This window comes from Typopeltis vanoorti, chromosome 5 (genome assembly GCF_054136105.1).
Source record: "Typopeltis vanoorti isolate ZY-2024b chromosome 5, IOZ_Tvanoo_1.0, whole genome shotgun sequence".
NCBI lineage: Eukaryota > Metazoa > Arthropoda > Arachnida > Uropygi > Thelyphonidae > Typopeltis > Typopeltis vanoorti.
Genome location: NC_143553.1, coordinates 44,463,613 through 44,947,455, shown reverse-complemented (window position 1 = coordinate 44,947,455; position 483,843 = coordinate 44,463,613). Strand labels below are relative to the sequence as shown.

The 483,843-nt window shown below is 36.2% G+C and overlaps 1 protein-coding gene across 1 annotated transcript; it reads right to left on the bottom strand.

The window, feature by feature from the left end:
- Positions 1 to 32,375: 32,375 nt before the first annotated feature.
- Positions 32,376 to 460,151, bottom strand: LOC150106349 (protein slit-like). The gene is made up of 35 exons (XM_090392392.1): positions 459,896 to 460,151; positions 389,142 to 389,213; positions 362,059 to 362,130; positions 322,074 to 322,145; positions 219,311 to 219,382; positions 215,171 to 215,242; positions 214,948 to 215,019; positions 208,847 to 209,010; positions 198,267 to 198,275; positions 194,141 to 194,282; positions 168,528 to 168,599; positions 166,618 to 166,689; positions 164,737 to 164,808; positions 148,087 to 148,158; positions 146,404 to 146,475; positions 108,826 to 108,989; positions 106,488 to 106,638; positions 103,996 to 104,070; positions 102,479 to 102,550; positions 97,417 to 97,488; positions 91,566 to 91,637; positions 85,497 to 85,568; positions 78,237 to 78,400; positions 76,310 to 76,445; positions 72,052 to 72,120; positions 71,731 to 71,802; positions 70,174 to 70,245; positions 68,576 to 68,647; positions 65,352 to 65,515; positions 59,337 to 59,553; positions 54,080 to 54,219; positions 53,196 to 53,289; positions 51,255 to 51,994; positions 44,683 to 44,892; positions 32,376 to 35,814 (listed from the first exon to the last, which is right to left on the bottom strand). The coding sequence occupies exons 1-35, from the start codon at positions 460,093 to 460,095 to the stop codon at positions 35,591 to 35,593; spliced, it is 4,359 nt and encodes a 1,452-aa protein (XP_090248518.1). The 5' UTR covers positions 460,096 to 460,151; the 3' UTR covers positions 32,376 to 35,590.
- Between the last annotated feature and the right edge of the window lie 23,692 nt (positions 460,152 to 483,843).

Below are 483,843 nucleotides of genomic sequence, written 5' to 3'. Positions count from 1 at the left end.
TGTTGTTTCCAAACCATAGAGGAGATTCAGGAAAGTGCAATAAGAGAACTGCACGCCATCATAGAAAGTGCATTCCAGGAAGAAGCATTTCAACAATGGAAGAAACATTGGAAACGGAGTATCGCCAGTAGAGGGGACTACTTTGAAGGGGGCAGTGCTTAAAATGTTGTAAAATGAGCAATAAAGTCTTTATAACCAAGGTTCAGTCTTTTTTTTTTGACCATGCCTTGTATGTTTAGAAGGTTGATTCAGTTCTTTTTTAAAAACAGTATTTTGTAAATAAAAGTGCTCTGAAGACTTGCTATAGACGAACTCTGGAAACTAGCGATTCATTTAGAACTAGTGATTTGTGGATGGTAATATACAAACTTCAAGCTCAGTAAGTAGGTTTCTATAAGATTCACTGTGATTCTAGGGTGGGATGAAACTTTTCAGTAACTATCAGGGCCTTTTCTGAATTCCCTTTCTCATAACCATTCTTTTAATGCCAATGTGTTAAGTGAGATATGCCTTACACTTTTGACAAGCAGTTAGAGGAGTGCAAACCATACTTTGCCTTTAAAGTTTACTATAAACTTTACTATAAACAGATTTCAGAAATTTCTTAGATTCAGATTACTCATATTTTTCTTCTTCCATCCTGTCTCATAAAAAGCAAGCAAGTTTAATTAGATTTTCTATACTTAAGTATAAAGAGCTAATAAGCTTCATTTCGGCAATGAAAACATTACTTAAATTAAGGGGATATTAAATCCCACATAGTTTTAAAACCGAATAAGAAACTCAAAGATTGGAATCAGAGAGTTTCTTGCCGAATATAGTAAACTATAAAGTATCGGCGACACTAGCGTTAGCCAATGCAAGTGATCCTAGTACGTAGTACAATACCGGACGACTCGTTGCAAAGGTGGGGGAAGTTCAGATCACTATTCTTAGGTATTTTCCATAATGTAAAAACACATTTCCTAGGAAATGTATTCTGTTATTACATTATGGAGGGAGGTCACTACCCAGACCGGTTTCAGCCTTTTTTTGAGGCTTCATCAGTGAGTAGCTAGACCTAATACTGAAGTGTATAGCGAAAAGAACTTATATACCCTGCGAACGAGTTTTCCAAACAGGTGCAACCATTAAGTTACTTAAGTATAAAGAGCTCTTTATACTTAAGTAACTTAAGTTATACTTAACTTTATACTTAAATTACTTAAGTATAAAGAGCTCTTTATACTTAAGTAACTTAATGGTTGCACCTGTTTGGAAAACTTGTTCGCAGGGTATATAAGTTCTTTTCGCTATACACTTCGGTATTAGGTCTAGCTACTCACTGATGAAGCCTCAAAAAAGGCTGAAACCGGTCTGGGTAGTGACCTCCCTCCATAATGTAATAACAGCATACATTTCCTAGGAAATGTGTTTTTACATTATGGAAAATACCTAAGAATAGCGATCTGAACTTCCCCCACCTTTGCAACGAGTCGTCCGGTATTGTACTATGTACTAGGATCACTTGCATTGGCTAACGCTAGTGTCGCCGATACTTTATACTTTACTATATTCGGCAAGAAACTCTCTGATTCCAATCTTTGAGTTGCTTATTCGGTTTTAAAACTATGTGGGATTTAATATCCCCTTAATTTAAGTAATGTTTTCATTGCCGAAATGAAGCTTATTAGCTCTTTATACTAAAGTAACTTAATGGTTGCACCTGTTTGGAAAACTCGTCCGCAGGGTATATAAGTTCTTTTCGCTATACACTTCGGTATTAGGTCTAGCTACTCACTGATGAAGCCTCAAAAAAGGCTGAAACCGGTCTGGGTAGTGACCTCCCCCCATAATGTAATAACAGCATACATTTCCTAGGAAATGTGTTTTTACATTATGGAAAATACCTAAGAATAGCGATCTGAACTTCCCCCACCTTTGCAACGAATCGTCCGGTATTGTACTACGTACTAGGATCACTTGCATTGGCTAACGCTAGTGTCGCCGATACTTTATTGTTTACTATATTCGGCAAGAAACTCTCTGATTCCAATCTTTGAGTTTCTTATTCGGTTTTAAAACTTAGTGGGATTTAATATCCCCTTAATTTAAGTAATAATTTAAGTAGATTTTCTATGATTACATGTAGACAGGGTCAAAGAAGTTTTGCCAAGGATCCTTTGCATCTTAGTCCGATACCATAATCAACTTATGTGGCAGGACTTTGCATGGCTTTCAAAAATTCCATTGTTATTTTCCAGTTGTTCAACTAAAATAGGCCTAAATGACAGTTTTTTTATTAACTTCACTTCTGAATTCTGCCTTTCACAAGCTTTTGTCTGCATTCGTGTATGTGTGTGTACACTGCTTGTAAAGAAGTCAACAGACACCATAGTGTGAAGAACAAACAGCCATGACACACCCCTTAATAAGATGTAGAACCTCCTTTTGTGGCAATGACTGCAACAATCCTATGGTTATTTTATGGAAATTAGTTATGAAATAACTAATTCCCATTGATAGCAACCAATGGGAATTTTGAACCATTCTTCCTGAACCTCATCACATGAGGTCCAGGACTGTTGTGGGGCAGTGCTCTAGGTTATCCCACAGATGTTCAATAGGATTGAATAGGGCTCTCTGGAGGCCAGTCAAATATGGTGATGTTCACGTCCGCAAACCACGCAGTTACAGCAGCAGCCTTATATGCTATATCATAAGGCTGTGTGTGTCTTGCTGAAAGAGACAATGGCCACTTCTGTATTGAAACACCACAAAGTAGGAAGCATTGCATTGTCCAGCATGTTCAGATACCTCTCACAGTTCAATGTCTGAGGCCAAACCAGGAAAAATAGGACCATACCATCACACCACCACCTCCAAATTTCATAGTTGAGGTTATGCACTCTGGTAAGAGACCTTCATCAGAAATCCGCCACACCCCACTCATCCATCTACTTGGTAGAGAGTGTAGTGCATGATTCGCTGTTCCATAGCACAGCTTTCCAAGTATCCATGGCCCACTGCACATGCTCTTTGCACCACTGAAGATGACATAGCATGTTGGTTCAGGTAATATGGGGCTTGCATATCGCACTCTTACTATCGAAACCCATGTTGCAAACCTTAGTTCTGAATGTTTTCTTGTGCAGATTAGTTTTCCACTTTGATATCCAGACTGCACATTCAATGTGTCGGCCAACAAATGGTGGTTTTTACACATTATCCTTCGTAGTACCCTATGGTCATGTTCAGTGAGTGTAGTGGATCATCCACTATGGGTAGCACTTGAAATACTCCCTGCACTTCTATCTCAGTAGTGTATCACTGATTGTCAACCTGGGATGGCCCAACTAGTCAACAATTTGCTGAACAGAGAGGTCTACAACATGACATCCTATCACAATGGCTCTTTCAAACTCTGTTAGTTCCCTTTTTTGCAGCCGTTTCACCCGGACACAGTTGCACTGACTTTGGAGCATCATATTCCTCCAATTTATACTAAACTATAAACACATGACTTATTACATGACACAGTGCATCTTGCCCATTGGAGCTTCTTGGACTTCTTTCCAATCAGTGTACTTAGATCACTAGTTTGTGTTTATAATGTAGAGAAGAACAGTGTCATTATTATCATCATCACTGAAAGAAATAAAAAGACTGCTAAGAGTTACAGTAGTTAGTTGTCATGTGGCAACTTTAAATTCACTCTCCATTTTCCCATGCCTAACAAGTGCACTAACTTACCTGTCTCTGTCACTCATATTTTGTTGCTTATTTATTCATTTAGTTGTTGAAAATCAGAAAGATACATTATTATCATATTGCTGATGTGTATATGATATTACTATTATTATTGCATGGGCTCCTCCATGGAATCCTAAGGCTCGTTGTGGGAGACTGTTATCTCAATATCTGTTGTACCTCTCATTGAAACCATTAACAGACAAAGTGCTCACAACTGACTCAGGCAAACTCAGCCAAACTGTTATCTCAATATCTGTTGTACCTCTCATTGAAACCATTAACAGACAAAGTGCTCACAACTGACTCAGGCAACCCATTCCATTCGTTCATCACTCTCCTAGTGAAAAATTTAGTTCTCACACCCTTTCTAACCACACTCTTAACAACCTTCCAGGGATAACTGCTTGTGCTGAAACATTTCCCCCACATCAGTCTTGTAAAATCCTTTAAGTAACTTAAATGTCTATCATATTCCCCACCCACATCATCCCCCCCCCTTTTTTTTTTTCACCTATCAATGAACTTTTGCAATCCACAAATCCTCAATTTATCTTCAGAGGGAGCATTCCACAGACTACTCACCATCTTGGTCACTTGTCTCTGGACCATCTACACCATTCCCTCATCCCCAAGAAACTCAGGTGACTAGACCTGAGCACAGTAATCCAGATGTGGTCTTTATAAAGAGGAATGATAACTCCCTTATCTCTGCTTGTTGGTGTGTTTTTCAGTAACCAAGTAATCCTGTGAGCCGCCCTAGCTACTTTAGCAATATGTCCTCTAAACTTCAACTGTCTCCATCTATTTACTACTACTACCACCCCCAAATCCCTGACTTCGTCATTTTCCAGGAATACAGTTCCCTTAATGTGCTACACAGTTTGTAATCTTTGTATCCCAAAATGTATAATTTTACACTTTTCCACATTAAATTGACAATTATGTTTTGCCCATACTCTCAGCCTATTGAAATCATCCTGCAAACTCTATATCACCTTGATTGACTTACCCCAACTTTGCATCATCAGCAAACAACCGATTATCCCCCTTCTAATTAATTTCTATGTCATTTATGTACAAATTCAACAGCAGTGAATCAAGCACAGAGCCTTGCAGCACACTACTAGTTATCTGCCTTCTATTGGATTCTGCTCCTTCATATACTACTGTTTTTGTTATCTGTCCATCAACCACCCTTCTATCCGTATTACTAGTTTCATATCCATCCCCATTATTACAGTTTGTGTAACATGCAGTATTCTGTCAAATGCCTTTGCAAAATCCAGCAGTATCATCTTACAGCCATTCCCTTTATCGACCTGTTATAAAAAGTTAGTAGATTACTAAGGCATGACAGATCCTTCACAAAACCATGCTGCCCTTCTCATAGAGTGTCATATTCTTATCCACCCATTCCTGAATCTTCTCCTTTTGATTAACTTTTGCTGTACTTTAACTACCACTCCTGAGACACTAACTGGTGTATAATTTGCTACTACAGACATGCAAAGGAATTTATTTTATCCTCTTTCCACTCTCTTGGGACTGACCTGGTTGGCCGAGTGGTCATCGTATCCACTCTCCAGCTAAGAGGCTGTTAGTTTGGATCCCACCAAGGGCATGGATGTTTGTGATTGTCCTACTAACCAACACATATCCGCAAGGAGATGTGTTTTGCATTATAGGAGATACTGAGACAGGAGTGTTGGTAGCTTGCTCCACCTTTGCAACGAGTTGCCCTGGTGTTGTACCACCTTACCCCAGTCCTGAAGATACTTTCAGGCGCAATCTTTGTTTGCTCACACTTGGATAAAGGATTAAACTAAATTTATTATAACCAATTACCATATGTACTGCTGTGACCTGTGTCCTGGCAGTATGACCCTTGATGTCTTTGCACCACCATAAAAATCAAATTAAAAAATCAGTCTAATCTATTTGGACTTTTCAGACCTGAGACTTAAATTAAAAAGCCCAATCAAGAGCATCTTCAATTCCCCTGTGCATTCTCTTAAAATGCAAGCCAATATCCCATTGAATCTCACTGCTATATTTTCATTCAGATTCTGTGATATCTTAAGTATCTCCAATTCATCCTCTAACTTCTACCTGATTTATGCTCCTGACCTTGCATATATAGTGTAATATTGCTTTCTCCAGATACTCCTTGACTATTCCCCATGCACTGTGAACATCCTTCCCTTGCAGATCTTTATGCCTTTGTGCTGCTTCAAGCTACCTAAGTATATCATAATCACCTGCCTTTTAGTTGCACATATACATCTTCTTAACTGGAATTTCCACATGTTTTGTTATTACCTCTCAAGTCGAGACTGTATGATCATTTTCCCCAAACGGAAGTAATATAGCTGCCTTAGTTATGGACAGGTCTTCTGATCCTATAATCAGATCCAACACTCTCACCCAAGCCCCCCTCTGTCATATTCTGCTTCAAGTAATTATTTATGCAGTAAGGGTATAAATTTGTTGAAAATTTTTTCCTTTGGTTCTATACTATAAATTAAAGATACCAAGAAATTATATACTTGGTTTAATCCTTTATCCAAGTTGTAAGCAAACAAAGTTTGCGCCTGAAGTATCTTCAGAACTGGGGCAACTCGTGGTAAAGGTGGTATGGCTTCACATCACTTGCTTTAGTATCCCATAATGCAAAGCAATATATATCTCCTTGCAGACATGTATATTGCTATGCATTATGGGAAGGGTCACTACCCAGACTAGTTTCGACCTTTATTGAAGTCTCATCAGTGGGAGCCAGACCCAGAGGTGATGCCAAGGTTGAAATAATGCAGAAGTCATATTTTCATATACAAATTCCCAAAGGGTGTCACACCTTATTATTATAATACTCTGGATTAGAGATCATTAGTTGTTGAAAGTTTTTTCACTTGGTTATACTCTAAATTAAAGATACCAAGAAATTATATACTTGGTTTAATCCTTTATCCAAGCATAAGCAAACAAAGTTTGCACCTGAAGTATCTTCAGGTGCAAATGCATAGCATTATACATGTCTGCAAGGAGGTGTGCTTTGCATTATGGGATACTAAGGCAAGTGATGTGAAGTCATACCACCTTTACCACGAGTTACCCCAGTCCTGAAGATACTTCAGGCACAAACTTTGTTTGCTTATACTTGGATAAAGGATTAAACCAAGTATATAATTTCTTGATATCTTTAATTTAAGGGTATAAATTTCATTTCCACAGAAACAGGAATTTCTGATATAATGTCCAGTCCTCATCCTCTTGTGGTGCATCCCCTTAGTTGGTATCCATCTGGGTGCAGGATGAATAAGGATAGGCTGGCAATTTGGGATTTAGCTGACACCAAATTGTATTCTGTATTGGCATCAACAACTAAAAGAAGATGTTGGTATAACATGATGAAATGTCATATTGACTAGAACTTTGCCCAGTTATACCAGGCCTCCCTTTGTTTTCATTAGGGAATGAGGTTGAAATATAAGATGTATCAATAGAAAAGAAGTGAACCTAGCAGAAGAATTGAAAGTACGAGATGAACATAATTAATGTTACTGAAAAAGTCAAAAACAGGTGAGATTCATCTAAATAACTACAAGATATTATATTCAGGCAATAGTTAATCAGGGAAAGGAAGAAATAGCTATATTTCAACACTAAAGATGAAGATAAACTTCTTGAATGACATGCAGTTTCAGCAGCATGATATGAGTAAATATCAAAATGGGAATTTGGACAATGTGACGTGTGCCCACGGTCCCACAGAAGGTTGTACTAAGGAAAAAGTGAAGGAATTTTTTGACTTATTAGATTTATTTAGTGTATGATTAGACAATGGCTGTGAGTTCCCTTTTTATGAGGATGTACGGCATCCATCTCAACCCTTCATTTTATCTGGGCTCAAGACCGGCATATAGCTGACGAATCAGGAAGGCAGCTGTTGAAAAGAAAAAGTTGATCCTTGTTGAAAATATAAACAGCAAACTAGGAAATGAATACCAGGCATATAGATATGTGTTGGGAAAATTTACAGAGAACAATCTGTAGAATTTAGGACATGGACTAGTTATCACTAACACCATGTTTCAACTTAAAGGTGTGAACAAATTAACATGGAGAGAAAACACAAGAAATAGGAAGTCTCATTGGCTTTGCCATTTTTGATATCTTCATTTTGGGTGAGGACAGGTATACAGGATATTGAAATACCCTGTATACTCATAATCACCATTTAGTTTTGAGAAGGATAAAATTGAATTTCATATTGAAAAGAGAAATATTTAAGTTTTAAAAGAGTCAAAGTGGAGCAGCTTTCAAAGATGAGCTATAGACTCAAATATTATTCAAGAAAAATGGAGTTTGAAGACAACCAAACCTTGGGGATTCAGTGGCATACTTCAAATAGAAACATTGATTGATTCAGCCAGAGCAATATATGATGAAGTTGTCTACAGGAACAGAAAAATCAAAACTGCATGGTAGACTCAGGGAATTAAAGAGAGAACCATGGAAAAGAAGAAAGTGTGTCAATAGTTCTTAGCAAATAGCATGTGTTTGGCAAGAATGCAGAGAAAAATGTAAGAAAGCAAAGCAGGATGTAAAAGTAGCTACAAAGCCTAATGGAAGACTTCAGTAATAATGTAGAAGATAAAAATCAGAAAACTAGCAGAATGTTCTGGAGCTACTTAAAAAACCTTAGAAATGGAGGAATGAGCAAAGAATTGGTAATGATAAAAAATGACTTGACAAATTAAGATATCCTAGATGTTTGGAGCAAGTACTTTAAAAGAATGTTAAACGAAACAAGCTGTGACTGAGTGGAAGTAGTAAATCTTCGAGAGGAATGCAATCAGGAATACCCATTGTTACTTGAGGCAGAAAACTGTCACAAACCTGAAAATGTGGAAAGATAACTGGAGTAGATGATATTTGACCAGAAACACTCAAATATGGAGGTATAAAAGTTTCACAGTGACTGCACTGCATAATTCAGAAGGCATAGTTAGAATGTTGAATTCTGGATGATTGGAGCAGAGCTTTCCCTCTGAATATAAAAATTATGAAGGAATTTCCTTACTGAGTGTTCCAGGTAAGTTTATGCAAACATACTTAAGAGGCTGAAAAAATTGTGGAACACAAACTCAGAAAAGAACAAGCAAATAAGAGCTTTCAAGTTCAGTTGGTATCAACAATGCTCTTCATTTGGAAAGACCTGGATTTGCATCCTGTCTAGGATGCAAAGAACACTTTCATCAGGGCTTTAGTCATTCTCATATGATGATAGAAGGATTTTCCTCCTAGAAAATTTAATTTTTTTTTTCATCCTATAAAGCAGGTAAACTGCCCAAAAGAACACACAATTTATAGACACGGTAGACAGTATGGGTAGGATTAACTGCCCCATCTTAAGCAGTAAGACAGTTTTTTAAGACTTTTACAAATGACTTGGCCATGACAGGAACAGATTATCACTTTAAGACAAGTAGTAGAAAAATCACAGGAATAAAACTGATCTGTATTTAACTTTTTGTAGATCTGAAAAAGACATAACATAAGGTACCAAGAGAAATATTCAAAGCCTACACTTATATAGTATAAACAGAATATATTGAATGATATTCATATATATATTTAAGTTGTTAGTTCAGCAGTTATAATTGAAGTACAGGAGAATGTGATGTACAGTCAGGTGTGAGACGAGGTTGCACATTATCTTCACTATTATTCATAATCTATATGGTTTGCATAATAAATGGAAGTGGCATTAGGTCTAATATCAACTTGGAGATGTTAATCTCAGTCTTTACTTTATGCAGATGATGTTATACTTACAAATCAATCTGTTACAAGACTGCAGGATTCCTTAACTAAATTGAATATCTGCTGTTGCTGTAACAAATCTGGTATGGAAATAAGCATTAAAAATACACACTATGAAAATAGGAATGAACTGAACTGCATCCTGAATTCGAAACCTATAAGGCAAGTGAAACATTCAATCTATTTAGGCATGATTTTTAGTGAAGATGGCAAATTAAATTTAAAAATCAATAAATAATTAACAAATCTGATATGGTAAGTAATCAGCTGAATAAAGAGAGAAACAGTTTGATATTTGCAAAAGCACTCAACTAGCTGTATGAGTGTGGTCTGAAAAGTTCTCGTCCTTGACCATAGATGGCAACACTATTGGCAAGATTTTTTTTCATTTGATACATCTGTCATAAGCATCCATCATGTGAAATTGCAAGTCATTCTATCAAGTAGTTTGTTTTATACAGTTGTCTGAAGCAAAAGTGTTGTCTATATCCCTTGAAATGGGTAAAATGGAATGTCGTGCGGTTATAAAATTCTTTGTAAAAGAAGGTTTAACTCCAAAAGAAATTCATTTGAAGTTCATAAAAGTTTATGGGCACTCTTCTTCGTTTTCGACAATTAAGAAATGGGCTGCCAAGTTTAGACGTGGCGGTACCAGCCTTGAAGATGATCCACGTGAAGGCCGTCCAACAAGCGTAACAACAGAAGAAATCATTGATCTAGTGCACGATATGAGACTATAGGCCAGCCTAGTTGGCCGAGTGGTTAACGTATCTGCTCTCCAGCCAAAAGGCTGCGGGTTCAAATCCTGCCATGGGCATGGATATTTGTGATTGTGAAAATACTAGTGGTTGTGGTGATCAGTAGATGGTGAGGTACGCTGTACTTGATGGATTGAGTGGTGTAGAGCTGTGGAATGGGTGCCATCCCTCGGTGAGTCTTTGGACTCAATGGAGGTGTCATGTAATAATAAATAATATTTTGCATGAAGAATTGCAAATTTAAAAGCTTTGCACAAGATGGGTCACTTTTGCTCACAACAGATCAAAAATGCACTCGCACAAAAATCTCTGAACAGTGCTTAGAGCGTTTTAACAAGAATAAAACTGATTTTGTGTGTAGATTTATTACTATGGATGAGACTTGGATTCGCCGTTACACACCAGAATCCAAACAGCAGTCAAAATAGTGGACAGAAGCCAGTTGTTCAGCGCCAGAGAAGACAAAGTCGGTTCCATCAGCAGGAAAGGTCATGGCATCGGTGTTTTGGGATGCTAAAGGCATTTTGTTTATTAATTATCTTAAAAAGGGTAAAACAATAGCTGGGGAATATTATTCCGATCTTTTAACCAGACTAGATGAAAAAATTTGTGAGAAAAGACCCGGTTTGAAGAAGAAAGAAATCATCTTTCATCAGGATAATGCACCTGCCCACAAAGGTGTTTTAGCAATGGGAAAATAAAGGATCTGCACTATGAATTGTTGGAACATCCACTCTATTCCCCAGATTTGGCTCTCTCTGACTTTTATCTCTTCCCAAAACTAAAACTCTTCCTCACTGGTCAGCGTTTTTCTTCGAATCGAGATGTGATTGCAGCTTTAGAGGAGTATTTCGTAGATCTTACTGAGAACCAGTACAGGGATGGGATAATGGTGCTGGAGCATTCCTGGAATAAATGTATTAGTCTTAAGGGAGATTATGTTGAAAAATAAAAATAATTTTGAAATTATAAATTTGTTTTTTCATTATTAGGCCGAGAACTTTTCAGACCACCCTCGTATATAAGACATGTTGAAAACAGTTTTAACTTGATAGTATTGAGAGCTGGTTAGAAATAAAACAGTTGATCAAAGACTACAGGCATGAGAGTTCTGAGAAAAATTAGGAGAGTAAACAGATCACACACTGAATGCTGAATCATATTAGAAGTGAAGATATTAGGAATGAACTTGACATTACTAGCATTAAAGAATGTGAGAGCAGAGCTAATCTGAGGTGGTATGGTCACTTAAACAGAATAGGAGAGGAAAGGTTATCAAAACAGGTGTTTGATGCCAAGATAGCAGAAAAAGACTCAGTAAGACCAAGATGTAGGTGGATGGATGCAGTCAGACGTGCTCTAGAACAGTGTTTGTCAACCTTTTGACTATTACAGACCAGTTAAATTTCAGATAATTTTTCAGGCCCTGGCAATATAAAAAGTACAAAAACATATTGTAAGAACAAAATTGCACTTTATTTGAATATAATACATTCATCATGTCATACATTGTAACTTATAAAGTAGGTATATAATTATGAGGAAATAAACATACTAAATTTAATGGCTTCTTTGTTCTTGCTCCCTTTCAACAAGTACGTCAGTGTTTGGTTGCAAATTTGTTAACCCTAGGTGAACCTACGGTTAAACGATTTCCTAACTTTGTTTTCAAGTTGATATTGCTGAGAATCCTGATTAGCACAAATAAGTTGTTACAAATGGTAACACCTTCTTTGCTTCCTTATGAAGTTCTGAATATTCGTTCCTAATTTTGGTCCAAAAGTGATTTAAATTCATGGTTCCAAAATTTGCTCTTAATAACAAATCTGCACTTAAATCCAAAAGACTTGTTCTTTGTTATATTATTTTTATTGTGCTCTATGAAAAAATTGGTAATCCACAAATTTATTTCTCGTATATCTGTGTCTTTTGGGAAATATTTCTGGAATGCATTGTACAGTGGAACCTCGATTGTCGAACGACTCTCATCTCAAACAAATTGGTTCCCCGAACATATTTTCCGAACAGGCAAACCAGCACCCACGTGTTCTGGCTGGCCCTCCGCTCAATGCAGACACCTGCTGGAATTTCTGGAGAATTAATTAATTTAAGACATCTGTTGTATATTATTATTATAAGATGCCTCCATGGAGTCAAAAGACTCATCACTGGAGACCCAACATTGCATACTAACCATTATTCATACAATACCTGTCATACTCCCCACCTTAAACTCATTCACATTCTTGAATTTGCAGTGCCTTTTCTTGATTTTTTTTGTATTTTGTGTTTTTTTTATATAAATTATTATTAAATAAGCTGCCGTGGGGCCGAAGAAGGATAGTGATAGCAGCAAAGTGAAAAGTTGCTAGAACCATGATAGAAGTGAAAAAAGAAATCATATTCAAATATGAAAATGGCGTTCATGTCTTGGATCTTGCTATGCAGTTCGGTGTGGCAAATTCAACGATCTATACAATACTCAAAAATAAAGAGGCGATCAATTTACATCTATATTTTAGCTATTTATTGTATTTATTCTTTTTGTGTAAGATTCTATGTATTTTCATTGTTTTTGTATACAATTTTATACATGAAGTAAAAAAGTTATGAAGGTTTAAATAAGCAATCATCTGGGATTCGGGAACAGATTACTCCATTTTACATTAATTCTTATGGGAAAATGGTTTCAGTTTTCAAACAAATCGGTTTCCGAACAGCCTTTAGGAACGAATTATGTTCGACAACCGAGGTTCCACTGTATAATGATTTAAATGATTGCAGATAATCTGATCCAATTTATTCATATCTAAATATTGTGTGTTTGTAAAATCAAAATAAGACACAAAAATGTAATTTTTTTTCTTCAACTTTTGTTTGCCAAAATCTCAGTTTCTTTCTGAATCCATCAATTTTGTTATATAAATGAAATATATTTGTCATACTTCCCTGCAAATTTAAATCATGGACATATGAAAATATATCACTTAAATAAGCTAATTTTGCAATCCACATTGTCTGAAAAATATGCTGAGAGTGGAGACTTTCAATCAAGAATATTTCTACTTCTGCCCTGAATTCAAACAACCTGGTTAGTATTTTGCCGCAGGATAATCCCCCCCCTCCCCCGTTACTTCTGCATGAAGTAATAAGTGCTCATGTTCTGGCACCCACTTCTTGGCAAAGTATTGAAGAGTCATGAATTAAGATCACTGTTCTTAATGAAATTAACCGTTTTTATGGATTGTGAAAGAATGTTATTTAAATTAGGTGGCAAATTTTTAGCTAGATGCTCATGATGTATAATGTATAATGCATAGATAAAATATCTAATGAGGCTATTTCTTGAATTTGTTTAGTAAGTCCTGAATGTTTGTCATTAGCTGCTTCATCAGTAGATATTCCAATGCAGTTTTTCCAATCCAAGTTATAGTTACAAATGTATGCATTCAACACATTAAAAATTTCTGAAATTGTTGCATGTGAAGCTAATTCTAAACAACATAAAAACTTTTTATGTCCTCAGCAATATAATCTATGTATCTAGCTTAACATAGAAAATGGCTTTTTTTTTTAAATGTTTCCTGATTCATCAATTTGTATTGCATGCATCGATTATTTTTTCAATTAATCGATATTCAATATTCTCTGATAATGTTACAATTTGGCATCCCATTGTGTGTCATTGGGAAGGGGAATTTATTTGAGTTTGTCAGCAGCTGTTGATCCGAACATTTCAAAACACACATCTATTAAAAGAGGTTTTATCAAATCTTCTCTGGTGGTAAAACGTTCCTTTGTTGAGCGATGCAGAGTGCTACTAGATATGAAGATTTTAATAAGGATTTATTTTGTATAAAATTTTGTTTAAATGATTTCTTCTGTAATTGAAACTTTTGTTTCTTATGTTAAAAATATTCCAGAGGTTTTTCTTCTAATTTAGGATGTTTTATCTAAAAATGCTGCAAAAGCTTTGATGGTTTCATAGCATGATTAGATTTACCTTCACGACAAATTACACACGTTGGACGCAGATCTTTTTCAGTAGATTCAGGCGAAAGAATAAAACCACATTTAAGATAATCATCATTATAATGTCTTATAAAGCTAGATTTTTTCTTTTTCTCTGGTGGAGATTCAGGAATAATTTTGCTTTCGTGGTCAATGCTTGCTTCTTCCTGACTCGAATAGCTTGGATTCTTCACATTTAAAAAAATTTAATAAAGTTCCTTGATTCTTTTTACTCATTTTATAATATGGTCTAAAAAAAGTATAAATTTTATTTGGATATTTTCTATAAATGTACGTTCTTTGTCAAATTTTCCAAGCTGCTGTTATTAAGATGCCTAACTAAAGAATCACATGAATTATTAAATCGATGATATGTGGGTTTACAAAAATAATGCAGCAAAACAGCAATCTTTTAAGATCTAAAAGCATACTGACTAACTATATATAGATGCTCATATGTATATATGGATATATATGAGCATCTAGTCCCTGCACTTTTGCTTCTATTTGGCACATGCAAGTCGCTAGAGATTACCATGATTCCCTGACAAGTAGGAAAGGCAAATCAGTGAGCACAGGGGGCTGCTGCAGTCTATTTTTTTACAGACCAGTCAAATTTCTTTATGGACTGGTGCCGGTCTGTGGTTTGGCAATTAAGAAACACTGCTCTAGAACAGAGGTCGGCAATACAGTGCCTGTGGGTGCCATGGCGCCCGCAGTGAATTTTTAGTGTGCCCTCAGAGAAATTATTGTAAACTGCTTTGGAGCTCGCAGCAGTAATTTTGCAGCGTAGATCGCAGTATATCTGAGAGATACATTCATTACTAGTATGTGCTAAAATGCAAGAAAGTATTAAAAAAAAAAAAACACTGCAAATATAATACATGATGGTACAAATTAAGTGAATATTGAATCCAACATTATTTCATAGCCGAATATAGAAACTACAAGAGTTTCGTGCTGAATATATAGAAACTAAAAGTTTTGGCGGATGCAAGCATAAATAGTGCCTTATGGGCAACTCATAGTAAAGGTGGAGCAAGCTCCAGATCTCTTTCCTTAGTATTTTCCATAAATGTAAAGCACATCTTGCAGAGGTGCTTTACATTCATCTTTTTAGATGTGTTTTACATGTTCGGGCATACAAATCCCCCCCCCCCCCAACCTTCCCATCTGCAACCTTTTTAATATGAAGAGTGCAATATAAAATTTGAAAATTACAGAGGGCTCATGACAGGCATTTTTTCTCTCATTTCAGACTTAGAAATTCTATGATTAGTTTTTTTAAGAAAAAAGAGATTTCAAATTTTAACATTATTTTATTTACCTTGTTTTTACAACATATTTTTGTCACATATACATGAATATAAAATACCATAAAAAATAAAAATAAAAAATGAATACAAAAATAATATTCATGTTAACAATTAACATGTATCTGTGAGATCAGATGCGAGCGCCTTGCTTTATCAATCATAATGGCAAATGTATTTGTTTATTATGCAATAATAGTGTGGCTATTTCTAAAAAAATGTAATATAGAAAGACATTTCAAAACCATTCATGCCAATTGTAATTTTAAGTTTAATTATTTAAATCAGGAGGAGTCAGCAACACAGTGCTTGCGAGCTTCATGGCACCCACAGTATTGTGCCCTTCATATTAAAAAGGTTGTCGACCACCGCTCTAGAATATAGAAATATAAGATCTGATATTAGTCCTGACAAATAACAGACTAATTTGGAGGAAAATTCTTAATATGAATTAGTAGTAATGTAAACTTTTCATGTAATACTATCATAGTACACCCCTTGAGGGTACATATTAGGAATTTGATGATGATAAATGAATTCCTTCATAGTTAATGCTTTCACGGCTCGACATTTTCCCTTAAGGATCCCTTTCCTGATCAGCCATTTCCAAGGAAAAATATTACTTTTGCAAAATGTAACGTATAAAATTTCAAAACAAATCTTTCAAACCAAATTGAAATACTCTTTTGTAGCAAGTTTTAGGATTTAGAACACATTTTTAGACAAATAATGAGTTTAATAAAATAAACAAATACAAGTTTCATACATCATCAGACTTAAAAAGTTATTCACAAAAACAACAACAACAACAAAAAAAAAAAGACCACAAACAATTAATCACATATATTAGATATTATCAGAACTTCAAATTTGGTACATACAAGCAAGTAACTAGATTAAAAAACGTTTAATTACTGTATATATATGTTGGAACAATGCTAGTTGTTGCTGTCACGTTCTGTAGTAGTGTGCGTTGTATCCTAGGTCCACGGCAGTTAGATTTTTAATGAAAGCAGACCAAACTTAGTGTAGGATTAGGCCTTGATTTTTGTTACATTGTGTGGTGATCCATAGCATTTCAGAGGCTTCCTTGAACTTTCCTGTAAAACAATTATGATCAATATATGGCATTTTTGTTTCTTTCCAAACTATTTAGTGGCCTGTGTTAGTTGTACTGGATGCCAAACCTGATTTATGCTGTCATCTTTTTAGATGTCTTTTACGTGTTCGGGCATGCACAGCAAATGCCACATGAACAATGAATCTTATAAATGCATAGTTTTTTTCATGAGATGATATGAAGGTTTTGGTAGATGTAAGAACCTGGTAATTTTATACAATGGTTAGAAAGCCACTTTAATGTTATAATCATGGAACAATGTTGCTCTGTAACATTCTTGATGTAAGGCAGCATGATTACATTCTTAAAATCTTGTTTAAATAGGGGAGCTTTTAAAGGTGTATTAAGAATTTTGTGGATCATCTTGAGCTCCTAATCATTGAGGGAAAGAGTGTGCCTCAGGTAGTGCAAGTCTTCATTCTTGTTAATTGATGTATGTACTGGAAATATTGTATGCTCTATCTCGTAATATTTTAATCAATCCTATCTTTTGTAATCGATGATGGTGTGAAGCAGAATGCCAAAATCTTCCAGTTGTGATAGGTTTTCTGTGTATATTGAAAAGGTCAATCTTTTCTTCTTTGTTTACTTCAACAAAGATGATATCAAGGGATGGTAATTTTTTTTTTGTGATCTTCCAGTTCAGGAGTGGATTTTATGTTGGAATATATAATAAGATAATCTTTAAATTGAATTAAGTCATTTGTTGTTCCTGACCAAACAACAAAAATATCATCAATGTAACATAACCAAGTTTTTGGTTTCTCGTGATATGATATTTTTTGATAGCATTCATTTCAAAATTTTCCATAAAGAGGTTGACCAGAGATTGGGGGACCCATGGTAAGTCCCCCATCTTTTTTTTTGTTCCCAATATTTGTAATGAAATATGAAGAAAGTATATTTCATACAGTGTTTGAATAGTCTGACTCTGTCTGGTGGGAAAAGGTTTTGAAACAGATCCGTGTCATCCCTAAGTACATTGCTGAAAAGACTAACTATATTTAAACTTGCTAGAATGGCTGATGGAGCTGTATATTTAAATCTTTTACTTTTTCAATAAAATGTAAGCTATTCTTCACATCTGATCCTGGCTTTCCTATGTGTGAAGCTACCACATGAAATGTGTTTCACAGATACCTGCCAAGTTTTGAGGTCAGGGAATTTCTTCCATCTACAATTGGACATAATGGAATATCTTTTTTGTGGATATTTGGTGCTCTGTGAATTCTTGAGAGTAATGGATGCTTTGATGTTAGATTTTCTAAAATTCTTCTGGCCAATTAAGTAACTTTTTTGATTAATTCATTAGTTTTATTATATATTAGTCCCAAGTAATTAGCCAACAATAGAATATACAGGTATTCCTTGCTTAACGTGGTGAAATTAATTGTGGCAATCCCATGATATACGCAGCAAGAGTTTTGATTAACGCGCCTTTAACCCTACACCGACCAACAAGAAAGAGTTTTAGTTTTGGGAAGAGATAGAAGTCAGAGGGAGCCAAATCTGGGGAATAGGGTGGATGTTCCAACAATTCATAGCACATATCCCTTAATTTTTCCATTGCCAAAACACCTTTGTGGGCAGGTGCATTGTCCTGATGAAAGATGATTTTTTCTTCTGCAAACCGGATCTTTTTTCATCTAGTCTGGTTAACAGATCGGAATAATATTCCTTGGTTACTGTTTTACCCTTTTCAAGATAATTAATAAACAAAATGCCTTTTGCATCCCAAAACCCCGATGCCATGACCTTTCCTGCTTTGTCTTCTTTGGCGCTGAACAACCGGCTTCTGTCCACTGTTTGGATTCTGGTGTGTACTGGTGAATCCAAGTGTCATCCATAGTAATAAACCAATGCACAAAATCAGTTTTATTCTTGTTAAAATGTTCCAAGCACTGTTCGGAGATTTTCATGCGAGTGCGTTTTTGATCACTGCAGCACCCGTCTTGCGCAAAGCTTTTTCATTTGCAATTCTTCATGCAAAATATATCCTACATGTTCTTTTGAAATGCCTATAGTCTCAGCAATTTCATGCACTTGGATTTGCCGGTCATCCAATACCATATTGTGCACTGATCAATGATTTCTAGTGTTGTTATACTTTTTGGACGTCCTTCATGTGGATCATCTTCAAGGCTGGTACGGCCATGTTTAAACCCAGCAGCCCATTTCTTAATTGTCGAAAACGAAGGAGAAGAGTGCCCATAAACTTTGAATGAATTTCTTTTGGCATTAAACCTTCTTTTACAAAGAATTTTATAACTGCACAATACTCAATTTTATCCATTTCAAGGGATAACACTTTGGCTTCCGACAGCTGTATAAAAACAACTACTTGATAGAATGACTTGCAATTTCACATGGATGCTTATGACAGATGTACCAACTTAGAAAAAAAAAATCTTGTCAATAGTGTTGCCATTTATGGTTGAGGCCGAGAACTTTTCAGACCACCCACATATCAATCGAATTTGAGTATAGAAAAAACATGACGCATTAATCGAGGGATTGCTGTGTGTGTGTGTGTATATATATATATATATTCATCTCTGTTGGGTTATAAGTAATACAAGAAAATTCTATCAAAGAATATTGCCAATAATATATACAAAGTAACCAATGAGAATGTCAGCCAGCAGGGTATGGATGTTGTGAGTGGGAGATGAATTCCATTATTATTGTACATGCATTTTCGTGGAGTACGAAGACTCATCATGGGAGACTCAAATTATCTATGCAATCTATCATACCTCTCCTTGAACTCATTAACAGACAAAGCACTCACAACTGACTCTGACAACCCATTCCACTCATTCAGAACTCTTCTAGCATAAAATCTAGTCCTCACACTTCTATTAATCACACCTTTATTCAACTTCCCCTCTAGCCAGGTGCTGAAATGTTTCTATCATATCCCATCTTTTTCTCCTATTAACCAACTTCTACAATCCACATACCTTATCTATCTTCATAAGGAACATTCCACAGACCAATCACCATCTTGGTCATGCACATCTGAATCTTCCCCACTGCTTCCTCATTCCCAAGAGACCAGACCTGAGCACAGAAATCCAGATGTGGATGTATCAAGGCCTTATAAAGAGGAATAACAACTTTCTTATCTCTACTTGTGTGTTTTTCAATAGCCAAGTAATCTTATGGGCTACCTTAACATGTCCTCTAAACTTTAACTTTTTGTCTACCACCACCACTAAATCTCTAGCTTCATCTGTTTCATGGGTTACAGTTCCATCAATGCGGTACACAGCTTGTAACTGATTTATCCCAAAATGCATAACTTTACATTTCTCTACATTAAATTGACATAATTATCTTTTGCCTATACTGACAGTCTATTTAAATCATTCTTCAAGCTCTCCACATTGCCTTAATTAACTATTACTCAACCTAATTTCACATCATCAGCACTAAGTCTTTAGCTTCATCTATTTCCTGGAGTACAGTTCCATCAATGTGGTACAGCTTGTAATTGACTTATCCCAAAATGTATAACTTTGATGTCAATTTAATGTGGAGAAATGTAATTATCTTTTTCCCATACTGACAGTCTATTTAAATTGTCCTTCGAACTCATGATCCTCATTGCCTTGATTAACTACTGCTCTACCTAATTTTGCATCATCAGCAGACAACTGAATATTGCCTATATCATTTGTGTGCAAATTAAACAGTAATGGTCCCTAAACTGAACCTTGCAGCACACCACTAGTCACCTGTTTTTTTGCTATGATTCCAACCCTCCATATACCACTTTTTGATATCTGTCTAGCAGCCACCCTCTTATTCACTTAACCAGTGTCATATCCATCCCCATTTGTTCTAATTTGTGTAACAGTGTTCCGTGTGGTATTCTATCAAATGCCTTTGCAAAATCCAGCAGAATCATCGTGTAGCCATTTCCTTTATCCAACTCATTACTTTATTATAAAAAAGTTAGTAAATTACTAAGCCATGACCTACCTTTCACAAAGACATGTTGCCTCTCATATAGTGCCATATTTTTATTCACCATTTCTTGAATTTCTTTTTTTGACCAATTTTTCCATTTACCACCATGCCTGAGATATTGATTGGGCTATAATTTGCTACTGCAGTCTTAGAACCTCCTGTATGCAACAGAATTATTTTGCCCTCTTTCCACTCCCTTGGAACTCTACTAGAGCTGAGACTTAAATTGAAGAACCTAATCAGCGGCATTGTACATTCTCTCAAAACAACCGAGCTGATATTCTATCTAATCCTGCAACTGCATTTACATTGAGGTTCTGCAATATCTTATGAAACTGCAATTCATCCACCTCTGTTTCCACATCAGTGACTGTTACATATGTTACAGCAGCAGCCTCACTTAGGATGATATACCCTAGCAAAGTGGTCACTGAGTAACTCAACTGTTTCATCTGCTTCTATCACCACATGACCATCATCAGTCATGAAAGAGGAAGGTGACTTTGATGGTCACCTTCCTCTTTATATATCCTTCACAGCATTTTCTTCTTTTGCAGCTCATGCTGAATGATATTATTCATTTAACTCCTACCTGATTATCATGCCTTACCTTAGATATACAATTTAATATTGCTTCCTCCTAAGCTTGTCATAATCACCTGCCCTTGTAGTTACACATATACTCTTTCTTGACAGAATATTTCTCGTGTTTTACGATCTCCCAAGTCAAGACCACATGGTCACTTCACCAATCGGAGGCAATGTGGCCACCTTGATTATGGATAGCTCTTCTGATCCTTTGACTTGGTCCAATACTCTCACTCCTGTGGTCCCCTCCATCACATGCTGCCTCAAGTAATTATCTCTGAGTAGGTGTATAAAATCCATTTCCTTCCTGCCAGTATATATCTTTATAGTTGAAGTCCAACATAACACTCAACCTGTATCACTCAACCACAAATCTGAGACCCTCAGCTGGCAACTTGCCAAGAAGAGTCGATTCATATTGAAGGGAGAAAGGAATAAGGCTCTATATGAATTTGTTACCAACACGCAAAATCACATGCATAAACGTAAAATTTTCCAACAGTTATACAAGCAAAATAGTTACCACTTTAAAAACTTCAATGTTCATAAAATAAAAGTTAATTTTCGGACATGTAATAATAAATAACTCATCCCACAAGATGGATTGATTACCCTATTATCGAAATGGATTCTCCTTCTTCTGACATGCGCAGAAGTGTCTAAGGGTCTCGCACCTGTTGGCATACAGTACTTATTGTACTAATTTGCTGATGCATGTCTTCTGTGAACCCCCAAGCCTATAGCAACTGTATATTTGTGTTACTGACCTGGATCTCACACCAGACTGCTTCAAATTTCAAATGAACAGCCACCCTCCCACCTATCTCCTATTCTTTTTGGCTGCAATTCATTCACTATCATCAGCAGTAGCCCTTCCTGCATTCTCTCTTCTCTATCTTCCCTGAAAATACTACATTCTATCCCTGTAACTACATCATATGCTGTTAGCCAAGTCTTACTAGTGCCTATAACTTTTGGCAAGGTTGCATTAAACCCAGTATTTCTTAACCAGGGGTGCGAGCTGGAAAATATTCCAGCATATATTGACTAATTATTTAAATTACATTTGCTTTTTCCACGAGAGGAAAAAATTTATGCAAACTAAATTATATTTCTTCTTCGTCTATGATCTGTTATGCTTTTAAGCATCGAGATTTTGCCAAAGAAATTTCCATGCCGTCCTGTCCAAGGTTTGTTGTTTTGCTTCTTTCCGGTTAATTCCCTTCTTTTCCAATTTTTCTTTAATTTCCTTTTGCCAACCTTTCCTAGGTCTGCCTATGTTTCTTTTTCCTATTTTCTGCCTTTCGTATACATACAGTTTTTGCTATTCTTCTTCCATTCGATTAAGATGTCCAAACCATCTCATTTGGACTTGTGTTATGAATTGATTCAGAGGTGCAACTTGAAGGCTGTCTCTTATGGTTTGATTTCTTATTCGGTCTAGTCTTGTTTTTTGTGCCACTTTCCTGAGATATTTCATTTCCATTGTTTGTAGTTTATTTGTGTTTCCTGTTGTTAAACACCAAGACTCACAACTGTATGTTAATGTTGGTAGAAACACTGAATGGTACACTGACATTTTAGTATTCTGGGTGACTTCTTTCTTATCTAGGAGTGGGCCTTTCATTGCATAGAATAGCTTTGTTTCCCCTCTTATCCTGTTGTTAATGTCTAGTCTACCATCTTCTTGTATATATGATCCCAAGTATTTAAAGGAGTGGACTTGTTCCAGTTGATGATTCTCTATTTTTATTATGTGTTTTTGTTGGTTTCTAGATATGGTCATATTCCTTTTCTTTGTTTCTTCATACCAAATGTTGATATTGTACTGCAGATCTTCAGCTGTATTTGCTAGAATCACTACATCATCTGCAAAAGCCATGTGTGAAATCCTGGTTTCTTTCACTTTCCTGTATCCTAGGTGGAACTTTTTTGTTTTTGTTTGGCATGCCTTTAAAATTTCATCCATTATTATGATGAAAAGAAGAGGGCTGCGGATACAGCCTTGCCTCACTCCTACATTTGTTTCAAATTCTTTTGATCTATTATTACAGGTTCTTACATAATTTGTTACTTTGTAGAGGCTTTATATGGCTGCTATTAAGTTATCTTGTATCTTGTTTTTCTTTAATGTTTGCCATATTAAGTGTCTGGGAACTCGGTCAAAGGCCTTTTCAAAATCTATAAAACACGAATGTAGTTCTTTTCCATATTCCAATGTTTTCTCTGATATTTGTCTAAGACTGAAGATAAGATCCTGCATGCTTCTATTTTTTCGAAAGCCATATTGCAATTCATCCAGTGTATTCTCTATTTGATTCCTAAGCCTCACTTCTAAAATACGGGCATATAATTTTCCTGGAACGCTTAAAAGCGAAATTCCTCTGTGGTTTTCACATTTGCGGTTGTCTCCTTTCTTAAATATAGGGATTATTATAGCTACTTCCCAGTCTTTGGGAATAATTTTCTTTTTCCATACAACATTGAATAGGTGTAAAAGAAATTTTATTGCTTTTGTTCCTAAATTCTTTACCATTTCTGGTGTTATTTGGTCATGGCCTGCTGATTTGCCCAGTTTTATTTTATTTATTGCTGCTAACAGTTCATTTACATGAATTTCTTCACTCTGATCTTCTATTTTGCTTGTGTGTCTTGCTCTTAGGGTTCTATTTTTTCCATGTCCTGCATCTTCCAATAATTCTTGAAAGTATTGTTTCCATCTTTCCATGATGTCTTTGGAATTTGTAAGTAACTTTCCATCTTTATTTTTCATAAACTTCATGCGGCATTTTTTCTCTGACCTCATTCTTCTTAAAACATTATAGAAGAATTTTTGGTTTCCTTTAAAATTTTGTTCTAAAGTATGTCTGAAGTCTTCCCAGCATTTTCTTTTCTCTTCTTTCACTAAGGTTTTAGCTTTATTTCTTTGGTTGTTTTATAGTTCTCTATCAACCTGCAGCTTTGATGTTATATATCTCTTCCAGAATTGCTTTTTCTTTTTAATTTCTTCTTTTAGTTCTTCAGTCCACCAGGGTGTTTTATGTTTCTTCTGTTTATTATTTAATGATACACCACAAATTTCTTTGCTTGTTTCTAGAAGAAGTGTTTTGAACCTGTACCATAGGTTTTCTACATCTTGGTCTTCATATGTCTCTTTTTCTACTTCTTTCATCTTCTCTTCTATTTTACTTTTATACTCAATGGCTGTTTCTTCTTTCTTTAGTTTGTAGTTCTTTATCTTAACATTTATTTCCTTGCTGCTACTTCTACATTTTTCAACTTTTATTTTATGGATTGTTTCCAATACTAATAAGTAGTGGTCACTGCCTATTTCAGGACCTGTATAGACTCTTGCATTTTTTGTATACTTCCAGTACAATATGCTTATGATGGCGTAGTCGATTATAGATTTTTCGTTTCTACTGGGCTCTTCCCTGGTAAACTTATGGATTTCTTTATGCTTGAACATAGTATTCACTGTTACTAAATTATTTGTAAGGCAAAGATTTATTATTCTTTCTCCATTATTATTCTGGGTTATTTCTCCTTGTGATCTTTAATTTCTTTATTAGCATTATCGTTTGGGCCATATGCAACAATTACAGTGAATACTTGGTTGTCTGATTTAAAATCTGTAGTGATTGTCAACAACCTTTCGTTTATTAGCAGGGGATTAGCCTTTAGCACTCAAGTCTGGTGGTGGGGCTGCCACCTTCGAGGCCCCCAGACCGGCCTATGAGGGAAGTGCTATCCCGTTGGTCTGCAGGAGGTATTTTATTTCCCTTCTACCCTTCATAGTAAACTGTGACGAGCATTCCCCGATCTGCCACCCAGGGACGTGCCAGATGGGGGTTACAGGTGTCCCCACACAGACTAAATTATATTTAAGATATATAATCTTTCAACCCATACAGAATTATTCTGTTTCACCAAGAACCATTAAATATAAGTTATACATATTTTTTATTTGTTACATTTTAAGAAATTAAAAACCACTATATTCAAAAAATATCCCCAAATGTACTGCCGCTCACTCATGCTCTCAAGTCGAACACACGGATACTTGCTGTGCATACACTCGCCATTGTCGTGAGAAACATTGTTTTGTTGTGTACAAACGTCAACAAGTGGATCAAGTGACAAACGAATGCTATTTTTTGGTTTTACCAGCAGTAATGTAAGTAAAGAACAATTGATTAAATTTTTTCTCTCAAATTTTGAAAAGTTTAGTAAGAACTAAAATTAATTTTGTTTACACGTTATGTTTCTTAAGGAACCATGGCCAAATGTGTAGTAAATATGTGTAAATATTAATTTATTATTTGTAGTAATCCTTGCCATGTCAAAAAGACAACAATTATGTTGCTTACGGATTTACTTGTGCAACAGAGAAAGACGGTACTCAAAGACCACAAACCATTTTATGTTGCAAAATATTTTCAAACTCCAATCTTAAACCATCAAAGCTGTTAGAACATTTTAACAATCAGCATGGTGGTAAAGCTGCAGGACAGTGTATAGCGTGGAGATGATGAGTAGTTGTGCATTCATATGTTACGAGTCATATTCCGCACTGTTTTTGCTGTCAGTTTGGTTTAACAACATGTTATGGAAAGTTTTGTGATATTTGACAGTAAATTGTATCTGAGAGATACCACGACCTCTGATATCACTATAGTACGGTTTATTTTATTTTTCTGTTTATTTGTTCAATAATTTCTAGATTGTAACTGAAAATAAATAAACCATCATGTATTACTGAAATAGAGAGCCAAAGGCTTATTTATCATACATGTCCTCTAAGAGATGTGCTTTACATTATGGAAAATACTAAGGAAAGTGATCTGGAGCTTACTCCACCTTTACTACGAGTTGCCCATAAGGTTGCTTATGCTTGCATCTGCCGAAACTTTTAGTTTCTATATATTCGGCACGAAACTCTTGAAGTTTCTATATTCTGCTATGAAATAATGTTGGATTCAATATTAACTTAATTTGTACCACCATGTATTATATTTGCAGTGTTTTTTCTTTATGTTTCATTGCTTGTTTGCCGAGGTGTGGAGAGTCATACTGCTCGTTATCGTAGAATTTATGCTGATAAGAAAAAAACAAACTGTTCAAACTACTCTTGATAACTTCCTTTGATAAAAAAAATTGCAGTAAATAATGTAGGTACAAGTATTTATTAAACATTTACTTTGCATTCAATTTTTATCTTTCCTAAAAGAGTACCGTATAAAACGAATTATTAATACAGTAATCGATCATGGACAAATTGTAATTTTTACCATTGTTTATTAGATTTGATTAACGCGATTTTGATATACGCGGTAATATTGAGGGATTAATTAACCGCCTTAATCGAGGGATACCTGTATTCACGTAAACAAAAAAATATGATTTATTTTAATAAAACAAAATTTCGTATAAGGTCCTTTTCATTTCCTGTCCATGAAAATCCACATTTCAGGTAATTCATATCACACTTATGAAAATTTTTCATCTGCTTCCTAGTTGGTTCTGTAGAGATGTCAGACGACACACACTTATCAATTTCATTTGATCCAGATACAATATCAACATTTTCTTGTTGCTTACAGCTACTTGTATTTGCTATATTGCTCTCTTTTGTGCATTTTATAAATCCACTCTTTAACTAATGATCCATACTTAAGAATTTGAAAGCTAAAATAATTTGAAAATCATATTGCACTTCTTCATAGAGCACCTATGAAGAAGTGCATATGATTGGTGTGATATTAACAAATGATCGCATGAACCAAAGACAAAGGCAAGCTAACAATTGAGTTGAAATGCTAATTCTATTCAACCGAATTCCATAATATCTGAAACACATTCACTATATATTTCTTAGTTTTAACACATTCACCATGGGGGTGGTGTCAAGCAAAACCATATGTTGCCGGTGCAACATATGGTTTTGCAAAAGTCTATATAGCAGTTTCTGTTGGAGGGGAGATGTAATTCATTAGATAGTGCCATTTATATACCAGTTGTCTATAATTGCACTATTTGTCGAGAAATATATTACACAGACTGCAAATGTCTCTGTACCTTATTCAGTGATACAATAAAACTACTTGTTTTTCATGCATCTTCAGTATAGTGATGCTGTTGGGGAGGGAGTTACTATCTCCACGACGTTCACGTCCTGGCGATAGAACTCGCAAGTTGAGTAGAAAAATTCATACATATAATTTATTGAGAAATATATACATTTAAAATAATTCCTTTTTTCTTAATAATGATTCCATGCATTAATGATGCATAGCCAAAAATTCCCAAGTACCCCCTGAAGACCTTTCGCGTACCCCTGGGGGTATGCATACTACACTTTGAGAAACACTGTTCTAAAGGAATAGATACAGTGGGAAAATTTATTCTAGTTTGCTAAAGGAAACCGTCCTTTAACAAAGTCCCAAAAGAAGCAATTCATTGCTTCTGCAGGACTTTGGCCAGCAATAGATTGTTACAGTAAATTCATAATAAACAGTGCTAAAAATTTCAAGAGTTGACTGTAACAATTCCCAGATTTGAGGCAGTTTGGAAACTACTTGTAGAATCAAATTATATAATGGATATAATATAAGCATTCACTTCTATCTCATGTTAAAAAGTGCATTGCAACAATGGCAAATAAGAAAATTCTGTTTCCTGTCAAATATTTTACAGTTTTCGATATCTAAGTTGAGTTACTGTAATGCAAGACTTCCAGCTATGGTTTCTGCCCTTTTTCTGTTTGTTAAATTTGAAAAAAAAAAAAACACTTTCCCGAAGTTTCTGCATGAAAATAACGAATCCATCCCTTTGAGAAGTGTTCCTTTGCTATGTATTACTTACAGCATGGTAAATGAAAGCATTTAGCAGTAAAGGCTCTCTTCAAAGCATGTATTAATATCCTCTTCCTTTTGGGCTGATGTATAATAATGTTTCTTCTTTGCTATCAGGGCAGGCTTAGCTACACATGTGATGATGAGTACGAAAAAGTTCCATATATATATATATCTATTTTTTTTTTTTTCTCCTCCAATGGTGCTAATGTACTATAGTTGTACAACCCTTCATAGGTAGGAGTTGTTGCATACAAAAAAAAAACAGTTTTGTTTTCTATTGTGGTTACAATTTCCTTACTAGAACATACCAACTTATATACATGAAATCAGTTTATTTTATTATTAATCACATAAGAAGTGTTCATGAATTTCAAACATGAGAATTATATTATTAGCAAAAACTGAAATAGAGGATTTAAGGAGAAAAAATGTAGTGCTTCTAAAGATTTGTTTGCACACACACGTGCCTTCTACATCATCACATACACTGCCTGTCTTATGAAAGGAGATTAAAAAAAATTGTTTCTTGAAATTTAAGTCAAACATGAACAAGCAGTGATAGTTTCTGTATATTTGCAAGATGGGCTTGAAGTTCCTGTACAGAAAAATTATTTGTTGATATTTCATGATTCTTTGTAATGGTTATGAAAGTTATTGTGTGACACCTCTTGACAGCCCCCCCCCTCCTTTTTTTTAAAGGCAGTGTTGTAAAACATTTCCAAAAGTTGTCAGTTAATTGGGAAAGAGGATGAGATCAATGCCTCAGTAGGATTTGAACTCCCCAACCTGTTATCTAAATGAATGCTTTGCCCACAACGACTAATATTGCATGTTAGAGATGCTAATTTTTATTTTCCCAAGAATGGAGAGAAAATTGTCATTGCAAATAGGTAATCCTCTTCCTTTGTTAATGCTGAACACAGTTTTAAATTGCAATGCACAAAATTCCCTTGCAAATTGAACTTTCAACTATCCATAAGCAATATTTTGCAAACTGTTATGTACATATGTGGACATAAGCAACTCCAATGAGTTTGCATTAATGATAAAAAATGATTTTTTACATAATGAGACTTGGCTAACAGCAGGTGATGGGTTTAGTATTTTCAGGAAAGATGCTGCTTTCCTGAAAAGATGGGGGAGTACTGCTTATGATAGATGAATTGCAGCCGAAAGGAATAAGAGACAGTAGGGAGGGTCCTGTTCATTTGAAACAATCTAATGTGAGATTAAGGCCAGTAAGACAAAATATACAGTTGGTTGTTGCTATATGCCAGGGAGTTCCACAGATGATCTCCAAACATGCATCACCAAATTAGCACAGGTCAACTGATTATTATGAGGGACTTAAACTATGGAGATATAGACTGGAAGGAAGAAAGATCACATGGCAGGAAGGAAATAGAATTTATACACCTGCTAAGAGATAATTACTAAGGGTGGGAGAGTATTGGACCTGATCACAGGATCAGAAGAGCTATCCATAACCAAGGTGACCAACATTGACCTTAATTGGAGAAGGTGACTATGCAGTCTTGACTTTGGAGATTGTAAAACATGATGATTTTATCAATATGTGGAATTACAAGTGATTATGACAAGCTTAGGAAGAAGCTTAAATCTGTGCCATGGCATAAAATGCTGCAGGGTAAGGATGTTAGTAGTGCATGGAATATAGTTTAGGATCATTTAGAGGAAACAGTATTAAGTTGTATGCCTAGGGCAAGGAAGGTTAATCAGGTAGGAGTTAGATGAATGAGTAATGTCATTAAGCATGAGCTGCAGAAGAAGAAAATGCTGTGGAGGGTATATAAAGAGAAAGATGACCAGCATGATAAGGAAGGTAAAATCAGATTATGAGAAGAATCTAGCCAAGCAAGCCAAAAGAAATCCCAAAGAGTTATTTTGTTATGTGGCAAGTAAGAGTGACTGTGAAAGATTAACCTTAATGAGTAATGATGGTCATGAGGAGACAGAAGCAGATAAAATAGTTGAGTTAATGAGTGACCACTTTGCAAGGGTATACCATCCTAGTGAGGTTACTGATTTAACCTATGTGGGAACAGAGATGGATGAATTTGAGGTTCTTAGGATATTGCAGAATCTCAATATAAATACAGCTAAGGTTTTGCAAGAATGTGCAAGGGAACTTGCAGTGCTTTTGACTAGGCTCTTTAAGTCTTAGCTCTGGTATATAGTTTCAAAGGGAGTGGAAAAAGTGCAAAATAATTCCCTTTCATGGGGAAGGTTCTAAGACTGCAGTAACAAATCATAGACCAATCAGTATCTGAGGTGTGGTGGTTAAAGTACTATAAAAGGTAAAAATGATAATTCAAGACTGGGTAGATAAAAATATGATACTGCATGAGGGTCAACATAACTTTTTATATAATAGAGTACCATTTGGATAAAGGAAATGACTACATGATGATTTTGCAAATGCATTTAACAGAATACCACATGGAACTCTGTTATGCAAATTAGAACAAATGGGGATGGATATGATACTGTTTAAGTGGATAAGAGGGTGGCTGCTGGACAGATCTCAAAAAGTGGTGTAAGGAGAGGGGCAGAGTCGAGGTGAAAACAGCTGACTAGTGGTGTGATGCAAGGTTCAGTGCTGGGACCATTGCTGATGATGAGAAATTAGGTAGAGTAATAGTTAATTAAGGATGATTTAAATAGGCTGTCAGTATGGGCAAAAGATAATAGGTATCAGTTTAATGTGGAGAAATGTAAAGTTATACATTTGGGGATAAATAGATGACGCTAGAGATTTAGGGTGGTGGTAGACAAAGAGTTAAAGTTTAGAGGACATGTTGTTAAGGTAGTCCATAAGATTTAACTATTGAAGAACACATTAACAAGTAGAGATAAGGAAGTTATTCCTCTTTATAAAGCCTTAATACGTCTACATCTATGCTTAAGTCTTTTTCTCTGTGAATGTATGAAGTTGGTTTATAGGAGAAAAAGAGACTTGTGAATGAGTGGAATGGGTTACCAGAGTCAGTTGTGAGGGATACAACTGACTTTGTCTGTTAACAGGTTCAAGGAGAGGTATGATGGAATGGTTCTCCTTTGATGAGCTTTTGGACTCCATGGAGGTGCCTGTATAATAATAATACATATGACCAGGGGTCAACAAATTATGCAAGAACCATACTCACCCAAGATCACCCAGTATTTTAATGACATGTCCAAGTAAATCAATGGGTGTTCTACAAAGTAATTAATGGTGCAGTACTATGTTTGAGAAGTTATTTTGTTCATTCTCTGGCTACTTGCCATGCATATTTGTGGACCCTAGCACATGACATACACAAACCCCAATTTTTCCTATGCTACTGCTAGGACTATCAGAATTGTACAATGTATTTAAGTTCTTTTCTTTACAGCATTAGGGTAAACTTCTTGCAAGTAAAGGAACACAGTTGATGAATTTCAATAGTAAAGGACAGGTACCACTTTTCGTTAAAAAATTTATTTTTGAAAACAATAATGTACATCATACACTTACAAGAAAGAATTTGATATAATTAATTTTTTGTATGTCCACAGATTTAAAAGCAAGTATGTACAAGTTAACAACTCTTGTTAAAGGGTAGAATTAATTTTTTCCCCCTCAAAATTAGAATAGTAAAAATTTGATGCACAGCAAATTTGCATTGAAAAGTAATTTGCATCACCATCCCAGTTTGGTTGTATATCCCTGGGAAAGATGTACAGCCTTAACTAGATTTTCAAATCCAGTGCAATTTTCCATATGATTTTAAAGAAAGTCACAGTATACTTCCACAGTGTACATCAACACTTCATTGCTATAACATATAACTTCCTCAGAATGGGATGTATGATAGTTTCCTTTGAATTAACTACTATTTGTCTGATAGAATAACAAACAGTACTTAAATAAGATTTTGTCCATATGTGCAAATCAGCAGGCTTTTCAATGTTGTATTTATGTGTTTACAAGATTTAATGCACATGCAGAACCACGCATAGTTGAGAGAAATGAAGTTAAAAAAAACCACTTATGCAAGCATGTTGTTACTGCTGCAAAAGAAAAAGCATTAATACACAAATTAGTTTTCCCATACTATTCATTCTTCTTATAACATTTTAAGTTATTGCATGAGCACTTTTGCTTCTTGGATGGTAAATTCATCTTTGCAGTTTTCAAGAAAGTTGACAATGTCTAGTATATATTATCAAAAATCAATTCCAAGTGTTTTAATTAAAAAAAAAAAAAATCCATAATTTAAATTTTCAATATTTTAAAAGAGCAGTTGTATTTCATTGGAGATAACTTTCCTGATAAATTTAAATGCTAATGCCAAGAAATGCACTTGACAATGACATCAACAAAAGCCTATAGGTAGTGCTAACATATCTAATGATGTCTCACACCAAAAACACCATCCTTTACATTGTAAATGGGCAGTGAACATGTTAAGGAGACTGCCAAAATCTTTAGAAACTTTCTTATTGTAAATATAAAAGAATATGGTGTTATCTCTCTTTTGACTTTATTCGAAACATATTTAGGTTACAAAATCTCTGATTGCACAAACCTCATTCCACCACATCCAACCAAGCTACATAGTGAACTAATTTTATCCAGAATTTGTAGTACTGCTGTGTTTAGTTTAACCATTTTGCTATAATTTATCTTTTATTGTTTTCTCTGATAAAGATATTAAATTGTGTTCATGATATATTGTAGAAGTATACTGTAATTTCTATAAATAATGCTAAGAGTCACCAATGTTTAAGTATATATATTTTAATCTAATAACAATTCTGTAACTAGCTTGTGAAGCAAGAATTCACTAATTAAGAAAGAGAAAAAAAAATCAGACATTTATTATCACCAGTTTCTGCTGATTATACATACAACATAATCAAAAACCTCATATACTATACAAAAAAAAATTCTGTGACTTATTGTAATTCTGGAAGTCAACAAAATATTGGCTGCCAAGTGCAGTAACAGCAGCAGGGTACAAAGTAGGAAAAGTCACTGTAACAGGAAAAAAAAATAGCAGTAAGCATGCCACTGTGACCAGATGGTGGATAAGTCACTAAATATAAGAAATTAATAATATACTACATCTACATTTACATCAGCTGTATGTTAAATATTTGTTATGTATCCCAATATTTTCAACAGGCAGTAGTGCCCTGTCATGTAAGAAACTTTTTTATGTCGATGGAAAACAGGATGAGCAAGAGAAATGAAATAAATGCAGCAATCAAATGTACAAAGAAAGTTTATTCACATAAATATATGCGACTATGATGAATAATGGACACATATCAAAAGATTCACATAAGTGGATTTAAGAAAATGGGTGGGTGTGAATTGTATTCTCTTAGGAATTTGCGAAAATTGCTTCTTTTATTTTACATGGACTTCTCATGACAGTTCCTCATCTAAACTGATTATCATATTTGCAGCTAAATATTGGATTGTTATTATTCATTATGATAGTGCATGGAACTACACAACTTCTCTGTCAAAGCTCATTAAAAGCAGATCATAAGTCTGAAAAATCATTTTACAATAAATTAAAGTGCACTTGACCAAATATTCATCAGTTAAAAGTGAGTGTATAATTTTTAGTCTACTTTTTCGTTATCTGTGCGTTATGATTTTATATAGCAGAAGTTACTTTCCTCTTTGTACCTGTTTAAATAAACTTACAATAAACAGAGTTGTGGTACTAATACCTGACAGCACACTAATAATTAAGCCATTGTCCTAAGATTTGTAAACGTAACTGCAAATTGTATAGCATATGTGTATATGTAAATAGATCATGTTGATATAGAAAACACAAGCTGTACAAATGCTATTACTTAGCAAAAATCTTTGATCACACAATATTACTGAAGAAATCTACTCTTTCACTCTATTGCTTTCCTTTGATCATTGTCCTTCAGCATCAGTACATTCATAACAGTCTAATACAAAGTATCCTTTTTAACAAGTCTGCCGACTGGTTCCAAGAATATGATACACCGCATTTGTTTCAGCCAGCTCTTTCAACAAGTCTGAAAAACGTTTTTCAAATCCTATTTTGGAATACTTTTGGTGGTCTACAGAATGTAATATTTTACATAAAACATAATTTATGATACAAACTCAATTCCTTCGCAAAATTTATGACTAACTGCCCAGAATATATTGCGTTTTCAATAGAAAAATGGAAGCTTCGTAATGCATGTACAAAAATATACCATCATAGTAATTCTTTTGTCTTGAATTAAAATGAATCAAACTTTACTCTTTGCTGAAAATTTTTTAAACCACATGCATGAAATTATTTTAAAAAAGACTACAAATGGTAGCAAAGGTTAGGTTCACAAATGTTTGAACAATTCTTATTAACAGCATATTCAGTAATGCTGTAGAAAAATATTCAATCATTGGATAAATAACAAATTATAGCTTTCGTTATATATAAGATAATTAGAAAGATGAAAATGTGTGAGAAATATTCATCAAAATAAGAACAGTGACAGTAGTTTTGCTGTCTTGCTTTAGATTGAAATAGCTTTAATATGATATGACTGGAGTGGGTCTTGCCATTTAAAAGATAATTCTCACTCTGAAACATGCTTGTAATAACCACGTGTTTGTAAATCCTTCATGACCTTTCTTTGGTTTAATGTTGTGTATCCAGAAAAATTGACTGTATAAATGCATGGGTAATAATATAAAAGCACATAGTGCTAAAATATAGCATGTTGGTATTTGATGAACTGAAAAATTCATCTTACTGGCCATATATGCTTTTAAATACACTTTTAGTAGAAATATTTTTAATGCTGAATATTAAATCCCTTGAAGAAGAACAGTCATATTACACATCACTTTTACTAAACGATATAGGTCACTAGAACAATTTCCAAGTATGTATTGTGGTTATCCCTTTATTGTGTATCCCCTTTTACATCTTTTATCAGTAGCTTAAAATTAAGAAGCACATAACACAAAAATTAATAAATTAATGTTTTGGATTATATATGGATAGTTGATGTTAAACAATATCAAATATATATTAAGAGTAGTCATTATAGTTTGTAGTGCTTGCCCAAACTATAGTTTTGTGATATTTAAGAATAGAATCTGGATTAAGTAATCCAGCAACATCAGTAAAAAAACTGCTCTGTAGTTTAAAGTACTAATACTGTATCGACATTAGAATTCCATAAAAAATTGTTTTTTTTTTGTTTTTTTTTCCACCTTATATATGAAGTCGTGTTCTTTCAGCTCTGGGAACAGATGTCTTCAGAATGATGAAGCTGGACGCAACAAGATTAGGAGAGGCCCTAGTACAACAGTGGGAGAGGAATATTGTACAAAAAAAATACATCACAAATTTCCAGAAATATCTGGCAAGGAGTTCAGCATTTTTGTAAACATTTACATTTCCTTATCACCTCTACTTGTGTTGTGTACTTGGTACCATTTGAACACACCATCCGCACACTCCGTTTCTTTGTTCTAAGTGGACGACAACACTGGTCACCACATGATCCTATACACTGGGCTATCTTGAGTTTTTTAGTGGAGCGACATCCATTTTCTTCTAAAAATTCTCGATACTGTTCTTTTTGACATGTAGGAGCTATAGAAATTAAACATTTTTTTATGATTTATCAGTAATGAAATTCAAATATGTATTTTAAATGTTTGTTGTAGACAACAGAATTAAAATGACCAAATATTATAAGGAAGTGTATTTCATCAACTTCTTTAAATGAGTTTGGTTAGCTGTCATACAGTAGGGTGGGGAGGATGTGCTAATTCTATATCAGTAATCCTTAAAAGACTGGGTTCTGTAAAATCCTTGTTCTAGTTCCTCAACCACACTAATTGTTTCCTACACAAGGTCACGCCTCTCCCCTCCTCTTTTTTCCCCTTCTGAAGTTTCATACTAGCATACCTCAGGTGTGAAAATCACTACCACTTTTCCATGGAACCAGCTAACTTAACCTTCTCTCAAAAAGTCTCGCCTATGCATTTACTAAAATAAAGAGCCCAAAAGGCTTCATTTCAACAATGCAAAACTATATAAATCAAATGGATATTAAATCCAGCATTATTTCAAAGCCAAATGGAGAAACTATGAAAGTTTCGTACGAAATTTGACCAGAGAGCTTATGGGAATACACTCGCCAGCATTTACGAGTTGCCCTAGTGTCCATATATTCGCCTTCTATTTGGGCCATTTTGATAAGATTTCACTGGAATAGAAGATGGATGCTTGAGCAAGCAATCATGTTTTCTATAAGGTCCACGCTAGGGCAACTCATAAATGCCGGCGAGTGTATTCCCGTAAGTTCTCTGGTCAAATTTCGTATGAAACTTTCATAGTTTCTGCATTTGGCTTTGAAATAATACTGGATTTAATATCCACTTGATTTATATAGTTTCCTATACATATTTTTCATGTCACTGATGAATTATAAACCCAGGTCTTTTTCAACAAAAGGATGCACATCACATGGTTCTACCATTTACACTATTGAAAGTGCATTTAAGTGAGTGATAAATAATTTTTTGGCTTCAATAATAACTAACCAAAATGCTATCTTGTTCTTTTAAAATTTGCAAGAATTTTGGCATTTGTTTTGTTATATATATGGATAATCATCAAACTAAAGTCTATAAATCACACAAAAAAGCTGGCAACCCTTATTCCCCCACACACACCCCCTCTCCCAAAGACCAGCTACAACCTTTATGGACAAACAGGTAGGATATCAGAGCACCAGGATTATATTCTATTCCACCACTATGGCCTCTCAGGATTAGCAGACCATAACCCTGGATACCTGGCACAGGATCCAGTGGGGGAAAAGCCACCTTACTCCACCAAAGTAGATTTAAGTTTTTCTGCTGCAGCTCTTACCAAATATGGCTATATCGGACTACCCCTCATAAGGAAAAACCCTCATCTGCAGACAATCAGCCCAACAGCCAACCAAAGCTGATAAGTGGCATAATTGTAGGACTTGAGGTCTTGGATTTCTCCTGTTTTCCTTTTTTACTGAAATGTGTTTAATATCAGTGTATTAATCCCTGAAAATGCCGATTTAACTTCAGCAAAATATAGGAAGTATTAACTAAATATTTTTAGTTATTATGAAGTCTACATTGTTAATTTCCTTAAACAGCATATGATGCTGGAGAAGCAACATATAAGCATAAACATCAAGAAGTCTATGTAACACTGTATATCAAATTGTATAAGTTAATGGTATATTATTATTATCTATGTAAAACTTGATCATGTACTACTACTAACTCATTTTGCTGTTAATGCTTTAAAGTCTGGCTGATGAGATGTTAATTTTCTTATAGTTTGTTAAGTCATTTTAAATGAACTAGGAGTTGTGTAAATTATGTTGTGTCAGTGTCTTGGGGGGGGGTCCAGGAGGCACTTTTGCAGTTAATTCTAAAATAGTCTCAAGAACTCAGTTCCAAATAAATATTGTAATACTACTGCTAATTTTCCTCACAATTGCTGTAAGAGGAGTTTTTCTAAATAAAATTGATTAAGAATTATCTACATTACTATGAAATAGCAAAATTGTCGATGACATTGGTGAAGTCTAACAGAAAAGCAAGAAAAATAACATTTTAGAATGTTGAAATTAAAGTTTTACTTGTGAAAATTATTTGGTCCTTTTCATTAAAATTGAAACATACCATTGATTTAATAAACATTTATACAAATCGTCTACTAGTTTCGCCAAGACGAGAAAGGTTATGCTAGTATTATATGCAAAAAAAAAAAAGAATGAAGTAACGGTTTAAAAACAATTAGACAAATTGGAGAGCATGCGTGACATCACACACATAAGGCGCGTTTTATAACTTCTCACGTAATTTAGTACCTTTAAACTTAATGAATTTAACAGATTTTTCCACATGTCTTTTAATATTATTTGCTGTTTGTAGGACTACTGCAGCTTCTTTAAAGGTTCTACATCTAAAATCTTCGATATATGGCATGGAACTATTATCCCAATCTATTGAATGGTTTGAAGTTGAGAAATGATGTGCTAACCCAGAGGTGTCTGTTCTATTATGATTGACATCTCTGACATGTTCCTTCTTTCAAATTTCTAAGCTTCTTGAAGTTTGGCCTATGTAGGTAAGTCCACACATACATGGTATGCTATAAACACCTGCGTATTTGTAGAAAGCGACGCTATCCTTAGTGGATCTTAATAACTGTCTTGTAGTTGTGATAGGTTTAAAAACAACTCACTAAATTACGCGACTTAATAACAATAACTAAGTCTTCGTGCTCTCCAATTTGTCTAACTGTTTTTAAACTGTTACTTCATTCTTTTGTTGTTTGCATTTAATACTAGCATAACCTGTCTCGTCTTGACAAAGCTAGACAGTTACAGCTAGCAAAACTAGTAGACGATTTGTATAAATTTTTATTAAATCCATGGTCTTAAAAATCAAATAGTATGTTTCAAAGTTTTACATCATATTATAAACAGTGTTTTAATTTTGTAGTATTTTTGGTGTGTATTGAGGGGGGCAGCAAAAGCTCTAGCTATGCCACTGTGTTAGGGTCTTTGTTAAAAATACATGCATTTATCATGAACTTTTGCCTTTTATGATAAACACAATAAAAACAAACTGCCTCAAGAGCTGCAGCAAACACCATGAGCCAGGCTTTGGTCACCCATGCCATATAATTTCAGTCTTTTAATGCACAGCTAACTGCATCAATCTAGACTGATATAGTTAGAAAGCTAAATATTAAATATTACATAGTAGTCTTCCTACCAATCAAGCATATTTTACTAATCTTTTGTTTCCAATTCTATTTAAGTAACCTTACAACTTTAGATTAGCTCTACTCCATTCATGCAAAATTTACATCTTCATTTTTAATAGGACGGTACCACTGACGCCGTCTTTTCTCATTTTTCTCAAACCCTCCTCTGTAGTCTAATCTTTAGTTAACTATTTCTATTAATACTGCTGGTTTAGTGTTTTGACTAGTTTCTATCTTATTCTATTCTATATATATTTCACTGGCTCTTTGCTATATTAGCTTTGCTGAAAATTATGCCTAAATAAATGTTTTCCATCTGACTATTTTCGTAGTTTAAACTGTGCAATTTTACATTCTCTGTCTTACATTATATCATCTTCTTTTACATCCAGAGTCCTGATAATCACTTAATCACTCATTTTTCTGCATCTTCTCCAATGCATCCATAGTAGTCCATGTATGGTTTGACCAATACTTTATACAGCGGTACAACTACCTCCTTATTGTTACTTTTTTCACAGCAGCAATGTGATGAGTAGTCTTTGCACTACAGTACCATACACATGCTTATATCTGTACAAGGTGTTGCACTCCAAAGTGCAACTTATGCAGCAAGAGACTCAAGAACAAATCTTGAAACATTCATCATTCTTGTAGATAAGCTTATATGTTGGTTACACAAAGCTTTTAATTTTTCAGGAAATGAAAACATATACTAGAATATTAATTATAAAAAAAAAAACAAATTAATACTGTCCTATATTTCAGGGATCAAAAAAAAAAAAAAAACAATATGTGCACGCAGGCACTAACACAGAGCGAATGAGACTGAAGAAAGGCAACAGAAGTTGGACCTAGAGTTCTAAATGGTGTCACCTAGCAGACTAAATTGGGTTGATGATCTTAAAATGTATGCTTCCCAAATTTGTTGAGGTTTGGAAGGTTTTTCAGAGCTGAGGCTGACTCGAGAGTCTTTCATACCTGTATTTGCTTCAGTGTAATAGTGACCATCTTCCATTGTGTCCTGAGTGGCTGTATTGGTGGAACCAGATCCTTGTGTTCAAATATCCTGATGTTAGCTCTCCTGCCTGTTTAGCCATAGTGGGACAGTTTGCAACTGCAAGGGACCAGGTATACTCCTGGTAGGTCTCTAAGGGATGTGGCTGGTCCTTGGTGGAGCAGATAAGAGATGCCAATGTCTTGTGTGATCTGTAACTGTTTGTAAGGTCATATTTCCTTAGGATTTTTGGATGTGTCTCAGATATATAGAATGGTGATAGATTTTGAGTAATGTTTACTTTGAAGGGGGGGGGTTGCAGTTACATGGTTCTAATTTTTTTGAGGGCTGTAGCCATTGGTCAAGAAAGTGTTAGGGCAGGCACTGTTATCCAAACTGATTCATTTTGCCTTGTTATATAGGGTTTTAATAATCCCATATTGTTGGGAGGTGAGGAAGAATGTATGTATAGATTTTCTGTAAATGGAGAATGCCAGGGATCCATCAGAATGGCATGTAATCAGAGTAAGAATGAGCAATAGTTGTTGTTTTCCTATTCCAAGGTAAAATGGATCCTGGGGTGTTGATTGTTTAGGTGTGTTAAGAAATTGTGGAGTGTATCCAGGCCAAATGGAGAACACATTATCCACATAGTGGGTTTTTGTGGGGCAGAGTTTAAGGCTTTTTCATCAATGGTGTTCTATAAAGAAGTTGGTCAGGGATGGAAAGAGTGAAGAACCCATTGCAGTCCCCTCTATCCGTTTGTAGAATTTTAATTTTCCTTGTTAAACAAAATAGCCTGAGTTCATGGTGAACTGAAATAGGACATATATATCAGGAGGAAATATGGCTTGGATGAGGTCTAAGTTGCTTTAAGTGGGACATTACTGAATAAAGAGGAGATGTCAGTGTATTGAAGTGAGGTTTTCTATACTGGATTTAAAGTATGCTGAGTTTTTTTTATGTGTGAAGGTGTGTTCCCACTATAGTCTGTAACTTCCACAGGCCAAGCAGTAACCTTTTTAAGGAGCCTATGGAGTGTTCTGATTTGTGTGATCATAGTCTATAGGGAGGTGGGTAGAACGATCCAGAAGTAAAGAGGCAAACTTATCTGAGTTGTTTAAAATCACAGTGGCATTTCCCTTATCCTCTGGTATTTATTATTCTGTTGCTTTTACAAGGTTCGTCTGAAAAGTTCTCGGGTTTAACCATAGATGGCAACACTATCGGCACAATTTTTTTTTTCTAAGTTGGTACATCTGTCATAAGCATCCATATGAAATTGCAAGTCATTCTATCAAGCAGTTTGTTTTATACAGCTGTCTGAAGCAAAAGTGTTGTCTGTATTTCTTGAAATAGATAAAATTGAGTATCGTGCGGTTATGAAATTCATTCGAAGTTTATGGGCACTCTTGTCCTTTGTTTTCGCCAATTAAGAAATGGGCTGCCAAGTTTAAATGTGGCCGCACCAGCCTTGAAGGCGATCCACATGAAGGACGTCCGTAAAGTGTAACAACAACAGAAATCATTGATCAAGTGCATGACGTGTAGGATGTAGGATATATTTTGCATGAAGAATTGCAAATGAAAAAGCATTGCATAAGATGGGTGCCGCACTTACAGCTGATCAAAAACACGCATGAAAATTCACCAGCAGTCCCCTCTGCCGAACACTGTGGGATTTTGAAAACCCTATATAACAGGGAAAAATTAATCAGTTCAGATAACAGTGCCCAAACTAATGAAATTGACCATATCCTTAACACTTTCAAAAAATATTAAACCATATAACCGCAACTCCCCTCACCCTTCAAAGCAGAGATTACTCAAGATTTGTCACCATTGCGTATATCCTGAGCCCATCCCAAAAAATTAACAAAAGTCCTAAGGAAATATGACCTTACAATCAGTTGCAGACCAAATAAGAAATTGGCATCTCTTATCCACTCCACCAAAGATCTACCAGAAGTATATGAGGTCCCTTGCAGTTGCAAACTGTTGTACTATGGCCAAACAGGCAGGACAGCCAATATCAGGATATCTGAACACAAGGACTACATCCAGTTCCACCAATACAACCACTCAAAACTTGCTGACCGTGCTTTGGACACAGGATACGCTGAAACAAATATAGGTACGAAAGACTATTTCTCAAGTCAGCCTCAGCTCTGAAAAACTTTCAAACCTCAACAAATTTGGGAAGCATACATTTTAAGATCATCAACCCAATTTAGTCTGCTAGGGCAGTGCTTCCCAAACTTCTGGAGGTCAGGGCCCCCTTTGCAAAAATTAAAATATTTCACGGCCCCATCGAAAAAAAATCGTAATAGAGACATATATTATTATAATATTTATTGTATTTATATTCAATACAAAACACAGCGAATATTGCAAAAATCAAATGCATATATTACATGTTTTTGTTCTGAAGACGATGCAGGCTGTTCTGGTAAAATATGAAATACTATTCCTTTTTTTTAAGTCTGTTTCTGCTTCTGATTGTTCGCGGGATTTTTTTTTTTTTTTTATCAGCCACTTATCCATCTCAGGTTCAAATTTTTTAACGTAGAATAGATCAAATAACATCACCATTTACCGATACTGGCAACATGAAATTAGTGAATATTACCTGAATAAGGGAATTCCCGGATCAGGAACATTTTTCTCTTTTGTGACTTTTCTCCATTTACATTAAGCCTAACGCGAAACAGACAGCAAAGGCAGGTTATTAAAACGTGGATATCATTGGTGCGGTATTAACAAAAGATCGCGCAACCGAAAGATAAAAGCATGGCTGACAACTGAGTTGAAATGCTAACTCTCTTCAACCGAATTCCATAAATGAAACTGCCATAACATTCATTTATGTCGTATTCATATTCAGTAATATATAATATATTACTTAGTTTTAACACGTTCGGTTGAATTTTATTGCTGCCTTGGGAAATCGAACTCACACACATCTAATTAACAACAATAGTTTTTAGTTAGATACTGTGTTTGCCCATGCAACATATGGTTTTGTTTCAGTCAATACAGCATAGTTTCTGTATGAGAGGTCATGTGATTCATTAGTGTGTTTTTATCCCAGTTGTCTCTAATTGCACTATTTGTTGAGAAATATATTACACAGTCTCCTCATACCTTATTCACTGGCATAATAAAAGTACTTGTTTTTATTGCCTCTGCAAATAAAAGGGAGGACGTGTTGTTTACCACTGCAAGCGAGTTACTATCTCCCCACATGAACTTGTTTAAACCTTTTTTTTTTTCATGTGTGAAGTATATGCGAAACTTTTATTGGTAACAGAAAACTAGCTTGGATGACAGTGATAATATAAAACGAGTTTTGATATGTATATAAAGTCAGTATCAACAGTCCCTGATTACGAGCGCGTGATGAAAGGGACAGGAAGATTTGGAACTTCCCTGGAGAGCATCCGAAGTAAATACAATTAACCACTGCTCTGAAATGAAACATATGAATAAGCAATATTTATTAATATTCATTAAGCGCCGAAATACACAGGAAGCAAAGTTTGTGAACCAACACCAATGTGTGAATTTTTCCATTAAAATATAAAAAATAAAAAAGAAATAAAAGTTAAATACGTTTCTTTTAAGATAAAAAAAAATCTACTTAGTCTTAAAATATTTTAAATTTGTTTTCATTATTTCACGGCCCCTCAACGGGAGCCGCGGCCCACAGTTTGGGAAGCGCTGTGCTAGGGGACACCGTTTAGAACTCTAGGTCCAACTTCTGTTGCCTTTCTTCAGCCTAATTTGCTCAGTGTTAGTGGTTGCATGCACATATTGTATTTTGTGATCCTGCTGATGGCAGTGTGACATTTTCGAAATATACGACTGTAGTAATTACATTTTTTGTATATAATTAATACTGTATTCTAGTATACGTTTTCATTATCTGAAAATTTAAAATTTGAGTCATTCATCCATTGTACACTTGTTAGTATCATTCAGAGCCAATCTCCAACCGTCTACGCAATCTATTATCCATTCTCATCTTCTGTAGCAATTATCAAATATCTTTGCAAAGTCCTAGTATACTGAATTTTCCCTTATCCACCACCTTATCATGAAATGCAAGTATATCGCTGAAACAAGACCCACCTTTTACAAACTTGTACTGAACATAATAAAGAATCCCATGTCCAACCTTATCTATAATCAATCCTTCCATTATCTTGACTACAACTGAAGATATATAGACTTGCATATAATTGGTAACTTTTGTCTAAGTAACCATCTGTGCTGTAGCTATGATGTTGAGATCCTTTCTACAACAGTCTACTCATTTGATAATAAACTAGATGGATCCTAAAAGAGCTTTCGTACGCAAGTCTTCTAAATCCTACTTATAAACTCTTTCAAAAAGTATTTGCTTGATACAGAGGGGGGGGGGTAGGTTTTTGTTGTTACATACATGCAATAATAAATCTGAAGGAGTACTTTTATATTTTGCATTATCTTTGATATATTTTCTTACCATTCATACATAAAAAGAAATGTGCAGATTTGTAAAAAGTGAAACATTATGAAAAAAAGTAAACTGCATAAAGGAAACCATTTTGCTGTCTGGTTACAGAATTTACCCAATATTAAGAATTCAACTGACAGCAGACTATTCTTGCACATTTCCTTTTACCTCCTAATTGTAATGCTAGTTATACCTTGATCACAGAAAGGTCCACTCCATCCTTTGTGACAACGGCATTCATAACTGTAGCGATTTACTGGAACACACTGTCCTTTTTGACAGAGATCATTCTTGCAAGGCTTAGGGTCGTCGTAATCTGAACATCCTGGAGATACTCGTTGCTGCTTTCTTGCGACCATGATGTCTAAAGGTTTGCCATTCACATACATCTCCTTCATGCAACCTACAGCAGAGATATTTAACGTACAAATGTTACCGACAATTTATTAATGACAGAAAAAGATTATCACTGTAGAAAGAAGATATTCATACACAGCACGAATATTTATTAGAGCAATATACAGGAACAATCCTGTATATTGCTCTAATATACAGTGCCAAAGATTGACTAACTCAGGAAATGGCTGAAACATTTCTCTATTCCATTAGTTCCCAAAGTGGGCGGTCCCCCCCTGGGGGCGTTGGACAATCCAGGGGGAGCGGTGAATCGATGCCTGTTTGAATCGATTTTATAAACTCTGGCTCAGTGCTACAGTTTTTAGAAAACAAAAGATAATTCTATATGAGCCAACTTGATTAATTTCGAAAGTGACGATCTTATTTGACCGACTTGTTTAACAAATTTAATTAAACAAATTACAGCTCCAGGGATTCAAATATCTCTACCAGATGCATAATAAAACGCGAATTTGTTTTTGTATCTATCTGCTTGTTCGCTTAAAACTCGAGAACTGCTGATTGATCCGATTTTCTTTTATATGTATCAGAGAAAGATCTTTCTTTTGCTGATTCGTTACCATTATAAATTATTGGGTTCGTGGCTATCTGGTGAAAAGACATGCTGTTAGGAAGCTCCTGAAAGATCGGTGATTTTTGCCGATTTATTGAGTGTCTTCTTAGATATATTGGTATATTTTAGTTTTTAGCGTACTACAGCATTTAATAACATACTTGTAGAAATATTAGTTTTTACTACTCTTAAGAATGGCGCCGAAAATTTGTCACAACATGGCAAAGTTCAAGTTGCTACTACTGAGGAGGGCCTTTGTCCCGATAAGTAGAAGCGTTGCTGCAGTGATGATGATAATTTATCGGAGGATAATCTGCCAATGGAAATATCTCTATTAAAGAAAATCGACCAGAGAATTAGAAAAAGTGGAAAAACGTTTAACGAAACTTGGTAAATCAATTAAAATTAAGAAAAAATAGATGATATGGTATGGTAATTCATTCTTAAAATTTGCACCTACTGAGAGAATCTTTAGTTTCTAGGGGGAAAAAATTAGAGATATGACAAACGCAATTAGAAAAGAAAAATAAAAGAAATGGTAGTTCTAGCAAAAACTAATAATTTAAGTAGCGACAAATATAGTTTGAGAGAAAGAAATGTGGGAGATTAAAAATTATAGGATTGCTACCTAGATATGACAGTATCGAGTAAAGGAGGGCGAAGATAGTCTATGCATGGAATCATTTGCTATGTAGAAGAAATGGATGCGAGTTTTTAGGTGTGTGTTTGATGGCAGAAAAGACGTATCAGAGATTGACCAGGATGTTTAATATGTCTCAGAACAGGGAAGATTCCACAGGAATGGAAGGAATGTATGGTAATTCCATTGTACAAGGGTGGTGCAAAGACCGATGTATCCAACTATCGACCAATTAGTATCTCAGGAGTGGTGGTGAAGATTTTGGCAAAATTGGTTAGGGCCAGCATTCAGAAATGGGTTGACAGTGAATATCCACTTTGCAATGAATAACATGGGTTTACTAGCAACTTGCTCACATTCTATAACACAATGTTACCATTGAACTAGACAAGGGGAATGGATACACCATGATACTTTTGGATTTTGCTAAGGCTTTTGACAGAATACAGTATGGCAGACTGCTGCATAAATTGGAGAAAATGGGTTTGGGTTATACAATACTAGCATGGATAAGAGGATAGCTGACTGACAGACATCAAAAAGTGGTATACGTGTGGGTCTGCAAGGTTTAAGGTAACAAGTGGTGTACCACAAGGATCTGCTTGGTCCACTGTTATTCAATCTGTACATTAATGATATTGGGAAGGATTTGACAAGTGACATATAGTCATTTGCTGATTATGCAAAGATAGGTAGGATAATCAGGAATGCTGCTCATATACAGTCTGCAGAATGATTTAAATAGACTGGAATTGTGGGCATGGGAAAATGGGTGTCAGTTCAATGTCAGTAAATGTAAAGTCATTCACTTTGGCGTAATTAGATGTCCAATATCGTATTATATTGGTGGGATTATGCTAGAAGAAACTGATAAGGCTAGGGATCTTGGAGTATTAGTAGATAGGAAGTTTAAGTTCAGGAACCAAGAGGAAAGGATTGCAAATACAACTCAAAAGATAATTGCAATACTGAAACAAATGTTACATGTAAAGATAAAGATGTTATTTTGCTTCTTTACAAGGCCTTGATAAGACCTCGCTTGGACTATTGTGCGCAGGTCTGGTTTCCGTTGTGATTCTGATATATTGGAGAGAGTACAAAGGAGAGTGTTAAAAATGATATCAGGATTGTGGAATACTGATTATGCTAGAAGAAATTCGCGTTTTGAGATTGAGGATTTGTAGACTGCAGACACTAGCAACCAGGAGAAAGAGGGGTGATTTGAGACAAACTTCTGAAAGAGTCATACAAGATTTCAATTTATGGAGGGTGGAGAAAGGATGAGAGGACGGCCAAGAAGGGTGTGCAGGTTAGATTTTTCTCTCTGAGGGTGGTGCATGATCACAACATTGCATGTTGTCAGGGCCGATCCGAGAGTATCTGATGCCCCTAGGCAAAGAAAATATAGGTGCCCCTATACATTGTCTCTCTCTATATATATTTTGTCATACTCACACCACACACGTGGATATTTATAAAAAGAATGTAGAATCATCAGCGAGCACCAGGACGGCTTGACTTATTTCAGTTTTTTTATTAATAATCAAGGCTTTTACTAATTTTTTTCGAAGGTTGTAATTTTTCCCCTATGTGTAGCAAAAATTGGCGCCACGAAGTATTACCGCCCCTAGGTTCTCCTAATGATAAAACCGGTCCTGGATGTTGCGAGTGCGAGCAGTGTGAATGAATTCAAGAATAAGTATGATAGTTGGTGTGTGTGTGTGTGTGTGTGTGTGTGTGTGTGTGTGTGTGTGTGTGTGTGTGTGTGTGTGTGTAGTATGTGGCCTCCCTGGAGGTCTCTCTTAATAATAATAATGTCTGGGAAGGGAAAAGAGAAAGTTCTACAACAACACCAATTAGATTGCATATTTAATTATAAGAATAGGTTAGGTGGTAATTTTTTATGTCTATTACACAAATGTCAGGAACATCATAAACAAAGGGACTGAGTTCGTTGCTTTATTGAATACGATGCCCAGGATTGTTCGCATTAGTAAAAACTGGCTATCAGAATCAGATATGGTAACTGGGATAGAGTGTAATGGGTATACTATTTTTAGGAATGACAGAAGAGAAGAGGAGTACTAGTAATGTTAGACGACTTAAGTTCAGTTAGGGTAGAAACAAGAAAACAATGATGGTAACAATCCCATGTAGCGGTGAGTTTGAGGCCATCTGTTGTGAAATGGAGGCCAACAGAATGAAATATACGGTGGGATGCTGCTACAAACCTGGATAGGGACAACTGGCGGTTCAGTTGCAGGGGGCGAAAAAATGCATCGACATTTTGATCTTATGACTAAATGAGTGATCATTAGGGATGACTAAGTCCAAATGAGTAGAGGAGAAATCTCACGAAAAGAGAATGAAGAGGAATGCATCTCAAGCAGCATGTGAAAGGAACTCGGGGTCAAAAGGTAGATTTGTTCATAGCGTTAGAAGGAAAGGAGGGGGGGGGACTTCTGTTAAGAATATGACTATTTTATCACCGGTTGCTTTTTGGAAAGTATCTAATTACATTGATGTTCCCATTAAAACAGGTTACATGCCGAACTACAAAGCTGGAAATTATGATCTACTGAAAAGATTATTATCTTTGGTCCCATGATATCAGTTACTGAATGGGAAAAATGTCAGCAATGCATAGAATCTTTGAAAGAGTGCTTAAAAGGTGGCATGTGAATGTATCCGTAGTGTTCGAAGAATAAGTAAGTTGGTAGTGAAATGGATGTACAACCTTATTAAGCAAGAGATCCACAACAACAAGAAGATGATGTGGAAAGAATATCGTGAGAATGAGAGGAGTTATGAAATATATAAAGCAGAGCCAGAATATAACGAGTATTGTGCGGAAAGCTAAATCGGAGTATGAAAAGAAATTGGCCATGCAAGCTAAAGGCAATCCAAAAGAATTTTATCGTTATGCTGCAAGGCAAAAGAAAAAGAATAACTTTATTGAATGCAGATGGTCTCGAGTGTCAGAAGCTAATGAGATTGTTCAGTTAATGAGTGCTCATTTTGCTATGATATATCAACCAGGTGTATTTGGTTGATATATCATTTTGCTATGGATATTTGTAATGATTTGATTGGCCAGTATGAGACCATTATTCTGCTTACTGGAGGCATTGTAAAGTAGTTTGAAAAGAGTTTCCAGGTGACCTGAAACTTAGCCTACCCAAGTACTAATAATAATGAACTACAGGATAACTGCCTTTTATGAGTAGTGCAATTCACATAAAAAATAATGTAATCAAAAATTTCATTTAAGAAGCATTTATATATATATAAAGAATGCTTTTATTTCAACTGAATCCGAACTCATACGGTGGTAGCATGGTTTCCCCTTTCTCATACAGGAAAATCGGCCTGAGAATACATCACAATTAAGAGACAAAAAAAACTTGTTAGTGGGTTGTGTGGTATAGAATACCCTCCAGCGATGAGCTTTGGCTCCTTAGAGAGGTATCATGGAAAAATAATAAAATATTACTAGTGTCGCATTTTATGCAAATATCTCTTAGTTTGAATATAATACTCGAGCTACTATTTTTAATGGAAACATACAATAGTTTGTAAATGATCCGATTGACTCATAAGTATTATATAATGTCATGAATAAATGCATTTTATCATTACCTCAAATACATAACTAAAAGTAGTCTAGTCACACGAAGGGACGCTTTCAACTTGTTTGTTCGTTCCATACTTCTAATTAATTTAAGAATTTTCTGTTCTTGCAACCGAGTTGATCGGATTCTTTGCGCAACAGTTAGGTTGTTTTGATTACGACTGAAGCAACTAAGAGACGAGTGTATAATGTTCTGTTAATTGCACGTGTAAAGCCTTTTGGCGGATTTACTTATTTTGCAGAAGGATTGAGTGAGATTGAATTTTAAGCTTGAGTCGAGTTTTGGGAGTTGTAATGTTCATTAATAGATGGCAGCACAAGTCTTCTACTGAAACGATAAAAAAAAAAGATTTTGTTTTCTGTTATTGCTTTGGGTCATATAATCGTTTGTCTAATTATCTTTGACGAGTTAAAATACTTAAGAATTACTTGTTTTTCTCATACATTCAAAAGTAACTATTTTACAATAAAAATTTTATTTTGTACATTCAAAAATAACTATTTTAAAATAATAAAATTCGACTACAATATATAAATTTGATCAGTGTTTCTTGGGGATTCAGTGGCAGAGTGCCACTGAATCCCCACTGAGAGAGAAAAAATCCATTAGCGAGCGACAAAGATTGGGACTTATCTGTAGCACGAATTCTCTAGACTGAAGGTTTGGTTACAAATTTTAACAACAGGCAGGAAAGAGAAGGATACGATGGAAACATTCAAGTTACTAAATGGGTTTTATGGGACTGATCCAGAAGTTTTAAAATTTATGGTAAGTGATAAATGTGACTGAGTCATAATGTCTGCATTCTGTACTTAAACCGGCCACTGTGGATGAAAACATGAACGACCTCAAGCTTCGCTTCCATGTTTGGCAAGAGGGAAAATGTTGGTCATGACTAGTAGGGTGATTAAATAATAATAATAAAAGGTTTCAATCTTTGGAACATATCATTCATGCAAGTCATCAGATGTCTGTTGGCCTAATCATGGCTTGATCGTCCTCGTAATGAATCCCTGACAAACAGTAATCAGCAAATGAAATGACTTCGCCTTTCATCATTCACCAGATACGATGGTCTTTTATAGAAAAAACAGTGCAACACAATTCCTAGATTGTGAAGAATAGTTCAGTGAATATTTTATGAATTTGACGGTTTCTATGCTCAGTCACGGTAGTTAATCCTACTGAGTATCCGTCCTTTCGTCTTGAGGGGGGGTGGGGACTATTATAAAGAACAAGCAGTGAGATCACACTTAAACTACAGTGCTGGATAAATGACTACACGTCACCACAAATGCCTTCCCTCACGCTTAAGAGCACCATCAAGGTGTTGCGCAGAAGTACTTCTAACACTGCTTTAATTTCTTTTTAAAGATGTGTTGATGTCACATTCGTTTCAATTTCGTATTGCTATTCGAAATTGAGTCTATAGAAAAATGAAAGGCTAATTTTACAAGATATTTGACATGTTATAGATTTCTTTAGCACAGTTTTATATCATTATTAGAATGATTCACACTCACCTTCAAAACTGGACGTGTTCCACAGATGCCACTGTCTGAGAGCGCTGGTTGCCATATCATCTGTTACACCTCCAATGTACAATGGAGTGACGACTTCCATGTACTCTTGGCTACCTTCATTGATAATGGTACGAGAGGTTCCTCTGTCCACCCTCATGGTGAAGTTCTTTTGTATCACTAAAAGTTCGACCGTATGGTATTCTCCGTCAGCAACCATCTCATAACTGAACATGGTGGAAACCGGATAATTCCCTGCATCGTAACTGACCCGAATCCTTCCTCTGAATAACTCGACGGCGAGATGTTGAGACTGGCCGTTGTATACCATAACTCCGTGTTCTTGTCTCGTAGCGAAAGTAATGGTTATGTTAGCATCTGGACGGGTTTGAAGTGGGTCAAATTCCAAATACGATCCATCTCTAAAGCTGACGCTTGACAACGATTCACAGCGCTTCCCCGTGAAACCTGGAGAGCACTTGCACTCGTAATCGGATGCCCCACTAGGCTGGAAGCAGACACCATGCTTGCAATCATGCTGCTGGCATGGACTCGTCTGAGGATACAGCATTGCCACCATGGGTGCCAAATCACAGAACGTACCAGCGAAACCGTCGGGACATTGACATTGGTAACTGTTAACGCCATCTATACAGGTGGCGCCATTCTGACAAAGATGTTCAAGGCAGTCATCAACGTTTTCAGAGCAATTCTCGCCAGAGAAACCTACAGGACAGGCACAACTACAAAAGAAAAAGAAACAGATAATACAGAATTAAGCACCGAAGAATGATAAATGGGCAATAAACTTCACTTCTTTTGTTTGGGAGGATCAAATGCATAATGAAAATATGATTTTCGATTCATTTAAATGAATTATTTAAAAATATTGTTAAATAAATACGCTTTAATAATTGTGTTGATTTTGTACAGCGAACAAAAAAATCATGATATAATTTCTTTGTTTCCAAGTGAAGTAAATTCTTCGAAAGTATCATCTACCAAAAGTTTGACAATATAAAAAGCACTTCAAATTATTAACATGGACAACTTCGGTAAATGCATATTTTTTAAGTCACACGATCTCGCGGTAATATATTTTTGTTTTTCATAGTTCCTACATGCTTAAATCTAAACACAGAGATTTAATAGCCCTTAAATTGGCGTTGATTTTTTATAAATTTTTGCTCAATAATCATATCCGTGCAATGCTTTTGAAAATCATGGAAGAAGCAGCAATAGTAATCCTTCCAAACATAAGTATTAGTGGAGAAAGAAGCCAGATGGGTTTTTGTATCGAGTTGGTTTCCATTGAGAAAGGGGCATACAAGTCGCGCTTTAATTCCTATGATTGAATAGGGGGAAAATATCCCTCCTCCCTTTTTTTAACCAAGATCTAAGACGGTGATAGTCAACGAAGTTCGCTTTTCTTACCAAAGAAAATTATGTATTGCGTATTTTTTAAAATTCTTATACCATTAACTGCAACCACTTTTAATTTAAAGAATGGCAATGATAATTACTTTTCTTATGTTATTTATGAAATGAGTTGTCTTTCCGCGGACCAGGTCCTGTCCATTAGTCTCGGCTTCGCCATAGTTCATCTTAAGTATATTGGGCATAAGCAATTGTACAATCATTAGATCTGGGAGGATTGCTGGGTTCACTTTGTTGAACCCCACCCGCTCTACTTACGCGATATCAGGAATAACTATTAGCTAAGTACAGAATATTTATTGTTTTATATGTTTCATATATATTTTACATTTTTTAAAACTCGAATTAAGTTATAGCGTTAACAAAATACTATTTAAAGCAGGAATATATGAATAAGATAAGCAACTGAATTTTCGCATTCATCTGCATTATCTCCCCATTTTCTGTTGAGTCAAATAAAGCTTTTCTAGGAATGACTATAAAAGAAATGAAGCGCGATTAGTTTACCTGTAATGAGTGAAGTAGTCAATGCACGAAGCTCCGTTTTTGCATGGATTGAATTCCTTTGAACAGAAGTTGATTTTCTTTTCACAGTAGTTACCTATTTAAGAGAAATATCCTCTAATCATACAAGAGTTACGATTTTTTTTTAATTTTTTTTTTTTTTGAACAAGAAAAATTCATGTTAAAGGGATACAGATGAATTGTAGGATTAATTACATGCTATATATAAATAAATGGGAAATAACTAAACTTAGCCATTCAGTGTATAGATTTGTTGGAATAGTTTTATTCGTGTTATCTATCTCAGTATGCAAAATTGTTCCACACAGTTTGGAAGTAATTTTAGAAGAATACTCTTACAAATATTCTTAACTAGTTGGAAACTTCATTTAGCTTGTAGGCTGCTCTTGCAGAGCTAAATGCATTTGAAATTTACCCATCTTTAACAGCCAAGTGAAGCTGATTTAAAAACAGAAAGGTTGTTTAATTCTTACTAAAACACCTCAGGGAAAATTTAGTTATTTGTTGCAATACTTAAGAATAATACAACGTGCGAGGCAATAGCGTACACTTTCGGCGCTATATGGAATTAATAATCAAGCAAACCAATAAACTATTAAATTAGTAGATGAAGGGATTTCAGACCGTAAGTTCCTGGGCTGTCGAGAAATACGACTTGGAATATAGCTCACATTAGCAAATAAATTGAAAGAAAATCAGAATCACTAAATCTAAATGGTCTGTAATGTGTCATCTATTAGGTGAATTATGCATATCGTATGCTATTAAATTTTTACCGATAATAAATTTTAGTTTATTTAAAAAAGAATAGCACATTAATCATTTGCGAATGAGAAATTGTTTCAAAACACTTAACCACTGCTTACCTGTGAAGCCTGGGTTGCATTTGCACTCATATCCTTCAATGAGATCCACACACGTGGCATTGTTCTCGCATTTGTTCACAATACAATCGTCCCTGTTCGTTTCGCACCTGTCTCCTTCGAATCCGATTGGGCAGTGACAGCTGAAAATAAGTTATTATTCCTCAATTAACAGAAAGTATCAAACTCTCATTACAATCAATTATTAATTATCCATAGCTTAGCCGAACTGTTCAACTAAACTTCAATTGAAAGTTTGTTTTACCGAAACCGTAATGCGTATGTGCGCGCACGACCGGTAACAGATGGTTAGGCTTGCCAATTATGCAATGGCTGCGGAACGGGAGGAGAATCGGAAGACTTTTCGGCTTTTGTACAAAAGCCTCAAGCTGAGTGAACATACGAAACTGATTGCGCATTGTAATATTAGCGATCGAGCGCCATTAAAGTAAAAGACCGAAATACTTAATTATTGAAGGATTAAATTAAGGCCATTCTTAACACTTTTCATAAAAGGCATTGGATGCACTGTCAACGGTTTTATTTGTGAGTTAGCACATAATTGTCCTGCATTTATTAATGCAGTATGATCTATACAAAGATCCTTTTATTAATCATGTTTATAATTAAAATTAATGAGATTCGCATTTCTCTTTTCATTGATCGCAAACCGGATTGAGAATCACACCCCAATTTCTTGTAATATAACGAATATATAAATCAATCACGCACAGCCAACAATGTTTGAATAAGAAAAACAGAAAGTATTCAAGTTGAAACCCTCCCCTATTTTTTTTTTTATTATTTTCTTGAATGAATCGAACGATATTGAAGAACAGATTCTGTCAGGCCGGTCTCACACGAGGGTTTGGGGATGGAACATATTTCCTTCCACAAAACAAGCCTGAAGAACATACACAATTGACAGACATAATACCTAATGGCTTTATTCGCTTCAGCCATTATTCTAATTCCAAATGAGGGGCTAGATTCAGTCAGTAGCCACCATTTGATCATCGCCACATTACAGAAGCGAGGGGGAACTTGTCTGGAGTATCCCATGGGTGTGTGTGTGTGGGGGGGGGAATTCCAAAGTTTAATAATATTTTAGTTTTTGTAACTAAAGTGAGGTTTCCAAGATCTATTTTAAAAAAGAAAAAAAATGTCATCGTAATATTGTTGTGGCAATGTGCAGTTATTCATTTGAAAACTGTTGAAATCATCAGAAGATAAAGTTTGCAGTCCCCCCCCCTCCCCATCATCCTCCAAATGCGTCCTTTGAACTTATAGCGAGAATGAAACTCAGTTAATGAATAAACTATAAAAATTAATAATATGCAAACATTATTTTTCTGGTTTTTAGCAGATTTTTTTCCCTCCCGGAAATTCTATTTTTTCATCCCGCATACAGGCAAACTGACCGTGAGAACACACGCAATTTATAGACAAAAATACGATTGTGGTAGTGTATTGCTGGAGGATTAAGTAGGTTGGACGGTGAGTTGTGTAGTGTGCCTTCCCACGATGAGTCCTTGGATTTATCACGTAATAATGGTAATAAACATTTTATAAAAGGAATATTAGTGAGTAAAACAGCTAAATTAATTTGTTAAAATAATTTTAATTATCAAAAGAAGAGTTAAGAGGCTTTATCAATAATATTTTTTCAATCTTTTATAATTTTTAATAATTATTTTATTAAGTACTGGAGATGGTGAATTGTGCAGTAGACTGAAGTGCCCCCCCCCCCCCTATGTAACAGTATTTTTTAACTGGTTTTCACTAGAGCTTTAATGAAAGACAATAATACCCCCCCATCATCTCTGTTTTAGTTCCACTCAAAAAAAAAAAAAAAAAAAAAAAAAAAAACGAATGGCACGTCGTAATGTGCAGTAACTTATGCTTTAGATGACACGCTAACAAGCTTTTTAATTATTATTATTAAAACCTCCAAGGAGTCAACAGACTCATCGTGGGAGGTCCCACTCTTACACACACAGTTTCTGCGCTCACCACATTCTCGGGCAATGCATTCTAATCACTCACCACTCTCCATGCAAAAAACATGCTCCTCTTCCCCATTGCCCACACTCCTTATATAGCTTCCAGGGATGACCTCTTGTTCTCTCCCTATCTTCATCCATTCTATGCCAAAACTCTTAACAGCTTATATGTCTCGATCATATCCACTAATTTTTGAAAATTGCATTTTTTTTCAATCTGTCTTCATACTCAGCATTCAACCTTATTCAATCGTCTCTGGACCTTTCCAATACATCCTTTTGAAACCAGGTGACGAAATTTGTGCACAGTAATCCATGGGTGTGGCCTGATCAAAGCCTTATTCAAGGGAACCATAACATCTTTACTCCTACAAGTCAGTGCCCTCCGCATCATTCTCATTATCCGCTGTGCTGTCCTCACAATTTTAGCAACATGTCCCCGAAAGTTGAGGTCACTGTCCACAATCAATCCCAGATCTCTCATCTCCTTTATCTCTTCCAAGATATGTCCACCGATTGTGTACTCTACATCCCATCTCTGCTTCCCAAATTTCAAAATCTTACACTTCGCAACGTCGAATTGACATCCCCACTCATTTACCAATGCGGCTAGTGTATTCGAACCCTCTTGCAAAGCCACAGCATCCGCCCTACTGATAGCTCTTCCCAACATTGCATTCATCTGCATATCACAATTCAGACCTCTCCCAATATCATGTACACACAAATTAAACAGCAATAGACCCAAAACAGACCCTTGGGGTACACCACTAGTAACTTTCCTCTCTTGTGATATAGCTCCTCCATAGACAACTCGCTGATACCTATCAGACAGTCAATCCCAATTCAGGGAACTAATCTACTATTCAGCCCATCCGTTCCAATTTAATTACCGGCTTGTCATGTAGCAATTTATCAAAGGCCTTTGCAAAATCTAAATATATCACTGTGTGTACAACATCCTTATCCAATGCATTTGTCACTTTATTATAATAAGTATGCAGATTGCTACAACACAATCTTCCTTTAACAAACCCATGCTGGCCACCAAAAAGTATTTTTCTGTTGTCAACAGGGGCGGCTAGTGCACAGGCACTGCGGAACTGCAGCATCCCCAATTTTCTCGATATATAAATATATTTATTAATGTATTTATATTTGCTTGTAATATTTAATTTTATCATCAACAATCCTATACAATTCTCTTATTTTGTATGAAAAATAATAAAAATCCATCTTGTAGCACTTAGGAGGGGGAAGGACACTAGCAGCACTGTGCTCACCACAGTATCATATTGCTACGCGCGCAATCATATGCACGTCATAGTGAGATGCGAGCTATTAGCGTAATGCGACACTGTCCGTGGCGCAGTTCCACTGTTGTTTATATGCAGTTTGTGCCAGTAGTAGGGTGTTCGTAATGCTTACCGTGTTTTTCCCGTCTCTTTAAATATTTGGACATTACAATTAAAGACAACATTTGTTATAGTCATTTTTAAGTAATTTTGAATTAAACTAAACTGTATAATTTTATCGATAATAAACAATATTTTTTCATGTTTAATTTTTTTTTTAATTTTTACCATAATTTTGATATTTTATCCAAACACGTAACTGTACTTACAGTGTGTGTATATTTCGAAAGTTGCAGCACCCCTCACGATTTCAAGCCACGAGCCGCCGCTGGTTGTCAACCTAATTCTCAATCTTCAAATCTCAGATTGTTAATTCTCATCCCATGCGCTGATATTGCTTTTGCATCTTCCTTCATTTTATCCATTGCTCTTTCTAAATGTGCGATGAAAATGCTTGGTGATATTGAGTCCCCCCCCCTGTCTAGTACCTCTGCTTGTTTTAAGCCATTTCTCCAAATCATTACCTATTCTAACTGCTGCAACTGCATTCTTATAAAACATCTTTTAATATAGTTATCAGTTTTCTGCCAATTCCATAGGACTCTAGCACTGCTAATGTCACTTTCTGGTCGATACCGTCAAATGCCTTCTGAAAATCAACAAAGCAAACATTTGGAAGATTTGACACCCACTTTATAATATCATCATCTGATGAGATGATAAAATCTAATACCCTTGATCCTCGTTTACCCTCTGTTACGTACTGTCTAAGGCAGTGGTTCTTACCCGGTGTTCCGCGGAAGGTGAATACGTGTTCCGCGAGAAGTTCTGGAATTTGTCATTTTTAAATTAATTTGTCAGCACAAATTAATTCAATGATGGTTTAATTGATGTTTAATTAATTATTCATTAATAATCAATTATTGATTAATAAAAAATCGGCTAAATTACCAATTAATTATTAATTTATGAATTACAAAACAACCAAGGTGTTCCGTGAAAATTTCAGGATTTGTAAAGTGTTCCGTCGTCGAAAAAAGTTTGAGAAACACTGGTCTAAGGTAATTGTCTCTCCAATACTCCTGAAATTCATTTTATTCGTCCTTAGATGCAGTCTATATTACCCTAATTAAAGTCACCCATAATAATCACTCATTTCTTGCTAGCCAGGTTAACTTACATATACATTTCCTTCCCATTACCCTCCATATTACCAGGCCTATAGCAACAGCCAACTAAATATTTCATTCTGCTGACCTCCACCTCATACTATACTGCATCAAAACTGCGGTCACTATTTGAACCTTGCAAATCTATCATAGATGGGTGCAACTCATCTGCTACCCTTAACAGTACTCCTCCTCCCTTTTTCCTGTCTGTCTTCACGAAAAATACTATAGCCGTTCATCTCTATTCCTGTCAGGATGTCATCGTCATCTAACCATGTCTCGCTTATATATACACAATTTTGGGACTAATAAATTCAATCAATGCAACAATTTCGTTCCCCTTATTTCGAATACTTCTAGTATTAGTAAAGCGTAAGAAATCATTTTTGGTTCTACAATTGTTTAGTATTAAAAGAGAATCACCCCTTAAATACTATGCATAGCTTGTTCAAAAAAAAAAAAATTCTACACTATATTTTATTTATTGTAACTTTTTAAGCCTCTCTTAACATGATGACAATTGTTCAGAGAGGGGAGGGGAAATGAATTAACTATTTTCACTCGCGATAGCACTTTTTTGCTATCAAAGCACAACCATGTTAAGCCTAGTTGGAATATTTTGCAGCGTATTGATTCTGATACAGTTCTACTTTAGTACCAAACAGAATAAATCTTTTGCTTTTTCGCAATACATTGGAAATTGTTTATCGCAACTCTAAGGCTGTTTCCTTACCTGAACCTTCCAGCTTCGAGCACTTTGCATGTACCTCCGTTTTCACAAGGGTTGCCATAGCAAGCGTCGATAATGTACTCGCAGTTACGACCGTGATAGCGTGGTTCGCAGATACAGTGGTAATCTCTTAGGGGTTTGGGGACGCACGTGGCTCCATTCTGGCAGGGAAAGGTGTAACATGCATCGCATTTTGCCAACACGTAAGGCTCGTGTTTACCTGAAGTAAATAAATATGCATATTTAAATCAGAAACTTGAACAGAAGTCAGGTATTTGTAATCTATCAATACACACACAAAGGGAAAGAAAAAAGGGGGAGGGGAATGAAATTTAGCCTGATGAACACTGTAGAATTTTTATTTCAATATTATTCTGCTATAAAATAATGAAAATCAAACACCTTCTCTCGATTCTTTCTCTTTCCTTGATCCGTAATTTATTTGCCCTTTTTCAAAATAAAACACTGATGGGAATTTGAGTAAATGAGTTATGGAATAGGCAATTAAATATTTCATTAGATAGAAAAGGAAGAATTTTAATTAATGATTATTTGCAATAAGAACGATTAAAGAAATCTTATAACGCATACCGATCAGTTGCTTTTAGCTAGAGAAAATAATTTAGCAATTATTTGTCAACAACGCGGCAATATATTACAGCTTCAGAACTGGTAATTAAACATCAAGTGAAAAAATAAACATTAATCTTCATTTAGATTCATTTTGTTAAATCTTTACTGAGCTAAAAGCATTCGAACCTTAGTAAATACATCAAATAAATTTGAGCTATATAAAAATTCAGTCGATAATTAAAAAAAAAATAATAAGTTTTCATTGAAAATTTAAATATATTTACGTTTATTGATCCAAAATATATCTTACCTTCTGGTTGTCATATGCTCTCTAAATGCGAAGTTAAAAACCTGTCAGTCATTGTACAGTACCTCTTGATGTATTGCTGCGCACAAGATGTTTGTAATCTTTCTTTCACAGGAAATAGTGCAACTATTTTGATTACCGAAACTAACATTAATAAGTCTATTTTGTCCTTTGGTATCGCATTTTTGTAAAGTTTTGTAAAGAATATTATCATATACATTTCCGTGTAAAAAAATCGCAATTAATTTATCTGATGGTTCAAAAAGCAGAAGACAATAACAGGGGATAGTTCAGTATTCTGCCGAGATAAAAACCATTCAATGTTATTTTTAAGAGGAGACAATAATTTCAATACTTAATATTTGAAAGTTTTTTAATAATTAATTGCAAATTAGTTTGAAATTACATGCTTTTAATTTATACGTAAATTCTGCTATATTATTAAATATGCATTTGAATCATTATTGAATTTTACTAATGATTTATTATTACTAGCACATAGCGCCCTCTTCGGTTCATGTAAGTATGCCGTGAAATCAATTTCATTTCTTAATTTTATGAAATGAAATTAATTTAGAGAAAATGTACAATTAAGAATTTGAATAATATTACATATTTGTCACAAATTCACAGAGAACACTGCAAATATCTCTTAACAAAAAGGTATATTAATATATAGCATACTATTATTGTCAGGAATAATAATAATAATAATAATTATACAGTAATAAATAATTGTTAGGATTAAAAATAATGTGGTAGTATAACCTCACTGAATTCGAATCTATAGTCAACTCTTTGCGAAGATAGTGGCATTAACTTATCGTATTTATGTTGTTGGGCTTTTTAGTGACAGAATATTGGAATTGCCGTTTTTCTAATCTTTGTGTGGTCTGGATTGTGCCATGCTGGTTTTGTGACTTGTTCCTATTTTAACGATCGGTAGCTGTTTATGTTTTGTGGCAAACATGGTTATGAGAGAATATACACCACCATACTGTACAGTACAAGGTAATAACGGAATACATTTTAAAACATAAGAAACAGGTAGAGAAAGGCATAACAGTTGCACTTTTCATCCATGTATGATTAGATGGACGATAGCTTCTGTAGAGATAAAAGTCCTTAGAGAACGCCACGAGTTGTAAGTCTTGTAAAAGCCTTCCAAACAAAAAGAATAACAAAAAGGAAAAACTACAGATGGAAATTGACTGCAGGAGAGAAAAAAAAAGAAGCATTAAATTTCTTGGAGAAGTTATTTTCTTAAAGAGTATACACAGCTCAGGTGTTCCAGTCCACCACTTCATTAACTTTTTTTCTCCCGTTCTCTGTGGCGAACGATGATCGGGTGCATCACTGTCTGCGAGGCGGTGCGCTAATTAGGTGGTGGTGGAGAAATTTGTAACTGGCACGAGCTAGTTATGATACATATCAGAGGCACGAAAGAAGTCAATATTCTAATTTGGTTCGAATTCCAGAGGAAATGAAATTACGCCAGCTAAATGGAAGGGCTTAAAAGATAAAGGTGGAATCTATCACTGAATGCCTTTTTACATTCTTTTGCTTGCAGAAACAAAGGATTTTCCAGAAGTGGTCTTTATCTCTTTTTTTTTTTTTAAACATCAAAGAGAGCAACTAGCGACACCAAATATTTTGCGTGCCACTGGAAAACACCCAAGCAAATGTTAGAATATTCAAAAATTGAAAAGGTAATTTGCAAGATTTAACATTTCCCAAACTGATTTTCGTGTTTGAATCGAAAGCCATCCATCAAGCCAATGTCTGGCAAATTTTCTGCATTAATAGTTTGCAGTTATTTTTAGAAACAACATCATGCTGTACCGTTTCTCTTTTAAAATAATGGGGCCACCATTACTTGTATAATGTACTTGATTGGTGCTGTAATGTGATAATTATTTAAACTTGAATTCCTTTACCGGAAGTTCCTTTGAATCTATGTTATTTACAGAAAATAACGTAGGATTTCGTGGTGTGAGGCATGAATGTTGAAGTAACAGGTCAGAAATTTTCTTTAGGAAAGTGCTAAACAGAAAATTTTGAAATACTGGTATTCTATTTTGTGAATTTTCTCTTTCTGTTAGAAAATAACCTTATTTTTAGTTGTTAAAAAGTGTCGTAACACATCTCTCCAGTAAGCTTTTAATCTTTTTTTTTTTAACATAGGCTAGTCACAATATTATTATTCTTAGTTCGATAACAAGTAACAGTGAGCTGTTTAATCTATGTAACACACTGATTCACTCACAGCAAACCATATTATGTGAATGTTCAAAACTGATTTTGCACAATAAAAATTAGTTTTCTTTAAGAGATACTTGTGCCATGAGATGTTTCTTTTAATTAACACAAACAGAAACGCAAGGAATAAGCAAAATATTTATTTAAAGCCATATATTTCTGTCTGAATATTACAGGCCATCATCAGTTGCGACGATTGTTAATTCCAAGGTAGAATGCGGGCAACGGATGGATTTGAAAAAGCAAGAGCAGCATGATGTTATCATAAAACAGCGCAATGGTATAACCGAGGGAATATGAAAGGATGAAGTTGTAAGCCTCGATGGAGACATCACAGAAAAACTTATTTTGCTAAACCTAGATTCTATGGTTTACATATGGTAGACAATTCCTCTTCCTCAAACTGTCGACTGCACAGATTCACCTACCTACCGAGTAGCCAAATTTTTAGCACACCTATTGAGAGCTCAAGTTAGAGTTGTCCTGCTCATTTATATAAAAAAAATTCTTCAGATTTTCTAGATAAAGTAAAAAATGTTTCCCTACAGCCCACTAATATAATGGTTAGGCTTTGTTTTACAATCTCTCTTCACAAATGTTCCTCTTGAGGATACATTACATCTACTTTCAAAAGTACAGTATATAGTGAAATTGTTCGACTTTATGCACTCCGGATATTTTATTTGTTAAAATAAGTTTTAAAGTCAAGTTGAAGGAACCATAGTGAAGTCCACTCTCCCCCGCAATCGCTAACTTTTATTTAGAACATTTAAGAGACATCCTTTATTCGCCCATATACCCTCAACCTTCATTTTGGGTTCGTTATATAGACTACGTTTTTGCTATCTGGCCCATCATGAAGAAAAATTGCCTACTTTTTTTAATCTAATATAAACGGTCTACATCGATGAATTAGATTATGGAAATAGAAAAGACAGCAAATTATCCTTTTTAGATATTCTACTCCTCCGATCGCCATCAAGTGAATTAATTACTTTCATTGGACGCCACAGCAATCCACTCACCATCCATCGCAGAAGACTTGAATTATTAAAACTTTATTGCGACTTGCTCATACTATTTGTTCGACACCACAACTATTACAGCAGAAACTCTTAAACATTAAACGACATGCGAAATTCAATGGCTTCTCAGAAAGGACCACACAACAGCTTTTTAATTCCTATAAGCCTTGCTCAAATCACAAGGAAACAGTACGTCGTGTTACAATCCCTTACATTTCAGAATTCTTAAGAAATACTATACTGTCTTCCTGTCAACAAATTATCATCATTTTCATCTTCCGAAGTTCTCCTCTGGCTCTCCCTGGTGTCTACCAAGTTCCTTTTGATTGTCATCTTTAGACAAACTGGACACTCTGTAGAAAAGAGATTACAAGAACATCAATCTTACATTAAATTTACAACAGTAAATCTGAGAAATCTGGCCTGGCACAACACGGAATAGATACAAATCACAACATCTTATGGTCTGAAACATGTTCACTTCACTGATGTTGGTATAAATTTGAACGTTTGTTTAAAGAAAGCGCTGAATCCCTACTACACCGTCCGAACTTGAATCGGAACGACTAACTCTCTCTTTCTAATCACACATCTCTCTCTGATGTGTGATTAGAAAGTCTTATTCTAATCACACATCACTTAAGTATTTTTTAAATAGCTAATGAATAATTAATATTCCCTCAGTTATATCATTGCGTTGTTTTATGTATAACACCACGCTTTTCTTACTTTTTCAAATCAATCGGTTGTTCGACTTTGTAATTAATTATCGCCGCCACTGATGATGGCATGTAATATCCAGACTGAAATATATGACTTTAAATAAATAGTATTACTCATTCCTTATGCTTTTAATTAGTTTTTAGTTCCAAAAGTGGGAACCGTAAACAGAATTCATCGAACAAATGAAATAAGTTACTGGAAAAGATTTCACAGAACCTCAAATTAATAAAGTAAATTATGATCATCCAGCCTCGGTACAGAGAAAGAGATGCAAATAAAATCAACGAGTGTTCCATATTATAGATGAATGCTCATTCTCGTGTATCAAAAATTACCATTATCTCCCTCTATCTCTTTGGAGTTCACATTATCCTCTAACTGGTGTGTTCCAAGACCACTTTTCTTGTTTTCTGAGACAAAAATCTTCTCATGGAGGCAACTAGACTATGATTCAATGTCTCATCATCATCAAGATTATCCTAGCATTCTGAATCAATTACCTAAATCCCAGGTATCGAAATATTTATTTTCTTTTTTCAGAATTGAAACTTCTGTTTTCGGCTTTATTCTCTGAAGGGTTCAGTTCGATTTCAAGCAAATGAATTATTCAGGTCAAAACGATCCAGAATTCCTTACAATAAAATAATGCATTTCACAATTCATATGTCAACATTTCTAAACCATCAGTTAGAATGATAAGCACTGGTTAATCTCTAACTTAAAATTTTTCCTTACCATATTTGATTTTTAAAGAAATACAGTATTCTTTTTGATGCATCTGGTCTATTCAATATGCCATCCAAACGTGATTGGGCTATAACTTATCTCGAAAATAAACTGGATTTCAAAACATAATATTGTCCGGATATAACAGTTCTAACAAACACCTGGAGGTATCAATGGAAATGCGTGACCCAATCATCTTCACAACTATTGCTTCGTTTTTGAATTATACCTGTTGTCTGTTTCGTGCATTCTCAATGGAATCGACAAATCCAGCACACGACGTCTCAATTCTTGAATATGTTTGGAAAGATAAATTGTTCTTAAAATGCAAGTCTATATGTTGTGGGAAGATAAGAAATTAAGAGTTTGAATCTTATGATTTAAAAAAAAAAATTTAAATATTACCTGTGCAGACGAAGTTGCTGGAAGGAGCTGTTAATACTAATTTATCTTTCAGTGTACGAGGTTCTGCGCATCGAGCAATTCCAGGTTCGATGTAGTCTTGTTTGATCCAGTCAGACAACCACCTTAACGAACAGTCACAATACAGTGGATTCGCTCCCAGAGCTCTAAAAAAAAAATGACGTAAGAAAGAACGAAGCAAATATATTACTAAGGTTCAGGATGATTACCGGATACCATGAAAATAATTTATAATAATTTAATTGTTAAATTATTGGGAATTTATCATTTTAAGTTAATAATTACCAACAAAAATGATCAAGGAACAGAGGATAAATATCTTAATTGATTTGTAAAAATAAGTCTGCCTCCATCACTACATTCCAGGCTGTCTCCATTTCGCTTTTTCTTTTCTGGACATCATCTGTCTCCTGTTAAGACCAATTTTGTTTGGAAAGAAACAGAAGCAAGAGAAGAACGATATATATATATATATTTCGTTACTGTAAACTTAATGAACATGGCCATATTTTTTTCGAACTGCAGTACGAAATTGTTGGCAGCTTTTGGCATGTTCAAGTTTCTCAACACAAGAGTTACATCATCTCCACTATGCTATCTTCAAATAAGCAAAGATGAAAAAAAAATGCCATCGACCCACTCAAACTGTCAACCTATTGAATGTATGGAATTGCATATTATAATATTCTTTTTTCTTTTTTTTTTCGATGTAAAATAATTATAAAATCTATACAGGTGTTCCCTAAATGTCATGTTAATATTTATTTACTAAAAGCAAACAGAAATTCTAACAAAAATATCCAGATTTACTAGCTATCTGACGAGATGAGCTACTGCACACCCAAGGCTAAGTATATTTATCATTGTGATTTGTATATCATTGCAAAGTATCAAGATACTTCTCTCTCTCTCTCTCACACACAAACAATAACAGTCTATCAATATATTAGTAATATCGTCTGTAGGAAGGTTCAGTACTAGACAATTGGAGAAGCCTGCTCCATAGACCAAATGCTCTACCTTATTTGAAATCATTTCAGGCTTCCAATAAAGAAGGGTGATAATCACGCACTGGATATTATCTCTCACCTAAACACATTCATGAACATTGATGTCCAGCATGTTAGTTAGGGAGCAGATGTGCTATCCACTCAACTCAATATTACTAAATATTATGTTTAGTTATGCTAAATGATATTCCCAATAGAAACTGCTCCTTTGGTCCGTAGAAATTCACATTAGAGTTCCCTGTGACTGCCTTGATATGAAGATCTCCTCACTGAAATTAATAAAACAATTTACGTTTTTAAATATAAATAATATCTTTAAGTTGCTGGAGAGAGGCTCTCTTGGCAGCGAGGTACGCCTATAAATTAAAAGACTGTCTTTTACAATGGAATTACGATTATGTATTCACCCTTCGCCTAAATAACGAAAACATTCAGCTGACGTTCAACTTCTGCACTATCCCGAAACCATTTGGTTAACAGATTTTGTCAATCAACTATCTTTGGAAAGATGCATTGGTTGGAGTAAAGTGAGTGTCTGAGCTTATTACTTTTAAGACAGAGTTGGTATGTACTCACTCATTTTAAGAAAGCTCCCTCTTTGTATACGACACTCCGATATTGCGGTTAATCTTTTTCAGTAGAATTGTTAGTTGTTTTTTTTCCCTGACTTTTTATCTCGCTTGCACACTACACGTGCTAGTGCCCTGGAGATACCTTAATGCTGAAGCTTCCCAGCTAATCCCAGGAAGCATTCCATCATATTATTCATTCTATACACCATCGACTTAAAATTCAACAGCGCTGCGTAGAGTACACTTCTCTTTGCTATTTAAATAAGTATTGCAATTCCCTTCCTAATAAAAAAAAATAAAATTTTCATTTTCTCCATAGGGTATTTCTTTGTAAGTCCCAAAACAAAGTTTTCATCCTTGCATAAGTTTGGAAAGTTCTGGATTCTGGGAAAAAGAATGGAAATATGTTCGTTAACGACCTTCTTCCTGTTAACATACAGTGTCATTAACTTCCCTATCAAAAATTGTTCGATTTCTATTGCAAGCTTTTTTTTCGCATATTGGAATCATTATTTCACAACACAACGAATATATATACTGTATATATATATATATATAATGATAAGCCTTTTTATGTCACGTTTTTTGAAACTCAGAAGCTACCCTGAGTGTCGAGTCTTCAAAATTTGAGTCATCAGAATTCAAAGAGAACCGGCCTACCAGTCCGGAACACGGGGGATTGGGTGCCGTTGTCGCCAGGGAGGGGGCGGAGCCCCCTACTATTATATAATATTATATTCTGGAAGCATCTGTTAACTGAGCATGTTTTATAGGAGACTTTCCCACACTATTGCATGAAATTAGCTTACTGGTCTTAGATTGTCAGTTATCTCCAAAAGTATTTCCATGACTATTCATCAACAGAATTGCATCTATACAGTGGTATCACAATTGTCAACGAATCTCAAAAGCCAAATAGACTCGACCTAAGATTCAGGGGATGGAATGAAAGATTGTTAAGAGCGGGATGAGATCTAAAAATTATCATCTGTATCAATGCCCAACGTTTCTTATTTTGTTTGGTGTTTTATTTTTTTTCTTTTCACAAAAATTGTCCGACTGAAACAGAAATTTATAATTTAAATCCGTCTGATAAGGTCGGAGAAATAGCATACGTACTGGCAGTTTACATATTTTTCGCAACACATCGAAATATTTTTTTTTCTCGTGTAAATTTTGTATCGCTGTGTGCTCCTTTGTATTAAGATGTATTATAATGATGTCTTATTATGACAAATGTTCCCTTAGTTTGGGAATAGCTGAAGAATGTAGACAATGCACAAAAGCAGTAATAAATCTCATCAAGGCTTTCAACTAATCTTGTTTGCCCGCATACCTGCAAGTAAAAGCACGGCCTAGGTTTCTAAGAAAAACCAAGAGCTACTAAATTGAAATATATTAGACAACTCTTGTATTCATGTCGGTTTAATTATTTAATTATAATGGATAACCGAAACGAAAACTCTCACAGCCCATCGAAGTCATTTGAAACACATTCTGGCGCAGCCAGGCAGCTAAGACAACAAGCAGATATCAGCAAACAACACATACCAAGTCATATCTAAACTAGCTAGGGCCATTAACCCTCGGTCTCTAAAGCTAGGCATGCTGTAAAGATACTTACATGTGTGTGATGGAGACCAGGTCCCGGAAGGCTCCCTCAGGAATCATCGAGATGTCGTTGCCATGGAGAGATCTGGATGTTGGAAGAGAACAAGCAAACGGTGATTAACATCGACAAATGGATGCTGTCTAATGTCAAGAACGAACGCAACCGATCTGCATGGTTTGGTTGCGTTCATAATTGTAGTACGGCAGCAAAATTCTTCCGATTTAATGATAACTATCTTCGTCTGACGAAATCAAAATACAACACTACCCCTTCCCCTCATCCTCTCACACATGGGTGATGACTTAGAAAAAATTAAGACGTTCTAATTTACGTAACAAATTTCTCTGTACACTAATGAATTACTTGCCTAATGAGATCATATCCTCACGAAAAGCTAATGACGCCAAATACACGTCATTTATTTCAGAATTAATAAAATTTGCGTTGCGTACAGGATTAGGAGTGGGAGTAAAAAATAGGCGGCTCTTATGAAAGTTCATCCACTTTCTTGTTTTGTAGCAGTTAGACTTTTGCTTCCTCGACTGAATACTTGCCAATGGCTCACTTTATTAATTACTAATAAAAGCAACAGGAAAAATATTGCACCCATACAAAGCGTCATTTAAACATTAAGAAGCACTTTCGCAAGTGATCTGACTGCAACAGATGAAACAAGTCTTATTGAGACTGAAGTCATTTATGAAAATGATTTCTGCGTAATTTTCTCCATAAATTTAAACGAATAACTGTTAAAAACGAATATTTTATGAATCCTCAAAGCTGTAGCTATTTAATAAAAAAAAACTTATGGCTTTGAAACAGACCAACCTAAGTTACATTAATATGAAATTTAGTCCACTGACTATAGCCATTTCAAGTTGACTTACTCCTAATAGAGTGACTACTTATCTTTTATCTTCTTTATTTTAGACGATACCAAATAAATTTTAAATAGTTAAAATTCGAGATAGCAGAGCCTTAAGACTTATTGAGAATGATAAGTCCATTAAACAAATGCTTCTGTTAAAGATTATGAATCGGAAACGAATAATATACCTTTCTGACATAAGACTTTTATGGTATTCTAACAGATGTTTTTGTCTCTCAGATTTCTGCCTGGTCTGATGAGAATCAATAGTTTCGAAAAACTTCAAGGCCAGTGAAACATAATCAGTGCACAAATAAAAGGCGAATGTAAAAGTAAATTTTAAAAAATTACAAAAAAAAATAATAATAAAACTGATAAAAATGAGGGAAAAAATCCTTATCCCACCCACGGTACAAAAATGTACTATAGGTTTACTAATAACCTTTCTTGGGTGGGAACCAATAAAAAAATATATATATATATGGGCTAGTGCAAGCCAAGGCAACTTATACAGAAGGATAAACAAGATATTTGTCAGAGCTGAAAGAAATTGTTCAACATACCGCGTGCTTCCATGTTTTTTTTTTTTTTTATCAAGTTTATTCACATTATGTTATGAGCCTACTGCTGAGAATGAAGAGAGGGCCTTGTTAGTCGTACTTACAGATTTTTTTTTAAATTAAACTGATTGGCCTCTAAATTATTTGATAAAAAATGCATATATAATAGTAGTGATACTTACAGGATCCTCAATGACTTTAATCCCCGAAAACTGTCCACTTGTAGGCACTGGAGTTTGTTGTAGCTCAAAATCCTAAGAGAAAAAAAGAAGCAACAAAAATAACGTCAGCAATTAAGAGAAGAAAAAAAGTATGATTTAAAAGTTTTAAAATGTCAAGACGGGATCACTGAACAGTAATTTATTTGTAGAAGGGCAGAGAAGAGAAGAGAGGTTATTCATAACGATTAACTGCAATGGACTCTTCCATTCATTTCAATTTTCCTTGCGAAATAATTAACAAATGATGTGCTGCCACGAGGTTACTCGCGGCACGCTTTATTTTGCTGTCAACGGTTGAAACGTAGCAAGCATTTCCGCATCCCAACTCGGTTTTCTCGCTGGCTTCAACGAGTTCAAGTCTGTAAATTCGTTATAAGCCTTGGCATGTAACCAAAGCAATTTTAAAACCCCCCGGAGTGGTTATTTATGAAGAGTTTCCATGCCATTGGTTTGGTACCACAATCTACACTACATGATAAAATTATTGCCATATTTTATTAAATATCATTTTCTGTGACGCACTGAAGAGTGAAGTTATAGAGGAGATAAGAACAGCGCTGTATCTCCTCTTTAATGCGTTCGCTTGAGCAAAGATCAAGAGTGCTGAAATCATCCTTTTCCTACCTCCCCCTCATCTACAGCGAAAACGGGGAGGTTCCCCAAGTGTCATAATGTCATCATTATAGATGTAAAAATATCATAAAGAACCCTTGGGACGACATTACGTAACGCAGATGATTTTTTATTGCTTACATTTAAATCAGCACGTGTTACTAATGGCAACATAGCGTTATTGAATGACTCGTCATATTCCGGAAAGACGTTCATTGGTTGTGCGTGGAACAGGCTTAATGCTAGTATCACTGAACACAACTTGGGCTGCCACTTTCTCCCACGGTGATTGCTTGCAGTAAAAGCGTAATAATTCTCAGAAAGAGTAACATATTTCTATGATTATTTGCAAGTTTTAATTTCAAACAAAGTCAATTTATGATAAATAAATAGCTGATTCGTTTTTTCCGTTGTTATTTTGGACTTTAATTTTTTTTTTCTAAAGTTTGGAGGTGCTTTTAAAAATAATTGTGTTAACTTATTTTTGACAATGAAACATACACTGAATAAAGCCAAACTTATTGTTGTCATGGAAACAATGCGTCATATCCGTTTCACTGAAACCAAGGAAATACTTATTGCTGGTAAAAGACCTGCCATTAGCCATAAAAACTGCTTGTTGAAATCTAGTGAAGATCACAACTGATAGATTGTTTCTTATCTAGAATGCCTAACAATCCTTGCCTATTCAACAGAGGCGGTCGTTAGAATAATTCAAAAAAGCTGTAGCTTTCTGATTATTTATCTCGTAGACAAAACTATTTTCGTAATTACGATACAACGAATAGAAATTTGAATAGCAAATAACGTTGATAGCGGCACTGTTATTTTCATATTATCCTAAACATTCAGTCCGTTATGGGAAATATTTTTAGGTATTTATCAACTTAATAAAAATATACTTACAGAGTGGATAGCTTGGTTAAATTAGAAAAGATATTGTTGGAAAGAATTGTAATCTGGTTGTTGCTAAGATCCCTATAAATAAAATTAAACAAAATACATGGTTTTAAAAATAAAGTAGCATAGAATGAAGAATTAATGTACTAATTAAACAAATACTTTCTTCAATATACTGCGGCATTCATAAATCTAAAAAAAAAATTCACATGAACTCTGTTACTAAGCATAAAAAAATAAGTCTGCGATGCAAACAAAAAAATAATGTGCTTAACGCTCTAGTGAATTAATAGGCAATAAAAGAATACTATTTTAGGTTATACTTACAGCCTCTGGAGTTCATGTAACGCATTAATTTCTTCAGGAATAGTGGAGATCTCATTAACGTCAAGATACCTATAGGCGTTGAAATCAATTATATATTATCTTGCAGTTATGCACTCATCTTAAATATCATTTCATTAAACAATTCTTAAGACAGCAGCGCGTTAATCGAAATATTTCCCCTCATTAAAATGCTAATCACGTCATCAATAAGCAGTGTGGAATATTGAGTTTGCCCATATTCCAAAATCATAATAGCGTGCTCCTCTCTCTGGAAAAGGATGTGCTGGATCACCACTGGTGAACGAATAACATAAGCACACAGAAAAAGATTTTCACGTTGTTGTGACCTACAGAAAGATTTGTTTAGCGTTTAATTCTACTTGATTTATTATTAGAAACTTGGGACCTCCTTTGAAACGACTCGAATTTCAAAGATAATGCTTGAAATATGTTCGTACAAGTGATTGAGGTACAAAAGAGAAATTGAATTTTTCCCCACGTCTTTTTTTTTTTTTCGTTGAAAGGAAAAAAAATAGTGCTTTAATGAGTACCAAAGCTGATTAAACAGTGTTATATACAAGACCGTTTGAAGTTCTTCAGAGATGAATTTCCCATCGTCGATATGATTATTGTTTTCGTGAGAAGCCATAAACTGACAGATTAGCGAATGTTTTGACTGTATATGTTATTTTTCTTTCTCAGTTTTCATGTATTCGTATTTTTTTATACTCAGTTTGCGACTGAGTGAAGTTCGTAATTTACTTATTCTGTCACAGTATTAAATATTTCAATGTTTCTGGCTTGCATCGCAACAGGCAACCGTTCATCTGAAATTATTTTGCATTCCGCGTCCCATGTAACGAATTTTTGGATCTCTTGGGTCAGAAATATTCTGAGCACATCGGCCTAATAACACAATTGGGTGTATGTTTGTGAAGAAAGTTAAATATTATTACTTCAATATACCAGAGAAGTACAGGGGACTAAGGTAGACGAGAAAAATACGCAATTCTTCATGGATTAACGTATGTTAGAATGGGAAGTACTGTCTTTATTCTTATAAGAGAACTGTCAAATCACAAAACTGGAAACAAAACAAATTTCTTCTCCCCAAGAAAGTGCATAAAGTTTCATGTTTCGTCTCCAGAAGTTTCCAAAGTATCTAAACTCATCCATCTATGATTCCAATGTGCTATTGGTTATTTGTGGACAAAAATAATATTAAAGCACACAAAATCGGAGATTGTACTTTTTTTTTTTTTTGTACTAAAAGTAATAAAGTAGGCACTGGACTCTATGCCTGCGCGTTATTTCAAGCAGGACCACCACTACTTCTCCGTGGGATTAACTGCTATGATAGCAAACAAGCCTTGTAAGCATTTCGTTTTAATAATTATTAGATATTTTTATTCATTTTTTTATCTGGTCCGGACATCATGCTCTAGAGTCCATACATGGAACTCTTTCAAGCCACTTCAGATCTCTATTAAGCGAGGCGGTGGTCTCACACCGGGCGATGAAAATAATCTCCAACCGGTCTATAGAAATATCAAAAAAAAAATCCAGGATAGTAATATCAACATCTCTGTCATGTCTACCATAATACAATAAACAAGCAAGACTCGGTCTAGACGAAGTTATGAATATGATTATGCCAACCCTATTTATTTATATATAAAGCAAATTTAATTAATCTTAATATTAACATAATTATGGGATGACAACCTTTCCACAAAAACAGTAGTCAATGGCGATACTGTCACCCTTATTACTGTAACAAGTCTTAGCAGTCTACTGCGTTCACAACCTACGGAAACGCTTCAAGTCATGTCACTCTGATTCCTGGAACTGACTACAAATGATTAATGAAGTGCATTCACCCAGTAATGTACCACATTCGACAACAGCGCACACAACTAATATAACGTGCGCCGTGGGTGGGCTACTATTCACTCTGATGTATATTATGAATATTTCGTTGGGTATCGAATTCCTTTGATGCTCGTTTAAAATTTTTTGTTGATGAAGGTGGCTAATTGGCCACATCGAAAATGTTAAATTAATCCATATTAAGCTAGCCTATTAAATATAAGCGCTTAAATAGATGAGAATAATTCATTCAGCTGTCAATACTTGGGAAATGGGCAAAACGGATCACACAAAATATAATTTCAAGTCTCTTTCTTTGGGAATTCTGTTTTTTTTCCCGTTTTTAAATTGAAGTGGGCAACTATTTAAATTTAAAATCTCGCTCTTTCTCAAATTTAAACAGAATGTGAGGTTCTAAATTTTGGAAAAATGCAAAACAAGTTTTTTTTTTTGCCCCTTTCTTCTCCACTTGTTTGAACCAGACAGAACCGAAAGAAGGCGGTTTGCAGTTACGCATTCTACAATAAAATACACCTTTCTTCTGTTTAACTAGATTAAGTGTGATTTACAGTTTTCCTAAGTGTCGCTTAACAGAAAAACATTGAGTTCAAGAACATCATGTTAAAACAAATAATATTGATTTTATGTGTCAATAAACTTAAACAAATTTCAGCATAGGAGATGTTTTTAAGACTCGCTGTAATTTTTCGATGCGGTGGAAATAACAGATATCTTTAAAAACAAGCTCTTGTAAAGAAAAGCAAACCACAACGTTGGAATTCAAAAATCAGGTTATAGTTGTTGTTTTTTCCCCCAGTGTTTACTTGATTCTTAAAATTGACCATATTTTTATCTTTCGTGTCATTTTTAGAATGATTTTTTTTCTTTAAGAGCAAACACATAAAACTACTCTTTAATTAAGTTCATAATATATATTGCAGTGCTTCAACTTTTTTTTCACGTCATACTAAACATAGAGGAGATAAAATTTGTGAGACACTGGGAGGTAAAACTGTAGGGGGATTTGAAAGCGTGGTGAAAAAATCCATTACATTTTTATAGTATATAATTATAATATCAATAAAATGTATTAGGAAGATATTAATTATTGAATGTTTTAATTACGTAATTAAATGTATTGAATAACAATTTGAAGATGATTTTACATAATTGAATTTAAATACAGAATTTCTATACGGAAGAATGGTGGAACTACCATTCTTCCGTATAGAAATATCAATGGTACTCGAAAACAACTGGACCAGTGAGATGGACAAATCGATGCAGTTTCCTGTAAGGCAACTTATCGGAGCGGTAAAAATGAAACAACAATCAAAATATGTCGAACGTGAAAAAAAATCCGAAATAAAGTAATGTGAAAACAATAATTATCATTATCAAAAGAAGCCATATACCTCGTGTTCAGATATTTTCGACTATTGTCAAATTTTTAACGGTTGTCAAGTAGATGGTTTAAATTTTTTTTATCACTATAAAACATTTACAATCATCACCTTTAAACCCAATCGCTGCACACCAGTCAGGAAGCTTTGATTTGTTATACAGTATAGTATCGTTATTTTCAACTGATCTTTTTCTTCTTCCTACGGGCATGCATCGTGTATCCTTGGGACCAATATTGCAGGCGCCTGTACTATTGTTCTATTATAGCTGCACTGCTGTTCAAGTCCCATTTAAAATTATAAGGGCTAAAACATCTCTTGCTAATGGGAGAGCTAATTAAATCAGTAGATCTTATCATTTATAAGTAAATATAATAATAATCGACCCAAGGTGATTCAGAGAAATTCTGGGGGTGGTCATAGGATATAAATGGACATTTACTTCTTTCGGGAATTGTCAAATAGGCTTACGAAAATACTCGTCACTTATTCCATCATATAGTTGTTTTTCTATTGAAGCTATTTTTCTTCTATGATGTTTGCTATTACGAGTTCTTTTTAGACGGCTTTACTAAATGGATACAGTTCGGGTATTTTATTAGAATTTTTTTCAGAGATTCAGGAGATACAAGCAAAGTCAAATAAAGTTCAGTCGTTCTGGTAAAAGTTTCATAACGAGGAAAGAAAAAAAAAACCCATTAATGACAGTTTCATGAAATGAGCCTTAAGAGCCACTGATGGATCATCACTCATTGCGGCTCTTTTAAATGGTCAGTTAAGGCCAATCGCTGTGCAGTTGAAATAATAAACTGAAAACATTGCAGCCATCATTAAGCGTCATAAATCATGAATGAAACGTGCAGAAGCGATCGTCTTTATATAGATAATATGCCGCAAGTTTGTTCTATGAACTAGGAATTTTTTCCCGCATTACGATCATTATATAATAGGGGGGGGGAAAGAAACGAAACCACTTATGTACTTACAGTTCCGTTGTAGTAGGTGGAATGACCTTTGGTGCCGCTTTTAACTTTTGGCGTCCGCAGTGTACAATTGTACCGGCACAGCTGCACCTGGAAGGGCACAACGAGTCCGGTCCACAACTGTCGAACAGCTCCAGCTCTAAAAAGAAACAAATACAAAGGGATTTTATATTCTATCTGAAGAATAATTCATTCAACGATGAATATCAACAATGCTACCCCCAATACCTTGTATTTTTTCCCCTTCTTATAAAATTGAAGTCATCTTAAAATTAGAAATAGATCAAACTGTCATATTCATTGTTTATTACAAATTGCTAATAGTAGCTTCGAAACCTCATTCGAAACAAACTGCTCATGTATTCAACTCCAAAATTCGAAGCTTTTTTTAAATAAAAAGTATCATTTTTGTCAGTGTCTGGATTTCGTTGAACATATGCATGTTCCTTCAATTTCGGACATGGAGGATCATGCCATCCTAGACTCTTCACCACTGCAATCTTCGGAGTGCTCCACACATTGCTTTCCAATTTTTAGTTCATCACATTGTGTTGTAAATGTTGTCGTAAGAATGTCTCTGTTAGGCCTATACGTGTTTTTTTTTTTTTCTTTTGTGAGTGCCCCTTTTCATCCTCTGTCGAAGTGGTGTGTGTGGGGGGGGGGGGAACTCGTACTGTATTCCTGCGAATGCGCAAAATGGCATTCAACACGTGTAACGCAGTCAATCTGATTTTTCTCGACCTTAGTGCTAGTACTGGTGACGACTCATCCATTGTCTGCTGACTTCTAGTCGAATATCGGTCGCTGTTTTCTAATGGCGGAGAGAACGAGACGGTGCGCGCGCAAACACACACAGACATGATCCCCTCCAAAAGGCTTTCATCCAGAAACTGACAACGTTTCGAATCTACATTCACGAGCATTCTCATTTTTGTGAATATGCCTACTAATCGTAGAATACCACTCTTCACTTCACTGCGAAACAGGTGCAAATCACAATGCTGGTGCTGCCATCTGCATGCTCTCCGATTGTTGCCAATAATGATTAATAATACAGTGGTGTCGTGCCTATTTCTGAAAATACAATTCGATCATCTTATGGCAATAAAATATACAACTTTCTTATACATACATACAACAAAAGACGTTTATAGGTAGCTTATCAAACAACAAGAGTTGTTTTTATAACAATAATATGAAACAACGAAAATTAAAATAATAATAATATGAAAATATCCATGCTGTTTCATTAATTTTTTAAAGAATAAAACAGAGTGCATAAATAAAAGAATTAAAACTATTAAAAATTAGAGCTAATTGGAAAAACATTTGCAGTTTTCCAAATTTATTTATTCATTCTGAACGATTTTTTTTTCTTCTTTCTCTCGCTTTAGGATGTTTGTAAACATAAACATGTTTGTTTGAAGTATTCACTTCTCACATCTACCAGCACAATTCTGAAAGATGGGTCCAACAATTTGTTCCTTCCTTGAAAAGCAGGTCGTGGTGAGGATTGCAGAAACAAATTATTTGCCTTATTGCAGGATCCAGAAAGATTAAGAGACTCAATAAAAAAAAAAAAATCCAATACACTGTTTTAAGAGAGAAATGCATCAGAGTTGCTAATCCTGACTCTATTCCCCCCCCCCCGAGAATTTTAAAAGAACTGCAGCTTTGTTGGATATCTTCCCATTACAAATATCCCTGACAAATGCAGTCGCTCAGGTTTCAAACCGGCGCATCTTTATACTCATGATTTTGTTCTGCTCGAAGAAAAAGCTACTTCATCAAACGTAAGCACACTTCAACCACAGAACTTCTGCTTATTAAGTTCTCCATAGGGAGAATCCACATAAGTTCTTGTTGCTACGATAAACTATATATTAAAAATTGAGTATTGTTAAGGATAACGGTCTCTAAAATATCTTACCGTCACATTGGAAATCCTTCTGTTCCACATCTTGGATCGGGATATCCCTGAGCGTGTTCGGAGTCTGACAACGAGGGTTTCCGGTTACAATATTATGTTTTCTAAGCCAATCAGACAGCCACCGAAGATGACAGTTGCAATTGAGAGGATTTGCAAGTAAGTTCCTAATTAAAAATACAACAAAGATAAACTTAGTGTGTGTAACAGTTAAGTGCACTTAATTAAAATATTGTTCCGTTATTTTGCTAATAACAAGAACTTTATCGATATTCGTCTCCTATACGATTCGCGTTTTGGAACCATTCAGTTAGAAATATTGGGAACTATGCATAGAAGACCTCTTATGCTAAATCACTGCATAATAGGGGCGTGAAGTAGTACAAAAAATCATGCTTTATCTTCAGAACAGTTCGTAGCTTATCTTCACCCCCCTCCCCCCTCCACGATTCTAATGTATTAGAATGTTCCGTACTTTAATGGGTAAAGACTGTCATAAAATCCGTATAAAAGACGGAGTGGAAACTATAAAAATGCTAAAACTGCGAACAGTAATATACTGTATCTGTTTCGCGATACTATATCAGAACGTTCATGTTGTTCAAATATACTAGGAGCATTTAAAAGTCAATAGTTCGGTGTAATCAAAGCTGCTGTGTGCTAATTTAAATATACTTATTTTTAAATGTTATTTCTACATGTAAAATATACAATCAATAACGGATGTTTTTAATTTCTTGGTTATAAAATGAAATTTGGTTAATACACCAAAGATATTCTGCAATAACGAAAGATTAAATTGATTTTTACAAGTCACCATGCTGTAGCCGGAGAAAAATGGCGGCCGGTGTGTTAGTGTTTTGTGTAGTGTATTATTGATGATGAAATTAAAGAGTCAGCTGAGTCATTGTGTTGTTAATTAGTGGCGATAGTTTTGAATGATAAATGATATATACAGAGGTAAGTGTTCTTCATTTTCTGAGGTTTTTTAAGGTGAAATATTTGCTACCGTTGCTGGTAGATCGATTTGATCTACGGGATATATATAATAGAGTAACATTTTATTGCTGGTAGACATCTAAGAGTGTCTACGGGATCTGCTAGTGGACCCTCAAAAGTCCACAGGATTGTCTTTGCCTGCTCGGGGCACCTGAGGGACCTCTACTCTTTCTCCATCTGTGTCTCAACACATTTTATTTCTTGAAATGACAAAACTTCTAAATGAGACCCAATTCGAAGAAGTCTACAGGGAATTCCTCAGACTGGGAAAGCTACTGAGTGATAATTGGCCGGGAAAGGTTAAACTGTATGACACGTTTCCCCCCGAATGTGTCTCAGACGCTGTCGCTGAAAATCATTTAGAGTCGATGCCTTCTACTCCTTCAGACTTTGCAGAAGTGCGTGCTCACAAAGTCGTCGCTGAAGATCATTTAGAGTCGATGCCTTCTACACCTTCAGACTTTGTAGAAGTGCGTGCTCGCAAAAAGCGAAGAACAACAGAAGAACCGCACAATGACAATACTGTAATGGAACAGGATTCTCAGGGTTCGGACGCCGCTACTTCTCCCAAAGAAAAGGTGCCTCCGGTCATCCTTAGAGAAAAACAAAAGTGGGCAGCTTTACGATCCACAATGTCCAATCTGCATATTGGCTTCATTAAGGCCGAAAACATGGATGAAGGCATAAAGATTCAGCCAGCAACAGTGACAGACTACAGAAGGTTGACCAAGGAACTGGACAACAGAGGCATCCAGTATCATACCTTTGCGCTCAGTTCAGAAAAAAATTTAAAAGTAGTCCTTCGTGGTGTCTGTGAAGACATTGACACAGCAGAAATCGCTGCTGACCTAAATTCTCAGGATCTGCCACCAGTCAAAGTGAGCAGAATGTACAAAGCAGACAAAAACTCCCATGCCATTAGTCCTTGTTGAGATTCACAAAATATATAAGGATATCTACAACTTAAAAACAGTCTGTGGTCTCATCGTCACACCGGACCCACTCCGTAAAAGATCATCTTCTGGGCAGTGCCACAGGTGCCAAAAGTTTGGCCATGCCCAGAATCTATGCCGAGCAGAATATAGATGTTTAAAATGTGGAGACAGCCACCCAACCAATACCTGCACCAAGCCAAGGACCACCTCTGCCAAATGTGCCAACTGCAGTGGCCCTCATCCGGCGAACTACAAAGGATGTACTCAACACCCAAAGAACAGACGGATGGAGGCAATCAATCAGCCCTCCTCCTACAGTACAAGAACACCAGCGGCCCAGACATCAAAACCGGAGACTCAGCGACCACAGTCGGAGACCTCCAACCAAAAGCAAACAAGAAGTTATGCCGATGTGACCCGTACAGCTAGGCCAATTCCAGAACAAAATCAACCAAGAGCACCTAAAAACCTAACAGCTATTATCACGGCCTCACTAGCAAACATGCTACAAAATTTTAGCCTATCAAACCCTACTGAAACCTCTACTAAAAGATTTCTTCGTGAAACACAGGTCATCCTCACAGCTCTCATAAATGAATAGTAACAAACTCATTCCAGCATCTCTTCAAATAGTTGCTTGGAACGCAAATGGCCTCCTCAAAAACAAAATCCTGGAACTCCGTGCCTTCACATCTAGGTATCAGCCAGATGTTATTCTAATCAGCGAAACTCATCTAAGACCCTCAAGACAACCCCTACAATAAGGGGCTATCACCTATACAGAAATGACAGACTACTCTACAGAGGTGGTGGCACTGCCATCTTCATTAAAAACTACATTAAGCACCACTCTGTGAGCATTCCTTCAACCACTAACCTTGAGATCACAGGAGTGGAAGTAGTCACCAGCTCCACTGGCAAACTGAAAATCTACTCAGCTTACAACCCTCCCCAAAAATCTCTACTTCACTCTGATCTAAATGCCATCTTAGGCATCAGAGGGCCCACCATTATTGCCGGGGATCTGAATTCCAAGCACCCTGCCTGGAATTGTTCAACCACAAACAAGAATGGTTGCATCCTTTTCAATTACTTAGGATCAAGCAACGCTGTTGTGGCAGGCCCCACCGAACCAACTCATCTCAGTACGTTCGGCACTGCTGATATCCTGGATATAGCTATCCTGCAGGATATTAAACTTCGATACAGTATCATATCTATGGATGAACTATCATCCGATCACAATCCAATACTGCTGCAGCTGGGAAATCAGGAATTCCTGTGTCCTCCTTCTCACTCCTACATTGTATGGGAAAGACTGTCAGCAGCACTCAAGGATTATATTGGACCTGTTCCTCACATACGCACAAAAGAAGTAGAAACTGCAGTTACAAATCTCACACAACAAATTAATTCTGCTATAAAGGTAGCTTCCTCCTACAAATCTGCCCGCAAGTCAGATCGTTTGCCTGAAGACATCATGAACTTAATCAGAGATAAAAACAGAGCTCGAAAGAGATTCCGTAACACGTGTGCACCACAAGACAAAACAAATCTAAACAGACCTAAATGGGGCAGTAAGAGATGCACTGAAAGCTCACAGAGACTATATATGGGATGAAAAGTTATCCTCCATTTCACCTAGTGATCACTCCATCTGGGGACTACTGAAAAATACCAAAAACAAAGGCAGATCCCTTCCCCCAATATTAACTGATCAGGGCCTTGCTCACACAGATGTGGACAAAGCAGAGGTTATAGCGCACAGCTTGGAAGAGCAATGCAGGCCTCCGTATGGAAACCTTGACTTTGACCACATACATAAGATTCACAGCAAAGTCAGACACTCACTCAAACTTCCTATCACCAGCACTGACCATATTGCATCAACATCACCTGCTGAGATATATGACATTATTAAAAATTTAAAGAACAAAAAAGCTCCTGGACCAGACGGCATTACTAATCTTGTGATTAAACTTCTGCCCCGGAGGGCAGTAGTGTACCTGACCAGTATAATAAATGCAATTTTAAGATTTCACTATTTTCCTTCCACCTGGAAACTGGCTGACGTAATTCCCATACATAAGCCAGGCAAAGACTCACACCTACCCCAAAATTATCGTCCAATCAGTCTCATCTCAAATCTGGGTAAGGTTGCAGAGAAGGTCATCCTCTCACGACTTCAAACCTCAATAAATGACCTAAACATCCTTCCAAAAGAACAGTTTGGTTTTAGGCAACACCATAGTACTACCCAGCAAATCCACAGAATTGTTGAATACATCACAACCAGCTACAACTGGCGCCAGTGCACAGGCGCTGTTTTCCTAGACTTATCCAAAGCATTTGACAAAATCTGGCATTTTGGACTCCTGCACAAGCTTATCTCAGCCGGCATCTCACCTAAAATGGTTCATTTAATCCACTCATATCTTCAAAATAGATCAATGCAAGTAAAAATCAACGGTTCTACATCCTCCCAGCGCCACATCTTTGCTGGAGTGCCGCAGGGATCTCTACTGGCTCCATTGCTGTTCTCTGTATACATGTCAGACATCCCACACAATCCGATGACTTCCATTTTGGCCCTATATGCAGACGATACGGCAATACTAACCAGATCTCTCAGACCCCTTTTCATTACCAGAAAGCTTCAAGAAAACATTCTAAAGCTGGAGGGTTGGTTCTCTAAATGGAGATTGGAAGTCAACCCCCAGAAAAGCTCAGCCGTTCTTTTCTCAAAAAGGCCAATGTCTCCTGTAGGAGATTTGTTACTATTCAATATTAAAATTCCCTGGCAGTCAGAAACAAATTACCTGGGTGTAATTCTCGACAAAAAGCTATCTTTCAATCAACACATCAAGTCTGCATGCACAAAGGCATCTAAAGCCATAGCAATGATCTATCCGCTAATTAATAGAAATAGCAAGCTCAGCAACAGAATCAAATTGCAGCTATACCAGTTGACGATTCGTCCTATAATCACCTATGCCTCTCCGGCCTGGAGCCACACCTCTAATGCTAACATCATCAAAATACAGCGAGTGCAGAACAAGTGCCTGAGAATGATTTTGAATGCCCCGTGGTATGTTAGAAACACTCAACTCCACAGAGACACAAATATTCCCTATATCTTCTCTTTTCTACGATCCTTAGCCACCAAGTTTTTCCTAAAGACGTCCACACATCCCAACGATTTGGTTCAACAAGCTACAGCATACGATCCAACGGACATATTCAAATACAGAAGACTAAAAGCTATATTGGCCTCCTTTAGTGATGCATAATCTCCATGCCCAATCAGGGCGAGCATTCTGCTCATAAATTTTACCTTCACTGCAACCACAACAGATAGCGGGGAATATGAAAAGCATCTTGCTTCACCCCTAAAGACATAAATGTCAATTGTCAAGTCCATGCTGTAGCCAATGAAGTTCTAACTGAGGCTTGGCTATTGCTGTTACCCTCTTGCCATGATCAGAGCCTTAATAGCTCAATAACACCTTATCCCTACACTGTCCTCTACAGATAACGGGGAATATGAAAAGCATTCTTGCTTCGCCCCTTTAAGCCAGTCCTTATAAGGACTATAAGGACTAGATGAGAATAATACCATACTCTTGGAGGGTAATGGATGACAATGCTGTAGCCAATGAAGTTCTAACTGAGGCTCGGCTATTGCTGTTACCCTCCTGCCATGACCAGAGCTTTAATAGCTCAATAACACCTTATCCCTACACTGTCCTCTACAGATAACGGGGAATATGAAAAGCATTCTTGCTTCGCCCCTTTAAGCCAGTCCTTTTAAGGACGCTGTGATGTCATCTGTCGTCACTCCTGTAGTAACTATAGAGGAATTAAAATGATAGAAAGGGTGCCGGCAGAGTAACATGGAACTTTTTCTAGTCTTCAATTGATTAGGAAAAAACTTTTGATAGAATCTCAAGAAAAGAGATACGGAATAGCATGAAGAAGAAAATGATCCAAGTGAAGTATGTACAAGACATGTATGATGGTAGTAAAACAAGGGTGACATGTGGAGTAGGGACCATTGAGGCATTCCCAGTAAAAGTCGGGGTTCATCAAGGGTCAGCTTTGAGTCCCTTCTTATTAGTTATGCTCTTCGATGTGTGGACAGATAATAAGAACTGAATCACCCTGGATGATGATGTGGCAATTTGCACAAAGTCTGAGAAAGAAGCAGAAGAAAGACTTGAACAATGGAGGAAAGCTTTGGAAAGAGTGGTTTGAGATCAGTAGAATTAAAACAGAGCACGTGTTGTAGTGAAGCAGCAGGAAGTAAAACATTGCAGGGCACAAATATGACGCTAGTGTCTAGGTTCACGTAACTAGGATCACGTGTCCAAAGCGATGGGTACGTGGACTCAGAACTCAACAGGAGGTTCCAGTCAAATGGATAAACTGGGAAAAGGTTTCAGGCATCTTGTGTAATATAAAAGTGCCTAGCAAGTTAAAAGGAAATATCTACAAAATGGTAGTAAGATCTTCACTGATGTGTAGCAGTGAGACCTGGCAGATGACCAAGAGATGGGAGAAGAGAATGGACGTAGCTGAAATGAGAATGCTGAGACTTTCAAGTAGTGTAACAAGATTGGACAAGATCACAAACTCACTGATCAGGGGAACAATGAAGGTAATCCAAGTATCTGAGAAGATTAAGATAATCAAGGCTAAAGTGGTTTGGTCATGTTATGCGGCAAGACAAAAGCTGTGTGGAGAGAAAAGTGCTGAAGAAGAAGTCACTAGGCAAAAGAAGTAAGAGGCGACCTAAATAACGATGAATGGACACCTTGAGAGGACCTCCAAGACCTCGGACTAGAGGAGAAAATGGCCTTGGACAGAACTGAGTGGAGGAAGTTGATCCGCTGCAGCGACCCTACTTGAGGGAAATTAAGCTGAAGAAAAAGAAGCTATGATGTCATCTGAATCGACATGGCACATGGGGCTATCAGCATTATTCTAAAGCTATTTCTAGATACTTTTAATTTTTAAAGAAAGTTTAAACCAATTATACTGAATTAATTTTAATAAAATTACATATAATTTTATTAAAATTAATGATGCTTTAATTAAACATCTATATACGGTAGACAGAACGTTTCACCATCATAAATGTATTTATTCTTGTAAAAAAAAGTTAGGAGGCATAAGTCCTTGAGTAAAATTTAAGAATATTACTTTAAAAAAACAGTTTTTTTTATAGTTGAGTGCATATTTTGTTGTTAATTTACTTTCCATGTTTAAATAAATCAGTCAATTTTCAGAAATATTTTTGTCTTTCAATATTTCATAGAAAAATACTTACAGTGTAGACAAGGCTCTCATCCTTTCAAATGATCCAGGCATGATACATCGGATTTTGTTATCATAAAGTGAACTGTAAAAAATGTAATATTTATTAACATTTATCTTGCGTTCGTAAAAATATAAATTGTAAATTTTCTATTAGCCAATTTCTTTTAAAATTTCTAGAGAATATTCTCTAAATCTTTATACACCAATACATTTATGTAATAAAATAAATCCTTATATTTATTTTCTTTCTCATTTATGTAAGTTGATGAGACTGAGTGGAAAAATGGCGGCTCGCGTGTTAGTGTTTTGTGTCGTGTGTTATTGATGGTGAATTGTGTATTTGACTGATAAGTTTTCAGAGATTTATGCTTATATTCATTAGTAATATCAGTTATTTGCTTGCCGCAATAAACAGGCATTTTACATTTTATTTCCCATACAAGGTAAGTCAACTGACTTCGCAAAGGCGATACGCTAGGCCTACTGCCATTAGTGTCGTTGTTGTATTTTAACATCTTGTTGCTAGTTGACGCGCCTATGCTTGATATTGCTGGTAGTCCTTTGCGGCTGCGGGATATTTTACAAAAACTTCTGCTGGCAGGTCTTTAGACCTGCGGGATATTTTATTAACGCACATACGCAACTAAATCGATATGAGCGTGCCTGACCTGGACGTATTTGCTGATCTGCTCGAAAGAGAGCCAGCTCTTGAACTCATTGATAAACTACAAAAGAAGTTCAAGTTGACATGGCCTACTAGCATGATTGACCCCGACACTATTATTGAGTCACTCGATAAAAAGCTAGCACTCAGTTTTATTAAAAAGCTCCTCAAAAAGTTTGAACGGGATTGGCCCGGCTACTTAAATTTGTATTCCTCACCTGAAGTTGAGGAAAATGAAGACTCCCCACAAGTGGAGGAAAAACTCAATCTAGTTGTCTCTACCTCTAATCCTTCTGATCAAGAAGAAACTCACGCACGTAAGAAGAGAAAAATTCTTGCTGCTGAATCAACAAATGTTGTTGGTATGGAAGAGGATGTTCCCATTTCAGATCCCTCTGTTTCCCACAATGAAAAGGTGCCACCGATTATCCTAAGGGAAAAGCAGAGATGGACAACACTCAGAACCATCATGGCAAATTCACAAATTCATTACACGTCTGCTAAAAATGCAGACGAGGGAATACGAATTCAGCCCACCACGGTGGCTGACTATAGAAACCTTACAAAGGAACTGGATACTAGAGGAACCCAATATCACACATTTTCACTTGCCTCTGAAAAAAATCTGAAAGTAGTCTTACGAGGAGTCTCTGAGGATATTGACACAGATGAAATAGTTACTGACCTTAACCTACAGGAACTACCCCCCATAAAGGTCACTAGAATGTTTAGATCAAATAAGACACCTATGCCTTTAGTCTTAGTAGAAATTCATAACATCTACAAAGACATTTATAATTTAAAATCAATCTGTGGACTCAAAATCACCACAGAACCATTGAGAAAGAAATCATCTTCTGGGCAGTGCCACCGGTGCCAAAAATTTGGCCATGCCCAGAAGCTATGCAAAGCTCAGTTCAGATGCGTAAAATGTGGCGAGAATCACCCCACAAACACCTGCGCCAAGCCAAAAACCACCCCGGCTAAGTGCGCTAATTGTGGGGGTCCCCACCCTGCTAATTATAGAGGGTGTATGCATCATCCCAAAAACAGATGGAATGATCCCAGTCATCAATCTACCTCGTCATCTAATGCGAGAGTTCCTGAAGCTCAGGCTACTCAGTTCTCCAAGAGTGAGAACATGACAACTGGTGCTCGCCCATCATTAACTGAGCCCCTTAAGAAAACGAATCTTCAACATCAAGTAAGAACATATGCTGATGTGGCCCGCTCCAAACAGATAGTACAAACCCAGAACCGGAATACTCCACACTCAAATCTATCAGCTGTTATCACCTCTTCTCTTGCAAACATGCTCCAGGATTTCAGCAACTCAAATCCATCCTTAAGTGTCACAAAAAGATTCCTACAGCAAACCCAATCCATATTATCTGCACTCTCTGATGCATAGGAAAAAAATCGTCCCAAACTCTCTTAGGATTATCGGTTGGAATGCCAACGGTATAAAAAACAAACTATTAGAAATCCAGGAATTTAATAATAGATACAACCCAGATATACTGCTAATTAATGAAACTCACCTGAGGCCTGCTGACACCCTGAAAATCAGAGGGTATCAGATTTACAGAAACGACAGGCTTGGGTATAGAGGTGGAGGTACAGCCACTCTTATCAAAAGCTATATCAATCATCACTCAATAACCAACCCTACTACCACCAACCTCGAAATCACAGGAATCAATGTTCTCACAAACTCAATTGGGAACCTCAAAATTTTTTCTGCTTACAACCCTCCATTAAAGACATTATTGACCTCAGATCTGGATGCCATCCTTGGAGTAAAAGGACCGATCATCATCGCTGGAGACCTCAATGCAAAGCATCCTGCTTGGAACAGTAAATCCACTAACAAAAATGGTCGTATCCTTTCTAGCTACACAGGATTAAACCATGCTGTTGTGGCTGGACCTACCGAACCAACTCATCTCAGTACATCTGGCACTGCTGACATCTTGGATATAGCCATCCTGCAAGACATTAAACTACAGTACAGCCTTACATCACTAAACGAGCTGTCGTCGGATCACAACCCAATTCTACTGCAATTGGGAGAACAAGAATGCCTGTCTCCTCCTCATTCAGGCATATCGTGGGAGAGATTGTCTAAAGCACTTCGGGATCAAATAGGACCCGTCCCACACATATGCACACCAGAAGATGTGGATTCTGCAGTGACTAGCCTCACCCAACAGATTAAGTCCGCTATAATGGTTGCAACCTTCCAGAAACCTGTTCCCAAGCCTGATCGTTTGCCTGAGGACATTATGGACCTGATCAGAGAGAAGAACAGAGCTAGGAAGAGATTTCGTAACACTCGCGCTCCTCAGGATAAGACAGTGCTTAATAGATTGAATGGAGCAGTAAGAGATGCACTTAAAACGCATAGAAACGAAGTTTGGGATAAAAAGTTAGCCTCTATCTCACCTATTGATCACTCTATCTGGGGCCTACTGAGAAACATCAAAAACAAAAACAGATCCCTCCCCCCTATAATCTCAAACCAGGGCCTAATCCACACAGATGCAGATAAGGCAGAAGCCATACTTAAAAATCTTGAGGATCAGTGCAAACCATCTTATAACAACATTGATTTCAATCATCTGTATAAAATCCACAGACAGGTTAGACATGCACTAAACCTCCCGGATACCAGTGCTGATCATATTGCACCCGCATCACCTGTTGAATTATATGATATTATTAAAAAACTTAAGAACAATAAAGCTCCTGGACCAGACAGCATCTCAAACAGGGTGATCAAGCTGCTGCCTCGAAAAGCTATAGTGCATCTGACCAGTATAATAAATGCAATCTTAAGACTTCACTATTTTCCTTCCACCTGGAAACTGGCTGATGTGATTCCTATACATAAGCCAGGCAAAGACCCACACTTACCGCAGAATTATCGTCCAATCAGTCTCATCTCCAACCTGGGTAAGATTGCAGAGAAGGTCATCCTCTCACGACTCCAAACCTCAATAAATGACCTAAACATCCTCCCTAAAGAACAGTTTGGTTTTCGGCAACACCATAGTACTACCCAGCAAATCCATAGAATTGTGGAATATATCATCACCAGCTACAACTGGCGCCAGTACACAGGAGCTGTTTTCCTAGACCTATCTAAAGCATTTGATAAAATCTGGCATTTTGGACTCCTGCACAAACTTATCTCAGCCGGCATCTCACTAAAAATGGTTCATCTAATCCGTTCATATCTTCAGAATAGAACAATGCAAGTTAAAATTAACGGTTCTATATCGTCCCAGCGCCATATCTTTGCTGGAGTGCCACAGGGATCTCTACTGGCTCCATTGCTGTTTTCTGTATACATGTCAGACATCCCTCACAATCCGATGACTTCCATTTTAGCGCTGTATGCGGACGATACGGCAATACTAACCAGATCCCTCAGACCCCACTTCGTTACTAGAAAGCTTCAAGAAAACATTCTAAAGCTGGAGGGTTGGTTCTCTAGGTGGAGATTGGAAGTCAACCCCCTGAAAAGCTCAGCGGTTCTTTTCTCAAAAAGGCCAATGTCTCCTGCAGGAGATGTGTTACTATTCAATACTAAAATTCCCTGGCAGACAGAAACAAATTACCTGGGTGTAATTCTCGACAAAAAGCTATCTTTCAACCAACATATCAAGTCTGCATGTGCAAAAGCATCTAAAGCCATAGCTCAGATTTACCCGCTAATTAATAGAAATAGCAAGCTCAGCAACAGAATCAAATTGCAACTTTACCAGATGACGATTCGTCCCATAATCACCTATGCCTCTCCAGCCTGGAGCCACACCTCTAACGCTAACATTATCAAGATTCAGCGTGTGCAGAACAAGTGCTTGAGAATGATTCTGAACGCCCCGTGGTATGTTAGAAACAGCCAGCTCCATAGAGACACAAATATTCCATATATTCTCTCTTATCTACAATCCTTAGCTTCCAAGTTTTTTCTAAAGACGTCCACACACCCCAATGATTTGATTCAACAAGCTGCAGCATATGAGCCAACGGACATATTCAAATATAGAAGACCAAAAACTATATTAGCCTCCTATAACGATGCATAATCTCCATGCCCATTCAGGGCGAGCAAACTGCTCGTAAATTTTACCCTCACTGTAACCACGACAGATAGCGGGGAATATGAAAAGCATCTTGCTTCACCCTTAAAGACATAAATGTCAATTGTCAATTGTCAATTTATGTAAGTTAGCAACTTTATTAAATCAACTACAGTAGCATTTTTCAAATTCCAAATACTTTCTTGGAAAAGGGATGTTTCGTGAGAAATTGATTAGCTTAGTACTGATACGTGGAATTACAGATTAAACTGACTGTGTTTAACAAGCATTTGTAAAACTTGAGCATTTCATAAATAATGAAGTGACATGTATACCTACAATTTAATATTGAGGCGGAATTTGATTTGCAATGAATACTACTAGGAAAAAAAAAACACATCCTGGAAAACAAAAATTAAACAAGGATTAATCTCGAAAATATATCTGAGTTGGCTGAAGGAAGGAAAGATATTATTGTAATTTAATATGGATTTAAATGAAGGCCTGGAATTTTGTTTTTGCCATTCGACTTTTTTTTTTATAAATGTTCTTGCGTCCTAGAACTGGATTCGACCTCCTTTCTTTTTATTCAAAAGGCAGTGACATCCACTACTTACTTAAATGTTAAGCAAGAAATTTGCGATCATTTAACTGAGGAACAAACATATAATGCAGTCAAGCCTACCAAGATTCCCAATATCTATTGTAAAAAAGTAGATCCTGTGAAAATGTTCAAGATACTGAAAATATAGGTTGTTGTGGGATAAGTGCCAACCCTCGTTAAACTAATAAAGCCCCTTTTTTAAGAATGTTTGGAAGGTCAAAAGGGGAGGAGCCGTTAATATGATGTTCTAGGTTCATTGCTCGTCAATAAAATTACCAAAATTATATTTAATAAGAAGAACAAGCAATGAACAGAAAGATTCAGCAAGAGTTAAAGAGAATAACAGGCGATATCCATTAAGTTAGATGTTTCTGAGCCAAGAACCTATATAATGGAATGAACTATTAATATATTAACTCATAGCAAAATCAAGAGAGGCAGGAGAATGTTGATTTTTGGGAACAGTTCACAATTCAGCGTTAAGCAGTTGAATTACAACTTATTTTCTAAACAACACTTTCTTTTAGTATTTCCATGCTATTACAAAGCAACCAACTATTTTCTTCATAAGTGAATTACAATCCAACTAATCAGCGCTATATTTTACTTCCTTTAACGCTTTAAATATATAGTAACAATTTATATTTTCAAATATAAGTAGTCTTTGTAAAAAATAAAAGACATGACTATTGTATAAGTGAGTAGAGAAGAGATTCAACTCACAGGAGACGGACCGAATCCAGGTCAGCAAAGGTGTCATTAGTAATGCACGTTAGTTGATTAGTTCGTAACATCCTGAAATAATAAGAAACCATTGATTAGTGAAGAAAGTGAGCCCTGTTAAAAAATCATCTGACTTGAATCGCATGCAGGATTTAATTTTAAAAAATTAGAGATTATTAGTAGAATTCTAAATACATCAGATTAGAATAAAGATAAGAAAAAAACATTCAGTTAGCAAATTTTGAAGTAGGTGAAATCTAAACTATATTTCATGATGTTATAAATTCTAAATGGATAACTTACAACCTAATAACTTTATTTATGTAATATATATAGATGTGTCATCCTATTTTCTATAGTTAATATACGTTTAATATCCTTACATTTTTCAGGTAGCATTAGGTAGGATCTCAAGAAGAAATAAATAAATAAATACATGCAGATAAGCATTTCTCAAGTATGCTTGGTATGTATGACGTAGTCGTATCTATCCTGGGAACTAACTTACCTATCATACGTGGCACTGGCATGCTGAGTTGGTAATTATCTGCACAAGATTATTTATTGCTTTTTAAATCAATTTTAAAATTAGTTTATGCAATCCACACCTGCTTCTATTTGAGAAACTTCACAAGTGGAAGTTAAGTAATTAATCAATCCACACATTAAAAAGTGAAAGCATTCAACAGGGGCTAAAAACTGTTGCTTTAGCCTAATTAATAACAGATATTATCGCATATCGGGGCGTTCTTCTCTGGGCATGCGTCAATTTGAGTTACTTGTGACAGAAACCGTCAATGACTGTGGTATTCAATCAGTGTCTAGTATCAGAACGGTTACATATTTATTTATTATGCTTGTGGTGTTTCTCAACTAATGTTCATTAGAGTGGTGTGATCACTGGTTAATCTGAGTACATTACCGGTAACTATAGAAAATACTAGGATGACACATCTATATACATTACATAAATAAAATATAAAATGATGAATTAAATAATCAATTAACATAAATCTATTACCAAATGGATGCATAGTCGCTTTCGAAAATAACTTTACTGCTAGAGAGCGAAACAATGAGGAGATATATGGGATATTTGTGTCCCAGTGAATCTGGTCATTTCTAACGAATCATGGACATTTAGTATCATACGCAAGCATTTGTTTTGCACTCGTTGCAATTTAAGTATGTTGACATTGGAAGTATGGCTCCAAGCTGGAGAGGCATAGGTAATTATAGGACGAATCACCATCTGATAGAGTAGTAGTTTGTTCCTTGTGTTTAATTTGCTGTGTCTATTAATCAAGAGGTGGAGTTGAGCGATAGTTTTGAGATACTTTTGCACAGATGTTCCTAATATGGTTGTTGAAGCACAATCTTTTGTCTAATAATATCCCGAGGTATTTGGCTTCTATCTGCCATGGACTTTTGGTATCAAATAGAACGATGTCCCCTTTGGGAGATGCTAATCTTCTAGTGAAGAGTGGCTGTACTTTTCTGAGGGTTTACTTGTTGCTTTCAGTCCGAAAACCATTTCTCTAGCTTTAAAATGCTATTTTGGCTTTTTGGTTATAAGGTTAGGATGAAGTGATCTAGCTGATACTGCCGTGTCATCTGCATAAAGGGCCATGATGGGCGATATGGGGTTCTGTGGGATATCTGCCATGTAGATTGGAAACAATTGGAGCCAGTAAGGATCCTTGTAGAACCCCCACCCAAACTTCTACGTTGGGATGAGATAGTGTCGCTTATTTCGACCTGCATATTGCTGTTCATGAGATATGATTTAATTAAGTGTGTCATCTTCAGAGATATGTTAGAAATGATAAATGTATAGAGCAAACCATAGTGCCAAATGTAAAAATCTTTTGCGATGTCAAGGAATGCGGCACTGTGTGTTGTTTCCAATTGTATCCCATAGTAATATATTCTACTAAACGATGAATTTGTTAGATGGTACTATGGTTTCGACAAAAGCCAAATTGTTCATACTGTATGACATTTAATTTATTAACTGATCCTTCAAGTCTGGAGAGGATCATTTTTTCGGCAATTTTTCCTAGATTTGATAGTACGCTGATGGAGCAATAATTATGAGGTAAATGTGGATCTTTGCCTGGCTTGTGAATTGGAACAATGTCAGCAATTTTCCAAGAGGGAGGGAAATATTACATTCTGAGGATTGCATTTATAATGTTGACTAGATGCACTATAGCTTTGCGCGGTAATAATTTTATTATTCTTGAGATACTTGATGATGTTAATTATTTCTGCTGGTGAAGTAGGAGTAATCAGGTTTGAATTCTTGTCAGGTTGTTTTAGTGTGCGTCTAACAAACCGATAAACTTTATATATATATACACACACACTAGGGGGATCCGCCCCCCCTGTCGCCTACGGGTCCCCCCCGAGTTCCAGACTGGTAGGCCGGTTCTCCTTGAATTCTGATGACTCGAATTTTGAAGACTCGACACTCGGGGTAGCCCTGAGTTTCAAAACATTTCAAATAACTTGACAAAAAACGTGACACAAAAACGTTACAAAAAAAGCCTTATCATTTTATATTATACAGTATATATATGACTAATGTTTAAATTTTCATATACACGACTACACTGTTTTTCCAAATTAATTGCTATGGCTTCTGTTTTTTCAGCATCCGTGTATACTAGACCGTGATCTGATTGGATAGGTGGGGAAGATTTACGTTTGTTTCTGAGATTTTTAAAAAAATTTCCACATGGAATGATCTGTAGAGTTTATAGGTGATAACTCATTTTCCCACTGTTCGTTTTTGTGATTTTTGAGAGCTTCTCTGACTGAACTGTTTAGTTTGTTGGGGAGGTTTTTGTCTTGAGGAGCACGTGTGTTATGTTATCTTTTCCTTGCTTTATTTGTCTCTCTAATTTTATTCATGATATTTTGTGTAAGACGGTTGGACTTCTTGGAGATAGTTGTAGTTTTGGTGACTGCTGTATTGCTTTATTGATTTGGTTGGTGAGATTTTCTATTGTTTTGTTGATTTCTACCTTTGATTTTATGCTGTGTACAGGGCCAATGTATTCAGGGAGTACTTTTGATAATTTTTCCCAGGCTATGAGAGTGAGATAGTTGTTCTTGATTGCCTGATTTAAGTAAAATAGGCTCGTGGTCTGAGGATAACTCATTAAGTGATTGAATGTTGTGCTGGTATTTAACATTCTGTAGAATTGCAATATCTAGGACAACAGAACTGCCAATAGGACTGTGATGAGTTGGCTCAGCCACTACAGCAAACTTTGACCCTGTGTAATTGAAGAGAATGCTACCCTCTTTGTTGGTACTTTTGTTGCTATTCCAAGTCGTATGTTTTGAGTTCAGATCCCCAATATGATGGACTAGAATGACATCTAAATCAGTCTACAGCAAAGTTCTTGTTAGTTAGTTGTAGGCAGCATAAATTTTGAGTTTACCAGCAGAGTTGGTGTATACTTAAGTGCCTGTAATCTCTAAATTTGTAGTTAATGGGTACTGAATTGTGCTTAATGTAGTTTTTGATAAAAAATGGCAGTGCCATCGCCTCTGTAATCCAGTCTGTCATTTCTGTAGAGCAGGTATCCTCTTAATTTTGGCTTGTCTGCAGGTCTTAGGTGGGTTTATCAGTTTATTATATTTATCAGTATGATATCTGGATTATATCTGTGAGAGAATTTTTGAGTTCCATAGTCTTGTTGGTTAAACCGTTGCCATTCCAAGCGACAATTTGAAGTGAATTAGGAAGAAAATTATTTCTGATCATAAGTGATTGCTGTAAGGATAGAGTGGTTTCTTGAAGGAATCTTTCTGTATAGGTTAGTGATGGGTTAGATTCACTGAAATCCTGCAGCATGGTAGCGAGAGAAGCTGTAATGATCGCAGTCAGATGAGGATGCGTTTGATCTTGGCGCGTTGTTTTCTTAGGGCAAGCCACTTCGGCGTAAGTTTTGCCCTTGTGATGAATATCTGCTTGAGAATGCGGAAATTCTGCCTCTTTGCTGTGTACGGTGAGATTGAGGAAACTCTGGTTCCTTTAAGCTGTGTGCGAGGTTGGGGGGTTGACTGATTATTATTATTTTTTTTTTGTTATATCCTATTCTTTGGATAGTAGCTACATCCTTTATTATTGTCCGAGTGAGCGCCACTGCAGCTGGCACACTTGGCCGGAGTGGTTTTAGGCTTACAGGTGTTAGTGGAATGGTTTTCAGCACATTTCAAGGACCTATAATCAGCTCTGCATAGTTTTTGAGCATGACCATATTTTTGGCATCTATGGCACTGACCTGATGAAGCTCTCTTTCTCAAAGGTTCTGGTGTTATCTTGAGTCCACAGATCGATGTTAGATCGCATATGTTCTTAAATGAATTTTATATCTCCACCAATCTTTTGAGTAGATCAGTTGCTATCTCCTCCGTAGTGATGTCTTCTATCACTCCCCTCAGCACCACCTTTAGATTTCTCTCTGAGCCGAGGGAGAAGGTATGGTACTGCATATCCAAGTCATCCATTAATTTAGTTAGTCTGCGAAAATCATCCACTGTGGCGGGATGAATCTTAATTCCCTCATCGGTGGTTTTCGCCCATGAGTAACAAATCTGTTTACCCATGAGCGAGATCAGTGTCGCCCATTTAGGAGAGCTAGAAGATTCATTATTAAGGGCATCATCCTCCATTCTGTCATCTGGTATCTTCTGTTCTGTGCTTCTTGCGCGCAAGAACCATTTTGAATTCTGTGGGTGGGGAAACCACAAGTCAATTTTTCCTCCTCGGGTGGTCTTATGTCCTTCCCTACCTGTCGTTACTTGTCATGGAATACAGGTTCATAAACCCTGTCCATTCATCCTCAAATTTTTAGGTTTTTTTGAGTAGCTCAAACGCTAACTTTTTATCCAGATTTTGGATTAAATTATCTGTATCAAGATTATTCATATTTTATTTTATATTTTACTTACCTATGTACCAGCTATTATTTTTTCAGACAATAATAAAATCAACAACTCTAAAACATAAGTTTGTAAAAGCTAAATATACGGTATCAAATATTCTAATGATCTTATCACTCAGATAGATTACCTCACAGACTAGCTTAAAGGGGCGAAGCAAGAATGCTTTTCATCTTCCCCGTTATCTGTAGAGGACAGTGTAAGGATAAGGTGTTATTGAGCTATTAAAGCTCTGATCATGGCAGTAGGGTAACAGCAATAACTGAGCCTCAGTTAGAACTTCACTGGCTACAGCATTATCATCAATTACCCTCCCAGGATGGGCCGACCGCATCCCCTGTCCGGTCGATTATTGAGCAATTAAAGCTCTGATCATGTCATGGCAGGAGGGTAACAGCAATAGTTGAGCCTCAGTACCGTGAGATGCGGTGATTGAATGAATCAATCACCGCATCTCACGGTCGATTGATCCTTCCTCTCCCTCGGTCGATTATTACATCTCATACCTTTTATTTATAATTATTTAATATTAAATTATTAAAAGGTGTCCTAAATCTTTAGGAAGAAATTTAAAAAAGTTTAAATTTGCAATTTTTTTCTAGATAATTTCATAGTAATTTATAAGTTACGATTCTTTTTTATAAACTGTTTTAAAAAATTCGGGGCAGAAATGGTAAACCATTTAATAATATATATTTGAGTCATCGCATTACCTAAAATCTATTATTATAACGCCATTAATTAATATCAACCAATTAGAAGCTAATTTGGTTTGTTATAATAAACAACATTGATTACGTACACACGGATTCAGAAATTTCAATGTCCATACTACAGTTCAACAATGGTGTGAATACATGTTCACCGATATTAAGCCAGCAGCCATACTTACAGGGTTTTCACGTTGGCCAAGCCAGCAAACATCTTTGGTCGTATCTGCTTTAGCTTGTTTTCCGTCAGCAGCCTACAGGAGAAAAGAAAAACAGACGGTACAGAATGATTAATGGTAAAAAGAATGCAATCGTACATCAGAAGGGTTTTTCCAGAAAATTAAGCACGCTACCAGCCAACGTCATTACGGTCCACCAAACATCACTTGTGTAAAGTATTGCCTGCAACGGGTTTAGCGTTTCCCAAAGGTCTCCCTCAAACGACCGAACATGTCGGTGTGCCAACGCTCTTAAAATTCTGTACCTAAATTTTCCTATTACCCAAAGAATGCAAATCGCTTTAACTATGCAAGAGAATTGCACTAAAAGTTTGGAGAATGTAATAGTACTTGGGACATTATGCGACTCTGGATGGAGGGAACTGCAGTTTTAGCACTCATCAACAAAAATGCAAGCAGCTTTTTGAACTTTGAACTGCACATTCCACTAAAAAAAAAAAATTTAAAAAAATAAAAAAAAGAGTCAAATATATCCTCTAAGTAGTAATTTTTGCTGTAGTAGTCCTTTATGCGTAATAAGTCACTTTGAAACCGAAAAAAAATTATTATTATTATTATTTTAATTTTGGGCTCTCAACTGAAGTAACTCGTAAATTACTGGACGAAAACGAATCTTTATGAGCCAAACGTTTCACCAAATGCCTAGGCTATGGATTCACAGTTGCTGTTTTAAAACAGTTCTGTCACGTTGTCTGTGGCGACTCTAATCCCTTAGCAACAGCGATATCCTTTCTTACTCATCTAGATATCTTTCAGGCGGAGTAAATGTAAAAGCCAAGATAACGTTCCAACAATTGAACGTACTACTGAAACCATGGCAACGACATATGTAGTAACGAACATTGCATGGAATCCAGTAGAATACAATTTAGAAACGTGCGAACGCAAATCGTGGAGCTCATATTAAAATTGTGTAGCTTCTAAATAAAAGATATTTTTTTATCTTTCAGCCTGTGCTTCGTTTTAAGTGCAACATGCAAAGTATTCATGCACTAACCATTCAAAATGGGTACAAATTAAATAGAGCAACAAAAAAGTGCTGATTTGCTGCTTGCAAGCAATATAAACAACCAAACAGATATTCGTCAATTTCGCACCATTCCATGCTAAATCTCCCCTAATGGCTATTTCATTAGGAGAGATTCATGTTGCTACTCGATTTCTCTTTTAACTTTAAATACGGTGTGAAATCCCCACTAAGTACTCAACGCTAGATCTTCTTAAAGAGTAATGAATAATTAATTTGCTTGGTTGATCACTTTTTGATTACCAAAACATTAAAATGATGATAATTATCATCCCATTAGCAGTACTTAAAGCGGTACGATAATACTCATTTAACTACAGAAAGGGGAAGTTCGGCATTTCGATGAAGGTATCATCAGGGGAACCTGATACACCATCTTTAAAAAAATGGTGGCTTTCAGACTGTATCTTGGATACTTGTTTATTTATTTACTATTAAGTGTTATACTCAATTTACTTATAAGAAATGCAATAATTTCACTTCTGAAGTTATTTTTTTCAGTTATTTCTATTTTCCTTTGGATTGTCTGTACCAAAGACACATATTTAATTCTTTATTCATTCTTTTCCAACCTTCCATTGCACGTCAATACTTTATTTCAGTAACTTGGTTTTTTTTTTTTTTTTTTTTTTTTTTGCGGTGAATGCGTCACTGTTGAGCAATGTTGGTACTTACAAGGTAGTTATAAGTGATGTTTCTAATGAAAAGTCATAGTTTTGCTTTTTGATATTTTAAAAATTATATTCTATTCCTTGCAGATTTCTTACAGTACAAACGGATTTTTGAACTATGGTTTCCTTTTCTTATATTATTCTATCATCATCTGCAAATAATACCTTGCGTTTAAAAGCTTTTGAGATCTCTCTCTCTCTCTGTATATGTGTGTGTGTGTGTGTGTGTGTGTGTGTGTGTGTGTGTGTGTGTATATATATATATATATATATATATATATTTCATTGCCTCAACTTCAGCTATATAAATATTAAAAGAAAGGCTACAGACTTCCCAGAGTCGCTGATTTATGGTTGATTCCCCATTTCCTACATCGATAAATATGATGGTTCCTTCACATAAACTACAAACTGCACAGTCATATGGCGGGAAAGATGACCTTCATCTCGAGATATTCTACGATTTGTTGCTATTTATTTTTTTAAACGTCTTCGAATTTTTGTGAATGAAAAAGAGGGGTATTCCTTATTTTGTCCGCCCTAGAAGGTTTTCTTCAAGAAGGTCATATGAAAAAAAAAAAAAAGCGAAAGAAATGGTAGCGTAGTATTTTATGCAATATTACTACACATCGTGAGGCCATGCATTCGAACCTCGCTAACATACAAATGTTTATAAAATATTTTCTAGATTAAAAAAAAATAGTATTTAAAAGTTGTATACTTTTAAAAAAAGCTGTTCTATTAGAAAAATTAAAATAAAAAACTAAAATTGAATAATATTCTAACACCTTTTTTATTATATGATATCATCCTTTATTAAATGCTTCAAAAGATTATTTCAGAATGTAATCGATGGGATTATACCTTCATTTCCCTTTACGTGTCTTACAAGCATTAATTAATGTCTAATGATTTTATTATTGGAAAATCAAAATCTAGGAAATAATAAATCCGATTTCATCCATTTTAAATAATCCACGACTCGTATAAAGTTACACGCTCGCTTTGTAAATCATTTTGATTTAAGTTGTGCTGGTTGCCATTTATTGCTACAGTTCCATAAGAAGATATTCTAGCTGTCACTTGAAAGATCAAACTGCGAATCTTACTTAAGATTTTAAGTAAGATAATTTTTCACCAAAGAAATCAAATGAGGCATAGAATATAACGGGTTTATAGGAGATTTATCTGCATCAGAAATTTTATATCAGGCAAGTCTCTATTGAGATACCGAAAATATTAAGGGTATGATCAAAAACATCCAAAACCCAAATATTTGTGGAAAAACTGCTAATAGTATCGGAAGTGCGTTTGTTGCTCATGTTTAACGTCTTAGATGGTTAACGATAATGAAAATATTTATAAGGATCAAACGTGGAAATTTTATATTTGCTAATATGAGAGCACTGTTACTTCAGCAAAAGAGAAAGCTAGAAATATATGGGCAAGTCAATTGTCATATGCTTGAATTTTATCTTTGAGTTGGCATATTTGTCGCAACATCAAAGCTAATATAATGAACGTAAATTTAATGTGAAATATGGGAATAAATTTTTCGCATACGAATTGTAACAATGTAAATAATTCGATGATAATATCAAAAAATAAAAAAATCATGAAATAAAAATCACAAAGATCAACCCATTTACATTATATTATTATGCCATAAAACATTACTATTACTATTATCACTTGAATGAGCTAGAAGCTTTCATTTAGAGAGCTTTCTTATAACAATCTTAGTAGCAAGTATATAATAAATCATCTGATCTTCGAAATGAATGTCGACATGCTCTGTGATTCTCTCCATAATGCTGAAAAATATCACTCACATTGCATCAAAGAAGAAATAGGCAGAAAAGAGAGTATGGGATTTAGTTTGGAGTCAAAACACTAGAGACACTCAATCTGCCAGTAAGGATCATTGTCAGAAGAGGAAGAAAGTTTGTCTACTGATATCGTACCTCATATCATTTATCATCAAATTATTTTACTGCTCTCGCTTAGATCCTTTAATGGTTTTTTTTATAAAAATAACGAACAAATCAAATCGATTCCAGTTCTAAATTGCACAAAAATCTCGTATAAGGAACATTTAAACCATAAACATAATAAATGGTACAACAGTTGGAAAAAAAGCATGTTATTAACAATAAATAAAATCACGAAAACTGATGCAAAGAATGTCACACACATTTACGATAAAAATAGATCAATACAAGTAAAGATAAAATTACAAAATTTTGGAGATGAAGTCAAAGCATAAAATATTCCAGGCTATTTCCCCGTTTTTTTTTTTTTTTTTTTTATTTAAATAAATCTGCTATGAAGTACAAGAATTATTTAAGACCCTTAACAACGGAGTGAATTGAATATTCTGTATACCGACAGAAACACTCTTTTCGCTGTCGCAATATTTATTTCAGTAAGGTTGCAGATTGATCCTTGCTTGTGTCTTAAGTTATATCAAGACAAAAAAAAATGCAAGCGAGAGAGGACATCGTAAGTATGAACTTAGTTTTGTGATCAGCTTCCATCCAATCTGATTTGCTTCCTTTATTCTGTATTTCCATTTATTGTGAATACGAAGACTACAAAATGCTGGATTACTTCATTTATGATTCATGTTTATTTCCCGGAATATCATCTCAGCTAACTGCGGTAGCGGCTATCTTCTTAACGACTCGACTTCACGTGATTTCTTCGTTCTGCATAAGGCAGATAACATATTCGTAACTGAACAAGACGAGACTTCTTTTTTCAGATTCAACTCGAGAAGAATGTAAAACGGTATCTCATGTGTCATACTTGTTTACGCTATTCCCTTTCTGGCTATTTCGTAATGTCATAAAGCAATTTCCATGGAAACAACGTCATTACGTATAACTGGGAATCGAAGTCTGTATTTTTATCACCTTTTGAAGATGATATTTTGCTCCCAAAGCTCAGTGGATGATTCGTATCGAAAATAATATATTCTGGTTGCTACTTATTAAAAATGAGATAGAAAGACAAGACAATTTTTTTCTAATGCAGGGTCAACAAAAATGGACGTAGGTAAAATAATAATAATTAAATAAAATAAAAAACCTCAGATACGATTGTTTAAAAGAACCATTGAGATCTTTTACACATAGAAACTGAAAAATTAATTACTTATGCATCATTTTAAAGACTTTTTTTTTTCAGTTTTTGCATAATCTATAATAATGCGAATTATGTTCTCATTTTCTCTTAATAAAAGTTTAATTTTAATTATTCTAATTGTTTAGACATTAATCGAATAATATATAAGAAACTAACTTACAAGTCGTTGAGGGCGCTGGCTCCCTGGAAAGCGCCATCTTCAATATCTGTAATATCATTGTGACGCAAGTCCCTTAAAATAAATAAATAAATTGATTTTTAGGCCTAAGGTGCATTTAATGTATATTTTGAGTCACTGAACAAAATATCATTATTTTCTCTGAAGAACACAAAACAAGGAATGTTTAGAAAGAGACAGATATTTCTTTATATTACAATGTACAGCGCTTCATGACAGAAAAGAAAAGGAAATTAAATAATTTTATAATTTATGAATAGCTCATATAAGTACTCTTAATAATACAATATCAAGTTTGCAATTTGAGTTATTTAACTAATAATGGTTATACTTAACGTTATGATAATGTATAGTAAAATACATACGATAATACCATAAGCGCAAGTACTTTTTTTTCTCAATATAAAACAATCTATTGGATAGCATCAAGCAATCTGTTGTTTTTCCAAAGTGGGTTGTGAATTTGCGATTTTTACACTGTTAAATTCCTTGATGATCTCCACAGTGCTGTGGCACGATCATTACTAACACAACGCGTTGAATTTGCCAAATGAGGAAAATGGAGCCTTCGATTTTTAGTTATTTATTATGGTCTATCACTTTTGCTAACAAGATTTAAGCTCCCGAATGAGGTTTTACGAAATTTGTAAAATAAATGCTTTTTTTTTTTTTTTTTAAGGAGATGCACAAACTGCAAGATAGATTTCGCTTAATTTTTTAGTTTCGCTAATGCTTCAACAAAAGATTGTCTAAATCATTTACGAAGTCGATCCAGTTTCCGAATTTTTTTTCACTGTTTTATTTACTTGTATATTTAATGAGCACTAGCACGCTTCTAACATAATGCGATTAATTTTAGATTTACAAATCTCTCTCTTCATCTGTACATTCCTTAGGCCTTGCAAATGTATATCAAATTATGACACTTGAAATTTGTGGAGAATCTTTCAAGGATCGTATTTCAAGTTGCTATCTCTTATTAAGTGGCACTTCAAATCAATTAGTTCTTGTTTTTTTTCTGCCCAACTTACTGAAGGAGGGCGGTGATGAATAATATTTGTTTCTTTAATGAAAAAAAAATCTAATTTACAATTACTAGCTAAAATGAGTTATGAGAAATAAAAGCATTCCAAGTCTGTCGAATACACACTAGCAGTAAAAACATGCATGTGATTAACTGTCATGCAATGATAATATATATAGATTATGCAGTGAAATTATGTGTGTTAACGTTCTACAACGTCGTGTTATTAATTAACGTAACTTTCATCTCCGACAGATCTTCAAACCTGTTGAAATGGCGCAATTAAAATTCAAAACTGCAAAATAATTCCCCAACCATCCTTAGCTGACTGATGAGCGAAGATGTTAACAGCAACTTGAAGTCATATTTAGTATAAACATAATAAACTACCTTTGAGACTTAATAATATTTGTACATCGCACATTATTTACTTTCTACATATTTTAATAGCAAAAATACCACAAAAGATACTTACAATTTATTTAAGTTGGGTAGCTTCTTAAACAGTCCGTCATTCTTCACTTTGAAGATGATGTTGTCGTTGAGACGCCTGGAAAAGCCAACAACACCCATCCTATAATTTAGCAGGGTAGTAAATTATCGGGCAATTATTCACACGTGAAATAATGACAGAACCGCCCTGGCGGTGGTGATGCGAGAGAGAATGTTACATGACTAACTACCTGGCTCGGCCACGACACACGTGATTTACACACACCACTATTATTTAATTTACATGCCAATATTAGGAGGTCCGTAATTAAAAGATGTAATCAAGTCTTGGGCCATTACACTGGTGGTAGTCTCAGATGGAGCGAACATAGGGTTCTCTTTACTTAATTATCTGAAGGGTTGTGACAGGAATCGTAAGGGACCTTAGAGATTCCCATATCAGTCTTTCTCGCTGTCGCTTTCTCCGGAATCTCCGAGATGCTACAAGGTGACATTTCTGTCATTTGATACCCTTCACGTGAGAAATTACCACCAGCTGCTTTCTACATTACTTCAGGAAATGTCACCGTAAAGTGAAGTTTATGGACGAAATATTTGTTTTCATAACTAAAATTGTGGTTAAAAGACAGTTCCAAATGTATCTTTACAACTAGAATGTTTCGTAGCTCCATATTAAAGATGATAAAGGATTACAATCTGTTTAAATGTAGTTTTTCCATTTCTTCAAATCTCCCGTTCGTATATGATCCTAACGCACACTGGTATATGAATGTACACATTCAAGTATATGATTATCCATAAAATCTCCTTAATAAATACGAGCACATAAGCATTCTTCTTACAGTGAACAAAAGGTTCTTTCTTCTCTCCCATGTTCCATACATTATCACTTCCCTGTGTAATTGTATAAATTCTAAATCTACTCCATCATAGATTATTAAAATTGAAGAAAAATCCGCGGATGTTCTTTTGAACAGCAATCAATGCATCTTTTATTCTCTTAGGATGAATTAAGAACCCTTGTTTTGACAATAGGATAACTCATTTTACTTCCCGGGCCAAAAGAATTAAACCATGATGTAAATGTTAAAGTCTTCATTAAGGTTATTTGTGTTTCAGACGGGATTCGAATCCAGGACTTTCCAACCAAACGACATCGTTATAATTAAATGAACTATTACACGCATTCATAAAGCAAAGCTTCACAGTTCTTCAACAGAGATCTGAGTTAAGTGAAAATGGCAGTAAGGGTAATGATGTTCAACTTTGTGCTTGTCGCTTCTCTTTTGGATTGAATAGTGTAGCGAATTCAGAATTCATCCCTACTGTCATCACTCAGTGCTACGTTCTTTACTTTTGGCACTGCCAAAAAAAAGTAAAGAATGTAGCATGTTTATACAAACCGGTCGAAGCATCTAAGGCTATGAGGACAGCAAAAACTGAAGACATAGAAGAGGGAACTCTTCGAATCCACCTAACTCTCGGCCTTAAACCAACGCATGAATGACTGCTCAGATTACCTCACATTGACTCCTTTTTTACATCTTGATGTCAGGTGATGGCGATGTAGCAATATTAACAAGATATTTTTATTGTGAAAGACTCATGAACTTATGAATGTTGTAATTCAGGTGGGTTAATTTAGCTAAACATACTTTGGCCAACGTAATGGACCCATTAGACAGATTACAGGAGTAATTAGTAAAAAATAACTGCTTAAATTTCAGAATATACTTCAAAATATATATTCAATTTATTATTTTTTCACACCCACGTATTTAATTAACTTTATGGACTGTATATCCTAATTCATAACACACAGTCCAAGCGGGTCAAGTTTCCATGGTTTATCCACAGCATTACATCCGCAGTTGGTCAACCTTTCGTCGACATTAAATAACTAATAATAAAAACATTTAAACATTTCCCATCTAAAACTCTAATAAAATTTCTTCTAGTAATAAATATTCATCTACTGTTCTATAAGAATGTTATCGTCATTTTATGTCAACTAAATATTTGCAGATGATTTCTGAAATATATATTTTTTTAGTTAAATAAATGCATCTCAGTTAACTTAAGAGGCTGGTTAGTTCAATATTTTAATAGATAATTAACAGAATCTCGTATGCACAATTAAAAAGAAATCACTTTCAATGAAGAAAATCCAGATTTTTTTTTCTTTTTTTTAGACAGGTTAAAAACAACGAATTTCATAAAAAAAAAAAAACGAAGCATTTTTAATGAAAGGTTGTTACGAGTAATTTTTTTTTCCATGCCAAAATTATTTGATGGCTCTTAAAAAGCGTTGACTTTTTAAGAGCCATCAGATAATTTTGGCATGGAAAAAATATTACTCGTAACAACCTTTCATAAAAATGCTTCGAAGATTTTATATAGCCATTTAGAAATGAAATATCAACCTTTTATGAAGCCATTTTTTTTTATTAACAACTTTCAAAAAAAACGTGTAATGGAAAAAATGCTCATAACGAACTTTTTTGATACACTTACAGTTCCGTGGTGAACATGGGGATATCGTTTGGAATCTCACGCAACCTCTTCCTGGAGCAGTCCACGATTGTTCCATCGCAAACGCAGTTCTCCGGGCAGTCCTTATCAATGATGCACTCGCCTGCTCTTTGAGTTCGAAACTGTTCCGAGCCTATTTGGAAACAAAAGAAAACTTGTTATCGCCATGTCGATAAGGGAGGGGGGAGAGTTAAAGTTTGTTAACAATTTAAGATGAACTCTTTTTTGGAAAAGAGCTAACAAAAATGTATGTTTATTTACGATAAAATCAAAAACGACTGAACTGAAAATGGAATTTTGGTGAGTACTTGAAACAATGTGAACCAGTCTACATTGCCTCAATTATCCTTTTAAAATTTAGCCAAAATGCGATATGTTTCAAAACAGATATATACACACAGACAACCACATTTGTCACACATCTCTCTCTCACTCGTTTTTTTTTCTCTGCAAGCAAGGAACACACATGGCAATACCAGTGAGATGGGTTTTTTTAGTGTAGGTAGAACCAGAGAGGGAAGTGTCTTTCGATTAACCTGAAAAGTTGGTCAGCATGTGAGGGATGCCCCATTTTAGTGGCTGCTCTTAGCATATGAAAGCATAGAAAATTTCTCTTATGAGATGAGATTCAATTTCGAACACATTCAACAGAAATCATCATATTTGACCTATTAAATATGATAATTGATATTCTTACCGTATTCTATGATGTTATCCGTAAGTTTTTCCTCTACCTATTCATTTTCTAATTTCTCTGTGAGTCATGGTAACGCCTTTCAGTTTTTCCGAACTGTTCTACATGTATTGGTGTTTTTGTACAACCAATCAGAATGGAAAAGGCTCGTCATCAGTGTTTGGATTACTGCTTCAAAGTCACTTTATAGAACTATACTGCATCTGTGTATACAATGAAGTCTATCCTGAAATCTATCCTGTTTCGCAATCACATATATACAAAAGCTTTTATACCAAATCTATGTTTTCTGAAGGGATGAACTGAATGAAGGAGAATAATCCTTGAATAATACTAAACTCTCATCTAAGAAAATGGTTTTTCAAATTTAAAAAACATTTCGCTGGGGTGAGTTTAAGTTTCAGTTTGTTCATCTTGCCAATTTTCATTGTCACCGAAATGTAATAAATGCAAAAGCAACAAATATCTGTCTCGAGACTTATATTCGAGATTTTTTTTTTGGGGGGGGGGGGGCTGCTATAATAATAATAGTTGTAATTTCATAATAGATAATGTCTGAAATTAAAAACTGCTGCGGAGGAGATTTTTTTTTTAATGTAAAAGCTTTATAGCATTTTTATCCCTGGTGTAAATCTTGAGAAATGTTAGACTTGTCATTTGCATAAACCATCCTATTTTAACCAGGGAGTGTGCGTAGAAGACGAGGTGGTGGTGGGGGGGTCTGAAAAATTCTGATAAACAACTAGAACAAAAATAACATTAAAGCAATTGATATAACCACAAGAAAGAACATACTAGTAGCAGAGTTATGAGGTAACGTATGTTCTTATATTCTCGTATGTTCTATCTTGTGGTATATCAGTTGCTTTAATATCATTTTTGTTCTAGGTGTTTATCAGAACTTTTCAGACTTCCCCCCTTGTGCCCACTGGGGATGGATTTTTTATTTCTTCTTTTGTCGATTTTTTTTTTCGATCGATGAACGATAATAAGCCGAAGAAAATGCAGACGAAATGCTTATCGTGTATTTATTTTAGTATTTTTTTTTATTTTCAGAATCTAATTCTAAAAATAAACTCACTTAATATTTTATTACAGCAACATATAGTATTTTAGGAATTTTTAAAAATTCATATTGAATATAAATCGCTTTTTTATACAATTTGTATCTAAGAAAATGTTTGATTTTGTCAGAGAATAAAAAAGAAATCTTAAACAGATTGAAAACTTTTTTTGTTTTCTTCTTTTTTTTTGTTAACAAAAAACATTAACTGTAATTATTCGAAGTTCGTCTAATGTTATATACACACACACTGTATACGGTAACATTGGTGTATGTATGTATTGTAAGCAATTTCTGGCAGAATATAGATGATCAATATAAGCTTCGTGGTTAGCATGTTAAATGTGTACTATAGCAGAGCACTCTTGTGTCTGGAATACAAATTGAAAAAAATAAGTTCAAATAGCTTTTAGTGTTAAAAATTACGTATATTTCATTATTACAACAGGATAAATTTTCGATGTAACGTAACTTATTTAATGCTTTATGGACAGAAAATATTTTAGCAGTAAAGCAGCTGTCTGTTACCTAAATACTTCCTGATTTATTAAACAATATTTTACCTTTGCACTTGAATTTGTTTTCCTTCATTTGACCTATCCGTCGACGGTGCATCCTACGCGGACCTTCGCATCTTGCTCCACTTGTCTCGATCGGATTGGAGTGGAGATATTCTGCTAACCACCTGAGATTACAGTCACATATGAAAGGATTTCTTGCAAGATGTCTGTTAATAAAAAAAAAAAAGATAACAGAGAAGATAAGTGGAGTCCCATTACTTTAAGATATTCTTAAACATATCAGGGTCGTAGTCGAGAAAACTTCTGAAATGGTACTTCAAAAGAGAAGTTTTATATCATCATAAAAAGAACGTGCACACAATGCCAAATCAAAATGATTTTGCGTTGATCGGGGGCGTGTAATTGCATGTAATCAGTCATAAATCAGAATTGGCAAAAGGAACCACGTTTGTACAGTAGCTGCATTGATTATGTGACATTTATACAAATAACTACTAGTGTAATAAAATTAGTAACAGCAAATAACAAAACAATCATCTGTTACAGTTGATTCTTCAATAATTCACAATTATTCTAAAGTAGACATCGACCTTTTCCTCTCTCTGATGGGAAATAAAATGTTCATTCTAAAGTTATGTCCGGAAAACCTCCTTAGACAGGATTTTTCGGAATGCATCCTGGTTAGAAAGAAGATATCCTACTTGCTAACAAGCCAGAAACTAGTATACAGTTTTATGGTTCCCCATTCTACTATTTCTTTCAGAAGTGCATTACAGGAAGTGAAGAGATAAACTCCAAGGAGGTTCCGTCCACCCTCATTTTGACACACAAGAAGCGACTTTCTCTCGCTGAAAATGATGAAAGATTTGCTATCAGTGGCCACACGGGCTACGAGAGAATAAAAATGGGACTCATCAAATAACTCCTCCGGTCTTTTTTGGAGTCCGGTTTGCAATTTTTCCTCGTCTTTTTATTCTTTCATTTTTTCTTTTTTTTAACATAATTTACAATATGATAGGACCGTACTTACAACTGTTAGAGGTAGAATTAAGTATGCTTACCCACGAACAGGTTTCGCCATCGACCCGACTTTGATTTATAGAAAAGAAATAATGCAGTCATTTTTATGCATCGTCTCTTTGCGAGATTGCGTTTTAGGATTTTTCAGACGTTCAGATTTATTAAAATAAAATAAATAAATATATACAAACAGTTATTTATTCATAAATCTCTATCTCTCTGTATTCCCATTCCCTTATTATATCATTGCTCAATAAACAGTTGAGATTCGCAAATTAATAACAATTATTGATTTCGTGTAATGATTAGCTGTGCTTGAAGGATTACCTCCATTACAATAACGGAGGTGTTTTATCCTTTCTCTAGTACTTTATTGGCAAAATTCTGTTCTGTTCTCTTTCCTTTGTGCGCCTGGTACTTCCCTACCCTGCTCCTTCCTGGATATTAAGGCATTCCAGTTCAAGGGGATCAGCTATATAATTATTTGACTACATTTCTTTATTTCATGGATAATTCTTGGAATTTTATCCCGTTAATTCGACATTAATCACAACACGAAGTCGCAAAACATGTCAAAGTATGGCAGTATTTAAGAACATGCAAAGGAATGCCATTCTCCTTTCATCTCGCTCTTCTTTTAGCTTTTATCTGCCGAGAAATGTGTGATGCTAACGTTAAGTCTACACACGTAAGAACTTCTAACCCATTCAGAATCCTACACGTTAAACCATTTTCCTCCTTCATGAGTTAAATCGTGATGCTGCAAGTGACCTTAATTGGAGCAGGCCTGACACACACATAGAGAACTACGCCATTAGGTGAGCCTGCTGAGAACTGCTGCTCGTTAACCCTTTATCACCATCTTCCACTGCCGACACAGCTGGATTGTAATCCTCTATCAATTAGCACACGCCCTGCTCCCTGCGCGCTTAAGGATTAAAGAGGACGCTGATTCCATAAACAATGATGGCAGAGGTGAACCACCCATCGCTTTGCAACTCGGTATCGAGACAGAAGACTTATTTGCTGTCACGACCATGAACTTTATCCCTCTCTCCATTTGTCTATCTGTTCGTACTCCATCTTTCTCTCTCCGTCTGAACATTTCTTGTCCCCTCGTCCAGCAATCAGAATGCCAAGCAAACTTCCCCTCCAGATCGCGAAAGTCCGGAGAAAGGGTCTGCAGGGGGTGAGATTTATAACTGCTTTACAGTCCGCTCAGTGTTTAGGTGCATGAGACAGTTTGGTGTCATGTGGTTCACAAACAGCGGGGTCGAAATGTGATACAATGGCTTCGTTTGTTGTTCAATTCGCGGACTGTACGAAGGGTTAATCGAAGTGTTGTTCTTTGGGCAATTACCGAAGACTGATGACTTCGACACGAATGCCCTCTGCCCAGTAAGACTGTGTTCTTTTCTACTACCGTGACCAGCACTAGCTTTTACTTTCTACCACCTGAGTCGTAAAGAGATTTTTTCCTTCTTTTCTCCGGTTAGGGTGAACTTGGAAAAGTGACTCGGAATCGTAAATAGTTGGAGAAACATGATCTACTTTTTTCCCAGTTTTTCAAAAGAAAATAAACGACTTTATCTAAACTAAATAGTAGTCTAATAACTAAGCTAATCTAAAAAGGCAATTAACTAACTCCAAAAATCAATACTGAGAGAAGGAAGTATTGATTTTATGTCACAGAAGTTATAAGGTTCAATACAGCTTTTTCAAAAGCGACTTTAATGCAATTTTATTGTTTGAAGATTCACTGATCCGGCTACTATTTCTGAAATATGCAGTTATTAAGAAACAATATTAAAAGGACTCAAGTTTCTGTAAACATTCTGAATATTTTTTTCTGTCCTTCTTTCTAGTAAGAAACGTACTTATTCTTGCAATAAAGCTGTCATTACATGACTTTCTCATCTGATCGAACTGCTCCTGAACAACACGATCTGCTGTTAACATTCGGAAAACTGTTTTTTTTTTTTTTTTGGTTGAACTTTAGGCAACTATCAGATGTATTTTTCATCTCTTTGTATGTTCTAACACATACTGAGACGCATCACGAGCCTGTCTGTCTACTCTAACCACAACTCAGAACAGAAATCTGGGAGGCTTGTCTCAACATGGTCTCCCTGCATTAAATACGTGGCTCAGATCTCTGGTGTCAAGTTTCATCTGTAATTTCAGCTCCCTGCTAGGAGGGAGAGTAAAAAAAAAATTCTAGATATCTTAGCTGTCTGCAGACTCCCTGATAATGATCTATAGTGCCTTATATGACAAATAACAATCAAGGACATGCGTTTATCATTTCTAAAGTCACTCTAAGGGAGTCAAATTATATAGCCTGCAATGTTGGAAAGAAATTACAAATGATTCTCACAAAATTACGTCATTACTTCTAAAAACCTCTTACTTTAATTTTCTAATAATATTGTAAGTATACCTTCATTCCTAATTCAATGACTTCAAATTAGAACGTGTAGTTTGCATTACTACTTGTTTGAGGGAAGAGAAAAAATGATGGGCCACTCATTGTCCAATAAAGCTCATTTGAATCCTGAAAACAATAATAAATGGCGATTATAAAGACAAAATGTCTTAAATAGTGTACTAAGGCAACCCATTGTGGAAGTTTACTCGAGTTTCATGTACTAACAATTTGTTTTCCAAACTTATTTCAAAGTTTTACTCATTGGAGTATAATCTACTAATATTTGTACAATTCCTTAATGTCTATTCGCTGTCCATGAAGCTGATAAAGAAAAAAAAGTCGAGTTCTATAAGAAAAGTAACACTCCTCGCCCCACATCTTCCCCACGATATTTTTCCCGTGTCCTCCCTTCTCCGTCCTCTTGTCACTCAAATTACACTTTGTGACCGCACCCAAGTGTCAGAGGCGGGATCAATAAAATATGTCTCTAGTGACTGACCCGTAAATTATGTGGTTGATGGTGTTAGTTCATCCCCTTATCTGTTACTTTATGGAACGGTAAGGGTGGGCGCAATAACACTAGGGATGGAGACGTTGAAATATAAGTGAGGAGGGTCTTGTCCAAACGTGGGTGCTAAAATATGCATCAGACTAACTCGACTGTGCTTTCACTCTCTTTTGCTAACAATGTAATCAGAGGATGAAATCCAGTTCTTGGGCGAATGGACAGTTTTGACAAGTCTAGGAAAATGATAAAAGTCACAGATCAAAAAAGAACAGCGTCACGCCTCTTATTAACTTTCAAACGAGGAGTGGTCAGAATTCGTTACAATGACAGAGCCTTGATTTGCAGTTCATTTTGAAAAAGGAACACTGGACTACACAGTGATTGGAGTAATCAAATCGAAGTAACTTAATTTTAAATGTATATTATTCGATCTCTAAACGCAAACACAACGCCCATGAATTTTATGAACAACCCTAATTGGCATTTTCAAAATCAGTAGGCAGGGATTGAAGGCACTTCCTCTAAGTATCATTAAATCGCAATTATCATAAGAAAAGCACAATGGACACTGACTTAAACTAAAAAAAAAATTGTGTAAGTTCCGTAGTTAAGACTAAACTTAACTACGGAACTGATTTTTTTTCCCCATTCCTGGCTTTCGTTTCACAACTATGTGCACTCAACAGGACATCACACTTCCGGGATTATTTATTATCAAGGTTACTGATTGTTTATTGTGAGTAACCCGACATGTTTCGGTCACAATTACAAAAGAAACTGTCTGTGAGTAATTTACGTAGCTAAGTATTTCTAATGACAGGGGTGGGTAGGCCATACGATGTTAATGTGATGGTCAAATATTGAATTGTTCTCAGCCCATCATATAATTAAAAAACTGCACTTAAGCAGCTCGTTTTGTTGTGGCAATGGACATTAAATTGGTAATTGCAAATGAGTTTTTTTTTAGCAATCAATTGATAGCTTACGGTAGATTTTTATAAATCAGTCACCATTTTGGCTGTTTTGAGGTCATTTTGCATGAGAGGTGGTGCATAATTAACAAAGATTCAGCTCAGTTGATGCGAATGAGCTCACAGGTACTCGCAGTATTAATAGAATGGACTTCTCCGATGAGGCCAGTATGGTACTTGCTAATTCTTTATACATATAATTAAAACCGCACTTAAGCAGCTAGTTTTGTTGTGGCAGTGGACATTAAATTGGTAATTACAAATGAGTTTTTTTTTAGCAAGTCAGATGTCACTTTTTGCGCTAAAAATTAGGCACACTAAAAAAAATAATAATAATAAAACAGAGCAAACAGGAACAATACCAGTGCATCACTGAACGTGTTGCTGAGGTATCTACCGTCGAACAGAGTTTCATTCTAAAAAAAAAAAAAAGGAGAGAGAAACGTCGGCGAGCGAGCAAACGCAGCAATTTGATCCACGTCACGTCTTGACATATAAAGTACTTCCTGGATTACGACCGTCCGCGCTGATTACAGCTGTATTTTCATATCACCATCCTCTCTCTCATGCCATGCCCGGAAAGCAATGTAACGTTCAGCTTTTGTCACTTTCTTTCTGAGAAACTCGAAGTGAAAGTGTAGTTTTTAATATATATGCACTCGAGAACAACGGATTCTTGTTGTTCTTTTTGACGGAGATCTTGTTTGTTTGTTCTTAAGTTTCAATCAATTTCATTCTTTTTAAAGATCTTATTAAGACTACTATATGTGCTGAGATCTTTCAAAATAAACTCCAAAAAATCAGTTAAATTTAAGAGACCGATATTTTAATTTTGACTATTTGTCGTAGAGGGCGCTGTTGATGTGTCGATTATATATTAACAGTTATTACGTCGACACATCAATAGCGCCCTCTACAACAAATAGTTAACTTTTGTAAATATAAAATCTAATTCCACATATCTTAGTTTACGCAGTAGTAATCAATTAAGGTCACGTGATATTTTCAACTAACAGCTGATATGAAATCATTTGTCCGATACTTGTCCACTTAATACAAAAAACAAATATCATAAGGCAATCTTGGTTAAGTATTTGTTCAAGTAACATTTCTTTAATTAAAAAATAATTAAATACTTGCGATCACCAAACAAGATTATTTTTGAAGTGCCTGCCTGTATACACTTAAATTACTACTCCGTCTATTACTAGAACTGAAAAACCTAAAATTATATATCTGCCCATCTATTTCGCTGCTCCCCGAGGGCAAATAAATCCCTGATTGCAACGTCCATTTTAGCTGTGTATTAAAACCCATAATGTCCATTTTACTGGCTACTTTATGAGCCGCTATTTGTCTAGGAAGTATTTCAGAGATGTCAGGAAAGCAACGGGATGAATCATAGTTTTTTTTGTTTCGGCCAAAATACATCTAGATAAAGTACATCCCAGCAGAACAACGATACTAAATCATCCTGATATTACGGTCTTTTTCCAGTGATGCCTTGCTTGCATGATCCTGTAAGTAAACTCCCAGAGCGGCAAACGTAAAAAGGGTAGTTCGGATATGATCACGTGATGCAACTTCGAGAAGAAAAGTCTAAATTTTTCCAACCGTTCCATAATAAAAACAGCAAACTTAATCCCTTTGTTGGTAGTATTACTATTTCTTGAAGATGGTATGAATCTCTTCCTTCTAGGGATTTCCTACGTTTGTTTGAGGACTTGAGGGAAATAAACTATGAAATCAAAGAAAGACATAACTCCATCTTTACGACAACAGATCGATCAAGTCCCATCGATTGAAAATTACATTATTTCTAAGAGAAATTACCAACGAAAATCTTTCTTTGTAGGCAGTATTCAGAGACTTGGTGTTGACTGTACTCTGTTGGCTCCGCTAGAATAATTCGATGACTTTTGCAAATTTTTATGTTTTGCTATTTTAATCATGGTTGCGTAGTTCTCTCTCTAGGGCTGTGTTAGTAAACTATTCACACATGACACTCGAGTACGCATGCTCACATAGCTGGAGTTCAGTATTAAAAATGCGCTGCATTGGACCCAATGCAGCCCTTGTTTTAGCGTTGTAATGAAAATATACTCCACTGCTTCATGGAAAGTGGTTTTAATATTATTTTTTAAAATAATATTTTATTTTCTATTTTAATAATATTTTTCAACAATGTAGTCAATACAAAGTATTTTTTAATAGCTAAACAGCAAAAAAGATTGCCTCTTGGATCAACTAAGGCCATTAGAGTGTGCCGTCTTTTCTATTGCATACATTCACTGGCAGTCTGTACAGCAGGAAGGGGATGAATCCAGCGCCCTCTATGGGAGGTTCAATCGAAAAGTATGAACTAACCAGGATGAAACTGATATTTACCGAGTTCTGCTAACCCATATGAGGTGTGGCTATTAAATAACGAGACTGGTTGCAAAAGTGTGGTTTATTATTACAATTGTATAACTTAATTGTTATCCCCTTCAACATACTCCACCCCTCCTCGATCTATACATCGTGGCATACGAATTTTCCATTGTTGGAAGCAGTGCTGCAAGTCATCACGTGTTATCTGCTTCAGTAGCGCTGCCGTTTCCTTCTTTGCCTCATCCACTGGCTGAAAATGGGTGCCCTTCAATGCGGATTTCAACTTTGGAAAAAAAAAGGTAAAAGTCGCAGGGAGCTAAGTCCGGCGAGTAAGGTGGATGATCCATCCCTGGGATCTTCTTATCAGGCAGATACTGCTTTACAGACAGTGCACTGTGGGTTGGAGCATTGTCCTGATGGAGAATCCAAGCGTTTTCTTCCACAGATTGGGTTTCTTCTTCCTCACTCGTTTTCTCAGCTTGGCCAGAACCTCAAGGTAATAATGTTGGTTAACTGTCTGACCCTCTGGTACCCATTTCACCATTACCATACCGTTGTTATCAGTCAGTAGATGAGGTAAAGGAGAAAACGGCAGCGCTACTGAAGCAGATAACACCTGATGACTTGCAGCACTGCTTCCAACAATGGAAAATTCATATGCAACGGTGTATAGATAGAGGAGGGGAATATGCTGAAGGGAATAACAATCAAGTTATACAATTGTAATAATAAACCACACTTTTGCAACCAGTCTCGTTATTAAATAGCCACACCTCGTATGATTTTATCCAACAAAAAAAAATAAATATTTTATTTTAAAAATAGAACTTAGGGATGAGTAGCAAAATATCACTTATTTTGTAATATCAATTATTTCGTGTTGACCATGGAAACAACTCCACATGTGCCTCAGACTTGAATCAAATAAAAATATCTTATTATAAAGAGAGAAAAAAAACTTTTTTAAGCAATTTTCTATAATTTAAATTTTTTCCTGTTAATAAATGCCGATATTCTAAATGATTAAACTATTTATATTTCCATTAACAAAATTCATAGTGGCGAGATAATTAGAGCTTATGAAAATAATAAAACATAAATTTTAATACACGTGAAATAAATAATTCATAAAGGCCAAAATAGCTTGAGCAGACTTGGGAGATGCCTGGTCTACAAGCTATGTCCAAGACCACTGGTTTACTTAGCATGATCGATCATTTACTTTGACTGATTACACACCTAATTGCCCTCAAGTAAGACTGCCATGTTGTCAAGTGCCACTTAATAAAAAGTTAATAATTAAATGAATAATAAAGAAATACTTTATTCAGAGTTCTGATTGATTTCTGCTAAAAGCGATTACAGCAACCAAACGAAACAAAATCATAATGCCATATTTTAAAATTCAATCATCACTGCATTTTCTGACGTACCCATGACTATGTTTCTTGATCAACTATGATTTGGGGAAGGGGGAGTAAAGACAATGATGTAAGAAACTTTGTTTTGATGGCGACTATTTAATTTTTTTAAATAAGGCCAAAGTGAATGATACTGATTGCCATTTAGATAAATTTCATAGCAAACCAAAATTAAGAAATGATAATGAAACTACTTAAAGATACTTCAAATATTTATCATATATAGATATAAAAGAATATTCTCGTTTTATACGAATAGAACGAAGAAAGAAGCCTCCGAGAAAAAAAAGTTATATTAGAAGGTCAAGTTTTTCTTGTACTTGCTCGACAAACTGATCACATATACGATTCATCGCCAGCAAGCTATGGAATAGAAACCATAATGTGGTGGCAAGGATGTTTGTGAATGTCTTTAGGTGGCAGATGATTTCCATCGCTCTGTGTGATACTACCATCCTGGTATTGGAGGCCTATGCTTGAAAGAAAAGCAAGGATGACTGTCGTTTTCATCTTTAACCTACCAGTACTCATTGTGCTACAGGTTTCTAAATTCTTATGGGTGTGAATAAAAATAAATGGATAGTAAAACAGAAAAATCTGTTAAACAAACAATGACATGAATCATCAGCTATAGTAATCGCGCTGAAAATGGTTTGTTGCCCATTTAAGATCCATGGAATCACTTATTAAGTAGCTCGAAATGGAACCCCCCCCCCCTCCATTCAGCGCATCGAAATAAATTGAAGTGGTTGAAATCATTGAAATAATAGCTTCGTTGAGAACGAACGAGTCGGAAGTATCATTAAATAGGAAGAAACAAACTATGCTTCAACTTCTGTTGCGTTCGTTGCGTGTCAGGTTCACATGCATGACCAACACAAATGTCAAATCTGTTCCCATTTGACAATGATGTACTGCATGCTTTGAAAGCGTGTCGTGATTGCGATACTGTACACTTTTCGTTTCATGAAAACTTTTATTTGAATGAACGGCATGCTTTTATCAGGGTGTCACAAGATAATACTCGTAAAGAGCAAAGAATGGTGACGTCACTAATATCATATTCTAGGAAACACCATCTGTATCAATACCTGCGTGTACCTTTAAAGAAAACCCTATTCACTTCTGGACGGCTAAGCAAGAGTAATTGTGCGTCGCTCTACTAACCGAAAATGAAGCATGAAATAAGGGAGTCACTCATTGACATGAGCCCATGGCACGTGATTTATCACATGTCTGTTGTTCGTTTTTTTTATCAGAAGAGTTTACTTTCTTGTGGCATTTTCCACTTCTTTGTTACTGCCGTTTGGCTTCGGTTCAACTAAATAAACTCAATAACTCTACGGCACCTAGTTGTCGAACAAGGTGCCGTAGAGTTATTACACACGCAGCCATACTTTACATCATATGGATGATGTCACAAATGTTTTAGCGGTTCATTTGGAACTTTTCGCGTATCCTGTTTTCCTAGAAGACTTCAAATATGAACTACGCTTCCAAAACTGAATTCGGCATACTTATGTACAAGCAGGTTCTAAAACTTGTAAAAATATTAATTACATCTACGTCCAAGTAGAAGCTTTCGTTGACTAACCAGACAGCACAACATCTGGATTCAACTCTAATTCACTGAATGCCTAGTTGAGTGAATTTATGAGATTGAATAGAGATAAGGTTCTGGTAACGAAAGCCCGTGTTAATTCTCATAGTATCTACCCTGTAAATATCGCACAAAAAAACTGACAATATACACGATAAAGGTCGTAGTAGAGGGTTCCGCTATTGCTCCCTGATGGCCCCGAGAATCTCCCCTGCTCCCGATTCGGTCTTTAACTAGCTATCTGGAGAACATCAAATGAAGGGAACGCCTGCGCCTAGGTTAAGTGGAGTCATTCGTAGTCATGTCGATGAATATGTCAGCCTTTCTTCTCGTGTGGTGGGCAAATAAGCATGCAGGGGAAAGGAAAAGAAGAGAGGAAAAAAAATGTTTTTTCCCCCGCTGTTGTAACCCAACTACCGACCACAGCCTACCCTCAGCAAATGGCTGAACAACACCTACGTTGATTTTCGCTATCTCTATCGACAGACCAGCACTTTTAAAATGGTGTGCACTTGAGTTATCCTAAACGACCAGTTAAGAAGCTCCAACAAAATGGATGACCTGAGTGCACCGGAATTACTGAGACGTGCACCCCCAAACCCGTCGGCTAGACGTCATTTATTATAGCCTTGTTAACAGGGTGAGCATGTTACTTCCACTTGTGGACCATTTCCATCTTTCTTTTTTTCTTGCTGATGCTTCAACTAATGATAATGAGGACAGTGTTTCTTCCTAAACTTTTTCCCCCTCTGAAGTGTCTGAAAATTTCAACTACAAAATTATTTAAAATGAGAAAAATAAGATAGATGCAAGTTGTTGAATAGAAAGGTAATTTCAGTGATTGTTATTAATAGAGATAACACTGCCATCATTTGATAGTCAAGACTAGTTCGCATTTTTCTCTTTTTTGCTGCTGCTATACTCCTGTACAAAGTTCTTGTTGGCCAACACGCAGATGTGACATCTACAATGATTAGGACATGCTGAATCAATGTAAATTGAAATCATATAATGACCCTTGTATACTCTTTATATTTACATATTTCAATAATCATTTGATGTGTAATCAGTGGCATGTTCTACGTATCGTCTCAGCTAAATGTCCACCAATCTCAACAATCTTCTGCTTATATGTTAAAAAAAATGGATAAGAATCGTAATTGCACAATTAAAACATCAAATTTCAGTAATTCAATTCAAGTGGATTCAAACAGAATTTACGATTATGCATAGTCTTACTAAATGAAATTGGTTTAATAATCATAAATAACATGCAATATTGAAATAACATATACGATAGCCGCTCTAGAATACTATTACAGTATATTACAACGATGAATGATAAATGACAACAAAGGTTGGAAGTTCAAACAAAGGTGCTATTAAAAGATGGCCAAAATGGAAAGATTTTTAGCAATGAAATAGCATCCATCTCTTCTTACAAAATATGAAACTCCGATGGTCAGTTGTTTCACAGTCATTCTTAAGCCTCTCTTTTGATGTATTTTTTAACAATTTCAGTATATCATAAAGAAACGGAAGTGGATATAGGAAAAAAGCAACACTGTGATATCATTGTAAAGAAACAATTTGCAGTCGTAATCACAAACTCGGGAGAACTTTCACTTCCTGTTTCTTTGCTAGATTAGATGTCTTTAATCCCTACGGAAGGAGGGAAAGAGATTTCTTGTGTGTCTTCCTTAAGATTCTTTCTTTTTCCGTCTTCTTTCTAGAAGAGCTTAAAAAAGTGCAGGATGCTAAGGCGTTGATCATTCCGGTCTAGGAGAACACAAGAAAAACAACTTCTCTAAAGTGTCCGACGTTTGTGTGTTCAGCAGACAGTAAGGAACTTTTCTGTCTCTGAATAATACCGTTTTGAATCTCGGGGATGAGTACAAAATTAAATTCGCGTACTGTTCCCGTACAATCATAGTATGGTAGGGTTTTTTTTAACCTAAAACGAGACAAAAAATAATGCAATCTAAATTATTCTAGCTGAAGTCTATGGTACAAACGAACAGGGTGTGGAGAGAAAAAAAAAGCTCAAAAAAAGTTTCATGGGTAGAACAAACATAGCTTCTTTTCATGAGACAAAATCGACAGATAAGTTTTGAGGAAGAACTTTATTCTGACACTTATGATCAAGTTGCCAGTGGTCCTGTTGTCTAATGATGAGGCAGTACAATGCCTATGCGATGCCATCTGGTGAAAGTTCGAACAAACATACGATGCCAACGTTCACACCTACTCCACACCTCTGCAAACTATTCACGCAATGTGCTGCTACTTTTTTGAAATCTCTCGCATTTTGTCGTTCTTGTATTGTCTCGAAAATAATACAAAAACGACAGGACACAGATCGGTAGAAAAATTATTCATGAACTACGTAAGAAATCGATAACCCCCACCTCCCTTCAGGTCAGTGAATCACATTTCAAACTCATCATGAAATTATCTTAATTTTAAAATAAATATATAAAGTAAATATGAAACATTTTATTTAACAATACAACTATTTGTTACATATTTAAAGGAGCATTATGATTTTTTTAAGACTCAATCATCTACCGTACCCTTCAGGTATGATCCTGTTAATAATATTAATCTGCATTAAAAGATTTTAAATCTAACGTAAGCGTCTGTAGAAACGAGGAAGGTTCGCTGAATGTTTGTTTTCAGTAAACTTAAAGAACCTACACATCCAGTACCCAATGCTCCCAGTAGATGGCGGGTTTATCATGGTGTGAAATAAAAGATGTTAGGTGAGATATACACCAAGGAGACTTCGCTCATCATCGATTGGTTTGTAACCTACCTGTTGTTATTTCCCGAGACGAACGGGATTGCAGGAGGGAGTTTGCAGTCTCAACTTAGATTTGCAATTGATTTCCTCCGAAGAACTTTAGGAGGAAAAGAAAAAAAAAAAAAAAAAAGAGAAGTGAGACAAGAAAGCGCAATAGATAGGAGTGATAGCTTCTCGGGGTACTTAGAGTGATGGCGTGTTGCCTGGATACCCTTTCTAAATTAAATCCTGATTATCGGGAAATTTTTTTTTATTCGTTTAGCGAAGAAAGTGGGTCAGTCTGAGACATTTATACGTGCTATCATTCGCCTCTGCTCTCTTAAAGCACGTATGACTTAACACAAAGGGGAGAAAAAAGGCAACAAAACAGTTCACCTTTAGTGACTGAGAGCCACATAAATGGGGGAAAGAACTCCCAACCATCACCTGGAAAAGATCACAGCTCTCTATTTGTGATTAGAAACATCGAACCTAAATGCTATAGTGCCATGATGGGTGGGAATGCATCACCAAAATTAATCATCTTCATGCATTTTCACAGCTAAAAATGTCCACAGATTTGTTGGTTGCCTCAAGTTCTATGAGCTGATTTGGAACGTGTCAATAAACAGGAAGTGAATCCCCTTATTTCATAATTATACACAAATAAACATTACCTACATCTTAAAAACAATGTTCTACTCCTAACAACAAAAAGATACATATGTATAAATATGCGCCGTCATCTCTGCCACCTGGTTTACGCAATCAGAACTATGAAGACATAAGTAGATGCACACTACGAAATGAATTTTCTTAGTAAACTGAAGTTAGTAATATTTTTAGTTTAATCCTTTATTCAAGTGTAAGCAAACAAAGTTTACGGCTGAAGTATCTTCAGGACTGAGGCAACTCGTGGAAAAGGTGGGCTAAGCTCTCATCAATTGTCTTAGTATCTCCTATAATGCAAAGCACATCTCCTTGCGGACATGTATAATGCTATGCATTAAGGGAAGAGCGACCACCCAGACGGGTTTCGACCTTTATTGAGGTCTCTTAGCTTAGTCTACCTTTATCACGGGTTGCCTCAGTTCTGAAGATACTTGCGCAAACTTTGTTTGCTTACACTTGGATAAAGGATTGAACTAAATTTATTATAGTGTAACCAGGTGGGAAAAAAAACTTCCAAAAACTGAAGTTAGGTTAAACATCAGCTATAAAAATCTCGTGGTTTTAAAAATAAATATACTAATTATATAAATATAATAAAATTAAAAATAAATTTAAACTAAAGAAATAAATGTTAATTTTCCAATTGTTAGATCAATAAATACGAACTGTGGGGATAAAGTGATTCACAGCGGATGTAAGATCAAAGTAACTTCCTTCAGATCAGAAAAAGAATAGCTGCTTTAGTTTGTTCTTGTACCCTGCATGCACAAAGAAACACATAGAAGAAAGATCTTATTTTTGTGCAGAGAAAGAGTGCGAAGAAAGTTTTGTGCAGGAAGTAACCTCCTTGAACCGAGATAATCTATCACTTTATCAGAAATGTCAGTAGAGGCAAGTGCCAGTGGCTTTAATGTCATACTGTATTCCAGGAAACATCTGGGGTTTGTAGTGACATATGTGACAAAAGGCAGATACCTGTAGACTAGGGGGTAGGATGAAGGGCTGTAAGAAAAGGTTCGAGGAAGCATCCTAAAAACATCTGGCGAGCGGTGGCCACGATAGTTAAGCGAAACTTCTCCAGTGGAAGCGGACAACCTTACTGTCTTCATCCCTAAACTACTCCGGTAGAAAAGTGCTTCGTCTTGTTACAAGTGATCGATTTGGGTAGCACACAAAAAACACTATAGAAAATTAATATAGTGTTGGTCTGAGAATCCTAAATAATTCTTATTGCAGCCAGTCTCACTAGCGCAAAAACATAGCAAAGGCCTTGTTGACTTTGCTATAAAAAACCTCAGTTTTTTTTTTTTTTTTTTGACTTTTCATGTGAAACGGCTAGATAGAAGTATCTTATTTATGGCAGCCGTCATCTTCAGAGGTTTTCTGTGTTCTTTTTTTTAGGGATCCTATAGAAGATGTTCATTATTTATTCTGAACAACAAAGTCGTGTTAGAAAAGAGACGGTTCTTGCTCATTACGTATTCTATCATGTTATGCGACAAAACTGAGCACGTAGTTACAAGAAACACTACAACACAAACAGTAATATAAACAACAAGTATGGAAATTCGATCCAAAACAGTCGTTAAAAGTCATGAAAAACAGCATATAAGTTCTCATTTATTATTACATCTACTGAAGATAGAAACGTTTTGGACTCATTCCAAATGAGTAACACGCATTTGGTTCGTTTTGTACTTCAGTCATACAAGTAACACACTCTGGTTGAACGGTGGTCTAAAGAGATTCTGAAATTACGATGTCCGTTCAGTTAAGCCAATTCTGACTTCAATCGAAATCAGAAATGATTTAACTTTTTATTAGCAAAGAAATTCGTAATAATGGTAATAATAATACAATGGGTTTTATTATTATGGATTCTTGATGGATTTTGTTCAAATTTGGTATTTAGAATCTCTTTCAAAAGTTGTGGAGTCCTTTCATATTTTGGTTTCAATCGCACTCTTTCAAAATTAGGCAAAACGAAATTTACTGTACCATAGATTACTGCAGCCAGATTTATTTTAAAGGGACTCTGGATTCACCTGTCATAATAATAGTGTCATTATACTAGAATGCTAATGCATTTTTGTAATGATTGTCTCCGATGATTTCGTTTAAGTCCTGTAGACACAAGTACCATGACTTTGGCGTGGCTCGAATCCCAGCTTAAGTGCGGATGCTTGTGAATGTCATTAGCTAGTGGATGATTTACATTGTCTAGTGCAGGGATTCCCAACCTTTTTTGTTTCCTAGAGCACATTCTAAAATACAGGTAGGGCGACGGGCACCATCTATTTTTTCAAGTAAATTTTTTTAATTTATTTGTTAAAATACATACAAAGTTTACATTATAATCAAATGTTTTATTACTTAAAAGTTTACATTATATAAAAATTTAAATATATATATGTAGGTTAGTGTGATCTTTGGCATTGCATTTCATTGGCCAGTGCTTCATAATTAGGAGAATATAATGATATTTCAGTTCTTAAACTGGAATGAACAACTTCGAATGCGCGTCTACTTTACATTGTATGCGTTTAATACTCGTCATGTGTCATTAACGCATGCGTCATATAGCATGCCATGAATTGTTGCGTGATTATTTCAAACTATACGGCACACGGTTGAACAGCGGCGGGCGCACACAAATTGGGCAATGGGCGCCATGGTGCCCGCGGGCATAGGGTTGGGAAACTCTGGTCTACTGTAAGACAAATCTGCTTATTGGAGACTAAAACTGTATTGTTTGACCTCAATAGAGAAGAGTTTTCATACTGACTAACCCACTACCTCAGATACTAATGTTCGTTTAGGTCAACATTTGCGGGGGGGGGGGGGGATGCTTATAAATAAATGAAGTTTTTGTACTGTCATTTGTAGTATATAATTTTAATAACTTTCTCTCACTAAAATGAGCTAAAAATCTATCCAGCCAGAGCAGGTATTATAAGCAAACGGACAAAAACGAATCGGGGCGGTGCTTATGTAGCTGGAAGAAAGCGCAGCTAACAATCAGCAGTAAAGATTACGGTATACAAGAAGAGAAGATAGGAACGTATGTCTCCTTTTTTTATAGACAGTACTGGCCACGTTTCACTTAACTCACGTAAATCTCCGACGTCCAGTTAACAGATCGAAAGCTACCGACCAATTACGTTCAAACGACAAATAAACACCTCCGTAAATGATCTTCGAAACGGGTGACATTTATGACGATGTCTAACGCCGGCACTCCTTCAACAAGTTCTGCTATCTCGGCGGAACAGTCGTAACCTCCAGTAACCTTGCGGTGGAGGCGCCATCACGTACTTACGACGAACGAAGACGTGATTTCTTTTAAGAGGCCATCGTTGTCCTCAATTCTTTTGATGCGGACTGTCGTAGTAAATTTCTGTAGAGCCTTGTCGCCTGTGGCAGGACATGAGGGTTGGGTTAAAGTTCCCCTCACCAATCGCTTGACAAAAGGAATGCTGGAAAAGTGTACGAACTGTCGCCTGGAATCAGGAGTGCGAGTTTGACGCTCTAAGAAATGTCAGCTTGTGAAGTCAGAATCGCTACATAATGCGGGAGCTGATTTTCTTCAGGAATCTGTGGTATGTTTGGTATTGTTGGAGATGGGGGGAGGGATGTTACTTGGACGAATGCGAAAAGTCCCGAAAAAAACTCGGTACTGTATCGCATTCCAAACTGAGACACGATAATGATCATTTTTAGTTGTCTTTCTCTGCTTTTGTTCGTTGGCAAATTGACTTCAGACTTCAAATGAATCTGTGAAACCATTGTTTACTATATTAATAAATATTTCTGATCTCGCAGATGGCAGCACCTGTTACAATGTCTAAATGACTCAGAAACTTTTCATAATTATTATTAAATCTCTTAAATCATTTGACATAGTTGTAGGTGCTGCCACTTTCTGTAACTGAGCGCCAATAGGAATATATGATCAGCCGTGATTAAATGCAATTTCATCTTTTTTTACTTTTGTACTTTAGTATGGACGAACAAACACAGAAGAAGATAATATTCGCTGGACAGCCTGTTGTTCTCACTATAGCATAGAAATCTTGCATTTTTGGGTCCTTGGAGTGAGTATCGAACATTACCGATCATTTTCAATGAATAAGTTTCCAGTGTTATAATAAGCGAATGCATGTCACCTGCTTTTTTTTTCTTTCGAGCAATCGTGATTAATGTAGCTAAGAATTATGCGCATAAATTATATATTCAGTAAATCGGCTGTATACAGTACATTATTTATATTACGCTACATTTTATGGGAAAAACTCGCAATAAAACAGTACGGTTCACAACTTCTGTAGAAAAATGAATGGCTGTTTATTGACTTCATGGTATTATTCCACATTTATTCGTTCCATACGTGGACATTTTACACTTATTAATATACGTATCCACTTATACATGGGAAGGGAGGAGAGGAAAGATCACGCAGTAGAAACAACATAATGCAGCTATTACAATAAATACTAGGCAAGAAACTGTCCAACCACAACTCGGACTGCTTTAACAGAGAAGACTTAACTGTTTCGATGACAAAACGCTGACATAAACTTGTGCCGTTTGTTTGCATCTATTAATTAATGTAAGGATCTCTAATACATGCAATCTATGGTCCTGAATGTAAATAACTTGAATTAGAAAAGCGACCGTCAAGAATCCTTGTTACTTTTAAATTCCTGACATGAGTTTGTAGATGCTTGGAAGCCGACAGAATGGCTTTAATCGATATATTAGCAGTTTGACAGGATTTTTTCTTTCTTTCTTTTTAGACATCAACCAATATATATATATATATATATATATATATATACAGGGTGTTCGGGATAAATTTGACAGTTTCGTAAGGAAAAAGAAAATCTTCTTTGTATCTATTAAATTTAATGAATTGACAAAACAACATTACAGGCAGAGTTAATTACAATACTATCAACAAGATTTACTCAAAATAACCACCATTAGCATCGATCACAGCTTCAATTCTGCTTCGGAACCTCGAACAAGCTGATGCTACAGTCTCCCTGGGAAGGGCTGCAAAAACTGTTTTAATTTTATCCATTAACTGGGCTTTTGTATTACTGGAAGTGCGATTGGTGTCTTTTTCAACTGCGCCCCATACAAAATAATCCATGGGGTTAAGGTCTGGGGAGTTTGGAGGCCAAACATTTGGACTGGTGAAGTCGTAGAAATTTTCAGACAACCATTTTTGACTTTTCCCAGAGGTGTGGCAAGGGGCCGAATCCTGCTGCCATACATACGGCCTACCATTGGCTACCCTTGTTATCCAGGGCTTGACTACAGTTAGCAACTCCACGAACAAAGCCCGAATTCCAATGCCAGGGTTCTTCAACACCTGTTCCTGCAGATTTGCGAGGAATTCTGCTGTACGAACGCAATCAGATCGTCTGCTAGGGATCTTTCTTCTTGCTACATCCTCGTAGTCACCATTGCAAGTCTCTAGTTCATGCCTGATTGTTTTTACTGTATTCAGGGAGCATTGGGCAGCAGTCGTAATATCCTTATTTTGATGGCGGGCACGAATCATCATGATACAAGTTATTCTCTTCCATGATTCAGCTGGGTTCCAGCTATCCATCCTTTCTGACATCTTGTATATGAATGAAGAAGGGTCCAAACTTTTAAATGAAGAGAAGTGTGTGTTAATACATGTAACTTACGGAAAAATATAATTAATTATAAATATGTCAAATTTATCCTGAACACCCTGTATATATTTTTTTTTTTTTTTTTTTTTTTTTTTGAGAATTTCATCTCAAATGAGACCAATTGCTGATCTCCAAAAACGCATCAGATCTTATGGACACTTTTCTTTTGCTAATCCGGAAGTAGGTCATCTAGTAGCTAATATCTTTCAGATAACATTCGACAGGCAGATAAGCAGAATTCTAAAAGTGAGCACAGCATTGCATCGCCATGCGCGGAGATGTTGCCAAAATTTTCGAACATTATGCAGAATTTCTTTCTTTTTTTTTTTTTTTTTAAAAAAAAAGTTCCTTTGTCGTTTAATTTGCACTCTCACCTATCCTGTTGATTTCTGAGATACCTTGATCTTAACCAAATATGAGATCGACTCTGGCCTTCAAGGACTCCGTCCTTCAGTGAACTCCATGAAAGATGTCCTCAGAACAGCCTTCATAAGGCCGCCTTTCTGAAACCTAAACTCGGTGCATTGAGCGGTGAATCTTGAGCCACCTTTTGGAGTCGATTTTGTTTTTCTATTTTGAATTTTTCATATTCTTTGGAAGAAGTGCATGAGATTAGGTATTTCTATCGTTATATGGATATTACTGAGTTCCAAAACGCGTCGGAAAGCAATGGAATTAGCACAAGTTGGTGCTAATAATTTGAGTACGAGTTCCGTGTTAGCCACAACTAAAAATTATTCCCTGACAATTTCGTTCCGTTTTGTGATTTTTAAGAGGGATGTGCTTTTTCTCATCGCAGGTAGTTCTTGCACCTAAACGAGCTTGGAGTGATTAATTATTAGCATTTGTGAATATGAACTGATTTTTTCCTTACTTAGTGTACGAGTTTCTGTTAACAGTTCGTATTAGGAACCCCAATAGGTCGTAAACATCCTGAAATCTGTACCTTGCTGGTGTGCGAAGCCAACAAAAAACCATAATGCCTGCGCTGCTGTTTCCCACATGACTAAATACGATCGCATTCTTTTAATACATCGACCGCTTCCTTGTATCCAAGCCAAGACGGGGAAAAAAAAAAAAAAAAAAAAAGCTATTTTCGTAACAATCCTAGACTAACGCTCCGTCGTGCTTACTAATCCGCGAAACAAGCTCACCGTGAAGTTCTTCTTCACTCCCCCCCTTCACGATAACAACCCTCCCCGTTCTTCTTTCCCCCCATCGGCTTTCAATCGCAAAGGACGTTTCCAGTTTCAACAATGATGGACCAGACGTCAAGCACTCGCGCAACGAAAGAGAAGGCGAAATGAGAACGAATTGACATTCTGAAAATGGCCGTCACTTGTTTCAGCGAACAAAATTGTTGCGTCCTGACAGCGTGTCAATCATCCGGCATTGCACGTGGCAAAGCAGAGCATAACGTGCAACCCCCGTCGCTGGCGATGCCAAAACGACAACCGCAATATTCTTGCGTTGCTTGTCTCGAGGTTAACAATTAATTGGCGGTGGGTCGAAGAGAGTTTCTAGTCACCCTGAGTGTCGGGGCGGGGTCTGAGAAAAATGAAGCGTGCTGCCTTCAAGTTTCTGACTGCGAGGGCACTTGTAAGGAGCTCCGTAAAATTTTAATGGCCCGTAATTTTTGGAAGCAACATTTAACGAGGGTTCGAGTGCCATCTGCTGAGCGAAATCTGCACCTACTGCGAACGTGTGTCCCATTTATTATGCGGCGATGGCAGTGACCCGCAGCATTCTCCTGACCCATCGGATCCCTTACGGCAGACGTGATTAATTAACTGGCCAAAATGCAAACCAGTTCACGGCGGTTTAATGCTATCCGGCTGTTCTTCAGCACACATCCAGGGATGCAAAAGAACATCTCGAAACTAGATTTGAAAAAAAAAAAAAAAAAAAGCTTTATAATATTCTGCAAAACGCTTAAGGCAAGGTGGATATACAGAATTTGTTAAGGGATATTAAATGGTCTTCATTCTAGTTTTAATCATGTTAATTATTGGCCATCCCCACATTATATTGGTGATGCCTCACCTTACCATTAAAACCGGGGTTTGGATCATAGCGCAACCAGATTGATAATAATGCTGCTACTGCTTCAAGGATTGGAAATAATGTGGTCAGCATACAAAATACAATTGCATTCTCGCAAAGTGACAGCATTCGTAGTCATAGCAATTAAACTCTGTGCGTCTAATACAGCGTGCAAGTAAAATTTAAATCATCTGAGTTAAATCAAAAATAGTTAAGCAATACAGCTATTAAATATTCGTAAATATTATAATTTATCAAATTCTCTGAGGAATTATATGTATGTAGGCGAATCGAATAGACACCTATGAAACTAATTACTTGCGTCTACTTGTAAATTAAAGATTATTTTAGTTTATATTCTTTACTGACTAATTTATCGCTGTGAAAGAAACAGGCAATAAATACCTGAAACATCACCAAATCTCATTCTATTTTAGGGAAGAATTGAAAAATAAAATTTCTATGGAATCTTTGATAGTTTGTGGTATTCTTTGGACAGTTTGGTTTTTAACTAAAGAGTTCTGTGTGTGTGCTCGAACTCCGCCCATATCGTAAACTCTCATCCTTTCACCTCATTTCCTGCCAAAACCAAACCATAAGTGAGTAAAATTCGATTCAGTATTCAACCAAAGGTCAAAGGGTGAGATGCAATATCCACTCATAAAATTGCCTATTATCATAAGAATCTTTTCTATATTCAACTTATCGCCAATAAAACAGAATTTCTGCCGAAATGGAGAAGCGACCCCACGGTCTCAACTATGCAGTCATCCTTGGTTATAAATATTGATGGGGAATTGGAAACTGTGTCCTCTTCCCAACCTTCTGCAGCGGAATGTAACTTAAAACTAGATGAAAGGCGCGCCATGATAAAGAAGAACCCAATAAATATGGATTTCTTCCGATGCTCTGAGCAACCCGAGTAATCGGATGTAGTCTGAGAGAAATATTCTGAGACGGCACTACCGCGCCATTGCACAACACACGTATAGTGCATTTTATAACCCTTAGTGTCCGCTTTCAGTGAATGACAGCATGACGAGCGCCATCTCGTGACCAGTATGAATCCTTTACCAATATGCAGGTTTTCAGTTTATACAGAAATAGTTCAGTAGGAGGATGAATATCACTTGCTAGTCAATAACACGATTCCTGTGGTGGTTAATAGTAGCAGGAAAGTCGGACAGAATAAAAACATTTACTTGGGATGTCTGCATTGGTATGAATTTATTTTCAACATTACAATAAAATTACTATCAGTCAGCAATTCCCGAACTTTTATACTTTGTACTCCTCCTTAAAATAGTTCATAAACTTTTTATATTTTATAAATGACACCCCCCCCCCCCCGCTCTTGCACACACTTTTCCTGTCTTACAGTCATCGTTTCAGCCTTGAACTCTATGCATAAATGAAAGGGGGGAAAAGAAACGAAATCCATCGTTTCATCTTTCTTCTCGTGAGCTCGAGCCACCACTAACGGAATCGCATCCAAATCTCGGCTCGTATAGAGGGTGTGGGTAAAGCGACACCACACGAAAAGCAGTGGGGCCCTAGCGTTGGGGATACGAAATTTGTTAGCGCTGATCACGTGGAGCAATAATAACGAGGTCTGGCAGGTGTGTCGGGTCAATACGAACTCCGGTCACCAGCTCCTGTAATTAGGGTAGCACCACACACCCACTCCCTCTGTCTCTTTGATTTTAAGTGTGTGGGAATGAGATTTTTTTTTTTAAACCCTTCTCGTCACGCACTTCAAGAGAAAGAAAGAAGATATCAAGATCCGACGTTGTACTCCCATTGCAGCATTTACTTATAATCGTCATTTAAGCTAACGAATGTAAATAAGAGACAAAACAAAGTTCCATGAAAATTCATCTTAAGGCAATTCACCGAACTACAATTTAAAAAAAAAAAAAAAAAAAAAAATTGTATTTTAGAATTGATTTTTCGGTGAATTTTCTGTACACCGTCCAATTAAAGACTCAAGTATCCAATTGAGTGACTGATGCTGCACCCTTCTCTCTCTATCTCTCTCTCTCTGAAACACACTGGTATTAATGTGTATAGATGTACTTCATAAAATAAATTCAACATTTTCAACGAAAACTGTGAATAGAAAATTTAATACAAGACAAATGATACAGCAAATGATCGCATTGCACAAAGAGAAATGAAAAGTGAAAGAAAATGATGGTATGGGGGGGGAGGATTATTAAATCATTAGAGAAAAGCTGTATACGTGATGATGCAGCCAAACAGAAAGGAAGGAACTCAGTTGAATATGAAAATGCAGAAGGCTGCGGGATTAAGAACCAATGAGCCCGTAAGCGCATGTTTATATGCGCCGACAAGGATACCAATAAAAGAGAGTCTGCGACAGGTGTTTCCAAGCGAACGTGTGTTAGACCGTGAAATTATTGTCTAAGACGGAATTACGGGCCTAGCAACAACTGTGGAGTAACAATATTTAAGATGGATAAAAGTTTGTTTCTATTCTTACGTACTGAGGTCTCTATCATAACCGGAACGCGAAAACTAAGGGAAATAAATGCGAATAGATAAAAAAGGCGAAAATGGAAGAATGACCTTTGATTGGAAAGATCTGGGATCAAATTCCGTTTCGGACATCGAATATTATGGTATTTTCAAATGAAAACGAGTCACCGGCCTTTGAAAAAAATTCGTAGTCTTATTTGTTTCGATGTGGCCCTAAACAATCTCCATCTACTCAATAATAGTTACCGGTGCTTTAAGAAGTGAAATCTTGATTATCACGAAAGTCTATGTACCGTTTAAAGCAAGATGGTGTCGCCACCTTGTAAGTGTGGAGAGAATTATGACATATAATCTCTTAGCGGAAAAAGATCGCAACCGCTATTTAGCGAGGGAGCCTTATCATAGCATTCAGAGTCATTACAACTGTCAGCTCTTGTCGTATGAAAAGATGGTCGTCTTTAATCTCTTCCCACCTGTGTTCAGATAGCGGAAACTGGTTCCATCCATAGTGGAGTATTCTTTGTCGAGTGATGAACAGCAGTGTCTGTAATGACCTATATCTTCATACTTCTAGTCATCGGTTCATCTAACGGTCACATCGGTTGGGGGCGGTAGGACAACATGCTCCAAAGACCACCACCGGTGACGGATGTCAATGTCGTGCATGACCTTGTCGGGAATGCGTGCCGATACCCTGATTGGTGGTTCATCATTGGGGCCACCCGCAAGCCAGAACGGCAGGTGTGGAGGGGAATGATGAAAAAATCAATCTGAGAAGATAACTGAACACTTCGATGTTGAACTAACGTCGGAATGTTTGTTACGCTAACACTGGGAACGCTGGTTAAAAAAAAAAAATGGGGGAAAAAAAATCGTTTCTCCGAAGACGTGAGACAGACTGAAACTGCCATTCATCTTGTATATATGAGATTACTTAAAAAAAAAAAAAAAAAAAAAAAAAAAAAGGTAATCTTGGTTGAATATTTTTTTTTTTTTTGTACATCAGCTCGGAAAGTATTTCTTTAATATGGTGTAGCTACTGGTGCATTCAGTTTGCAATGTCCGAGACTATTTTTGGCGTATGTCGCATACTTTTTTTTTTTTTTAAGTGTGTGACTCACGCCTAAACGCTTCAGCTGAAAAGCGAAGGTTCCTCCACACCTTGAACTTTAAGAGTTTGTCCTTCGGTAATAGACTGGACCAACTCACGTAGGAATGAAATCCTGAGTGTATTAAAAAAGTTCTTCTTTGAACAGAATTCATTCAAATCAGAGATATTGGAAGATTAAACTGCACCTAAAATAGTCAGTTTAATGTAGAAAACACTGCATTATATAATTTAGTAGATAAAAACGTAGCAATAAAAACAGAATAAAAGGGTGCGGGGAAAACTGTCAAAAAAGACTTCAGTATTCGCTGAAGTACATCATTTTCTTCCTTCAGATACTTCAGCATCATTAAAGTACTGAGTATAAAGTTACAAACTCAGAAAAATCCATTTTTCAAAATGCCATTCGAACTTCAACGTTTCACTAGCAATGTAAATAACAGAGGGGATCCAATACAGAATAAGAAATGCATTGTCAGTTCCCACCCACGCCTACACCGATTCTTATCTTCAAAACACAATTCGGTCTCCTCGTTTCTCATCTTCGTTAAAACACCCACGAGTGTCCGTAATCCTGAGTTAAGAGTGCAAGGTCAAAAGAGGTGACAACCCTCATTTGGCTGAGAGCTATTAAGCGGTATCCAATAAAATATTGGAGGGCATCTAATTATCGTGTCCGCCATGTCGTGTTGGCGTGTAAGTGGGTTAAGTTGGGGTTTTCTAAGAAGCTTTACAAGTTGTAATTACTTTAATTTCTTAGTCGACAACATAATCTTCTAGACAGGAATAAGAGGTTGGATGACCAGAAGCTGGCAGCGAGTGATGTTGCAATTGCTAATCATTAATCTGCTCGGAATGAAACCGGAGGATGAAAGGGCATTTAAGTCATTATAAAGCTCTTAAGTAGGGTTAATATCAACCATCAACTAACTTATTAATACTGTGGGGAAAAAAGCGTTGCTTCCAAATATAGCGTGTACTTCAGTAGGGGGGTGGAAATTCCGTATTTGTAAAATGAACATCACCACTAAACAGTTTGTTGTTTGCATCGATGCAAACTACAAAAAGTTAAAAGGAATTTAAGAGCGCTTGCAGTTTTAAGTAAGTTTCCCATGTCCATAATCCCAACAATATTAATTCACTACTCTGTCTACACAGGTTTTGATAAAATATGGATTTTTTTTTCTTTAGTAAATTTTGCTTAGAGATTTCACTTTTGGTTTAAATCGGACCGTTTTTGGCCCGATTTAAAATAAGATAAACGGTATTAACATATACAAAAATGTATATTCAATACAAGTTCAAAAAACAGTTCTAAGTTCCGTTGCTGTGATAATAATTTAATAACTAACAAGAATGCTATTGAGAAAACGAAGCTTTTTGAGTCCTCTCCCCCTCAACAGTTATTTCTAAGTCTAATACTGCAGCCAATCAGTGGAGTCCAAATTTGACCGACTACAGCTGCAGTTATAACTTGAATATTATTGACTGCTATTAGAGAGAATATTCCCCAGAAAACGCCTCGTTATTTGAAGTGTTAAATCGAATTGATTACAAAACTAGAGTACTGAAAATAAAAACCTCCTAAAATCATAGTTTGAGTTCGTTCTCCTTATAAATCACAATGTTTAAGGAATTTTGACCAAATTTGGAATATAGTTGTTTGATTTTTCTGGGTTCAAATCCTGTAACAAGCGAAAAACCTTTATCGGATTTTTTTTTTTTTTTTTTCAACTGAGTTAACCAGTCTCTTACTGGGTTGGAAGGACTTTCCGAACGAAAACTCAGATTTTTCATACCGCAAAACAAGCAAACCGGTCAGAAGAACACATACAATTAATAGATATAATACATTGGCCTCATAGCCTGAGTCGCTTGTTTAGTAAATCCAAAACAACAACAAAAATCTGACCTTCTGAATGCACTGTGTAAATTTAGCCTAATCCAACTGAAAATTTCTCTAACAAACAAGCTATTGAATAGTAAGCACAATAAAGAAGCAAAAATACACTGACCTCATAGACTTGGTTACGGTGGCGTGATTACAACTATTCAATCAATTTATTAAAAAATATTGTTAATATAGTAACCACTTCTGAACTACAGCTCATTCCCCCAATTTCTCGATACTTGTTTTTACAAATGATGCTTTTTTGGGGGGAAGATAGAGACATTTCCATGACAGTTGTATTCGTTAGCCTAACATAATTATAAATTGTTAAGCGGTTTCGTGCTCCCTCCTTAAGATGACAGCTGATTATTAAATTAACCTTTAACGGAACAGTAAACATTGCGTTTGAAATGAAAATTTAATCCGGTGTAAAAGGTCATCTGTATTAACATCTACCTTCGCAACCGAGGCTACTGTTCGAAAATAATTTATCTTAAAGGTATTCACAACAATTCAATTTTATCAACAGTTGTTAACATGCATGGATTATTTCGGAAGGGCTGCTGCCATTTCATAACACAACAGAATTAACCAAAGAGACTCAAGAGTATTTGCTCGCTTCGAGAGGGCTGCAACTTTAGTTAGGGAATAATTAACCATGTGAAAACTAAGAAAATATTCGATAATCTGCTTATGCACTGGCTTCTGTTAACTTACGATTATATCAGAAATAGGATCAAACTAAGGTCAGAAGCAAGAATTATGAAATCTTAAGTCATTTTCTTAGCCAAAACGAAAATTCTTCTCTCTCTCTCTCCCCCTTTGTAAGGACAAAATTTTGGAATGGGCTGGGTGCCTCACAGTTCCGGCATTGAAGTTAGGACTGCTTAGACTGTAGACCACAAGGGCGACTTGGAAGCGTTTCCAGGGAGGGGAGAATTATTACGTCAAGCACTTCGGAGGTCAGCCATCATCGGTAGAAAGGGCAATCTTAATAACGTTGACTTTTGGGGCCACGGCTCTTTCTCTCCCTACCTGAGAGTAGCTTAATAACGGTGGGATATCTCCGGAATAAGCCAAATTTATGGGATCGCATAGAGTTTTGCGTTGGTGTCCCGCAAAGCGTTGGCAGCAGCTAAGCCTGAATATTACGAAACTCACGAGCACTTACATTGATATGATGAGGCACTCGACAGGCAGACAAGTGTTCAGGGCACAGTCATTTTTAATGTGTCACGCTGTCTGCTAAATTTCATTAATTTATGGTCTTTTCAGGGGTGTAGAGAGGCAATACAAATAACTTGTGTTCCCTTAACATACACCCACTAGGCTTAAAACCATTAATTACACCAAGAAGCAGGCAGGGATGTATATCGCTATAGAGACGGGGCTCTAGTTGGAGCCTGCCACAAAAGTCCTTTTTTCATGAGGAGTATAACGAAGTGCGAACCAAATCTCAAAGTTAATTACACGAATCAATAATGACCGGGGTGAAGCGCCACCTAACGGGTTTACAGAACAGGAAAGCAGTGAAACGAGATAAATGTGCGGATAAATAAGAGAGATGACGGTTGAAAATTTCTCATATTTCATGGTCTAAAATTCATTAGATAAACCTCTTTATTATCTCGTGAACAATAAATTACTCCCTGCAGAGGATAGGATAAACTGTTAACCAGGAACACCACAAATCGAATCCTGTCTGACGTATTTACAGAGATAGAGAGATGTCATCGCAATAAATTATTTCGGAGCATTTAAAAGGTGTGTCTCACAAGACATTTGTGTAAAAAAATGCAAACCAATTCTCTCTCTGAGAATAGACGCGACTGGAGGTTATTAAACCCAACACGAGCTCTTTCGGTAAGATGGACAAGCCATGACTCACCTCTCATGAAATTTTGTTTATTACTTTTTTTTTCCCAATTCTCGATCGGACCACTTCGAAAGGACTTACCCTTCTTAATTGTATAGAGCTCTATATATATAGAGAGAGAATAACTTTGATATCCCTTTTAGTTCTCTATATCTTGTGACCGACGAAACAATGAGAGAAACAGCAGGAGGTTAACAGGTTGGGAGGAACAGCTTTGTTCTTTTTAAAATGGGACTCAGCTGGATACTTCTTCCCACTGACTATTGCACAGTCAAGAACACATGCTGGATTCACTTTCTTCTAAGGGTTATTTCACTTCGCTTGCTTGTAATGAGCTGTCACTGTAAAGTTCCGAACAGGAGTATAGATTACATTGAATGGCTTCAATCAACTGTGTCAAGTGCAGCGTGGAAACATTTGTAATACAAACAGGGAATGTAGTTCGAATAAAAGCAAAAAGATGCTCGTGATAATTGGAAAACGTAATTCTTAAAGTTAGAACGAAACCTCTCTAACAAGGAATTAATTATTGTTATGATTTTCTGGTTTCCTTTTGGTTGGGCGTCGTGATAACAACAAACGTGTTGGTGTATAATACAACTTCTAATCCAAGATTTTACTAGATTAAAAGCACAGTTTCCTCACTCATTCCTTTTTTGAAATGTAAGCCTAAAATAGATTCAAGTAAGTTGACGAAGCATCCCTTTAGTACTTCAAAGAAATCCCAACCAACCAACTCATTTCAATGGCTGCCATCTTATTTCTAGATCTCAGATTCTCCACAGTTGCAGTTAGTCGAATGGCCAAAAGAATTCCACTCAATGTTATTCATTCCTCCTCTTCCTACAACCCCCTTTCGTTGATATTAATAACAAGCCACAGGAGGGAAATCCTAAAACATATGTCTTTTGTCACAGCAGAAACACAAGTATAATTTAGTTATTTAAATTACAGAAATGTAACTCTCTAGCATCCTCTCCTGCTAAATCGGTCTACTGTGAAAAACCTTACGGAATGCTGCCTATTTTAAAATGAGTCATTGAAGTCGTGTGTGTGAAACATCTGCGTCCGCATTCTTTGCAAAACCGTCCCTTCCTCTTCCCATTTATCCATAGGGAGCTGTTTACAATCTTATCAAATTCCATTGGGATATGTGTGTGTGTATATATGTATTTAAAATCTTTTATGAACATAGCATTCCGTTTCAGGTTTAGGCTTGGTGATTATTAACTTCATTCGTTTTAGGTTAATATGTTTATATATATATATATATAATTTAACATCTACTTTTGGTAATGATTACAATTTTAATCAACTTTACTATATTTTTCATCAATTCTCCTGTTCCTAACATTCAAGTTTTAATATTTTATTTTTTCACAATAGATTTTTCAGCGCCCTCTATACACTAATAACACTAAAATGTGAATTTCGACGCGTCTCACTTCTTTCATATTTTTCTTTGCTATAATATTACTTCACTTAAAAAAAAAAAAAAAAACGATTTTTTTTCCCCACAATATCTTTCGAGCTACCGAAATGTACTGTTACTGAACGAATGGCCTCCGTAGCGCAATTGGAAGAACGACGGTACATTGCGCCCTTCGATTGGAATAGGCCTAAGTTCGATTCTCGTCGCGACGGGAGGAATCTTTATCTGGTCGATTTCAATCGATGGTGAGTTAGCCGATCTCATACGGAGGTAGCAGGGTTTTTTCTCCCGGAAACTCGGGTTTTTCATCCCGCATACATACAAATCGGCCCTTCAGAACACACGCAATTTACAGACAAAAATTACTAGTTGTGGTGGTGTTGGAGGTGGGCGGTAGATGGCGTTGATTCGTAGTAGAGGTAAGGTGTAGGGACAGTTGAAGATGTCCTCCCGCGATGAGTCTTCGGACTCCTTGGAGGTATCAGGAATAATAATTAATAATAATAATGTAAAATCTGTAATGTCATAGTAATATGAAGCATGACGTCATACGTATTTAATTACGTAGGAAGAAAGATCAAATAGTATGCTCTAAACTGGTGACTCGTTCGAGTAACCATGGTAACTTGAAATGAGCAGAAAGCATTATTCACCAACACTAAATGGATGAAGCATATCTACTACTGCTCTTGAAATAAATACGTAATTGACATTCACAGATCCTCATTCCTTAATTTATGTACTCGTAGATCTTCCATTATAAAACACATTACAGCTGGAATGGCTGTTTATTTCAAGACTTTAATCAACTACACACACATATAGATTCCTAACTATAATGAACGTGAAAATAAAACTAATTTATGTTTAACCATATTTCTTATTAGGAATTGGAAGAAATCCTCTAACATGGAGAAAATCTCCTATCTGCATGTATTTCCTTGAGATTTCTGTATTTTCATTCAAATTATACAATTGATTTTTTTTTTTTTTTAATTTAGTCAAGTTTTAATCATACAAGTTTCCGGTGATATATATTTCTAATTCATCTTACTTTTTAGTGTAATATAATTCGTGTTTAAATATCAACACATAGTTCAGTTTCCTTTATAATATAATAATGCAAATACTATAAAAATTATACTAACATTAAAAAAAATATACATTTTTAATAATAATTTTAATATAATTTAGTTAATTTTAATCCAGTATAATTATTTAATAATAATTTAATATTATATAGTATTTTTAAAATGCATACCGTAAGTTTTCCCTGTGTGGTTTCTGGGATAAGAATAGCACCAAACCAATGTAGCTATTCTGTGTATGTATAATGTATAATGCAGCGACTAAATGGACGCTGAGATTCGAGAGTTTGAGTTCGCTCTCTTAAGGTTTTTGCCTTAAGGGAGCAATTTGAGCTCCGGGAAAGGTGTTTTCCGGTGAGGGGCTTTGTCGGTGAATGCTTTTCTTCGGAATTTGAGCGGTAGAACGCTCGGTGGTAGTGGTGGTGGGTGGAAGGCCAACGCTGAGATGGACGGTCTTTCGCCCACTCTAGGGATCGTCTTAATTTTTAGAGATTGGCTTTACTTACGTATCACCAATGTAGCTTATGCATGTCGTACGAGGAGACTAAAATGAGTAACCATGGAGGGTAATGGATGGCAATGCTGTAGCCAATGAAGTTCTCACTGAGACTCGGCTATTGCTGTTACCCTCTTGCCATGATCAGAGCTTTATAGCTCAATAACACCTTATCCTTACACTGTCCTATTCAGACAACGTGGAATATGAAACGCATTCTTGCTTCGCACCTTTAAGCCAGTCCTTATAAGGATACCGTAAGTTTACATTATAATTTATATTATAAATATAAAAATTCCCTAAGATTCTTCAAACGTGTTTGTTACGTAGGTATATTTCAAACAAGAATAGCAGATGTCATGAACTGAATTTAATAACAACGATTAATGTCGATGGAGTAGAGCAATAGTTCTTGAACATCAAAGTTGAAGAACCTGTGGAGTAGAGTATCCTTTATAATTTGGTGTTTATTGAGAGAGATTGCGTTATTTATTTTTATTTGATAATACATATCACAGCATGCAAATCTCTAGAATACGACCATGTATGTTTAAAATACCTTCTCTCATAAGTGTTGTTATAGCCAGCATTTTTTTGCATTGCCAACGGGGGATTCAAACTAAAGAAAAGAAGCGCGCGCGCGCACACAAAGTAATAATAAAGTAGGTGAATCCTATCACTGGACAGCACTTCATCGTCGTAACCTACTTTTGTTTCGTCTTGAGTCAATTGAGAATTGATTAGTTGGTTTAGACTTGAGTCCCTCAAGTATTTTACTATGCATGCGATAGAAATTAGACTACCGGATTGCGCAAAATGTCATCAAGTGCTCATACGAAATTTATAGCTTTCAATGGAATTCCTATGGAACCAATCTAAACAGTTAGTTACTGGAAATAACTACTTTGCTGTGACACAAGATCGGTCTGTTGCATTATTGTTACATAAAAGATCTCTTGCTACTAAAGAAAACCAACGCGTTCAAAGCAGAGAAATCTCGTAGTCGGACGAGATAAAAAATATGCAAGAATAAAAAGGAGAGATCGCGTCTTTCAAGTAATACGATATTGAGACTACCGACGTTCATAAACAATTAGTTGTCAAGTCGTAGACTAGCATTATACTTTTAATTTGATCTCGTGTTTAAAATAAAAAGTTATATATTTTTCGCAAATCTTAAGATTGAAAGGTATGTTTATTTATTTCTGCGTGCAATTTTTTCATCGTTCGGTATGTCTTATCACTAACAGTTCACGTTATCTTATTGCTCAACTCTCGCGTATACTTCAGAAGTACAAGGAATGATTTAAAAGATAAAACCCCCCTCAATAAAATTCACCAAAGTTTCGGGGCGATTTCTTATCAATATCTCCAATACAGACTTCTAATTAGCCATATATGATACCTGAGTAGATCGTGCATCTCTTCAGTCTCTGAGGGGAAGTCATTAGTAGACTTTCTTTCTCTTATTCCCTACAGAAACTCAGGGACTTTCATTTCAATCTTCTGGTAACAGTTTTTGCGTAGATAACTGCGAACATTTACCCTTTCCTTCGACGAACGTTTAGAATTTTTTTCTATTTCTCCAGTAGCAGTTAGAAAGAAAATGTCTTTAGAATAGTGTTTTGCAGATAATGCACACGCCGTTTCTTAAGTGTATTCGTCCCCCAAGGTGTGTACACATACGATGCACGGCAAATTGAAGAGATCAAAATCAGGAGCCTCTTGTGCATGACGATGTCATCCCTGGGGCGTCCTGATACGACACACCGTTATGGGAACCGATGAAATTTTCATTAATCTCTGAGGCGTAGACGGTATCTCTCTAGGAAAGAGCAAAATTCGCCGTTTGCTAGATGGGATATATCTTATGGGGAAAGAAATGTCCAAAGGTTATTGGGGGGAGAAAAGAAACAGACAACCCACATCATGTCTGACCTACATAAATCTCAAATGATATTAAAATGCTGAAAACCTTGAACATGTGTGTGTGTCGATTTTAGCTATACAACTTCGTTCAACTATAAGTGTAAAGCTAGCAGCACTTTGTGAAGGTAATTTTGTTGGGAATTGTCGCGACAGTGGAGCGAACAAAAACTTGCTGATGGAATTTGTATTGATCTTGTGTGTCAGTGAAATTTTTCTGATGCCAAAGAATGTTTATTATTTCTCTTCATCTTCAATGTGGTTTGCATTTTAAGTGGCTTTTTCTTCTTGGTCTTTGCATCAATTTAGAACTTAAGCATCACAGATGAAATCTGCTTCCAGCTTGTCGCTTTGTTAAAAATACTCGAGCCCCCCCAAAAAGTTCATTTATTCACCTGCTTTAAGTCATGGAGCAGGTGAATAAATGTGAGGTATTTGTAATGTGAGAAGGAACAACAGAGAAGGTGAATTACAATTCAAAAAAGGAAAAAGAAAAGAAAGAAAAAAAATTACATGCGAAAGTCTGTGAATGCTGTCTTGTAGGAGTGGAATGCATCCTCACCTCAGTAATTTAAAATTCCAAGCGATTTGCATTCTAAATGTCATTGCTATATTTACATAGTCTGATCGCTTACAGTTGAAAAAAAATATTCTCACTGCTATATGAGATGATTTCTAAAAGGTCAACAAGATACGTCGTGCTTTTAGTATCAATATGTCACGTGAAATTCAATAAACATAAAAAGCAAGATTCTTCAAGTTATGTTACCTTAAAATGATTCCTATCAAGAAGCTTCGAAGACTTGTTAATTACTCTTCAATTACGTTCAGGATCGAATTTAAGGTTACTGCAGCCTCCGAGTTCCCTCTACTGGATACATTTTGTAGCTTTTCGTGTGTTCCCAGTAATAATGCGAGGTCCTAAGGTGTAGTTTGTCTAATTTACGGCATCCGGACTGACATAAGCAACAAATTGTAGCTGCCAAAACACAAGATTCAACATCATGACCCTTAGCACTTATCGATTCAGCTGTTTTCACAGTAAACAACTGAAAAAGGTGACTTACAACCAAACCATAAAAATGATCGAGTAGTTATTCTAAACCTCGTTCATTATGTGCCGCTTCATCAATTTTCTTGTGGTATATTTCTAACGGTACTGAAGATGTAATTATTTCTTACAAAATAAAATATTTCTTACACGAAAATTATAATTAAGAATGACTGATCTAAATACATAAGAGGATTAATCTCGCTCTCTTCTGTCGAGAATAAAGCAAGTATTTGCAGCTTACGATAGATTTTGTATCGTTAATTTCGGATGTAGAAGCAGCGAAGCATGTTGTAGTTAACAAGAACAGCAATTGTACCTTCATGCAATTAGGGTCCTTATTCATTATCCTAATTTACTGTTGTGCAATTTCTTTTTTCGCGTATTTTGCTGTTTCTTGAGACAGTAGTAGTAGTTTTACCAGTACTTTTAAAGCCAGACAACAGTAAGATTTAAAGACTTCCATGTTGCCATTATTAAAGAATCTCTCCCCTCCCCGCTCCCTTAACTACAGCAAGCCCATCTCGGCATGATTTCATTGGAGGGAGGATTTAAAAGTCTCAGCAGAAATCAAAAATATCTCATTTAGGGTTATTATTACTAATGATTCCCCTACCTGGATTTTTAATATTCTATCTTTGTCTTCAAGGGGTAGAATTTCTTCTCGAGTGTTAGTTGTAGTGGCGCACCCAGAGGAGAGGCAAGGGCTCTGCCCCCCCCCCCCCCCCAAAGGAAAAGGAAAATAAAAACACTAGAAAATTTTTCAAAAATCTTTTCTTAATTTTTTTTTTTTTAATGTTGTGTCGTGTCTTCTATTTCTATACTACTAATGAATTAGCGATCATTGCAGACGCTCAGTCATAAATCGTATGCGATGCGTAGTGTGTACTCTCAAATCGTCTACTCAACTCGCCTCCCCCCCCCCCCCACTCTCCCAAGATTAATTCCTGAGTGCGCCACTGGTTAGTTGTCACAGCTTTCAATAAATATATAATCATTCCTCCGGCCATATTTTGTGCTTACATCCAAAGAGTTAGCAATTTAATTTCGTTTAGTGATTTGAAAGCTTTTAATGAATGATTTAAGCTCTTCTCCATTCGATGAACACGTGACAACACTGTCCATAACATGTTTGATTTCAACCGTGCAAAAATTCAGTTAAAATTGTCAGTTTAAAAAAATAAATGTTCGGCTGACAAAAACGAATTTTAAGGATAGAGTGAAGTTCTGCGATGAGTCGTAGGATCCCTGCTGTAGTGCCATCAACAAAAAATAATGATTTCCAAGAAACAGAAAAACACCTGTTTTATTATTCAGCGAATCGCTCTCAGCAAAGATTTCTGGGAGTCTTGTCAGAACTGCATTCACAAAACAAAACTAACTTCCGATAGCGATGCTTTTTCTCCGAGGTATTAACTACCGTATTTATCCACGCACGGTAAAGCCGCTATCGCTAAGGGAGGGGAGAAACACGTTAACTCGGCAGCTATTTAAACAAACAGATGCAGTTGCAACTCAAACTCCCCTCTCGTATCCGAGCAGGCTTTGACATGCCCGTTGGCCAACTGCAGTGATTAGACAGGCCACTAGACGGACGGCATTCGGCATGAAGATTAGCAGCCGACAAGGTTATGTGAACTTGGGTGTTACGGTCGTGAATCGGTCAAAGGTGACATTTATGAAGAGAGAGCATCTTGCTCCGCCCAGTAGTAGACCGATTGAAGCGACAGAAATGACATCTGTCCTAATTTTGTCGCACGGCTTCTTTCGAAACGCCGCTCTACTTCACGAGGTCCAATATTCGTGGCTAGTACAGCGAGGGGCCGTCGACAGACGATGACCGTAACTCTTGGCACGGTCGGTAACGAGAGTCCTTAACCGTCAGCAAATGCAACACACGAGAAAGCACGCCGTTGCGCGACGGCGACTTAACCCTCCTGGGAAACTAAACTATTCACTCGTAACTACTCCGGTGGCGGTCCGAATACCTACATGTGGGCGGACAACGGCCGTGAAAACGTACGACTCGTCGTTGGTGGGGTTAGACATGTTGACGAGACTCGGAGTTATAAATCTTATCAGCCCCCCCCCCCCCGCCCCTCCGACGCAGGAACAGTTTAAGTGTAGCGATATCTCTCCTACCTTCGCTGACAATTTAAGTAGCTAGCGGAGTGACAACAGGAGTTTGTTTGGATTTGAATTCTATAGGGGGTATCGTAACCCAGGCGAAGTTTGTTTTGGATATTACGTGTGGCAAATTTCGAAGGAGAAAAATAATAATGGTCGATAATAAATTTCGAAGTGTGGTAAGTGGTCGAAATCTACGGCTAAACAATCAATACTACAAGGAGAACTTCGGAGTGGAAGTGTGAGGACGACCTGAAGTCACGCAACACTAAAACGATATTTTCCCCCTCAAGAATTAACAATTCTTGGGGGGGGGGGGGAATTGAATAATTCGAGTTATTTTGGCAAAACTGGATCTTCATTATTAATAGTAATTTTTACTTCATTCGTTGGGATTAAAGTCATTCCAAAAGGAGTGAGTTTCATCGTAACGAACCTTTTAAAAGTAGAACCTTCTACCGGCTCTTCTAAAATATAAAACGACTGATATTAGCGATGGTTGTAAGTCAGGTAAAACAATTAATTTGATTTAATACCAGCAGTCGTTCGCATTTCTTACAATAACATTTTCATTATAATACCGCGCATTTTATTCAAAACTTACATTTCCATACTTACAGTGTCTGGATGTTGTGGAGGGAGGAGAAGGTACCGTTGGCCAGAGATTGGATGTTGTTGTCGTAGAGAGACCTGCAAGTGAAACAAACATCATCAACACACTATCTGGCAATTAAAAATATCTCTGAATCAGTGACCGATAGTTTTGCATATTTTTAAAGATGCCATTTTGTTAACTTACGAGTACACGGCTGGCATATGGATAGAAGAATATGGAATTTATTAAGAACTCTAACTTATTTCATCCAATGTGACAAGGACATCATCAGGAAGAAAAGAGAAGGTTAGTTAACTAGAAATATGAATCTCAAGATATGAGTCAGGCAGCAGGTGCTTACTATTTAGGTCACAGATGAATTGACAGGAATCCATAGTTAGAGTTCAAAGGATAACTATCCAACTTGTCCTTTGAATTCACCCTAAATAGTTATAGCGGTTTAAAATAGTGAAAATAACTTATTCATTCCTATATTAATAATAGTTAAAGCACTCTTGAATCTTATAAAAGATATAAATATAATGGGAGCAATTATTCTTGTGACTTAATTCCCCCCCCCCCCCCGATTATATGCGTGTGTAGAAGACAGACATTGTGTGTGTATATATACACTGTGTGTGTGTGTGTATTCATCATGGGAAAGGTGGTTTCGGAGCAGATTCTATGAAATGTAATATGATATCTAATACGGAATAACATCAGAGTAAATTTGCGCAGGGTTCAGAGTTAATAAAGGTTTTGTATATCAAAATAAAATTTGAACAGCAATGACAAAGAAGGTAGCCAATGTGTATGAACTGCTCATGCGTAAAGATATTTCGCTACGAAGTAATCCCCTTTTCATTCCCCATACAAACGAGCACCCAACCATCTTCAGAAGATCTAACCAGCACCAACTAATCATTTCATTCGGCAATTCTGAGCAAAACTACCAGAGCACAGCGGATAAATGACATCACAGCGATGATCTAGTGGGGCTACCATAGCAACCAGAAACATTAAGTCATTGTGGTTCTCTAGAAGGTAGGGCATTTACGAAAGAGAGAAGAGGAAAAAAAAAAAGAGTGGTCGGTGTGGAAAGTGGGTTTCGGATTTCTTCTTGCTAAAGTAAAGATCAAAGAAAATGGATACCAAGAAAAAAAACGTTTACTAGTGCTTCTAACGATCTGCGCATGTGCAGAAGATGGAGAGGGAAAGACATGGGGGGTTAGAAGCAGACGATCGGGTAGCGAAATTTTCGCAAACCAGCCTCGACAGGATACTTGAGCTTGATAAATAAACTATCAACAACGGAAGAAGAAGGAAAAAAAAGACTCGCTCAATTACTGACGTTGGTGGAGCCACCGCAAAGCAGCGGACTGTCACCATGGCAATCCCATTGTCATCGGTTGACAGAGAACCTCTTGTGAGGTGCAGCGCTCCTCCAGAAAAGATTGTTGTCTCTTCAGAACGTGTCATTGGAAGCCCCTCCATTTCTACTACAATCAGAAGCGTATAGGCGGCTGACACAGGAGTTCGGCGTTGGCACAAAACGTCTTACAACCCTCACTTAAGATACACCACTTTCTCCTTCCTGTGAACGACCCTTTCGTCTTCTTATCAATATATGAAAAACTTCAGACGTGCATGTTTATTTACGAAAATATTAAAAAAAAAAAAAAAAAAAGGATAATCGGAATACTTACAGCAAATTTAGATTGGGAAGATCCGTAAAGGTGTCTTTCCGTACACAGACGATCTTGTTGGCATTCAGTAACCTGCGAATAAATAACGGTTATATACTTTATGTATTGTTTATTGTATTCAAGCATATAAAATAAGTAATACAAGGGATAAAACCATTCTAAATACTCAAAATGCTAATGATGAAATATAAAGACATCCGCAAAAATACTGCTTGAGGGCAGAACATAAAAATTACTAAATATTGTTACCAATTAATTAGGAAAAATTTATCTTGAGATAAATATTTATATAATTTCTGCACGAGCCATGAAAAAAAAGAAAATAAAAGTACTTTTCGTAGTTTCCAACAACGTCTTAAATCAACGAATCTCGAAGGAATCCTTTAGTTAAAAAAACAACTCAATTCAGGTTCAATGAGTCTATGCACTTAAGAATAGAAATAAAGAAGAGCAGAGATTAAAGCCGACTTGAAGAAAGATTAAAGTAGAATTCTTGGTTTTAGTTTTAATTAGTGCAAGTTTAAACTGTTGCACCCCCCCATCCCCGAGTTTTATGCACAACAGCAGCAGTGATTTATAGAAAGATGGTTTTTATAAATCCTCCCCATAATCAGCATGAAAGAGGCCGAAATAAATGTCAAAAATTTAAGCTGCAACAGTAAATCAAGAAAGCGTTCTAGACTGTTCTCATTAAGGTCTGAAAATCTGCCTTTTCACGACTGTCAGGACTTTTTTCTATTTTTATCACAAATTACTCCGACCAAGAATTCATTTAATAAGAACATTACTTTGGAATAGAGAAGTGGATGTTCTTGATGATGCAAGGCAGACGTGATATCTAAGTCCTGGTTCACAGGAAATGACACCAATGCTTAGGTCATTATACTATCTGGATTGTAAACACGATTCAGATGTTAGTCACATAAGTATGCACGTTAATATGAAGTTACGTATTTTGCCTGCTAACATGTTTATTATTTTAGGAAACACAGTTCACACTGGAAACAGACGAATGAACAGAAAGAGACTCTGACTTGTACTTGTTTTAAATAGGTTAACATACGAGATGGTTCGCACATGTTGATTCCAACTTTTATACATAGTCTGGCAGTTCTTATTCATAATAATATATGCAAACAGTATCTGGGGATTTATTTCTGATTTTTTTCCCCATTTCTTTTTGGTTTTTATGAAGTTACAAATTTTTCTTTTGTGCAACTGACTTCTGGTAACGCAACCCATGCACAGTTTAACCCGAGAAGTTAATTTCAGAGCATGAAATAAATAGATAAAAATAAAAACTTGAACAGTCAATCGAAAAGCTCTAAGTCTATAAACACCGCCAATATGGGATCTACTGCAAAACCGAAATGAAAATATTTACTTACATTTGAAGAAACCGTCTTCTTTCTCATCCGATCCACGTCTCTTGAGTCGCCATCGCATCAAAAAGGGGAGCGAAAAACTTGCCTGTTCCCTGTTATCACGCACCATTGGCTACCTGCTCAAGCATAGCGTCGAGTGCCTGTATCGCAGAGGACTCCGAGATGGCACTGTTCTCTGTTGAGGCTCGTGACCACGATGGGTTGGGGGAAGGAAGCTTTCCGGCAATCACAAAAGATAATAGAGAAGTATCGTCGTCTGGAGAATGGGTACCATTTAATGTTTAAAGAGTAATAGAGGGATTGAGGAAGTAGTACGCAATGAAGAATGTTTGGGTCGACTGTTCGCAGAGGATCAAAGAATTTATGATCGATAGGACACTTAAAGTAACAACACATCCGGTGGAAAAGTCAAGACAAATTTCGAACAATAAAAGTTAATGGAGAAGATCTCTCTCTGACACTCGGATTTTTCTGATATCATCATTTGTTGCTCTGCAGTCTTTCCTTCTATCTATCTGTATATCTATCTAGAGAAATAAATTATTGGAGAGCTTATGTGCCATGCAATTGAATCTATATCGAGTCTCTCCTCCTCTTTTTCTCGGAGTGTTTGCTATTTATAACAAAGTTCATTGGCTTTATTGATGTTCCCGCGTGTGTGTCACAAGCTCACTTTAGTGTTTCAATAATCGTCACATGACCTAAGTACCGATGACGTCACGGACACAAATTCTCCACTTTTGTTTATTGAGAGGGGGTGGGGGGTGAGGAGGTTCCATTCAATCCGGAAATGACAATTATTTAGTAGCCAGTCGCGAGAGGTTTCAAGAGGGGACGGAGATCCGAGGATGAGGTGAGGGAGGGAGAAAATCGATAAAGGGGAGCAGTGAGAACCGAGATGTCGATATAACCACGAATAAGCAAAATATAAAAAGGATGGACGAAAAGGAACGGATGAGAGCATTCGTAGAGCTATAGATCCTCCTGACACAAATTAGAAAAAAAATTCCCACACACGAAAGATCGTAAAAACCTGTAAACCATTTTATTGTTGGTTAGCAGGAAATGGAGCCTTCGTATCTCAGTCCATTATGACGATGCCCTTTGACTAGAACGGCCTGGGTTCGAATCCCAAAGGCAAGGAACCTTTATTATGGCTTTTCACAACTGAAGGTGCGTTAGCAGGATTTTTTCCTCCCGGAAATTCTGATTTTTCATCCCTCAAAAACAGGCAAACCGCCCAGGAGAATATGAATGCATATAACAGAAGTGATTTTTGTATATCCTTATGCAGAACGAAATGTCATCTAAAGTTATTCCCAAAATCTATTATTGTAATTATAATTGTACAAAATGCTTTCCTAAAATTTCTTGGTAAGTCATCCATTATAGATTTTTTTTTTAATTTTTGTTACACTCCAAGTACTCTGCCGCGATTTCTTATAAAACATGTAATGAAACAGAGGGCGCTGTCATCGCCTGTTTAGTAACTTGTGTCGCTTAGTTATCGCCTCATTATAGTCTACTTCATTATTCATCCTGTCCGAGAAAATCCGATTCTAATACCGTTTTAATAAACTTTAAAATCGGCGAACCACACCTTGTTACCGACGTGTTGGTATAAGGGGGGGGGGAGAAGATGCCGTGAACGAGAAGGGGAGGGGCTATCGCTGCAAGAAATATTGGCTGATGTTGGCGGGTAATATTAGAGGTGCGAGGAACTGTCAAGCCAGGGACAGAGATCTCAGAAGTCCATAAATCACCATCTCTCTATGAGCAGTGAAGATAGCGTGGCCAGCAATGAGAAATGGTGGAGCAGACACACGACGGAATGTCCTAAGTGAGGCAGAGTTCATCCCTCACGACCAGCAGTGACTGGCCAAAACTTTTCTTATATAGTGCCACTGTGAAATGAAACATATTTTCGCCTACCACAAATACATTTATAGCGGCGAGTTGCCACTAAACAATATTGTTGGGTGATATATAGAAAAATATTATACTTGATATCGAAAGCTAGTTATCCGAATGTATATTCAATAACAACCCTGGAATGGAAAAGGTAAAACGAAAATAGAAACGACAAAATGTAATAGATACAGAAAACTGGAACGTAAGAGGAATAGCATATAAAGAAATAAAATTAGACCAAATATTAAATGAAAGAAATTTTAAAATAGCAGTAATCACTGAAACAAAAAAGAAATTAAAAGGAACCATGAGAACTGAAAATTTTAATGTAATATATAGTGGAATTGACAGGGACCAAAGAGAACAAGCAGGTGTTATGATTTGGATTCATAATTCCTTTTCAAAACAGTTAAAATATTATAAATTATGGAATGAACGAATAATAGAAGCTAGAACAAAAATAGATAGACGTTATTTAGCAATAATTGGTTTATATGCCCCAGAAGAAGGAAGAGAACAGGATAATATTGATTTTTATAATCAGCTACAAAACATATATAATAAAATAAATAAAAATGATTATGTAATTTTAGCAGGAGATTTAAATGCAAGAATTGGAAACACGAAAATTAATAATAATATAGGAATACATGGAGAACATACTCTAAACAGGAATGGAAAAAAAATTATCAACTTTGTAGTTTATAATAACCTTAAAATAGTGAATTTTTTCTATAAACAAAGATTAAATATACTTGGGAAGCAAGAGGATGGAAATCAATATTAGATTACTTTATCTTAAATGAAAAGACATCAACGTTCTCTTAGATGCTAGAGTTCACAGAGGATATGAAATAAGTAGTGACCACTTCCTCGTTAAAATAAAATTATCACCTAAATGGCTACAAATAACAAGAACAGAAAGAAAAATTAAAACATGTGTTTATAAAACTAGATTATTAAATGACACAAATATACAATGGCTATATGAACAAAGAATTAACCAATATTTAGGTAAAATAAAACAAAATGAAGAAATAGAAATAGAAAATATAAAAATGAAAAACGATACTAAATACAGCAGCAAATGAAAGCTTAGAAAATACCAAAAAATTCAATAAAAAGAAAAAAAACTGAAGATATGGGACGACAATCAAAGAAATAATCAAAATTAAAAAAGAAACATATCGTAAATGGTTAAGCAGCAAAAGATTAGAAGATGAAATAGAATATAAAAGATTAAGAGCCATAGCTGAAAGGGAATTCAGAAAAAAACACAGAGAATCATGGAACAAATTTGTTTCCAATTTAGAACATAATTTATATAAAATAAGGCCCAATGTATATAAGATTTTGAAACATTGAAGTATGGATACTAAAGAAAACGTAAAATTAAACACCGAATTGAAATTAGAAGAATTTCTGAATTTCGATACAGAATTGTGGACAGATAAATATTTAAAAAAGATAACTGGCAAACATTTAATGAAAATGAAAAGGAAATAACTAAAGAAGAATTAGAAATTAGCCTGAAAGAAATGGAAAATCACCTGGAGAAGATAAGTTAGGTTCAGAATTATATAAATATGCAAGAATAAGGTTCAAAGAAAGACTCCTGTTATTTTTTTCAAATAAATCTATTCAACAAGTAACCGGCCAATAGAATGAAAAAAAGCAGTTGTGATCCCTGTCTTTAAAGAAGGTAGTAGAGATGACCCTAAAATTATAGAAGTATAATTTTAGAATAGAGGTATAATTATAGAGGTAAAATTATAGAAGCATTCTAAATTCCTGTTACAAAATATACAGCAGAATTTTAAATAACCAACTAGTAAAAGATTCTGAAAACTTTATTTTAGAAGTACAGAATGGATTTTGAAAAGGACGAGCATGTATAGACTGCATTTATTGACTTTGAAAAAGCATTTGACAAAGTTAAAAGAAGCAATTTATTTAACATATTAAAAGAAAGACAAATACCAAATAGTATCCTAAAAGCTATCATAAGTATATATGAAAATAATCAAATACAAATAACATTAAATCATGAGCTATCATTTACTAGAGAGATAAACCAAGGGGTCCGACAGGGATATCCCTCTTAGCAACTCTTCTTAATATTTAACTAAATGACATAATAATAAAATGGAATAAAAATTTCCATCAAGGTATTAAACTCTCTCCTACTGTGAACTTTAAACATACTCCTTTTTGTTAACAGATGAATTCATTTAACATTCTAGGATGCATGATTACATATGAAAACAAAAAAAGATATAAACCTAAAAATTGCGAAATATTTAAAAATAACAGGAATAACAATAAATAACAAGTGCAATTAACTATATTTAAACCTAACCTAGTTCAAGAAACGTATTTCATTTTTATTATTTATTTTTTGTTATTTTTTATATTTTAATAGAAAAAAATTACACATTGGTGTGCGGGTTCACAAATTTTGCTTCCTGCTTATTTCGGCGCTTAATGAATATTAGTAAATATATGGTTATTCATACAAGTTTCATTTCATAGCAGAAATCTGAGAATTGCATTTTCAAATATTTCACCTGATACTGACTTTTTGTGTAGCAATATTGAAACACATCCATCGCATTAAATTGTTATTAAACTTCTTTTATGTTTTTAATTCTTTCTTTATTATTAATCGTTTAACGTTTCATGTGCTTGTACTGCAAATATACAATAACAATATATCTATCTGTATAAAAATATGAGATAATGTGGCATGTCAAATGTGCATGTAAGATGCTAAAAATGTAACATTTGCATTTAAATTTTTCAATATTCGCTGTGTATGTTTTGTATTGAATATAAATACAATAAATATTATAATAATATATGTCTATATTACGATTTTTTTCGAGGGGGTGGGGGCCGTGAAATATTTTAATTTTTCTAAAGAGGGCCCTGACATCCAGAAGTTTGGGAAGCACTGCTCTATTCGATCACAAAAGAAATGAAGAAATTATGAAAGAATTAAACCAGGAATCATTAATAGAAAAATTAAAAAATATAAACATAAACGGATGGAACACGTTGAAAGGGTGAAAACAAAGATTACCAAAATAACGCTTAAATTACAAACCATTAGGACAAAGAAAACCAGGGCGTCCTCTTAAACAGATGGTTCAACGATGGACTTCTAAGGCAGGAACAGGCCACTCTAAGCCTAAATCTTTGACAAGCATGATAATGATATTCAATAACAGTCGATAACATATACAGAAACAAATATAGAAACAAACATTATACTTGATATCGAAATCTAAATATTTAATTTTAATATAGGAAAATAAATTACTGTGAAAAGTAGATATATGAATACTTAATAAAAGAAATCAGAGAACAAAATAAATAAATAAATAAAATAAAATAAAATAATTCGCACTAATTTTTTATATTTTTATAAAAAATTATAATTTTCAACTTGTGAATATTGAAGTGCATATAATAAAGCTATACCGAATAAAAATAATTTTAAATGTACATATGGATTAAAACTTTAGTTTTCGTCCTTCCCCCGTCACTCTTGTAATCCTCATATGTAACTTCGCAATAATTATGTAAAAAAAAAAAAATCATAACCGAGATAAAATCTTCGGACATGAATATTTAGTCTAACAGCCGTAAGAATTGTAACAAAAGGTAGTAATGCGCATGCGCTATACTTTTTCGAAACGAATACATTTCACTGGGTATTGTGTAAGTGTAGTTGATTTGATTCTATTTTCGAGGTTTTGTGTAGCATTTTTAATTTTACTTTTATTTACTGTTTAGGATGTTTAAATAGTGAAACACGTAACATTCGTAAAAAAAAACGAAGGAAGATTACCTTTATTTATGTAATCTATTCAATAGATGACAGTAAACATTTTACTATTTTGAACGCAATTGAACTCATGAAACCAGAATTATGTTTTAATGTATTTAAATACTATTAAGCAGAAACTAACATTATAGATAATTAAGTGTCAATACCGTTATGCAACCTAGATTTTCAATATGTGGACAATTTCATTAACATCAGTAAACGTTAATCGAGAATGCATTCTTTTTAAATAATAAAAATTTTCAAGATAAACTGCACATAGCATTAATTATATATTTTATATTTTTTAAAAATATAGCGTTGTAATTTGTGAACAAGATATATTTTATATATATTTTTATATATTATAGATAATTACAATACTTTTTTTTTTTTTAATGACCAATGAAAAGCGCATTTCATTAGTCGAAGGTAGTGATTTTAAGATGGAGAATCGACTTGTCAGTTTTGGAATTGTGGTGCGTTTATTACACTATGTGTCTTGAAGATCATGCAATTTTTGAATCAGTTCAGAGTCCTGCAGCAGTGCCGGTAAGATTACAACTGCACGGTAAGCGTTTTTTTTTTTTTTTTTTTTTAATATCAACTTTAGATACTTCACATTGATAGTCATGGAAAAACAGCTAAATGAAACAATATTTGAGGAGGTATATAGAGAATTTATAGACTAGGTGAACTACTTAACAACAATTGGCAGGGAAAAGTGCAACTTGACGACACGTTTCCCCGGAAAGTATCACTGACGTTGTCGCAGAAGATCAGTCAGAATCGGTGCCTTATACTCCTTCAGACTTTGTAGACGTGCGTGCACGCAAAAAGCGAAGAACAACAGAAGAACCGTACAATGACAACGAAATGGAACAGGATTCTCAGAGTTCGGACGCCGCTATTTCTCCCAAACAAAAGGTGCCTCCGATCATCCTTAGAGAAAAGCTGAAATGGGCAGCTTTAAGATCCACAATGTCCAATCTGCACATTGGCTTCATTAAGGCTAAAAACATGGATGAAGGCATAAAGATACAGCCAGCAACAGTGACAGACTATAGAAGGTTGACCAAAGAACTGGACGATAGAGGCATCCAGTATCATACCTTTGCGCTCAGCTCGGAAAAAAACTTAAAAGTGGTCCTTCGCGGAATCTGTGAAGACATTGACACAGTAGAAATAGCTGCTGACCCTAATTCTCAGGACCTGCCTCCAGTCGAGGTCAGAAAAATTTACAAAGCAGACAAGACTCTTATGCCATTAGTCCTGGTAGAGATTCATAAAATTTACAAGAATATCTATAGCCTAAAAACAGTCTGTGGACTCATCGTCACACTAGAACCACTCCGGAAAAGATCATCTTCTGGGCAGTGCCGCAGGTGGCAGAAGTTTGGCCATGCCCAAAATCTATGTAGAGCAGAATATAGATGTTTGAAATGTGGGGACAGCCACCCAACCAATACCTGCACACAGCCGAGGACCACCTCGGCCAAATGTGCCAACTGCGGTGGCCCTCATCCTGCGAACTAAAAAGGATGTACTCAGCAACCAAAGAACAGAGGGATGGAGGCGGTCAATCAACCCTCCCCCTACAGTATAAGAACTCCAGAAGCTCAGGCATCAAAACCGGAGACTCAGCGGCCACAGTCGGAAATCTCCAAAAATAGAGACACCCAAAAGCAAACAAGAAGTTATGCCGATGTGACCCGTACAAATAGACCAATACCAGAACAAAATCAACCAACAGCACCTAAAAACCTAACAGCTGTTATTACGGCCTCACTAGCAAACATGCTACAAGATTTCAGCCTGTCAAACCTACTGCAACCTCCACTAAAAGATTTCTTCGTGAAACTCAGGTCATCCTCACAGCGCTCATAAATGAATAGTAACAAACTCATTCCAGCATCACTTCAGATAGTTGCTTGGAACGCAAATGGTCATAAAAACAAAATTCTGGAACTCCGAATCACATAGGTATCAACCAGAAGTTATATTAATCAGTGAAACAAATTTAAGACCCTCAGACAGTCCTACAATAAGGGGCTATCACCTATACAGAAATGACAGACTACTCTACAGAGGCGGTGGGACTGCCATATTCATTAAAAACTATATTAAGCACCACTCTGTGAGCAATCCTTCAACCACTAACCTTGAAATCATATGCGTAGAAGTAGTCGCCAGCTCCACTGGAAAACTGAAAATCTACTCAGCTTACAACGCTCCCCAAAAATCTCTACTTCACTCTGACCTAAATGCCATCATATGCATCAGAGAGCCCACCATTATTACCGGGGATCTGAATTCCAAGAACCCTGCGTGGAAATGCACAACCACAAACAAGAATGGTTGCATCCTTTCCAATTACTTAGGATCAAGCAACGCTGTTGTGGCGGGGCCCCACCGAACCAACTCATCTCAGTACGTTTGGCACTGCTGATATCCTGGATATAGCTATCCTGCAGGATATAAAACTTCGATACAGTATCATATCTATGGATGAACTATCATCCGATCACAATCCAATTCTACTACAGCTGGAAAATCAAGAATACCTGTGTCCTCCTTCTCACTCCTACATAGCATGGGAAAGACTGTTAACAGCACTCAAGGATTATATTGGACCTATTCCTCACATACGCACAAAAGAAGAAGTAGAAACTGCAGTTACAAATCTCACACAACAAATTAATTCTGCAATAACGGTAGCTACCTCCTACAAATCTGCCCGCAAGCCAGATTGTTTGCCTGAAAAGATCATGAACTTGATCAGAGACAAAAACAGAGCTAGGAAAAGATTCCGTAACACGCGTGCACCACAAGATAAAACAGCTCTAAACAGGATAAATGGGGCAGTAAGAGATGCACTTAAAACTCATAGAAACCAAGTTTGGGATAAAACGTTATCCTCTATCTCACCTATTGATCACTCTATCTGGGGGTTACTGAGAAACATCAGAAATAAAAACAGTTCCCTCCCCCATAATCTCAAACCAGGGCTTAGTTCACACAGATGTAGATAAGGCAGAAGCTACACAAAAGAATCTAGAGGAGCAGTGCAAACCCTCTTATAACAACTTAGATTTCAATCACTTGTACAAAATCCACAGACAGGTCAGACACGCTTTAAATCTCCCAGATACCAGCGCTGACCATATTGCACCCACATCACCTGTTGAATTATATGATATTATTAAAAAACTTAAGAACAATAAAGCTCCTGGACCAGACGGTATCTCAAACAGGGTGATCAAGCTGCTGCCTCGGAAAGCTGTAGTGCACCTGACCAGTATAATAAATGCAATCTTAATATTTCACTATTTTCCTTCCACCTGGAAACTGGCTGATGTAATTCCTATACATAAGTCAGGCAAAGACCCACACCTACCGCAAAATTATCGTCCAATCAGTCTTATCTCTAATCTGGGTAAGGATGCAGAGAAGGTCATCCTCTCACGACTCCAAACCTCAGTAAATGACCTAAACATCCTCCCTAAAGAACAGTTTGGTTTTCGGCAACACCATAGTACTACCCAGCAAATCCACAGAATTGTGGAATACATTACCATCAGCTATAACTGGCGCCAGTACACAGGAGCTGTTTTCCTAGACCTATCCAAAGCATTTGACAAAATCTGGCATTTTGGACTCCTACACAAACTTATCTCAGCCGGTACCTCACTAAAAATGGTTCATCTAATCCATTCATATCTTCAGAATAGATCAATGCAAGTAAACATCAACGGTTCTACATCGTTCCCAGCGCCATATCTTTGCTGGAATGCCGCAGGGATCCCTACTGGCTCCATTGCTGTTTTCTGTATACATGTCGGACATCCCGCACAATCCGATGTTTTCCTTTTTGGCCTTGTATGCGGACAATACAGCAATACTAACCAGATCTCTCAAAACTCATTTCGTTACCAGAAAGCTTCAAGTAAACCTTCAAAGCTGGAGGGTTGGTTCTCCAAATGGAGATTGGAAGTCAACCCCCAGAAAAGCTCAGCCGTTCTTTTCTCAAAAAGGCCAATGTCTCCTGCAGGAAATGTGTTACTATTCAATACTAAAATTCCCTGGCAGACAGAAACAAATTACCTGGGTGTAATTCTCGACAAAAAGCTATCTTTCAACCAACACATCAAGTCTACGTGCACAAAGGCATCTAAAGCCATAGCTCAGATCTATCCGCTAATTAATAGAAATAGCAAGCTCAGCAACAGAATCAAATTGTAGCTATACCAGATGATGATTCGTCCTATAATCACCTATGCCTCTCCAGCCTGGAGCCACACCTCTAATACTAGCATTATCAAGATACAACGAGTGCAGAACAAGTGCTTGAGAATGATTCTGAACGCCCCGTGGTATGTTAGAAACAATCAACTTCATAGAGATACAAATATTCCTTATATTTTCTCTTTTCTACAATCCTTAGCATCCAAGTTTTTCCTAAAGACGTCCACATCCGCCAACGATTTGGTTCAGCAAGCTGCAGCATACGAGGCAACGGACATATTCAAATATAGAAGACCAAAAGCTATATTAGCCTCCTATAGCGATGCATAATCTCCATGTCCATTCAGGGCGAGCAAACTGCTCATAAATTTTACCCTCACTGTAACCACAACAGATAGCGGGGAATATGAAAAGCATCTTGCTTCACTCCTAAAGACATAAATGTCAATTGTCATTTTTTTTTAAATCATAGATCGTTTATGCCATTAAGTGATCATCCCAAAACGAGAATATTTTCAAATATTTTCACACTCGTGTTTCTCGTAATACATACACTGGTTCTAAATCAGTGCTTGTGAATACAAGTATTTAATGTAGATAAATGTAAATACATTACATGATATAATTTGGCGGCACTCACTTGTGCTCTAGATTCAATTACAAATCCAAGACCGTCGTTAATTGGGTAAAGGAGGGTGGCTGTAAATGCTCGCGATTACTTCTTTCCACAGGTGTCCAACGAAAATTTGCGTTCTCTCAGAAGAGACTTCATCCTCGTGTGAATGTTGCACGCTTTTGTTATAAAACATAGCATCCCCACCATTTCATCCTTAGTGAAACGAAACGCTTCATTGGATATTAAAAAAAAAAAAAGTCAGCATTGCTTGGTTATCCATTGATTAATCGCCCTGTGACACGTGCATAACAAGATGCGGAGGAGGCGGTGAAAGAGAAATAGAAATAGCAGAAGAAGAAAGCAATAAGCCATGAATCAAGTTGAATGACAGGAGAAGATCTGATTTAGACACCAGATGCCACTAGCAGGGGCATCCAACACGTAGGTGCCAAATCTGGCCCCAGATTATGGCATTCTTTTCTAGTTTCTCTTCGCTTAACAAAAGCTCGTCTCTCTATCTCTCGGGTTTCAGGTAGTTTCAATAGCTCCAGGAGCTCGGGCTGATTAGACAGTAATGAGGCAGCGTTCTTCACGACTGCGAATAGCTCGGCGTCACCTTCCACTAACGCACTCATTTGTCATGTTTGGCAAGCCACACAGTCCTTCGTCTCGCAGTAACATACAGGATTTCCGCCCCCCCCCCCCTCATCACCCCGTCTAGATTGGCGATCGTGTGGTGTGGACTCTCTCTTTCGAAACCATAGCAACATACGTAACTTTCTTATGATTGATTTCTAAGGTACATTCTCCGGAGGAACAAGTCAGCAGAATTTGTGCAGGGGGGGGGGAGAAAGAGATTGGTTTGAAATGATCCAGAAGACTCTTATACGAAACAGTCTCTGGCTAGGAAGGAGGAGCAAAACGAGGATAAGAGAGATAGCGCTTTTCTTTTTTCAACTTAAGATTTCGACGTGAATGAAGGGGGTCACCTGAATAGTTTCAAGTAAACCTATATGATGAAACTGTGAGATGTCAACTCCCATCAGAGCAACACTTTTACTTATCTTTCATCTTGTACGCTAACTGCTGTTTCGTTATTTGGAACTGAGATTGTGCAGTTGTTAAAACACATTGATGGTTCCAAAAGATATCCAAGATATTTAAAATGGATATCAAACTGGGATAATTAAAGACTACATACAGAAATGTCATATTTTGAAAGATTAAAGTGTACACTTCCTGTTGATCAACGCATGTTCCAGTTCTTTAACAAGCCACAGACTGGTATTCGATTTTCTACCTTCGGCCATAAAAATTTGCAGTTTATCGAGAAAGGTGTGCGGCGATTCCTTCCAAGTAAGCAGACGTAACAGCGAACACAACTAAATGGAGCAGACAACTTCCACTCAAGATCTCTTCCGAGGTGGAACATTCATTTCCCACAAATGGCCCCATTTCGCAACCCTCGCGCTCGGCAGCCACACCCATGGCATACGTCAAAAAAAAAAAAAAAAAAACCTCCCTCCCTCCTCTCTCTCCATTCTCATTACTGCCTCTGAGCAGGGGTATGATTTGTGCTCGTGCCATTTGCTTGCCGACCAAAAACTCCTACTTAGCCCGCTTGCATGTGGAAATGTAATAATGTCATAATGGGATTCTCGACTGACTTGTTCCTTTTTGTCGTGGGCTCTGATTATCGAAATAAGCACCTGCCCTTGTACTTAGAGGGGTTTAAGGCCCCGTTGTCATTACGAGAAGCTGACATGTGCCATAACCCCTCCTTAATCACTCTCGCCACTGAAGGAATGAGAAGCTTTTTCCAGAGCTTCCTTCAACTTGCCATCCCGCAGCTATTTTTGTCTCGCTCCAATTACGGGGTTGGGGAAAAAAATATGGGGGGGAAAGAAAGGCAAACGGCAAATGTTCGGAAACATGGTATCTTCCTCAGTATAGCTGTCAAAACACCCAACTGGTAGCACGTTATCAAGGGGGAACATGGCGTAAATTTGGCCTTGCGTTGTTTGTGAAGATGTCATTACTACGTCACTTCCTTGTCGGTTAACTTATTGGATCTCCTCCCTCCCCCCAAAGCGGGAGTTGACTGAATGGGGGGGATTTGCTACTTTATCACACGCAATTTATCCGCGTGACTCTTAATAGTTTCCAGATTTTGAGATAGACAGGGTTATAATGTTGCACGCAATTATTAACAGCAACACTTAGCGTCCCTGGAGACGCTGACCGACCGATAATGAACACATGGCTGGAAATGACATTCTTGTTTCACGCTTCGCTTACTAAACTGAGTGTTTTCCATGGGCGAAATCGAGGGCTCGCAGAGGCCTGTTTCCCGAACTCTCATGCGACACATCACGTTTTTTTTTCCCTCCTCGCGAAGACTAGCGTGCCCACGAAATGTTGAACATAATGACTATAAATAGCATATTTTTCAAGAGGTAGCACGCCATTTTTCAGAAATTTCTACTAGGTGTCATTATAAGTGTGCACCTACAACACACTTTTAACCTCCCTCCATACAGGCGAATACGCATCTCTCACCTGTATGTGTTATTAGACTTAATTAAGCTGTCAGGTTCAACACAGAAAATTGTTGTAAGCATAACATGAACTCAGGACACAGAAAGAGTGAATATTTAATTTGTGACAAACTGCTTCTAGTTGAGACATTATAATTTTCTTCCGCTTGTCTCATTTCCAATGTTTATAAGCTCATGTGAATGGAAATGCAAATTCTTTCGATGACCTAAAGTTATGTTCCGCCTTGTAACTAGATGTCTTCTTGAAGTATTTTCTTCTTCTTCAACTTTATTAAGAAAAGGAAAAAATAAAAGGATTTGTTAGACTTTTCCTCTCCTAAAATTGTTTTTATATGTATATCTGGTCTGTGAGTAAATGATTGAGTTTTCCAATCTTCTTTCTCCTCCTCTTCAATCACCAGATAAGTTTCTTCAAACCAATCTCTTCACTCCATGGGTGTTTTACATCTTTAGTTACGCCAGTCTTGTATACTGAATAAATCGTGTGGTTTTCATATTTTTAAAATAAAAAGTACTCCGGAATGATCTCATCACAATATCTTAAATTTAGGAAAAGAATAAGTAAAGTTTGAAATGATCTGAGACAATCATTTCAAATGATTCATTTGAATTTCATATAATTCATTCATATGATTCATCCTTATAGTCCTTATAAGGACTGGCTTAAAGGGGCGAAGCAAGAATGCTTTTCATCTTCCCCGTTATCTGTAGAGGACAGTGTAGGGATAAGGTGTTATTAAGCTATTAAAGCTGTGATCATGGCAGGAGGGTAACAGCAATAGCCGAGCCTCAGTTAGAACTTCATTGGCTACAGCATTGACATCCGTTACCCTCCAAGAGTATGATGTCCATCCCATGATTCATTTCATATAATTCAATTCAAAATGGTCTCTTATTTAAGCTCAAAATTGTTTGAACTCCACAAATCTCAAATACAAATTTCTCAGTTGAATTTGCACTAGGTATGATGGTAATGGACAAAAAAAAAAAGAGCAATCTAATAGGTGCTTAAGCATTCTGGCAACAAACTGAATAAACATAAATAAACAACTAAAGATACAATTCTTTACGGATTAAAATTTAATAGTAATTTTTTTAAGGTTAATGTGAAACGAACAATACAGACTTTAATTGCGCACAAGGGAAAAAAAATCCATTCTTGCGCATGACGCGGTTGCGCCAAAAGAACGTATTTGCAGTTCAAATGGCGCTACCACTATTCGAATCATTTCTGTTAATAGCAGTTTTGTTTTGTTTTTAGAAAAGTTTACATTATTCAAACACATCCTTGGCATTTTATATATATAAAAAAGAAGCAGATTAAATATTAACTAAGCTTTAATGTGGCAGAATACAAACTTTTGCTCGATTTAGCTGATAATGCAAGAATCGACTAAAAATTTAGTAAGAGTGTGTGTGTGTGTGCGTGCGTGCGTGCGTGTGTGTGTAAGCTAATATTCCATTTACTCATTTTCTTCCTCCGGATAAGGATGCACCCACACAAACTGAGGCGTCCGAGTGATTATATTCTCATGTAACCAATCTCAAAAATGCGCTTCTGTTTCAAATTACACCATCTAAGCAGAAATTGGTTTCAGGATAATTATCAGAGAAATCTCCAGTCGACAGTCATTTAAAATGAGCAATTTTGTCTTGTGGGACTTTAAACAGTATACGAGAATTCTTTCGTCCGTAAAATAATTTCGGATACAATTACATGCTAAAACAGTGACACGAATTTGAATTTTGAACAAGAAAATTGTACTTTTAAAAGTTGGCAAGCGAATTTTCAGTTCTGTACATCCTTGCGTAGTCAGTGACGCAACAAGACATTTTTCCCTTCTCTTTGCGTGTGAGGGAGATTTTTCTGCGTGAAGAAGTCGTTAAACTACTCCTCCTAACTGAAATTAAAATCAATAAGCAAATAGCTAAGTAAACGGTGCCCAAATACGTGTGCAAAACTCCTTCAAGAAAATCATCATTTGGCGTTCAACAAACTCCGCGTCCGTCCAATTTGGTGCACGAGATTTCCCTTCCAATGCCAAAACCGTCTATCTGTAACTTGAGCAAACAAGTAATTACGGTGAAAGGTAGAAATATACTCACAGCAGTTGTAATGACGTGAGGCCTTTGAAGATCCCCTCAGGCAGATCGGTAATCTGGTTCCCGTACAAAACCCTGAAACAAAGATAAACTGCCTATAAGCAAGAGTCCAGCCATATTAACCGCTCTGAACTTAATTCGTGACTCGAAGCAACCCCAAGGCAGCAATCTAAGCTCTGGAAACAGCAGCGCTTAAAAGGAAGTGGAGGCCTCGTTCGGTTGGAAATACCTTTAATGGTATGTAGTGGGTAGAACAAACACAGCTACAGAATGACAGCTAATGAACCAGAAACACCAATAATCTCTCCGATAACTACCTTAAGTTGGATGTAAACAAGCAATTAGACTTGTGTCTGCTACGGCTGCTGTTTCTAGACGCTGCAATCAGCTACCTTGAAAAGGGTTTCCGAAGTCACGCGCCACTAAATTAATACAAAAGTTAAGGACACGCTAGCTTTAACTAATTTAGCACTTCTAAACATGCTCTGGCATTTCTCTAACATTCAAAGGGTTTGAATAAAAATTACAAATATTTTCATTCCTGCTTATTTAATAAGGTGAAACATTTTTGCAACATCTACCTGGAGCACAGCGGCTAGAAGATCTCTCTCTCTCCGAACTAGATAATACTTATATAAAAAAATATAATAAAAGAGAAGGAAAACAAATTTCCTCACATCACAAAACTTACAAGCCTGCTTTTAGAAACAATGGCATAGCTTTCTCTTCGTAATTTGAATACTGGGTCGTTCTGAAAAGATCCCATGTTCATCATTTATTGCAGCTGAAATTCTTTGTGGCCGTTTTACCATTCTGCTTGGTTCGAAGAAAGGTAAAAATGATTCTCTACATAGAAGCAGAGAATCATTTCCAAACAGGGAATGATTCTCCAGTCATCCAAGCATATAAATCAACTCCTAATACGTCTTCATATCTAAATGCAACAGTTCTCACGTTTAATGTGAGATGGCCTTTAGGGCTGACACGAGAAAGCTCTCAGAGACCTAAACAATATTGTCTTTTCCTTCATAAATTCCATGTCAAGATTTAGCTGAAATTTTTGGGACTCATCTTTGCGCTTCATCTGTTTCAAAAAGGCGAATCCAACAATATGAATATAAACAAAATCTGAGCTATTCTAGATAATATTATTATTCATTTTATTATATTCTATTAAGTTTTACTTATATATATAAGTATTATCTAGTTCGGTTTAGTTTAATAAGTATGAAAAATCTGGAGGAAGGAGGAAAAAAATAGGAATGATTTAATATATTACGACTATAATGTAAATTACAAGCTTGAAATAATGGTTATCAAGTAAATTATATTACTACAATATCTGTATTAATAAATTATATTATGCACTAGTAAGTTATATTAGCACACAAACATGTTAAAATATAGAAACTATTTTTTGCAGTCTTTTTTTAAATGCACAGGTTCCCCCCCCCTCAATCCAAGTATGCTATTTTCTCTGCTGTCATAAAACCGTCTGAATACGACTCAGATTTAATTGAATTTGTAAATGCGAAAAGTGTGCAAATTTATATGCATTATAACATATTAAATGCATTTAATTTTATTAAATGTGAATGTAGACACGACGCTATGTTATTTAAAAAAAAACTAAATAAAAACCCTTTGATATCTAATCTCTAACATGAATGGCTTACTGTTCATCAAGAAAAAAACAAACAAACCCATATTTCAATTATGTTTTCTTAACAGTAGAGTGTTTTTAATTATATATAATAGTACTTATATATTACTTTATAATTAGTATATAATAATATAGTATATATATTATGATACTTACATGCTATATTATAAAATTATACACGGCTAAATATAAACAACAAGAGAATTAACTCATTTACTTACAAAGAAGTGAGAGTCTTCAATCCATTGAATGCATCTCCAGCTATCCTTGTTATCTGGTTGTTGCTCAGATCACTATTCAAAACGTAAAGTTTGTTATTAATTCTAATTAAATTGGAATTTTTATATAATAGAAGAAAGAAAATATTTAAAAAATATTTAAATTTGTTTTTGGTTTAAAATTTTGAACTATTTAACTAGATAAATAAATAAACAATCTACACCAAATAAAGTTGCATATAATTTAATTATAAATGAATCTTGTTTAAATTCATTAGTTCCATCATGTGTAGAACTAATGTATAGAACTACTAGTCAACTCCATTTATTTATTGTGTAATAGTAAACTACAATGGGTGAAATTAATATTAATAAATATATGAAAATCACTCCCCATGAAGAATTAAATATTACCGAGTACTATCAATAATTGTTCAAGTACTACTATTATTACTTACTAATTTTACTGTTATATAGGAATCATGGACCGGTGAAAACTTTTTTTCGATTACTTTAAATGTTCCTAGTTGTTCGAAGAACAACAAAACTAGGGAAAGAGAAATTCAACCGTAGCACTCTTTAATTTTAACTACAGATCTTGTGAAGCGTGACGTGACATTCCAGGAAAACGAGGAAAGCCTCCTGACAAATAATGCTTTGACAAATCGCTGCTAGATAACATCCTCGCTACTCGCACCATGCATGTGTTGCCAAGGTGATTAATTATGAAATATCACTACGAGTCACTGCGTTCATTCACTAGTGTAATGGTTGACGCATTATCAGTGCCGGAGAGTGGCACAAGAAATCTATCAAGCTTTCCCTTGTTACCAACTGCAAGTCATATTGCTCAACTGTTTATTGAGTGTTTCACTCCACGAGACGAATACTATCACTGCGCGCTTGTTTTGAGTAATAAAAACGGAACGTTGAAGTGTTTAGATTGGTTAGGGGAGGTATACGGGGGTTATTACATTCTGCAATGCTTCGTGTGATCAACATCAAACATCTACTGCTTCAAGGGACCACGGCAATTGCATCACGCATTCAATGCCGTTTCAATACTTGAATTAATCGACGTCTGTTGTCAATGGGATAGTCAAGAGCAACCGGAAATGGAGTTCCATTATGTGAAAGAAGGTTGTTATTACAGTTCCAGATTTCTAACCCTCCAAATACTTACTCATACAGTCATTTGAAAGGGAGGTCACGAAGTTATTTGTTACGAGTCGTTTGCTAAAAGGCTGTTAGATATATGGACATGAACTGTTATCAAAGAATTACGGACAATTGTCATCAAACACCGTTTAGGGATGTTCTGAATCGCCATAAGGTTAAACTTACGCTGACAAAACTCTTTCACGATTTCCTTTCTGTTTGACGGGAAGGTAAAAAGCACAAAAAATTACTTCTTTGAAATTTGTACGTATAAAATGAGCTAAATCCACGCTGCATGCTCTAGATTTTGTGTTCCGTCATTCAGCGCCATCGGTATTCATCGAATGCAGCTGTTTTGCAGCAAATCCGAATACAGAGGAAGGCAAGTGCACAACACGTGATTGATTGGTAATTTATCTGCTGGGAAACGACCAGCCCTTTGCTATTTGCACGACCGAATAGTTTATGCTGTCCAAATATTTGCGATTTCGAAATTAAGCCTTCTCACCAGTGACAAGTCCAATGCACGTGCCATTCAAATCCACGCCACCTGTCATGAGACGAATTAAATCGACAGATCTATTTTCCTAGTCCGCGGGAAATGCCAATTCAACATCTATTTGGCGTCTGCGTGTGACACCAACTTTCCTCCTAACTCTCTCTCAGTATTTACCTACTTATCTCTGTATCAGGATTAACGGGCGCGATCACTTTCGTGTTAGCTAAGAGAAAAAGTAAGATTTTTGTCGACTTACATCCTCCGTAGCCGCCGATACGGTACGAACGCTTTGGGAGGTACTTCAGCGATCTGGTTTTGCTCCAGTCTCCTGCAAACAAAGAAAGAGAGCAAAGTTAATGATGAGCAAACCGACCTCGGACAGCTTAATTCCAGAGAGATCATCGTTCTCTGCTACTCCCTGCACTGCTGCTACAACGATGATCAAGCTGTTCTTAAGCTTAGCAACTTACCTGAAGAAGCAGAGGGTATGATAAAAATACAAGTGATTTAGGTCGAGTTGTTAATTAAAGTGTCCAAAGAGAACTAAAAACGTTTTGAAGTTAAAACTATTTTAGGTTTAATTATTTTTATAAAAAATATTGTATTTTAAAAAATGTTGAAGGCTGTTTTAAAATTTTTTGGAAAGACATTGAATTAATTCTATAAAGAGTTTTTTATAAAGACACCAAAATAGAAATAATATCACTCTATTATATATTTTTGTACCTTTGCAGTTAACATTATTATTATTAAATTGAAAAGTAGCGTTACATCATTATTTCATGAAATTGGACACTAACAACTCAATATGCTTGTGTATCTGAGTAAACTACACATTTCATATAAATGTGTAGTCCTGAAACCACATAATCACCATACTATACTTTATTTAGACGTAAATTTGTTTAAGAACATATTTTTAGCATTAGTAAAAAATCAGAAAAATATGATTTAATCCTAAAATTGAGATTCTATAAAAATGAATTTATTTCGATACATGTATAAATTAAAAATAGGCATACAATTATTATACTCAGAGTCGCGGGGAGGAAACACTGAAAAAATGACAAATTCAAGTTTTTTTTTCATTCCATAAACTAAAATATTGACCGAAAGTAAAAGAATCTCATGTAGTTGTAGGAAGCTAAAATATTGACCAAAACCGAAAGTAAAAGAATCTCATGTAGTTGTAGGAAGATCTAACACAAGGCGAACAGTGCAAAGGAAAAGGAACATAAACAACCCTCAATATTTTTGCGTATGACATCGGCAGTCGCGGAACAGGTAATAACGGAGCACCAGACAACAAGATGACATTCTTCCTGCTCACTAGACGCTTTTATAATCTGTATTAGTGCTTCATATTCTATCATAAAAAAGCCGGCAGATCTTTGTAAGGTCCCATTAGCCGAAAATGACCATCCATAGAGAATGCAGACATGCACAAGAATCTTACTGATATATGTGCTTGGGGAGGAGAGTAGCGGTCAACTCGTGGAATCCTTTACCAATCCAAGAGTTCTGGATAATGGGGATAAACATCTGTCCATAACTGCCGCTTTCTGTTTTAGATTTTTTGCACACAATTTCATCATTAAAGTTAAAGCAAACTATCAGAACCCCTTTTAGCTCTGGTAGAACGGATTTTGATGATATTTGAGATAACAGAGATGTTATATTATGCAAACAGAAGGATAAATAGTCGCTCCAACTCTGCATTTGTAACGACTTCAACTCTCAGTATTCCATCTCCGGATTTCTGCCAAATGGCTATTGAGTTGTTACAGCGCACTTGTATTTCATCTTCCAGATAGTTCTTTCTTTTCTCTATCTATCTATCCATCACACTAGCAGGATACTGACAGATATATCTGTCACTTGTAAGGCAGTGATCAATTTTTCTCTATTCCGTTAAGTTTTTGTATGGTTCGTTTTTTCAGATTTTTGCTCCAAAATAGAATAGTATTTTCTTGTAATCTGCGATAGCGTCTTCCGTTAACTTTACTTCACAATAAAATAATTAACTTAGGAAACTCTTATGAAACACGAACATAATATTTTTACTTATATGCTGCGCACTTTTTTTTATTAACCCATTTCGATCTAATATGAACTGCAAGATACTTCGAGAAATTTATAGTATTTATATTGGCTTGTCGAAAACGTTTTTTTTTCTCTCCTTACAACACAGTTAAGAACAAATCAAAATCGATGTTAGAGAAGTCTCACAAGAAAACTCGACATGCGGGTTCATCTGAAAGGCTGTCAGAGGCACTTCCAAAATCGATGTTTGAATAAATAGATCACCCACTGGTACCTTTAAAAGAGATTTTTTTTTTTTTTTTACTTCAAAGAGGTTGTCACCACCATATTAACTGTTTCGCTCGCAACTTCAATGAACAGCTCAGATCAGGAATTCAAGAGAAATATTTTGTGAAAAAGAATTTAAGATGCGGTTATCTTAGATCCTTTTCTGAAGATCTAAAGCTAACTTTTCAATCATTCAGAAGGGCGTTCAACTAGCAAACGCAACACATTTTTGGTAGACTGAATGAACAGCAGTTTTTTTTTTGGCTCGTTTTCCAGAGAGACTCTGTTCGGGTGCACAACTCAAAACAGAAGTTTTTAGTTGTTGCGTGTGTTTTATTTGTTCATCATGTTCGTGTTATTTTCCCTAAAATAGTGTAAATCAGATTTTTTGGGAATAAGTGAACATTACGGATTACAGTGCTTCAACTCAGCAGCCTTCCATATAAAAAAAAAAAAAAAAAAAAACGTAGTTAGTGAAGGAAGTGAGCTCACGCTTGCCAACTTCACAGTAGAATAAACTGCAGTTGAACATGCAATATGTTTCGCAGTAGGAAAGACCAAGGACGGTAAAACTAGAAGAAATTTAATCTTAAGAATTTTTAACAGTGGAAAACAAGTTTTCGTTCCATTTATTTTATTTTTTCCTTCAGTGAATCTGCACTTTACTTTTGTAGTTGTGTGAAACAAAGAACGAAAGGAAAAATAACTGCCTTGATTTCACGAAAAGTTTTTATTAAACTGTATTCTTTTAATTGTTTATGAAGCCTTTTAAATAAATAAAGTTATTATACTTTCTTGGCTCTGTATATGCAGAGCCAAGGAAGTAACTTAAATTTTCCACCGTCTTCCTTCAGAAAGAACACTGGCATTTATCCATTAATCTGTTTGTCCATTAAGTCTTCAATGAAGATTGACATCAAACATATTTTTACAGATAAATTATCATGAATCGATCAGCTAATTATAGGGATAGAGAGGTAACTGTACGCACAAAAAAGTACAATAGGAAAGGCTGAAGTACTTGAAACATTATAATAGTATTGGACTCTTTGAATACGAAACTAACTCTGCGACTGCTTCCGGAAGAGGCAAGCTTAAAGAACTGAGTTTTTCACACAAGGATACGCTTAATTAGTCTAATTAATTAAGTGCTAAGACATCGAGATGAGACAAAGCCAGCAAGTTAATTTATTTATTCAACTCACTTCATTTGTTTCTATCCTATTATTCACGTATCAAGTTTGGACGTGTAAAGTGCAAATGGTCGGTGATGGGCGATTTCGGTTCCATTTAATTACGTCAGATAGTGCTGATTACTGCTCGTGCAGTTACTGGCTGCCTTTGTAGAGGAGATAATTAACACGGAACAGAAAAATAAGACGAAAAGGTAGGGCACTAACACTACTAAATACGAACAATGGCGGACAGATGGCGTGATAAACAAGGGTGTTTGTGTAATGATTTCATGAGAAGAAACGAATAAGAAAGGCAGTATAAGGACAATGGGGTGCTCTAAGAGGCTGGCCTGCTGTGATTTGTCACGGTTCCATCCGCTTCGTGGGTGCGGAGTGAACTGGCATCTAAATAACTAAGAGACTCAAAGCCAAACATTGGAAGACAATATTAGAATAGATAAGAATGCTGCCAAAATTAGGATAGAAGAGGGCAGGACCTCTTAAACAGAATCTAAAGAAACTTATCCCTATTAAAGAAAAGCTTTAATGAAAAGATTTTACTCTTGGTGGGCTGGTTAAGATACACCTTAACACTGGGTGTAAATGAATGATGGGAAGAAAACACCTATTGATTGAAACCGAAACATAAATGTTCTAGGTTTATTATTAACAAATGTCCGAAGCTAATTATTTATAATTTCTTATAAGGAATTGAAGTATTTCAAAATAATTTTGGTGTTACTTGCTATTTTACATTATATGAACAATACCACGAAAATTTACATAATTCTTTTAATTTTATGTAAGCTAAATTAAGATAAAAGGTTTTTATATAGCTTACAAATTTCTTTTAGTTATTTATGTTTTAATAAATTTACAAGGAATTATCGAATCGTTCTTAGACATGATAAAATAGCAAACACGATAGCTTAACCAAAGTAGCTCTTTTCTAGCAAACTACGAATTGATATCTATTTAAACATTATACATTAATGTTTAAATAGATATCAATTCGTAATAAATTTATATTACGAATTATTTATTTATTTATATAATAAATAAATAAATAAATTTAAAATAAATTTAAAATAATTTTAAATTTAAAATTTAAATTTAAAATTAAATTATATATTAAATAATTAGTAAACAATTTAAACATTAAAAATAAAAATGTTTTTACTTTAATTTTAAATATTTTATGGGTCACACCGCTTCATCGCGATTTATTTGACAATTAAGAAACTGATTATAACCTAAGAAGTGCGAGCCTAATGGAAACAAAATCAACTTTTTATCTTGCCTCTTGCCCTTCTAACATATGACGTCATAAGCCCTCCGACCATTTGCTGACAATTCCATAGGTATTGCAACACTTTCCAAATAGACCTTATTAACTCCATTGAGAGAAGAGCGGCTATTGTCAAAAGGACTGGATAATGTAGGGATGCATGACCTTCAGGAAATTGCCTCTGCGATTGCGCAGTACATTGAGATGACGCCAATGTTTCTTTCTTTTTCACCACTTTTACTTAATTCGTTTGTCTATTATTAGATGGAAGATCCTTCCACGTTGTGTGGAGGGATTTTCAGTGTAAATCACTATGATAAGTCCACACACTTTAGCAAATTAGCGTACCATAATAAACAATTGATCTTTCTTTCTCTCCTTTTGATTCATGATTTAGAGCTATCGTCTGTCTTACAGAGACACAGGACAAGGTAAAAATAACACGTGGGAAATGTAAAGCACACATAACGCTTTTATTAATATCACAGACGGTTCGAAAGTGAAGCGTTGCCTCTTCCCGCGCGGATAGATTAAAGGTCGCAGGTGCACGTGCTTAATGATGCTAATAAAGAAGAGAGGAAGTGGGAGGAAGTGAATGAAAAGAAACGCTTAATTAAGGGGAAAGGGTTGAGAGGGAAAGAATCTCTTTAATTGGTTAAATAACCTAAAAACTGCCCTCTGTTCGTCCTTCGGTTGAAGCAAAAGGTTTTAATGAACAATTACTGGCCCCTCTAAACACTCCGTCCCCGACATTAATATGGTGATAAATAATGAAGTGTCACCACGAGACTGTTTGCTTCGCAATGAAGTTCGGGAAAGAGTTAAATGGCGATTTTGTTTTACTCATAACTACGTAGACAGCAAGGTATACTAACTTGGAGAAGAGATGGTTAAGTAAATGTGTTACACCTCCTCTAAGGTTCAAAAATATATTCACTAAACAAAAATGTTGCTCGTGAAGAATTAGGCGACACTCATACAGCCTAATTTTTTGAAAATAAGTGTAGAAGAGCAGGTTTTTGCTTTTCTACAGTGTAGTAATGACCAAAGCCTATGCGATTAATCATAACTAGTAATCGACTTCTTTGTGTGTGCAGATTCCAAATTCAGTTTTCGGGTTTATTTAAGGAGCTAAAAATCCTACATATTTGGGCGCTGAGGAGAAACTAATTCTCCAAATACTTTTGGCTGACTAGAATCAAATCTACGAGTGCTTCTTATTATGGAAATGACCACAACGCTACTTAGATATCTCAAAAGGAAGGAACTGAGAAGGAACTTGTGGACATGTTTTGATTCATTGCATATTGGTTGGAGAACCTACCGCCGTAACTTTACATATAAATCGAACCAAAATCCGCATAAATATGGATTTCAGTTCCAGTTTTGAATTACGGCCGATATGATGTCTGTTTTGCAGGATGAAAAATATTCGATTGTCCAGTAAGAAACATCCTGGCCATCTGCGTATGAGATGGACTAACTTACCTTCTATGAAAAATTCTTCTGAAGATTCTATTAAACGGATCCATTTAGTATTTTAAAAATAGCTGCGATCTTTTAAATATTCTGATTTCTATCTCGGATCTAAAGAAATACATCTACCGCTGGGATTAGCCAGATGTCACGTCCTTTGCATCAGATTGGGGTGCATATACGCATGCATTAATTGTCGTTTTAACTTGCCATCCAATTAAATCCGATAAACAGCCATTGGCTCGAGCGAAAGGGTGAAATGATCACGCAGTCAACGCGAAAAGCCAGATGTCATACAATTATCAAGCGTGATCTGGAAAATACGTAGGATTTTTCTCCGAGTTCTTTTATCATTAAACAAACCTCGGCAGCCTAAAGATCTTATCTTCGTACTGTGCAAAGAACACACTCTTTCTTTCTCTCTCTCTCAGTAAAAAAATAAATGGCTCTCTCGCACGGGCAATCTCTCCTCCACGCCCGAAGGTAGTCACGAATGAACAGGAGATGCAGGATAAGACATGATGCATTCTAGTTAAGGACAGTCGATCAGTCACGCAGAGTTTCAACCGGCTGTTTGCGAGCAAAGACATGTCAGTGAACAAACCAAGCCATTATTGGATGAGAAATGCGAAGTTAACTAATACTCATCTTTTAATACTCATCCAAACTGCGTGTGAATTGAAGTCATTCGCAAAATGAGGAATATTTCTTTTAAACAGGTGTGTTGTTTAGCTTGCATAAGCGACTTAAACGGATCGTTTAGGCCAGACAGCTTCAAAATTAATACCAAAGCGAGTTCATAAAGGCCATCAGAGATCGCATTATTTTTGGTGTGTTCATCGGAGGTTTGTGTTTATCAGAGGAGAGATTATCGCCTCTATCTGATACTGTTCAATTCAACTGAAAGTTTAAAGACTTATAAGATGCTTGAACCCTTTTAGTATAAAAGGACGAAAAAAAAAACCGAAATATTACTTATTAAAATAGTGGTCACAGCGTCCCCTGAAATGTTTACAGAGTAAGGAATGGTACAACTTAGGTGGCAACAAAGTTTGTGTGTTAAAAATCTACAACTCCGATTCTGGCAGTGAAGGGCGATTTATTATTATTATTTGTTTTTTCGCTATTGTTAATTACTTAAGTTGCTTTTGTAATCCTATCAATGAAAGGTGTATGAACAATTGATGAAGAATGCTCTACGCAGAAAAGCTCCTAACACAACACAAAATCTTCTTCTTCTTCTACGCGTTATTCCCGCTTCCTATGCAGGGTCCGCGTGTTACTTAGATGCGACTTCTTGTTAGTACTACTCCCAACCGACCCGTCGCCTGGTCTGCCGCTGGGGGGGGGGGGGGGGGATATATTTTTGACTGTAGAGGCGTATGTTCACGGGGCCGGTTTGCGGGATGAAAAACGCCAGATAAACTGGCGGAAAAAACCCTACTGACGGCGCCCAAGACCAGCTAACTTGGCTATGCCTGAGGAAGATCCTCAAATTCCTCACATCTACAACGGGAATCGAACCTGGGACACTCCTTCCCCAGGCATATGGTAACACAACACAAAATACATCTCACTATTTTAGTAATTACATTGATAGGATTATAAAAGCAATCCTATCAATGTAATTACTAAAATAAAGATAAAGAGACAAAAGGCTTCATTTCGGCTTTGCAAAATTATATAAATGAAGTGTATATTAAATCTAGCATTATTTCAAAGCCGAATGCAAAAACTCTTAAAGTTTCATACGAAATTAGACCAGAGAGCTTACGGGAGTGCACTCGCCCGCATTTACGAGTTGCCCTAGCGCGGGCTTTATAGGAGACATGATCGCTTGCCCAGCCGTCCGTTACTTTACATATAAATCGAACCAAAATCCGCATAAATATGGATTTCAGTTCCAGTTGAATTACGGCCGATATGATGTCTTTTTTGCTGGATGAAAAATATTCGATTGTCCAGTAAGAAACATCCTGGCCATTTGCGTATGAGATGGGCTAATTTACCTTCTATGAAAAATTCTTCTGAAGATTCTATTAACGGATCCATTTAGTATTTTAAAAATAGCTGCGATCTTTTAAATATTCTGATTTCTATCTGGAATCTAAAGAAATATATCTACCGCTGGGATTAGCCAGATGTCACGTCCTCTGCATCAGCTTTCGTAAGCGAACTCTCATTTGCTTACGAAAAATACACCTCTCCGACACTTGGAGTTCCTTAGTACTGAACGAGTTTTTGCTCTCTTAAGTTTTCTGCCTGGTCTCTGAGGAGAACCAACCAATTCGAAACCAGCTGCCAGGACCAGTGAAACCTTATCAAACTTGACCAATAGAAGGCGAATATATGGCCGCTTGGGCAAACGCTCATGTCTCCTATAAGGTCCACGCTAGGGCAACTCGTAAATGTCGACGAGTGTATTCCCGTAAGCTCTCTGGTCAAATTTCGTACGAAACTTTCATAGTTTTAGCATTCCGCTTTGAAATAATGCTATCAGTGTAAGTTTGCCAACATCGTAAATGTTTGAACAATTGATAAAGAACACAAAAAAGCTTCTAATACAACACAAAATACATCTCAGTACTGCAGTGTGCATACGCAACAGATCACAATAATGAATTTTCTTCGTTACCATTCTTTTCGTCTATCAAAAGCTTGACGAAAAGAATGGTAAGGAAGAAAATTTATTATTCTCAATCATTTCTTAATCTTTCCTTCCTCACACGTGCTTGTTTAGCACATCTACTGACAAAGGGTTTATATGCTATAATTTTGATAATCTTTATAATAAAGTTATAAAGATCGCATTATAAACATTCAACTCCTTTGCAGTTACAAGTCATTTCGTTCTTTTTTCCAATTTTAGCAATTTTCCCATATTCTTTCAATAAGATTTCTTTCTTTCTTCTTGTCTACGTGATTTATTTGAAGCCCGATATTATCTATCCCATATTTATTCTAACTTGGATTAGTGACTTCGTGGTTTATTTTCCAAAATGATAAAAGTTACGTGACTATTTCTTTAGAATAATAAATAGGACAGTAAACAGCATTTGCACTCTTCATTTCTTTCTTGTTTAAGAGAAAAACTGAAATATCTTATTTTATTTCCCACCATCCTACGAACATTACCTTCTTAGGCTCGCATGTGCATTCCTTAAACACTAAACAAACAAGAATTTGATCTGCTTCCTTCCCACATGTTTGTAGCCCTTGAAATGAGCTCCAATGACCAAGAATACAACGCAGCAAATTATTACACATGTAGGTACTCCACTTTTTCGGGGCACGCATAAACCATTCCTTCCTTGGACAGCATTCTTTAAGGCAACAGTGAAACGCACGTGCTTCTGCGCTATCTGTCAGTCCGCTTTCTGTAACAATGACAGGAGGCGGAACCCAAGTCGCTGTCTGGAATGAATGTGACTCTTAAATGCATCGTTATGGTGGAATAAATTCGATTAAGTTATGTTGGCTTTCTTTCTCCGTGGCAGAATTTTTTTTTCCACTAAGGCCATGTTTCCCCCCCCCCATTTTCTCTTTCTTCCGTTCTGCTGACTTTTCTCTATTTATTGAATCTCTCTTCTATAAACTGAGCAAAGTTGGCTGAAAAGGACGGAGTTTTGATGCTTTAGATACATCTTCTTATATCTCCAAAACTACATCGCTACTCCTAATAATAGCGCATGTAAACGGGAAGCAAACCAATGCTTATCTAAGGGGCAAAAGGCAGGTAAAAAAACTCCTGCTATGGATTTTATATAACAAAAACTGGAACAATTTAATGCATGTATTATTAAACAGCAAAAAATTAAAGAAGAATCACAAAATTCACGCCTTCTGGTTCTAATTAATAATCGTATTATTCTCATTTTTAAACAATGAATGTTGCTATAGAAACGAACGTTTTTATGACTGGTTAGTCAGCATATTTTTATTTGTTAGTTAGACCAAAAAGGGCGTTACCTGAATTAATTTAAGGACCATTGTTGAAGTCAAATCACGCTAGCACGTGATTCTTAATTAGTGAGAAAGGTTAAGACTAGTGATTGGGCTAATATTTTGTCATCTGGAAGAGGAAGGGATTAGCATCATTTGATATCATAGCAAAAATATTGCGAGCAGAATATAATGTGGAGAAAACGCGGATGCATTGTAGGTGACGCCGAGAAGTAAGCACCCATTACTTTAGAAATCGTCCGCCTACCAAAATAGATATAACAATTTCAGGCCTGCTTACATGCGCACACGAACTTGTCACCTCTTTAAAAATATACCATAGGTTCAGTGTTCGCACCTAATGTACGATATTACTAGCAACGTGTAGCAGTCGGCTTTAATCAATCAGAACGTTTGGTCTCCACTGTCAACATCTAGAGATACCAACACCGTGACATCATGTAAGACAACCCTTCTTGTTGCTATCTCTTAAGTCCCAATAATTATTCTTCGCCTCCACTCACGGACAAAATAAATAAAAAAGTTTTTCGGAAAAGAAAAAAAAAACTGTTCGAAAAAGCGGATGTTTCATCAGTCATTTTTAATAACCGTGTCAGGTTCTTCCTACGTGAGGGGATTTCTACGCCTCGACAGTGGCGGAATGAATTTGGAAAGCATGCGATATTTTTGAACACAGGTTCGCCACCCTTTCCCTCCCTCTCCCTTATCTTCTTTTGGTGACAGCTGTCACTGACAGGTTGCTGGGGTGCGGAGGATGGGGGCCAGTAACGAAATAACGGACGTGCGTTCCTTAGTGGGTGCATTATTTCCACTCTGAAGCAGCGGAAATGTAGAAATATGCGATTAAGAGGGGTTGAATATAGAATGACCGAAAGATCGTATTTCAAGAGGGGGAGGACATTCTCGGGAAGAATCATCATATTTGTCATCTTTTTGGTGACTTCATAAAGTGGCAGCTACGAATTCTCTTCTTTGTAAAAAAATATTTTCCTCCGACCCTTAATGAAAAATATTTATGGCCATCATTAAGTCGCTAGGAAGGAGAAGCGTGCCAGAAGTACAGTAAGATAATATCAATGGTTAATTTCCAGTGTTTATATTATATAGCATCTACATTTGCATGGTTTCAGTCCTAATTCATAGCTAAGAACTTTCAGTAATGCATCAAATTTTTCGTTTTCATCCAGTTATTCCTATGACAAATATTTATGTTTTAAATGTCGCTCTGATGGCAATGATGAACACTTAAAAATTGTCAATTAAAAATTTTTAATTGGAACTAATAAGAATACCATACTCGAAATTTTTACTGCAATATCTCCCATTCTTTTTTACTTAATATAATTTCTTTATTGAACTAACAACTACGTTAAAATGCGACTGTCACACTGATTGACTACTAGTCACGTCACTAATAACTCGAAATATGTAAACATCCAGTAGCAAAATAAGAGATCGTCTACTCACAATATTTTTTTTATTACTGCTAACGTATCTACTGGATTAAAATAATGTAATTAATCATCTGAATTATTTCCTATTTGTTCAGAAACTTGGAACTTCTTTGGGAGACGGACCGAGTCCTTGACTCTTCATCTGATTGTAGCTTGTGCATGAGGGGATTATTGTTAATTTACCAGCTCATTGTGAGCATTGTAAGCTGTATTAGCTTTCTCTTGCGACGGCGGATTTCAGTTTTTTATATTTGAAACGATCTCAAGGTTTGTAAGTCCGCTGCCTGTGTTGATTGTGAAGAATTTTTCTGCACTACTAATTTGTTCAGAAAGTCCTTATAAGGACTGGCTTAACGTGGCGAAGCAAGAATGCTTTTCATCTTCCCCGTTATCTGTAGAGGGCAGTGTAGGGATAAGGTGTTATTGAGCTATTAATGCTCTGATCATGGCAAGAGTGTAACAGCAATAGTCGAGCCTCAGTTAGAACTTCATTGGCTACAGCACTGCCATCCATTACCCTCCAAGGGTATTAATTACCGCATCGCACGGTCGATTCAAATCTAGAATCTTGTTTTTTCGTTCAGAAAGATACTTCAAGTTGTATAGTATGTCAATACTATATAAAAAGGCAAAAAGTATATTTTTAAACTACTAAAGTATATAGCCGAAAAGCTTCAGTTTGGTATACATTAGCTGTTATCATAGAAGATATTATAGATACATCGATATTTTATAGATAAATATACAAAATCTTAAAAGTTTCGAAATATAGCTCTAGAGAACTTATGAGACTATAACATTCGATCCTATGACGATGGTAATATTCTCACAAGCTCTCTGGTAAATTTTCGAAAGTTTTAAGATTCATTCTATATTTGGCTATAAAATATCGATGGATGTACTTTAAAGCATTTAAAAGTTTACGGAGTACGATATGCTATGCCTGAAGTTTATGAAATGCTTTAAAAATAAGTTCATTTTAATACCAAGATTGTAATGACTTCCACTCCCCCCCCTAGACTCTTCATAAGTTCTATTTAGCATCTGAAAAGGGGATCTCCTTAGATCCCAATAGTTTGTCTTCCCCTTTCGGCAATTCTTTTTTAAGAGTTCATTAAAACATATTCAGTGGTCGCCTCTTTATCTTCTCCAAATGTGGTGGCAAGAGGCAGGATCCCTTTCTAAGTTTTCCCGGCATCTCAACAATCTATGAAAAGCCCCTCAAACAACTGCAGCTAAGTCTCTTTTGTAAGGTTCGTGTCATTGATACGGCTTCCGTCGCAACCCTTTCACACCGGACTGAATGCTCGTTGGGTGGAGAGAACGCCACTCTTTTAATACAAACCGCGAGGAGTTCACGGTCTAGAAACTAAATAAAAAGCCAAACCCCCGTATAATCGTTCTTAGGGACTGCTGAGGAGAATGAGGAAGAAAAGAAGCTTTGAATGGTCATGCAAATCTTTTCTTTACCAGATTATCGTCACTCGGTAAGGCACACATACTTAATACATCTCGGGTGGGACTTCAGCACTCACCTCGAAATAGTTGGAGCCAAACTTCGATCTTATTAATTACATATTCGAATATCTTAATAAGGCATGTTTCCACCCACACACGCTGAGAGATCACGTCATCATACAGTTTATCATGTGAGTCTAAATAACTGCATCATGAGGAATGCGAATCCCGAGATACCCGAGTGTTTCTAAATTTGTTGCGTCAGAAAGAAAATCTCTACATAGGAGTGCTGTTTTTTTTTTTTTTTCGTTTTCCTCTTCCTCTACTGGTGATCCAAGGAATGTAATGAGATGGTGCTTTAACATCTGGTCCAAAAAACGTCCTCCTGTATACGAAGACCTAAGTGGGATTAAGTAATAAAGTTTAAGATAGCAGGAGAGAATGACTATCTTAGTGATTGAGTGAGTGAGAGCTCTTTCGGCACAGCTTTGAATTCTTCTGAATTAAAGTTTGATGAATGCAGTATTTCATGGTTGGTGTTCCTTTTTAGTTCACACTCATTAACAAATTTAAAAATTATGGCCAACACAATTTTTAATGAAAATCAATGATAGTTCCTAATTTTATCCTCAAGTGACGTTAAAAATGAAACTGTCGCTTATTTTGGAGTGGAATGAGTTTGAATTTTAATGGAATTGGGCTTAAAGATCAAAGCAAATATTAAGGTGACTTGAGACGCACGTGTCCATCTGGACTTGTAGGCCTAAAAAGAGGCCACTTCTATCCAAAGTAATCAAATCCTCTAGAGCAGTGCTTCCCAAACTTCTGGATGTCAGGGCCCCCTTTGCAAAAATTAAAATATTTCACCGCTCCCCTCGAAAAAAAATCGTAATAGAGAGTATATTATTATTATATTTATTGTATTTATATTCAATAGAAAACATACACAGCGAATATTGCAAAAATCAAATGCATATATTACATTTTTTGCCTCTTACCGTTTGGTTCTGAAGACGATGCGGTCTGTTCTGGTAAAATATGAAAATACTGTCCTTTTTTTTTTGAGCTTGTTTCTGCTTCTTCTGATTGTTCGCGGGATTCTTTTAAATTTTTTATCAGCCACTTATCCATCTCAGAGTTACATTTTTTAACGTAAAATAGATCAAATAATATCACCACTTACCGATACTGGCACACCACAGACCGATAACATGAAATTAATGAATATTACCTGAATAAGGGAATCCCCGGACCAGGAACATTCTCTTTTGTGACTTTTCTCCCTTTACAGTAATTAAGTCTAACGCGAAACAGACAGCAAAGGCAGGTTATTAAAACGTGCATATGACTGGTGTGGTAATAACAAAAGATCGCGCGACCGAAAGATAAAAGCATAGCTGACAATTGAGTTGAAATGCTAACTCTCTTCAACCGAATTGCATATGTGAAACTGCCATAACATTCACTATATATATATTTCTTAGTTTTAACACGTTTACAAATTTTAACACGTTCGGTTGAATTTTATTGCTGCCTTGGGAAATCGAACTCACACACACACATCTAATTAATAACAATAGTTTTTAGTTAGATACTGTGTTTGCCCACGCAACATATGGTTTTGTTTCAGTCTGTACAGCATAGTTTCTGTATGAGGGGACATGTGATTCATTAATTAGTGTGTTTTTATACCAGTTGTCTCTAATTGCACTATTTGTTGAGAAATATATTACACAGACTCCTCATACCTTATTCACTGGCATAATAAAAGTACTTGTTTTTATGCCTCTGCACTATAGTGGCGGTTAGGGAGGGCGTGTTGTTTACCACTGCAAGCGAGTTACTATCTCCCCACATGAACTTGTTTAAGCTTTTTTTCATGTGTGAAGTATATGCGAAACTTTTATTGGTAACAGAAAACTAGCTCGGATGACAGTTATAATATAAAACGAGTTTTGATATGTATATAAAGTCAATATCAACAGTCCCTTGATTACGAACGCGGAACGCGTGATGAAAGGGACAGGAAGATTTGGAACTTCCCTGGAGAGCATCCGAAGTAAATACAATTAACCACTGCTTTGAAATGAAACATATGAATAAGCAATATTTACTAATATTCATTAAGCGCCGAAATACGCAGGAAGCAAAGTTTGTGAACCAACACCAATGTGTGAATTTTTCCATTAAAATATAAAAAACAACAAAAAAATAATAATAATAAAAGTTAAATACGTTTCTTTTAAGATAAGAAAAATCTACTTAGTCTTAAAACATTTTAAATTTGTTTTCATTATTTCACGGTCCCTCTCAGCAAAACCTACAGCCCCCCAAGGGGGGCCGCAGCCCACAGTTTGGGAAGCGCTGCTCTAGAGTACGCGTACCACTGGTTTCCAACCAGTGGTACGCGTACCCCCGGAGGTACGTGCTGGGCCGTTCAGGGGGTACACGAAAAATAATAAGTAATGGCGAAAAAACATGTAAAGTAAAGTAAACAAAATGCAAAACGTTAATTATGGAATAATAAATATTAAGTTTGAATCACCGCTATTTTAAAAACAAGGGGGACAATTTATAGAAATGGGTTTAAAAGGGGTACGCAAGTGGAAAAAGGTTGGGAACTACTGCTCTAGAGCAGAGCTTCTTAAACTGTGGGTCACGACCTCAAATGGGGTCGCGAAAACCTTTTTGCAACAGAAAAAGGTTTCTGAACGCGCAACGACCAAAAATTAATTCAGATTCGAGTCTATTGTTTGTAATTCTTTATATAAATGGTAAAATTATATGTATACCAAAGAACTGTTTTAAAATTTATTATGATTTCTTTATGATTTATTATCAGTATATGTTTGATTTGTATACCTATTTTATATACGTATATACCCGGGGTCGCGTAAAAATTTCTCGGGTGAAAAGGGAGTCGCGAATGGAAAAAGTTTAAGAAGCGCTATTCTAGAGGATACCAAATTATTATTAAAATTCCATTAAAATTTCAAACTCATTCCACTCCAAGATAGCGACAGTTTCATTTTTACGTCACTTGAGGATAAAATTAGGAACTATCATTGATTAGTACACCAACATAAAAAAGGAGTTTTGATACATTCAGTCTCTCTCTCTCTCTGTCACCAGCATGGAGTCACATGTCGAAACTGTACCCAGAAAACAATGCCATACAAACAATAACAGGACATTGAATCCTATAGGATTCAATGTCCTGTTATTGTAAACAGAACAGAACAGTAACAGTGCAGAACAGTAACAGAAAGAGGAGTGTAAACACTCCTCTTTCTGTTACTGTTCTGCACTTCGCCGTGTTAGAAGATCGTTTCTTGCAACGGTGGCCGTATTAAAAATGTTGGTGGCCGTATTAAAAAAGTTTTTTAAATTTCATAATTAAAATATTAATTTAAAAAAATTGATTTGCGATGGGCATACATCCTAATAAAAACTGAACTTATAACTGTCAAGCCATTTATAATAGCGGAGTGATTTGCTCTTTTAAATGTCCTTTAAGTATTTTAACTTGCCAGGAGGGAGTGGAAGCTCGCACGAATCAAATATTTGTTTAGACTGTTTTCGCCTCTTTCTTTTCTTTAGTAGAGTCGGCTAAAGAAAACAAATCCTAAGGGCGTTAGTGGGGACAGAAACAATCACTGCCAAGCGCTGTTGTTAGGAAACAATTAAGCAAGAACACAAATAATCTACAAAACAAAAAACACTCCTCTTTCTGTTACTGTTCTGCACTTCGCCGCGTTAGAAGATCGTTTCTTGCAATCAGAAGACTCAAATTCAGAAGATGCAGCGTGGAAGATTTAAAGAATGTGAAATAATTGGAGTCAAAGAACGCGTCATGCAGATAAAACAATTGCGAAGAAAGAAATACAGTGGAAGGGGAAGGGAGGAAAAAAAAAGTACTTTTTAACCTAACGTTTGAGGATAGACAAGGTATGCAAGCACCTTTCTTGACTGCCTGATTTAATTGGAAATTCCATGCATGTAAATGTAATCCTCAGACAGAATAAACAACTAGATACACTCTAGAACCAGACTAATGACTTCAAGGCAGTATTAAATTCACAGCCATTAAAATCTCTCTCTCTCCGTTGCACATATGAAAATATGTGCTTTGATTTGGTAACGAAAGAGGGATGTTATATATATACAGTACTTGTCGCTAGGATTCAGGAAAGCAATGAACCTTTATGTTAGAAGCTTCCAGTAGAAAGCATGTATGAATTCAACTGTAATAAATTAGACGTTGGTATGGCATCTAAAGACAACAAAATTTTACGGGTTCCTCAATTAATATTAGATATGATATATTAGAAAGAATGAGCAGTGCATTATTTAAATGCAATCTACCAAATTATTGAAATATAGAGATGAGAAATCTTAATAGCAGTAGAGGCAACTAGCACAGACTATGCTAAAATTGCTATTTCTAAGCAATGTCATTATATCGTAGAGTGATATGCACGATTCTTTTCCTTACAGTAAGACAATATAATTCTGACACTCCAAGCATGCCGGCTCACCTCCTTGTGAAGTTTATGAGTCAACACCTTAACGCATGCTGTGACACTCTAGGGAGTGAGGCAGAATTCTTAAAGAATCATTCATATTAAAACGTGTTCTGAAACACTTGACGTATACTATGCTCTACAGGAGGTCAACGTTCAAGCGCAAATATCATTAAAGAACGTATTTTGAGTGTTGAAAGCATGCCACCATTATCTCAAGCTGTCATAAATTAGGAAATGTTAATGGCCAGCATTGATCGCCATGTCCTCGACCATCTCGCTTGTTTCTTACTGGAGAAGCCAAAAAAGGCTTAACAACATAGTTAAAGAAGCCACTTCTACACTTAGTGAGTGCTATCAGAACTGGCCATCTACTCGTGACATTAGTCGGGAGCACGTGTATGCCGGAGGTTCGTAAGAGGGGTGGGGGTAAAAAAAAAGTGACCCAACGCTGTTCTTCGAGCTACAGCTGCTCGTCTCAGGTGTGCGCCAAAACATTCTCTTTCTTACGCCTCGGAGCTCTAAGATGGGCTGCGAGAAGTCCTTGAGACATCGCGAGGCTGTTTCTGTTGCTGCTGCGCTCATATTTCAGCCTGACAGTCAACCTTGACGTGCGGCGTTCAGGTACACACGTAGGCTTACGAGTTACGACGTGCAGGATTTTCTGAGGGACTGGATGATTGAAGAGGAGGAGACGTTAAGCCTACACACGTGGGGAAGATGGAGAACCCGTAATTAATTGCAGGATGTACAGATCGTGTAGCGCGGGAAACTGGATTAAGGAAGCTAAGGATTATCTGAGAAATTTAGATGTAAGCCCAAGAGGGATTTTGCTCTTGTAAGTGCAGTGAAGGACAAATTTATATTTCATTTATTATTTCAGCAGCCATAAAAACAAGTTGCCAGGCAGGAGATGCGAATTACTGAAGAAACTTGCTGCTTGAAGATACGATGCACGACTGTATTAATATGCCATTATTCCAATCGAATTTGCATCAATTAAATATTCAACTAGACATCAGCAAAAGTGTTTACAATAAGGCTTTTCTTACTGATTCATATTTGTAATTTTATTACTTTATTTTTTTGGGGGGGGGATGGACCGAGTCCTTGACTCGTTATGCCTTCATCTGATTGAAGAAAATGTGTGGATTGGGTGTTATTGAGCTAAAAGCTCCAATCATGGCTGAGTAACGCCAATAGCCGAGCCTCATCATTGGCTACAGCATTGCCATCCGTTACCCTGGATCTCTTGTCTCACCTCTTTTTATCTATCTCATATCTGTATCAAGTCCTTATAAGGATAAGGACTGGATTAAAGGGGCGAAGCAAGAATACTTTTCATCTTCCCCGTTATCTGTAGAGGACAGTGTAGGGATAAGGCGTTATTGAGCTATTAAAGCTCTGATCATGGCGCAATAGCTGAGCCTTAGTTAGAACTTCATTGGCTACAGCATTACCATCCATTACCCTCCAAGGGTATTAATATTAATCACCGCATCTCACAGTCGATTCTGACTTCCATTCCTCCCCCACTCATATATCTGTATCTTTTATAGTGCTCACTTTTATATTCTTATTATCATCATCTTTGACTGGTGTCAGATTCTTTTATACTTTCTTTTAATTCCTCAGGATATAATGACGACTATATCATCCTTTTTGGAAAATGTTTAAAAATTCAACATAAAATTATAAATTATCAGAAGAAAATATCCTTTTATGACAAGTTTAAAGCTTACTTGTAATCTTTACATGCAAACCAGGCATTTTTGCATTGATCAGGATGAATAATTTTTCCCCAGTGATTAAAAGTAATATGTCCATTATTAACCTTCCACGATTAAAAAAAAAATGAAGCCACTGTTCCTCTCCATTCAGTTCTTTACTGATCACGTAAATCATCTACACATCAAGTACAAAAGTGACATAGTGATGTTCCTCTCCAGTCAGTGCTTTACTGATCACGTAAATAATCTACACATCAGGTACAAAAGTGACATAATGATAGCGTTATTAATCATACGCACATTGAAAACTTAATAACAGAATTTTCAGGTAGGAAATGAATTTCAATTTAAGGTGTGGGAACATCGCTTCAGTTATTAGAGTTCTTGAGTAGCTTTCAAACGTGATTTCTTGGTTTTCAGATCAAAATTTCTGGATAAGTTAATAAATATAAAAAATAATAAAATCTATCAGCCAGACACTATACTGATGTAAATTGTTTTATTGCTTTCGTGGATGTAAATAAAAAATTCATTGTGCTTAATATATTTCTTCCCCCCTTTTTTTCTTTTATAGTTTCTCTTAATCCGGCACCATCTTATATTATCTTCTATTTCGTGTTAAAAATATATAATAGATTGAAACCCTTTTGTATTAATTTACAGCCTGTAATTTTTACAATACGTTTTCCAATACAGATTTCGCTGTTAAACTGTTTATTTGCCTTTTGCGAATTCGAGTTGATAAATGTGATGTCATCAATGACGTAGGCTGAATCTGTTTTTTAAAAATACACATTTTTGCTAAAAAAGAAAAAAAATTAAACTCTTAACACTTTGCGATTCACTTATCATATTCAGAACAACATTAACAGATCATTTCTTGTTATATTATTTTGAACAGCATATTAACAATTGCGGGACAACACATTATAGCTTATTGTTCGTGTTTAAGAATAAAATGGATTTCATATTTGCGATAACAATTTTTTAAATGCTATCACAAAAGGTTGCAATTAATCATGTTCTCGATGCAAATGATATTAAATATCCAGAATATAATTCATATGATTATCAGAATTATGACATTAAATGCCGAATTCGGTCGTTTATTTATTTTAAATCGAGAATAGTCTTGCGTAACCACCAGTCCCAGTCCACCGGTTTATAGTTAATTCAACCAGATTAATGAATCTCTTGTCACTCTTATAAGAGCGACGGAATGAAAACGCATTTTCTTGGTTTCATCGTAAGTGACGGCAAGATTTTTCTAGTAACAGAAAATAATGTATTTTAATAATATATTGTAATAATCATCTCCCAAACGACAATCAGAACAGCATAGGTCGACTGCATTTTCCTGGACACCCTGTGCCATTGAACGAATCTGAGCTCTCCATTCTTTCTGTCAATATCCCCCTAAGGCCTCGATGGTGGCGCAAGCTCTTATAACACTCAAGAGAATGCGTCTATTGTCTTTCGTTGTTACCTCTGTATTCCCTACGGGCAGGGATGCCGACAGCTGCTCCTTCGTCCTCTTCAGTAAGTGCTGCTGTTCGTAGAAGCCCCACTATGGTTCTTATTTTCAAGGGATAGCCACAATGCGTCGATTATTTGGAAGTAGAGGGTTCTTACGAACTTGATGTAACTCTTTTCCAGCGTTGAAAATTCATATTATGCATCAAAAGGATGTTTCATTCATACAGAAGTTAGGTTTTTGTAATCAAACACTGCAGGTAGTGCCCTATTAAGTCGGAAGAATAATACCATTGTAATCCTGCCTAGACGCAGCACTTGATATATTCATTGTATCCAAAATCTCTTTAAATATTTAAAATTCTTTCCAATTGAAGAGGAAGAACGCTTGCTTTAATGGATAGCAGAAGAGGTGTTTATTTAATTCATTTCCCTTGACAAAGTAACGCAATGAAAAATAACTTCTCTGTAATGGGACCCACACTCATAATGTTAATAGCAGCATTAAAAGCAGAAAAAAAACTCTTTGTAATAAATGGGCACGATGGAATTGGGTTTTTTCCTTCATCTCCGCCAATAATGCCTCTTCCACCTTCTACACGCAGAAAGAAAATTACTTCACTCAAGATACATAAATATAGCTTCCATTTTTTTATGAATTAAAAACACTCCCCTTCCGTACGACTTCGTTCCAAGCATTCTTAACCATACCTACTGGTCTTAAAGGGGAACCGACAGGGGAGAAGGGGAAATGATAAATAGGGTTGTTAACTGCTGTCTGAGAAAACAGTTTCTTCTTCACACCCACAGCACGAAACCCGATCCCTCGGTTAACACAGCCTCAATCCAGTAAATGAAGATTCCTTTTCCCCTTCTTCCTCCCCCATCTGACTTAAGAGGAGGTCCATATCGATGTAGCCAATGACATCCTCCAACCGTTCTGGGAGCCTATTTAACGGCCTGTTTATTTTGGAGCATCCCATCTGGTTTCCCTGGAGACTGTCATGTGCCACTCGCGTTCTTTTATACCGTGATTTCCGTTCTGGTGGTATGTGCTACTGGCGACTTCTCTCTCTCTTTTTTTTTTTTTTTTCTGTTCCCCATAGACGCCACAACGCACAAACCGCAAAAGAAAATGCTCTACTAGAAGAAAACTTTTTCGATCAATCATTGGTTGTTGATTAATGACGAGGTTATATATATTTTCTTCCCCTGATCCCGTAAAGCATGATCTTCCGACACTAATTGGACCAATTTCCTGAAGACGTTGGATGGTCATGGAACCTTTTATTATTTTTTTTTTTCCGGCGAAAGAACAGCTTACTTAAAATGGTTGTCCAAATATTGGTTGCCACCTACTAACTTGATCGGTGTGTGTAGCACTTTTGCGTTGCCACCGTAGACGAATGCTGCCAAAAATGTGTTCTAATCTTTGTTTGCCTATTGAACTGTAATTCATTTGAAACTTCAGATACAACGAAAATAAGTTCGAGGAAGTTGTTCATAATCATGTCTCCAATTGAAGTATTATGCGAGAGTAAAAAGAAATGCAACTATGTTGCAACACTGGAAGCTCAACAGTAGAATGTATGCAATGTTAGCATCCTAGATACTTCCCTTCCTCGTCATATTTTATTTTGGATAATTATTCAAATTCTGGATGTGCTGTGGTTAGATTCTTTTTAGGCATTTTATACCGTATGGGGGCTACACAGGAAAACTAAGTGATCACTATATGCTAAATTATACTTGAATGCTGACTTCATTATGATGTCATTTTTATATGCATAATGTTCTAATTTAATAGCTACTCTGGATCATACCATTAAGAGAGTTTTAATGGACGCGGTTATTTATCCTTCATCGAATCCTAATTCAGAAACAATTTTTTTCATGTAATTTCTTGTATAATATAATATATATTTTAATTTACTGAAAATCTTTAAATAACTAAAATAAACTCAGTTATTAAAAATAAAGCAATACACTTTTTTTTACTTGTATATGAAAAATGCATGAATTATGTATTAAGCTATCATATAGGTATCTCAGCAAGGTTGTAGAATCGACCGTGAGATGCGGTGATTAATACCCTTGGAGGGTAATGGATGGCAATACTGTAGCCAATGAAGTTCTAACTGAGGCTCGGCTATTACTGTTACCCTCCTGCCATGATCAGAGCTTTAATAGCTCAATAACACCTTATCCCTACACTGTCCTCTACAGATAACGGGGGAGATGAAAAGCATCCTTGCTTCGCCCCTTTAAGCCAGTCCTTATAAGGATAAGGCTATCATATGTTGTCATCAGACAATACCGATGTTAGTTTGGAACATGGGCATCTGATTTTTATTTCATAAAAATCAGGTAGTTCTCCGCGAAGCTGTCGAAATGTGCGATGGGATGAACAGTATGCTACAAAAAAACCTTTATTTAAAGTTACAATTTCTTTCTAAAATTATCATCATTAAAGACAAATACTATCTTCGTCTGAATTTTTCAAAGAGATTAAATATGTCATTTGTTTGCCACCCTATCCTTTTGCAACAACCACTAAGAGAATCCGCTGCTAGTTAAGTTTATTCTGTCTATTCAAACGTGAGTCGACGAACAAGTGGCAGTCGGAGAGAAAGTATAACCTCAAACTTTCTGTTGGTGTCGTTGCTTACTTAGGGGATCAATGCAGGGGAGAAGAGGGATAGGGAAGTAGGATATACGAATGGTATTACTTAGTCGAAGTTGCGGACATTACAGAATGTCCGGAAAAGACGCAGTGGAAGTATAAGAAAGCGTAAAGCAGACTTTGTCCTGACAGAAGACAAAGTACAGGAAAGAACATGGCTTGTCCATTTCCCGCACCCTCCGGCCATTCGTCAGAGCCGGACGTGTGTGCGCTGAACTGCTAATGGATGCTGGTAAAAACCCTTTCGCTAAAAGGTCATTGAGAGATGAAGGTTTATCCTGTCACCATGGTTGCAACTTTCAAATGTCATTTAGTAGGAGAATGCACCGAATGGAACGAACGAGCCTTACTTAGGGGTGGAAGAGGGAATAACATCAGGCCGTGTGTGTGTGTGAGGACTCAGTTGCTTTAATAAGATTTCAACAGCGGAGAGTTATAATTCAGTATGCGAACACGTGATATGTCTAACTTGATTAGATCAGCTTTGGAAAGTAGTCTCAAAGCAAAATAAAAAGAAGCCTTCTACAAATAAAGTTCAGCATCACAAGTTATATCTTTTGATACTACACAGTGTTAGAAAATCACTGGACGTTGAATTCCCCTAATTTCAGGAAGACCTACTGTAAAGACAACAACAATTCCTTCGAAATTACAATTTTGTACCAAACGATAGATTATAATGAAAGAATTTTTGACTCCGTTTAATCAAAATACTTCACAGAGCATGAAATATATGACAGACGAAGCCATTCTGAGAAAATACGAATAAAATTTATTTTAAGAATAATATACTTTATAATAAAAGAAACATCTTCTTACTACTTTCTTTAATCCAGAGTATTTTAATAATCTATTCATACAAAGAAAATATATGAACTATGCCACATTTGGTGTTTAGCAATCTGGTCTTTGGGTTATCGACCTTGAGATACGGTGATTAATTAAGGGTTTGTTTTCCATACCCTTGGAGGGTAATGGATGGCAATGCTGTACCAATGAAGTTCAACTGAGGCTCGGCTGTTGCTGTTACCCCCTGGGGCTCAGAGATTCAAGAGATTGACTCGCTCTCTTAAGGTTTTTGCCTTAAGGGAGCAATTTGAGTCTCCGGGGAAAGTGTTCTCCGGCACGGCCCGCTGAGCGGCTTTGTCAGTGAATGCTTTTCTTCGGAATATGAGCGGTTCTGCTCGGTGGTGGCGTGTGGGTGGAAGGCCATCACTGAGTGGAGCCAACGCTGAGATGGACGGTCTTTCGCCACGATTGAGTGGCATAAGGATCGTCCGAATTTTTAGAGACGGCTTTACCTTTAAATATGGTGATTAATACCCTTGGAGGGTAATGGATGGCAATGCTGTAGCCAATGAGGCTCGGCTATTGCTGTTACCCTCCTGCCATGATCAGAGCTTTATCAGCTCAATAACACCTTATCCCTACAGATAACGGGGAAGATGAAAAGCATTCTTGCTTCGCCCCTTTAAGCCAATCCTTATGAGGACTATACTATAAGTGTTTAACAATCAGATAAATTGTGTGTTAAAACAACATCCAGTAGAATGACAATAGAAAAAGAAACACCCCAAAATTATTAGTATTAAAATAAAACAAAGATTCTGTTGAAATGAAGTACACATTTCTGAATAATGAAGGTAACCCTTGCTAGTAATTAGTAACAGTTCACTGCATGACAGCGCTTGCTTATCTGTTCTTCTGTCTCAAAACGTGATCTGGTTTTATCATATACAGAGATATCGATGCTAAGTGTTGATCCCTGTGACTCTACTCTTGCTGTGTGACTGCCGGTAGACGGTCTCTCCCACTCTCATACACAATGGCCGTCAAGATAAAATTGCCATCATGTAATTACATTGTCGAGTGCGTGACCTTTAAATACGCTTCTTATGTTGCAATTAAGTTTATTTGCAGGGTGGTCTCCAGGCAACAGACTCATAGCAACAGTGATCTTGTCGATAGTTTGGAGCAAAGGGATCTGATTTTTTATGAACACCAAGAAGTTTTCCTGACCTTAAATGATATTCGTTGTACCAAAAAGGTCGGTCACAATGGGAAATATTTCAGACGTACGGATCAGAAAGTCTTAATACAGGTTATGCCCGTTTCATTGATTATTATCTTACCTATTAAGAACATTAGATATTTTTAATTTTAATTATTGAGACATTAAATCGTGTAATAAATTTGTTAAATTTTTTCCATTTTATAATCATACAAGGAAAACATCAGCAATTGTAGTGTGCTATTTATAAATTACATGAAAATAAACTATACGCCAGAGTACGGTACCTTTGAGTATTACATGTAGAATTTGAACTTCAACTTACAGTTCTGTGGTTGTGTCCGGTATGTGATCAGGGATACGAGTAAGACCTTTATCTCGGCAATCAACAACTCCATCGTAACAGGAACACGGATAAGGGCACATTGGTTCTCTTGTACATCCAGTAGAGGAAGGTTCTTCAACACCTACAAATGACAAAAAAAAAAAAAAAAAAGTAAATTAATTTTTATTTATTCACATTTATGCAATAATAGTTACTCCCTAATGAACTGTACTAACTTTTTTTGTAATTTTGTTATGTAAATTTCCAATACAGGGCTTCAAACAGTTAACTCTAAGTTACTGAGGATCTTAAAGAGATGTTCTGCGACCACATTGTTCTATTGATGTAGTGCTAAGAAGATAATATAATCTACTTTTCCTGGTAAAGACTGCCTCGCTAATTCCGGTATATCACACAACTATTATATAATGTTTAAACAACCGAAGTCTTTGACCAAAAGGAATTAGCTAGTCAGTGACTGCCTTTATCAAATGACTCTCTTCATAGTCTGAATTACAGTCGACTGGTTACTCTAACCAGCCTACTCGTTGGAATCAAACTGAGATCAGTTTGATGTCACTTAGTTGTTTCGATAAGGTCTTGAGATCCTGCTGCAAAATAACAAATGCTAGAGGTATAGGGGTCACACTCCATTGACCTCGAAGTGGCCCCAGGATTCTGTCCCGATAATGTGCAAAACTTCAGGATCTCTGTTATTTAATATGTAGATATCTCAGCAAGTCCAATCTAATACGTTTGTGGGAAATCTGGGATGATATTTGTAGCAAAAATATAGGTCCAAACCATCTCATTCAGAACTTCACAAACAGCATTTGTATATGATACGAAGTACCATACAGTGGATCAAAATATAAAGTATTAACATAATGTTTAGAAGAGGACACTGTCAATCATTTCCGATGATTAGTAAGATTAGATTCAGATAACGATGGACAATGCTAAATGGATACAATACTTTGTTAAGTATCACTATTATAAACAAGATAGCAGCGCAGTTTGCTTAGGTGAATATCGTTATCTACAATACGACCTCTGTTCTTGATCTGGTAACAAAGACTGATTTCAGTTCAGGTATATATTTATGTACCGAAAATACCAAATTGAAATCCGATATCGTCCACTAAACATTCATTTATTTTAATTGCGTTTCTCAATGTAATGAGTTTCAACGGGAAAAATATCGCCTTCTTCAATGACAGGAAATAAGCAAAGGGTAAGATTGAAATAATGAACATTTGTTTTGCCAACTGCGTTCAGGAGAAATATTACAAATAACCTCTGGTGAGGGGAGAGAAAAGAAGGTAGTTGGTGCGTGTCAGCCACTTATTATTCCAGGGAACATGAATTACGAGCAGGGGGTCTGTAAATTGTGAGCAAACGTCGGCCTTCTTAATGATCTCCAGTAATGAGAATCTAAAAATAGTTTTGTATCGTCGTCTGGTCTTTATCCGTTATCTTCGATAGGACACCTCGTGATTGGATGCACTGCATCTGAGAATAAATCGGATGTTGCGTGATCTTTAAAGTTCATCCTTGGTGGGAGGGTTGGAGAATTTCTTTAGAATGATTTACGGTGATTTGCACCTGCGGCTGATTAATAAAGCATGGAAATGCTATGCTCATTCTCCGGAAGCACAAGAAAAGGGGTCTGTAACAACATTTAGTAATGATTTAGCACCGTTAATATTGTTACTTTTAACCCGACAAGTAACACAATATTTGTAACATTCATCACTAGAAGCAAGGTGACAAGAGATTATAGTTAGATTTTCACGTGTGTGTGTGTGTGTGAAACTTTTAGCAGTGTAATATTACTTTTTTTTTGCAAAAATTTGGCCATAACATTCTGAAATATCCATGAAAATAACAGATTCTAGCATGTAATATATACTGCATCTTTATATGACTAAAAATAAATCAAAGAACTTTCTGCATATATCAGAAGGATTATACTTTCCAATTCCAACAATTTTATGAGCTATTTACTCAGTCTATTGCTTGAAGAATAAAATGAAGATGGCAGTTTCATAAAAACTGTTGATAAAGTATAAGTCATGCATATGTTTCGAGATATGCAAGAATTCATAATATATGAAGAATGTGGAAAATTTCATGTACCATAAAAATAAGATACATTTTAATAACAAAATACATAAATAAAAAAATAACAAAATTAGTAATAAATTTTCATTAAATACTAATTTTGATTTACTTTAGAAAGGACACCTTACTGCAAAATGCATCCCTTCAAATTATCAATGTCGGATTTAAATTCGCAAATAATAATTAGGCTAGAAATCGACTGCCAAGAGCTTTTGCATTTAATTTTAAAACATTGAAAGATATCTTGTAATCTTTCTGACACTAGCAAGTGTCTTTCAAGTATCCTTTAATTTAAAACCCTTTTGAAATTTGCAACGCCACTTGCCTAAATTTAATATCCATAAAACATCTAATTTCAGCAGAGTTCAATAAGCACTCTCTTATAATTAAAATCGTTAATCAGTCAACAAAATGCGAAAAAGAACATCGTCTGTCATAGCCTAAGCTTTCTCTATGCAGCATCACGTGACTTTCAGCTGGCAGCAATGATGCCACTCTTTTGTTGTTGCCAAACTCCACCGAGCATGTCGCAAAAGGCATTATGACACCATAATGGATTGCGCCAACCAAACAAAACTGTGTGCTATGTCGCCAAGGGTTACTCCGAACATCATCGTTCTTTTGTTTCTGTTAGGTTTTGTGCGGCAAGCTGTCGCTAGTCGCGAAGGACAATATTAATTATTCAGGTAATTCGGTGTAGACCCAAGTGGAAACGTAGTTGGCTCCATGTGTCTGCCGGAATAGATTTCTTTTTCTGTTACGTTTGTTTTTCTTGGGAAAAATTACTCCGTAACGACCAAGACAGTAGAAAGAGGGTTAGGAAACTGGTAAATCTGCTAGTAATAGACGCTGTTAGCACAAACTGTGAGAGAGCTCGGCAAGAAATCATTACACTGTCTTGTTGGCGTTTCTTTTCTGAGTTATCAGGCACTTTATTTAGGGGGGGGGGATCAATAAGGATTGAGGGAAGTATATCGTGAAATAATACTGTCGAAATGAACTTGTTCGTTTTTATGTCTCGCCTATTTCGTTCATGACGATGTATCAACGAAAAGACTTAAGAACACCTACTGTTGAAATGAATTTTTTTTTTTTTTTTTTTAATTTTTGTCTATTTTTTATTTTTTTTTAATTTTTTTGTGAGCGCGCGCTCACAAAAAAAAAAAAAAAAATGTGAGGGGCATTCCAACGTTTGGCGAATTTAGGATTTGTATTAAGATTGAAAGTTCAAAGGTAGTATCTTGAGCAGAAATTCTTTCTTGCAAGAAATAAGACAGAATATTGTGTATAACAACAGTAAAGCTCACCGATTGTTCTCGTTCCACTGTAAAATACAAAGAAATCAATGTTTAGAACAATGGTTGGTGAAAATCATGAATTCTTACTCGTTTGAGAACTGCAAAGTATATCTAATGATAAAGATGAATAAGAGAAGGTCATTTATGATATGAGTGGGTGATGCTTGTTCACATGAATGGTAAGAAAATCTGAGTGGGGTTTGTTAAAAACAACAGAGTATAAATCAAGTGCATCAAATACCCGGATTGCTCGCATCTGTAAAGAGATTCTGGAACCCTTTGGGGGACACTTCATAAAAGGTACTGAATATACGAACCAACAAAGAAAGATACGTAGAATGAAACACGTTATCCTAAGTGGTTTCAGCATATACTGTATGTATTAAAGGGGAACCTACGCTCTTCTTCCTAAACATTAATGACCTTCTCTCCCTGACATCCAATCCTATTCATAGCTTTGTCTGATGACAGTACTCTTCACTTCCGTTTTTAATTTTCAAAACCTTTAGTGCTCAAGTAACTTACGCTTCAAGATCTTTTACCAATGCCTTAAACACTGATCTCCTTACCATTCTCAAGTGGGATGAGGATAACCTGGTGAATTTTAATACCATCAAAACTCAATCCTCTCATTTCTAGAAAGAAAGATTATTCACCTCACTCCCTAATCTTTTACAATATTCCTCTTGCCAACCAGAACGAACCAGTTCCATCTACTTGGGTTAACTCTCACATCTAATCTGCACTGTGGCATAAACACTTGGGATCCATAAGTTCTTCAACTTCTAAAAACTTGGTATTCTTTGTTGTTCTAAACATCATTTCTGTTCTCCGCAACTCCCTACAATTTATAAATCCTAAATCCGGCCAACCTTAGAATACCGTTCTCACATTTGGTGTGGTGCACCTAAAACGTCCCTCAGAATGCTTGATTATATACAGAAGCGAACAATTCGCTTAAGTGATGATTTTTCCTTCACTAGCTCCATCCATTAGCGTTCCCATAGATGCTCGGTTGCTGCATTATGTGTTTTCTACAGGTATTTCCAAGGACATTACTCCTGTGAACAGTATTCATATACGAATACGAGCAGCTGCCAGTCAACACCCATATGCAGTTCAACTCCAACTCATCGAACCAACCTGTCATCCTCTGCCTTCATTTTCCACTCTTCTGCTCTTTGGAACAGTCTTCTCCAATGACTCAGCATTCAGGTTTCAAAAAAATACAAACAAATTCCTCTCTTCTGTCTAACCACCTACCTACACACGACACCTGTCGTGTCATAAGTCTGGGACTTCTTGTGTGTGGAGTTGAGTAAAATAAAAATAAAAATAAAATAAAGGTAATAAAAACCAGGAACTCTAGACTGGACTGGTTATTTAGATTAAAAGTAGAGACAATAAAACCACATCTATCTCTTCCATAACTCTTTATTAAGTAGATGAAGCGCTCAGCACTTAACGAGGCATCAAAATGCTTCAACATTAATTAAGGTAACAGGATTTTTCTGATCAGTTAAACTGCTATAGTAAAACCACTAATAAAAATCATTCCATCATTTGAATGGGTGTTTGCAGAGGTATCTACATTCAACTCTAAATGTAGTAAAACTTATTTATTGCATCTACAGCTCATTCACAGTTGCGTCACCAGTCAAACCGATTTTTTTTTATTCTATTTATCTTCTCTAAAGGCAAATCCATTAAAACTACTTCCCATACCATCATGATTTTTCTAGGTTTATAAATGACAGAAATGCAGTTGCGAGTGACGAAAGAGGCGAACAATGAAGTGAGCAACGGTACAAACAAGCCATTCAAAAATCGTGTAGGCACGTACAACACTTGGGAAGAGGACGTGTCTGTCGAGTGTGTGTTCAGCAAATTCGCCTTCTATCCATATGTCTAATGACATTTATTTGGTAGCGTGTGGACAACCTCTAGTAGGTTCAAAGAGGTCTAGATGAAGTGAACGATGGGCCACGATGTAGCAAAAGGAGAGATGAAGTCTCAAAGGGAATCTAAGAGGGAAGGGAAAGAGGGAGGGAGGGACACCTAGAGTTTTTCGCGAACACCCGCGAATGATAAGAATAAAGAAATTTGTTAGCTCTGCCTAGAGTTCATTGTGCGTTCTGCACGAGAGCTTGAACTTCCCCATCAGGATCCATTCAGTTCGTCGGACGACACACAGGGGAGTATTGTGCTGATGAATGGAGCGTCTCTTAGAACGCCACGGAGGCCCGAGAGCCGGGGACAAGGGCTGCATCGATTCAAGCTGTTGCCAAGGCGCACTGTAGAAATGATAAGGAAATGCTGCCTCGGCTCCATAATTGATTATGGAGCCAACAAGATTGATTCAATTAGTACAAAGTTCGAACATGGCATCGCTGGGAAGAAAAGCCAACTGCGGAGAGAGGGGGGGGGAGTAGCGAAGGAGGGATAAAGGAGAGATGGGGGAAGGAAGTTTCCTTCAACAGCGCGTCCTTTCCAAGGTTTGAACGACAGACGATCCACAGAATGTCCAATCCAGATAATCAGTTTACTTGAAACTCAATTTCCTGATAAGCGAAATTCACACTTAATAATTTAGACTCGTTCAATGGAATGGGGAATGTGAATGAGGACGTGACAAGGAGGTGTTCCCGTCTCGCACTACACTACACGCGTTGTCATGCAAATTCGAGGTTTTAGAGAACGACAATCGTCTCTAACGAAGTAGTTGTGTGTGTATACAAGGGGAGAGAGACGCTCCTGTCAATAAACGAAAACAGAGTGTTTTAGGGATAGCGGAGCATATTACGTGATACGGCGAGCGGACGCTGAAGAGCCTAATTAAAACACGATTAATGTTTCAAGACGACCGTTCGCCGTACATGTGTAAGTCAGTCGGGCGGGAAGACAGTCCATCAGATGCTCCTACGATGGGTGGTTCTTTGCGCTTTACACATCGAGGAAGACGAAAGCTGAATCGTATTCAAATGACCCAAGCGGGCCTCGTTCACCACACTTGGTACATTGTTCACATGTAAACGGGCTGCTAAACCGAAGAGACTGTCTCAATGCTTCTCAAACTGAGTCCCATTTAATTACCGTCTCCACTGAACGCAGACACAATTCAGGTCAATCAGGTCAACAAGCGGAATACGTGCGGGTCCTTCATGGAAATAACAGTTCAGATATGCCTTTCAGTCGCTTACATTCGGAATCGCCAAATGGGTTTATTAAGGGCCCGATCACCGACAATGACGCTTTTCAATGGGTTACGAAGCTGCATTTTGGTACAAGACCGGAAAGATAATTCCAGTAAAGATAATTAATTGAAATTACAAACAAGAGGGAATCAAAGCTATGAGATGAATGTATTCTGTCTGTTAATTGCATATATTTTTGGACAGGTTTGTAAGCAACGATGAAAAGCCGGAGTTTCTGAGAGGGAGGTAAATTCCTCCTCCGCATGAGCCCAATTAATTCGCTTCACTTTCAGTCGAAAAGCTCTTGGAAAGATTCCTTTGCTTCCTATAAGTATTCAACGAATCCAATAGAAGGGCAAACATCATCATGGAAGTGTCAGGAATAAGCAAGGAGCAGCAAGTATCTGCCCTGAACTCTTTTGAATTATTTTTTAATTTTATTTCTATACCTTCAATAACGAGACTTAAGTTCTATATAAGGCGACAAATAGCACGAATGATCACCCAAATTCCTGCTTTATAGCTAACTTCCACTGAATGTCACACAACTACCACAAATAAGTATTTGAGATTAAATTTATGTCCGAGTGATGATATTCCGTAGAAAGGACATAGAGGAAAATCAACCCTAGGCCGACATCGTAAGCTCAGGTTTATTTCTTTTTGCATATATTATTACATGAGGAGAATCCTGACCTCTGTTGGTAATATCTTTGCAAAAGGTTAAGGGTCTGATTTCTTGTCTTGGATGCAAAAAATCTTTATATTAGCTTTTTCATCTAAAGATGGGTTAGCCAGTCTCAGCTGGAGGTGGGATGGCTTTTGCCTACAAATTTTGCAAGCTGGTTGCTTGCAAAATTTCCATTTTGCAAGCAACCAGCTAGAACACATGCAATTCGCAGACATTCACAAGGCTTTGAAGACAGGAATACCTTAGTATTAGATTTTTACTGAGATATCACTTGATTGTGGCAAGCTACTGGGTAAGATGGTGAAGAAAGATGAGATATTTATAAAAATAAAATTAAAAAAAAGATGTTAATTAAAAAGAATTTTTAATTAACATCTAGTAACAACTGACTTTTTTGTTAAAGTTACATACATATATTCAGTTTCTATAACCAGTTTTTGAAGATAATTAGAGATATGTTCTAATCTGACATAAAAATGAACGTTTTACATTTGTTTTGACTCTCTCCTTTGCTGTCGTTTTTATTATGTCCTCGAGTACAGCTTGATCCAACCAAGCACAAGTTCTCATCTATTTTGAACTAACAAACTTCGACTGCTCCTCTCCCGTTAAAATTTTAAAGAAATAACATTTCGCCTTAAGAAAGTAAAAGACATTTGGGATATGGAATTAACCATTTTTTTCTATTTAATTTCTAGGCCTACATTTCCGTAAAATAACTTCACAGGTTTTGAGAAAGTCTCAGTAGTATAAAAAAAATATGAATCAATTATCTGAATGCGTTTTGTATTTGAAAGAGGAAAAATAAGATACAGATAGAGTGGATCGATTTATAGTATTCAATGGATGATTTTATTCCTAACATAGCTTTAGTTTTTCCAGATAAAATGATGACCGCGTCACATCTGAAGATAAAACAAAATGTATCATATTATGATCATCTCGGAGAAGGTCGGCTTAAATACACAGGAGCTCAGCCTGTAATAATTCTGAGTCACACTGTTTTCACACAACTGATGGCTTCCCCAGTAGAGTATGCATTACTAGTGCAATACCGTCTATCTGGAGAACGTACTCAAAGCCACAATCTCCTCCACTATTTCGATAGTATAAGCAGAGTTGGTTGCCATGGACCGAGCAGACTTTCGAAGACCTTCACGCAATTCTAGGAGACTGGCGTGACCTGAATATCACTTTCACATGGAAGTGCCTCGTAGAGTTTTACGTTTCTGGTACCCAAGACTTCTTTTTAGGACTAAATTCCGAGTCACTTAAGCTATTGCTTTTCAATGTTGTTTTAACGAATCTTCCCTTGTTCAGTTATCTACTGCGCATGATCCATACCACCCTCTGATTAGCACAATTCCAACAAACTTTCCTAACTGTGAATCACACACTACAACCTCGATCGTCTCGGATTTATATAACACCTCGGGTGCTGGCGGCTACGAATCTTATTCTACTGCTGTGTTAGTCGTGTGGATTAGCGTTGTTATCTCTATCCACGAACAAGGCGATTAACTGTTCTGTGACTAGTAAAGAGAAGCTCAATTTTAATACGCGAGAACGGACCGAACGTATGCAAATAATTGAAATAACGAAGCCGCTAAAACGCCATCTGAACAAACAAATCAAGCACGCACACACACTTTTGTACACTTCACAAATCCCCCACTAGCAGAGAAAACAACTCTCGTGTTGTTTCTACCCTCAAACTTTGTACCGTTTTGAAAGAGCGATTCTTTGGGTGGCAGCGATTGTTTTGTCAGCTGCTACGAATACGGAAGTGAGTGTTTTTCCGCTAGCAAAGAGACGTGAATTGATCAACACACACAATTAATTCTGAAGTATAAAAACTATCTCTTACAGCAGCGTTTTATCGACATTAAATCAGAAAATTAGAGACAATTCTATCATTTTTGTACATACAGTAGGGCAGTATAAAACTCAGCATGTCGATTCAATATTGTCATCTGAATATAGTCTTTCACTGTTACCTCTGAAATCATGTAATACCTTCTTAGTCATATTTGAATTAGCAAATCTCTCATATCAGTGATATCATTAAATATATTTTCTTCTATAAAATAATAGTGATACTTATATTTTACTTAAATTCTGATGTTTAGAATTTTATATTTTTAATTTATTTTCTAATAATTCAAAAATATTATATACCCCCTTTAAATATTTAGTATCATATAACTAAATTTACAAATAGCGAGGTGAAACATACGTGACGAGTAGGATAATAAAAACGGATGGCAATGCTGTAGCCAATGAAGTTTTAACTGAGGCTCGGCTATTGCCCGTTACCCAGCCATGACTTGAGCTTTTAGCTCAATAACACTCCATCCACACAGATTTTCTTCATTCAGATGACGGATAAAGAGTCAAGGCCTCAGTCCATCTCCCAGTTCTTTTAACAACTTTAAGAAACATACGTGACTTGAAAACGTCTTTTTAGGACTTCCAGGGTAACAAATGGCAATGCTGTAGCCAATGAAGTTTTAACTGAGGCTCGGCTATTGCCCGTTACCCAGCCATGACTTGAGCTTTTAGCTCAATAACACTCCATCCACACAGATATTCTTCATTCAGATGACGGGATAAAGAGCCCATCGTCCAGTTCTTTTAAGAACTTTAAGAAACATACGTATGAGTTTCCAGCTTCTTTCACCATTCAAAAATGATTATTTCGATAGATTAAATATTAAATAATTAAATCCACAGTTTTCAGAAATCAAAGTTCTTTGATATCGCAATACATAGCTCTTTCAGTTCCAGCAATTAAATGCAAAGTTACTTTATTATCTCATTGGATAAATTACTTGGAATATGTGTGAAATACGAGTATGTAACCCTAAGTGAAGTATATAAGCCTCCTTTTATTTCATTTCTCTTCTCACATAAGAGAAAATTTCACTCATTAATTCATTTCGTTGAATTGATTATGTTAGCACAACGTTTTTAAACTTGGAAATGTTTTCTACCGCAAATAAATCGAATTAATTCCTTTGTGTTTTCTCAAACAATTCCAATTAAAAATTAATCAATTTTTGTTTTAAAAAGTTCGTAGCCGCTAATTTAAAACTGTCTTTCTCTTTTTTTTTTCTTTCTTTCTTCCTTGCGTTAGCCATCGCTTCATGAAACAGCACCAGCGAGTTTGTCTGAATAGAAAACGCTTCTAGATAACCGAAGGGAAAGAAGAAAGGGGATGTTGAATATGTAGCTATTAAATCAAACGCTCTTTGACGGAAGCTGAAGTGAGTGTCGCTTTTAGTAAAAAGGGCAATACTCGTCATCGTCATTAACGGGTATTAAGTGTCTTTAAATAGCTCGCGAAATGCGGTCTAATCCGTTGAAGACATCTGAGTAAGTAAAGCTTCTAAACGTGAGCTAACGACAGAGCTGACAGCGCCTCGAGGTGCAGGATGGCAGCAACGTGATGGTACAGAACGAGAGGGGCTCTCTGGCCTGCTTTGATTGGCTGCATGTTCTCGAAATTGTAAATGTTTAATAAGTCTCTCTTCCCTTGGATATTTTGATGGCTGGCAATCACGCACTTCTAGGTAAACAGTGACTCATTCATAGGCACAGTCCCACGTAAAGGATTATACATGCGGCATGATTGTGCAGTTCACTTGTGATCTCCTAAGGCGTTTACCATTGTCGCAGGCAAAACAGAACTTTCTGGCAGAGTCAAATGAAACGAGGCGGATCTGCTGTGCAATTAACTCGCCCGTCATCTCGTTTGTACACAACTCCAAAAACATAACCAAACTGACCTTCTATAGCGACACCTAACGTCAGCTCATTTATCTACAACCAGATTTTTCTTTGCAATTTGTTTCCATTTTAATGGTTATCAAAGCTAAACGATTCATATTCAGGTTGAATTTTTCATCGTCTTAAAATATTGGGAACTTTCTTTCTTTCAAAGAGAGAAACTTCGCAGATTCAGGAAGTAAAGGATTCGTTATCCTTAAAATTCCTCCTCTCCTATCAATGTTCTTAACATTCTGTAAGTTACACAACCAGGACTGATGAGTTGTTTTTATTACTAACAGAGTCCGTAACAAATTTCTCGTAATGTTGGACTTCTAGTGGGTGTGCATCTATTAGAGTGTATCCAATTGTTGCATGCTGTCAGATAACGGTAAGGAATAGGCCTGCAACAAAATCCATCACTCAGTTTTGTATTATGCTGAGAATAAAGTTGATTTTTACTTTCTTGCGAACGAATACTTTCTACCTTAAATATACGTTTCCTACATAGACTGGACTATAGATAAATAAGGAAGGAAAGACGTGTACATGCCTGCATCAAGATGACAAGCAGAGGAAAGAGAGAAAAAAAAACGCTCTCATTACCCATGCAACCTTGGAGAGAATAGAAAGATTTCGACTAAGCCTCCAATTCGAGAAGCTTAGTTGTGTTGAACTTCAGTTTTTCAACCTTTTCTATACCTCGCTTCAAAACGGCGACCTGCCAAGCAGCACGGACCTACAGTTCCTCCCCTCTTTCCCCCCTGCCTACAAGATCCTCCAGATCAGCAAAGTTCACTCGGTGGTTGTCGACATAAGAAAGAGTGGGATTTCACCAAAGCTCCCCCAAAGCAAGAACAGCTGCCGCGTGGTGTCTTTCGTTTTCCCAGCTACACTCGGGGTAATACGGAGGGTGTGGGGAGGAAAGACACAAGATAAATGGCATCCGATTGAAGGATTAAGGCGCTACACAAACATTTCGAATCCGTGCGACAGGCAACGTTTTCCCCCCGGTTCCTATAAAGCTCCGGTCCTCGAAACCGAGGCGGAGGCAGCTGTTGACGCACTTCACGAGCTGCGTATGGCTCTCCACGGCGCACGTGAAAATGGTACGAGTGTGTCATTTCCGTGTTCATCCTTTCCCAGTTGGTCGAAGGTAGGACGAGAGCGGTGGTAGACGATCCCCTTGTGATATTTAGTGATGTTTATCTTGAGATTTTGCTGCAAAACCTTCGCTACAAACTTTCACGACGGGTTTAGGGTTGCCTCGCTCCAGTGGTATAACTGAACTACGAACGAACCAGCGGGCGAGGTCGTCCTGGGTGACATTACTGATGTTCTGTTGACACGGGAACCACGTATATGCTCTCAGTCGCCCAGAGATATAATAAACTGGGATAGAGGGTCTGCTGTTAAGTCCGACTTAAAATGAGATAGGAGTAATAAAACTCCCATGTAAAGGTACGATCCAATACATTGCGTCCTAGCAATTTCTTTTACGAAGTTTGGCTTTTGATTAATAAAGATTCCACAATCGTACCGCAGAAAATATTAGACTTATTGGAGAGTGGAACAGCAAGTCAAAAGAGAAATTTGGAAAACTCTTTTGCTTTATAAGTTGATATATAAATATATACATGCAAAGTGAATCGGGAATCTAGCATTATTCAGGAATTGATCTTCTCAGGTTTTAAACAAATTGTATAGACAGGTATCCGATAATTCCGGATAGATAGGAAGATGGGGGTCATTCACAATTCAGCGCTGGTAATTGCAGCAATGACTAACTATGAATGCATTGGTCCTGTTTACGTAGTCTAATTCTTAAAAACGTTCTCAGAGCCTTACATAATAGTATTCATTCGTGTTTATTTGTTTGCTTTTTAATTAAAAAAAAAATCCAGCTAAGCTTTCAAACGTGGTGTACGCTAACATCAGTTTCATTTACGGTTTTTGTAACTATAACGCAAAGCTGTTATTGGAGTAAACAGACAGTTTTCCAGCCGTATCAACAAATTTTGATTTGTATACGTCAAAGTGAGAAAAACTTCATCCGTTTTCATCGTATCTGAAAGTGATTTTAACCACCAAGTTCAATCTAACATGCTTCGAACAGCACAATCAGTCGAAAGTGAAATCTTGTTGTATTAAAGTGCATCTGATGTATACAGATGCGCTTTTTTTCGAGATACAATTTAAATTTTTACTAATATTTATATTTTAACAAACAAAGATTTTAATACAAAAATAATCCAGTAAATTAATGTTGCGAATCAATAAATATTTACGATTTGTTTCGTTGTTTACATCAATTCCCCCTCCGTCTTACCGCTATGTTTACCACTCTTCGTTTTTGTAACGGCCGTAACAAAATTTAAACTTCCTAAAGCAACCCCAACTCTTCATCCCTTAATAAAAGTGTATTCGTATTCTTGAAGGGCATCAATTCACGGTGACAAGGCGATGAAATGATGAGTCCAGTGAATACGGAGCTATAAAACTTTCTCACAAAGGATGCAGATAAACTTATATTAATCGAGGCATAAATCATCGGATGACGGGATCGGCGCTATTTACCATACTGCTAGCGTTCGAGTAAACTGGTAAGTGTATTTGCATAGACAAATTTTTTTTTTCAAAATGCTTCCTGGTTTTTTCATAGACTTTCCGATAAACTAGCATCTGTAGAAATAACTGAAGGGAAAAACAAATAGATAATAAGTTAAAGTTTCTTATTAAGATGTGTGGAACGCTGTAGAGAAAGATTGCTACTGAGCTCTGAGCTAAGCGAGGCGAGTTGAGCCTCACAAACTAACAGTTGAAGAAAACGGTATCAGATTCATTTTATATAAATAAATCGAATTAGGAGCTACATTAATCTACTAAAACTTTTATAAGTACATAGAAAAAAAAATTCATTTTTTTTATTTGACATCATTAAGTTTTCCTTGTGCGCTTTCTGTGTATTGTTCATGACTACTGCATATTTTGTAATACATCACATTTAGTTTTTCAACAAAGAATTTAAGAATAGCACTTGGAGAGGGGCGGTGAACTGAGATTAATTTATAATTCGACCGTTTCTCTAATATATAAATGTAAATAATAGATTTCCACCGTTTATTTTCGCTTTACTTCGAACCAATTAAGTTACTCAAATGTATTTTCAGAAGAAGAATTTCGTTGATGAGGTTAAAATAGTTTTTTGAAAACTTTCATCCATTGAACGTTAGAATTCCTCTCCTCATGACATTCCTATTCGATGGAGAAGCATATTCGACAGGGGCATAACTAACTACAATCAACAAGTTAAATTTCCTTTAAACAAAATAACAAAATCAGAGTTACAGTAATCTGAGCCTTGTGACCTGCTGTATGCGTTAACAGGGTTTCTAAGGCTATATTTGAGATGTGATGATACAACAGGAGAGCAGTAGTGAGTATTCTTTGTCCTTTTATCTTTTTTTGCGGGAAGAAAAATCAGAGTATAAAACAAGGAAAAACACTCTACATCCGTCTGAGACTGGGGTAATCACCTTCAAGTTGAAAAGGGACCAAGCTAGGGAAAAAGAAGGAAGTTAAGTATTATATTGCATCGAAACTAACTTTTCATGAAATACATTACACTTACCGTTACATCTGAAGTCGGACTCGTAAAGTTCGGCAATAGCTTTATTCTTAAGATAAAACGGAAGAGTGCACTTGGAAAACAGTCCTAGGCGAGGATTTCTTCGAAGCCATCCTGCAAGCCATGACAAGTGACAGTCACAAGTAAACGGATTGTCTGATATCCGTCTGGAAAATAATTAGCACCACTTTGAGGAAACTCATTCGAAATAATTAATGTCACATAATTAACCAACTTTCTACAAGAATAAACTATTATTCAAGCAGCTTCTACTTATAAAAATTTTCTCACACAATAAACTACTTTCAAACAGATGTAGATTTCATTTACTTTTATTAAAATCAAGTGAAACTGAGGACTGCAGAGAAGATATTTTTCAAATCAAGAAACCTTCAAGAGTGAGAGAATTTTAATTACAACTGAGCAACAAAATATTGTCAGTGATAGTACGAAGTGGACAATATTTCTGTACACTATGCAGGCGCCAAAGAAATGGGTAGCTAAGTATACTTAGAAAGGAATGGAGTAATAGCTTCATTAATGGATATAAACTTGTTCAAAAAAAATAAATAAAAAATAAGCTAACGCCTTTTTATTCCCGTATGCAGGAGTAGGCGAGGCCATTTAGCCCTATCTAACTTTCGGAGACTGAGTGGGCAGTTCAATCTCCACTGCTACCCAATCAGAGATAGATGGCCCAAGGCTATCACTAATTAAGCGGTACGCAGTGAAGAGAGACGGCTCAAATGTGCCGCCATCTCGTGGTCCCTAACACAATATATTTAATGTCTGAAATAATGTGGGTTCTACGGTCGATTTTCTTGAGTTTACAGGACGAAAAACCCGAGTTTCCGGGAGTAAAAACCCGCTTGCCTGTGCCAGAGATCGACTAACTCGGGAACCGGTCGAAAAAAGGCTTAGAAAAATTTCTTCTAGTCGCTGACTAGACTCGAAACCAAGTCTTCCTTCATGCGGCCAAGTGCCGTGGTATGCAAACGCCACATCCACTGAGCTACACAGGCTCTCATGGTATTTGAAATTAAATATCAGCAGAATCACAGAGGTTGAACTGTCCCCTGATTATATAAAATAGACTACATCCCTCTCTTGTTCTTATTGTTTTGAGATAATATTTTTTTAAATCTGATTCTATGGCTAGTGCTCAGGGCATGAGTCTACGAAGCATGTCCATCATTAGTGATAGTCTGGGACAGGGCTGTCCAAAACACTTCCCGCGGGACGATTTTGTGCGGTCCGCCAGTGGATTTTGATTTTCACGAGGGAAAAAATAAAAGAACAATTTCAATCGAATGCATATTAGATATTGTAATTCTATCACTAATCGATAATCTCAATGTTGATAATTTTATTTGGTGTTTTTACATCACTATATACCCACGTGTTTTTTCAAATATTAGATGTGTCAAAAAAAGTGTTCTTATATTGTTTTGTTCCAATTCACATGCTCCGAGAGCTCATGTTCCTCGTGAGCACACGATTAACGTTGTCGTTTGTTCAGCTATCGAGGTTGTGTCGCTGCTGCTCACCAAATTACTAGATACGCATTGTGATATGGTCCTCGGATAAATCGTTTTTTTTTTTTTTTAATGCTGCCCTCGGATTACCTAAGGACTGTCCAAGTCCTGGTCTAGGATATACATTTTATGTTCCTCAAAGTATACGGTGGCTTTTCTTCCAGTTTGTTCATAGCAAGAACAGGTTATCTTTCAGGAGCGAAAGACACTATGCAGAGTCTTTAGCTTTTGCAATAGCCAGTTCCTGAGCACTACCCAGAGAATCAGGAGTACTGACAGTTTGGTATCAGATTTTAAAACTGTGTAGAAGTCGATTTTCTTTAGATTTCTGACTATTTTTTCCCGAAGTTCCCTGATATAAGCAATATAATAATTTTGTTCGTGTGTGTGTGATCGGCTAAGAAGATATCCAAGAGCTCTTTAGTGTCATTCATTATTATCTGGAGAGAAATCGCGGAAAAAATCAATTCTGATTACGAAACTTGTTAGAATCTTACTTATGGAGATGTGTCAGCTTATTTATCAAGATATGCCACGTGCATGTCTCTGTGTAGCGCTCTTGCAATTGAGAGAAGAAATTTGCGGATCGATTCACGCTTTAGTTTCGACACGAATCCTTCTGGGTTTTCTATTCAAATACTCGGCTAATCGACGCAAGATATTAATAATAACAGAAGTAGTAAAGGCTTTCCTTAGGGATTCTCATTTCTTCTTCACAACATGCTCAGAACACACGTGCACTAAGAATATAAACAGAAATAGCTTGGAAGACGGTATTCTAGTTTATCTGACAATTGCACGAATTTATTTTTCACGGACATATTCTTTGAACTGCGGCTGCTTCCATTTGGATGAACGCAGATTAGATGATTGCAATTCACAGATGCATTTATGAAATGCATTCTCAACTCAATGCAATTCCAAGCAAGATGTATCGCCCAACTATTAACTGTAAGGATAGTGAACGCAGTTATTCAGAAAAAAAATCATTTTTAAAACAGTTCACTATACGTCGATTAGCTTGTCTTCGTTTTAACCCAATCTACCAGTTGCTAGGAGAAAGTAATCTCAACGACACTTGTGTTCCCATCATCTGCCTTCCCTCCCTGCTTGTCGCTATCGATCACCTCGACCTGGTCATCAGACAAGAGTCATCTTGCCAGTAAGAAGTGCGGAGAGAGGTAAATAGAATGTATCGTGGCCGCATATTGACCTACGAGAACAGTACTGTGCCTGGATGACAAACTACACGAGGTTTAAGGGTGGGAAAAGAAGGAAAGGGGGTTGGAAATGTTTCTTGAGATACTCAACGAGGTCAACTGCCCCTATGGGTCGCAGTTTCTAAGATTACATCCAATTCCTAGAGGAGAAGACTAATGTTGTTTGTCCGCTTTCATCACAGCTGGCAAGATGGGTTGTAAGTGTACCTGGCGTCGAGAAGCGCCGACGCTACTTATCCGTAGTGACGGTCGGCGCTTTGGGAAGAAATCAAAAGATCGATAAGCAGCAAAGAAAAACAAATATTAAGTAAATGTGTTCGTGTGTTTGTTTCTTTTTATAAGTATCGGTCGCGGAGCATTACGAGAACATACGTGCTTGGTGACAGAGGCTGATCTTACTCCTTTGAGACACCGACTCGAACGGATCTTATGTTTCAAGAGTTTGAACAAAAATCTATCGCGTGGTAGGTGGTTTGTATTGACAAACAAGTTATTTCAGTGCGTTCGATTTTTTTTTTTTTTTTTGAAAAATCTGATGTCCTCTAATCGATGTGTTTGGTCAGACTGGTTTCCCCCAAAAGACAACATATTTTGATTCCGGCTTCTAAAACATTTTCCTGTATTTGGAACAACGATTAACTTGCCGAGCTGATTTGAATCTTGGACTTTCTATTTACTGGGCACAAACTTGTTTCAAAAAAGAATACGGATCCTACCATATTTCCTGAACACTAATCACACTATAAGTATGCAGGCAGTTTGTTGGAATAACAATTTTGTATGATTGCTGAGGCAGTTAAGGTTATATATGATTAGTGTATTACATACGCTTGCCAATTGTGCACGTTCTGTAGCCAGTTGCTTATTTTGCAGGATGACAAATCCTTCGAACTCTGATTGAGACTGGCTAACTCACTGCTTTGTGTTCTAGGGAAGTGGAACAGCAAACTGCATGACTGTGGACAGTTCACATACTAGACATAGGACCTGGTAGCTCCGAGTTAACAGACACTGCCAGCGAAGTCTCAGTTTACGGGATTCATGAGATTGAAATGTGATGGTGTAAAGGGTCCACGAACCTTTTAAGCAGACAACACAAACTAACGGAAAGAGATGATCCGTGCTGATAAATGATTCTATGTCCTTCCTTTTATGCATTTAGAGGATTTCGTAAATGATTTCAATAAGTTTACAGAGAGAGCTGTAAACTTTGAACATTACTTTTACTGACAGTAGTCCCTTTTCCATGGAAACCAAGGCGAAAGTAAAAACTAGACTTAACTCAAACTATGCTTGGATTATGTCTGAGTGAAGCACCTGATGCTATTACTAGGAAAGCGGTGATTATTAAGTAAAGAATAACGATATATACCCCTCAAATTAAATTATTATTAAGAGAGACCTCACCTCCAGGGCAGGGAGTCAGGAACTCATCAAGGACTACATACTACATGCACAGCAGCTATAATACTTGGTGAACGGGTTTCGGTATTAGGAAAACATTATCTACCAGAACGCTTCATCAAATTATTTGTTAAGTGTGGTGGAGAAGAGTAGAATAGAGTACAGCAATGTGCGATGGTTTTGGGATGATTTTCTTGGTTTGAAATGCACCCAATTATCGTAGTATAAAAATCAACACGATGTTATAGAGACATCTTGGACTATTCCATGTTGCCTAAGCGGTGCAGGTCTAGGGAAACAGCCTATTAGAGTATCAATATTTAAAAAAAACACCAAGTCTTATGAGTGGCAATGATGATGCCGTTTGATAAAATGAAAATGCAACCGTTAGACTGCCAGCACGAAGACCCCGTCTTAATCTTACAGTGCACTTTTAAGAAGAATTAGAAAACTGGATTCACATATCAACAAGAGGAAACTCTGTTCTGGAAAATGGCAGATATAATCTCTGCCAAGCGGTATGCTGAGGATGGTTCACTAAATGAAGGCAAAACACCACCTAGTGTGTGTGTGTGTAACATTAAACATTTCTAAAGGATTTTCGTTCAGTGCTTGAAGAGTGAGAATTATTCTTGACTGTTAGTCGATCATACGCAAACTAAATAACTTGAATACGACCAAAAAAAAAAAAGATAAACAACCATTCTGGCAAACACGGAAGAATTGTACATCGAAGAAATTCAGGCAGTTTCAAGAATAGCCAACTTACATTAGGAGTGTTTCCTAACATTGATTTCGCGAACAGATTCTGATTAAAAGAAAACTAAATGAAATATAAACGTCCTTACACAATGGGTAAGAAATTAATTCTCTATTCGTGAGTGAACTTGGAAATCCTTTCGTTGACGAACTCTAGAAAAGGAGGATAAAGTCTGTTAACAACAGCAGGCTATCAAATATTTCCCTCGATGCCCCGCAAGTCAATGGAAACAAATTACTCCAAGGCGAGCGCATGAGAGAGAGAGAGATGCAATTCCATCGGACGTCTGCATAGAAAACAATGCATTGGTTTGAAAAGGATAATGAGTGTAGTGTAAAACTACTACTCAAATATCTTAACTGCAATAGCAGAGACCAGATTAATGTTTCTCAGAAGTAATTATTTTGAGGAGATAAAAAAAGGTAAGAAATTCAGCATCTGACGAAAACTACACACGTGATTAGATAGAAACATACATAAGCTGAATTCATTCAGTTGTTGAAATAAAATATTGTATCATAAAATTAACGTTAACTTTATCGTGCGCTACTGTTTTGCAGCTATGCCTAATGGCAATCAAAACTACTTTTGTACAAGTCACGTTTTCCTAACAGTGCTGTTTACTTTGACAAGAAAAACACATTACGACAGAAAGATAATACTGACGAGAAGCAATACTTGCTTGCGATAACAATCGAGTTCATCTTATTTCTATCACACAGAAAAATATTTATTGCAAAAAAAATCAACATGTGGAAGGATCCGATTATGAATATCAAAACGATCAATATTATTAAAGATCAGAAGCGAGTCCATGAATTAATTCTAATGTGGATGTTGTTGAAGGCCAATTGCAGCTTTAATTGCAGTAATGGAATGGGCGGTACAAACATATGACATCGGGTCGCGCCTCTTTGAATGAGCTTATTAACAATTTATTATCTTTTTTTGTGCGAGACGAAACTAAATCTATGGAAAAGTTAGCAGCAGATGCAAAATGCTGGATCTCATCTTTGAATAAAATTGGAATTAACCAAATGAATGTTTGAATGGTTCGTCGAGGAAAGACTGATCAATTAAAAGCAGATATTTCTATGAAATAGGCAGAATACAGTGGGATAGTATGCTATAGGTGAGGCAAATTATTAATATTATTCAAGACTGTTTCAGTTCAAACATACTTACAGAACTCGCAGCTTCTTCATGCTGTCAAAGAGATCCCTTCCTAGTGTTGTTAGGTTGTTCCGATTTAACGTTCTGAAAAATAAATAAGTAAAACAAATATCATAAATAATCATTGAAGCTTTTATTTTAATAAATTTGAGATAATTATAGAAAGGATCAATTGCAAATCACGTATAAATAAAATAAAACGCATGAAGTTATTTTTAACAGCTTAAGAACTTACAGAATTTCCATGTCTTTCAGTCCCCGGATGGCAGTGTCATCTACGCATGTCAGTTCATTGTTGTCTATCTGACTGCAAAAGAGAAATCATTAGGGTTAAAACAAAGTTTAATTATTGCAGTATAATTTGAGTATAAAAATCAATCTAAAAAATAGGCTCAGTGTCTGGGATATAGTTTGAATGTTTACAGTTATATTATTACTCGGTCTGAAAACATACTTAAGGACAGAACACCAAAGAATGAAAAACAGGTACAATGAATTGTGTTTCAATATTTATGAATAATATTTAGAAGCTGTGAATTAAACCTGCATTACTTACAGTAAAAACAAAAAACAAAAAACGTATTAAATAATGCAATCAAAAATAACACAATACAATACGATATAAAATACAGTTAACACTACTGAAAAAAAACGCTTTGTATTTCTATTTGAAATTAAGGGATATATACTATATCTTTACAGGATATATGTGTGATAGTCGGTGGCAGTTCCCTCAATGTAGGGCTTCCATTAAACTGAGCTACGAAAACCAAGTATTAACTTCAATCTAATAGAACTTTAAGGTCACCAGATATGTTTCTCAGTATAATCTTATATTGTGAAAGATTATTTTCCAGTCAGGGTTGCAAGAATGTGCATATCTAATTCCAAAAAGGAACAGAAATACTCAACTAATATTTATGAACAGGTCTATTAACAGAAAAGTAACTACAAACAACTGTCAGCAGGTCAGATCGAGAAGACATTGTATATTCACTCTCTACCCGACAGATTATGGGTTAGAATCTTTCTGGGCATGGATGTTTGCGATTGTCTTTTAGGTTGGAGATGAATTTCAATGTCCAGTTGAGATTGCCCTCACTGGAACTAATGTGGCTTGAAAACGTTTGTGTTTGGTTTTCTGTAACACTATATAGGTTTAAAATCTTTTGGAGATGATGCTACCGTATCCAAGATTTCAGATTGATTCTTTTTGCTACAAATATTGTAGCATGTCATATATTGTTTAATCCATAATCCCTTTTTGGATAGAAATTTTCTTAATTCATTTTGGGAGATTTATTTGCTGTTTCTTCTGCTCTCCAAACTTCCATGAATATCCAATACCGCACTGGGATTAGAATTCCGATCCTTCATTGGAAGAGGAGGTTTTACTCACTGGGATATCAAAGGCATGCACAAAAGAAAAGAAAAAAAAGAACGGTTTCAGACATGCTTGCGGTACTAACTTTTGAGCAGTTTTATGTAAGAGTTAAGTGGCGCTAGAAAATACTTCTTTTTAAATTAATTTAGCGCAAACAGTCTGATTTCGAATACGAGAATGTACACAAGCTTAATTCCAAGTTCAACTCAGAATTGATATCCGAATGTTGACATTTTGCGATGCCCCCTCCCTCGTAGGTCAATGAGGAAATTATAAACAATATAATCTTTGCATTCTGCTAAAGTAATTTTAGATCTATAATGAGGCAAAACCAGCTATTTTGTTTATTTTATGTTGTAGAATCAGAGAGAAAGAGCAGAGTTGAACTCTTCCAGGCGAATGCATTTAAGTTGAAATGAGTTGTCGCAATTCAGTCTTCAAACTTCGCCGATTAACTAAAACAACAACAGACTTATGCTAATTATCCGAGCAAGCAGCAGCGGGTGTTCTCTTTCCATTGGACTGTGCAATCTCTTCATTATCCCGGAATTTAACAACTTAATCCCCGCTACGGAGGCAACAAATTTTCCTAACAACCTCCGAAAGTAAATAATTTCCGAGGAACGTTTTCTTTGGAAAATTGTTCGCATTTGGCGTTCCGTCTTAATGTCCATCGTCGCAGCGGTCTCATGCATTCATCCTCGAGCACGTACACACACTCCAACTACCTAATTCCCGACGAAGGCAAGAACGCCCACGTGCTTGTCCGCACGTCATCGAAATGGCGAGCGGCGTAAGGTGTCCATTAAGCCTTATAATTTTGCAATCCAGACGCCTTTTGATGGACGTCTTCGGCGAGAGTTTTTACTTCCGCCCCCCTTTTCCGTTTTGTTCCATCAAGTCAACATTAAGAAGCAAAAGGATCTTATCCCAACTTAATGGATTACTAATCTAGCTGGAGGATGTAAAGTACTTAATTACAAACCACTTAATGCGTCTCGCAGCGCAAACGGAGGGAGTTTTTCTTGCACAACTACCACTAATTGGACATCTGACGGGCACGAGTGCTGTTGAAATGGTTAATAAGAATAATTGGCGGAAAAGTTCTTGTAAGACTGGATCATTAGGTCCAGCTTACTTCCACCTTCGTTTCTTTTCGTCTTTTTAAAACCCTTCAAGTACCAACAGGATTTAACCAATTAGAAACTGTTGTTTTGTTTGAGCAATGGCAAAAGTACTTTTAACAACTCTTAATAACCCAGAATATCAATCTCTTACATTATCCAATCACACTTTTATCTTTTCTGTGTCGGCAGTTTTTTTCTGGATTTTTTTTAAGGGAAAATCAGCGTCAAAATGATTTCTTCACTAATTCAACTCGTAAATATCTTAAATGGCTACGCATTCTCGTATAATACAAGGATTTGTGCCCTAAATATCGCCTTTCACTTATAGAACTTATTATGAAGTATAGCTAGACTATTCGCCACTACTCGTTGTGCGTTATATGACGAGTTAGAGCTTATTAGCTTTACATCTTTAATAAATTTAAATTCATTGTACTTACGAACGAAGCCTTGTTTTTTACTACATTAAATTGCATACAATTATATCTTCATTTATTAATGGCGACATTGCTTGTTCTTCGTATAAATCTCTCTTATTAAAAGTAACTCGGTTTATTCCCCCCAAAATAGACGCTTCAGTAATACCAGCATCTTTTAGTTCGCTGATTCCTTGAAATCAGAGGAAAATGTGCTTGTTGCATACCAGTGAAATGAGGGTCTTTCTCATGTGTACTCAACTGAATAAATAATTTAAAAAAACAAAAACAATTAAACGTGACTGCGTAATGACCGTGTGTTGTGTTGAAAAAAAATAACGTAAAGTCTTCCAACAGAAATTCAAGTCAGAATAATGAGCCAGTTTGTTATTTATTTATTGTTACTTATATGCCACTTCACTTGGTACAAGATTCACTATTTTAATTTTGAAAAGCTGTTGTTGTTTGGAATTGCAGCCGAAGGGATAAATGCTACAAGGCTAGTTTATTGTCTGTAAATTGTGTATTCTGATGATTTGCCTCTTGTGTGATGAAAATGATAAAAAAAAAGTTTCTAGGAGGGGAACCGTTCTACCTCCTAACAACTCATCTTCAGTTGAAAAAAAAATCTTAAAGGTTCTTCGGGTAGTAGACGGAATTCGAACCAAACGGCATCAACGATATCGGCTGAACGTATTTGAGGTTCTTTAACTCTGCGGAGGTCGCGGCTGATCTGAGAGATCCAAACAAATTGTTTAATATAAATATTCTTTACACACATCCAGTGTATAGCTTGGAGGTCATGAGTAGCTGCGCATGCATATATTACGAGTGATATTCCACACTGTTTATGCGGTCAGGTTTGATTTAACACGTTATATAAAGGTGTGCGATATTTCATAGTAAATTGTATCTGAGAGATACCGCGGCCTCCGATGTCAGTATAGAATTGGTTTAGTTTTTTTCTTTGTTCAATAATTTCTAGATTGTAACTGAAAATAAATAAACCACCATGTATTATATTTGCAGTGTTTTTTCAGTAAGTTTTATCGCATTTTAGCACATACTAGGAATGAATGTATCTCTCAGATACACGCGACCTACGCTGCAATTTTTTCGACGACAACCTCCGCAGAGTTAATAAAAATCGACATCAATTAAGACGTTGGTTCTGAAGTATAACATTGAAGTGTTCACCGATAAAAAAAAAACTATAAAATAGTTGGCAAATTGCAGAGACGACAACAAAACAAAGCCAATTAGTAACCATTCTAATGGCATAGCAAGAAACGTATCTAAAACTTATAAATTATAAAATGGATAAATATGTAACTGACTGGCATAAAAACAGAACTTAGAGGTGGTTATCTTTCTTTAAATTTCTTATATAATAAAGTTTTTAAAATATTAACTATTATCAACACATTCTATTCCTGAATCTAACTTACAGGTTCTTCAAAAGGGGCGCACCACGCAGCGTCTTCCTTCCTATAACTACCAGTTTATTATGGCTGAGGTCCCTGTAAGATACATTGAAATGAATGAGTCGCATTAAATAGCCATTCGGAAGCGTACAGTACATTTTAATTCCATTATTACAACGGCATCATTTAGCTTCTGTGATAATAAAGTAATTACAGTTATCATTCTATAGGTGAGTGTACGAATATGGGAAGCGAACAAGGCTTACAAAATTCACTAGGGGACATGCAGCATGCAATTGGTGATCGATGCCATTACAACAGTAGATGGGAGGATCTGGATATCTTGTTATGGGAAATCCACGCAGGAGTTAACTTTGTTATAGCAATAGAGATGCTGGCACACACTACCTCATACCTCTTTATATTAATTTATCTAATTATCCCTCCTGGGATTGGAGTAGCTCGTATTCTCCTGTATGTGCCATTGAGAATTGTTACCATCTATTGGGTTTCAATCCTTCTTGTCTAGCAGGAAAACATAATAAACTACCATCTTCTTGTAAACTTCCACAATGAAAGTTTTAGTATCGAACAGTGCCTATTCGACTATGTTGAGAAAAAGAATAAAACACACTTTGCTTATTCAAATACTACGAAAGAACTACATGCATGAGAAAGAAAAACATTTTGCCAGAGTTTGGAAAAGGAAACAAAAATATAGATTGCTGTAGCCTATTGGAAAGGTGTGCTGGCTTGCAACTTCCTAGATAACACACAGGTGCAGATTCCACTTCTGCCGGCACGAATTTTTAGGAATGTTTTGTTGTTTAAAATTTTTCTTTTCTTAGAAAATATTTTTTTCTAAAAAAGTAAGTTTTGCAAGTAAGATAGATTTTCGATGGAACTATTGGCAGTAGTCAATGGTTATTCTGTTAACACGTTCTTAGAACGACACATATAACAAATAAGTTCTCTTTTGGGCTATTTCGTGGTATGAGCAGTAGAAGAATTAAATCAGCTCATTTTCACGTTCGCTAACCGGGTTCTAAGTATCTACCAATTACAATCCAATACCGTCAACCATATTTCTTTTTTAATTCCGAACCGAACATACCAAGTTCGACTGTCGGTGTAATTTTTAAATCCCCCTATTTAACTGTTCAACTGCAACGCTCTCCAGAAAAGAAAAACGAAGCAAAAGAACACATAAAAAAAAAACAATAATAAAAATAACAATAAATAAACTGTGTGTTTGCTATTTCGGTTTCACCAGCCAAGATCGCCGCCAGGGTTTTGTACGTTGCGTCGAGTCTGCTTGGCTGTTAAAGTACGCCGTGTCATTAGGCCTAATGGCCCACATAAACCCGCCAGGAACGCAGGTTGTTCTTTCAGTTATAAATTTCCAGACGACCGGGAGGCTTAATTTATTCATGTGCTCCTAGCCCTATCCATTCAGGAGTCGCGGCAAGATGGAGTCAGAAAGAGAGAGGGGAGATAGAAAATATGCCTTAGTAAATCGTGCACACAACTCACGGGAAAGGTAAACATGTGGTAACGCCGCGTCCCCCAAGGGAACAGTGTCGACGGAAGAAAACGAGCCTGTAAGTCTCAATTATTACCTAATGCAGTCAAAAAAAGGTCGTTGAGGAAACGGAAGGAACTCGGTTGAAGGAAGGGAGGGAGGGAGGGGGGGGGATTTTTCATAAAACTGTGCAAAATGAGAAGCGAGAGACAGATGGAGTTATATTTAACTGTGTAGTCATTAATATTCACTTGGAACTCCACGCGGCACTAAAACGGCTTCTGTAGTAATGTTCTCCGCTACAATTATACTCCGTTCTACTGATATATGTTCGTCTTAAAATGTATTAAGAAATGGCGAAACACCCCTTTTAACCCCAGATAGCCTTAAATGTTCATAGTTTTAATTTGTGCGAGTAGGTATTAACAGAGTTTCATGTTCGTATTTATGAGCGTGCGAAGATAATTCGGTGAGATTAAATTCTCTTCTAATGATGAAATGTTATGGTTGGCCTATTAATAACTGCTGCGAGAAGGTCATTTCGCCCTCTTCAGTGGCATTTATGAAAAGGTTCAAATGATAAATCTGTTTCGAGGAGGATAATGCAGCTAGAGATTCTACAGGGCATACAGAAGGCCTGAAAAATTATTGGAATGTGTGATCGGGTGATTTAGTTTTTAACAATAGTGAATATAAACAAGCTTTAGAAACTCAATAATAATGGTGGTGGTGTGTGTGTGGGGGGGGGTGAGTATGTATTTATGTATGTTAAACCCCCTCACCGTCCAGGCCCAAGACCGACTAATTTGGTACCAAGAGTTATTTGTAATCGTACTTTGTAACACACGTACTTTTTTTAGCGCATGCTAAACGTTTTTTAAAAGCAGAGGTCGCTGCTTATGTTATACAGTTAAAATTTAACGTTATAAACTGCTGTGTCTTAATCACAAACTACGTTTCTCAAATTAAACTACCTGTTTCTTATTCGTGTCAAGTATTTTATTTTTATCTGAACAATTCTCCCTCATTGTTTCCAACGTACTTCCTTCAAAGATTGTTAATATGGACATACTAAAGGAAAAAGTGATCATAACTACTTTCTGTATCCCGACCGAGCACAATGTTTTCCTTCACCGGCTGCATTTCTGAAATCGGATCACCCACATACTTAAATAACATCATAAATATTTCAAATGCCATCATTACTTGACAACACCCGTCATGTGCAGACGACCACGTGCATGCAAAAACCACCAAAGGCATCTAATTCTTGCATGCTACAACGAGCCCACAAAGTTAAAACGCTAATAAGCAATTTTAATTAACACAAAGCCTTGCTTGAGAAAAATCTCGTGGGATTTGTGCAGCAGGAAGAGATTGTAGTTGAGTCAACTAAACCCTCAAGAGAGAAAGATACAACGCAATGAGAAAAAGACCTGATTTGACATAGTGAGAGAAATATTAACATTGTCAAATTCTTGTTCCTTTGGTGGACAATGAAAATGAAGGATCGCTCTTAGGAAAGCAATTTTTTTATATTATTTGAATTATTTCTAATATAGCAGGCAAACATAAATTACACTTAAAGGAATAAACAAGAATATAATTCTTTGGCAAGTCTAATTTCATTTAAAACGGATTAAAAATAACTCTAGATCTAACTTTAATCCACAGTAGTTTAATAATAAATTAATACACCTCTTTATTACTTGTATATAGGAAATATATTTAAAGAAATGGGTAAGAATTTCTTACATAAAAAAATCAGCTAACGCCATTTTATTCCCGTATACGGGAGTAGGCGAGGCCATTTAGCCCTATCTCCACTGGTACCAATCAGAGATAGATGGCCCAAGGCTATCACTAATTAAGTGATAACTATTTGCAATTGTAATTTTTTTATCATTTCATATAAATGTAAATAAATAAATAAATAAATATAATATAATTCAAAGATTTGGAAAGATTCGCAGATATTCCTTTGTTTAATTTTAACAAGGAAATATGCTTTGGCAATAACCAAAAGAGAAAGTCATCTCAATAGGAACTTATCGTGATTACAATGACAATCACAAAAGATGAAATATCCACTAGCGTTCCACTTTAAATGAATTTACCCTTTGATCAGTGGTAAATAATGAAACCACCCCGTTAAGAGAGAAAATTACACGTAACAAAAGGTGTGAGATAATAAAGTATTCAACGCATTCTTCTTCTTTCTGCCACTGTAAGGAAATCTCAAATACCCAGAAAACGACTTAATAATTAGAGAACGCTGCAACAATTACTTCTCTATCACCCTCCACCCCCCCCCCCTTTTGTCTCCCTTCCAGCTGGAAGAGTTCCTTTTGGCTTCTCATTTACTGTTCTTATTCTGTCAGAGACTTCAATGAACAGCTTGCAAAGGAAGGCAGTAACGCTAGCTAAGTTGCATTTTCACACATCCCACACCACCTGTTCGATACATCCCTGTTTTCTCCCCTGCGCTAATTAATAAACGACCAAAAGGCGCGTGTCTCCTTCACGAATATGTTCCACGTCACAGCTCTCGTCTGCCTTCAACGCGCGCGCGTCTCACTCTCTCTCTCTTCAAAACAGTGCTTGTTACTGAAAAGCACGTGTTTCCGCGTGGCAGCTTGCGCCATGAGCACGCGGTTTGTAAAATTTCACCACAGAGGGCTTTTGCACGTTACACGCATACGAAAAGCACAAGAGCGTGACTGGCGCGTGTGTTACCATAGTATTGCCTGCGTGAATATTTGTCTCGAGTCAATTTATAACAGTTGGAAGTGGGGAGAAAGAGATGGAGGGAAAAGAAAGAAAAACTTGGAAAGTACAAGCCATGAAAAGAAGTGGCAAGGAACAAACATTTGCTACAAATCTTTCATAAAGGGGGGCAGGAAAATCAATACGTTACGCACGTGCCTAACAACGATAATAACAGCAGAAAACGCAAGATTTATGGACATGGGAAATAAGAGAGTGTGTTAGCAATGACGTGAAGAGAAAGATGCATCGCAGAGAAGTTCTAATATTACTATCCTGGACCGGAAAGGATCATAAGACCAACTGATTATGCTATAACCAACCACACATCGCTCTTGGAGTTTAGAATCTCGGATCAAAAACTTAGTACAACGAAAGAATGAAGAACATCCGAGAGAAAATTGAAAAAATTTATACTTTATGGTATTACCCATGATTCTTCTTCTCTAAGATGTCATGAAACTTTTTTTTTTCATTATATTCGTGGCAAAAGGAAAGTCCAGACGAGAAGACGGTTTAATGTATTTCATTCTAATATGGCCCATTAACTTGTATTTTAAATACCACCCTCTTTTATTATACATTTTAAGCTTTTTTTCGTATAATTTAAGCGTTGGCCAATTAACTTGTATGGTACATTCTACACGTTACTTGTATACAAGCAACGTGTAGAATGTAGTTTGATGATTCGAAGTCAGATCTCTGTGTAGAAGGTGAAATCGATATTTTGTATTGTCCCTCAAGGACACTTGGTGATATTGATCGCATTTACAAAAAAAAAAAACTAGCCGAGAGTGGATACCTGCCGTAAAAAAAAAAAAAACATAGGGACAACTGCCAGATGGTAGCCGCAAGAGTTCAATCATGATGTTGGATCATCTTGCAGATAATCGGAGTTCCGCTGAAGGGAAGCAACATTTGGAGCGGGTCTACCCTTCAAGGTACGCGATTACCATCTGACGCCGTAGTAAAGAGGAGGAGGTGGGTGAGAAAAAAATAAAGTGTGGGAAATGGCAGAAGCCTTTTATCTTATAAGTCGTGTCCGATGACAGGCCGATGATCAGCAGAAATTACAGCGCTAAGCAAGCAACAAGAAAGAGCTGCCGTTAATTGTTAACGGACACTTATTCGCAAGATAGATTACGGCCGTGGTTACGGCACGAGCTCGTACATCACCCCCTTATCAGGGACGGAAAGCAGGTTTCTCCCTTTTACCCTTGACTGAAGCTTGTCATATTCGGCTTCCTTAACTGCGCATGAACAACGCGGTAAACAGCGCGAGCTCCGTCAGCCACTTCATCATCAACGCAAGGGGGCGGGGGGGGGGGAGAACAAACAGAAAGGTCAAGACTGAGGAAAACGTAATTTCTCTGAAAATTAAAAGGGTGGAAGAGTAGCTACTTTTTTTTTTATGCTACTTGTTACTGAGTTCCTCATTAAATTTCGCTTCTGTGCAACAGACGAAATCAACGCCACCTAGTGAATACCTTTAACAAAAAAAAAAAAATAAATAAAATTCGCTAGCTCCGTTTCTATTACAGCCCACACGCAAATTGTTGTGGAGAGTGTTTCAATCCAGTTCACAAACATGCAAACGAAATATTTTCAGTTGTCACGTTCTAGTTAGAATCCCTATTCCCCCCTAAAAATGATTTTTTTTAAAGTGAAGAGAAGCTATTTTACTATGGGAGCCTTTCTCAGTACTTAAAAACCTGTCTAGACTAACAGAAGCAAAATTTGTTGTAGTCCCCGTGTATTTAAAACTTTATTCAACAAAAACTACTTCCCCAAAGTTCGAATCCATGCTTGCTACAATGAGAAGGATTTATAAACTCCATGGGAACTGTAGTTTCTAAGAAGTAGAAGTGAAAGAGTACTACCAGCCATTGAGGTACATATTTACTTCGCAATATCTTATTCCTCTGACATTCCCATTCAGCAATAACATTCTAGTCACAATCGCAACACAAACGGAGTTCTATACAACTTCCAGCCTTCGTTGTCTCAATTACTCATTTCGTGCGGGTGTTTATTGCTCTAACCTTATTCATTCATGATCAGCATTACTACTTGGATTATCAAGATTTATTGGATATCCAGCTACTTTCCTTCTAGTCAGTGGCTCGAAATTAAAGACTCAACCAGTTCGGGAGAAAACTATGAAAGGCTTTTCAAGCATAAGTCACAAGTTTATTCTATTTTATGCCATTTGCAAACCGGAAGTGTGGCAGGAAATGATTTCTCAAGTTTCCACCCGTGCAATATTAATGTCCTGTAAATAGGTGAACAACATCTGATATTTGCAATGACCATACAAAATATGGATTGCTTTATCGAAGTAATATTAACAAACGGTGACGCTTCCCCCCCCCCTTATAAGGCAGATTTTTTTTTTCTTCTTGAACTTGCACATGTTTGGCGAAGGAAGTACCGTTACTCACTTCTGAACAAACGTCGCAGTCTCATTGAGGATGTGTGGAATTGCGATTTAGTGAAGTCAATCCAACTGTTCATGTATCATTCGGAGACACTTCTTGTGACACAAAATGAAATATGGAATCATTATCAATCTCCTGGCAACAGTGTTTTCAAAAGAAAGATATATTCCCTTTTTTTTAAGATAATTTATGTTTCCTGAGCAATACATCAACTTGTGTGAGAATTCCACTAAGAGATTGTCAACCATTTATGGAATATTGCAGACGTTCACTTCTGGTAATCCTGTTGATGTGACAAGCAAAGACCGTCAATCACAACAACTTTTATCAGAGCTTCAGTGGTTTCCATAAATTTCAATGATTGTGATCTTAAGAACCTTTGGATGGTTTGCTCTTTTTTTTATATATATAAAAATTTAATCACAAACGGAGAAAAATCTAATGGCAAAATAAAGTTAATTTTTTGACCGATCTCAAAATAGAAAAAGATGGGAATTGAATACAAAATCAAGAATAAAATAAAAATATATATTTTTGTTACACTAGATGCTCTTTTCTAGCTTCTTCTGGGATGAAAAATCTGAGTTGTAGGATGTTAAAACTTTTCCACCCCTCCCCATGAGACCTGTTTACTCATCCTCGCTTGAAAAATGCACGGGTTCTAGATTGTAACGTAGGCTTTCCAACCGAAGAGAATTGTCGATGCCTAGTGAGCTACAAAGATTCTCTTCCTCCAACGTCCTGTCGTTGAAATCATGAAGCTATTTTTACGTTTTTTTTTTTTTTTAATCATGACGTCTTCGTACATCACAAGGCAATTGTCTGTGCAACTACAAAAACCGTATTATGAGTTATTTGTTTCATTCAAACAGGGCCGGTTTTATCATTAGGCGAACCTAGGCAATCGCCTAGGGGAGATTATTTATTTTTATAAATATCCACGTGTAGGTGTACGTGTGCTTGTGCGAGCATGACAAAATATATATAGAGAGAGACAATGTATAGGGGCGCTTAAATTTTCTTTGCCTAGGGGCATCAGATACTCTCGTATCGGCCCCGCATTCAGATAACTAAAAGGTTTTACCAACTAACAAGAAAGATCTGTATGACAAATATTTTTTTTTTCTTTGTTCAAAAGGTATGATGCTATTGATTAGTTTTAAATGGGCAAAACAGCGCATAAAGTTTAGCGGAGAAATGTTTTACTAAAGAAAAGATGAATAACCAAAATTCGCAGTGTAAAATCACATGTAAATTGGATCCTATTTTTTGTTTGTTTGTTTATTGAATAAATAGCATACTTTTACATCTGTATTCTTAAAACTTAGATCACTGGATATCTGAAACATTACGAGTTATTAAAATGAAAGTCAACGCAGGGCATGGGTTCGAATCCTACTCTTTTATGAAAGTTAATGAATGCTTTTAGATGATATGAATTACCTGTGATAGGTTTACAATCTTTTACATGGAATTTGCTTTAAAAAAAGAAGAAGTCGGTTTTAATACCCTTCATAATTTTTAAAAATGCCCACCAGATGGCTGTACTCTTCCCTTTATCAGTATAACAAACCACACGCAGCACAGATTTCGAAAACGCGTGAAAGGGTTGATGAGATGGCTTCTCCATTGGGAACTGTTGATCTAAACTCCTTTCTGAGGATGCAGCGTGAATTAACCCACACGGTTTCGGAACATGGGGTTTTGGGCACTGGAAAATTAGGAATGATGAGAAATGTCCCATACAAATGTTAAGCGCGTTGGTGTATTATTTAAAATACAATAATTTTTAATGTTGTCTACTGAATTATTCAGAAATTTCCAAAAGTAACTAATTATAAATGATGAATATTAGACTACCGAACTTCTTTAATCAAAGTTTGTATTTTCATTGCAAGGCAAATGATAAATCGTGCAGTCATTAATTTTTGCAAGTATTTTCAGGTACAAAATATACTTAAAATTGAAAGTATTTCACTTTGTGTCATTGAAGGTCATTCAAGAAGTAAATCTACGAATTCTATTTTTAAATAAAAAGAAATCAATGAAATTATAAATATTAAAGCAAATTATTCAAATAAGTATAATATGACAACCAATAAACTGTAGAATATATATTGGAGTAAACTATTTGTGTAAAGATAACTGTAAGCGGTTTGTTGAAGTTCAGAAGAGAATTTTTTATTCTCAGCAGTTTCAGTTTTTATAGTTTAAGAGAGAGAGGGGAGATGCGAAGTAAGTGATCTAAGTTGTAGGAATGCTGGGCATGTGAAGAAATATGTTTTACTTCTCTATAAAGCCTGTTTTTGTAGAATTCTCCCGTGAGATTAAATGAAATCCCTCCAGGCAAGATCTGATAAGAGTGGTAACAAGATTTATTCACTAGCTGATTCAGAAGCTCAACTTCTTGGTTCTGCACACTTTGCTATCTAGTGTTGGGTTTTTGGATCAGTTTAAAAGTTGCGACATCAAATAGATTAAATGCCAGGTCCCTATAAAGAGATTTTCTAACTTAAAGGTTTCAGAAAATTTTTCTCATAACTTCGAAGTCATAATAGATGTTGAAAATTAACTCTTCGTTCTCGAGAGTGGGCTTGTCCGCTGGTGTCGTGTAATACCAGGTGACTAAATAGTTTGTCCCATGGTGTCACAAATACTCGGAATTTCTTTTCAAGGGGTAGACCTCGGACCAGCGATGTATTGGACCTCAACCGCTCCAACTGATTTCAGGCAACCGCCAAAACGTTTCACCAACCAATAAAGCCAAAAAAGGGCAATACATGATGCTGTGATCAGAAGGGTTGAAGCTGGATATTTAAATCTCGATCTTAAAATGACAATGCCACGGAATATAGAAGGAAAGTACTCACTCTTCTGCATGTGTCAAATTTAATGACAATCATGGTTCCATGGAATTATTTTTATTCTGACGTTTGCGCGTTTTTGAAGACATAGTTCAGACATCGCTGTCAGAACACAAAATTAGGGTGAAAATATTTCATCAGAAAACGGGCAAAGACTGAAAATGGTATTGAAGAAAAATGAAAAAAAAATGTATTTCAGTTTTGATGCGTTTCGAAAATGCGTAAGCATCCTTTACATTCGTTTTTTCTGGGGTCATATAATTTGACCGCTACGATTCGGCGAATTTTAATACAATTTGAAATTCTTATAAAATATCTCGAGATATTTCAGTTAAATTGAACAGTCTAATTTATGTCGAATCATTTACAGTTTCGAAATTGTAAATTGGACAATAAGAAGAAGCGCGAAACGACTTGGAATTATTTTCATTTTTTTTTACACAGTTGTATAAACTACAAAATATAAGTTCAAAAACGATTTCAGTTCGCGTGTTGTAATGATAATAAATGACACCATCAAATATGAACGTTGTTAGCGCTAAGAAAGAGTGTTTTATGATTATCTGTGATCCTTTCTATTCTTGACTTTTAGTACTTTTCGTTCCTTTATTTTTAGCACGTTCGTATTATCTTACCTTATCTTTCTGTTAGGGGGTACCTTGTGCATACTTCTTTAATAGAAGTCGTTTTTCTTTGCTATTACCCTTCAGGAATTTCCTATTCCCTTTGTATTACTTCACGAAAAAATTCCTCTACCTCCACTATTTGTGAGGATCCGAGAGAGGAATCTAGCGAAGATAGCCGACAATTAAGAAGTGAACGTGCGAAACTTCGGTTTTCGAAAGAATTTCTGAAAAGACTTTGGGAGAAAAAGAAAGATAAATCACTCTTTGTTGCAAAAGCACAGAAGTCGCTTGAGCCTGTGAGGGGATTATAACCAGGATCATTTGAATCAAGTGACATGGATATTCCGATCACAGAGTGGCATTCCTGAGTACTTGGTGAACTGGATCATGAGAAAATCGTATTTGCGCGATGTTTCCCAGCCTTAAAACAGATCGAGTTACGTTATAGGCTAGTTTTAGATTAAAACTCACTCTTTATGGATTACATTTGCACAGAATCCCTACTCATGTAAGGAAGCGATGATGCTATGCTATTATAAAACATATGTAGGAGCGTAAATGTGCATTTTTTATCCCAGCCCATGAAAAATAAGAATGAAACGAGGTAAGTAATCATCGTACGCATGTCGATCTGGTTCATGCGTTCTTCATGTTTATTGTTGAATGTCGTGTTTAAATCTCCTACACCGTAGCGGGTTGTACGTTGAAATTGACCCACCCACCTGCCTATCATTCAGTGTCATCCTCTGGAGTCTCCATTTATCGCAGTTCCTATTGAAGCGATAGAAGCGACCCATCAAGATGTTTTTAGAATATTTCAGGATGAGAATGAAAAGTTATTTCTGAGGTCATTTAATAATCACCTCTGAGTTTCTTTCTTTTTTTTTTTTTTGAATCAGGTTTAGTTCCTTTACGACGTCTCTTCAACCCAATTATTACATTCTCCGCTAATGTTTTCATCACGGCAAGGTGTTTCGCCGTTCATTTGCTCCACGACCTCAACATTTCAGAGAGGAACTAGAAGCTCGCGCGCACACACACACCTAATGCTGGTCTGAAGTGAGCCACTCTTCTCTGCGCATGCGGTACTCTGATAACGGAATGACCTTTCGACCACCCTCATACAAAACAGCTCGGCAAGCTACTTATAGAGATGCCAACATCCCTAAGCAGACACCCGCATTTTGGTGCCTATTTTTCATCATTTTCTCAAAAGCGTTACAGGATAAAAGCTTTCCGTGTGTGTGTGTGTGTGTTGGCGTAGATCGAGGAAAAGAGAAATTGTAGTATCAACGGCGTCACTAAGAAATTTTTATTTTTATTTTTCTCTTACGGGCAAAACCATATTTGGCTTGTAATTTTGTAGCGAAAGGAAGAAGGTTGCGTTCGGAATGGATACATGAAAGCAATTTATACCACGACCAAACTGATGGATGTAAAAAAAAGTCGAAAATATTATAACATAAAAAATAGTAAGGATTTGTACGAACCCCGTCACATATGCATGTCATTTTTTTTATTTGCTGGTACAGTTCATAACATGAGAGCACTTTTTTCTTTCTTTCTTTTTTTTTTAAATTTCGAATTTTTCGATTCAGAAAGAACTTAATTTTTAAAATTGTTGACTTATGTTTTTTAGAATTTCTGAATGCAAACAGATCCAGTTATTCAACAATTTTCCTAATTTGAATAATTACCTTATTAAATATGCAAAAATATTATTAGAAAATATTAAAGGGAAAACTTTGTATTTAAATAGATTTAGATACTAAAAAGTATGACGAATAGAGAGAGAGAAGATTGAAGTTCAAGAGATACTAAACCAAAGGTAGACTGAAGACAACACAGAAGATTTCTGCCAAAATTCGACCTCATTTGGACTAACTCGTGCAGAGGTTGTCTCCTGGGTTTAAGAAGGGTGGTAAACACAGGGTGTAGCACAGAGGCAGCCTGCCTCACGGCGCGGCTTAATAAGGGCGCTCATTCAGCCATATTGCGGTAGGCGCCATCGCTACAAAAACTGCGAAAAGAAGTTTATCCAAGCTTAAACTGATTAAAAATTATTTGCGAACAGCAATGACCCAAGAAAGATTGGTTGTTCTTGCAACTATAGCGACAGAGGCTCTTCTACATTTATTTATAATGTAAATAAATGTAGAAGAGCTTATAAACAGTTTTATTGAGCGATATCCCCGTAGAACAAACATTTAGTTAATATTATTACGTAATCGTTTTCCATTAATGTTTCCCTTGTAATAAAAACAAAATAGCAATTGGACATTTTTTATATATTTGTCCATCAGGGGCGATATTTAATTGTTTGTCTCAGGGCGCGATCCAATCTGGCGGCGACCCTGGGTGAACACCACAATGGATTCGGAGTTTTTTTTTATACAAGTTGGTGAAACAAGACGCATAGTTATAGTACAGATGTAGGCGAGTTATTTTTTCGATACGGAGTTTTTTTGTACATGGTGGGAAGGGAAATAACAGAATTCATTTATGGAAGTTTAATCTGCAGGCGAATGAGGAATAGATTTTTCTCCTGATGAGTGATGAAAGAGTGAAATATAGTGAAAGGAAGAGTGTGGAGTACAACATTAGGGAATGTTGTACTCCACACTAGTTGTTTTATAGATGAATTTCATCTACAACTCCAATAAGTGACTTGAAAAAAGTTCCATGTTTTGTGTCTAGCGTGCAATTTCCGGACCAGGTTAAAATTAAGTAAAAATATAAAATCTTCATCACACCCATGGTAGTGTATTATAGGGATTTACAACCATTTTTATAGATAGAAATCTCATAAAATAATTTATTACGATGTAAATAAACTATGCGGAATGGAGCTCCAGGATCCGGAGACAATTTAAAGTGTAGATCTCGGAATGTCAAAAACTGAGCAAGGATTCAGATAAAAATGGCGACAGGTGAATGCGATTTGTTTCTAATAGTTTTCTTTAACAAGGCGACATGACGCGATGCGACCACGTTCCCATGGCAACAATAGATTTTGCTTAGAGAACAATAACCTATTCCATCTCGAAAGATGTACGTGTGGACTACTTCCGGTATTGCAAGTTGATATTCATATTACTCTTTTTTTTGGGGGGGGGGAGGATACGTATGAAAAAACAAGTTCAGAAATTCTAGCTTTACACTTTTAAAGAATGCATTCTATAGGAATCAACTTTCTTTATCGCATGACGAGTAGACCTCTTCTAGTAGGTCATCGTATCATTAGTACCGAATCCTAAATACATTTCTAGAAAAATATGGAACCTCTCTTTTCCAACATTAAATAATAAAGATAATTCAAATTAATTAATCAATTCTTGCTTAAAATCAAGATGTTTCCTTCAGGATATGTGACCTATATTATTGCATCGCATTGTTGCGTCTTTCACTGAAAGACGCAACAATATGTGAAGACTCAGTGATTTACTATTTTTGTAGAGGGCGCTCGCAGACATGGAAAACTTGCATTGGTAAAATCAGATAACCAATCGAGACCACATACATGGTGAAATCGGTTACTTTTATTCTTAACATTCACCCAAGACGGAGAAAGGGGGGAGGGAAGAGATGAGGGTACGAAGTAATTTTGCATCAATTAACCAAAGCCGTGAACATTTAATTAGCTGCATATAATGTACTTCGACGTCTTCTTAACCAACTACTCACACACGCTGAAGATGGGCACTAAAATACTCCATTCACGTGCAAAGAAAACATAGCGTGTGTTATAATCTTTACCATTTTTTTTATTTTACTATTTTTTAAATTTCCTTGTTCTCATCAGTATCATTTTCCTGCCAGTTAATTCTCGCCGCCTGTAGAGCGTGCCGAAGACTGCGGTAGTGGCACTCAGAAAAGAAAAATGTATTTAATTAAGTGCATCTCCCTCGAGTTGGGTGTGGAACACCTCTGTCTCCTTCATTAGCTTTGGTAGTGGGTTTTTAATTAATCAATCATAACTACGGTTGTATTACACTGTTTAGATGTGGGAAAAGAAAAAAAAAACTCCCATTTTTAATGCAACGTAAGGCTTTTGGTACAAATTGGAGGAGGTTCTCTTTCATACCGCAATTATGTGGACGTAGTTGACCTTTAAGCCGCAAAATTTCCATTTTGTGCAGAAAGGTAGAGAATGAACCAGCAAAAACTTCATTTTTCCTGGAAACTTCCAACAAGTTTTTTTTTTTTTTTTTTAACCTTGCCTTTTATTCTGGCTCGCGCCTTGCAAAGAAGCACCCCAGAAATGGAAAGACATTTGCTGTTGCGTCAAATTATGCAAACGCTTTTGCTTGGCCATCGTTACTGACGAGCGAAATAAAAGTTCTTTGGAAAATACAATTCTTTGGGAACTTACGGAGTAATCCAGCAAGAACGATAAAAACAAAAGAAAAAACTCATGCAGTCATTGTAATAGTTCGCAACTGTTAGAAGAAATAGGCGGTGCTAGAAAATAAGGTTATTTCGACAACAATGCAGTCTTGGAATTTCTGCACAATTGCCTTAGTTGGTTCTGTAATTTCAATAAGGGAACTAACTCTTTGTTTAAATGTTTTTCACTAAAAAAAAAAAAAAAATAAAGTACTTCAACATGAATTATTAACACACAAATACACGACACCTCGTACTTGGATGTATCTACTATTTGCTGGGTGTGTTGCGCAGTACTAGAACTCCGACGCGCGTAATGTGCAAGAAATGATAGTAATAAAAGAATAATCATTTGATGATATTACACCGAAGGGAATATGTGGATGCTTTTAATATTTCAGATTGCCAGTATGAGTACTTTTGTCCGGCCAGGAATAGGTAATTACTGAAAATCACGTGATCTCTATCAAAATGTCGGCGTATCAACAAACCTACAAGATAAGTACGTTTCGTTGATGCAAATTTGTACGAAACAAGCCAATTGGTCTGAAACTCACTGGAGGCATGGGGGGGGGGGGTGAGGTATTCAAGAAGTTAATTAGGTTCATTAGCAATTTTTAAACCCCGCTGTACACTGAATGTGCCGAAGAGTGTTAATAAGGGTTATTCAATTAATACCAGGAATTTTATCTGCTTAATAAACTGCACGACTTTTATCGTTTTAAATTATTGACCTTTATTTCGATGAATTTCTAGACTGTTCATCTCTGCAGACGAAGGTTTGAATCCTCTAAGGAACGTTAGCCAAATCTCCCCCCCCCCCCCCGATTTGGTTCCTCTAACGTTCCGTAGGATGCACAATTGGATGTATGTATGGGTGTAGTTTAATATGGACGATTTTTGTTTACAATTAGGAAACACTTAGCAGATAATTCTCGTCTCAAAATTTAAGATGATGCTTACTTGGAAGATTTCGAAATAGTCGTCATTTTATCAGAGGTGTAGAATTGCGAGTGTCTTCTCAAGTAGCTGAAGTGATTTTTGTGAGGTTTTCCTTGGATTTATTGAATATCTTATTTGTCAAGTAACTTTCAACTTACATGCAAGACACGTGAAAATGACTTTGAACTGCAGAAACAGGCTGGAGATTGTGTGTGTGTGTGTGTGTGTGTTAGCTAAGTATAAAATGTTCAACTTTAACTACATTAAAAGACAAGTGAAAGCACACAGCTTGAAAATCTACCACTCTTAAACCAGGTGATCCAACGAATCACTTCATTTGCTTGCAGTTAGAAAACTTTCAGCACATACAACTAAATCAAACATTATCTATTCACAATACTTCCAACGATGGCGGAAACAATGATTATTATTTGCAAGCAGAACCCATTATTGTCATGAAAATGTGATGCCATGTGATCCATAAAAACCTCAAACCGTTCTTTGTGCTGCATAGTAATTACGTTATCGATAAATATTTGCTTTTGTTTCTGCCTCCATAATTGTGAGGTTCAAACGTAATGCCCTCTTTACGTCGCATTTGCGTTTCTCTCCCCCAAACAGGAAAGAAAAACACAAAAGTTTCCACTAGTGTTCCTTACAAGCTGTGTTGATGACATACAGTTAAATAATCTGTGCATTTTATATTTTCTCAGAGTATTTTTTATAAAATCACTACCAAATTTCATCAAAATTAGTCGAACTCCCCTGAGGAGATCGTGCACATACGCAACCCCTCCTCATACAAAAGATTCTGTTAATGACAAATGAACGAAGGCAGCTTAATAAAAGAACCTTTTATTCCCAACTATAATTCACAATGAACACTCAAATGCTAATTCTTACAGAAGCCCTGCAGCTACGGTTCACTCATTAAGAGGTAAGAACTTTCTGCTCGGCGGTCGAAATATCATTTTGTAGTTTTCACGTCGCAATAAAAAAAAAACGCAGTTCACACTCCCCACATCGGTGTTTAATATGCGATGCTGGAGTTCTCTCTGAACTTGTGAATAATATACAAAAGCCTAAATTCCTCCTCCTCTAAGAAGTAAGCTCTTTCTCGCGTTCTCTCCAAATTTGTCGGAATGAAGAGAATAGTCAAAGAGAGCCAAATCACATCTACATATTTTCATCCCGTAACTACAGCGGCGAATATGCAAGCATTGGCTGCCAACACATCAAAGGAATCTTCCACGGAGCACAGGCGCTTCTCCACCCCTCAACCCCCTTCCGTCACGTCCATACTTCTAACAGAGATGCAAACTGTAACAAACAGAGCCGCCCCCCCCTGAGGAGCGGGTTGAACGCTATAAATATTCAGCCCACGGGTCTGCCTGGTGGCCTCGTGCAACTTGTCCATTCCTATTTGCTTCAATAATTCACTTTATCGCCGTTGCCGCTCGGTATTGCGAGTAGGACGTGCTGTGGCGCTCCGTGGATCATTACAGCCAACGAAATGGCTACTGTGGTCGGCCGCTTAGCATGCCCCGCAAGTATAACCCTATCACTTGACATGGAGCGTTCGCCTGCTTCGTTCCTTATTGTGAGTGCCGCTGTTTCTGGATTAGGAAAATACCGAGCATGTTAAACACCAGGTGTGATAAAGGCTGTCGTAATGTGTCTGGCCAGCGGTACACGTGTGAATTATTTACAATCGTACAGTGCGTTTCAGAAATAATAAAAGCAAGCTTGCCATCCCTTCTATGAACAGCTTAAAAGACTCTTCCATGCTGGAGATGTTTCAAAACATCTGCTTCTTCCTTCGAGATAAGTTTCAGATGAGTTTGATCCGCTACTTCCTTAGAGATGAGCTAGAACTATTTCGAGAATACACACCCGCACAAGATGGCAGCCACGTGTCAAAATTTGTCATCACGGATAATAAAGAACGAACTTCAGCAAGATTATCTCGTAGGATGCAAACATATTTTAAAGAAAAATGCGAACATTTATGAGTTTTTTCATTCTGTAGATAAAAAAAAATGGAATGCGAGACAGTGCATGAGAAGGATCACACTATTCCCTTCTTGATAATTCGAGAGTATATATATTTTCTCTCGCAAATTGAAATGAGAATAGAAAAGGGGAATTCTAACACTGGATTTGAAGAATGATGGAAGGCACGGTGTGATCCTGTAGCACTTATTTGGACTCTTTTCCACATTGTACAAAAAGCAAGTGGTATCTCGGTTATGTTCTGAACTGATGCAGTTGAACGGACGATGCAAAGTACTGAAGAGGTGTCTATCTTGATAGTGCACAAAGTCAAGTAACAGAAACGTGTGTACGCGAGCGACAATAGGCTTAATTCAGAATGTACCCGATTTCACGGTGGGTTAACTAACATTGCACTAACTGAAGCAAAGTACTAAATGCATTTGAAGTACAAAGTGTAGTTTATTCGGTGGTTCATGACGCTCTTAGGCGAAAAGAAAGACCCGAATTTAGTTTCTGTCATAGTAATAATATTTCTAAGGGCTTTTTCAATTAATTTTAATATATTAGACTGATCTAGATCAGCCTAATATATTAAGTGAGGTGGAAGCAATTTTTCAAGCTCGAGTATTCTCATCATTCAAAATATGCTGGCCAGAGAACACGCAATTTATCAACAATCAATCACTCGAAATCTACCCAGCTTGTTTTGTGGATGTTTCCATTTGACGAACTCATTTTAAAAATAAAAAATAAGAAACAAAATTGCACGACGAACTTTTAACCACCGTTATTCCAAACAAGGAAATAAGAGACAGAATTGTTGAGATACAAAAATCTGAGGCCCAAAGACTCGTCTATTATGCTTGTGAACTGCAAGTGATATATTCTGATGAAGTCAAAGAGGAACATCTCCTGCTACTGTAAAGGAGGAGTGATATTCAAATATCCTCCATATTCTGGTCCTCTATTAGCAGGTTGTTGTCTTAGATCGAACTGTGAGTCTTTCCTCCAAAAAGCTACATTCACATCTAACGTCATGGGAAAAAATGTAACTTATATAATTGGCACTTTGGGTTTTCTAGAAACGATCTTACTCATCTTAATAAAAAAAAATTCTCTTAGCATGAGAAAATTGCAGACATCCGTAATTGCGATACCAATAACTCAAATAGGATGAGAGTCAACTTGGAACTAAAAACATTTGTTATCCCCTAATAGGGGAAAGATTTTGATCTTGACATCATTTGGATAACGATATTTGTTGAATCTGTTTCTTAATTGTAGCATGTCTAAATAATAATACAGAAGAATAATTTATAAAACGTTTGTCCTCCGGATCGGTAAAAGTAGATTCATTTTATTCGCCCCAAATAACTGTCGTGTGTTTCACCTTCATGTATGATTATCTATGTGCAAGCGAGGCTTAACTACTGTTGAATTATCGCAACCGATCACGTCAATAACGCTGCAACTTCGCTTGGTAGTGCACACCAGAGACCAAGACGGGCTCGGGGAATGCAACAGATGTCTCAGAAAGCGAGAAAAGGGATATATAAATGCCATCCGTATCTCTGCTGCTCCATTGACCCTTAATTTGCGAGTATATAAAAGGGCAAAGCGTCTCAGGCTTTCTTTAATTCTCTCATCTTAACCGGAAAAGCAAACGTACCATGAAGAAAACTTTTAATCTTAAAGAACGACAAGACAGAAATCTTCCGCTTGATGAGTTGAGCAAAGACATCTGAAAATCATTAGAACAGATGAAAGCCTCAAAACCCCGAGTTGTTCTTCCCCTTTCTTTTAAATCTCCTTTCTTCGTTTGCGTGATTTGACTTCGTCCGATCCTTTCATTAATACTTCTCCAGTGGGCTACTTCGTTAGCCGAGCACACAACTTTTACGCCCGTTGCTGTATCCTAGCGACAAATGTTACTGTAACAACCGCGTGACTGTGTAGCAAGGCTGTTAAGATAGCGGAATTTCCACACGGTGAACTGAGCCTCTGTTGTGCGCGCAAACTACCCACATTGCCGATAAACTCACCAACCAGGCCTCTCACGTGGCTCCGATAATAGTCAGATGTTGCCGTATCTACCACGGAGACGGAAAGGAGTAGAGAAGAGGAGGTACAAGTGGGGTAATATCAACGAAAAAAATCCCCAAATCTAGGAACTCTATCTACCTTATCTGGCACAGTAGCAAAAGCAGGGCAATTCCCCCCCCCCCCTTTCGCTTGACTCTTTCTTTATCCTTCCGTTCCAGCTGCGCTCCCGTCTCCCCCCCCCGCGCCTTTTAACCTTCCTTTACTGAGAACACACGCAGCGCGACACGCGTTCTCTCGCTCACATACAAATCACGGAGATAGTTGTGCGAAATGGCGGAAATGTTCTAAATGGGCTGAGCGGTACACGGCGACAAGATAGCCACTGCATTTTGGCGCCGCACAGATACGGTGGGTGACACTGGTCGTTGACCTGCACACGTTGGAAGAACAACAACTGCCACTACAGAGGTTGCTACCTAAACGGGGGAGGGGGGGTACGCTTCTGATGGAGTTATCCTCTAATGGAGATTAATGGGAAGAGAAGGATAGGGATTATGTCCCTTGGCGAGGTAATGGGCATCTTTAGTTTATGGCTGAACTGCAATGACCGTAATCTCTGGTAAGAAACACCGTCTTGTACTTATGATACTGCTTCAACTCTCTGAACCCGGGGCCTGTCGGGGTTTTATCCAATGCGACAGCATAGGCGGGGTTGTTTTGAGTCCCTGCTCATACATACACTACAGCCGCAAGGAAATAGAGGGGGTTGAAGCCAGAATTATGTAGAAGAGATAGTTAGATTTTGGCAGTAATCGTGATTATATATTCCGCAACCGTTTTCTATTTCATCAGGAAAACAGCCAGAAAAGCAATTAACGGGACATAATTACACTGGTCTCGTAGCCTTAGTCTGCTTTGGCGTAATGCGATTCAGTGGATTTGACCCATACGCAAGGTCATTTGGAAAACATTTCGTTTTCTTAGAATCTAAGGGTTCGTACTCACCATCTAGTTTCTCTTTGCCAGGGTATTTTATCATTCACTTTAACTCGTCCCCTTAAGCAAGAATGCATTTAAAAACACAAGCTAAATCCCCACGATTACATTTCAAATCCACCAAAGATGCACTATGGACAAATAGAAAGAGCGTGCGGGTCATTAAAGAACTTTCGCAAATTAGAAATAAGGTCAAACAAACAAACAAAAAATGCTTAACAACAAATTATTTAACAAATGTGAGTTGACTACCTGAGTAGTCAACAAATGTGACTACTCAGGTTACTTATATGAAAATCTGCTCATATTTTTCTTCACACATTTCATGTTAATTATAATTAAACATGTACATAATAAATCAAGAGTAAAACTGAACAATTAATACTTTAGTGTGCATGAGCGAACGTGCATTTATAAACACACACTGTCTCTCTCAATCCCACCCCCCCCGGAGGAAAGAAACAGAAAGATGAAGCCGTGATATACAAAAGTCTTTTTTTTTTTTTTCCGGTTTTATTCAGGACAAAAAATTCAATTTTATGGAGCACAAAAAATTCAAACCTGACGTATGATAAAATACTAAATGGCCCTCCTACGCTCAACTGTTGATACTATACCAGACAGTCAACTCGCTGAAAGCAAGTAACACTTACCGGAAGATATTTACGCAAACATCATCCAACCAACCCAACAGTGCGGTATATTAAAAATGCTCTCTCTCATACACACACACACAGTAGGCCAAATATTTTACTCGTATCAATGATCTCACCTACATTTGCCACATATTTTTGTTGGCTATTTAAATGTACTGATAAATGAATTAAATCCCCTCCCCACAATAGATTACTTAGACCAATAGAATACCTAATTGACCTTTAGTATTCCTCTCTCTCTCCAATACACAACACCCAAGTGAATCTGTTACTATCCCATACATTCAGGACTCATCTGAAAAGATATTTCAGAGTGCTTAATAAATATAATCTCCATACCATTCGTAAACCAGATATCAAGTTATCAATCCTCATCCGTTCACTCAAGGACAGCTCTATCCTTTTCACATCCAGGAGGGTGCTGTACTGGCTAAATGGCTTACTATGGATAAACAAAAAAGATTTGTTGATATCTGTCTCGGAGAGCATAAGCGATACATTCACCGCCATCTTTATATCAAGTCAGGACTGGCAGACTAGGCAACCATACGTGTGGTTGCAATGACTTACTTACATAGAAGTCATTGCAAGTCAGGCTATTTTTGGAAATATGAAGCGGTCCCGAAATCTTAACACGTATGGCTGTATTAAATTTCCAAAACAAAATCTGTCAGTCATTTTAATATCGACTTAATACTTGTAAACTTTCTTTATCCAACAATAGATGACGCCAAATTGGGGTTCATTCTTTGTATTGTTCAATTTTAAACCTCTAACTAATTGTTACTGTTACGTTATGTGAACAACTGTGTTCTGAAGGTGATGGATACAAAACCAGCTAAATAAATATCGTATTTAGTTAGCTGGTGATATGGCAACACAAACTTTACCCAGCTGCGAAGTTATTGCTGAATTACTGAATATTTAAGGTAAATATTCAGTAATTGAGTAAAACTATCTCGATGTCTTTTAATAGCGGCAACAACCAGCATCACACAATGCCCATCTGTTTATCAGAGATGAATTGTTTTATATGATTATTTATCTACTTTGAGGGGGGGGTGAATGTTTTAGATCTTTGGAGTCAGGAAGTCGAGGCTTTCGCTGTGCATCCAAATGGTGAACGGCGTGTGCGTTGAGTTGTTGCAGGATGCGCGAGAAAACAGATCGAACAGGTTATCTTAAAAAACTGGCAACGACTTTGTAAGCATCCTGATCTTGATCCGGGCTTTTCGGAAGAAAAATGTAGCGCTTACAGAGAAGACAATTGTAAGCTGTAAATGCTCAGTTTTGTCCGCGCTGACGCTGGCGTGCTTTACCACGGAAAAGGACACCGAAGCGAGTCGCTGAACATTTATTCTGAGAGAATAACCGGAATAGTTTGAATTTCAAGTATTTTAAATGAATTTTGATTAAATCGATTTATTTTGTATATAAAAATTCAGTAGAAGGGTCTTTTAAAATTTATTCTATTTTTTTTTTTTCGTTTTAAAAACACGAATTTTCAGAATAAAAATGCAAATATCTAAGGTGTGTACAATTCTTTGACTTCACGTAATATTTCAGTGTTTTATTGTACCTTTTTCTTATATTTGCACACAATAACAATATATACTATTATACATTACTCTTTGATTAGCGCTTCGAACAAATGTCCAATTAATTCACTCAGAAACGGAGCTAATAATTACTGGGCACAATCAGTCTAATTTCATTGGTCTAATGAGCAACGATCTTTCTGAACTATTTGATTAAGCAAATCATTGCTTTAAAATATTGGTTTGGTTTCAACACTAACAAGAAAGTGTGTTTGTGACGATGGAAGTGCGGAAAATGGTCAGCTGAACTGCTTCAATTCTCAAGGGCTCATTAAGGTCATTTGTTTATTAATTTATTCCGAGAATAGCCACGAAACCATCACTGATAAAAGAAGAACATAACATAATCTTGGGCAGAGTCAGTGTCCTTTCAGGAAGACAACACCAAGGCAACTCTGGCATCGATATGTTTTGCCTCAAAGTATCAATGCCAAAATATTTTTCATATGTACTATAAAATAATGATTAATATTCACCATCCTCATCTCTTTCAGGATTTTATAACTTTATCGGCTTTATGCAGAAAGTCTTTATTATGACAGTCACCATCAATCTATTGTTGAAAGGAGATGTGAGCTCCCAACCCGAAACTATATTTTTCAATAAATCCGTAGTCCGCGCGGTTAGCCTAGTGGCTTTGCAACCATATGCCTGGGGAAGGAGTGTCCTAGGTTCGATTCCCATCACCGAAGTGAGGAGCTTAAGGATCTTCCTCAGCCATAGCCAAGTTAGCCTGTCTTGGGCGTAGACAGCAGGGTTTTTTCCCACAGTTTATCTGGGGTTTTTCATCCCGCAGGAAGGCAAAGCGGTCGTGGACACACACGGATTACAGTCAGGAATACCGACCCAGCCATAGGCCTGATTCGTCAGCTATGCCGGTTCCGGAGCTCGGATAAAATTTGGGGGGGGGGGGGAGGACTGAGATGGTGCCGTACCTCCCCATAAAGGGAACTTATGCTGTATCATCACACGGTAATTAATTAATAACTCCGTACACACTGAAGTACGGACTTTTAATAGTATTATTCAATGCATCGTCATAAACAGCCGATTATTAAAGTTCATTTTAGACTTGAAGTGGCTAACAGTCTTAAGTTACTGCAAGTACTTAAATCATCTGACAACAGAAGGAAAGTGACTGACGGTAGGTCGTAATAATTTTATTCGTCAATAATGTAATTCAACCATTTCAAGATGAGTCAATTTCCAGAGGCTGAATGCTTGAAAATAATCCACAATACGTGATAATTATAACCCCACATAATTCCCAGTATTATTACTACTGATTGAAAGCACAATGTCTCTTCTTGTTATTTAGTGATTCTATGGATTACTAGCATTGAACGTTTTGTTATTATTATAGGTATTACGATCATCGCGGATGGGGTCAGAAGCCTCATCGCGGGAGATCTATTATTGACACAACACATATCGTATCTCTCTCCTTAAACTCATTTGCTGACGAAGCACTCAGAGCCACCGCTGACACATTATACCCATTCACTACTTTCCGAACAAAAATCCAGTCCTCAACAGCCTTGATAACTACTCACAGAATTTCCATAGGTGACCCCTCGTTCTCTCTTGCTGTACTGAAAAAAAAGTTCAGTATCAATCCTTCAAACCTATTTAATAACTTAAGTGCTTTTATCATGTCTTCTCGTTCCTGACAACAGATCTGTAAGAAGTCCGGGTGTCCAGATCTGCGCGCAGCATCACAGATGTGGCTTTATTAAATCCTTATAAAGAACAATAACTTCTCTATCCCAGTTTGCTAGTGTGTACTTCAACAACCACGTGCTGGCTTGGTTACCTTTGTCATATGCCCTCTAAACTTCAAACGTCCTGTCCACAAACACCCCCAAGTCCCTGGCCTCATCAGTTTCCTCCAGTTAATTTCCATGAATACAGTACACAGCTTGCGATTTCTTTTTCCTAAAGTGCATCATCTTACAGTTGGCCACATTAAGCTGACAGTTGATTTAAGTGATCCTACAGATCTTGGCATCATCCTCATTTACTATCGCTCTTCCCAGTTTTCATTTAACATTAATCGATAATTTTATTTTAAAATTTCAAGCTTTTTTTCGTTTTTTTTGTTACCAAATTATTTGGAGAGAGAAAGAACACCTCATTAAAAAGGTCATCAAAATCAGTTTTGAGGCGATTCTTATCTTGCATAATAAATATAAATTGGGATTAAGAGAATCAAAACAACTGGTACATCTGTTTAATTTGATTTCAAAATAATCATTTAAGATTTGTTTGGTTGGTTATTTAGCACAAAGGCAATTAATGCTAAGAGGAGTGTTAAATCTCGATTGCCTGTGTTCTAGCTAGTTTGAACACTGTACAGAATAACCCTGCCACTTCAAGCATGAGACTGGCTATTCCACTTTTAAGTTGTAAAGCACTTACATATGTCCCTCTAGTGCTAACACGTGAATCCAACCACTCAGCTCTTTCCAGCTAAAACATTGAAGAAAAAAGTAATTAAAGTTGTTATATTTTGCAGAACGCGAGGTAAGACTTGTGCATCACGTTGTGGTACTGGAGAAATCCCCCAGTTAATATTTTTGATATCTTTCAATAAAATCTCAATACCGGAAAGGCTTCCGACCACCCGAGTGTTATTATCCTTTCTCTCCACTTCGATAATAAGAAAGGTAATAAGAAATATTAATAGATGTGGATAAAAAAATGTGTTCTTTATCTGGGTTCATATTAAAGCAGAGAGGCGAGACTTCTTTTGTCACTGACGAGAACTTTGGCATTGTTAGGATCTGAATCATGAATTACTGTAAAGTGGTATAGACATCCTGCTGCTAAATAAAAAAAAATATTCTAGGGAGCGGCTACATCCACTTAAATTAGCTTCGTCACAGCAATATCATAACCCTGATCTTTAATATGTTAGTCACATCCCTTCTTTTGCTATAATTTCACACCACGTGGTTTTTAACGGAAATTTTGTATTTTTATGGATAAATCTGTGCAATAAAAGATTATTTCTGGGATGATTATAGCTGCCAAATATCATAAGTCGGATCGGGGATCAATGGAACAAATCCATTCCGATTACAACTCTGCGACTGTATCTAAAAGTTAACGTCACAGCTTGCTTGGTCTTATCTGCCAAATACAATCCACTTAGCGCCTGCAGTCTCTGTCACGTTTTAGTGTACGTGCATGCGCGTATGAAAAGCCTGGGAGTGATAGCGTCTAATACTGCTTGGGGAAGAAGTAAAACAGATCGTTTGAAGCTGTTACAAAGACTGGAGTTTCAGTTACCAATTGATCCTCAATTCAGACCTGCTAATCCACTCTCGCACACAGTTCACTAACGCCACATGGTGCCAATGAGAAAACGCTATTTCGAAACTCCATTCACCTCATTTTCCTCACCCCCCCCCCAGGATATAAAGCCAGGGGCTGGTAATCTATCTGACCCATCTGTTCACCATATGGCAGTCCTAACGAGGAAGACCTTTTGAAACCAGCAGTCTGGAAGTAAAACGATTTAACCTCGCTCAAGCATTGCGTCTCAAGTCCACTTACAGATCATTCCCCCTCGATCCCCCCTCCTCTTCCCTGTTTGTCTACCTCGGTCACGACCCGCTGCTCCACTGGCCGAGTGTTCTCCACAAAGACTTAGCATTGCCAGCGTGATGATGACGGATGAAAAATCATCGGCTGTGACAAGCTCAAGATGCGAGTGGCGATGAGGGGTTGGTCCTTTTGAAAGCACCGAAAGTGTCTTCGTAATGAGGGAGGACAGTTTGTAGAAATATGATAAATGACGACTCCTCCTATCGACCGTTCTATCGGCAACAATGAATAAGACTTTTATTCCACACACTTCTATAATTAGATGACAACCCAGTCCATCATCACCATCTCGAGATTTATTCATTTCCTGCCTACACTTCCTGGTAGTCGAGGGAGGATCACAATTAAGGCTGGGTGCAATTAAAAGGTCGCCTGCATGATCATTTAAGAGTTAAAGATATATAAAGGTTTTGTAAGTTGAGCAGCGAATCGAATATGGTAAAAGTACTTTTAAGTTCGAATCTACTCAAGTTAATTGTGATCCCGAATGAATAAAGCGGCGAATTATTAGGAGGGGACTAGTAAAGAAGTGGAGAGTAGCCGAATGAAAAAATAAAAGCTTCATGCGGCAATATTTAACAATACACGTGCACAATGATGGCGCATCACAGTTCTGATATCTCGTTATTGTTTTGAGCGAAGAAAAATCCTCTACTTCGTGAGCCTGGCTAACTCACTTTTGATGGGAAAGCCCTGACCAAAAAGGTTTTTCGCGTCATAGACGGGGTTCGAACCCAGTTCTTTCATTATTAATCATTTCTGCTTATGAATTGAATTGATAGGAACTGACTTTCTTCAAAAACCCGTGCTGTGCTCCCTTGTATGTTTCAAGATAAAACTAACATGCCTATACGGACTTTTCTTGTGAAATTCTTGTTCGTTACGAAAAAGCAGTGATTTGAAAATTCAGCAAGATACCAGCTGTCCACAAAAAGAACGTGAAATCCTTTAAAACAAAGCAATAAAAAACCACTTCACTGTAGTTGAAATGAATGGCGAAGCGTCAAATTGGCTGCACTACGCATCGGATTTTGTTCAGCAAACTAAGTTTCTCACTTTCTCTCCCGGGGAGGTTGCACTTAGGTCGGCGATTGAGAAACGTTGTACTTGGAAGAGAACTATTTCATAGGCCCTTAGCGATTCATAAACAGAAATATAACAAGGGCATGGGCACACTTGGGAAAAAAGTGGACTTACCTTTGAGGACTTATCTGATTTGCATTCTACGCACTAACGTCGAAACCGAGAGAGAATCTAAAGCCGACCATCAACGAGCTCGTCCGTTCGCCCCTACCATCCCTTCTCTTTCTCCATTCTATCGGCTTGATGTTTTATTGAAAACGCACAGAAAGCATCCTTCGCCGGAACCGGTCATAGCTCCCATACATTATTCACATCTCTGTAAGTTATGACAAGGAACTGGAGTTCCACTAAGTTCGCCAGGGATTCTGCGATGTTTGCTTAACATTGCAACGCCGGTCTCCAAATGAGAACGAAGAGACGCTTTCGCTAGCTGCTTCTACGGTCGCTTTTACAGCGTGACCTTTATTACGGACATTCCGCGGCATCCGTATCTTATTTTTCTCCGAAGAAAACGATCTCGCTTCATCTTCTCCATTTATCTGTTAAAGTCCCAGTAGACAACTCAGATTCCGCAAGTCCGTACTGTTTGGCCGCACATCTCACTTTTCCTTTTCCATCCCCCCCCCTACATCGTTCCTTCCCTCCTCCATTTTCGGTTCGCCTTCCTGCAAATGATGAACGATACCAACACCACGGCCACCTTCAAAACTGCCTACTGCATCTGACACCTCCGAACGGCAGAGGGAATGACACATTGTCGACGCCTTACCCTTTCCCGTAATAACTCTTTCTTACCCTATTACCACCTATTTTCATGAAACAGGACTCCCAGGCGGCTAATGATCCTGCCGTTTCCATGGAGACACGAAAGATTTGTTGACAATGGCTCAGATCACCACGCTGGCGGAGACTATGAATTAGTGTTAACGCCATTCTACTAGCGGCTAGGCATTCCTCCGCTGTGTCATGGAAATTAAGTCCTTTATGTCGGCCCACCGATCATTCGCCCTCTGTAATCAAGTTATTATTTGACTTGCACGTGCGCCGCGTTCTCTTGGTGTATCATATCTTGTGGCCTGCCTTGCGGCCTACCAATGACCTGACTGATTGGGTTACACTCCATATGCAATGCAGATTATGACAAAGACGGTGTCAGAATCACCAACATTACAACGCAGTCAGGAGTTGCGTATTTTCGAGGGGGATCTCCGCTGTCACTTTCGATTTGCTATTCTTTATCTTTAGTAACGGTCTTCACAAGAATTACGGCCTTTTATCTGATCAAAAGGAATGGATAACAATATTTAAACTTTCTGAAGTGTAATTTGTCATTCTGTGAATAAAATATACATTCCTTTAGCACGAAAGAAATATATCAATATTTCCCCTCCCCCACCTCAAGGAAACTGTAAAACTTGTAAGCGATACAAGGGAATGTAGGCTTTGGGATAATTAAAAATCAGATAAGGCCTTATGCAGCGAAATATTGAATTACATGTCCATACATCACATTTTAAATGTATCACACACACACAAAAAACTTCTTCATTAAGATGAATTCTAGGAAGATGACCGATTTTCCATTGCACAGTGAGAACTACCTGAAACCTAGCCAGAAACTTTAAAGCCCATACAGAAATACTAAGTCAGATTATAACCGACTTATGTGGTCTTTAATGAGAATCAATAGTTCAAAATATATGTTAGGCTAGTGTAACCTAATTAAGCACTAATAAAATGCGAATATATGGGTTCACGAGAGGTCTGAGTCTCTTAAGTAGTGCAAACCAAGGCAACTCCGATGTCGAAGGTTATATTCGCATAAATTCCGTGGTGAATTTCAAAAATTAAAGATCTTTCTATGTTTGGTTATAAAATATGGATGGATCCATTATAATACAAAACTGTCTTTATTGTTATCTTACTGTAGCCTATAAATGCATACCCGCAGGTAAACAATCAATGAGACTTGTTCCACTCACTTCTATAAATACATGATAACTCAGTCATCACTAGCACCACACGGTCTGCCCATTTGTTCATTGTTAAGTTTTTTTGTTATAGTACAGGATAAAAACTATGGGTCTATTAATATAAATATTTCAAAGGAAATTAATTAAAAATAAGTTATTACTTTTGTGGGAATTAAATGCTTTTTTTAAAAAATTACTTATTTAATGCTATTTTTAAAATAAACATTATGTCACTTTTAAATACACGCAGTCTTGTAATATCCTGCACTTATATTACACTGACTGCATTCAATTGCTCTGTAGACCAACCATTTAAAAATGGTTTGTTTGCTTGAGGATAAAACACCCTTCCATCTGCACAGGACCGTTTACTCGAGTCCCAGATGCAATTCGAACGCAGTTAAAGGCATCGTCATTACCGACTGAGCTATATAGTCTGAGTTGGACAGAAAAATCCGATTTCGATTCTCATCACTGTGCAGCGAGGAACGTTTATAAGTGCTTTTCAACTAAAGGTGAGTTAACAGGTCTCATACAGAGGCCATTATTCGTCCTCATCAGTGACTCTGATTTAATAATAATAAAGAACCGGAGTCATACCAGTCAATAAATGCAATTTTGGACATTACGTCAAGTAATTCTTTCGTAAATTCTAATATTGGATGTAATTTCATAGTAAAACCAATTACACGCTGATATTTCATGGCGCAAAATATTTAAACTTAACCTTAATTAGCTCATCAATCACTGGCACATTCATTTCCATAATGAATTATCGAAAAGTGACTTTATAATCCAGAAATACAAATCACTTATTTTCCTAGACGAAATGTTATCCTGGATTGTTTAAATGACAAATCATTCAGTTCAGTTATGGTACTTATGCTGATTACTTCTCTCCTGTATAATAAATAATACAAACACTTCCTTCAAATCTCGTACTGCCATTTCAAGTTGATCTCTAAATTAGTTTTTGCCAACTGTTTTTTTTATATGATACTATTCAATAAAAAAAGATAAAAACGCAATTATGGGAATGTTGCGTAAGTCAATAGTTTCCACCCAATCACTCGTCATCTCACAAGTAAAACAGAGAGGGGAGGCGTTGATTCACTTCGTCTAAACTGTGTATACATGTGCTGGGGGAATCCGAGACCAAATATTTTCACCAAGGAAAAACCTAAGAAATGCGGATCTTCAATAGAGGCCATGAATCTCACCTGGATTAATTTCCATACGTGTTAATAATCACCCCACCCCTCTCCTTTCATGCAGTACTCGAATATTAATTATTGCAATACGATATTCAAGTAATGTTCTTAGAATCACTTGTGATGCAGTTATTGCAACGATGTTCTCTAACAAGACTACAAACTCTGAAACGAATCTATTTTCAATCAATGGTATGCTTTTCAGTAGATGATGAAATAGGGTTTCGGCATGTTCCCCATGTTTCGGTCCCGTATTCATCCCTCAAGTATTTGACGTAACAGTGCTGTAACCTGACTAATGCAATCAATCATCTAAGCTCGTCTTCTGTTATCTCGAAATCGTCAACCATCAGTCACATACATCAGTGTCACGCTACTGCATGTACACTTCAATATAGTCTTGAATTTTCCTCCCTTACATCCATGACCTGTAGTACTGTTGTGGGTGGAATTGTAATTGGTTTTTTTTTTTTAAAAAAAAATATGCTTGCTGTGTTTCATTGCTTGCAATATTTTCTCCCATCGTACGCTATCTATTATGGTACTAAAAATGTATAAAATTTATATCCAACACGGATTTATTCAACTAACTCTAATATTCGCTTTAAGTACAGTTGTATAATAATTTCAAATGTATTCAACTTTATTACGTGTTTATTCTGAAATAAGCTACTAAAATTATCCGAATGAACTTTCTTAAAAAGAAAACGCATTTTAGAGTTAAATCCAGGACAACTTCATGGCTGCTAATCCATCCACGTAGCAAGCATATCACCATCTGCGAATGTATTTATTTTATTTGCGATCTTCATGAGGATAATTTATGATGTAGAAATCGTATTAAATCAACAGATATTTAACTTAACGAATATTTAATATCCTTATAAGTTTAATAATGCAGTTCACTGGTGTCACCACGCTTCTTAAACATTAATATTTTAAGTTATCATTGTAGTAACTACAATTAACCCATCATGCTTATTTAAAGGTCTACCTGTTCTTATAAATAGCACATGCTTGTGAATGATGTATAAGCTATGGACAAGAAATTGAATTATTGTCTCCTGAAAAATTCCAACCTGGTCATCCTCTCTGCTTAGAGAGAACAAGCAAACCATAATTATGATCGGATGCGTAACAATATGAAACGGTGTACATTTCTTAATTTATTCATCCATTTTTCTAAGTCACCAAAGTTCTTTATTTTCCCCTAATGAAACATTCACTTATACCATTACAATTATCCTTTTCAATTTTTTTTAAAGTGATCCATAACATCTACTACTTTGCTATCCGTTAGACAAGAGATCATCATCGAATAAATTGGGCATCCTATTTCTCGACGACGTGTAATTTCCTGGTTAAACATCAGCTTGTGTCCTACTTAACCCAGGAGATGCAATGACTTAAACACTATCAGGAAAAATTGAAAAAAACGAAATGACCCTTTATATGCATATAGGTAACGAATGCCTTTTTCCTTGGCGCTCACTGCCATTTCAAGTAAAAGATCAGTTTTTGAAGCAGTACGAAAGAAAAGATTCGGGTCCCACTTTTAACACACTTTTTCAATTTATTACTGTGATGTAATAAATTTCCTTCCCATAAAAAATATTTCTACTTCAGAGCACATCTCTAATTAAGCATGCAACAGATCGACCTACTTTGTTTTTCATTTTAGAGTAAAGCTTTCAATTAAGGCTTTCGATTAAAGCTTTCAAAGATTGATTTAAATTAAATCACTCTTTCGACAATTTCCCAATATGTAAAATATATTTGTTTGCTTAGGAGTCCCAGATTGCTGCCAACTGTAGGCGGCAGCAGCAGCCTGGTAATGACTTTCATTACCAGGTGAAACAATTCCACTTCAGACTGCCTATTTGAGACCCGAAGCGGCTGTTTCATTCTATATTCTCAGAGCAAGGTTTCGAGTTTCTTTCCCTTATGCTGTGTGGGTGCGAGTCTCAAGGAAGTCTCAAATGTAAGAAAACCCCAAACCTCCCTCACTTGAATGTACAACTAATCGTAAACCAGCCGCTAGATAGCATGTAGGACCGAACCTAATGGTAGGTAGCGTAGCAGAAGACTTCCTGATCACTGGCTAATAATCTACCTGCCAGATCTTGCCTGGAGGAGGAGCTGGTCCAAACAAAGTGGTGTGCGAAGAGAAATGTGGAGGCCATGCAGTGGACTGAGTGCTCTCTCTCTCTCTCTCTCTCTCTTTCTCTATATTTTTTTTTCACTATTCAGTTTTCTCTATTCATTGTCTCTCCAAGTACTAAACTAAGTTTGTTTTGAATTACTACTGCCGAAAGAAGTAAAGCAAGCAGTGAGGCTGTAATCACGTGTGTTTATATAGAGCCTGTTCTTCTAGATGACTTGTCTGTTTTGCGGGAATGAAAACTCGAATTTCAGCAGGGAAAAGCCTGTCGCCTCCATATGAGCCTGGCTAACCCATCTTCATCCAAATTCTGATGGCCACTGCGAGTCGTCTCATTATACTTCGCATTATTTGAGAAATTCGATATATAAATTCTAGATTTGCGTAAACAATCAACAAGATGAACGAAATAGGGAAACAATTGTAAATAAAAATAACCCGAAAAAGAATAAAATAGAATAGAAATGAACCGAATTAAAAATATATGCTTATCATAACGAACGAACGTAAACATAATTGTCATATAATCGATTTCATGCGAAATTTAATTGCCCGACATTAAGCTGTCAAATTTATCCCTATAAAATTAAATGTAAAGTCCCCACCCACTAAATGTTGTTGAGTTCCATTTAGTCGAAGCGGCGCCATTGATGATTGCATAATGCATTCAGAATTCTGGATGGACACAGCAAGGCTTCCACTCCAACAATGGCCTCTGCGGTAATCAATGTCCAAATTGCAGTTAGGTTTCGCGTATGCTGGTAGTTATTATTATATAAATTAGAAACTGAGTGATAGGTTGACCACTATAACATAATTGAAAAGGCTCGTGTTACCGACACACGCGCACATTTTTTCTGTAAAAAAATATAAATAAGCCATTCATTATCATGTCAAGGTTCAAAGTAATTTAAGAACTTCGATATGTCAGAATACCGAGAATAATTGGGAATGAGAAGCGATCCGCTGATGATTTAGAAACAAAATTGATCAAGCTTCAAATAACGGAAATGGAAATGTTTACATATTTCTATTTAATTTTTGTCTCATGCCAGATAAAAACGTATGCTCCAAGCAATCTTGGATGAAGATTATTAATGTACTGCAAATCGAAGCCACTGCTTTAAATCCAAGGTGCGTAATATTTGGTAACGGTGCAGCAAAGACGTCAAGCACGCACACGTGCACTGCAGGGTTCATTTAGGTGGTCTTTTGCCAGGGGAGACATCTTCTTTGGTGACTGAGTTAGGAATTTTCCCGAAGGTGAGGCAAGATTGAAAGAAGGCGGTCCCATGTACTTATTTCATGAAAAACCCCACCAATGTATTCTGCGACATGTCCCCCAATAATAGCTTGCATCCCCACCAAAGAAATCCGGTAAGAGTCCTTTTGTCCCGACTCGCTGAGGGCAGTTCTCAATAGTTCGAAAGTCAATACTTCAGAGCCATTAGGCTTCAAATATACGTGCCCTAAGACCTCCGCGAAGGCCTATGTAGAGTTTAAATCCCTCCTTACATGCCTTCTTCCTTGTTTGACTTATCCCGCTCATGGATGCGACCGTACTCGCTCAGGTCATTCAAGAGGCTCCATGCTTGTTTCTACTGGAAGCGGCTATTCATTTTTCTGACAGGAAATGCCGATCAGAGACCCACACTGTCACAGCCGCTCATCGAATACCGCACGTGGACCGATGGCTCCTTCGAGATCGCGGAGATTACTTAGACGACCCTGTCTCCCTCCCTCTCCCCTAGCTCCTCTTTACAAGAAACTCATAATGAACTTCCCTCAGGATAATAAATGCAGGAATGCGAAATAGATTTGGAAAGCCAAATAAATCAGGTTCTTTTTCATTTGCCTTTAAGAAACGCTGTAGCAACTCCCAATTCAACGTATTATAAAAATCTCTCGACGTTCTGTTGTCGGATAGACAAGGGAAAAGAAAGCTAAACTTGGATGACAACAATAAAATAAAAACCTGAATCTGACGTCATCTGTTATTATCGTTAATAATAATAATAGCATCGTCGATCTTCCTTCAGGAGACACAAGTCCATCCGGGGTGGTAATGACGTGATATCCACGAATTTTCTAAATTTATATCATATTTATATTTAGTGATTAAGTCCTGATTTCAATCAATCAATCGATTGAACCCCGCGTCGGTGAGCACGTGACTCAGTATGCAGGAAGAATTCAATTCCCGACGAGATCATTGATACTCAACTAACAACATATTTATAATGAGTTGTCAGCGAAAACACTCCATGCGTGACAACAGTTTCTAACATACCAACAAACAAACAAAAAAACATTTAACGTGCATCAATCAATGAGTCAATCCATCTGCTGGTTAACTTGTGATTGCGTGACTTCTGCATGCAGTTATGCCTTCAGACAGGCTCCTCTGTCATTTCCACGCTTGTCATTCTGTCTTTTGCTGCTTGTTAGTCAGTGCAATTTCTGCATAAATCAAATATTTCGATGTCAAGTAAAAAAAAAAAAAAAATCATTATTAATAGATTCCAATGCCCAACGTTACACGTACCGGTTTGCATTTTCTATTTTGTCTAAATGGTTTCCTAAAGCATGAGAGAACAAGTCGACTGTTTGGTAGTAGCGATGGGTTAAGGATCTGAACTGCCTTCTACTCTCGGTCGTATCAGATTAGCAATGATAAATGACTTCATGCTTCTCTACATAAACTCCTCATACGAGCTCGCCATACATCATTCTTATTAATGATGTTAGAATACGTGGCGCACGCTTTTAAACAGCTTTTCATCTATTTCGCGATACACAATAAAGAATGCGATCAAATAACAAATACATCAACAATCTGTCTAGAATGCAGAATGTTCTGTTTGTTTTTGCTATAATGTGTCTTGTACTAGAAACTCAACAATTGTTTTGATGCAATTTATCAGTCGATTTTCTTTTTCGTCTGCGCTAGCCCATTACGTATGTTTTATCAAGATCGTGATTTAGCAATTCTTTTGTTACTGTCTACTACAGAAACATTTGTTGCAATTACTTGGGATTGTTGTATTATAATGTACAAAACAGTTTCACTAAAATGGATTCAATCAAGACGAAAAAAAAAATATTTACACAATGGTTTTTCCTATTGATAACAATACTGAACAAAGACAGTATTTCGTAGCACTTTAATAGCTTTACATCAAAGCTTTTTCTTGCGTTTACACCAAACATGAGACATTGATCCAACCAGTACAAATATTGACTCACCTCATATTCCCAATTCTTGTTGACCCTGGTCTACCTCAGATCCGTGTATTGTGGAGCACAAAAAACATTTCCCTGTTACTTTGTTGCTATTGATTTTTCTTTGTCTCCAAGCAGACGCACAATAGCATTGTGGTCATTAAGGATACCGCATGTACGTGAAATGATGTGTCTCACTCCACGTTCCTACAACTATCCTTATACCCTCCCTACAAAAAAAAAAGCCAACAGTGTGGCAGCCGATTCTTCCTTTTGCCTCTTGAAATATTATAATCGTACACAGATGAAGCAACTAACAGTCTGTCATCACGCCCATCTCCGCATTTTTAAAACTAATCTAAGTAGCATTGCGAAAAACAGATGCCAACGATTAATTGTCTGTCTTTATTGAAAGATATAGGCACCAGTAAGATATTGCAACTAATTATATAAATGATCACCATATTTTCTTCCAAAATCCTTATAACAAGTAAATTAGCATCAATTCAATTGTTATATACTTTTACCCGCGCTATCTACATCACATCCCAGTTCGTGCTCGTTTAGATAAGTATGCAAAAGACAAAACTGAGAATCGCAAACCCAGGAAAGTTTCTGTTGAGGCTCATTTACAATCACCTAACGTATTCTAGAAGGAAAGATCCAACTTTTGTGACAGTAGGTCGTGTGCGTTACATTATTAATATAACAATGGAGGTCAAAAATCCGAAGAATGCTGTCTTAATTTCAGAATATCAGAAAAACTTCAAACTTAGGATAGGACATACGGAAGGTGATGGGTATCTCTTTTTCTTTCCGACAGAAATAACTTAAGAAATTTATCAACAATTGAAAAAAAATGAAACCTGGAATATTACTCCCCTGCAGAACCTGATGTTTGACCAAATATTAAAAGTAATGATTTAAATGTACCACTGGAACTGCCTTTTCTTTCTGCGTTGAAGATTATAGTAGATGTAGTATTGAACTAAATGTAGACACTTTTGGTTCAGCCGTGTAATTCAATACCGAGGAATGTGGAAGAAAAAAGGTTAACTCTGTTCCAATACAATGATGACACAGAGCGAGAGAAGCCGTGATTAGGGCCAATTAATACCCAATGATTTTTAAATTAAATTTGGCTATAAAATATGACAGATCTCGAATATCCTCAGGAATATATTCACTATTTTTTTCTGCATTGGTTAAATTTATGTGAAATGGGAATTTGACTTTATAAAGAATATTATTCCCTCACAACTTACTTAGTAAATTGTGATAAAATAAAAACATTAAGGTAGGGCGTTACTTATTCTACACCCTGCAGAGGTGAGTTATGTTTTAAGAAACCTCCTATTACGCATTACTCGATGAATGGTGTAAAAACTGTGCGGTCATTGGCTTGGAAGAGAGACAAACATCGTGAGGGTGACAAACTGTTGGAAATCTGAGACCGCATAAATCAACGTCTTGTGTTCGTTGCGAAATTGGCTATAATTAACTATGCTGAGGAAGAGCTTAAAATCTAACACTAACGCTGACAAAAAAAGCACATCTTTCGGAAGATTTTATTAGACTTAAAACTGACAGTGAATATTATAATAATATTAATAATAACGATATAATAATGCGCTCTTTTACTACCACTCCAATTGAGCTTCGTAAGTTATAAAGTTATTTTCTGAATAATTATGTACGTAGAAGGATTCAAAATTAACTTTAAACACTCAAAGAACACGCGCGCGCTCGATATTAGACGTTCCTGCCCTTTTCGTCAGCTCGTTAGTCAACGAAGAGACCTCCCACACGAAAATCCACATAAGAATGACCCCTTTTGTTGTGATGAGGTGGCGAGAATAAACGCCCAATTTTTCTTTGCAGAAATAAAAATTAGAGGGTGGAGATGAGGGCGGTGAAGAAGAGCCTCCTCGTTTCTTCTACGTCAGGGCATGGCTTGTGTGAAGATCGTCGGAGGTGATTATAATCTTTATTCAGTGAATCAGTACACCCTCCCTTAAATAACCAATACTTATACGTTGTGAATACTGTCTGATGAACCGGAAGGGGCGAAAAGAATTGTACTATTTCCCTGGAATTATGAACAAAACAAGTAACACTTTTGGATCTAAACAAAACACGAAAAGTTTGTGCTTGTGTTAAGGGTCATCAAGGACTTTTTGTCTCTATGCAGAGAAGTTTAAACTTACCTTTGACCGAAACGCAACTTACTTTGTGAAAATGTGAAACAGAACTTTCTATAACGTAACACGGGATGCGAAAAACTAATACTTCAGCAATCGACTTGTTAAAAAAAACCTCAAAGGGTGAAAATGAATGAATCGGAATTAAACATGCAGTCTTCACTGCCAATAGAATATGAATGAAAAGCTTATGCAAAACCATTCTGCAACTCGACAAACAAATTATTTATTAAAGATGAAATTGCACCTGAAAATGGTGAATTGTTTAATTGCATAAACCACAAGTCGTTGTTAACATTTACCAAAATTTAGGAAATTCTCCAGGACCATTTTCAACATTTAACTGTCACCACTGAACGGCAAGATTATCAGCTTATTATACCAGAAGAAGGGGAGCCTTGGTCACCATCGCAAAAATTATTAAAACGATGTTTACATCCGAATACAATAGCATCGTCCAATACTAAGAAAACTTTTGTTTTATTTCACTTTGTTAACATGATCTAAATTAGGCTATCCTGCAGCGTAACTCGGGAGCGAAAAGAAAGATGAAAAAGTGCAGATTCACGAGTGTTGTGTATTTCCATAAATTTATGAAACTACATTTATTTCGGTTAGTCGTAAACATTAAATTTGGCCCAATTTTAACATTTAAATTCTTGACCAGAAACATTCAACCAATAAGTCGAAATTGAGAACGAAAAATCATTTTTTTCCAATCCAAATCCACATACAATATTACCAAAAATCAACATGTTGGTGGGACTAAATATCAAATCATTCGGAAAATTTGCTCGAAAAATTAAATATCTAAAAAAAAAATAAAAATTAAACATTTCAGGCCTCCAGTAATATGAATGGTGGTATTACTCGTGAGGATAAATGTAATCTCTCGCCTAAAGATATTCATAAAGATCCGCATCACAGAAAAATGGAAACCCAACGTTTTAATTGTGATCAATTTCCAGCATTCATATTTATTCGAATCTTTTTCTCTCAATTTCATAATTTCCTTAATACGATTATAGCAGTCACCTATAAGATTGTAGAAGCTATTACAGTTAATACGAAGGTACTTTAATCCCCTGGAAACAAAAAAAAAATGAACAAGGATGCCTTTAAGTCCTCATACACACAGAAAATGCATGAAGTTTGAGCTGATTCGTTCTACTAAGATCGAATACACCAGAGAAATGAAGAGCAGCAGTAAGGGGGTGGGGGATGAAGGTGGGCCGACTGCTTGGAGTGCTTATCCTAATTAGTCTGTTTTTTCCTGCTTCCCCATTTTTGAGCGCCCTGGATGACTCGAGAGCCACTAATCCCCAGGATGACTAATATTTGGATCTGATATTTCCCCGAATATGATTACAGTCTTATTTTGATTGGGAATAAAAAAAAGTATTTCTCCACAGCAGAGACGTTCTTTCTTCCCTTTCTGTGTATACCAAATTGAGGGGTATTTACAGTATATGTACACGCACACACACAAGTATTTTATAATGGGGTCTCCCTGAGAGTACTGACAGTCTCGTGTCTTTTCCTCTCGTTCTGGCAAAAGTACTTCAGTCTCATTAGGAAAACTAGCCCTCGCTCATACCAGCACGTGATTCTGTGTATCCTCAGCGTCTTCTAACTTCGGGACTCCTCTCTCAGACCTCCCATTGTCCTCGCCAAGCGGAGCCGTCACCGCTGCTACCAATTCCTCTGGGCGAGTTGTTAAGCCTAGCGCTATTACCACTGCATTAACACAGCATTTGCATGTCTTAAAGCTCCATTAGGATGCGACTAGCCGAGGCCTCTTTTGCCCGAACGGACATTGTCGAGGTTATGGAGCGCATCGCTTTGATGGATAACAAGCCTCTGAGCCGGTAGCTACTATTTGACGTGGGATTTCTCTCCCTCCTTCCCCCTCTATCCTCCCTCTCGTCTATTCGGGCCCCCTTCCACGTTTTCGCTTCCGACCCGCGTTCCGTAATTACCATCACGGTAATACATTTGCATTTAAATCGTGCTCCTCCGACTTTGTTACAGCGAACACTTGTCTGTACTGCAAAATGAGGGACTTGGTTCTGGGATGTGCTTAGTTCTCTTACAACTAACTTACTAGCAACGCATACAGACACCCTTTTGCACCCTCCCTTCCCTCATTCAACAGGTGTGGTAGCACTGAATAAGATTTGGAGTCGCCAACTTATGTCAAGGTTTGCTGTATAATTTTTTTTATGCGGATCGAACTAATCCAACGCAGAGATCCCATAATCTCTCAATAAAATGGCTTTTTCCTGAGAGATTATTTTTTTTTACACGGAGTTTACTGTTCTATGGACCTATACTGTAGTAATATTTATCTCAGAAATCCCATTTACAAAAACAAATAATAATTATGAAGTCCTATATCTTATAATATTCTTGTATTCAATGAGCAAATATCAGGCTATGAGGCATTATTCAGTTTCAGCTACGTGTGTGTTTGAAGAATGAGAAACCAGAGATTTGTGGAGGAAAATTAATCTTCTTCTACATTACATCTATCAACTCACCTTCAGATAGAAGAAAGCCTTTATAATGGTTTCAATGCTTCCTAAGTTGGATTCGAAACCAGATCATTGCAACCAAACGAAACATGTTACTATAAAGCTTTCTACTTGAATATTTGGGATGCAAATATAGAAGAACAAAATCAAATCAGCTCTGGATAAAGAGACTGAGGAGCCAATTTGGCTTTAAATCGGATCATTTAGTAGCAACATTAAGGGAAAAGGATTAAGTACTAAAACTGATAATGCACTTCAATTACAGTGATAATACTATGATGTAACACCACTTTTTAAATAAAAAATAAACAGTGCGAAAGGCACAGTTTTGTTAATTTAACTGATTCATTTTCACTTCAAATGTGAGAAAAATATTTTAGTTATCTGTACAAGTTTCATAATTTTTCGAATTATAATTTTGAATGTCAAAAGACCTCTACCTATTGTGGGAAGAAGAAGAAAAGGTAGTTTTAGTTACGAAATTGGGTCTTGAGGAGAAATAACTAACGTGTATGAGTTAAGCAGGAATGGAAAATGTCAAGATCTAAAGAATGTCAAAAAAAATTTAGTATGATTAATGATGTTACGGAGCGGAAAAAAAAGAAAGAAAAAAAACAACAACAACCGAATTTGACTGAATGAAGGGAAGATATCTTTAACCAAAGAAGATCAAAAGTGAAAATTCCAAGTTGAACAACAAATACTGACGTGAGTTATCACAGCCAAAAAAATGCGCAAAATATCTCGTTCTATGAGATGAGAGAAGGACGTGCAAAAAAGAGGAGTAGCGATTGAGAAATCAGATATGGAAATATATATCAGAGGGGGTATTCGTGTTTGTGAGGTGTTTGGTGAGTTTTGCATTATTTTACCCCTTGCATGCAACTATATTTGTTTGCTTGATGTTGCATGAGTAACTTAAAGATTTATCCCAAACTTTGGAATATGATTTTACAATTTCATAATTGTAAAATCATATTTACAAATGATTTATATGTAAATATGTTTAATATTTACATATTAATATCTACAGATATTAATAGCATCTGTAGTTACTAGTTTAATATCTCCTGTCAACTACTGTACAACCAGATTTTAGCCGCTTTTTTATCGACTACTTTTTTTTGCTTACCATACAGATGAATTCTTTGCTATGATAAACATATCATCTCTTGAATAAACAGATTACATTACGTTGAAATTTTTGTTGGATTATAATTATCATGAATGCCTGTATTATAAAGAAATAAAACGCAGTAGTAGTCACGCCATTTTGCAGTATGTTAAGTGTTTCGTGTGTTTTGTATTTGTGCGATTACGTATAAAGTATTTCCAGATCCGCAAAGGATCTTTTTGCAGTGGAAACCGTAAAGATGAAATTGAATAATTCATGTAGCAAGATGGGACCAATTTTCATCTGAATTCTAAGAATGTTTAGATCTCGGGCATCACGTTTTCTTGTTTTGTGAAAATCTGACTTCCATTTAATCATAGGAGTTTCCTTGACTTTAGGAGAAATAGTAAGAAGATTTTATCAAGGAAACGGCCAGCATTTTTAAGGTTTGTAAGACGTAAATAGATCAAATATCCCTTAATTGCACAACTCATAGGAATTTACTGCGAAGTCATTTGATTTTTCAGTTTATCTTAATAAATATATTACATTCCACTTTACCAACCTGGTTGATTGGAATATGGCGTCTGCGCTCTACAACTAACAGACTGGGGGGGGGGGTTCAAATCCCGAGCCTGTTAGTACCGATGTTTGTGAAGGTGGAATTGGCAGACGAGTGTGAAACCATCCTGGTAGTAGTTGGAGGTTTGAAAATATAGTACTATGTTTTTCCTCCAGAGGACTCTGCAGAACTATCACTTATCTCACTGTAAATATAAGACGGGTGCACAATCTTTCTCCGATAGTAAGCACATAAAAAATTGCGACTAGTGAAAGTACACTCGCGCTATTTTTTCCACAAGGAAAACATCCTCCTGTTGTACAAAAAAACATCTAGAGACTCCATCTTATTTTAATTGAAAATCAATCTAATCAAATTAACTTTGTGCACATACAGTTCTAAAGTGCCCAGTTCGTTAGCAAACATATTTCGATTTTTCTCTTTAATCCAAAAATCGGGCGGGAGAAATCCTAACTATTCATATATGACCGGTTAATTCATCTTCAACTGAAAAGCCCTCATGAATTAAACTTCACTATACAATGAGTGGATAAATATGTAGCATTAGTTTCTTTTTTTTTATAATTGCAATACAGCATAAAACGTTCCTCCCCTGCTTTAAACTAGTACTGAGTTTGGATTTCTTTGCATTATAACAAGATTAAAGCAATTGCTACAGCTAACGTGCTAGTCTATACCACAATTTGGGCTCCGAAAAGAGTTAAATAGAAATGCCCTAGGGTGAAAAGGACGAACGAGAATTTAAACATACACACACACGACCGAAGTTGTTCTCAATCCGTACAATGCCGTAGAACAAGATATCGGAACTATAAATAACTGGCTGGCTGTGTGTGTGTATCTTTCAAATCGCTGAGCAATATGTGCTGAAGTTATTTAAGCAAGTCCGTCTCGCCTTTCCTTCAGTATTTACCCTGCTGAACATCTGTATCTAATGGACTATATTTATAGTGTTGTCTGGAGAGGTCAGTAATCCCGTTTACGTACCTGAAAGCTTCTATAAAGGACTCTCACACGACTAATGACTTCATCAAAAATAACTTATTTCAGTATTTTATTCTCTGTGGGAACAACTTTTTTAAGACAGGCCCATATCGAAAGACTTGAGCACTTTATGTTAGTCAACAAACTAACTGCAAGTGACCTTTGACAATTCTCTTCATCTATTTCTAAAATGCATCGCTTACTAGCGAAGTGCATCAATCTTCTTAGAACTGTACAGAAATGGAATAAAGAGTGACGATGTATACCCGGCAAATATCATTTATAGCAATAACGTGGGGCTCGTGTCCTCTCAAGCTTACATGAACACACATTTAGATAAGTTTCGTACATCTCCGTAGTATAGTCGGAATAGCGAAGGTGCTCTTCGGCTGGAAGTATTTCGAATTCGTGAAGTAATTCAAATCTTGCCTGGAACACGATACATTTCTAAGGCTTTGCACATGACGGCAAAACACCGATAGTTCTCTCCAGAAAACTGCTTTGCTTATGCAAAAATCAGTTTTCAGTAAATTTTCTTTTGCACTCAGATACCTTGTAGTATGTCATAAATTAAACCTGAGCAGAGGGAAAGAACGGAAAAAAAGAAGTCAGTGAGGATTTGCTACTCAACAGCTGTTATATATTCTGTAGCAGGGAAAAGAATTGTGTGGAACATCAAAGCAGGTTCGATGCTGATGATTCACACAAGCGGATGCCAGGATTACACAACACTCTATATCAAATTCATTGTTTTCTTTGGCGCTACAACACCCTTGATTTTATCATGTGCCGTCTCCCAGCCGTCGGTCCCGAGAGTTCCTGTGTATCCAGACATAATTAGACCACCAACGGAGATCAAACAGGTGTCGATTTTCCTCGAGCAGGTGCCACGTGTGTGGTCAAAAAAACGTGATTGGCTAACTGTGGTCCACAACCTTGACGCCCTTGTGCTGAAAATGATGACTCCCAGTATGTTTGCACAGCATGGAGAAGTTAGCTGTTACAACAGTCTGGTAGCAATTAATGACGTTACCAATCTACAGAGCTTGTGCTCTTACATTTCATAGGCTACCTTCAATCTTCCCTCAAGGCAATCTAATATTATCCCGTGGGAGACTCGCATAACTCAGAAACTAGATGCATGTCACCACGAATTCTTTATAATTCATATTTCGTACCTTCTCTGAGAATCCAAGTCTCCACCCAATTTAAAATGATTCTGTTTGTTCATTCTTTCTTTCTCTCCTCCTATACGATATTTTTTTATTTCCATAATACCAGTTCGTTCATTTCTACTGTTCTTTGGCCTATCTTTCCGAAGTATCTCTCTCTCACTGGGTTTTTAATAGTATTGGGGCAATTGTTTCATGGAATACTTCTGAGTATTAGTTTTTTAATGTGAAAATAGCGTGCCAGACATTCTTTTATAACTTCTGTCAATTTCTTAACTTGTCCATGTATAACGTACCTTTCTGACGTTAAGATGACTTCTTCGCCTTGAGCAGAAAGGCACACAAAATCGGCCTAAATCTACTTGGTTTAAAATTTAGTGCGGAAGGTCACGGACTCCATTATATCTAATCAGACCGACTCCAATCACCTTCCAGTGAGACTTAGTTCCTTTTTGCACGCAAGGAACGGCTTTAATACTGGACTGCTTTACACATGTCTGATAATTATACTGTGTAATAAGATGGGTGGACACATTTAATCTATGTAAGTGCAGTTATTATTCGACCTGTTTTACAATAGTGGAAATTAAATTGTCAAATGACCAACATTACGTATATTAAGTTATCGATTTAAAACTAAAACACATTGCTTTAGACCCCACACTAAACCCATATGAGTTCATATCTAATTTTCATCGTTGAAGCATCCTATACCATTTGTTTTGATCCTTCAAAAGTTCTAGAACTTTGAAAACTCAAAGAAGCCCTGTGGGTGCTTTGTGAGTTACCAACTGACTTGAACTAGCTCGAAGACCATGAGAAATGTTGGCATGCATTAAGACAAAAAATGTTTCTGTTGTTTGTAAGATGACAAATCCAGTTGAGACCCTTGGCATGATTTCTTCTTACGTGCATGGATTCATTACCAATTAGGAGTATGGATTAGAACGTAATGCTAATTAGTACACCGGCACAACTGGATTGCAGGTCCTCAAAGAAGTTCTGCTGCAAGCGATGTTACCTAATGGACCTGGAGGACGGGAGGGTAGCGTTTACACGTTGTTTTGTCAGAGAGAAAAGTCGGAGGCAAGGAAAGAAAATGGTGAAACGCGAGAATTTTCGGCCAAGCAGAAAATCAACACGGCAAGCCGAAACTTTGTGTCACATTGCATTACAGTGTGCACCGAAGCACACGCAAAAGAGACGCAAACTTGTAACCTGGCCGCCTTTACGGTCTGCAAGCCCGCCACCCTCTCTTTCATGAGTCCCGAAGATAGTCAGCCAATGTGGCGGAAGGGAGCAGCCGAGTGTGAAACAAAAACACGATAGCGGTGACATTTAGAAGTGAAGCCAAGTGGCAGGTGCTCGCCCAGCCCGAACTTGTACGATACGGTTGCCCCTGTAGCATTTGCACGAACAGACTATACAGGGCCAAAACAGAGGATGAGAGGAAGGTCACATCACGCACGGGCACAAAAGTCCTGTTAGCTTTTCCAGTGATCGCCGTTGTGGTGGGTTTCCCACCGCATTACATCAGGGGAAAGTCATGGAAGTCCATTACGGAGTGTCGAAATGAACGGGAGAGACACGAGACAACTTCCCACGCGCGATGCACAATGGTGACAGTGGCGGATACGTGAGAAGGATTTGATGTTGTTATCGGCACGGTGGACAGCTGCAGTTTCACGATGCACATAGCAGATCGTATCTGAAACGCGAATTTTCGGGGTTGTGTTTTGCGCGCGTGAGCAGTGCGCGGAAACTCACAACATTTTTTTTTCTTTCTTTCTGTGTGTATGCCCAGTTCAAATAAGTTTTGGCACTTGAAGTTTGGTTTCATATTCGGCGTCATGTTCGCGAATGAATGAAATTAAAATACACGACGTATCGTAATAAACCTGGCTTGACGATGGTTGTAGTTCGTTGTTCAATTACTGAAAAAAAAAGCTATCCGTAGTTGAATAGAAGAGGGTAATTAGTTCGATGAACGATCCATCCCTCGACAATTCATCGCATCACTTTCTCTGATATTTGCAAAAAAAAAAAAAAATCCAATAACAAAACCGAATATTTCTAAATTCACGGATGATCAGGATTGATAATTTCAATTCTTTCCACCCCAAATCTCTTTCTCTTCTTAATTTGTTACGACATGTGCTGCCATATCTCCTTTTCATTTCAGCTCCAATCTAACAAAGTCTCCCCCCCCCCTCCCCAAGTTTTCAGATATAATGTTAAAAAACTTGTTTTTGTCCCCTCACTTTTTGTCTTCCATCCGCAGTACTCGAGTATTATAGGTTGAACAATTTCTGTGAATGGCATTGTCGTACAAGCATTTCTCCACATCCTGTACAAATAATATTCGTTGTACAACGAAGTATTCAGAAATAATTATGAATGCTTAATTCTGGGCCAATTTTATTTCTAAATTGATTCGTTAATATTCTTAACTCAGAACTGAAGACTGCAAAGCTGCCTCCGATTAATTTTCAGAGTTTGAAAATTTACACTTGGAAAACACGACAGACGTTGGGGACCAAAGTGCGAGGAATATACACTTTCTATTAATTCTTCATTTGGAATGTATTTAAAGTCGCCCTCGTGTGTTTTTAGTTCTTCGTGGAATGAGAAAATATGAAAACAAAATACAATGATGAAAACAAACGGACTGCAGTGATATATACAAGATTTTCTCTCCGCTGTCCAAATTTTGGAGTGTCTTCTCTCATACTCCGCAAGTCTTATTTTAATCGCCATTTCCTGTCTCCGGCCAGCAATCTACTACATATAATCGTTTCTTCATAATTTACATTGCAAATGTATTTGAAAATTAAGTAGCGCACTCAGTAGTGAAGATAGTCTTTGGTCGAAAAATACAACCTGAGATCGAGTCCCATTACAAGGATGTGTAAGAGCTTTTCAAATATAAGTAGGTTCACCGATCTAATGGGGAAGTCGTTTCTCTGGTATTTCTCTTTCAGCTCCACTTTCTATCGTATGGTACATTTTCAAGGACATTTTTTCTCATATTTCTTCTATGATTAGAAACAGGAAATGAGATATCTTTTCTGTTTATTGTGATTAATATTTGAGAAGCTGTCGTAAATGATTCAGAAGCATGTCAGTGATGTGCATATTTTTGTAACAAACCCCTGATCGCATCCTCATAAAATTTTCCCTTTTGAAGCAGCCAAATCCACATTTGTAAGAAGTAAAATATTCCTTCCACACAGCATCGCGTTCAAAAACTAAACTCTGAAATTGCCGGAATCCATTAAAATAAGACGTTTTTCCAAACCTCAGCTATTCTCCGGTCGTTATTCTGATCAGCACATCTTACTAGATGCCGATTTACACACGGAGGTACTCTGAGGAGAATGAAATCCTTCCAGAAACGCAAACCGAGTTGTAATAATTGCAGTGAAGACGGTCGTTAGTACTTTTTTATTATTAATCTGCATGAGCAGATCTTGTTAAGAGGAACGTGCTAGAAGAAGAAGGTTGATCCACAGAAATTGCCCTCGTTGGTTAGTTCGCCTTCGGAGGCCGACCGTCGTCTTCTTCCCAACCGTGGAGGAGAGTAGACAGTCCTCGTGCGGAGGGTCCTGGTAGTGGAATAATACCACGAAAATCATTAGGGTTGCCCGTTAGAACGAGGAAAGATGCATACGGTGCGTTTGTACACGCACGAGAGAACAAAGAATCGATTTCACCTGCGATCATATTCCGGGTGCATGCGATTTAGAAGACGAGCTCGGAGGGGGAGTGGGCGAGGATCAAAGAAACAGTGCGTATAAATACTGCACTTTAGAAAAGAGAATCAGGGAGAGAAAAGCAGGCAAAAAACCACACAGACTGAAGAACACGAATGTCTAAATAGTTCCCTTTGATATTTATACAATCCCCGACAAGCTTGGCTTAAAAAAATCCTCACGAGTACCTAATAGCGAATGACAAATATTCCTAAATGTCGGAAGTGACGTCACATGCTTCGGAGGCTTATCTCGCATCGCGTAAGGGGTGTTAACAAGAAGCATTTGCTGCGCGCAAGGAAACGATTTCAGCAAGTGATACTTTTCTTATCGTCGTTGCATCGCTTCCTGTCGCAGCAACCCCCCCCCCCCACCCACACACACCAATCTAGTGGCGCGCATCCCCATTTAGATTCTCACAGCCAGTTGTCATCCATTTGCTTGGCGCTATCATAACCATTATATCTCCCTTCACGGTCTCCTCGTCGCCGTATTACCGCCACGCCAGAGTCAAAGATGCAGGGGGTTTGAATCACTGCACGAGTGCATTAAGAAACGCCAGTTGTGTGTGTGCGGCAGCAGCGCGCCACGAATAACCTCTAAAATATTGCAGGTTCTGTGCTACCTTCCATTTATGAGTCAAAGGTAACAAGGACGGCACGGCGGTAGAGAAGGCACGAATGCTCGGATTATTAGAGCGACGCTTGTGCCTTCGACAAATATCGTTCTTCCTATCGTTAAAGGGGGGTCGTGTATAAAACCGTTCCCGTCGCTGGGGCGTCTGTGCGACGCCACCAACACCCGTCATTGCTCACCGTAGCGGCCGAAGACGAAACGCATTCTAATATAATGGCATCCATCTCTCCTTCTGTCACTTTATATTCCAACAACCTCCCTTCACGCTCGGCACAACTACTCACTCACGTGCAGCTAAAAGTTCCCTTCCTCCAGATCGTTACTGACACTTTTTTTATTCTCTCTACGATCTTATTAATTTCGATACATCGTACAACGGGGACGGTTTCTATTCAAGAGGAAAAAAATATATTTTCTTTGATGAGGTATTAGTACCGGATGAATCACCTAGGTGTCGCTAGTGATATGAGCCGGTGCTGTTAAAATATCGTACCAAGTGCTCTTCAACGACCAATTATTAACGGTGGTAGATGCACACGATTTGTGCGAACGGAGGAGGGGTTGCAAAAGCAATCACGCTGTCTCATCCTTGTCACATCTCTCGTATTTCGATAATGTTTTCTTTCCGCATCATTTTCGCATATTGTCGGCTATCACTCGAACACTTCGGAACGGCCGTGATTAAGCTTTGTTCTCGTCCACTCCACCCCGTCTTTTTTTTTTTTTTTTTTCCCTGCCTCCTCCTTTATCAATGATTAAGACCGATATTTTAAGATAATTGCGCTTAAGTAGACATCGCTTTTTTTGCACAGGGAAATTACGGTCATGCCTACCCCCTAAACGACTTCTCATTTGTCTTTGGTGTGTGTGTTATGACAGCCACGGAGCATTTCTCTCTCTGCCGTACGCACACTACAAAAGGAAAACGCCATGAGCCGAGGAAGCACGTGCCTTTCACGCACGATCTGCTGCTGCACGAGAAGCACGCACCGCGCAGTGGTACCGCAGAAACGTGAGCTGTTATAAGTGGTCAGTTACGCACGTGCAAGTATGCGAACAGTAAAAGCATACGGGAAAACTTCCACGCTAAATCGCTCTTACCCCCTCCTCCCAATGCTATGGCTCCTAAACGTGCGTGAGACCGTCTGAAATGGTAGATGCAGCTATGAAAGGGTGAAGGGGAAAGTATTATCTTGCATTATCGTTATTTCTTTTCAATTATCCCTGTAAGAAACTTACGTCCGCCTATGCTAGCAACCGAATTTGCCTCTCGTAACTCCACTGAAAATATCTGCCTTCTGTTTTCCTGTTAAATCTTTCCCTCTGTCCGTATATTCTAGATCACGGTGCAATGAAGAAATACCATATTCGTTTCACAGCGTTGTTATGGTTACTCTCGGATCATGCGCAGAGGTAGTTTTTCTTTGCCCATTTCGCAAAACAGTTGTGACGCTGCAAAGTTCACAGCATAAAAGTTCGAAGAACGAATTGCAACTTACGCTTCCACTCCGTAAAGGAAAAAGAAGCCACAAGAACACCCCTGTCTCATCACGATGTTAACATCAAAGGGAAATTACGACATGTGCTCTTAACAATAACTGGATGCCAGAAACAGTACGAATGGATGTAACTTTCATAAAATAGTCTTTGTTATTGGAAGACTGAAGTGGCTGAAAAAGTTGGTGTATAATTATATGTACGTCAATTTGATACCATTTTATCTGTCAATGTCAGCATTATTGATGAGAGGCGTTAGTAAAACCAACTGTTCTCGTTTGTCCAAACTACTTTGATAAGAATAAAGACCACTTCGTTCTTTATCAACAGATTTATGTGCATGGACTATCTTGCACTTCTTAGCATGGATTTGTATCATTCTTCCAACACATTCATACTCAACATATGATTTTTATACTCTAGTGAGCACAGTCTGTACACACGAGTTTGTCTCAAGTGTCAGGGTCTCGAAAACAATATTTAATTACACTATTAGTGCTACAAAATTCTCTCTTTGACACTAATACGCTATTCTGAGCAAAAGGAGGGTTGGTCGCCCATTTTTTTTTTAAATATCTCTAGGTGTTTATATAACTTAAAGATTTGTTCTTTTTTTAAATAGAAAATGTCATCTTGATTTAGTTATGTTTAAAGAAAACAACAAAAAAGAATGAAGAATAAAAAAAGCACGTCAAGAAGAAATCAATAGTGCAGACAGAGTGACGTTGACTGATGCAGTGAAACTTGGAGAAGCTCGGAAAGTTCAGATATTGACGAACTTTGATGCGGGAAGATGAATCATATCATCCGCAAATGTAACTTGAAGCAAACATTCTCAGAACTCTCAGCCAAACAACTTGACATCTAGAAATTATTTCCCGTAGATTAGACTCCTTTCGAGATACTCAGTGAACAAGTAAAGAGATAATTAATAGAACTTCCTGAATGCCATCTGTAGGTGAAACATCAAAGCTCAGACAGCAAAGAATGAGGTTAGGATAACCGATTAGTTCAAAGAAAGGATATCTATTAATTCGTGGTTTCGAATAACACTGGAATTTACATAAAATTAAATTCTTAAAAATTACTGAAATGCAATATATAATAGGCTAGATCAGGGCTGTCCAAAGCACAGCATGCGGCCCGCCAGTGAGGGTTCGGATTTTCACGAGCGAAAAAATAAAATAATTTGAATCAAATGCATATTAGATATTTTAATTCTATCACTAATCGATAATCTCGATGTTGGTAAATTTATTTGGTGTTTTTACATCACTATATACCCACGTGCTTTTCAAATATCAGATGTGTCAAAGAAACGTTCTTACACTGTTTTGTTCCAACGCGCATGCTCCGGGCGCTCACGGGGAACTTGAGAGCGCGATTGTTGTTCGTTTGTTCTGCTTTCGAGGTTGTGTCGCTGCTGCTCAACAAATTACTAAATACGCATTGTGATGAGGCCCTCGGACAATTTTTTTTTTCTAAAAAAAAAAGTTATGCCCTCGGATTACCTAAGGTTGGATAGCCCTGGGCTAGATCAGCAGTTCCCAACAGGTGGTATGGTACTCGTTATTGACTTTAGACGTTATTAGTTCAGTTATTGACTTAGTATAAGTAAGTGCGTTACATTAAGATAGGCACTGAACAAATGTGTCAGTATTTAAAAACATCTATTTTAAAAACAAGGGTACAATTTATAGAAAGGGGTTTAAAAGGGGTACACAAGTGGAAAAGGGTTGGGAATCACTATTCCTTTCATACCATGGCAGATAGTCTTTATTGAATATTACGGTTTATAATATACAACCTAATGTTGCTTCAGGTTCAATTATTGATAATGATGACGTCAATGGCGAAAAAAACACCAACTTCAAAAACTTACGTAATACTTAACAGAAAAAAGACAAGTTTTGCACATATCGTATGTCTTAATCGCGTCTAACTGCCATAATTCTGCCTGTAGAGATGATCAATGTGAGTTGTTGAGTAGTAAAGCAAGTTCTAGATGAGTCCTTGAACTTTTCCGTAACACTATCGCATACAAAACACGCGCATTAGGTTTCATAAGTTACCTTTCTTCAATTCAGAGGCGCCAGTGCATTAGGAAAATGCCAGGGACTTCTCACGAGCTTTAACTCCTTAATCGCTCGTTTTTTGACATAAGAAAAATAAAATCCTTGGAGAAATACCTGTTAGATTTGTTCTTCACTCGTAGGGATGCTCTTCCTTTCATACTATGGGCAGACAGTCTTTATTGAATATTACAGTTTATAATACATAACCTAATATTGCTTCAGGTTCATTTATTGATAATGATGAAAAATACAAGGTTTTCGATTTGAAGAATTATAAAAAATAAAATAAATTTAACTATGGAAATAAAGTGATCCAACTAATGTTTCTAACAAGGTGCAGAGTTTAATAGCGGTGATAAGAAATTCCGTCTTACGTCATCAACGGAAGATTCATCGGAATGATATCTCGGCGAAACATACCATTAGGTAGTCATGTCTAAATTGCGACATTAATGGATCTGAAGACGCAAGAATTCCCATCGAATCGTACACTTTGATCAACAGATGATATCCTGGTGACACCATCATTTACCTTCGTCTCCGTTAAGCTACTCATAGTCGAGAAATGCGAAGGTTAATGACGAATTGCTGTTATCTGATAAATGTCTGTCAGAGGACTTGAGCCAGTATGTTGTTTGAATCAGATTTCGGAAACTAGATTAATATCCGTCGCTCAACATCACATGTACTTGCAACCCCAATGCTTGGCGAGCATCTGAGTCACTAAAAATGGTTTTGAGTTTGGCAAATGATATTTATTGCGTTCCATCAAAAGGATAGAATATCATTTCAAGATCAGTTAATATATACGTTGCAAACCAATAAGACATCCTGATAAAACTATCCATTCACGTAGGAGAAACTAGCTCACCTTCCACTGAGGTGGTAACTATGATAGCCGAAATATCTTAATGAAGACTACCTCGTAGCATTCGATGTTTCCTACAACATTACACAAGAATATAATACGGGAGAATATCCTCCGAGTTAATTCACAACCTTGAAATTATTCAGCCAAAACTGTAATTTATCTAAAATTAAACACGAGATACCACCTTTCTTAACAGATATTTCCCTTTACGTACAGAAGCAAAATTTAGCAACTTGCAAGTGATAGCAAAAGTACTCATTATTTGCAGACTGTCTGCAAGAAATGCAGATAGGATGTCGGCTCTTCGTGTCACTGAATTACAATTGAGTTTACACAAAAGATAACGTGGACTTTGTTCAACTGCTCATGAATATTCGACAAAGTTCAGCGGTCTTTGAACTCGTCAATTAACTACCACCTTCTGTGAGAACGAGATAAAGAAGCATATTTAAGCATAAATTACAGATAAACGTGTTAAACGTAACAGTTTCTCTGCATCAAATTCAACTCTGACAACGCCTTCACAAACAGGATGATGTCGCAGATATCGGCTCATTTAACTGAGTGGCATCGGGTCTTCTGAGACTAATTTCTCACACTTCTCACTTCTGTAATTAATCACCTTATTTTCAATAGCTTATTTTACCAAATGGTAATCTTGAATTACGTTTTTATATCATCTCCGTTCGAATCAATAACGCCTCTAACGACTACGTCAAATACTGCCATTAGTAAGCTATCACACTAACCAGATATTCAGTGCGCAAGCAGGCGAGCGGTTCTTACTTTATCGGAGAATTGATTGGAGTGTAGTAGAATGCTTTTAATTAATCCCTTTAGATTGCATCCCTCATATTTATACTATCAATATTTCGTTTTGGCTGCTACATTAGCCGATATCCCACGGTTAGGTAATAACGTCTCTCTACTGCATGTTTACACATTCTCTGCATCCCCAGTTCACTAAATAATGACACTGCTGACCAGACAGGCATCCGGAGAACGGGTTTATAACAGAGGAATGCCACCTTCATCAGCATGAATATTTACTGTCCAGGAATGCGAGTGTCTAGATAAATATTAGTGCTTTGTAGTCTGTGCGTGCAGACATTCCACAATAAACAGCTAAAATGCATTTGTGACTTTCTATGCAAGGTCTCGCTTGTGGTTCAGAGATCTTGTAGATACACAAATGTCATCTGCGGGATTCATAGTTTTTTTAAAAAATTCGGGGGGGGGGAGGCAATGGTTTAATGTCTTCAGAAACTTGAGAATTTTGCTAGGAATTATGGTAGAGGTAAGGCTGTTAGGTTAGGCTAATGTATTACATCTGATAGTTGAGTGTGTTCTTTGGCCAGTTGTATCTTTTTCTGGATGACTCAGAGATGTTGGAGGAAAACAATCCCACTTCATCTTGTTTCTCCAGGATTCATATTTCATCCTAGAAATGCATCAATGATTTATATATTTCAGGAACTTGCAGTACTTTTCAAGAATTATGCAAGGAGATGAGGGATTTGAATTTCCAATTTCAAAGGACTGGTACCGTAATGTGCTATGGACGAGGAATATCAAGCGCTTTATTAAGAATAAGTGGGCACTCCTAAATATTTACTCTTTTCCAAGTTTGCTTTTTCATCTGTTTTCAAACCCACTGATTATCTGTCAAAGAACTTTGACAGATAATCAGCAGGTCATCTCATTTGGCAGTCGTTTTTCGAGTTGAACCGTACGAAAAAGAAAATGAATGTCTTTTAAGCTTCCTATTGATCAAGTAGGGTATGGGGGTCATAACTTTCTCTGCCGTATTGCAGCGTTCCAGTACCACTGACTACTTCCTCTACACAGGTCAAACCTTTTCTGCGTTCGCCTTTAAAAGATCACAACGAACGTGCATCCCGGCCATACATTGCTCTATCTTCGTCCAGGAGAACAAATTTATTGTCAACATTCCGCTGCGATGCCTCTCCGAAGAAAAATAAAATGCTGTCGCCTGAGTTCAGTTAGAGAATATTACATTACGACGTCAATGTGTTTACGGCCATCCCCGTGCATGTCAGGAATTTTCTATTACTTCCTGCAACGAGGGCGGCAGCAGCTTTGTCGCAATATCTTTTACACGTGCCCGTAAGCGATATTAAGATGTTAGAAAGGGGGTAGAGGGGGAGGGAAGGAAGTTCTTTTCCCCGAAACTAAACATCATATCTAATATCGAGCCAGAATTGCTTAAGAGAATTCTTTCCGCTGCCGAACACACACACTCACGCACACAGATGACAAGGTTAGAAAGCGAAAGAAGTTTGCATTCCACAAGTACAAAATTTAAGTCCGATCTCCAAAAAGTAGAACTGGAATGACAGTGCGGAATCGGCGACATGTGTGGATCATTTAATCTTCTCCTCATACATTGATTCGGAGCTCTGATGTCGTCAGTGTAACCAGAAGTACGATGAAGAAGAGATGGAGTGAACGAATGTGTCTAAGACTAGCGGGAAGGAAAGAAGAGGGGGAGAGATAAAGAGGAGAGCAAGAAATGAAACTTAAGTGTCGTGTATTACCACTTCTGTGGAGGAAGAAACTGACTCACTTACCGAAGGATAACCTATGTGTGACAGATCGCAGTGGTAAATCGTATCAGTAGTACATTTAGTTTAAACCGCTTTCGCAAGTTGACGAATATAATTTTATTAGTATTTTATAACAGTAAATGATAGTGTCTTAGATTTTTTTAAAAGCATAGTTATTAAGAATAGTTGGTGCTGATTGGTTTCGCATTTTGCGAATCACAGCTAACTAGATTAATTAACAGGCGAAGCTGATGGGGGGGGGGTTCGCAAAAATGCGAAACCTATCTAGTAAGCTTCGTTTTGCGCGCAAGAATTGTATCTAGTTAGATTTTATTTAGGATTGGATTCGGATTTTTACGACAATTTATCGATCTATTTCAATACTATTCGCACGTACCAACTTTAGAAAAACATTTTGAAATTATTCAACTGTATAGCTGTGCTCTAATTTCATGGAATTTATTGACATCTGGTTTTTATGATCTTGATTTAAATTATATTCAGTCAACTCTATTGCGGTTTCGACTGGACCATTTTGATTGACAGAATTTGAGGAAATGATCCAAAACGATTGCAATAATTCTGTTCTCCATGATTTTAGGATTCTAATAGAATCTGTCGAGACTTCTGTTTCATTCGGCTCATTTGCAATGTCAAAATAATATCGCATACTACTACTACTACTAGGGACGTTCCGAAAGAAATATCTGCGAGCTCAGAGCATGGCATGCGAGCCATCTTGAAATGCATTTAGTCTTGTTTTCTTTCATAATCCTTCTGCTACAGTTTAGTATACAGTATTGTACGATCAAAGGTTGTAGTTCTCGTGTTATCGCGTACACAATGGCCCAGTGTTTTTCATATATTTCTCAAAAAGCGTAAAACAGTAACAATATTCAAATATTTGAGGCAATGAAATTCAAGTGATATTCAGTCGATTGGTATTAATGATTGCTCACGAACTTGCTGATTTTGTCAAAGGGAAGGAAATACTTTTGTTTCCAAAATCGTGACTGTGAAAGAAAGTGGGTCTATCGTCACGATCCCAGAATGAAAATTCAGTCTATGGAATAAGCTCTCCTATCTCACCGGGGACTAAAAAAGTTCAAAAGTCAGTATGGACTCTCCCCTTGAGGAAGAATCCATCCATACTGATTGGTTTTTTGGAGAACAAAAGTGGGATGTAAATAACAACAATAAATTCACAAAGCTATGTGAAGACTTTGACAAAGTTGTAACAAATTAATAATTGCGTTTGTGTGCTGACGAGCAACCACAGCTTTTTCCAATGTCAGGCTTGACGCAAATGCATTCACTTAGATGGATAAAAAAATCGGACTTGAAGTCGTAAAATATCTTTCCTATAGGTCTCAACTGTCTGCAGATTTCTAGTCATTTCCTCAACCGAAAACACTTCAAGAGTATTCATTTTGAAAATAAGGAACCGATAAAAACGAAAGTGAGAAAAAATGGTTTTGAAAGCAAAAGGAAGAGTTTTAATGTGCCGGCTTTTAAAAACTTTGCTACGCTGTAGAAAAATATTGAAAGTGAGGGGATGGTAAACGAGAGTGTAGAATAAAGCAGACTTCAAACTAGCTTTTGTTTCTTCTTTCACTATCTTTTGGATGGGGGAGCTATCACTCATGAAGGTGCATTATTTTCGAAAAGGTCCTCGTTTACAAGCCCAAAACTGTTTTTAGTTTAACCTTGTGATATTGAATGACGTCATCACATTAGAATGCAGATACTAAAGGAATTTAATTTTTTTTTTTTTTTTTTTTAGGATTGTCTTTAATCATTGCAAGCAAGGCTGCCCGAGTGTCTCCATCCTCCGACCTACGGACTGTGGGTTTCAATTCTAATGCTATGGAGATTTGCAAGTGTCTTGAGGTATTGATGTAGATGCTTTTCATCTAAGTCACTTTATCCAGTGTGAGAGAGACACACCTCCTCAGCATATCGGGGGAGGGGGGGGGGGACAAAAGTGGCTGGAAATTCCATTTTTGGTCGCTAGAGGAAGCCACAGCCCAACGCCAGGTACTCATTCACAATGCATACCACGTTTCACGATCGAATTCAAGTGAAAAGTTCTTATTCTTGTTACTGCTATTGCAGTGTTCATTATGTGTTTCATTATATAGATTGAAAAAAAAAGTAATAGTAAATAACAAATAATTTTAGATTTTATTAATGATTTAATATGACGGGTTATTTCTTCTATGAGTAATATTTTTCTACTTATATGATACAACACAATTTATTTTCTAAAATTCTACAAGTAGGGCACATATTGTACAAGGTTTCGTGTCAAATAATTACAATTACTTTAATAACAAAGAGCTCGCAGTAAGAGCTTCAACTATGAATGTACTACGCGCATTGGTACGAAAGAATATTGCTTCATAAGTTTCATTTATGTTTTCTTCCTATGATAGTTTTTTTAAATACTTTTTACAAGAGAAAACTAAGAAAAAATCGTTTTAAAATGAAGGCAAATACAACAATGAAAACCATTCCATTTAGGCATCCAGCAATTGAAGGAAGAAGAAAGAGAGAATGATCGCTTTATATACGCCAGGATATTTGAGTTGATGATGACAATGATGATGATCCAAATGAACTGCTTACAGAAATAAACCATCTGAAAACTTCTTTCGAAGTTAATGGATATTCCAAGAAAATCATTAACAAGTTCCTTCTTAATCCTCCTAGACATCACTCAGAAGAAACAAATAGATTCAAAAGCAATATATCTATTCCTTACATAAGTACTGTTTCACATAAATTAGCAAAAGTTCTAAAAAAATACAATATCAGAACCTTGTTCACTCCACTTCCGAAGATCCGTTCCTTAATTAGCCACCCAAAACCTTGTCATCATCAACTCAAATACCCTGGTGTATATAAAATATTATGTGACTGCGATATTCCTTATTTCAGGCAGACAGACAAATCTGTCGAAATGCGTATGGAAGAACACATGAGAGACATTACTTACAAGAGACAGCGAGCAAGTGAATTATCAAGTCATATCCTTTTCTCGGCTAATCCTAATGATGATAACCAAAGTCACAAAGCCTGCTGGGAAAAATCTACAAACATCTTCCGTTGCAGTGACGAAATAGAGAGAAAAATTGTGGAATCGAGAGAAATCATCTTCAATCCTGTTCATCTAAATAACAACTTAAGCTACAACCTCCCAGATAGTCATTCAGCTGTAATCATGTACTGGCGTTCACGTGATGCAGCAAGCACACACTCTGCCAACAATGCAACAAATGAAAGAACAGCTTCAAATACAACTACAACGTTTTCATGCTAATTATGTATAAAGACTGTCTATGTTGTTCATAGTCTTTTAACCCTCAATGTTTAGGGTTTTTTCTTTTATAATGTCACCTGAAGAAGGCTGTTACAGGCCGAAACTAGTAGTGTGTTTATATTAAAACCTTTTTAATTAAATCTCGGTTCTAGTCATTCAAATTTTTTTCATAAAACTATATATATATATATATATATATATATATTCTCCATGATAAATAAGTATGAAACTTTTCTTGATTTCATAGTTCCACATCATTCATCTACAGAGAGGGAGCGGAGGTGAAAACAAATGAAAAATCTAGTAGAAGTGGATAATCCATTAACTCTGTTTTAACGACTGGTTGTTTGCCAGCAACGGATGAATTCTCGTTTATTAATTCAGTTAAGTCCCATTTTGAGTAGCTCGAACAATGCAAGAACATGAACCGATGCATTTCCATCTGCGTCTCGCTTTTATCTCTAAAATTGTGTATCTTGTAACAAGAACAGCTCATTTTCGAAGTTCTAGTGTTTCAGATTTCAAAACCAGCGAATCAAAATGACCCTTAGGATAGGAAGCAAAGAAACACAGAGAGAGAGAGATGCGCGCGCACCCGCCCTTCGGCGGCAACTAAAACGTTCCTTAGAGAGCCACAGAGAAAGATAATCTTAAAAGTATCAAACTACTTCGTATTTCTAGGCTTATACTGGGAGATAAGCGGGATTAAATCTCTTCTCTCAATCTTCAACAAGACGCCCACAGAAGTTAGCGAACTAAGTAGGGTACTTGGAAAAGACAGAAGCCTTACAAAGAAACGAAGATGTCCACTAAGTTTCCACTTCCTCGAGTGTAAAGTCTGTCGACGTCTATTTGTATACTAAAATATTGCGTTCTACTACAGTGGCCCATATTAGAACTACAAAAAGAGCATTAGTTTTAAGCACGGGATATTAAAAGATGAGTAAGTTTAGCAAGGAAGGGAGGAAACGGAATTAAAGTACGCAATCATGAAAATTAAAAAGAAAACAGAGGTTTCATGGGGGAAAAAAATTAACGGGCAAGGATAGATAGCCAATTGAATATAAAACAAGATATAAACCGAATAAGCCTGTCGTACGGGAATTAAGTAGGAAGAGAGACATATCAATGGCATTAAGGAGGTTTATTGAGCTCGTACAGGATGAAATGTAGACACTCCATCACGCAGATGAGAATAAATAAGAATCCAATGCAATTAATCATTTGGATTGCTCAATGCTGTTATAGGTTAGGTAATGGGAAAACTAATTGGAAATCGAATCTAGGTTGACAAGGATCACTTACTGAGCAGGTTACATATGGTTGCATTAAGAAATTGATTATGACAAACATTTTTTTATAAAGTAACGAGAGGAACTGGTCTTGGTAATAACAATCTAATGTAATTTTTTGGACTTCCGAAAATAGCTTCGATAACATTCCGTTTAGATATTTTGGTTGCTAGGGAATTTAAGTTCAAGAATCATATCGGTGAGTCTACTAGTAGATTGTAGCTTAGTCGATTGTAGAATTTATTGCAGTGAAGTGAGAAAGGAGGTTATGCCATTATACAAATCTCTGGTGAACCGAATATTGGATTACTGCTTACAAATTTACCACCGAGGTTTTCATAGATGTCAATAGAATCCAGAAATTTCTAGGACTCACAATATTTAACGTGAATCGGTTAAATAAACTAAATTCCGTGTGATGATACAGCGTTCCCCCTTTTTACGGGAGATTACGGTACCATCTAGTCCCCCCAAATTTTATCCGGGCTCCGGAACCGGCATAGGCTGACGAATCAGACCTATGGCTGGGTCAATATTCCTGACTGTAATCCGTGTGTGTCCTCGGACCGGTTTGCCTGCTTACGGGATGAAAATCCCCAGATAAACTGGCGGAAAAACCCTGCTGTCCACGCCCAAGACCGGCTAACTTGGCTATGGCTGAGGAAGATCCTTAAGATCTTCACTTCGGTGATGGGAATCGAACCTAGGACACTCCTTCCCCAGGCATATGGTTGCGAAGCGCAAAGCTACTATACTAACCGCGCGGTCTGTCAATCGGTTAGTCAGCTAATTTCTTAAATTTATCTAACAATAAGCGGAGAGGGAGATTTAAATGAAATGTATTGTTCAGTTTTGCTAACATCTACGATATATAGGAGTTTGTTGCACTTGACTGAAACAGACTCCACTACTAATTTTTTTACATAGGATTGTAACACTTTTTTTCTTATAGTTAAGCTTATAGTTAATTTTTCTTATTCGCTTATAGTTAATTCGCTGCTCATTGAAGCAGCGAATTAACTATAAGCGAAGCTGTTCTTACAGTGGGAGGGATAGTTTATGAATGATTTATCACCATTAAAACATGTCGGTACCTTATGGTTTTTCTGCTTCCATATGCGCATGAATATAAAAATAAATACTTTTACAACCTTTATATTAACGGAGTTTAGAAATAAGGACTATAGAAATAAACACCGAAAAAATAAAGAATATAAAATAAAGAAAACCGTGAAACTGCTTTTGCCCGGGTACTCCGGTTTTTACCTCACAAATATAAAACCGACTTGGAATGCACTTAGTTGTGACTATACTTTACGGTAGTGTTTTTACACTGCGAAGGCCTAGAATGGGAATTTGGGTAATTGTGTGGAGTTCATGCTAATGCCACCCTAGGTGAGCGTTATCATGAACTATGCCTATTTTTGTTCTTACTGCGAAAGATATTAATTTCGTCTTTTTTGTTTAATTACTAACAATAAGATAGGGTCAAACTCAGTTTAACAGAACTTGCTGTCATTTACTGTACCATCTGCATTTCGACTATCATAAAACAGTTTTCAGGTTTTCTTTAAATATGGCAGTCAATAATTTTACAATTCTTCTCATTCGCTTAACAAATATGTTATCCACTTAAAACCAAAAATGAAGCAAGCCAACAGATTTTAATAGATCACAAATATTAAATTCCATAAAAATCATCACATTCAAGAGACTCTGTTTTACGTCCATATACGGACGGACAGACAGAACAAGGTGATCTTAATAGGAAATATTGTGAAAAGACATAGAAAGCTAAGAACGATATTGTATTCAATTTTATGAAGCACAACGTATTGAATTAATAGACGAAATGGATAGAGATCATGAATCGGACTGTATGCATGCAGTGCTACGGGAGAGAATCAGAGGCGTTCGCACTTATCCAAAGCACATTTCCAGTAGATACAAAAGGTGTGTTGTGGTTATTACTAGATATACTTTGCCGGTGTTTCCGTTGGGGTCGAATGCAGGGCAGAGAAACTAATGAAGTGATTAAAATTCGGTAATTTTAGTAATTTCAGCTACGCATAATTTAATTTCATTGATTACGAAACTATTATTGCTTGTAATGAATTGAATTTCATTCATTTAAGATATCACCATTCACCTGCTGATTAAATAATTAAAATGTACTCATTAACATAACTCCCTAAGTGTTCTGTTTAAATCAAAAGAGATGTTACGAACTAGGAAAAAAATATCTTAATCAAGAATGATTAATTTTGCAAGGTTTACTGATAAGACTTCTCTCATAAGCCCAAAACTTAGATCGCTTCTATCTTCTTGTAGTCAAAAGTATTTTAGCCTGGATTAGTCTTCGTTCAAATATTTTTGTTTAAATTTCGATCTAATCAACCTCGTATTTATTTCCAGCACATATTTTAGAAACCAAACAAGATGAGACTTCTGAAATAAATGCTTCATTACTCCTTTCAATTTTACTGTTGGCATTTTTACAAGCCTTTAAAAGGTGCTGTCAAACTCACTCCGTATCTGTTTCTCCCTTTCCAACCAACTCCCATTTATACTATATTGAGCAATGACGGAGGAGGGGGGGGGATAGTCTGTCATTTCGAAAAAAAAGAACAGCGAAACCCCATCCATTTTAGTTGTGTGTTTTTTCCTTCTTTTATCATCCCCCCCCCCATTTGCTTCAAGCCTTGCATGATCGTACGAGTAGTCCCCCCGCGGCTTACCTACCAGAAGACTAGTGGTGATTCGGACAAGCTGCAGCCATTTGCCAAGACTGCTACTCGGTGAAAATGGACCCCTTGGGTGCCGATGACTGCGCGTGGAAACGTGTTACTCCGGCAACAAGCCATATTACTACGGAATACAAACCGAAAGCTTGAAGTGGAGAAAAAAAAAAAGAAAAGAGAAATGCGACACAGGAGAAAATAAATGCCGCATGTCATGATAGCAAGTCGATCATGTACGGGCAAAGAGTGAAGGAAAGGGAATTGGGACAAAAAAAAAGGAGAAGAGAAAGATAGAAGGACTCGTACAAAACTGAAGGAAATGAAAGCTGAGGGAGATAAGAGATTTTAATAATAAAGCAGGTATAAAGAGGTGTTAAAGGGAGCAAGACTCTGAAAGTTGACCGTGAGGTTCATCATGAGATTCTATATCTCCCCCCCCCTCCCTCCCTCCCTCTCATCCTACAAACACACTCCAATTTTTTCCCCTTAAAAATGCAACAACACCCACCATATCTGATAGAAGGCTAAATATTTTGCACATGTGACTTATACTTCTCAGTAATAGAAAAACAAAAACCCGCATTACAAAAGCCTCTAACACAGGGCTCACACCAAAGGTTACGGGTTATCTGCCTTAAAGGCAGATTTATCATTCGAGATTAATTGTGAACATAATTTCAAATCCTAGCAAATGCAGACGTTTAAAAGATTAAGGATACAACCGCACAGTTGTAAAATGTACTCTTATGTCCTCTGTTCATCAATTTTGGCATTTAGAAACATCAGTGAGATGAATTTTTATCGATATGTTCCTGCAATGTTGTTTTCACTCCAAATCATTTCCCTTTCTTAAAATGATTAGTTCGTAAAAACAGCTCAGCTAACTTTTCGGCGCTACCAAGTGAAATGAAATGATACATTCCATGATACATGTGCTCCTGTGCCCACTGGAAATGAGGTCACTTCCCGAGGAAACTGAAGTTTTCGTTGAAACTTTCAGAATGCGCGATAATGATATCGCGCATTCTGAAAGTTTCAACGAATTTCAGTTTTAATTCTAAATAAACGAAATTAACGATTACATATTATCATATTATTCTTCACAATGTACGTGTAATTTAATTTTAAGAAAATCATTACTGAATATTATTAGCGTTATAAGGCAGTGAGGTGTCATGCATTGTATATACTAAACGTATTCAATTTAAAATACTCTTTCAACGTTACATCAGCAAAAACAAACCATGTGACCAATTCTATAGCACATTTGACGTTAGTATCAATTAAGAAAATAAAATAAACGAAATCTAAAATTAACTGCATTTATTTACTGTTTCGCTAACTGAATAAATCCCTCTAATACGAAAGGTTACATCAGATGCAAAGAATCCTCATCTCCACGAGATGAGATGAAATAGGACTGAGTTTTCTAGAAACTAATTACATGCGAAAGTCATTCAAGTACGGCGTACGGAAGTCAACAAAGCTATGAAAGTATTAATGGGATGTGTAACATATAGAAGAATACCAGTGATATACAAGAAGATAAAAGCGGGACAATTTGTAGATAGAATATCGGAGATAGAAGTTAAAACTTCTATCTCCGATCCCGTTTAAATAGGGCAGTTTACCAAATATTGTCTTGACAGCTTTAAGATAGGTAAACAGATGTAGTCCCAGGATCTAGAAACACTTTGGACAAGTTTGCATTTTTTTTTTTTTTTGAATTGGAAATTATTGTAGAAATAATGCCACAATATTTCGAAATATGTGACAATATGAAGAACTTCATCTGTGTCACACATATAGCAGGAAGGTGTGCACCTCCGTTTGCACGATCCGTAGTATCGCATGAATAGAAGTCGGATAATACAGCAATTGAAAGATTGCTCAGCAATAAAAATGTCTTATTTAGTTAATCAGCGTGATATTTCACAGAAAATAAAACTTAAAAGCGGTACGATAATAAAAGGGAAACAAATTGTTTATTCTTCATTTTTTTTCGTTTTTTTTTTTTCGCACGGACTGACCGACTGATGACAGGCCTAATTGACTCATGATCCAATTAGAGGTGCGAGGATCACACGGCACTTAAAATTCAGGCATGTGCTTGCGAGTGTGGCTGAAATTTCAATCGCTACACACACACTCGAAAAAAAAGGCGGTTGTAATTCTACCCCATTGAGCTCCAATCCCTCACAGACTGCCAGAGGTGTGTAAATTGACACCAGTACGGAATCAGACATTGCTTTAATACCAAGACGTTGAGTGTTGTCTTAAATTGTTGGGAATTGATAAAAATTAAACTTCTTTATCTGTAGATCTATGATAGTTAAAAAGTTTTGGAGGAAAAAAATATAAAACGGAAGTTTTTTAATTGAAAATCTCCATTTTATCTAGGAAAAAAAATAGTCAAATATTAGACAAAAATGAGTTCAGTTAATTAAAAGAATGAAAGAGCTCCAACTACAGAATTTTATTTAAAAAGTTTAATCGACTTGAAAAGAAAAAAATGAAGAAAAGAAAACTCAAAATTCTTATGTGAATAAAAACGTCACTGGAACGTTGGTCTGTTGCATCCCCACAAGAGAGGCCTGGCCTTGCGCTGTCGTATTGAAACACTAGATCTCCTCTCATTTTTCTATCAAAAACAATCTTTCATCCATCAGACAGTCTCGCGTATGCTGCGGTGAGTCTGGAGGCGGATAACAGTCGTGATTACATAGGTACTCACATTCGGGGTCGAATTTCCTTCCGGATGAAAGGCAACGCTATACTTACATGTCTATTTACAATGAAAAAAATTGAAGAAACAAGAAAGCTCGAAATTTTCTTAAAAGCAGGCAAAGTTGTTTGAAAGAAATCCATGAAAAACAAGTAAGCTTTTTGGTTTAAATTATGTCTGATTTCGCAGAATTTTGTGAAGTAGTTTTTCGAGGACAAAAATTATGCCAGCATATTTCTATAAGCATTTGTAGAATGTCAATTATAATTGCTCTGTAAGTTTCAGAGCAAATTTCAAATAACTTACTTATTTCAAAACTTACTCTAAAATTTCAAATTTTAGAGTACGTTTCAAATGAGAAACAGTAGGTTGACCTTATAAGGTTACTTTGTAATCGCTACGTGGCCTTTTCCCTAATCTTTATCCCTATGGATACGTTATAGATGGTAGATTCGGATTAAGAGCAAATGCAATAGAGCAGGTAATTAAGATGGATGGCCCTAGAAACGAAAATAGTCTTGAAATAAACACGATGACCTACATACAGGGAATTGTCTTGAAAGAGGTCATTGAAAAGTGTAATGGGCACGTGTGGAGACATTATGTCCAAATGGGAAATGACCTACCGATTATTTCGCGTTTTATCAAATAGATGAAATGTGAACTGTATTAACTGCAGTCTAAATTCAAAGGGATTTTACTGTTTATAGGTAAACAATGCTACCACATAACGGCATTTTCTTGTATCTCCTAATATCATATCACAGTTGTCAGCACAACTGTGATATGATATTTCGTTGTGATGTATTTTTTAAACATCACAACGAAAACTACCAGAGTGAAATACTAAAAATTAATCTCCGTTCCTTTTTAAATCTATGGATATCTTTTAAAGCACATCGTATATTTTGAATGGAATATAATGACTCTGTAATATAAATATTTTCTCGCGCCATAAAAACTCAAAAAAAAAAAAAAAACTATCTTGGACTACTTCCTCCAATTCTCTCACAGTTGCCAAGATTCGCTCGCCTCCCCCTGGAAATGTATACGCCTTTATGAGGTTGATCTACCCGGGGTACATTTAGCTACAAAAAAAGAGCAGAAATCCGATTTCTCTCATGACTCCCGTAGCTCGTGTCGAATCACCGACCCCTTGTTACATTCCCCCTGTGCACAGATCGTATTCGGTGGAGAGGACCAACCTCTTCCTTGTTAGAGTCTTAATGGCAGCTCACTGAAACTTTCCAGCTAGCTAGTAATTCAGAACTGGAAGACAGTACGTTGCCGTTCAACGTAGGGATCAGTGTCCACTTGTTTACTGAAGTCGTTTGTCCACCACACCAATCAGCTGCCTAATTGGCCGAGTACTTAAAACCGATCTGTTTGTGAGTGGAAGTCACTTGAACAAGAACAGAAACGACGGATGTGTTTTTGATGTGAATTTTTCTATCACAGTTGTGAGACCAACTTGAAGGTCATCTATGATAGCAAAAAGTAGACGAATGAATGCGCAATTTTTTTTTGTTTTGTTGCTGTTTAGATAATCAGTTAAATTCACGCAGATTTGTTTTTATTTTACCTTTTTTTTTTGAATCCCATGAGTAAGGAACCTTTAATAGTGCGGTACCGAAAACCAACATATCCAAGTTCTGATCAAAAATGAATTCAAATTCGATTACACGACCCGATATGTTTCCATTGATCTCCGAGTACTTTGTTTAGAATCAGAAACCAATTTCAGTCACATTAAAATACTGACCCATGAACTCCCGCATAAGGAAAAGAAGACATTGCATTACAATTGCCGAAGGGTACATAGGAGAAACAGATCTATAATAGTATAAGGAGCATTAGGAAAGAGAATCATAATTAGTCAGAGAGCATTTCTGAACAAGAAATAAACTCACTATCATCAAGGATGCTCTTTTGTCTGAGAAATGCTTTTGGTGCTTCCATTTTTGTCTTTTCAATAAAACCACACTTCAAAACACACTGGTGTAAATTCTACTGACCTTCGCACCCTATTCCTAAATCGAGAGACCGAATATAGAATATTTTCAAGGTTAACCAGGAGGTGAATAATCATAGGAACCACAACTTTACAATGTAAACTCAACATTACAGCACAAGGAGCCATTTACTTCAAGCCAAATTAGGAAGTGTGTTTAGTGCATAAATCCATCATACTTTATTCATAAAAATGGACAAGATTTTTTTTTATATAAATTCAATCAAATGCCAAAATGCTTATTAGAACAAGAAACACTGCACTCTGAAGATAAAAACTGGGCTCAGCAGAGGATCTTTGCATAGCAATCCCCGTTTTCCCATCAAGCTCCGGTAGGAATCTGTACAAATGCGATGTTCAGCCCTTTCTTCCCCTCACTGTTGCTGTGAGGGAGACTTGGCTAATGTATTTGAGCACCATAAGTTGCGTACAGGTAAATTGGATTCCACGGAGCTGAACCCTCCGCTTATCCTAGTGCTAATTCCGCTACAACGGGCCAAAAGAAATGAAATCTTCCTATAAGCTAGGTGTTGTTATACGGGACGGCTGCATTCTTCAAGCGCGAGCGTGAAGAGTGAATATGAAGTAGAAGACCAGATCCACAAGTAAATTCTGTAACTTAAAAAAAGAGAAAACTCCCAATCTTTGGATCTCCCCTAATTTCATCGCAACCAAAGTGCCAACAGGGGAAATTCCAGTAGGGTATTAAGGCCCAGCGCTTTCTTCGAAATTCATTCCTTAGAAATTTATGACGTCACAACAGGACCGACACCAGATAGAGAAACGTCGAAAGTAATGAAGATCTACGGCGTTGCTAATGTTACTCCGGTAAAGATTTAGACAGCAGGGCTTGATACGAGAACCGTGTGTGTGTGTTTGCACGCAAAGCCATATTATGAAACTACCCTATTTAATAACAATCCCGATGTGTATTTTGATCTGCCTGACAGACGTTACAATAATAGAATACTGCTGACAGGAAGCCTAGGAAGATGCTAGCAATATTGGTATTTATCTACCATTGGCTTACAATCTCATTTCAAAGGAAAACAAAACTGCAAAAAGAAAACAACATAACTTGTCATTAGCAAAACGCCAATGCTAGACGGCTACAAAGTCGAATGTTTGTTCTCTGAAGCTCGGCTTGATATGTGTGAATTCTCTGTATGTTTGGGCTGTAGTGTCTGGGGATTACTTCCACCTTTCTTACGATGTTTGAAATGTCGGTAGAAGAAAAAATATAGATGTCTATTAAATGTAAATATCTTCAACCCCATGAAATATTTCTGTTGAAAATAGGAAGGAATTGAAGTGCTGTTCGTGATATGTTTCGTCGCAAATGACTGCATACAATGATATTATACAATTTATATATTGTATATAGAATATGATAGCTCAGTTTTATGTTCACTTTTGTTACTTCAAAGAAACTGTTTTGCTGTTTGCTATGGTAAATCCCAATATAAAATCTGTTTTATTTAAGTATTCAAGCAAACAACTCAATTGCTCATTTCATGAATATTACGTTAGGACAAAAAACACACACAAACATTTCACAAAAACAGAAGGAAGAGTATGGATAAAACTGGAGGGGAAATAAAATTAAAAAAAGATAAATTAAGAGAATCAAAATGAAATAACTTGTATTTAATGTACACACAGGCTACATGAGAGGAGAACAAATATACTTTTTTTATAAACAATTCGAGATGGATATTAGTTGATTACCACAAACCCACAGAACGTTTGTCGCTACTATAGCGCCACTGGCGTCAATTTTCAACAGGCTTTACCAGAAAACATACTCGTCGAGTTGTTATAACCTGAAAATCCCGGAGGTATAATCATGTTGAATACGTCTGTCAGTATGACTTATTAGGAACAATTTACAACCGAAATACCACATTATTTCTTCTTCATCGTCTCTTAAAACTTTCCAACACGTTTCAACAATTCTGACCCATACTTTCATAAGAACACTATTATGTGACTAATTTGTTACTTGATAACTTTGTGTGATTATTAATCTAGATGAACAGGTAAGGCGACTTCCTTTTTTCAACACTTAACATATCTTCTACTTTGTTCGATGGATCTAGACCACTATGATCTACAAATTCCAACACAATCTAATAAGGAAAAAATGTCATCGTCAGAGATCTTCCACAAACAGCTATTTAAACCTGAAAATTGTTGTTCTTGGTGCATCTCACCCTGGTCATAATGAATAAGTTCGAAAGTCAATTTTAATGTTATCCGTTGATATTTGAAACTGAATCACTAGCAATTGTTTTAGACCAGGTAATAGATAACAAGTTTACCAAAATCATAAAATACTTCTCACAAACCCCGCTAGAAGGAAATATTTATCCGAGTCCTAGCAGCGTTATTTAAAGTGCTTGGCTTCGCTTTTCAAAGAATTGCATTCCTTTGTGCATACACGTGACTGTTTATCCACACGTTTTTTTTTTTTCACAGAAAACACGGTTTTCCACTAAGTACAAAACACGAGAATCTCACTTGTAAGATTTATCGCTGCACAGAACATTCCAAGAAATATTTCTCCAGTGACTTTCAGAGAGATAGAATATGCATAAACGCACAGCCATCGAAGAAAAAAACGAAATGTAGATAGTTCTGTTTCCATATATGTAACATTATTCTAATTTCATTTTGATTTGGAAATCATTAAATCAGATTTAATGTTTTATTTCAATACATTTTAATATGATTTTTGAAACATTTAATGAACATGTCGAAGCTTGGCAGAAAGATAAGCTTACCACAATGTCAATTTATTCATTTCCTACTGCAGAAATATTATATAGCTGTGTGTATTGGGAAGGCTATAAATTATCGTTATTCAGGTATATATATATATATTAAACTACTGATCATGGAATAGTATGTAATAACTTGCATGTTTAGTTGAAATCTCCATCTTCAGACAAATCGCATTATTAACAATTTAACGGAAAAGAATCCATGCGCATGGGCAGAACTGTCAGATTTAGATTGTTGTTTAGAGTCGATAGTTTTGTATATTTCTGTTACTTGCTTTGTATTTCTTACTCTTTATGCATGTTTGTATAGTTTTAGTAAATGTTAAAATTATAAAAATATCACATTTTTCATAACTGAAATAGCAAGGGGAAAAAGCCATTTGATTTTTTAATATTTTGATTTAAATATTTGAATAGTTATTATAAAATACTAATTAAAAGATTACATAATTTCATATTGTAAAATCATTATTAATAAACAGCCAACACACACTTTTCATGTGGACTTATGAATTGATAGCTGTAACATCTGCATTCTGCCAATGTTGCTACTATTTTTAATTAATAACTAAACAATAAAAATTCATTTAAATTTCATCGTGTGCACAACAAAAAATATTTATGCAGAATAACTTAAAATTATTTAAACTGTTTTGATTCTAAATAGTATGCTAATTTGGCAACCTTTGTTCCATTTCTGTTGTTTAGTTTAAATCGTTTCATTTGTTACACGTTGCTTTCCTTATTTTTTTTTCCAATGCATATCATGAAATGCATACTTTTGCTAACTACCCCTGAGCTACGTGGAATGTCTATAAAACTATGTTTCACTAAATATCTTAAGTAGAATTACGATATTAAGAAATATATTGTTTATTTAAAATAAAAAGGTTGTAAAAGATTTGTCATATTTGTCTTACGTTACTTTATGTAAATATTGTGAATAGTATATAATAACACTTTCAATTATTTACACCCAAAGTAATTGGAACTTCTCTAGCCAGATAATCTGAATTATTGTCAATATCTGCTGTTATTACCGTGCTCAGGTGAAGAAATTGCGAGGCTAGAAACCAATTTGTTTCTTTTCGAACGTTACCAATTAAATTAAACTTTTCTGAGCTTTTCTTTATTTCTTAGGAAGGAAATTTCAGCATCCATTAAAGGAACATTTTCTGTTGAAAAGCAGCAGTAAATATTAGCTGCAAACTTAACAAAAAAAAGGTAGAAAAATCAGACAAATGGGCTTAATAATTAAAGGTACCACATTCCCATCGGCTTCACATGTTCTTTTCAGCAAGCAATTAATTAAATCGCTGTAGGATAAAAGCCACATTTAATGTATTGAATTTTTTTTTATTGTCTTGTCACAGAGCGGTCACTGGAACCGAGCTTGATCGTGTATGACGATGCTGGGAAGCAACAGCAAACTCACAAGTGACGAACGAGCAAAGGGGGTAGACACAATTGGAGGGTGGAAGTTTAGTCAGGGAAGTCTGGAGAAGACAAAATGACGATTTAATTAAATATGAGCCTGAACTTGGGTTAGCTGATCTAATTGACTGGCACAACAGCTTGCTCCTGACATGGCGCCTTTCATCTCTCCGAAATCAATAGACGGAGAGTTATGTAACCCGCTCTCGCTGAAACTAAACTGTCAACACATGTCCGTGGCAGGTTCCTTATGAAAGATGTCAAAGAACTGACCTGGTTTTGTCATCGTTTTAAAATTTTACGCGGCTTCAACCTTTTGTTTTCGCAGATAAAGTCCTTCCAGTAGGACTAATTCTATAAAAATGCGTCTAGAGTGAGTCGCAAAGGTCTTTTCGATTGGCTGATGATCGTTTCTTTGGAGAAACTTGGAATTATAATATAATCTCGCTCTCCTTTGAATCTGTAAAAAGGATCTTTCATTACTGGCTAGAAGTGAGAGTTCTAGTACTTTCTTTGATGATCTCATTGTGGAGCGTTTTAACATTGTTCCTAGTGTTCATTTTTATGGAGATTTAAATATTTAAAATTTTTAAAACCAATTTAGAATATTTAAAACCAAAGAAGTTTAAAATTAAATTTCAAAATAGTTTTCCGGTTAAGCTAGTCGCTAATATTCATTCCTGCGCATCAAAAACTTTCCTAGCCGATTACTTTATTGTGAAAAATGACAGCTTTTCTAGAATCGGTCATTAATCCAAGAAGTTTCTTTTACTTTTGGAATTCCTCCCTGAAATACCGTGTACATCTGCAGCTTCACCTATCTTGAGAAAAATAAGTTTTGATCATCTGAAAGAAAATCATTCCACGCTAGCTTAGTTAACTCCAATATTTTGAATTAAATCACGGTATGCAACGTAAATTCATACATTTTATCCACCCCTGGGAGTCACATTCCTTAACTATACAGATGGATAATTGTGGGGGTGGGGTTACAATTACAGAACTCTCCGCACACTAATGATCCTGTCAGCACGCTCCTACGTACACAAATACTTATACCTTATAGACCACACATAGATTCATTTCTGTTACCTTTCTTTGTTGGACATTGTAGGCCTCAATCCTTGAAAAACATGATGATGATGATAGACCACACACACATATATAAAATTATGTTTTCAATGCCTGTAGTTCAGGTTAATATTTTATTGCATATCAATATGGTAATGTCAAAAAAATGCATAATGGATGCTGCAATTACTACTGTTTATCACTCCTAACTATCACAATAAAGGAAATCAAGTAAAATGTACTATCATTCGCTTAAATAAAATTACAGAAGTCATTGGAAAACCAAATCGGTACTGTTGGATTCAGAGGGCTTTTTAAGATAAGATTTCAGATCGTGTGTGTGGAAAGACAGCTTCCCATTTTAGGAAACACTAAAATTCACCGAAAAAATCCCAAACTACTTCGTCCTCCGTTATCTCTAACTAATTAAATACTATAAAATTTCTGAATACCGCTTACAGGATTAAGAAACAAACGACTGCTCAACTTAGTTAACACAAATCACTAGCTACAAAAACAATGGCGTAAGTCTCTAAAGAAAGCAAATAATTATATTAACATTGAAGGGGAGACATAGTAATGATTTTATACCTTCAAAAGATCAGAAGCATTCTTCTTGGATTTGTGTTAGAGATCACAATTTGAGAGAAAATGTTATTAACCAATTACGAGCAGCAAAGGATAAAAAATAAAATTAGGATGTCAACGACCTTTTCAACTAGCTCTGGGGTTTTAATTTTCTTTAAACTCAACGTATCTTTTAATTAGTAACTATGACAACTACGTGAGTAGTGAACTAATAAGTTTTAACGAAAGAAAATTCACTTGTCTCAAAATAAAATTCTCGTATCTCACCTTTGTCAAACCTGAAAGTATAGTGTGTTGTTTCTAAAAAATTACTAGTAAATCCGCATTTATAACAGTTTTTGGGAAATGTAGATAATATGTGCGTATAAAGATGGTGCAGCATCTGATCACTATATATATCCAAATTTTACTTATTAAAAGAAAAGTTTTCATTATTCCATTTTTCTAAACAACAACAAATACATATTCGTTGTTGTTTAGAATTACGACCAAAGCAACTGAGCTAACAGAGTATTATGTCTATTAATTTGCGTATATTCTTCTAACCAGTTTGCACATTGAAAGTCTCCCAACTTTTCGGGAGGATATATGATCATCAGAATATCTGAAAAGTATGCATAACTAATAATTATATAAGAAAACGAGATGCTGTGAATTATCTCAAATAAACTTATGGAAATATAACTAAAATATAAAATATGATTAAAGAGATAATATTCAATCACTGTATTATGAAGTACAATAGCCTTACTTAACATCAGCTAAGCAATGAAGCTATGAGGAAAATATTTCCTCTTTCCATTATCCCAGTCGTGGACCGCAATTCTAACTTGTGTCATAATTATAATAATTAACAAATATAAACCCTACATAAGCATTTCCTTATTTCTATTTGTTTTTCTCTCGCTCAAAACCAACCATATTGAAATTCCGTTCATTTTGAAGAGAGAGAGAGAGCATCCATGTTTATTACCTACACTTTCTCGGCATCTTCACGTCCTGATAACCATTTCCAACGCCAAGACGAATTCGAGATATAGGAGGATAATAAATAACAGTCCTTTTGTGAGAGTTCACGTAGGCTGGCATGTGAATGCATGTTGATGCATTCACATAACACTTCCACCAGAAAGCTACAGAAAAGAAAGCCATGCTTGGTCCGGTAAATTCTAGGAGGTCGTCGACAGAATGCGGCCACAAGAAAGCCATAAGCGGAAAGAGAAAGAGAAGATGGGGTGCTGCAATCTCTAGAGGATTGGTTGGCTAATAGGAATCAGAGAGGCAGAGTCGGACGATTTATTTGATTCATAAGGTCTTCCATATAATGAGCTGCCGGAAAGATAAAGCCACTGGCCTTCCGTAAGAGAGTGCACAACTACGGCAGTTGCGAGCTCCTTTTTTTTTTTTTTTTTTGTTTGTTTTCGGTTTGCTTCAGCCTGAATTTTCTTTGGCGGCTTCCTTTCTTTCATCTTTATAAAACTGGAAGTCATTACTCGCAAAAAAAAGCATTTTTTAAACTTCCAAAGACTGTGTTCCAGATTTCTATGAACGACTTAAATTTAAGCTTGTTCCAAGTAAAGTTTCTTAGAACTTTTTTTTTTTACGACAAGCGACTTTTCTTATGCATGAGAATTTTTCTTCGCAAGTCTCTGCTTATAATGCACTTCTATTAGATCATAAAAAATGCTTTAAAAATCTAATCAAAATGTCAAAAACAGAGGGCGCTTCTCCACCCATCTGAGAACTAGGCTTGCAGTTGTGTCCTACATGCCTTGAACATCTGATATGTATCAAATATATCGAAGCTAATTTTAGCTATCTTAAAATTTTGTTTTTCTGTAATTTCTCTGATAGTTTTTAGGACATTTTGAATACGGTAGTTTCATTATAAAAATATGTGAAATCTTTGAAAGATAAATTTAATTTAGGCTTAGACTTGTTCATTATTAAACTAATTAAAACGGTAATTTTAAGTAATACTTACTTCGAGCTCTCCCTTAAATGTAATTGCAATTAGTTAGGATTACTTCCGAAAAAAATAAGACTACGATATATTTGATACACATCAAATGTTCAAGACTTATGTTAAATAAATGTCTGTTTTAGAAGGAGAAGAAAATCATGTCACCACTATAAGATTGGATAGCTAACCTTCATCCGACTTCTTTTGTCCTACTTAGGATTGTGAAGTGCGCATCATTTCATTCAACCTCGTTTATTTAGTGAAAGGACCTGCTTTTGGAGAATATATTGATAACCGAATTCTTACTTCTTGCGTTGGAACCAACGTCTGGCCTGGTTGGCCAAAGTTGGAACCACTTTGGCCATATTCACACATAGAATATGGTCAAAGTTGGCCATATTCTGTGTGTGCTTTTCATTTTTAAAATAATTTTAGGATTAACTTATCAAATGGTAGATTTTCTAACTTCATTTATACTCTTTAAGAAAAAGGAAAGCTTAATTCCAATTAAATGTCAAGGATTTCATTTTGATTCGTCATTGTTGCAACTGCCTGCTGACAGACATCTCAGATAAGTTGAACTCGACAAGGAACGCTTATTTCGTAACAAAGAACAGAAGATACGGTCTTTCAGGAACCCCACTGGGACCAGGCATTTAAAAACATCAAAAGAATTACTCTTTTCACAGAACTGCAAATTTTCCTTTGATAAAGTTAACTTGAACAAGGAGAATATGATTATCATGTTTCAGTACCGACTTGATGTTTTATAAATACGCAAAAACAAACTTCACATCATTTTCTTATGGAATAAAATTTTAAAAAGGTAACTAAGAAGAAGGTAGTTAATGAAGTGTCACTTGAGAAGAAATATTATATTAAAATATTGTGACGTATTCCGAACAGCATATATTTACTAAAATAAAGTGCCAAAGGCTTCATTTCGGGGATGCAAAATTATATAAATTAAGCAGATATGAAATCCAACATCATTTCTAAGCCGAATACAGAAACTATAAAAGTTTCGTGTGAAAATTGACCAGAGAGCTTGCGGGAATACACCGCGCCATACTACGAGTTGCCCTAGCCGAACCTAATAAGAAAAGCACGAACGCTAAGAGCGCCGTATTAGGTTCGGCTAGGGCATAGATGGCGAACCAAAGACAAAGGCAACCCAACAGTTGAGTTAAAATGCTAATTCTCTTCAACCAAATTCCCTAACATCTGAAACGGTCATAACAACATTCACTATATATTTCTTAGTTTTAACACATTCACGACGGGGTGTCGTTTATCGTTCCAACGGAACTGCTCATTACTTCTCATTTTCAAATGCAATCAAACAAACACTTATTTCATATAACTGAAAAATTTGGACAATAGTTTTTAGTTAGATACTGTGTTTCCTCTGCAACATATGGTTTTCCTTGAGGCTATATAGTATAGTCTCTGTGAGAGGGGACATGTGATTCATTAGTTAGGGCCGTTTTTATTACAGCTGTCTGTAATTGCATTATTTGTTGAGAAATATATTACACAGACTGCAAAAGGCTCTCTAACTTATTTAGGGATACAATAAAACTACTTGTTTTCTTGCATCTGCAGTATAATGGCTGTTGGGGAGGGTATGTTGTTAATCGCGGGGAGCGAGTAACTATCGCCTCTACGTGAACATGTTTAAACATTTTTCGTGTGCGAGGTATATGCAAAACTTTTTAATTTGGTTTTTTTTTTTCGTAAAGTAAAATCAGGGGTGCGAGGTCGAGTTATTTTCGAAGAAATATAGTAAACGTTTCGCCGAGAAGTTGACAATCCTTCTGCTGCTTCCCCTGCTCAGCTAACTTCGATGGTGAGTTACAATGCATAATATTTTTCTCACTACTGTTTTTTTTTTCAAGCCAGCATCATTAATATCAATTTAGTAATACAATAATCAATTTTACTGAATAATATTATAAATTTATATTTAAATTAAGGGATATTAAATCCCACATTGTTTTAAAACCGAATAAGAAACTCAAAGATTGGAATCAGAGAGTTTCATGTCGAATATAATATAGTAAACTATAAAAGTATCGGCGATTACTAGCGTGAGCTAATGCAAGTAGTCCTAGTACGTAGTGCGAGTTGCCCGAGTTTGTACTACGTACTTGGACTACTTGCATTAGCTCACGCTAGTAATCGCCGATACTTTTATAGTTTATTATACTATATAATCGGCATGAAACTCTGATTCCAATCTTTGAGTTTCTTATTCGGTTTTAAAACAATGTGGGATTTAATATCCCCTTAATTTAAATAATATATAAAGATCGGCGAGTCCAAGCGTAAGCCAACACCTGGTAGTGCAATGCCAGGTGTTGACTTACGCTTGGACTCGCCGACCTTTATATAGTTTCTATATTTGGCATGAAACTCTTATATTAGATTTCTATCTTTGAGTTTCTTATTCGGCTTTGAAATAATGTGGGATTTAATATCCCCTTAATTTAAATAATTTTTACGTCAACGAATTGAAGCCTCTTGGCTCTTTATTTTAAATAAATTTACATATAAATAAATATTATAAATAAACTATTATTTATAAAATTATAATTTTTATAAAATTATAATTATTTATAAAATATTATAAATAAATGTATATATTATAAATTTATAAAATAAATAAATAAACTTAGATTAATTTTCTATTAATTTTTCCCCTATTAAAAACTGCCCGGCACTTCACAGCAACTCGATTGGTAAATTTTTGGCACGCGCACATAAAAAGGTTCGCCACTACTGGGCTAGGGCAACTCGTAGTATGGTGGCGGTGTATTCCCGTAAGCCTCTGGTCAATTTTCGGAAGAAGCTTTTATAGTTTCTGTATTCGGCTTAGAAATGATGTTGGATTTAATATCGTCTTAATTTATATAACAGTATATATTTTATTGCTATAGACATAGCTGGAAGATAAGCTATAAATAAGTAATATTGATCTATGAATTCTAATTTTTAATTGAATGTTTCATTATTATCTTACAATCCTTTAAGTACTAATAAGTTCGAAATAAACATCTAACTTTATTTAAGCGTAAATAATTAATCTGAGATGTTTTAAAGATATAATGTTTATGGTCTTATTTAAACAGCCGTTGTGTTTTTTGGTTTAACTGTTTTTAATATTTCATTTTATTTCCTAGATTCAATATTCTTATTCTTCCCATAATAAATATATCAATCCAAATTTAACTCTACATTTGATGAATCATTTTGTGGTCAAGTTTAAATTCATTTTTCTCAATCCAAAGATGATCAGAAACAAATCTTTTCTCTTTTAAATTAAGGAACCTAGTCAATCAGTGAAATAATATTCCGTACATAATTTGTTGTAAAAACTGAATAACTTTAATGGATATATATTTCAAACAGGCATATTTCCAGGATATTTCTAAAGATCAAAATATAAAAGAAAACAAAACAAAAAAGAAAAAGCAAAGAAACACAAATAGGTTTAATACAGGCCATGTTTCCTCGTTAATCTTTTAGTAGAACATTCAGGTCATATGGGAGTACTTTTGCATACTAGTGTACTCTTTTCTGCAGGTTGGTTAGTAAAGCAAAATAAAAGAGAAAATATTTATCATTGCTAGAATATTTAATCCATCATCGCTAGCAATGCCGATCTTCGAATCTATCTACAAAACATATAGGGAACTCTTAACCATTCGGGATTTTCGATTTGTATCTCTGCGCTCTATATCCTCTCTCCAACACACCCGTATAAATTCAACCAGAGTCTAAAAGAAAAATAAGTCCAAGAAAACGCTGGACTAACCAATGCTTGCATTTATTTACTGTACTCTTAAACATTGAAAACAACCCGCTGTATCTCTGCAAATCAATATTGTTTTTCTTCTGTTTGCTTTTAAAGGTTTCACTTTTCGTCTTCGAGAGTTTTTCAAGCGTAAAAAGGTAAGGTTGGAAAGTTTGAAAATCTCAAAATGCGGATCGCCAGGCGGATGTACGGGGAACGAATAAACTCTGTACGCACCATCTGCCAGACTGCGGGAAATGACAAGTCAGCTCCAAGAAAACATCAAACACAAGAGTTTGCCGTAGCACAGGAAATGATGCAGGCACCTCCATCTTCACAATGCTACCGTCAACAGATCTCGATAGATGGACTGCATGAGGAAACAAGGCATGAGAAAGAGACTAATGTTTCTTCTAGCTGAGATCTTTTAAACTGCCGTGGATAAAGCATATCTTAATTATTGGAAACTTGGCTGAGGTTTTTTTTCTAAGTAATCGCCCTAAGTGAACAGCACGCCGGTGAAACCCTTTATATCTCCGATAACGATCAGTCTCCTTAAAAGCAACTTCTTGTAATTGTTGATTTCCCCTCTTCCTTCAAAAAACTTTTTAAATTGCTCTACGAAACTGATTTCATTAACATACTCGTAAAAATCTGAACGCATTCTGTCAAATCACTGTTGTATCCTTCGCGTTGAGAAACATGTTTTCTTTTGTGTAAACGATCAGAAATTTCCAAGATTCATTCTTTAAATGTGAGAATAGATTCCGGAACAGTTGGTACGCTAAATAGGAGCTCAGTAGCTGTTTTTCCAAGAAGTGTTCTATATTTTCAGTCAGACATTCAATTTCTGTTCCACTTTTTAATTCTTGAATACAATGAACTCTTGCTTCTCGATTTTTATTACCCTAATTTTATATAGGAAGGAGATTCTTTATTATTCACGACCCTAATTTTTTCCCAGCCATTGACGAGACCGAGCAGATAGGGATTCGGAAGCATCTAACTGTAATATAATTGTTAACTATTGAAATATATGGTGATCAAACTCTCGTCCTCTGCTACCATCGCAGTTATCATTGTTATGATTACTATTTTTTTTCTGGCCTTAGCTAATGTTACAAATTAATTTCGTTATTTTTTGTTTCACCTTGCTTAATAAAGCATAGAAATCATTCTTACAAAATAAAAATATTCTGTATTTATAGCTTAAGAAAGCGCATCACATTAACCAAGTGGTTTGTAAATTTTCGTAGATTTCGTAGCGAAATTCAAATAGCGAGTACAGTACAATGTGGGTAATTTACAATGTGATATCCATTCCTCATATTCGAATAATTAAAAGACCCAAATCGTAAAACAATTACATTGAATTAATGTAGCACTCGGAACATTTCAAAATCGGAATTTTCTGTCTTTTTAAATTCACAACCAGCCTTCTTTAAAACGGTGTGATCCTTCAAAGTCATCCGATAACAGAGATGCATTTAACTATTCTTAATTAATTTACTTCAGTAACAGTACTGTATTTGTTGTAGAAACCATAAGAAGACACTCTTTTATTTTCTTTCCATATGAGATTTATGTGCCGGAAAGAAATGGATGACAAGAAATATATTCCAAGTAGGATTTCGCACGATAACTTTTAAAAAGTTCCCAACTACCGAAAAGTAAGACGATACAAAGTTATCTGCACCAAAACACTTTTCACTATTTTATGGCTTGTTCTTGACAATGCGTAAAGCACGGCCAAGATCTCATACAGATCAACCAGCCAATATTTTACACTTTTATTTAATATTAAATGCTTGATATATTTTTCCAATATCCGTTTTACGGGAAGCAGGGCCTCGAGCACATCGCGTTCGCAACACACACACGCTTCACCTAACCTGAAAAAGAAAATTATAAATGGGGCAATTTATCTCCTAAGTCACGTCATCGAACAAAGTTGGTAAATAATGCAAACACGAGAATGCAATGAACTCAACCATACCAAAATGACAGATGCAACAGTTAATTCCAACCGCCACTGCAAATGTTGATTCTAAAGAAATAATGGTCACGTGCCTGCACAGCTCGTGACTTGGAAACGTGGCTTCTTGCCATTTAGAAGAGGAGAACGATTTTTCATTGTAAGGCGCAAGCCGCGAACAGTTTTGCAGCCAGTGGTGCCCAGCAATGTGAATAATAAGTGCGACCCAGATGTTACTGCAATATCGTTGAGCAACCTGGGATTTTCTTGAACAAAAATAATCTTGAAATGAGATTACGGAACTTCTAACTTTGTCGGTATCAAACCGTGCAGTCGACTTACTCCATAAATATACTTTAATCCTCTCAATACTGCCACAAACCAGCAGGAAACATTTGCAGGTGTTGGCCACACACACACCATTAAAGATACTTGCATAACAAATATAAAGAGCTACTTTACCCCTCCGACTGTGAAATGGAAGTACATTTTGATTCACTCGAGAAGGAAATAAAAAAATGATAAATACTGCAGCTACGTCACACAGTATTTATGTTGTGGCTCACTTTCTTTTTTAACTTGCAAGCTTCCAATTACTCTTTTTGAATTGATATATAAAGCGATATTTATAACAATAAATAAAGATACAGGATGAAGACACTCTGGAAACTGTATAAATGTGTAGTGATTCAATCCATGAAATTTTTATATGGAGTGGTAAGCGAGTGGAATACGTTGATGTAGGACCGATATTGCAATGGTATGATTATACAATTCGCTAGTCTGGGATATCTAATTTAAATAATAATGATTTTGTTTTTCAACTGGAAACTTGTAGAGTTTTTGTTATATTATAATCTTTTCCTAATTAACATGTAAATTCATGTTTTCATATGAATTTTCATACTAGCTCTTTCTTTTGGATCACGTTCTGTTTTAACGTGATCCATACTAGCTCTTTCTTTTGGATCACGTTAAAACAGAACCTAAGAAAATTATAGGTTTTCAAAGTAAACATATTCTAAGATGAATAATGAGAACCAAACCTTATTTCTTACGATAAATAAAATATGTCGCACAAAATGAAATTTATCACTTGACAGTTAGAATTATAAAAAGAGCCACATCAGTGCTGGTGTTTGATTATCTTTTTGGTTCGGGCATCCTCGATGAGTTGTTACTAGCACTCTTGATTACAGGGTGTGGTTTCTTGGCTAATCCAATTTTAATTATTTATTCACTTATTAAGACCTAATTAGTAATGATCTACAATATTTCTTCGTTGTGGCCAGCGGTGATATATCGCACTAATGAAGAGAATTATATCGTTAATAAATCATGAGCTCAATCTAACTAAACGGTGTGCTGAGCTTTGCTTGCTTGGTTGGTAAAGTTGAACCAATGCCGCTGCTTTTGCCCTTCTGAGTCATCACCAGCATACAAGATCGCATCATTTAGAATTACAAGGATGCTATACGCGGCAAAAAGTGGATTCTCAGTTACTTTAACTATAGTTTGAAAGCGAATAATTATTTCAGAATTCAACTTCTAACTCAGCTAAGTTTTCTTTTCGTTAAATTCTCATATTCTGCATAACGTAAATAATGCATTTGCACTTATCAAAGAAACAATTTTGAGATACTGCTTTCACAATATTATTTGCAAAAATACTGCGACAGAATATCAAGATATTCCTCCTACACTACTGAAGTTTTTTTTTACAAGCTAGCCGGTAGTCCTGGCGAACAGACCTCAATGTGTCGAGTTTAAAAGCATTTAAATTCTTGTTATTCATGTAATAATATTACTAACTTAATACACGTTTAGGATCACCAGAGTAAAGAAAAAAATGAATTCTTCGAAAAGCAAAATATGAACGTGACCACTTTATAAAGAGTCCATTCATAGGTGAACCACAGCGATAGAGATATTCCGGTATAATAACGGAAAGAGCGTGCGTGTGTCATCATCCCCGAAGCAACTTCGGCACCTGTTTTTCCGCCTTCTATAACATCTGCTACAGTCCGCCTTCCCTTGACGCAAAATATTTATCTGAAGGACGCTCATGAGCATTAAGGAATCACGATCTTCGTTAGGTAATTCATATACTCGAATGGCGGTCACGTGACTTGCCTAAGCAATTATCAGGAACCTTACCCTCCACTGAAGTGGCACCACGCAGGTAATTCAACAGAGAATTCCATTCCTTAAAGTTAAATAGTCTGAAGCATTTCCTGAACGGCATCACCCTCCCCCACCTCCTTATACAACCAACTTCTTTCTCATGATATCCTTGACGGGCAAAATGTCTGCGAACTATCTTAACACTTTTGGCCATTAATTATGTTGATAGAAAGGGGTCGCCATCTCATCCCTAACGGCACGCATGCTGAAACCCCAATTAAGTTGATCATTACTCACATACACTACTTCAAGCGTCTGGTCTTCTGTGTGTGTGTGTGCGCGCTCGCTCGCTCGCATACACGTGCTATGTTTCAGCACTTACCTGCAAAACGGACTAAATTACCTTGCAGGTTGAAAAGGCAACTCCGTAAAAGATCAAGCGAAAAATCTCACCGGAACGCGCCTTTTACAAGTAAAGTAAACAGACCACAAGACCAAAAGATTCGTTCTACAACAGCAGTAAGTCAACGACTTTGGTGTGATGAGTTCCCACGGTAACATTACGACTAATTGACATGATGTAACGATAATCTGCTGTCATCGATCAAGTGCAAATCCCCGCAGCTATAAACGTCTCACAGCAGGAGATGCTCATCTTTTAGGAACAAGGCATAAAATTGAGACAATTATAAAAAAAAAAAAACGTCTAAGGAGACTCAATGACAGAAATTATCCAAAATCACATTATGTACTATCTAAATCTAAGGATTGTATTAATCCTCCTGTTCCTGTATCCTAATTTTTCAAAAGATAACATAGGTTTCCCCCCATGCATTTTATAAAATATGATTTTATTCCATGTTTACCAAATAAGAATTACATTATTCATGATCAGACAGGCCTCATTTCTCATTCTCCACTGTGCTCTCTCTTTGATTGCATTCTTTTCTCTTCGCTGCATTATATTTTGAAATGAATTCCCAACTCGAGTTACTCTTGTAAAGCATGATGAAATACGCACAACAGATTTCCCTAAAATCCGTAAAATGTGCTGTTAAAGACACCTCAAGATTGCCTGAAGAGACTTTGTAATCTTGTATAGGATCAGTTTCACAAAAACGTATGTGTTTAAAGTGTTTGCCATTATACAAATTTCAAGATTCGCTCACTAATGGATGAAAAGTAAAATAGTTTATCACTTACAAAACGAGAAAGCAGAGGGAAAATATGTTTACTTTTAATTCTGCTATAATCTGTAAATCGATATTCAAGTAGTACATTATTTCAAATCAACACATCCGCGTTTTGTATGGCACGTACGTAGATAAATTTCTCTGTTAAGCTTACAATGCCTAGCGCACTTTCACTCACAGCTGACTGCCACGTCAGTGCACGTCACTTCCAGTTGTGCGCTACTCCAGAGACAAACGGTGTCTCGCAAAATTAACGATAGACACGTGCACACGTCAGTACATGATGCTCTAAAACTTTGTTAAATGGTGACTGAAAAATAAACAATGGTTCTTTTTTTCGTTTCTACTGTAGCGCCTGCGATGATGTAGTGAATACATTTGTTTGCTAAATTAAATGCAAAGGCGTCGTTTTTTTTTTTTTTTTTTTTTTTTTGTCCCCAGCTGAAAAGTTCATAGACTGATGCTACTCTTCATTCCATGTAATGTATTCAGATTTCAGATGAACTCTATTAATAACCGTTTAAATTTCTGGAGATTCATGGAAAGCACATAAAGGAAGCCACCAGAAAATATTAGTAAATAAAACGAATTTGTTGAGTTTATATTTCGGTATTAAGGGAATGTTGGGATAAATCAATAATACTTATTGATTCGCTATATTATTCAGTAACATTATTTTGTATAATTATAATAAAAGCATTGACTTTGCATTATTTTCTAGCATCGTAAATTGAAAGGCCAATCTTATATACCTTATTTGATATCCATCGGTTAATAAAGACTTACTACTTTAATTATTCTGTTTATTTGGGCTGAAAATAGCGAATATTTTCTATTATATGTGAAGAGAGAGCCTCAATGCATGCAATCCACATTTACAAACCGTTTATCGTCGAGTGCCGATGGAATATACGAAAGAGAAAACGGTGGGCCTACCCCCCCCCCCCCCTCTGTCGCTCTACTTTGCATCATGCCAGCCGCGTTTCATGTCTCTATCGTAAACAAAGACAACAAGAGATGTCCTAAAAAAATCGGAAAAGAAAAAACGGCAACACACGTCGACCAGTTCTTGGTGCTCGAATGCAGCTGCTGCCTTCGCCACTGGAGCAGTTGAAGCATGGGGTCAATACCGCAAGCGTGGTCAGCCACGACTGCATAGCACGTGCACTCGACCATAAACAGAACATACCTCATTGTGTCAAACGCAGACGGAGAAGGTTACTCTACCGGATGACCTCCTTGGATAACACGGAAATGTTTTCCCCGTTGTTCGCCTTCCTTCTCTCTGTCCCGCTTTCCATGTCTCTAACGGTTAGCTTAGCTTCACATTTAGATTCGCGAGAACCCCTATTTCTTTTAATTTGGGGCTTGATGAGAGGGGAAATGAGTACAGAGGGAAGGAGTGAATTAGAAAAAACTCCTGAGCCGATGGTGCACCGAAGGAATGGCGGACAACTCATAAAATATTCAGTGCGCAGTTGGAGTGTGGAAATAGTTGAAAATTATATGAAAAGCTGCTGAATCATTGGAATTCAACTATGGATGACGAGAAAATTCAAATACCCTAAACCAATTACCTTACATTAAGCTAATTAGGCAAGATAGATATTCCTGATTTTCAAGTCTATGGATATACATATAAAATGAATACAAAGAAGATTATTTATCTCCTTTCACAGTATTTATTAACTTAATTTTCATATGCATCAGCTGCAATAGTCGATGCTTCTCATATGCATCAGTTGATGCTTCAGCCCTTGGGTTCAAGGCCAAAATATCGTTTATGAAATGCATCACACAGACATTCTTTAATTTATTAATTTTAATGTAAAGAAGAAAGATTTGGATTTCTTCTTCAAGTTCAGGATTTGTGTTAGCAGTTTATGGAAGTAGTAATCATTTTTCTACGCTAGAGGTCACTATGGTCATACGCTGCCGATTACTGTAGGAATAGCCTAACTCAAGCGTATAGTGTTATGGCTGATTGGAAGATAATGTTGCAACTTCCGCGGAAGTTAAGTTAATAATTTAACATTATTAAAATATGCATTCTTTAAATCAAACATTCATGTTCATTTTACCACTGAGATTTATTCATTTTAATAATAACGGATGAACAATAAAATCGGAAGAGAAATCTGCGTTAGAGGCAAATGGAATTTTTAAACAGAATTGCCGACGGTAAGCCTCAACTAGACTAGATGAGTATCTCAACTACGACTTAAAAGTCGCTTTATCCCCTAAAGGTAATTTTCTCGTGCACAGCTCGTTATATGATGCACTACCAGGATGCTTCTAATTTTTGAAATCTTTGTCTTCCATTAGCAAAATCCAAAAATTATTCAAGAAATTTTAAAATTATCTACAGCTTACATTATTGGAATTGCTTAAAGACATGAAAATTATCCGCAATAATGATTGCTACGAGAGATTTTTAATTTATAAACTGTTGTGATAGCTTCAGTCACAAAAATAGTGCTGTAAATGTCTGTTTGTTTTGCTGGTGAACAATCATTTTAACTCCTTCTGAAACTGGCTAATTTGGCTTTAGTTTAAAAGACCAAGAAGTTCCTTGCGTCATTAAAAGAACTCAAACGCGGGTCTTTCTGATCATCTTGTCGCTCTTATGGCAGATTCTCAAAGGTGTCTTCTAGGCGAAACCTCCTCCACTAGAAATTCAAAATGAATCATTTCATCTTCTTCATAGCACCAACAAAGTTATTTTCCCATACATTTGCAGTCTGTTCTCAACTGCTCAATTAAAATCATTCTTACGATGACATTTGGTATGATCTATCATGGTGAACATATTTTTCAAGTATTTATGTGTGCAGACGATTCTAAGAAGTTGCCAGTGTTGTGCAGCTTATACAGTCTTATCTTCTTTCTCCCATCAAACCTTGCAGTCTCCAAGACGTAGATAACTTATATTTCGCATTCCAACACCGCAAAGCTACTCCCTCTATCAACACGTGTTCTTTCTCGACATTGCTTGAAGCATTCGCAAACAATTCCAAATTGCTTTGGACGAACAGAATGGTACACGCTCTCCCGCTTCGAATACCAGCAATAAATGCAACGTATTGCTAATATCGTGCGATGTCTCTGGAGTACTGACATTTGTCGGTCAGAGGTGCGAATATAAAATACAGCATTAATAGTTTGGGCTGTCTGCTTACGTGTTTATATCGAAAGCTAAACACCCAATAAGGTCCAGGAATTACAACGAGATCCATACCTACCTAAAAATAAACTGAAAGCGTAATTCTCCATATCTATAACAAATATATTAATGAAGAATCTCAAGGAGTTTATTATTATTGAACTGAAATTTCAATTCTTACTGTAATTTCAAACTGGAAGCGTGCATGCAATCCAGTGTATGATTTTAACTTATTCAATGAAATTATTTACTAAATAAGTTTTATATTTCTTTAGCCGTTAATCGTTTTAATATTCGCTTTAAACTTGTTGCCAACTTCCTCTTACCTTCCTCTCAAGTAGCATTCATAATATTTTATACATAAATCTTATAATGCAATAATATCTATTTTCTTAGTCATCACCAGAACAATAATTATATAAAAATAACCCCTTCTTAAAGAATTTTCACTAAATCCCATAAAGATATAACACTGCAAGAATCGTCTGCAAAAAATCACAGGACTCCATTTAGGATGCAGAAGAAATTTTAATTCAATCTATAAGTAAACACAGATTGCAATTCGCATTAACTTTATGATATAAAATAATCCTAGATAGATATGATTAAAATTTTTCACTATTTCCTTTATGATTTCTAAGTTTAAATTGTTGCGATGCTACTCTGATATCTGTTACTGCTTACGATATTTTAGAGTAAAAAAATAAATAAATATTACAGTCTGTGTCTGAAGTGAAGTTTTATTTATTATATTTTAAAGACGTAAAGCCATAACATTTAAGATACTTAAGTCATATTTCCACCACTTTTCTATTGCCCTAGATTACACAGTAGAAAATATAGCATTTAGTATTAAAAAAAAAACTTACCAATTCACTGCGTTTAAATTGCAAATAATCACAAAACCTCACACAAAGAATATTATAAAGTCAGTGAGAATAACGTCTACACAAGACAGTCAAAATCCTTAGTTTTACTTTATAATTAAATCCGAAGATGTGGTTCCAAGAAATAATCTGCACTCATAAACCTGTGCATTCCCGAATACACATAAAAATGTTTGCACATTTTGGCCTCATTAAGAAATTGTTGCTGAGTGCTGCAACGGGAGCTAAGGTCGTAAAGCAAGACGTCGAATATCTTACGCGCTTAATGAAGTTGTAATTTCTTCTGTCTTTTACAACTGCTTATTTTTTCAATGAGGTCATAACAGATGTCAGTTAAATAAACTAGAAAAATACATCGTGGCGGTAAAATTACTTATGAATCCAAACAGATTCTCAAAATGCCTTTTAAAACTAAACCACAAACTATCTTTAAGTTCTTCTAAATCGATATCCGACTTCGTATTAAAAATATATGTTTCAATCACTGAGTAAAAACGCACCGGCGTGAAAATCATCACAAAACAGAATATTCGTGAGTGTCAATAACATGAATGATAAAATGACTTAAAAAAATCAAAATCATTCTTTCTAACACGTACACACAAGATAAACAACACCACAGCTCCAATCAATTTGCTAGAAAACTATAAAAAAAAAAAGTTGATTTTGACACTCCCGAAACGTTTTCTTTGGGAAATAATAGAAGCGTGTAATAGAATTGGTAAGTTGAAGTGGAAACCAAACTGTATGTGGATATTGGAGAACTCCATTCACAGCAGCCGTTATTTCTCCATTTCACATGGATGACTGGAACTGAAAAGAAATCTTCCCTGTCTCTCAGATCATGTCCCAGAAAACCAGTTACTATCTTCACGGGATATTTTTGTTCCTTACAAATGTTACTTTCTCTTTCCAGAGCCGCATTTTAACATTATAGAAGTACCAAGAAAAAAACTCCGAGCTCGTATGACGACTTGTTTGATGGCATATCTCGAGCCAATAAAAATCCTAAAAAGTTTTTCTCCTTTCTTTTCATTCATCGAATGACCCGATGAAAGAAAGAAAAAGTAAGAATACAAATTTCTTGGGGTTCATCACTAGATATCGAAGCAGATTACATTTGTATCAATTCCATCTTGGCAGTGACAATACCTAAGAGTATCTGGAAAGAAGTAAACAATCTCCATGGTGATAAGAAATGAGTCGTCGGTTTTATCATTTTCTTCTTCCTCCCTACTCTGACTGCTCTCTTTTTTTTTCTTCTTCCTATCTCTCTGTGGTAGCGGTACAATGTAAGAAAGGGTGGGGGAGGGAGCTCTGTTTCTAACAAATGACTCGTGAACACCAAGGCGACAGTGACGCAGGTGTAGAGTGATACACGTAAGCCGATGTCTCCGGGGATAGTCGAACTAATGAATACGACTTGTGTTCACTGTTTGTTCCATTTACTTTCGTTTTCTGTCAGTATCTTTGCTTGGCCACTTTACTCTTTGCCAGTCTGGTATTGAATAAAATCAATTGATCTGACAGGCCACTTTTCCTTTGTTTTTCCTTTGAGATTCAGTGAAAATATGCAAGTGTTCTAGATAACCATCTTGGAGTATTCACGTTTATGCATTTAAGTAGGATATATTAGAGAAAGGGGGTTTTGAAATGGCAGATTTTGTAGTCTTACAAAAATATTGGAGAAAGATGCAAGCAGATTACTTTGACAGAAAATCATCAAGACTAGAAAGTGGACGAACAAGGTCTGATTATAAAATATTTAAAACAGGAGAATATAAAATTATATTATAAATGGAGTAAAAATAACTAACAAAGTAGACGCCATAATTTTCAAACAAAAGTCAGTAATATACCAGTGAATAATGTTACACATTACAGACACAAAATAATTACCCATAACAGGATGATATCAAAACTGTAATAGAACAATTACATCACCTGAGTGAAAAGCAACAGCTTGTAACACGAACCCAGAGTGTGTTTGAGTCGCTTAACAAAAAGAAATTACATCCTTATACAACGTGTCTAGGGAAAACTTACTAGTGGATTGGAGTCATTTTTCATTCCACCTAACTTTGTATTTCATTGTTTTATTTTGTTCGAGGGGTTGCAATTTGCTCAATGTCATTGAATCTCCACCTCCTCCGTGCACGGATTGATTCTCTGATTTCAGCTCGTATTTTCTCATCTTTTCTTTCGATTTATACTATTGTTCACTGTGACCTCTTTCACTCTAGAACAGTCGAGTGGCTATTCAAAACAGAAATATTCCAGTCTTATTTCTCAACCAAGTATTCGGTTAGGAGATTCTTCGGTTTTTCTTAGCTTTCGAACTTGTTGTGTGGAACATAAGTATCATCCTGGTAGGTCGAGTAGTTCGCGTATCTTCTTTCCCAATCAACAGGCTTCCCAATCAAATACCATTGTGTGGATGGATGTTTGTGATTAGGTGGGAGATGAACTTCATTACCCGCTGTGAGATCATCTTCCCGCTTATGAAAGGCTTGAATTGGCTTCAAAAAGTTGCAGGTTTGGTGTCCAGAGCAGGTTTTTCGGACCATATAAAAATAAATTTAAGAAATGCACAAAAATACATAAAATCAATTTAAAAAAAGCCTGATTTCACCCATGGCACAAATGTACTATAGGTTTACAAATAAACCTTTCGTGGGCAGGAATCACATAAAAAAGTGAAGATCAATCAAGTGTAATCTGTTCTAAATTCTTTGGTATTTCGAACAGATTAGACTCTATTGGCACTGACGATCCGGTGAATCGTCTTTTATAAGTTAGGATCCATATTTAAACATCAGCAATTTCCTTTAAGTTGTTAAAACACTTGCTGAGGTGGGTACGAGTGCAAAAAAGTTATGTGAACTGTATTTCCACTTAAATCAACAATAAATCAAGTTAAAAATGGTTGCCCAGAACATTAGTTATTTAAAATATAAACTTATCGTTTATATTTTAAATATATCGTTTACAACTTCTTTTTAAGTTACCCGCAATCCTTCTCCAGACTGTGTAATCCTAAACATTCTTATCCAAATAAGCATCATTAATATCTACCCTGTTATACGGATTAATCAGATTTCTGTCATATTACGAGATGCTAAGAAAATAAATACTCCATCAATAATCATTATTTTATTTAGATTAGAGATGAAGAAAAGAATCTAAAATGCTTCAAGTTGGCAAAAAGTAAGGGTTTTTAGGTACAGTTCGTTAAAGTGGAACAATAGAAAGATATCTCATGCTGAAGGTTTGTATCTTTTATTACTTTGATTACTTTTGATGGTTCCAAGGCACGCATTGTTCGTGTTATTGATATCTAATTACCTTTTTTTTAAAAAAAATATGTACAATTACTGTGACTTTTTCCTGTCGAAAAGAAAGGTGAAGGAAGTTTTTTGTTCTCTGAGCAATGAACATAATATAATTAAACATTAATTGAAACCATATTTTAATTAAGACTTACGAAAATATGATTTTCAGTTTAATAACAACACAGATCCTTCAACTTATGACTTAAAATAACGATGCCCTAATACTCAATGAAGAACCTGCGCTCAACAAGCAAATGCGAGATTTAAATATTCATCCTACCTTTTGCTTTTTCACTTTCAGGGAGTAGATCGGCGACTGGACTTGACTGTTGATCTTAACATGCGTTAACAAAATTAATTAATGGCGTTTTTTTTTTTTTCAGTGATGAGACTAAAGAATATTTCTGGTTAAAAAGAGAGAAAGAAATCACAAAAGAATTAGGCTTAATTGCTTATTAGAAAAATAAAAGCGCATCGAAGGGTTAAAAAAACCGCAAAACGAAAAGAGAGAGCCTTTCAGTTCCCATCCCCTTGATGTCTCAATTTGCACAGCTCCGAACACCGCGACGAGTGATCCCAAACTTTTTATCATCCGAAACTTTTTTGTGTGTGTGTGCATGCAGCGAGAATCATATTACTATTTACCTCCCTTTCTTCTTTCAAGATCCCACCACCTGTTACTATGACAACGGCCAGCTTTCAGCGCAACACGTAACAGGTTTGCTCGTAGGGTCACTCGCAAGCGAGGGAAAGTGATTGAATCCATTTTTCTCGTGTCGCCACTGCAAGCGAGATAATTTCAATGGTAACGAGCAAGAAATAGAAAGTTTACGACGGCTGAAGTAAAAGGAATCACGATGTTTTCGTGGCTACAAGTGTCATAACAGACTAACATCCTCGCGCACGTTCAACTACTGATTGCACCGGCAGATTACAAGCACTGAATGGGAACGGTTGCTAAGGTAACAAACAAGGCTTGTTGTACGATGCTGTAATGAAATGGAACCGTTTCCTAGAGCTTCTTTAACATAAACACCGTAAGAAATCCGACTTTTGCTCGTTATCACAAAACTAGATAGTTAAAACTAACTACTCACTACTGCTACGTGTATTTTCCATTTCTCTCATTTCGTGTCGGCAACTTCCAAATAAAACATCTGCAACAGTTCAGAAAAATTCGACTTGCAGGTGAAAAGTGAAACAATGAAGTCATTGTTTCAATTTTCATGTTATAAATAATTTTGGAAAGCGAGCATTTTTTGAGCGCATGACAAATCGAAGCAGAAATTAAATGCTATAGTTTATTGCGTGCAACAACCAGAATAATTAGTCGATTTACTGATGAGTAATACGAAGTAAAAAGTTCCTCTGTACGTAATTCCACTTTGACACCAGCTGATCCATGATTTTCTGTTCATAATAAATGCTCATTTAATAAACAATGATATTTTGATTTGCTTTTAGGTGCTGATGGTAAATATCAGATTTTGTGATGTTATTCATCTGTTGGTGGTGATGCTATCATACAGTACTCCTTTGTAATGATAGAACTCGGACAAATTCTTAAAGTTAATGAGACCAATAAGAACAGATGACTTCAGCTCAATCCTATGAAGCAAAGATTATGATTTCCAAAGGAAATACAGACAGGGAAACTCCTGAGAAACTAGTGTACCTTAATGGAGAAGGAACTGAAGAAGTTAGCAAGTTCGAGTACCTGGGATCCATTAATTAATGTAGAGAATTGCTGTTCAGAAGTAGAATGGCTAAAACAACAACCAGAAACTTGTTCTAAAATCCGAAAGAATGGATCTATCTCCACGGGAACAAAGTTGAGAATTTTGGATGCAGCTGTTTTTCCAACAGAGACTTATGGATGCCAGAACTGGAACCTAAAGAAGTCTGATTGGTAAAGGATAGCTGCTTTTGAGATGTGGCGGTATTACAGAAGGATATCGCGCTAGAAAGGGCAGGTAGAACTTTAAGGCTCCTTAAGAATATTGGCAGAAGAAAGTTGAAATACTTTGCGCACATCTAATGGTGGAAGGAGGACTTCCCAAAACAGTAATAGAAAATAAAGTTCCTGGAAAAGAGGAAAGGGTAAACTATCAATGAGATGGATGGATGGTGTGACTGATCTTCAGAGAATTGAAGCCTCCAGAAAAGCATACATGATGACCACATGGTGAAGACTGGTGTGGCACATCACCGAGCATCTTAGTGACCATACAGCATGATGTCCAATGAACAGGTGAATGGGTAATGCGAAAACACACACGGAGTACCACTATATACGTGACAAGATTAATATTCGGGAAAATGTAGTAGTATTCTTAAATGTGTAATTCTAAATGATCATTTATCATGATTTTCTAGCGTCTTAAACAGTATTCCTCATTTAGCTGCCTTATTTGACACCCTTCTGGTTACAAGGCACATTTCGCTACCTTTGGTAAAGAAAGCGAAAATGGGTTTATCCACTTAAGTGTTCGATATGTAAGATTCAACTGAGGCCATTAAGTTAATGTATTTTTCAACTAATTCCGAATACATAAAATTACATTATGTTCTTCATTAGCTCTGCAATCAGTAAGTTATTCTTAAAAGGAGTATTGTATTGATTGAAATCACGAACAAAGCAATCGACCTCCCTTCTAGCATTTCATTATGTGTCGTGGTGATGGTTTTCTCTAAGATTTCCCCAATGCTGGAGAACTCCAGGGATCTGTACTCTTCTTCCTGCACCTCAAAATCCATTCCTAGTTTTGCTATTACAGTACACTCCATTTCCCTTCTTAATTCACTAAATCTTGTATTTCGCAATTATTCAAAGCAGCAAAATCTTCCATAACCAATATCTTGAATTCCGATCTGCGATCTCTACTTTGTGAATGCCACCAAAATAGTCTCATCTCTTACACTTTGTCTTGATCCGGAAAAAAGTGCATCGCCTGTACAACCGCTAACAGTGCATAAATTCCAAATCCATCCAACATGGATTATATATATATTTTTTTTTACATAGTTGGATGCGAACCTAAAAACTAAGAATATTTGATGCTATCACAAGAAGGAAATCCGATTAGTCGTGACTCCTCTTTCACAAACATTCTGCTTCTATGCCACGAAGATGTTTTTCTGAAATGGCTACAATCGTTCATTTTCTTTCAATACTATAAAAACACCCATTCAACTAAATTCTTCTATTCTTCCTCTTTCATTCCATCTTCCAGTATTCTTTGGGAAAGCCTCCCACACTGTCTTCCACAAAGACTGGCCGTCACCTGTTCAAGAATCATGTTCAATAGATTGCTTCTTTCTTCTTACGCTCTTGCCCACAAACGGCACTGATGTACTGTAGGTTATGCAACGATTTCTGTGCGAGTTTGATATTAACATTCCACAAGGTTATGAAGCCAGTATATTCTACACTCATGAGCCAAAACACTGACCACTCAGTCTGTTTCCGGCCAACCTGATGACTAAACCGTTGGTAGCAATATCCAGAAGGGAGTTTATTTTCATGGGCACAAACTGGATCGTCTCATTCCCATTGAACAATCTTTATCACATAATTGTTATCTGTGGATTGTTTCGGATCAGGTATTGGCGACAATGTCACCCGATGGATCTGAAGCGTCCGGGCTCTTCCAGCAAGAAGAGTTCTGACGCTCGGTGTCAAGGCTCATTGTGCAAGCATGCTTCGAAGACCATATAAAAAAAAACACTTACAAATATCCCGTCATCCTCGCTATTATGGGAAAATTGTATTGCATAAGCAGATGGTTGTCTCTAAGAATTAAATGATCTATAAGGAGTGCAGTGAAATATCCCCCCCCCAAAAAAAAAAAAATTGGAGTCTGTTTCTTCTACCTATTCGTGAGCGTGCAGTTCCATATAAGTTACGTGGAAATCCATTATTTCCAGCTGCAATTCATCACGGTATTAATTCTCTAACAGCGGTCAGCGGCATTCTGCTACCCTTTTAAATTATCAAATGGATTTCGGATTTTGTCGAGGGTGCATTTTTACAATTCCTTAATGCAAAGTATCATCTAAGAGGGTCTTTTCTGTTATTTCTTCAGCTTACTTTAATATGCACGGCATAAATAATCCAATTTTCATTTCACCTGTCAATTGCAGCTTGTAGAATGCACTCCGTGTTCAATATACACGCAAGTGCCCACACTCGCTGTAAAGTAAAGATAATAATCTGGTAATGTGCCGACGCGCTCTCCAAAAAGAATCGGTATACGACGAAGGAGTTTCGATAAAACATCAAAAGCAGAAATTAAGAATCAGACGCAGTCTTATTGGACTTTATTTCTCCTCTTATTTTCAAATGCTTTCAAATGATGCTGCAGTTACCACTGGAAGAACAGAACCCGTATGTAAAAAGGGGGAGAGGGAGGAACAAACTGATATCTGTGCTCATGCATTTGTTCCAATATTAATTCACATCAAGAAAAGCGCACTTGCAACGTATTTGGCCCACTTCCGATACCAATCTGTATTTGAAAGCATGTTACTTAATACCAGCTTCAATTTTCTGTCTTGAATCTTAACAGTAAAATCTCACATAACAATATCCAAGAGCACATGTTTATGTGAATCCCACGAATGGCTGTAAAGCTTTCATTTATTTCGAGGGTGGTGGGTTCACACCGGGTAATGAAAATCATTTATCACCTAAAGTTTTTTTTTTTTTTAAACATCCATGCCCGCAGCGAGATTCTGATCTACAGCTTGCTGGTTAGACAGAGGGATACACAAAAATGTGTTCCTTACTTTGAATAAGAAGTTTGCTATGTAGGTGTGTCTTTTCCATTTAAAATAAAAGTCGGTTACTATGAATATTTTTGTTATTTTAAAAGCTTTATTGTTAAACAAATAAAGCCTCTTGTGCCATTTCATTACCGAAAGAGTGTGGACAGCTTCCTTCAGAAGATTTTTTCTTGGCAATTGGTAGGTAGTCCGTCTTAATTTCAGACCATTAGCGAGGTTGACCGCATTTCGAATACGTGCTAGATAACACTCATTACGTGATTAAAAAAACGGGGATCGACTTTAAAATGCCAAGTGCAGTTGGTATAGTCGGTGAACGGACTCAAATAGTCTTTCACAGACTCGCACATCACACACATTACATCACACATATTACTAAGCCTTTGAAAAGAGCTTCCTTAAAATCCTAATAAAAGGTCCCATTTATTTCAGCGTACTTCTCGAATTCAACTTCAGAGCATTTATTTTCTGTAAATTCTCAAATTGTATTATTTAAATTCGATTATTTATATTTCATATTAAGTTCGTATCAACAGGCATTCTTAATTCAAACATCTTGTGCGGCATTAACAAATGCCCCGTAATTATGTTTAGTATAATGAAAGAAAAAGTCTGCCTTAGATATTCTGTCTGGAATTTGAGAAACGAAGCGAGAAAAAGAATTCTCTAAGAACTGTTTCAGACGGGAAACCTGGTCTCTAAAGTTTCTATTGTCAAGAACCCGAGAAACGCAGTTTTTTGTAAACTTAATCTTCAGTGTTTCGTAATTATAGTTGATAAATGACAGGAACTCATTTAAGAGGGGGGGGATATTTTCGTTACCCACCTTGTTTTTTTCTGCTTTAGTTTGAATGGACAAAAATAAGAATTAATTTTTCACATTTTGTTCAATGAAGTCACAGTGCAGAATTTTTCTTTTATGATAAACAGTACAGCAAAAGCCGATCGCAAATTCAGATTGAGAAGTTTTTTTTTTTTTTAGGAGAGTGTGTAAGAGAGTCCACATTAATTACAATAATATTTTTTGGTTGTAACTACAGCACCACTTTACTTTCATTAAAAATCATTTTAATCGTTTTTGCTGTTATGTATTTAATTCATTCCCTAATGTAGAGGGGGGGGTAATAAATTCCATTCCCACATGGATTGTTGATTTACAAGTAAAGCTAACATGAAATTGGGTATTCTATCACTTCCGATTTTCATCTTAATGACACTCGCGACTAATCAACATTCAATATTTTTGCTCGTTCATTCGGTTTTATTCTTTTTATTTCTTCATCCAGTACCCTCTGTAATATACTGATTTTCCATTGCTGAGAGATGCGCTTTTTGCCTTACAAATTGTATCAATTAGGGAAGCTGTGTTAAAATGATTAATACAATAGGCACTCAAATAGGCAAAAAGAAGTTGTGAATGACCATAGTAATTTTTATTTTGTAAATCCTCCGAGCAGAAACGATACGTGTGAGACGATAGTGGAATTAGTAGCGGATGTCTGATGTTGGCGATTAGGAACCCCTAAAATTCCGGCTAACGCAGCTCTGGTGAGTCAGGGATAGGCCCAGCAAGCGGGAAGTGGATTTATTTCAGTAAAGATGAAGAGTTAGTGAGTATAATGATGGAGAAGAAATTGAGTTTGAGAGAAACAAAATAAGGAAAAAAACGAGGAAAGAATGGAATTTAAGAAGAGATTGTTGAGATTCTTTGGTTTATGGCCAATTAAAAATGGAAAGAAATAAATGGAAGAATTATATAGTGTGAGGAAATAATAAGGCTTGTATTTGTAACGTATTGATAAACAAATTTCATCTACCGAGGTATATATACCACAGCAAGATTTAGATATGAGGAAGACATTATTTGAGAAGCCTTTGGAGGATATTATTCAAAATGAGAATGTGATAATCTCAGGAAATCTTAATAAACAGATTTTGAAGAAGACGGAACAGGAGCAGAAAAATTTTGGAAGCATTTGCTTTTGATTAAAGAAATGAAGAAGCATAAAGGGTTAGAATTGTGAATCTAAAATTATCTCAAAATTGGACCCAGCTGATTTCAGAAAAGACAAAGCCACATCATCGCAAAGTAGAGTTGGGATTTCTGCTCATCAGAGCAAAAATCGATAACAGATTATTTCATTCTTGGTAAAGGATGGAAGTTATGGAAACAAAGTTTTGACATCTGTTGCTTTAGATGATGATCGTAGGGTTCTTATAGCCTTCTTTAAGATGTGCGCGGAACATAAACGTAAAAAACGAAGAAAGCTGAAGTTGTGGATGTTTAAAAAACAGACTGAAGTAAAGAAAGAATTGGAATCTCAGATCAGATTCTCAGGGCTCATGAGCTGGTTGCGGACGATGTAGAAAAGAAACGAGAACTTTTTCTAATGGAAGGAACAGCAAAAGAAGTGAGAGAGAGAGAAGTAGAAGCAGAGAAGGGAAACAACACACATTGGCAGAATGAGAGCTAAAGAAGCAGTTAAGTAAAAAAAATAAATAAACCTTTTTTTGGAAGTTGGTCAAGACTACATCAAATGATGAAAGCATTATTTAAAACTAGAGAAAGGGAAATCCAAAAAATAATAATTCAAAGGGAAAAGATAAAAAGTTAGGCTGCATTTACACATAAGTTGGAAGATACTGGTGGGAACAAAGAAATATATATATATAGATAGATAGATAAATGAAGAATAGAAGAAATAACAAGGAACCAGGATTTTTAATGAATAGAAAAGGAAATCTTGTGACAGAAAATTAGGATGACGTGGCAACATTATTTTAGAAATCTCTTAAAAATGAAGGGAAGCCTCTGAAAAATAAATTGGGATAAATATAGAGATAAGAGGGAAATAAGTCTGGCAGAAGTGGAAGCATTAAGAAAGATGACGGATGGAAAAATTCCGTGGTATAATGATTTGGCTTTTGAATTGATCAGAGCTTCTGGTAGGTCATGATTGAAATGGTTATGTGACATTTTAGATTGATCTGTAGAAAGAAGGAAATACCTGATGATCGGACCAAAGAGGCTATGGTTCCAATAATGAAAGAAATTCGAGAAGGGGATGCAGTAACTATACGGGAATAACTTTATTGCGTTATTGTACAAAGATTAATGATAATAATAATAAGGAAAGATGAAACAGAGGAAGGGCTAAGAGACGAGTAGTTTGTCTTTAGAAAACGGAGATCAACTGTTGATTTGATTTTTGCTGCAAGGGAAATGAAAAGAGACCGGGAATTTGAAAGAAGCTTACTTGTGTTTTTTCTTGATTTGTAAAAAGCTTTTGACTGGGCCCAACGGGAAAAAGATTGAGAAAATTGGAAAAGAAATGAAGATCAATTACTTTGATATAATCAAATCACTCATTGTGATGATGAATAGCTAGCTGTGTTTGAAAATAGATGTGGTGATTTGGCACGTTCAGAAGAAGGGCTGCAGAAGAAACTGAATAAATGGAATAGTGTGACACAGAACTGTGGATTACATATTAATAGTACGAAGAGTGAGAACATGGTTTTAAATCGTAATGGAAATTTAAACATTTATGGCGTTAGACTCAATGGGAAACTCTTTTAGAGTAATGAAAACTTCAAATATTTAGGAAGCGTGATTTCTACTGACGGAAGTTTAAATCAAGAGATATGAAGAAGAATTTCAAGGCCAAAGTTTTTTGTAACAGTATACGTAATTTAAGTTTGAGATAGGTGAGATCCCACTGAAGCTCCCACTTCAGTGGGATCATCTTTATGCAGCTGAGCTACACCAAAAAGACATAACGAGTAGAAATACAACAAAAATGAAAGTTTTAACGATTATGTTGACAAAAAATTGATTCTTTCTCAGGAATATTTTCCTGAGAAAGAATACCAAGAAGAATGTATGAGATGAAAAGTAGAAAGGACCAAGAAGATCACAGAAAAGGCGGACAGACCAGATAGGAGAAGATTTTGAAAAAAATAAAAAAAAAGAAACTTGAGTTGGAAGAAAGTGTTCATGAACAAAAATATGAGAGGATAGAAATGGATCTCCCTGACTTGACAGTTTCTGTTGAAGCAGTTGTTGTTAAAGACCTAGGAATACACTCATCGACTTTTTTTTTTTTTTGAGAAATTCTTAGTTCCTACTCTTTCACTTTTGTATTCTCACACCGAGAATACTTAAGAGTAGCAGGCATTTTGCTTAAATATTGTAAATTGTGTATCCTACAGGATGGAATTCAAAACCTAGATCGTTCAATTGTAGCAAATGTCTGTCATTTAAATGTTGAATTAATGCAGAAATCGGGAATAACAAGCTCCACCTAATAGAAATAGGAGGGAATGAAACACAAACACATGAATAAACAATCACGACATACACGCATACATACACGTCATAAACCTCGCTTTTACGACTTCAAGCTTCAATGAAAGCGATATTAAAATGTCTGTAATAAAAAGGAAGATAGAAAGATGTTCTAAAGAAATGTTTTAGTAGGGAGAATTGATAGCAATCATATAAACCCTGTGAAACAAAAAAAATAATATTTTTGCAATACCAAAGACATATTGACAAAACAAATATAAAATATTTCTTAATTTAAATAAAAATTTCATAGCGATGAAGTAAAAAGTAAAAATAAACTGGAAAAAATGGACAAAAAAGACAAAATATTAAGGGAAGTAGAATATCAATTAAAATGCTTAATATATGTAAAATTGATTCGGAAAATTGAAAAAATAGATAGAATTTAAAGAAGAAGCAAATTCGAAAAAAAATAAAAACTGAATGGACATCACTGAGAACGGGAAGAGAGTATCGCATGCAATTTAATTCCTCACGGGGAGTGGAATAAACCAAAGTTTGGATGTGGAAAAGTGGAAAGTTTGTAGGGGGGGGGGAATAAATGAAATCACAAGTCATAATGTAAACAGGCGCTTTTTTTTTTTTTTTTTTACAACAATACCAATCGTTTTATACTAATGTATGTATTAATTAGTACAAACGTTAGAATGTGTTAGATGAGAAATACCCATATTAACAACTGAATCACCAATATTAAGCCTTTTTTTGGTTATTTATAAATTATAGTTGTTAGTCCTACTGACAGTAGTAAAATACGAAAAGTCATTTAATAAACAAAAACCAACAATAAATTCGCGGGGCTCATATAAGTGTAGTATCCAGTTTAAGCAACGAAAGGCAATGCGACCGACAGTGTTGCAAAGCAGCTTTCAGTTAGAAAAAATATTACTTAAAAGGTAGACTGAAGCTAAAAGAAAATTAACTCCTAAAATTATCATATTCGTGAAACTGTATCTCAGTTGTTTTGATCTTAACTTTATGTGCATGAAGAAACTGTAGGTAAACAGTTAAAAAAAAAATAAAAAGAATACCCAACTATTGTTATATGCAGAACATTTCTTATATATCAGCAAACAAGTGTTTCATGTTCACAGTAATTCTTGAAACACACACAACATATTGATTAAAACCTGTCTAAACTGCTTATGCGTCATGCTTTAAGAAAATTAGTACTTACAGCCGATGTAGATTCGGCATACTGGAAAACACCATGTCTGGTAGTGTCCTTAGATGGTTGTTGTTCAAACGCCTATTTAAAAAAATAAATTAATTAAAAAAAACTGAAAATTTGTTTATTTTTTTACAGGAAAGAGATTTGCATGTGTTAATACGATAATAACTACAGGAATACTTTTATTTTCTTTTTCCAAACTTGAATAAAGAAAGGGGAAGGAGCCTACGAACAACGCCAGGGAGAAATGTAATAAATACTTCAGAATAATTAGAACAGTACTTTGGTAGTAAGAATCAAAACAGATACTGTTTCAATAGCGCACATAGAAATGATTCATTGACAATTATAAAGCAGTACATTCGTAATTGTACTTGACATTCTTGATTAACAACACAGAGCCTAAAGCCATTTTGTCATATGAACTGTAGAGCATTATTTTCATAATAAAATATTGAAAAATATTTTATATTTTTATAAAATTTTATAATTTTACTTTATTCTGTTTTAACAAAAGTGGTCCAAATGAAACCGAAATTGAAATATGAATTAACTCTAGAGCAGAAGTCCCCAAATACGAAATTTTATTAAACTGTATAGAGAAGAGTTCTTTAACATCTTCATTACGTTGTGCCTTATTTTGTCGTTAAAATTGGCCACAAACCGAAATTATAGTTGCAAACTTCAGTAAGAAATCCGAATATTGAATTTCAATAAACTCTGTTCAATTAGTGGGGGGGAAAAACATGAGAGAGGCAGACGGACGAAAGGAATCGAATAAGTGGAATCTGCGAAACATATTTAAAAACGGGTGAGTTTAGGAAAAGATGAAAATATGCGTGTATAGTTGAAGATACGTAAGATCAAAATACAGCTACATAAAAAAGGACTGAAGCTTTCTTTACAATAGTGCAGCTTAAGTGCTCTCGTTTTATATCTTGGAAATGCGTCTTAATAATGATGAATTAACGACATCCACCATCCGCATGCAACGAACTCTCTTCCAGTTTCCAAGAGTCGAGTAACCCCTCTGGACATCTTGGTTCACTAGACGCAATATATTTTATGTCGCCGGTGTTACGTTTGGCCACAAGTGAAGATTTATTTCTCGGTGTTGTTACTTGGGTTTGGCTGCTGACAGAGGGGCGTTAAATAACTGTCACAACTCCTCATCCATCTCAGACTAGGAGATATTCACGATCTCCACTTTCCCCTCCATCATCCCTTAAATTCAAGGCGAGAGAAATCGACGGTTGCTCCACCACACGGCGGCCGTATGGCGAAGCGCTGCTGCTCAACAGTTTGTCCCGCAACATCCTCCATACGTCATTTACGGACTGTGGATAGCGACTCGATCGTCAGAGATGCGAAGTAATCACGATGGCGAGTAACAGCGTGCCAAGAGGCAGCCCCAATTTCATTAACTGCTGTAGTTCGCCCTTCAGCCAGCCATCTGTGCAGTTATCTCAAGAATGTTCGCCCACCGTTTCAGCACCACCCACCAGGCATCGATTTCTTTTTTTTTTTCTTGTTTTGTTCCAAAACCATACAGTAGGTCTCGATATAAAATGGGAGCCACAGCGCACGTGTCTTACGCCTGACTAGACACAACCTCATACCCCATTTAACTACGGAAACTAAACGTGAAAACATCACGTTTCGGAATACCGAGTGGCATCCCCGTTAAACGTCGTGGTGGAAGATTTTTTTTTCTTCTTTTTCTCCTTCCCTTAACGCTCCTGTGATCTCCGTTCGGGAAAACGGGTTCTTTCCGCTGCATTGGCTTTCACCTGCTGGCTTCTTCTTCCGTCTAAGATCACTCTTACTAGCGCTACTGTTGCGTGTTCGGATGAACTCCGAGATTAGCTGGAGCATCGTTGTCCTGTTTGTTGCAGCTACTGATGCTCCGATAAAGGATCGAACATTCAGACAGGATGTCTGTCAAACATCTCATTAGTTCGATTCGAATCATTTCCACTATTTTAAGGCAAGATCAGGATTTGACTTCGTGACTATTCTTTTTAAAGGCAGCCACCTCTCTTTATAAAACAACCGACCGATTATAAACGAACAGATTGCTTTAAAATCAGACTGATATTTTCGTAAAAGCTTAAGCATAGAAAAAATGTTATAGGATAAATATCTCAGATCAAATTCCATTGTCGGAAAAGTGACTCAGCGTTTAAAAACTAATGGTAAGCTATGCCAGCTGTATAAGAGAAACATTTAGTTCAGCATACTTTTAGCAATTAAAGTAGAAAGTACAATTTTATCAAATGTAGCGTAAAATAAACATTACATAAAGCTTGGTAATGGTTTGAAATGATTGTTTGGTTCAAATGATGCCACAGTACTTATGGAAGGCGAAAGAATTAAAAAGTTTATATTATAAACATAGCTTGACATTTTAAAATCTTATAGCCTTGCTTTAATTGAAAAGAAAAAAGATTAAAAAAATACAATCACACCATACAGAATGAAATCAACTATAAATGATATTAAGATTTCAAAAAATATTAAAAACGCAGGAATTAATTATCTGGATATTTTAAGCGCAAAAACTTATTTACTTTTATATCTATAGCGTGATATTCAAAAAAAGCATCTTAAGCAGTTGTGTAATTATACGCACAGAACCATGAGGCGAATGTATCTGGCAGTTGAAACTGTGTTAGCTATTTGTGACACTGGAATATTCATCTTCAGATGAAAACTTAATTTTCTCGCCTCCTATACCAGATTCAGACAGAAGTCTTTCCAAATCAAAGAGCACAGTCAATCTTTTGATTGTGTTGTTTTCAATATCCACCATCTGCGTGCAAGGACTCTTTCCTGAAGAGATGTGGTAATCCTTGGAAAAACAGTTGGAGGAAAGCTGTTTCAAAGAACGAATGGAATGAAAGAGGATGGGGAGAAGCTGGTTCGTATATAAAGTTGAACAGTCCAATGGATGATGTCCCGCACTTGTTCTTTATATGCATCTACGAAAGTGAGAGAATGATGACAATTATTCCTCCATTATGATGCAAAAACGATGTCTGTGAGGTGATTAGAATGGGTCTTTTGTGCCAGAGAGAGAGAGAGAAACATAAATTAATAGGACTGTTCTCTTTGGAGGGATAACGTGATTAATTATTTGGAATTTATATAGTGTAGCAGATCTTCAGGTTGTTAATGCAAAGAGTATCTGAAAGGACACTATGGATTTTGGAAATGGAGGAGACAATGGATGTGAAGTGCGTTTGTGCCAGCAAAGGATAAATATACAAGTTACGGCACGGAGAGAAATCTGATGGTGTGTGGAAGTTGGAGTATTATGAAGTTAAGGGAAATCTTTATGGCAAATGAGGCAGGACTGTGTTTTGGTAGTTAACTGATGTAGAGCCGTCATTGATCCACGCTCTCAATACGCTGCACAATTCAGTAGAAGGAGAAATATGAACAGATAATTTTAAACTTAGTTTACAAGTGAGTCGCGGACGAAGCAAGCTCAAAAAACACCAATTTAAACGAGGAATCTGAACACCCCTCCACACGTTGCAACTGATATATTGTAAAACAGCATAATAAATGTTATTCAAATTAAGTGGATATTGAATCCAATATTATTTCAAAGCCGAATGGAGAAACTACAAGAGTTTCAGAGAAACTGCATAATAAATGGTTTAAATCTCAAAAGGGCTTAAAGCATGTTGAATAATTACAATCTGAGAAGGTTCGTTTTCATCATATTCTTCAATTTATTAAGAGCTTACAAAGGAGTTCGTTCTTGATAGTATTAGGAGAGAATCTAACAGTTTATCTGTCAGGAGACAGTATGCTTGTGACTTTATCTACCTGATATTTCAGTAAAACATGTGCTATCAGCATCAGTCGATTATTAACTCCGATTCTGTTTTAACTGCTTAGTGTATTTTAAGTTTCCTTAAAGCGTCAAGTATTCTAGTGAACAAGGTTAGTTAAACTTATGAGAGATCATTAAGGTTTAAGTCCGAGCTGTAAAGTCGGCTTCATCGTGTCCTTATTTTACAGGTTTCCTCTCGCCGAGTTTATTACATCAGTTTCATCTAAGAAATGCTATTGCTTTCTCTGAAATGTTTTTCTTTGACACACATCTTTGGTAAGTTCTTAAAACATTTCTCACATCTACACGGGATTAGAACCCAGGTTTTGCAACCTATTATCATTTTTCCGACTATGTTACGAAAATATGATCATAAAATAGGGACTTGGTACCCCCCCCCTTGAACACACAAATGAATACTTTCACTTGCTTGCTGGTTATAGAAATTTATATATTATAATCACATATTTAAAATTTCGTTTTTATCATCATCAACGCTGAAACCTATTTTTAATAACTATAAAGTAAAGAGAGCAAAAATGTAAAAAGGGGTTCCACTTTTTTTTTTAAGCAAGGATTTTAAATTGCACGATGCAGGAGTATTTCGTTGCAGCATTTTACCTCAAGGCATTCTCAACTATAACCTACGGAATTAGTGTTAAAATTCGGTCGTTAAACTCACATCGGCCTGCATCTTCGTAATCAGCAAGAATAACGACAGGTCTAAAACAGATGTTTCATTCTTAAGTGGCTTCTTACGTACTTCGCCAGTCCATCAGAATTTTCATTCCGCAGTTCTTCATCTTATCGTAGCCGTGCTCACGTAGGGTCATACCTGCCATCAACTGTTCCTTCGCATTCAATGATAAATGAACTTCTTAAAGACATTTAACGTATTAAGTATGATGGGAACTCTCTATCATCAATAATGACAACTAGTCTTGCCGCATTATTCTCCGTACTTCCCCTAGCACGCTGCCCACCCACAGTCATTACGAAGCTAATACACGTTCTTGCACAGGAGTTTTGGAATTTCGGTCTTGGCGGATGCAAACAGAACCCTTTTATCTTTTACTTCAGTGCCATGCGGACTTTTCACAAATGGATATAAAACCTCATTTTCGGGAGTCATCTGGAGAGCCAATTATCTCTTAGATGAGGAACTGCTAAAGTAACATCATAATCTCATCCTACCATCAACACCTCCTTTCTCCGAACAATTCTGATTCATCGTGAAAATTTTAGGGAAAGTTTCAGGTGGAATATTTAAATGATGCTGTAAACCCACTCCCTGACCTGGGATAGTCTATGAGCGTCTATTTGAATAGTCTTGTTGATGTTCAGCAGTGATTGGTTGATTTACGTCCTTCATTCATCGTTGCAATTAATCCACAGGGGAAAAATAATAGCACGGAAGACACCAATAATCGCAATTTTTTCACCAAGTGAATCAAGAGAGACGAATACAAAATAAAGACAACAAATAAATCAAAAATACATTAAATGTAATTAAATGTTCGATTAAGACTGCACTAAAATTAGCCGATGTAGACACTGTATGAAAGAATAATTGCACTGAAATAGGCATTAAAATAATCAACTCGTCAACATTAAAATGAGTTGGCAAGTTCGCTATTCCACAGGCAATTAAAGAAGTTATTCTGTGAATGCTTTGCTCCTCTGATAGGAATTCATACAGACGTCAGATGCTCCGAAGTTTTTCTAAACAAAAAATTAGGGAAACGAAGAGAATGCCAAAAAGACCTGTTTTAGGAGATAATGACTTGTTTCAGGTACACATTTCATAAAATACTCACGTGTTAGGTTCATATTATCAGTCTGTACGCAAGCTATTTCTACTAAGACTTGGACTTATTAATGTTATTTAAAAAATTTAAATAATATAAACTTTAAATCATAATAAAATTAATATATAAATTTTAATTTTATATAAAATGATTCGAAATTTATTTCAAGGCCACAAATTATTTAAGCAAAACAGAATGAAAAATAGATTTATGTGATGAACAAGAGATCCTTGGATAATCGAATGTCTACTTATTAGCATTACTGCAGCCAATTATATTCACGCAATTGAAAAAGCAACTCTCTCTCTCTGTGTGTGTGTGTGTGTGTGTGTGTGTGTGTAAAGAGAGATTTTTTAACACTTGAAATTTTACCCCAATTAACCAAGACTATGATGATGATGGCAATTATGCTTCTATTTCTTAATCTGGATTTGTCAAGCTGAGAAGTAAATACACTCAGACGGTGCACTATTGTTAGTGGCGTAGAAAATTAAATACAATCTTATAATTCTGATGTAAAGAAAATATAATTTTCTTTCCAGACAGAGAGAATCTATGCTTGTAGATATTAACGTTGACTCACACCTTATAGAATCAAACGAGTATGTAATGATCCCCCCCCCCCTGCACAATGCCCATCCCTGAAATATTCCTTGAGTGGTTTTTTTTTTCTCTCTCTTTTTATTATTTTTTTTTCATGAGCCCATCGTTTAACTAGGCGGAAAAGTGAACAATAACGTGACACAGCCACAGACCCACGCTGAAAAGCGGAAGGGGAGGGGGGGGGCAATTGGATGAATCGTAACGGGACAAACTTACGGCATTTTAATAGCGACTTGCAGTTGTGCATTCAACACGGACAAGGATTAAGATAAATGATCGTTGGTAGATGGTTAATGGAGAAGCTTAAGGCGCGAGTGTCGTAAAACCCCTTGTATGGATATCCCCCAGTGACAAGCTTGACACTAAGCTAGGCGCCCTTTCAGGCTGCTCTCAGCCGAAAGTTGGAGGATTTAAATAACCACCCAGCTGGTCGAGACAGACGTCTTCGCCTCCCCAACTGTTACCCCCCCCCCCAGAATTTTAACCTCCCATCCCTAATATACACGAACTTCACTGGTGCGTATGCTTCACCATTTTCACATTGGAATAGCGTCGCTTGTGATGCGTTCGATCTTTTACCTCGTAGGCTTAGATGAACGAGAGAGAGGGCCGATTCATGAAGCACGGGGGTCGAAGTTTCCTGCTGAGTTGGATGACACTCTCCGCCATGTTAGAGCGATCTCGCCTATTGTGGGGGGCAACTGTAACAGACGCCTGTACAAAACGAATTTGTTCCCGATCCGCTTAAATTAAGATATCCCTATTCATCCCCCTCCCTCTATTTGTGGGGGAAGCTTTCACTCCCTCTCATACTCCATTTCCTTTAGGCGCGCAGGGTTTTTTATTCATTTTTTTCTCTCTTTTTAGAATAGACCTGGAGGAAAAAGAAAAGGTTAGCGTCATTTACTGAAGGACTTCAATGCGTAACGAATAAATGAAGACGTCCGTTGGAAAAAGAAATGGCATTCTAATCAACGGTATATGGGTAATATCTGTATGATGTCATTAGTTATAAAACCGTAAGTTTAATTTTTAATATTATTCTATAAATTTTAATAATATTTTTAATATTATTCTACAGGATGGCTCATAAGTTGCGAAGTGGGTTTGAATTTTTGAATAATTCATAAAAGGTGTTTTGTATTTTATTGAGTACTTAATTTTCCTTATGGGAAAATAATTCCAAGCACTAATAAACATTTCTATTGTCAAAGCCCGTTTACTTACCAGTTACCTGAATAAACTGAGATGTCTGACAAATTTATGTATCTTCGTATTTTCCCATAGGTGTCACTACCAACAGCCACAATAACAAATTAAGTCTCTAATATATTTCATTTCGATATTCTTCGTATTTTCTCATAGGTGTCGCTACAAGTATCTCCTGTATTTTATTTCGATATCCATTAATATTGTTAGCTTACAGTACCTAAAAATTTTCTGTACTAATGTAGACGAAACAATAGTGAATGCCAAATAAAAGGCACATGCAAAAAAAAACGAAATGAAAAAATTCATTTCATAAGATTAATAAAAAACAGAATTTTAAAACATTATTTTCACTTACGTAAAGTTCTCTTGTTCAAGCACAATTAACAACAAAATAAATTTCAAATTAAGTCCTTATTTGACTGCAGCACGTTTAGCAATTTTTTGTTCTTAACACATGCGCGATACAAAAAATAACTAAAAATAAAGAAAGGAAAGAAAAATCTGGACGTATTAAGGAAATCTTAATGAGCTGTTTTTCTGTATAAAAGTCAGTAGCTAAGAGCAAATTCCCGTATGAGTCATTCACCATTTTGATCCACTTAACTGTTCATCTCAATAATTAGAATACGAAATCCGAATCCTGTAAATCTTTATTTGAATGCATTTTTTTTTCAGATTCTCTTTTTTTCCTTGTGACTCATTGCATTCATAGTTTGCTGTTCTGTACATTTGGCTACTTTCCTTAATTGAGTATCTTCTTTTTATCTAAATTTAGTTTTTTCTTAAGACGGTAGGCAATCATGGACTGTCCCACCCACGTGCAAATAGATGAACGTGGCAAAATATTTATTCTCGCCCACTGATTCACTTCATCTTATAAACGCACCAGGCGACGACAGACCCGGGAAATTAGCCTAAATCTAAAAATAAAGAAGGGGTTCTTGGACCTCCGGGGCAGGTAATTCGTAAACTGTTTCCGCTATCTGTCAAATGTGTCTGAATTTCTTGCAGCTCGCGCTGTCGGACTTTTGTGGATGGGTTACCTAATACGTCAGCACATCCCCTGTCACAAACTCGACCTCAATTTTCAGCGTCTTCTTTCGTCTGCTGTTTACGGATTTAGTTTCACGGGAAAATAAAAATAACTTTTCACTCTTTCTGTGAATTGTCAAGTACACGTACCATTTGCGCCGCAGTTAAGAGTGTTAATAGGATAGCAACACTAAGATGCTATTTATTGCAGTACAATATAGCCCAAAATTCGCCAGTTTAGTTGTCTTCATGGCTGTAACGGAAGTAAACTAGTTCCGTTACAGCCATGTAACGGAACTAGTTTACCATTCCTCTGTAGTTTAAAATTGACAAATCTATCTGAACATGATGAACACACGTTTCCCTTTATTGTTATCAAAGTTCTGCGGATACGATATAATTATTATGCAAATTAAATGAAAATCACACACTATGTCCTTGAAGCTAATCGCATATCTCGCAATAGTTCGTTGAACTGAATCGTGTGTGTGTGAGAGAGAGAGCAGGGGAAGGAAATGTAAGTTATTGCCACACACAACTGGACTAAACAATGAAAAAGAAAGCGTTTCAAAAATGAGGCTATTTCACAATATGCAACGATGCACTACTTTGTTTTTTTAAATGTCAAAAGTCAAAGTTAAATTTATAAAGTCAAAACTATAAACTTATAATTTACTATTAATTAGTAATAATTATGCATAAATTCAGTTGGCTGAAATTTTCAATTGTTTAGTGGAAAAAAATCTGTTGGTTTGGAAGCAGACGGCCATTTTGGAACTCTTAATATAGTGCACATTTTACAAAATGCGATAAGTGTGTGTACATTAGTAACAAAGCACTGCATCGTTAAATAATTTTAGTAGTGTATATTTGTCTATCTCCCTCTATCTCTGATATGATGCCATTTTACTATTATTCTATGCCTTTCTCTTCAGAGTAACTTCTTTACCAATCGATACTGCGATTTCAGCGTGCACACCATTTCTGAAAACATTCAAATAATAATGCGATATTTCCCTGTTTAGAGCAAAGCCTTGATGCACAGCAGATGAAGTATTTGTACATGATTTCATAGAGCAAATAAAACAAAAAGCGTGAAACACATAATTGCATTTAACAAGATATTGCTTCTGAACAGCACAAGCCAAAACTTTGAAATTAAATGACTATTGACTCAACAGGTTCTATTCTGTGGACATCCACTGATTTGTACTATCTGCAGTTGTGGCACCTTGCAAAGTCACTAGACATTTCTGAGTCACGGTTTATTCATCGCTCTCCTCCTACATATATCTTCGAGAAACCAGTCGAAGAATTTCCAGGGAGAAGTTTACGGATAATTTATAGTCATGAGAAAGGGAGAAGCAATATTTCTCGGAATATGCAACTTCTCTATGCAAATTTTAATAGCACAGTTCAAGGATGCTTGCTTAGTAAGCTGATACATCCTGTCCTGAATGAATCAAATCATAATATAATACCTCCACTCCACTGCGAAAGCCCATCATCGTAGTTATCAAGATTATCGAACCTACGCATCGATTACAATGTGCAGCGAGCAGTATGGTATAAGTTATCTGAGTATGTACTGAAAGTGCATTATTTATTTATTTATTATTTTTTTTGTTTAAAATTTTCACCTAACTGGAGAGAAATGACACGTAGTTGTTAGTAACAATCTATGGTAGTAAACACACAGAAGTCATATCTGCCTTCACGAGATTATATCTGTATAATAGTTTTGTTCGTTGACTTAGACGTCATATTTCCATTCGTCTATGCTAATGAGAGATTCTGCGTGTAAAGAGTAATTGTAAGGAGAGATTGGCACAGTAATTGGTGAATACTTCCATTGTCGGTAATAAAATATGACCAATAAAGAGAAGTGGACATGTACTGAAGCTTTCTGATTTAATACTCCTAAAGGGATAAGCAATATTGCATATTAGTACGATACTCGCGCTAAAAAAATAATTTATTCGTATTAAAATCTTAGTACACTTGGTGGTGGCCAGAAGTAGTATGGTGTTCAAATGGGGAAGGTCTTTTTTCAGTCCAAACCTTTTTTCCTTACACACTTCAGATTTCACCGACACACACACCACACACACATACTGCATCTGAAAAATTAATCAGAAATAAAAGTATTTCTCTTTTTTTTTTTTTTATCTACTTTTGCTGTTATTTTTAGCAATGTAAATGACTGCGCTTACCACACACTCTTCTTGAAATAAAAGGCAGGCTACAAAGAGCATTAATGAGAAGCAAAATAGTGCGAATTAAATAAGAAAAGAAAGAAGGAAGTAAGAAAATAAAAATAAACTTTCTCCTTCCTTTAACACACGTGCTGCATGCTTCACAAAAGAGAGGAACGCAAATACTTCCGTAATCAGACACATTCAAGTTTTCTAACGACCACATTGTTCAGAATGGACTTCATTAAGAATCTAATTGACTGCACTCAAGTCAAAGTTTCCGATCAGGATGTTCTTGTACAATTTATATCATCTTTATCCTAATACACTACAAAAATTTTCTATCAGAACAGTATCAGAAACACGGAAGAGTATATTATCAGCAAACTATTGTAATAAGAATCTTAATTTCTGGATTCAGATAAATAGTAATACTTATATGAATACAGAAAGTCCAATATGTATTTGACTGAGTTAATCTGTATAAATACTTGGATAATATCTATATAAAAAGTTGATATGTAAAAGTACTAATATGCCGACATATACCTTATTTGTGATCAAATTATCTTCAGCCTTTAAGAACAAATAAATAAATAAATAAATCGAAACCATGGTGACTAAAAAATACAGACTATTCCATTTCCCTATGCCTTGCTATAAAGAGTAAATTGAACATTTTGTCTATGACTCCGAAGGAAATATTGTCTTATGTTTATCTTGGAATACTAGCTCGGGTCTTAACCAAAATTAATTTTAGGTGGATGCTAAAATAGTAATGTATGTTAAATTTTTTATTGCTGCTGCTGCAGAAGATTTCTTGTCACTAATATTTTGCCGCTGGCCATCACTATAACAGGTGTGATAACGTCATATGTTATATCAGAAAATCGTGCTTGCATTTTCAGTACAGCAAGTGCCATTCACATCGTTAAGAACCACCCAAGCTGTAACTGTTAGCCAACTGTAGTAAAGTTCTTTCGTTATTTCAATTTTGCGTTCAACTCCAACTTACGCTATAAATAAGCTGACTTCACTTAAGAGCTAGTTTAAGAGTGAATTATTCATTATTATAGCTAAATATTATCCATTATTGCTCGCAACTTCAAATTTCGTAATGCGAAACTCAGTTTTGGCAACAGCGAATGACAGATTAAAAGCTTTTAAAACAATTTATAATAATTTCTCAGTAACTTTATCTGCGCTAATTATCGGTTATAAAATCCTCGTGATATCCAAAATAATAGTCGAAAACAAATTAATATTCGCAAGGTCTCTGTCCTATCTTTACGTGGTCACCATTTTGTCCAAGCTATTCTGAATCTTATTATGGCATTCTAAGATAAGGGAGAGATATCGGATTGCCCTCGTTCTAAACTCGTGACCATCACCTATGGTAAATGAGGCAGAAAAGGCTGAATAAGCGAGCATTGTGGCTTGACGACAGAAGAGAGCGCATGTCGAAAGCGAAGAGAACGCTATCTGATCCTTCTCCTCGTGGGTCAAGTAACAGGTCAATCCCAGGAGATAACACGCAACGGTCGCTAGTTATTACAAGCAGATATTTAACTCTCCGGTGAACGCTGAACACACCCGTTTGGGTAACTCACCATAAAGCACCGAAATAGCTTGAAACCGAACCACCCGTGTGTGTTCGTTACATCGCACACGCATCCGCTGTTGTTATATAAAGGAAGACAAGATTCGTTTACTCCGCCTAGAAATCGCGAAATAACCGCAATAAGCCAAGTAATTAATAAACAAGACCTCTAAGCGTGACGGCAAACTTATGCAACTAAAGTGGACCGATATTGACATCTACGGTTGGCTGCACGGCAAAGGCACTAGATGCGCCGCTGCCGCATCACGGAAAGTGATACTGAACACAATTGCTCATCAACGGATATATTCTACTCGTGTGTCACTTGTTAGAGAGAGAGAGGAAGATTCGACTTCCGACGAAAGCTTCCGCCAATCGTCCGATATGATCATGTCCCTAAGTGTTTGATGAAGGCGAAGACAGTAAAATGCCTCGGAAAGCCTTTGATAAGTCGTTTTGGGAAGTACAAGGAGATGAACCGAACATCTCCTGATTCTGTTTGATTACAGAGAGTTCTTGTTCGAAATGTAGTCGTGTTAACGGGTTCAGATCCCGTTCCTCTTACCTGATGTGTAGTCTGGACACACTTTTCCTTTCATAAAATTAGCTTTACTTCCAAGCTTCTTTTCTCAAAAAAAAAAAAAAAACAGTTGAAGTTTGTAAGAAAATGATGGGACATAAAGAAAACAGTTGTTGTAAGAAAGTATTATATAAAGAGACGTACAGTATTACTATGCACTACCCAATGTCCACACACATACTGACAACATGCGAATCACTATTCGTAGGTATTAGTTTACTCTGCAACGATCTTTCGGTATGATATTTTTGGAAACTGTTGCATTTATCTTAATTTAATTTTGTACGTAGGTTGTTGGGAACGATGGTCTCAAATACTACCGACGGTTAGAAAGATGGCAATTTTTTAACCATCTGGATTCAAATTAATTAACATAAATGAAAGAATAAATAGTGTTTAATAATCACGTGACCACTTTCGATCATCAAGAAGTTTTTTTTTTAGGGCAAATAAAACATCCTGAATAAGACGAGCGAATTTTCTGATATACATTTCGCATTCTTACAGACTTCAGCTATTAGTTTTCTGATGAAAAATAATGTAGATTTTTTAAAAAAATTTCTGAGTGGTCTCTAGGTGCCGTTTTACATAAGTGGGGCATCTGTGATCATAAGTTATAGTGGACAAAATCATTTGGAAATGTATTGCTTTAGAATAAAATTTTATTTAAATAGTTAATTCAGGATGAGCCCAACAGGTTTCGAAACTGGCGATGCAAAGCTATCAAAAATGAAAGTATCTTTTGAATTCATTATTTGAAAGCCAAACACTGAACCATTCCGGTCTCTTTACTCAATATTAATTCACGCACAACCGATAATTCACTTATGAAAATATTTTGTGACATGGTATTGAACAAGGGGAGGGTGTCTCGACATTTTAAGGTTTCTGTTTAGCCTCTAAGGTGGACTAACTTTTTAACAGAGGGGAGGACCTCGAATTTCTGCAGTTTCTAATGAGAACCAACTATTGGAAACAACTGCCAGGCAGTACACCTTAAAGCACTAATAATATGGAAGGAATATATGAGCTACTGGGCAGAGTTCGTGTCTTAAGTAGTGCCATACCAAGAAACTTCAATCAAGATGCTGTATATTCATACAACTTCTGCATTGAAGTTTCATATATTCTGGCTAATTTGGTCTCTTTTAAATTTCAAATGGCTTTGAAATAATGGATCCATAATATGCTTTCAATTTAATAGATTTAACTTAAATTTTACACAAAATTCAGTTTAAATAATAAATTTTTGTAAATGAAAATCGACCTAGTTATCCGAGAGAGAGTGAGGGAATTAACTGTGAATTGGGAACGAGACATGGAACAAACTCCTTGGACGAGCAGTTCCTGCGTTGATTGATCGACTGATGATATTAGTGGTAAGGATTCTTTTCCTCCTTCCCCATCACGGAACTGTTGACAGCTGGAACTTACAGCTATTGAATTGGATGGATGCCATTGAAATTGATATTTAGAAGGTATATATAATTAGTGGTTTGCAGAAAGCCTTGTTGTCCCTCATGTATCATTTTATGATAAAATTAAGAGAGAAATGTGAGAAACTTTGAATGCTTTGAAACTTGAAAATGTTTCTAAGTACAATGAATTATTTTCTCAAAATATTTATATTTTTCCAAGTAATAATCAATCTGGTAAAATTTTGTTGAAGACTATGATCTGATCTACACGAGCGACTATAACAGGATATTTGGGAGTAATAAGTCTCTACGAGAAATTAAAGGAAGAAAGAAGATGAAGAAAAAGTTGATATGAAGAAAAGCAGAAATCTTATTTATATTGAGAAGTCAATCAGGAAATTGCCATAAAGAAAACATCGATCATGAGTATAACTCACTGTCAAAGTACTGCAGTACTTATTAAACACATGTTAGTTAATGCTCAGTCCACTTTCTTCTGGATTCGCATTTTATACATATTATTCAGAAATCATTGCTATAAATATTCATAATGTGTATGTATGTGTATACACACACACACGCCATAAGCCAACGAAATGCCGATTATTTTACAATTCCCATGCTCATTCTGCACCTAAAGATTAGCTTAGAAATACTAGTCATCCTTCAATAAATCCATTCTTGGATGAAAGAGAGCGGTAAAGTAACACTAACTTCACTTATAAGGGTTCTTCTTGATGGGATTCGAACCCAGAACTAGAATCATGTCTCATCTTGAAATCGAAGCATTTTCTTAAACCATGAATATTTTAGATGAGAACACAAACATTCAGAAATATTTCAAAAAACTTCGGAATACGAGATGACCCAAATTACATTCGTTACAATAATCATAACTGAAATAATAATAATACCATTAAAAGAAATCCGAACAAGCAATACAGCAAAGGAAATCAGGAATATCCCCCTAGAGAAGGTGGTATAAATATAGACTTCTTAAATATGCAGTCATCCTATTCATCAAACGACTTTAAAAATTATATAACCATATCTGGCAGCAAGGAAAAATCCCCAAAATATAACGCGATAAGTGCAACTAGGAAACCTACAGAGGAATAAGTCTTCTAAATACTGGCTCTAAGTTATATGCACGAATAATATTAACTTCAAAACTTAAATCTTATGTAGAAGATAAACTTTGTGAAGAACAAAATGGCTTACGAAAAGGACGATCGTAGACTGACTCAGTTTTTACAATAAAATCTTAATGGAAAAAAATTACAAATTAAACATAGAAACACAGCATTTTTAGACTGTGTTTTATAGAAAGTCTTTGACCGAGTCTTAAGGAACAAACTGTGGACCATACTAAAGAATTTAAACATTCCAAATCAGCTTCTTGCTGCAATAACTAACATGTAATAAAAAATCAAACAGCTGTAAGAATCAATAAACAGAAGAGTCTGTCAAGGATGCCTAAATGTCACCACTGTTACTTAATATCGGAATAGATGAATTAGTAAAGAAATGGAAGAACAAATATAAAACCAGCATTCAAACCTGGATCGTAGAACTATACTGAATACTCCTTTGTTTGCAGATGACCAAATAATCATTGCAAGAAGTGGCGACGAACTCCAAAAATCAATATACGCCTTAAATATAAGTGTGAAAAATGTGGAAATGCAAATATCAACAGGTAAGACAAAACTCATGGCCTTTTAAAGGATCATCTCCAGTCAGAAACAAAATTATGATTGAAATAAAAGTTTAAAACAAATTTTCTTTAAATACCTTGGATGTCCTGTATCAGACAAAAGAAGCTGACATCAAAGTTTCAAATTTTCTGAAGATAAAAGGAATGATCAATAATATTTTCAAACCTAACCAAGTTCAAAAGCATACAAGAGTTTATAAAGTTTTGGCAAGACCTTCTCTACTGTACGGAAGTGAATTATGGACCATAAAATCTGCAGAAGAAAAAAAGAAAACAAACCGGAGAAATGAAATTCCCGGAACAGGTGATATAATGACGATAATAACTGAAGTTATAAAAATATAACTTTGGAAATTTTAAAGATAAAACCTTCAGCTAAAGTATTTTTAAATCAACATGTGATAAAATAAGTCATTGCGGAATTTGGGGGGGGGGGGGGAAGGGTGGAGAGAAAGAATTACTTCTAAACCTTCACTTTAATTAGTTTGTCCTTGAAGAATATTTCGATAATAACATTCTGAGATATGCATGTTATTAAGCCAGAGAAAATTAATGGCGATTGCTCATAAATTCATTTTTTCGTTTCTTTTTTTATGTTCACTGTAGAGGAAACTTAATGTTCATAAGCACTAACAAGAGTACAAGCACAAAACAAACATCTACAACATATCCGGTAGTCGTAACTGGTGACTAACTCGCACAGAAAGTATGAAAACACTATCAACATTCTGTCCCCTAAAAACAACACTTAATGTGGATGAAATCTCACATGGTGTTTAATTCTGTCTAGAATACAGAGAATTCGTAAATCTGTGTATATTTTAATTATACCATGTTTTTTTTTTAAATACAGCCTCTGACAATTTCACCATTAACAGAGTTTCCCGATCAGTCAAATCAATACCCATCCTTCAGCACAAGGTCTTCAAGCATCACGTGCTGTCGAAGTAATGATATGTTTATTTAGTTGATTATATTTTCCAGGAAACAGCTGTAAATAGGTTAAGTGAATTAAGATCTCTGAAACTAGAACGGATTGTAGGTAAGAAGCTGTTATTTTTTTCTTAACATCCGATCGTGATTTGTTTACTCAGAGCTTGTTAGGGGAGCTTCAGTCAGCTCGTTATCTCCACTTTCCTTATTTGTGTCTATCAGTCAGCTGATTTGTCATATCTTAGTTCGTCACAAAAGGAGTGACAGGCGATAGTTGCTGTCCGATTGCTGTTTATCTTAGGAAAAAAGGAAGTTTAAGTTCCCTTTTCTCTTGTTAATCGATACTTGGGTACGGATTTTCCTTCCATAACAGGCAGACAAGAATCATTTGATAAGTAACTGCTTTAAGTAAAACATCTTAAGTGATTCGTTTTTGCGTGTAGGGAAGAGAAGAGTGAGATAAGAGAAGGTATATTAGATACCTACTTCATGAAAAGACATATTACGCCAATGTTTCATAAAAAGAGGGAAGGAAGAATAGATTTGGTTGTAATTACCACTGTTATCGCGAAAAGACGATAAAACGTAGTGCAAATACCATTGCTGCTAGTAAAGGTGATATCAGAAATGACATCGGTACTCTCGTGATATCAAGTTTTTAAATCGGGAGTGACAGAGATTTCGTTAAAATCAATCAAACAAAAATGTTAACATTTACGAAGACATAAACAAGTGAAATATGATGATAAGTAACCGCTTAGGAATAAGAGACTGACGGAATTAGATACAGTGTTTGACTTAACTGCGATGTTTAGAAGTAATGACGTCGTTCAGTTATTAAAAAAAATAATTTCTTCGCCATGGGATTACTAAAAGGACGTTCTTTATTGTTATTGAACTGAAAACATTAAAAATAATTCACAGTGTAACCCTCAGTAATAAACCAATTTCTTAAGTAGCGAGTGCTTCACCCCAAGATCCAGTCTACACACACACACCTTAAGCTTTCAGTGATGAGCAGCATCTCTGAAGAGAAGTCATTTAGTTTTCATCAATGTAATAAAAAATGTCGTGAATAATTAAGGTATTTTTGTTGCTTTTATTTTTAGCAGCTCCCTTTCTGACGACTCCATCTCACAGATAAAGCCTAAGCCAGTGGAATTACATAATCCCTATCTGATAAGACTAATAGTCAAAATGAGTCCTGGCGGAGAGAACTTCAATTCTATAATGAAAAACATGATTCTCATCTTATCTCTTAAGTGGACGCACTTTTTATCATGCAAGCGATCATATTCGCTTGCATGTTTTAATGCTTACAAAATCGAAACGATGCATAAACGTGATAATCCCTAGCACGGAGAAAGCATGAGTTAGTCCAGAGATAAACATATCAATTTCCGTAATATTTTAAATTAAACTGTGAGGAGAAAGAAACAAATAAACTTTCTTGGGGGGGGGGGGGGGGGGGAGCTGAAAGTTTTAATTTCTGGGGAAAGCTTTGAAGAAGTTATAAAAAAAATGGGACGAAAATTTTGCTTTCAGTAAATTTAAAGTCGAACTGCGTATTCAACTGCAGTTGAACATTATTTTAAGGTTTGGTACGTTGGGTATTTATAGTTACATGTGCAGATGAGAAACATGTCGTAAACTGAAAAGAACAAGTCACCGGAGGCTATAGTCTAAGAAAGACCAGCTGCCTAAGTTCATCCTAAAAGGGAGAAATGTCACCCGTGAAGGTATCACCATATGAAAAACATATGACGTTTAGTCGAAAACACTTAAACAACTTCCATTCTTTTTACGATCAACAATAACCGACTGATAGAATCAGTTTTCATTAGATAATGTGCAGTGTTTTCTCTCCAATGAACTTTGTAGTGTAGGCTGAAACAACTAAGAACAATACCCTGCAGTATTATTATAATAAAGAGGTGTTGGTAACAGATCGAAACAAAGAAATAATAAATTGAGGTCTTTTCTTCCAAACATTCTCCAAGTTCATAAAAACAATCATCGTCTCTGTTTCTGACAGGCATCTTAAACATAAATAAATAGCTCTGACAGCAGACAAAAACAATTACTGTGATAAACGATGGGTAAAAATGCACTTCAACAACAAAAACAGCTCGGTGATATTCTCCAATAGCATCAATCCCTCTTAATTTAAAAATATTGGCGTGCACATTTCAATTAATGATGTTCGTTAAAGTTGAACATCGCGAGAGCATTGTCTGCAACTATCCTTTTTTCACCTTTTTTGCACGCAGTCAAGATTTGTGTGGGAATGTCACAATTATACTTAAAAAGTAGACAGTCATAACTGAAGAAATCTTAATGAAGAGACACTGAAGCTACCTAACAAGCTGTTTATTCAACGCCTTTGGGAAAGAAGGAAAAAAACATTAAGTATTGACTTCATATAAACAAGAAGGGAGGCTGTCTGAGAATAGAAAAACACTACTGCAAAACACAGCAACTGTTTTTTTTCAGTTTTTCAAGATTCATTAAATCAGTCACCAAGAGGAGAGTAACTAAGAAATTATATTTCTGTAAACACAGGTAAAATAAAAACGTTTTTATAGTAATAAATTGCATTGTGAACACATCTTCTAGTTCTTTTGATAAAATTTAAAATACTGGCATCTTCTTGCCTGAGCTCAAACAACATATTGAAATCAATAGATTGAAAATAGAAAGTCAAATCCCCATCAAAATACTCACGAGTTCAAATGATATTTTTTTCTCTCAAAAGCTGGAAAACTTAACTTTTAGTGATATCAGTAGACTGCTTTATATGATGCTTAGTAATTTAAGTGTTGGTTATTAACTAATAGATTAATTTATTTTAGAGTGTTTTATAACACCGCAAAATGCTCGCCATGTTTCCATCTCTGCAAATCCAACTGACATGTTTTATATTACTGCACAAAATCTAGAGATTATTCTTATTAACTGACATTTTAATTAACTCAAGTCTGTAAGAACTGAAGTGAATTATAATGATTGCCGAGGAAACTACAAATTAGACTAGAATGTGTCGTTTATCTGGGTGTATACTATGGCTGGTTTGTCAGTTTTTGACGAAACGTTCATGAGATTGGATAACTCCCTCACGGCCTTCGGCTTCAGTTGAAAGATCCTTGCGTGTTTTGAGTCCTCCACAGGCGAATCCAGGTGTTTCTAAGCAAAGTAAGTTTTCGTTGAGCAAAAACTTCTTAATTATAGTCAAACAGCAAATATTTTGACAACATATTTTACATATGTCTTTTAGTTTCTGAGTCATTATATCAAAAGAGATATTTCTGAAATCCAAATTAACGCTTCTGGCCCATTCAATCAAATGAACCAACGGACTAATAATGAGACAACCCAGTCTCATTATTAGTCCGTTGATTCAATTTTTTTTTTCAATGAACCTCATAGTGCAAGGAGATTTCAAAACAAGATGAGAAGTGAGCTTTATTTTTTAATTTGAAAGCATTATTCTAAATAGTATAAGGATACGCATAGTTGCTTTATTCTTTTCTAGGAGACTTGAATATAAACAAGACCAGTCGCTATCACATGTTCAATGCGAAACATTTCAAACACTGGTTTGTAACGTGCAGCGAACTGTTATTTTTATATTTAAAAACATTCGAGCACTGTTCAAGCAGAGTACATTTCAAATTAAAGCAAAGACAACTCAAAATTACCGTTAGTCGAATAGTGAAAGTGATCATACGATCCTTTCATTGTAATAGGCTCAATTTTTCTGGATATTTTCGATACGTTTTTACAGACTGATGTCATCTGCGTAGTTTCCCCATCAACGGTGAAGAATCATGCCCAGAGGCTTCGAGAGCTTTTAGTGAACGCGCCCGTCAGATAATAATCGACTTCTGGATTTCTCGCGAAGGGAAAATAAGATAAGAGAAACATAGGTTTCGTTTTTGACAGAAAAGTGGAATCCATTCTCTCTCAACTCAGAAGTGGGACGTCTAAGTAGTTTGATCAAGCCGAGGACTCGACTAGAACAATAGGGAATGACTTCAATACGAAAATAAGAATGAATAACATTAAGAGAACAGCTCGGTTTAGAGGAACAAAAGTTATATCGACAATGCCTAAAGTATATCTAAGAATATTTTTAATAATACTTGGTTAATTTTTAAGCGTCAGTAGGTTTCCGACTAGTGTGGCATAGTTGAAACGTAAAAATTGCGAGGTGTGTTCTGCAACAAGTAATTGTGAAACGATGTTGACCAGTTAGTTTCAAAATTTTATTTATAGATCAACTGTGAATAAATTGACCATTTAAGAATTCTATTTTCTTTTTATTTTACTATCCCTAAATCAATTTTCCCATACGTTTGTTTACAATCTTCGCTTGATCTACAACAGAACATTTCAACAACAGCAGAGAGTCACTTCCATTGATTTGATTTCAGAAATTGTAAACAAAAAAATTTCAAATTAAGCTGTAAAAATGCATAAAAGGGATACTTAGTTTAAGTGCAGTCTACAGAAGGCCACTCCTGCCCTTCACGAATTGTATAATGATGTTAACTCCTCTAGTTCTGACCTCGTGATGCCATTTATGCGAAGAAATCGCTCTTTCTCTTCATTAGCATCACTAAACTACTATTAACTGGTTGGAGTAGCTCCCAATCCCCCCCCCCCTGTAGGATCTGCGTCCAATAAATCTTCCTAATTGCGTGACTACCACTGTAAACGAGGAGGAAATACTTTTTTAGAGTTCGGAATCTACAAGATTGACTAAGGTCAAACTCCTTGTCCTTTCTTACTTTTACACCTGCAAGCACTTCACTGTTTACGGTCTTCTCTCACTCACAGCGTATTGCTGTCTAATCTCCGCTATCATTCGTCACATTGCCCGGTCATGGGAGAAAAAAAAATAATCATTTGTTTAGTTAACCTATCAGATGATATTTGTTTACAGTTCACTTGGACAAACTTTGTTTCTAAAGTTTAAAGTTGTAAAATCAACTATTAGTGACGCTCTTGGGCCCAGTGTAGTAAAGAGACCAAAGCTTGACATCATCTGGCTGTTCATTACTGCAAATCACTCGAAATAGTGGACTTTACGAGGCAAGCAGGCAGCGCAACATCTGGAACTGTTTACACTTTCTCAACATCCCATAAATCTCCACGAGCTCCATATAAACGTCACTCTTCAAAGGATCGCGGAAAGGGGAACGAGAAGAAGCCGCCTTGCAGTCGCACCAATACGCTCTGTGTTTAGCAGTTCATTATAAAGACATTAATTCTCTAAGGACTGCTTTTCGCCCATATGTAGAAAATCAATCCCTCTAAAGCGGCTGAGCAATTATTTCGTTTACGTACCACCAGGGATCTGAGTAGATAGTACTTTGTGCAAGGAAGCAAACTGATCTACTGCAGCTGAACTTCCTCATCCAAGAGGTTATTTCACTTTATTTCGATATCAGTACTCATAATAGCATTTGTTAAAATGAATGAGCAAGTGGTCAGAATTCAATACTTCTCGAAATATATTTTATTAGGCAATCCCAAAGGAATTAAATCTCCCAGAAGTAGGATTTGATAAGTTGTGTTTAATGTGAAGAACTGCACCGTTCAAGTATCTTAACGAAATAATCGGAATGGTTAAACCCCGTGTACGATCCAGAAACCTCTCCAACAGACCGAGGGCCTTCCCCCGGGACAAATCTTGAAACCCAATTAGCCATACGGTTAACACATGCAGTGGTAGCAGCTTTAGTAGCAGTGGTTTAGCTACAGATTCACTATCGAAGCACCTCGGTTCACTTGTCTCCCTGGATTTCCTCTGTCTTGTGGTAAGTAGCCACAATCAAGTTAAAACTGAAGCCCTCGAGCAACACAGAACAGCCACGACTGTTGACAGACTTCATTATTATCCCATTAGGTTCACAATCTGCTGTCAGCTTATCAGTAAAGCTAACAGAGCAGGATTTAGGCAGTAAGAGCCGTGTCTCCCTCTTTTCCTAATGTCCTTGAAGAGAAGGAACGTGAGGAAATGCGTAGAGAGAGAGAGAGGCCATTCCTTCTACAAGTTCACTATACCCTAAATACCTGTTGTAAATTACGTCCACTTGGCTGACATGAAATCCATTATGCTGATATCCCCTTCCCAACAAACTGTATTATCCTCGCGGTCTTCTAGCATTCGTAATTTCTGACTTGGAACACTTTAGCACACCTGAAACAGCCTCAGGGATACGTATTTGCCAGCAGTAAAAGGGCAAGTACAACGTTACCAATTTGTACGTACAATAACAAAAAAGACTTGCCATTACAGTTCATGGTAATATAACTGATATATAGTCCTCATTCAACCCAAAACTTTTTGCACAATTTTTTTCACATTTCTGCATGATCTTATCAGCATGTTCAGGTATTGGAAATGGTTCATTTAGCGCTATTCAGTTAATTTTAACTTCAGGCTTGTCATCCAGACAGCGAAAATAATTCTTGAACTGAATAAAAATTACACTGAAAAAAAGTTAATAGACAAGAATCAATATAATAATTTTAGGAGTCATTCATCATTTTTGTTTATCTGCTAGGTGATAAATGAAGCAAAACATAGCCAATAAGATAACCCAACAAGCGTCATAGTCTGTCTTTTGTAACGCAAAAACGAAAAATTAAAAAATAAAAAAGCACCTAAAAGAATTCTCATCACCCAAGGTGAGATCAGCCTTTTAGCGGTTTTGTTGTAAACAACCGACAGCAGAGGTGCCATGGTCAAAGTTCAGAGGTGAAACAACCTAAAGCCCTGAACTGAATGTGTGACATGGGGGAGCAACAAGCGATAGGCTGCCGAGGAAGGAAGAGCGGACAACGATGCTAGAGAATGCGCGGCATCCTTCGGCTTGCCTGCAGCTCATGGTGGATTATGAGAGAAACTGAGGAGTTCGCAAGTGGTGGAATTCCAGTAATCCTCGGCCAGAGACTCTGGAATCCAGCATGAGCAGACAGCTTATATTGATTCGCAGCACGTCTCCAGAGACCGGAGACCACAGACAAATTGTCTATTAAACACACACAGTTCGAGAGATCGATAGCCGCTGGCTCATTTTTCTTCTATCTCATCTCCGTTAGGGCTCACTTTGTTGACAACCTTGAATGTTTCGGAAGCTACGGAACATCCGACACGCTAAGGGCAAATAGACATCGTTCAGGTTTGTGTGGAGTGCCGAGAACTTTCTCTTGGAAACGGCATCCAATAAATGGCTTCCTCGCCATTTCTCAATACCTGGTATGGGGATTTGGGGGGAGGGAAGGGAACTCCCGAGACCGCTAAACGGACAGCCGAGATAAATGATAGCTGGACAATGTCCTGTGGCACGTGTCTGCTATTGAGACCATTGTCATGGACGAGTCGTAGCTTATTGTTTTCCTCTACTATAGATGACTCCCAGTGATGTTTACGAGGCGACTGTAAGTGATGATTTTCGCAGCTTCTAAAGAACGGTCGGGTCTCCATGGCAACGCAAACCAGAAAATTGGAAACGGCAGTAAAAATACAACTGAAGATGAGGAAAGAGCTCGCAAAGCGGAATCCTTAGAAAACAATAGACTAAAGCTAGTATTCGGGTCGGTTTCAGAAAGGAAGCCCAGAAGGTGAAAGTAAATGAAGACAACGGAGGTTACAGTCGGCGAAAGGCAGCCCACAGGTAAATAAGACTTTCCGACATAAGAATAAACGGAAGACTTGCGCGAATTCTTTCGACTGTTTGTTTCGACGAATTTCATTTTTAGGACCATTTACTCCCGTGGGGAAGGAGGGAGGGGGGGGTTAGATAGTTAATGAGCCTTCCATTTCAACCTACGATATTCTAATAGTAGATCACGTGATGTTTGTCACTAGAAAAGAAAATGTGTTTGTTAGAGATCTACAGTTTCACATTAATGAGAAAAGAAAATTGTACAGAAAATTTCTTTTTTTTTTTTCAAAAAAAGTGTTTTCATGATGACATTTAATCGCGTAAACATCTGAAAATGCATCTTTAATTCACATTCCACATTCTTATTTTTTTCAATGAAAATTCCATCCACGAAAGACCGGAAACCAATTACATATTTCAACACTGTTGTGTTTGCTTCCATTACCGGACAATCCTGCTTTGGATGCTAGACATGATGTATGTTCCAAGCACTTCGCGTCTACAGCAAGTACAATATTGTGGTGATCTCACAGTGGGTGATAAAAATTAGCCATCTACAGTATTTGCGTGCATATTAAATTTCGCTGCCATCAGTCTCAACAGTTAAGATCATTTTGCTTCACAGAAGAAAACTTAAGTGAATCATTTCACTTAGATGCTAAAATACTTGATCATTTTTCTGGAATTAAATATGACGACATTTATATCTCGTTATTCCATCCATGGAAGGTTATATATCAATTGCACGTTAGTATTACAGGAGCCTAATGGCGAGATAATCCTGAAAGGCTGCATAAAACATATTTCGTTTAGCTTAGATTGCTTACATTTATCTCAAGGCAATCCCAAACGTAAGTACACATGCTTTGCTGCAAGAAAACGTAATGATGACTAGTTCTCTCAAGGAAAATAAAGATGCCCAGTGGCGCCACAGGGATGAATGTGCAGCTAAATCATAAGCTGAAGACATTAAGAATTATAAATTATGAATACCTGATTAGCATACATTCTTATATTATTCGTGTTAATATTACAATATCAAGTTTTATCGGATGAGTATATTCAAATAATACTTTTCTTTTTTGATTCGATTTTGTGTGACAGAGAAACACGGAGGACCAAAAATTTGAAAAAACAGAGCAAGTTATGAATGAGCCTTTGAGATCTCAGGCTAAGCCAAGTAAATCGTTATGACCATCCAACCTATTTCCGGCCAACTACATGCACGGTTAGCCGGAAACATGCCGGTGGTGGGTATCCTAGTACGGGGATTGACATTACTGGGCCCTTTCATCCTCATTGAACACACCTTGACCGCTAACTCCTACCTGTGGATTGTTTCAGACCAAGTATATAATATATTATGGTGACAATGTAGTCCAGTGGATGTTTCTGGCAAGACAACATGTCAAGGCTCGCAATGTGTAAGCATGGTTCGAAGAGTATCTTCGAGTAATCTATGTCCGCTTGATTCTCTTGATTTGGCCCCAACGAACATTTGTGATATCATACGGAACGCAGCATCTGCTGGTCGACGTCAATGCCTCAATCTGTCGTTGACTTCTGGGAGTTATTCTGTCTTGTTGGTCCAGAATACTGCAGAACACCTCCTATGGTCAAGTGGAGTCAATGCAAAGAAGAATGCAAGCGTTTATCTCGACTAAAGACGGTCCAACGCAATATGACCTCCTACTAGGTAGGTGGTCATAATATTTTGGCTCGTGTGTGTTAAATCATCCTCGTTTAATGAAGAACTATCATCTTTTTTCTAGAAAAGATGTTCCAGTTGTTTAACTTTAGCTTACAAATTCGAAATGAATAAAAAGATTACGCTGAATCTGTACAGTATATAATGTTCGATTTGTGTCATTTCGCACCAGCTACAGGATTCAAAAGTTAAAATCTCTGCGGAATAGAAAGAAAAGGTAAGAAACTAGATAATTAACCATTCGAGTCCCCAGATTGAGAGTTTCTGTTATAAACAAGAAGGGAAGCGGAATTTATTTATTCTGGATGATTCTGTATGGGTTATTCATACTTCTTCAGTTAACTCATTCATTAGCATGCGTTTATACTAGCTGAAAAGCAGTAAACTGTGTTCAATGAATCGATGTAAATTGAACTAATCACAATGAATCATGATTCTAATTAGACTAGTTAACGTTATGCAGTACACAAGTATATTTTCCGTATAACTGAGTTCAGATTTGCTGTAATCACTTCCGTCACATTAATATGGTCACATTAACTACAATATAGGAAGAGATGGTGTTAGCTGTGCTATTTCATTGTATGTAAATAAAGCATATTTGCTGCATCTAAGGTGAAGCTTTATTGGAAGATAGTAACTCGCAAAAGGAGGGTTGTCTTCCGCTGATCTTAGTTAAATTCTAAGTGAAACTTAAAATTTACAATGTCAACCAAATTGCCACATCAAAAATGGCAGTCAAACTCTCGATTTCTTTGGCTTTTTTTTTTTTAACATATGGGACGTTTCTGGGAGATAGATCATGTTGGTATAACGGATGAATGACTGGCCAAAACTGGCTGATTGAAAGATAAAATGTTTCCTTCGAAGTCTCTTTGAAGGAAAAATATCTCCTTTCTTCTCATAAAATTCCTTTCCGTTTGGACTGTAGTTTTCAGGGGGATATTAATCACTAAGAAAGAAACAAGTACATCTCAGTTATTGGTTAAAAAAATGGTGTATAAATTATAAGACTAGAGTTGCTTAAATAAGAAAATAATGCTTTGGTCGTTCCCCCAAAGTATTCTTTTATTAATTCGATTTCATATTTCGCAAACACTGGCTTGTTGAATATCAGTGGAGATTTAAGACGGCCTCTTAAAATCGAATAATACGAAATCGGTCTAGTTGCAGAAGATCAAATTTGGCTTCTGATGATTTTTCTTATGAGCACTAAAATCAGTGAATAACGTTTGGTTTTGATAGTTGTTTTAATTTATGCACAGTTGCTTTAAATATAAGAAAATTGCGATGTGAAACAGGAATGCATAATTCGTTAAAAATAGACAAGTTTTGAGTAAATGGCCTTCTTGATGCGTCAGCGATAGAATTTCAAATTCCTAATGAGTACCATTCAAAGTGGGAGTGTATGATACTATGATGGTACCACCTAATTAAGTTTGCATTATTACTCGTTTCCTATCACCGATTTTCTTCCACATTAATCTAGGGTTAATAAGGCATCTAACATGGTCATATACAACATTCCGGTGTCTGAGGCACCATTAACTGAATCAATTGATCGAGATCTTGGTCATTCTCCTCGGTCTTTTGTGATCAAATATACTTGTTCTCCTATCCTCTTCCATCTTGTTTAAATTATTCTACCACCTTAGGTCAGTTGTGCTAACACATTCTTGAAGATTAAAAAAGGTCAAGTTCCTTTCTAATATCGTCGTTTTTCATATAATTCTGTCACTATTGGTTCAATCTTCTAATTTTTCTCAGAACTGTTGTCTGTGGTTCGAGTTTTTGATTAAGTATTTTATTTCTGATTAAATTCTCAGATTAATAAGGTAAAATCGATTTGAACACAATCTTGTACACGGATAGTTTTAGTGTTTTGACTAATTTCTCTCTTATTCGATAGAAATTGATTCAGTTGACTCCACTGCCAGCTTGGCTATTGCTATATTAAACGGGACAGTTTTTTTTCCTGTAATCATTGTTTTCAGGATACGGAAGACCTTCCGCTGAAAAGAAGGCGAGAATTGTGCAGTTTTATAGCTGGAGATTGAAAATATTACTAATTTCAGTCTTATAGATACTCCTACACATTCTGGAATTGTCTTGTGCATTAAATGTTGACTTAGAAAGAACCAGTAGTCTCTCCTATGTGTTTGCTATATTAAAAAAAAAAACTTGAAGAAAGTCAGGATTCGTAGATTGGTCGGCTCGCGCTACAACACTAAAATAAGTATTATTTGGTCTTTATTTAAAAAAAATTATTTTTATACTCCATAATAGTGATTTCTCATTTAAATGGGTTCGGTCGGTGAAGGAGGATAATCTTGTGTGCGTGATTCGGATTTGTTGGTTTCATTTCCGTCGATTGTTTGTTTGTATTCAACTAAATTAGTGGTATCCATAGTACATTCGTTTTGTCCGTCCGTACTGAACTGTTCTCCCTCTCTCTCTGAATGATATTTAAAGAAATGTTTTAATTAAAAATGTCTTAAAATTTTCAAACCATTTCAGATTTGTTTTCACTCGAACGATTTTTGGTGGAGGAATGAGGCAAAATGTGTTAAATTGCTTTCAGCAAGAAGTTCATGTTTTCAAATAATCTCGAATCAAATAAGAATGCTAGCCCTTGTTAGCACATTTTAAATGTAATAAATGTGTATAAATCCGTATTCAACAGCAATGAAATATTTCATTACGAAATGTGAATATGTACATTTTTTTTTTAATTGTATTACATACACATGAAAGGCTGCAAACCTATTAGCTCGAAGGAGATAGAGTAGATAAAAAGGATAAATTAAAGGTAAAGATTATAGAACTGAGACCAAACAACTTTGTCGAGCCACTGTAGGCTTCCAATAAGCAGGGTGGTGATCTTATATTGGACAATGAAAATATCTACTATCTGTTTACTGCATATTAAATATATTCTGCTGACCGCAGTCTCAAAAACGTTAAGATCGCCTTTTTTGCGTGAGGTAAAGTTAAGTGACAATCATTTAACTTAGATGTTTAACTCATTTATTTCTTTCGTTGTAGACAGTTGTCAGGGCCAGTGGAATTGGTTAAGCGAATATTGGTGTGGTTATGCAAGTAGGTGTATGATCTTCATCATTCCTAGATAATCACGTACGTACAAATCTATATGGGATTTTTTTAAAGTACGTTTAAGCAAACTCAGAGTAGTGGTTTCCCTTCCACCCATCCTCCCGCATAAACTGCAGTGTTGAAAGACATTTCATCTCTTTATGAAAGAACGTTGAAAGTTTTTTTTTTCCCCAGTAGGTTGTTTATTGCACAGAAACGGTGACTTTATATGAACTAAGTTCATACTGGTCACCACCTCATATCATAACAAATCTGGATGTTTTCTCCTTTCCTGTTTAGGAATACTGAAAAGGAAGAACACAGCAGTGTGTTACTCCGAATGAAAGACGTATACTACGTGAAACTTTACTAGACAATAAATCCTAAAGGCTAGTTTTCGCCATCAAGTGGCACCGCAGAGGGAAAAGTGGGAGATCACAAACCTAGTAGGGAGTAGAAAATTTTCACGTAGCAGATACGACTTGAAAACCGGTAAGATGAGACATTTGGTGTTGGGGGAATACAGAGTATTTCTTTGCATTGGAAATGTTTCACTTGATTCCTTCATTCTCACCGTCAGGTGCTTTCACCATCCACTAGTAGCCGTGGCTTTACAATTCAGTTGCAGCACTACTCTGGGATTACTTCCATTTTCCCCTTCCAAGACTGCCCAATACGTAACCATCTTTCCTAAAGCAGCGATTGTTCGGACGACAGCAAAATGCCCTTTCAGGAATCCTGCTGTCGTTTTCTCTCATAATGACCGGGCGGAGGTCATCGGGTCGGCGGTGTACCACTTGATTGCCTTTCTTTCTTTCAATTATTGAGCTTAGCCACAGTTTTCCGCGTCTACCATTATGTCGCAATGCCGAAATCGTTCAGCGTCTTAGTAGCAGAACAATATCTGCTCTAGAGACTGCCAGAACACTTTACAGTGCAATTACATGCAGCGTGCAAGTGCCTCGAAAATGGCGATGTTCTTCACGCGTCTGTTCACCTCTACGGTACAAAATGATCCCTTAGCAAGCCCGTACGAGGAATTCGGTGATAATGTGAAAGCATTTTCTTTCGATAGCGTCATTAATATCTCCTGCTATTTATTAATAATGCAGTTGAAGCTGAACTCATTCTTAGAACAATATATTTACTCAATATTTGTACTTGGAAGGGTTAATGTTCGACACTCACTTGAAGAGAACGACCAACTCTCAGCATCATTTGAAAGCTGGTCATTTGAAAACATTTAAGAGACAGCTCAACAATTTCATCTTACTAGTTCTCGAAGCGAAATTCCAAAAATTATAGGATATGATTGACCTCCGTGGTTCAATGGCAAAACACTATGAAAGTTAACAGGAGAATTTTTAAAATTCAAGTTAATTTAAGATTAAAGAACTTCTTGAAACCCTTTCTCAAATCTCCTCTCGGTAGCACGATGTAAAATGACTTTGGATGGTTTTCATGACTAACACAGTTCAACGAAAAATGTTAAAAAACGTTTAATTTTCTTGACCAAAAAGCTCTAGAAAAACTTTTATTGGGATTATATTGAACAAGTGTATATAATTTGATATAACTTAGTTGTTTATTATATACACTTGATCAATATAATCCCAATAAAAGTTTTTCCACAGTTCAACGAAGTTTATCCATTCACCCGATGCAGTAATTCCAGAAGTGAAAGTGGCTCGAAATCCAATGAACAATACCACAGATTTTTTTTATTATAAAAATACTCTGATAACAAACTTAGATCTTCGTTATGTATAGCCATGACGAATTGTGACTCGCAACTTCTTAATTCAATAAGGATTTCATACAATATGTAGCCTCAGATTTAAAAGAATTCACATGAAAATATTTCGGTTTTTAAAGACTATTAAATGGAAGCATTTTTCACAGGGAATTACAATGCAATTCTTATATAAAATACCTCGAAACGTATCATGCAATAAATCATACTTGCAAATCATTCACATTTAGTCTGAATATAACCAGTACGCAGCAATCATGTGTTACTGAAATAATATATGAACATTTTAGTAAAATATTTGTTTCTGATATTCATTTTGATTGCGAATACTAATCATATCAAATAGATATATAGTTAGTACTTTGCACTAACTATAACTTCTCGCGTAAGTTTATAGTGAAAACGTCAAATTCCTCTGTACCTTGTTTTCTGGGCATCAATGTGATTCGTCATTACATTCATGTTTTTATCCGTAATCCATTAAAAATATGTATTAAGTTCATACTCGAGTAGCTATATTACTAATAGAAGGCTTTCGACCTCACACAAAAATGAGTTTATTCCGGCTTTCCAACAATTGAATTTCTTCTGGTGGTAATTTTTTTTCTTCGTGAGATATCGCAATTTACCTCCAGTTATGGCATAAATCGAAAGTGACTGCAGTTAACATAACTTCTCTCTCTCTCAACTGTCACACAAGTGGCGATCGACAGTTCCCACATGTCAATGGCAAATGCCATCTGGTAGTTTCCATGCTTTAATTTCATGGGAAAATTAGAAAACATTTTCGAGTAATGTTTCAAATAAGTTAATATAATTCATTACAAAACTGATTAAGTTTTGAAATTTTAATGAAAATTTATTTCAAATGAAAATTTGTTTTCGGGGTTTTCTTAATGGAGGGCTTTGTTACGTTGACACCCACCTTCTCATTGTAAAGTCTTCTAAAGCATTTTAAGGCCTAACTTCTTTTCCTCATAAATTTGAGCTCCTCTGACGATCTGGAACTATTATATCAACGATTGATGCATCTAGAATTGAAAGACTTCCCAGTCTTTGGATAAAGCTAACTAACTTATTTGGAGGTGGCATTTTCCTCCTAAAGCGTTTATATCTGCAAACTCCTGTTTTGAAGATAAAATGTTCACAATTAACAGAAAAAAATATACATAGAAGCTCCACAGCCTTACTGTTCCAGCTGTGATCTCAACCGCATCCAATGCTAAGTACTTCATTGACAAGTGTTCAAGGAAGTTACACGTCATCATTATCAGATAACTTTCATATCTGCTTGTTCCTTCGACGCCAAAAGATCTTCATTTGTCAGTTTCTCCATATTCAGGTGAAGTAGTCGTCAAATATCAACTCCATCCACCTTTTGAAAGCTACTATGGTTGGCCATTTGATAACACACTAGTCTGAGTTTCCATGTGTGTTTACGCGACTTCTGTTAAGATTCACTATTTACATCAATGGCCTCAATGTTAGACTCCAAATGTTTTTCTAAAAAAGTCCATCAGTAAAACACTTCTTAAAGACTTTCATAAAATGTTTAAGGATACTGGTTATTAATGAAGATCATGGCGTTTTTTTAAGCATCAAACTGTAAAAACACCTGGGGGTGTGAATGTGTATAGGATGCAAAAAATTTAGTCCCCCCACACACACAAATGAAGATAAGTTACACGGTCTCATATGGTTGTGGCAGACTTTATTTGCTCTCCCAGTAAACTCGAGTTCTTCATCCCACAAGACAAACTAAACAGAACAAAACTGGACTTAATATATTGACTTTGAATGATGATTTTGTAGTAATTCCAACAAAATAACAAGAATAAGACCGTACTTTAGGAATTCTCGTAGCCCTAATATCCATTTATCAATCAGCGGTCAACTTGGGTAATCTCAGGTCAACTGAGTTGACTGTGTTCTGAATGCGGAGTAAATACATAACGAATGGATATTAATAATTGGCAATTTGAAGTGAAAGAACTAAGAACTAATTACAGACAGAAATCCTTTCCATAAAACATTTAAAAAAATAAAAATAACTTAAAAGGAATTGAATGTTCCTTCTTACCTGAGGTTCGAGGCACACGTAAATTCTGTAGCCATATCTTATGATGTACAGTGAGGAGAGTAAACAAATTGAACAACCATTTATTAACACTTACAATTGCAAAATAAAATATAAACTTTGGGACTTCTTAACTTTTAACGTATAGTTTTTCAGATAATCACTCTTAGAATAATATGGTTGTAGCAACATAACACGGCCATTCAACTACACATACCGGACACTAAATTAGAAACTTATTTAATACCGTGTTGGACCTTAGGCATGTGACTGCCAATACCGATCCTCTTCAATTTCCTGCGCATGGTTCGGTGAGATATGGGGTTGGGAACAGCTTTCATTAAATGCTTCGGTCAACTGCTGCACACAGAAGGTTTTGTTTGTCCGCACAAGTCTTCTCAGGCGACGTCGATCTCTTTCTTGACATAGGAACGAGATCAGCTTAAGACCAGTTACGCCTCTGAGCAAGCAATACGGGTTATTTTCCTACTGATTCAACACCCAAGAAATCTCACCTTTTGAGAAACCAGTCAGCTCTGCTGTTTTGAAAATCGTGGCACCAGCTAGACGGGCATCCACAATAAGCCCTTTATCGAACTCCGAGAGATCATCTGTTTTTTCCATTGTGATATCAATGTAATTGACGTTTACTTACCATCGGCATTATTAAATAGTTGCCTAGAACACCTGGTAACGCACGTGACCAAGTATTTCGCATATACTCTGCTTACGTGACGTTTACGTACATCTGCATAAATGTTTCTAATTCAGTGGCCGGGATGTGTAGGAGCTTTGAGATTAAAAAAAAAAAAATAAATAAATAAAATTCACCATTAAATACAATGGAAAGCTTTATTTGGATATTTAAATATTTCGAATAAAACTATATTTTATTTTATTAATAGTATTTAAATAAACTTCTTTGTTGAAATGCTAGAAAAAGTTGTGTTTGGATTTTAAGTCTTTAACAAAAAAAAAACGGTGCATTTAGAATTAGTTCTCGAAAATAAATACAAACCCTTGCACTAGATATAACACTCTTCGTAGCTTTTTTGGATTTTATATTCAAATAAAAACAATGTTTAAAATGTTTGTTACATGTTTCGAAAACAGAAGTGAACACGCTATCAAATCTCAACTTTGATATAACGGAGACGTTTTTAATTGATTAGCGATTTCTTCCCACGCAAATGCTGCATACAGATCCCTTCTTGTTAAGTTTTTAACATTGAGAATACATGTAAAGGTCCTGCCTGAATGGAAAAACTGTGAACCTTCTGGCCGTATGATGTTTTTTGGGATTGCCGGTACGGTTTTTTTCTCCTCTACCTCCATTAAAGAGAAAAGAACGGTTCTTCACCTTCTGTTCAGACGATGGTTTTTACATTAAATTACCTTAGAAACAAAGATAGCACATTAACATCATACACTGTTCTCATAGTTCATTGGTTTTATTCCTTCGGCTGTAATTTTGAAACAAACCAACAACAAACTCAAGATGTGTTCCTAAATCCATGCATTTTTATGCCGAGGCAAAGCTAGTAACTGACAAACATGCGCAACTTGGTGGTGAAGTTTAAAGTTATATCAACTAACAAGCGTATTATACTAACTTTGAGTTGGTATCATTAATGATGCCAACTCATTTCATTTCCTCAAGTTTTTTTTAAATAACTTCTTCAAATTACAAAGATGAAAGTATCATACGTCCTGTTGTAAATATTTCTGCCCTAATAGAAAGAAAACAAGATTTTAAAAAGATCAAAAATTCTCGAAATGCCATTGAATACAAAAATGTATCCTATTTTAAATGCTATGGAATGATGGGAAATGCAGTAGTTGTGCTTCGCATTATTTGCATGCCACCGAATAGCAGGTGGCGCCATCATCTATTTGCTGCTTCTTTAATTCAAGATAGATCGAATGAAATGCTCTTAAACTGAAGAACCAAATGATGACGGTTTATATACTTTCCCGGCTTTGAAAAAAGGGGAAGAGAGAAAATGGTAAATGGCCAGCACAGGTGCAGCATGTCACGGGCAACCCGCTCGGCGAATTGAACTCGCATCGTTCGTCAGGACGGGAGGCCCTTCGACGGTTTTGCATCCACTTTTCTCTCATCACCTGTTCGGCACCGGCATCCACCTGCCCACGTGTCCACGCACTTGTGCTGTTCCTACCGTACCAATCACGCACGCACTTCGTGAGTCACGACCGGCAACTGTGGTATCTCCCCGTGTTGTACGGTTTGCATGGAATCTGTGTCTGCACGTGACACACGTCTGAGTGGGAACACGGGCAATTAGACTGCAGTATTCACGTTCTTTCCGTGAACCAAACCCACCCCTTCCTCTCTCCCCCTTTCTCCCGCGTCAGTTGCACCACGTTGGAATCGTTTCATTGCAGATAACAAATGATCATGGATTAGCGAACTGAGGCACTGCGACTAAAAGTTCGTACACTTCCTTATGTCTGAACTCCTTTCCTTCGCGAGCCACTTACCCACTTCTCCAAAAAGTGCATACGGATAAAGTGTTTTTATTGTTCCGTGTATCCGTATGAGGGATAAGCACAGATTGCTTTTCGGACTCGATTCATCTCATGTTACTTATATTCGAACAGATGTTTCGAGTCCGATCACTCCAGGAATGTTTGTCTGATGCATGCAACCAACTGTCCCAACTTCCTGTCATGTTTCCGTGCTGTTTCGATTATTTTTTCCTTCCATAAGAGAGAAATTAAAATACACCCAACATTTACATACAAAAAATTCCGATGACTCCGAGATTATCAAGATTAGTGCTCTATGAATTGCAATTTGTATTGAGATAGTTCAAATTCAGCAGGAAGGTTTCCATAAACTTAGTTTTCAATTTTAATGCCTACAACGGGAATCTTTCGTATAAAATTAAAAAGGTTAGAAAAGCAGAATATCCTTCTCGCAACCAATTCATTGTTAACAGCTACTTCAGTAACCTTAGTATTAAATATTTTTTCTGCAATATCGAAAAACTTTTTTTCTAGTGCCTTTTCCGTGGCTAATGTTTTACATTTTTTTTTAATCCTGAAGAAAATTGAACAATAAGCACTTCCTTACAAATATTCACCTTTTTTTTTTTTTCATTATGTAGAAAGTACATGAAAATTATATTATTATTACACGGCTATGCAAATTTCGTTGAGGTAAGATTGCAAGCCTATAGAATTAAATGCAAAAACATTGAACTGTAAAGTGAAAAACAATCATTCATTCAATTGTCACAGCAATGCAAACTGAAGGATTAATTCATAAAATAAGAATTTTGAGATTTGTAACAAATACATGTCGCTCGAATGTTTTGTTGGTTACACGAGACTTCTTCAAATCTCGCGAGATTTTGCGATAGAAAACAAATCAACATAACTTCGTTCTGTAATTTGTTTTTAGACGCATCTATTTTCATACTTATTTCATATCAGTGCAGTTTCGATTAATTATACAATACGTTAAAACCGTATTTATTAAATCAAACATTACAATATCTAATTATTTGATCCAACAGCGACCATTATATACCCATGCATAACATGAAAGCATTCAAGACCAGACAGTGTCAAATAAAATCGAAGCTTAGTTTCTTATATTCCATTAGTTTCCTGTAAAGAAAGCGAAGAAAGAAAGAAAACTTTCTTTTATCTGGTAATAGGACCTTTGATGTGATCCGAGTGAATTCAATTGGATCTTGGAAAATCATTGGAATTCGCCGCTTCAGCATGTCAACGGAATGTTAATGCCGTTCGCTTCATGTTAACTGTGCTTCAAGATTCATTGCGCTCGTCGTTAATCAACTTCGTCCATCTGTCTTTAGGAGAGGGAAGAGGCACGATGACGTCACGCTCATTACTTCCCGGCTGATAGATGTGCACGCTTGCATCACTCCATCACCGAATCGGCAACACTGTTGAGCTGAACTGCTTTGCCGAAGTTTTTCTTCTTTTTTTTCTTCCTTTCTTTTTTCACCCCACACTCTGAACAAGCCCACAATTCTGAAGGCAAAGAAAAGGGGGAAAGATGATGAATGAGGTCGCTATGTGACCCCCTCACATCTATGCTTACCTTTGACCTCTCGCTTTCAAGTCACGAAAATTTTTCTCCAACTTCAACCCAAAACATTCTTATTGATGGAAATGGCATTAAGAGAAATATAATACCAAGGAACCACGGCAGATAGCGTTTCTGGTGAGTTTGCTGTGGTTTTATACCACAGTCGTTCTTATTTTGTTCGATGGCTTTCATACGATTTTTTTTTCGTTCACTCCGATCGGATTTCGATACCCAGGGTGGTTCCCGGTGCTTTCAAGCAAGAATGTTTTATTAAATCAAGGCGATGCGATGATTATTTCAAACGTTTCGTCTCCATTCACTACAACCATTGCAAAGAAAAACGACTCCTTTTTATTCTAATAGAGTTTATCGCAATAAATCGTTTCCCCTTTCAAATGAAGATAATATTTCATTATTGCCAAGTCTGTAAATCCCAATAAATCAAGGCGTTGTGGGAGTGCGTCCTTTATAAGCTGTCAGAGGACTTGTGACCTTGAAGAAAGTATTCCAGAGAAGAAAGCCAACGACAGTTCGCTTTATTTAACTAGTTGTAAACGACTTGGTAAGATCTGTCGTGTTATGAAGAGGTTTTTAATAGCACAGTATGGTTGCGAGAGAAACTGGATAAAAATAAATAAATCACTGTTTATATTTCGAGGTCGCACCTTTCAGTTACTGTAATTCACTTGCGGCCAATATTAATAGAACTAAAACGCATTACGTGTGTGTACATATATATCTATATATATTTTTTTTTCAAGTGTTGAAATATATTTGTGTGCTGCGAGATATAGCTGATAAATATTTTTTTCTTACTCATTAATTAATCTTTAGTGAAAGGAAGAATCCACCTCCATCACTATAAAATGGACAAATCCAAACGATAAATTACAAAGTGATTGTACAGTTCTTAGAAGACACCTGTATATTCATGGATTGGGATATCAGAAACTGTTATTATTCATTTGAAGTTTGACTGAGAACTTTTATATGATATGTTCCTACAAGGGACTCAAAATAAATTGTGAATAACTCAATCCGAAATAATTAATTACGTTGCTATTACATTAAATATTTAGAATGCCATTAGGAGAAATTATCTTTCGTTGTTTTCATTTCAAAACAATTTTTCATCAAAAAAATAAAAATAAACACTTAGTGCATATGACATCACCCAAAATGCAGGCAGGTGTATAATATTCAATTTTATGTATCACCACTGCATCTGTTTATAATCTTGTTACAAACAGCATTACAAAATACAGTACAATATTCATTCATAAGCGGATCGAATTCTCTTTTCGATTTTTATAATAATTTCCATGCTCACAACAGATGGGATATTTCATTATAAATTCCAGCATTCATTTAAATAAATAATTGTTATTTATTTAAATGAAAGACTGTATTAAATGGAGTTCAATATGATGGATAGCCAGACAAAGTTATTGAAGAGTCACCATATTTGTATTATAAGAAAATATACTAATGGCAAATTATTTTCAGATAGGAAGAATGGACCAGCATGGAACTTTTACTGGACTCGATGTCCACTATGGCTGACTAGTTATGTTTTTATATTAATCTTAATAAGGTGTTATTTGGTCTTTGCTATAATATACATCGAAGAGTTTAAGTAAGTTTTTGCTTATTTCACAAAGCACTAGAATTTGAAGTAGCAATTTTAATAGGCATTAAAAAAAAAAAAAAGAACTTAAAAATGCTCCACATTTCTCTCTCTCTCGCGCGCGCGCTTTAAAAGCATGTAAACTAATTCTGATCCGTGTTTGTAGCTTTGAGTATTTTTATATAGACTATATTGTAACTTGCAATATTTACATCTTGAGCATGTGTGAACATCAATTATTCAAGATAACTTTTTTTTTCTATCGTTTCAAAAGATCTTGGAGAAGGATCTTTGTTCACCTGTCGAACACTTAACGCAGTCTTTTATAAAATTTAAGCTGATCGAACTGAATTTTATGACTGTAAAAGAACCTATTTATCGCAATCTGTAAATCGAGATTGTTTTATTTTAAAGCCTAATGAAATAATTATGAATTATACATAACCAAAAATTAAAATAAGTTAATTCTACTAATAAATATGCCATCCGATTCATCAAGCAAAGTTTGGATTTCATAATAAAAATGCAAGAACGCCCTGTGAAGTCATTTGGATACTTAAGTGAAGGACGAGTGAACACGGCAAGCATTACAAATCAAAATGTAAGTGTTGGGAAGTTAGCGTGAGTAAATAATTCTTACGTAAATCGGAGTCTATTAATAAAGAAATCGAGAACAGAATGTAATACGTCTATAATATGCGTAACGGAAGAAAGCTAACAAGAAATATCGTGCTGGTAGTGGTCAGGTTTGTCTGTTATGGTGGTTATTGACGACCCTCTCTCTGACAAGAATCAGTTGACGTCTGATCTTCGTGGGGCTTTCATTTATTCCCGGTTCTCACGTTAACAGACCGTTACCGCTCAATCAGCTCCGGTCTGGGTGGCCAAAGCTGCAACCAAAATCAATAGCGCCTCTGGTTGAACACTGTCCAAACATACGTGAACGTAGGTCACGAGGGAAGGGAGAATGGGGAGTTGGGAAGGGAAAGCAGAGTAAATGAAGGGTATTAAAAATTCCTGTCTCTACTTACAGCCTCTCCATGGCAACCAGATCTCGAAAGGCTCCCTTCTCGATCGCTCGGATCCCGTTGTCCATCAACTGCCTGAGGGGGAAAAGAGACAGACATGTTATCACCATCGGCACGTGCCCCAGCGTTCCTACACACTTCACAATTTCACCCTCTTCCCATTCCATTTCCCCTCCCTAGTTTGTTTCCCCCTTATTTCTAACCCTCATCCCAATCGATGTCACGCCTTATTGATGAGGGCGACGCTGACACGTCACATGTGCGTCAACAGGGTCACAACAACGGAAGCTCTACCGTTCTTTGTTGTCCCCCTTGCCTAAGTTATAAACGCGATCAAAGCGTTCAAGGCAGTGTCAGCTCAACACAAGGCGACTCACTCGTTTCAAATGTCGCGACCCATTACTATTGTTTTCTTTTAAATCCCGATTTATATCTGGCAGAGAAAGCTGGGGCAGTCACAAATTCGAATACTTTTAATTATATAATAAGCTAATAGTTAAGTTTGGACTTAATTATTCTCGAAATTTTAATATTAAATACAGTTAGGTCTTATTAGAGCATTTAAGTAAATTTATACAATTGATTTCATAATTTAAGCATGCTATACTTTTCAATTATCAATTTAAAACAAAGTTAATATTTTGTAAAAATGATACAAAAATCAATACTTTTAAATAACTAATCATTGTCATTACCTGACATGTTTTCGAGACTGAGCAAGTGGTGAATCCTGGCTGTCATCGTAACAGTTTTCAACATGAATCAATGTCCAGCCAGTGACATTCCTTGTTTCTCTTGTATGTTGTAACAGTGAGGAATGTCGCTGGTTCTACTAAATAGATTCCAACGAAGGCTGTTTAGTCTCCACAGAAGCTGTTAACGTCAGCCATATTGATCTCAACACCGTATGTTGTATATCAACAACCCACAACGAGAGAAGTTTGAAGCTCTTTGAGAGACATTGCCTACATTACTAAAATTAAGCAACCATGTGAATGAAATCGTCTTGTACAAGGAACGTGTACCTCGCACGAAATCTAATCTTCAGTATTTGCTCTAGTTTATAAAATCCTATTTCAAATCGCTGGGCATGGAAGTATGAGAAGCATTGAAATATTAATGTTCTGGCTGGATGTTACAAGTAACGTGCTTTTAAGATACAGAGAGAGAGAGAGAGAGAGACAGAAACAACTCCAAAATACAACAGAATTAGATGTAACAAGACAAATTAAATGGACTCCTGCATACCTTAATATATTATTCACCACAACTATAAACATTTATATTGCATATTAATAAAGTCGATAATTAGGAATGCAATTATTGCAAAAATTTGAGTTACAATCAATATATTCAAGAGTAAAGGAACAGCAAAGCAAAACTAGATATTTCATGATAAAAGCGGATAATACTGAGAAGTGACCTAATGCTGTGGAGTGCTTCCGTCCACTGCGAAGGCCGTTTCGGAAAGATGAGCTCTATACCCTTCACTGCACACGAGAGGATCATTAGCTGTTTTTTCCTCTTTAACTGCAGGTGAGGGAAAAGTCTTAGGCGAAGACTGAAAAACCAAAACAGTGAAATCGACATGATATTACTCAACCAATTCATGCCGTGACTTTTGACCTCATACAATATTGCAACTAAGGAGTATAGTTTTGTCACTCCCCCTACGAAAGGTTATAAACCTAAAGTACTTTAGTACCGTGGGTAGGCTATTGATTTTTTGAATATTTTTATTTATTTTTTTATATAGTCTTAAAGAAGAAATTTGTAAAAAAATGCTATGGTCTTTAGCTGTTTCTTCCTTATATACAACTGTCTTTTGGTGGTTGAATATCCCACAGTGGGATAAAACTTGCACAGCTTTGCCAGTGAGAGAATTTCTCCTAGGTGCCATCTCATTTGAAAGAACGACGAACTGTGCAGTCGTTTAGTTGAAAAGATGTTCGAATTTGAACAGTCAGGAGAGTAACGTTTATAAGAAAAAATGACTTTATTCAATGAAAGCCGAGTTACTAGAATCATAAGGAGGTAGCAGGTTTTTCCTTCGGAAACAGAAACCGGCCTGGAAAAATACAGCATAAACAATCATGATGCATTGTACTCTTAAAAAGTGGCCTGCGACTCAAGCCACTTTTAAAAGTTCATTTTACTCCTTGATATTATGACTTATTCAGCTAGGATTGCCCATAAAGATGAAACAATAATAGCATGATAATCGGGGACTTACATTTAGGGACTAATAAAATCTCTATGGAGAATTTTAGGACAATGGACATAATATCCAGATCTGATACATACGAATACGGATCTCCTCAATATATCCACAGACCATGTGGTTTCAATAACCCTCAAGTGCAAGTATAAACAAGGCAGCAACAAGAAACAACCAATGGAAGGATAACTTATTCGGCTTAAATCCTTTAAATCCAGTGCTTTCTCATCCATTGTTAATAACCGATAGAGAATACCCTCTTTCTTATAGAAAGAGGATATTCTCTATCGGTTATTAGCTTTCACAATACTCAGGCCCATAAAAAGGATAAACTAAATCTGGGATTACCCTCATGCTACGCATTGCGGCTCACCAAAAACGAGTGCACCAGTTACAAATCCCAAATTTTCCCAACTATTAAATTCTGTTGACCTTTGGAAGACGCTCTTAAAATTAAATATTGATAAAACTATACTGTGCACGAAAAAAAAAAAAGACTGGCAGGAACCTTTAGTATCCTTTAAAGACAAGACGAACCGAACATGAAATTTGACCTCATTAACCAATCCTTTTCTTTCCATGGCAAGACCCCATCCGTCCTTCACTTGAATAAACTCAGCGAAAAGAAAATGGATTGACATTGGCAATGTTGTGCACCCAAATTGCACAGGAGGATGTGATTATATTATACAACATTGGAAAATATGGCTTCGAAGTGATGAAACGGTGCCCAATGTTGCAGTATTTCATCCTAAACATAAGTAAGACAAATGATTTCTGTTCAAGAGAATATGCTGGAAAAAAAACAATCCTTGAGAAGGCAGAGGAATGACAGTTACTTCATGGATGGGAAAGTCCTAGAATTATACTATGCTCAGATACTAACATTTAATAACATCTCCGCTACATGTTCAAATATCTATTGAGCAACTCGACAGAAGTGCAATTGTTTTTGATTAAAATGAGACGCACTTACACGCTTGTTGTGGCTAAATCAACGGCACATTAAAGCATTCTGGTTATTTCGCATCCCAAGGCACTGAACGTGTTGCCTAGGCAACGTTCATTGTTCCACTTCCATTTACGCTTTATATACTTATCCCAACACTCCGTACACTTTCACACTTACCTTTGACTTCATTTTCCTGACAACAGTGATACTTTTGTCTTCCCCTATCTACCACAAGGGGTGCATTTCGGCACAATTTCCCCTCCATAATAGTTCGCTTGTCTTGAGTAGCCTTCCACTCATTATCACCAGCTTTTCATTTCACCACTTCTTTCAGAGAAGTTCTTTGTAGCCTCGTCTTTCAATCGCGTATGTAAATCCCTGCTACTCCTATTCCAGTCCTTGGGGACGCACACACCGCTGTAGTGTTCTTTATTCTCCGACTGTAATCGATACCATTGCGTTTAATTCTTCCTTCTAGCCACTTCAATTCTACTAAATCCAACCTTTTTTTTTTTAAACTTTTTTTATAATTGTGAAAACAGCAGAACTAATTGCTAACAGCGTGGACTCGCACATGCAGTTTAAAAATGGCAGCTTGTAAGTGAAGATTCCCCCCCCTCCCTCGAAAGTACTTACCCTTAAAATACTACGTCTATACTCAAAGTAATAACCATCCAAATCAATTCATTGTATGCTTCTTCCCCTTGCGAAGAGATTCTTTTTTTTAGAATTTTCTTCTAAATATTCATGGACATTTTTTGAATAAACTCTAAAGCCCTTTAAGAAAGTGATCAGTTATAAAAGCTGTTCTTTATAAAAATACAGATAGGATAGGATAGGATCAAAAAGGTGTACAGGGCAACGAAAATAAATCTCAAATTTAAAGAAATACAAAAAACAGAGAAAGCTGCATAACCAGAAGGAAAACAAACCATGCAAATAAATTTAAGGTGAAATTGTTCAATAATATATGATAATTTTGCCTACTTCGCAGTTCAAAACACAGAATTGACGTATTTTTGAGCATTAAGTAACGGACTTTCGTCTGCGCCATCTAAAATTAATAATTCGCGATGTATAATGGGCGCGAATGTAATATGCTGAGAATTCGTTTCACAATATTACACCTTCATGAGTTCGTCGTATACGCTGATTAAGTGATGTTATGTTTTTTTTTTATTGTTTTAAATTTATTTCAAATAGGAAGGATTGTTTTTTTCCCCTCCAACTTCACTAATTAAAATAATTCCACGTGGTTTCAATTAGTGCCATCTAATGAGTGGTAAACAAACTTCAAATATCTTACAAATTTAGATTGTTTCATTATTTTCAATTAAACAAAGCATAAATTTATCATTTATGATTTGTTTCATTTGCTAATTAATTTTTAAGTTAAAAACAGATTCCTAATGAAATCGAAGGTATTAGCGATGAATCCAGTTGAAAATATTAATGCAATAGTCTTTTTGTGTGCATTATTCGATATCTACATTGTTTTTAGAAGAATCTGTTTCGAAGAATGTCTTAAGAAAATTGAACTGTCACTAAGTATCTTTCTTTGCAAGCAGAATCCTGGAACGCAATAAACAAAGCCGGCTTTAAAAAAAAAATGTATGTTTAAGGAAGTAAAAGATATTTAGTGTACTTCTTAAACTGGAAATATTGGAACAATAACACATTTATTATTTCCTTTTGTCGACTCTTAATATAAAACTTTTCATACGGAACATTTTTTGCACGGTAATCCTCCTCAAAAATTATATTTGATTTATAAAAAAAAATACTCTGCTGCTGCTGCATGCGCTGCTATAATCATTTGAAATCAGCGCACATTTTCAATTTCTGCTGCGACTTACGCATCAAAGTAGTTCCTGCGTGGGTTGCCAAGCCAACAGAAAAAAAGAGAGACAGCGCACATTTGATTACTGTAAAGGCTTTATGACAAAATATTATTGCTCTATAGGTTCTCGGTTGCAATTGAGGAGTGCTATAAAATTTGAATTTTAGCTTAAAAAAATTCAATTCGAGCGAACGTCACCGGGAGAATCCAATTAAACGGAAAATGATTTCACTTCCAGGCAAGAGAAGAAATACAATCATCTCTGGCACATTTTTTTTCAGCGAGACAAGGTTCATAACACACTAAAGTATTTGTTATATTCCTTCGTTTACATCCATATCTCCATATGAATTATTTAAGAAATTCTTTCGGTCCGAAGGAAGAAGATATCTCGAAGGAAAGCCATGAATAATTAACAAGCAACGGAACATGCGAATGTTTTTCTTTTATTTTCCATTAGTTATTGAAGGAATGCATTTTTTTGGCTTACTCTCTTAGATCTGGAGTTAGAAAGTCTAGGAATGTGATTTGTGCTATTTCTGAAAGTGAAAAATTGCAGCTTTATGTAAATTTAGACGCGACTTAAACAAGGAAAAATATTTCAATAAAATCCCGGCGGCTTTAGTTTTGTCTCTTGCAGTTTATCCTGCAATAGACTGTGCATGTAGTCACTACGGTACAGGAAAGTGTGCACAGCGAAACAAAGGTGTGTTTCAAAACTGGATGCATGTGAAAGGAAGACGCGATGTATATATGCGATATTAGCTACATCTCATTAGTAATCAGCAGGAAAATAACATAGAAATATTGAGATATGATTCCTATTAAGACGAATCTAAGAAGGAAAAGCATCGATATCTGCATCGATATCTTAATACTTAGAATTATGCGGAAAAACTAAATCGAAAACAGAATATTAGGAGAAACACTGATTGTATGGACAAACGGTGCATGTGGGATACTGATGACTAAACTGATATGGTTTGCATGGCTGATATTGCACTATCATTTGAAACGCTGACATGTAATACAGGGGTACAAGAGTATCTAATCAGTCGTTGAGAACATGTTCACAAAACTAGAACAACGCGGATCAGAAATGAGAATAGCTCAAGGTGATAATGCTACATTAAAGTATGTAGTTCAAGTGAAAACTGCAGAATAAAGCTGGTAATGATTAGCGATTGCAACGAAGAAATAAATTATGGGAATAAAAGCAACCAAAAATATCTCCATTTTGATTTAAGTGATGCGCTTTTATGAAATTTAAAAAGCAGTATTCTCCTGTATCCACAACCTTCAGATACAGCACATGGTATTGCTGTCAGTAATTGGATAAGATATTCTCTGCAACAGACAGACCACGGAGCATTCTGTGGATGATGGTCATTAATCTGCTCACAATGCTGATCGATTATGAATCCAGAATCGCGCAATAGTACATAACTAGTGGACACGACACAAGATCGCATCACTAATGTCACTACTAACTTGGACCTTGCCGAGGTCAACTGAAACCTTTATGCTGTTGAGATTATTACCTACAGATATGCTAGACTATCTCTTAATCCAAATTTTACTTTAACCTCCTACGTACACTTCCTCCGTCACTTTCTATTTGGTTATGCCATTAGAAATTGTCTGAAAATAAATTTTTAGTTTTGGGTATTGTGTATTTCTGAAAATAAATTTCAGAAATCACAATATTATTGAAAACAAGACAATGGTTTGAGTTGCTCCTATTAGGTATGACTTGAAAACATTATCCTGAAAAACATTCCAATAATTTCCTCGGTATCTCAGTGGTAAAGGCAAAAATAATTCCTGCAGTACCTTACTTTCCAAATAAAAACTCATTTAAAAATGGCTTCCGCATTTTGAAAAACGCATCTAACAGAATAGTAGCAAAACTGTAAATCTAAACAATATTCTTTAGCTATTGTCTTCTTACTTTTTTACATCAGTTGAATCTTAACGTTGCATTTATAACAACATATTGATAACAGTCCCAACTTCGCTGTCTTTTAATCCTAACAAAATTCCAATATATTCTGAATGAAATTTCGCATGAGTTTACTCACAAACAGCTTTGCAATGATCAAGTTACCATTCTTCTCTAATTAACTGAGACAGAAATAAACGCCAAGAAATTAAAAAAAAAAAAAGTAGGATGCAATCAAATCGCAAATCCCGCACTAATTCCGTTATGCGCCGACTCAAAGGGGGAAGAACTGCGTGAGTAATTCCATTTTTCTAATCAAGAAACCGGTGTGACCTTTAGCATCACCAGATGGCAAGCTAATATTTCTATTAGAAATCCAATCCGAGATAGCGAGGAACTACCACACGCCGACAAAGGAAGCGAAGAAATAACTTAAGGGCAAAGAAATGCCAAGATGGGGTTAGCCTGTCGGTTTTATAGCTACTCCTCTGAGATTACAGCAGCTAATTGAGAATGAACCTTCCGTATGTCCGTCATCGTGACCTGGAGAGATTCTGAAACGCAGAAGGTAATTAAAGTCGGTCATCTACCTTCCCTCAGTGACCGTATTCAGCTCGGTGTACGGCGTACCATTCGTTAATCTTTATCGCGCGTGAAAGTTAGAAGCACACAACCATGAAAACAGCAAACCTGATTAAGAACCGAAACAGTCTGGCAAGAAATTTTTGTTTATTAGCCGTCTTCTTCGAGCAGGACTATCATTCCTTGCAGACTGCTTCCGATGTTTACCTTCTGTGACGCATGATGAGGGATGAAGCTGACTGCTGCTCTGTCAATGAGAATATGTAGTGTAACGGTTTTGTCCCAATTGTTCAAATATGTTAAATATAAAGCCGAAATAATTCAGATTATAATATATACGGAATTCAGTTTGTTGCCAGCATTTGAAGAATATATTAGCTGGACCTTAATATGGTAGTGACTTTCATCAAAATTTAAGAAATCAGCCGATTTCTTAACATACATACGATCTTAAAAAGACATACCAAACGCTTTGGGGATACAGAGCGCTCCCCATTAGGGGATGCAGAATTGAAGCAGTTCTGCAAGCAAACTACTAGACAGTACAAAGGACTGAACCCGATAGTAACCAATCTGACACTTGCTCTCCTAGATCGTACCAGGAAGAAGTCTAATGGCGTGGTATGTGGAAATGTGGTATTTGCCTCTTGCTGTGGTTGTGCCTTCTAGTTCTTCGCCCAAACCGTTGGGTAACTTCTGTACTTCTATGATTTTGCCCTTCTCACACTAAGACTATAATATCACTAGAACATAAAGCTGATCTTTTAGCATTTACGAAGGTAAATCACTTTCCACTATAACAGAAACTCGCTACATACTCTTGTATTTCATCACAAACATGAAAATAAACCTGCACATCTAGAGCAGCAATGTTTACTGGTTTTGATGGTGTTTATATTTATTTCTCTGATCGTTTACCGTATTGAGGAAATACTTTTTATAGTCTTAACTTCTCAACCAATACCAGAATACTTCTGTTCGTACAGATGGTGCTCCAAATCTTTACATCTATATACAGAGACATCCATCTTGGAAGCAATCTTACATCCAACCTATTCGGAGGTGGGTAAACAATCCAAATTATCATCAAATATACTACATGTTGGCTTGCATAAAATTAGTGGAGAAGGTCATCAACAGTCAACTTCTTCAAAAACCAGAAAGCTGAGCAAATAATCAGTACCCGCCAATATGGATTCTGCATCTCTCAATCCACATGTGATCGCTTAGCCAATTTTGAACATTAGCCATCGAACAGGTTTGGTGAAACTCATACGGTATGGTTGCTCTGAAATATCAAAGTCATTAAATCGAGTCTGCGATAGAAGCTCGCTTCCAAAATTTCCATCTTTTGATTTTCCACTCATCTTTTACACTTGGATCGCCACTCTCCTCTCTGGTCGTTCAGTACACAGTTTCAGGGTTTTTCTCCAATGTCCCAGCACTTCATGGGTGTGTTTAAAACACTTATCTCCCGTTTTCCATTGGGGATGAGGACAACTTTGTCACTTGAATACAATCAAAGCAAAGTCCTATCTTTCCTTCACACAAAAAACACTTATCTTTCTCTTTCCTTATCCTTGATTATATCCATATCTCGAAAACGTAGATTTTTTTTTTAACTAATTTACACTTCGGCCTTTGCTCGTGCAAACATATCCGTGTTCCTAATGAGCCTCTCCAGAAAAAGCCCTTTTCTTCTCAAGACGTTACTTAACAGCTGTACATGTGATGATAATCCTATACAAATCTACCAATCTACATTACTGTGGTGTGTCCCAAACATCTCCCTCAAAATGCTGGCTGCTGGCCAGAAGAGGTTGAGATTTTCCACCTAGTTGATAGCAGCCCGATCTCCAATCAAGTTGGGTGTTCGAATCCCGACATGAGAATAAATGTTCATGTGCCTTCTGGAGTGAGATCATCGCTTGCTTATTGAACGGCTGAAAATGGGTTGTTTAGTGGCAAGTGTAGGTTCCAGAGCAGGGCTTCCGGATTATGAGAACATAAATGAAAACTTAAAAAAATATATATAAACTAAAATTATTAGCCCCCCCCTCCTGTACTAATAGAGCACCTTTCATGTATGTGGAAGGGATTTACATAAAAAATTCTCCCATTTAATCACATTAATATAACTTTCCCATGTTTTGCTTTATGCCACTTCTATTAGGTATTCTCATGGATACTGTTCTTGTGAACTAGCTTCTCTTCCTATTTTTATTCCATTTACTTGATAAATTCTCTAATATTCTTCCTTACACTGCACATTCTTCAAATACCATAATGTGCATCTGAAATGCAGCAAATCAATTTATTCTTGGTTCACATGCCCACATAATATGCTGTGTTATAGTTTTTACAATATCTCGTGTGTACGATTGATTTAATTAGTTCATCTGTCAGAAAAACGTCCGTCTGCAAACGGTGGTTTTCCACCAAGTACTCCCAAAGTAGTTGACAATGAATACAAAGCCGTATTTGGACTCAAAACCAACTTCTCGGAGTCCTTTTTGTATATAATCGCATGATGTTTGTTAGATATTTTAAAATGGCGATCGGACTTGGGAAAAAAGTATATATGGACATTTGCATCAAATACAAATGGTAGTTGGACGTTTTAGTTATAGATTTGCTCATCTTTGCGGCTGCCCTTTTTTACATGCAGGCGCTTCTCCTGCAGAATCAGCAACAGATATCCTGGTATAGTATTTCTCATACTCCTTCACTGATGATCAAGGAGAAGCTCTTCCTATATCACATATGGCACACTAGAAACTAACCTCCCTGCGCCGGTTAAAAAAAATACTTGTGGATACTAGTATCTCTCAAGTTATTTAACTTTTGTCCAAGACCTATCCCTAGTTTATGTTGCTTTTTTGTTCATTCATCAGCTCCCACTAAAATATACCTTTACAGTTGAGATAGCCCTTATCTCGCTCATCTCAAAAATCTATACCATCTAAATTAGATGTTTGCCCTCACACTATTTACAAAGTAATGAATTCCAACAGCAACCTTCACCACCATTTATAAGTTTCCTTTATAAATGGATTATAAATTTTATTGTGCCTTTTGACTTTTGCCAAGAAGAAAAAAATGTTTTGAATAAAGTAGTAAAATTGCTCCATATATTTTTTATCATATGTCGCACAAATGCTTCTTAAACAAGTCATTATCCTAAAGGCTTTCTGCCGCATTCTGCAACCGGATGTTCATTTTTATTTCTCTGATCGTTTACCGTGTTGAGGATGGACTTTCTATCGCCTTAACTTCTTAACAAATACCAGAATACTCCTGAAGGCTCTGGTCCTTTGCCTTTTCAATTCGTTGAATACATCATTCTTATATATTCTCCGTGGACAGTAACGATTGAAGAATGTTACAGATCGAGTAAAAGGATTTTTCCTCAATCTCAGCTCAGCTAGAAAACATCCCCTGCACAAATTAGATGAGGAAAAAAAATAGAAGAGAGTCCCTCCCCGATCAAGAAAAAGTTAAAAGTTACCGTTTTTTGTTTTGGAATAATTGCATCTTTGGCTGGCCAAACCATGACCTCTATGGTTTCCAGGGCATCCCAAAAAATTGACTTTTTTCAGCTGTAGAAGTTACAGCTCATTTCACCAATGCTTATTCATTGGAGATTCTCGATCTGTCCTGGTAATGAATAGAACTCACAGGTTTGGAAAGTTCTGTTCATTATTAAGACTAATCATTACCCAGAACAGTGGTGCACCCAGAGGGGAGGGGCAAGGGACCCTGGCACCCTCAAAGAAAAGGGGAAAAACTAGAAAAAAAATCTTTTTCTAATTAAAACTCATTTTTTATTTATATTTGTGTCTTCATTTCTATACTACTTATGAATTAGCGGTCACATAAGGTGGGAATACTCTATAGCTCTATGGAATTACGTCCGCTGTGAACGCAAGGCGAAGTAGTGCTCGGGTGGACCGAACGTTAGAAATATTTTTATCCGTTCAACTCGGCTCCCCACAAGATTAAATCCCGAGTTCGCCACTGACCCAGAAACCTTAACAATTCCAAACTTCATCATACAGAACAGAGTTTATTAGCGAAGCTTTCATTCCTGTTTCTGCTTGAAATCTCTTCTGCAAGCACGTAATTATGCATCCGAGATTTTATCCGTAATTTTACCACTCTCCTGCAGACCAGCAACGTACTCATTTAAATTTCTGAATCGTCACACTATATACTACTCATCCATCCCCCTGCTCCCTTCCTCTGGAATAAGGTTCTTCCTCTCAGAGTATTTTCCCAAAAAATATAAAACATTTTAAAGAGATATCAGTAGCATGTTTTGTATGCAGCCTTTGAACGAATTACTCTCATTTAATAGAAAGAAACTTCGTGATTAAATTGCATATATTATGCATTCAGTATTCTCATTTCTTAAAAATAAATTAATTCATATCGTCGTTTACCGGGACGATAGAATTTTAATTATTCAAATGAAATATTTACAAGCAGTTAGTTACGAATCTTAATTAGATTTGTACATATTTTGTGAAATTAAAATTAGTACAACTCCATTTCCGAATAATCTTTCGCTCTTTCCCAAGCAAATCTGGATAGAAATGCTATTCCAGCTACAAAAATGTAAATGGAAAAAAAATCTTACTGTGAGAATGATTGAATTAATACTTTCTTCACAAAATCAAATTCTCATTATTGGGGGTGGATTTATTTGTTATTCATTACGGGGTTTATTTGGGAACAAGCAATTGGCGAAATAGAAACCTACCATTCAATATTCTCATGAATAGTGAAGTAACTTGAAATCTTATAGCACTGCTGTACGACACAATTCATAATTAATGGACTGAAACGAAATGCTGATTCTGTAAAGGAAGTATAACAAGCCTAATGAAGATTTTAGAATAAATAAAAAATATTTCAAATAACCAATTCAGTTTTATGACTGTCAAAAAAAACCCTTAATCCTAGAAACATCAAAAACAGGGAAAGAATAGCCAAGGGATAGTTTCCTAACTAATTCAGATTATTTCATCACAGTTTTAGGGGGAGGAGGGGAAATCAGTTCTTCGAAACACATGCAAGATGGAAACAAAAGTCAGTTTTTGAATAACAGTTTCTACACACATGCAAAAAAAAAAAAAAGTCAGAGTACTAATAGAAGGTGTTAACTTCCTGCTCCATTGTTCGCTCAACGATTACCGAAATATTACCAGGAAGTGCATCAAGAAAGGAAGTTGACAATGGACTTTTTTTTTTCTACCCCTTCTGAATTGGGTATATTGAAGTGCATTGAAAGTAACCCATAATATAAGCGACAAACATCTGCAGGAAGTCTGCGTGGTTTCCTAAAACGGGAAAAAAAAAGATCTGAAATGAATGTGTAGGTCTTCGGAATTTTGGCATCATAACAAAACGGAACTAGTCAAAAATTTATTTCTAAAAAGACTTTCTGGAAAAAGATTTTTCTATTGCTGATCTGGGATGCGCACTGCCAGTGACTACCAACTTATTTTTCTGTAGCCAACATAAAAACTGAAGCTACCATTGAGTAATTTTTTTTAAAACACTGCGCACAACATTGTGAGTGATCAATGTGCGGTTGACCGTTCCAGCAATTGGGATAAAAGTACACACAGCATTTCAATTCAGCAAATGCATTGACTAGGAATCTCTATTAACCCTAGCTTGTTTCACTGTACATTAAGTGAAGTTGGAATATGGTTTATCCTAATGTCGTGTGGCTAAATGTCGTAATGGAGGTTGTCCGTCATCTGTTAAGAGCGAATTGTTGAATGGAGTTCTGTGTTTGCAACAAGTGTTCCTACATGAAAATTCACTGCTTTGAGGGCACTTCGAATTACGATGTACTGTTGGTTGTGCTTAATGAGTGTCTGGATTGGCTCATTCATTAATGTTCTCAGAACTACACGAACATTTTCTAGCAACGTCAGTTTCATTGTAGCTAGATGAAGCAGTTTACTACACGGTGCTCTTGAAGTCCAGCTATTTACTGGTACACACCAAACAATATTCGTATAAGTTTGTAATTTATGTTAAATTAATAGAAATACGCAATAAATTATCGATTATTTTTTCAATTTTTGTCTGCTGTTAATGTACGGTGCTGGATGCTTTGCAGTTACAGTGCTGATTTTATAAATGTTAATTAAAAAACTGTTTTGTCGATATAAATGCTTTCGTTTTTTTTGTTTATTTATGTAATGTTTGATGCAACGTACAGTATTCGACAACATTAAACAAAATTGAATTTCATAGTTCGCCTAGTAGGTGGAATACCTTTACTGAATTGTGGAGTAGAGCACATTGGATGATATATGGAGCAGAGGAGATATCAACCTCATTTTTAAATTAGTATGTGTCAAGTCATGCTTTTGTATTTCCATTGCGAGTATAATACCAAAACGACCACAGTACACATGCAAGTTTAAATAGTCCTGCACGTAAGAAGTTAGGGTAATTTCTGCCAGTATATTCCGCTGTAAAACCATCTCATCATCCAGTTTTGAATTAAGGGTCATGGCAAGCCGAGAAAAATACGACTTAAAATAATTAAATCAACATCTCACTGGCAACAATCTAAAATTCACATCGAATCACGTAAAATTACATGCGATGTCAAGCTGAGGGGCTGGTGGGAGACAGTGATTGTGAGAACACCGAAATATAGCCTGAGAAGAACATATTAAGAGGAAAATGCAAGCTGCAGTCACATAGCAAATTCCAAGGGAGTGTCTTCATTTTATGACACGCGACCTCCCAATCAAAATTAACTATATTGGCTTATGACTGCACACTTCATTGCAGAATTGCCACTGGTCTCCCGTGTGTTCATCTGTACATAAATTTGCAGATTCACCTTTGTAACGCCTTTTCAATAAATTTCACCAGAATCCTCTCTTCAAAGTTATAGAAAATGGTGTTACAAAAGGGAACATTAGAGAAAATCCGCAGCTCTAGTTGTATGTGTTCGTAACTTGCCTTTATCGAAGGACCTCACCTCAAAAAAAGGTTGTTACCAGTTCAGCACTATGGGTATCTAATAGATAATCCAGACTCCTGCATTAGAGACCAAACGTGATACTTCTTAGCGGCTTCAAGCCTCCAATGAGCAGTCTCATATCGGATGAAGACCATCTGCGACCTAAATCTGAGTGCTCCGGTGACATTTTACAAGCAGTCGTCAATTCGCTACTCAATTTTGAATGGAGGAGAATATAAAGGCAGCTGACAGAGGTACGGACGTCTTAATTTTCTAGCTATTACGCAGGAGTGAGGAAACAACACTTTATTCATAGATGATATAACAGTTGTCTTTTTTTCTTTAATTTCCTTTTAAAGCATAAATGTGAAGCCATGGATTTAATTCCATTCATATGATTCAATATTAACTAATCATACTGCACCATGTTCAACAAACAGCTCAAACGTTTTTCGAGTGTTGCCACAACGTATAAATAGCACTCCTCCAATATTATGCTCAAGAAAATATGCGTCACGAACATTAAAGAACACGCGCTACTAAAATTAATTCACGCAATCTTTGTCTGTTGTTACAAGTCATTAAAACGCTAGCAACCGAATCTACTGTTTGCATAAATGTTCCGATATTTCATTTCCAGCTAAATAAAAGAGCGGAACTCACAATGCAAGTGAAAGGCTCGTGAGAAGCCAGACCCCATTTGTGGCTCATCGAAGGAGAGAGAGAAGGAGAAGGAAAAAAAGAAGAAAAAAATTCCAAATTATACTACCCGTCATCAACTCAGTTCTCGGAAAGCGTAAAGTGACTTCTCATCGAGCTCGCGTATCTTCAATGACGGTTTTCAAAAGGCCACCACGGAGGTCGAGGCGTCTATAGCTGAGGGAGAGCATGCAAACTTCCGTGACTCGAGTAAATTGCGCTAATTGACAGGCCAGCTTTGCCGACGATATTCTACGGTCATCTTTAAGATGTCTGCTGATGGATATCCGTCTCGTGCAACCTTAATTACCCTCGTCCACAGTGTTTTCTATGGCAACTGTGAGGGAGAATTATTAGTGGGAGTGACCAACCGAGCAAGGGGGCACTTCAAGTTCGCGTGATGGCACAAGGCACCGGGAGACATTCACAGAGGCCCTCCGCCAGCACGAGATTCTACGATGACCCTTATTCCAACGACAGTGGGTGCCGGTAAAGAAAGAGAGATAGAGATGGGGGGGGATAGAATAAGTGGCTGTGCATTAAGAGACAGCGCTAATGACGAGAGTTTTAAGACTGTTTCCGAGGATATTTCCTTAATGAGGTACTCATGTGCCCATAAAAGGGGAAATATTTGCAATCCCGGTGACCTATTATTACACCACATTGAACTGCGTGTAATCTCTGTCAGACCGCCTCCCTTCATTAAAGAAGGCATCGTTTTGAGGGAAGAATAGCAAATATTTAACAGAGAAAAATTAGTGTTCCTTTTATCCTTTACAGAGATGAGTTTTCTTTTTGCGGAGCGCTAACCCACTCTTCGTGCTTTTATCTCGACGGTCCATGAAGTCTTACGAACCCGATTTTAACATGGAACACCGAACATCTCTCTCTCGTCAGAATTTTAACCATCCCCTTAACACTAGTATAATGGGATAATCGTAGAAAGTTACTTGGCGAGTGAAATTCTTTAAAAGTAAGTTGCTTCCCTCTTTGAAGTCTGAATAAAAGTTGCTAATTTGGATTCCACGTATTGATGTTCTTGCCTTAGGAACTGCAACGTCAGAAACAAAACACAAAAAGTATTAAACTATATTTTAATTAATGAAGCGAGATCAGTCCAAGTCTTTATCATAGTATTTAACCTTATTAAAAAAAGAAAGAATACATAATATCTGTTTTATTTCGCTTCGACATTTTATAATCTTCGAAAGTAATCAGAGATGGAGTTGTAAACCTTCTTAAACCTGAGTTGCTTCGTATTCAAGCATTACAGTGCCTTTCAAGCACAAACTATTGTGTACCCTGAGTTTCTTGCCTACTTTCCGATGAAAATCAGTTCGAAACAGCGAACTTTATGTGATATAAATCAACTCAAAATATCACTGGAAAAAAAACAGTGCATGCACTGATAAACGACAATTTTCAAAACAGCACAATATTAAATATCTGAAATGATAATCACAAAAAATGTAATCGGGCATGAATGGTTGCATTGTACTCAGCTACGTCACCAAGACAGAGTTCAACTTCACCTTCACTTTCCTTTGTGATAAAGAAAGTTGCCTCGAACGAAACCACTCACCAATAGACGTTATTTTGGTTAATGCTTTAAGCCGAAAGATGACGAAGGCGAGTATGTCGCTATATGTTTGTCCTTTCGTGGCAGTATTAGCATATTTCCAAGGATAATAATCGTAAAAGAAACTACGCTGTTTCAGCTTTCATCTAAAAGATATTTTTGCAATCGTAAAAGTGGCTTGTGGGAATCAACATTCTTATTGAAAAACGTAGTTAATCTAATGTAGGTGGAAGCACTTTAATAAATAACTGTCTTATACAAATGTTTTTTTTTAATGAATTATGCGTGTTGAGATATACTATAACAGGGCCACTAGTAAATGAAATATTTAATTTAATACAAAACTTGCTTTATGAATTACGTCATTAAATGTTGTTCTCACCAGACTCCTTTTAAGGGAAGGGATGGATGGTTAGAATGTCATTGTTCTAAGGAACATTAATATTGAACCTCGTATATATTGAGAATTGTTGACATTCTGAGAGGAAGGGGAGCTTCATCCTGCTTTGTGATATCCGCCAACTCACCGCCATTTTGTCTGCTAACCTTCCTAAGTCAAAAAAAATATGACGATTCAACAGAAGTCATATTTTGTCAAGTATAATTAAATTTTTATGTTCGAATACCAAAGTTTCATCAAGTATACTTTTCTGAAACTTTTTTTGTAAAAATTGTTTTGGACCATTTTTTATTGGCGATATAATATACTTCTACCTACACATACCGACCACTGAATTAGAAAGCTTTATGCAAATACGTAAACGTCGCTTTACGCAGCGTATATGCAAAATTCTTGGTCATTGCGTAACCAAATATTTTGCATACCCTCCCTTGCGCTTCTGCTAACTGCTTTAGGAGAACGTGTACAAAAACCCAAAGATCGATTAGTTTTCAATTAGGAGGATTTTGTCAGCTTCTAAACTATACAGAGAGAGAGGGGACGAAATCTATTTGCTCTCTGAGGTTTTGTTCTGGCCATCGGAAAAAAAATAGAAATTGTACAAAAGTATTCCTAATGCTAAAATCAAAGAAAAATGCCCACATCATATCATAATTGATGTACTAGAGTTTATGACCTCATGATATGAGAGTATTTAGATTATCGACAGGGTTAAATCCAAGAGGCTTCTGTGAATAGTGTATGAAACTGCATGTTCCAAGAATTTTTTCTTTATTCTAGAGTGCATTCAGAGGAACAATTCCTTTCTCCAAAACAGTTGGTTGAATTATGGAACAGTTTCTTTTTTCATTTTTTTTTTTTTTTGCGATTGAAAGATTATCGGCCTATTATACATTAGTACTCAGAGTGTTAAGGTTTATTTTAGCAGAACGAGTGCAAAGAAAACTTTAATACTCCAGTTATTTTCCGTGTCTTATTCGTTTTTTTTTTTGTCATTTCTTATTCTTGAGAGAAACGAAAGAACAGGTTTGTACAGATATATTTTGAATCATGAAACAGTTTTTTTTTTGTTGTTGTTTTTTGCGATTGAAAGGTTATTGGCCAATTATACATTAGCACTCTGAGAGTGTTAAGGATTTTTTTAAAATACATTTTTATTATACTTTTTTACACAGTCCGAATACCTGTGACCAAACGTGAAACTTTTTTAAGCCACTTCTGGCTTCTAATAAACAGAGAGGTGGCCTCTCACCTAAAGATAATAACAAACATCTCTACCTACTGCGGGATTAGAGCCCACTACTTATCACGATATACTAACCACTCGGCCAACCAGGCCACAGTCTTGGTAAATATCAAACAAGTGATGCTGCAGAATAATTAAAGGCTGATTGCTGCAAGTGCTGATTAAATGTCATGGGTATTCCGAGACTAGCTTGATTCTATTCCAAATGTTTGAGCGCACTTACGCAGTTGTTAAGATCCCCCTGCCACTCGCATTCTTCTTTTTTTACAGCATTTTGGAATTTATATTCAGTGAACTTCATCTCTAAAAGATGATTCTGGTTCTTTATCATTCTCATCTCATACGGAAAGACTATCATTTGGTCCTTCTTATGGTACTTAACTACATCTCAGTATTGGACTCTTCTCTTTCTTGTTTATAAACCTCCTTCTGGCCATCTACTCTAAGAAAAAATCTCCTTTCACCGCACAGTTTTCTCTCACAAACAATTGACTCGATTTCTTTTTCTTAAACTATTTCTTCGTGACCGTATCAACCAGTGAAACAGACCCCTACTTACTTCCGATGTCCAATAACATTGATCCTTGATGCAGTGTTTATTACCGTCACGTTCTACTTGTGCGTCTCTTCTTAAGAACCGTACACAATAAAATTACAAAAAAAAAGTAAATAAAATACAAGAAGCGGACAGTTTTGATAGAAAATTCCCTTTTTTGGCATCACACGAGTCAAGTTGTTTACTCCTTTCCTGAAAGGATTCAAAAGGTTTCTTTGATATAGCACCTAAGACAATTCGCCGTGTGTGTTTTAGGATGTGACAAGTGTGAGGGGCTTGGAACGGAATAAGAATGTCGTTTCTTCTGAAACATCTTTCGTGACCTGGGTTCTCGATAGATACATTATCAAAAAATAGGCATTCCAAACTTTCTACCGCTGTCCAGTTAAAGATATCTTGTTGGTATTCAGAAGCACGTGACCCGCAAGGCACATACCTGACTCGACAGCTGAAGTGGTCAAAGTTTCTTGACAGAAAGGGAAGTTTCTATTTTGTCATGCGTTCCAGATGTATATGAAGGAAATAAAATAAAGTCTGCATGGAATGTGTCAGAAAGGAGAGGGGAAAAAAAAGCATTTCCACTTGGAATATTCCCTTTAAAACCATCATGTACATGCGACATATAAGAAGAGACGCACAACACGAATACCTATCAGATGGTGCCATCATAATCATGGAGAATATTAAAGGCTTTAAAATTTTTGTCCGTTATTAGTTCATAGAACACAAGTAGATGCGAACTTCACTTCTTATGCTAGGAGAAATGAATGTAGCCAAAAAATATTAATAACAGAAAGAAAAACAATCAAGAATGGCTTCAAGTATGGCCAGAGGGGGTCCGACTATAAAAATATATCCGATAATAAAAACAGACCGTTAAAAAAATGGGAGGCGAGGTAAGGAAAGAATAAGATGAGAAACTAATCAGAACCTCTTTCCTTCATCGTTAAAATATGTTAAGAGAAAGGCCGCTAACACTCTTCACTTGTCTGGAATCTTGAGTGACAGCGACAGTTAGCACACCTTTATAAGGGAAATTGAGATGAGAAAAAGGCGCCGTGACCAGAAAGAGGGGAAAAATTTTTAAAAGGATATTACACGGCTCAAGAGGTTTCAATGAGCCGGTTCTTGTTTGCGTTCCGCAGCTGGAGTATAATTAATTAGCGTAAAGACGTCCATCTCTCCATAAAACGTAAATCACACTTCGTGGGTCTTTAGTTGAGGAAAGAGAAGAAAAATATTTTAAGTAACTGCTTGCTTGACTTGCGGTTCTGTTTAAAGGGCTCTGCTGCAAAATTCTTGGCCATTATATTGTTTTAATTTATTATCTTGCGAGGAAGTATTGACTTTGAAATAACCTTCGGAAAGAACGAGTTCGTTGAACAATCTACTTTGGTCAGTAACGTGTAGACAGAAAAATGGAAAGAGGAAATATTCAGCTTTCTTTGACAGTCAACATCGGAATCAAGCCAATGGCGAAATATTCCAAAAATGCAAGCAAAAGGTTTAGTTGCTTAAAAAGCATACACACGATGGGAATTTTTAAGCGTACTATGAAGAAAAGTTTTGTTACATACTCATGTACTAAAACATTCTCACTGCCCAGACTATTTCCGAAGTTTCAGACCGCACGATAGCCGGAAACAGTGTTCACTTCATCAAATGAAGAAAATTATTCTCTTTTTGTATGATAAAGGTTGGTTGGTCAGGTTAGCCTTAAATTTTTCGCCTCCTACACATATTGGAAGATTGGTAAACTCATGGATTTTAGTTGTTCTGCAACATTTGTGTTTGGCTCATTTACCATATTAGCAAAACACCATTATCGCATACTTAATAAGGCTCCATTATCCCTTTGTTTACAAAAGTATTCATCATCTCTCCGAAGTCCACTCAACTCCTCAATTTTAATTTGAAGAGGAACGCAGGGAAAATGGTTACAGCACAGCGAATGTTATCCTGCAATGCGATATTGAAATTTAAAATATTTATCGTTTCACTTTGCTAACCACGTGCGATTGAAATTATTCATGTCAGAGAGTAACGCATAATACGCATTACTGATGTCTCTCTCTATATTGAATCTTGAGGTCTGTAATTAATGTGTTCCTCAACGCTACGGAATCAAGCGACTTTGATAATCGATTGTAGAATAAGCTCTTTTCAGTAATATGCAGAATGTATAAGCTCGTATTACACATTACCTCAAAAATGTGCATGATTTCTGAACTGGAATTTACTCTACTTTTAGACGTTTTCGTGGTGGTGGGGGGGGGGAGGTATTCATGCAACGTACTTTCTACCAATATCAAAACACTGAATGAACTGAAAGAAAGCATTCGTTAAGCCATTGCATCAATGAATATGCATGACTGTCTTACTTAGGACTTGACAGAGGTTTCAATACAAGCTGAATATTTTCCGTGTTGCTAGTGGTTTGCTCATGGAACACTTGAAACAAGCAACTCATCCGTTGATACTTGTTCCTGCTAATGGGGTTATTTGCCATCCTCGAAGTCGCTTTGGAGATAAAAGGCATTCATTATCGGTGAGATAAACGTTTATCAAAGACACCAAGTACTATTGTTCAGAAAGTAAATTATAAGGTTTATTATAATTCTCGGATCTCAACACACACACAGAATATACCCTTTGAGAATACTGTTATTTTAGTAAAACGGAAACAAAGAATTTCCATTGGATTATTGAGAACTGAACGTCAAGACAACTAGCTAATGCCAGGAAATTTCTTCTAGCAATTTCCTGGCATGTTCACAAATGAATTCCGAGTTGTATTTAGGAGGGAGCTTAAAATTTCCAGTTTGAAATTTGAAACCTGCTTACACAATTTCTGTTCAAAAGGCGTAAAAAATGCTTATCAGCTCTTTAATGAGATTTGAATCCATGCTTTTTCGGACAACGTATGACCTTCTTACTGTGCCACGTAACTGAGATCTTTCTGAAGGATCGAATTCCACCGTGATACGGGATAAGTAAAAAAACTTTCTAGATAAGCTGGTATATTTAGAAATTTGGTTTTCCTTCATAAAAATTAGTAAACAAAATTCATTTTCGCCGTTCTTCCTTCCCCTCAGTGGGAACCAGAAGTAACAAAAACAGTAAGCATTCTGGTTTCTGAAGAACAGCGTTTTGTAATCCTTATTTCATCCTCAGTCGTAATGTTTTCGCTCCTTAATTAGTTCGTAAGAGACTATACTCGTCCACCTGTGCTCTAACTGGCATGTAGAAGTGTTACCTTCACTAATTTCTATTAGAAACTTGCTCATTGACAAGACACCTATGGGCAACGTCAAGGATCTGTGCGCCTTCTAGTGCCGAATTTACAATTTACACATTTCTAAATTTACGCAAGGTTTCACTGCAGCATCGGATTGACTTCTAGTAAAACAGCAACATGGAAATGTACTCTCGAACCATATCAGCTATCAAGGATATGAAGCAAAAATTGAATTATTCGTGTATATATAATTCGTGAAAGGCAGTTTTCGTATAAAAACTTAAAGGTATTATAAAATACGAGTGAAGAAATGTATATACGACTAAATCGGTCCAAATTCTTTAAGGGATGGAAGGACCCTGACTCTATCTCGAAACGTACGTCCAAATTTTTTTTTTAATTTTAAAACCAAAATTAGAACTATTTTAGAGGAATAAAATCTACTTTCATAGCATGGGAACAAAAACTATACACGAGAATAAGAAAACAAAACAATCTGGGTTTGGCATGTATCACGAATTAGATAAAAGTGACGTGGGTTGAATTTTATATCACTTTGTCGAATATCGGTAATATTTTTCATATTATTATGTCATTTTATTTAATTAAAAAGTTTCCGATTACCAATCATTTTTGCTAGAAGGTAGGACAGCAAACCTTATCCGAAATAAACAAACCTCTCAGGGTTTTGGATAATTATCTTTCTAAATATTCATTTCATCTACTTGTTTTTTTTTCGGTCACTAATGATTAAGTTGATGAATAAAATGATAGTAATGGGACTGCATCTTTATTCTATCCCGTCAATATTTTCTGCTAAAATAATAAAGAACTTAAAAAAAAAATAGCCGAAGGAGCAATGCTCTCATTGGTCCCCTTCCCAAATTTGAATAATAGTGACACGGATGCTTGTAAAACTCCCTATAACCTTGGAAATTTACTAATTGTCAAAAGAAAGATATTGCGTGAACTTTCAGTAAAAAGAGTTTAGAAAGGCAGCATGCAGCGATAATGCTCAGGGAACAGGTTTGATTGCTCAATCTGAAAACTTCGTAGCTGTTCATGACCCACGTATTAGATTCAGATAAGACAGAAAATAAAAATAAATTTGTTATAAAAAAATATTTTTATCCAAAAATGATACTTTAAGTAAAATCATTAAGTGATCTTAATGATCTATAATAAAACAAACGCTGAACTCATGAGGCTTTTGCACTTTTTCTGACATTGTGTACGCTTCTGTGTCTTTCGTCTTTACTTCTTCGCGAAAAACTGAATTTCGGGATGCAAAACTGTCACCAACTAATTAATTTAACTGGAGAGAGAGACGACTTAATGAAAGTTCATTCTTATTTTTGACAGGTTTTGAGACAGCTCTTTCCAAAGAACAGACGAGTATCCTATCCAAAAAAAAAAAAAGTAGTTCAATAACAGAATTCTACGTCGTCCACAATATTCATTAAATAAAATCCACTGGAATAAGATGCTCGAAACTATCCACATCACTCACAAGGAAATACTTTTTGCATTCAACTTAGGATCTGTAGTTATCTAGCGAGCATCACACATAATTCAAAAGAATAAAAGTGGCATGGAAGCAAAATACGCTCTTAGGGCAAATGTTAAATACGTGCTGCGTGGTCTTCGAACTATTCTATATTTGTAGGATAAACATGTCTTTTGCAACTGGCTGCGAAACACAAAAAAGCACCAATTCCTTCTCTTGTGGATGTAATCAGCACAATGGCAGCAAATCACAGGAGCACCAGCTGTCCGTGACTCTGTAGTGTTGGCGCAATGCTAGCGGAATTTTTATTCAAATACATTCAACTCTAGTAAGAAGTGAATGCTTGAATTCCATTAAAGGACAAGTTTGCCGGCTGTGGCGCAATATGACCTTTTCGCTTGTCCACTCACGACAGACGGTTTACCATTAAGTAGCTTCATTTCAGTGGAAATAGTTCGTATTGCAAATATCAAGGATCACTTATCGAACTTAAAATCTGCTGTTTTACTTCTCTTCCAGGCGTCATCAGAAGACCGCTGGGGTACACACTTTACTCGACTTCGATTAGATTTTATTCTTCTTTGTTTTGTTTTAATTATTTTCTACTAGTTTTGTTTTCCGTCATATTTAATAGAAATCTTCGCAATATATAAAGATTTTTTAATAATTGAAACACATGCCATCTTTTTCAGATCTTTCTTTGTGCGTTTTGCATGATGAGTAGAAGTAGCGATCTCAAAAACGTACTTGAAAAACGTTAATGAACAGAATTGCATTGTGATGAAGGTCAACTATTTATATTATTCAGAACCGCGTATGAATTTTTGATGGAGTATTTCAATTCTGAGTCTTGCATGAGAAAGAAATAGATGTAAGACGTTCCTGGAATAAGTACGACAAGAATTTTTCCAAACAAAACAATTGAAATCAGATAATGTATTTCAAATGAAAAGTAATAGATTTTTATTATTGAATATTGAAAATTACGAGCCTTATATTTTTACAACTCATTGCATTGACAATACGATTTAGTTCATTCGTTTCCACCGTTGAATTCATTCATCGTCAGTGCTTCAGAAAAACTAGGATCAAATTCAAAGATAATCAGATAAGTCGCCCATATTGAGAATTTCCAAGTTTTCGTAGGGAAGCTGAAAAAAAAAGTAGATACACAGATTTGGGGGGAGGGAGAAGAATGCTTGCGCTTTCAGTTCACTTTAGAAGGAAGAAATACACTTGGAAAGTGTTTTAGAGATCTACAATCCCTCAGCTAAAACATGTTCCATGTGCATTTCTGTCATAGGTCAAAATAAGAATCCAAAGAAAAATGTTTTCTATTAATTTAAGAAAACGATTTTTAAAAAGGAAACTGCAATTTTTATTATCTGTGCGTATCCAATAGGATAAAAAAAGTTTAAACCCTATTCTTTTTCACATAGGGTTACATGATCATTTCCAACTACTTGGTTTCCTATAAAACTTCAGAAGTTTCCATGTGCAATGAGTTGGAGGAGAATAATGAATGATCGATATAACTTAAAAAGGACAATTTCTACTTTACCTATAAAATCAGTCTGCCTGATTAGAAGGCCAACGAATGGTTTGCACTATAGAGCTCAGTCCACAATCGTTAGTTCGCTAAGCCTGCATAACTCGTAGCATGAGTGGTCATGGCATTGTACACGTAAAAGACCAGATCTCAAAAAAAAAAAAAAAAAAAGTCCAGATATTCGACCTTTTCTGCTATTTTTGATTTAGTATTCCACTAAATTAATTTACAGATCTGGTATAAAACACTTTTTTTTTAATAAAAACATATTCGAAACCTATACGAAGTCTTTCATGACATTCTTCAATAATTAGTCGGTAGCCATCTTAGATACTACATACTTTCTAAACAGGAACTGCGTAGTAGTTTTGGATTTTTGAGATCTCACTGTACCAGTTGGGACAACTGTCTCTTTGGAGACAGTTGTCCCAACTGGTACAGTGAGTCACATCAGTATCATCAGTCTCTATTATGTGATTTTTTTTTCTGCCTCTATGATGTGATTTCATTCATGCAGAATGAACGCGAACGATTTGAACGGTTTCAAAGATGCTTTCAAAAATTAATAATTACATTTACATCATCGGAAGGAGAACTTCAAAATGCTTTCATACATTAGATGCAGCTCAACCAATTCAGATTCAATGAGTAACTCGAGTCGATGTTCTGAAAGAACATCGACTCCAGTTGCTCATTGGATCTACGGATGAAGGAAATGTAGTTCTTTTATTGTTCGATGGCTTTCTTTCTGGGGTCGTGTCTTATTCTTTCTTTCTTCTAATCTAATTTTTCTATCCAAAGATTTCATACGCATCGAAAGTCCATGTTTCAGAATAACTCAAACATAGAAATTGTTCCCAATTAATCCCCCCCACCCACCCTAGCATCTTCAATACGATTGAATGTGAAAAAGTTCAATGCATACGTTTCCGATTAGAATGCCAAAATACCGCTGAACTCTGTTTCTGCACTTGCTCATCTCGGCTGAACTTTCTGTAGAAGCATCAGATGTCTGAAAATCTTTCGTGCCACTCTCAATTACAACATCAAGTGCAGACTAAAAGATCTGCTAAAAATTAGCTTAGTAGTAAGAATTTAATATAGTAGACATGGAAAGAAAGACCATAGAATTAAGATGTGTATTCTTAATTATTACTCAAAATCTTTCAAATGATGCAAGAGTCAGTTCTGCATTATGTTTAGTCTTCTTTTTTTTTAATAAAGAAATTTCTCAAACCTTTCAAGATCATTCGCATCTGTATTATAAAATATTGGTAATTTTGCTCTTTTACTGAGGATAAAGACCATGATAGTGTCTTTAGATTCTCTTTCTTCAATACTTATGACCAGCATATTTTTTACATACATTCTGATTTAAGCCAAAATTTATATTTGCCAACCTCGGAAAAATTAGGATTTGGTTTAATTTCATTATGAGAGGTATTAGCTGATTGACTTTGGCTTCCAACAAAGCCAAGTAGCCATCCAAGTTCATACACGAGTGAAAATAGTTCCAACCTCACTTAGAATAGCAAAACAAAATCTTTAAAATAAAAAAAAATAAGAACAATAAATGGAACCAGATGCGAGATCTTTCTTAAAATAATATCACATCTTGAGAAGAAGACTTCTAAGAAAATACTGATTTTGGTTTCTTTGAAACTAACTTGACAACGGATTCTTTGTAAGGTTAAAATCGTATCTACACTAAAGAATAAAAAAAAAAAAAACATGTAAATCTAATAACCATAGAAGACAAAAAAAATAAAAAAGAGACTTACAATATCCTTAGCTTTTTCATTGCTGCAAAGTCATCTCCCCTTATCACAGTGATATTGTTCCCTTCAAGATTTCTGCAAAGAAATAAAGTGAAGTATGAAACAAGGGTTTGCAAAGTACGATTGAAACACAAATTATTCATAAAGCTACGATAAGTCACACACAGCTGTGGGATGGCTGCGGGGCCTGCAGACATTCCACAACGTAATGAAGTATTAATCATTCAGGAGATTACTTTGTCTAAGGTTTGTCGTCGTGAAATATTTTACTGCTCGCTCACTCTCCGCTCCCTCTGGTCATCTCGCTGAGTCCGGGTGTGTCGGTAGTGCCCTCTACAATTTTCATTGGTCCCACAGGAGGGGCCTGCATGAACACGTTTTGCTTCTTTGCTGACAGTGGGACATAAAACTTGTCCATAGTCTATATTTACGGGCATTGGAAGGACGTTAGGCCTACGGAAACCTCATAAATACATAACCCCAGGGCAAATGCACGAAACTACAAGTAACTGCCCACGAACTTATTCTTCGATTTTTTTTCTTCCCCCATCTTACAAGAAGAATGGGTAGTTCAGGAGCTAACAGAAAGGGAAAAAGGCTAGTTACAGTGCAGGATTTTTCCCCCATTTTCGAACTATCATTAGGCCAAACTAAATGACCACTTGTGTAAAAATTGATCTGTATTAATACAGATCAAATTTTAAGTGTGAAATTAGCATCAAACAAGTGCAGAATCTGATTTCAAAACTTCATTAAATAAGATTTAATGTGGTTTAGTTATAAATTTGCAATTACAATTAATAGTTCGCCTACAGGGAACACTGGAGTTGATTGCAATAGCTACCGACTGCTGAATACAAAGACGATTATATAATCAAAGATTTCTTTCCCCCACCATTCATCATTCACACCTGCTTCGATTACTATGTAAAATATAAAATGATAGTGAAAGAACGTATCGAGAAAGACTTTTTCTTAGACTGTCGAAATTAGCAAAAATTAATCTCTACAGCTCGTAAAATTAGTATATGTAAAAATAGACTGAAGATTAATTTTATTTTTACCAGCAATAACTGGTTGTCAAGTCCTCATTTAACTGTTATGGCAAAAAGTTTATTATATTTTAAAATTTAACATGAAGGATGCAATGTCGCATTCTAGTACATGAATGGTGATGACTCAAATCATCTGAGAACTGGTTTGCAATATCATCAAACACTAACTTGCAATATTAACACTAAGTCTTTTAACTGGCGTAGTTCTGGGCGAGCTAGATGGTACTCCGATACAGATAAAAATATCAATTCACTAAAAAAGTGTTTTCCAAGAAATGAGTGAATAACAAGAATAGAAGTTCTATCATAGAAATCGGAATATTGATAAGTTTAAGAATCCAGATTTTTCACAGACATAACTGCTTAACTTGCAAATTTCCATAATTTTTCTCTAGTCCCTCCCCCCCCCCCCTCAGTTAAAAGTATTGGAGCTGCAAATATACAATAAAGACCACTCACGAGAAATTCTAATTGTCATCATTGACAAATCAACGCCAGTCAAAGTATTCTGTGCGTGCTATACTACTAAATGCACTCAACCACTTCAGACGAAATGAGCTACTGAAAAAAAATTTTTTCCCTGTGGCAGCAACAAAATTTGTTCTTTAACGTTCAATTTTCTCCACACTAAGTTCTTTCTATATCGGAAAAGTGAAAGATGCAGCTGTTGTGTGGTTGCTGAATACAAAGACGATTCCATAATCAGACTTCTTCCCCCACCATGCCATTCATCAGTAAATCTTCAGCCAAGTTCGCTTTTCTGGATCAATCACTGAGCACTTAAAGAAACAAATCGGAAATTTGTTATTCACTGAACATCGGCATTTGTGTGTTTTGGGCTATTATTATTTATTTTATTATTATTTTTTTGTGTGGTTTCTACTTCCCTACGAAATGTTTCGGATTATGACTGAAGCAGCTGAGATGTATACGTTATGTCTATTAACTATATGAGTTCTCTGGTCGGTATACCTCTTTTGAGGGATTAAAAAAAACCGTATATGACTGGCCAACTCACCTTCAGATGAAAAGCCCTTGTACAAGTTCTTCCCTTCTTAGATTCCCGGGATTCGAAACTCTTTCTCCAGTTAGTAATGTTTTCAGTAAAGTAAGATTTTTACGCAAGAATTTTACTGGCGAACTTTATTCAGTCAGTTTAAAAATGAAAGTTATTCAACAAGGTAGAGCTTTCAAATAAGAAAAAAGAAAAACGTGATGAATGCTCCCTGAAATGAAAGGAATCAGTTTTTTTTTATTTTGTTTTCTCACTAATGCATGGTACGCGGCATGCATTCTTGACTCTTGTCAGTACGACTCATTTGTAAATTAATGAGAATTATTTGGCAACAGATTAGCTGCTACATTCAAAAGAGCTCAATTAAGTACTGACGTGCAATAAATGTAGTATATCACTAGAGATATACATAAAGTAATATTTCCTGTTGTGCTTTACATTTTGTATTTCTCCGAGTCGTTGCTCGTGTTCTGTGACGTCACAGAATGAGCACTGTTCCTTCGCCTTTCCATTCTCTACATATACGGAAAATAAAGGGAGGAAAGCGATGTATATATTTCGTATACAGAGTGGTTACCAATTCCCTTTTCTTTCATAATAAGATTTCTTTACGAGCATTACACGTATGACTCTTTAAGAGAACATACTGTAGTAAATTCTCTGAATATTTTCGAACACTGATAATGATTGAATTTAATTTCAAACAATCACGAAAAAGGATTTGAATCTATTATAATTAATATTACTTATCTTTGTGTTCAATATAATGGCCTTCCAAGTGAGATAACCTCCTTAAAAGGAATAACCCTGTGAGATGCGTTTTCGATACGTTATTCCCCCGTCTTTGTCGCATGAACCATTACAAGTTCGTGTAACGGTTCATGCGACAACCTCAGCTTTTCTCTTCTCAACCTCAGCTTAATCAAAGGGCGATGCATTCAAAGCTTCAGGCTACTCTTCCAAGAACATCGTGTTCTACAAAACGAGTATGCTGGTGGACCGATTAATCTTAGTCTTCAAGGCTGAAAATATTTACGTGTTCTGCTGCGAAGGATATCTGTAGGACAACACAGCTTACGTCCATAATAATAATAAAAAAAAACTTTACTAGCATCACTCTGATCTATTCATATACATCAAGATCGTCTATTCCTGTAGTTAAATTTTATTTCGTAGCTAATATTTCAATTAAAAACGTAGATGTTATCCTTTTAGGTAATTTCTGCAACAAACTTGCCCCTTCACATGCATGATAACTATTTAACGTAGTATTCTTTCTCCAGATAGCAGTCTTTTCATTCTTAGCTGGTGCTAAATAGTGAGCGTATCAACATTTCTCCGATGGTCGTCACGAAGCTTAACAATGACAGCGGATAAGTCGCGACTTTGAATATTCCAACATTTGTTGGTTGTGCGAATCTTTACAGAGCAGCATTTTTCTCTAAAACTATCGGGTCGGATTGCTTAAAACCCCCTGATTTCGATTTGATGCTTCGACCATTTCACGATTATGCATCATGTGGATCTGTCTGTGCTCCAAACTGAAAAATAATTATAATAAAACTGTTGCAACGTCTATATTATGTAATATTTCTACTTACGTTTCAGGCATATGTTGCATTGCCTGAGCAGTTCTGAAAGAAAGAAAGAAATGAGGTCTATGCTGAATTAACAGCTCAAAACTTAGATTTGTATTTTGTTTTCCCGTCTCGCTTATCTTCAAATACAGTCCCGGCTGTTAGACTTCAACCAGAACAGGACATTTGTCTTAATACTACACAGTGCGATATGAAGGGGGAGTTTACCACATACGAGTAAAACCCGAAAAGCATAAAAGACCTGGAATTACCTCTGTATTATTATTTCGTGGTTCTAGATGTTCTAAGATGTCACGTAGTTCTATGACGCTCACAAGACGATGGTGAACGTCAAAAAAGAGGGATTCTACAACAAAAATCGCAATAGCTCGGACAATTTGGGGACCCTGTAAATAGGAAACTGTCTGTAGTCTGGAAAAAAAGGACTCCCATTGAAAATCAAGCTCCCCCTCACTCCTGATTTTATAAATTTTAGATAATACAGCAATTGAGACGTTTTTTTTCGATAGTAGGTAAATTACATTTTACTCAGGAGCGTATATTTGTTTATAAAAAATAACGCGAAGACAATAAAAGGTCAAAAATGCATCGTACAATTTGTGTGATTTAATTTAATTTACTGGATCTAATTCATATATTTATCTATGTAGCCAGTTGGAGTAGAATTACCAAACATGGAGAATTAAGCAATTTTGTAATGTCCAGAAAATCAACGTTTACCGGCAGTTATAAAGGTTCATTATCAAATCATTTCAACACATTTGTACAATCTATAATCATAAAACGATAAGATTTCATTCGGAAATGGGTTCAGCCCTTCACTAACAATCATTTATGAAATCCAAACCAACAATATTTATACCCAAAATTTATGGACATTATAGTAAAAGACTGGATCATTCAAGTACCAGTTCATCAATGAAAAAATATAACCATATAAAGAAAACCAAGAAGTTACGATCAAGTGCGTTTAGTTTAAGATACAAATAAAAAAAATATGGATTCTTCAGAGTAGATCGCACTTCGCGTTCTGCTACAAAAATCACCGAACATGGAATACTGAAACAATAACCCAACATCCTTTTGTACCCACAGCTCAAACTTCTGTTATAACAGTACTTCTAATTCTCAATATCTGTATGTAGAAATCTTTTGACGCGCGCACCACCACCTTTGAAACAATAATTACTTTTCTTAGAATGTTTTCTATCAGATGAATGTTTCCGGATCGAGACCGGAGTAAGGTATGGGTGTTATATCATGTATTGAAAAAGTTTGGGAACCCATGTGCTATAGCATACAAACTCTCATTGGAGACAGGGATTATCAACCTTACAGTAATGCACTTCATATTGAGGTTTTTCTGTTACTGATGCCCTATAAACTCCATCATGAATATCATGCATATTTCTAGAAATATCAGTTGCATAATCTGTACCCGCACACACGCAATGATAACACTGAAGTCATGAATTGCATCAAATTTTCGGAAGAACGAATGCCAGTTTCGAGACTCATAGCTGATTTATACAAAGTTATTTATATTCGTATGCACAAATCTTGAAATTCTTTATTGATGTATCCCACAGTAAGAAGAAAGAATTTTTTTCCTTCTCCAGACTATCACATATCCCAATCATGGAAAAATTATGTCCGCCCAAACGAATATTAAGCCAAATGCAAATGTTTGGGGTAATATCGTTTGCCGAATACATGAATGCTGAATGAGCCATTCTAACTCTTTCTCAGACCGCAGATTCCGCCAGGAAGAAAGAAAGAAGGCAATAAAAACTTAGATTTGATTTTCACTATTGTGACGTTTAAATATTTCTCTTCGATGTGCTCCATTATTCAAATAGGAGGATGGAGAGTTCAGTCTTGAAATATAAGTGTTTAATGGGCTCCAGTCAGACTGATAAACAGACGACAGACTGGCATGCAAATGATGTTTCATTAAGTACCGGACGATTCTTCCGAACAATTTCATTTTTGGAATGCTCATAACCGTTGCTATGGAGAGAGAGGAGCACACACAAACGACTCAATTTCTCCGAAGGGCAAGCTGAGGAAACGTTAAGCACTTGACTGTAGTGGGGTTAATTCGAGCTCTGAAGAGAGAACTCGGAGTTGATTTTCAGTTCACGATTTGCTATTAATTGGATTATTACTGAGATCCTTTTAGAATGCCATCGTCGGAAGCAACAGTGCATATTTGCTATTAGTTTTTCGTATCAAAATCTGTCTATTTTATAACGTGCTGCTCTTTCATTGCTGCTTTTTATTACATGATGCAGAGAGCAATGTCGCCTTCCACATATCATCTTCCCGTTTCTACTAGATCGTAAATGTCTAACAACTGTGGCATTTAGCGGACCAATTTAGTAATTAAGCAATTCATTAGAGTGTTTTATCGCCGATATTTACATTAGTACTTTGCGAAAAGAGAAGTCTTTGCCTCGGCAATTACAAACAGTGCACACATTCCAGCGAATTTAATAATTGCCCGTTCTGAACATATGTTGGCTGAATGTGTTTCAAATTATTTCTTAGATTTCTCATGATTATTTTCACAAACTTTTCCTTCTTAAAAGTTCATCTCCATTCAGGTGTTCACATTCTTAAGAGGACGAGGAAACGCACTTCCCACCACTCGCCTTTCAGGTGCCGTCTTAAGTTTATCTGCTGAGATTATAGCGGGAAGAGCGGAGGTTAGTTGTCTGGTGAAGGCATTTTGGAAGGAGGATGTAAGAAGATACCAGTGCAAGCTACATGAAGATAAGAACTATTGACAGATCCAAGCGTTATTACAGCGAATGGAGCGATGGCGAGTCGTTTCTCAGAAAAAATTGGATTACTTAGCACAGGATGCATCGCGTTTAGATCTTTCTTTTCGGAGAGCCAACGAGTAAGGTGATCCAATATTACTCTCAGTTTTTCTTCACCACAATAAAAGCAGTTTGCTGGAATAATATTGTCAATGTGAACATCTATTTATAAAAATCTTTTCCAATTCTTATTCTCGCGTCTTAATATATGATGCGAAACGAATATGAAGATAATTTCTACGCATTAATACGAGATAAATGTGTTTCCCTATAAGTGTTCTAATAGCAGAATAGTAACATTTAAATAAGTTTTAGATAAGTAATGGTATCTTAGCAAGAAAAAATGGACGAAGGAATTGAGAATATTCAACAAGTAAATTACTGGCAAATATTTTATTGTGATACGGTTACCACATATTTCAGAATAATTGTCCATTTTATGCTGTCGGTTATAATAGATCACGGGAATTATTTCTAAATAATAGGCTTTGCAGGCGATAGAAACTTTACTAGAAAATGTTCAGGCAAAACTTAATTATTCGGTCTCAAAAGAATTGGTTTTAATTACGCTAATTTAGCGAAAGGATCCTCTAAATGAGTTCAGAGCTCACTTATAAGACTCGAATATGCGATTGTGACAACGCGATTCAGAATGATGCAATGACACGCACGCTCAAACACACACGTCTAAATTTTTATTTTAATTTTCCAGTTAGAAAAGTGATACCTTGAACCATTTTCGAAAAACCACAAAATGTGATAGAATCCAATTATGGAATTTATATTACTGGAAATAAATCAACTCCAGTCATTTGGAGTATCGAAAAAGAATTACGGAACGCCACCACGAAGAGATTTGTAATAATTTTACATTTATATTTTTCGTTTATAATTATGTGGAATTCTGTAAAGTGGCGATTAGATACGTTTTCTTTGTCGCGTCTGGGAGCAAGTTATCTTATTGACAATCTTTATAAAAATTATTCGAGATCATTTTTATTATTGTATTCCGAGTATGGTGAGGTGGAACAATTAACAAAATGGTTCAAATTAAAGTATCCTCTGCGGCTAAATGGAATTATGTGAAATTTGCGTGTGGATAATATATTTGTGTATATATAAACTGTGACTCTCACCCACGAAAGGCTGTAAATCTAGTGCACATTATTAGCATGAGTGCTATGGGTTGAATACTCCAAACCTCTACGATGAGATCAAAACAAAGTTTATACAGAAATAAAGCCAAAGAATGATTTGTGCTTCTGTTAATCTAACGAAGCTCTATGTCAAATGTTGCTAATCAAATGTTTAAATAGATGACCCTAATTTCTATCTTAATGCTGTTAGTTTAATTAGTAACATGCCTCTTGATTATTTGTTTAACTATACGCAAAGAGACTTGTGCCACAACTAATTAAAATGGAAAGTTCTGGCTGCTCGCTGTATGAATCACTAATCACATTTGACCAATCTAATTCACTACATTACTGAACTAAAAAAAAAAAGCAGTGCAGTTCCTTTCCGGTCCAGATTATGTGCTATTTCAAGATGAGGTTCTCCAGGACGAAGTCAGTGTGGACAGATAGTGTGTCAAGATCATTAAAAAAAAACTCATCAGTATCTCTTTAGCAGTGCGTTGGCGAAAATGTTTCATACTAACAATGGCTGTCTCCAATCCTCAACAGGTCAAGGCATTTCGTCCTCGGGATCCGTTTAATTTTCTCCGTTCTTAACAAGTCAGCCTGTTTCACGCCCACGCACAGCACTCTCTTCAAATATACTTCTCTTCGCCACTGTAGAAGGAGCCCTCCTTTATTTTCAAATATGAGTTTTAATAATTACAACTCGGCGTGCACCAAATGGCGTTGCTATAAAACTCTGAATCAGCCAGCCTCGAGCCACGCACACATGACTATTGTATTCAGGAAGAAAAATGGCTCAGAAGGTGTGAATTAGGTCAGTACGGAAGTCTAGAACCAGTCTAGAGACTTGTTTGAACGTTTCACTGGCACCTGGAAGTGGGTTTATGAAGTGTGTTGCCCACTGGAGTTTCCTACATTATTCATCACTTTTTCATTCCATAATTAATGTTATTAAAAATGGGAAAAAGCTAGTTGATATTTTCTGGTTACCAAAAAATTCATGTAATTTGAAACGTTTGTTTCAAATTACATGAATTAACGTAATTTGAGCATAAAAAACGTGTATTAAATGATCACTTGGATGAAAACTGGAGTTATAAGACATCATCTATACCACGTTGAATATATGTTTGCCATGACGTCACAAGTCATTTGAAATATTGTACAATGATTCTTAATTGAGGAAAGAGACGTGAATGCTGTGTTAATAAGTTTGCCATAAAATATGGTAAGTCATGGCCAATTCACGGTTCCTAAGAAGAGTGTGTCTACGATAGCTGATGATGTCATTGCAAATACATCTTAAACAAAATATAATTAAAATATAAGACAACGCACACAAAAACGTATAAGTAAACGATGTAACTTCGCATAGCATTTTTAAGCTTAATGAAAGTTTTTTTTTTTTTCATCTAGTATTTAAACTGAGTCTTTTAGCTAATGTCATGGTTAACTGTACGAAAGTCGGAAATTAACTGAATCAAAAGGACATGCGTAGTTTAACGTTACTATCAATGCATGTTCATAATACGGTTTAGACGTAAACTGTGCCATGTGAATGCGGACAACAGTGTGAAAAAATGAGGTGGAATAAGTGATTCGGATATGTATACAAATTGAAATGAAGGGTGCATGCTGCAATTGCGTGTTAAAAGCCTGCGCTACAGTTTCTCTCGCCCCGGTATCTTTTACGGTACATCAACATGCTGTCCAGAGCGGTATTTTGAAGCCCTTCAGAAACAATTTGATAGTCCAAATTTAAAACTTACACAGCGCATGTGATATAATCGAAAAAAAAAAAAAAAAAAAAAAAGAAAGAAAAGAAAAAGATGCCGCTCTTTTCCTAGACCGAGTCATTTAATTTCCTTCCACTTTAGCGAAGAGCAAACACGGGCGTTGCTTCAACGGCCTCCATTTTATCACCGGCAGTAGCCCACACAACGCTCACCGTGTGTAAACATTTAATCGCGATTTTACAGACACACAATTAGGCTCTTTTAACCCAGCTTGGTTCCGACACTACACGGGCTATATATTTCAAACCCCCTCCAACCTCTCCCCGACTTCTTAAGTAGCTTACCCCGCTTATCTCACCAAAAATGGTGCTATTGTATTAAACAACACGGCCGTTTTTAGCGTGTTTTTTATTGTTTAAATTTCGCTTAGAATGGTCACAACGCTGAAGGAAGAAAGACGCCATCTTCAATTTAAAAGAAATAATAATAAAAATAATGCACAGTTCTTTTCTCATTTTCTATTTCATGCATTGTGCTTTAAAAAAAAAAAAAAAACAGAATAAATGAAACAATCGTGTGGTTTTCATTTCCAAATAAAAGCGATTTGAAAACGTTAAAGATTAACTGGTATGCCTTTAAAAAATAATAATCATAAATATTCTTGAAGGATTGGAGACGCCGAGAGCATTTTATTTTCCATAATCGTGTACGCTCTCAATACTGTTCTATTAGTTTCTTTTCTTTATTTTTTTTTTCTAAAAACTAATATTTCCCAATTGAAAATTGTTTATCATGAATTTACGCCAAGTAGCTCGTTCCGATCTCATATCAATAGTTTCCTGGTCTTTCAATTCTTATTTTTCCCATTTATTTTGAAACTAATATTTATGCAATAATTTTGGAGGCCTGTTACTATCTATTCGATTTAGGTATTCCATCCAATTGTTTATATTTGCTTATGTAACATTTTAGTAGTGTTTTTTTTTTTTTTTGAGAAATTTAAATTTATGTAGTCTAAATTAGTTCTTTGTCTTTATGTCCAAGATATGTTCTGTGGAAGACGAAACATCTAACTGTAATATGTTTTTGTAGTAGGGATTCCTTAAATGGTATTTCTTACTCCATTTACTTCATTAAAATTTAGTATTTTAATGTCTGTCGATTCATTTCTCTTCGACCTCTTAATAGCACTTCAGTGGCATGCAACAGGTATTAACCCTTCTCGTGTGCGGAGTTAGTTATATAACGAACATTAAACTATTCTACTCTCCGAGATTGGAGAACTGAATACAAGGCTTCTGGACTCGCATAAACGTATCGTACCCCCTCCTCTGAAGAAATATTATATCAAAATGATTATCACTGTCATTTTAGTCAATTTCATCGCCCACATTTTGATATCGATATTATTAGTAGTAAAAGTACAAAAAGTTGAAACTTAAGATATGTTTCAACTTTTTGTACCTATTAGGAAGCTGAGAGCAGTCGACTTAGCTTAAAAAAACCGGATCTTCTACTTAGGTAAGCCCCGCGTACGTCACTGATGTATATGATCATTTCACATTCCTTTCTTTGTTTATTTTAGGTATTTATGACGTACTGGAAATATGAATAACTTGTTTTGTTTGTGTTAAAGGTTAAAGCTGTTGAATTAAGATGTAAGCATGGAATTCTGTCTGATAAAGGAACTATTTGATTTCAACATAGCACAATAGAAGGACTCCACAAAAGCAACCTTGTATTAATTCTAGCAGAGACTGAAGCCAGTCCCAAAGCATTGAACTCGGAAAATTATACAAGGAATAATGACAGCCGCTTCTCTACTTTAGATATAGAAAATTACTACACAGAGGTAATTACGCAACCCACACTTAATTCCCAGGATGCATCTTATCGGAGGAAGATAGTACATAGTGATTAAAAACAGAAGTTATGGAGCCTAAGTTTTGTGCTAAACAATCACCACGTGATCGTCTTTTTAATGTATGCTATGTCATCACAAAACGGCAACCTGCACCAGTTGAGCAGTCATGTTGCGAACAGGAAGAATGCTTATGAATGGTGATGGTTAAAGGCGGGGGAATTTTCCAGATAACTGATCCTTTCCAATGTTTTTATTTTTTTGCAAACGTAGTAAATTATTTTAATCCTCTCCGCCCTATATGAATATAGCCTAAACACGTCATAAATGTCATTCATATTTAGAAAACCCAGGTAATTATTGCGAGTCAACCAACGAGATGCAGAAATATTTCCTCTCTTCGGAGAACTTAAAATGACTTCAGCAGTTAGACGAAGAAGGTTAAACCTCTCCGAAACCATCACGTCCACTTAAAGACACAAAGTAGTAACATTTAAAGTGTCCGATGGCTCGTTTAGTGGAAATGCGTTTAATCCCATCTGGATTAAGTGGTGATGCAAGAGAGCAAACGCAACGACGCACCTTGTTTGTTTACATTTCTATGGCAGCTTGGTGGTCGCCGTCAAGGGACTTGTTGTTTATCTCCCTCAAACAGTCACGCTATCTAAGCAAGCGTGCAACAACTAGATCATGTCTAGATGTCTCATTACCGACACAGATTACTGCTGGCTTCTCCTCTATCTCTTTTCCATTATCGCCATACACTTCGGATATCAACAACATGCATCTTAACCTCCCAATGGATTTCCATTCATTTAACACATCTCATACTTCATTGGATGACTTTCGAAGAAATTAATGAAACTACACAGGAATTACTACAATGTAAAATAGCTACAGCTTTCAGACTTTTTTTTCAAATCGAAATTGATTTCTAGCTCCGTGAAGGAAATTATATTTAATACCGAAGCTGTACCAAGCGTGCACGGTATTTAACTATATACATTTTACTTTTTAATGTATCTCGCCTGATCTACAAGATGTACGAATTACATGATGAACTTCCCATTAACAAGCATCCAAAATGCTTCAAATGTTTATTTTTTATTCCTTCACACATTTAATATCAATATTGCAATGAGGAGAAAACGCGATCTCTTTGATATATTAGGAAAGTAATGTATAACTCATGTTGATATTCCACGTACACATGCATAACGTTAAAAAGCACCATCTGTTCGTCATGCATATATTTCCATGCAGTATGAATTTGTAAAATTTCAGTTGTCTGAAGTATTTAATTACCTCATGCATAATGAACAACAATCCTGAGCAATTAAGATGTAATTGAAGGATGAAACTGTCGTTTAGATCACACCAAACGAAATAAAACTCCGAGGCAGTAAATTCTGTATGATAATTGGTGTATTCTCAGGACGGGTTTCCGTTTGGAAGAAATGAGAAACTATGCAATCGCGCATGCAACTCAGAACGGATAAGCAAAATTAAATAATACGCTACAGTAAGAGGCAGAGGAGGGAAAAACTTGGAATAATATGCGACCATTTTTGGCTTCAATATCGAATGGATAAAATAAGTTCACTGTCAAATATGGCCAGCTACAAGGATTGAATTAAGGCCAATGCTTAGTTGCAAATCTACGACAGTTTTTCTTTGAACTGCCTGTATTCTTCTGTCCGAAATGCTTCTTTTGTGGGATATAAGAAAGTTTCTGGCATAAAAAAAAAATGTTTATAGCTCTGTATGAAGTTCCGGCAATTGCAAGTGGGGGACCAAAATAGTTGGTGAGAGAACCTCATTTAGCTTATATAGGTGTAGGGAATATATGCTATTTAATAATATCAAGAATTAATATTATATCGATTATGCTTTTATAGAAAAATTTAATTATAAAGAAATTTTCCCTGCTTTTTGTTTAGCACAAAAATATTGCAAATTTTAATTTTTTTTTTGTTACGAGGTCCGAATGGGTTCAGTCTAATCAGCTGCACGGTTCTCAGAACGGTGTAAGTTACGAGAACGCGATCCTATCCGCGAATGGTTACTCATCTCCAAGTTGGTGCTTGTCTAAGTCAAACTTAACTTTCCGACGATTGCTGAGTTTAATAATAAAAGGATACGTTTTATGGTAAGCAAAAAATAGGATGTACTGATACGAAATAAAATCATCTTTGATATCAAACTAAGTAAATAAATTACTTCAGTAAAATTGATTGTTCTTATTACAAAATGAGTTTTTCAGTTTAGAACATAAAAAATTGTAAAACATTTTTAGTAATTTGCTATAAAGACCCTTTAAGAATAATATTTGTGAATGTAGCAAAACCACTGAATTATTGGATTTGATAACTTTTAGACGTTTGTAGGGAATGCTGTGACGTCACCTTATACGGAGGGCTTTTGGACTGTACTGACATCTCAAAAGATTATTTAATAAAAAGCTCTGATAACTAAAAGGCATTCCTGACTACAATGTACATTTAAGCTCGTTATATTAGTCAATCTGTTCTAGAATAATGAGAAAGTATAAAATTTGAATTCAGTATTTTAATTGATTTATATTTCTGTGCAATTTATTATTTATGCAATTACTGTGCATTATTTCATTTCAGAAAATAAAATGAATTGCTCAAATTAAAAACTGTAACAAGAATCGTCCGCACGGTTAGCCTAGTGGCTGTGCGCTTCGAAACCATATGCCTGGGGAAGGAGTGTCCTAGGTTCGATTCCCGTCGACGACGTGAGGAGCTCAAGGATCTTCCTCAGCCATAGCCAAGTTAGCCGGTCTTGGGCGTAGACAGAGGGTTTTTTTCCCCCAGTTTAACTGGGGTTTTTCATCCCACAAGTAGGCAAACCGGTCCCGTGAACACACGCCTCTACAGACATAGGATGCCTCCAGGAATAAGGAGTAATCAACCTATTCCGTAGGATTTCGGTTCCGAATGCCTACACGATAAAAAGTGTAGGTCTACGCGTGAGCGTGAAATTAGGATTAGGAACAAGAATCAGAAAATTAAGCATTCCTGGTAGCAATGCTGTTAAGAATGTAATGGAGTGTTTCCTGGTATACGTTACGATGACCACACTTGAGGCTGTTCTGAAGAATAAAAGTAGTGCCACTCGCTATCGCCATTGAGTGAGAGAATAACAATTTCCGCAGCTCATTCGGTATAGAGAGAAGCCCTTTGGTTGGAAACACTAGAGTTCGAATCCCGTCTGATGCAAAGAACCTTCAAGACTTTTCAACCAAAAGGGAAGTGATCCGGCCTCATACGATGATGGCAGGACTTTTATCTCCGGCAAAAAAAAAAAAAAAAAAAAAAAAAAAAAAAAAAAAAAACCATTGCAATTTACAGCGATAGAATTAACTATCCTATCACAAGCAGTATCCGATTTCTAAGAAGAGAAAGATTTCATGGCCTTTAAAGGCCATTTCGTGTTAGACTCAATGGCCAATAGGCCATTGAGTCTAACACCTTAATGAAAATTACATAAGAAATGAGCGAGCCCACATGTACAAATTAATTTGTTTTCTACTTCCATGAGAAGCAACAAAACGCAGATTAGGCTTATTATTGATGAAACCTAACATGAATAAAGGCAGTCTTTCCACTGTGGACGTCCTAACCTCTCTAATGACACTGTTTAAAGATAGGGAGGACATCCGATTTGTAAGAAAAGTGCTGATTTGAAATTTCTCGCGTGAAACAAACAGTTTCTAAAAATAAGGTGATGCAACAGAGTCTTCTTTTCCAATATATTACCCAACACTTACAGTATTTTCTGCAAACCTCAGCACATTTTTCCCGATATTGATATCACGGCAACGGAAGTCAGCTGCTCAATTACCGGATTACGTGGCACCGTATGATGTATACGGTGAATGTAACAGCACATTTAGTGACAGATACTGCACATGCAAAAAGTGTGCATTTGCTCTTCAGATTGGCATGGTGTATTTTGCACGCCCTTTATTTACTGTGGGAAAGCAAAATCAAGGATCCAGCTCCCAGCAGTTGTAGATTATCTAGATATCCATGTAACAGTAGTTACACAGTGAATTATCAGTTTGCGAACCTATAATACACTTAGTACCGAGTATGAATTAAATGTTAAATAATGATTTAACTGAATTCATACGACAACACTAAATATTGTCATATAATGTAGTTATTTGGCATGTTATACACGTTTGGCTGCTGAATAACCATCCGATTTTCTTTAATGGAGACTGCGCAACTCGTTGCAAGTTATCTATGAAATTGCCAGCTTTATTTGAACGCGCATCTGTTAAAATAACCGAGACTTTTTGTACCCATTTAGCAATAGCAGGGATTACAATATTATTCTATATCTATTCGATTACCATTGATTAAACACTACCACGGAAACAAACGACTGAGCAAATCATGCCTTTAGACCCTGTCGTCTCCAAACCTCCATTAACTATCATTATATATAATTAAGTTTCTCAGAAATTATACAAGAAATACTATTGTTCCCCATTTAAAACGTTTCATAAAAATGAATAGTTTTCAGTTTCAATATTATAATTTATTTTGCAGTATGTAGGCAGAAATTCTGTGTGTATGGTGGGGGTTCATCCGATTGGATAGTGTATTTGGAAGGCAAACACGCTATCCATTCGACTGACCAAGACAGTATTTCGCCATGATTCTTCCAAAGAAGACGGTTAAATATATGGATGATACTATAAGCCTCTAGAAGCATTTCCTCCTAGTGATCATTGAAATAATAAATTTAATATTCAATTACAATTGTTCCCCATTTGTAAAGGGTAGACCAGAGTATCGGAGATTGTATATTATTTGACTTCTTCTATGTACCTACATGGAGAAATTTCATAAATACTAAACAAAAAGTAATCATCCAGTATATGGATGACAAAGATAAATAATGATAGACAGCATTCGCTTATTGAAATGAACTTATAAAATAAAAGGGAAAGTAACATAGCTTAAAGCCAGACTAGCCCATTCTGAATGTATATGAAAAGAATACAGACTATAGTCATGGCGTTTGAATATATTGCTGAAGCGAAGTATGCAACCGCTTACACCGTCCGGTCCATTCATTCCAAAAAGAATAATTGGCGTCACAAAATTCAAGAATTTCATGCGAGAGGGGGGGGGTGCAGATGGGTGAAGATTCAAACCGCAAGGTGTAATTCCTAAACGACAACTCTGAGATGGGGCGTTCACGATGAATGAACTGGAACAATTTCAACTCCCGGGTATATCTTTATAAAACTTATTATTTCTAAGTTACTGAATGGATAGTTTAATATCTTGAATCCAGCAGAAGCTTTCTAGACTGAGTAATTAATAAAAAAATAAATAAAAGGATAAAATGCTACTCAACTTAGCAATGCATACCTCTTAGGTTTATAATACACACGCACACTTTATATACATACACTAGGGAATTTTGTTTTCTTGACACTATCTTCAATGAAATAGTTCCCTGAAGAGAATGCCGCTTAAGTGAATTAATTCAAATTCGCTTCTTTCTCATAATTAAAATACTACATACTCCAATAAAGCCTATCACTGTAGTTACTGAATTAGTCGATTGAATTAATTATACACTTATTTAAAACAAAAATTAACCTCAAGTTTATTTGAACTTAGTGAATTGCTGCACCTCCACAAACCCAATCAAATTATTCAAATTATACTCCAAAATGTCTGTTGGCTTTAAATTACATCTAGCAACAATCCCAGCTAATTCTCGCTTAAAAGAACAACATGTAAGCGGTGTAGAAAGCTCAGTGTTCAGATCCCAAAACACCAAGACCAGCAGGTACTAACAAACAATTACAGGAAGAAAAAAAAAAAAGCGCCCTCTCTCTATAAAGACGCACACAAGCAATTGGACATCCACACCATGCCCAATTGTAGGAAGAGCCGCGGGTTACACGGGGAGATAAACAAGTTGTGACGGAATTGCTATTCGAAGCTCCAAGACAAAGCGCAAGGATTTGGTAAGTCCACGTAATCTGCTCTGGCAACACAATATCAGCGTGGTGCACTTAATCTCTCTGGCCAGAACAGCAGTGACTCATTCTTTACAATTTGTCGGTGGAAAAGTCAAGTTGTTAATGCAACTTAAGTAACTTTGTCATGGCCATACCTTCAACGAACGCCATTAATTTCGTCTACAAAGTCAGAAGAAAGCGAGTTAGCAGTTGTTTACGCCGACGCTTTCAATCTTTTATGACTCGTTTCCAAAAATAATAAAATAACTCTTTTCCGAGAACCCTCGGGTGTACGAGCGACTGTTTCTGTGTCCTGCACAATAGGCAAGACGCCAAATGCAACCGAATCTTCTTTTTAGATGTCTTTTCAGTTTTGCAACCCATTTGTTCTTTTAGTGTTTCTGTCCTTATGCTACTCCTGGAATCAAGAAGTAAAATTACAAAAAAAATTCCATTGATTCCTTTAAATGGAATCAACTTAACACAACTCATCGTTTAGAAAACTATTCCATCAGGTTCCATTTTCAGTGAGAAAAATGCTAATTAGTTAACATGATTTAATACGCTACGGATTAAGATGAAAAGCCAAAAGGCTATTTTTTTCTGGCGAGGTTGATAAGTTAAGGGGATAAAAATCCCTTATTGTTTTTCAGCCAGTAAGCGAAACTAAGATCGAAAACTACGATCTGTAACGTTTCATGCCGACGAACTGTCGGCGTATCCAAGCGTAAGTGACCACTTGGTAGTGCCACACCACGGCAACTCGTTGCAAAGGTGGAGCAAGCTCCCTCACTGTTCTTGATATTTTCTCATAATGTAAAACACACAGCTCTTAGGAGATGTAGTACTGTTTTACATTATGAGAGGTCACTACCCAGACCGGTTTCAACCTTTTTTGAGGTCTCATCAGTGAGTAGCTAGACCTAGAAAATCAGAGTTTAAGTGAAAAGAACTTACATATACTTTTGCTATACGATATAGCAAAATTTTGCTATATCGTATAGCAAAAGTATATGTTTTCGATCAAATGTATAGTTTTCGATCTTAGTTTCGCTTACTGGCTGAAAAACAATAAGGGATTTTTATCCCCTTAACGCTACGTATTGTTTAAAAACTTTCTCCCTCCCAGTTTAAATTGAAACCGATGGGGTACTTTCGAGTGCAATCTACTATAAAACAAGGTGTATATATTTTTAAACCGAAATGAGAGGACAGCATATGTTTGCCATGTTCAAACCAATCGCAAAAGATACCATTTCTGTCCTTTGTTTTCAAATAGTAGTATCTTCTCTCCTTTAAACAGAAAATACAATTATCAAAAGGCAAAAACTTGGAGTTTAGTAGTTCTTATTTTACATCATGATTTATTCCTTTAGCAGTTCAGAAAAATGTTTTTTTTTTTTCCTCTTCAGCATATTTGAGTATTGTGTGTGAAGCATAATTAATAATTATGCATCGCACACATCACATCTGTCGGCTCCAATTCTTAGTAGCGTGGGATTTGAAAGCATGTGAAAGGGAAATTGCGTTTGCCGCAGGTGTTTCCATTCTACTGAGTGAATCAAGGTCGTATCAAGGATCCTATCATGTTCAAGATTGATTGGAGCTATATGCCTGTTTCGAGTACTGTGGACCAGGTTTATGCAATTGATGGATTATTAACAGATTTGTGAGCGAGGAAGGATCTTCCTGTCATGTGTATAGAGTTATTCAGACTGCTTTGAAATGTACGAGATTTCTTCAGGCGTCAAGAATAATCTTGAAGTAGCTAATACGTCTTCTACTTCTGTTCTGAGAATTTGCGCAATTTTTACTTAGGGTAAAGTAGTCTAAACTTTGTTTATTATATTTGAGTTTCGTGAATGATGGATGGTGAAATATTATCTTCTTGAATTTAAGTGTATAGTCTCAGTGTGTGTATGTGTGTGTAAGGCATTTAAATACTGATATACCTGAAGCGTTTCGCTTTGTATTGCAACAGAATGGCAATAAAGGTTCAAAATATCGAACGGACAGTGAGAGATGAATTAGTTTCTGTCGGTGATAAGTTCGTTCAGATAAACAGTTTTGGTGGCTTATTGATAATGCGGAGCCAGATATGCAGTTTATTAAAACGTATATCACTCATCCACCTACCCGCAAACAGATTCCCGAACACTGTCTTATGTTGTGTTTGGAAATGAGCTCAAGTCCAAATAAAAGTCATCCCTTAAAGAATCCCCTCCAAAATAACCAACACATTAAGCATCAGTCAATACGCTATTCGGATGAAATTATCTTTCCAGGCTTTGATCGAGGCTCGCTCCGCGAGATCTTTTGAGTAAGATCCTCGTCTTTCCTACGACCTTGCATGCCACAGGCGTGTGAAGAGTCACTTTCATCTCAAATCACTTGACTAAATATGAGAAGAGATGAGTTGGTTTTAATCTTTGATTTTCTATCCATGTCAACTGTTATGTTTTTGGCCTGTCCTCTTGCATATCATATTCGACTGCAAAACTGTAATTTCTTTTTATCAATGAAAATCTGCGCTAGCTTCTCATACCATACGCTGTGCAAACAAAAAAAAATCTTGAATAACTATGGCCAACACTTAAACGCTCTTCATTTAGGGTCAGGAAGAATAATAGCCTGGTCTCCATTATGTTAAAACTGAATTATATTTCATCTTACAAAAACAAATTTCTCCACCGGACTTCCTTTTTGAAAAGATCCCGATATAATGCTTAAATTCCAAAAATAAGTGTATTATACCATGCAGAAGAGAATATAACGATTTAGTTTCCTTGGCGTTAAAACAAAAAAAAGTTTGGAGTTTTTCTTTCCTACATGCTGTTGTCGCAAAAGGACCATTCGCTTTCTAAAATTCCAAGATCAGACCCATTTCTCTTTCTAAGAGAAAGTCTCTTAGAAAGTGAGGAAACCTTTTCACCATGATCTGAGACCGGCTAATTGAGTCTCAATTAATCACGTTCGACAGAGAGAGAGATTGCTTAATGACTTAAAAATAGATGCTCGGTTTCTGCAGCGTACTTCTAGAAACACCTCAGTCACTACAGAGCTAAAACGTTTGTTCTTCACACAATCTGTTAACGACATACGATTCTCCATCGCTGTTCTCAGACTTCAACTTCGAATTCATTAAACGCTTTCTTCGGTTCATTCATTCTCATTCCTTTATTTTATTTTTGAACATTATTCAATTTTTCCTAAAAACTGCAATTTGTACTTCAACTTTCTGTCTGATTAACGGATTGGTCTCCGTTCTCTCAATAACAGATTTTCGATTCGACTTCCGCTGCCGTGGATACGGATATTTGTGAACTTCTGTAGGCCGGAAGATGAATTCCATCGTCCGGTGTGAGAACACCAACCTATTTATTGGAAAGGAGCGTGAAGAGGCATCAAACAGTTCCAGTCTCTTGAGGAGGAGTTTCTGATTCATAACCCATACTAACATACGATTGGGAATCGGCTTTATAAAACAGGATGAGGTGAATAAAGTAGCTTTCTTCTCAATATTTGCATACATAGTAATGTTATGTTTAACTGTGTATCTCTCAACATTTATCACATGGAAATGCTATTAAAAACTCCATCTTCAAAACAGTCTTAATAAGTTACATGGAAAAAAGAAAGTCTAACAGTCTTAAATTTAAAGTATTCCAGATTTCTTCATTGTTCAAATCAAATGTAAATTACGCAGTTTCGTCAGAACAGTGACTAGAGACCAATTTCGATCTTCTAAAACGTGCTGAAGTTAAAGGAAGTATTAACGTATGGAACCCAATTAAAATGCAGACGATTCGCAACGAATCGAATGGATAATAATGCCCACCGCCTTATGTTGCGTCAAAGGAGAACAACTGTTTCCATTCCCGATTTTTAATTAGCGATTCCTTTTTGTTCTGACAGCCTAGCATATTGCTAGGAAGAAGAATGCACATGAGATGAAAAGCGGATTGCTTTCATGAGGTTGCTGTAGCTACGTAAACAGTCATTACAAGTAAGAAACTAATAGTTGTCTTTCGTTAAATGCTTAAAATTCCTTGTCAAATACTAAAAGAAATGTGGGAAGCCACGCTATTAACCTCTAGGCAATACTGTTTATCATGAAACAAACTTATTTGTCATAGGATTTAAGCAGTGTTCACTGTCGAGATACAAATGACTGCCTTAAGCCCATAGTCTTCTTATAGCATCACCCAACACTGTCCCCGCTCACACCGGCTTCTTGCCGTTACATTCGCCTTCCAGCTTTCTGGTGGAGCACGCCTTAAATGCAAAACACTCTTATCCTGGTCTTAAATTTTCCGCAGGGCCAATTACCATATCGAACTGGGAGCGAGGCTGAACAAACAATTTGTTTTTATTTAGAGGGAATGTGCTGGATTTCTCGCCCGTTAAGTAAATGGGTTGTGAGGGTGGAAAAAGGAACAGCTGGCGGTATCTACTCATAGTTGGTCTCCAGATAGTCGGATTTCAATGAAAGAATTTATAATAAAGTGCAAAAAGGCCTTTTTAAGCATCAACGAAAAAGACATAAAAGACGAGCAACAAAGAGGTGGTCGGTGCGTAGTGCATGCGTATGGGGGATCGGCACGCTACTTGCACTAAATGTTAGCTGCAAGGTTCATGAACCTTTTGATGTTTTCCTGCAATTTGGGTAAAATGACGAGCAGAGAATACAGACTAGAATTTAACACCTGTAGCAGTTTCTGAATAAACGTACACCATGTAGGTTATTTTCATCGTTAGCCAAGGGAGGATATTTTGCAATACCTGCGCGGTCTCAAAGAGTCATTTCAAATATCTTGCTGAATCGCATCAAACATCGAGATCAGTGGAAATTTGAAATCCATGTATGACTTGATAAAGTGAAACCAATCCTTCTTCACTATTAATGCTTGTAGTGCCTCCGTTTTCAAAATCATCCCCACCATCTTCTACTTGATATTCCTCTACTACTCTTTCCCTTTGGCATCGAGTTTTTTTTTTATTACTTTCTTTGCCTATCTGCTACCTGCATTCTTTCTATATGATTTCTTATTCATTCTTCTTTCAGTTTTTTGGATCTAATATCTTATTAGCTGTATTTGGCAATTTTTTTTTCATTTGCCAGTTCCATATTTTCTTTAGTATTGTTACGCATTTTTTGATGTTTTTATCTCGATTTGTCTAGTTTTTATTCCACTTGTTTCTTCAGCATATGTCGGTATTTGTCTAATTACTCCTTTGTACCTTCTTATTTTTGTTTCTTTGATTAGGTTCAAGAGTACTCTCACAGTTCAGCCTTTTGAGACATCCAGATTTCTACCAGATTGCTTCTTCTTCTTGTGCTTCATTTTGTGTAATGCCATAGTTGTTTATTTTTATTCCTAAGCATTTTATCTTATTAACTTATTCAATTATTTTCATCTTGTAAGTCCCTTGGCAACTGCCACCGTTTTAGGTTTTTTCTGCTATCTTCATATTTTTCTTTTGCGCCGTATTAAGGAATGTATTTAGCAATCTTTGTAGGTCATCTTCATTGCTAGTAAGATTATCAGCATATCCAATTATTCCTAGTTTTTTTTTTCTTAATTCGTATTCCACATTTTTCCATTTTGTTTACTTCTTTTATTTCATCCATCACTAAATTAAAGTGGGACCTAATAAATCAACTTGTCTAATTCCTTTGGTTATTTTCATTTCTTCAGTCTCTCCTTGTTCTGTATTTATTGTATCTTTCTCTTTGTGTGTGTATTCTAGAATGTCTTTTGATATTTTTCTCATTTTAAATGACATTATTATTATTATAGTCAATTTTATTCTATCAAATGAATTCGTAAATTAATAAGACGGATGTAAATGGGTTTATCTCAATGGATTTCTCTATTTGCTTTAATATAAATATTGCATCTATTGTTGATCTATTTTCCTAAATACTTCCTGCTCATCTGGATATTCAATCAAATTATTGATTTCTATTTATTTTCGTGCTTAATTTTAATGCAGTGCAGAGTAGATTAATTCATCTGCAGTTCTTTGTATTTATCCTGTCTTCTTTAACAAAGGAAAATTAAAGATTAATATTAGTACTCCTAAGCTCTTTCACCACTTATTTGGTATTTTTCTTGAAATACTGTATTATTTAAAAATCACACAATTCTTTTGTTAATTGCTTCCTTCCATATTTTAATCTTTCATTAAACGTGAAATTAAGAAGTGTTTGTTCAATATCTTTTCCTGTTATTTCAAAAGTTACGTTATTCTCTTCAAAAACATTGATTATATTATCTTGATTCTTTTCTGTGTATAGATCTGAAAATAATCTTCCCATTTCCACAATCCAATATTTTTTTTGTTAGTTTTATCCTTTCATTTAGTTCCTTCTCTTGAGTTTGTATTATTCTCCAGATTCTTCTTTGAGTGCCATGAAAATCATGTTCTAATTCTCTGAAGCTAATCCAAAATATAAAAATGGAACGACTTACCCTAATTATGTGGTAGTTGCACTGTGGCATCTTTATGACTCTAAAATCGTGTAATAAAGAGCCAATATCAAATGATCTTGATAATTAGGTGATATTTCAAGATCAACACGAAATTCTACCTAAAAAAATGAAACCCCACGCAAAATCAAGCTTCGAACAACACTGGGAATAAAAAACATTTTCTAATTCGAGGCCAATTATTATTTTGATTAATAAATCATACGAACGGTTATAATTTGATTTAGTCTAATTTCACACAAAAGTTTTTTTTTAAAAAAGGAAATTTGCAATAAGTGGAACACTTTGTGTAAGAAGGGATTTCTACGTAAAAATTCGGATCAAAATCATTTCAGACATGCGAATCAAGTCTTTAATATACGTTGCTTGTTTTTTGTTCTCAGTTTGTGATTTAGTTTTAAACCAAATTGTGCTTATCGGCAAGTACTGTAATATCTGGCAACTGCGAATATTCCCTAGTTTGCCTGCTTCTTCTGAGAAGAAAAACACAATTTTCGGTATGTATGCGGGAAAATCCCTCTAAATTCACATTTTTAACTTGTACCCATATACCAAATTACATTAAAAAAAATAGCGTGTAAATGCAAGAAAAATAAGACAAATAAGCAAACATCCCAACGACGAGTATCACTGCTTCTCCTCCACACACACACACACACACAAAAGATTTTTTTTTTTTTTTTGTAATCTCATGGCTACTGGAATGCTAACTTGTGATTGATTTTTATTTTCCAATAATTTTCTTAGTTATGGTCTGCGCTATAAAAATATTTAATATATTATACAGTATGTTTTTTTTTCTTTATCTCAATTCATACCGTTAACGGTGTAGCTGATTACAAGAATGCAGGCACTAACATTATAAGAAACTAAAAGCTTCAAAGCTGAGGAAAAACCGAGCTTTATAAATATCCTTTAAACTTATAAGTCTAACCGACGCGAAGTCGGTTAGACTTATAAGTTCTTTGCCACCTTAAAAGCTGGTAAAGATCAGAAAATATCCAATACATCTAATACAACTTAAGTTCTATTAAACACATCGGTTTCGTTGGCCTCTTTTTTAAAAGATTAAGTTCTCTAAATTAAATCGTTCTTAATACATTATTTCAGGTCGAACTGTCCTGATAAATTCCATCGCTCTGGCATGCCCGGATTCTGCACGCTTCATCTTGTGGAGTGTTTTTCCACCTCAGAATTCTCGACGTGCGGCAATTTAGAGGAATGATTTCCATCCTCCGAAGAACAATGATTAGAAAAAAATGAGGATGATGATACCGCTCATATAAGGAAAAGTATAAACTGAATCCAGTCATGGTCTTCAAAATGCTATGCTGAACAACGAGTGCCAAATATGCATTTTTGCGCAGTCATTTTAAATATTAGGCTAGTTGCTCGAGTCATTTGAGCACTATTGTGTGTTCAGCTTGGCAAACAAAGCAGATTGAATAAATCTACAAGTTTGGACTGTTGAAATCCAGACTAAGTTGGCTGATTCCAAATCAATTTTATTTTTCCTGACTACAGTCAAGTTAGAGAATCTTGTCTTAAAAGCTTCGTATTTAACTAACGAAAGCGACACTTGCATACAAACACTAAAAACTGAGCTGAGGGTTTACGTTCACTTTTGTGTGACAGTTTAGTTTCACTTAAAGCAACTTTGAAAAGATAAGAAGCAATTTACTTTTAATGGCCCTAAATGGGATGCTATTCTGGGACTAACTAGTGATATCAGTGGATGTTACCGCAGCCCTTGATAACCTTTTCTCCCATAACAACACTAACAATTTACTAGATTGCGTCAATTCCAAAGACTGGCGGAATAGTCCTCCTTGCACGTGCAAGGAGGACTATTCCGCCAGTCCTCCTTGCACTGGCGGAAAGAGGTCACCTGTGGGAGGGAAAGAGGGGGAAACAGGACACCTGTCCTGTTTCCCCCTCTATCCCTCCCACAGGTGACCTTACTCCGACGTTTATTATGGCGATGTTTGTAAATAGCATTTCTCTAGGTCAACCTCCAGGTGTCGCTTTTATGTGAATTCTTACGTTTACTTCCCGGATTATGAATAAGAAAGGTTACAGTAGTGTTAGAGCGTAGAAGTAAAGGAACAAACAGCACACACCCTACATCCATTTACACGCTGTCAAATACTTAACAAATATCTTCTATCGAAATAAACAGATTACGTATTGCAGAAGACAGCTTTTTTTTTTCTCTCCCTATTTTGACTTTCTTTTTAATGGCGCTAGGAAGAACCTGCATTCGAACCAACTCGGAATACCTCGAAATTCTTAAAGGATTAGTGGGTTTCACTAATAAATGGAAATTGAAAGTAGATGCCTTACTGGTAGTTAACTAAGACAAATTAGTTTAGATGAACTGTTTCTCTGAAACAGAAGTTCTTGCAGAAAAACCTGCAGGAATTTTTTTGTATATACTTTGGTCGAAAAAGTCATGAAATATTATGTCGAAGCTTTCTTAATAATAGGTGTTATTGCTTTAGAAACCAAACATGACATTCTTTCTCATTAATACCAATTCAGGCTTCCAATAAGGTTGGCGATGGTCTCACACCGACAATGAAATAATTTCAAAAGTTTCTAAATAATCTAATCTAAAAAATAATCTAAAAACTTTCAAAGCATCCAATACTAAAGTGGGATTCGAACCTAAGCGTTCGAGACCCTTTCCATTCTTCTAACTTGTCAGACTGTAAATCATCATGTTTGTAATATTTTATCACGTTCGGATGACCACGGAATGTCGCTTGAAGCCATATTGGAATTACTTGTGATGTGTACGAAAATGTGTCCCAAGTATTCTTAACTTGAACGTAATTGATTACCTGAAGTAAATGACAAGGTTGTCGACATTGGTTTATGTTTTAGAAACTTCCATTTCAGGAAACCCTCTAAAAAATGTTTCTCTCCTTCTCCATATACAGAGAATTAATTGAAACGCAAGTGCCAAAGGTTAGGAATGATTAAGCTTTTTTTTCTTTACTTTACAAAAAACTATCAAAATTTTAACTACTTACTTGCATTTATTTCTATTGTGCCATTAAAAATATTTGTATCATTTTCAAACTGATATAAATTTTCCAATTATTTTAAATTAGTAAGAAGCTAAACACAATCTTTAAAAAATCTACAAAATGATATATAAATTAATAAATAAAAAACTTAATTTAAAACTGTGAACCACGTGTAATTTGATGATCACACGTGGTTGACAACCACAGATTATCAAGAATTAGAACAGAAGTGCCAAGTGGCCAGCCAATGCGCGTGCCACAAGTCCACATAATCGCACCCAATTCATATAAAGTCTTAACTTATAAAGTTTGCTGACTACAGCTTAAGGTTAAAACGCACTTCATCAGCTTAACGGTGTCTCACGTACGTTCAACTCTACAGTTAAGGTCGTGGGAACGAAAATTACACAAACAAATCCGCAGGCCTGCAGAGAACTCTATCGGCACTAAATTCGTTTTAAACGTCTAATTACATTGGCAAGCTCGGCCAATTAACCAACGTCAGAATACTTCGTCCTAGAAACGAAGCAGATAACAGAGGTTTAACATATTACCTCGCAACATCCCACACACGTCACTAAGGACATATATCATAGCATGATCCAACCATCTACGCGTCCTCATCTGCTATTGCTCGGCATATTGAGAGCAGGTGATTAGTCTGCCACCTGGAGACAGACTGGCAGTTGAAGTTAATTAAAGTAGACATGCTGAGTCGCTCCTTCTGTTTCGTGGGTCATTTGAATGCAAAGTCGGCTGGAAACGAAGCCGAGATGCATTAATTTTCCAGTGGGTGAACTCCCTGCGTCAGCAAGAATGAAAAACGACCACCAGATGACGCTAATCCAAGCTAGGCGAAGTAGTGTTGCTTTCTTTATTTGCTAGAAAACTTGCCTATTTTTGATAGTAATAAACTTTGTAATAAATTGATTTTTAACCGATTTCTATAATTCCTAAGTTATTCACCCGCAAACACATAGTAGACTTATGTAGATTACTTTTCAACAGGGGGAAAAAAATCATTATTTATGATTTGTACGGAAGTAGTGAAAATATTTTCTTTAAAAGGTCTTCAAGAATTGAACCATGATTTTATGCTAATCAGTGATCAGGAAACGATGTAAACTAAAATATTTGTTTAATATGAGTATATAAGTAAAAACGTGTATGATTCGTTCACAAACGCGAGATACCTATAAGACAACACAAGTGATATTAGAGCAACAACAAAAAAAAAAAACTAACGTCTTTCCGATTCTGTTTGAATTACCACTAATATTAATTTCAAGTGTTAAAAATTAAAATCTTTGGCAAGCAGACAGTAAATTAAGGGAATTTAACGTTTTCAATTGAAGGTGAGTTAGATCTCTCTCATGTACTGGGATTTTTTTTCCTCGCACGAAAACATATTTTTGACCCTTCATACAAGCAAATCGGCCATGGAACATATGCAAGTAGAAATACTATTAGTGGCAGTACATGACGTAGTGGGTGGATGGTGGATAATGTAATATTTTAGATGGATGGTGTGTAGAGTGCCCTTCCGCAACGAGTCCTTGGACCTCATAGATGTGTCATGTAATAATAAACGCTAATATATTTTGCCTTTTCAGCACAGATAATGCCTTCAGAAGAATGTGCCATGCTGTACATACTCGGTTTAACTTGTCTTTGGTTATCATTTCGCAAAAACCAATTTTTGCAATATTTTTGATGATACCAATGACGTTGATACAAAAAAAATTGCTTAATTTTTTATGCATAGTATTTTTTTTCTTTGGCAGTCGCTAAACATTTACGCTGGAAAACCCTTCCTAGAGATTCTGACGTTATTAAGCAGTGGAGTGACTCGATAAATAAAAGTTACTTGAATGCAATCGAAATTAAAACATTATATTGGGAATGGCGAACGAAGAAAGACAGTCTTTCTTCGTTGAGAAGACAGTATTTAAATTATGTTATATAATCATCTTTAAATACTTTTAAACTTACTAGTGACCATTTCTATAGGAAGAATAAAGACATTTAATAATCATAGGTAAAAAAAAAAAATTCAAAGTCGCCCTCTTTGGCCATATTAGAGAAATTTTGTTGCATCAACCTCCGAGCTAGCTATAGAAAAACCGCGGTAGTGTTGGAAGCCAGCTAAAATATTTTCACATATTATTATAGGCTACTCCAAGAAGTCCTTAGACTCATCGATGGAGGCCCTAAACATCACGTCAACTACTATTCAACATTTACGCAGTACCTATCACACTTTGCTTTGAACTCATCCATAGTAAAGGCACCCACAACAGACTCTGGCAACCTATTCCACTCATTCACTACTCTCCAAACAAAAAAACCTAGTTATAACACCTTTGCTAACTACACTCTTGCTCAGTTTCCATGGATAGCCCGTAGATCTCTCACCACACTTGTTCTGAAAAATTTCCTCTGAATTAATCTTGTAAAAACCCCTCAGTAATTCTTATGTCTCAATCATATCATCCCTCTTCCACCTATCAACCAGTTTCTGTAATTCACAAGTCTTCAAACTGTTCTCATAAGGTTTATTCGATAGACCTGCTACCATCTTGGTCATTCGCCTCTGGATCCTCTCCACCTCCTCCTTATCGCCAAGAAATCCTGGAGTCCAGATTTGCGCGCTGTATTCAAGATGGGGGTCTTATCAAGCCTCGATAAAGAGGAACAATAACCTGCTTGTCAAAATATTCTTCAGTAACTAAGTATAATCTGATGAGTTGCTTTAGCCACTTCTGCTATGTGCCCCCTAAGATTTAGCTCCCTATCCACTAACGCTCCCAAGTCTCTGGCTTCGTCAATTTCCTGGAGAAGTTCCACCAATGTGGTATACTGCTGATATTCTTTTCACCCCAAAATGCAAACCTTACACTTTAACCACATTAAATTGACATCCATTCCTCTTTGCCCAGTCTGCCAATCTATCCAAATCATACTGCAAAATTTTGATATCATCTATATTGACTATTGCTCTACCCAACTTTGCATCATCAGCAAATAAATGAACTGTATTTCTCAGATCCTTTCCTATATTGTTAATATACAAATTAAACAATAGCAGTTCAAGAACAGAACCCTGCAGTAAGCCACTAGTCACAGGCCTTCTTTTGGACTCCACTCCTGAATAAACTACTCTCCGGTATCGCTCCATTAACCACCCTCCTATCCACCTCACCAACCCTGTATCCATCTCCCTATGCACTTAGAACGTCTAAACCTTATATTAAAAAAAAACTGACAGCACACAACAGTCTCGACCTTTCAGACTTTTCTCTGATTTTCATCAGCAATCCATATCGGCTGATATGTTCACAGTTATTGCAGATCAAGTGCCAGGTATTCAGATAACTTTGCATTTGAATCATTTCAAAGTAAAGTTGCGTATCGTGCAAAAGTAAATTACTAATTTTTTTGTTTTTTCGTAACAATGTTAAAATTTATTTACCACTAGGAGATCAAATCTTAGTATTATTAAACTTCGAATAACTAATTTAAGAGTTTTTATTTAATAGCAAAACGATTTTCCCTATTAAAAACGAGTAGTCATCTTTGTATCATTGTTTTGTGAAACTATGAGCATTTCTATATAACGATGAAGAGCATAAATTAAAATAAGGATATAAACAAATTTCAATCGTATAAATGAGTAAACATTTGGTTTCGGATACAGAACCAGTAAAAGAATCATTCATTTAACAACCTTCATCTCTTCAAGAAACATGTCGATAGACTGCTTCTTTTTCCTTACCCATTTGTTCACATATGGTACAGTAATGTGTTATAGGTTTAGTAACCCTTTGCTTAAGAGTATGATGTAAACATTTTTACAAAACTTCACAATTAATGTGGTCAATTAGCAAAGCAAATGATGCAGACTGCTTATTTTGTATTGTTCACATGTAAAATTGATTAAAAAACTGCTTTGGCATGAGGACAGAAATTTGAATTTATGTTAGCATGCTACAGTAAAATGCACTTGAATATTATTGTTATGATTTTACACCTCCAGGGAGTCCAAAGACTCATCGAGGGAGGGCACCTACTCTACAACCATTTCCACCACTCAACCTCGTCCACCAACCGCATCATCTACACTAACGCCATCTACTGTCCACCACCATTCGTATTTTCAGAGACAATCGCAAACATTCATGCCCACGGTGGGATTCGAACCTGCAGCCTTTTGGCTGGAGAGCGGATACGCTAACCACTCGGCCAACCAAGGCTGGCATTAATTGATTATAGTATGCGTGTGGTGTCTTTACAGATACACAGTTAGAAATGGTCCTCAATTTAGCTCTCATAAAATTAACAATTCCAGTGACTTCAATTCCAATCTCCTCGCTTCCATTCCAACAGTTTTAGGCGAATACAGTATTGTGCATGCAGACATAGGGCGAATATTTGGGTACCACTTAAAGTGATCTCACTTTATCGTATGGTATCCAAATTGATCATGTGAACAATTTCCAATATTTTTCCTCTGTTGATTATCGCTCCAGCATAAATCTGCATATTCCAAAGTATTAACAATATTTACGCCGTCTCCATAGGTCTGCAAAATCACTTCCAGTGGAGCAGGTTTTTAAATAGAGCTCTGATATGCTGCTCATTCAAGGAACGTAGTTATTAAGAGTAAAACGTAGGCTTTCTATTTGACCTAAAAACAAAGAGTCATGAAAACAGAGAATTGCTGCACCCTTCCCACGACCCATAAATGAGCAAGTTCATCGTGCCTTTCTGGAGAGCGACTGCAGCATAAGTGGAGCTCATGCAGCTAGTCCTGCAGGAAAAAACTACTAAGAAATTGCTCTAAACAGTTCTTGCCTTTGAGCATGAGCCCAGAACTATGACAGTTTGTTGACGAATATTATTTTTGATTCGGATTTAATATATAAATATTTTTTACATGATCTTCATTTTTTGAGGAGTAGTGTGTAAATAGGGACACAATTTTGTCTAGCTCCCTCAAAATTTTAAGAAGGCCACCTACAAACAAAGTCACAATAATAACTCAACCGCGTATAAGCTGAAAGTCTGAGTGGTTTGTCCTTCAGAATATGTATTACACACCGCGTTCATTCTCCAATCATCTAGTGCGGAATTAAATATTTTGGTATTCTCCAGTGTTTATATTAATGTTTTAAATCGTCGTTAGCTAACCACAATGAACACACTGCTATGTCGAGTGCAATACCTTAACATTACCATGATTTTTGCTGCAATGATGATTTTTACTAGAACTTTAATGGCTCATCCTCGGTTAATCATAATTTTAGTATAAGTCGAACACTTGTAGTCATGTTTTCTTCATCTCGTTTTTTTTTTTTTTTATCATATTTTGTTTAGCTACCCAATTTTGTGGAAGTAGACTTGTGGGCTACTTCCATAGGAGAACCGATTACATCTATAAAAACTTCCTTGAAAGATTAATTTATTTTCAAATTTGAACCCAAGCTAAATAAAAACAAATTTTACGTCACTGAAACATGTCGTGTTAACAGTTAAATTCAGGTTGTTTCCTTCTACCAATAAAAAGTCGTTATCAGCTCTGCCTGAACAACACCTCTATGCTTAATATATAAGGCCTGACTAAGACGACAGTTTTCTTCTTAGAAACTGTTTCTCTTACAAAACAGTCCAAGAACGCCATGAAGTAATAAACATGACTAAAGGAGGCGGGGGAAGGGAGGATTAACAACATAACTATGTCGCTATATCAATCATTTAGCATAAATGGATGACTTACAGAAAGCAAAAATATGGAAAAGTAAGTTTGAAATTTTAAAAAGTTCAGAATAACGTTCGAAGTGTCTTCGTAGCTTCACAGAAATGTTTAACTGATGGAGAGTTCGGAAGGGGGAGGAGACTCATACAGAAGTGGTGGCACGATTTTCAACTGAGAAGTACCCCCCCCCCTTAAAAAAGGCAATCGGCGCTTGAAAACGTTGAATGATGACAGATCGTGGTAAACGACAGGTCCACACGACTGGTTTCAGTACAGATGACCAGTTGTTTGGTCAGGGAGTCAACACAGGGATCTAGAGTACTACTACTAATTGAAAAAAAAAAAAAAAGACTGCTCGAACCTTGAACCGACTGAAGTGTTACACTCAAGAATTAGTATCCCTCCCAATTCCATCAACAATGCACAGCAAACAAATAGACCAATCCTTACAGGCAGAGCCAAAGATGAATTCAAAGGCTTGTAACATTTATCCCCTTCTTGAGATGGAGAGAAATGTTTCTTTTAATCCTCAACTTTAGAACAATGATTTTTCAATCCTACTGGATAAGTCATTTCTCACAAACATTGTCTAAAGCAACCTTTTCAAAACTCGTTTGCGATATTTCAATGGTCGTTATGTTATATAAAACAACAAAAAATGAAAAATTATACAGGATGGTCAAGTCATGGAATATTCCATTGAAAGGGTCATTCTTTGTGAAGCCAAAAATGGAAGGCATTTACGTGATGTGGTTTTTCATTACTAATAAAAATAATCTGGCGATGTGAAAAAAAAACGTATGCAGTCGCTTCACAAAAACGATCTCTTTCTATGGAATATTCTGACTTATGGGCCGCCTTTCAAAATATTGAAACCTAATTTCGAAATACTGTTGTGTTTCGAAATACATAAAAAATTATGTATTAGAATACAAATTATTTTTAGTACTGATTCATGTATAGATAGAGCAACAATAACAACAACAAAAAAAAACATTCTTAAAATGCATTTATTAATCCTTCCTCAGTGAGTGTAACAAGACAATTATCTAGCCTAGAAGTAGTCTCCATTGAAAAAAAATAGTGATAGAAAATATCAGATCTATAATATAGATCTGATTCTGAAACATAAAAACAGCAGTTCAAAAACAGAATTTTATTTGGAAGTATCTGTCTAAATTTTACTTCTAGTCGGAAGGGGGACCTCACTTGAGAATGCAATCCGGACTTAGTTATGTCCTCCATTCGGTGTAGATGAGCCAATCTCTGCTGGATGATAGAACTCCAGCCACTGTCTCCATGCGCAAACATCTGTTGACATTCGATTTGATTAATAACCTAATTACAAGGCTGCCGCCAAGGAGACCTACCATCGTTTTCCTAAAAACATTTTGATCGGCCTCCAACTGTTTCAGCGGGACTGTCCGTAGTCCAATGTGTACGTTTGTGACAAGTGACAGGGGAGGAATCTGTCCTTGTGTGAAAACGAAGAAGACAAACGATGCCCTCTGACATCTCCATTTGTCGCCAGGTGAGGAGGAGAGAGCTAGCTGCAGTATCGATGTGAAGCGAGATGTATAAATTGTTAGGGGGAAATCCAGCCTGACCGCTAACAGCACGCCCTCGTTTTTACCTCCTCGTACTTTCCTTCTCTGCACGAAATCGTGACTGAACTGTACATGTTTGCAGTGTCAAAAGGTTAATGCCACTGGAGTCCGGTGTCAGGCAAAGTTGCTATCCGTCTCTCGGTAATAAAAGTATGTAGCAAGAGAGAAAAAGAAAAAAATGTAAATTTCGCCGAAATCGTTCTCAAATATTCTATTTATAATTAATATAAAATGCCAAACAAGGTCATTCGGCGACCTTGAAATGTTTCCTTTTTGACTCACGCGGTATCTCGTAACACTCGCTTTACGATCCTGTTGTTGTACAATGCAATGTGCATTCCTTGAGGAGAATGCCATTAGTTTTTATCTAAGTTTCTGATAACTCTTCGTTTTAAAAGTAAGACTTGAACATAAAATGCTTTATATACATTTACTTTCGCCTTTATCTAAATATTTTGCAAGATAATCTTTAAATTTCGCTGCACCTTTAAAATTGAAAGAGCTGTAGCATTGTTATTGGTGTCTGCGGGTTGGAAAGGTATTTTCGGCCCATATTGGCTAAAAAGGTTTGTCTCTGAACAGGGTTCTTGGTTGGTCCAACCCTCGTCCCTTTCATTCAATAACGTATACATAATTACTTAATGTAAGAGTAACTTACTTGAACTAAATTTGCAGCAGCAAACTAAACAAAAAAAAAAAAGAAAAAAGTTACTATTTTCAGACGATGCGCAGTGATTAATGGGCAGACAGAGCTTATTGCCTTGGAAACATCAGTTTCAGTCGAGCAATGAAAACTATATTGTTGGAAGTACAAATTCTTGTAATCAGGAGTGCTCAAGCAGTATCTTCCTCAATATTTATAGTTTAGTTCATTTTTTCTTGGCAGAAAAGTTACGCATTAAAATAAAATAAAATATTGCAAGCTTGAAAAAAAAAATAAAAAAAACTTGGATAAGTACCAGATAGTAATAAATGTAAGTTCTAGGCATTTTGCAGCCATTGCTGACGTCCACAAGCTTCAATGGAAAAGGACAATCTATGCAAAAATAATTTAAGAAAATACGCATGAAAACTCCAAACCACCGGTTCAGTGAGAGATGAACAAATGTTAAAATACTGTTAATATAAATGATTATAAAAATGCTATTGGTTACAAACTTTCTTTGGTTTCTTATTAATATATCGTCGAAATTGACTGCGTGTGGAATAGGTAAGCGAACAGTCAGAAACGTTCATAGGTGTTTGGATAGAAAACGATAACATACTCAGCAGAAAGGCTACGTGAAAAAAAAAAAAAAAAAACTTAATTCTGGATCGTTTTTCAATTAATGTTTTCCGAGCACATAAAAAACAACCAACTAATCTTTATACCAAGCAAGACTTTCCATCGTTCGTTAATTAAATACTGCTGATTCCAATAAGAAGATTAGTTGTAAAGCTCAAATTAATCCATCGGAAAGCTTTTTGGATACAGTCATCGAATCGTCCGACCAAAAGAAATATTGGAATTATCCGGAGTTTGTTTTCTGACTTGCTCGGCTTAAACACAATTTCGGTGTGCACACCATCGTTTCAGCGAAACTGAATGGAGGAAAATAATAGAGGGGAAAAAAAAGTCATGTAGATAAGAATTATTTTTATTTATTCGTTATAATCTAAGGTTGCAATTAATATTTCAGGACATTTTATGGAAATTCTGATAGGGTCATTCATGTGGCTCCCAGTGATGAGTTTCCACACACAAACTAACAGCTCAAACAATCCTTATCGTATTCTATCCACTAGCTTAGCATTATCTGGCAAATCAAATGCTATCTTTAATCAACAGTTTCAAAATCCTGATAGCGTTGTTGATAAGAGAAATGTAAACAAGCGGCCGCATTGTGCGCCACCCACATTCTACTTTCCATACACTATTTAAAGTGGCTATACGATTTGAAGTGGATGGGAAAGGTAGAGAGAGAGAGTGGGCGAGTGGAGACCTCAGACATTTCGTGCTGCTGATAGTCTGCTCAATAGTTCAACCGAGTGGCGGTGGCCTATCATCTTCGACTGATAGCTACTTGCGGCAGCCCGTTAGGCGGCAGACGTAAGCCAGAAGACAAATATTTGGCGCGGAACTAACTTCCGCCATAAGGATAAAGCTAAAGCTTCGGGGGGAGGACGTCGACGGAAAAAAAAATGCTGTTTTCTGGGTAAAGACGAATTATCTAGTTGGATGCGATGTACAAAATATTCCACCACTTAAAGCGTGTCTACGAGTAGTCCATTTAGATTTCGCTCTTTCTGATGCCAGCAAGAGTTAAATTCTTCAAAAACGAAGATCCGATTCGCTACTCAATAGTAAGGAGGTAATTTACTGCTAGGCAAGATTAATTACTACACAGATATCTTTACCAAAGCACTCTTCATTTTCTTAGCACACGGATTGATAGGAGGACAAACTTAGTCATTCATATCCTTTTAAGATAGCTAAAATGCGGCCGCGAACATTGCACTATCAGTAGAACGTTGCAATGTTTTTCAACAAAGAATTAATCTTGAAATAAACATAAAGCAGTGCAAACACTCATAATATTTGCTAATTTAGTAACATCTTAATTGCCTCCGTTTCTGATTATCCTGTATCAATCCAAAATATCCAATAGGAACAAACTCCTCCTCCTCAAGGAATCAGAGAAAAATAAAAACATTTTTTGTTAAACAGCAAGAACGAATATATGAAAAAGTTTACACGTAAAAAGTTGTAGTTAAATACATTATAAAATCAAGAAAGTTATGCATATTTCTCAGTTATATATCCTAAAATTTGTCAACTGGCTCCTCATTAAACTTTCTCGATCGGTCTCTTGGATAACAAAGCATGAATAATTCTAACCAATAAGCTACAAGCTCACATATCGACATATATTTGGAGAGATCTCTGAATATTGGGGCGGCACATTTTCCTGTGTTGTTCTCGCCATAGGTAAGGTAGTATTCAGGGAAATGCGCGGAATATTTAATCATATTCCATTATTAATGATTCTCGAATTTACGACAGAATACCGAATGTCGCACGTCATGGATTAATTAAGAATATATATATATATATATATATATATATATATATATATCTGCTTTATAAGGAAACTGCAGAGATGTAATGATTGGTGCGGCCCGGAGGATACTTCGACCTCCCGGTCCCAAAAGATTGAGTCAAAAAAGTTATAGGATTACAATTTCGCTCCACCTGAAGACCCACACAATCCAGAAAATGTTACAGAAAAGCACTATTTCGATGAAGGGAATTCTTAAAAAAAATATTTAAAAAAATAATATAGAAAAACATTTATACAATAATATTCTCTCCTCACGATAAACATTTGAAAAATAGCAGTTATCTTGAGCAGAAATGTTGGGCGAAAGTTAGAAATAAAGATTGATATTTGGAATTGTCTTTGGATTCAGACCAAGGCAACTAAGGTTGTCATGGGATTGTGTTATCCAGCACATCGATTTGTTTTATTCTGGAAAAAACCTTTCCAGTGTACAAATTTATTATCCCCTTCCTGTTGGCTCCAATAGAAAAGTTCAGTAATAGGATTCCAGTCCAGGCTTTCCCAAAGATCCCGTGCAAGACAAAGAATTATGAGTTAGCGATGGATATGACAGTAAGGCAAGCATATTTATTATCATCATGCTACTGTGACGTCACTCTTTCTCGATTACAATAGCAACCTAACGGTTAAATGTCTATTCTTACAAAAACCATCACACTCGTTTTACTCAATAAGCAAGTAAAAAGCGTTGACCTAAACATTTCTGGACAAATAGCTTACATATTCTCCACACGATATTCTCTAACCTGTGACAAATTGAACAGTGTATTATGCAGTATTTTATTCATAGTCGGTTCGTTAAAACTGATTGTAATATTTCATCACAAGTCTTATAAGTGTGTAACGGACTTTCGAAAGGGGTATTTGTGATGTAATCTAGAGAAGTGACAACTTGTCAAACACTGTTTTGAAATAAACTTCACTGAAAAGCAAAGTTAAATTGCATAATCTATTCCTACAAAATGCTTCATATAAGTTTCGCCAGCACAAAGACTCTTCCATGTCACGCATCACCGGTTCACACACCGATCAAAACTTCTTTGAACGCACTACAAGTGACAACCTGAAATTACACCTCTCGTCTTTTTTTTTTTTCAATGGAATTCTCTCTAGAGAATTCCATCGTACTAACATAAAAGGTACAGTTGCACACCCCTGAATGAACATGACAGAAGTGGATAGTTTCGACTGGGACACTTGCAGCCTCTCTTACAACAAACCCAAACTTTAAGTTTAATTAGATATTTAAATGAATAAATTAAGCTGAACTTAATTTTCAAAATGATCATTAGCATGGTAAGTAGAACCATTAATAAATATTTGTTTTGGTAATCATAATATTTTTTTTAATTTATGAATACCACCATGCTAAGGTAAGCTGATGCAGGTACAAGATTACATCTGCTACAAATAGCTTAGGTTGAACTAGAGATCATATATTTGCTGTTTTTGGGATGCTAAAAGTTATCTGACATCAATGCTTGATATTGAATTTGTGAAGTATTCGATGAACAGAATATTTAGCCGTTTTTTCAGTTTTGTAAAAATGGAATACATACCGTAACCTTCAGCAAATAGACCATCCACCCAATTAACTTAAAAGTCGAAGTGGAGCTTTGAGGTATTGATAAATTTGGGGAAATTAAGGATTAATTATTTTAATTGAACCAAAAAGAGAAGATAACTAGGAAAGTACCAAATAACCGAAATACACAGGAAAACAATCTTTATTAAACTGTAATAGAAGACCCGCGGTTTCAAACCAACTAGGAGCCATAGACCGCGACTTGAATCCATTTGCAGAACACGTCTAATTTCTTTTTTTTTTTTAATCTGACTGTAAAATGCTAAGATGAGTAATAAAAGCCGATTTATTTCTTACAGAACTGCCATATAAAACTGGTACGCCATTTATGGTGGTGGATATTGAAAAGAAATACCTAAAAATTAAGTAAATTTTAAATAAACAAAAAAATATCTTCTGGATATGTGATATATTTATTGAAAAGCCAATGTACAACACTAAACCGACTATATAAGTTGACTTCATATAAAAAATTCAAACGTTATGAGAACAGCAAACTCTATTATCAGTTATCCAAAGTAGAATATAAAAACGAAAATCCAATTTGTGTTCTTTTCAAAGTTTTGAAGCCTCGAAATGGGATCCTGGGTTAAGACCCCTGTGATCTATCCCTGATGACAGCATGGACCGAGTGGGAAACTGTGAGTACGGTTCTACTAAACATTCGAGACAAAATTATCTAAAAGTGCGCTGCTTTGATGGTAATGAAACTGGGAAAGTAACTTAGAAGTGAGTTGAATGCTCTAAAAGGAGTCTCAAATTTGATCCTTGGGTTTATGGGCAATGAAAGAACTGCTGTAGAAATAAGGCGGAGGAGAAACGGGCGACAGTAGACGGTATGGAAAGCTTTCCTTCTGAACAAATGAATTTATAATCAGAAGTGGTGCTCGGAATTAAAGAGAGAGAGAGAGAAGGCGATATAGTAAGCGATATTGGGATGAGAAGAGGGAGGGGAATGAAATTAAAAGTAAACTTAAGATTTCCACAACAAATTAAAGAATAAGAGATGCTAGAAAAGAAATTCAGTTGCATAAAGGAAGCGTTACAGACAAAAGATTTGAAGAAACAAAACAGATAAGAGGTTAATCAGAAAACGGATTAATCAGAAATGAAAATAAATTAAATATCGGGTAAGTTTGTAGTTTAGTTATGGAAGGAGGAAGCAATTAATGAGGTAAGTAAACAATCTATCTTTACTGAAGAATTTTTAATAAAGATTAAGGGTAGTAAATACAATACGCATAAAACTAAGCACATATAATGCTAAAGAAAGAATTAAACGGTTTTTTACCATTAAGTTGAAATGGATGAGTGGGAAAGCTTATTAAAATAGTGATTTCAGATGAAGACAACAATGGATAAAATAGAAGAAAGATGAGGAATTTCTAAATTCGTTTTTTTTTTTTTTTTTTTTTTTTGCTTCTCGCATTCCCTTCCACTGAGGTTAGAAACTCGCAGCTTGGTGTTAGGTTGCTGTGTATGTGCTGCCAAGGTCAGATATAACGCTGTTCTTTCGCCTAAAGTTTTACAGACCACTTAAAGTTTCTATTAATTGTGGGAATTGTAGCACAATGAAAAATGAAACCACCTTAAGTTTTTTTTGCCTGCAAAAACCCCACTGGAAGACGAACTGAATGAAATGAAAAGCATTTAAGCCAACGCAACCAGTAAATATACCGGTCTTTTTTGTCTCTCAACCCAAGCGAGGTTGTAATTCTAGAGTGCATTGATGCTGTGGACAGGTTAACGGTTTTCATATTTTAATTTTTATATGTTTTACAAATAAAAAATACGTAATACAGAAACTGCTCTAGAAGCCAAGCAGTGAACTTTTTGAAGCCACTCGTGAGATCTAAAGTAGTTCAAATAAGTAGCCAAGCGGTTATAGTATCCACTTGTCAAAAAAGTTGGCATGGTTATTCATTAAATGTTCATGGAATAATGATAATCCGAATATTAAAGAAGTTACTAGGATTAACGAAATACAACAACCAAATTGGAGGGTTCATGCTTGTTAGATGATGTATGAAAATAGAAATCTAGAATTCTTAAAACCTATCCGATCTTTTAATTGATATTTATATATCCAGTGTTGAGAGATAATTTTTAAGCTTTGATGAGGCTTTTAGAAAAACAGACAGCAACATAACTAAATAGGTAGTTAGATGTCATAAATTTATGCAAAAAGTATTAACGCAGAATAAAAACACACTTTAGTGCAACAGTTAGTCGTACATGCGCTATACTGGTCCAATCTCCATGGTTCGGTATCTAAATTCTGAAGTAATTTATGATATTTGAAAGAGAGAAATTGATAAGCAGAACAGCGACATATAGAAAGCTTTTGAAAGCGTGTCTTTCTCATTTAAGATTTGTAAATAGCATGGAGTGAAGAAACGAGTAGTCATGATAATATGCAAAGTAAACTGAATGCGGGAGGGCAACAAGTCGGTACTTTTTCCTTAGCCTTCTGATAGTACCAACCGAACTCGGGTTACAAAATATGAGTTAGCGCAACGCACATATATAAGTGCTATTAAGATAAAAGAAAACACCATAAAAAATAAAAGTTCGAAATTACGAGCTGCTAAAATGTACTTATATATGGTATTACATTGTATAAAGAATGAGTTCTGAAATTATGTACTTAAATTAAGATTTAGATCTTGAGAAGTTAGAAAAATTGAGATGTTAAAGAAGTTAGTTAAAGCATCTGATTTATCAATTACTTTTATTCTTAGAAGTATTAAGAATTATGAAATCAACCTAAACTAAAGAATTAATTGGGTATGAAAGCGGAAGCCAACAGAATGCACATCCCTTAAGATCAATACCTCTAAATACACCAAATGTTACAATATACGTTTATGTTGCAACAATTTACGTAACTCAGAGTTACGTAAATTATGAGCCAATAACTGATATTTGAAATTTTAAATAGATGCTTAAATGTGCAGCAAAAGTATTTATTACACGCATTTTATAGTTGCAAGATACCACAGGAAAATAAGAGAATCCCCCCCCCGCCTCCTTCTCCCGGAGGAAAAAGTCTCCAAGAAACATGTAACTGTCCCTACAAGCACATGTGCATTCAGATAAATTCCATCCTCACACGTGTGCAAAATAATAATTATGTTATCATGCAAGCTAATGACTACTTGAACAGCGCCATCTAACGAATATTAACAAGTGTGTTCTATCTTGCGTCTAAATCAATGTCTCCTGAGTCGTTGCACGGCGTCATTTCATTAATGACAGCAAAAGTTGTTTCGTAAAATTTAAATCACTGATAAATGTTGCAGTAATTTCAACGGACGGTGCTTAGCTTTGCTTAATTAATCTACTTAAGGAGTTCAGTTTAAGTCAAGTCATATATCTAGAACACAGGTAGTTTGACACACCTGAAGCGTGACGCATTTGGTAAAGCGATGAGTGGCGTACTAAACTAATCTGTTTGGTTACTAATGACAAAAGTTAAGTTGAAAATGGAAAAAAGTCACTTCCAATACATTAAATAATTGACATATGTGACGATGCCACTGTGTTAAGTAATTTGTGTAAATGACAAATCAGTTTTAGCAAGATTTTCGTAAAAAAACTCTTCTGGAGTACCGAATTCAAAAGGTGGTGTTGCAGTTCACTTGAATGCATAACACACTGAAACAGTATACCGAGAAAGTTATCAATAATAATTCATAAACTGATTAGTTAGAAATCGATAGGTAATGAGCATCATTCAACTGATAAAAAAATCATTCATTTTTCCACTATAAAATCTATCCAGCACTTTTGATATCTTCATTTTCTGGCGAAAATTAAATCTTATTAGTCATCCTGAAGACACTTTCTCTACATTTAAAATTTTTCTTCCTGGTGCAATCAGCCTTTCCACTGAACCAAAGCTGAATGGAAATTTTTTTCTTTAAAATGACTGGCATTCTGACTAGAAGAGTAAATATCATTAATGTAAGCACGCAGACAACTATGATTCGAATTTTTATTCTGCACGTAGGCAAGCGTGAAAAAGCATCTTTTTACAAACAGTTCAGGGGAAAAATGTGAAACAAAAACACTCCAAAAGAGGTTCCAAGACTCATTTGTAAGAGGATGTGCATATTTGGTTCTTTAATGATGTCAGAAGACTGTGGTTTTAACAAGTTAAAGTTGATACAAGACACTTTTTTTTCCTTTTTTTTCCGCCTAAACCAGAGAAGGGTTGGATGAGTTTCAGCTAACTCGTCCTAACATCCGGCACAAGATTCCTAATCCCCAAAATAACACCTCGAAGTTTTATATTTAGCAATGGCTTGAGCATTCATTACCTCAGCAAAAGGCAATAACAATGCTTTCCATCTCCTCAAGAAGTGCTTCATCTTCACGCTTACTCATTAACTGCTCGAAACATTTCTTAACACGAATTCTCGGCTCTTCACAAGGACACAAACAAATTTAATTATGCTAAAGTCAAAAGCTATCAGGAAGATTGCTAGTGGCGAACTGGAATTATAATGGTTATCTCTCAGTCATTTATTTCGTATTCGAAGGCAGGAAAAACAATTTCAGATTCAACTAGAAAGTTTATACTTTGACTACTTGAGGAAATTACGTAATCTCAAAACACGCACAGTAAAACTGAAGAGATACAGCCGAAAAAAAATTAACAAAATTAACAAAATAACTGAATTTAAAAAGATAAGCATTACAAGAAAGCAATGTCAGGTACTTTTAATGTAAGCAAATCATATGAAATTTGATATTTATAAATATTTAAGCAAGCTTCGAACTTTTGGCCATAAGATAATGAAGTGGTTGCTTTTTGATATATATCTATCTATCTATCTATCTATCTATCAAAAGGTGCATAATTCATCGCATCTGAAATAATTTCCAAAGCACTTAATAGTTGCTCATTACTATCCTAGGTGTGATTAATTTACCATGAGAAATATCACACCCTTCTTCTTGGAGGCATGAAGTGGGGAAGCTCATATTTTGTCTCAAGAGTAGAGCTTCCGGTATCTGTCTCCCTCTTCTCCAAGCAGTATTTCCACGCAAATATTCTTACAAAATGATAATCTTATGTAAGAATTTCATCCGTGGAATAAATGCCAATATACACGATGTACATCATCACTTAAACATCAGTCTACCCCATTCTTGATAGAAACTTAAAACAAAGTGGACTGTTGCTGCTGTAGCGTCCAAAATTGCATGAATATTTTCACCACACGGATGGCACCGATGCCTTTGTGAGATAGGACATTGTTTGCCTGAGAATTCATCTCCTCTGACTTAAGCTTTCCTTTTCCCTCATTCCGTTGCAAAATATTGTATTTACTGATCTTTAAATTTCGAAACACTCTTACCTCTTCATCTTATTCCTGAAGCTTGACTCTCTACAATGCAGCTATCCAAATGGTGAAGTCATTTTCCTAGGCGATGTCTACACCTCCAATTGGCTTCCCTTTACCAAACACCACTCATCAAGATGCACGAGATGCGGAAGTATTCGCAACAAGCAATAAACTAACGCAAATCGTACATCTTCCAACCTGAACTCTCTCTCAATACCCTTGATCTTTCGATAACCAGTTCTCCATCCAGATATACTGTAGATCACCCCTCTTGTCGGCACCCCATCACAATTTTGTGGAAGTTTCCTCTATCACAGAATCGCCTTTTCACAGCCACTCATAATCTTATTTTTAGCACTACAAAAGGTACCAAGTAGGAGGACAACTGCTACTCTTCCTTTCGATGACCTGATTTCTTCCATTCTTCTGATCTAAAGATCTGCTCTAAGAGAGTTACACATACCCCTCACCGACATGGTTCACAGTTTCACCTAAAATCCCCCCCCTTACTTTATATAAGCTATAAATTAACAAAATTAATACCAAACATTAAGAAAAAAACATTCAGCATGCCGCAAGTGGTTAGCAACAAAAATCCCAGCTTCATACTCAAGCAGGCAAAACAGAAGTCAGCAAATTGAAATCTGACTTAAAAATGGCCAATAGCAGAAAACTCGCTTTCTGTCCAAATGGAAATCACCTTTTCTGGTCTCTTTGCTAGGATCAACGCACACAACTTCTGCACACTTTCCGTCCACCTTTCTCTTATCCAGGTAGACCACTATTATAGCACCTTAAGATAAAGTCGATCTCCTAACATCACTTTTCTTCCAGATGCTGCACAGATGACAAAGGCGATTTGCCTTTTCGTCTACTAGAAACAGCATATATGCCGCCTATGATTTTTCAGCAAGAAGAATTTGGTATAAGAATACCGAATACCTTAGACACTAAAGTCTTCCGGACCTGATGACATCTCTCTAATTGTACTCAATATTTGTGCCCCAAAACTAACACTATATCATCTCTACAATTTTATACTGCGCTGGCACTTATCCTAAAGCGTGAAACTAGGCATATAGCGAACTAATTCCAAAAAAAGGAGACAAGTCTGCTATCCAGATACTGACCGATGGCCAACTCAATCCTCTCCCAAATAATAAAGGAAGTCATTAGCTATCGACTTCACTATCTGGAGGCCTATCATTTAATCAATGACCCCCCCTCATCTTACATCACGTGCCAATGGAAAGACGCAAAAACATGGAACTGCTCTCGTTCGTGCCTATTCCAGCACAGTTGACTGCGTTTGGCTAATAGACTTGCTCAGTAAATTGCCACCACACTATGGTAAACTTGTCATTTTGTGTAATCGAGTAGTCAGTTTTCTCTGGTCGTTTATTGCGTGTCATGGTGGATGACATCCTTTCTTTGACCATCACCAATGAAGACATAAGGACTCTATTCTATCACCCACCCTCTTTCTCATATGCAGAAATTACCTACTCTAACTCACTAATAATCCTATCCATAGCTCTGCTGATATGCACTTCATTCTTCTTACTCATTCGAGAAACCGTGCAGCGCTCAGGCATCTCAAGTCTCATGATCGTGTGCAACTGGTACTGTAAGCATTGATCTCCATATCGTCCTTCAAATGGGATAACCTGGTCACTTTCAATATCATCAAAACGCAGATTTGCTTTTCTTCTTCTTCTTCTAAAAGGGAAAAGGAAACATAAAAATAAGCACAGATAATCAGATTTTTTCCTTTTGTGATATTTATATGCATCCTATCATGGCATAAACATATCAATATGTTTCCTCGGCTTCTAAAAAAATAGGCATTTTTCCCACGCTGAAGAATGCTACGTTTTATCTATCCAGCTGCTAACGCTGTACAAACCCTCAGTCCAATGGAATACTGCACACATATTTATGATAGTGCACTCAAAATATCCCTAAAATTCTTGACGACAGCCACAGCTGTGTCTTTTCCACAGATACTTCCACGTGAACTCTTTCAACCAAACTGCCAACTATCCTTTCTTCTCTTTCCGCTGAAAGAAAAACAACAGCAGCTACCCGACATCCCTCTCTCAGTGCAACTGCAAACAAACCGAAAACTTACGTTTCCTCTTTCTATTTTATTCCATCTACTTCTGTTCTCTGGAACAGCCTTCCACGTGAAGTATCCCAAACAGCTACAATCTGCAAGTATCAATACATTCCTTCTCTAACATCCCTCAGCATCTCACATACAGTATTAATGTACAAGCGGTTTTCTTCAACCTCTCGTGTATGGTATCTATTAAAAATATCACGATACTGTACATTTAATGAACGGAGTAATTATTTCAAGTTATTACCAAGGACATGGAAAGCATTTTGTTATTTTGTTTTGCATTTTATGGTACAAAACAGCCGCAGCAAAGTTTAACAAGCATATTATCCACTTGGCTAAATGGCTTTTAACTACTGGTAATTATTAGTTTTGCTCGTTCATTATGAATTGTTATACTTGCAAAAGCGAAATGCGGTCAATTTTCCCATGACTTATGTTTAGTGAACAAGTATGAAGGGTTAATTATCTATTTTGGAAAGTACGCTCCCGAGGTATTTTTCAGCACATCAAGTCTACTCTGAAGGAAGAAAAATGAAAATGTATTGCTTAAATATTGTTCCACGAAGCAGATTACGATTAAATTTATGTCCCATAAGCCATCATGAAATTGATAGATGACAGCAAAGAAGTGTTTGACATTCTTTCCTAGTTATGTGCAGGCCTCACTTTAGTAACCCTGACATACTTAACTGTGCTAAGCTGTCGTTTAGTTTTGCTCGGGAGGAATAAAGAAAAACTATATGGCGATCGACCGTGAAACTTTGGCAAGCATTTCAGAATTAGAAAATTAATTGTGCGGATATAAGACATTGTTTCCTTTATTCTTTATGTGAAAAGCACTCTGGTATACAATTATCTTGATCTTCAAGATATCCAAAATTGCGCAGACGTTCTGTAGCAGTTCTGAGACAAAAAACAGTGTTGAGGGGAAATGCTAGACATTTCTTCATACCATGTAGCGCACAAACTTTCCAGTCAAAAGGCCGAAGAGAAAATTAAATCATGTCAGAAAATTTATTTTTAAAAATAGAAGCAACTGCTATGTATCAACGTTTTTCCTTTTTAGAAGAGTTTAAGTCCCAATAATGGTAGGCATTATCGACACATTTCCCGGTTCTTGCAACTTGATTAAGTCTTACTTCTAAAATGATCTCGTAATCAAAGTAGTTTGTTAGTTGACTGATTAAAAAAGTCAAAATAATTGACGCTGATATCTTGTAGGTCAATAAGTTGTCAAAATTACTCGCCATTTGAACAGACTAACAAGGTACCAAGATAATAATCTTAAAGTGAAAATGCAGAGGCAAAACTAAGCATACATTTTTCTACCAGGTGGTCACAGTACGCTATTATTTAAGCCAGAAGGGCTTACAAATTCGGTACCGTTAACTTAGATAATTGTACATCAGCAGAATGCACATTATTGAAGATAATGTACAAACAAAATTGAAGATAATGTGCAAAAATCTTGTCTCTTTCAAGAAAATACAATTAGTAGTGTTAAGGATAAAAAAGTATACCCTAAGATCCGAGTATATATATTTAAGAGCATACATACATACTCGGATATGTGAATTATCGGGCTAGTTTGTCTAAGACAAAGTTTCCGAGATGAAAAACTATTATATTCGTAAGATTTTTTTAAAAAAACTTTAAATGATAATCACCTTAATTTTTTAAAAAAAAGTCCTTATGTTCCTTGTGGTACTATTATTGAACAAATAACGAATTACAACTATTTAGTTATTCAACTGAACTGGGAAGGAAGGTCACATCTAGAATTCAGAGAACAAGTTGCAAAAGCCGCAAGAATATCAGGATGCTTGAATGAAACAATATGGAAAAATAAACATCTTAGAGTAGAGAGAAAAACCAGAATTTATAAAGCAGTAATCAGGCCTATTATGACATATAATTCAGAAACAAGACCAGACACTAGACAAATGAAAACAAAGGAAACAAGAGAAATGTTAAACACAGGTGAAATGAATATATTAAGAAAAATAGTAAATAAAACTAGATTAGATAAAATAAAAAATACAGATATAAGAAAAAAGTGTGAAATACAAGCAATGAACAATTGGGTAGCAACCCGAAGAATAAAATGGACTGAATACGTGAAAAGTGAAGATAGAATAATAAAACAGGTCTACAGTTGAAAACCAAAGAATAAGAGAAGAACAGGAAGACCTAGAAAAAGATTAAAAGATATTATTAAAGAAGATGAAGTCTTGGTCGCAACAGATACTACATCTAATGCGTGAAGAAGATGTTCCTCGTATGCTATAAAAAGATTCGAATCTAGGTTTTTAGCCAAATGTTGTGTCGTTTTCTTCATAATTTCGTCAAGGAGGCCCATCAAGCAGAACACAGCAGACAAACATAACTGTTGTATCATCAAGGGGCTAATCGTCAGCTGAAGAGTGTTAAATGGTGAAACGGCTGCGAGTTGCAAGGTCTTTAATTTTATATGCTTGTAGAGATGGTTAATCAGAACATATACTTCTAAGACGATTCTAATTGGCACGAAGTTGCGTCTAGATAGCAACTGTTTTCTAGCTTCAATCCCAAACCATTGTTTGAAGATTGATAATGAAAAGAGTGGAGTACAATAAGATTGGACAATACAGATTTGTGGACATGAAAGTTCTTCGGTATAAATTATGATCTATTTTTGCCTTCTGAAAAAAAATGATATTGCAGAGATAGCCAAAGTGATACTGAACAAGGATTGTGACTGATTCCAGAGGCAACCCTTTCTCGCCCTGGAAAGAGGGAGTCAATAATTCCATTATTGAATTCTGTCTAACCTGTTGCGGTTCTCTGCACTCTTAGGTGAAACTAACTGCTGGAACAGAAATGACTGCAAGCAGCAATCCAGAAGACAATCATGTACTCTATTATATATTGAAGTTTTCTGATAATTCAAAAGACACCGCTAAGGGCTGATTACCGTGTTCCAGAGAGTAAGGAACAGCGCTAAGTAAAGGGTGCAAAGAGTTATTTTCCTCCAAATTTAGTGACCTACTGCAAGATCAAGGTTATTTCTGGGGATAGCCCTTGGAATCAGCTGACATCTCCATAGAGAAAGACAGCCATAGCCGTTCTTAGTCGTGTTTCGATGACGAAAGCTATTTTGTATAATAAAGCAAATGTTTTCCTTTCTTGTACTCTCATGAGAGATACTTTGTTCCCTCCCCATCCTTCCGCTGCTATTATGTGCTCATTTTCCTCTATCCCCCTTCAGTTGTCCTTCTTTCATCATTCCCTGCTGTTGCGCCTTAATTCCAGTGTACACACCGACAACAGGATACAAACCACTGATCTGTTACGTGAGTAGCACGCACTGTTTAAGGAAGCCATCCATTTAGTGTCCATCGTCTCCGCATGGGGTGCCATGGTGGGTGTCCATTTACCGAATTCTGTGGGCGACAGAACGCAACAATCCAATCAATCAGTTATGATTACATCTTCCAAGTGGACGGAGCCAGATTTAATTTGGGAGCCAACACCCAATGCGTAGGATGACCAGGTGGCTAAGATTTCTCTACTCACAATTAGAGCCATTTTTACATAGGCGCCACCTCGTGGTCTTGTTTCTTTCGCAAGTGACAACAAGCAGCTTAATTAGTTCGTGGTGCTGTTCCGCTCCGTTCTCTGGCTCTCTTCCCCTGCCCTGTATTTCCAGTAATCTTTACAATAAACTTATACGATCTGAGTTAAGTCAGTTATAATCTAGATGGCCATCGTATTAAGAAAATTCATTTTGAAATCCTATTAATGCTTACTAGTTTAATTCTTTTTCTTCCATCAATAATGTGTGAACTTAAATTTATATTCAACACTAAACTAGAAGATGATTTTGGGGTGGGAGGGAATTTAAAATTGTTAAGAGGGTTGTGGTATTAAGCAGAAGACCATAATTATGTAGGAGACGGGCTTGCATATTCAGGGAGAAGTCAAGAATAGCAATCATTGCAACGTCTCATAGCTTTCTTTTGCTAACACACGAAGAATTCTGTTGAATATAATTATAGAAGAACGATACTGCTTTCACAGCCCGATTTCTTAATAATCACTTGCGTTTATAAGAAGCGATATATTGCATATGAAGCTTTAATACATGTTGAGAGATGTTTATTTAAATAAATACTAAATTAATGGAAATCGATTAAGAATGGAGTTTTATAAACGAGACCGCAAACCATTACTTGAAATACGGTATGAGGCACCAGCTACCGAAGTGGTTAATTTCGGAATCACCAACCTTATAAGAATAATGTTATCAACAAAACAAGCGTTTAAAAGACAGAGCTATCACTTACTTTGTTTTTTATATTTTTTTATTTTGTTTTAATGTGACAGTTGAAGCTATTACGTGTTATCAATTTTGAACAACTTTAGCGGTCTAAATATGGTAGTTACAATAAAAAGTTAGATTGCGTTTTAAATTAAATTATTGAAAAAATGGTTCCTTCTACATCTCGTGTAAGACAGTTCCACGCTTCTCCCGTATAATTATCTTCCTCCTCCAAAATTTCTTTCTAATTCCTTCGTAACCGTTAAGATTATCGCCGTCGCTTCATTTTTATAAATTGGTACACTGTTTTGCTCGAGCAGCAAAAGGTGAGAAATCGGCATCCTTCTCGCGACAAGAAAAGAAAAAAAAAGTCTAAAGCGTGAGATGGAGAGCCGTCATTCCACAGAGTTACGAAGAAACATGCCGTCAGCGTTAGTACCGACCGTTTCTCCGATATCGAGGATACAAAATATCCATCTGAGAACGAAGTGAAAATGTCAGAGCATTTAGCAACACGCAGTCTCGCGTCTCGATAGTTGAACAAAGGTTCTGTTTGTGTCGGGGATGTTTCGGGAACGCTGCCAAGCCACACCGCACGTAACCCAATGCGAACTGTAAATTCTGTAATCTTGGCTCAGATACAGTGCGATAAAAAAAAAAAAAAAGTTGCTCAACTGCTAGTGACGTCATTGTAAAGCTGTTACCTGATTAAAGGTTGAGGACGCCTGTCTATCCACGGTTGTCATAAAACGCACATGGAAACCTTTCAAATTTTATTGCAGATATGTTGGCGGTGGGTGAGGCATGAAGCTGCATCGCTTTCCTTTCAGAAAATCTGAGATTTTTTTTCCCATACCGCTAAAGAGGAAGACGGAAATTACACACAATTAATAGACATAATACAACTGGTGCACAGTCTTGCTTATTTCAGCCTTGATTACAACTACCGTTTCAAAATCTTTACAGAGAATTATTTACAGATTGAATCAATCCAAATTGGTTTTAGAATCGATTGAGTCATGGGTGTTCGTGATAGATTTTGGTGATAGACGATTTTCCTGGCTTAGTGGGCTGCTGCTTACTGGAGTCTTGAAGTGGATTAAATTTGGTCTCTATAGTAGAGTTGGTTCTGAATTATCTAAAGTTTAGCCCATCACCTAAAAAGGTGATGGGGTTAACGGTTCGTATATCGAGATGGAAACAGAGTGGGTATCGCCGGATGACCTTCGATAAATGCAGTGTACACAGAAGTCGAAGCATGATAGTATTTTACTATCATGACAGCAAAAAACGAATGTCTTCGGAAGTTTCTAGAAACCATTAGCACGTGCAGTTCTTTCTTGTTTTCTTTTACTTCACCAGCTGTATCGAATGACCTACAAAATCGAAGGTACATTTTTCAAAGTCGTGTTCGTTCTTCGCAGTTCCAAATCAATGGTCAGAAACTATTTGATACAAAAGTTTTCTTGCACTCATAGGAAGTTCCCGTGAATTAAACATCAAAGATCGTCTTTTGGAGTAGAAGAACGTCCGGATGTCAAATTCGAGAATCAAGTAAACTAGATACAGTAAAACTTCGATAACTGTACGTAATGGTTTACCACATTAAATGTCAATTTGTTATCTCCTGGCCATACAGCCATATAAATAATGCATAATACTCTTTGGTAGAGTACACCCACATTGAGTAAAAATATTTTCAATAGCTTCGTAATTATTTCTTCAGCAATGCGCAAGTCCCTAGCTGGGCTTCGCATGACAGCGAAGTAATAAATTATTAGTGGCAGATGGTCTCTCATTCTAAAGAAACCTCCTGCTTGAATAACTCAAGGTTGAGTTCCTCCTTATATATTAGCATGGCAAGTTACATCCGCTTCCTTTGGTTATGAATTGGACGAAGATAAACCATTGAAAGTTTCAAATGCAAAAATTCGTTCACTTGAGTTACGATTTTCTTCTCAAATGAACAAAAAGGAACCATCATGCGTTTCATATTTATTAGCAATTCACACCCCTCGTCATCAGATGATACCAAAATCACCGATGAGTTCGAAATATCAGTTTTATTTAATATGACCAAAAGGACCGAAAACGTACATGGAAATTTTCAGTTGTAATAAGAGTGTGTATTTTGTTCCGCTTGGTTATCGAAGTATATTATTTATGCACGGATAAAGGATTAAAACAACAATCTGTTGTCAAGTATAATATACATTGTAATTCGAATGTTACATACGAATCGAAACGGTTCATTAAGAGTTTGGTATTTTCGTAGATTTTTGTATGCATGAAGTTTTAATAGATCTTAGGACATTACAGAATGTCACATAGCAATGAAAGGTAACGTATGAAAGCAGTAATGCATTTAATCGTATCTATCGCACTCAAATTGTTGGTTTCAATTAAGACTAAACATTACTCTAGATTTTGGCATAGATGGAAACACTTTCCCTACTTTACAGATGACTATAATGAGGAAAAACAATGCACTTCAATGCCGGTGTTCAGATAAGTTTTAAGATAATTCAAATTTAAGAAAAACTCGTATGTTCCAGAAACACTACAAGTGCTGATGGCTAACAGCACAAGAGTAGTGGAATTAGCATGTTCCGCTATGTAAACATGAAATTCCAGAAAATTCATCCTGCTGCGATGAATCAGGCCGTCTTCACGATGTAGAAATGAACAAGACATATGAGTTGAGGACTACCTCCTTATCCATATTAACAAGTTTACTGCTCAAATACACATCGTAATCTATATTAGTATGATACCCAAAAATATTTAAAATTCGTTAGTTATCATATTCAAAAAATGTAGTTTTAAACTGGCCGTGAAATTTTCCCCTTTCTCAAATGAATCTGAACATTAATAAATTTTCTGATCAAATTCTGAAGTCGCGTATTATTTTTGAAAAGAAAAAAAAAATGGAACTTTCAAGAATTTGTTTTAGCAAGTTCCACATAAATTAAAAATTAAAGAACTTAAAAGCGAATTGTTATTATTTGATGCCTATAAAACAATAAGCAAATTTTTGACATACATAATGACAATTTACTTCATCTAGAAACACTGTTGCATTGTTAAATTCAATGTAAACGAAAATCTTATCAGCAAGAGGACTCAAATCTTCCTTATATAAACATCTTAAGTACCTCATATCATGAGGTAAGTGCGAAAGGCACTAAATGAGAGGTCACAGAACGGAACGCCAACAAAAACATCTGAGGACAGCTACCCTTTGATGCTCCGAGCGCTAGTTTAAAAACCTCGAATAACAGGGGTTTCCGAAACAGCTAAACGGCAATGAAAAAAGTCATCAATAGCTCAGGGATGGTGCAGGAAAGCAGATATAGGACAAGGGTCAAGTGAAAGGTCAAAATGATTTCCCCTCCAGGGGAAGGAAAGCCAAATAGACCAAGCAGAGAGGAAAAAAAACAAAACAGCTGAACTGATAAACTTGTGCAATGTTTCGTTTATTCCATGAGGAAGAGATTTATAAATGTAGGGTGCAGCATTAAATTGAAATTATCATAGGAAATTAGTAGATGGAAGAATTTACTTGACGAACAAAATCCACTTAACAGTGGTATATCAATAAGGATATTTTTAATTTAAGAAACTGAAATACCAGTTTAATGAGTAGGTGGTCAGTGAAATTAATTTGGTACATAAAAAGGTATAATCTTGAGGAGCTATTAAGAAACCTTAAGATAGAAAATTTCCATCGCTCTTTATAAAGACGGCGAGAAAGAACACATCTTACTCTGACAAAAGCAAAAGAAATGAGTAGCCGAGCTAAGATCGTTCCCTGAATCAACCAGTTTTTCTAGCAGCCGCGAAAGGAAGTTGAAAAAAATTAACTGCGAGTGTAGGCTCAACACTTTCATCAACCGTGCAGTCTCCCAGGATTTCCTCTATTCTGAAGTACTTATCCAAGCGCCCTCTAGTGAGTGCATGATTTACATAAGAACAGAAACGTAATTCTGACCTCAAAAAACATGGAATTCTTTCGCTTCTAATCACTACCCTGAGGGAAATTCTTTTGTAATTTTATCTTTCTGGGGATCTTCCAGCTATTTTATTTAGCCAGAAAAGCTCGTACCATACGCATAGCGATCAATCTGGTTTTTTTCCCAATAAGTTCACAGGATATCAACAGGGTTAAAATAACGTTTGTCTTCAAAAACTGCTTCCTATCAAATGTATTAGAATATTAGTTAAATCAATTTATTGCAAGATTAACGGTAAACAGCATTCGCACTTCACTACCAAAATCTTCGCTGATTGTGCTAAAAGATCAGCTAATCACTTCGCAAATCAGAATGCGTTTTAATTAAAAGGGGAGCAATGACTAACTTCACTCTAAGGACCGCACAGCGTGTTGGGAAAGCACGCCTTGCTGGATTTTCCAGTTTATGTCCAGGCTTAACTGCAACCACACTGCTCGTCAATTCCCCGCTTTGTCAGCTATCCAACACATATGACGATCACCCACACAATTATTCTCGGTTCAAACTCCTTGACCGAGCTAATTGGATGAAAATTAGAAGACGCAAAGATCTGGAGCATTAAAAGAATAAAGTGGTGTGTGTGTGTATCAATATTAACAAATTAAGAGCAGAAGGTTATTGAGTTCTGACCAAATTAAGATCTGAGAAGGAAAGCCACATCACAACGACTTAATAGTAAAGCCAGCATTAGTCGAATCACATGACTTGTACTGTGATATGACGTTTCATAGTAACAAAATTCGATTAAATCCTCAACAAAAGGAGAACGTATAGCTTGAATTAAGAAAAAAGATTCCCTTTCTAGATCATTTTTACTTCATTATCAATGAAGTCATCTTCTAGCCATGATCCTCAGGCATATGAACTATTGGAACAACTTGGGAAATAATTGGCTTATCGAAAGGGACAGTTCGATCTAGATATTTTAGCAATTTTAAATATAATTGGTGGTGTTCATCACCGTTATCGGCGAGAATCGTCAGATGAATATAATTCTTGGGCGTAATACCAGAATTTAATCCTGTATGGAATGCAATATTTTGTTTATTTTCATAATGGATATGACAGTATTTGAATTTAGCCCCCTCCTTCTCAAAATAGACATTTCTACTGTGGCTAACGTAACTCCATGGAGTCGGGTTATACAATATGCTAAGAGTGTCCAAGAACTAATTAAGACCTTCCTTTCCTGTTCCTTTGATATCCACACCGTCCAATGTTAACCAAATTAGACAAATGTAAACAGCAGGGAATTTTTTCATTTAAAGAGCAACATATTATTACGCTGTAAAGAAATTAAAATCTTTCAGTATTACGTATTAAGGTTTAATAAGCACTGTGTTACATATTTTATCCAACAGTAGCATTTAGATAACGAATTTAATACCAAATAAGACACTGTTACGCTGTCGATGCAAAAACGCTGTCTTCTGCGCTTCTGCCAGGATTTTTTACGAAGAAACTCACGAATTACCTGCATTTGCACAGTTCATTAACCAACTTGTCACGAAGTTGCTATTAATAAAGGCAACAGCGGTTCTACGCACCGAGGATATCTAACGTAGTCATCGCCGAAATAAGGACGCTCCACATTTATGCCACTGTTAACATTCCTGGCAGAAGAATTTATGAAGTGTAAATAAATGTGGAAAAATGTTCTAAAGGTGTGCAAAATCAATGAACAAGATTATTGCATCCTAGCTAACTCGATAAATATATGGTATATTCCCACGTAATATGGAGCGAAAGGGGGGGGGGACAGTGTCTTTCATTCCATTTTAAGAAATGTTAATTAACCACACCTTTATCTAATGGTACATTTCATGTGATATCTCTTATAATGCAAATATGCCACGAAGGAAAGAAATCCCGGATCTCTTATTACCTTCAGCCTGAATTTATTCTTCTTAAACACAGAATGTAACGTGATTGATGTTTTCTTCTTTAAGTTATCAAAATAAATTATTAATTAAGTGCATTTGTTAAACATCGTATTTCTTTGGATAAAGCTGATTTTATATAAACAAAAAACGTATGTGGGGGGGTATTGTAATTTCCACCATTCACGATAGTCTATGACCTTATTGAGAAGGTCCTTGGGAGCGATTCCTAGAATCCTGTTGAATGTTTTTCCCCCCTGTTCAAATAAATTCGTTAAAAGACGAAAACATTTCCTGTTGCAAGAGCCTTCTACAACAGCCACATACTTAAACATTACTTCATTCTATATTTAGAATCAGCAACATTTATAGGCTTGGTTGGGTCTCTCGGCCCCCAACTTAATTCCCGTATCACATCTAAACGTACAAACAAAACTATTAGCACGTTCTCTGTTTCCTCGAGTGTTTTTAACAAGTTCTGCAGAGCTTGTGCCGAACGTATTTAAAGATAGCTCTTATACCAAGAGCTTAGATTTCAGCATGCGTTATTTTATAATAAGTATATTCATTCAAGAAATATTAACCAACCTTAATCCATAGTATATAGACAGGAATATTCACAAACTCATCCACACTTCATGCCTAGCCTGTGGTTGTGCTTTCGAGTGCCACACAGAACAATCCTACCTGGAAGAGGAGTCGAAGTTTTGACGAACAGCAGAGTTTTTGAATAAAACAATTTACTGGTAGTGCACAACTCATCCCACTCACCTTTAAATTACGAATTCTTGATAAGCAGACTGCAGTGATGACCGCTGGCTGTTACTAATCAAAATTCCAACATAGACCAAGGAAACAAAAAAGCGCAAAGGCACTCATGAAGAGGGAATGGATCAGAATGAAGGTGAAACTATCCGGAGAATGCTAAATTTCACGCTGAAAGACAAACATCCGGAATAAAATTTGCAGAGGGTGCAAGATCAGAGCATGTTATCGTTGTAGTCATCCATCTCTCTCTTCCTCTACTGGCTGTCACGATAATATTAATTATACGGCCCCTCATTACTCTTTCCCTGACAACTATTGTCATGCAAAGCGAGAACCGAGACTCTTCCTTAATCTCACCTGTCGTCTTACCTGCCTGTTTCACCTCGCCTCTCCAGTCTTTCATGCCGCCCTTCGCTCCTTTCAGTTTTAAGCGAGGGACGATTAAGGTTAACTTAAAGTTTAGGGGTTAAGTTTCCCGAGACAAAGAAAATCCTCCGCTCTGCGAGGGATATTACCTATGAAAAGTAATGTATATAAGCAATACATGCATTATTTATCTATTTCGTTTGTTTTTCTGAATAACAATACTATGTCATTCACATGGCATCACCCCTGTGTCTTCTAAAAAAAAAAAAAATGAATGCTAAATGAAAAGCAGGATGAACCTATAACGTACTTGTACACTTACAATAACAGGACAATATTTAGCTCCTTGGTATTGCATAGAGTAATGACTGCAGAATTAGGAATTTTACTGCTAAGTAAATTAGCAGTACATTATTTGCTTCCTGAATAGTTAAGTTTCTCAGTATACTTCAACAATAAACACAATTTTTTTTTTTAATAAAGACCAACGCGCATATCATGTGATTAAATAAAACTGTATGCTGGATTCTACACTATGGGGGGGGGGGAGGCGGTGCTTGTCGAGTAGGAAGTTAACTGGAAGAACAGGGGTAAATGGAAATCAATAATAAATAAATAAATGTATATACGGAATTTGAATGCAATTGTAGAATAAAATTAAAACTGCACTAGGATATAACAAAAACGATCATATTTATGTGAAATGCTTTTCCCTTTTTTGTGTTCACAAAAAAAAATAATAATTTCTACGGAATGTTATTGTAATATTTAACCACCGAAATGATTAAGAGTACAAATAGGAGTGTAGTAAAATAAAATTGAATGTGTGTTTACCAGTACCCGCATCTGTGGATTTTTCCATTATCATCAACCAAAATATCCTGGAATATTACTGATGAACAGAAGTAAAAGCTTTCAAGTAGAATGATTTCTCAAAATGGCGGGGGGGTCATTTTTTCTGGAATGAATGCTCTCCCCTGCCTTATTCACACTGGAGGTTTGCATGTTCAGCTTTCTCTAATTCCTATAAATTAATATTTTCGAGACGTTTGGTCTTGTTATTAACATTTACTCCCAATTACAAGTTTCATTCTCTGTAAAGAGCCTCCGTAACTCAGTCAGTATCAACGCCCTCCTTTAGTTATAAAGTCTGGCTTTGAATTCAGTCTAAGATGCAAATAACTTCTGTAAGGCTTATTTTCATTTGAAAGTGCGTTAGAAGTCTCATACAGGAGATGGTACAATCTTTCCTTTCTGAAACTTGGCAAGAATTCCCAATTTATAGAAATGGCTTAATTAGTCTTAGCTGCGACCAAACTCCCACAGTCATTCTCCATAAGCAAATTTTCAGGCAATAACACCCAATCCCAACGTGTCCCTGAATGTTTTCGTTAGTTTCATATCAAGAAGAAAGTCCTGAAATAAATACTAGACCGAAAATCAATTGGTAGATTAAAAAAATTGCCAAATCATCTCTCGAAAAAGAACGATATTAACATTATTAATGGATGAGCAGAGTCATGAAGTGCAGTAAATTATATTTACTCCTACCCTAAAAATATGATTACCGATTTGTTTGGAACATCCAAATGTTCCATACAAATGTTTCAGATACAAATTTTAAAACATCTGAAATGACTCAGTTTTCAGCTCTGAATTGTTTGAGCTAAAAAAAAAACTTTGTTCACAGTAAAACATTTGAACAGAAGTTTTCGTTTTCATGTAACACAGCCAAGATCAGTAAAAAAAAAAAAAAGGTTAAGGCATAATAACGAATAATTACTTTTGAAAGAGACTGAGAATTAAACCAGACATTCTTAGCCCTCATTACTAAGCATTAATTAGGAGAAGATACGTCAGTCATGGGCAATTTATTCCTGAGTTAGTACTCAAGTTGCTTTTATAAATGAATGAATGCTGATATAAAATTATATGAAATTTATGAAAGCCGAATCTAAACAACTGCAAATGTAATATAACTTACGCAAGTAAATAAATTAAAACAGAGTGAAGAGAAGAAAAAATATTTATCTTTCAACCGACCTTGTTCTTTCAAGGATTAGTCACATTGACGAAAGTTAAACGAGCTTAGTCTTGATAGTTCAAGTCCGCTGTAACTAATGGCATGCACATACAAGAACTTTGTTCCAGCAACCAGTTCACACCCTTAATAACATCCTTTCTTTGTAGCCACAAACTCATATTAACAACCTATAAAACTTATTCGTTGCTTGTTGAAGAAAGAAAATGCAACCAATGCTTTCCCATGCAATTACTTTTGATGGGGTTTTTATGTCGCTATTCCATCAAAAAAAGAAGTTAGAAAACAAAGCAGAAAATAAGGCAGCAACGCAATTGGGACAAATAATCTACCGATGAAAGCAGATGCAAGGTTATAAAGAATTTGATAGCGTGACTTTTTTTCTTCGATGCGATTAAAGTTTCTTTGTTTAGTTGTAAAATTACGTTTAATTTCCTCTTTTGCCATACATAACATTTTAGTGCAAATTTGATGAGTATTTCCGTATAAAAATTTATTCATAAAAATTCCTTTGTGTGGTTGAATGTTCTTCGGGTGGCACATTTAATGTGAAAACTATTAATGGGGTGCAGCTTACGGAAACCATTCTTGGAAAATGTGGCTGCATAGCTCGGAAAATAATTGGATCAAATTTCTAACTCTTATTTTAAGAAGACAGGGCCCAGTGACGATGTTCTGGCATTGTTGGCTGTAGCAAGATATTTTCAGCACAGTCGAACTCGCTGCTTTCTTACATAGAAAAAGTTTTTTTTTAAGGAAAAAAAAATCAGACACTGCCTGGAATAAGTTTGCTTTTTCCTAAAGGTAGCGAAGATGTAGAATATCGCTTAAGTTGTCCATGTAATAGATATTTGCACTTTGTTAGACAAATTTATATTACCCATTCCGTTTTTATGCGAATTGCAAGCATAACCATCTTACAATTCAAATACTCAGGTAGGTGTGTGTGTGTACACACACACACACCGCAGCCAAGTGTATCAGTGCCACGTGATACTTAGACATGAACTCAATCAGCCATTTTATTCAAGAGGATTTCAGATGTTTGGCTTGTTTGTATTCCTGAAAAAAAAAAATCTAAAAAAAAATAAAATGTACACTACCCTTTGTCACTGAAGGAATAAAATGCTAAATATTTATCCCTCCAGCAAGAAAAATAAATAAATGTGCTATGATATTTCTAAAGCCTGGCTGAATTGAACAATTCATCCAAGTGATCCTACAAGTAGTACGACGTGGCACCCAATCCGATCACAATTTGCGACTTATCTGGAGCGAGAGAAAGAGAAAATAATTCAATATCAGAATCTGCTCTCCGCCAATAAGACTGGTTATAGCATGAATTATAAATTTGTAATCTCTACCCTAAACTAAAATCCAGCTAATCATAATTTATATCCATTTTCCAAAGCTGCAAAGAAAGGCCTGGAAAACTATAAATAAAAGAGGAAAACATTACTGATCAGTTCTATTTCTGCATTAGTTATAGAAATATTCAGTAATCGGCTTACTAAATGAACTTTACTGGCAGATGTCACACACAAAGAAAATATCTCATGGTAAGCTCTAGCACATCAACTATTTTGCTCATAATGGACAAAACAGTTTTAAAGAATGTGAAGTCAATTCTTAACAGCTTTGCTGATTCTTACAAGTATTCAATTAAAGTGTTCGAGGGTTTTATTCTTTCGATTTTTTAAAATGAATTGAAGAACCTTTGATACTTTTTCCACAGTAGAGTGAGCTCTTCCTGAAACTGGATACATTTAAACTTGTATTGAATTTTTTACATCCATTACAAGTTCAAATGTACCAATTACGTCGAGATAATTTTAATTAAACGCAATCCTGAATTAACATTAAGAAATGGAGTGAAGTTATAGGGCAGAAACCACTGTACGCATTTCAAAATACTCTTCGACATATTCTATGATCAATAAAAAGAAAATATTTTGAAGTGTATATACGTAGTTTCTTCCACATGATTCCCTTACCATTTCTTAATGCTCAATTATTCAGCGTTTCCTTTTTTGTTTACTTCCCTAGGGATTCATATACATTCGCTATGACGAGCACATAAGGAAGTACACAATACCAGCAGATGCGACCTTTCTGCTCTGTCACGAAAGGAAACCCTTTGCATAAAACATTGCATCGAGTATACTTCATCAATCAATTTCGATACCGGAAAAGGAAGTTCTCAATGCAACCACTTTTTTTTTCTTCTAGGAGAAACTGGGAGGATGAGCTTGAGCACTGAGTGAAACCAAAAGAAACTCCTCAGTTTACAGAGATAGCCAAAGGAATGTTTCTGCCAGAGATATACGAACAGTGTGAACTTCTTTTTCAAAGCAGGTTCCTTTCAAACATCTGTGTCCCTGACTTGTTGCATTATCGCTGACTGTCACTTGAGATTCAAACACAATGTATCATATGGGACGAGGATTCTCGTATTTCACGACAGAGACATTTTATTAACCACAAAGGAGCGTACTTTAATAAAATTTGATGCTTATCAAAGCAAAAAACTTCTAGACGTACTAAGTTCCAGTTTAATTATGCGTACATGATATTTTGAAAAGCTGCAAATATTCAAAGAATCCTAAATTAGCTGTGTTAATAAAATGAATCAGGTTAGAGTCTATACTTAATTCGTGCTTAAATGATGCAAAAGAAAAATAAATAAAAAACATGATTCCTTGTAAATAAACAAGCAAGTTTGGTTGGATTTGTCCTGTCACATATAATTACATCTAAGTTTCTTCAAATTAAAAAGTGTGTTTTGATTTCTAACAAACGAATATTTTTACATTTTCGGTATTATTTTTAAATTACAACGGATCGAAACAGTTAAAACACCATAATTCACTCTGAATATCTAATCATTTCACTTACTGATTCGAGAGTAGAGTTCCTATAATAAGATCCAATGAAAACATTTCAAATTATATGCATAAACATTCGCATTTTCATAAAGTATATGAATGATTCATGACTTGCTGTGAGTAGTAAACATTTCAGTTAATACATAATGATATTTAGATTTGCTTTTAGGAGCCTTTTGACACTAATCAATATCACAGAATACAGCCATTGGACGTAGAGAGACTGATAACAAATACATGCTAGTTTACTATATTATTGGAATACAATAAATAGACTAATAATATTCTTGCTCTGTATTCTTAAAAGATTTCGCCTTCACTGTTTTTCTAGCATACTCTAAATGAGAAATCCAAATTTAATTATCTTGTCCAATGGGACTCGTGCACAGTAATATAGCCCGTAAAAGGACTATCGACCAACGAGATTGACCTTATTTAAAAATTTCCTATGGATTCTGCCAGGATGATTAAAACGGGAAGAACCGGTAAACCCATTCTGTAGTATACTTATCAGAACATTGTCATGCAGATATTATTGCTTAATGCAGTTTTTTCCAAAGCCATCGCCTGAATAAGTACATGACGGATACTACTTCAATTGGAAGTTCTTTCTGTCATTTGAAAATTTATGTAGTTTTTTTTACTTGCCATTCCGAAGTAATTTATGTTTAAAGAATTGGTCTCTTCTAGTGAAACCAGAAGATAATAATATGCTGTCATATATTCCTGAAACTCCCTATGAAAGGTGATGCTCCTTGAACTGGAAATCTTTTATAGCAACATTTACTTAATATTTTCTTTGAAAAATGAGCAACATATCACGAGTGATCGCGCAATGAAACATTGGCTTCCGGTTAATAATTTTCGCCGAAATCAACGACAGCACTATTTTATACAGAATTTGCTACACGTGGTATTTTTATGCTATCATTTACGACTCATTTGAGGCGCAAATTATAAAAGATACTTTATATCTTAATTAGAAATGCCTCAAAGGGAGATTTGTAAACCGGAAGTAGTTTGGAAACGCCTGTTTTTCTTTACACGTGTCCAATAGATTTCAAGCGCAATAAAATGAAGCCACATTACAGCTTATTCTTTTTAAGATAGCAAGATTAGATCATTTTGCTCGTCCAGAGATAAATCGCAACGAAAATAGCTTTCTTATTCAATCACTTAAATCTATCAAACCTGGGGCTTAATAGCCTGACTTACGATGGTAGCAGACAACAACCTTCGAACATAGGAACGTTTTTGATGCGAATGAAAACTGGATAAATCTCCATAATTACCTTACAATAAATGACTAAATACTGAGCTAACACAATCCTGATACTTTCTAATTTTTCCTTGCAAATGACTAGAGACAGTCTAATATGCCTTGGTTTATCCTTTTTTGTTGTATTAAAGCAAATAAAATGATGGAACAAACAACACTCGTAGCAGATTTATTTAATAAGGATAAGGAATTCGTATCAATTTCTCATGTGGGAAGTTTCTAACAAAGGAAAACTAGACGTCCAATTTTCTTATTCTACAAGCTTCTTTCGAATACAATTGCAAAGACCAACACTCGTAGTAACCACATTTGACAAAATGCTTTCCGCTAAGTTCAGTGTGTGAAGCAAATAAAGTTGAAAATCAAATTACAATAGAATAAAAATAATGACGCGGAACAACTCCGCATACGCACAGGATAAACAAAATAAAAGCCTCTATAAAACGAAGTTACTTTTACGTCGGATTAAAGAGACGCAGTTAAAAGAACACCGAAGCAATTTAGTGTCAACTACAAAACCGCAGGCCCAAAGAAATAGCGTCTTAAACATTTCCACGGGGCAGTTGGTTCTTAACTCCGCAGACAGCAATCACAGCAAAGAATCATTGGAATTAAATAGCATTAAAGACAGCTGGGGCCATGACAAAAAAGCTCACTCAACTTATACAAACTACTTTCGCATGTTTTATATTAACGCGAACACAATGCCTTAGAAAACTAGAAAGTGCTTCAAATATAAATCTCTTCAAAAGAAAACTAATAGACGACTAACAATGAATTAACATTTCCCATATATTTCTGAGATATTAACGTCTTAAATGCTCAACAGTTTCTGCGAATGAAGAAAAAACTGCTGAAAACCAACGAATATTTAAACATGAAAATGTTAGAGAAGTTTCTTACAATGCAAAGCCCAAACTAGGCGTAATTACAGACTTAATTAAAGATAATTATGTTAAACAGGTAGATAATGAAACAGTAAATTAATATTTTAGTATGAAACAGGCAGATTTTGATCCCCCAAAGCAAACTGCAACTCTAGAATTCATCAAGCTATCTACAATGTTGAATTATTGGTCATTATCCAGCAGACCAGTTTGAGATTTGAAGATATCAAATTATAATGAGTTCAGTTACAACAGCGTGTATTGTCTGGCATACAGTGAAGCCTAGCAATTCAATTATTTAAAGCTAGGTTATAAAATGGGAGTTCATTGTTATCGTGACGCAAAATACTAATTAGGATTACCTTTCTGGAAATTTTACCCTTCTGAAAAGGGTGTAAAAAAATCTGAATTTTGTCGGTGACGTGAATTTGTTCGTTTGACATACAAGGGACTTCGTTTATGATTATTGGGTACAAACAAAATGCCAGTGAATTCTATTATAGACCGTATGGCTGCTATTACTATGCAGCCATAATTTGATGAAACAAAATTCAGATTCTGCTTTGAAGTGGTTATGGTTAATTCATGGCGGTATTAACTTCAAGCGAAGCTGAGTTAACCGCCTCAAGCCTGAGAAACCTTCTGCTGGGAAAATAACGTGCAGTTAAGCAAATACTATTGACACAGAATTAACAATTTTCAGGAATGACTGCTAAGTTTATTTTATTCAGCTTAACTCTAAGCTAAGAGAAACCCATTACGGTTTTATGGGGTCGACTTTTTTTCAAGGTCTGTGTTTAAGTTGTTTGTAAAGCAATAAATATGAACAGAGAAAATCCAATGGCGCCTGTAAAATTGTACAGCGGGTCGCTAAAATTTACAGTAAACGCAAAATGAGCGATATCCCAAGCATCTTTTAACCGAGAAGGAAAAGGAACCCGAGATCTCTCAACAAAAAGATTACTTACTCGTTTTTCATCATTTCAGAATCCATTACGGGAAGTCACTTTTGGTAGCGATTTGTTTCGGATACTTCACTATCTTGGAATGATGTTTTATAAATAATTCGGCTGAAGTTTTACTATCCAGACATAATATTCACAGAATATTTACTTCACACAGACTTCCTGAAGTATTATACAGTGATATTTATTTTGCCCTAAACAGCTTCTAATATCGCCTTATAAGTGACGTTTATATAACTTATATCGGTTATAGTGAGTGCAAAATAATACCGAGCAGGGTTCTTTCCCCTTTTTTTACGATGTATTATATCAAATATCATGGGGACTGCAATTAAATGAGTGCTCTATGTGAGAACAGTCCATCTTATACAATTTATATTTCACGGTTCTGTAAGTATTTAATGAAGTTTATCATTAAATTGTGTAATGATTAATTACTAGAGCAATCCATTTAAGCTACAAATCCTAAATGCTGTTTGCCAGATCCACAATTATAAGAATAATATAAAAAAAAATGCTCCACACAGTGGAATACAAATAGCTTACTAATAAAATGTCAGATTATTTCAATAAGTCACTTTCATGAAAATCAGTTCAGCAGGTGCTGAGTTACAAAATAGATCTCTTATTCACCGGTAAAGATGACAGAGTGGTGAAAAAATGTGGTGCCTTCCGTGAGTTTTTTTTCTCCCTCTCGTACTGAGTCAAGATGTATAATGGCAATATTAAGCAACTATATTTCTTGATACAATCTGAATATTATTGGTAGGCGTACGCTAATAAATTAGCATACTAGAAAGGAGTTTGGTAATGGATCAATTCATTAACATCGACCACGATTTCTATTATCAAATTCATCCAACAGTTTTTTTTTTTTTTTATCTTTATAGTAGAATAGGGACAACCAGTCAGATATGACTCTCTGTATAAAATGTTCTATGTAAAAGCCTCAAATTTTTCTTTGTTCTTATGTTACTGGTATAAAATAAGGCTTTACCATTCAGCTATACTTTTAACGGATATTGTAATACATGAAATATGAACAAAAACGGAAAACGTAATCATTGTATTTCCTGCTAAAATAGAGCTTCTGTAGCTCAGCAGAGATCGACAATGTCTCTTACTTGGGAAGATTTAGGTTTGAATCCTGCGAAAAACCTCCATGACAGCTTTTCAGTTTACGGAAAGTCAGCGATGTTATACAGAGATGAATGGTTCCCCTCCCATTTCGAAAACTCGTTTTTCATCCCATAAATCAAGCATACTGCGCAATTAATAGACATACACTGGACTCGTAGATTCAGCTATAATGAGAGCAATAACTGAAAGTCGTACCGTCCGAGATCAAATCACAGTGGGGAATAACAAACCTTTTATTCTAAAAATAAAGCAAATGTTGAGGAAATAGAGCTACCTCATTCTTTACCATCGTTAAAAGAAGTACTCTTGTCTATGAGAGAAGTGTAGCAATTTAGCACATTCGGTTTATTGCAACAGCGGCTACCATCCGACAGCTACTTGAAGGATCAATCGGTAGAAATATCATGAAAATGTTCCCAAAAATTCACTTACGACGGAGGCAACGAACTATCCCAATGGGAATAATTCCTCCCAATAGCCTAACAGCAAAATGGTTCTTGAGTGCGAACAATGGCTATTAGCAAATCTACTGGGCCATAACACGTCTGTAGTGGTTGCAGTCAATGGCTGCCTCCGACTTTCTACTTACTCGAAGAACCTCCATTTACACAGAAAAGCTTACTGTATCGCTGAAAAAGATGGGCTTCTCCTTAATAAATGTATTTGGTATGAAAGATGAGAAACAACGAAAAGATATTCCTCTATGAAACATCAAGTTCCACAAGGAAATTATTATATCTATCTACTATAATAATTACGCCTTACTGGTATATAAATAGCAACATTTCAAATATTATATTGTGATATATAAAACTTAAAACGTACATACAGTGAGAAAGAAGTCCAAAATTACTGAGAATTGAAACATTGTATATTGCCATCATATTTTTTTAAACTTTTCATGTAATATGGAAATCATTTCGGAATTTAATTAGGGAATTGCAATTCTGTGGTTGCTAGCAAAATTAAGACGATGATTGTTCCATGTATCGTTAGTTCATATGCAAATATTAGTAGAATCAGTATTTACATAACAAAAAGAATAACTAGTCCATTGTTCATGTGATAAATGGGAAAATATGCAAAACTTTAAAATACACGCCCTTAGGTATTCGATTTACGTTTCATGATTGGTCAGATTGATTTATTTCATATTTTACGAAGAAATTCAAAAGTTCATAATTCTCGCTGCTTCATTTGCTTTCGCATTTTATATTTCAGTCAAAATTCTGAGTTTTATTTCCTAAATCAAAATATTTACTGAAAGGATTTAAAGTAACACATCAGTGGCATATGCAGGTAAGAGTAAGGGACGCGTGGAATGTCCTTATGATAGTGACGTATGTACTGCTTTCAGAACATTTGTACATAAATGGAATGAGAGTTAGATTTACCTCCCAATTAGAAAAATCTAGCATATGCCTCTAATATATAGTTAATATCACTCTTACTTCGAAACAAGTTCAGTATTCTTAGTACATAAAACAAATATTTAAATACTCCAAAGAAACGATACAACATTGTGCAAGTTAAGATGTTGCACAGAATAATTTTTTTTAATTCTCAGATGGGAGAGAAGGTATAAAGTGGATTTATAAATTTTTTGTAATGATTTTCGTAAAAAATATGTAATATGAATAAGTATATGGGGCTGAGATCAACAGTAGAAATAATTCCATATATTAGTTAAGTGAAAGATGATTAAGTACTTTCATGATTTGTTGTCAGGTGCTGGTGAATTAAAAAACACTAAAACTGCCGCTCTTTCTACGAAATCGCGATCGATTTCATTATTTTGTCTTAGAGTGATCCTTAATCGAAGAGTTAGAACGGAGTCTGATACTATGTGGTTATGTCGCCTTCGATATATGGACTTTAGGTGTGACGGTTAATCTCGAGGGTGCATAAACAAACAGCAAGATGCATTAATATAAGCATGCGAGTAATTCATATGAAAATAAGCAACCACTAGACTGGAACATCAAGGAAACTATGGTGCAAGCAAACTTATTAAAAGCTAAACTCGAATTGAACACAATCCAAAAGGAAATAGGATAACCAATGTTGTTGGATAATCCTTATGGATTCGTAAAGAAATTGTTTACTCTGCAAAGAATAAAAATGCATTAAATTTTAGCTGGAAAAAAGATTCATCTCCAAAACATTTCTCTTAAGCACACATCTCAGAATAAAGAAGGAAGTTTTAGACTGAAATTCAAATATGAGAAATGGCGTTCTTATAAATCCTGAGAGATTCATAAAAATGCTAAAAAAATTGGAGCCTTCATTATGCAAACCATTTTTATAAAAAATGGTTACGCCTCTACCAAACCAAGCATTCAAATTAATTGCAATTTTTTGAAATTACAAGTTAGCAGAAAATGAGGAAATGGATGCGAACACCTATTCTATGATGAAAAACAGTTCAGATTCAAAACCAGTAAATTTGAAAATCGGACACAAGGTGAAAATCCATTAGTATTTTATTTCCATAGTGGCTAGAGATTCAAATCATCCGAAACTGTTTTAGGGACTAAATTCAGTGCCCGCCCGGCAATGAAGTTCACCAAACACCTAAAAAAAAAAAAAAAAAAAATTCCAAACATCAATGGATTGTAAAGTAGATTGGTTAGCGGAGATGCTATTTACTCGAACAATGTAACCAGCAATCATTCCATAAATATCAAATAATCGACTGTGTGTAGTGAACATACCAGAAATGTGAGATCATTAAAAATAAAGCTTCAGAATATATGATGAGAATTTATATAAACACGTTATGTTAGAATATTCATCACGCAGATAGGCGTTGACGTCATGCTATTCACAAAAGCGATGGAATAGGCTGTACGCTGCCAAGAAAAAATGAAATATGTTAGCGAAGTTTCATAAATACGCAGTCCAAAATCGTAGAGTGATGCGAACAATCCTGCCTGATGAAATAACGAAGTGTCGCAACAGTAGAGAGAGAGAGAGAAAAAAAATACCTTGCAGTGACCTTGAAGCAAAGTCATTCTATTTACTTCTAGAAATTCTAAAGATCGCTCCTTCCGATAAGTATGATAGAAAACCTCGCACACATGATGAAACTCTCTCTGGGTTAGAGTAGTCCAGACATCCTGTCATTCATCGTCAGCTACACAAAGGTTTGCACTTTTAATAATAAAAAAAAATAAAAAATCGCCGCTTTTAGCTACGAATATCACTGCAGGTTCCAAGTACTGGCTTGAAAGGATGGAAGTCTTCAGAAGCGCATATGAAAAACAAGATAAATATACGTAAAGAGAGAATAAAAGATGTAGAAGATTATAAAAGAATTTATATCAATGTATCATTTTTTTTAAGAAAAAGATAAAACCAAAACAAGCTGTAGGTAAAGGGTTAAGATAGTTAGAAAACTGGTTCGCAGTAATTTCAGTAGAGTATTCCTTTGATTTTTTATATTTGTAGATGGGAAATTTCATGAATGTAGTTGGTTTTTAAAAAGTCGAAACCGGTCTTTTTTGTATCTGTCGTCTGCAATATCCAGCATATTGCTTTATAATTTACATCTCGCCGTGAAATCAAATCAAGAATTGTCATTCGGTGCGAAAAGAAACACGTTGACATCGAGGTGCAGTGTGCCAATGTTCCTACCTGAAGAGAAAGTGTCGGTGGAAACCGCGAACAGCATTTCATCTTCGAGCAAGCTTAAGCATGCATTTCTTCTACTCGAACAGGCCGCTATAAAACGATAACTCTCGTAATGAAGCGTTTTATTGCGCTGAGAGATGCCGATGGACCGTGAAGAGATCGCTAAAGAATTGTTACTAGTCTCGAGAGGACAACATCTGACACCGAACCGAAGTACTTAACCATCCCATTTGCACCAATTCAGCGTGTCGTGGCTAACAGCAGTAGTAAAGAGTGAGACTTTTCTCCATACTTACAACCTCCTGGCTTCCGTCGGCAGATTGCGAGGAACGAACTGTAAGCCGCGGTTACCGCAATCCAGGGTCAGCCCTTGGCAGTCACATTCGGCGGGACAGTGAGAGAGGCGCGAGGCACGACCGGGCGCCAGGCACAGGAAGAGGGCGACCGCTGCAGCCACGTGCAGCAAGGTGAGCGGGAACACCAGACGACGGGCCATGCTGAGCAGGCCGCACGGGAACAACTCCACATAGATCGCGGCCAAGACGTCTAGGATGCGGCGGCCAACTCGGCGCACACTGCTCGCCCTCCGATGGAGTTTGTAGGCAGAGGGGAGGGCCTGCTCTTCTTCTGCCGCCAACACGGTCACTGGGGGTGCACCGACGACTGGCGGGAAAGGGAATGGAGAAGAACTTAGCAAATGGCTGACCTCGTCCACGAGGGACCTTACGAAAGGTCCATGCGAGCTTTGTGATAGCAGCCAGCCCACGTGTTTGTCGGAACTGTCACACACATACAGACACACGCACGCACGACTTATAGCATTGAAGAGGTCACCTCCTCCGGACGGTACCACGGAGGATGCAAAATATTCCAGACCAGCCCTCAAACACGCGCGCACACACACACACGCAACCGTTCTCGTTTTTCACAACTCGCACATCGTTCGCGCGGACACTACAATGCAAGGTACATTCGCGTGGTTCGAAACACTCCTTACACGCGCAGCGGACTTGTGCCTCTGAGGACACAAAGTACTCAACTGGTGGAGCCGACGGAGCTGCAAGAATGACTGAGCTTACGATCACGCGCAACGTCGGCTCCTCCGATTCTCATAAAAGGGAGGGGAGGTAGAGCGAGACTTTCCACAACAGGCTGGTTCCGAAGGTAATCCGGAGGCCATATTGGGCGCGTCGCTTGCTAAGAGCGCTTCGGACAATAAACGCAGCTTTCATCGACAAAACAGAAGACCCGCTACTCACCACAGGAGAGGTAACAGTCATCGTTACCCCAAACGGGTCGCTCGCGACGGGAATATCGTCGTATGCAAACTAACTAATCAATCACCCCGTTCCTCTGGAGGTTTTACCGGTACAGATCGCCGGATTGTACCTGGGAGAACGCCACCCGCACCTCCATCCCGCGGATAGAAGTGTGCATCCGTTCCCAGAGCGTGAGAATGCGTCATGTTCTGTTCCCGATATTATCCCTTAATGCCAGCTGCTGGGGGATGTGGGCCTCTAAACGCTGTGGGAATACATCACAGTAATTATTCATTTGATCCAACGGGCGTTTTGTTGGAATATCTAGAAGACAAATTCTGAGCGGAAAACAGTTCGTATGTCTGTACGGGCTGCAGGGCGACAAACACACGGACTGCACAATCTACTGAAGTGCTGATTGTCGGAAAAGGCAACTGTGCAATTTTAAGCAGTCTTTGGTACGGCATTCCTTTGCAACTCGTTAATACGAGTAATAAGGCTGATTTCATTCTCGACCAAACACTTTCCCCATCCCATCCCATCCACAGGTACATTTTTGTATTAGAATATTTAAACAATATATCGCAGTCTGTATACAAAATAATGAATTCTGTGGATGTTTAGAATCAGTAAACTAATAGTGTCCAACATTATGGTTTATATTTAAAAAAAAAAATGTATGATCCTTTGTAATTAATGTAAAAATACTCAACTATTTGTTGGACGTGTGCAAACAGGGAAGTTGGAATTGAGAAAAACATGGCACTGACCTTGCAACAGGTCACTCTTAGGGGATTTCATGTTGACAGTTATTTGCATATAAAAATATTTCTCAGCTTGTTTAGGTCACTATCTTTCAATATAGATCTTAAGGACTCAAACCAAAATCGGAAATTAGCTTATTACTGGTACAGGATATTCAGTAAATTTTCCTCTTTTCACTTAGCTTAAAAAAAGAATCAAATGCAGCTTGTTGGGGCGGGAGGAGGCACATTCAAACATTTCATATCGCATATGCTGCACATCTGAAACTGATAAAACGCAAATATTTAGAGAATGGGCCATTTGTCTTTTTATTATTTTTTTTTATTTACATTAGAATTTTATGTAACTGCGATAAAGAAAGGCAACTTCCTTTATTAGGTTGTCTAACTCAAGGACACAACATTGTAGAGCGTCTTAATTTATGACTGCGACTAAGGAAATAGACGGGTTGTGGGCAGAGACAACTAACCAAGACAGTTATTTGGAATGGAAAGTGGCAGTTGGGTCAGTGATGTTTGGCTGATGTTAATGCTTCTTGGTCACGATGCCACGGAATACTTTGCTTTTTTTTTTTTTTATGCCGAACAGAAAGTTTAGTTAGCACCACACTAGAATGAACTAAGTAAATCGTTTGTGGTTGTCATTCAGGAAGTGGGGGGGGGGGCTTCTATATATTTTGCAACAAAAATTATCGTTTCACACTTTTGTTAATGCAGTTGTATGCTGTAAAAAGGCATGTCATATTTTCAAACCCTGTAAACTTTACATTTATTTTAATACGTATAATATAGTTTGAGTGATGTCATCATTTACTAGCGCCCCCACAGAGTAAGAATTCATGGAGAACAATAAGTTTATTTTTAGTTTCATTATATCATACCATCTGAAAAACATTGGTAGTTAACGTACTCTTGTAAGAGGACAGTAATAAAGTGGTCGAAAATTAAAGTTAAAAAATTGAAAAAAAATTTAAAGCCTAGGAGAGGAAAACGTAGTTTGTGTAAGTCGTTCCATGAAGGAACTACCTCTAGTCGAGGGCTGCGTTTGTTGTTGTATTATGCAAATTAATGACACACGCTCCAAAAATATGAAATCGTAGGGTAGACGTACTCGACTTTCATTTACGTAAGGCATTGTTCAAAGGGAGAAATAAGTTCTATATTTAGAAAAATTAAGGGTAGCTGAATAATAAAAAAGATCTTAGTTACTTTCGCTTTTCTGTTGAATTTATGTGAAATAATTTGGCCGAGAAATCAGACGTAGCCATGGATTGGCAGCAATATTCTCGGGATACTTGCCTAGTTTCTTCTAACTCAGTGGAATTTCAAATCAGGTGAGTTAGCATACCAGGTTTAGTCACAAATTTCGTGTGACACTTACATAAAGGTCACATGGACAGTTCCTTAACTAGGAAAGTATCGCTAGAATATTGTTGACAATCCATGGCTACGTGTGTACTGATATTAAAACCACCATAACCATGCATTGGTTTATATTCTTTGGTATTTTTAAAATCAAGATCTGGAATAGTCTGAGGATAATAAATTAAGAATGCAATGAAAGATAAGTGTGGCGAATATGGGATGGGTAACTTTAGTGTCAACAACACTCGTAATAAATTTTGGGGATACTGGTTTACTTGCTTATTAATTATTCATCTCCCAGCCTAAGTAGGGATAGCAAGCAGCTCTCGCACCAGCCGCAGCAAAATCAACAACACAAAAACTGACATAAAAATACAATTAGAAAATGAATTTTTCATTATGTTAATATTTTATTTTTGTAAAATAATCCCTACATAAAAATTAAAAACAGATACACTCTTCAAGCGAACTACGTGCATAATTAGAATTTCGATCAATGCACAGAAAGTTTGGAGGGGACGCAAACGTACCTAGTTATGTTGCTTCACAAAGTACATTTTTCTTTTAGTAGCAATGGCTATATAATTCGTTTTAAATAAACTCCTTTCTAGAATTCCAGGTAGACATTATGTATACGTAGAGTTATTTTCAATAAATTTAAAAATAAAAGAATAAGCTATCCAGAATTTATTACAGAAACACTACAAGACAATGAAGAGAAAAACAAACAGCGACCAAGGGAACAACTCTCAACCATTACAAGCTGCAGTGGTCGTTCTAGTTCCATTTAATTTCCATCACGCAAGGAAACTGCAGTCTTTCAAACTCATTTTTATTTCGACGAAACAACAAAAGCACAATATAAAGTAATCATAAAGACAAGTCAATGTTTTGGCTTAATTTTTATCTACAACTGTTGTTCTCCTGTCTGTCTTGTAGCTATTCCCAAAACAATTTTTGAAGCACCAATAATGTGCAACGTTATCCTAAAAGGCATTAAACTGCGACCGTTACTTCTTCCCTTTTTCTTTTTTAGAAACTTCACTTAACGTACGATTGATCGATGAAGCGGGAGGAAAATCTAGATTGCCCTAACAACAGATACAGTGGTGTGAATCAACTGAAGCCAGTGCAAACTGACGTAGACACACGTCATGTCCTTTGTCTTCAATTGATCATTTCAGCACATTCGTTTTTTGTTGAAAAATGAACAAGTCGAGTAGTTTCGATTTGAAAAGCTGATGGACACGCACCGTCATGTTCGCCTTACAAAAGACTTTTGAAATTGGTTTAAAAGCTTTCCTGTAGTCTATTACTTATTGCTGATGATTTTTTTGCTCAATACAGTGCACAAAAAACGAGTTTGCTAATAAGTGTTTCAAAAGAATGACAAGATGTTCGAACTCGACTGTAGCTGAAAATAATTAGTGAATTGATGCTGGATGGAAGCGCAGTTTATAAGCGATGGTTGCTGTTCACTGTTGACTGATGAGACATTCTGCTCATTCTGCAGCGATTTGGGCGTCGAACGGTTTGTGCAGATGAAGATTACGTGTGATGGTCTAACACGGTAAATAATCTAGTTCTTAAAAAGTTAAACGCTCTTAGCAATTTTTTACACAAAAGTTTGGACGTCATAAGGGTTCTTTATGACAATAAAACAGGTAAAGAACAATCTTTCTTATTCTGTCTTCATAAACGCCTCCATAGTGCTTGCAAAGATATCGCGACATTTGCGGGTTTGAATTCTTCTTCTTCCCCTCTCACAGGCCGAGAGAAATCTTTACACTTTCAACGAAGGTAAGCCAGCCAGTCTGCTTGTTGTAATATGACTACCAGTTGCTACATTCTCGAGAAGTGTTTCAAAACAGCTTTTGTTTGATTAGTTGGTTGTTACAGTTGCTACAAGCTTTCAGAATTGCCATTAATAATAATTTATTCCGATTTTTTTATAAAAATAAGAAGTACTTTTTTAACAGTTTATTTCCGGAACCACAGCATAAACTCAGATATAAGGAAATTCGTTTCAAGGTCTACCTGATGTTGCAATAAGGCTTGTGGTTACTTACATTCACAAATATAAAAGGAGGATCAGTAGCAGTTTGTTTTGTTGTTAGGAGTGGTAGTAATTGCTGCGAGATTTCAGAATTTCCACCAATAATAATTTATTCTGATTTTTTACTTTTATAATCACGGTCCGTTCTATACAATTTGTCGCACATGCAGGACAGCTTTCGATCTTATTTCAAATGCCAATGCTTAAAACAAAAACTAAACGTTAAAGCGGGAATGGGGAGAAGACAAAAAGGAACATTGTAGGCTTGGACAGGTAAGTCATTTGTATACATCCCTTTTAATCCACTTGCATAAATTATAAAAGAACAATGAAGGAAATAAAATCTTGCTGTAGGGATAAGTTGCGAAAAATGTTTTCCAAGATACTCTGGAAAGTGACATTGACAATAAGTTGTCTAGTGGTCACAATTCGTGTGTGTCGTTACAAGTTTCACAGATTACAATTTCACAGATAGTGAAATTGTAATAGTTACGCGTGGGTTATTTAGATTAACACGGAAGTAATAAATACGTGATATTGTCCTCTGTGTGCGTCGTGTATGAAAATCGTGTGTTCTCAATATCGATTCATCCGTTCGCAAAATAGTAAATGAACTATTCAGATCCAACATTAGCTTAAGTTTAACGACAATCCCACTCTCGAAAGGTTGCAAACTTGTAGCACATTAAACCATGGATGGACCAAGTTTTAGATAATCCTGGAACGCTGTTGCAGAAATCAAAACATGGCACTTTTTTATCAAGCTACTTCCAGCTTCAAATAAGGAGGAGTGATGGTTCAACACTGGCCAGTTTATCTACAACCTAAAGACATCCACCTAAAACAGTTTCATGTTTGAGTGGGATTCGCTGCTACAGTGAATTGGGGGATGTGGTAATGGTTAGTTATAATCAATTAAAAGTATAATTGCAGCAACTATATTAACTGCAAACATAAAACAGGCTTCGAGCAGAATGGAAGTGAAATAAAAAAAAATAATTCTACGCCCTTTTTTAATTGCCTTTGTATAAATCATTGCCTTTTTTGTTGTTGTTTTGCATCATATGTTTGCCATGACGTCACAAACACGTACAGCGAAATATGGAGTTATATAGCAGTAGTGTATACTCTAGAGGATTTTTGCATATGGAGGTAGGAGTTTCTGAGAGGAGAAGAAACCGTGTAAGAAACAGGCCAGAAAAATACACGCAGTTAACATAATTCATTGACCTCATACTCTTAGTTAATTCTGCCGTAATTCAAAATAACCCAACAATCACTAGCATGTCGACAGTTCGAATTGAAGGGATCGAGGTGATCCATCCAAGATTCATTTGTAGCTCCTATTCCTATTTTCATGACACTGGTTCAGTTAAATGTAATATCCTCGTTAAGTAGGAAGACAAGAAAGTTGGCTGAGCCGCTGGTTTAGATAATTTGTTCATAGGTGGGGATTATACAATATCGAAGCGATCGCTCATGCTGTCACCCCGAAGACTATTTTGAACATATCTATTTTTTAGGCTTGCTGTCTTATGTAAGTAGATCGGTGAACGGTTACTGAGAAAGACAAAACAAGCGAGTACTTTTGAAGAAATTGAGGAACGAATGTATCTGGTTTAAAATCTTCTATTCTAATAACCTTTTGATAGTGCACGAGTAACGTACATGAATATGTTCATTGTAGGATCAGATCTACTTTTTTGTGTCATTGAAATTCATTACAAATGGATCTGCATTCTCAGACCGGGATTGCGCAGTCTTCTTGGAAGTTTCAAGGTAATGGTTCTAAAAAAGGAAAAGTGTGGACATCACCTGACTGTAAGCAATAGAACTGCATCATAATGTACTGAAGGTTGTCCTCTGACCTTGAAATATCTCCTTGCTGTAGTCGAAAGTGAAGAATTCAACAGGCCAGGCATCAGGAGTAGAACATATAAACAACAAACAGCAGTGGAATATTGCTTTCTTACTTCCCTCAGTTGTTTTTTGTTTGTTTTAACAAAATTGGAATATAGTTCTTTCTTACACTGCTTAAGGTCTACTTACAATTTGCACATAACTGAGCTAAATGGAGTGCTAGATTTAAATGAGAATAATGGGAAAAAAATGGCCAGATACCACTACATATCACGTCATTTAACTAATTTCGACTACGTATTTCTCCGTTTTACATACTTCATTAAAAAAAAAAAGTAGTATCTCAATGTAAATAAAACATGTCATGTGAGCCAAGAACTGAGGAGGCATCACTTAAACTGTAGAAGCGGCTGATATTAATGATCAAAAAAGGAAAAGTGATTAAGAATGTAAATTCCCCTGTGAATTTCAAGCAGCAAACTATAACAGCAGCAAAGAGACTAGTAATTATTAAAATTAAATGCCAGCAAAATAGCTGTTTCGAAATCGCAGTCAGACATCCTTTTTTCAGTACTTTGACTTACTTTTTATATGAATTTTTTATACAAGTAAACTCTCTACTAAATGACCGCAAACTTATCTGTGAGCTCAGTAGTAGGCACATACCCCAGAGTTTTATGTGATTGTTACCCACAATGACCTATAAGTTATTTACTTTCCTAACTTCGCCTGATGCCAGCAAAGGTGGTCGATTTGTAGAGTCTCCGCTACTAATGGCGCACGCAAGTTAAGCAATTATGAGCACGGTTAGTAGTTGGAAGAGAACCAATCGTTCGATGCTGCTGGCACTCTGCTGTGTACTGGCCATTCTCACAGAGGTAACTTCGGCCTACAAACTGATGTATGTCAGACCTCTTCAATCACCAGACTTTGAGTTCGAATCCAAAAAGGTTTACGGATTATTTAACATACCCTCGAGGGCACGTGGGGAAATGACAAAACTTCGCAACATACTGTGTCCCACATGTAGGACCAGAACAGGCTTAAGTTCCCAACAGTATCCTGTACTGTCCAACTCCAGACTTTGGAATTCGAGAAGCCATTCTCTGGTAAGTTCTTCATGGCATCAGTGTGCCTGGCAATCCATGCAAAGAGAGTGTTGTACATTAATATTAGTACCGTGGTGAAAAAACGGTTAAGTAATCCGCAAACCTTTTTGGATTCGAACTCAAAGCCTGGTGATTGAAGAGCGGGTATGCTGTTCACTCGGCCAACGAGGCCAGGCTACCTCAAGTAAACTTTCCTTTTCAATTATTCTTTTTTCAAATGTGGGAATAGGATAGTGTTTCTCATTTGGATTGTTTTCTCTAAACATTCTTCTTGTACTTAGTGACTGATAGTGAAAGAAGGGGGATGATAGCGTTGTTCCTTTGAGAAATCAGTGCAAAAAAAGTTTATTTTAGTTAAATAACAAAAACAATTATTAAGACAATATAACAATTAAAACAAATACTACTAGTTAAAAGATTAAATTAAATTATATTACTAAAAATATAACAACAAACTATAACATTTAAGCTTGAAGGGGAAATTCCATTACTATAAAGCTTAGCTGTTCAGTTTATATGCCTAACATCCAGAACTACATGAAACTTGTTTTTCGGGATATTCAAAGTATTATTACAAAATAAGATTTGCTAAAGCTTGACTATTTCCTTGTAATATTTCTCAATCTCGTCAAACTCCTCCATAAAAAGTCAGAATTCACCATTGCAGGTAGAATACCTGGTTTCGGGGGAAAAAGGCAATTAAGCAGAGATCCCTTTTCTCTCTCTCTCTCTCTCTCTCTCTCTCATGCAGAGTCAGACAAAAGAAAAAGCGAACTACAAAATAAATGAAAGCTACTGATTCTACTGTATTCAAAGTAGCAAGTATAGCTCCTACTCTCTTTCTTTTAAAATTTAAAATAGAATACGTGCACCAATCCACCAATACTCATTCACATCTAAATTCTTAACCACGATTGAGTCTTCATTCATCGCCTTCCACACCACAATTGTTGGACACGCCGTTCCATTGTGTATATTTTTTTTTTTTTAGAAAACATCAGCAGCCTGCCATTCAAATCCAGTTTCACGTTTGTTATTCTTTCTTTCAACGTGGTTATTAGAAACTCCACAATAATTATTCTAATAAAATCGCTTATATGTGTGCATGAAACTTAAAACGTAATACTTATCTGCACAAACCATTAATACAGAATGCCTGTCAGTTCAGCTATGTTTTAATTAGTAAAATTAATCTAAAGACGGCTGAGTGGGTAAAACATCCTCTTTTACTACTAGCAAAATGCACTTCATCCTACCGTGAATGACAGAGAATAGGCTTAATAGCTTTCTTCATAAATACACAGCGAGTTCTTTCCTCCTTATCTTAAAATGACATACCCTCACACACACACAGAATTGCTCTAAGCGCCCAATATAATTGAAAACATGTACCATTACAGCGTTTTAAAACAGAACATCCATCTCTGGGGGTTGAAAATTTTCTATAACAATGCTAGTGGCTTGTGGCTCAGTACGCTTTCAACAACTGTAGATATTTAAAGCAAATTGATATAAAAGGCGTAGTTCTTGGTGAAAGGATGTCACTAGTAACACTAACGCACACAAAAAATCCAACTTTGCTGAATAGTATCATTGGTTGATAAAGTTTCTCTGCACAAGTACAAGGATATAATTCCTCTATGCTCTGATAATTACACCAAGTAAATAAATATCTTTACATTCATTTACTTAATGATAGTGTAGATAATCAATACCAATTCACTATTTATATTAACAATGCGAGCCAAACGGCTCACCCTTTAAGGGAAAAACCAGAATTTGAAATGCCCGCGGCAAGAAATAGGAGCCGGCACAGTAGTTGGTTATAACACCCTGAAGGCAATATCATCAGAATGCTGTGGTGACAGGAACATCAGCCTGTAGGTAATTTCGCCTGTCTCGTGGGGTGAAATACCCTATGAAAAACGAGCAGGTGAAAAACTAGCTCGGCTAGGATCCAGTTTAATAAGTCGAGAAGGAGAAGAGGGCCGTGTGGAAATGAAGGAGTGGACACATACTGTTTCCACTACAGGAGTTTTTTTAGGGGGAGAGGAGGAAGGTACTTCTGGAAAGAAAAGTGATAGTTGGAATAATAAGAAGCTGACCCGTTTGGCAGACAGTAACGAAAATAATCGGAGTTCAATAATTAAGAGAAGATTATGGCAAGTGCGGACTGTACACTTACTTTCCTAATTCGTCAGTACGCATTCGCACTCCATAGCATTATGACTGCCAACCCCCCCCCCCCACCACCACCACCACCACACACCCTCTGGGAGACCTTCTCCTGTGAGATGTTCCAGAGGATGGACGGTAGTGCCACATAGAAATATGGGAAGGGAAGGAATTTGCATTAAATCAAGAGTGCAAATTTTGGGTCATTTAAACTAAAAAATTAAATTGAAGTTTTAATTTTTAAAAATGAATCATTTTAATTCTCTAAACATAATTTCAGTCATAAATGAAGAGAAAATTTCGAAAAAAAAAAAAAAATCTAAAATCTTATTGGAAAACAAAAACATCTTGCAGAAGTTCGAGAAATTCTTTAATGACCACAAACAGTGCTTATTATTATTTTTTTTGGACTATTTAAAACCCACAAGCGATTTAGGGAAGTTTGAGTAACTTGCATAAACCGTTTGTGGGTTTTTCCCATTCAGTCTCACCAAAAGCCATCTGCATAAAAAAAAAAAGTTCAGTTTTGACATTTTTATTGGGGATGTGTAAACATTTTGATTCTTCGTTCATTTTTTATCAGCATGCATAATGCAAACCATAATAGTCAATAATTAATTACATCTGAGGATTTTTGTATGGCATAATATTTTTTTAAGGACACCAATAATTAAATGCCACTCAACTTAAAGATTCTTAAATTGGCTCATACGTTCTAAGGCAAATAAAAGCAAGCCTGAATGAGTTCAAACTTGATCATTCTCACGAGCAACAGGCATTCTTAAGCTTCCCTTTCACCGTTCATGAAGATGATCTGAAATGTTCAGATTTGCAGACCGTACCCGAGTGTTTTGTGAAGCCATCTCAAATTTCTTTAACAATCTCCCGTCATTGCAGCGATTGCCACTAGTCGATGTTTTTGGGGACGCGTAGTTGACTACATCTCTCTGAGTATAATCCTCATTACTGAGATTATTAAATTCCAAAATGACGTGAAACCAACGCTTACTTAATAAATTGATCAGATTTGATTTTTCATCATTACCCTTCCTCCACTACCAGTTCGCGTTGAATAACACGTGACGTATTGTACGCATAATAAAAGAGGTCATTCTATAATCTGATAGTACACGATGTGCTTTTACTAGTTCGAACACACAGACGACGCGCGCGAATCCAATCACTTACTGTGTACACCTTTGATGGATGCGAACAGCCGGTGGAAGAACTGCTTGTCAATGTTGGACACATTTTATGAAATAGATTTTTTTTGTCACGAATACTTCATGCACTCTTCATTGCCCATCAACTTGTTCCTGCGGTTTAAAGCCCTTGGGAAATCGATCACTTGCCTGCCATTTGGTGAGGTACACGACACTGCTTCCCCTTGACACATGACGTGATCCGTGCTCAAGTGTGCTAAGCGTTAATGATCGCCTTTGACGCATGCGTGTAGAAGTAAAAATATCTTGTCTATTGTGTAAACGCAGTAGATACAAGAAAAAAAGTTCTCGTTAACTTAATTTTTTTAATGTGCTGAGTTTTGGTAGGAAGTACAAATTGTTAAGAAGTATTGGCCACCAAATGGTAATGATGCCAATAAACTATTTCAATGTATATTGCATATACAGAGGATAACAAAATCAGAAAAATTATGCAATTATTATTAATCATAATAATAAAAAAAAAATTTGAGATATATTCTAGCACAAACTGCAAATACTTCTATCATCTGTGAATTACGTAGTGACTGGTTTTATTTATTGATTGATTGATTAGTTATTTAGGACAAACGCTTAGGTAGACAAAATTATAAGGTGCAAATTACACTGGACAAGAAATTACATTCTTGTTTTAATCCTTTACGATGCGTTAACAAAAACTTTACGCAAGAAATATAGGCAAATGACTTCACATCAAATGCCTATTATCCCATAATGCAAAGCATACTTCATTTCGAACGTGTATATTGCAGCGTATTATGGAAGGGTCACTACCCAGACTGGTTTCAATCTTTATTGAGATCTCATTAATGTGAGTTAGAACTAGGAAGGTACGAAAAGTTGAATCATTGCAGAAGTAATATTTTTCACATACAGGTGGGAAAATGTTATCTAAAAAGGTCTAGATCCCACGGATGAGACCTGAATAAATAAACAGGTCGAAATCGGTCTCTGGCCATTCCCATGATGCATAGCTCTATACACATCTGAAAGGAAGTGGCTTTGCATTATGAGATAATAGGACAATTTGATGTGAAGCAAAATGTCTCCATATAGAATAGCCGAGTTGTGAGGATACTCCACGTGTAAACTTTGTTTTCTGAAGTTTGGGTAACGTATTAAAACATAATTTCTTATTTGATATAATTTACTTTGTAACCACACGAAAAAAACTTTGAACATCTACAAAATGTCTGGATGCCATGTAATCACGAACCGATTTGTTTGTATTCCTGGTTAAGAAAATTCAAACTTTCTGAAATAAAAAACATCCTTTCATCTCTATAGCGACTCTGTTTTCTTTAGAAAGTAGAGTAAGAAAAAACGTTTGATGAAATTTGATCCGATATCCTTCGCACTGAATTTTGTCATTCATTAATATTAGAATTTGCTAAGTGAAAAAAAAATTGTTGCCCACATGAAAGCAAAAGAATGACATTAAAAACCTCCTCTCTCCACAAACGCATTGATCCAAATGGGAAGCTGCAAGAAATGGTTGACAGCATGGTATTTGGTAATAATACCCCGAAGCTAATATCGTCCGATGCTGTGCTGATAGAAACCTTTATTCAGACCGAGCTTCAGAATCATTTTATTTAAATATAAAGTTTAAATTTGATGGGTTAATTCACTTTCTTTAAATGGTGATGCTACATTTGTGTTCGGCAAGTTCATTTGGCCGATTTCCAATAGCTGCTTACTTTAGGAAAATCATTTTATTCGGGGTAGAAAATCTGCTAGCTCAGTATCAAAACCTGAGAAAGAGATTCTTATTCATCAAAGCAAAATAGACAAACTACTCATTGCTGGACATTACTGCGATGCATTGGGGGGGGGGGGGGGAAGAAGAAGGAACAGAAATCACGGAATTGCGTTATGCGACACGTCCTAATTTTGAAACTCAATTCATCTAAATTGATTTTCAGGATGAATCAATGGCTTGTGACTCGAATCCTGTCAATTTTGTTATTACTGAAAGTCCATGAAGTGCGGTATGGTGCCTTTTAATTATGTATAGGAATAGCGCATAATAAAGCCGTTGCCTCGAGAAGAATCTTTCAAACGAGAAGTTATTGATTCAAGACTATTTTTCGACATGATTCATTTCAACTGAATCAATATGGTGAAAATGAGATTTTGTAACTTGAAATCAATCATTGCGCAAGATTTGTGAATGCCTAACGGAATAAGATCTTAGGGAAACAATTTTTTACCTGCCTTGGTAGTTCATGAAGTCCAGGTTTTTTTTTTATTTTTATTAATTACTCTATTTTTGAATCAGGACTGCGTAGTCCTTTGGAAATGGTGTTTGTATCCATTAATCTACGATGCCCGAAGAAAGACTGTCCTAAGTTCATTTTGCGTCAATGACTAGAGTAACTTCTAAGCATTTCTTTTTCCGAAGTTTGTCAGTCTCTTGCAAGGCAAGTAGTTTTTTTTTTTTTTAATTCTGGAAACTCGAATTTTTAATCCAATAACTCGGAAAAATCAACCGCAGAACTCGTATTATTTCAGACAATAATATACAGTGTTAGGGATACTTGATAGCAGTGGTTATCTAGCGTACTCTCTTCCCCAGATGCTGATTAAAATCACTAATAGCCTTGGGTGAGATATCTGTGGTGGCTAAGGGTGGAAACTCGCTGCCAACAGACTTCAAATTAAAAAAAAAAGTTTGTTAGGACTGAACGGCGACGCTTAACTCCTTCTCAGTAATAAAAAAAGGCACGAGCGAATTTATTTTTCGAGTCAGTTTGCTTTGAATAGCATGTGTTTATGTAATTATTGCTAACTGATCTTTCTTTGGAATTATATTTTTAAAAATTATTACTTTAAAATTAAGCATTTAAAATGCGTAATCTTAAAGCAACAAATGATACATCGCCTGAAAAATAAACTACAAAATTTACTAGAGAAACAATGAGAAAAAGTAAATAAAAAATATGCATTCATTTTAACGGCTATCACTTCTAGTTATAATGTTCCTGCCTCACACAGCTTGATAAAAAAAAGTGACAGAAAACAACAGTGACATTAATTTAATAGCATGCTGTGCAGAAAGCTAAAAATTGACCACGACACATGTCAATCTCGCGATACCTGAATTTCATGGATTCAGGACTAAAAGATGTGTGTAGGATTTTTGCTGCGTACTGAACCATTTGGTATAATTCAGAACAGCTCCGTCACGGTAAAAAGCAGTTCTGCAGCAGATACTGACCAGAGTTTATTGTTTCGCTGAAGAAGACGGATTCCATTAAATGATGACTTGACATGGCTGCTATCATACAGTCACTTTCTATACGATGGTTGCTTTTCCCATGAAACCGATAGGGATGTTCTATTGCTGAAAACGTGCATTGTGCTAATACATTTGCCGTCCAAATGAAAATGAGCTTTGCGAAAACCAAGACTTGTGTAACGCTGTTATTAATCTGTTCTGTCCGCATGAAAAATTCAAGTCGATTTTATTTTTCAACATGTTCGAAAAGTATAAGTTAAGGGGATAAAAATCCCTTATTGTTTTTCAGCCAGTAAGTGAAACTAAGATCGAAAACTACGATCTGTAACGTTTCATGCCGACGAACTGTCAGCGTATCCAAGCGTAAGTGACCACTTGGTAGTGCCACACCACGGCAATTCGTTGCAAAGGTGGAGCAAAATCCCTCATTGTTCTTGATATTTTTTTTTTCTCATAATGTAAAACACACAGCTCTTAAGAGATGTAGTACTGTTTTACATTATGAGGAGAGGTCACTACCCAGACCGGTTTCAACCTTTTTTGAGGTCTCATCAGTGAGTAGCTAGACCTAGAATATCAGAGTTTAAGTGAAGAAAACTTACATACTTTTGCTATACGATTGCCCGAAAGGTACGATTGCCAAAATATCAAGAACACTGAGGGAACTTGCTCCACCTTTGCAACGAGTTGCCGTGGTGTGGCACTACCAAGTGGTCACTTACGCTTGGATACGCTGACAGTTCGTCGGCATGAAACGTTACAGATCGTAGTTTTCGATCTTAGTTTCGCTTACCGGCTGAAAAACAATAAGGGATTTTTATCCCCTTAACTTATATCAACCTCGCAAGAAAAAAATAGCCGTTTGGCTTTTCATGTTCGAAAAGTTTTTGCAACAGTGAAAGTCGGCAAGGAAATATTTTCAAATCAAATTTAAGCGTCCATTAAACTGAATACTCAAACATTCGGCATTCAGCTCAACGTCCGATGTTTTCTTTCAAGTTTACCTGCTTTTTTTTTTTTTATTATTGTTGTTGACTTTTCCAGACTATGCTGAATTGGAACTTAATGAAGTTCGTCATTTTCTGAAGAACAAATCCTAGGCCGTTTTTCCTTACATTGCCTTCCTTTTCAAAAATTAAATAAATTTTTTATAGACCAAAAAGTACCAAATTCATCAGTTACATTCAAAAAAATCACCATTTTTTTAATGTAAAAACTATTCATTTTTCTGTTCGACTGTGACACGTTGTTAAAGGTTGCAGTTACAACTTATTCACGCATGCGCGAATACGTTGTGACTTGCTTGCTCTCCGATGAAAATTCCAGTAAACACTACACACTAGCACAAAGTTTTAATGACATTCAACATTTTTTTTAATGGACATTTTAATCGAGAATACAAACTGTCACCATATTGTATATTAGAGCTTCCAGTTCTATTTCCGTTTTCTAGTCAATATTTTTTTTAGAAATTTTAGTTTCTCATGAACTTTTTCCACACAAGAAAAGAATATAATTTAAGCACATAGATTTTTATCATGTATCTACATCCGATATGTTGGATGTAGATACATGATCTACATCCAACATAATAAACAATCAGATACTATTTGATTAAGTTTTTATTCCAAATACTGCAAAGTTAGGCTTAAATAAGCTCATCCTACGTACTAACTCTTACCAGATCCTACGTAATATAACCACGTTCTTAACTGGTGGAAATAAACACGTTCCTTGAACATAATTTATCGGACAGTACTCGAATTGATCTCCTTTGCAATTATCGGACAGTAATCGAATTGATCTTCAGATTGCAATTAAATAATTGCAAGCTGAAGCAAAGGAGACCAGTTTTACTATTTTTTTAAATTTAATTATAAAATTATTTAATTTAATTTTTATTTATTTTTGCATAATCTACGTAAAAATAGAGAGCAAACATAGAATTTTTTCAAGCTACTTCAGGCCTCCAATAAAGTAGTCTCACAAAGAGGGTAATTCATCACTCACCTGAAGACAATCATAAGCATCTATGCTCAGAACGGGATTCGAATGCGCAACCTGTTGGTTGGAGAGTGAAGACCTCAACCACTCGGCAAGCTGGTGTCCTGGCTTTTAGTCTATTCTTCAGGACAGACTCCTGATTTAATTTTAGCAATAAAAGCACTTGCAATCAGTTCGGCTCTTTATGAAACATTCTAAATTTATATTTAAACTGATTTAATTAACAGATGCAAAAAGAATTGTACTAAATTCATTTGAATGCCAGGTTATCCAAGTGGGCAGCGCAGCAGATGTACTTAATAGGCTGTGGATTTGATTTTCATCTTGTACATGAATGTTTTTAGGTCGATGAATTTCATCTCTCTCCTGAGCGCTCAGAGACCAGAAATTGTTTGAAAGAGTTCCATGTTTGATCTTTAGAGCAAGGTTTCTCAATTATCTTACCCTTAGACCATCCACATCACTAAAATCTACTACACGTTTACAACTTTCATGTGTAAATATTAACATAATAATAATAATAATAATAATAATAATAATAATAGTCTTTACTCTAAAATTAAAACAAAACATGTTAGGAATAACGGCTTGGTTGTACTGATTTGGTTTCTATTTCGGAAAAAAAGGTAACTAAGTCTAAGAGACGAATATATTATATCCATTAATAGTAATGTTCTAAGGCCAGTTTATCCATTTTTCGGGATGAAAACCTGTTGCTCACTTCGTTTGAGACCAGCTAACTCGCTTTCAGTTGAAGAGCATTAAGAAAATTCCTCGCATCGTAGAAGAGAATTCAAATCCAGTTCTTTCCAGCTGAAAATCAATTTTATGCACTCAACAGGCACTGCGAATGACAACGCTATACGTTTTGTACACCGTACATATTGGTCAATATTTTTCGAATATTTTCTTGGCTAGATCTAATGATTGATTAGATCTATATCTTGGTGTCTTTATTAGTGTCTATATCTTGGCTAGATCTAATGATTGATTCGTATACCACTCATAACTTAGCCATACATGTTGGACCAAAGATAAAAAATAAAAATAAAACGTTTTCCGTTATTTGGATTGCTATATATAATTAAATCAGTTTTGTTTTCTATTGTAAAATATTTTGTAATACCTATTACTAGACAAGACCGTTACTTGAATACAAAAGATGTGGACATAACTGACCAGCTGATTTCTAGGAAGAAACACATTTACTCTCATCTGGAGATTACTATTATAAACGCTTCTGCGAATGATGACATCGCTTCAACTGGAACTGGATGGGCTATCGATCAAGTGGAGGATAACGATCAGGTAGCATTGAATATCGGTCATGAAATCTTCAACTAAAAATTTCAGAAACATGGAAAATGGAATTTTATCGATGATTATTTCTGTAATTGCATGAAAAACATTTCGAATGAAAAGCTTTACACTGCGATATTTCTATGAATATTTTCGTCCATGTTGATGAAATGCAATTATCCTTGCCTTTTGCTTTTTTCATCATAGCCAGAGGAATCCTATTATATTCAACTTGCTAATCACTTCACGTCCAACCATGTCACGTGACCAGAATTGTCGCTTTTCGATTATTGACTCAGGCTTTTGACGAGGTAAAAACAGATGAAGGGTCATCATCCATTTCAGCATCTAAAGTGCTCCTGAATTTAGAGCCGAACATGATCGTTTGTAATTAATTCGTAACTGATTACTAGTGGCAGCTACGAGATACGCTGTCCAGGCTTGGAATTACAGCCTATCTCCATCTCTAGCGCAGAAGTCCCGGATGCGATCAAATTGGACCACGCATGTTTGATTGAATTCGTGTCGAATTTGATTCTTGTTTCGCAGAAATGAGTAAATACTTGATCTCTCATAAGTCAACTATAGGTTGCGGTAATGTATGAAAATAAAAATCAGCACGGAAAATGATCTTGAATGATAAATTTCTGCATCACTCATGTGGTTCAGCTATATTTGGAACGCAAACAAAGGTTTCAGTTAATGTTTCTGAATTATTATTCAGTGCTTTGCAAATGGTTTTGTTTCACCCTCATTCGATGGATGACGATGATGAGCAAATTAAAGTCGTTTCTTCACTGAGGAGAGTGCGCGGTGTTTTTCAATTATAGATCCACCAGTTGCAAGCAAGATCAGTTTCATCTAGTACTAAAAATGTCGGTTAACAAATGTGTGATCAAGAGCAATATTTTTTTTGCATAAATGAAGTATAATTAAATGTTTAACATATTTTACATCATATTTTACAAAAGTACAACAAAAACTGCTTCTATGGCATTAAACGATGCGAGAATTGGTTACTGAGATTTGATTTGTTCCTGAATGCACTTTGAAGGCGTTTCAGTGAAAATATTAAATTCAAGGTATAATTAAATGCAGTACAGTAAAAGAAATGAAAGTAAACTAAATGAACTTCAGCAAGGGTGGAGGATGGATACCTAAATATACATGGAAAATTTGACCATAGTATAAAAATTGAGAAACTTGACCGAAAAATAATCAAAAATTAAAACGACTTTAGTACTGGAGTCCTTTCAGTCTCTAGCATCAAATTCGGTTATATCTCGATTTAAGTGAGATCTATTTTAAACCGTATTAAGATAAGTGAAAATTGGTTGGTGCTCACATACATCGTATTCATGTTCCTCCAAATAAAATAAGATATTATTATCATTCCAAGATTGAAAATTATATATTCAGAACAGAAGTAATAGTCAAATGATGAATCTATTCTTCATTTGAAAAAAAGTATAATTATTTGCCTGTGTGAAAGTTGATGCTATTCTTTCAAAATAATTTTAAGTGGGTTTGCAAATTATCAGTAACAAGATTGAAAAGTTCTCAGATTTTATGAGAATAATGGTTCAAATAAATAAGTCTCTGACAACAATCATTTGTGCATGAAAGAAAACCCGAAGATATAAGATCTTTGATTAACCTTTAAGACACGTGAAGAGGAGAAGACGAATAAGGTACTCTCTACATAATTACTTAGTTGTTCCAAAGTCTTCGGCCCATATTAAGCTTTTTTCCGTTCCTTTATTTTGGCCTTCGGAATAAAATTACACATGATATACTGAAAGAAACAAAATACCCATCAATTTCTACATCTTCTTGATAGTGCTATTTTGAGAGGATTTACTGAAAGCCTATGAACTAGAAGTATATTTCGACATTCACATACACTCATTATGATGCAAAGCAGAATTTCTCTGTCGAGTTTTAGACAAGCCAATATGGAGACAAATCTGCGTTGGTAAGCAAAGAAAGCTAAACGTTTTTTTTCTTTTTTTCTCAAGCATTTTTACAATGCTTGAAAGTACGTGTTTATATTAAATTTTGTATTAAAATTGGAAAAGAAATATATCATTTACTTGACTAATACACGGTTAATGCTAATGCAGAGTGCATAGGAGTCTTTGAGAGGATTCGTCGATTTGAAGATGGAAAAATCTCAGTCGAAAGTGATTTCTGGTACTGTTTAAGATTACAACAAAAGTAACTAAAGCTAACTGAAAAACCCTACTTTCTTATACCAAAGGTTGACTAACTTCGTAGCAGGCTGAAAAACGGGCTAGAAAAAACCTTACACATTTTTCTAGGCCGTTTTTCAGCCTGCTACGGAGTTAGTCAACCTTTGGAATAAGAAAGTAGGGTTTTTCCCTCAGGAGATTTTAACCCTGCATTCAGAAAAATGAACAGGAAAACACATAATAATACTAGTTAGAATAAGAACAAGATGGCAGCAGACAACGGTTACATCTAATTTATATTGATTGATTAAAGCTTCAGCCGATGATATTGATGAAGAAATTGATTGTATTATATTGATGATTAAAGCTTCTGTCCGATTTTTAGCCTACTACAAGTTAGTCAATCTTTGGTATAAGAAAGTAGAGTTTTTCTCTCAGGAGATTTTAAACCTGCACTCAGAAAAATGATCAGGAAAACACATAATAATACTAGTTAGAATAAGAACAAGATGGCAGTAGACAACGGTTACATCTAATTTATATTGATGATTAAAGCTGAAGGAAACTATAATGGACCAGTTACCGTTTAATAACACTCTTTATAGCCTCTACCAAAAGGACTTCCTCAATTTGGATATATGTAGAAAATAAAATATTCAGAGAAATACAGATATGAACATTATTTTCTACAAAAAAGGATTCCCGTTCCCATTCAAGTGACATCTCTTATCCAGGAGGTTGACTACCATGATGAGACTCATGGTTAACTGCGGGCGTTACAATATGTGGTGAGAACCCTATCTCTTTCACATATTATCGTAAGTATTCATGGCTGTAAATCCGTGTGTCAAGGGGACGATTGCCTGTTCTGTGGGACGAAAATCCCAAGTTTTCGGGTGAAAAAAACCTCCGTATGAGACCTGCTAACTCACCTTTAGTCGAAAGAGACCAGATAAACTCATGCCATGGGAAACCAACCAAAAGTCTTCGTCTATACCGACTGAGCTACGGAGGCTCCCACAAGAAAGGATTGCCACTGTGCAAAAACGACTTTCTGTATGCTGCCATACATATGCTGCCATTTGTTCACTTAACGCTCTCTAACGCAGTAGTAACAGTCTGAATGGCTGAAACTAAGGTATATATTGAAATTATTAGTGTTGAGAATAAATTCTGTTGCTTCCAATATCTTTCTTGTAATCTCGTGATGATATCAGTGTAAGATTTCACTTCGCTTCATATCTTGTAGTGTGGCTAGCTCATCGTTTATGTTTGTATAAAAGATAGTATATGTTCAACTAGGAATGAGGTACCGGATCTCCCTTAGGGAGATTCGGTACCTCATTCCTTAGGTGATATATCTCTGATCTCTTCTTCTGTCGGTCGTAATTTGGATTTTTTCCCCTTTATCCACAAGGTTTATTATTTACAGACAGGAATGTTCCATTATTGTACTGGAACATTCCTGTCTGTAAATCAAAATATAGTGGAAACTCTACTAAGGAGAGAGTAGAATCTTTAGATAAAGCCAAAGATGGATCAAAGGTGTAGTGAGGTTCATAAAAATAAAATAAAATAAAATAAAAACGTGAAACACTCAGAGTGTTCTGTTGTTATTGTTCTGTTAGAATTACAGCCAGTATTTTATCTATAAATTTACAATAATATGGATAAAACATGAATGAACTGATCAGAATGGCACGGTTGTTTTTTTTTTTTTTCTTGTGTATGTGTATACGGTGGCTGTTTTTAAGGTGCATTTTGTAAAATACAGAAGATATATTATAGTTGAATTAGTTGTGTTTACAGATAATAAGCTTCTGTGGCTCAATTGTTAATATGAGTGAACCCCAATTAGAATCTTCCTTGGAACACAAATATTTCTTCAGAAAGTCTTTTCAACGAACAGCGAGTAAGCCAGTGTTGTCATACGGAGGTCACATAATTTTTCCTCTCACTAAACAGGTAAACCGTTTATACTCGTAGTTAGCCTCCCATCCCAAATATAGTGGTGGCTCTTCCCTGAAACTCGAGTTTCTCATTCTGAAAAATACAGCTTTAGTTGCGTCGACAGTAATATCAACCATTTGGTATTACTGCATTGAAAAAAATTAGCTCACATTTTCCCCCCATCTTTATTGGAACATTCTTCTTGAGTTAACAATCCATTCAAATATTGCAGTTTCTTGCATTGGTTCTGTAATAATGCCATTTTTCTTTATTTTTTCTACAATAAAATAGTAATTTTTTGTCCATTAGAAAACTTATTTCAGTTCTTGCTAAATTACATAAAAATGTTATCCGACAATACATACATTACTGTTTGTAATTAATTCTGCATGTATGTCTCTCTAAAACCACACCTATTGTAGCCTAAGTCAAGAGTGGGATATTCTTCGGAACAAGCGTACTTTAACCTTGAACTTTCTCAGTCTTCAAGGTCTGATCGTGATGACCTCATTATAGCGAACAAGACAGATGCTTTGTAAAGGGTAGTGCACTTTGTTGAGGAATGTTTCCTAGCATGACTCTCTCCATAACATTGCGTGGGTTCGCGAAGTAACAACAGCGCATGTAAACACACCCACTATTTACGGCCCGAATAAGATATTACAAACGGCTGGAAGAGTTTTTGAATACATACTATATTCAAGTAGGCATATTATATACAATATTAGCTTTAGGCGTGGGATAACGTTTGGTAAGGATACTCATTGCTACCCACATGCAGTCCATTTTATAAGCATATGATACGACACACTATGATGAGTAGTTTTCAACCCGTGATTCACCGATGGTGGTCTCTAATTGCCTTGCTGGTGGTCTGGAAACGGGCATACAATAACCAAAGAATTGTCCTCTCTGGTGGTTCCACGAGAAATGGGAAAACCAAAAAAATTAAATCAAAACCAATTTACTCTTTGAACGAAATGAATTTTGTATGCATGCCAATTATTAAGGTAATGAGTAGAGATGCGCCATGGAACTTTTTCCGTTGAATTGAGCGGCATTCGGTAGTTTTTCCGCATCCTCGCATCTCAGTGGGAATCTTGAGGGAATCGACAATGGACAAAATGTTAGAGAACTACTTTCATTGCAACTGATACTTAATGTGAATGCAACAGTTCACAGCATTCTTATTATTTTGCCAATACCGGAAGTATGTTGTATGGTAATTAAATATCCTCCTGAGACAAGCAAGATGAAGCAAAGCAATATCATGGTGCAAAGCACAGTTATTTGATCATTGCTTAAGTAACATTAAATATTTTTCTATATACATGATAAATCCCAGAGAAATGCAAGCAAATATCTACTGTGTTATATCTGCTAGAGCCACAGTGTGCTACAGTAACGATTTTAGTCACATCTGCAGCTTTGCAGCTGAAACTTGGCAGTTCATTACTAGTGCTTCATCTGTGAATTTGAAAGTTAAAGGTATTGCGATATGAGAAAATTCTTTGAACTGAAACAAACTCATCCAAAGTACTGTAAATTTCTAGTGATTGTTGGTCATAAAATTATATTGTTTGAAATACACGTATTGATTTCTTGAATTATTTTTCTCTATATCTTTATAAAACATTATAACAGCATAATCATAAAGTGTTTCATTTGATTAAATTTAATATTTAAAATACTTAAGGTAGTTATTTTTGAACGTGTTGAGTGGAAAGAAAAGAGGAATGGAAATATT

Coding starts and splice junctions, on each gene's coding strand:
- LOC150106349 (XM_090392392.1), bottom strand. CDS start 460,095: ATGGCCCGTCGTCTGGTGTTCCCGCTCACCTTGCTGCACGTGGCTGCA. Junction 362,131..389,141: donor ATGAAAAAGCTAAGGATATT/GTAAGTCTCTTT, acceptor TTTCCCCCTCAG/GCAGTTGATGGACAACGGGA. Junction 104,071..106,487: donor CCCATGTTCACCACGGAACT/GTAAGTGTATCA, acceptor TGGCTTTTCCAG/GCGTCTCAACGACAACATCA.